The sequence below is a fragment of the Typopeltis vanoorti genome, chromosome 5, assembly GCF_054136105.1.
Source record: "Typopeltis vanoorti isolate ZY-2024b chromosome 5, IOZ_Tvanoo_1.0, whole genome shotgun sequence".
NCBI classification, from domain to species: Eukaryota; Metazoa; Arthropoda; class Arachnida; order Uropygi; family Thelyphonidae; genus Typopeltis; species Typopeltis vanoorti.
Genome location: NC_143553.1, coordinates 140,260,506 through 140,837,221, shown reverse-complemented (window position 1 = coordinate 140,837,221; position 576,716 = coordinate 140,260,506). Strand labels below are relative to the sequence as shown.

General features: G+C 35.9%; 2 protein-coding genes, 1 long non-coding RNA gene and 1 pseudogene across 3 annotated transcripts; 2 read left to right on the top strand and 2 right to left on the bottom strand.

The window, feature by feature from the left end:
- Positions 1-18,779: 18,779 nt before the first annotated feature.
- Positions 18,780-104,464, bottom strand: LOC150106878 (uncharacterized). Its single transcript, XM_090392787.1, has 4 exons — positions 104,173-104,464; positions 76,516-77,065; positions 45,212-45,354; positions 18,780-19,687 (listed from the first exon to the last, which is right to left on the bottom strand). The coding sequence occupies exons 2-4, from the start codon at positions 77,004-77,006 to the stop codon at positions 19,623-19,625; spliced, it is 699 nt and encodes a 232-aa protein (XP_090248913.1). The 5' UTR covers positions 77,007-77,065; positions 104,173-104,464; the 3' UTR covers positions 18,780-19,622.
- Positions 104,465-148,175: 43,711 nt separating this feature from the next.
- On the top strand, positions 148,176-476,890 carry LOC150106877 (E3 ubiquitin-protein ligase RNF19B-like). The gene is made up of 12 exons (XM_090392786.1): positions 148,176-148,488; positions 214,039-214,341; positions 240,713-240,984; positions 244,313-244,474; positions 262,387-262,589; positions 281,896-282,040; positions 304,155-304,317; positions 319,926-320,040; positions 339,782-339,937; positions 385,997-386,231; positions 391,201-391,362; positions 474,792-476,890. The coding sequence occupies exons 2-12, from the start codon at positions 214,042-214,044 to the stop codon at positions 475,927-475,929; spliced, it is 3,051 nt and encodes a 1,016-aa protein (XP_090248912.1). The 5' UTR covers positions 148,176-148,488; positions 214,039-214,041; the 3' UTR covers positions 475,930-476,890.
- A 32,228-nt stretch (positions 476,891-509,118) lies between these two features.
- On the bottom strand, positions 509,119-509,857 carry LOC150106876 (cyclin-dependent kinases regulatory subunit 1 pseudogene; annotated as a pseudogene).
- A 12,163-nt stretch (positions 509,858-522,020) lies between these two features.
- On the top strand, positions 522,021-566,566 carry LOC150106875 (uncharacterized). Its single transcript, XR_016548333.1, has 4 exons — positions 522,021-522,560; positions 533,062-533,304; positions 558,962-559,059; positions 565,433-566,566. It is a non-coding gene; the product is annotated as an uncharacterized LOC150106875 (long non-coding RNA).
- Positions 566,567-576,716: the final 10,150 nt, after the last annotated feature.

Sequence of the window (576,716 nt, the reverse complement as noted above, 5' to 3'; positions counted from 1 at the left end):
CTTGAGAAGTATACTTCTTGTAAAGAATCTTCTACAACCACAGAATGCTTGGATATACTTTTTCTGAACCATACTCACACAGTGTGAACATATCTGTTTTGCTGGATGAGGCTATATCCAATAGTCTGCATTGTCACCATTTATTAAATACATTTTCTGAAACAATCCCCAGGTAGGAATTAGTGATCAAGGTGCATTTTAGTGAGGATGAGAGTCCCCCCCAATAATATCCATGAGAATAATCCTATACCAGAATACTTTCACTGTTGGCTTAATTCTGTCCAGATGTGCAGTTTAGTTGGAGGTGGGTCATAATGTTTTGGCTCATAAGTGTATTTTCTTTACATCAGTTTGTTTAATTCTATAAGGAATTCATGAGTTTTTGTGGGAATTAAGAAATATGCTATGGTGACCTGAAATTCTGGAATAATAAAAGCCATTTTTTTTAAGTAATTGGATAAGTAAATATATTCAGAATCATATATATATATATATATATATATATATATACTGCTCAAAAGAATTAGTGTATATTTTGATTTTCTTGTAAATATAAAGTTATAAAAATAATTTATAAATGTAACACATTTATTTTAAAATATTCTTAATATAATATAACAGTGTAGAACATGCAACTGTGTACAAAATCATGTTAAGACTTTTCAGAACGTGTCTTAGCCATATTAGCAGAGGGAGGGTATAAAAGCATGGCTTGTTGTGCTCACTTCCACAGTGCATAATTATCACTTCAGTTATAAACTTGTGTCACCTCCCACCCATTATTTTGTTAAAAATGGCAGAGCAACATGATATCCCAGAATCCATGGCCTGGAGAGCCATTGGTCGATTAGAAGCTAGACAAACGCAGCAAGTTGTTGCTCAAGCTTGTTGTGTATCTCAAAGGGTAATTTCGTGACTTCGGAATCTCTTTCTGGAGATGGGAAATGTCTACCGAAGACAAGGTCAAGGTCGCCCATTAACAACAACTCCAAGAAACGATCAATATTTGTCATTACTTGCCAGAAGAACACATGCCAATCCAATCGAACATTCCTAGGATACTTTAGGTAAGTGTGTTTCTGCTTGACTGGTACCACCACGATCACTTCAAGAGCTCGAAATTGCTCTCATAGAAGAGTGGAAAAATATCCCACAAGAACTGTTTGATTATCCGGTCCATGCAATCAAGATGTACCACTGTTTTGGCTCTTAATGGAGACCATGCGTCCTATTAAAAATAAAGTACCCAATAGTTATAATTATTTGCAGAAATTTATAATTATCCAATGGAAACTAAAATATTCCCCTAATTGTTTTGAGCAGTATATATATATATATATATATATATATATATATATATATGAAAGAATGATCATTAACTCGGTTAATATACATATTTTTTAAAAAGAATTGAATGACTAGAACCAAGATTTAAGTAAAAAGGTTTTAATATAAAAACACGACTAGTTTCGGCTTGTAACAGCCTTCATCAGGTGACATTATAAAAGAAAGAAAAAGAAAAAACACTAAAACACTGAAGCTTAAATAAACTATGAACATCATAGAGAGTCTCTATACATAATTGACATTAAATCGTTGTGGTTGTATTTAAAGCTGTTCTTTCGTTTATTGTATTGTTGGGAAAGTATAAATATATATATATATATAGAGAGAGAGGGAGAGAGATTGAAATATGAAGAATTATGATATCAAGACAGTCTGAATGAATATGCTGGTTTCTATAAATTAAAGAACAAAGAAAAATCACAATATTCTGAGGAAAAAGGAAATAAAACATAAAAGTCAGGTACCTTATGTAAAAAGTGATACTGAGTCTGATTGTTGTATACAAATGAGTGGTGCTGTCAGCAGTATATGCAAATGAGCCACAGCATAAAGGCAGGCATTTTGGAGTGGTTTTCCATTTTGTGTGTGGAGTGAGAACAAGACATATGATGGTTTGGGGAGGCATCTTGTTGGATGGACACACCAACCTATCATGGGTCTGCTAGGAGCACATAATGCTGCAACTTATAGAGACGAGATGGATCCCTATGTTTGTCCATATGTGGATGCAGTAAGAGAGATATTTATCCTACAAGATGATAAGCGAAGCCTGTGGACCAATATCTTCAAAAAGCGACTATATACATATGGACTGGCCAGCCAGGTATCCTAACCTTAATCTATTGAGCATGTCTGGGATGTTTTGCTGCTCTCAGTCTCCCTATCCAAAACCTTGACAGATGTAGGAGAGCTATACAGGAGCAATAATTGTTATTACCAACTGAAGTCCTGGACAGTATTATAAACAGTATGAAACATCGCTGTGAAGGGTGACCACATTCTTTAATGAGGCACTTTGAAATCTCATTTTGACCTCTTGTCTTTGACCATTATTTTTATGTACCCATTTGTTACTGAATTAAACTACTTATTTAGATTTGTGGGTGTTTCTTTCACATCTCATATCATACTGCTTTTCACTGATTTGCATAAAAATTCATCATACAGTTTTTGAGTTATCATTATTTTTCTCTGCACATGATTTTTACTGCACATAATGTGGTTTAACTGTACTAGCTACACTAATACACACAATGTATTTGCTGAATACATAGACTTGAACCTATGAACCTAGATGTTCAGGCATTAAATGTTTTTTTTTTATTTATGTTTTGCATGTATATTGATTCAAACTTTCTCAGTAGTTAGACATGAATTTTTGTTTACATAGCTGATTAATGATGAAGAAAAATAGAAACTATTTATTACTACTGATTTAAGTAGTACTACTGGTATCATCCTTCTACATGAGAATTATATCAGGTGAAAATATATAGAAATGAAAAGATCCAGAGTTGCAGATAAAATCTTTTGTATCATGGGTGGGCTAAGGATTTTTTTGCTGATTTTATATATATATATATATATATATATATATTTTATTATTTTTTATTTATTTATTTATTTTTACATAGTCCAGAAACCCTGCTCTAGAGACCAAACATGGAACTTTTTCGAGCTACTTAATGCTTCCAGTAAGTGGGGAAGTGGTCTCACACTGGGCAATGAAATACACCTCCCACTTAAAGACAATCACAAACATTCACTTACGGCAGGATTCGAACCCGCAACCTGTTAGTTGGAGAGCATGTATGCTAATCACTCGGCCAACCAGGCCGGCAAGTGTATATACACACATGTATATATGTAATAACTGTCATTATAACAAAAAAAAAAAAAAGGAATACAGTTAACATGCACAGCACAGTTCAGACTGTTCTGTGCATGTTAACTAAAGTTTACATTCAGGCAACTATGATTGAGTATATCTGCTGATTCAGGTAGCTTCATTCAGTCTTACAATAGCTATTAATGTAAGATCTGAGTAATTTTGCATCTTGTAGCTTGGTCATTTGAATCTGCAGAAAATAGCATATCTGGCTAGAACTTTGGCACTGGATAGCTCTCAGTGATAAGTGGCATGTTCTTTTATATGCTGATTGCTGTTTTTTTGTTTGTCTTAATTGAAGTTGAAAGTTTATTTTTCACTTGGTTAGAGTATAATAAATTTAGTTTAATCCTTTATTCAAGTGTGAAGCAAACAAAGTTTGCGCCTGAAGTATCTTCAGGACTGGGGTAAGGGGGTACAACACCAGGACAACTCGTTGCAAAGGTGGAGCAAGCTACCAACACTCCTGTCTCAGTATCTCCTATAATGCAAAACACATCTCCTTGCGGATATGTCTAATGTTATGCATTAAGGGAAGGGCCACTACCCAGACTAGTTTCGACCTTTATTGAGGTCTCTTCAGTGGGAGCCAGGCCCAAGTTGAGATACCAGGCAGAAGCATTAGCAGGTCAAGTGGCCCTTCCCTTAATGCATAACATTAGACATATCTGCAAGGAGATGTGTTTTGCATTATAGGAGATACTGAGACAGGAGTGTTGGTAGCTTGCTCCACCTTTGCAACGAGTTGACCTGGTGTTGTACCACCTTACCCCAGTCCTAAAGATACTTCAGGTGCAAACTTTGTTTGCTCACACTTGGATAAAGGATTAAACTAAATTTATTATATGTCTTAATTGAAATCACACAAACGTGATAAACACCAGGATACTTCAGATGCTTTTTTGCCCAAGAGATTGCAGCAAGCATTGTAGCTTACTTTAGAGGTGGAAATGTTTTTTTTTTTTTTTTTTTTATTGTTGAAATTCTTAACAATTTTTGCTATTAGCTGTAATGAAACATTCATGGGATATATATATATATATCCATCCTTATATATCTCAGTATTTTCAGTTTTGCAACGTGCTTTTGAATAGAATAGAAGTCAGGGGGTTCCTTTATCATAGCCATTCTTGTGGAATGTGGCAACTGGAGTTCTTTGGTTAATTTTTGTGATTAATAAGACAGTTGCCTTAAGCTCTATTCTTGTCTGTATATGGATTGATTTTTTATACTGTAATTTTTAAACTGTCTAAAGATCAAGATAATTTAACATGCAGAAAGGGTAAGTGAACCCCTGGTTTCTTATTTGACTGTAAACTTCATATTGGTTGTTCTGATACCTTTAAAAAATCATGAAGGATATTGTGACCTTCGAAAATACGATCAGTTGCCTTTCCAGAATCTTGGTTGTAGAAGGTAAGTTAAATGGAGGGTGTAATAATAATAATAATAATAATAAAAATAAAAAAAAATCAGCTAACGCCTTTTATTCCCTTATAGGGAGTAGGCGAGGCCTTTATACAGATAGGGTATAAAGGCCTCGCCTACTCCCTATAAGGGAATAAAAGGCGTTAGCTGATTTTTTTTTTGTAATAATAATAATAATAATAATAATGCTATTGTTTATGAAGTAATCTGAATCTGCGCAGTGCTTGAAGAGCAATGTGATTTTTAGGACAGCAGAAATTGTAATTTTTAGAACTTCTGCAATTTTTTTTACTTATTGTTTTATCTTTTTAATGTTTTAATAGCATTCTAGACTTTGGTTGACGATGATTCTTCAGTTGTGAGTTTTCAACATTTCCTTCTGAACATTGTGCCTAAGTATAAGTTTTCCATCAGGTGGTGATCTCTTGCCATAGTCTAAAATTACTGTTTGAATCTCATAGCAATATGTTTTTGTTGGATAATTAAACTTCAGTCATTAGTCAGTATTATAACTGCAGTGTAGCTCTACAACTTTTATGCTTTCATATATTTAAATATTTCAGCTCAAATATAATGTACTTCAGTGAATCTTCCACATTTCGAATTCTTGACAATTTTGTCTATATAATGCTAAAATGTATTCAATAACTGCACTTCTGATTTTATTTAGTAATATTTTAAAGTAATTACTTCAGGCATGCAGAAATACCCCAAGTTTTTATGCTACTTATTTCCTTATACAGTACTCTTTCCTCCATTTCTAAGCTTTTCATTAGCCTTAGATCATTTTGCTACTTTGTAACATTTAACTTCTATATTCTTTCCAAGGTCTCATGATTTTTATTTAGTTACTTTTACATGTAACTCAGCTTCCTTATATTATTTCCATCTTCTCTAAGGGTACATGCTGACTTACTTTACACGAACTTTCAATATGATTTCTTTTCCAGAACTCACTCTAACTTCTTAAGTCCACTACTAAGTTCTCTCATTTCTGTCTTCTCACCTAGCATCATGCTGGTCTGGTCCACCATGGGCCTGGATGTGTGAGAACATTAAAAAAGGTGGTAGATAACCTTCAACAGCATTCATCATCAATTTCCTGATATGTACTCCCAAGGGATGTTCAGGTTACTATGACAGCACTACATAAGTTTACATTATTATTGATCTCCTATCAACAATTTTCCTCCAAATCAGTATTACTTGTTAGCACTCTAATACTGTCATATCTAATATCCCATTTCTCTAAGAAATTTCTGACTGAATCAATTCACATAGACCTTGGTCTTCCCTCTGGGTCTCTTTCTTGCCATCTTAGCATTAAACACCTGTTTTGTTAACCTTTCCTCACCCATTCTATTTAAATGGCCATACCACTTTAGATTAGCTCTGCTGACACATCCTGCAATGCTAATAATGTCATGTTCCTTTCTAATATCTTCATTTTTAATATGATTCTGCCATTGAATCACTCCCATAATTTTTCTCAGAATCCCCATATCTGTGGTCAAGTGCCTTATTTCTAACCCAACTCTCACATCCATAACTTAAAACAGGTTTGAACACTGTTTTGTATACTGCTAGTTTAGTGTTTTGGCTAATTTCTCTTATTCCATATAAATGATTCAGCTGGCTCCCCACCATACCAGCTTTGCTTATTCTGTTGTCTATTTCCAGATTTAACTTGCCATCTTCACTAAAATTTGTGCCTGAATAACCGAAATACATGTATTTTACTCATTCTATAGGATAGGGGTGTTCAACCCGTCGATCGCAGAGCGATTTTTGATCTATCTCTTGTGTATTCCTTCTTACAAATTTAATTAAAACTGAAAACATAATATTTTATTTATCATTATTTTGTATTATTTTTAATTCGCTTTAAGTGTATTTATTTATTTTTCGTTAAAATTGTCAGATCAGTAATTTTCTTAATAAGTCCGGGTAAATGAATTAATTTGGATCAGCGGAAGTCAAACAGCAAGCCGAGTGAATACGATTATAAGTGTAAACACTCGAATTGTAGCTTAAATATTAAATATTCCAAAGCACATTACATCGATTTTTTACTTAGGTTAAGTCCCATGTGAATATTGTAAAAAAATAAACATTGTTTGTGTCGGTATAGTTTGTATTAGATGTTTTGACTCTTTTGAAGCTCACTGTATATACTGCTTTAATAAGCATATGTTAGAGTGTTGAAAATAAAGGCAATGTTTTTGTCGCTGAAGCTGTACATGGCGGCATTAGAAAGATTGTTATTGAAACTTGTATGTATGAGAAAGGCTTGCAGGCTCTAAGTGTAAACATCTCCAAAGTCAGTCAGAAAGAGTTCAAACAACTTTCCGATGACCGGCAACTTACAATCAAAAGAAAGCGGAGAAGAACAAAAGACGTGCTGAACTTGAAACTTAAGATGAAAGACTCATGCCGATTCTTTGGGGGTTGCCAAACTTCATGCGAGGTCTCAGAGGAGGCCTAATAAAAAGGGACCGAAACAAGCAGAAGGGGTCCCGGTTCCAGAATTGCTGTCAGAGAGGAGGCCGCCCGGTCCAGATTCGCCGTCAGAGAGACTGCCGGATCCACGTTGCTTGAGAGAGGAGTTTTCCGCTTCCAGAAAGGAACTCAGTTCGAGACGTCATTAGAGAGACTACTAGGCCGCAGACAAGGTTTCAAATTGCAGAAAGGAAGAGTTCCAATTGCTAGAGAAAAGTTTCCAGGCCAGGTTAATGTCAGACATTCACCAGCATGTTGCGTTTTCATTACAATTGATGAATCAAACGACTTCACTGATGTTGCTCAGTTAATGGTATTTATTCGCATGGTATTTCAAGATTATTCAAGAGTAAAGAAGAACTTTTGAAAATTATACTATTATTGGGAAGGACTAGGGGACAAGACACTTTCAGCATTTGATGAATTTGTGAAACAACACAAACTTTCGCTTTTTAAACTTGTGTCTATTACTACTGATGGTGCTCCTGCAATGATAGGTAGTAAATCAGGCTTCATTTCATTATGTACGTTAAAATATCCAGATTTTTTAACGTACCACTGTATTATTCACCAACAAGTACTGTGTAGCTGTAGCAAAAGATTAAACACAAAAGATGTTTTGGATATTACATTTAAAATTGTAAATTCTGTTCGAGAAAAAGCCCTGCAATGGGGTTATTTAAATTACAGGCAGATGATGATAGGGAACTTCTGTTATACAATAATGTTTGCTGGCTCAGCACAAGTCAATTTTTAGAAAAATTTCTTGTATTAATTAACGATATAGAAAATTTTCTTGATGAAAAAGGAGATATTTATTCACAATTGAGTGATAAAAGATGGTTGTTACACTTATCATTTTTAGTAGATTTCTGTCCGAAATTAAGCAATTTAAATTTAGAGTTACAAGGTAGAGATAAAAATTTAATTGACATGTTAAATTCAATGAAAACTTTCCAACAATACTTACTTTTATTAAAGAAAAATATAAATGATCGCGAATTGAGACATCTCCCATATTTATTAAAATTTTTTGAACAAAATCAAGAAATGCTTCGCTATGATTTAAAAGAATTTATTCGTGAAATAGAATTAGTTACGGAAGAAATAAATTCAAGATTTAAAGATTTTAATAAAACTGAAATGATTGTATCTTTTATCAGTAACCCATTTCAAGAAAACTTGAACATCACAAAAATTTCAAATAAAATTAGTGGGCTGTTTGATATAAACCAAGCTGAAGTAGAACTTGAGATAATAAACATTCAGAATAGTTGACATTTAAAATTAATAAATAATGAAGTCATTTGGAAGTATGCACATGAAAAATTCCCAATATTAACTGATATTGCGCGAAAAATTCTGTCGTGTTTCGGATTGACATAATTGTCAGAATCCGCTTTTCCAAATATGACCGTCATAAAAATCAATTAAGAAACCAAATTACAAATGATCATTTGGATGATTGTCTGCGATTGGCCACTTCTTCATATCAACTTGACTATGGAAATATTGCGAGGTCCAAACAATGCCAAATTTCACATTAACTTTTTTTTTTTTAATCAACCAGCATTTCCTGTAACTTGTGAGTTTGTAATCAATCTGTTGTTTTTTCTAACTTTGGTTTTCCAAAATAGCGAAATAAATATTTTATTCCAATATAATTCCAATATATATATATATATATATATTTTTTTTTTTATTGTATTAAAATAATTAAAAGTGATAAATAAATTTTTAAATGTACAAATAAAGTTTTTAGTTGTGTATTTTTTTTAGTTGTTTATTTGTGCGTAATCAGATATCAGATTGGGGGAACGTAATCTATATAATAGAGTAGATCGCTGAATAACTTTTTATAGAAAAGTAGCTCGCGTAGTAAAAAAAGGTCGAACACCACTGCTATAGGATCTCCATTCAGAATGCAGCTGACATAAATACATATAGGATCTCCATTCAGAATGCAGCTGACATAAATACATATGTATAAGATCCAATCTACATGACACTGCACTATACAAAGGTAAAATGAATCTAGATGCTTGTTAATCTTTAACCTAGCCTGACCTCTTTTGGGAAAAAAAAAATTAAAAAAAAAAAAAATTAAAAATGGAACTACATTAAACATTTCTAAAGTCCTTTTGTATTGAGATTTTCTTCTGGGCTTGTTCTGGTTGTTAGAAGGGTTGCAGATGGGTCCTCCACATTCTTGGAATGATTAATCCATCATTTTTGTCCAGGTTTGGATAATGTTTTAGCATTTCACAAGCTTCTTTGAATTTTCTCTCAAACCAGGTTTTGATGCGCTGTAGAGACTTGGTGCCTTTCCATTTGATTCTGTGGTATGTTTGGAGTGCATGATCTGAAAGGCCTGTTTTACCATAGTGGAGGTATTTAATGTGTCATTTGTGTTCATCTTTTCTGATTAGGACAGTGCATCCTGTTTCCCATATGTAAAGTAGGTTGCAGGTACATTGGATTTTGTAAACCCCTGGATGGGCCAGGTATGGAAGAGCTAAGTAAATTTCTTAATTTTGTCAGGGTTTGAAGGTAGTCAATGTTATATTTAAGTAGTGTTCTGCCTATTTTTTCTAAAATGCTTCTAATATATAGTTAATAATAATATATAGTATGGCTATGGCATTCTTGTAATCTTTTTTTGTTTTTAGCAGTATTTTTATGGAGGATCTTGTGAACCGTTTTTCTATTGTAGCCATTTTTTCCAAATTGATTAATTTTGAATTCTTGGTTCATTAGAACAAATTGTTAGGGCTCTGTGTTTGAGGGTGCTGATGACTCCTAGTTTTTGTGTTGGATTTTGGTATGAATTTTTACGTATGTGAATTTGTCTGTGAGAATAGGCTTGCGGTAGACTAAAGGAGAGACAGCCTGGAGGAAGACGTGTGACGAGTGTCTCTAGAAAAGGAAGAGAGTTGTTGTTTTCAATTTTGATGGGGAATTGGGTATATTTGTGTTGTTTGTTCAGGTAGCTTAGGAAAGTATTTAATGTTTTGTGGCCATAGGGCCAAATGGCAAAAATATCATCAATATATCTGAGCCAGACTTTGGGCATTAGGCTGGCCGAATCTAGAGCTCATTGCTGAAAGTCTTTCATGTAAAAGTTAGCTATTGGGAGGGAAGTGGTGAGCCCATGGCCATACCTTCTTTTTTTAAGTAAAAATGATTTTGCCATGCAAAATACCTGGAGTGGAGTATGTGAGCAAAGAGAGCCGTCATGGCGGGGTGGAAATATGTTCTGTAAGAGAATAATAGTATCATTGATAGGGACATTAGTGAAAAGGGCAGTTATGTCAAAGCTGACTAATAAATCATTGTTGTTGAATGTGATATTTCTAATCTTGGATTATTGTGTATTTTTTATGTAGGAGGGGGAATGACCTAGCAACTCCTTGAGTGTGGCCACTAATTTCTTGGCTAAGTTATAATTAGGGCTGTCGATCCCTTCAACTATTGGTCATAGTGGTGTGTTTGTTTTGTGTGTATTTTTGGCAGGCCATAAATTCTGGGAGAGCAGGCATAATGCAGTATTCGTCTTTTCGTTGTTTCTTCTGGCTACATGGTCACCAACTTAATTAATTCTATTGTTTTCTTTTTGATGCTTTTTGTAGGGTTGTAGTTTACCATTTAGTGTGTGTTGTGGTTGATACCAAATGGTTCACTTTTTCTAGGTATGTTGTCCAATTGAGGACAAGGGTAGCATTACCTTTATCTGCTTTTGTAATTACGATATCTGTTATTTTTTAAGGATTTAACGGCCAATTTTTCTGCTTTGGTTAGGTTGCAACTTAGTTGTTTAATATGTATGATGTTTCCCTTCTTATTTTGTCTGCTAAATTGGAGGGGAGGGATCTTAGACTTCTTTCGATATGATAAAAAAGCTGACCATTTGCTTGTGTCTGAGTGTGTTTCGTTCATCAGCAAATGCTCTGTATTCTGTCTTTAAAAAGGACTATTAGTTACATTGCACTGAGGAAAGTTCTGGAAAAACAAGATAGAGTTAAAAAATAAAAAAGCAGGACAAATGCTATACATGCTGACAAATTGAATACCATAACAAGGGATTAAACATCAGTGGTAAAGATCTGGATGTCTGGAGTGATTACTTTTTATTGAAAACTAATTACTGCAGACATCCAGATCTTTACCATTTACATTTACCAATAATTACTTTTTATTGAAAACTGTCTGCGCAGTTAGCGTAGTGGCTATGCGCTTCAGAACCATATGCCTGGGGAAGGAGTGTCCTAGGTTTGATTCTCGCCGGTGACGTGAGGAGCTTTAGGATCTTCCTCGGCCATAGCCAAGTTAGCCACTCTTGGGCATGGACAGCAGGGTTTTTTCCACCAGTTTATCTGGGGTTTTTCATCCTGCAACCAGGCAAACCAGCCCTGTGAATACACACGGATCTACAGTCATAAATACTTAACCCCCCATGAGGAGGCTCAACTCGCCCCAGAAGGGACAGGGGAGAAAACTCCATATGAATAAATAAATTGAAAACTGAAGTAGCATGGATAAGAAGTTCCATGTTTGGATCTCTGCGAGCAGTTTCCACATACTATGTAAACTTGGACTTTTCTAAAGCCTTTGATAGACTGCCACACAAGATAGTAACTAAATTGAAAGATATGGGATTGAATAAGAAACTAATGAGATGGATAGGTAACTGGTTGTCATACAGGTATCAGCAGGCTGTGTATGGGAGAGTGGCATCCCAAGAGTATCACAGGTATCTGTCTCAGGGCTTAACTTATATGTTAATGATATTGGGATAGGCTTAAGTGGAGATATGCAGTTGCTTACCAGATTTGGGAAGAACTATTAGCAGCAGGGCAGATGTGGCCTTGCAGGAGGATCTCAATGGCCTATGTGAGTGGGCAAATGAGCAGAGCTATCAGTTAATGTTACAAAGTGCAAGGTCTTGATATCTGGTAGGCAAGACAGGGATGCAGAGTGTAAAATTAATGGAGAAATCTTGAAGGAGATGAGAGATCTAGGAGTGATAGTGAACAGAAGTTCAAGGATCACGTTAAAATGGTAAAAACACAATGGATTATGGCAATGAGGAGGACGTTGACATGCAGAAGCAGGGAGGTTATGATTCCCTTGTATAAGACTGTACATGGACTATTGTGCATAGATTTGTTGCCTAGTTTTCAAGGAGAAGGATCTCTATGTTAGTTTCAGAGATATGAGGACAGATTAAGGAAATTAATTTTCAAAGCCTTGTGAATGGAAAGAGAAGGATATGATTGATATATATAAGTTGGTGGGGATGGGTTGCTAGATTAATGTGGAGGAAATTTTTCACAAGAGTAGAGGGGAAACAAGGGTGTAACAAAAAGCCATCCCTGGATGCTTTATAAGGAGAGTGTGAACAGATTCTTAGCATGGAGAGTGGCAGGTGAGTTCTGAAACTGTGAATGGATTTAAGGCACAGTTCAGCGATCTTTTTGCACGAGAGTATGGACCTCCCCATGATGAGTCTTTTGACTCCACGGAGGTCTGCTAATAATAACAATAATCTCTAACCTTTTTTTTAATCTCAAAAACTATAAGGTGCTAAGGGAAAAGCATTATTCTGCTTTTTTATTTTTTATTCTTTATTCAAAACTTTATTCTGCGTTACTTTTAATCATCGTTATTTATAATATAATATACGTGGATCACATCATTAAGGGAAGTCATAACATACCGGCTATTTAAACTGGATATGTTAAGCTCAGTTTGCAGATGTGTTATCCTATTAAAAAATCTTCAAGTCTTCAGCCCAATTAAATAGTTGCTGTAATAAATCTGGTATGATTTGTCAATAAAAATATCTTGAAAACAAGTAGGAAATATCTTGAAATCTTGAAAACAAGTAGGAAATATCTTGAAATCTTGAAAACAAGTAGGAAAGCAGAAAACATCAACTGCATTTCAATTCAATATGCATTTCAATAAAAAATGTGTAACCTATAAGGTTACACATTTTAGCTAATCAGTCACAGTTATAGCAAAGGTAGCAAATAATAAGAATAGTATGGGGGGAATCAGTTGAATGAGAGAGAAATTAGCCAAAAGACTCATCTTGTAGTCCACAAGCTAGGGTTCAAACCACTTTTAACTTATGGTTCAGAGAGTTGGGTTAGAAATAAAACAGCTGATCAAAAGACTAGAAACTATAGTTCTGGGCTTGCTAACTGCCCAAACCATGATACCAGGGGAATGTTTTTTAAACCCACAAATTTTAACGAAAAAAAAAAGACCCCAAAATGTTGTATGCTTTTTATTTATTTAAATTATAACACACACACACAGTGATAATAGAAATATAATAAAAGAAATTACATGATCATAATTAGAAAAAAAAATCGAACAAAATAAAAATTCTTAAAAAAACATTCACACATATACAGTTGCAGTGAATATCTCAGCTATTTTTACATTTGTAGTTTTCTATATGTGCACTGCTTCTATTATAGCAAGAGGTGAATATTACTAGGAGAGGGTAACTTTTCATTAGAAAATGTGACAGCAGCATTATCTGGTTCAAGGTGGTAAGTTGTCAACATTTCTTCTGTCTCCAGCCACTTGTGACAAATTTTTTTTGCTTGGGTTACCTTGGCTTACTTGTTATCAATAATGGAGAGCCAGGATTTGGACCATGAGCAATTTTGAGTAGAATGGGGTAAATGGCTAAATTCTATCAAGATTAAGTGTTTAAATTAGGTGAGCATAAATAGTAATCTGAAAAGAAGAGCAGAAATTACAGAGGTCATTGAATTTGATTCAGCTATAGTGCCAAAGAACTCAAAGCTGAGAACAGATGAAGGAAGGACATCTAAAACAGGATAATGGTCTGTTACCCACAATTTTGTTCTAGTTTCCTTTCCTATAAAACTAGAACAGCACTGTGGGTAACAGACCATTATCTTGTTCTAGATGTTCTTTAGAGGAGAATATGGGCTCTCCTCTAAATTCCTTTAGAGAAGAGTCCATATTTGTAGTACACCTGGAGGGAGAATGATTAAGAAAGGATAAGAGTGATGGTTATTTAGTATTCTGGTGAGCACTGGGTGGTACTATTCTGTTTATTAGGCCTCAAGTAGCTCGAAAAAGTTCCATGTTTGTTCTCTTGTGTACCTGGATTATCTAACTTTTAGGTTTGTAGAGCCTTTAATGGGTGAATTTCGTATTAAAGGGAAAAAATAGATAATTTTGCAATAAAAGATGCTATGAATGAACATTAAACAAATGTGCTATGTTTTGAACAGCATTTCTGTTCTAAGGGTTACTTTCTCTAAACCTCCAATAATACAATTTCTTTTTTGTGATAATTATAACATACTTGTAGGAGCATTACATTACATTATGTAATGCTCCTACAAATTATAGAATTACATTATGTAATGCTATAATTAAAGATTTTTTTTTTTTTTTTAAATCTAGTTGCTCGTTCTTAGAAAGCAATTTATTTGCATAACATGTACTGTCTTGATATAAATTTCAACATCATATGTTATCAGAATAATCCTATTCTGATTTTCTCTTGTGTGTTAAGCTCAATGATCTGTCACCAGTGGCTCCCCACAAAGAAAAATAAAAAATAAAAAAATTTTTCCAAAAATTTTTCTTAATTAAAATTCATTTTTTTAATTTATGTTGTGTCGTGTCTTCTATTTCTATACTACTTATGAATTAGTGATCATTGCAGATGCTCAGTCATAGGTTGTATGCAATGCGTAGTGTGTATTCTCAAATCGTCTACTCAACTCGGTCCCCCCCCCACCAAGATTAAATCCTGAGTGCGCTACTGTCTGTTACAGCTAAGTAACATGGTTTGTTTATAATCTCAATACTATGATCGGACTGTTAATCCTATCTACATGGTGTATTATGATGATATCAATTATATATCTATCCAACACTTGTGTTAAAAAGGTTTTAAATCCATTCCACATACACCATCCAACAGAGACCTATAATGCTTCAATTCAACCCAGAGATGTCTGTGCAGTTAGCCTACTGCTTTTGTGCTTTGCAACCATATGCCTAGGGAAGGAGTGTCCTAGGTTCGATTCCCATCAACGACTTGAGGAGCTCAAGGATCTTCCTCAGCCATAGCCAAGTTCTTGTAATCCGTGTGTGTCCGAGGACACACATGGATTGCAGTCAGGAATACTGACCCAGCCATAGGTCTGATTTGTCAGCCTATGCTGGTTCCAGATAAAATTTGGGGGGACTAGATGGTACTGTGAACTCCCGTAAAAAAGGAGGAACGCTGTATCATCGCACGGAATTTAGTTTATTTAACCCAGAGATAATGACTGTGATGTGCTATGCCTGCAAGAAATTCAGAGGGGAATTGATAAATATGGTAGTGTAATATTTACTAAAGAAAATTTAATTCCATCATCCACTGATTCAATAACAAAAACATTGAGATTATTACAATCAAATTTAATAATATCTCAATCACCTCAATTTATAAACTGCCAGAAGAAGCTTTCTTCTTTCCCAACATCCTCCTCAATAATAATGCTTCCATGACTAATGTAGTATTAGGTGACTTTAACAGCCATAGCGCTAACTGGGGTTATACAAATTCCAGTGAAGATGGAGAACTTGTTGAAAAATGGGCCGAAAACTTCTCCTTAAATCTGATACATAATCCAAAACTCCCTGCATCTTTCGAAAGTGTCAGATGGAAGTGGGGCTATAATCTTGACTTCATATTTGTTAACTCAAAAATATTCAACACTTGTGTTAAAAAGGTTTTAAATCCAATTCTACACACCTGACACAGACCTATAATGCTTGAATTCAACCCAGTCATTATGCCTAACATAGTCCCTTACAGACGACAATTCAACTTCAAAAAAAAAGCTAATTGGCAGGGCTTCATGGAAGACCTTGACTACTCCATTGGGTCAGTCCCTCCAATCCCGCAAGAGTATCCCCAATTCATAAAAATACTGAGCAAAATCTCCACCAAACACATCCCTTGAGGATGTTGTACAAACTACATTCTAGGCCTCTCTAATAATATGCAAGCCCAGTATGCTACTTATAACTTTACAACACCAACCCTTTCTCAGAAGAGACCATCCATGTAGGAGAAAAATTATGCTCCAAGATGGCAGAGGAAAGGTGTTCTTTGTGAAAAAAAAATGAAATAGAAGCCCTTGACATGACTCACAGCAGTAGGTAGGCATGGAACTTTATCAACAGAATTAGAAAGGATTTCACTAAGTCAACAGATCATTCATAGGTAACAGATAATCAAATTGCTCACCAGTTGCTGCTGAATGGAAAATTCCCTAAAAAAGCACCCAAAAAAATAAGATATTAAGAATCCCAAGTGAACAAAATTTTATTAACTCAGATTTCACGATTACTAAACTCAATGCTGCAATAAACCTATTGAAAACTAGAAAATTAACAGGCCTCGATAATATCTGTAATGAACAAATTAAACATTTTGGTTCCAGGGCTAAACTTATACAGCACTTGCCTCAGAGCCCTAAGGAGACCAACCATCTAGAGTGGTGGCCTTTCTGAAACCAGGGAAAATCCAACTGAAGCAAAAAAATTACAGACCTATATCTCTACTCATTAATCTCTTTTTAAACTCTATGAACAATTAATTTTGAATAGGCTTCAAACTCCTAATTGGACCCATCTTATTATGAGCAGGCTGGTTTTAGACTAGGCAAATTCTGTACATCACAAATTCTCAATCTCACTCAACATATAGAAAATGATTATGAGCAAAAACTAGCCACAGGAGCAGTCTTTGTAGATCTAACTGCAGCATATGATGCCATAAACCATCTCACACTCAGAAATAAAATATATGGAATAACTAGAGACTATTGTGTTGTTCTCCTGATTCAATCACTCTTGGAAAATAAATGCTTTTTGTGGACCTGGGGAGGGATAGGAAGAATTGTTGGCACCTCATAACCAGAGAAGTGTGTTATCACCATTACTTTTCAACATCTTTGTCAATGATCTTCCCATATTTCCAGCAGTAGAGATTTTATCTATGCTGATGACCTTGCCATAGCCACTCAGTCAAATAATTTCAAGTTCATTGAAACTACCCTATCATTTGCCTTAAATAGTCTAACCACATATTATAGCAATAATCAATTTAAACCAAACTCCTTGAAAACTCAGACTGTCCTTTTCCATCTTAATAATAAGGATGCCATCAAGAAGCTACAGATTTCTTGGGAAGAATCCTATATAAAAACCATTCCTGGAAACCAGTCTACCTTGGTGTGACTCTTGATCGCACTCTTTCATATAAAACACACATATAAAAAAAACAAAGGCAAAAGTTAATGCAAGAAACAATATACTAAGAAAGCTTGCTTCTTTCAAATGGGATACAGACCTTGGTACACTGAGATCTTCTGACTTGGCCCTTTGCTAATCACCTGATGAATATGCCTGCCTTGTATGGGCCAGATCCTGCCAAGCTGAAAAACTGGACTCAGCATTGAATGAGAGTTGAATCAGGCATGCTGTTAATAACAGGATGCTTGAAACCAACACTATTAAGAGACCTGTATACTTTGGCTGGTATTGCCACCCTTCAACCTGAAGATATGCATCCTCAGCTGATGAAAGAAGCAGACAAATGATGAGCGCCACCCACTATTTGGCCAGACTTCAGTGCCTCAAAGACTAAGATCTTGACATAGCTTTCTAGCAACCAACTGTTGAACCATCCAAAACCCTCCAGAGACAAAGCTTCAACAATTACCCTGAGAATAATACTCGTATTCCAATAACCGAACATCTTCCACTTGGAATAGAATGTCTGGAAAAGCCTCAACAGACTACGAATGATAGGACATTGCAAACAAAATCTCAACAAATGGGGCTTCCTCATTGGACCTGATAATGTGAATGTGGGACAACCCAGTCAACGAAACACCTTCTTTCTTGCCCTCTTCTTCAGTCACCTTGCACCAAAGAGGACCTTACATCTTGCACAGAAAGAGCAGTTGACTGCACACAATACTGGAAGAACATTTGACTATGTTTATTGTATATAACTTGTATATAGTTTTCATTCCCTTTATAATTTATCTATTAAATTTAAGCTGTTCTCATTTGTGATATATCTTAATAGTTGTAAATAATGTTGTACCAATCATTTATTACTGTACCACTTGTATTTGGATACAAAATAAATAAATAAATAAATAAATAATCAATTATATGTTTCTTTGAGTCAATTTGCTACTTGTTTCAATGGGATGAAAAACCCTGCCACCTTCATATGAGACTGACTAACTCAATTCCACAAAAAAGCTCTGATAAAGGTTCTTTGTATCCTAGACAGGATTTGGCCCCAGTTTTTTTCCAACCAAAGAGCATCATCAAAACTGGCTGATTTATGGAGGCTTATCAGGATAATTTAGAAAAGAAAATTGTCAGTAATCTGGTGTCCCTTCCAATATTTTCCATGTTTATTCTTCCATTTAGCAAAGGAAATCTACTTCCATTGTTGGCAAAAACTATACTGGAAACTGATCAGGCTTCAATAAAAAAAAATTATGTATATTTATCTAATGTGCAACAATATTACTGCTAGTTTAACAAATAATTTTTATTCCTTTTCAATACAATTATTGAAAAACTTTAAAATTGGAGTAAAATTTAAAACTTACATTTCATAGAATACATTTAAAAGTTTTTCTCTGAAAGTAAGGAATGAAAAGAGAGAGAGAGAGATTATCACCTTGATTTTTATCTTCAGACTAAACAAAATTATGATGTTAAGCCTTGTAATACAAAAGTCTACTTTTAACACAGTAATCAGTTTAATATCATGATGTCTAGAACATGTAGGTACAATTATAAAAATCATTAGAAAATGTTAATAATGAACAAATGCAAGACAATATTTAAATTTAAATTACTTTTCCTTCATTTAATAACAGAACTAATAATGCTTTCTTAAAGTAATATTAACAAAAATAACAACTATAGTGGAACTTAATTATGTGATACATTGCAATATAACTATACATGTTCTTTGTATATTTCAGTAAAAAATACCAATTAAACAAGACATGTTACTTCAAGGCTGTGGAATTATTATTTCAATTTTTTTTAATAATCAAAAAGGAAAACAGGAAGGGAAGAGAAGAGAATGAAAAAATTTATTACACAAAACAGTTATATGAATAAATATCTGAAACTACAATTGAAATGATCATTTTAGTCTTTGATTAAACTAACAAATTGTGAACATTTTAATAATAAAAAAAATACAACCATTCAGAGGATATTTACAGATAACTAATGTCATCTGTTAGCTGTTCTTTTTTTACATGCATTTTTATCTCCTTAAAATTCAGTTTTATGAGACCACAAGAATCATGACTAGAACGCCTTGGTCCACTATATTCCAATTGCAAGCTTTTGTTAAGAGTCACTTTAAGGAACAATGATTATGGCATGGTACCTGATATATTCCAACTTTAGTTTGTTCAGATTCTGTAAGAATAATCATGATAATTATACTCAAAATAATCATATTTATATTAAAAAACAATCTTCACAAAGTAGAGTTAAAGTCTGTGTGTGTGTGTGAGAGAGAGAGGAGTCAGTCATCCCACAATGTTATTATTATTATTACCCAAGACCCCATGGAGTTAAAGACTCATCTGGGAGGTCCTTTTATCATACACACACACACAGCTCATCATACCGTGCTTTAAACACGCTCAATACTCTGTAGACACCACACTCTCAGGCAAGGCATTCCAATCATTCACAACTCTGCATGAAAAAAAACCTGCTTCTCACTCGATACTCACAGCCTCTTTATACAGTTTCCAGGGATGACCTCTAGTTCTCCCCTGATCCCACTATTTTCTGTAGAACCTCTCCATCACTGATCCTATATTAAAAAAAAAAAAAAAGGATAGTGAGGGAGCTTGCTTCACCTTTGCCTTGGTTTTATACTACCAGGTGGTCACTTACGCTTGGATTCGCCGACAGTTCTTCGCCATGAAACTCTTAGATTGTAGTTTTCGATCTTAGAGTTTCGCATACTGGCTGTAAAATAATAAGGGATTTTTATCCCCTTAATTTAATTTAATCCCTTACTAACTTGTAGGTCTCTATCATATCTGCTCTCTTCCTTCTGTCCATGACATTCCAGAGGTTAGAAACTACCTTAGTCAGTCGCCTCTGGACCCTTTCCAACATCTCTTCATCCTTCTGAAAACCAGATGACCAAATCTGGGCACAATAGGCCATGTGTGGCATAATCAAAGCCTTATACAATGGAACACGAATCTCTCTACTTCTACAAGTCAGTGTCCTCTGCATCATTCCCAGAAGCCTTTGTGTTGTCTCCACAATTTTGGCTATGTGTCCCCTAAATTTCAGATCCTTATCCACTATCACCCCCAGATCTCTTATTTCCTCCACCTCCAACAATATATCCTCACCAAGCATAAATTCTGCATCCCATTTTTGTTTTCCAAATTTTAAAACCTTATATTTTGCAACATTGAACTGACCACCCCATTCCTGTGCCTAATCACTCAATTTATTCAAGTCTTCTTGTAAGGCCACAGCATGTTATATATATATATATATTATTAAAAAGTTTTAATGACCTGATACCAAGTAATAATAATAATACTTTTTAATAATATTTCCCATCGAGTAAAATGAATTATAATAATATATATATATATCTACTCTATATCTATAAAAAGATAAGACGAAATTTGAAATTTTTATGTCACATTATTTGATATCTACTCTATATAAAATAAAAACGTGTTAGAAGATTTATTTAGTTTATTTATGATTATGCAGGATTATAAATATCTACTTTATACATTCATGAAATTATTTTTTCTTTCTTTCTTTATCTTTCTTCCATTAAAGTTTGTTACGTCTCTGCATACGTGTCTCTTTTTCTTTTATTATTATTATTCTTTATTATACTCTATGCTTTACTTATCTCTCATGCATATCAGTTATTTTATTGCCGACAAATTTATATTTTTTTAGAATGACTGCGCCAGCCGGCAACTAAATTCTGATACTCAAATAAATAACATTAATTTATTAGGGATCACGTGATGTGCAGTCATGGTTCCCCCCTTTTCTTTCTTACATGAATTGCTTCCCCCTTCACTCACACAGGTCCAAAAGTTTAATAAGTGGTAATTCAGTCTCAGAACAACAGACTCATGAACTTTGATATAAAGGAATACATTTATTAAAACATTAGCATAGATACACTTTAAGTAATAATTTCAATGCTAAGTTACCTTCTTTGAATTAAATTGAGAGTCTGAAACCTCCCCCCCCCCTTTAGATTAAGATATCCAAGATTACAATCTCTATGCTTAGGTAATACAAATCCTATATCTCTGTCATATTATTAAACTCAGACTCGACATCCTTACAGGGTTACTCAATGCTCACTTTCTAAGCACAATTAGACATAAACTTTATACATGGCATATCAAACTCATTCTAACTTATATTTTGACATGGAAAACAAATTCTAATTCGGCAAAATCTCTATCCCCCAAAATTTAAGTGAAAATCAGGCTAATATCTAACACTACAGCAAATAGCTTCTTCCTGACAAACAGTTCAAAGGTTAGGTTCCCTTCTCGGCACAAGCTTGGAATGGCATAAGCTTACTTAACACAGACAATTAGTCCAAATAGTCATTAAGGCACTATGGATAAGTTAATGTGTGGAGCTCCTCAAATCCTTGGTTCCTATTCCTTTTTACGTTTACAATTCTATAATATGTATGAAAAGGTTGTACATTACCATCTTGTCTTTTTTCAAGGGGTTTCCGTGACCTCCTCCCCACGCTTTCACTTCCGATATGGCAAGACTTCCATATTTCCTGGCCACATGTTTCTATGGCCTCTGCGACTTACTTATACCTTCTTCGAAGGTTGCCCTTTGCTGACTTTACACTGCCGTGGTTCACCAATGGCTCTTTACTGAAATTCTGACTTCATTCGACTCGGTACAACAGCAACCGGGAGATTGTTGCTGGGCACCGGCGACAAGCTTCCTCAGCTATCCAGGACTTGGACAGGAACAGAAAATAAGAGAGCGTTTGAGTCTCGCACGGTGCCTTATATTTGCCTTCTGAGCGCCCTCTCTCGTTGACTACATCATATTCTTTGCCACGGCCAATTGGTCACCCTAACTGTGAACTATTCTAACATGGTTCTAAAACATAGATCTCTTAAGCACATTAAATAACAACAATTTTGGTCCTGTAACACAGTTTTCCTTTGCTTATTTTACAGAAATAATATTAGTTTTAAACACAGATTTCCTTAGCTTACTCAGTATTAATAATCTCAGTCAAGTTGATATACCTTTGAGTGAATTTATATATAATACTCCCTTAGCCCTGTCCTTGGAAGTATAAGCATGTCCTTATCTTTAGGTTTTCATTGTCTCTGTGTTGGGTGGAAACAAAATGGCTTATGAATAGTGAGTCAGCCCTTTTTCTGACACAACAAGTTCCTTTAATTAGAGGTTTCCAGGAATTTAAGATAAGCCGAAATTTGAAATGTTTTTATGTCATGGATGTGACATAAAATTCGAAACGGATGTGACGTCAGGTTGGTAGGTCATGACTTTTGGAAGGCGACGAAATGCATGATGCTTCCTCCACCTTTGCTACGAGTTGCCCTTCTGTTGCACTACCATTGGGTAGGTAGCTCTCTCTTAAAGGTAGTGCAACACAGGGACAACTGCATATAATCAGTGATGACCTATCAGCCTGAAAATTGAGGGGTTAGGTGCCGTAGGTGCCTGGGGGGTCATAGCCTCCCCTAGTATATATAGAAAAAGCTGGATACTCATTTAAAAAAGGTGGACTTGCTGAATAGTGTGGAAAGCTTTTCTACTTGGTTACAATGTATATTATACTTGACAAGAAATTATATTCTTATCTAAATCCCATATCCAAGTGTAAGTGTGAAGTAGCTTATTTTACCTCAGTAAAGCTGAAACTAAGAGACTAGTTCGAACTTTAGTGAGGTCTCATCAGTGGAAGCCCAAAATAAAGTTCAAAATTAGTCTAAGTAGCAACTTTTACCATAATTCAAAAACATTATGGAGACTAAGGCAAATGATGTGAATTTAACAGCCTTTATATACAAATAGGCTAGGCTAGGTTGTAAGATACTTGACATTTATACTTACACATGGATATAGGATTAAGACATCAAAGTATAACATATATTACTGAACATGTCTTGATGTCAGATTGGATCAAATGTTCTGTTAATGCCAACAGCAAGTTTCTCCAAACCTTTCCATGTCATGTGTCCACAAGTGCACAATGCAAACTGGAAGATCTGATATGGATTCTAGAGTAACGTTCTAGAAATCAATATTAGTGATTCACTGACTAACTAGTATGCCACCAGGAAGAAGTTTGTTGATTAGTTTCTCCATTATTTTAAATAGATCTGGGGGTGAGAGCAATGGGCTAATAGTTTGATATGATCTTGCTTTCTTTTTGGAATGGGTTGAATGCTGACCTTCTTTAAGCATATTCCAAAAAGAGAGATTGTGAACCAGCTGAATTTAAAACCTTACATTTTGCCCGAATTTAAACTAGCTGAATTTAAAATATTACATTAAACTTGACATTTAAAATGTAGAAACAATATACAATGGATATTATGAAATAATGTTTCTCATAACAAAAAACAGAAAATAAAAAATAATTTACAGTATATCCATCAGAATTATTACTAAAAACCAAATTATAAAGTACGAGAACTAAAGACAATGATATGATTTTAGTGGATTTATTTACAAATATCAAGATGATACTTGTTTTCTTGCCAGACACTTTGTAACATGTCTAGTGTGATAATAACTTCCCACAGTGCTTATTGCTGATATGCAGTTCAGCTATTTCCTTCACCAGTATCAAGGTTGTATAAGTAATCTCACAAAAAATAATCTAGAATGATAAAATCTGGTAAGCCAGGAAATCATATGATGTGACTTGCTCTCTCTCAATTTATATATCTGGAAAATGCTCATGCAGGGAGGCTTTCACTGGATTGAAAGCTTGAAGGTGTGTATATCCCTTGTGATAATTTTACAAGTTTAGACATGCTATCCTTCTTGCTGTAGCTGCTGCTGCTGCTATTTTTTTTCCTTTTTAAATATACATACTGTGCGACACAGATGCGAGACCCCTCGACACTTCTGTGCATGGCAGAAGAAGGTGAATCCATTCTGATAATAGGGTAATCAATGCATTTAGTGGAATGAGTGTTTATTATTATGCATTGGAAAATTAGCTTTACTTTTATGAAAATTCTAGTTTTTACCAAAATTTCATTACCAACACGTGAAATCATGTGCTTTATACATAAATTTTCCAACTGTTGTACAAAAATAGTTACAACAGTTGGAAAATTTACGTATAAAAGCATGTGATTTCGCATGTTGTTAACGAATTTGTACATCGCCTTATTCCTTTTTCTCCCTCAACATGAATTGACTCTCCTTGGCACACTGCCTGCCAAGGGTCTCGCATCTGTGGTTCTGTGGTTGGACACTAATATATATCAATTCCATGTGAGGGGGTTGCAAAACAAGCAGTACATTAGTGCTGCATGTGTAGCACGTAGTCAAGAAGAAAGAAGAAGGAACCTGCTGATATGTTTTTTGAACTGGAAGTTGTTGTCATTAAGGAAGGACCATGTGAGGAGAAGAATGAGAAGCTGGTTTTATGTCTGGTAAACAGTGAATGGATGTCAACCAGCAGCTGTTTATGTGTTCACGGGCTTGAGGGAAAGTGGAGGAATGATGTCAGTGAGTTTAGCGGAACAAGAAAATAATTGTGACTTGGTATAATATGTGCCAATGTCAATTTTGACAAAATTTACTTATAAAGCACTGGAATGAGTTTTGAAACTTCTATATTTCAGTGGCAAGAAATGCCAATGTCAAAATATGTTTCTGTAAAATATTAATACTGGCACATAATGATGTCGTTGTTTCTTAATAATGTTCCTTACCAATTTATGCTTGGCATCCTTTAATATAGTCTGCCTAAAAAAATATTTATAGAAAATGTGTTTACATAAAACACTTATATGGCCATATGTTCCAGTAGTAAATGGATAAAATATATTCAGTGTTGTTTGTGACTTTTAAGTGATAGGTTCGTTGTTGGTGGTGCTATTCCAATAAGCTAGATTATTGAATTTCGATTTTCGGACATACCCTATTCACAGAGTCAAGTGTTTCAAGCATTTATCACTTCTCAAATTATCATATTTTCATGTATATTTTAATCAATAACATTAAATTTTAATCAGTATAAGTTTCAAGTTTATCATCTGAAATGTGCTTGTATTATATGCATTTACAAATCAGTCATATGTACATGCTCATAGATGAAAAATGTTTGATGACAAGGATATTACAACCATATGATACTTTTGGTTTACACATATATGCAATACAAGATATATTAATTGTTACCTAAATATACACATACATAGGTATGTACATATTCATGCATGTATTCACAAGCGAACACATACTCAACCCCCCCCCCCCCCCCTAACAAAAATGATCCTATATGGTTCTACAGCAAATCCAAAATTCCCTCAAAACTAAATGACATTTTGGATTCAGCTGAAGATAAAGATTCTGGTGAAGAAAATGGTCCAGGAATGATAAATAATTTGCCTGGAAGAATACACTCGCTGCTTTAGATGATTCTTCAGTTGAAAATGTGGAATCTAAATCCTCATCACCTCCCCCTCCACAAAAAAAGGGAGAAATATCTACCAAAATGCAATTAGGAAATGAGAAACATTGAGCCTAATATTGCATTGAACAGCTTAAGTGGTTCAATGGTTTTCAAAAACTAAAATCTGTCACCATCACAATATTTTGAATTAGTTTTTGGTGATGATATAATAAGTGCGATTGCCACAGAAATAAACAGATATGGTGAATGCTCTAGAAATCCACTTGCCAGAGGTGAGTGATCAGAGACAAGTGACAAGTGAAATTTAAACCTCATTCAAATTTATGCTCTCCTCCCCCATATTTCAATACATCTTAAAACCCTGTCAAGTTATTGATCAAAGGGTGGCTTCCAACAAATTTACTGAAGAAGTTTTATTTCCAGAAAGTCAGAAATAAAACTTCCCAGATTGGAAATCCTGAACGTTACAGCATTTCTTTTTAAAGAATTACAGAAACATTTGAAATTTTAGGTACTGGTTTTCTTTAAAAGTCATAAAGTAAAGTAATCAACTTCACTTTCTTCCATCCTTTAAGGTTCAGAACTTTATTTTCCTTTCTATATGAATATGAAAAATTACAAATAACAAAAAGTTATTAAAAACCCAACCTGTTGTATCTTCTTCCACCAACAGTTGTTCTGTTGCAATTGTCGTCTCGTGTCATAAAGTAACAGAAGATAACAAATAATATATATATATAATATGTAGAAAGTAGGGTCAGCTAGACTTGCAACACTTGCAGGTGCAAACTTGACTTGTTTGTCTGTTTGCTCTTGGGAAATGGAGTAAAACCAGGTTTAAAAATAGTTTGGTATTTTTAACATATATATAATATATATATATATATATAATATACTCCAGCAGATGATCTTAATATGAAGATCGAAACGTTGGGAAATTAATTTATAACACGGTTGTAAAGTCCATAATTTCTAAAATGAATGCCCACCTTTAAGCCTCCTGCAAAATTAAAAAGCTTACTCAACTCATCCAAAGGCCCACTCCCTCCGCTGGCCCATCCTGGAGTATAATGTATTCATTACACCTGTAATATACCATATATAGGGAAAACAGGACACACAATTCCTATCAGACAAAAAGGAACATAAACGACACATTAAATATAATAACTATGGTGAAGTTGGCCTTTCTGATCATGCCCTGAACACTACATAAAATTGACTGGAAAAGCATCAGTTGTTTACATCACACCAAAACATGGTATGAACGCAAATTTAAGGAAGCCTGTGAGATTCTTATCAACCACGCCAATCTGAACAAGAATGATGGTCTAAAAATTCCAAGCATATGGAAGGCACATATTCTACCCACAGAACCTTTCTCTCTAAGAGTTAACTTTAAACAGGACTGTAGGTAATCCAGAATCCTAAATCTAAAATAAGAATTGTAATGTTAAAAATAGGACATTATTGTTACTGAATGAAGACTATCTATAAGAAAGAATGTTTTTCTCAAATTATCTTAAATAGAATTTAGCTTTGATGCAGTTTCTAAATAATTAATTAATCTGTAAATTTTTTTTTCACTAGAGGTCATGTCAGTAGAATAACCGGTGATCAAATTATTGTTTCTTTAGCTTACTGTGTGTGATGTAACTCAGCTTGTCCTTGTATATTTGTATATACTTCAGATGATGATCTTAATATGAAGATCGAAACATCGGGAAATTAAAATAGTTATTTATAACACGCTTATAAAGTCCATAATTTCTAAAATGAATGCTGATTACCGTGCAACACTAAAAGAAAGGTAATATAATATACAATTTCATAAATATCTGCTATCAAGTTCCAAAAATCCCCTCATTTCTTTTACATCAGTATTATGTGTTCTTTTCGCTCCATGCATGCTTCACTACGCATTACACTTCTAGATTTTGTTTCAGTCATGAAGCGAAAAAAATGAGAAACCATTACTTGTTACAGTTTCGACATTTCCTTTGAAAATAGTAAATTTCTCAAAGTTAAAGTGTGTGAGAAAACACATAAGTTTTTCACTTCATGAATACATCATCATCAAATTCCTGCCATGTACCCTCAAGGGGGGGTGTACAGGATATGATAGTACTACATGAAAAATTTATATCATTACTAACTTCCTATCTACAATTTTCCTCCAAATCAGTCTGTTACTTGTCAAGCCTCCAACATTACCAGATCTTATATTTCAATCTTCTAAGGCACTTTTTACTGTATCAATCCAACTATATCTCAGTCTTCCTCTAGGTCATTTTCCTGCCAACCTGACAGAGAACACTTGTTTTGCTAATCTTTCCTAGCCCATTCTGTTTAAGTGACTATACCACCTGAGATTAGCTCTGCTAACACATTCCTGGATGCTGACAAGGTCAAGTTCTTTCCTAATATCCTCATTTTTAATAAGATATTGCCATTGATGCCATCTGTTCATGCCTCTAATCTTTCTCAGGACTCTCATATCTGCTGTCTCTAGTCTTTGGTCAAGTGTTTTACTTCTGACCCAGTTCTCAGACCCATAAGTTAAAACTGGTTTGAACACTGTCTTGTATATACAGCTAATTCAGTGTTCCAACTAATTTCTCTCTCATTCCATGCTTAATTGAATTGATTCAATTGACTTCCTACCATGCCAGCTTGTTGTTTTTTCCATATTTAATTTACCATCTTCACTAAAAATCGTGCCTAAGTAGTTTTGTGGAACAAGGAAAAATGTTTTACTTGTTCCACAAGTTCTCCATTCACAATGCAGTTGACATTTTCAATGATTCTGCCTGTTTTCATTGTCTTTGTCTTGTTATTGCTGATCTTCATACCATATCTATTACAACAGTTATCCAATTTAGTCAGGGAATCTTGCAGACTTGTAGCAGATTTATTTAGACGTATGACATCATCCACATAAAGCAAAGAGCTGACATTAACATCTCCAATTTTGATATCAGGTTTAATACCACTTTCCTTCATAATGTGATCCATATAGATAATAAATAACAGAGGGGATAATGTACATCTTTGTCTCACACCAGATTTAACATTAAACCACCTTCCTGTACTTACTTAAATTCTAACTGCTGACTTACAACTCAAATAAAGCCAAAGTATTGCTTGATATAATGCCCCATTGACACCATATAACTGTAGTATTTTGAATAGCTTCTCACTTGGCACCTTGTCATATGCCTTTTCCAGATCGACAAAACTTAAATACAGATCTTTGTTATATTCCCATGATTTCTCGACTATTTGTCGTAAAGTGAAGATCTGATCCTGATAGCCTCTATTTGGCTTGAATCCAGTTTGTTCTTCACCAAGCTTTTCTTCCACAATTCTTCTCAAGTATACGTGCATAAATCTTACAAGGAACACTCAGGGAAATACCTCTGTAATTCTCACATTCGGTTTTATTTCCCTTTTTATATATGGGTACTATGAGAGCTCCACTCCAATCATCAGGAATTCGTCCCTCTGTCCAGGCCTGAACTATGCAGTGCAGCCACTGTAAGACTTTTACACCTCCATACTTGAACATTTCTTGTTGAATATCATTTACTCCAGCTGCCTTTCTACATATCAGGCTTTTGATAGCTTTTTCTAGTTCAAGCATGGATATATATATTCCTGATTGCATGCCTGATCAGTGTTTTTGTACCACTGTGCTGTCACTGATTTTTTTCATTTAGCAATTTTTTGAAGTAATTGCTCCATACATCAAGGCTATCCATTTCTCCAGTTTTCATGTCACCTTTATCATCTCTAATTCCTTTTACAACACTCTTTCCTCCATTTCTGAGCTTCTTCAACAACCTCCAGAATATCTTTCCACCTTCTTGATATTTATTTTCTATGTTCTTACCAAGGTCTTCCCATGACTTTTGTTTAGCTAGTTTTACACAGTGTTTAACTTTCTTAGATTTGTCTCTGTATTCTCTAAAAGCACTAGCTCACATATTTGCCAGGAACTTTTGATATGATTTCTTCTTTTCCTTCACCGCTTCTTTAACTTCATGTGTCCACCATGGAGTTCTGATTTTTCTATTCTTGCAGCCAACCTCACCCAAGGCCGTCGCCAGATTAGATAGCTCCCTGAGGAAAACATTTAAATATCACTCCTGATGGATTATAAGACAAAAATTTAAGAAAATCTCCAATTGCTATTTTGTTTTTATTACAACAGAAACATTACTGCAAAACAATTACATAATAATATTAATTTGCTCTATGGGGATATCGTACAATAAAACAATTTATAAGCTCTTCTAAATTTAAATTAATGTCCGCCTCTATCGATATAGTTGTTAGACCAACCAATCTTTCTTGGGTCATTGCTGTTTGCAAATAATTTTTAATCAGTTTAAGTTTGGAAAAATTTCTTTCCACACTTGCTATGCTAACAGGAATTGTTAGTGTAGCGACGCTGTCTACCGCAATATGGATGAACGGGTGCCCTTATTTAGATGCACCTTAAGGCAGGCTGCCTCTATGCTATACCTCTGTAGACGGTACTGACCTCACCACATGCCTCTTTGGCTGAATCAAAAATTCTTCAAGGCTTGCCACTGAATCTCCAAGGTTTGGTTCCTGTTCTCAAACTCTTTTATTTTTTCTTCAATAATCTTTGTTTATTTTACTCCATAGTTCACATCTCAGAGCTGCTCAACTTTCATTCCCTTTAAAACTTTCTTCTTTTCAAAATTTATCCTACTCAAGACTAAATAGTGATCACTTCCAATTTCAAATCCTCTGTGCACTCTGGTGTCCTGCACCAGGGAGAAAACATCTCCATCAACAATAACATAGTCAATAAGACTTTTCTTATTCCTTGCCTCTTCTCTCCATGTGAATTTGTGCACATTTTTATGTTGGAACATGGTGTTAGTAATAACTAGTCCGTGTCCTGAGCAGAAATCCAACAGGTATTTGCTATTATTATTAGGTTTGCTCTTTTCTCCAAATTTTCCCAAAATATTTTTGTATGTCTGACAATCATTTCCTACTCTGCTATTTAGATCCCCAACAAGGACCAACTTTTCCTTTTTCATTGTGTCAGTTGCTTTCTCTAAAGCCTCAAAAAATTCTTCCACTTCTACCTTAGTAGAACCTTCTGTGATACTGCCTGCCATTCAAGAAGATTAGCCTCGTATTTAGTGTTGAATACTATGCCTACTCCTTCTTTTCCTTGATTGTCATTGCCTGAATATAACATTTTATATTTATTGCTCAGAAAGATCTCACCAGTTTTTGTCTTTTTTTTTGTTTCAGTCATCCCTATTATGTCGATCTGGTACTTATCTAATTCCTCAGCTAGCTCTATTTCTTTGCCATTCAGGCTTCTTATGTTGATAGTACCGATCTTTAACTCTGGTGATGTTGAGATGGGGGTGTGTTTTCAGATTTGTTTCAGTAGCTGACTTTTCGCTGTTTGCCCTGGTTCCCTGGCGAAAACAACAGGGGCCTTGTTAAACCAGGCGACGCCCCAGCCAGCATGAAATTCTGTCATGTTGTATCATCATTTTGTATTTTGGTTTAACCAATAAGAATACAATTTGGTCGGCTAAATCCCGAATTGCCAGCCCATCCTCGTTTGTTCAGTATCCAGGTAGATACCTAACAGGGTGTACCACGAGAAGGTGAGGATTGGACATTAGGTCAGAAGCCCTGGCCGGTTCTCCACATTCCTTTAAAGGCTATGTGTAGGTTTCCTCTCAGTTATACAGCTCTGAACCTTAAGCACCCCTTCATGAATACATTTAAATTAAATTAGTTATCATTTCCAATAAAGAAATTTTTAAACAAATCAATGCATTCATTTAGTTTAGAATTAACCTTAACTGTATATGTATATACGCTGGTGTACAAAAGTTAAGGACAAATTAAATTTTTACCTGTATATAAAAAAATTTTCATGACTATAGCCAAATGTGGACATAAATTTATTGCCAACATACCAATAAATTATGTTACACAAAGAATGTATTATAAATTTCATAAAAATTAAATTGCCATACATTTTTGGCAAAAGTTACAAATTTCTTAAGGATGTAGTTAAGGAATTAATGTACAGTGCTTAATGCCCGAACTGTGATGCAGCTCTCACAATGTCATATCATGCTCAGCACCAAGTGATTCAGGAGTTTTTGAGGCAAACTGGCCAACTCCTCTTTCAGAGCAAAGATAAGGCTTGTTTGTTTTCTGGAGAGGAATTTCAAGCAGCAATGCATCTCAAATGTGTTCTATTGGGTTGAGATCTGGGGAACACGTTGGCCACTTGATTCGATTAATATCCTCAGTCTCCAGAAGTATCTCCACTGCTTGTGTACGATGTCATGTGGCATTGTCATCCGTAAAAACAAATTCTTTGTCTATGGAGCACCACGGAACAATTTAACATGATGTTGAAGAACTTCATTGCAATATCATTCACTAGCCATAGTCCCTTTTTCCAGCACTTGTAACTCGGTGTGTCAGCATAATGCCTCCCCACACTATGATCCAGCACTGTCATATGTATCCCTTTCAAGAGCATCCTCTCAATGGTAAGCAGTATACCACTTTCATACCAGATCTAGTCTCTTGTCTAGAATCAGAGGAAAGACTAAAACGACTCTCATCTGTCAAGAGTACATTAGCCTATTGGTGTCTTGTCCAATTTTTATGGATAGAATACCACTGAAAACATGCTCTATGATCAGCTGTGGATAAAGGATGCAAGACTATGGGCCTTCAGGAGTATAGGCATACTTGTCAAAGACTTATTGCCACAGTTTGTCGAGATACCTGCACACCTGAGCTTGAATGGAGCCAACTTTCAAGATGTGGCAATACGTGTGCAACAAGTAGGCTTATACGCAAACCACTCGGCCATCTACCGCTAACCACCACCACCACTGGTGGTGGCGGTTAGCGGTAGATGGCGTTGGTGTATTGAGTGGCGGAGACAGAGTTGTAGAGCAGGTGCCTTCTCGATGAGTCTTTGGACTCCCTGGAGGTATATAATAATAATACTCCTGAAGGTCTGCACCCTAAGCAATTCTGCACCCTTCTTCAAGTTTTCCAATAATTCTTGCCCACATGAAATCATCTAAATGATCTGTTTGAGACATTACAAGGCATCCAAGTTTGCAACTTTATTCCTTCACGAAGAGAGCTTCCTTCAAACACAATTCGCTTAGCCTTTTGCCTTTTATCCTGTTGAGTGCTACCATGAGATCCATTTGGGCACTATTTGAAAATTTGAATGTGTACCCACTTTCTACTCAAAATCATCAGTTATACAAACTGCCACAAGCTGATTCAACTGAATATGCAGCTGTAATTTTCAGAAATAGTGTTCATCCGTAGGTTTTGGACACCAAATTATTTAAAAAAAAAAAAAATTGCATTAATAAAATAAACTGGTCATAACAAACACAAAAATTAAAACTGGCAGAATGTAATTAAATAATGTAATACATCTATACATCTTATTTTTCCAACATCTTAAATAGGTTATCATGCAATCATAATATAATATTGTATTAAGCTTATTTTCACAGCCAACAACATGAATTAGATTAATATAATTAAATACCTGAAACTTTTACATAAAAAAATGCTTTTTAATGCTGTTATTTAAAAAAATACAATTACGTTGCAAAGACTGGATGCATTCTCCCAAGACATTGGGAGAATGCATCCAGTATGCTTGATGGTGAATAATAGCCACTCAACAGCATTATTCCTAAGAAGCACTTAATTCAATTCCTTTGTTAGTTATCTGCAAGTTTTGATATTTTTGCAAACCATACCAAACCAAATAAAAAAAAATATATACTCGCCCAAGGCATCAGTCTATTTTATATAAATATTAGATTAAAACTTTTAGATTGATATATTTTTATAAAATAAATTGATACCTTGGGTGGTAATTTTTTTTTTATTGCTAGTAGATTTAAGCTGTATTTCTGGAGTCCTGGGTATGGTTTGCAAAAATATCAAAACTTGCAGGTAACTAATGAAGAAATTAAGAATAAGGATGTCTTTGATATGAATGCATCTGACAGTCTTCATTCTCTTGTTGATGATGAATGATATCCACTCAACAGCATTTCAGTGCACACCTTTTGAAGAATTTTATAGTTTTGACAAGTCAGTGTGCAAATATTTGGAAAACATGGAAGTAAACAGTTCATTTGTGGAAAATCAATTCATTTTGGTTACAGCAAAATTAATATCCTTGGTCCTTAATATATTTAGAAGATCTGGTAAGGCACTACACTTGTATTTGGTGTGGTATAAACCATATCAAGGAAAAAATCCCACAATTGGAGCAGGAAAAAAAAATTAGTTTTGGGTTAGGGGGAGATCTTGTTATTAAATTTGTTGAAATTCTATTGAAATGCAATATAAAACATTTCCATTTATGCTATTACAACTTTTTTGCAAGTATAAAGCTAATGGTAAAGTTAGAGGAGATATCACTCAAAGCTACAGGAATCATTCATGATAATAGACTCAAAAACTGACCAATGGAAAAAAGAAAGAAAAGAAAATTAAAAATGGATAGAGGTTTGTTTTACTTTAGTACGGATGCAAACAATGAAGTAAGAGTGTGTAGATAGAATGATAATAATCATTGTGAGCCTTTGTTCAAATGCAGTGGGGGTTAAACATATTATCCAGGATTCATGCCATTCATCAGTATTCATTTCAGCTACTTAGGCACGATTTTTAGTGACGATGGTAAATTAAATATGGAAATAGACAACAGAATCAACAAAGCTGGTATGGTAGGGATTCGATTGAATAAATTCTTATGGAATAAGAGAGAAATTAGTTGGAACACTAAATTAGCTGTATACAAGACAGTGTTCAAACCAGTTTTAACTCATGGATCTGAGAGCTGGGTCAGAAGTAAAACACTTGACCAAAGACTAGAGACCACAGATATGAGAGTCCTGAGCAAGATTAGAGGCGTGAACAGATGGCATCAATGGCAATATCATATTAAAAACGAGGATATTAGGAAAGAACTTGATATTGTCAGCATCCAGGAATGCATTAGCAGAGCTAATCTGAGGTGGTATGGTCACTTAAACAGAATGGGCGAGGAAAGATTAGCAAAATAAGTGTTCTGTGCCAGGTTGGCAGGAAAACAACCAAGAGGAAGACCAAGATATAGGTGGATTGATACGGTACAAAGTGCCTTAGATGATAGAAATATAAGATCTGATAATGTTAAAGTCTTGACAAGTAACAGACTGATTTGGAGGAAAATTGTAGATAGGAAGTTAGTAATGATGTAATTTTTCATGTAGTACTATCATATCCTGTAAATCGCTTGAGGGTAAATGTCAGGAATTTGATGATGATGATGACTATTAACTTACATGTAAGTAATGCTCATCACATCATTTAGAATGAAGAACTGCTAAATCACAAACACATAACTATGTAAATATAATTTTTTTTTTAGATTTTAGAAGACATTTCATGTATTAACATGAGTTAATTTACATTTTCACTTCTAAAATGTAAACCTACTGTTTAAAATGAAACTTTTCCTGCTTTTGTATTTGCAAAATCATAAATAAGGCCAGTGTAGTCTAAGGAAATTCCTCATGGTTAAATGAGATTTACCCTCAGGTCAAGGTCAACTCACGGCCAACGATGGAATAGGAAATAAACGCAAGATAGAAGGTGTTCTGTTATTGTCACGTCACACTGACAGTGCAATATTAAACGCAACATAATACATTATTTTAAATGATTATGATTTTTAAAAAATATACAGTACAATGAAGTTTTATTATGTAATTAATGACATCCTGAAGTCTTGTTTAAACAGAGAAAGAATATGTGACTTCATGATTTATTTTATATAGTTCAGCCCAATTTTGCTGCAAATGCACATGTTGCACCATTGGTAGAGTCAGCCCTGGTTACACAGAATATGCAAAGGCAAAGATGCAATGCAAAGTTTTCATAGAACTTATAACTAGATTTAAGTAAGAACAATATTGCAATACACCACAACACGGCCAATGAGGAAGACCACAGCAAAGCTTTAATGAAAGTTGATTTGACATGCATGCACATTATCACATGAAAACAACTATTAATGCAATATTATTACTACTTCCCAGCTTAATGGAAAGTATTTGACATAATCCTAAAACCAAGAAAAGCAGCACAATTCACCTCAAACTCTTGCCCAATCAGCTTGCCCTCTTGCCTAGGAAAATTAGCTGAGCAGGTAATACTAAGATTGCAGAAAGTCACTGAAGAACCAAATCTTATTTTTGATGAGAAATTTGGATTCTGGAAGAACCATTCCTCTGAACAAAAAGTTCTCAGAATTGTGGAAAACATCAGCATTTGATACAGCTGAAAGCAGCACACAGGGAAGAACCTTCCTAACCAGAGCCAAAACATTCAACAAAATATGGCACAATGGACTTCTTTTCAAACTCCTGAAGTCCAAATTCCAACTAAGACTGGACAAACTTACCAAATCATACCTCAGTGATAACAAATTCCAACTGAAGCTGCAGGGAATCAGATTGTCTGAATGCAAAATCACAGCATGTTCCCTCCAGGACTTCCCATTATTACTATTATTATTATTATTATTATTCAGGCCTCCAAGGAGTCAAAAGACTCATCGAGGGAGGTCCTTCCTAAGACATAAAGTCTGTCAAGACTCACTGAGGGGAGGTCCCCCCCTGAGAAACACAAAGTCTATCATACCACTCTTTAAACTCACTGACCGTTCTCGCTCCCACCACTCCATCAGGCAATGCATTCCACGGCTCAACCACCCTCCACACAAAGAAACCACTCCTTACCCTCTTGCTCACAGTTTCCTTTCGTAACTTCCAGGGATGGCCTCTTGTCATCACTCCTTCCCACTGATCAACCAAGCGAAAGAACTCCCCAGTGTCAACCCTGTAACCACCTCTCAACAGTTTAAAAGTCTCAATCATATCACCTCTCCTTCTTCTATCCACCAAACTCTGCAGTCCACATTCTCTCAGCTGATCCTCATAACTATCCTTGTACAGTCCTGAAACCATCTTTGTCATCCGTCTTTGTATCATTTCCACAGTTAATTTATCCCCTTCAAATCCTGGGGACCAAATCTGAGAACAATAGTCCAAGTGTGGTCTGATCAGAGACTTATACAACGGAATGATAACCCTCTTATCTCTGCAGGTCAGTGTCCTTCTCATAATAGCAGCAATCCTCTGTGTTACCTTCACCACCTTTGCAATATGTCCCCTAAACTTCAGGTTTCTATCAATCATCAACCCCCAGATCTCTTGTCTCCCCTACTTCCTCCAGTATAACTCCTCCCATAGAGTATGCAGCATCCCATCGATGTTTCCCAAACCTCAAGACCTTACATTTTGCTGCATTAAACTGACACCCCCATTCATTTGCCCATCTATCTAGCTTATTTAAATCCTCTTGCAGGGCTACCACATCTGCACTATTACTAATAATCCTTCCCAGCTTCGCATCATCTGCAAACAACTGAATATCCCCCTGCAATCCACTGGCTATGTCATTGATATAAAGGTTAAACAATATAGGTCCTAGTACTGAGCCCTGTGGGACCCCACTTGTAACCCTCTGCCTCCTGGAAACTGCTCCACCACACACAACTCTCTGATACCTATCAGACAGCCAATCCTGAATCCAGTTGACCAATCTGACATCCAGACCCATGTGCTGCAACTTAAATATCAGCTTATCATGTGGCACCCTGTCAAATGCCTTCGCCAAGTCTAAGAAAATTGCAGTATATGCCTTTCCCTCATCTAATGTTCTTGTAACTTTATTATAAAAGGCTAGCATATTGCTAAAACAAGAGCGTCCTTTCACAAATCCATGTTGATTCTCACCTCTACCTCTACCTCTACTTTTTTGCCATCTTTGGCTGAATTCCAGGCAACTTCCACTACAACAGCCCTATATGCAGAAGGTACTGCAATATGGTACATGTTTCCACCAACCTAGATTAGCAACTGCAAACACAATCTTGAAACTAGAAAAATGTTTCAAAAAATAGTGGGCTGATATCAACACAGACAACAGCACTTCAGTACTATTAGCAAGAAGATGAATAATGGCAAAATGGTAAGCAAATTACTAAGGCAAGACCTATCCTTCATAAAACCATGTTGTCCCTCATATTCCTATCCATCCAGTCCTGAATTCTGTCTTTCACCAATTTCTCCAATACCTTAACCACCCCCTCCTGAGATGCTGATTGGCCTATAATTTGCTGTCTTAGAGCCTTCTTTGTGTGATGGGACTATTTTGCATTTTTTCCACTCCATTGGCACTTTCCCACTACTGAGGCTTAAATTAAACAGCCTGATCAAAGGAGCTGATAATTCTCCTGTGCAATCTCATAATACATGGGCTGATATGACATCTAATCCCATGGCTGTGGTCATTTTGAGGTTTTTGCAATATTTTAAGCACCTCCATTTCTTCAGCCTCTATTCTCCTATCAGTCAATGTGACATTTGGCATTGCAAGGGATGTCCACCTTGATGGCACACCATTGCAAATGGTTCACTCAGTAATTTGACTATTTGGTTTGCTTCTATTACATCTCAATGAGGCTTTGGACTCCCTGGAGATGTGATATAATAATAAAATCCTCACTATTAGCATTTTTTTAAAGTCATCATTCTGAAATAGCAAAAGAACTCTTTAGGACTGGATTTTTTTGGCTTCATCAGCTAGCTTTCTCTCATAATTAGCTTTAGCCTTCCTTACCATACACAAGCCATCCTTCCTGCCCATGCCTTGTTCTGCTCACGGGCATGCTGATTACCTTTATCTTCTCTCCACAACTTTTACTGTGTCTACAATCCACAAAAAGATGCTATTAATCAATCTAATACAATGAATCAAGTTCTATTTGATTCATTCTTCTGATGTTGGGTTATACAGTCTAATGCTGCTTTCTTCAAACACCCCATGACCACCTCCCATGTACTACCAACATCTCTCCCCTCCAAATTCTCAAACGCCATGGAAAGCTGACTCATCAGCTAGTCATAATCACATGATTTGAATATCCATACGTATCCCTTCTTAACAGAAAATTCTGAAAGTTTGCCAATCACCCAGGTCAAGACTACATGATCACTTTCTCCAAGCAGAGACAGCAGTGCTAGATTGGTTAATGTTAAGTTCTCTGATGGAATGATTAGCTCCAGCACTCTTGAACCTTGTCCATTACATGCTGTCTCAGGTAATTATCTCTCAGCAGCTGTATAAATTCTTCCTTCCCTGCATGCAATCATTCCTCCTTCCAATCTGTGTCTCCATAGTTGAAATAGCCCTTAATAATTACTCGACCTGTATTCATCATGTTAATTTGCAAATGCATGTCATTTACATTTTCCCCTTATAATCCCTGGATTATATGGGAAAATGTAAACAGCAGATAGCTTCAAATGAACTGCTATCTGAATCCCAGTCCCCCCCCCCCAAAAAAAAGATGTAATTCTATTCTTTTTGGCATTATTCCTCTGCTGCTATTAGCAACCTCCCCATAACCTGTTCCTTCTGTCCTCTCTGAAGACATGATATCACTTGCATTCTATTCCTATGATCATATCATCCTCAGTCAACCAAATCTCAGTAATGCCTATAACTTTTGGCCAAGTTATGCTAACCAATTCCAGAAACTCCTTGTCCTTATTTCAAGTACTTCTGGCACTAGTATACATAAACTTTGTGAATTGTGAATGATAGTGCATGAAATATGAATGAGAGTTTGAAGAAAGTGATTGAAATTAATAATGTGGATGATGAGATGCCAGCACAGAAAGAAATTGCATGCTTACACAGACTCCTTCACAGGATAAAACATGAGCTCGAGCAACTAGAAAAACTTGGTGTGTGGTACAGAAGGATGAAGAATGAAAGAAAGAGTGAATGGGAAAAGAATGAAAGTGTGAGAAACTGGGAAAAAAAGAGATAGTATTGTATGGAGATTCGATGATAAGAGGTATACTTAATGAGAAAGTGATGAAAGCATGTTTTCTAGGTATGAAGAAAAAGGATGTTAGTGAAGCTTTAAGTTTGAGCAAATGAGTAAATTGTTTTGGCAGGCACAAATAATTTCAGAGGTGAGAGATATGTAATGAGAGAAGATATGAAAGAGTTGTTAGAAACAAAAATGAAGAGTAAGAAAGTAAAGATTGTGAGTCTGCTGTCTCGGTATCATAGGACAGAATTGAAAAGAAGGACCATGATTGTCATTGAGAGGATTATGCAGGAGGAATGGTATGCAGTTTATAGATGTGTGGAGTGAATTTTATGAATGCAAGGACCTCTATATGCCTGATGGACTGCACTTATAAATGGTTTTGGAGTTAGATGCTTGGAGAACGTGTTGTTCATTGAGAAGTTGGAAGTCAAAAACCAGAGAAACTAGAGATATTAGGGAGGAAGCAATCAAGCATGTGTCTAGCCACACCTGGGACAAATGAGTGTGAGTGCAGGAATGACCCCTGAGATAGATAAGTGTGAAAGCAGGAATAATTGCAAAGAGCTGAGTGCAGTTTCCCAGGTTTTGAATCTGAATGGGCAGGTAATGACATTATGTAAGGGTAACTGTGGGCCCAAGGCAATGTTGAAATGAATGTACATGAATGCCTGAAGTATCAGAAATAAAGGAGAGGAGTTTTTAGCATTGATGAGCTCAACTTGGCCAAAAATTATTGGCATTAGTCATGAAACTGTAATATATACTTCTTGAATAGGATCCTCTGCCCAAGCCCTGAACACAGCTCTGAATATTGACTGATTCAGACAGATAAGTAAAAGGTGAAGTTGTCTGCAAGGACATAAAAATCAAAACTCCATGGTGGACTAAAAAGTTAAAGAGACAGTCATGGAAAATAAGAAAGCATATCAAAAGTTCCTAGAAAGTAAAAGTAGCTAAACAAAAGTCCTGAGAAGACTTGTAACAATATAAAAATATCAGGAAGGTGCCAAGATGATAAAAGGTGACATGAAACGAAGATAAAGATATTCTAGGATGTTTGGAATAATTATTTTGAAATCCTGTTAAATGAAACAAGAAGTGACAGAATAGTGGTGGAAAATATTCAAGAGGAACAATTAGAAGTATATATATCAATACATGAGATAGAAAACATCATCAGAAACCTGAAATATAGGAAGGGCTGGAGTAGGTGATATTACACAAGATATGCTCAGATATGGAGGTATAAAAATTTTATAGTTGTTGCACTGCAGAGAGCTGAATTCCAGATGATTGAAGTAGAGCTCTCATAGCACCTATCTATATAAAAAAAGAGAAATAAAATTGAATATGAGAACTGCAGAGGAATTTCAATGTGCCAGGCAAGATTTATGCAAGCATACTTGAGAAAAGGCTGAGAAACTGTGGAAAGGAAATTTGGCAAAGAACAAATTTGAAAACAAATACAGCAATACCTTGCATAAGTATGGTTTTGAACCATGCAGGTTTCATTATAGCATGGTTTATAATTTTTAACAATTTGAAAAAATATTTGAGTAGTACTGTACTGCATTAACATTCCAACTACTAAAACAATACTGTAGGGATTTAGCATATCATAGTAACAGCTGCATCGATGCACTCTTTAGTATTATTTCAACTTTGATGCAGCAAAGGTAGTTGTTCTACAAAATTTTCCGTGTGCATTAATTAATATTTCTGGTGAGCTTGCAGTAAACAAATAATGCATGATAATCCCCCCCCCCCACTACCAATTGCTTTTAAAATTTATACACACACTATCCAAAATGGCTTTCAGTTTCACTTCTACTATTTGACTGACTTCTGATACAGGCCAGAAAAAAGCTGAGAATTTTTTTCTGACTTGAATCTAACAAATTAAGAAACTAGTTCCATTTATCAACTGGTGTATTTTGTATCTCAGTTCAGAAGTGGAAGATGACTTAAGAATAGCTGGTTTACCCAACTTAAAAATAAGTGAAGAAAAGAGTCAAAAATCACTTCATATCAGAAACTTCTTTCAAGGAAGGATAACAAATATTCATTATTACAGACAGTCCCCGATTTACATAAGAGTTATGTTCTGCAAACTTTAAGTAACTCAGAGTCAGATTTAATACCCTTACCTATTAATCATACCCTATTCTCCATATGTGTCTTAACAGTATCTGTACGCAGCAGTGCCTCAACACGTTTTAAAGGTTATTTCTGTTAGTTTCATTCATGTGATGAACACATACATTACATTTCAGTATATAATTGTTAATGCAAAGTAATATAATAAAGTATAAGTAGTATGAGAAAAAAAAAGTTGAATTGGATGGTTCAACCTTCCATACTGAAATTATTCTTTCTTCTCTTCAGACTTTTAAGCCCATGAGGCATCAGGATCCATCCTCCAATTGTTTTCTACCTTCATAATGATGTTAAAAATGTCTTTACTGCCATTATCCAGAAATTTTTATCATTATTATTATTATTATTATGGAAGCATTATGTTCAAGAATGTTATTGTACACAGAGCAAGGGGAACTTATGGTTAGCACCCTGCTGAAACAAAAAAATTTACTTCAAAAACTTCAAAATATATGGTAGGACACATTATGTACCCAGTACAGAATTTTTTTAAAAAAATATAATTATTAAATAAGTAGTAGATAATTATTTTTTCTTTATAATTTTTCTCTAGATCAATTTTGATGCATGTACATATGGGTTCGCTGTTTCCAACTTCTATTCCTCTGTCCAGTCATGGCTGTACTCTAATCCAGCATACACAAACACTAAAAATTATGAAACTATATGAATACAAATACACAGCATGGCTGTGTTCAATAGTAAGGAAGGTGCATGTATACATGCACTGTATAGGCTATCTACTTTGCAGATGTTGTTTATTATTTTAACGGTATAATAGAACACAGAAACTAAGTAAATAATTAATTTATTAATTATTTACTTAGTAATCTGCAAGGTACAATGTACCTTGCAGATGACTGCTGTTAGGTGATTCTTTCTTTTAGTGCTTTCAGTGCTTTAATTTTATGCTTTCAGGATAATTTGTATGTGTCTGAATTTATGTAAGTTGAGGGACTACCTGTATTTATATTAAAATAATATAAAAGAATATATAATATATAAACTGTATATTTTAATAAAAGTGCATATACACTCTTTGGAAATGATCTTAAATATGATGATTTTTCAAAATTTTTGAAGTTTTCAAGCACAAACATTGTTTGCACATAATAATGGATTAACATAAATAGAGGATAATACAAATCCATCTTTATTTCATATCCGAATGTATAGAAACTAACATGTTTTGAAAGATAAGCCAGAAAGCCTATGAGAATACAACCCTCAGCTTAAGAGTTGTCTTGGACTTGCCATATTTAAAAGACACAAGCTCTGCCCAGGAGCCTGTATAGTACCTTTTATTAGTACTTTTATCCTTTCTTTTAGTGTTACAGGGTGATCAGCATTCATTTTAGAAATTATGGACTTTACAACCGTGTTATAATAACTCTTTTAATATCTCGACGTTTCGATCTTCATATTAAGATCACCATCTAGAGCATATACAAATATACAGGACAAGCTAAGTTACATTACATACAGTAAGCTAGAGAAACAATGAATTGATCACAAGTTATTTTACTGGCATGACCTCTAGTGAAAAAAAAAATAAAATAAAATAATTATTTATAAACTACATCAAGCTAAATTCTATTTCTGATAACATGAATAAACATTCTTTCTTACAGATAGTTTTCTTTCAATAACAATGATATCCTGCTTTCAGCATTACAATTGTTATTTTTGATTTAGGATCCTGGATTTTCTACAATCTTGTTTATAGTTGCTCTTAGAGAGGAAGGTTCGAATATATGCCTTCCATATATTTGGGATTTTTAGACCATCATTATTGTTTAGATTGGGGTGGTTGGTAATAATCTCACAGGCATCCTTAAATTTGCATTCATACCATGTTTTGGTGTGATGTAGACAACTAGTGCTTTTCCAGTCAATTCTATGTAAGGTGTTCAGGGCATGATCCGAAAGGCCAGCTCACCATAATTATTATATTTGATGTATCGTTTATGTTCTTTTTGTCTGACAGGAATTGTGCATCCTATTTCTTCTATATATGGTATGTTACAAGTGCAATAAATACGGTATACTCCAGGGTGGGTCAGCAGATGGAGTGGGTCTTTGGATGAGTTGAGTAAGCTTTTTAATTCTGCAGGAGGTTTAAAGGTGGCTTTGAGGTTGTATTTTTGTATTATGTTTATTTTATCTGATGTCCCTTTAATGTAAGGAATGGTTATAGTTTTATTGTAGTCTGGTTTCTCTTTGTTTTTTATTGAGGTCTTGTAGAGAATTTTGTTAATAGTGTTTTGGTTGTACCCATTTTTTTGAAAAGTATTGCTGATAACTTTAAATTTGTCTTTCAGTGCCTGTTCACTTGAGCAGATCTTCAGAGCCTTGTTTTTTAGAGCATTAACGACACTTAGTTTTTGTGTTGGGTGGTGGTAGGAGTTTATGTGTATATATTGGCCAGTATGTGTCAGTTTCCGGTAAACAGTGAAGGAAAGATTTCCAGAAGGAAGACGTGTGACAAGTGTATCTAGAAACGGAAGTGTGTTCTGTTTTTCAATCTCAACTTGTGATCAATTCATTGTTTCTCTAGCTTACTGTATGTAACGTGACTTAGCTTGTCCTGTATATTTGTATATGCTCCAGATGATGATCTTAATATGAAGATCGAAACGTCGGGATATTGAAAGAATTATTTATAACACGGTTGTAAAGTCCCTAATTTCTAAAATGAATAGTACTTTTAGGTTTCACTGGCCTGACAGCTTTTTGAAACTGTTGGTTCTCACCAGTGACCCAGAGTTCATGTCTTTTCAGCAGCGTAAGTCCAAGGCAATTCTGATGCTGATGGTTGCATTCTCATTAGCTCTTTAGGTCTATCTTTTGAAACTTTCTATGTTTCTATACTATGTTTCTATACTATATCTATGTGGCTATAATATCCCATATTTCTATTAATTTACTTCACCAAAATGAAGCCTTTAAGGCTCTCTTTTTTCAGTAATCATAATAGATTCTAAACGAATAACAAATATTAACTTTCCCAGAAACAAGCAACTCAAAAAAAGAGCCTATTTAATAATGAATGATTTATATAAACACCTCATACCTGAAATTTGGCTGTGTAGTGGCACTGTTATATGTTGCCATTCATCACTTCCATCACAGCAATCACAAATTCCATCATTTACTCTGGATGATTTAACAAAGATTGGATTAGATATTCGTGAGGGTTGAAAAGTACAATAGAAACTGCAAAGGAAAAAAAAATATAGGCATCAAAATTTAGAGATATTCAAATGACAGTGAATCCAGATTATTGTCTTACTGAAGAGAATATATAAACTTACTTGGATGGATGGGGGAAAGGAGGAGGGAGAGTGGAGGAAGGCAAGTGTTTTTCTAACATAAATATGTTTCTATATGTTGGAGAAAAGACCACAGGCAGGATGAATGCTATAATCACTGGATTTAACATTTTAGTCAAATAGCTTATTCAATTATAAGAAAAATAATATTTATTAAGAGCAATGCCAGATTTTAAGAACTAGTGTTAAATTCATTATATTTATCTGCATATTTTTCCCAGTTACGTACTTTTGCAAAGTTATGAGAAGCAAATTAAAGGAAAACTAATGTATCCCAAGAGTCACCATTTTCTCCACAGACCACCTAAATGTGATTATTTTTCTTATTAAACAGTCTTCCACCAGGAAAGCTGTTTAATAATAATAGAAGAGATCACAAGCTGCTTACTACATTGATGGAACTGGACTACATGGAATTGATGAGGCTAAGGATTTGGAAGTGATTGTGGACAGGGAATTGAAGTTCAGAGAATATATCACAAAGGTGGGCAGAAAAAACTTATCATGTTACTTGGATGTTAAAGAACACTAACAGGCAGTAATATGGAGGTTATTATTCCTCTTTATAAGGCTGCATTTGAATTCTTTGAGAATGAAAAGATGGTGGAGAGGAGACAGAGACAAAAACTCTAAGTTACCAAGGCTAGTTGATAGGCAGGAAAGAGTGGGTATGATAGACATGTAAGTCATTAAAGCGGTTGTAAAAATCTCACATAATCATGATTTGCTTATTATGTTTGTTTTTTACAGCATTATACAGGGTGGCCATAAAATAACTTTCCCTCTTTGGAGGCATCTGTAGTTAAAACCAATAAACGTAATGTGACCAGATTTTATATTGAGACTTTTGAAGGCATGGGGAGATGATTTCCGCAAAAAAAAAATTAGTATCAAAAGTCGCCGATAGGGGAAATTTTGGCGCTGGCAGAGCAGAAAACAAGCAGATAATTACATTAAAGGCAGATAAAATGGAATAATAACATTTCGACGGTGTAAGCGACAACCGCGTCACTCATTCCAGATATGTGGCCCGTTACAATAATAATAATAATAATTAAACTAAAACAACAACTTGCGAGAGAGACAGAAATTAATGTAGCGATTGAACTCACAGGAAATAATGTTTTATTCATCAGAATCAGGGTTCCCTGGACCACACATGATTTTCAATGTGCTGACCTTTCTTGTGTACAACAAATTGCATCCGGTGTGCAACATGCTCTACAGCTGAGTGTAAGGGGCCGGACTGGATGTTCATAACAGCCCGTTTTATGTTCTCTTTCAAGACATGCAAGTTGGGCAGGCCACCAACATACACAACAGATTTCAAATACCCCCACAGCCAAAAGTCACATGAAGTGATGTTCGTGGATTAAGGCGGCCATGCCATCGGAAAGAACTGACTGATAACTCTTAACACGTGTTGACTTAACAAGTAAAGCATCCTGAGGCAAGGTAGGACGCATATTGAGCACAATTCTTCAATCATTCGAATAATCATTCCTGAACGTTCCCAATCCCTTTTTAAATGGAATTGGTGGCGCTGCTGTCACGTATGCATAATAAAATTTGCATAATCTTTTTTACCTGCATTTACTGTAAATATTTGACTGCTTTCGGGCTCCACCAGCGCCAAAATTTCACCTATCGGCGACTTTTGGTACTAAATCTTTTTTTCGCAGAAATCATCTCCCCATGCCTTCAAAAGTCTCAATATAAAATTTGGTCTCACTCCATTTATTAGTTTTAGCAACAGATGCCTCCAAAGAGGGAAAGTTATTTTATGGCCACCCTGTATATACTAGGTGTAAATTTCATAAGATTTAAGTTTCATCATATAGATAAGCTAAAAATATGTACATGTATTTGTTCACATTTATTAATGCAATCGTATGCTTAGTATTATTGGAACCATCATGTGACTAAGTAGTGGTGTAAAACAATTACTTAAATGTATTTTAAGCAGTCTACTTGCTTACTGTAATGTAATCCTTATGGAATTATACAGCCATAATGGTATGTGCGTGTTTATATATATTCACAGAAGTTTTCCGATATCATACCATACTGTACCATGCAATTGCTGTACCAATGGTAGCCATTTTGTCACTTGAGTTTTGCTTTGAATCTCGGTGATGGGCACATGCATTAGTTGGGAGTTTTTGAAATAGCTGTTGCTAGGTAACAGAAACACTAGCAGGTGAGGAGAGCTGGAAAAGAGAAAAAAAAAAAAATCTGAGTTAAATTTGTGATTTTGGAAAAGTACTTATATGTATCTTTATCTACTCTCCAGTGAGGAACTGTGGAGTTAATATTGAAGGACAGTATAATGTATAAAGCCTTTGTATATTAGTGAGAATGTTACATGCTTAATGAGAAGCAAGCGTTGTTCCATGAAGCAAGCTGGTATTTGCAGTAAAGTTCTTCTTTTTCTTGTTAGTGCTTTTGGAACTAATCAAATAAATGTATCCTTACAGTCAGAGTAATTATTCTTCATGCCTACTTCAGCAAAATGAGGGAAGGATGTGCTTACTTAAAGAAACTTACTTACTTACTTACTAGAAAAAGATATAGGCAAGTATAATAATCAAGTAAGATCTTGAACTTCTTTTATTAAGACTAAGGAATTTGAGAGGTAAGACAAAATTAATGCATAAGTAGAAAGAAATGGAAAAAAAAAAAAATAAATAAATAAAGGAAGATAAAGAAGACAGTGATGGAATAAATGTTGCATAAGATTTTCATATAATCAAGTGAAATTATAAAACTTTTTAGCTGAATGCTATGTTCATTCTTTGCCGACGTGGTTGGCCGAGAGGTTAGTGTATCGCTCTCCAGCCAAAAGGCTGCAGGTTCGAATCCCGCCGTGGGCATGGATGTTTATGATTGTTTGTGAAGATATACTAGTAGTGGTCGGCAGTAGATGGCATTGGTGTAGATGATGAAGGGAGTTCGGGTTGGTAGAGTAGTGGAAACTGAGAGTTGTACAGTAGGTGGTGTCCTCCCTCGATGAGTCTTCAGACTCCCTGGAGGTGTTACATAATAATAATAATAATAATAATAATAATAATAATAATAATAATAATAATAATAGTGTTTCTCATTATTATTACAGTAAACCCTTGATTTTATGGACTTTGAATTTAACAAACAAAATTTCTGGTCCGTATGTCACATGTGAAACATTGTTTATTTGTTTATTTAAATATAATTAAAGCTTATTTTTGGAAAAATGTTTGTTTATTTATTTTGATATAGATCGCAGACTTGTTTTTTAGAGTCTCAAAACCACAGTGAGATTATAAGCAATAATACATATAGAAAACTTTTCTGTGAAATTAAACTTTTCATAGATACAGTACTTAATTACATAAAATTTTCTACATAAGCAAAAACATAAATTAGCTAATTTGTCAATTTTTTAACATACGCATTCGGAAAATCTACTTTATTATATAACAGACTTTCGGATTTAACGGACATCACCCTCGCCCGAATTAGTCCGTTATATCGAAGTTTTACTGTACTTCATGACACCTCCAAGGAATCCAAAGACTCATCGAGGAAGGGCACCTACTCCACAACTCTTGATGTTATTCCTCAAAGAAATATATTTAACTGCAAAAGTCATTGAGAGAATTTTCTTTTAGTTCATATTTTGCAAATTCTAGAATGGCCATATAATTATCCTCTGTATTTAATAAGAATTTAAGAGTTAGGTATATGGTATATTGTCCGTGCGGTTAGCCTAGTGGCTTTGCAACCATATGCCTGGGGAAGGAGTGTCCTAAGTTCGATTCCCGTCACTGACGTGAGGAGCTAAAGGATCTTCCTCAGCCATAGCCAAGTTAGCCAGTCTCGGGCGTGGACAGCAGGGCTTTTCATCCTGCAAGCAGGCAAACCGGCCCCGTGAACACACAGGGATATAGGCAGGAATACTTAGAGGCATAGGGGTGACCATCCTATCCTCATACTTTGGTTACGAAATCCAAGCATGCTTGGAAAGTTGTGGGCCTTAAAGGCCTGTTAAAGCCATTGGGATAGGATAGGATATATGGTATATTAAGAAATTAATTTTATACTAACTGATATTCTACGAAAAATATGAATATCAAATCTCCTTTGAAGGATAAAGAGAATTACTAAACATACAGAATTATATTTGTTATACATATTTGCAGTATTTTTTTTTAACTGAAGCTTCATTCTTTGGAATATACAAAACGCTGATTTTGAAGTCAATGCGCTGTCATGAGTATGAATCTCAACTGCTTTGCCGAGTGATTAGCATACCCGCTCTCCACACAAAATGTTGCGGTTTCAAATCCCGCCGTGAACATTAATATTTGTGATTGCACTAATAGGATCGAAGATAAGAATCTCTGGAAGCCATGGGATGAAGACAATTAAATGGTTTCACTTAAATGAAGAGAGTGTGAGGAATCGTTTTAGGGAGAGGGTGTTAGAGAGGATTTCGGATGGACTGGAAAGTGTACAAGATTGGTGGAAACATTATTCAAAAGTAATCCTGAGCTGTGCAATCGAGGTACTTGGTGAGACATCTGGAAAGATTAGAGAGCAGAAGGAGGGTTGGTGGTGGAATAATAATGTACAAGTGGCAGTGACAGCTAAGAGGAAGGCAAAGCAGAAGTGGGATGAGTCAAGAGTGGAAGAGGACAGAGAGGTGTACAGAGAGAGAAAGCAAGAAGCCAAGAGAGTTGTGGCACAGGTGAAGGCCATGGCATATCAAGATCTGTATGATCAATAAGAAACAAAGGAAGGACAGAGAAAAATTTATCACCTAGCAAAATGTAGAAATAAAGCAGCAAAGGACATCTTACATGTGAGGCAGATCAAAGACACCACTGAAGGAAGAGATTATGGAGGGATGTGGACATAAGAAACAGATGGAGAATATACTTTGAGGGACTTTTGAATGAGGAAAATGCAAGGACTCACAGAGAAGATGGGCAACCTTCTGAGGGGATGGTGCAGAACATCAGTAGAGTGGAAGTGATGGAGGCCATGAAGAGGAATGGAAAATCGGTGGGCCCCGACAGGATTCCAGTGGAGGCATGGAAAGCACTGGGGAAGAGGGAATTGACGTGCTGTGGGACCTGTTCATGAAAGTTTGTCAACAAGAAAATATACCCGAGGAATGGAGGGAGAGTACTCTTGTCCCCATCTACAAGGGTAAAGGGGATGCACAAGACCGTAAAAATTACATAGGAATAAAGTTGATGTCCCACACAATGAAAATCCTAGAAAGGGTTCTTGATGGAAGATTGCAAAGGAACAATTTGGCTTCATGCCTGAACAACAGATGCCATCTTTGGGTTATGGCAGATGATGGAAAAGTTTCGAGAGAAACAATTGGGAGCTACATCTGGCATTTACTGATCTGGAGAAAGCATATGATAGAGTGCCAAGGCAAGAAGTCTGGAGGTGTCTGAGGGAGAAGGTTCCGGAGAAATATGTCAGGTTGGTGCAGGAGATGTACAGAAATGTGAAGACAAGTGTTCGGATCTGTCTGGGACAGACAGAAAGTTTTCAAGTAACAGTTGGCTTTCATCAAGGGTCAGCATTAAGTCCATTTCTGTTTAACATTGTGATGGAGGTGGTGATGGAGGAGGTGAGAGAAGATGTGCCTTGGACAATGTTGTATGCAGATGACATCTTGCTGTGTGCAGATTCAAGAGAAGAAGCGGGAACTAAACTGGAAAGATGGAGAAAAGTACTGGAAGAGAGAGGTATGAGACTGAGCAGAAGTAAGACAGAGTATATGTGTTGCACAGTGAGCTGCAGCCTCCTCCATCTTCTTCCTCAACAGTGGAAGAAGATGGAGGAGCTGAGAAGGAAGTGGGATGCAGAATACAAGCGGGTTGGAGGAACTGGAGGGAGATGGCTGGAGTGTTATGCGATAAGAGGGTGCCGATCAATCTGAGGCAAAATCTATAGGACAGTAGTGAGGCCAGCTATGATGTATGCTATAGAAACTTTTTTCCCAGAGGAAAAAATAACATCAGCAGGATGGAAGTAGTAGAGATGAGAATGCTTAGGTGGAAGTGCGGTGTGACCAGAAAGGATCGTCTGAGAAATGACTATGTAAGGGGAACAGTGAAAGTTACGAACTTAGGAGCGAAGATACAGGAGGCAAGGTTGAGATGGTTTGGTCATGTGATGAAGAGGGAGGACGAATATGTGGGAAGGAGGGTCATGCAGATGGATTTGCAAGGAAGGAGGAAGTGTGGGTGGCCAAAGAAGAGATGGAGGGAGCTGGCAGAAGAGGACTTGAGGATGAAGAACTTGGATGTGGTGACAGCCCAAGATAGGAGGATGTGGAGGAGACTCATCATCAACAGTGACCCCACTTAAGTGGGAGAAGCTGCAGAAGAAGAAGATTGCACTAGAAATACCAGTGCTCGTGGAGGGCAACAGATGATGTTCGTGCAGTTGGTAGAGACAGAGAGTTATAGAGTAGGTGCTCCCCTTGATGAATATTTAGACTTTCAGGAGATGTCACGTAACAGTTTATAATTTTTAAGCGCCTCCGTATCATAATTGGAAGAACGATGGTACATTGCGCCCTTTGATTGGAATAGGCCTAAGTTCAATTCTCGTTGCGATGGGAGGAATCTTTATCTGGACGATTTCAATCGAAGGTGAGTTAGCAGATCTCATACGGAGGTAGCAGGGTTTTCCCCCCCGGAAACTCAGGTTTTTTTCATCCCGCATACAGACAAATTGGCTTTAGAACACATGTAATTTACAGACAAAAAATACTATTTGTGTTGGTGATGGAGGTGGGCGGTAGATGACGTTGATGGAGACAATTCATAGTAGAGGTTGGGTGTAGTGGTTGAGACAGTTGTAGGTATCCTCTCGCGATGAGTTTTCGGACTCCTTGGAAGTATCAGGAATAATAATAATTCTAACCAACCAGGACTGTTTTCTTTTTTTTTTTTCTTGGAGTTTGAGAGGTATGATAGTTAGTGTGAATGATAGGTAGCATGGGTATCCCACAAGTCTGCTGCCATGGAGATACAGGAGGGAATAATGATAATTAATTCTTTCTCACACTAAAGAAATGGGAAAAAAGTTGCTGCTGAGATAATGTTCAAATAAATGGATTATTTAGTGGGGGGGGAGACTCTTGAAGTACAGATATTACTTTGTCTCCTGAAATATTAGTAAATAAACTTAATATGTTCAAATTTGTAATTAACTTTCTAGATTCTAATTCCAAGTCTCAGGCTTTCCCAATAACATCTTTCACCAATTTTTGACGTATAAGTTTGCTGTTCAAATGTTGATGTGTGTGTGAGAGAGACAGAGAGAGAGAGGGGGTGGGGGTGGCTAGTAACTTGTAAGAAATAACACTGTTATTTCTTACAAAGATGAACTGACCATAAAAAAATCTCGAGAGAGAGAGAGAGAGAGAGAGAGATAACAAGAAAGGGCAGAAATTACACCCAAAAGCCTCAGTGAGAACTAGAGGGCTTGGCCACCATTCGAACAGCAGGTAAGCTTATTGTATTTGGCTCTTACAAACTGCTTTAGATTTCATGATAATTTTTTATGCTTGTTTTTTAAACTTACTGTTTTATGCTAGTGTATTGATTTTAAACAAAAAACATATTGATACAGCATACAGAGCGTAAGATTATAAATTTTTTAAAAAACACAGAGTTTGAGATTAACATACAAGAAATGCAAAGTGCATACTAATACTGATAAAAAAAAAGTGTTATCAAGATTTAATATTTACATTTATTGCTAAAAAAAAAAAGCCTTAGTTGCTTTGGAAAAAAGCTTAATTTTGTTTAGTTACAGGTAAGACTGAAGTATCGAGCTTTCCTTCGATACAAAATTAATAACAGAAAGCTCACATACAAAGATTATTTAATAGTATAATTTTCACCTGTGTGTCAGAGGCATCCATTCTAACTAAAATTAAACAATAACTGCCAATTTCAAAAAGCACCACCTAAGTAGCTGGTATAAGATAACTAAAAAGGTCAATAAATTTCCTAACAAAAAAAAAAAAAAAAAAAGTATACAATAAAAAGTTAGAAAAGATTAGCTGATTTATAAAGTACTATCTCCAATAAAGAGGATAGACGTAAGCCGTCGGATCTGTTTAAGTTACGAGAATGAAGTCAAGTTCACATGTTTCTTTATAAAGGCGTGTTTCATGAGGAACCGACTTTTGTGAAGGACTTTTTTTTTTTTTAACGAAATTTATTGACCTTTTTAGTGATCTTACACCAGCTACTTAGGTGGCGCTTTTTGGAATTGTCAGTTATTGTTTAATTTGAGCTTAGAATGTACTGAAGATGCCTGTGACACAGGCGAAAATTATACTATTAAATAATCTTTGTACGCGGGTTTTCCATTATTAATTTTATATCGATATGTCTACTCACGGTATACCTCTTTTAGAACTTTCCTTCATTTAGGGATGATGTAAATCTAACTGCTAGTAATGCAACAAACAGAATTTTCAGGTTTGGTGTCAGTATGCATGTCACTTCATACAAATTCATTTGACTTCTTAATGAAGAAAATACCTTGTTTGGTTCAACTGACTTTGATTTTGCAATTGAAATACCCCCCCGCCTCAGTCTGTCTATTTGTCTGCATGTTTTTAAATCCACTTCTAATTCTTCAAGTTCATAATATTCATTTTCTTTGTATTCAAACTCTTCTACTGAAATAAACTTTTCTTTGAAAATTTCTTCCATTATTGATTTTGCAGATCTCATAATTTCATGTTTATTTGCTATAACAAAAATTCATCACTACCCTTGTTTAAGCATATTGATGGGACTGTACTCCAAGAACTTGATTAAGGCACCGATTTGGGGGTGTTGTGGACAGGGAATTGAAATTCAGAGGGCATATTGCATAAGTGGCTAAAACAGCTCATAGAATTACCTGGTTATTGAAGATCACCCTGACATGCAGAGATAAGAATGTGATTATTCCTCTTTTTTATAAGGTCTCATCTAGATTATTGTACACAGATTTTGTCACCTTGGTTTCTTGGAAATGTGAATTAAGAAACCTATTACTAAGATAGTGGAAGGACTGCATGATGTTCCATATGAGGAGAGATTGAAGATTTGCAAGTTAGAGAATTACAGAATCTGGTTAATCAGCAGATAAAAGGGGAGAAGTTGCTTAGGGTAATTTATAGGATTGATGTTGATGAAATATTTCAGCACATGAATAATGTGAGGAAAACTAGAGGTAATTCATGGAAATTGAGTAAGAATTGATTAGCAAGGGAGTGAAGACTAGATTTTTTCCTTATAGAGTAGTGAATGAGTGGAATAGATTGCCAGAGTCAGTTGGTTGTTAAATAATGTTTTTGAAATGGACCTCTCACTATGAATCTGCAGACTCCATGGAGATACCTGTATATAATAATAATCTCTACGTTTTAAAAAAAGTTGCTGTTTAATTTTTTCAAAGCTTAAAATAGCATTTTTTTTTTCCAAATTACGAAACAAGAATCAAAAATCCCTTCATTTGTTAGTAGATTTGCTTCATGATTACAAAGGCTTTTCCTCCAGGGAACTTGAGCTTTTTGTGCTGTAACCTGGCAAACTGGCCAGGAGAGCACACAAGTTGATAGGCAAAAAATATATTACAACCATTAGATTTATATTGGTTTCATATCATAAGATTGTGCTGTATGGGTCATTGTATCATATGCTAACTAAAGAATAAGTCTCTTTTGTAGAACAAGTATGAATTCTTATTAGACCAAGATTTAATGGGCCTTCCCTTGTAATATATGTGAAGGTTCATTTATCTTCAGTTCTGTTACATGTCCAATGATCTATAAAATGCTAATTTTTTTTTCATTTTTACATTTTAAAGCTAAAATTTTTTCATTGTAGAATTACTGTACTTTTTATAACAATTATATATTAATGCCACAGTAGATGATGAATTTTTTTGGTAGATGCAGATCTCTTTTACAGAAAATTTCCAAAATAAAATTACTCTTTATGATAGTGTTAATAGAAATTAATCTACTGCTTCAAGTTTAGCAACTGATTCATCTACTTCTAGCACATGCTATTTGATAAATTGAAATATTGGGCATTGTTTTTTTTGTGCATTGTGGACAGCATTTGCAGTCCACAAGTTTTCTTTCTTTTCATGCCATGAATATGTTCTAGATGACGAAGTCCACTTCTTGATGATGCTTTACATTAGTCTTTTGGAAAACATTTGACAATGAGCTGCCTGATGATTTTGTCATCATTTTTAAAATACTAACAACATTCCTCATACATTTTATTTATTGTTAAGGGTAACTACAATAAAGTAAGTGAAATTAATGTTTATCCAAAAATAATTATCAATAATGCAATAACAGAGAGCATGTGTAGCTCAGTGGAAGTGGTGTTTGCACTCCTCAGTGCTAGACTGCCTGAAGAAACAGCATCTTGAGTTTGATTCTAGTTGCTGACTAGAGGAACTTTTTCCAAGTCTCAAACGACGGTAACTCATCACGTCGTTTGCCAATTGGACACTCCCAAGCTGTGGGTGTGTCTGTGTTTAATAGTTTTGCATGTCATCCACGTAATTTAGTCATTGCTTACACTTCGTAGTATGTGGTATTCACTATCCACTTAATTTTGAATAATTGTTTGAGTAAGAGAGGCTGTAAACGTTGTGCGCTACTGGTTTTATTAGTGTGGGGGATTTTTTTTGCCAAAACTTAATTACGAAATCGTTATTATTAGACTTAGCAACCTGCAAAAATGGCGGCGTCATTGTCATTCCATGACTTTCATTTAGATTTCAGTCGTTTCGTTAAGTGTGAGGTCTGTTATATGTATTCTTTCGATTACATATATGATTTGTGGATATTTAGTGAGGATGGAAGGAGGGTGTGTGCGAAGTGTGACCTGAACGAGGAATTGATGAATGCAAATATAAATTGATGACAGAAAGTGTTAGTAGCGAAATTGTCACCGGGAAAATGAGTGCACGTTTGAAAGAGAGGTGAAATAATGTTAAAAAATCAGTAAAAAAGAAAATGAGCGATTTGAAAACCGTAATGGATGTTAAAAGGGATGAAAGTGAGATGAGAGTGGCGGAAGGAAACGAAATTGAGAGAACAAATGAAACTAGAAATGCGTGATGCAGAAATCGAAAGAATGGATGATAGCGAAAGTTGGATGCATCTTGGACTGAAAGTACAGAAACAAAGAAGGATGAATGAAAGTGAAAATGAGAAGAGGGGGTCAAGAGTTAGAAAGTTAGAAAGATTGAATGATAGAGAGAATGTGTCGCGAGATTTGGAAGTTGAAATGGATTGGATGAGGCAAGAAATGAAATGGATGCAGAATGAAATTAAGAAAATTCGGGTAAAAACTATTAAAATAAATAATGATGGCATGAAAGAGTTAATGAAAGATGAGCGAGTGGCGTTGTATGGTGACTCCATTATTAAAGGTGTGCTGGAGAATAAAATGCACAAGGTATGTTTTCCAGGTGCTAAAATGAGTAGAGTGATTGAGGCATTGGATATGAGGCAAGAGCGAGCAAAAGAATTAATATTATTAATAGGTACGAATGATTTGAGAGAGGACAAAGAGTGTGTCAGAATGGATATCAGGAGGCTGCTTAGAAGGATAAAAGAGAATAGCATGACAGGAAGGGTAATTAGCATGTTGCCTAGGTATGACTGTGGTGAAATGAGGCGGAGAGCAAGGATTATGAATGATATGCTGGCTGAAATGTTTGAGGAAATGGGAGTAAAGTTCGTTAATGTGTGGAATGAGTTTGAGGGACGAAGTGAGCAGTATGGGAGTGATGGACTGCATTTGAGTGGTTATGGTGTGAGTCGCTTGGAGAGACTGCTGCTGGAAGGTAGAGAAGTGAATACAGAGAATGAATAAGATCGAGTGGGAAGTGATATGGAAGAGCGGGAGAGTAAGACAGGAGAGATTGAAGAGGTGGTTATGAATGGGGAAGTGAGTGATATGAGTATAGAAAATGAGAGAATGGGTGTGCAAGAGGAGCAGGAAAACGGGGAGGCTCAGGGTACACAGTATAAGAAAGGTGAATGCTCCAAGAGGAGGTGAGCATGTGTAGGCAGAAAAGGAATGGGATGACCAGGGATCAAGAAGAAACAGTTGGAATTGAGAAGGATTTTAAAATGAAGAAGCAGAAAGGGAAATGGCCCCAGTTGAGCATGGAGAGATCACATCAAGTGAGTGGTATCAGTAGAATTAGCTGTAGATCCAGAAATGAGCTGTTGTGTTTGTATACAAATGCTAGAAGTATAAGAAACAAGGCAGATGAAATGGTTGCACTAATTGCGTCTGTTCACCCAAAAATTGTCGGAATAAGTGAGACATGGTTGGAAGAGGATGACATCCTGACAGGAATAGAGATGGAGGGGTACAATGTGTTTCGTGAGGACAGAAGGGGTAAAAAGGGAGGGGGCAGTGCTATTGATGATAGAGAAAGAGTTATGTCCATATAAAGTAGAGATGCAAGAGGGAAATAGTGCCAGTGGTTTTGAGGCAGTATGGTGTGAGATAGAGGTGAATGGAATCAAATACTTGGTGGGATGTTGTTATAGACCAGGTAATGTGGATGGTGGTGATAATGAAATGTACAATCAAATTAGCCAAGTAAATAAGAAAAGGGTGATCATTATGGGTGATTTTAATTATGGCAATATAGACTGGAATGATGAGGTAGCAACTGGAAGTAAAGAAAATGACTTTCTTGAGTTTTTGAGGGATAACTACCTCAGACATGTAGCTTGGTTCCTTATACACTTGTATTCTTCTGATGATGACCTCGATACAGGGGTCGAAACTTCAAGTTTTATTTTATTAGTATTTAATAAAATAATCTGTTCAACACGTGTGTTTTTGTGTCCCTAAATTTACAAATATGCCGATCACCGTGTAACCTTAAAAGAAAGAAAGAAAAAAAAAAACCCTCAGATAGTATGTAACAGAGGGCACACGAGGATTGAGGGTCCTGGATTTGGTCATCTCATCAGCGGATGTAATTATAAATGAGGTGTCAAATGATCCACCAATTGGTAAGAGTGACCATGAGGTGATTACCTGGGTGGTTGCCAGCAATGCAAGGACCTCTGTGAGAAAAGGGTATATGTGGAACTACAAGGGGGGGGTGATCATGAAGGGCTCAGGAGACAGCTTGTGGGTGTAACGTGGAATGAGGAGTTACCTGGAAAAGAGATCAACGCAGCTTGGGGAATTTTCAAAAACTGTTTAGTAGATGCAATGTCTAAATGTATTCCAAGGGTGAGAAGGTTAAATAAGGTGGGTGTGAGATGGATGAATAAAGAGATTAAGCATGCAATACAGAGAAAAAGGGCATTGTGGAGGCAGCATAAGAGAAGTGGAAATAACCAATTCCATGAGGTCTATAAAGACCAAGCAAGGAGGGTGACTTGGTTGGTTGGTGAGGGCAGCTAAAGGGAGGTATGAACAGCAGTTGGCTAATGAAGCCAAAAAGAATCCTAAGAAATTCTTTCGATATGTAGCCAGCAAAAGAAAGAATAATTATGGAAGGATGACACTGATTGGAGAAAATGGTATAAAGACAGCTGATGCAGAATGTGTGGTGGAGATACTTAATGAACAGTTCATAAAGATCTTTCAATCTTGTGAATGTGAGTTCATGGAGGGATTGAGAGCAGTTGATGATGGGGAGGAGAGACTGACTGTAGGTGAGCAAGAGGTGTATGGGGAGTTGAGTAAACTACATGTTAATAAGGCTGTGGGACTTGATAATATATCAACACGTATTCTGAAAGAATGTGCCAGGTAGTTGACACCTGCCTTGACATATTTTTTTAATACGAGTCTTGCACTTGGTCAAGTTCCTAAGGAGTGGAAGGAGGGCAAGATTGTGCCACTTCATAAAGGAGGTGATTGAAGTCAAGCATCAAACTATAGGCCTATCTGTGTGTAAGGTTGTGGTTAAGTTGTTGGAAAAGCTTGTGAGAACTAGGATCCAGAGTTGGGTTGATAACAATGGTATTATCTTTGATGGACAGCATGGATTTGCTAAAGTGAGATCATGTTTTAGTAATCTACTTACTTATTACAATAAAGTGACTGCTTCCTTGGACAGAGGAAAAGGATACACAGTATTATACTTGGATTTCGCAAAGGCTTTTGATAGAGTACCTCATGATAGGTTGACAGTCAAACTAGAGCAGATGGGGTTGGATATTAGATTCGTGCATCGGATTGGAGACTGGCTATCTGATAGGTATCAACAAGTTGTGTATGGGGGAGTGATATCCAGGAAAAGGAAAGTCACTAGTGGAGTGCCTCAGGGGTCTGTTTTAGGTCCATTACTGTTTAACTTGTATATTAATGATATTGGCGAAGATTTGAATGGAGATATTCAGTTGTTTGCAGATGATGCAAAGTTGGGACGAACCATGAAGTGTAGTGAAGATGTTGTGGCCTTACAGGAAGACTTAAATAGATTGAGTGATTGGGCACGGAAATGGGGATGTGAATTCAATGTTGCAAAGTGTAAGGTTTTAAAATTTGGAAAACAAAGATGGGATGCAGAATTTATGCTTGGTGAGAATATATTGTTGGAGGTAGAGGAAATAGGAGATCTGGGAGTGATAGTGGATAAGGATCTAAAATTTAGGGAAGACATCGCCAAAATTATGAAGACAACACAAAGGCTTCTGGGAATGATGTGGAGGACACTGACGTGTAGAAGTAAGGAGATTCTTGTTCCGTTGTATAAGGCTTTGATTAGGCCACACATGGACTATTGTGTCCAGATTTGGTCACCGGGGTTTCAGAAGGATGATGAAAAGGGTCCAAAGGAGACTGACTAAGGTAGTTTCTGACCTCTGGAATGTCGAGTATGAGGAAAGATTGAGAAGATGTAATTTGCAGAGTCTAGTGGACAGGAGAAAGAGGGGAGATATGATAGAGATCTACAAGTTGGTAAGGGGTTGTTATAGGATCAATGCTGGAGAAGTTTTACAGAGAATAGTGGGAGATCAAGGGAGAACCAGAGGTCATTCCTGGAAACTGTATAAAGAGGGTGTGAGTAGGGCAGTGAGAGGCAGGTTTTTTTTGTGCAGAGTTGTGAATGATTGGAATGCCTTGTCTGAGAATGTGGTGTCTGCAAAGAGTTTGAATGTGTTTAAAACACAGTATCATGAGCTGTGTGTGTGTGATAAAAGGACCTCCCAGATGAGTCTTTGAGTCCATGAGGTCTTGAGGTGGTAATAATAATAATAATAATAATAAATCTAATCTAAGAGTTTCATGCCGAATATAGAAAACTATATAAAGATCAGCGGGTCCAAGCATAAACCAACATCTGGTAGTGCAATGCTAGGTCGACTCGTAGTAAAGGTGGAGTAAGCCCCGATCACTGTTCTTAGTATTATCCCATAATGTAAAACACAGCTCCTAGGAGATGTATTGCTGTTCTACATTATGAGAGAAGGTCACTATCCAGGCCGGTTTCGACTTTTTTTGAGGTCTCATCAGTGAGTAGGTAGACCTAGATGTAATACTAAGGTTTCAATGGTCAAAACGTATATCTTTACTGTACGAGTTGCCAAAAAAGGTGCACAAATACAATTACTGAAATAAGAGCCAACAGGCTTCACTTCGGCTAAGTAAAATTATTCAAAATTAAGTGGATATTGAATACCACATTATTTCTGTAATTTCTTAGATTTCCTATCTTTGAGTTTCTTATTCGGCTAAAAAATAATGTGATATTCAATATCCACTTAATTTTAAATAATTTTACATTTCCGAAGTGAAGCCTGTTGGCTCTTATTTCAGTAATTGTATTTGTGCACCTTTTTTTTTTGGCAACTCGTAGTAAAGATATAAGGACCATTGAAATCTTAGTATTACATGAAAAGCGCTTTGCTTCACCCTTAGAGTCAGAAATGTTAATTGTTGTTAATCCTTAGTATTACATCTAGGTCGACCTACTCACTGATGAGACCTCAAAAAAGGTTGAAACCAGTCTGGGTAGTGACCTTCTCTCATAATGTAGAACAGTAATACATCTCCTAGGAGCTGTGTTTTACATTATGGGATAATACTAAGAACAGTGATCGGGGCTTACTTCACCTTTACTATGAGTCGCCCTAGCATTGCACTACCAGGTGTTGGCTCATGCTTGGACTCGCTGATCTTTATAAAGTTTTCTATATTCAGCATGAAACTCTTAGATTAGATTTCCTATCTTTGAGTTTCTTATTCGGCTAAAAAATAATGTGGTATTCAATATCCACTTAATTTTGAGCAATATAATAGTACTGTGAGAGAAATTAAGGCATTTTTGAAACTCACAATGAAGACAGAACAATGTTCAGCAGATAGAACTGAAGGGAATACAGGAAGATCGTTTGATGTACAATCAGGTGTAAGACAAGGCACATCTCCACTCCTATTCATCATCTATATGGATCATATTATGGAAGAAAGTGACACACCTGATATTAGAATCAGAGACATCAAACATGGATTTTACTTTATACAGATATTATATTCCTAAACAAATCCAGTGCAAGTCCCTAGGATTCTTTGAGTCAACTGAATAAGAACTGTAACAAAGTTGGCATGAAAATCAGCAATAAAAAAAGACCAAAACTATGAAAATAGGCAGGAATATAGAAAACCTCCATTGCATTCTCAATAAAGAACCTATAGAATATGTAAAACATTTCAGCTATTTAGACACAGTTTTTAGTGAAGATAGAAAATTAAATTATGATGGGGAGGGCCAGATGAGTAAATTTCTATGAAATAAGAAAGAAATGAATCAAAACACTAAACTACGAAGTATACAAGACAGTGGTCAGACCAGTTTTAATTTATGTATCTTAGAATTAGAAAATAAAATAAAGAAGCCAAGAAATTATATTCTTGGTTCAATCCTTTCTCTAAGTGAAGAAAGAAATAAAGCACTTGAATAAAGAATAAACCCCACAGATGTGAGAAAAATCAACGGAGTGAAGAGATGGCAACAGTGGCAGAATTATATTTGAAACGATAGGAAGGAACTTGACATTGCTAGCATTCAAGAGTGTAAGCAAAGGTAATCTAAGGCGGTATGGTTAAACCAAATGGGTGAGTAAAGGCTATCAAAACAGGTGTTTGCCAGGATGACCAAGATTTGGGTGGATTGATTTGGTCTTAAGTGCCCTAGATGACCAAAATATTAGATATGACAATATTGGAGTTCTGACAAGTAATACACTAATTTTGAGGAAAATTGTTGATAGGAGATTAGTAATAACATATGCTTAATCATGTAGTACTATCACAGTATCCTAGAAATTAAAGATGCCAAGAAATTGTATTCTTGGTTTCATCCCTTACCCAAGTGTAAGCAAACAAAGTTTGCACGTGAAGTAATTTCATGACTTGGATACTTGTATATAGAGGTTAATGACTTCACATCAATTGCCTTGGTATCCCATAATGCAAAGCACATATTCTTACAAAGATGTATAATGTTATGCATTATGGGAAGGGCCACTACCCAGACCAGTTTCGAACCTTTATTGAAGTCTCATTAGTGGGAGTCAAAATCGGAAGTGATACCAAGGTTGAAGTAATGCAGAAGTCATACATGAGTAGCCAAAAGGTGTCACACTTTATTACTAAAATACTCTGGATTAGAGATAGATGTTGAAAGCTTTTTCACTTGGTTATACTATAAATTGAAGATGCCAAGAAACTATATTCTTGGTAGTGGCCCTTCCCATAATGCATAGCATTATACACGTCCGTAAGGATATGTGCTTTTGCATTATGGGATACGAAGGCAATTGATGTGAAGTATACAAGTCTATATACAAGTAGCCCAATCGTGAAGTTCCTTCATGCACAAATTTTGTTTGCTTACACTTGGGTAAGGGATGAAACCAAGAATACAATTTTGGAAGTTTATTTTGCACTTGGTTAGATTATAATAAATTTAGTTTAATCCTTTATCCAAGTGTAAGCAAACAAAGTTTGCACCTGAAAATATCTTCAGGACTGAGGTAAGGTCGTGCAACACCAGGCCACTCCGAGCAACGGTGGACCAAGCTCTCATCACTCCTTGTTCCAGTATCTCCCATAATCCAAAGCACATCTCCTTGCAGACGAGTATACTGCTATGCATTAAGGGAAGGGCCAATACCCAGACCGGTTTCGACCTTTATTGAGGTCTCGTCAGTGAGAGGCAGATCCAAATGGGTTTGCCTCCCACTGGAGATCCATCTTTGCTTGGAGTTGCCTGGTGTTGCACCACCTTACCTCAGTCCTGAAGATATTTTCAGGTGCAAACTTTGTTTGCTCACACTTGGATAAAGGATTAAACTAAATTTATTATAGTCTAACCAAGTGCAAAATAAACTTCTAATATCTTTCTCTAAATCCAGAGTAATTCAATAATAAGGTGGTATACCTGTTGGCAACTCGTATAGGTACATATGACCTCTCCTATTGTTTCTGCCTTAGTATCTCCATGTTTAGGTCTGCCTCCCACTGACGAGACCTCAATAAAAGTCGAAACCGATCTGGGTAGTGGCCCATCCCTTAATGCATAGCAGTATACATGTCTGCAAGGAGATGTGCTTTGCATTATGGGAGATACTGGAACAAGGAGTGATGAGAGCGTGGTCCACCTTTGCTCGGAGTGGCCTGGTGTTGCACGACCTTACCTCAGTCCTGAAGATATTTTAAAGGATTAAACTAAATTTACAAGAATACAATTTCTTGGCATCTTTAATTTATAGTATAACCAAGTGAAAAGACTGGTGAAGATATTACAGCGATGCTAGACAGCATAATGGGAGAGGGAACTGGTGATGGTAACAAGTAATTACAACCAAGAGTAGAAGTTCAGCTGCAATACATATTACAGAAGTAGGCAGAATAAATAGTTTAAAGGATGACTTGGATGTTAAGAAACATTTTGGTAAGTAAGGATAAGGAAGATATTGTCCCTCTTTATAAAATTAAAAAAAATGAAATAACTATATTCAGATTTGATTATTTGGGTTTCTTGGGGATGAAGAAATGATGAAAAAAATCAAGAAGTGACCAGACTGGTGATGATCATGAACAGAGCCGTATTCATGGGTGTGCGAACTGTGTGGTGGCACAGGGCCCCATGCCACCATACAGTTTTTATGTATTTTCTTGGTAAAATAAACACCTAATTTTTCATGAAAATACATTAAAATTATACTGATAATGGCACGTCGTTCTTTCGCCGGCACTGCACCACGTTACTGCTTGCCCAGTATCTCGTGGCTGGAGCCAGACCGCCCATCTGGCTCTATTGTTCGATGAAATAACATTAGGATAAACAGTAACTGGTATAGGGAATTAATTTTAAGATTTTAGAGGTAGAGCGGTAGTATTTGAAACTACTCTAAGATATATAACAATATTGTACAACATAGTGTTAAATAGGGAAAAGTGCATTTTAAAACAGGTGTTTTTAATAATTTTAAGGAGATTTTTGATTTTAGTTTATGATTTTATGAACAAGTAAGTATATACACTTACTGTCATGGCAATTTTTGTATGTAACATTACTTGCAAAACATCTTAAAAAATATATTTTGTAAACTGGTTTTAAGTTATCTGATATCAGAATTTTTCTTCAATAGTAGTTTTCAATCTATATTAGATTTATTTATTTTCTAATATTATCTATTTTAGATATATTTTATTTATCAGGTAAGTAATTTTGTTTTAATTTATTAACTTATTTTATAATTAAATCTATCGTATTTAATTCTAAAATATGACTAGTCATGAGAGAGATTATTATGGAAGAAAATACCCAAGTGGGCATGAAAAAAGAAAGTGAAAACAAGAAAAAGTGGCTGAGGAACGTCAAAAAAATTCACTGTTTAAATTTATGAAGTTGAACTCATATATTTGTTCAGATATATCAGTTGATAACGGGAGTTCTGAAATAACTACAAACAGTTCTTCGGCTTCAACATTAATTAATAATGAGAGCTCTGAAATACTCAAAGGAAGCGGAGAATTTTACATATATTTAAAGCAGATATTGAAATTCGTGAACACTTTTTTTGACGTTTTTAACAACTAATGACACTACTGGTAAAGGTATATATGAAAATATAAAATCACTTTTGAATAAATTAAATCTTAAATTGTCAGATTGTAGAGGGCAAGGGTATGATAACGGAGTGAATATGAAAGGAGTATATAAGGGAGTCCCTGCTTACATTTTAAATGAAAACGAAAAGGCATTTTATACTCCTTGCACCTGTCATTATTTAAATTTGATTTTAGGGGATGTCGCTAAATCATCAATTATAGCTATAAATTTTTTTAATGTTATACAAAAAATATATACATTATTTGCTGCCTCAACTTCACGCTGGGACATATTAAAGAAATTTGTTAAACAATTAACTCCAAAACCGTTATGTGATGAAATATGGGAATGTAGAAAAGAATCAGTTAGAGCTGTACGTTTTCAAATTCCAGAATTTTTAAATGCACTAAAAGAATTATCTAAAACTGCATCAGATAATACTATCAAAGTAGAAGTGGCTTCAATATATGAACAAATTGATTCATTTGAGTTTATACTAAACCTTGTAATTTGGTATGAGCTTTTGTCAAAAGTTAATTTAGTAAGTAAAGTATTACAAAATGCAAAAATTCCCATAGACATAGCAACTAAGCATAATAAATAGTGCAGTACTTTGAAGAGCAGAGAATATCAGGATTTGATAGCTGTTTTGAGATTGAACTGTAAAATCTATTAGAAATAGAAATTAAATTTAAAGAAAGTCCAGTACATCGAAGAAAAGTATTTTTTGATTATGAAACGCCTGATGAATCACACATAGGTGATAAGAAAGATAATTTTAGGATAAATTTCTTTTTTGTAATTTTAGATACTGCTGTACAATCTGTCAAAAAAATATTTGAATTGTATGAAATTCATGAAAAATCGTTTGGATTTCTTTATGATATGAAATTAATAAGAAAAATGAGAGAAAATGAATTAAAATTTTGCTGCAACAGCTGTATCAAAAATTAAATACCGATATTGATGAATCTGAATTTTACAATGAATTAATTATTTTTAGAAATATTGTTCCAGAAGATGCACCCATTAATATTTTAAAATTCATAATTGCAAATAATTTGCCAGATATTTATCCAAATATTACTACGACATTTAAAATATTATTGACCAGTCCAGTTACGGTCGCATCAGCAGAAAGGTCATTTTCAAAATTAAAATTAATAAAAACCTATTTGCGATCTTCTATGTCTCAAGAACGTTTGTCGTCATTGGCAATAATATCTACAGAGCATGAAATTGCAAAAAAATTTGAATTTTGATAGCGTTATAAATGATTTTATTGATAAGCACATTAGGTTAAATAAAATTTAATATATTAAGATTTCTTTTAAATCTTATACGTTGTTATGCATGTATTTCATTCTTTATAGTAAAAATGGATATTTTTTTATATTTTTATATTATTAAATAAATCATTGTTCTGGCATATTTATAAGATAATGTGTACTTACATTATAAAATAATATATCATGTACATACAAACACATTTATTTTTTAACAAATTTTTTCCCTTTACTTAAATTGATGCTAAAGAGCATACTTGTTTATTTATGTGCATAAATATTTTTCATATTTGATTTAATTAATTAATTAACAAGATATCCTTCCATTTAAAATTTCCATAAATGTTACTAACTTTCAGGGGCCCTGCTTTTCCATTCGCACAGGGCCCTGCAAAATGTAGAAACAGGCCTGATCATGAAGGTTAGTTGAAATGTTCATGGGTTACTAAGTTAAGTTGATAAGTGGGGGAAAAAAATGGGGGGGGGGCATTGATAGAAACATAAGTTACTAAAGAGGTCTGATAGTAAATGTTAAAGAAATGTTTCAATACTTGGCAAGATGAGATAGAACATGGATCATCCATGAGAGTTGTGTAAAAATATGGTTAGCAAGGTCTTGAGGACTCACTTGAATGAATGAATAGAGGTTTTGTGAGTGCTTTGTCAGTGAATGAGTTTAAGGAGATCTCTTTGCTGACCTCTTTGATTATTTAATAATTCAACGATTCAATGTGTTTACATCCAACAACGCACTCAGGCAATGAAACAATTTTCATGCACTCTAATCAACCAAACCATTAGATTATCTTCCTAAATTTTAATGTTCATAAATCTAACTTTCCTTCTCTAATTTTTCAGATTAGAAGCAGAAACAGAAGCTAGATCATTTACTGCCAGATCCTACACTATAGATATTTGCTCTGCTTTCGGCAACTCTGACCATAACGTTATCTGCTTTTCCTTTTCTATTGATCGATCTATCAAAAGCAACGCAGCTTCGTGCCACTATAGTGGTTTCTATTGGGATGAGGTCCTGGATTTCTATACTTTTTCTTCTTGGTCTGATTACTGTTTCTGCTCTCCCATCCTGAACACTTGCTCTCATTAAATATTATTATTAACATCTGACCTCCATGGAGTCAGAGACATCATGGAAAGTACACACTATTGTACAATGTTCATCCAAATGTGCTTTAAACTGATTCAATGTGTCTACACCCACAACATACTCAGGCAATGCATTCCTCACTCTCCATACAAAGAGCCTACTATTCACTCCTCTGCTCACACCCTCCTTATATGGTTTCCAGCAATGGCTTTGTTCTACCCCCCCTTCTATGAAAAACTTCTTCCATGTCGACCCAATAACAACCCCTGACTAGCTTATATGTCTCAATCAAAATCCCCTCTTCCTCATATTCGTGAAGCTCTGCAACTTACATTCTCTCAATCTGTCCTCATACTCCACATTCCATAGAGCACTGACCACCTTCATGAATCTTCTCTGGATCCCTTCCAACATATCCTTGTCACCATGAAAACCCCGGTGACCAAATCTGTGCACAATAATTCATATGAAGCCTAATCAAGGCGTTATACAATGGCATCAAAACCTCTCTATTTCTGCATGTCAGGGTTCTCCGCATCATTGCCATTATCTGAAGTGATATCTTCACAACTTGTGCAATGTGGCTCATGAATTTCAGCATCCTTGTCCACCATCACTCCTAGATCTCTCATCTCTTCTACTTCCTTTTAAGTTTCCCAACCAAGTGTATACTGTGCATCCCATCACTGTTTACCAAATCTCAAAACTTACACTTTGCAACACTGAACTGACAGTTCCACTTACCTGCCCATTCATGCAATCTATTCTTGTCCTCTTGGAAGGCCATAACATCCACTCGACTCTGCATCACTCTCTCCAGTTTTGCATCATCTGCAAACAGCTGCATATCACTAGTTAAACCCATCCCAATATCATTAACATACAAATTGAACAACAATGGCCCTAAACTGAACCCTGCGACACACCACTAGTGACCTTTTTCTTTTGGGATACTGCACCCACATACTTTCTGATACCTATCTGACAGCCAGTCACTGATCCAATTCAGAAGTCTGTTATCCAATCCCATCTGTTTCACTAACAGATGCTTGTCATGTGGCAGTCTATCAAAAGTCTTTGCAAAATCTAAGTACACTATTGTATATGTATCTTTTCTGTCCAAGAGACCAGCTAACTCACCTTTAGTTGAAAGAGACCAGATAAAGGTTCCTCACATCACTGACGAGAATCGAATCCAGGTTTTTCCGACCAAGGGGCTTTGTCTATACTAACTGATCTATGGAGGCTCTGGAGAGATTAGTGAGAAGTAGGATACAGAAATGGGTTGATAACAGCAGTATTCTCTGTGGTTATCACCATGGGTTTGTTAAGGGGGAGATCATGTTTCACACAGATGTAGAGGGTTTTTTTATACAAAAACTCTGGGTTTTTCGTCCCTCAGTAGAGGCAAACTGAGTCGTGAACACACACAGATCTACAGATAAAATACATACTTAATCCCTCATTAGGAGGTCTCAACCAGTCCTAAGGGAAAGTTGAAGAATGGGGGAACCCCACATGAATAAATAAATAAACTAATCTCTCCAGTACCTTCACCACAACTCCAAATATACAGACTGACCTATAATTTGAAGCTACAGTCTTATCACCACATTTATGCATTGGAACAATTTTACACTCCTTCCACTTCCTTGGAACCTGTGCTGCTGTAAGACTTTTATTAACCAGGCAAGCCAATTCCCTGGAACATTCTCTTAAGATGCGTGGAGATATGTCATCAAATCTATCACCTTATTGACATCAAGTTTATTTATTTCCTCAAATACCTGCTCAGTCACAATTAAGCCATTCCTTCATATGTCCTCTACACTTAACTTACTCATGATTCCACCCTGATCAGGATGAAACACCCTTATAAATTGATCACTGAATACCCCAACAATGTCTTCTGCAGCAGTTATCATTCTACCACTTTTAGCTATTAACCTCATCTTACCAAGATCATTCCTACTTCTACTTGCTCCATATCTAAAAAACTCTCTAGGGTTTTTCTTTGCCTGATTTGCTCATTTCTGCTCATACTCTACTTTTGTTTTCATTACTTGCTGAGTCACCCTCCTGGCTTGTTCTTTATACTCTTCATGTGACTGATTATTACCATTATTCATCTTGTACTTCCTCCAAAATACTTTATTTTTCCAGATTTCATTCTTAAGCTTCACATTCATCCATTTTACATCTAACTTATTCAGCCTTTTGGCCTTCGGAATGCATCCCCACATTGATGCTGTTATGTATATCTTTGTCAGTTCCCATGCGGTATTTATTTGCTTACCATTCAACTTCTCATTTCATTCTATATCTCCAAGCTGTGTCCTAAGTTTCTCATAATCACCAGCCTTATAATTCCACATATATCCTTTCCTCACAGAAGTCCACATATGGCTAGCCACAACCCAGGTGATCACTTCATCATCACTCTCACCAAATGGAGGAAAATCTGAAACCCCCACTCACAATTACATTCTCTGATGATATGATCAGATCTACTCTCGTTGAATAAGTTATCTAGTGAAGTCAAGAACTTGAGAGATAACTATCTAGATAACTAATTCATTTTCCTTATTCCCAAATGCTATCTCTTTATTCCAATCTATACCGTCATAATTAAAATTGCCCTTCCTTTGTTCACTAATCCAAGTTGTTTATACATTTCTTCATCACCAACCTCTACATTCCCAGGCCTATAGCAACATCCAACTAAACATGTCTTCCTCTGAATCTCCACGTTACACCACACTGCCTCATACCTATTGCTACTATTTCCCTCTTTCATGTCTACCTTATGCAGACTTAATTCCCCTGCTATCACAAGCAGCACCCCCCCTTGCCCTTTCTATCCGTGCATAAAATACTGTATCCTTCCATTTCTATTCCCATTACAATATTATTTTCATTCAACTATGTTTCACTTATTGAGAGTTTATTTTTCACTTGGTTAGACTATAATAAGTTTAGTTTAATCCATTATCCAAGTGTGAGCAAACAAAGTTTGCGCCTGAAAGTATCTTCAGGACTGGGGTAAGGTAGTGCAACACCAGGCAACTCGTTGCAAAGGTGGAGAAAGCTCTCATTACTCTTATCTCAGTATTCCCAAAATGCAAAGCACATCTCCTTGCAGATATGTGTAATGCTATGCATTAAGGCAAGGGCCACTACCCATACCGGTCTTGACCTTTATTGAGGTCTCATCAGTGAGAGCCAGGCCCAGTAGTGGAGATACAAAGGCAGAAGCAATGAGAGGTCATCCAAACCTATAGGAGTTGCCAAAGGGTGTGCAACCTTATTATTAAATTACTCCGGATTCAGAGAAAGATGTTGAGAGTTGGGTTTGGATGACCTCTCATTGCTTCTGCCTTTGTATCTCCACTACTGGGCCTGGCTCCCACTGACGAGACCTCAATAAAGGTCGAAACCGGTATGGGTAGTGGCCCTTGGAAACCTATAGGAGTTGCCAAAGGGTGTGCAACCTTATTATTAAATTACTCCGGATTCAGAGAAAGATGTTGAGAGTTGGGTTTGGATGACCTCTCATTGCTTCTGCCTTTGTATCTCCACTACTGGGCCTGGCTCCCACTGACGAGACCTCAATAAAGGTCGAAACCGGTATGGGTAGTGGCCCTTGCCTTAATGCATAGCATTACACATATCCGCAAGGAGATGTGCTTTGCATTATGGGAGATACTGAGATAGGAGTAATGAGAGCTTTCTCCACCTTTGCAACGAGTTGCCTGGTGTTGCACTACCTTAGCCCAGTCCTGAAGATACTTCAGGTGCAAACTTTGTTTGCTCACACTTGGATAATCGATTAAACTAAACTTATTATATGTTTCATTTATTCCAATGATTTTGGGGCAAATAAACTCAATCAGTGAAACCATTTCATCCCCCTTATTTCTGATACTTTTGGCATTTGTAAACAAGCACAGCAATTTTCATTTTTAGATCTATAGCCAGCCCTATCCAAGCCATGTGTTGGTTGTGATTTCCCCACCACACCTGCCCAATCACCTTTATCATCACTTCCTACATATATTTTCTCAGTTTCAACAACTGCACCCACATTGCAATATACTCCATCTTCACACACACACATTCACTGCCACTTTCAACTTCCACTCTCCCTGTCCACTCAAGCTCTCCCCCCCTTTCCCTATTCCTCTTGCATTCCCGTTTTCTCTTCATCTCTCACACTGCTGCTATTTCCGCTGCCAAGCACTTCTGTCTCTTCAGTACCACTCTTCTGATTTTTCCCTTACTCCTTCTTCTGATCAAGCATCACACACACACTGTACTTCCATTCAGCAACACTCACTCCAAAGCCATTTAAATGAACCCATCAAGTCTGTATAATGTCATTCTTCCCTTAAACAGATGCCATTCATCCACAAACTGCACTCCCTTCTCCTCAGCTCCACTAGCATACTATTCATGATTTTCACTCTCGTTGCAAGATCTCATTGTCATATCTCGGCAACACACCGACCACCTTTACTACTACACTGTTATCTTTTATTCTTCTCAATAGTCTCCTGATATTCGTCCTCACATCTTTCTTATGTCCACTTAGATAATCCCTACAATCACAACTAACTCTCTTGCTCTTTTCTTCCTCATATCCAATGCCTTAATTATCCTACTCATTCTCCCACGTGGATAGCAGACTTTATGGAATCTCTCAGTAACTAGTCCTCTAATTATGGAGCCTCCATGTACTGCTATCCTGGAATCACTCGCCACCTCTTTTACTCTTTTTTCTTTCATTCTGTTCTCTTGCACACTTTCATTAGTTTCCACTAGACATCTAACATCACTCCACATATTCCTCATTTCATTTTTAATAACTTTTTCATTAAATCTTGCATTCCAACAATTTTACTCTCCATTTAAAATAAAAATTTGTTTTATAATTCTTGAATTTGTATTGTTTATACAATGGCTGCATAATTGTTTATATAAATGAATTAAAACAAAATATACTTTTCTTTTCTTTTTATCTTTATCAGATAGTGACACCGTGTTCTAGCAAGCTGTGACCATGTTCAGTTCATGTGAATTATATTATAATGATTTCATTTATGATTTTATATGAAGTGTGTAATTAAATTATGTACTTCTTTTATATTTTTAATAAAATATACAAAATTTGTAAAATTAATTTTTATCGAAAAGTGTCACTATTAAAATGTTTTTATTAATTTGTAATTTTTTTATCAGAAAGTGTCACTTCTCTGACTGACTGATGACTATCCCGCCTTGCCTACTGAATCAGTGGCGCTTTACTTAATTCAATTAACTCTGCTCTAACTTATGTTTAGTCCCTCTGAAACTATGCATAAAAGCACTATTCCTTTCATTATGACTGCCAATTTCCTAATTTTTCATCACTTCTTTTATGTCATCTTTCTTCAGACTGATGCTCATCATTTATACTTTGTTTGCATTCACTCACACCTGCATTCCTCTCTTTGTTCTCCAATATTTATTCATAAACCGAATGGCCAACACCTGACATCTTAAACAAATACTAAAATATAAGCCAATTGGAAAGAGAGGCAGGATAGACCTCAAAAAAGGATATTGGATGGATAACAAGACCGGAACAGACCAATATGTTCTATACCCGTAATTAGTATTATGATAACATAAAAGAAAGAATAGTATTATGATGATGATTATGTATTTTATTATGAACTATGGAGACATAATTATGAGTCTCCATAGTTCATAGTTTCCAAGAATCGTTATCAGGGTTTTTCAACTCAGTTGAAAAACCCTGATTAAGCAGTCTCATATGGAGATGGTGGAAAACTCAAGTTGTTCATCCCATACCAGGCAAACCAGCCAGAATAACATACACAAAGATATATTTAGACAGGAGACTAACCATCTTATCTTAAAATACTGGTGTGAAAACCATCAGGGCAGATCATGAGCCTGAAAGGCCCTACCATAGATTATTATTTACTTATAGCCACTTGTTACTTTCATTTCAAGTATATAATAGATTTAGTTTAATCCTTTATCCCAGTGAGAGCAAACAAAGTTTGCGCCTGAAATTATCTTCAGGACTAAATATAGTGTTGTACTATCTTATCCAGTAAGTAGTGCAACACCAAGGCAACTCGTGGCAAAGGTGGAGCAAGCTACCAGGCACTTCTAACCCAGTATCTCCCATAATGCAAAACACATTTCCTATGTGGATATGTGTTTTGCATTATGGGAGATACTGGGTTAGAAGTGCCTGGTAGCTTGCTCCACCTTTGCCACGAGTTGCCTTGGTGTTGCACTACTTACTGGATAAGATAGTACAACACTATATTTAGTCCTGAAGATAATTTCAGGCGCAAACTTTGTTTGCTCTCACTGGGATAAAGGATTAAACTAAATCTATTATAGTCTAACCTAGTGATAAATAAATTTTCAACATTTCAAGTATATGTTTACACATCTAAATTGTTAATAATTATTATGGTACTCGACACATAAACTTGCTCTATGTTCTGTTCACAAAAGATGGCAATATCAAAAAAGCTCTGTTCTGGTCAGTCATCTGGATAGCATAATGTATTTAACAACTTCACTATGACTCTGCTTCACAATATTTATGCCCTTTCAGTATTCTGGAATTAATCTAGCCTGCTTGTCATGAAAAAATATATAATTAATTTATTGAATTTAACTAATATTTTACTGATTTGGACTGAAACCATAAGGATATAATATATTCTTATTATGGTTTCAGTATTTTAATTATATATATATATATGTGTGTGTGTCTCTTGCAATATGTCAGAATGACTGGCCAAGCGAATAGCATATCTGTTTTCCAACCAATAGAATGCAAGATTGAACCCCACTGGATTCAAGCTTGCATACTTGTGAGTCTTATGTGGTAGATAAATTTCATTGTGCTGCTTACTCTGAAGTAACTTGAAATTGTAACTTGATTGATTAAATAACAGCTTATTTATAGTCTGTTTACAATAACCATTCTTCTGAAAGGACCCAAGAAGAAGAAACTATTTCTTTGGTGATCTCTTCTTCTTCGCTGAGAAGGGAGCAAGTATGTTTACCTAATGTAGAAATTATCCATCCCAAAAGCTTGGCATCATTTCTACATTAGGTAAACATGCTCATTCCTTGCTCGGCAAAGAAGAGATCACCAAAGAAATAAAGTTTCTTCTTATAACCTTTCAGAAGAACGGTTATCGTAAAGAGACTACTAAAAAGCTGCTATTTAATCCACCTGTTCATCATATTGAAAATAATACTGGTGTAAAAGGTTTTATATCTCCCCAAATATCACCCCCATTTCACTAAAGGTAGCTAAAATTCTCAAAAAATATAAAATCTGCACTTTTTTTTTTTCACTTCCTCTAACCAAATTCTTTTCCTTAATTGGTACAGCTAAACCTAAGCATGATAGCTTAAAGTATTCAGGAGTTTACTGTCTTTGGTGTAACTGCAACATGTCCTATTTTGGTCAGATGGAGAAATCCAGTGAGTCGGGTATGTATAAGCATGTGAGAGCATCATGTATGGCAGAACTACTGTCACCATTGTATCTTATCACATTCTTAATTCTGCTAAGTCTGATGATGAAGATTCTATCACACATCCAGTGATTTTAAACAAATCAGAAAACATTTTTAGATGCTATGATGAGCTTGAGAGAACTATTGAATTGACAGAAAGTGTCTTTAATCTGGTCCAACTTAATAGTAACCTAAGCTATAGCCTTTCTGATTGTTACTCCTCAGCTATTCAACTTTGGCGTATGAGAGATCATGCCCGCATGAACACGCTCAACAATAATATGGCATCCAGAACACCTTCAAATGTAAACAATGAATTTGTAATTTAATTTATAGTTGTTGTTCTCTTGTAAAGTATATATTTTTTTATTTCTCTTTTTATGTTATGCATGCATTGAAGTCTTCTAAGAAGATGCAACTAGTTGTGCATTCATATAATAAATAGTTTTATTGTCATTTATTGGGTTGTAATCATTTCAATTTTTTCTATTACATATAAATGTGTATGTTTAAAAAACTTTCAGTGATATGTAAAACAATTTCTAGACTGAAAATAGCATTTGACAGGAAAAAGTTTGGCTGCTCCTGTTTTAGATCACTACACTTATAAAGAGAGAGTAGTCATTTCCTTGACTGTTGATGGTTGAACATTAAATAATTTTGAAGTATTAGTTTGGTTTATTTTAAATTAAAGCTGTTACTTCAACACAGTAGTAGTCTCCATCATTTATCATAATTACACTTCATTATTTGTCATAATGAAGTGTAAGTAGTCAATCCACACTATGCATCCTATAATGCACTGTAATGCTATTTATGAACATTTAAATCCAGCTATTTTTCCTATAGTGATAATTTTTAATTAAGCTCACTTAATTATTCCTATAAATAATGGCAATAAGAAAATTTACTTGGTGATTGCAAGGATACCAACATACCTTCCATCCGAACATGCTGAAGTGCTTGGTTCATCAGAAAAATCTTCACAGTCACAAAAATTGTCGTTCACTTCAGAAAATGGTATTTCTTTTCCAGTTTTAATGCAACGAAATGTCCCCGATGCTGTTGGCCTGTACAGTTCTTGATTTACAGATAGTACACCAAGTAGTTTATGGGAGTCATTATATTTCAACTTCTGCTCTGATTGCTTTGTATCTAAACTCCTCTGCATTTTGAAGCTATCTTCTTGCATCATTTTATTCTTCCCAAAATCACCATCTTCAGCTTCATATTTCAACTGCATAATCCCATCTGCTTTTTCATATTCTTTAAAATTAGTCTGCAGTTTAGATCTGGGGCGTTTCTTAGACAGTTCTTTTCCAAGCTGGCCAACTGATAACAGCTGATAGAGGAGAAATATAATTCCAGCTGATATTACAATAGTGAGAATCCGTCTGCGTCGAAACAGCCGCCTTGGGATTAAAGACATTTTGAAAACTTTGTACCTTGAAGTAAATCATGTGGTCTTGTTTTGCACAGACTTGCTCACTATAAATTGAAAAAGAATATATAGTGAGTTTAATATCTAGAAAATGTTATATTTGTTACTAATTTCAATTATTTTTAAATATTTAAAATCTTAAATATTTAAGATTTTAAATATTAAACTCTTGATATTATCATTATTGTTATTCAGGACATCTAAGGAGTCATGAGTGCCTCAGTGGAAAGTCCCTTTTAGACTATATAAAAAATCTCTTGCCATTCCTTAAACTCATTAAATGCCTGTACTCTCATCACCTTTTCAGGGGCAATGCATTCTATGCTTCTACTGCTCTCGCCATGGAATTTCATAACAGTGCTTCGTAGTACAAACAGCACCAAGAGAAAAAATATATAATTAATTTATTGAATTTAACTATTTTGCTGATATTCTACCCAGCATCTTCACATGCACAAATTACAACTACGACAAACCACACAGCACTCAAGTAGACAGATGTAGAAAACAATTCAAGTTGTAATAACTGAAAAAGAACTATTGTCCTAACAAGGTTAGTGACTAGATAACCATAAGTTAATTTAAAAGGGTCAGGCTATATTTGGTATCAGAATGACTACCTCTCAGATCTTTCTCAACTTAATGCAGTCATACTTGTTGAGGTTGGAAGAGTGCTTCAAAGCCAATGCTCATTCTAAAAATAGTCTCTCAGACCTATAGCAACTGCATAGCAAAGAGGTTTTCTTACATATTTCATTCTATGAGGCAGAATATCCAGGGCATGGTTTGCTAGTCCTGACTTGCCATATAGATGACTGTGAATGTACTGTGAATAAACCAAGGAACTTGATTCATGCCAGCAAGAAGATGAAGTTCATCCTTAGGCTAGCTGAATGAATGGTTTCAAAGTGGCATGCTAACTACCTTCAGCTAGCTAAGCCTAAGTATATATCTCCATGCAAAATGTACAAGATGTTTAAGAGGATGAAGTTGAATCTGTCCTTACAAGAACAGATTAAGATAGCTAGCTGAATGAGTGGTTTCAAAGTGGAATGCTAGCTACCTTCAACTAACTAAGCCTAATGTACATCATCATGCAAAAAATCTCTCTAGCTTCAATTTGGAATGTAGCAAAATGTAAGGTCTTGCTGTTTGGGACACATCGATGGGACGCTGCATAATATATGGGAGGTGTTAAACTGGAGGAAGTAGAAGAGACAAGAGATCTGGGTTTGATGATTGATAGAAACCTGAAATTTAGGGGACATATTGCAAAGGTAATGAAGGTAATGCAGAGGATTGCTGCAATAATGAGGACACTGACTTGCAGAGATAAAATGGTTATCATTCCATTGTATAAGACTCTGATCAGACTACACTTAGACAATTGTTCTCAGATCTGGTCTCCAGGATTTGAAGGGTATAAATTAACTGTGGAAAGGGTACAAAGGCAGATAACAAAGATAGTTTCAGGACTGTACAATGATAGTTATGAGGATCAGCTGAGGGAATGTGGACTGCAGAGTTTGGTGGATAGAAGGAGAGGTGATATGATTGAGACTTTTAAACTGTTGAGAGGTGGTTACAGGGTTGACACTGGGGAGTTCTTTTGCTTAGTTGAACAGTGGGAAGGAGTGATGACAAGAATCCCTGGAATACGAAAGGAAACTGTGAGAAAGAGGGTGAGGAGTGGTTTCTTTGCATGGAGGGTGGTTGAACCATGGAATGCAATGCATTGCCTGATGGAGTGGTGAGAGCAAGAACGGTCAATGCATTTAAGGAGTGTGTTTCCTAGGAGGGACCTCCCTCGATGAGTCTTAATAGACTTGTGTTTCTTAGAAAGGACCTACACAATGAGTCGTTTGACTCCATGGAGGCCTGAATAATAATAATAATTATCTTCCATATGCCTAAAAGACAAAAAATAATTTTCACAAGTTTACTCATGTATCTTGTATTATTTACTAATTTTAAGAATTGAAACAAAAACACCCGTTTGGTCATTTCCATTCATTTAGTTTGTGTTTTGGACATGGCTTAAGATGGGATTTAAAATCTTGCTGTTGAAGTGGCATTATGTGTGACAGATGCATAGGTAAGTATGATGTTCAGCTGTAAGCAGAGTCGGTGGTTAGTTATTTCCCTGTCATTTGAAATGAAATGAAAAGAGAAAGACTACATTCAACACTCTGTTCTTATGTTGTTGTTGTTTTTACATTCATCTCAAATGAAGGAATGTAAGAAGATATAAGAGCAAAACTGTTAATATATCCCCAATATGTGGACTTTATACGGACTTTTTCAATCGAAAGTGAGTTAGCCGATCTCATACGGAGGTAGCAGGGTTTTTTCTCCCGGAAACTCGGGTTTTTCATCCCGCACACAGACAAAAAATACTAGTTGTGGTAGTGGGCAGTAAATGGCGCTGATAGAGATAATTGGTAGTAGAGGTTCGGTATAGTGATGGAGACAGTTGTTTAGTAGGTGATCTCCCACGATCAGTCTTCGGACTCCTTGGAGGTATCAATAATAATAATAATAATGTAGCTGATTATAATAACAAAAAATTATAATAATAGGTATTGCAGGAAAACATTTTTCCATCTTTTGGAGGCAGATGTATGGAAAAATTCTATGTAGAAAATCAGGCCAATCAAAGAAGCCCACAGATTTCAAAATGAAACTAATAGAGCCCCCCCACCCAACACACACACATTGAAAAATACAAATCATTTATGATCAAATAAATATTTATGATCTTCTTGGAACCAGTCAAACTCCTTTTTTAGGAGTATTACCTGTCCTTTTCCAGATGATATTCTTCCCACAGAAGAGAAAAATCGGCCTAACAAGAATGTGTACTGTATGTGCAATAAAAAAAGTATGCAAAAGAAAAAGAAGTTTTTCTTAACCTGTCACGAAGGAAATATCACTTCTAAAATAGAAAATAAATTGGATTTTATTTTTGTACTTCTGAGATGAGCAAATTTTTTATAGCAAAATGATTCATTTATAAATTATATAAATAAATAAATAATAAAAAAACTTACAGGAATCTACTGACAAGAAGGGAGGGAGAGTGCCGGAAATTACTAACAAGAAGAGAGCAGGGGAATTATGTGCACATAAGGTAAACACGAAAGAGGGAAATAGTGGCAATGGTTTTGAGGCAGTGTAGTATCAGATGAAGGTTGATAGGAAGAGATATTTAGTTGGATGTTGCTATAGGCCAGGGAATGTGGAGGGAGGTGATGAAGAAATGTATAAACATCTTGGGTTAGTGAACAACGGAAGAGTGATTATTATGGGTGATTTTAATTATGGCAGTATAGATTGGAATGAAAAGATAGCCTTTGGGAATAAGGAAAATAAATTTCTCCCATTCTTGAGAGACAACTATCTAAGGCAATATGTAAAGGAGTGCAAGCAAGGATCTAGAGTTTTAGATCTGATCATTTCATCAGAGGATGTAATTGTGAGTGGGGTTTCTCACTTCCCTACAGTGGGTGAGAGTTATCAAGCAGTAATCACCAGGGTAGAAGCTAGCCATACAAAAACTTCTGTGAGGAATGGATAGATGTGGAAGTATAAGGCTGGTGATTATGACAAGCTTAGGAGAGAGCTTGGAGATATAGCATGAAATGAAGAGTTGAGCAGAAAGTAAATAAATGCTGCTTGCAAACTTGAAGAAATACATAACAACATCGATGTGTAAAAGTATTCTGAAAGTGAGAAGGCTGAATAAGGTAGGTATCAAATGGATGATTGAGGGAATTAAGCATGAAATCTGAAAGAAGGCAGCACAAGATGAATAATGGTAATAATCAGTTGCATGAAGAGTATAAAGCGCAAGCCAGGAGAGTGACTCAACTGTAAGGGTCAAAAACAGTGCAATATGAGCAGAAATTAGCAAATCAGGCCAGGAAAAACTCTCAGGAGTTTTTTTCGATATGTAGCAAGTAGAAAGAAGAATAATTGTGGTAAGATGATGTGAACGGAAGAAAGTGGGAGATTGGTAACACTGCTGCAGTCCACATAGTTGAGGTATTCAGTAAGCAGTTCAGCAGGGTGTTTCATCCTCAGTGTGAAATCAGAAGCTCAAGTGTAGGGAATGTAATGAGAGAAGAATTGATGATGAGCAAGCAAGCAAGCAAGAGATATATGAGGAGTTATGTAAGCTATATGTCAATAAGGCAATAGAACTTGATAACATATCATCCTGTGTCTTGAAGGAATGTTCCAAGCAAGGAGTTAGCATTAGTCTTGGCCAACCTGTTTACAACAGTCTTGCAATAGCACAATTCCCAAAGGAGTGGAAGAAAGGTAAAATTGTTCCACTTCACAAAGGTGCTGATAAGACTAAAGGCTATAAATTATAGGCCAATCTGTATATTTGGAGTTGTAGTTAAGGTACTGGAGAGGTTGATGAGAGATATGATACGAGGGTTGTTTGAAAAGTTTGGTAAAAAAATAAGTTAAACACATTTTTTTTGGAAAAAATCACCTTTATTTCTGAACATAGTTGCCATCGAGGTCTACGCATTTGGTCCAACAAGTTTCCAATTTTTTCATCCCATCTAAAAAGTAGGATTTGTCAAATTCTGCAAAACAGTCATTGACAGCCTTGATGACATCCTCGTTTGAAGAAAATGTTTTCCCACCGAGCCAAGTCTGGAGAATACGGTGGTTGTGGAACCAATTCGAACCTAAATTCATGCAATTTTGGCATTGCGACGGCCGATGTGTAGGACGGTGCATTGTCTTGAAGAAAGAGCACTTTTTTGTGCGCCAATCTTCGTCGTTTTTTCTTTAGTTCTTCTTTTAAAAGGTCCAACAATTAATAGACTCCTGTCTTACCCTTTTCCAAATAGTCTATCATGATAATTCCTTGAGAATCCCAAACAACAGTGGCCATCACCTTCCCAGCTAACAAAATGGTCTTCGCTTTTTTCGGGGCTCTTTCACCAGGCATTGTCCACTGTTTTGACTGCTGCTTGGACTCAGGTGTGTAGTAGAGGATCCAAGTTTCGTCTACAGTCACGAATTGACACAAAAAAAATCCCGTGAATTGCAATTAAACATCACCAAAACACTGTGTTGAAATGTCTTTTCACATGCGATTTTGATCGACAGTCAACAATCGCAGCACCCATTGTGCACACAGCTTTTCGTGAGCAATTTTTCGTGGATATTATACACCCGTTAAGTTGAGATGCCTACAATCTCAGCAATTTCACTTGGGGGGTCTTCCATAACGATACCATGGATTTTGTCAATTGTTTCCTTCGTAGTGATCTCAGTAGGGTGTCTTCAGTGTGCTTCATCTTTGATGAACTTACGACCACGTTTAAACTCATTTATCCAAAAACAAATAGTCTTTAATGCTGGTGCAGACTCCCCATGAACTGCATCTAACTTGGCTTCATCTGTGCGGCCGTCCACTTCTTCAAATAAAAGTGTTTTACCACTGCATGAAACTCCTTTTTCTCCATTTTAATGAAAAATACAAATACAGTCATTTTAAATGTTTGCCAAACGAGAACTACACGTCACACGTGGCTAAAATATTGCCAGGGGTCATGAAAAAGATGATACATACCGACACTGGTTGAATGAACGAATTGTGTCACCGTCTATTGGAAATTTACCAAACTTTTCAAACAACCCTCATACAAAAGTAGCTTGATAACAGTGGCATTCTTTATGCTTGTCAACATGAGTGTGTTAAAGGGAGGTCATGTTTTATCAACTTGCTTATGTACTATAACAAGGTGATGAATGTATTGGACAATGGAGATGCATGTATATTAATATACTTAGATTCTGAAAGGCTTTTAATAAGATTGCCACATTATAAGTTGGTCACTGAAGTGAAGTGGATGGAATTGAATGATAGATTAGTAAGTTGGACTGGCTTTCAGATAGGTATCAGCAAGTTGTGCATGGGAGTGCAGTCTCGAAAGAGGAAAGTTGCTAGTGGTGTGCCATGGAGATATGTTTTGGGACCACTGTTATTTAATTTGTATATTAATGACACTGGGATGAGTTTAACTGGTATACAACTGTTTGCAGATGATGAAGCAAAAGTGGAAAGAGTGATGAGGAATCAAGCAAATGTTGTGGCCTTACAGAAAGACTCGAATAGATTGTATGAGTGAGCAACAGTATGGAACTGTTAATTCAATGTTGCAAAGTGTCTGCTCCACTAAAAAAATCCACTAACACCTTTTTTTACCCTATGGGGGAGTAGGCAAGGCCATTTTAGCCCTATCTAACTTTTTGAGACTGAGGAGACAGTTCAATCTCTGCTGGTAGCTAATCAGAGATAGTAAGCCCAACACTATCACTAATTATAAATGTCATCTACTTAGGAGATACCTGACAAGTGCTGCCATCTTGTGGTCCCTAGTCGCAACACTATATTTATTGTCTGAAATAGTGTAGGTTCTACAGTCCATTTTCTTGAATTTACGAGACGAAAAACCTGAGTTTCTGGCAAAAATGGGATGCAAAGTACATGCTTGGTGGGGAAGTTTTGGAGGAGGTTGAGATGAGAGACCTTGGAGTGGTGGACAAGGATCTTTAGTTCAGAGGTCACATTTTTGTGAATTGTGAAGTCATCACATTAGATTAGGGCAATGATGTGGAGGATCTTAATGTGCAGAAATAAACAGGTTCTCATTCCATTCTATAAGGTCTTGTATGGATTACTGTGCACAGATTTGGTCTCCTGGTGATGAGAATATATTGGTAAGAGTCCAGAGAAGACTAAGGTGGTAACTGGTTTTTGGAATGCAGGATATGAAGGCAGATTGAGGGAGTGCAGTTTGTAAAGTCTTGTGAATAGGAGAAAGAGAGGAGATATAATTGAGACATTTAAGTTAGTAATGGGTTGTTACTGGGTTGATATGGAAGAAATATTTTGTAGAATGGGGGAAGAGGGTAGAACAAGGGGACATCCCATTGGAATAAGGAGCAGGTTCTTTGCATAATGGTTGGCAAGTGGAATGCATTGTCTGACATGGTGAATGCAGATACATTGAATGAGTTTAAAGCACAATGTCTGACAGGCTTTGTGTGTAACTCCTGTGATGAGTCTTTGACTCCATGGAGACCTGATGTTAATAACACTACTACTACTAATAATAATAATTTGTTTTTCTAAATGAGCTTCATTAAGGTATAATAAAAAAGAAATAAAAATTAGTTTCTTGGCAACTTTTCCTCAGAAAATTAGTTAAGAGGTTAAATGTGTCAATCATATCACACCATTGTTTTTTTTTATCGACAAGGTCCTTCAGTCTAACAGCCTTGAACAACATTCCACAGTCCTGATATCATTTTTACTACCTGCCTTTGTATTCTAAAGTTTCCTCATTGCTTCAAATGCTGATTGCAGATATGAGCACAGTGACACACGTGTGATACTATGATCCGAGTCTTATTACCCTATTTTGGCAGCAATCTGTGGATTATCTTGAATGTGTTCTGTAAACTTTAAATTTCTATCCAGCATCATGCAAAACTGCCTGTCTTCTTCACTTCTTCCAATATGGTTCAGCCAATGGAGCATGCAGCCCCCTCCCCAATATACATTGTGGCTTCTAAAGTTCAATCCTCAATTAGCTGGGCAGATTGGATTAGTGGTTGTCTACCATCTAATGGTTGTAAAATCCATTAGATGGTAGACAAGTTTTGCTTCCCAGTGTACTGGATGTCGATGGTTGTTCTTTAGAGAAGAGCTCTGTATGATCTGATCCTTAGCACATCCAAGGTACTATTGTACTACATTTACTCTGACTTCTTAGAATAAATTTCCTTTTATACAACTCTAGAGAGTGCCATGATAGGACATTAGTTCCATTTTTCTGTTACAATTTGAATTGTTTCTGCAACTAACTAGTTGAGCATTCTGTGTTTTATAACAAATTGTTTGTGTGCTCTGAAGATGCTGGTTGGAAATCCAATGAAATTTTAGCAGCTTAGTAAATTTATTCATTTATACTGTGAAGTGCTACTATGTATACTTTGCTAGTAAACAGGATGGTCAGAAATAATTTGTTACTGACAATTCGAGCTCTGCTGAAAGCATGCCGACTGATATCATTAAAGTGCCCTTCTTTACCAGGTTCTCAATTACTACCTGAAGTTTTCCCTTATCCAATTTATTTATTTCGTATCCAAACACAAGTGGTACAGTAGTAAGTAAGTAGTACAACATTATTTACAACAAATTAGGATACATTACAAATGAGAACAGCTTAAATTTGGTAGGTGAATTATACAGGAAATAATAAGGAAAATATGAAGAAAAAAGAAACTATACATAAGTTATATACAATAAATACGGTCAGATGTTCCTCCAGTATCTTGTGCAATCAACTGCTCTTTCTGTGCAAGATACAAGGTCCTCTTTTGTGCAAGGTGATTGAAGAAGGGGACAAGAAAGAAAAGGTGTTCCCATGGACTGGGTTGTCCACACTCACAATTATCTGGTCCAGCGAGGTAGCCCCATTTGATGAGGTTTTGTTTTGCAGCATCCTGTTGTTCGAAGTCTGTTGAGGCTTTTCCAAGTATTCCAGTCCAAGTGGGCACCACTTGGAAGATGTTTCGGCTGTAGGAATACCAGTATTATTATCAGAGTATAGTGCAAGCCATTGTTGAAGTCTTGTCTTTGGAGGGTTTTTTTAGGTGGTTCAGTAGTTGCTAGGAAGCTATGTCAGCATCTTAGTCTTTGGGGCACTGTGGTCTGGCCAAATAGTGGGTGGTGTTCATCATTTATTTGTCTGCTTCTTTCTTCAGCTGAGAATGCAGATCTTTAAATTGAAGGGGATGCAGTACCAGCCAAAGTATACAGGTCTCTTAGTGGTGTTGGTTTCAGGCATCCTATAATCAAGCGACAGCTTTACAATTATCCAATGCTTCAAAGTAACAGTACAAACTAAGAAAACTAAACCTCTTGGTTGGTTCAACATCAACCAGGAATGTGTTCACGAACTCAACTGCTGAAAATATGGTTCTTCAATTAATTTAGTACTCTCTTAACCTTTTAAGAGTCTAATATTCAACTCAAAAGTTTTCTTCTTTTATCTATTATGTTATATGCTTTCTTAGCATTTAAAGTTTTCTTCTTTTATCTATTATGTTATATGCTTTCCCAGCATATAACATAATAGATAAAAGAAGAAAATTTTTGAGTTGAATATTAGACTCTTAAAAGGTTAAGAGAGTACTAAATTAATTGAAGAACCATATTTTCAGCAGTTGAGTTCTTGAACACATTCCTGGTTGATGTTGAACCAACCAAGAGTTTTAGTTTTCTTAGTTTGTACTGTTACTTTGAAACATTGGATAAGTTTTCTTCTTTTATCTATTATGTAATATGCTTTCCCAACCAGGAGGCACCCCTGTCTTATGGTTAGTAAGCTAAATTCTGACAGTTTACTGCTTACAATATTATAAGCTTATGTATCTGTATATACTGGGAGTGTATATATAGCTACTTATGATGATGGTCTTAACACAGAAGCTGAAACGTAATGATACATATCTGTTAATGATTTTTTATTCTATAGATGCTCCATAAGTCTTTTACAAAAAAAGACTTATGGATTAAATAGAGCCAAAAGGAGTAGGAGACAGGTGTGTGGATGGTAGTTCATTTGAGACAATCTAGTGTGAAATAGAAGCCAATGGGAAAAAATATACAGTTAGTTGCAGCTATAGGCCAGGAGGAGGTGCAAGGAATCATGTGGAAGACATGTATCAGCAAATTAGCACAAGTGCAAGTCGAGTAATTATTATGGAAACTTCGACTTCAGAGAAACAGATTGCAAGAAGGAAAGATGACATGGCAGGAAGGAAATGGAATTTATATGTACACTAAGAGATAATTACTTGAATCAGCATGTGACTGAGGGGACTCAGGATATGACAGTGTTGGAGCTGGTGGTCACAGAACAAAAGACCTGTCCATAAAGAGGGTAGCCATATTACTTTTGATTGGGGAAACTGATAACGTGGTCTTGACTTGGGATATTGTGAAACCAGGTATTTTTCACTTAAGAATGGAGTATATACAGAACTACAAGGTCATTATGACAAACTTAGGAGGCAGCTTGAAGCCATGGTATAAGAATCTGAAAGGGACAGATGTTAGTAGTGCATGGGAAATAGTAAAACAGTAACTGAAAAAAGCAATATCAGACTGATATTGCTTTTTTCAGGTGATAGATGAGTAGTATCATTAAGCAGGAGCTTAAAATAAAATATGGTGGAAGGTTTCAGAAAGTTCATGAGTCTACACAAAGCTCAGACAAGAAAGGTGAATAGCATGGTAAGAAAGGCAAAATCAAATTATGAGAAAAAATTACCTGAGCAGGGCAAAAGAAATTCCAAAGAGTTTTTTTTCACTATGTGGGAAGTAAAAGGAAGAGTGACTACAAAAGGATCACTTTAATGAGTGCTCCTTATTATTATTGTAGCACCTCCATGGAGTCCTAAGACTCATTGCGGGAGATCCAACTATCAACATAGTGTCTATCGTACCTATCCTTAAAACTATTAACAGACAAAGCACTTACAATGGACTCAGCCAACCCATTCCATTCATTCATCACTCTCCATCATCACAAGCAAAAAATCTAGTCTTCATGCCCTCGCTGACTACTCTTATCAAACTTCCAGGGTTGACCTATTGTTCTGCTCCCTCTAGTCAAGTGCTGAGACACTTCCCATGCATCAATCCTATAAAATCCTTTAAGTAACTTAAATGTTTCTATCATAACCCCCCCCCCCCATTTTCTGCCTATCAACCAACTTTGGCAAATCTTGGTCACTTGCCTCTGGATCCTCTCTGCCACTTCCACATTCTGAAGAAATTCAGTTGACCAGACCTGAGTATAGTAATCTAGATGCAGATGTATCAAGGCTTTATCAAGAGGAGCAATAACTCCCTTATCTCTGCTTGTTAGTGTGTACTCCATTCCCACCTTAACTTTCAGGTAACCCCATAAGAAGAAATCCGGAGGTGACAAATCTGGCAACAGTGGTGGCCAAAGTCCTTTAGAAATCAGTCTCTCACCAAAAAAACTCTTGCAAAAATTGCATTGTTTCATTTGATGTATGACCCTGCTGAAAACAGCAATCACGTTCTTCAATCTCAAGGAGAGCCACGATGATGATGCCTTGATACAGTGCACTGTTCAATGTCTCAAAACAAATGGGTGAGACAATGTGACAGCATGATACTGCACACCAGACTCCAATTTTCAGAGAATGCAAGGACGTTTCATGAAAAACACAAAGATTTTTCCATGACCAAATTGTTATTTTTGGCTATTAACGTATCCGCTTAGGTGGAACCAAGCTTCAACACTGCCAGCTTACAAACTCCATTTTCTTCAATAAATGATCACACCACCTACAATACACAATATATTTTTCCTTATTCGGTGGTTTCAATTTCTGACACTATGTTTGATGGTTCTCCAAGTACTGCCAATATGACAAACCTGTCTGTGCAGAGAGTTTTCTAAGACTCTTTGAAGGTGAATGTTGTAACATGCCATGTACTGCAGTCACTTTAGCCTCAGTCAAAATGGAATGTCTTCCATGCCACTGTTTGTCTGCAACTGATCCAGTTTCCCAAAAGCATTTCACTGATCTCGTAATTGTTGAATTTTGAGGAACACCAGAGGTTGGGATACTTTTGACAACACTTCTCCACAATATTTGCATAAGAATGACAGGCAAAATAACATTCCAAAATAACAATTTATTGCTCCTGGGAAACTACTATCATAAACAAAACTATGCAATGGATACCCAATACCCAACACGTGGCAGATAGATTACACAAAAGTGGGCAATAGTCCTAAGGCATCATCTTTAGGTGAAATGAATAATTAGAATTGAAACATTCAATGCAGCTCAGCTTCAACTTTGATCACTCTGTATATCCATCACCATTTGTTGCAGTTTGCATAACAGAGTTCCATGTGGTATTCTGTCAAATGCCTTTGCAAAATCCAGTGGTATTATAATGTAGCCATTCCCTTTATCCAACTCAGTTGTCACCCTATATTAAAAGGTTAATAGATTACTAAGGCATTACCTTACCTTCGCAAAGCCATGCTGTCCCTCATAGAGTATCATATGAGGTGTGGCTATTAAATAACGAGACAACCTGCATCGTGACTCATGCACTCATAGCAGTGGGATGTGCTTGTGCCGTGAATGACCTTGAAGGTTCTAGAAGCAGTTGAGATAAGCATTGTTCACTGTTGCTCATAGTTAGTCTGTAGGCAGTTATAAAAGAAACACATATGAAGTCGCTTTGCCAGAATAATGTCTAACATTAAACTCGAGCAGCACATTAATCTCAAATTCCTTGTGAAATTGAAGAAATTGCTGACCAAGTGTTTGAAACTGTGCCATTCAAACATGTGTGAATGTTTGAATGGCACAAATGCTTTGCTGAAGGTCGAGAAAATGTTGAAGATGACGAACGACTGGGGCGCCTTGTAATGGCAGGAACCGAACAAAACGTTGCAAAAATTAATGAAATTGTCTGCAACAATCGCCAATTAAGCATTCAGATGATAGCAGAAATGGTGCATTTTTTTGATAAGGAGTATGACAAATTTTGCATGAGCAATTGAACATGAACAAAGTCTGCACCACAATGATTCCCAAAAACTTGTTTCAGGAGCAGAAAGACATCTGGGAACAAATTTACACTGACATCATGGAGCGGCTGACAGTGGAGCTAGTCTTGCAGGAGAAGATCATCACATGTGATGAGACATGGATTTTCCAGTACGATCCAAAAACAAAGAGACAATTGATGTACTTGAAAACTTCCACGTCACCAAGAATGAAAAAAGCAAGAATGAGCAAGTCAAAACTGAAAGCAACGCTGAACGTTTTTTTTTTTTTTTTTTTAAATATATCAATGGCATGGTAATGGTTGAATGGGTACCAGATGGTCAGACAGTTAACCAACATTATTACCTTGAGGTTCTGGCCAAGCTGAGAGAACAAGTGAGGAAGAAAAGACCCGATCTGAGGAAGAACAACGCTTAGCTTCTTCATCAGGACAACACTCCAGCTCACAGAGCACTGTCTGTAAAGCAGTATCTGGCTGATAAGATCCCAGTGTTGGACCATCCACTACTTGCCAGACAGCTCCATGCGACTTTGAACTTTTTCCAAAGTTAAAATTGAAGGGCACCCATTTTCAGTCAGTGGATGAGATAAAGGAGAAAACGGCAGCACTACTGAAACAAATAACTCCTGATGATTTGCAGCACTGCTTCCAACAATGAAAATTCATATGCAATGGTGTATAGAGGAGGGGGGAATATGTCAAAGGGAATAACAATTAAGTTGTACAATTGCAATAATAAACCACATTTTTGCAACCAGTCTCATTATTTAATAGTCACACCTCACATTCTTATTCATCCATTTCTGAATTCTCTTTTAAACCAACCTTTCTAGTATTTTTACCATCACTACTGAGATACTAATTAGTCTATAATTTGCTACCACAGACTTTGATCCTCTTTCATGCAAAGCAATTATTTTACTCTCCTTTCACTCTCTCTTGGGACTTTTGCCAGAGCTGAGACTTAATTAAACAGCCTAATCAAAGGTATTGCCTGTTTCCCTGCACAGTTTCATTAAACACAAGCCAATATCCCATCCAATCCCAGCTATATTTATTTAGATTCAGATTCCGCAATATACTACTGTACGCCCATAGATGAGAGATCCTTCGACACTTCTGCAATGTCAGAAGAAGGAGCATCCATTCCGATAATAGGGTAATCAATCCGTCTTGTGGGATGAGTTGTTTATTATTACACGTTGGAAAATTAACTTTTCTTTTATGAACATTATAGTTTTTAAAGTGGTAACTATTTTGCTTGTATAACAGTTGGAAAATTTTACGTATAAAGCACGTGATTTTGCGAGTTGGTGACAATTCGTACATCCTTTATTTCTTTTTCCCCTTCAGCATGAATTGACTCTTATTAGCAGGTTGCCAGACTAGGGTCTCGGATCTGTGGTCGGACAGTAAGTACCTCCAATTCTTCAACCTCTATTCTCACACCAGTCCCTGTCATAACAATATCTTCACTTGGATGATATATCCTTGCAAAATGATCACTCAGTAGCTTAATATCTGTTACCTCTCTTTCATTTGCACTTACTAAAGTTATCCTTCCATAGTCATTCTCCCTCCTCCTTGCCACATAACGAAAAATCTCTTTGGGATTTCCTTTTGCCTGTTGGCAAATCTCTTCTCATAATCTGATTTTGCCTTCCTTACGATACAGGTCACCTTTCTTGCTTGATCCCTGTACTGTTCATGAGTTAGCCAGTCATCTTTCTCTTTATATATCCTGCACAACATTTTCTTTGTTTGCAGGTCATGCTCAATGATACTGCCCATCCACCTAATTCCTACCCTATGTGATATACTATGTGATGTTGCTTCCTCCAGATACCCCTTGACTATCCCACATGCACTATGAACATCTTTTCCTTGCAGATCTTTATGCTATGGTACTGCTTCAAGTGCCTCATAAGTGTATCATAATCAACTGCCTTGTAGTTCCACATGTATTCCTTCCAACTGGAAGAATTTCCACGTTTTGCTACCTCCCAAGTGAAGATCACATGATCACACGTATTTTCAATGGTACTGATGAATATATGGCAGAAAAATGCAGCAAACAATTTACACAGTGCTGCTCTGAAAAATCTTGTGACTGAAATTATATATATATCATTTCACACCCCTAGCACTACAGACTTACACTCCTTCCATGGGTTGAAAAATACTTAATGGCTCACCTTTAAATATTTCCTTACATACAACAAATGAAACCAATACATACTGATCTTTTGCAGACGCAAAAAAAAAAGAACAACCCAACAAAAAGCCCAAAATTCACAAATAAAGCCCACAAACTATTCAGAGACGATACATTTCATCAACATATGAAGTCTCTTTAGTTATTTTTGAAAATTATGGAGACAACTACCGTGTTTGAATAAAAACTTTAGTTTAATATAACTAAAATCTACAATTCGACGTTTCGACCTTTATGTCAAGGTCATCTTCTGGAGCATACAAATATACAATCAAACTGGTTCGTTAAAGACACTGACCAACCGCTACCACAATTGTTGGCCTGACCTCTGGTGAAAAAAAAAAAATAAATAAAATAAAATAAAAAAATAAAAATTATACATCAACGGTAGGGTCCTATTATTTGTGTTGTCTACTATATACATATATTAACATTATTCCAGCCAGTTGGAGTGGAATGGTTTCTAATACTAGCGGATTGGCTAGAGTCCTGACTTATGTTGAATCTTTCATATTAGGTTGGCTGAATGTGTGCCATCCAGATCCTTGGAATTTTCATACCATCTTTGTTATTGATATTTGGGTGGTTTATCAGGATTTCGCAGGATTTCTTAAATTTTCTCAAGAAAATTTGTGGAATTCGCAGGATTCCTTAAATTTTCTTGAGAAAATTTAAGGAATCCTGCAAAATCCTGATAAACAACCCAAATATCAATAACAAAGATGGTATGAAAATTCCAAGGATCTGGATGGCACACATTCAGCCAACCTAATATGAAAGATTCAACATAAGTCAGGACTCTAGCCAATCCGCTAGTATTAGAAACCATTCCACTCCAACTGGCTGGAATAATGTTAATATATGTATATAGTAGACAACACAAATAACAGGACTCTAGCGTTGATGTATAATTTTTATTTTTTATTTTTTCACCAGAGGTCAGGCCAACAATTGTGGTAGCGGTTGGTCAGTGTCTTTAACGAACCAGTTTGATTGTAGTATAGCTTGTTTCTTGTGTATATTTGTACGCTCCAGAAGATGACCTTGACATAAAGGTCGAAACGACGTCGAATTGTAGATTTTAGTTATATTAAACTAAAGTTTTTATTCAAACACGGTAGTTGTCTCCATAATTTAAAAAAATGCATTCGGATCACCGTGCAAGCCTAAAAGAAAGGTCTCTTTAGTTATTCTTTTTCTCTACCTCCAACAACGCTTAAATCTTCCCTCATGAACAGTACTTTTCTCTTTTATGGTCATCAATCACCAACCACCACCATCACCAGAATAAAAGTGCTCTTTTTAGTTCCTTGACTGGCTGATTGTATACAGGGAATTTTGCCGCTCCGTGCAAATGCACGTCTTGCACTGTCAGTAGAGCCGGCCCTGATTGTATAGCTCTAACACATTTGTAAAAAAAGCTGAGCCACTGTTTCTCCTGTTGTTCTTTCAATACCAAAAATTTAGGAGAATAGGAAGCTGTTCCTCACATTCCAGGAGAGTATCTGCCTAAAGTATCTGTAACAAGTTGAGTTCAACAACTATACATGTTCCAGAATAGATGGAATGTTGTGTTCTATGCCTTCATTTTCCGGATTTTATCCCATACAATTTTTTCACTGGTTGTATGACTGATAGACGTAAATTGGATACAAGATTGTTTCTAACTCTGACATCTCATATAATATGCTTTGGTCTGAGCATGTTTAAAAGCTACATAATTTGATGTAGTAGAGTATCGATGAAATATATCCCTTTAGATAGCCAAGCAGCTAAGACTTGAAGAAATTTTATCGCATGTTAAGGAGCTTACAAAACCATTTCGCTAGCTGTTTAACGAAAGTCTTTACAAAAAGAGTGATAAAAACCAATTTGTGTTTCTCCCTTAGGAGAAATGATGTTATGATTTCAAAGAAATTAGTAAGGACTCATACTAAACTGACAGTCAACATGGTTTAATTATGGGGCATTCTTGTTTCAGTCATCTGTTGCCTTTTAAAATAAAGTAACAAGAGTGGTTGATGTGGAAAATGCATACACTGTACTTTTATGAATTTTGAAAATAATGTGACAGCTGCCACACAACAAGTGGGTATTTAAGTTGCAAAATATGGGTTTAGGTATCAGGTTAGTGGATTGGACTGGCTGTCTAACTGTACAGAGAGAGGGGGGGGGGGGAATACAATCAACGAAGGAGTTCTCGTTATTATCCAACCTTTATGTTAATGCTAATGTCATGGATGTCAGGGAGGTATTTAGTTGTTTGCAGATGATGTGAAGCTAGTGAGAATTATTAGATATCATATCAATGACATGGTTATTCATGAAAATTTGAATAAGCTGAAAAAAGGTGGCGAAATAAATAAACACCAGTTTAACATAAGTTTTTATGTGAATTCACCCCCCCCACACAAGGTTGTAAAAGGTCCATAATAATAATAATAATGTTTCATTACTATCAAGTCTACTTTCAAACACCTGACGGTTCATCCACTTCTTTATTCTTTCCAACTGCCATATATAGAAGTGCTGTTTCTTTCTACCTTTGTAATGAAAACATAATGGAAGAGCTGGCAAAGTCGTTTCATTATATTTTTTGCTATGGTCACTTTTCCATTACCTCCAACTACCACAATAATTTGTCTATAATGTTCACTTCAAAAGATGCACACCCTATATTAAGCGCATCCGTAGCGCAATTGGAAGAATGACGGTACATTGCGCCCTTTGATTGGAATAGGCCTAAGTTCGATTCTCGTCGTGACGGGAGGAATCTATATCTGGACAATTTCAATTGAAGGTGAGTTAGCCGATCTCATACGAAGGTAGCAGGGTTTTTTCTCCTGGAAAGTCGGGTTTTTCATCCCGTATACAGACAAATCGGCCCTTCAGAACACGCAATTTACAGACAAAAAATACTAGTTGTGGTGGCGGTGTAGGTGGCCAGTAGATGGTGTTGATGGAGATGATTCATAGTAGAGGTCCGGTGTAGTGGTTGAAACAGCTGTAGGTGTCCTCCCAAGATGAGTCTTCGGACTCCTTGGAGGTATCAGAAATAATAATAATATATAATAATATGTGTGCGTGGCCAATGGGATGATGTAAATGTTTCCACCTTTATATCAGCTGTTAAGTCAGATTCCAGGCAAAAATGTGCATGCACTTGTTCCAAAAAAAAAACTGTTTAACGAAAGTCTTTACAAAAAGAAACTCTTTTTGTAAAGACTTTCGTTAAACAGCTAGCGAAATGGTTTTGTAAGCTCCTTAACATGCGATAAAATTTCTTCAAGTCTTAGCTGCTTGGCTATCTAAAGTATACTGAGCATTCTAAATACAATTTCTTCATTCACTTCTAATTTTTCAATCGTTCCCATCCTTTTATGGATAAAACCACCAGAAGTAAACTGTTATCTTCCCCTGCTTAAAATAGAGGAAGAATTCTAACTCAGGGCAATTTTGCACACACTGATGACATGTTCGTGGGAAACATGGGGCCCCATATTTCCCACGAAGTATCTGATCTTATGGAAAAGTATGGACGACAAGGGCTTTCTCATGTCCCCACCTCTCTTGTAGTCTTGACCTGACCTGTGCCTGCAGACCTCTCTGAGTGTTCTCTTTTCTAATCTGTTCTCTAAGTGGAAAGAACCATTCTGTGAGAAATGCTCTGCTACAACTGACAAGGTTTCTGTTAAAGTGAACTGACACCGAATATTAACAAGCTCTGATGACACTAGTACAAGACTTGCCCATATGGGCAACAGTGATAAGGCAGAATGAAAATTATATTGAGGGACCTAGAAATGTATTTTGTTAAATAAATGTTTCATTTTAACAATTAGGGGTACAAGGTGTAGAACTTTTGATTTAAGCATAGCCAGAGAATGCTATAATAATTTCTCTGGCTTGCTTTGGCCACAACATCACTATGATACTATAGTTCAATCTTTCATGTCTGAGGTTGACATACACATATACACAAATTCTGTTAGTCTTTTTTTGTTATAATCATATGCAGCTGTATTCCTCATTTTACGTATATAAAGAATGAGTTTTGATCATTCACTTTAATTTCATTTCCACCACCACATCTCTGTACTATTTCCAAAAATTATATATCCTTAACACACTGAAAAAAACTGGCATTAATATTATTAACATCTGACATCCATGGAATAAGACTCACTGTGGGATGTACACACATACACTTGGTGTGTGTGTGTGTGTACATCGTCCACACAAAAAGCTCATCAAATCATGCAATAAATTAATTCAATGTGTCTACATTCACAATACACTCAGACAATGCATTCCACTCACCAACCACTCTCCATGCAAAGAACCTACTTCTCACTCCTCTGCTCACACCCAATCCTTATACAATTTCGAAGGATGGCCTCTTGTTCTAACTCCCTCTCCAATTATAATAAATTTAATTTAATCCTTTATCCAAGTGTGAGCAAACAAAGTTTGCACCTGAAAGTATCTTCAGGACTGGGGTAAGGTGGTACAACACCAGGGCACTCCTTGCAAAGGTGGAGCAAGTTACCAACACTCCTATCTCAGTATCTCCCATAATGCAAAACACATCTCCTTGCAGATATGTCTAATGTTATGCATTAAGGGAAGGGCAACAACCCAGACTAGTTTCGACCTTTATTGAGGTCTCTTCAGTGGGAGCCAGGCCCAAGTGGAGATACCGGGCAGAAGCATTAGCAGGTCATCTCTACCTATAGGAGCTGCCAAACGGTGTGCCACCCTTTTTTAATAAATTACTCTGCATTTAGAGAAAGATGTTGAAAGTTTATTTTTCACTTGGTTAGAGTATAATAAATTTAGTTTAATCCTTTATCCAAGTGTGAGCAAACAAAGTTTGCGGCTGAAAGTATCTTCAGGACTGGGGTAAGGTGGTACAACACCAGGGCACTCCTTGCAAAGGTGGAGCAAGCTACCAACACTCTTATCTCAGTATCTCCCATAATGCATACGATGTTATGCATTAAGTGAAGGGCCACAACCTAGACACTAGTTTCGACCTTTATTGAGGTCTCTTCAGTGGGAGCCAGGCCCAAGTGGAGATACCAGGCAGAAGCATTAGCAGGTCATCTCTACCTATATGCAAAACCAAGGGAAGGGCCACAACCCAGACTATATGCATAACACCCTATATGCATATACAGACTATATGTATATGTAGACTATATGCATAACATCTCTTAATGCATAACATTAGACATATCCGCAAGGAGATGTGTTTTGCATTATGGGAGATACTGAGATAGGAGTGTTGGTATCTTGCTCCACCTTTGCAAGGAGTGCCCTGGTGTTGTACCACCTTACTCCAGTCCTAAAGATACTTTCAGGCGCAAACTTTGTTTGCTCACACTTGGATAAAGGATTAAACTAAATTTATTATACTCTAACCAAGTGAAAAATAAACTTTCCCTCTCCAATTCTTTGAGAATCTTCTCCAGGTCAACCTAATAACAACCCCTGACTAACTTGTCTCAATCATATCTCCCCCCCCCCTGCCTCCTGGTATTCATGAGGCTTTGCAATTTACATTCTTTCAATCTGCCTTCATACTCCACATTTCAAAGACTATTGATTACCTTAGTGAATCTTCTTTTGACCCTTTCTAACATATCCTTGTCACCATAAAAATCAGGTGACCAAGTTTGTGCACAATAATGCATATGAGACCTGATCAAAGCCTTATACAATGACATCATAACCTCTTTATTTCTGCGCATCAGGAACCTCTGTATCATTACCATTAACTGATGATGTGACGTCTTCACAACTTGTGAAACGTGGCCTTTGATCTTCAGGTCCTTGTCCTACACCACCACCACCACTCCCAGATCTCTCATCTTCTCTACCTGGTTTAAAGTTTCCCCACCAAGTGTATACATTGCATCTCATCATTGCTTACCAAATTTCAAAACCTTACACTGACAGTTCTGCTTACCTGCTCATTCATGCAATCTATTCAAGTCATCCTTTAAAGCCATAACATTCGCTTGTATCTGTTCTGCCCAATTTTGAATCATATTTTAGGTTGGAAGAAGAATTTTATCGCCCAGTGTGAGACCACCGCCCCACTTATTGGAGGCCTGAAGTGGTCTGAAAAAGTTCCATGTTTGGTCTCTAGAGCAGGGTTTCCAGACTATGAAAAAATAAATAAAAAAATTACAAAAAAATAATCCTTAGCCCACCCATGGTACAAATGTACAATAATTTATTATTATTATTGCCCATGGAGTCAAATACTCATCTTGGTTCACCTCATCTAGGAGGCTCTTTTATCATACACACAGCTCATCATACCATACTTTAAGCACTCAAATTCTTTGCCGACACCACACTCTCAGGCAAGGCATTCCAATCATTCACAACTCTGCATGCAAAAAACCTGCTTCTCACTCCCCTATTCATACCCTCTTTATACAGTTTCCAGGGATGACTTCTGGCTCTCTCCTGATCTCCCACTGTTTTCTGTAGAACTTTTCCAACATTGATCCTATAACAACCCCTTACTAACTTGTAGGTCTCTATCACATCTCTCCTCTCCTTCCTGTCCACCAGACTCTGCAAGTTGCATCTCCTCAATCTTTCCTCATACTCGACATTCCAGAGGTTAGAAACTACCTTAGTCAGTCGCCTCTGGATTCTTTCCAACATCTCTTCGTCCTTCTGAAAACCAGGTGACCAAATCTGGGCACAACAATCCATGTGTGGCCTAATCAAAGCCTTTTACAATGGAACAAGAATCTCTCTACTTCTAAAAGTCAGTGTCCTCTGCATCATTCCCAGAAGCCTTTGTGTTGTCTTCATAATTTTGGCTATGTGTCGTCTAAATTTCAGATCCTTATCCACTATCACCCCCAGATCTCTTATTTCCTCCACCTCCGACAATATATCCTCACGAAGCATAAAGTCTGCATCCCATCTTTGTTTCCCAAATTTTAAAACCTTACATTTTGCAACATTGAACTCGCATCCCCATTCCTGTATATTAATGATATTCAAGTCTTTTTGTAAGGCCACATCTTCTCTACTCTTCATAATTTGTCTCAACTTTGTATCATCTGCAAACAACTGAATATCTCCATTCAAATCTTTGCCAATATCATTAATATACATGTTAAACAGTAATGGCTCTAAGACAGACCCCTGAGGCATACCACTAGCGACCTTCCTTTTCTGGGATATTGCTCCTCCATACACAACTTGCTGATACCTATCAGACAGCCAGTCTCCGATCCAATGCACATCTAATATCCAACCCCATCCGATCGAGAGCACCCACTCTACAACCTTCATCATCTACACAAACTCCATCTATTGCCAACCACCACCACTAGTATTTTCACAGACTATCGCAAACATCCATGTCCAAGTTTAATAATAACCTTTCATGGGTGGTAACCACATAAAAAAAAAAAAAAAAAAAAAAAAAAAAAAAAAAAAAAAAAAAAACTGCATGTCATCAGTTAAATCCATCCCAATATCATTAATATGCAAATTGAACAACAATGGCCCAATACAGACTCCTGCAGCAACACCACTAGTGACTCTTCTCCTTCAGGGCACTGCACTCCCATTTACAACTTTCGGATACCTAGCTGATAGCCAGTCACTGATTCAACTCACTAGTCTGTTATCCAATCCTATTTCTTTCACTTTATTTAAGAGCTTGTCATGTGGCAGTCTATCAAAGGTTTTTGCAAAATCTAAGTATATCACTATAAATGCATCTTCCTTGTCCAAGACATCTATTACCTTGTTATAATACATAAGTAAGTTGGTAAAACATGATCTCTCTTTATCGAACCCATGATAACAACCACAGAGATTACTGTGGTTGTTATCATGGGTTTCTGTATCCATTTCTGTATTCTAAGTTCTCACCAATCTCTCTAGTACCTTCACCATAACTTGAGATATACAGATTGCCTATAATTTGTAGCCACAGCCTTATCACCACCTTTATGCAGTGAAACAATTTTACCTTCTTTCCACAATCTTGGAATCTATGCTGAGAATAAGAAATAAAACTTTTAATAAACAAGTACGGCAATGCTACTGCCAATTCCCTGGGGCATTCCCTTAAGATATGTGGTGATATGTCATCAAATCCAATTGTCTTATTGACATCAAGGTTATTTATTTCCTCATATATCTTCTGCTCACTCATAATTAAGCCATCCTCTCCTATGTTCTCTCTACTCGAGTTTCTCATGATTTCACCCTGATAAGGATGAAATACCCTTATAAACTGATCACTGAGTACCTCAACAATGTCTTCTGCAGAAGCTAGCATTGTACCATTTTCATCCATTAACATCATCTTACCATAATGATTCTTCCTTCTACTTGCCACATATCTAGAAAACTCTGTAGGATTTTTTCTTGGCCTGATTTGCTAATTTCTGCTCAAACTCTACTTTTGTTATCCTTACTAGCTGAGTCATCTGCTGGCTTGTTCTTTATACTCTTCATACTTTCTTCAAAGAAAGTATTCCTTCCAAAGTACTTTCTTTTTCCAGATTTCATGCTTAATCCATTTCAGACCTGCCTTATTCAGCCTTTTGACCTCAGGAATACATTTGCACATTGCTATTATGTATTTCTTCATCAGGTCCCAAGCAGCATTTATTTCCTAGTCGCTCAGCTCCTCATTCCATGCTATAGCTCCAAGCTGTCTCTAAGCTTCATGATCATCAGCCTTGTACTTACATATCAATCCGCTCCTCACAGAAGTTTGCATGACACAACCCAGCCACAACCCAGGTGGTCACTTCATGATCACTCTCAACAACTCGAGAGAAGTAAAAAACTCTACTCACAGTTACATCCTCTGATGAAATGATCAGATCTAAAACTCTCAATCCTCGCATGCCCTCCTTTACATGCTGTCTGAGATAGTTGTCTCTCATGAACTCAAGAAATTCATTTTCCTTATTCCCAAATGTTATTTCTTCATTCCAATGTATACTGTTCAGTAGAACGTACGGCATAAACACATAAGGATGACAAGGACATATGAGTTCATAGATGACGTAAAGGAGTAACATGGAAAGTGTTTACAAGACTTATAGTAGCATATAAGGAAATAGAAGAAAATAGCGAAAACTGCATCTAATGGACATTGATGATGATATAACTGGCAAGAGGCCTGCATCCAGTACCTTTCCTCAGTGACTAATATGCAATGAGGAAAGCTATCAAAAAGCAATTCTGTATATATGGATGGTGGATGAGAGATAGGAGAGTGAAACAGATTACTGGAATGAAAGAAGCAAAATTTCCACTCACAATAAGTAAGATGGAGGAATAATGATAATAAAAATATGTCACGATTGTAGATAGTTTAGAGGTCATATGGCAAAGGTAGCCAAAACAACACATCAGATTATAGTATGTGCACACTTTGTAGAGCTCTGCTTGGCTTTCTGCCAAGAATAGTCGATTCATGCTGAAGGGAAGACAGAAATGAAGGATGTACAAATTGGTCGCCAACATGCGAAATCACGTGCTTTCTTGTCTGTCGCTGTACTAGTTTAAAAACTACACTATTTGTAAAAGAAAAGCTAAATTTTCTAACCTGTAATAATAAACAAACTTATCCCAGAAGATGGATTGATTACCCTATTATCGGAATGGATTCTTCTTTTTGTGACATGCACTTTTTGTGACAAGTGTCGAAGGGTCTCGAATCTGTGGGCGTACTATACATGGTTGTAAGGCTTTAATAAGGTCATATCTGGACCACTGTGTAGATCTGAACATCCTGATTCTGTGGGGATGAAAAAGTGGTGGAAGAGGATCCAGAGGCTGATGAAAATAATAAATTTAGTTTAATCCTTTATCCAAGTGTGAGCAAACAAAGTTTGCGCCTGAAAGTATCTTCAGGACTGGGGTAAGGTGGTACAATACCAGGGCAACTCGTTGCAAAGGTGGAGCAAGCTACCAACAACTCCTGTCTCAGTATCTCCTATAATGTAAAACACATCTCCTTGCAGATATGTCTAATGTTATGCATTAAGGGAAGGGCCACTACCCAGACTAGTTTCGACCTTTATTGAGGTCTCTTCAGTGGGAGCCAGGCCCAAGTTGAGATACCAGGCAGAAGCATTAGCAAGTCATCTCTACCTATAGGAATTGCCAAATGGTGTGCAAATGAAATTTTTTTTTTTTCATCAAAAAAAAAAAAGGATCCAGAGGCAAGTGACAAAGATTGTGGCAGTTGTATGGAATGCTCTCTATGAGAATACATTGACAGTCTGTGGACTTAAAAATTAGCTGATAGGCATAAAAAAGAGGAGCCATGATAGAAGCATATAAGTTATTAAAGGAATTTCATAGGATTGACAATGAAGCTTTTTTAGTACATAGCAGGAAGGGAGAGAATGATGAGTCATCCATGGAAATTGTGTAAGATAAGATAAGATAATAAGAAAATAAGCTAGCAAGATAAGATATTTTGCTTAGAGGGTAGTGAGTGGGCAGAATGGATTGCCAGAGGTAGTTATGCTTCATCAGTAAATGAAGCATTGTCCATTAGGAGAGGTATGATGGGTATTGTGTGAATAACAGATCTCCTGCAATGAGTCTTCTGGCTCCATGAAGTCAGAAGTATAATAATAAAAAAAATAAGAAACTTTTCTCTTGATAACTCTACTTTTTGCAACAAAATATATTTACATTGAATTAATATTTATTGTTATTATTATTTTCTGTCCTACATGGAGACAGACTGAGACTGGTTTGGAATTACAGAAAAAGCAATCAAGAATATCAGGTTAATGTACTGTTCATTAAATGTGCATACACAGTACGTTGGTCTGCTTTTCAAGAAGAAAATTTCAAATATCTGGAAAGAAAAATCCTGTTATAATGGGTAACAGAAATATTTTCATCACAAAAAAGTCCACACTCATTTGCTTTTATAATACGTTCTTTCTAGTTAATACTGTGTCAATATGTTAATATTTGTTGGAGGTGGAGGAAATAAGAGATCTTAGGGTGATAGTAGATAAGGATCTAAAATTTCAAGGACATGCTCCCAAAATTGTGACAACAACACAACAAATTCTGGAACAAACAACATGGACTACTGTGCACAGATTTGGTCACCTGGTTTTCAAAAGAATGAAGAGATGTTGGAAAAAGTCCAAAGACAACTAACTAAGATATTTTCTGATCTGAACTGTAGAATATGAGGAAAGGTTGAAAAGATGCAATTTACAGTATAGTGGACAGGAGGAAGAGGGATGATATGATAGAGACAAGTTGATAAGGGAATGTTATGGTAATTAAGCCTCACAGTCAGAACAAGATTTAAGGTTGCTGTGGCCCTAAACTATAACCTTTAAGAGCACCCTCCACTCAATAAATTTTAAGTTTAATAGTTTTTTGGAGGTATTAAGCTGTAGCTTCTCTAGCTTAAGCTGCTCAGCATGCAATATTTTGTGTAGCTATTTAATTTTGAACGGATATCAAAGATCCAGCTAGTACTGATTTAAATACACATATCTGGGGGAGGCGTCACACCACACTTTTCAAGCAAAGATTTCTAATATGTGTTATTTAATAAGTACCTTGGTTATGGGACACATATATATAAAATCTTGTATAAGAAATAATAATAATAATAATAATACAAAATATCTCCTCGTTGCGCAGATTCTGACAAACATTTCATGCAATCATTTGGGTTATTTTCCAAGAAAAATAGTTCGCCTTGCCTTACATGCTGTTCAGTTTTTATTCAACATGATGTGAATGTCTCGTAAGGTGTATGTTCAGTTAGTAAAACCAATTAAACACGCCGGTTGTTGATGGCAACTGTTATTTTCAGAATGCATTTAATGATGCCGATTTTACTTGATCTATATTGGAGACCATTTTAATTATGTCTCAGATATACATTGCAGATTTAGATTTTACGTACGTTTAAGTACTTATGGTTGGGCAAGTGCTGATGTCTGAATTCCACGTGTTTTCAGGGTATGACAATGTCAACAACCTAAATGGAGATCAAAAGTATAATTCTATATAGAAACTGATCAAAAATTCTGCCATGAGTATATTTGAAGATAATAAACCAACTTTAATTTGCTTTAAAATGAAAAATACACTGCAAGAGAAAAACGATTGAAGTAAACAAATACAAATTGCAACGTCATTATTAACATTGCAACATATAAATCTAGAACGTGACGTTAAGAAATAGCTGCATGAAATATATACATGTACATTACCTTAAAAATAACTTTATGAAATAGGAAAACAGTTTATTGCACATCAAATCACATGAATTACACAATATTCCAATAAACACTCCATGTCTGATTCACACACTTTTCGCCTCTTTCACATAGATAAAAAAACAAAAACAAATTCCTTCTTGAAATAAGCCTCATCGAAAATAAAGAAAACCACTAAATCCTAAACTGTTTAAAAATTGATGTAATTCTTTTAAACAAATTTTAATTGCGGAATAAATAGTCTGCTATAACACATGAAAAGAGGAAAACCATGACATTTGCAGTAGCTTCCCAATAGTTCTCTATGAAAATATCCAAGTAATTAATTTTTTTTAAAAAAAATCAATATTACAGACAACTGGGAAACGCATACAGGCTTCGAAATCTTTTTTTTTTTTATTATTATTATTATTTGTTTTGGTATTTATTATTGTTTTCTTATTTCATTATTATTTTTCCAGTTCAAGAAAATGGGAAACTTCACAAAATTATGCTATATGCTTTCTCCTTTTTGCCAGGACAAGCGCTTTCAAGTTCTGAGCACTTTTAAGAGAATAAAAATCTTGAACCACTTTACAGTTTCTACGAATGAGTTGTTTGGTTACTTTTGATTTACTGACAAAGCAACTAAGACTATGAAGGCCAGTGTATTATGTCTGGAAACTGCGTGTTCCCCCGAGCCTTTTGCCTGTTTTTTTCCGGATGAAAAACCTCCACCTTCGTATGAGACAGAATAGCTCCATTTCAGTTGAAAAACTCTTATAAAGAATCTTCGCGTATTAGACGGTATTCGAACCCAGGTCTTCAACCAAAGGATATCGACTGAAATATGGAGTGTTCTCAGGGTAAAAAAAAAGTGTGATATAATCTATACCAGTAAAATACATCCAAGTCATATTCATTGGCACAACATTTTTACATTAGTAGGGTTCACTCTAATTCTAACTTCTTTATTTCATGGTACTTTTGTGCTTGACCATACATAAGAATTGTCTTCTATTCACCATTTTAACCAGATAGACATCACAAAGAAATTTTAACCATCCATTTTAATAATTCCACTTATGATTCTGAAGTTGTCAGTTGCAGTAGCAGTTCTGAGTAAAGCGCCATGGTTTATTTACTTAGTGTGAAATTAATTACTTACATACTTATTTATTAGGTATTTATATACGAAGACGTGAAATGTGGTCAATATAAAAATAATAATAAGGTGCTTTCTAATTTAACAACTTTCTTTCTTTAGGACAATCAAGCAGTTCTGAAGATATGGAGATTCTGCTTGAAAATTTGTTTACTTTGACGGTCTGATTGTCTCTGCTATCCGACCAACAGGTTGTAAAGTAGAGATGTACATGCACTCTCTCAGTCAGGTCAGCTTAACAAATAATTTCGGCAAGCAGTATTTTTATAAGTTTGAATTCAATGGCATGGAGATTTGTGAATGTCTTTAGGAAGGGTGCTGGTGCGAAACCACCAAGCCTATTCCTGTGGCATGATGAAGTGCCTTGAAAATTTTCCATTTTTGGTCTATTATAGAGTAGAGTTCCAGATTATTTAATCATCAGCCATCTGAAAAGCGTTATCCATGACATGGCAAATGATATTATTATTATTATTATTATTATTAAAATTGTCTAAATTGTGTGTTATCATGGCTGATTTGCCTAAACCATGCTATCCCCTTAACAGATCGGCTAACTTACTTCAGTTGAAAATACCCATATAAAAATTGCTCTCATCACAAGGAGAATCGAACTCAGTCCTTTTTCAATTGAAGGAAGATGTAGCTTAGTTCTTCCAATTGCGCTACAGCAGCTTAGATCTCTCTAGTTCCTATAGTTCCAAATAGTTCCTATGCAAAGAAGCTATCATCATCATCATCAAATTCCTGCAATGTACCCTCAAGGGGTGTACAGGATATGATAGTACCGCATGAAAAACTTACATCACCACTAACCTCTTCTCTACAATATTCCTCCAGATCAACCTGTTACCTGTCAAGACTCCTACATTATCAGATCTTATATTTCTAAATATATGAAGAGCCAAAGGCTTGAAACCGGTTTGGGTAGTGACCTTCTCTCATAATGTAGAACAGTAATACAGCTCCTAGGAGCTAAGTTCACATTATGGGTAAATATCAAGAATAGTGATTGGAGCTTGCTCCGCCTTTGCTATGAGTTGCCTCAGCTTGCACTACCTTAAGGGTCAGTTGCTGCTATCCAGGTATTTGCTTACGCTTGGAATAGCCGAACTTTATATAATTTCTATATTCGGCATGAAACTCTTTTGAGTTTCTTATTCGGCTAAGAAACAATATGGGATGTAATATCCCTTAACTTAAACAACTTATATTTCTATCTTCTAAGACACTTTTTACTGTATCAATCCAGCTATTTCTTCGTCTTCCTCTGGGTCTTTTTCCTGCCAACCTGGCAGGAAAAAGACCCAGAGGAAGGTTTTGCTAATCTTTCTACTCCCATTCTGTTTAAGTGACCATACCACATGAGATTAGCTCTGCTAACAGATTCCTGGATGCTAACAATGTCAAGTTCTTTCCTAATATCCTCGTTTTTAATATCATATTGCCATTGATGCCATTTGTTCACTCCCCTAATCTTTCTCAGGACTATCATATCTGCGGTCTCTATTCTTTCATCAAGTGTTTTATTTCTAATCCAGCTCTCAGATCCATAAATTAAAATTGGCTTGAAAAATGTACTATATATAGTATAATTTAGTGTTTTGACTAAATCGTGCATAAGTAGCTGAAATGTTTTACTTGTTCTATAGGTTCTCCATACACAATGCAGTTAATATTTTCAATGCCTCTGACTATATTCATTGTCTTTGCTGCTGACTTTCATATCAAATCTATTAAAATAGTTATTCAATTTAGTCAGGGAATCTTACACACTTGTACCGTATTTATTTAGAAGTATAACATCATCCGCATAAAGTAAAGAGCTGAGATTAACATCTCCGATTTTGATATCAGGTTTATCACTTTCCTTCATAATGTGATCCATATAGATAATAATAGGAAACAGACTAAGTATTGCTTGATATAATGTCACATTGACAAAATATAATTGTAGCGTTTTGAATAGGTTTTCTCTTGGCACCTTGTCATATGCCTTTTCCAGATCTACAAAACTTAAATACAGATCTCTGTTATATTCCTATAATTTCTCAACTAATTGTTCTAAAGTCAAAATCTGATCCTGACAGCCTCTAGTGGCCTGAATCCAGCTTGTTCTTCACCAAGCTTCACTTTCTTCTCAACCGTTTTTCAAGTATTCTTGTATAAATTTTACCAGGAAACTCAGTAGGGAAATATCTCTGTAATACTCACATTCAGTTTTATTTCTCCTTTTTATATATGGGTACTATTAAAGCTCTACTCCAATCATCAGGAATTCGTTCCTCTATCCAGGCCTTCTGAACTATGCAGTGCAGCCACTGTAAGACTTTTATACCACCATGCTTCAGCATTTCTGGTCGAATATCATCTACTCCTGCTGCCTTTTCACATTTCAAGATTTTGATGGCTTTATCTAGATCAAGTATGGATACGTATTCCTCATTGCATGCCTGATCAGTGTTTTTGTATCACTGTGCTGTCAGTGATTATTTCATTTAGCAATTTTTTGAAGTAATTGCTCCATACATCAAGGCTATCAGTTTCTCCAGTTTTCATGTCCCCTTTATCATCTCTAATTCCTTCTACAGCACTTTTTCCTCTAATTCTGAGCTTTTTCAACAGCCTCCAGAAAAGTTTTCCACCTTCTTGATTTCTTATTTTCTATGTGCTTACCAAAGTCTTCCCATGACTTTTGTTTAACTAGTTTTACACAGTAATAATAAATTTAGTTTAATCTTTTATCCAAGTGTGAACAAACAAAGTTTGCACCTGAAAATATCTTCAGGACTGAATATGGTGTTGTTCTACCTTACCAGGGTAGGTACTATAACACCAGGCAACTCGTAGCAAAGGTTGAGTTCAGTTTTACACAGTGTTTAGCTTTCTTACATTTGTTCCTGTATTCTCTAAGAGCACAAGCTGACTTATTCGCCATGAACTTTTGATATGCTTTCTTTCTTCTTTTCCTTCGTTTCCTGTTTAACTTCTTGTGTCCATCATGGAGTTCTGATTTTTCTATCCTTGAAGACAACATCACCACATGGGCATCAGTAGAAAATGTTCCAAGGGAGGGACAAAGCTTGGAGAATAATTATATCAGTAAATTTTTATTTAATTATTTATTTTTTTTTGTTTCTTTACATACACTTAACTTTTAAAAATGTATTTCTATTTTTAAATTTCTTTTACTATAAATTATTTAGATTTCGCTCAGTAACTCACTTGACACAGAAGGCAAACTAACTGGTCGCTGTTCACAACAGTAATGGACATTTTATTTCACATATCAGAAAAAGATGAGCCAAAAACAGCAACACGTGTTTTATTGCTGCAATAGATGAAACACTTGTACCCCTCCAAGAGCCGAAACTGGCCAAGTTGCAATAAAATTTTAAGAGAGAGAAATCGTCCCCTGGTCGAGGGTGTAAGGTTACAGATATCCATCGGTTTCAAGATTATAATTTATGAAATTTTTTAAAACGGATCACTTCCCCCTGGGGGGGAAGTCACCCGTTTCCCCCCCACTCTGTGGTCTCCCATGCCTCACCACATGCCTCTCTGGCTGTATCAGTCAATGTTTTCTTCAGGCTATTTCTTAAAATAGCTTCTTCATGCGAAGCAGCTATTTAGCGAATAAATAAATGAAATTGATATCATATATTAATTAATCAGAAGATCACCTGACGCCTTTTATTTCCCTATAGGGGAGGTCGTTTTAGCCCTATCTATAGGGAAATAAAAGGCGTTAAAAGACTGAGGCTTTAGAAGACTGGTGGGGGGTATTCAATCTCCATTAGTAGCTAATCAGAGATAGCTGCCCAAAACTATCATTAATTATACATGGCATTTAGTGACGAGAGGCTGCTAACTAGTGACGCTATCTCGTGTTCCCTGTTCCTAATACTGTGTTTACTGTTTGAAAATAGTGTGAGTTCTAGGCTCGATTTTCTTCAGTTTACTTGACAAAAATCCCGTTTGCCCGTACCAGTCATCGACTAACTCTGGAAACAGTTAAAAAAAAGTGGCTTAGTAAAAGTTCCTTTAGTGAGCAACTAGAATTGAACTTAAAACCCCTTTCTTTGGTCAATACTAACGCTGTAGAGGCACGTGCCGTGTACATGGATATTACTTTTCCGTTGCGTAAGGAAATTATTGTATGCATCTGTTATACATTTTAAGAGTCAAAAGGTAGGAATAAACATTGAACAAACTAAAAATTTAAAACACTAAAAACATTAAAACATTAAGAATTTTAAAACATTAAATAAACTAAAGCCATGACAGAACACCCGTCGTAAGGTTGAACGACTAATTTGTCACCAAACCGAAATTCTTTGATTAAATCGAAAAGGCATGGAAATGAATTTCTGCACTTATATTAATGAATCTAGATACTTTCCTTGAATTTTATCAAGTGTAACAACGCAAATCAGATGAAAGTTGAAATTTGTCCGTTACATCTGTAGCCTCGTCTTCTGTTAAAGATTCAAACTGTGCTTATTTGACGGCTTTGATTTTATTTAGTAAAACAACGGAGACTGGATCAGTTAAACAGTTGGAATTTCATTAGGTGTACTAAGAAACACAGTAGACATTCCAATTGGTTCCGTAAATTTTCATCATAGTGGTATCTATAATGAAGCAGACAAACAAAATTTCTTTACTATTGGACTTCGAGTTTTCTTTATGACTTCCAAGAGACAGCCTTTGATCTACCAAGAAACACACTCATCTATTAAATATCTAACTATATACCTGTTTGATTTAATATTTTAATTTGTCTTATTACCATTTATTTGAAGGAAAAGTTGGGATTATTCTATTCTAGTATTGCAGAACTTTTGCGATGCAATATTTTACAATTAGCATAAGTCACAGACAGTTCGTATAATTATAATTTTTAGCACGTGAAAATTATTAACATGACAAACCTTTATTGTCCAAATGGTTTTCTCTTTTGAAAATATAAGGCAAGGCAAATAGTACAAGGGAAATGACTTATCACAGCCGTAGAGCCATGTAGCATTTGTTTACCAGATATCATTAAAATGAGGTTCTTTACTTCTTGCTTCACTTATCATGTCAGTTAAACTCGGCATGGATCTACCTACTTGTATGATCTCTTACTTCGCAGAAAAATTTTGTCTAGAAATTAATTCCTTAATAAATTTTCTTATACACTCATACTCTTCTGGAATTATAATTTCGTTTTCCTTTACAATTACCAGTAGCGGACAAGCTCTCGACAAAGAAACACTTAGACGGAGCAACTCCGCTAGAAGTCTCTTCTTTGGGAATAACACGCCAACTAGTATTCGGCTTGAACTGCAGCATGCTATTATGCCAATTATATTTTGCGTGCGTAAGCACACTCTCAAACCTTTCGCCAGTGGCGCACTCAGGATTTAATCTTGGGGGGAGCCCGAGCACTCACGATTTAATCTGGGGGAGGGGAAGTTGAGTAGACGATTTACGAATACACACTACGCATTGCATACGACCTATCACTGAGCATCTGCAGTGATCGCCAATACATGATAAGTAGTATAGAAATAGAAGACACAACATAAATAAAAAAAAATGAATTTTAATTAGGAAAAATTTTTGGAAAATTTTCTGGTATTTATTTCCTTTTTCTTTTGGGAGGGGCCAGGGCCCCCTTGGCCCCCTCCCTGGGTGCGCCACTGCCTTTCGCTACATGTAAACTTCTGACAAACGACTGACGTACATAATATTATGTACAAGTTGCATTTCGGTTCACTTGCTGGTAGATTGTTCGTCCTTGTTCGACTGGAACATGAATCTGCACCAAAACAATCAGAACCGAGGCTCACAACATGGGTTTCCATGATAGGACTGTAATATGCAAGCCCCACATTACCAAAGCAACATGCAGAGAACGTGTACAGTGGCACACCTTCTACTGAGGAGATGGACCGGTGCGTATGTGGCGGCTGCCCAATGAAGGTCTCTTACTAGAGTGCATAACCCCGCTAAAAAATTCGGAGGTACTGGTGTGATTGTATGGCCCTGTTTTTCCTGGTTTGGTCTCGGACCTCTGTTTGTAGTGCCACGAACATTGAACTCTGAGAGGTATCCGAACGTTCTGGACAATGCAGTGCCCCTACTTCCTACTTTTTGGGGTTTCTACGGAACTGACCATTGTCTCATTCAGCAATGAGACAATGTACCCTGTTAAATGCAGCTGCTATAACTGCGTCGTTTGTGAACATGAAAGTCACTACAATTTACTGGCCTCCTCAGAGCCCTGATCTGAATCCTATTGAACGCCTGTGGGATGAACTGAAGCGTCGGGTTAGGACAAGGGGCATTTGCCCTACAACCGTCCAAGACCTCGTGACATGCCAACAGGAAAAATGGTTTAAAATTCCCATGTCGCTATCGTGTGCTTGTAGAAAGTATGTCCCATTGGATTGCTGTAATCATCAGAGCGAAAGGCCCTACATCCTGTTAAGGTAGATGTCATGGTTGTTTGTTCCTCATACGATGTTCCTCATAGTACTGATTATATAAATAATTAATCGTCACGTTTTCTCATTTTCCAAATTGAGTATGGGAAGTTCTTTGATCCCTAATTAACGTTTGGAAATTAGAAGGAATCTGGTCACTACTATCCCCCCATTACGGAGCTCAATGCTATCGATTATTTATAAGTTATCATGACGAGTGTACAGCAGACAAATGCCACCATCTCTTAGTCGTAAACTTTAAAACTCATACCAGTTTCCGAAATTGTAAGTCTGTAGTGAGATGCATAGAAGTAAAAACTAGTATTTCCTTGAGAAAACTCCCATTTGACTGCTCCAAAGCTGAACCGACTCGGATATAGGCAGAAATCTAACCAGGAATTATCCGATTTGGTGAAGAGATTTGAATTTAAGATGTTATTTTCTGTTGATCATGGTACAATTATGATACAGTAGATCATTGTATGGTACATAATGATAGAGCTACCCAGCATTAATTATTTTGATAATAATATAGCGCTAGTCAAAAATATATTTTTTTGGACAGCACCATAACTCACGAACAGCTGCTGTCCAATCCATTCACAGATATATTTCTGAAAAACGTCAATCCATATCACCTCCTCCTCCTGTTTCTTTTCACCCATATCTTGGTTCTGTAGAAGGATTTACAGTGCGAAGTAGTACTCCTCTAGACTACAATCTCGAATGCAGTTTCAAAACAATCTCTCTCTTTCTCTCTCTCTCCCTCTCCTCCCCCTCTCTCTCTATTAAACACATGTCCACAAAAATAGTAGAAATAAAAACTAAAGTTTCTTAAACTGAGTTCTGCAGAAACCAGTGAGCAAAACTGGTAGGGATTTCTCAAAGCATACACATGCATATAATTTGTATTAGATGTAGTTTCTGAGTAGTTAGTTGATTTGGTATTACAGCAGAAGTCATTTGGACTATCAGGCCTGTGTACTGAGTTTAAATGAGTTCTGCTTAGGGTAGATTTTTCTGTTTTGCTGTATGAAAAACCGAAGTTTTGTTCCTCCTCTTTTGTATGAGCCCGCCTAACTCGCCTTCTGCTAAAAATCTCTGATTGTAAAGATCACAGATTCGGTTCAGGTCTTTCCCACCAAAGGCTTCGTCTATACCGAATGAGCTACTGAGGCTCTGTTCAGTACATTTGTCGGAAAATTAGCTCACGATTATCTATCTTGGTCCTCCTTTGAATGATGAACGAGGAAAGATATATGTCACATATATCAATCCAGTTAGATCTAGCCACTTCACTTCCATTATCCGAAAATTGTCATATATATGCAAATAGTCATATAATGATATCTCCGATGTTATGTCACCCTCTCATATATGAGCAGCTCTCTGTGCTGTGCACAATATGATCATCGTACGAGGCGGCTCAGCACCTATCATCAAATGTTAATTAAGGCTAAAGGAGTTTCTCCCATTCTCTTTGGAGAACAAAAGGCGTCAATTTTATATTTTTATGCTTCTGCTACTATGTTAGCTGTTTTTGTTTTATAATATAATATAATATAATATAATATAATATAATATAATATAATATAAAATTCTTCTTCAACATCTTAATGGATCATTTACTAGTTTTCTGTGCCTGTCTCTATCATGAGGTACCTCTTGTGCAAAGTGGTTATGCAGCTGTCTTGTCTTTTGTTAGCGCTTTCGTTTTTTCGTTTTAATTGTAAGTATTTGTCTGATTTACTGGTCACGAGTTCTTTAGTCATCACCAAACCATCCAATTCTGTTACTTATTCTAAACGACACAATGTCATTTCTTCGAAATAGGTTCGTAGTTCCTCATTGACTTCGTTCGTACAATCCAACAGTTTGATCATAAAAAAAAATAAATAAATAAAATAAAATTAGACCAAAATGAGCTCCTCTTGTTGTTGACCGTTTCACAACTGTAGATTAATATTACTCGTATATAGTTTATATGGAGGTTTTCTTTGGATTTTTATGATAATATTCTGGACTTCGTGAGTTGTAAATTTGCAAATTATTGACTGCCTTGATTAAATCAGACGTAATTTTATTAACATCCTGACGATAGTCTCTAAGGATAACAATGTCATCAGCATAAGCCACTAGGATGTTGCTCGAATTTCCATTATGCTTTTCTCATTTACGTCTCTAATAGCTTAATAGTGTTGGTGAGAGAATATCTCTCTGGCAGGGTTTCATTCAAAACTTGATGAATATTCCTCTAGGAAACATATCTTGCAGAGGATGTAACGACTACAAAGTCATATTATATTTATATACTTCTATGGTATATTAAACAGTACCATTATATTCTACAGTGCGTTTTGATGTAAACTGTCATTTGCTTGATCATATACTAAATACAAATACTAAACTTTTTATCAAATACCCAAATCACCATAATGATTTACTAACAATTGCCGGAATGTGAACAATTGATCTCTTCCCGATTTTTCCTTGCATAAACCACACAGATACTCTTGATGTTTGAATCATAAACACGAATTGTTATCCAGACCAGTGTGGACAATATTTAATAAGCAAGTGTCTAAGAGAGATACCTCTATATTTACTGGTTACCATAGGGTCTTCTTTTTTTAAAAAAATAGCACAGTATGGCTGCATTTTAATGAGGAGTGCAGTTGTTTGTGACATTAGGGTGTTCGTCAGATTTTTAGACGTTCTGTTGGAATTTTATTATCACCGGCAGCATTATTATTTTAGAACTTTAATGACATTCTCATCTTCGTTAGGAGATGGCTCCTGAATTCCTCATTTGTGGTTTCTTCAAGATTTGCTTCAAAGCACTGTACCTCTGGTGTAAGGTTTTCATCAAGTGGTGGTGACTTGATTAGTAGTATAAAAATATTGCATTGAATTCCTCAACAATTGTTTTTTCATGGGTAAGTAAATCTTCTTTGTTGTTAGTCAGTTTTCTGGTTTTTGATTGATATAACCTTTTAAATATCCAACTACAACTGACGAACCTCTTTGAGTTATTTGTATACATTTCAATTTCTTCACTTAACTTTTTTTCTGAAAGCCTTTTTTTTTTTTACTTCTTTACGTACATTATCGAACCATCGAATTGAACTTTCGATATCTATCAGTTAATATGTCTGTTTCGGTTAACATTTCTTCGTTTGACAGAATGGTTTAGCCTGAAATATGCTATTACCTTGTAATCATCAGAATCTACATCTGCTCCTCTGTATATATATGAATATTTTTTATGTTTATGCTATTGTTTATCAACACTTGAACTACTTTGTTGCTTATATATGGAGAGAGCTAAGTTTGTTTATGGAGGATGTAAAATTAACAACTCGTTATATTATATTATACTCATTATATTATAAAATTAATAGCTCATTAATTGTTATTACTAATGTCATGCAAACTATTTGGGCTAATTGTTAGTCTATATCTTCTTTATTTTCCTATTTTAGTGTTAAAGTTACCCATAAAGTCACGCTGTTCTTCATAAAATTTATCTTTGATATCCGTTATCCTTATCTCTTGTTATTTCGTAAACACTGATAATTGTAACACAAAACAGATTACCAGAAACATAGATATACGATAGTCAATCATCTACTGGTATGAAAGTTTTTACACATGGCAAAGCAATATCGTCCCCAATAAAAACAGTACAATTTTCATGTCTGTCATATACATACCGGCCCTTGAATTAGAAAATTTTATTTACTTCGCAGAAATCAGTGGTTTCCATATAGGCATGCAACTGTCAATACTGATCCTCTTCAATTCATTAAGTATAGTTTGTTGAGATAAGGGTGTGACCCACATTAATTAAGTACTTCGTTCAACTGTGCACATAGGAATTTCCGTTTCTCCATACATGCCTTCACAAATTTCGGAAATCTCGTTCCTGGCATCTGTCTTAGGAACACAATTATTTCAGACAAGATAAAAGTGTTATTTTTCCACTGATTAAACACCTAAGATATTTCACCTTTCAAGAAACCAGTCAGCACTGCTGTTTTCAAAATCGTGGCTCCAGCCAGATGGGCACACACCATAAGTCCTATGTGGAACTCTGAAAGATCATTTCTTTTTCCCATTGTGATCAACATTGTTGACGATTACTGACCAGCAGCATTCTAAAATAGTTACCAAGACCACGTGGTTAGGTAGGTGATCAAGTATTTTCAATATATGCTGCTAAAGTGACGTTTACGTATATGTGCATAAAGGTTTGTGTATATGTTCCACTGTAGAATATTGTTCTCTTATTTATCTTTAGGTTTCCAAGATCTAGCCATTTGGTTTTTTTCATGTACAGCTAAGATCTAAATATTGTAATTTTCTATCGAGTAGAAATATCCCAATCACTTTTACGATTATAATTGTGAAAGTTTTGAATCGATCACGGGGGGGGGAGTGCCCCGTTTGCCTCGGCGGACGCACATGACCGTATGATTGCATACGGTCATGTCCGTCAAAACGTTTATCGATGTATGAAAGTTTTGAGAGTGCACAGTATACCAGCGCTCGTCTTAATTGGTCCAATGCAATTAATTTCAGGAACTTTGAATACTTCTGCGTAGAGCGGAGGAATAATCTGTTTGTTTTAGGATTTATTAGAAAACAACAATTAAGGAGAATGCTATAGTTGGTTGGTATATATATATACCAACCAACCAACCATACACACACACACACACACACACACACACACACACACACACACACACACACACACACACACACACACACACACACACACACACACACACACACACACACACACACACACACACACACACACACACACACACAGAGTGGTGGCATCTTTAGCATATATTATATCCAAGGTAAAAAACTTTCTACATCTATTTCACTGTGCCCTTCGATTGGAACAGGCTTAAGTTCAATTCTCGTCGCGACGGGAGGAATCTGGACGATTTCAATCGAAGGTGAGTTAGCCAATCTCATACGGGTGTAGGAGGGTTTTTTCTCCCGGAAACTCGGGTTTTTCATCCCGCATACAGACAAATCGGCCCTTCAGAACATACGCAATTCACAGACAAAAAATACTAGTTGTGGTGGAGGTGGGCGGTAGATGGCGTTGATAGAGATGATTCGTAGTAGAGGTTCGGTGTAGTGGTTGAGACAGTTGTAGGTGTCCTCCCGCGATGAGTCTTCGGACTCCTTGGAGGTACAGGAATAATAATAATAATAATAATCTCTCATCCTGAGATTTTTATTTATTAAGTCAAAGCACCTTATGGTAACTTGTTTTGGTAAAATACTTATAAGCTCTGTATTACTTTACCTTGGTATTCCTAAGCCTTGCTTCCACTGATGAGACCTCAATCAAGTTCGAAACCGGTCTGGGTAGTGGCCCCTTGCCTTTAATGCATAGCATCATACATCTCCTGAAGGAGATGAGCTTTGCATTTAGGGTAAATATTAAAAATAGTGATCAGAGCTTATTTCACCTTTACCACGAGTTGCCTAGACTTGTACTACTTTATGGGTCACCTACACTTACAATACATGCAGGTGCAAACTTGACTTATTTGTCTGTTTGCTTACTTGGGAAATGGAATAAAACCAGGTTTAAAATAGCTTGGCATCTTTAACATATATATATATATACACACACTCTCCTTTGCTATACAGCCAAGGGAATGCAGGTTCAAATCCCGTAATGATTTGGCTCTGTGGGCTAAAGTGGAAATAATACCATATTTTTGTGGGGGATAATGATGGGAGGAAGCATGAAGGTATCTGTCAGTATGAGTAGGCTTTCTAAAAATTGAGATTTTAATGCTCTCAGCACATCTGGTAAGTTTGAGGTCTAAAAAGGGAAGGCAGTCATCTGGGCACTTTCATGGCACTTGTTTAGGTGGTCCAAAAATAAATAGAGGTTATTGAAACCCCAGATGAGGAAAATATCATATCATCTTTCACCCTCGAACTGGAATCAGATGACTGCCTTCCCTTTTTAGACCTCAAACTTACCAGATGTGCTGAGAGCATTAAAATCTCAATTTTTAGAAAGCCTACTCATACTGACAGATACCTTCATGCTTCCTCCCATCATTATCCCCCACAAAAATGTGGTATTATTTCCACTTTAGCCCACCGAGCCAAATCATTACTTACAGAAGAAACAGAAATTGAAAATGAACTCCGTTTTCTTAAAAAAAACGTTTATTAACAATAGTTTCTCTCCAAAGAAAATTGACAAATTTCTTTCCCCCAGGCACTCAACTACTTCTGAAGATCCCTCTTCCCCAAGAGCCTTCATCTCCTTGCCTTACATCAGCTCTCTTTCACCAAAACTGGCAAAGATTCTCAAGAAATTCAACTTCAAAACGTGCTTCGCTACGCTTTCAAAACTTCGTTCATTACTTAGCAAACATAAACAGAAACATCTTCCTACTCAGTTTCCAGGAGTATACAAGATTTATGTGATTGCGGAAAGCCATACTATGGACAGAATGCTAAATCCATCTTTCTACGTTTGGATGAACACCGTAGAGATATCTCCTATAACAGGACTAGAGCTAGCGCTCTCTCTAGCCACGTTTTCTTTTCAGCTAACTCAGACGAAGGCCGCCAGCACATTGTAAACTGGACTCAAACTGCTAACATCCATGTGTGCTACGATGAACTCGAAAGAAAGATTGTTGAATCTAGGGAAATTTCTCTAGATTCCTTTCATATCAACAACAGCCTGAGTTACAATCTCTCTGACGCACACGTTGCTTCTGTTCAGTACTGGCGCACTCGCGACAGCGCGTAGTATTCGTTTGTTTGGAACTCATACTTGCATTTTTTTCAAACACGCTGCTGTTTTTTATACTTGTTCTGTTAGTACAATTTTAAGTCTCTGTAATTTTTTATATACTTCTTTGAATGTGATACCTGAGGATGTTCATGTAACAAAACTAGTAAACTAGTAGTATCTTTTTTAAATATATCTTGTCATCTTTTCTCTCGGTAATAGTCATTAAACCTTTTTTATAATATTCCAACCGAGTAAAAATGAATTTTGAAAAAAAAAAAAAAAAAAAATATATATATATACAGGGTGTTCGGGATAAATTTGACAGTTTCGTAAGGAAAAAGAAAATCTTCTTTGTATCTATTAAATTTAATGAATTGACAAAAAAACATTACAGGCAGAGTTAATTACAATACTATCAACAAGATTTACTCAAAATAACCACCATTAGCATCGATCACAGCTTCAATTCTGCTTCGGAACCTCGAACAAGCTGATGCTACAGTCTCCCTGGGAAGGGCCGCAAAAACTGTTTTAATTTTATCCATTAACTGGGCTTTTGTATTACTGGAAGTGCGATTGGTGTCTTTTTCAACTGCGCCCCATACAAAATAATCCATGGGGTTAAGGTTTGGGGAGTTTGGAGGCCAAACATTTGGACTGGTGAAGTCGTAGAAATTTTCAGACAACCATTTTTGACTTTTCCCAGAGGTGTGGCAAGGGGCCGAATCCTGCTGCCATACATACGGCCTACCATTGGCTACCCTTGTTATCCAGGGCTTGACTACAGTTAGCAACTCCACGAACAAAGCCCGAATTCCAATGCCAGGGTTCTTCAACACCTGTTCCTGCAGATTTGCGAGGAATTCTGCTGTACGAACGCAATCAGATCGTCTGCTAGGGATCTTTCTTCTTGCTACATCCTCGTAGTCACCATTGCAAGTCTCTAGTTCATGCCTGATTGTTTTTACTGTATTCAGGGAGCATTGGGCAGCAGTCGTAATATCCTTATTTTGATGGCGGGCACGAATCATCATGATACAAGTTATTCTCTTCCATGATTCAGGTGGGTTCCAGCTATCCATCCTTTCTGACATCTTGTATATGAATGAAGAAGGGTCCAAACTTTTAAATGAAGAGAAGTGTGTGTTAATACATGTAACTTACGGAAAAATATAATTAATTATAAATATGTCAAATTTATCCCGAACACCCTGTATATATATATATATATATATATATATATATATATATATATATATATATATATATATATATATATATGCGTACTTTTCGGCGATATATTTAGTCGAGAACAGCTTTCATCAAACTTTTGATATTTTGAACAGCTTTTGATAATTTCCTGCATACAGGAATTATGTTAATTCGTACAAGCCTTCTCAGATGACTGCGATCACGTTTCTGACATTTTCTGATATACTGTCTTAGCACTACAGTAACTCTGGTGCTAAGACAGTATAGACAAGCAATATAGGGTATTTTTTCACTGATTAAACATCCAGAATAACTCACCTTTTTAGAATCCAGTGAGCTCTGCTGATTTCAGAATCGTGGCTCCAGCTAGAGGGTCAACTAAAACAAGCCCTTTATCGAACTTCGAAAGATCCTTTGTTTTTCCCATTATAATCAATATTATGAACGATTATTGACCAGTAGTATTCTTAAACAGTTTCCTAGAACAAATGATGATCATATGACCAAGTATTTTGCATATACTCTCTCTTTTGCTCTACAGCCAAGGGGATGCGGTTCAAATCCTGCCGTGGGCATGGATGCTTGTGATTGTCTGTGAAAATACTAGCGGTGTGGTAGTCAGCGGTAGATGGCATTGGTGTAGATGATGAAAGTAGTTGGTGGACTGGTGGAGACGAAGAGCTGTGGAGTAGGTGCCCTCCATTAATGAGTCTTTGGACTCCCTGGAGGTGTCAGCAGATACAATAATAATAATAATAATTATTATTATATAATAATAATAATAATAATAATAATAATAATAATATGCTGCGTAAGTGAAGTTACGAACATATGCATGGAGGTTTCTTATTCAGTCATCAGTATGTGAATAAACAAAGGCATGTTTGGGTAATATATATATATATACATGTAGAAAGTTTTAAGTTGGGTATATATTAATTCAAGATACCAAGTGATTTTATATGAACTTGGTTTTTAATCCTGTTTCCCAAGAAAGCAAACAAGAAAGTCAAGTTTGCACCTGCAAGTATTGCAAGTCTAAGGTAACTGAACCCTTAGGTAGTGCCAGTCGAGGCAACTCGTGGTAAAGGTGGGTAAAGCTCCGATCACTATTCTTAGTATTCTTCTCATGCCAAGATGTATGATGCTAAACATTAAGGGCAATGGTCACTGCCCCACCGGTTTCGACCTTTGTTGAGGTCTCGCAAATGGGAGCCAATACTGAAATGATAAGAGTGAACGTTGAACTTAATTGGTTGATGGACTGAGTCCTTGACTCTTTATCCTTTCATCTCGATTTTAGATTGTGGGTGATGAGATTATTGTGTGTAATTTATCTGCTCATTGTGTGCGTTGTGGCTGTATCAGCTTTCTCTTGCAATGGAACATTTCGGATTTTTACGTTTGAAACGATCTGAGGGCTTGTGGTCCGCTGCCTGTCGAACTAGCTGATTTGGGTGATTATCCGTGAACAATTTCTCCACAATGCTTATCATGTAGGTCTTAATATCTGGAAGATTGGCTTCTTGATGTAACTGGATGTTTCTGATGAATCATGGGGCATTAAGTGCCATTCTTAGGCATGTATTCTGTATTATCTGAAGTCTGTTGATGTTGCTTTTAGTCGTGTGACCCCAGGTTGGAGAGGCGTAAGTTAGTTGAGGTCTGATTACCGATTTGAAAAGGAGGATTTTGTTACTTATGCTTAAGAAGCTGTTCCTATTCAAAAGTGGATATAGCTGTGCTATAGTCTGACTTGCCTTAATGGCGACACTATCCATATATGACTTGAAGTTTAGACGTCTATCAAAATGAACTCCCACGTATATGGTAGAATTGCGCCAAGGATGATTTTACCAAACATTTGTATGCTTGTATTCGGTTCTGCTTTACGTCTGGTGAAAAGTACTGCAGAGCTTTTGTTTGGATTAATTGCGATACGCCACTTGGTGTACCAATCCTCCAATTCATTGACTGCTCTCTGCAGCTTGATTGTGGCCAAGCGTGGACGGAGGGATCTGGCTATAATGATTGTGTCATCGGCATATAGAGCGGTGATAGCTGGAGACAGTTTGGGGAGATCTGCCATGTATATGGAGAAGAGTAGGGAAGATCGCAGAGAGCCTTGAGGGACTCCGGCCGTGATTCTCATCTCTGTGGATCTGATACCGTCGAGTCTTATTTTAAATTTTCTGTTATTTAGATATGATTTGATAAGTAGAACTAGTGGTAATGGAATACCAACTTCGTGTAGTTTAAAAATTAGTCCGTGATGCCACACTCTATCAAATGCCTGAGTGATGTCCAGGAAATCTGCGCCAGAGTGTTGGTGCCATTCATACCCTTGGGTTATATGTTCGATAACTCTGTAAATTTGTAGCGTTGTGGAGTGATATTTCCTAAAGCCGAATTGTTCATCTTGAATGACATGGTTGATATCCGTTGCCTCTTGAACCCGTGTGAGAATAGCACGTTCGGCTATCTTACCTATGCACGAAAGAAGGCTGATTGGTCTGTAATTTTCAGGAAACTGTGTATTTTTTCGGGGTTTGGGAATTAGGAAAACGTCGGCAATTTTCCATCGCTCTGGGAAATAATTTAGCTGGAGGATGGCATTAATGATGGCTACTAGATGCATAACCCCTTTGCGGTGAAGTAACTTGAGTACCTTGTTTGTAATTCCATCTGGAGCCAGACCCTTTTTGTTATTTAGTTTTCTTAAAATCTCATATACTTCTGTTGGTGACACAGATTTGTTATTGGCTTCGATTGAGGCATTTTGAATTATTTTACGCACTTGGGTGTGAATTTTATTTATGAAATTTAAATCTGTATTGATATAATTGGGGCTGCATTGTTTTTCTAAACTGTCAGCAAATGCTTCAGCTTTTTCCTCGTCGTTGTAGACAACATTAGATTCACCTTGGATTGGAGGAAATGTAAAACGCTTTGAACGGAGTCATTTCATCATTTTCCATATTGGTTGATCTTCTGTGTTTAATTGGTAAAGTTTGTTATTCCAAAGTTGGTTACGGTGGTCCTTTAGGGCATATCGAACCTGGTTTGTTGCTCTATTCACTGCTTGTTTATCCGCTGGGTCCATTGTTCTCTTATATTGTCTTCTTAATCTGTTTTTCTCTTGGATAAGACGTTTTATATCCTCTGGGAGTTTATTTGATGTGTACATTTGGTAATATTTGTTACCTGTGTTATAGCTGTCAGCAGTTATTTTTCAAGAGTCTTCACTGCTTTTTTCTACATCTTCAGCAGATGTTGTATGCAGTATTGGACCAAAATTTTCCTGGAAGGCTGAGGGAAATTGTTTCCGATTTATAAATGTGGTGGTGTTTTCTGTTAAATCTTGTATGGTGCCTAGATGTAATATGATGGGGGTTATGATCAGAACCTAAGTCGTTGATTACTTGTACCTGATAGCTGTGCGCTATGTTTTTTAATATAGCTATATCTAGTACATCAAGACGTCCGATAGCTCCGTAATGTGTGGGTTCACTAGGTGCTATTACTGTTATATTTGTGAAGTGGTGTAGGAGTTGATTATTCTTCCGTTAATATTTGAGTTTCTGCTGTTTAAGACTGAATGTTTGGCATTAAAATCTTCGGCTGTAATCACTTCTCTGCCTGTATTAAGTATCACATTTAAGTCAGATTCAATATTTATCCAATATTTGGGGGGTTGTAGGCTGCATATATCGTAATGCTGCTTGTGTTTTCCATCTACTTCTGTTCCTGTAGTTTCCATGTGTTCTGTTTGGGGTTCGGCTATTGAATTATGTTTTATGTTTCTTCTCACAAAGATGGCAGTGCCTCCACCTCTAGCAAAGCATCTGTCTGTACAGTAAGTGCTATAACTGTTGATTCTGATTTTGTCACTTGGACGAAGATGTGTTTCATTTGTGAGGAAGATCTCCGCTTGGGTTCCTGCTGCAAACTCCAGCAATTTGATAGATAAACCATTTGCGTTCCATGAAACAATTTGTGACGGTTTCGGTTTTCTTTTAGACTTATCTATTAAGAATTTCCATAAAGAGTGATTGTGTATGCCTTAAGATGATATCCTTGGCTTCTTGAGTTGGGTTGGTTTGTTGGAGTTCAGCAAGCATTTCAACTAAGTGGCTTATTATGTTCAGTAGGATAGGTTTGTTGGTTTGCTGTGACTGATTTGGTTTTGGGTCTTTTTGGAAGGGTGATCTTGTAACTTCAGCATACGATCTTCCATCCGTTGTGGAGACTATGGTTTGATGGGAGGACGCTTGTTCTTGAAGAGGTTTACTGGTTTTGAGTTGTATCGTTTTGTTTTGGGGAAATGCTATACAACCACTATAGTTTGCAGGGTGTGGTCCTCCGCACTTTGCACACTTTGCTGGAAGTGTGCGAGGTTTATGGCATTCATTTGATGCGTAATTTCCACCACATTTCAGGCAACGAAATTCAGCCTTGCAACATCGTTGTGCATGTCCAATCTTCTGGCATCTGTTACACTGGGTTCTGGATGATTTATGTTTCGATGCCGCAACTTTTATGACTATATCGCAAATGGTTTGGAGATTGTATATATATATATATGTTTTTGGTCTTTGCTTATTTCCACCAGAATTAGGGAATAGGTTGTTTTATCAGCTCTCCGCATTCGGCTGACTTTATTGGGCTAAATCCCTTAAATTGGAGGTCTGTAGTGAGGTCTTCTATTTGTAATGTTTCAGTTATTCCTCTTGATTCTACTTTTAAACTTTTCTCACTGTTGAGTGCAAAAGTGTGGTATGGCAAATTGTTGTTGTCTAGAAGTTTGGTTATTTTTCTGTAGTCTGATGATGTTTTAGGTTGTATGCGAATCCCTTCTGTGTTTGTGGCTTTAAAGAAGGTGATATCTGAGGATTTCAGTGTGGATGCAACGGACGTCCAGTGCTCCTTGGCCCTTAGGACGACTGGGGGTACCCTTTCTTTAATTACATTACCTGGTTCTATCTCCGCTGTTTTGGGTGTATCTGCAGTAGAGGAGATTTTCCTTTTCTTTTTGACCGTTTGGAATTCTGTGTTGGTTTCCAAAAACTGCGGAGTATTATGCAGAGATGCAGCATCCTCTATATTCGTGGAGTGACTTAATTCTGGTTCAGTCAACATGCTTGCATCATTTAAATCATCCATCCTATCTTCTATGACTGCTGTAGGGGGGGGGGGGTATCAAACAGCTTTACTTTCCCTCGCCAGTTGTTGCTCAATAGTTTTCTTAATCTTAGGAATTCTCTGTAAACTTCTTCGAATATGCTTTCATTGAGAAGTTTTGACATGTCTGATATGAGGAAACAACTCTATTAGAATAAAGTTTGAGAACTGGGTCCTAGAGCCCAATGTAAATATCCCGTAGATCAAATCAATATACCAGCATCGGTAGCAAATATTTCACCTTAAAATGGCGAGTTCTAAATTACAGATTTTTTAACACTAACACGCGAACTAAGAGTGATTGACAATTGACATTTATTCTTTAACACGTTCATTGCCAATCACGCGATATCGCGCGATGCGAGTTCTCACCGAACGGCCGATCACGCGTTATCGCGTTGACGTCGCTAACTAAATAAAAAATTAAAAAAATTTGCCCACCACACGAAATTCCAATTTTCAGCTTGGCAATAAAAGTGTTAAGGGTGAAGCAAAATGCTTTTCATATTCCCCGCTATCTGTTGTGGTTACAGTGAGGGTAAAATTTACGAGCAGTTTGCTCGCCATGAATTGGCATGGAGATTATGCATCGTTATAGGAGGCTATTATAGTTTTTGGTCTTCTATATTTGAATACGTCCGTTGGCTCGTATGCTGCAGCTTGTTGAACCAAATCGTTGGGATGTGTGGAGTCTTTAGAAAAAACTTGGAAGCTAAAGATTGCAGATAAGAGAGAATATAGGAAATATTTGTGTCTCTGTGGAGTTGGCTGTTTCTAACATACCATGGGGCGTTCAGAATCATTCTCAAGCACTTGTTCTGCACTCGCTGCATTTTGATAATATTAGTATTAGAGGTGTGGCCCCAGGCCGGAGAGGCATAGGTGATTATAGGACGAATCATCATCTGGTATAGTTGCAATTTGATTCTGTTGCTGAGTTTGCTATTTCTATTAATTAGTGGGTAGATCTGAGCTATAGCTTTAGATGCTTTTGCGCATGCAGACTTGATATGTTGGTTGAAAGATAGCTTTTTATCGAGAATCACACCCAGGTAAATTGTTTCTTTCTGCCAGGGAATTTTAGTATTGAACAGTAACACATCTCCTGCAGGAGATATTGGCCTTTTTGAGAAAAGAACCGCTGAGCTTTTCAGGGGGGGGGGGATTGACTTCCAATCTCCACTTGGAGAACCAACCCTCCAGCTTTAGAACTTTCTGGTAACGAAGTTGGGTCTGAGAGATCTGGATAGTATTGCCGTATCGTCCGCATACAGAGCTAAAATGGAAGTCATCGGATTGTGTAGGATGTCTGGTATGTATACAGAAAACAGCAATGGAGCCAGTAGAGATCCCTGCAGCACTCCAACAAAGATATGGCGCTGGGAGGATGTAGAACCGTTAATCTTAACTTTTATTGATCTATTCTGGAGATATGAACGGATTAGATGAACCATTTTTAGTGAGATACCGGCTGAGATAAGTTTGTGCAGGAGTCCAAAATGCCAGAATTTGTCAAATGCTTTGGATAGGTCTAGGAATACAGCTCCTGTGCACTGGCGCCAGTTGTAGCTGGTGGTGATATATTCCACAATTCTGTGGATTTGCTGGGTAGTACTATGGTGTTGTCGAAAACCAAACTGTTCTTTAGGGAGGATGTTTAGGTCGTTTACTGAGGTTTGGAGTCATGAGAGGATGACCTTCTTGGCAACCTTACCCAGATTGGAGATGAGACTGATTGGACGATAATTCTGCGGTAAATGTGGGTCTTTGCCTGGCTTATGTATAGGAATCACATCAGCCATTTTCCGGGTGGAAGGAAAATAGTGAAGTCTTAAGATTGCATTTATTATACTGGTCAGGTGCACTATAGCTTTTGGAGGCAGCAGCTTGATCACCCTGTTTGAGATGCTGTCTGGTCCAGGAGCTTTATTGTTCTTAAGTTTTTTAATAATATCATATAATTCAACAGGTGATGCGGGTGCAATATGGTCAGCACTGGTATCAGGGAGGTTTAGTGCATGCCTAACCTGTCTGTGGATTTTGTACAGATGATTGAAATCAACGTTGTTATAAGGTTTGCACTGATCCTCACGATTTTTAAGTATGGCTTCTGCCTTATCTGCATCTGTGTGGACTAAGCCCTGGTTTGAGATTATAGGCCGCAGATAGAGTGATCAATAGGCGAGGTAGAGGCTAACTATTTATCCCAAACTTGGTTTCTATGTGTTTTAAGTGCATCTCTTACTACTCCATTCAGTCTGTTAAGCACTGTCTTATCCTGAGGTGCGCGAGTGTTATGAAATCTCTTCCTAGCTCTGCTCTTCTCTCTGATCAGGTCCATAATGTCCTCAGGCAAACGATCAGGCTTGGGAACAGGTTTCTGGAAGGTTGCAACCATTATAGCGGACTTAATCTGTTGGGTGAGGCTAGTCACTGCAGATTCCACATCTTCTGGTGTGCATATGTGAGGGACGGGTCCTCTTTGATCCCTAAGTGCTTTAGACAATCTCTCCCACGATATGCCTGAATGAGAGGGAGGAGACAGGCATTCTTGTTCTCCCAATTGCAGTAGAATTGGGTTGTGATCCGACGACAGCTCGTTTAGTGATATAAGGCTGTACTGTAGTTTAATGTCTTGCAGGATGGCTATATCCAGGATGTCAGCAGTGGCAGATGTACTGAGGTGAGTTGGTTCGGTAGGTCCATCCACAACAGCGTGGTTTGATCCTGTGTAGCTAGAAAGGATGCGACCATTTTTGTTAGTAGATTTACTGTTCCAAGCAGGATGCTTTGCATTGAGGTCTCCAGCAATGATGACCGTTCCTTTTACTCCAAGGATGGCATCCAGATCTGAGGTCAATAATGTCTTTAATGGAGGGTTGTATGAAGAAAAAATTTCAGGTTTCCAATTGAGTTTGTGAAGACATTGACTCCTGTGATTTCGAGGTTGGTGGTAGTAGGGTTGGTTATTGAATGATGATTGATATAGTGTTTGATAAGGGTGGCTGTACCTCCACCTCTATACCCAAGCCTGTCGTTTCTGTAAATCTGATACCCTCTGATTTTCAGGGTGTCAGCAGGCCTCAGGTGAGTTTCATTAATTAGCAGTATATCTGGGTTGTATCTATTATTAAATTCCTGGATTTCTAACAGTTTATTTTTTATACCGTTGGCATTCCAATCGATAATCCTAAGAGAGTTTGGGGCGATTTTTTTTCTATGCGTCAGAGAGTGCTGATAATATGGATTGTGTTTGCTGTAGGAATCTTTTTGTGACACTTAAGGATGGATTTGAGTTGCTGAAATCGTGTAGCATGTTTGCAAGAGAAGAGGTGATAACAGCTGATAGATTTGAGTGTGGATTATTCCGGTTCTGGGTTTGTACTATCTGTTTCGAGCGGTCCACATCAGCATATGTTTTCGCTTGATGTTGAAGATTCGTTTTCTTAAGGGGCTCAGTTAATGATGGGTGAGCACCTGTTGTCAGGTTCTCACTCTTGGAGAACTGAGTAGCCTGAGCTTCAGGAACTCTCGCACTAGATGACGAGGTAGATTGATGATTTGGATCATTCCAGCTGTTTTTGGGGTGATGTATACACCCTCTATAATTAGCAGAGTGAGGACCTCCACAATTAGCGCACTTAACCGGGGTGGATTTTGGCTTGTAGCAGGTGTTTGTGAGGTGATTCTTGCCACATTTTAGGCATGTGAACTGAGCTTTGCATAGTTTCTGGGCATGGCCAAATTTTTGGCATCGGTGGCACTGCCCAGAAGATGATTTCTTTCTCAATGGTGTTGGAGTGATTTTGAGTCCACAGATTGATTTTAAATTATAGATGTCTTTGTAAATGTTATGAATTTCTCCTAAGACTAAAGGCATAGGTGTCTTATTTGATCTAAACATTCTAGTGACCTTTATGGGGGGGGGTAGTTCCTGTAGGTTAAGGTCAGTAACTTTTTCATCTGTGTCAATATCCTCGGAGACTCCTCGTAGGACTACTTTCAGATTTTTTTCGGAGGCAAGTGAAAAAGTGTGATATTGAGTTCCTCCTGTGTCCAGTTCCTTTGTAAAATTTCTATAGTCAGCCACCGTGGTGGGCTGAATTCGTATTCCTTCGTCTGCATTTTTAGCAGATGTGTAACTTATTTGAATTAGCCATGATGGTTCTGAGTGTTATCCATCTCTGCTTTTCCCTTAGGATAATCGGTGGCACCTTTTCATTGGGGAAAACAGAGGGATCTGAAATGGGAACATCCTCGTCCATACCAAAAACATTTGTTGACTCAGCAGCGAGAATTTTTCTCTTCTTACGTTCGTGGATTTATTCTTGATCAGAAGGATTAGAGGTAGAGACAACTAGATTGAGTTTTTCCTCCATTTGAGGGGAGTCTTCATTTTCCTGAATGTCGACTTCAGGTGAAGAATACAAGTTTAAATAGCCGGGCCAATCCCGTTCAAACTTTTTGAGAAGTTTTTAATAAAAGTGAATGCTAGCCTTTTATCGAGTGACTCGATAATGATGTCGGGGTCAATCATGCTAGTAGGCCATGTCAGCTTGAACTTCTTTTGGAGTTTATCAATAAGTACAAGAGCTGGCTCTTTATCGAGCAAATCAGTGAATACGTCTAGGTCAGGTACGCTCATATCGATTTAACTGCGTATGTGCGTTAATAAAATATTCCGCAGGTCTAAAGACCTGCCAGCAGATATTTTTGTTAAATATCCCGCAGCCGCAAAGGACTGCCAGCAATATCAAGCATAGGCTAAAGAAAGCGATAGCTATTAAATTGCATCTAAACAAAGTCTTACCTTGATATTTCACGAAATGCCACGATCAATGAAAAAGCAAAACAACGCAGTAAATATTTCCGAACAAGTGATCTTTTACCACTCAACTTACTCTAACAACTATCAAAATCACTGGTCATATAAATGAACATTTGGCAACCGCCATCACGCACCAGCGCCATCTTCTCACTCAACTAAGAGTGAACCACCACTGACCATTGACATTACTGACAGGATGGGTGAAGTACAAGTGCTTTTCATATTCCCCTTTATCTGTAATGAGAGTTGTTTGGGAATGGGAGATTTGTGAGCAATTAAGCTCGCCCTCTGAGGGCAGTAGTGTTAGCTATGATCGGTTGAGAGAAGAATAGAATCTACAAACACAAAAGACCGTAGGCTGGCAGCCTACGGTCTTTTGTGTTTGTAGTAATCAGTCTCATTGTAATTGACAGCTTTCACGATTAGTGGGTTTGAATGTGAACTTGACTTCACGAAGAATTTTTCTGCAAGATCACGAAGAAGGGAGGAGTTGTATGGAGTGCCGGTTTCTCGGTGAATTTCTGATGAACCACGGTGCATCTAGGATCATCCTAAGGCATTTTTTTTTATTCTCTCCAATTTTGAAATGTTTGATCTTGAAGTGTGACTCCATGCTGGTAAGGCGTAGGTAATGACTGGACGTATTACCATCCGGTAAAGAAGCAATTTATTATGTAGGTTCAATTTGCTCTTGCGGTTGATCAATGGGTAGAGCTGAGCTATGACTGCGGAAGATTTGGAGCAAATGAAATTGATGTGTTTGTTGAAAAGGAGTTTCTTATCCATCAATATCCCAAGATATTTGGTTTCTGATTGCCATGGGATCTTTTGACCAGAGAGCAGGATGTCTTCTTTGTTGCAGATCTTTCTTCTTGAAAACATCATGGCTGAGCTTTTGAGGAACTAAGAGTGAAGTAATGCAGAGCTGATTATGTATTTTACCAAAACAAGTTGCCACAAGGTGTTTTAACCTTATAAATAAAATATCAGGATGAGAGATAGATGAAGAAAGTTTTAACTTGGGTATCTATTATGTATTCAAGATACCAAGTGATTTTATATGAACTTGGTTTTTAATCCTGTTTCCCAAGAAAGCAAACAAGAAAGTCAAGTTTGTGCCTGCAAGTCTAAGGTAACTGATTCGGAAGGTAGTGCCAGTCAAGGCAACTCATGGTAAAGGTGATTAAAGCTCTGATCACTATTCTTAGTATTTTTCCTGTAATGTAAAGCACATCCCCTTGCAGAGATGTATGATGCTAAACATTAAAGGCATTGGTCCCTACCTATACCGGTTTCGACCTTTGTTGAGGTCTCGTCGGTGGAAGCCAGACCTGAAATGCTAAGAGTGAGGACGCAGGATGCTTGACATATATGGCGCAGAGAGTGAAGCTTGACGCTTTTCATATTCCCTGTTGTCTGTTTCGGGAGCAGTGATGGGAGAGATTTGTGAGTTATTTTAGCTCGCCTGAGTGGGCAGAAGTGGTTATTCGTCATTGAGTGTTAGGATGGCTTTCGGTCTTTTATGTTTCCAGTGGTCATTACCGTCATAGTTTCCGGCTTGCTGTATGAGTTGGTTTGGATGCGTAGAAGTCTTCATAAAGAATTTTTCTGCTAGGGAGCGTAGTAGTGGAGAGATGTAAGGGATATTTATGCCCACGATCTGGGCGTTCCTGATGAACCACGGGGCGTTCAGTATCATTCGCAGGCACTTGTTCTGTAGTCTTTGTAGCTTGAGGATGTTTGTCTTGAAAGTATGGCTCCAGGCTGGGGAGGTGTATATAACTGTGGGACGGATCACTGTCTTGTACAGTAGAATTTTGTTTCTTGAGCTTAGTTTGCTGGGTCTGTTGATCAAGGGGTACAGCTGGGCGATAACTTTTGAAGCTTTGGTGCATGTGCTCTTGATGTGACTGTTGAAGCATAATCGCTTATCGAGAATTATTCCGAGGTATTTTGCTTCAGTTTTCCAGCGAATTTTGGAGTTCAACAGGGTGATGTCTCCTTTGGGGGATGCTCGTCTTCTTGTGAAGAGTATCGTTTTGCTTTTCTTGCGGTTTAATTGTAGTTGCCAGTCTTTAAACCATTTTTCTAGATTCAGGATGGTGTCTTGTAGTTTTTTGGTAACGAGATGTGGTTGGTGAGATCTGGCTCGAATAGCCGTGTCTTCTGCATGAAGGGCGATGGTGGATGTGAGAGGATTTTGGGGAATGTCTGCCATATAGATGTTGAACAGGATCAAGGCTAGCAGTGATCCTTGAGGAACTCCAGCGAGGATTTTCCGTTGGGTTGACTGTTTCATTGATTTTGACTTGCATCGTCCTGTTGGAGAGGTATGATTTGATCAGGTGTATCGTGTTTAGTGGAAGGTTAGCGATGATAAGTTTGTACTGGAGGCCTTGGTTCCAGATCTTATTGAAGGCCTTTGAGTTGTCTAGGAAGACGGCTCCAGTGTGTTGATTCTAATTAAATCCTGTGGTGATGTATTCGACCAGCCTATGTATCTGTTGGGTGGTGCTGTGATTTTGACGGAAGCCAAATTTTTCTTGTGGAATGATATTTAGTTGGTTGACATGACCTTGGAGTCTGATGAGAATGATTTTCTCAGCTATTTTCCCTAAATTGGATAGCAGGCTGATGGGACGGTAATTTTCAGGTAGGTGTGGGTCTTTGCTTGGTTTGTAAATTGGGATGATGTCAGCTATTTTCCATGACTGGGGGAAGTGCTGCCATTTGAGGATGGAGTTTATGATGTTTGCCAGATGTGCTATGGCTTTGCGTGGTAATGCCTTGATGACTTGATTAGCGATGCCGTCAGGACCTGGGGCTTTCTTGATCTTGAGATGGTTGATGATGCCGATTATTTCGGTAGGCATTATAGGACTTGGATTGACATCGGGACGATTTACTGTGAACCTGACTTTACGATGGATCTTGTATACATGGCTGATGTTTAGGTTCTCATATACATGACTGCATTGTTTCTCTAGGTTTCTTGCTATGGCTTCGGCTTTGTCAGCATCTGTGTATGCAAGGTGCTGTTCTGCTTGCAGAGGGGGAGGATTTGCGCTTGTTCCTGAGGTTGTTTAGGAATTTCCATGTGGAATGATCTGCTGTGGAGATGGAGGTGAGCTTGTTGTCCTATTGTTGGTTCCTGTGGTTCTGGAGAGCATCTCGGAAAGATTTGTTTAATCTGTTGAGGAATGTTTTGTCCTGGGGAGCACGAGTGTTGTGATATCTTTTTCTTTGTCTGTTTTTTTTTCATTTATTAAGTCCATGATTTCTTCCGAGAGACGATTTTGTTTGTGGGTAATCGTGGATACTGTGACTACTGTTATGGCTTTATTGATTTGATTGGTGAGGATCTTTATTGCCGTGTCTATTTCTTCCTTGGCTTTTATATGGGGAACCGGACCAATGTGTTCTGGTAGCACTTTCCTAAGTTTCTCCCAGATAATGGAGGTTTGGGAGGAGGTGACTGGTCTTTGTTCCCTAAGTGAAGTAAAATTGGGTTGTGGTCTGAAGATAATTCGTTCAATGCTTGAATGCTGTGCTGGTATTTGATGTTGTTTAGGATGGCGATGTCTAGGATGTCGGCTATGCCAGTTGGGCTGTGGTGGGTTGGTTCACTGGGTCCTGTTACGAGAGTGTTGTTTAATCCCGTGTAGCTAAAGAGGATACGGCCATTTTTATTTGTGGTTCTGCTGTTCCAGGAGGGTTGTTTGGAGTGTAAGTCCCCAGCGACGATGATGGATTCATTTATGCCTAGTATAGCATCCAAGTCAGAAAATAGCAGGGGTCTTAGATGGGGGAGTTGTAGGCGGCATAGTTTTTAAGTCTTCCAGTTGAGTTTGTGTGGACTTCGACTGCGGTGAGTTCTAGGTTCGAGGTTGGGGGGGGGGGAAGAGTATTCCATTCTGCCTAATGCAGTTCCTGATAAATATGGCTCTACCACCACCTCTGTAGTCCAGTCGGTCATTTCTATGTAATGTGTAGCCTCTCAGTTTTGGTTTGTCTGCAGGTCTTAGATGAGTTTCATTAATTAGGATGATGTCAGGGTTGTATCTGTAAGAGAATTATTGAAGCTTCAGTCTCTTGTTTTTTAGGCCATTGGCGTTCCAAGCGGCGATCTGTAGTGAGTCTGGGAGTAATTTAGTTTTATTCATTAACAAGCATTGATAATATGGTTTGAGTTTCTTTTAGAAATCTTTTTGTGAGGATTGGTGAAGGGTTTGACTTACTGAATTCTTGAAGCATGTTTGCCAATGAGGCTGTGATGAATGTTGTCATGTTTGGAAGAATTTGGTCCTGCTGGATATCTTTGGATCAGCGGGCTACTTCGGCGTATGTCCTGCTTCGACGGTGGCTTTCCAGGCTGTTGCTATTTTCCATTTGTGAGAGCTGGTATTTTGTTGTCTTGTTGGGTGTCAGGCAACTGGGGAGCCGTCAACTTTGGTGCTGTGGGCAGGGTTGAGAGATCTGTTTCCTTTTGTTGACTGTTTTATTCTTAGGTAGTGACGGCGGTCTCTGTAGTTTGCCGGGTGGGGTCCCCCGCAGTTCGCCCATTTGGCTGGTGAGGTCCTGGGTTTTGAGCAGATTGCTGTGGGGTGGTTTTGCCCACATTTGAGACATTTGTAGTCTGCTCTGCAGAGTATCTGTGCATGTCCGTACTTCTGACCCTGTAGCACTGGCCTGACAATGCTCTTTTCCTTAGTGGTTCTGTTGTGATTTTCAGACCACAGATCGTTGTTAAGTTGTATATGTTCTTTTGTGTTTTGGGTATCTCAACGAGTACTAGGGGCATTGGACTCGTGTCACCCCGTAGCATTCTGCTAACCTTGAGAGGTGGGAGGTCATGGAGGCAGAGGTCTTCAGTAATTGCATCTGTGGAGATGTTTTCTGTTACTCCCCTGAGTAAAACTTTTAGGTTTTTCTCCGACTTCAGTGAGTAAGTATGATATTTAATATTTGACTCATCCATGGTTTTTGTGAGGAGTCTGCAATCGCCTACTGTGGCAGGCTGGATTTTAACTCCGTCGTCTACGTTTTTTGCCCATGAATAGGGGCAAATTGATGGTTTTGCATAATAGGCCTAAGGGCCGTCCAACGTTCTTTTTCCCGTAGAACAATTGGAGGAACTTTTTCGTTGCGTTGTTGTGTGTGGGGGGAGGTCAGTGTTGGGGGCATCTTCTTCCATCCCCTCATTTATCTGAGTCTCCGCTGTTTTTCGCTTTTTTCGAGCGTGAGTTTCAGTATCGTCTTTTGGTGTGGGAGCAGAGATTATCAGGTTCATCTTCCCTTCTTCCCCTGGTGTTGAGTTGTCCCCGTCTGTGGAGTCATCTGTCGCTGAATATAGGTTTAAAAACCCTGGCCACTCTACCTCAAATTTATTCAACAGTTTTTTGAGGAGGTCGAGCGCCAGCTTCTTATCCAGAGGTTGGACAAATTCGTCGAGACTTAAACTGTTCATGTTTAAAAGTATTCAAATATGCTTACCTGAGAATTATTTATAATGGCAAACAGAACGGGCAAAGGCCGGAAAATTGCATCAAAAGTCAAAGTCTTACTTTGTATTCCGCTATCAAAGAAGATTCACAAAATATAAAACTCAATAATCACCACTGAAATCAAAAACAATCTTCACAACAACTACTATCATGCCGGTATTCATCTTTCGCCATCTTGAAAAACTTCTCCCTCCAAAACTCCGCTAAGAAAACTCGTTCTCAAACTCTCTCTAAAAGCGAATTGAGTATCAATGATGGTGTCTTCACATTTTGTGTATATTTTTTTTGAATTATTTTCAAAAAACATTTTGACAATATGACTCATTAAGTTGATCATTCTATAGTCATTACAAGTTTTCGCATTTGCTTTTTTAGGTAGCATGATGAAAGTCGCCTGTAACCAGTCTTGAAGGATTGTGCCTGTATCGAAGACCTTATTAAATACCTTTAATAATATAGTAATGTTGTCACCTTCTAATAACTTTACTATTTCTGCTGGTATTCTATTAGTACCTAAAGCTTTACCATTTTTTAGATGAGTTCAGCGCACATTCTAATTCTGATCGAAAAATGCAAACCTTCCATCTGCTCATGAGCATTTCCTGGATCTGCCAATTATTATTATTATTATTATTATTATTATTATTATTATTATTATTATTATTATTATTATTATACACTCTCCATGCAAAAAAGTCATGCCGCACTCTCTTACGCGACACACTTTTATACAACTTCCAACAATGACCCCTTGTTGGAAGTTTTTTCACTTGGTTATAATATAAATTATATATTTAGTTTAATCCTTTATCCAAGTGTATTCAAACAAAGTTTGCGCCTGAAGTATCTTCATGCTGGGGAAACTCGTGGTAAAGGTGGAATAAGTTCTCATAACTTACCTTAGTATCTCCCATAATACAAAGCATTATACATGTCCGCAAGGACATGTAGATGACCTACCAGTCGTCTCCAAAATTCTTGAAAAAATAACACAAACCGGACTACAGAACTATTTACAAAAGTACAACATTGTATCACAAAACCAATACGGCTTCCAGAAAACAAAAAACACCATCACCTTATTAGAAGATATTGCCGACGTCATGAACACAGCTCGATAAAAACAAGTTTGCTGTCCTTATAATTATTGACTTAACTAAAGATTTTGATACACTTGAACATGATATACTGCTGACCAAACTACATTCAGTCGGAATAAGAGGAATGCCGCATACCTGGTTAAGGAACTATCTCTCAAACAGAACACAAGTGACAAAAATAGGCACACATTGCAGCCAGGATATACAGATAAAACAGGGAGTCCACAAGGCGCTATATTATCACCTACCCTGTTCAACACATACATTAACGACATTCACAAGTTGACCATACGAAGTAAAATATATCAATTCGCAAACGACACCGCGCTACTGGCAGCCACAAAGACATCAACATCGCTCTTTCCAAAGCACAACAAGACCTAAATGAAATCACAACTTACTTGTACAAATCTCAGTGTTAATGAATCGCACTAAAACCTGCGCAGATGTTAATTATACACAATCCGAGAATCATGCTCCCCACACCACTATCGCTACACTGTTACATATACTGCTGCATTACCAACAAAAATAGCTGCCAATATCCCGAAATCACTCCTGTAACACATACAAAATACCATGGCCTTTACATAGATGGGCGCTATAAATGTACAAAACATATAGAATATCTACATGCTAAACCCCGCAATAGTGCAGTAAAACGTTTCCAGATATGATGCCATATAATCTAAAAAAACTATATCAAGATATCTGCGAATCCTACTCAGGAATGGCATAACAATCTATGCTAACACATCAAACAGCAATCTAGCAAAAATAGAAACATTACATCGGAAAATTATTTTAACAGTGATTTGGAGGCCCCACATACAACAGCCAATAACCTAACCCTATATGGAGATACACAATATCCTGAGCATAAAAAATCTGAAACGCTACTTAATGTTACTAAGAAATTACTTCAATAACACCTATCATAACAACAGAGACACGTATCGCATAACACGACCCCATAACAACAGAGACACGTATCGCATAATACGACCCCATCACAACTCTTGCCACCCCAAGATCCTTCAACAACTCATACGGTTCTACAGTGAGATCATATCTCATACTCAGGCTACTCAACAACCTACCACAAAACTTGTAACACACAGATAATTTCAGAACGTTAAAACACGAATTCACAAGTAATATCAAACTCACACCTATTTTTCACCTCACAAACCACCAGCATCAAACGCAACGCCTGCTTTTCACCCATAAAAAATACCAAACATAAATAGTGTATGCTAATCTCACTCTCTTCATGAACGCTAACCCTAGCTTCGAAGTAGACGGAATTAGCACTGCTTAATCAAATAATCCTCACTAGCCAATCACTACAATTAACTTCCAAGTCACAACACCTTAACCGATAATATATAACATTCTGTGCTAAACCGACAATATAATATGTGAATAGTCTAAATGTAAATGATGAAGATAACACTTTGTCAACTAAAAAAGGGGAAATAATAAATAAATAGATAAATATATATATATAATAAAATGTAAAATGCAGCAAGTAATCATATTAATTACGTTGTGTAAGTGAATTATATTTGCAAACGATTACTGAGATCGTTATTATTCTGTTAACTGAATTTCCACATTATGCAATTATAAAGATATTAAGAGTGAAAAGTGAGTGAATGTAAGAAATTATAGCGCTGTTGGCTAAATATTATGAAATATATGTCATTCTCTGAGAGGTAGTGATGAATGAAAGTAAAGTGATGTACCGAATTGTACACATAGCTACTACAGAATTGTAAAGTTATAAAATTGTAGTCTCATTGTTCATTGTTGCTGTCGATTTTTTTATTTTATTTTAATTATTATTGTGAAAACTGAAATGAATGCATATGGCATTATGTATTGCATGTAAATAAAAGAACGTAATCGTTAATGTGAATTGTGAATAAAAACGAAATATAAAATTAAAATGTAAATAACAAAATGCAGAAGGTCAGTGTAGCTCAGTGGAAGAAGACAACACACAATGGGAGCTTGCACATACAAAAATAACTAATATGATTACACAGATGAGACATAGACAAGTATCACTACAAAGTAAAACTAAAATTTGCAATCAATACTTACTGTCAAAGTTATGGTACCTCATAAACAACATCAACTACAACGGTAAAGAAGTAGACAGAATACACAGAGAGCAAAATTCATTTGGGATCCCGATATGAGCCCATCAGAAGATCCACAATATTCCACAACATTGAGGCTGGAGGACTCGGCTTAATAAACGTCTACCTAAAAACTCTAATTGCGAGAGCGAAAATCATGGAGAGAGCTTACACAGAGGAAAAAGCGTGGAGCGCATATATACTATACTATATGCAGAAGATAATGCCCGACAAAGTAATAGGTTCCCTTCCGCATTCGAGTGGTAAAACACCAAAAATGTTCCACGAAATCGCGGAAGGTTACAACTTTATTAATAAATACATAGGAATAAACGAATTTTTGAAGATGAGACCTAAAGATGCACACATCAAACTCTTTTGTTTTGTTTTGCTCCAACTAGAAACACTTTATCACTTAATGATGTATTGCCCACACACCTCCCAAATATGGAACACCGTTCAAACACTCATAAAACACATAAAGAATCCATAACAGAACGCACATTATTCTGGTTAAACGAAGGTACCAAACACAACTAAAGCAATCATCATCATAACAACCATGTACTCGATATAGACATACAGATGCGACAAAATTTACGGAAGGGAAACAGGACCAGACATACTCAGGAAAATAACAACATATTAAAAGACATAATCACAGATACCATAAACAGAAACAAAATAACCAAACACCAATGGCGGCAAATGGGTCTCATCTCAAAATTCGAAGAACAACTGCAGATCATAGAAATAAAAGCCACACCATAAATACAAAACTTAAAACAAACCCATACAAACCTCTTGTAGAACGCGAAGAAATAAAATAAATATACATAAGCAAAAGAAACACATATAATATACTTTCTCATTAAGCTGTATAGCACCTGTATATTAATTGCTTTACACTATAATTGGTTGTAGCTTTGTGTATAATAATGGTCAATTATGGAGGTTGTAGTTTAGTTTTATGTTTCAAAAATGGAAGAGCTTGACCACATTTTAATGATGTGTGATATGTAAAGTAATTATATGTATTTGTTTAAACATGATATATATAAATAGCACTTAAATTTCTACGATAAGTTCATAATGTATGAACCAAACCTTTACATTTTAAAAACAAGCATTACACAGGTTTATTAGAGAAGAAATTATTTAAGAAGTGCTTCCTAACACGACAAAAAAAAAAAAAAAAAATAGCACAAACCCAAGAAGGAGGACGTAATATACTACCAGCAAACAGTTAAATGTAACTACATATAGAAACAAATAGGATTTATGAAATAGTAATCAAAATGTTAATATGAGCGCTTAAGATAAAATGACAACAACAATTCAGATAGAATGATAGAATGTATGACACACTAAATTAGAAAAAAAATCAGAAGCTCAGATGAAGCATAAAGACTACTGGAAACAGGAGAAAGCACTGAGCAGATTATCATGCAAAAAAAAAAAAAAGACTGTATAAACACAGATAATATACACAATGTGAAACCATAAAGAAATGTCAAAGAAAAATGCCAATTAGAATGAGAATACTGTTGTACAGCATGTATATAATTGTAAATAGATGTAAAATAGGATGTATGAAATAGTAATTTAAATGTTAATATAAGTGCTTAAGATAGAATGATATCACTGTATAACACATTAAAAAAAATGCTCAGATGAAGTATAAGGACTTTAGGAAACACTAAGCGCTGAGCAGATTATCATGTAAAAAAGATTGTATTAACACAGATAATATACACAATGTGAAACCATAAAGAAATGTCAAAAAAATATGCCAATTAGAATGAGCATACTATGTACAGCATGTATATAATTGTAAATAGATGAACAATAGGATGTATGAAATAGTAATTTAAATATTAATATAAGTGATTAAGATAGAATGATATCAATGCATGACACATTAAAGAAAAAAAACTGCTCAGATGAAGTATAAGGACTTTCGGAAACGCAAAGCACTGAGCAAATTATCATGTAAAAAAAGTATTGTATGAACACAGATAATAGACACAATGTGAAAAATAAACCATAAAGAAATCAAAGAAAAAATGCCAATTAAAAGGAGCATACTATGTACAAAATGCATATAATTGTATATATAATTCCTATTCAGATTGTACATAGATGCTTTGTTGTTAATAAATATATGTAGTTCAGTGGAAGTGGCGCTTGCGTCGTCTGCGCTTGGCCGCTCGAAGCAAGACCTAGGTTCAAGTCTAGCCGCCCAATGGAGGAACTTTTTCTAAGCCTATCTTCGACCGGTTCCCGAGTTAGTCGATCTCTGGCACGGGCAAGCAGATCTTTCCTCCCAGAAACTCGGGTTTTTCGTCTGGTAAACTCAAGAAAATCGACCGTAGTACCCACATTATTTCAGACAGTATCATATCCTGTTAGGGTTAGGCACCAAAAGATGGCAGCACTTGTTTGCTGGTCTCTTCATCAGTAGCCACCTATATACATTGATAGACATGGGCCAACTATCTCTGATTGGCTACCGACGGAAACTGAATTATCCATTCAGTCTCCAAAAGCTGGACAGGGTATAAAGGCCTCGCCTACTCCCTATTAGGAAATAAAAAGCGTTAGTTGATTTATTTTTATGACAAAATGCGTGCGCGTGGTTAACCTAGTGGTTGTGCGCTTTGCAACCATATGCCTGGGGAAGGAGTGTCATAGGTTCGATTTCCGTCGGTGACGTGAGGAGCTGAAGAATCTTCCTCAGCCATAGCTAAGTTATTCGGTGTTGGGCGTGGACAATAAGGCTTTTCCCCAGTTTATCCTGGAGTTTTTCATCCCACAAAGCAGGCAAACCGACCTTGAGAACTTAACACTACAGGATATAGGGTACACTGGGGAGTAGGGTTAATCACCTTATCCTGTGAACTGTTTGAGGTCCGATGATTAATAAAGCCTCGACACCGCAAGGTAAAACAGTGTAAAAGGAAGATGGGATGAGATGAGATGACAAAATGCAAAAAGAGCCGTTTAACTGTTTTAATGTAAAACTTAAATTGTTTTTGTTAGGATTACTATTAATTATAACATTACTTATAATATTACATTTTCCTAATCATAATAATTTTAATAACATGTAACAAAATGTATCCTACTCTCATGTAATTTCTTTGAAAGATAATAAACTGTGTGTTAAAAAGAATACAAACATCACCTGGAGTCAAGACACATCAAGGGAGGCTACAGTAAGATGCATTCTAAGAGATATAATGTTTATCATGCCTTATCTTAAATTGGTTCAATATTTGAGCACTCACCATTTCATTTGGCAATAAATTCGTATCACCAACCACTCTCCATGCAAAAAATCATGCTGCACTCTCTTACGTGCCACACCTTTATACAACTTTTTACAACCGAGTCAACGGAAGTGTCAGTTCCTTACCGTATTCTTTCATAACACGTGAAATTCCATCTAGTCCAATAGTCTTATTCACATCAGTATGACATAAGCAATCATAGACTTCCACTTCATTGACCTTCAAAGAACTGGGTTGAAGTATTGATTCCTCAACTTTCTGTTTCCGTAGAATAATATCATTACCCTCATTATGAAAAACCTTAGCAAAATGATCACTGAACAACTCTACAATAACTTCTTCCTTGGTCACTTTTGTGCCATTTCTATCCAGCAGAGTTATCTTCTTATAATCATTCTTTTTTTTGCTAGCTGCATAACAGAAAAATTCTCTGGGATTTTTCTTAACCTGTTTTGCGAGTCTCCTCTTATACTCTAATGTCGCTTTTCTTGTTATACTTATCACACTTCCTGCCTGCGCCTTATATATTTTATACAACTGTTCACATCTTCAAAGTTTATATTTTCTCCACAATCTTCTCTTCTTTTGCAGTTCCTGCTGAATTTTCCTATTCATCCATTTAACACATATTTTGTTAATCTTTTTTGATTTAAGAAGGCTGTCTGTTATTGGCTTCATCAAATACTTCTTAACTATGACCAACGCCACATTAATCCTTCAGTTTCTTTTTCCCATAGAAATCCTTCAAGTTGTTTGCTGAGTTTTCCATAATCTCCTGCCCTATAGTTCCACATGTGCCCTTTTACTCTGGATGCCTCTGCATGGTTTTGTACCTCCCAGGTCAGGACTGTATGATGACTGTCACCAACAGGTGGCAATGTTGATATGCTGTTAACAATTACGTTATACAACGTCATAACTAAATCCAGTACATTTTGCTCACGGGTTCCTTTTATCACCAACTGTATACTGATCCCTTAAGAATTCAAGGAAATGTTTTCCTTTCTCCCATAAGCTTTTTCTTCTTCCCAATTTATATTTTGAAAATTGAAATCCATCATTAATAACTTTTTTACTAGATAAATTAATTTACCTATACATTTCTTTCTCATCTTGTTCATTATTCCCAGGTCTGTAACACACCCCAATAAACATCTCTCTCTCTCTCTCTCTCTCTCTCTCTCTAGTAGCACTTTCACACCAGACACTTTCAAAATTACTCTCATTTTTATCCCTTACTTCCACAGACATACATGGACACAACTGATTTGCTATAATCAGTAATACATTCCTTCCTTTTTTATAATTTCTGTTTTCTCTAAAAATACAATATCCATCAACTTCAAAACCAGTCAAGTTATCATTTCCAGTGAACCACGTTTCCGATATTCCTATTATCTAAGGCTGGACTATAATATCCAATGCGACAAACTCTTCTGACTTATCCCTTATTCTTCTAGCATTGGTATATAAACAGAGGAGGGTCTTAAGCTTTACCCTTGACTCTTCATTTTTTTTCCTGCCTCCTCGTCATTGTTATTTCTGACAACCATCCTCGTTCCTTCCCATTCTAATAACTCCCGGTTCTCTGATCTAATACCCACATATAACAGTAAGTGAAGATGTGATATGATAGAAACATTTAAATTATAAAAGATTTTTATAAGACTGATGCAGTGGACATATTTCAGCAGTGGAATAGTGGTGGAAGAAAAAGAGGTCATCTCTTGATGACCTCTTTTTCTTCACTGTTAACAAGGGTAAGGACTAGAATTTTCACTTGGGGGAGAGGTAAATGAATGAAATGCGTTGCCGTACTCTTTTTATCAGTGCTTCATCTGCGAATGAGCCTCCGGCTCAGTCGATATAGATGAAGCCCTTTAGTCGAAAGACCTGGGTTCGATTCATGTCCATGACGTGCAATTCACATTTCTACAGACATAAGACACTCCTCTAATAAGGAGCAACCAACCTATTCCATAGGGATTTCGGTTTCGAATGCCCACACAGTAATGTGTGGATCTACCAGTGAGCGTAAATCAGGATCAGGATATGTAATTAAGTTCAAGAAGAGGCATGACATATACCGTATTGATTGCTCGGTCACCCACAATGGGTCATCCACAATGAGATGCCCATATAATAGAAATAACTGTAAGATACGTAATTACATCATTCACGTTTTGTGCAGATTACAGACTTACCAGAATACAATTGTTGCAAAATACAACAATAAAACTGATATTCTGGGTACAAAGAGAAGAGCCCACACTCATACAGGCAACAAGTACAGAACACAAAATATTTAAGAAAAAACACTTAGGACACTACAAAGTCATGCTAAAACATTTTCAGTCCAACCTACAGAGTAACCAGAACAACATATCAGATAACATGGACACACTCAACAAGAAACATAACTTATAAGTATAATAATCACCTAAACAGATAAATCTACACCTGGCTCGCGATGGGTACTGAAAAAAAAGCCCACAAAACCACCACTATCTATTATCTTCCTCAGATAAGCTAAGCAGAAACTTCGAGGAAGACAGCAGAAAGGCCACGTGACAAACAAACAAGTCTATCATAAAGGAACATACTCAGCAATTTGGAAACTGAATGTGTGATAAAAAATGTAATGAAAATGTTTTAATTGTGTACATGTAGATACGCTTGTATACTAACAAATTCTGATATTGATATAGAATTATTATTACTAAATTACATGTTGTGAAATATCTGTATGAAATATATAATATATAAAACCACTATTGAAATATAAATACATATAATAATATGCAGAAATAATTATAAATATGTATATAAAATTATTATTATTATTATTGAATTGTATAGTGAATTATGTGCTGTATTCTGTATTACTGTACTGTAACAGTGTATGCATAGTGCCCTCTCTAGGAGTTCTGGTACCCGATACAATCTTAAGTTTAGCGTCCCTTACTTTTTTCAAAAAATTTAGTTAAACTTTAAAGGTTAAAAAATTAAAACACATATTTTTATGTAAAATCAAGATAGCGTATTCAGTTGTTTGCAAAACTGGGAAGAACGATAGTCTGATAAAGGTGACGTAGATATCGTGCGGGATGACCTAAATAAATTGGCATTGTTGGCAAAGGAAATCAATAATCATTATCCTTTGCCCACAGTGTCAATTTATCACATTAATGGTGGAAAAAGAGTTGAAGTTCAGAGGGCATATTGCAAAAGTTGATAAAAAAGCTAAGCGAAGTACTTGGATGTTGAAAAACGATAACAAGTAAAGACAGAGAAGTTATTATCCCTCTTATAAGACTCTGATTCGGCCACATGTTGACTACTACATGTAGATTTAGTCGCCTGGGTTTCTTGGGGACTGGAGGTCGACAGGATTCAGAGACGAGTGACCAAAAGGTGATGATTATTCCACAGGTCTGTAGAATAATCCCTACGAAGATAGGTTGAAAGTTTGTGGGTTACAAAGTTTAGTTGATAGGCGCTAAAGAAAGGAAATGATAGAAACTTTTAAGGCATTAAAGATGTTTTATAAAATTGATGCAAGTGAATTTTTTCAATACGTAAGAAATAGTCATATAACCAGGGCTCATGCGTGAAAGTTGTTTAAGAGTGTGCGGCCCATATTTTTTGCGTGGAGAGTGCTCAGTGAGTGATTGACTGGATTATCAGAATTGGTTGTGAGTTCCCTGATGGTGAACGGATTCAAGGAGAGGTATGATAGGATTTGTGTATGATGGTTGATTTGGGTCTCCCGGGATGAGTCTCCAGACTGCATGGAGATGCTGTAAAATAATAATAATAATAATACTCCTTCTTTACTGGAAACTACATATTTCCCTACCTCCGTGATCACCTTCCAATCGGAGGCAATGGCATCACATTGTTTATCAATAGTTTATTTGGTCTCGTGACGATATCTAGCATTCTCACACTCCGAATCCTTTTCATCACATGCTACTTCAAGTAGTTATCTATTAGAGGGTATATACATTTCGTTTGTTTCCTGCCTTGTGATTCCTTCTCCTTCCAGTCGTTATCTTCCTAATTGAATTCTGCATAATAATCTCCCCAGCCTGCGTTTTTCGTTCAAATTTGTTATGCATCTCATCCACATCCCTGTCATATAGCAACAACCAACTATATATATATATATATATATATATATATATATATATATATATATATATATATATATATATATATATATATATATATATATATATATATATATATATATATATATATATATATATATATATATATATAATTAATTTAACTGACTAGAACCCAAGAAAGTATAACAAAAACCTTTAATAAATCACGAATAGTTTCATCAGTGCTCCGACTTTTTCAGGTGAGAAAGAAAAAACATAAGACATAAAAATAACAAGGTAAAAACATGGACTTTCCAGCTTAATAAAAAGAAGTAGAATAATAACAGTCATATTTGAATAGGTGACCGCGTGCTACCGTTGGCATGAGTTGAATATGTGCGACAGGTAATTTTAGAGCGCCAGTACTGGATTACTGCGCTATGGGAATGTTTTTCAAGAAATTAAGCTCTGTTTGAAGGTCTTCTTCTGTGGAAGTGAGACATCTTGCTCGATGGGCAAGGGTGGAGATGATGCCCAGTTTCTGAGGAGGGAAGTGCAAACACTAAACCTCTCCCATTGTATCCCTGAAATTATATGATTTGCCATCGCTAATCAAGTGTCACTAATACGTATAACGTTCTGGTGGTTGTACTAAGCAATCCCATAAAACTCCTCCATTTTATTCTTGCTGCTTGTAGTTTTAGTGTACGAGTATATATTATAATCCTATTATCTCGTTAGTCTTACAACCAACTTTATGATCTTTAGTGATCACCTCATTTAAGACTGTTTGCTTGAGAGTCTTAATTTCGTTTTTTATTTTATTTAGTTTTTACTATTCTCTCACTTACTCGTTTGCACATATCCTCATGCTTCCACATGAGGATATGTGGAAGCAACCATGAGAATCGATCCTAATAGCTGCAGTTTTCTTGACTGTGTGCTTTGCACTCTCATTGAACAATGCCCTCTCTCTCTCTCTAGTTATCTAAGTCCCGATCTATTTAAACCAGACTATCAAACTAATATAAGTGTCTCCGTATGTAAATTCATTTCCTAAATCATAAGTCTCCGAACCCTGCAGTATCCCTTCAGCATAACCTAACCTGCGCATCTATCATTGCCTTTCTCATCAATATATCTCTATCCTATCGTGGAATGAGAATTATATTCTTCATCCTTTCGCTCTTCTTTTTCGCTTCTCTGAACAACTCTTTCATATCTTTTCAAATACAGTATTTTTCACATTTCGAGTCATTATTGTCTTCAAAAGTAATCAATTCTCAGGAGTCCTTTTTTGTATCCTGAGAATTTTCCTAAAAGCGCTCAGGATTAATTTTCTTACTTAGGAAAGAAGATTTAGCCATCATACTCTCATTAAGTACTCTTCTTATCATAGAATCACTGATTGATATATCGCATGAATCGTTTATTCGTACGATCACGTTTCTTACCTTGCCCCTCTGCATTTTTTTCCCTTCTCAGCTCTATTAAATTTTTTGCAATAATAACGATAGAATTAGTACGCATTTGTCTACAGTGTGTATGCAAGCAGTGTTGTCATCAAAGTTTAGAATCCATAACCTTTAATAAGAAAAAGAAGGAAATATTTGTTATCATAATAACAGAATACTAAGAGTGAAAATATTTTCGCTTAACGAGTATTTTTATTTTCTGGCCCTGTTTTATTTTCCACGTAATCCGCTAAATGAATGCTCAATGAGGCTATGAAGGATACCCAAATTGAAGCAAAATAACTCTTTCTTTATTTATTTTTTCTGGTCCTTAAAATGGAGCGGCAATTACTCTGGAAATTAAGTGAAGGCGTAGTTAGTAAGGGCTTGAGGAGTAATCTTTTTTCTTTTTTTTTCTTTCCCGAGAGTGTTGGTTTGATTGTCGGAGTCACTTTTGAATGTTCTGTCAATAAATGAGTTCAAAGCGAAGTATGACAAGTATTCTGCGAATAATGGTCCGTTTCTTGGTGAAATGTTGGCTTTTTGGGATGAGTCTATGAACTTCATGAAGGTGGCCATGTAATAATAATAATAATAATAATAAAATGCTATAAAGACCATAAAGTGAAATAAAGTTATCTACATTTTTTTTTTTTTTTTGGAACTAGTAGAATATAGTAATCGATTCGATAGGAATTCGCCCAAATGTGGCTGCACTTTTATGAGTGCGAGAGTTTTTTGAAAAGAAGCCAAACATCATCGAATGCAATTCCTGTTGTGGTTACGGGGCTGGTATTAACGTGTTGTGGTTTGAGGGATGTTTGAGAAAGAAGGCGGTGCATGCTTAGTTTTAGTCCAGGTTCATATCTGAAGCGATAATTAGGACATTATATAAAACAAACCTACAGTGCTCGTCAAGAGCATTACTCTTGATTTAAATGTTTAAGTACAGTCAGTATGCTAAATAAGCATATAAGATGATTTGTAAAATTTTTATGCATAACGGAAACTGTTTTGTTTCGCTTAAGATAATTAATCTTATTTTCGTGGATAAATTGTTAAATTGGTAAGTTTAATTTTAATTGTTTGATTCTTTATATTGTTTATTGAAATAGTAAGCATAATGTTGGAGGTTTAATGGATTTTTTACAACACTAAGAAAGGATTAAAAAGAATTTAATACTTCCTAAATTCTTTTTAATCCTTTCTTAGTGTTGTAAAAAATCCATTAAACCTCCAACATTATGTCTTCACAGCACTTAAGCCTCTATACACGAAATAGTAAGCTGTTAGTATATGACGTAACTTGCAAGGATAAGGGATTCCCGAAAAACAAAATGCTGTGCTATTTTTGTAATTTAACGATTATTCGATAAAATTGAATTTAATATGAATAAAAAAAGAAAATGAAGTGTCTGCAATCCGTTTTTTTTTCAGTAGCAGCAAGGTGCCACTGGACTGATTACTAAGATGGTCAATCTGTATTCCTAAGATTTAAAATGAGTGATTAAGGCTGGTTACTTCAGGTCATTTAGGCCTTCTGTAGTACTTATCGATATAAGCAGTAAACTGGAGAGAGATTGGGGAGCGGGAGATTATTATTACTATTACGGGTGACTCCAGGGAGTCCTTAGACTCATCAGGGAGGCCCTAAACATCATGTCCACACAACTATACGACATTCTCACAGTATCTATCATACCTTGCCTTAAACTCACTCACCGTCATAGCACCCACAACAGACTCTGGCAGCTTATTCCACTCATTTACCACTCTAAAAGTAAAGAACCCAGCTCTAACACCCCTGCTAACCACACTCTTGCCCAGCTTCCATAGGTGTCTCCTAGTTCTCCCACCACCACCAGTCGTGATCTCAAAAAATCCTCTGAATTAATCCTATCGAAACCCTTTAGCAATTTGAATGTCTCAATCTTATCTCCCCTTTTCTGCCTATCAACTAATTTCTGCAACCCACAAATCTTCAACCTGTTCTCATATGGTTCATTCCATAGACCCGCTATCATCTTAGTCACTCGCCTCTGGATCCTCTCCACCTCCTCCCCATCAAGAAGGAACCTAGGTGACCAAATCTGGGCACAGTACTCGAGATGAGGTCTTATCAAGGCTCGGTACACAGGTAATAACTTGCTTGTCTCTGCTCGTCAAGGTATTTTTCAACAACCAAGTGAGCTGATGAGCTGATTTAGCTAATTTTGCAATGTGCCCCCTAAACTTCATCTCCCTATCCACCAACACTCTCAAGTCCCTGGCCTCGTCAATCTCCTGGAGTACGGTTCCACCAATGTGGTATACTGCTGCTAATCTTTTCACCTCAAAATGCATAACCTTACATTTTGTCACATTAAATTGACATCGATTCTCCTTAGCCCAGAACTCCAATCTAAACTATATTTTCAGTCTTTGACTTCTGAACTGAATGGTACTGATATACACATATTTAGGGTGCGAAGTATAACTGTCAAGTGGCATTTACTTATAGCTTTTATTATTAAGGAATAAGTAGGAAGAAGCAGATGTTTTATTTATCGCTCTTCTGAAATAATTGTTGAATATGTACTTAACTGGAGTTTATAAGATGTTACATAGATGTAAGGAAATAACAGTATAAACACATTGATGGCATGCCAAATAGAAAGTGAGAGAAATGAAATCCACTTTATGAAGATTGAAGCTGGTGATAACTGACTGAATTATTTTCTTTAATATGGAACTAACTATACACTAGTTGAACAGATTTCTATAGAAAGTAATGTGTGCAAAAGAGATCTTGATTTCATTATTATTATTATTATTATTAAAGAATTAGTGAAATATTGGTTAATTTCCAAGTTTGGTTAGATACTAATGAAATAGAGAAAATACAAAAAAAAAAAAAAAAATGTAACATAGAACTCATCATGGAGCACTAGTACAGTTGTTAGACAGGTATATAGAGGAGTAGTGTCAGGTCTGTGAAATGTCCAATGTGGAGAGATTGAGGGAATGCAACTTACAGCCTTGTGAATAGAAGAAGAGGGGATATGATTGAGGCATAAGTTGGTGAGGACTCGTTACCAGCTTAATGTGAAGAAGATATTTCATAGAGTAGAAGGAGGCAAGGATAGAACTAGAGGTCATCCATGCAAACTGTATAAGGAGTGTGTGAATAAGGGAGTGAGAAGCAGGTTCTTTGCATGGTGAGTGAAATGCATTACCTGAAAATGTGGTGAGCGTGGAAAGTGTGAATGGGTTCAGTGCATGGCTTGATTATTTTTTGGTATGAGAGAGTGTAGACGTCCCACGATGAGTCCTTTGACTCCATGGAAGTCAGATGATAATAGCAATATTCTCAGAACATGATGCCATTCATTCTGGGATACCCTTTCAAAAATTGCCACCGGGACCAAACTTTTTTTTGGTATCTAGTTTGAACAACATTCATCAGATTTCTTTGTCAGAAAATTAAAGGAGAGATCGTTGCATGTTTGGAATGGTAGGATTTTATTATTATTACTCTTATTTTTAATGTGAAACCCACCCATTAATGACTATAGTATTTTAGCAATTGAGCTAATGGTTAGGCAAAACAAAAACCATGCTCTTGTGTTTTTTTAAACCATTTTAAGCCTTCAGTAAGCAAGGTAGTAGTCTTGCATTAAGGGGTGTGATATTTACCAAGATCATCACATCTGCATCGATTGGAGGTGGGGGGGGGGGAGTAAGAGGCCAAGAGATTTTTCTCTCTGTGGTTAAGAAGGCAAAAGAAAATATGGGTATAGAAGAGGGATTGTCAAAAATTTATGATTTTGACAAGAACCCAGAAAGCATGACTTTTTGTGCAAATGTGAAGCAAGCTCTTTGGCTTTTGTATTTTCAAAACCAGTTTCGGATGTGTTAATAATGTGCAAAGCTTGCATAAGATATCAGAATTTAAAGTAGAATGGAAATGAATGTTTCTGTACCAATAAGAACTATTTCAGAGATGTGTTCAGTGCAAATGTTTTGATCAGAAGACTGAAAACAACAAATAATCCAACAAAAGAAATGGAGCATAGAAATTGTGATCATTCCACTTAGCATTCTTATAATACTGACAACATTGGCTGTGTTAGTGTTACTCGTGAGAAGAAATTAGCGCCAGATTGTGGCCTGAATTTCCCTCGATAAAATATATCTGCAGTGTGCTCAGAGGTGTCACCAGTGATCTAGTGTGTTTGGAGAGTAGTTAAGGTTATTCTGCCAGGCATGTGAACAGTTCATGAGATAACTGAAGTCAGCAAATTCCTTAGTATCTCTTCCTGTTCGATCAGTGCATTGGAAAATAAAAGCCAGTTGGAGTTGTGAACATTAAATTATCAAATGAAGATGACTTCAATGTTTGGAAAATTGGATTGGAGAAAACCTTTTTTGATTTTTTGTTAAATGTTAAATTTGAAAAGTTTTCTTGAACTACCTCACTGGCCATGATGCATTTAGATGTCAAATCAACCTATGGATGTGAATTGTCTTGTTTAATTTAAATACCATTAAAATAACATGGATAAGAAGTATATGATGTTTAATATGTTTCATCTGCCATGGCCAGTAGTTAAATCATCTTTTAACAATTTAGTTTTAACCAAATTAAAAATTTCCCTCTTAGAAGAAGAAAGAGGGAAATTTTTAGCCAAACTCTCTGACATGGTATATCAGATTAGCAGAAATGCCCTTTTACTTTGTAATTTGGGAAAGCTGACATGAGTATTGCTTGAAGAAAGTGAAAATTGAATTCTGTTAGGAAAAAAGTAGGTGCAGCTTTGCAGATTAGAGATGGAAATGAACATTGTTTAGTTTGGAACTAAGATGAAATATATTTGTGCCGTGAATCTGGAAATCAGTGGGATGTTTGCATTTTTTTCACATATAATCAACTTCTGTTTGGCTTGACACCTCGTGGTTGTTGTTTAATTTGACTGAAATTGAGATGGGTGTGGAACATACAGTAGTTGATTCTTTTGTAAGCCATATACAGGGAGACTTAGCTTCTAGGAATTGTTACCTTGATAGGTCCCCCATTGTAATCGCTACCCAATATGCTCTCAAGGCACACCTTTTAAAAAAGTTTCTCAGGGCTATTCTATTGTTGACCTTGTAAGCCTCCTAGCATTATTATTAGGTTCAGTCTAGTATGCTAACCATCACCTAGTTTGTGAAATTTATAGTTGTACCCTTGAAAATAAACATCAGTTATTTCCAGATGTCTGATGTAAATCTCGAAACATCATTCACATTGCATGAGGGATAAAATTTTTTAATAATTACTATTATTATTATTACATGACACCTCCAGGGAGTTCTAAGATTCATCGAGGGAGGTGTCTACAATGAACTGCAACTATACAACGCCATCTACTGCCCACCATCACCACTAGTACTTTCACAGACACTCGCAAACATCCATGCCCATGGTGGGATTCGGCTTTTGGCTGGAGAGTGGATATGCTAACCACTTGGCCAACCAGGCAAGTATCATCAAGACAGATTCAGCTATCACCTCATAGTGAATGAGTGTAAGGAGAAGTATGATAGGTATTGTGTTTATAAAGGTTAGCGATGAGTCTTCTTATTCCATGGAGATATCTATATAATATTAAATTATTATCCGCTTTGTAATTTGGTAAGCTGTAGCACTATCCACTTTGCCAACCAGGCTGGTAATGAGAAATGAATGTTTTCTTATCTATAAGAATTATTTCAATGATGCATTTGGCACAAATGTTTGGATCAGAAGGCTGAAAAAAATAATTTAACCAAGGAAATTAAGGCATAGTAATCATATTATTCCACTTGGCATTTTTAGTACCAAACATGCATATGAGAGTGATTATGTGAATGTTCATTAGGTGAGAAAATCTACTGAACAATCATATCCAGGACAAACATTGAAGGTTAACATAAAAGGGTTATTAGTAAGGAAGGAGATTAGTTCTTGGAGAGTATTCTCCTCATTTGTATCCTTAGTCTTTCTTGAAAATCTCTCTTCATATTTTTGATTGCCTTTTAACAGTACTTCAGCATCACTTCTCAGATCAAGCTGGATATTTCATCTTGATTTGTGGAGGAAGAGTTTGAGTTACTCTTTGAATAATTAGAGTGCAGAAAATCAAGCTTCTGAAGTAACAATATATAAATGAACAAATCAATATGAAAGTGAACAAAAAAAAAAGTTGCTTTTCTTTCTTTACCACAATTAAATGGGAGAAAAAAAAATAGAAGAAAAAACTAAATTCAAAACTAAATGTTTACCCCAACTCTCATACTGTAGTGTGAGAGATAAGGGTAGACAGGGAGTCATACACAGTATAGGGAGAGTGAATGTGTTTGTGAATAATCATCATAGAAATGGAATGGATTGGGATGAGACAGAGGCAGTCTATGGGATAAGCGGGCAGTAATAAAGGTGATTGGGAAAGGTCAGGGACAGTGGGAAAATCAATGAATGGATGGTTTGAGTAGGACTGTTATAGAGCTAAAAGTGAGGTACCGTGTTTACTTACAAATGCCAGGACCATCAGAAATAAGGGAGATGAAATTGTTTCACTGATTACATTAATTTTCCCAAAATTGTTTGAATAAGTGAAACATGGTTGAATGAGAATGATAGGATGAGAATATGGGAATAGAAATGGAAGGGTACAAGTTTTTTGTGAGAATTGAAAGGACAAGGGAGGGCTGGGGGGATGCAACTGATGATAGCAGGGGAATTAAATTGTCCACATAAGATAGACATGAAAGCAGGATAGAGTTGCAGTGGTTTTGAGGCAGTGTCGTGTGAAATGGAGATTAATAGGAAAATATATTTTGTTCAATGTTGCTATGGGCCAAGGAATTTGGTGGGTGGTGATGAAGAAATGTATATGCAACTTGGGTTAGTGAACAAGGGAATGGCGATTATTATGGGTGATTTTAATTATGTTTAATTATGACAGCATAGATTGGAATAAAGAGAGAGCATTTGGTAATAAGGAAAATGAATTTCTTTACTTCTTGAGAGACAGCTATCTCAGTCAGTATGCAAAGGAGAGTAGAAAATCAAGAGTTTTACATTTGATAATTTCATCAGAGGATGTGATTCTGAGTGGGATTTCTCATATTCCTCCAGTGGGTGATTGATCATGAGGTGATCACCTGGGTTGTAGCTAGCCATATGACGACTCTGTGAGGAAATGATACATGTGGAAGTACAAGGTTGGTTGATTATGACATGCTTAGGAGACAGATCAGAGCTGTAGTATGTAATAAGAAGTTAAGGCACTTTGGAAGCAGCACAAGATGAATAATGGTAATTATTAATTGCATGAAGCATATAAAGAGCAGGCCAGGAGAGTGACTCATTTGGTAAGGACAGGAAAAGTGCAGTACTAGCAGAAATTAGATCAGACCAAGAAAAATCCCAGGGAGCTTTTTGTTATTTGTAAAGTAGAAGAATGATTATCACCAGATGATGAATGTTGAAAGTTTTTTCACTTAGTTATATAATTCGCCCACCGATTAGAGGTCCCTTGACACTTCTGCGCATGTCAGAAAAAGGAGAATCCATTCCGATAATAGGATAATCAATCTGTATTCTGGGATGTGTTTGTTTATTATTACAGGTCGGAAAATTTAGCTTTTCTTTTACGAACATTGTAGTTTATAAAGTAACTATTTTGCTTGTATAACAGTTGGAAAAATGTACGTAGAGTATTAACAAAATTAAAAAAGGTATAGCATAAAACAAAAATTTAACTAAGTTTATTTTTAAGAAAGTTTTCTATAAAATAAAAATAATTATAATGAAAAACAAATTTTTTCAAATGAACTTAGATATTCTAAACTTACAGTTGAGAGAACTGAGACACTTTAATGTCCTAAACCGATTAATTATTTATGACTTGTTGCGACTCTTTTAACAAACCCATGCAAAAAAAAAAGGTTGGAAAAAAATACCATTATCAAATTCTTTTAATCTTCATAGTAATCTGAATCGGTGTCCGAATCGCCATCACTTTCGCTTAAACTGATCACCAAAGGTTCGCATAATTCTTCGATAATTCCGTCTCTGTCCCGATACATATTTTCCAATGAGGTGACATGAAAGATATTTTCCCCAGTTTTGAACTGTAATACTTTCAGTCGCCTCTTCTGAAAGCTTAAAAAGTTTCGATATGTCAATATCTCCAGTTACGTTGCAATGGCGAATGAAACTTTTCACTTCTGCCCAAACATACTCAATAGCATTAATATCGCAATGATATGGTGGTAGTCTCAAAGCTAGAAATCCATGCTCTTTGAGCATCGTATCGAATTTAAATAGTTTAGTTGTGGGCGTGTCTCTTTTGACCAAATTAAGCAATTCAATTTTTCTCATATCTGGGAAATGAGAAATGTTATTTGCAGAGAGCCAATCCATAAGAACTTGCTTCTTATTAGACCAATTTGGAACTTTGTTTAATCGAATAGCATTATTATCAATTATAACAACAGCATTTTTAATAAGGTTTGGAATCAATTTTTCTTCGGCCCACTTTTTGAAAATCGTAGAATTCATTTGCCTATGGTAATTGGCTTTGTATAGTAAGTTTGAATTCGGTAAAAAAAAAACCAATTTCTCCACCCGCACACAAAATTATTATGCGCCGCGAGGCATTTCCGGTTTGTAGCACTCCACATTCTTCTTTAGACTGCCAACATTTTCCATAAGTTAAATTACTATCAATCCAAGTTTCATCTAGATACATAATCGGTCTTTTCTCCTCTCTGAAACGTCTTATTGCTCTCAAATACTGTGTTCTAGATAAAACAATGTCACTTCGCTCCATGATAAGTTTATTTTTATTCTGGGACTTTTTAAAACAAAATCCGATTTCATGAAGTATTTTCCTTAAAGTTTCTCTTTTCCAAGGAAAATTAATTTTTTCTTTAAGCACAGGAATCAATTTCGGAACAGTTGGCACTCTTTTCTCGACCACGTAAAATTTGTGAATAGTTCTTCTTATAACGTCTACATCAAAATCATTCAAAGCTATGGCTTCGATGGTTTTCTTTACTCTGGCGTTTTTTTTTTTCTTTTTAGGAGATTTAAATTTTGGCTCACCTTCACCTTTTGATTCCCTACGAATTCTTTTAACAGTCGACCCCAATACGCCCGCAAACTTTCACGTTTTATGACTTGAGAAAGGGGAACAAGGAGACTATTCTTTTTCACAGAATATCAGCACATTATTCAATATTCTTTTGCAAGAGCTACTGAAACTACAGTCAACAAGTTCTGTTCTCAAACAACAACAGAACTTGTTGACTGTACTGGATCCATCATACAAATTAATAATAAAAAAAGAATGCGGAAAAGCAACAACAAAAATCAAGCTAGTACTAGTACAGCGACAGACAAGAAAGCACATGATTTTTCATGTTGGCGACCTATTCGTACATCCTTCATTTCTTTCTCCCCTTCAGCATGAATCGACTATTCTTGGCAAAATGTCAAGGAGAGATCTACAAACGGTGGGCGAACTATACTAGTTATACTATAGATTAAATATGCCAAGTTATATTCTTGGTTTAACCCCTTATCCAAGTGTAAGCAAACAAAGTTTGCGCATGTAATATGATAGAATGGGAGGGGAGGAAAATAAGGGGACATCCCTGGAAACTATAGTAGGAGCATAACGAGCAGGTGTTTTTCATGGAAAGTGTGCATGCAGATTCATTAACCACCTCACCGGCCGTTATGGATCAAATAAGCATCCTCATAAGCTTCGTATCTATCATATATTTCAATGTAATATCAATGGTATTATAATTTTAATATGCACTTCGCATCCATGATAATTTTGACATCTATAGACGTTTTGACCGGTAGCGTGGTTAAGTAAGTTTAAAGCATGATTTGATGGACTTTGTGTTTAACGCTGTGTACTTCCTGCAATGAGTCTTGACTTCATGGAGGTCTGGTGTTAATAATGATAAAAATATATGAAATATATGGATAAAATTTAAAATGATTTTTTGAAGGAAAAAAATCTACAAGTGGTTATTTTTTTCTCTAAGGAATGATATTTAATAAAATAATTGACATTTATTTTATTGTTTCCTATTCATTTCATTGAGTTATGAAAATTTCATTCCAGTTTGTATAAGAGATGAGTGCCTAAAGATGTCAGTGCAAAAAAAGTTTCACTGTGAGGCCAAAAGGATGCTGAATTCCCTACACTTTAACTACTATATTCATCTCAGTTGGATAAAATACTGAAACAGAAATTGTTCAGATTAAAAATTAAATGTCATTATATAATCATTATATACTAGATCATCAAGGGAGGAATGGGAAAAATGTGTGTGAAAATTCAGCTATGGTATATAAACATGATAAAGATATGAATGCCTTTGAACATGGTTATGTGTGTGGTGAAGGAGTGGAAAAATATGCTTTGGGTTCGGACCTTTTAAGTATGTCTGGGGAGGAGAAAGAGAAAATTCTAGAACAAGAACAAATAGATTGCATATCTAATTATAAGAATAGGCTAGGTTGTAACTTATTATGTCTATACACAAATGCCAGGAGCATTAGAAACAAAGGGGTTGAGTTTGTTGCTTTATTGAATTCGATGTGGCCTAAGATTGTTGGCATTATTGAAACCTGGCTATCAGAATCAGATATGGTAAGTGGGATTGAGTAGAACAGATATACTGTTTTTAGGAATGACAGAAGAGATAGGAGAGGAGTAAGAGTGCTACTAATGATATCAGATGACTTAAGTCCAATTAGAGTAGAGATACAAGAAACAATGATACTCATCCCATGTAGTGATGAGTTTGAGTCTACCTGGTGTGAAGTGGAGGTTAACAGAATGAAATATATGGTGGGATGTTGCTACAGACCTGTTGGCTCAGTTGTAGGGGATGAAGAAATGCATCATCAATTTAGCCTTATGGGTATCAAGCGAATGATCATTATGGGTGACTTTAATTTTCCAAACATTGATTGAGTAGAAGAGAAATCTCATGATAAGAAAGAACAGGAATTTATTGAATTGTTGCAAGACAACTTTCTCAAGTAGCATGTGAGAGAAGGAACTGGAAGTCAAAGAGTGTTGGATTTGTTCATAGTGTCAGAAGGGATCTCTGTCAAGAATTTTACCACCAATTGGTGACAGTGATCATGCTGCTCTTTCTTGGGAAGTATCTACTTGTATTGAAGCTGCGATTAAAACAGGCTACATGCTGAACTACAAAGATGGAAATTATGATCGCCTTAGAAGAATACCATCTTTGGTTCCATGGTATCAGTTACTGAATGGAAAAAATGTGAGCAATGCATGGGGAATCTGAAAAAGTGCTTAAATGAGGTGGTATCTCAATGTATCCCTAGTATTCAAAGAATAAATAGGTTGGGAGTGAAATGGATGTGCAGCCTTATTAAGCAAGAGATCCACAAGAAGAAGAAGATGATGTGGAAAGGATATCGTGAGAATAAGAGTGAGAGGAGTTATGAAAATGTATAAAGCTCAGGCCAGAAAAGTAACGAGTATTGTGAGAAAAGCTAAAAACGGAGTATGAAAAGAAATTGGCCATGCAAGCTAAAGGCAATGCAAAATAATTTTATTGTTATGCCTCAAGCAAAAGAAAGAATGAATATGGAAGAATAACTTTATTGAATGCAGATGGTACATGAGCATCAGAAGCTAAGGAGATTGTTCACTTAATGAGTGTTCACTTTGCTTAGATATATCAACCAGGTGTATGTAGCATGGTGCACAGTGCTACTTTGGATGAAGAGGTAGAGGTTCATGAAAATGAGGTCGAAGAGCTCTTGCATAACCTGGATAAGAATTTGTCAATAAGGGCAGATGGAATATCAGCTGATTGCTAAAGGAATGTTCAGCTCAATTGGCTAGGCCATTCACATATTTGTATAATTTGAGTCTCAGCTCAGGAATGGAAGGAGTGTATGATAGTTCCATTGCACAAGGTTGGTGCAAAAACTGTGTCTAACTACCGACCTATTAGTATCTCTGGTGTGGTAGTGAAGATTTTAGAGAAGTTGGTAAGAACTCGCATATAGAAATGGGTAGACAAGCATTCTATACTCTGCACGGAACAGCATGGGGTTTACTAAAGGAAGGTCATGTTTTAGCAATTTGCTCAAATTTTATAAAAATGTTACGGCCGAGTTGGATAAAGGGAATGGATACACTATAATAATGTTGGATTTTTCTAAGGCATTTGATAGGATATCACACGATAGGCTGTTGCGTAAACTGGAGAATATGGGATTGGAATATAATCTATTGACTTAGATCAGGGGATGGTTGGTGTATTGTTACCTGGGTTATGCTACAAGAAACTGAAGAGGCAAGGGATCTTGGTGTACTGATAGATAAGAATTTAAAGTTCAACGGTCACATGGCTGATGTTGCACATACAACTCAGAGGATAATTGCTATGTTGAAGCAAACCTTGACATGTAAGGATAAGGAAGTAATTTTGCCTCTTTATAAGACTTTGATAAGACCATATCTGGATTACTGTGTGCTGATTTGGTCTCCCGGGTTCCAAGGGGATAAAGAAGCTGTGGAAAATGTGCAAAGAAGAGTTACAAAGATTATATCCGGATTATGGGATTTAGATTATGAGGACAGATTGAGAGTATATGGATTGCAGACTCTTTAACAGGAGAAAGAGGGGTGATATGATAGAGGTCTATAAACTTTTGAATGGATATTATAGCATTTCAAATGATGAAATTTTTAGTTATATGGAAGGAGGGAAGATAACACGGGGCATCCATGGAAGTTAAGGTTGTTCTCGGTCAAGAAAAAGGGGTAAGAGCTAGGGTTTTCTCCCAGAGAGTAGTGAGTGAGTGGAATAATTTGCCCTCATTGGGGTAGTGAGTGCATCTAGTGTGAATGAATTTAAGGGAAGGTATGATAGTGTTGGGTCGATGAGTCCTTGACTCCCTGGAGGTCTCAGATAATATTCTCTTCCTATTTTCAGTCAATAATTTTCCCAAAACGCAAAAGTTTTTTGAATATTTTAGAAACTTTGAAATTAAGTGTTCATAATATAACAGAATAATATATGTTTAAGTTCACCAACTTTGATGTGCATTGGTCTGCTTTAGGAAAACATGCAATACTGATAATGTTATCTTTATAGTAATATTAAAAAATATTATCAGCTGATGATTGATTGCATAATTTCAGTCTGATATTGCTATCTTGGTTCGAAATAATTTTGTGTAAATCATAGCACTGTTTAGTCATCATCACGCGTATCAAGGATTTAGGCCTAGCATGGCCTGTTCCGGCCTTAGAAGTCATCGTTGAATCGTTTAAGAGGACGTCCTGGTTTTCTTTTTCCTAATGGCTTGTACTTTAAGGCTTGTTTCGGTAATCTTTCTGGTTTAATTCTTTTAATTCTTTCATAATTTCTTCATTTCTTTTGTGATCAAATAGGGTATACTTTGCAGTTTTTCTCATAAACTTCATTTCTGCTGTTGTTAATCTTTGTCTTTTTGTTTTATTGTCCAGATTTCGCTCTCATACATTAAGACTGGTAGGGCTAATGTATTGTATACTTTTAGTGTGGTTTGTTTTTGAACTAGGTTTGGTTTAAATATAGAGTTAATTACACCTGTTATTTTTAAATATTTTGCAATTTTTACGTTTATATCTTTTTCATTTTCATATGTGATCGTACATCCTAGGTAGTTAAATGAATTCACCTGTTCTAAGGTCTTGTTATCTATTACTATTTTAGTTCTTGCTGGATCTTGTCCTTTAAAGGCCATAGTTTTTGATTTTTCTGTTGATATTATCATACCATAATCTTTGGATAGCTCATTTAGATCTAAAATAGCTTTCTGTAGTTTATCTTCAGAATTTGTAATTATTATTTGGTCGTCGGCAAAGAGAAGAGTGTTTAAGTTTACCGTAGGAGAAAGTTTAATTCCTTGATGTAAATTTTTATTCCATTTTATTATTATTTCATTTAAGTAGGTATTAAAAAGAGTTGCTGAGAGGGGACATCCCTGTCGGACCCCTTGGTTTATCTCTCTGGTATATGATAACTCGTGATTTAATCTTATTTGTATTTGATTATTTTCATATATACTTGTGATAGCTTTTAGGATATTATTTGGTATTTGTCTTTCTTTTAATATGTTAAATAATGTTTCTTTTAACTTTGTCAAATGCTTTTTCAAAGTCAATAAATGCAATATATGATTCTAAATTGTATTCTCTTCTTTTCTCTATTATTAATTTTAGGCAAAAGGCCGGGTCTATACATGATCGTCCTCTTCTAAATCCATTCTGTACTTCTAAAATAAAGTTTTTGGAATATTTCATTAGTTTGCTATTTAGGATTCTGCTATATATTTTGTAACAGGAATTTAGTATACTGATACCTCTATAGTTTTTAGGGTCATCTCTATTACCTTTTTTAAAGATAGGAATCACAATTGCTTTTTTGGGGGGGATACCAGTTGAATAAATTTTATTTTAAAATAATAAGAGTCTTTCTTTGAGGACTGTTTAGTTCCCCTCTAATAAATGATTCAATCTTATATTGATGGAATTATAAAATATAATTCTTACATTGTTTCAAGGTAGGTCAGTATGCATGAAATAGATAATGGAAATTATGAAGATGAAGAAATGACTATTAAAAAATTGCATAATTTTTAATTCTGGAATGTATTTATTTTGTTATGGTTCCAATTTCTTTAGCTATACTTGTTCTCAAATATTGTTTATATATGTATATGAATCCTATAAGTTAAGTGGTCTTTCAAGAATTGAAATCTAAAATTTCTCTTTGATAATAAGGAGTAGATTTTTCCATGCTAATTATTTCATCTTTCAGATATTTTAAAAAATAATTAAGAATATTATTATTATTACCCTAAGATCCCATGGAGTCAGACTCATCTAGGAGGTCCCTTTGTCATACACAGCTCATCATACTGCACCTTAAACACATTCAAATTCTCTGCAGACACACTCTCAGGCAAGCATTCCAATCATTCACAACTGTGCATGCAAAAAAACCTTCTTCTCACTCCCTTGTTCACACCTTCCTTATACAGCTTTAGAGATGACCTCTTGTTCTCTCCTGATCTGTCACCATTTTATGAAAAACCTCTTCACCATTGATCCTATAGCAACTCCTTACCAACTTGTATGTCTCTATCATATCATCTCTCTTTCTCCTGTCCACTAGACTCTGTAAATTGCATCCTCTCAACCTGGGAATGATGCAGAGGACACTGACTACAAGTCGGTGTCCTCTGCATCATTCCCAGAATTCATTGTGTTGTTCTCACAATTTGGCATTATGTCCTCTAAATTTTAGATTCTTATCCACTATCATCCTAAGATCTCTTATTTCCTCCACCTCCAACAATATATCCCTACCAAGCATAAATTCTACAACCCATCTTTGCGACATTGAATTGGCATCCCCACTCTAGTTCCCATTCATTCATTCAATCTATTCAAGTTTTCTTGTAAGGCCACAACATCTGCTCTACTCCTTATATTTCGTCAAAACTTTGCATCATCTCAAATTGAATATTCCCATCCAAATCTTCCCCAATATCATTAACATAAAGGATAAATAGGAATGGGCCTAAAACAGACCCCTGAGTGACTTTCCTCTTCTGGGATATTACTCCCCCCCCACCATACACAACTTACTGATGCCTATCAGCCAATCTCTGATTCAGTGCATTAATCTACTATCCAACTCCATAAGATGAATAAGATAATTTCTTGATGGATATTTTTGCATGTACATTAAATAGGCTATCAAATTGCTGCTGGTAACATTAACTTGAAACATGAAGAAATAATCAAATATAATTTACATAAGGGATTGTTTTCGATATTTATTTTTGAATATGATATAATGAAAAGAGGTAAGTAAAAAAAAAAAATAACAAATATGATTTAGTAAGGCAGTTGTAGGGTTTGCTGGAATGTATCATATGTTCATTATGAACTTGCTCAACATGAATGGAATTTTCCAGAATAAAGCTAGGAAGAATGTGTGTGTGTGCGCGTGTGCATAGGTATGCTTCTGTCCCATGATCTTCTATGTAAGGAAGATCATGGGACAGAGCTTTCTCTACTTGATGTGGTAGGTATGATAGATTCATTGAGGGTGAAATTTGCACAGTAATTCACATTAGCATTAATGATATTTGCAGAAATGAAACTGGGTATCAACTCTGATATAATTGATCAAGTTATTAAGGACTTGGTTGAAAGCTTGTGTGTTATATGAGCAATTAGCATTGGCAATATATTGCTAATGCTGGCTTATAGCAGAGATAAAAAATAAGCTTATCAGTTATGTGAGACTGGAGAAACTGCTTAAGACTAGAAATGGTATTGCTGTCTGAATTGAATGGAATATATTATTAATATTACTTTTTTTTTTTTTTTTTTTTTGAGACGTTTGCACACTGATGAATACCTGGACTCAGAACTTAATAGGAGGATCCAATCAGGATGGATAAACTGGAAAAAGGTTTCAGGTATCTTGTATGATACAAAAGTGTTTAGTGAGTTAAAAGAAAAGATGTACAAAATGTTAGTAAGACCTGCACTGATGTATAGCAGTGGGACCTGGCAGATGACCAAGAGATGGGAGAAGAGAATGGACGTAGCTGAAATGAGGATGCTGAGACTTGCAAGCAGTGTAACAAGATTGGACAAGGTCAAAAACTCTCTGATCAAGGGAACAATGAAGGTAACCCAAGTATCTGGGAAGATTAGGGAATCATGGCTGAGGTAGTTTGGTCATGTTATATGGCAAGACAAAAGATATATGAGAAAAGAGAGTATTAGAGATGAAACCATTAGGCAAAAGAAGTAAGGGGAGACCTAAGCAGTGATGGCTGGACAGCTTGAGAGGGGACCTCCAAGACCTCAGACTAGAGGAGAAAATGGCTTTGGACAGAACTGAGGAGGTTGAGCCACAGCAGCGACCCTACCTTGAGTGGGAATGAAGCTGAAGAAGGATGAATTGATATATTAAGTCCAGCCAATGTGAAGCAGACATGGCATTTCCAACAAGACAAGCCTGAATGGCTATTAGAACCATGAATGGTATTTTATGGAGTCATAGGTCTCGAGGAAAAGATGCTGTATCATGTAATTATAGAGAGTATAATGACCTATGGATATGAGTGTTGGACATTCAGTAACAGCTAGAAGAGAAAAGTAGAAGTTGTGGAAATGGATTAATTACTTCATACAAAGTATGAGAGCTACCTGTATGGATTGTCTGGGAAATACATATATTCAAAGAGAGATGAAAGTCGAACAGCTGTTACAGAGAGGATAGAGGCACATGCTTTGAAGTGGCATGGACACATCCAGAAATAAAAGAAGAATGATTGCCTTTGAGAATTATGAACTGGTCACCTCCTGGAAGAAAAAACAAAGAAGAACAAGCTACGTGGAAAGGGACCATTGTGAGAGCGATGGGGGAAAAAGGTTTAAGGGATAAGAACTGGAGGAATTGTACTGAATGGATTCTTAGAATGAGCAGCTTCTGACAAGTGGAGAAGTTTGAAAGATGTTTTCTCGAGCATCTCCACAGAGTCAGACTCATCATGGGAGCCCTGTACTAACCATTATTCACATAATACCCACCATACTTCTCCTTCAACTCATTCAATAACAAATCACTCACAACCTCTTATGGCATTCCATTCTACCATTTACCACTCTCCAAGCAAAAAATCTAGTCTTCACACCCTTTCTCACTTCTTGCCATGTATTCAGTCCTGTAAAACTCCTTTAATAATTTATTTGTATCATATCCTCTCTTTTTTTTCTATCAGCTAATCCCTGTAACCCACATATCTTTAATCTATCCTCATAGGGAACATTCCATAGTCCTATTATAATCTGTTATTTATCTCTAGGTCATTTTCTCATGCCCAAGGAACCCAGATAATCAGATCTGTGTGCCGTAATCTAGATGGGGCCTTATTAAAGCCCTATAAACATAAATAATAACTTTCTTATCCCTGTTTGTCAATGTGGTCTTCAGCATCCAAATAACCTGATGTGTTGTTTTAACTATGTTTACAACATGCCTGCTAAACTTCAACTCTCTGTCCACAACTACCCTTAAATCCCTGCCTTATCAGTTCATTGAAGTGCAATAAACTGATAAGGATTCCATCAATGTAGTAAGTAAGTAGCTTGTGAGCTCTCCTCTTGCTAAAGTTCATTACTTTACACTTTGCCACATTAAACTTGTGGCTATTATTCTTTGTTACATACTGTCACCTGTTAAACATCTGCAGTATCTCTGTATCATCTTTGTTGACTATTACTCTTCCCATTTTTTCATCATCAGTAAATATTCTCTCTTAAATCATTTCCTATTTCATTCATGTACAAATTAAACCAAATTAAATAGAAGTGATCTAAGTACACTACCCATCTTCTTTTAGATCCATTCCTTCCCTCCATATAGTGTTCTTTGATATCGTCCATCAACCACCCTCTTATCCATATTACTAGCTTCATATCCTTGCAGAGTGTGGACAAGAGACCTACAAATTATTAAAGGATTGTTATAGGATCAATGCTGGAGAGGTTCTACAGAAAATAGTGGGAGATCAGGGGAGAACCAGAGGTCATACCTGGAAACTGTATAAGGAGGGTGTGAGTAGGGGAGTGAGAAGCAGATTTTTTCCATGCAGAGTTGTGAATGATTGGAATGCCTTGCCTGAGAGTGTGGTGTCTGCAGAGAATTTGAGTGTGTTTAAAGCACAGTATAATGAGCTGTGTGTTTGATAAAATGACCTCCTAGATGAGTCTTTGACTCCATGGGGTCTTGGGTAATAATAGTAATATCCAAAACCCATTTACTTCAATTTGAATATGAATTACAAATTTCAAAGAAGTAATAAGAAGAGGGTTTAATTTTATCTGTTTTTAAAGCAGATAAAGGAAAAGCTGTAATGGATAAAGCTAACCATGAAAAGAAGATGAACTGCCTTTCACAGGATACTTCTGCCTATCAAGAAATTGATTACAACCCTACCAAAACACAGATTAAATAAGCTCCTGATGAAGTTGTAGGTGGGGATGAATATACTTTGAATAAGTTACACACTCTTTGGAAGGACCCTTCATTTATATGGTTTTCCATAATCCACGAAAAAAGTTGTCCTGTGTTACCATTGTGAATTGTATCGACTCTCCAAAATATAGAACTGCAAAGTTTCTTTCACATCTATTAACTGCCCTTACTGGACATTTATTTATTTAGTGTATGGAATAATAAAGACACATGACATCAGAATGTATAAATACATATATGTGCAGACAATAAAAATGATACAAGTAATGCACATATACAAATATCAGGTAAAAAAAAAAAAAAAAAAAAAAAGTCTAAAATTTTAAGTCAAGTTCAGATAGCCAATCAAGAGCTGAAGGATCTGCCTCAAAAAAGTCTCTTAAGGTCACCAGGGTAGGCTCTTATGCTGCAGTCCTCCACAGTGTGCTGGATGGTTTGGTTTATGGTCCTGCAGTCGCTTTGGCGTGTAGGTGATCTTCCCCACTTGTGTAAGCTGTCTGCGCAGATACCATGTCCTGTGCGTATCCTATTTAGACTTTTTCATAGATGATGTGGAAGCGCAATCCCTTTCAGATTTTGGTTGGGAAGGATATACAGTACTTGTTTAAGTCTGATGGCAATTTTTCTTTCCAAGTTTCTAGTTTCGAGTTAACATTGAAATTGCTATTTACTAGTTCTTCAGCCAGCATTCGTGGAGGCCATCGGGATTTAAGGCGATTCATATTTATATATGGGAGGTCTTCATGTATCGGCAACAGGGGATTGCTGTTTATTTTTTTTTGTATTTTACGAGAGCATTTTGTCTGTGCAAGTTTGGTGGTGCAATATTGCTCAAAGTTGGAAGCCAGTAGAGGGGAGTGGATTTGACACAACTTGTTATTGTCCTCATCGCTGCATTTATTTGCATGTCGATTTTCTTGATATGGACTGTTTAGCCATACTGGTGAACAATATTCTGCCGCAGAGTAGACCAAGGCCAATGTGGAGTATCGCAGTGTGATAGCAGAAGAACCCCATATAGAACCATACAGTTTTTGTATGATGTTATGGGTTCTGATCTTTAAAGAGATTCTCCAGATGTTTTTTGAAAGATAGTGTCTTATCCAGGGTAACACCCAGATATTTAGGGAAATCTTGGTGCTGCAACATTGTGTTGTTAAAGCTGACCTGAAGTTTCCTATTTGCCAATTTGGTGTTTAGGTGAAAAGAGCTAACCTCGGTCTTATTGAGGTTTGGTGTTAGTCTCCATTTATGAAAGTATTCCCCAATGGTTCTAAGGTCATTTGTGAGAATATCTTCAGTTACTTCAATGCTCTTGTGTTGGATGGTGAGGGATATGTCATCAGCATATGCAAGTTTTTTTGACCTAGTTGTCGGTAGTCAGATGTATATAAGTTGAACAAGATTGGTGCTAATACTGAGCCCTGTGGGAGCCCATTGTTCAGCTTTCTCAGTTTGCTCATTTTGTTTCCCAGTACCACATGGAAGAACCTGTCAGAAAGCATGTTACCAATAAGTCGATGGAGAATACGTTGATGGAGAGATACTCAAGAGTAGAGTCCAAAAGACAGCCTGTGACTAGTGGTGTGCTGCAGGGTTCTGTTCTTGGACCACTGCTGTTTAATTTGTTCATTAATGTTCGCTGATGATGATGAGGAACAGTTCATTTATTCGCTGATGATGATGCTAAGATGGATGTCAATTTAATGTGGCAAAATGTAAGGTTATGCATTTTGGGGTGAAAAGATTAGCAGCAGTATATCACATTGGTGGAACTGTACCCCAGGAGATTGATGAGACCAGGGACATGGGAATGTTGGTGGATAGGGAGTTGAAGTTTAGGGGGCACATTGCAAAAGTGACTAAATCAGCTCATCAAATCACTTGGATGCTGAAGAATACTTTGACAAGCAGAGATAAGCAAGTTATTGTTTCTCTGTATCGAGCCTTGATAAGACCCCATCTTGATTACTGTGCCCAGATCTGGTCACCTAGATTTCTTCTTGATGGGGAGGAGATTGAGAGGAGCCAGATGCGAGTGACCAAGATGATAGCAGGTCTATGGAATGAACCTTATGAAAACAGGTTGAAGATTTGTGGGTTGCAGAAATTGGTTGATAGGCGGAAAAGGGGAGATATGATTGAGACATTCAAATTGCTGAAGGTTTGTATAGGATTAATTCAGAGGATATTTTTGAGACAGGACTGGTGGTGGGAGGACTAGGGGACATCCATGGAAGCTGGGCAAGAGTGTGGTTAGTAAGGGTGTTAGAGCTGGGTTTTTTAGTTTTAAGTGGTGAATGAGTGGAATAAGCTGCCTGAGGCTGTTGTGGGTGCTATGATAGTGAATGAGTTCAAGGCAAAGTATGATAGATAATGTGTGAATGTCAAATTGTTGGGATGGACATGTTTACGGTTTCCCTCGATGAGTCTAAGGACTCCTTGGAGTTGCCCGTAATAATAAGTCTTATGATGGATTGGCATGGTATGATTTGTATCAGCTTGTATCGCATCCCCTCTTTCCATGCCGTGTCGTATACAGCAGTAAGGTCAACAAACACAACAGAGGTTTTTGAACATCTCTGGAAGCCTCCTTTGATATGGGTAGTAAGGCTTAGTACTTGGTGTGTACAACTATGTTGAGTCCTAAGGCCTGCTTGCTCAACAGGGATAACTTCAGATATTTTTGGCCCAATTCTTTTAAGGAGGAGTCTCTCGAGGAGCGTATCACAGCAACTAAGGAGCACAATTGGGCGATAGCTCTCTGTCCTCTGAGGCTTGTTGGCTTTAATATGGCTATATTTTGGTTCTCTTAAAGGCTGTATGGTTTCTCGTCCTTAAAATTCCCGTCCTTACTGGACAATCCGGATCATTCATCAAGAATTCCACACATTTTCTTGAAAAAATCAAGGATATTAAAATATAAGTCAGATATTTTAGTCAGTTTTGGCGTAGTTTCTGTATTTACCAATATTCGTTTGTTTGACACTTTTAGTTTTCTACAGGATGGCCTATAAATCATGGAACACTCTGTAGAAAAGGACCCGTCTTTGTGAAGCCAAAAATGGAAGGCATTTACATAATGTGGTTTTTCATATTGAATAAAAACAAATCTGGTGATATTAAAAAACTTATGCAGTTGCTTCACAAAAATGAGCCCTTTCTATGGCTTGTTTCATGATTTATGGATTACCCAGTATATGATGATTTCCCTCCTGATGTTGTGTGAATGTTTTTGAAATTATCATCATCAATTTTCTGATATGTACCTCAAGGGGTGTTCAGGCTATTGGATAAATAGCCAAGAATGGTAAACTACCAAATGCTGGTAGTTTACCATTCTTCAACATCATAACTATCAGTATTCATTGAAAACCTACCTTTATTGGCATATACACATCAAAAGTTTGCTCATCATATCGCCTAGAAAATCGGTGTTTTCCAGCTCATTAATTAATAGAGCATGCAATGTTTACTCTTATTCCTCTGGCTTATAGCAAGAACCTCTCACTATCAAAACTTGAATGGAATTAAATGGTAACAGCTCTCATCAAATCCAACAGATACTTGACTTGTATATTCTGACACCTAAGGATTCTTTGCTGGAATGCAGGTTTCAATCCTTTATATTTCTGGCATCTCTGAATATTTTGATAGAATTTTGAAGAAATTTCATTAATCCCATATACTTTCCTATCAACAAAATTTTGCATCTGTTACCATCCACAAAAGACAAACTATTGCCTCTATCTTTAGCTGGTGCTAACCAAATCTCTTGTGAATATAATTTGGCATACTTTGAGTAGAAAAGCCATTCTGTGGGGAAAAATAAAATAATTATTATTATTATTATTATTATTATTCCTGATACCTCCAAGGAGTCCGAAGACTCATCGCGGGAGGACATCTTCAACTGTCTCTACACCTTACCTCTACTACGAATCAACGCCATCTACCGCCCACCTCCAACACCACCACAACTAGTAATTTTTGTCTGTAAATTGCGTGTGTTCTGAAGGGCCGATTTGTATGTATGCGGGATGAAAAACCCGAGTTTCCGGGAGAAAAAACCCTGCTACCTCCGTATGAGATCGGCTAACTCACCATCAACATAACTCATAATCAACATCAATACTACATTGAATTCTTGAAACTCAAAAGTTTGGTCTGGCAGAGCATAGTCATGATACTAAATACGATATCATGCAGGATGAAGCTTTTCTTCTCCATAGAAGCAATTTTAAATATGAATGCCCTTTCAAAGAAAGTTGTGAAATTCTTTTACACTTGCCTAACCAAAATCGGAATGATTGTTTTTTTCTCTTTCACTCCGAAAAAGCTTTTTTTTTCTTGAGGGGGCAGGGTAGGGAATTCTCATTTGATGTAAATATCAAAAGTTTTTTTTTTTTTATATATATATACAGTAAAACCCCGTTTTTACATTCCCACAATTTACGTTTTCCATTGGTCTCGTCTTAAGACCTATTCTTACAATATATTCTTTTCCCACTATTAATAACTTGATGTGGACGTTATTTTCCATGATTTGCGTTTTTTCTCGAGTGACAATACTGATTTTCGAATCCATTTCTGCAGAAATCTGTGCATTTCTGTTCTCAGATAGCATTGCTTTCGGCTGTAGTTTCGTTTCTGCTATCACAGTGACTTGCACGCTTCCACTAGTGATGAGCAATACCGTGATTTTTCAATCACAGTACAAATTGATATTGCAGGATTTCTGCTATGTAATTTAGCGTGTGAAAGTTGCTTTCAAGTTGTGGTGGTGGATTATCCATGTTAGTAACATGGAGAAAAAAGACAGAAAATGTATTTCTGTAGAAGAAAAGATGGCAATTCTGCAACGTGTAGATTGGCATGCCGGAACACGTGAGCATTAAGCAAAAGATCTTGGATTCTCCATGTCCTCTTTGAACACGATAGTTAAAAACAGGTCAAGCATTGAACCCAATGCGAAGCAATCTGGTGCTATGTCAAAAAAAACGAAAAGCAAAAACAATCAACAATTAAAGATTTTTTAAATAGATAAATGTAAGTAATTGTAAATTCATTTATTCTAAGTTATTAAATTTTGTAATCTAGTATGTAGACTCACATACTAGCAGTAAGTCATCTTTTAGCCTTTTTTTTAAATGTATTTTTACATTTCCTGCTTTTTACACTTTTTTCCATCAGTTCCCTGAAAAGTGTAAAAAAGGGGTTTTACTGTGTGTGTGTGTGTGTGTGTGTGTGTGTGTGTGTGTGTGTGTGTATTATTTCTCCAGCACATTGCAAATGTTTTTAATTGGTAAACTGATTGTTATATTTGTATTCTTGTTCTTTGACTTGCTAGTTGTTTCTACACACACACACATTGTACTGTTAGTTTCAGTACAAAATATCTTTTCATTTCATTAAAGTTTATTACTGTGGTTATGTTATTTAATTGTATAATGTATTCAAATTTTCTGCATCGAATTAGTTAAAAAAAAAAAATTATCTTCCTGAAACATCTGCATTGATCTGAAGGAAGAGGGGACTGTGTGGAGGAGATGTCAGCACACTTGCAGGGAGCTACCAACATATTTTTTGCAGAAAGACCCATGCTATAGATCCATAAAGTGGAATTTGAGCAGTTCATCAGCAAATTCCTTATTATCATTATTATTATGTGACATCTCCAGGGAGTCCAAAGACTCATTGAGGGACGACAACTTTTACAACTCTCTGGCTCCACCACTCAATCCACCAACTACAACGAACTGCAACTGCACCAATGCCATCCTACCGCCCACCACCACCACTAGTATTTTCACAGACAATCACAAACATTTATACCCAAGGCGGGATTCAAACCCGCAGCCTTTTGGCTGGAGAGCAGATATGCTAACCACTTAGCCAACCAGGCCATGTAGCCTCAGGGATGTGTAAGATATTATGTAGTACTAGATCATTGGTTGCCAAAGTGGTCGATATCGACCCCCCCCCCAGGGTCGATATAACATTGTTAGGGGTCGAATCGGGCTCAGGGGTCGATAGAAAAATATAAGACATCATTGTACGGGTAATATTTAATTCGGTTAACTTGGATTACCTCCATCCTGAATGACAACGCAATTAAGAGTGAATCGTGGGAACAGTGACATGAATAGGACCGTAAGATGAGCAAAGTCATGAAAATAGTTATGGAGGCCAATCAAGTAGGCCAAAATGACTTATTTACCAATAAACGGATGTCCGTGGTTCCCGCCCAACCGCCTTCGTGGGAGCGAGATTGCAACATGTGCCCAGTTGCTTATTTACTTATACTTACACGTATTCGATCCCAGTCTCATTTTTGTGCATCGACATACAAGTGAGCATTAATGTTCTAAAATTAATCAACATACATATTATAATTCAATCGTTATTCATTCACGAACTCAACTTCTCTATGTTGAAAAGTTGAGCAGGGCTGGTAGTTTTGTATATCCTATAGAAATACGTGAGTAGATATATTATTTAGACATTACTTTTGCTTACTGACTTCAATTTTAATTATTTTGTTACAACCCCAGTAACCACAATGGCAGCTTAAGATTCTAAAAAGAAATGCAGACAATATTCGTTAGAATATTTGAAACTCGGGTTTATTGCTTCATTAAGAAACGAAACGAGGCCTATGTGTCTTCTTTGTGAAAAAACTTTTAGTAACGATGCAATGAAATCAGCAAAAATGAAAGATCATCTTCAAAGACTCCATCCCGATAAGAAAGATAAAGAACTTGACTTTTTTAAAGAACTGAAAGAGAAATACACACATCGACCAACTATAAAATCATTAATGAAAGCACCTGCCGAAGCTGAGAATGAACAAGGATTAACAGCCTCCTACAATATTTCTTTTAATATAACAAAAAAAAAAGGAAAACCACATACAATTGCAGAGGACATGTTATACCCGCAATCAAAGAAGTAATTGAAACCATAATGAAAAAAGATTCTGGCCCTGTTTTAAAATGCTTACCACTGAGTGCGAATACCGTGAAAAGACGTATTAGTGAAATGGCTGAAGATGTAGAAAAACTGTAGTATCAGAACTCAAAAACAGTAAGTTCTCCATCCAACTTGATGAATCTACTTGATAGTTCTTCTATTCTTATGGCTTATGTAAGATATAGTAAAACCAAACATCAAATTATGGACAAATTTTTATTTGCAAAATATCTTTAAAGTGATGGAACGGGGTTGACAATTTTTCGGCGATTGGAGGAATATTTAAATAAGTATGATATTCCATTTATTAATATAACAGCAGTAGCCACAGATGGTAACCTGCAATGGTGGGCCGTTATCGAGGTTTCGCTGCCTTTCTGAAAGAAAAAGTTCAAAGTGTACGTACTATTCGCTGTGTGTTGCACCGAAACCATTTGGTGGCAAAAACTCTTAGTGAAGAACTGCATGATACTCTAAGAGTGTGTATTAAATCTATTAATCAAATTAGAGCTCATCCTCTTAAATCACGATTTTTTGCCAAACTTTGTAAAAAAAAAAATGAAGTATCAAACCAATTACTTTTGCATAATGAAGTAAGATGGTTGTCTAGAGGTGCAAGTCTACAAAGATTTGTTGAATTGTTCGACTCAAACCCTAGAGTTTCTTACAGATGTTAATTTGTTTTTGAGTGATGAACTGAAGAGAAATAAGAATCATATTTTCTACTTGACGGACTTATTTTCAAAATTTAATGATGTATAGACCCATCTACAAGATAAAGATGTCACGATTATTCAAGCCCAGACGATTCTTTTAGGCTTCCAAGCTAAATTAGCCTTATTTAAATCATCATTGTTGCGAAAAGATTTTCAGTACTTTTCAAATCTATGGCAATGAAATAAAAGATGAAGACTTAGAAATATACACAAAACATCTTCAAAATTTGAGCAATGATTTTAAATTGTGCTTTGCAGATTTTGAAAACATTCACATTCCAGATTGGATTATAACGCCATTTTCTGCAGATATTGAAAATATCAAATGTAACTTACAATATGAACTTATTGAATTGTCCATTGATCGTGAAGCTAAGATGCTTTTCAAAAATAGGACTTTAAGTTACTTTTGGACGAATATAAATGTTGTAGAAAAATATCCAAAACTTTCTGAAGTGGTACTCCCCTTTTTCGCTTGCATTTCCAAGCTCGTATATGGTTGACGCTGTTTCACCCATGTTAATTCCATTTTAACAAAACAAAAATAAAATAAAACAAAGAAATAAGCTAGATATAGAATTCCGTGGCGATTTAAGGCTGAAACGTACTAATTTTGAACCCAACATTGCTAATCTTGTCAAGAGTCACGAAGCACACCCTTCACATTGACAACGTTAGTAACTTGTATACTAAGTTAATAAAAGTCTTATTTTCATATACATACATACATACATATATATATAAGAAAGATTGTATTATTGTTATTTTGTTATCTAAATTAAATTTTATATTTTATATATTAATTATCCCTGCTATCAAATATGTAATGTTAAGAAGGATGTCAAAAACAAAAACGTATTCCTTTGACGTTAAGCCAATATAATAATATATACTATATTATACATACAATAACCACTTTAACTGTAAAATAAACAATCTAAAAACTCACATAAATAAACGTTTTTTTTGCTTGTCCTATTATAATTACGTAATAGTAAAATAGAGGGGGGTTGATAAAAAGTCAAGAAACTCTTGAAGGGGTCGACGGTTAAAGAAGTTTGGTGACACCTGTACTACATGAAAATGATCATTACTAACCTTTTGTCAGTAATTTTCCTTCGTATTAACCTTACAGTAGTGCAATATTTCCAGATCTTATATTCAATCTTTGTATCAATCCACCATTTAATTGGTGTTCTCCTGAGTGTTTTTCTTGTCATCCTGGCAAAAAACTTATTTTCCTAACCTTTCTTCTCCCATTCTGTTTAAGTGATCACACTACCTGAATTTGCTCTGTTAACACATTCCTGAATGCTAACAATGGCAAGTTCTTTCCTAGTATCATTATTTTTAATATGATACTACCATTGATGCCATCTGTTCACTCCCCTGATCTTTCTCAGAACTTTCAAATCTGATGTCAGCAGTCTGATCAACTGTTTCATTTCTAACCCAGCTCTCAGATCCATAAGTTAAAATTGGTTTGAACACTGTCTTGTATACAGCTATTTTAGTGTTTTGACTATTTCTTTTTTATTCTATATAAATTTATTCATTTGACTCCCTATAATATCTATTTTGCCAATTCTGTTTATTTCCATATTGAAATTGCCATCTTCACTAAAAATTGTGCCTAAAATAGCTCGAATGTTTTACTTGTTCAATAGATGTCCCATTCAGGATGCAAGTGATGTTTTCAGTTTCCTGCCAATTTTCAGAGGCCGTCTTTTTATTAATTTTCATATGAAATTTGTAATAGCAGTTGTTTAATTCAGGAATCCCACACACTTGTACTGGCTTTTTGAATCATTGCAGAGAGCTGAGATTATATATTTCCAGTTTTGATGTGAGGTTTAATGCCACTTTCCTTCATCATGATCCATATAGATGATGAATAACAGTGGAGATAGTGTGCACCTTTTTCTTTCACCTGATTTAACATCAGACATCCTTGTGTCTCTTTCAAATCTGGCTACTAACTTATAATGCCAGCTATATGATGTAAACATTCTGTTTACATCATATAGTTGTAGCATTTCGAACATGGGTTTTCTCTTGGTTATACCTTGTTTTGCCTTTTCCAGATGTATACAAAACTTAAATTTAGATCTTTCTATATTCCTATGGTTTCTTAAAGTGAAAATCTAATGCTAACAGTCACTATTTGGCTTAAATAAAATGTTCTTCGTCAAATTTTCCTTCCACAGTTTTTTTTTTTTCCCCTTTAGGCTTTCTTACGTATGCTTGCATAAATCTTACATGGAATACTCAGAACGGAAATTCCTTTGTAATTATCTGTAATTTCCTATTTTAAAGATGGATACTATGAGAACTCTATTGCAATTATCCAGAATTCAATTTTCTGACCAGGCTATCTGAATTATGTAGTGCAGCCACTGTAAAACGTTTACACCTTTATATTTGAGCATTTCTAATTGAATATCATACACTCCAGCTGCGTTTCCACATTTCATTTTGACAGTGAAGTTATAAATAATTTAATTTTTAAATTATTTATAACTTCAATTTATATTAATTGAAGTATAACTATCATCTGTATTTGATATTCAAAAATTAAGTATTTCCATTAAATGTTACAGGGGGAAAAAGTGTGATTATAAGTTTTCTCAGTTTTGTTGTATTTAATTTACTCCTTTATTTTATTTATTTTTTAATTTGCTTTCATAGAAACCCGTTTATATGTTTACATCCTCCATCACAACTAATATACTTTTTATTGCAGTGCACTGACTCATTCTTGGCAGTGTCCTTTACCTGGAACTGTTGGCATTCTCACTTTACTGTAATGGGCATGGTTCTGTTAGCCTTGTGCTTATTTTACTGCTGCAAGCTGTGCTTTAAGAATAGCAGAGCATGCTGTTCTATAAGGAAAAACTGTCTGCTCTCATTTCAGTGAAGTGCAGTCTAATTATTCAAGTTTCTATTATATAGAAGTAGATGACTTTTGTTGTCATTATTTTTGAAAATTTTGACCTTTTAATCATGACTTTATATTTTGTTGGCATACATATGATTAGAAGTACTGCCTTTCAGAACAAAACTGGTAGTTTAAATATTAAGTTTTTGCTTAATTTAATTTGTCTGACAAACTTTATACTTACATTAGATTTATTGATATCATATCAGCTTATTTCAAAAATGTGAATAAAATACAAACAAAAAAAAAGTACAGCAAATAAGCATTGATTTGTTAGCATGAATATATATATATATATATATATATATATATATATATATTTTTTTTTTTTTTTTTTTTTTTTCCTGAAAAACTTGAATGAGAAAAAAATGTATGTCCCCTCCCAGTTGATAACTGTTTATCTCTTTGCAGCTGTTGCTATTGTTAATGCTTATCTCTTTGGGAAAAGTAGCACAGTTATTTGAAAACTGTGTGATAATAGTTGCTCTTATGCCATTGATTGCCACTGATCAGACAGCACTTACCTTTATTATATCATGATTATATAGTGAGGATCACAGCAAATTAGTCCTGAAAAGTAGAAACAGTAATAATTTATACATGGGACAAAAAATTGTTTTCAGTTTTTTTTTTTTTTTTTTTTTTTTTTTTTTTTTTTTTTTAATATCTACATCTTATTTACCATCCTGGTATAAAGGTTTGTATGTGAACTATTGTCACAGTTAGTTTCCTTGTATCATTATTATCCTAAGACCCCTATTGAGTCACAGACTCATCTAGGAGGTCCCTTGTCATACATACAGCTCATCATACCGTGTCTTTAAAAGTCATTGAAATTCTCTGCGGACACCATGCTCTCAGCAATGTATTCCAATTATTCACAACTCTGCATGCAAAAAAACTGCTTTTCACCCCCCCCCCATACATCTTCCAGGAATGACCTTTTGTTTCCCCACCCCAAGCTCTCACCGTTTTATGAAAGACTTCACCATTAATCCTATAACAACCTTAACCAACTTGTATGGCTCTAGCATATCACCTCTCTTCCTCCTATTCTTATACCTTGTTATCACCTTGTTTTCTGAGAATTTCTGTGTTGTGGTTTTGGATATCAAGGCTAGCCCAACACTTCTTTATAGGTCTCAGACTATTCTTGATGCAGTCAAATTGCTTTGTTGAAATTGTCATTTGTGAGTAGAAAGTGAGGGATAGAAAATAGGAAGAAAGTTGTATACGATTTATATATACAAATATTTAAGTATTTAACTGATAATAAATACTAATATACTCATACTTATCATATAAGTTATATCAAAACAATAAGATGTTTATTATAAGATTCCCAAGTGCAAACAAAGTTTATGTAAAAATTTCGTATATTTCATTTCTGTGGCTGGTCACACAGTGATGAGCAAGCAGCTTTAGTTTTTGTTATGGTTTGTAATTAGTGTTATCTTTTTTGAGTAATTGTTTAGTATATTACAAGCAGGGGAGACGATACTTAAGAATTGTTAGTAAATGGATAGGAAGAAAAGAGCATTGAGAGATCAATAGAGAAGTGAGAAAGAGAATAGATATGCAAAATGGATGGGGAGAAGGGATGTACAGAAATTATTTGAGTTTTGGGAAAACAGAATAGATTGTTATAAAGGTGAGTGATCAAGATGTGAAGAACTCTCATTTCAAGGCATACTCAGAGTTTTTTTGAGTGTGTATGGATGATAAAGAGAAAGTTGCCCAATTGAGCTAAGCAGACTAGATGTAAGTATACAAAAAAAAAACGGAGGTAACTTGTTATGTCTATAAATGAATGCCAGGAGCACCAGAAACAAAGGAATAGAGTTCATTACTTTACTCTAGTGAATATAGTTCATTACTCTAGTGAATATGTTTTGGTCTAAATTATTGGCATTAGTCAACCCTGTCTGTCAGTCAGGAGTAGTAAAGTGTATGGTATTTTTAGGAAAAGACGGAAGAGATAGAAACGATGAATACTTCTAATGATATCAGATGATATTTTGGTAGAAATTCATGAAAGCATTAATGTCTCATGTAGCAATGAGTTTGAGGCTATTTGTGCCTCATTAATGCCTCATTTTTTTTATACCTAAATTCAATTAGTGCACCTATATACATCTTAAAAAGTTACAGATTTTAAAAATTTTCTATCTATACAATTTTTATGACTATCTATCTTAAAAAATCATCACCAGGATGAAATACTTTAGTTACTGATTTAAAACATTTTCCAAAGTTATTTTTTTAATGGCATGCTACACTATTTCTATGTACACTATGTTCCAAAATTTATGTCTGCTAATTACATAGCATTTTGATGATCATATCTCGTTCCTCCTTTGCAATTGTTTTCCTTACTTTTTTTTTTATTTTTAAGCATTTTCACGATCTTTCATCATGAGTAAAAGAATTAGTGAGCAAAAAAGTGGTGGAAGTGTGAAAATGATTCGAAAAGTAATCCATTGGAAGAAAAACTTGCAATAATAAAGAAAAATGAACAAGGTGAGTCCAGAGCAAATATTGGACAAGATCACAAAAATGGATGAATCAATTATAAGAGCAATTTTAAGCAAATCTGCTGAATACAAAGAGAAAGGTAAGGCTGCTTCAAGTTCATCATACATGCACTCGAAATCAAAGTATTATAATGATTGAATTAGAGAGACTTCTTTCTTCATGGATCAAAGATTGTAACCAAAAACGGATCCCACTAAGTACTGACCTTATTAAATCAAAAGCATTAAATCTCTTTGCAACCTTGAAAGAAAGGGTTCTCAATGATGGAAAATAATTCCATGCTAGTGCTGGGTGGTTTGAGCATTTCAAAAAGAAAAATAGCCTACATAATGTTCTAATCACAAGCGAAGCTGCAAGTGCAGATAAGGAGGTGGCCACAAATTATTCAGAGATTTTAAAGAAAGTTTTGGAAGAAGGGGTCTATTGTGACCAACCAATATGTCGATGAAACTGGCCTTTTTTGTAAGCAAATGTCTTCCAAGACTTTTCTGGCCAAATTAGAGAAATCTCAGCCTTGGTATAAAGTCACAAAGTCAAATGAAATTACTGCTAGCGATATGCGAGCTGTTTGGAAGCACATTCTTCCACATTGTGCACATGAATTTAGAGGCTTTTCAAGTGAGTCTAAGTTAATTAAATCTCATTCTGAGAAAATGAGTGATTCCAACCTGCTGAATTTAAATGCACAACAGGAAGATCCTGAAGAATATGAAGAAAATTTAATCACTCATTTTTCCCCCTTCAGTGTTACACGGTGATCAGCATTCGTTTTACACAAATTATGGACTCTCAACCGTGTTATAAACAATTATTTTAATTTCCCGACGTTTTTTTACCTTCATATCAAGGTCATCATCTGGAGAACACAATCACACATACATATATTTATATATATCCAATCTATATATATAAAAAGATAAGCTGAAATCTGAAACGTTTTTATGTCGCATTTTTTGTTACGTGATAAGCCTATATCCGAAGGCTTAAAGATAAGCCGAAATTTGTCATGTTTTTATGTCATGTCTTCATTGTTTTGAAATGTCCAACAATGTGTTTGCCTTCATGAGACAACAACTTTATCGTTTCAGGATTACAGCAATCAAACTCATTGGCGACCATTAGAACAGTACATGTTAGTATTCATTACTGAAATTAGCATAACGCATGTCGTGACTGATTATATTGTAAATATTTTATTTTCATTTTGTAATTTTGAATAATTAAAGTGAGGTTCATAAAGAACCGGCCTATCAGGTCAGAACTCGGGGGGGGGGGGTGCCATAGGCACTGGGGGAGCAGAGTCCCCTAGTATGTGTGTGCGTGTGTGTATATACACACACACCGACGAGCTAAATTACATTTCACACAGTATGCTGAAGAGACAATGATTTGATCAACGGTTATTCTACTGGCCTGACCTCTAGTGAAAATAAAATTACAATAAATAAATGAAATAAAATAAATTAACTATATCAAAGTTATATTCTATTTAAGACAACATCAGAGAAACATTCTTTCATATAGATAGTTTTGTTACAGTAAAAATGTCCTAACTACAGTAATGATGTCCTAATTTATCATGACAATTGTTATATTAGATTTAGAATCCTGGATTACCTGTGGTCCTATTTATAATTAACTCTTAGGGAGAAAGGTTAAACGGGTAGAATATGTGCCTTCCATATGCTTGAGATTTTTAGACCAAGCATATGGAAGGTACATATTCTACCCATTTAACCTTTCTCTTTAATCTTAAATTTATGAACGTAAATTTAAGATTAGGGTGATTGATAAGAATCTCATAGGCCTCCTTAAATTTACGTTCATGCCATGTTTTTGTGTGACGTAAACAACACGTGTTTTTCAGTCAATTCTATGTAAAGTGTTCAGGTCATGATCAGAAAGACCAGCTTGACCATAGTTATTATAATTAATGTGTCATTTATGTTCCTTTTTTCTGATAGGAATTGTGTGTCCTATTTTCCCTATATAGAACAAATTACAGGTGCAATGAATACGGTATACTGCATGGTGGGCCAGCAGAGGGTGTGGATCTTGGGATGAGTTGAATAAGTTCTTTAATTTTGCAGGAGGTTTAACAGTGGCTTTAAGGTTGTATTTTTGTAGTATTCTGTTTATTTTGTCTGATATCCCTTTAATGTATGGAATGGTTAGTTTTATTGTAGTCTTGTTTATTTTTGTTTTTAAGTGAGGTCTTGTACAGAATTTTGTTGATAGTATTTTGGCTGCAACCATTTTTTAGGAAGGTGGGAGCAAATCTTCAAAGCCCTCTTTTTTAGTGTATTAATTACCCCTAGTTTTTGTGTTGGGTAGTGGTAGGAGTTTATGTGTGTATATATTGGCCAGTATGTGTCGGTTTCTAGTAAACAGTGAAGGAAAGACTATCAGAAGGAACACGTGTGACAAGTGTAACTAGAAACGGAAGTGTGTTCTGCTTTTCAATCTCAATTGTGAATTGTATACGTTTGTGCTGTTTGTTTAGGTGGCTGAGGATAGTGTCTAATGTCTGGCAGCCATGGGGCCAGATTGGGAAAACATCGTCATCATATCTATGCCAGACTTCAGGTTTTAAAGGAGTAGAATCTAGAGCACGTTGCTCAAAACGTCCATGTAAAAGTTTTCAATAGGGGGAATAATGGCGAGCCCATGGCTGTGCCTTCTTTTTGTAGGCAGAAAGTATTTTGCCACACAAAATAGCCAGAACGTAGTACATGTGCAAAGAGCGCTGTGATATCTGGAAGGAATTTGTCCTGTAATAGAAGCATTGTGTCATTGATTGGGACATTTGTGAAGAGGGCAGAGACATCAAAACTGACTAATAAATTATTTTTTTCCAGTGTGATGTCTTTGATTTTGTTTACAAAGTGTTGTGTGTTTTTAATATAGGAGGGGGAAATGACCTACCAATTCCTTGAGTGTTGATGCTAGTTTCTTGGCTAGGTGATAATTGGGGCTGTCTATACCTTCGACTATCTGTTGGAGTGGTGTATTTTGTTTGTGAATCTGTGGTAGACCGTAAATTCTTGGGGAACGAGTGTGGTGCGGAAGTAAATTTTTAACGGTATCTTCAGGTGCCATATGGTGACTGAATTAGCTTCTCTGTTTTCTTTTATATTCAATTTGTAGGGTCAGAGTTAACAAGTTGATAGGTGCTGTTGTCCGAGACTATTAGATTCATTTTTTCCAAATTAAGTAGTTTGATTTAGAATAACTGTGGCACTGCTTTTATCAGCTCTAGTAATTACAATGGCTGGATTTAATTTTAGTGATTGTTTGTTATCATTTAGTGATAACAAAACACTGTCTACTAAAACAATAGCCAGCATTTTGTTAGGTTGCTGGCTATTGTTTTAGTAAAATTTAACTTTAAAATGTTAGAGGTTTCCAAACATACTTTATCTGCTGTGATGGTTGGGATAAATCTTAAACTTCTTTCTATATGGTAAATAAAATCGTTCTGGGTGCCACGACAAAGTTTAAACCTTTGCTGAGTACCGCGAATTCATCATTGTTCAGGGCGTGGTTAGATTGGTTGACTACGTGACTGTTCGCTGAAGGCATTTGTTGGCTCCTGTTGACCCTTGCTTAAAAAAATTTAATCACTGACAAGCCCAAAGAGATTTTACAGAAACAATTTGAAAATATTTTTCATACAATTGAAGTTTTTAAGCAGCAATGCTTAGAGGCTGAACCTGATGAAGAGAGAAGCAATTTGCAAAAGTAGTAGAAGAGGCAATAGAGCCATACCATCAATTGTATGAAAAAAAGAAACAGAATGCCTCCCAAACTATGTTAGCTCAATTCTTTGTTAAGATGTAGAATTTCTGAATGAATTATGTTCTGAATATGTTTTATTGTCTTTGAGCTTCATGGTCTTTCTTCTTTATTGTGTTTCTTCCTTTAACTAGACCCTGAGATATGTCCTAATTCTTTTATATAAAAAAAATTAAAGGCCAAAAAAAAGAAATTTGAGGAACGAATTATACTTTTTCGTTTATATTTGATTATTGCATTTTTGATTAATGCACTTGTTTTAAAGAATGCATTAGGCCCATTAATCGAGAGATTTCTGTATATGGTGAGGTGTTGCTATAGACCTGGTGGTTCAGCTGCTGGGGATGATGAAAAGCATTGCCAATTTACCTTTATGAATACTAAGAAAGTAATCACCATAGGAGACTTAAATTATCTAAACATTGACTGGGTAGGATATTATGTAAGTTATTATTTTTGGGAGACTTAGAATGAAAAGCCTCCCAAAAATAATATCCCACACAAAGAAATCATGGCTCTAAAAGAGCTACATAATAATAACCACATTACCATAACCAAATCAGACAAAGGAAACACACTGTGGTGAGGATACAACAGAATATGAAAGCAAAATGCACGCACTTCTCCAAGACCAGTGAACATGCCAAATTATAGATCGGGATCCCACCAACTCACAAAAGAATAAGGTGTGCAAATTATTGAACAAAGTCACTTGCTGCCTAAAGACACAGTCAACACCCAGGATATAATGCCAATCGGTGAGAGTGATCATAGGGTCTTAACTTGGGAGGTGGCTAAAGGTGTAGAATTTTCAATTAAGACAGGGTACATGTGGAATTATCGGGCTGGAAAGTATGACAAGCTTAGGAGTTTGATTGGTTCAGTGCCATGGCATGTACAACTGCAAGGACTAGAAATTGATAGTGCATGGGAGGTAGTTAAGAAGTGCTTGCATGAAGCAATGGCTGACTGTATACCTAGAGTCCGAATAATAAATCAAGTAGGGGTTAAATGGATGAATAACACCATTAAGCTTGAGTTGCAAAAAAAGAAACAACTATGGAGGGAATTTAAGGAGAAGGGTGACCGGCAGGCACATGAACGGTATAAAGCACAGGCCAGAAGGGTGACGAGTGTGGTAAGAAAAGCAAAAAAGGATTACGAAAGAACATTGGCCATGCAGGCTAAAGAGAATCCTAAACAGTTTTTTAGATATGTAGCAAGTAGAAGGAAAAATGTACATGGCAGATTGATTTTAAAGAATGCCGATGGTAGGGAGGTAACTGAATCAGTTGAGATAGTTGAGTTACTGAGTGAGCACTTTGCAAAAGTATATCATCTAGGTGGTGACATTGCAGAAACGAATAAACCAGTAGATTATACGGGAATTGTGGTTAATGAAGTGGAGGTGAGTAGTCTATTGCATAACCTCAATGTCAATACATCTGTGGGATTGGATGGTATACCAGCTCGTGTTGTACGAGAAGCAGCTAAAGAATTGTCAGTACCCTTGACCATTTTGTTTAATTTGAGTCTCGGGTCTGGGTTAGTCCCGAGCGGGTGGAAAGAGGGGAAAATAGTTCCACTGCATAAAGGTGGTTCCAAGACTGCTGTAGTAAATTACCGACCGATTAGCATATCAGGAATCATTGTCAAGGTCTTAGAGAAAATAGTCAAGAGGAAAATACAAGATTGGATAGAAGAAAATGGGATACTGTATCGGGGACAGCATGGTTTTGTGAAGGGTAGGTCATGCCTCAGTAACTTGCTCACGTATTATAACACAGTGACGGCTGAACTGGATAAGGGTAATGGGTTTACGGTGATTCTACTGGACCTTGCCAAGGCCTTTGACAGGATTCCACATGGAATTCTAATCAGTAAATTGCAGCATATGGGAATGGACATAGGGTTGGTGAGATGGATAGGAGGGTGGTTGACGGAGAGATATCAGAGAGTGGTTTACTCGGGAGTAGAGTCCACAAGACGGCCTGTGACTAGTGGTGTGCCACAAGGATCTGTTCTTGGACCACTGCTGTTTAATTTGTTCATAAATGATATAGGAAATGATCTGAGAGGAACAGTTCATTTGTTTGCGGATGATGCGAAGTTGGGTAGGGCAATAGTGAATGCAGATGACGTCAAAATTTTGCAGGATGATTTGGATAGATTGGAGGTCTGGGCTAAGGAGAATGGATGTCAGTTTAATGTGGCAAAATGTAAGGTTATGCATTTTGGGGTGAAAAGATTGGCGGCAGTTTACTGCATTGGCGGAACCGTGCTCCAGGAAATTGATGAGGCACGAGATTTAGGAGTGTTAGTAGATAAGGAATTGAAATTTAGAGGACACATTGCAAAAGTGACCAAAACAGCTCATCAAATCACTTGGTTGCTGAAGAATACGATGACAAGCAGAGACAAGCAGGTTATTGTTCCTCTGTATCGAGCCTTGATAAGACCCCATCTAGACTACTGTGCTCAGATTTGGTCACCTAGGTTTCTTCTTGATGGGGAGGAGGTGGAGAGGATCCAGAGGCGAGTGACCAAGATGATAGCAGGTCTGTGGAATGAACCGTATGAGAACAGGTTGAGGATTTGTGGGTTGCAAAAATTGGTTGATAGGCGGAGGAGAGGAGATATGATTGAGACATTCAAATTACTGAAAGGTTTCTATAAAATTAATTCAGAAGATATTTTTGAGAACAGGGCTGGTTGTGGGAGGACTAGGGGACATCCATGGAAACTGGGCAAAAGTGTGGTTAGTAAAGGTGTTAGAGCTGGGTTCTTTACTTTTAGAGTAGTGAATGAGTGGAATGCGCTCCCTGAGTCTGTGGTGGATGCTGTGACAGTGAATGAGTTTAAGGCGAGGTATGATAGATACTGTATGAATGTCAAATAGTTGTGATGAATATGATTTGGGGCCTCCCTCGATGAGTCCAATGACTCCCTGGAGTTGCCCGTAATAATAGTAATAATAATAATAGTAATATATGGAGCTCCAAAAATTCACAAACAAGGTACACCTTTACGCCCTATTTTAGATAGTATAAATTATTATTATTATTATTATTATTATTATTCCTGATACCTCCAAGGAGTCCGAAGACTCATCGTGGGAGGACATCTACAATTCTCTCTACACCTAACCTCTACTACGAATCATCTCCATCAACGCCATCTACCGCCCACTTCCAACACCACCACAACTAGTAATTTTTGTCTGTAAATTGCGTGTGTTCTGATGGGCCGATTTGTATGTATGCGGGATGAAAAACCCGAGTTTCCGGGAGAAAAAACCCTGCTACCTCCATATGAGATCGGCTAACTCACCTTCGATTGAAATCGACCAGATAAAGATTCCTCCCGTCGCGACGAGAATCGAACTTAGGCCTATTCCAAGTTCGATTCTCGTCGCGACGGGAGGAATCTTTATCTGGTCGATTTCAATCGAAGGTGAGTTAGCCGATCTCATATGGAGGTAGCAGGGTTTTTTCTCCCGGAAACTCGGGTTTTTCCTACATATAAACTTGCTAAACATTTAGCCAAACTACTAGCCACTTTCACAAACAATTCTCCCTCTTTTGTTAAATTCTACCCACCAAAAAAGTATTTCAGAAAACCATGCCTTAAAAAGTTCAGACTTAATGGTGAGTTTTGATATCACTCACTATTCACGAATGTACTATTAACTGAAACCTTTAATTTACTAAATTCACAATTTCCCCCTGATATTTTTCAGCTATTTAAATTCACAGTACAGGCAGGTTATTTTACATGGAAAGGGAAAATATACAAACAATTAGATGGGACAGCTATGGGACCCTCCCCCCCCCCTCCCCAGCCAATTTCTACATAGAACATCTGGAAAAGCTAGCTATCGATACAGCGACGATGTATTTGCTATTTGGCCACATGGCCCAGATACATTGAATACATTTTTAGTGCATCTAAATTTCCAGCACCCAAAAATCCACTTTGCAATGGAACTAGAACCAATGACTGTCTGTCCTTCCTGGACATATTAATCGCACGTCTTCTAGAAGGTTCCTTATCATTCTCGGTTTATAGAAAATCCACACATACAGGAAGATATTTACACAATCACACCATCACCTATCTCAACAATATGGTATTCTAAAAACACTAACCCATAGAGCTAGAGCAATTTGTTCCAATGCCATTGCTCTCATTGCTGAACTTTCTCACCTACATCACCTTCCTGACCATTGGCTATAATCTCCATAAGATAGATAAAATACTAAATGCTCCCCAGAAATCTCCCCCCCCCACTGTCTACCACAGTAGACTACAAAAAAACTGTCACCAACACCAACTACGCACCATATTTAAACCTTATGTGAAATTGTCAACTCATTCGTTTACCAAGGACAGATTCTCTCCTTTATCACATTCAGGAGTCTATGAAGTGCCCTGTTCATGTCATTGAGCCTACTATGGACAGACAGGAAGAACTGTAGACATCCGTCTCAGTGAACACAAAAAATATATTCGGCACTTTCGCTATGGCAAGTCGGGTCTAGCAGATCTTGCTTTGGATATCCCTGCACACAGGATCAATTGGAAAAAAACAACACATAAGCTTTTACAAGTCAGAGAGGTTGTTCCTGGAATCTCCAGACCTCAACAAGCATGGCTGTATAATCTACCCAAAGATTTGGGAGACAGTCATCCTAAGACCAAATTAATACCTGCTTTCTCTCTCTCTCGGTTTTAATTTAATTTTATTATTTTTTTTTGCACACAAATGCTCACAGTATACTCTATTTGATCACAAAAGAAGCAAAGAAATTATGAAAGAATTAAACTAAGAACCAGTAATAGAAAAAATTAAAAAATATAACATAAATGGATGGAACACGTTCAAAGAACGAAAATAGAAAGATTACCAAAACAAGCCTTAAAGTACAAGCCATTAGGAAAAAGAAAACTAGGACGTCCTCTTAAAAGATTCAACGATGACTTCTAAGGCCAGAACAGGCCACGCTAGGCTTAAATCATTGATATGCATGATGATGATTTTTTTTTTTTTTTCAACTTAGATGACGCCTAATTAGGACTTTAGTCTTTGTGTTACATGCTACAATTGCTCATACTAGTCCCACTGTTACACTGGATTGTGGTTGTCTCGCTAGTGTAAAAAAACTTTGTGTGCTCTGAAGATGCTGGATAGAATACCAGCAAAATATTAGCCATTAAATCAATAAATGGCTATTTTTTATATCAATCTGTGTTCGCATCTACCGTTAAAATCAAATCAACATGTGCGATGAACACATAAACCTTTCCACATGGTTAAACAGATCATCTGATAGATTTCAGTTATCTCCTTTATGAGAAATATTATTGCATCAATCTTATGTAAATTCCTGGTTATTATATTAATTTATTTTTATTTTCAATTCTTATTTTTTGAAGTAGGAATTTATCGACCATCTGCTCTCTTATGTATGCTGTAATGGCACTTTTCAAATTAATTTTTATTGCATTTTATTTTGTGTTCCATTATCACTGGAAACACAAAATAAAATGTAGTGGAGATGCCTTTGATATTTAGGCAAAAATTTTACATCTAATAAATTTACTTTCATTTAAGTTTGAGTTTCCATTTTAATTTTTTTTTTTACAAACAAGTGATTATGCCATACTGTTCTGGGAAGCAGCTGCCTATATGGATGTTCCAATTAGGATTGGTTAAATGCTGACCTATAACTCTTTGAATTATGACACTCAGTAGAATACTATCTTTGGTCCCATGGTATCAGGTATTGAATGGGAAGGATATCAGCAATACATGGGAGGCTTTAAAAACATGCTTAAATGAGGCAGCATCTGAATGTGTCCCTAGAGTTTGAGGAATAAATAGGGTGGGAGTGAAATTGATGTACAAACTTATTAAGCAAGAGATTCATAAGAAGATGATGTGGAAAGAATATTGTGAGAATAAGAGTTAGAGGAGTTATGAAATATATAAAGCTCATACCAGAGAAGTTAGGAGTGTTGTATGGAGAACTAAATTGAAGTATGAAAAGAAATTGCCCTTGCAGGCTAAAGGCAACCCAAAAGAATTTTATTGCTATGCTTCAAGTAAAACACAAAATGAGTGTGTAACAATAACTTTAGTGAATGCAGACAGTGCCCTCATGTCAGAGGCAGATGAGATTTGTTCAAATTATAAATGCTCACTTCTCTAAGATCTATCAACCAGGTGTATGTAACATGGTGCACAATACTTCTGTCTCTTCATCCACTACATGGGAAGAGATAGAGGTGATAAGAATGAGGTGTGAGAGCTGTTGCATAACCTGGATATCATATCCCATCTGGCAAGAGGGTCAGATGGGATATCAGTACATGTGCTTAAAGCAATGGTCTGCTGTTGGCTCAGCCCTTGACATGTTTCTATAACTTGATTCTAGTAGCAAGGCTTATACGTTGGTCAAATATAACTGGTAATTAGTTTACGGAATTAACAACGCATAAAAAGTATATTAATTAAAGGTAACTTTAATGAATAATTTCTATATTTCGGCAACATCACATTGCCATCTTCGGGAACATAAAGATATAGTAAGTGCACGCAGGCACTGACAAAAGCAAATGAAGAAGAAAGCATTAGGACTTTAGGAACAATAGTAGTTTCTTGCTTTCTTCCTCATTTGCTTTTGTTATGGATTGACAGATAAGATATACTTTGCAAAGAACATCATGGGTTTACTAAAGGGAAGTCAAGTTTTAGCAATTTGTTTATATTTTGTAATATATGGTTGAATTGGATAAAGGGAATTGGTACATACACTATGATACTGTTAGACCTGGCTAAAGTATTCGATAGGATACTACATGAAAGTGTTGCATAAACTGGAGAATATGGGATTGAAATATAAACTATTGGATGTGGATGGCTGATGGATAGACATCAGAAAATGGTTCTTGGTGGTTGTGAATCTATCAAATTTCAGGTGACCATTCATGTTCCCCAGAGATCATTTTTGGACGATTTGATGTTCAGTACGTGCATTAATAATGTTGGGAAGGACCTTACAGGAGACAGTTGTTTTGTAAAAATTCAATGTAGCTTAAAAATATCAAAGCGCTTTATATCAATTTTTTACAGAGGTCAAATCCCATGAGAATGTTGTAAAAATAACTTGTTTGTCTCTGTATATTTTGTACTAGATATTTTTGTAAATAACCTTTGGAAGTTAACTGTATATACTCCTTTTATAAGAATATTTTAGAGTGTTAAAAACAAAGGTAATGTTTTGCCGCCGGAGCTGTATGTAATAGATCTACATGGCGGCATAAGAAAAGTTGTTTATGAAATTTTGTGTGTATGTGAAAGGCTTACAAGCTCTGCACGTAAACACCTCCGAATCAGTCAGTAAGGTTCAAACAACTTTCCAATGGCTGGCAACTTGCAATCAAAAGAAAGCGGGCCGAACTTGAAAGAAGATGAAAGAGTCATGCCGAGTTCTTTGGCAGTTACAAACTTCGTGCAAGGTCTTGGAGAAGGCATAATAAAAATGGACAGAGCCAAGCAAGGGAGCTTCCCGGTTCGAAATGTCGCTAGAGAGAGAGACTACTTCCAGGCCAGAGAGAGAGGGCTTCCAGATGTTGCCGAAGAAGGTAAGGCTTCCAGACGCTAGAGAGAGGGATCACGGTTGAGAGTTGGCGGCAGTTTCAGTTTCTTAGAGGTGGGAGTTCAAGCTTCTTGAAACTGCAGTCGTCCAGGCATTTTCGGTAAGCCCAAGCAGAGGAGAAAAGGCGAGGCAAATTATCTGAAGCACCTTCGCTCGGAAGTTTTTATTCTTTTTTCCGTGGGAGAGCGACATTTTTGTGGAGCTGTACAAGTCCCCAGCCCATTATGTTCCCAATGAGACACTGCTGATGCCAGATTTCCTGAGGAAGCTTGAGATCTGAATTGAAAGAATTGCCATAGAACTTTTAGCGAAAGACTTTCGACTGAATGTGTGATACAGAGCCTTTGTAAGTTATATACCTTTGTACAATTCCTCTTATAATGTGTTTTAGTCGGACACTTAAGATTTAGATGAACAGTAACAAGAAGTGTCATTAAGAGAATCTATTGACATATTTGAAGTTGATATAAAGCTTGTAAAAGTAACTTAACAGAGAGGTAGCTAACCTCTTTGTAAGTAAACTAGGAGTTTAATAAGTGAAAATTGTAAGCAGAGAGTAAATAAGTTTTTGAGTTAAAGAGATTAATTAATGTTGAAGTAAAAAGGTTCTAATTTGTGCTAAAGAATTTTTATAGATGGATAGAGAAAGCATTCTCCCTATTGTTTAATTCATGTATATTTCATCGTAATGTAAATAAAATGTGTTTTTATTTTTTATTTTTTTTTTGTTAAAGGAGTGCTGCCTGATTGTTTATTTTTACAACTGCACTGTTCCTAAATAAATCGGACTTGTGAGCAGGAAACTAAGTGAGATAGCCAAAGTGTAAAGTTAAGTAAAAGAATAGACCATGACTGTTTGTACAAAGTTTTATTGAAGGAATTTGTGTTAGAGAGAGAAATCTGCCGGCCATATTATTGAGTTTTATGCTAATTAAATGATATTAGTGGTGCAGTCTAAATTAAATAAATTTTCTAGTATCTTAGGCATAAGACTCGTAGTGCGAAAGGTAGATAAACATAGTACATAATAACATAAGCAAGAAAGATTCAGAGAGAGAAAGCGCTCACAGCTAATTAGAATACAGTATAAAGATAAAGATTTTAAGAATAACGGTATATAAGGTATAGAGAAAAAAATAAAGATAAATTAATAATAAGAAGAAACAGCAATAATTTACAATGGTGCAGCAGACAGCTTTGATTACAGTTTGCTAATGATGCAAAATGGGTAGGGCAATCACAGCTACTACTGACATACAGCAGTGAGAATGATTTTGAATAACTTGAAAAGTAGGCATATGATAATAGCTATCAAGTGTCACTTTAGCATGATGGAATTTTTAATGCACATTATATCAATGGGATTATGTTATAAGAAATTGATGAGGCTAGGGATCTTGGAGTTATAGTGGATAGGAAACTGTAGTTCCAAGGTTACATTACAATTTCCAATACAACTCAGAGGATAATTGTGATGTTGAAACAAACATTGACATGTATAAATATGGGAGTGATTTCGACTCTTTATAAGCCTTGATACGACTGCACCTGGATTACCATGTACAGATTTGGTCTCCTGTGTTCAGAGATGATAAGGATACTGTCAAAGGGTGCAAAGAAGGGTAACAAAGATGATATAATGATTATAGAATGTTAAATTACGAGGACAGATTGAAAGAATGTGGACCTCTGACACTGGTAGGCAAGAAAAAAAGATGAGTGATATGATACAGGTCTATAAACTTCTGAAATAGTTATAGATTATCAACTGAATTTTTTTGTTATATGGAAGGTGTGGAGAGGACAAGGGGGAATGATGGAAATTAAGTCTGTGTGCAGTTAAAGAGGTGAAAGCTAGATTTTTCCCTCACAGAACAGTCAGTGGAACAAATTGAAGTAGTGAGTGCATCCAGTGTGAATGAGTTTAAATGAAAGTATGACATCAGGTGTGGGTAATCTGTGGTGTTCTTAGATGAGTCCTTGATTCCCTGAGATCTGATTATGATAATGATATATAACACTGGGTACAGATTGAAAAATGAGATACATTTGTTTATGAATGTCAAAAATATCAGAAATAAGGCATGGAAGAAGAATTAATTACACAGATTTTCAGTATATTAGCAAAGTAAGTCAAGAGCCTCTTGTAATATAATAAAGACTCTTTTACCAGTTTGAAACACTGGTTAATAAGGAGTTGAAGTTCAGAAGACAATAACATCTAGAAATAATTTAATACAAATTTGACTTCTGATTGCATCCCATAACAGTAACTAGAAAATTTTAAAGAAGTTTGCCTTTTGAATTTTAAAATGAAACATGTAGGGGAAGATTGGAAAGATTGTTTTGGGTATATATTAGTGAGACCTGCCTGTCAGAATCAGAAGGATGGAGGGGGGGGTGCTGCTAATGATATCGAATGACTTATATAATAGAATTACTGTATTTGCCGGTATATAGGATGCACCCCCTTTTTTGTACACATTTTTTAGGAAAAAAACTTTATCACCGAATATTCTAATGAATTTACAGTATTTCAAATATAAAGTAATAAGTAGGTCTACTTTCAACAAATACCTAATCTAACCAGGAAAGAGTACCCACCTTTTAATCTTCTTTGTCAAAATCCAGAAATTCATCTCCAGAGCTAAATGAAGAGACACTTGAAACCTCTTCTAAATCAATCTGAGTCCTCATACAATAAATTGTCCTCTGTACCATCTAGTGCATTACTAATGAAGCACTTCTTAAATGATTTAACCACTGTCTCAGTTTTCACAGCATTCCATTAAACTTTGATCCACTCACAAACTTGTGAAATGCTAGGCCTCTTCCTGATGGCGTAACCTCAAAATCTGAAGACTGCATCCAGTTGTTCCACTTCTCCTTCATAAATTCCTTAAATGGTTTATTAATACAGACATCTAAAGGTTGAAGCTAACTTGTTAAACCTCCTGGAAATACAGCTAACTGAATTTTCAATTCCTTGAGTTTATTTTTAACATCTTCTGTTCTGTGAGAACGAAACTGATCCCATACTAGCAGGGCAGGCTTCTTCAACAGTATCCCAGGCCGCCAGTTTTTTTTTCCATAACTTCATTCCTCCTCCTCCTCCTCCTACCCAGCCTTTTGAGTGAACATGTACAAACACTCCTTTAAGCAGTTTTTCTTTGGGTAGAGTCTTCCTTTTAAAAATCAATAGTGGCGGCAATTTTGTCCCATTAGTACAGCAGGATAAAACAACCATGTGAGTTTTTTCGTGCCCCAAAGTTTTAGTAGTAACACCTTTTGTGCCTTTGGAATCTACAGTTTTGTTTGAGGGCACATTAAAATTATATTTGCTCAAGTTCAAAATTTTCTCGTTTCTTTGCATTAATGACGAATCGATGAAATTCAATAATTTTTTATTCATATTCAGCTAGCATCTTTTGTGATATTTTTGTTTTAGTCCGCATACATATCTGGTTTCTCTTCCTGAATCTTGAACACCATGATGTTGATCCAGTAAAGTTGGCGATCCCTCTGTTAGTGACTATCACTTTCGCTTGATGAATAATTTTTGTAGACACCAAAAGTCTCGCTTTTCTGTGGTCTAAAATCCAAGTATTCAGTTCTGCCTTAAGTTCTGGCCATTTCGCAGTTGCACTTCATAGGTTATGTTTACTGTGAGTTGCTTTTTTTAGATCCTCTTCCTGATTCCGCCAAGTTCTTATCATTTTCTCAGTTGGGGTGGCCCGAAATGCCTCTCTGCAGCCCTGTTTACATGTTCTTTAGCATACGCAATCACACGTAGCTCATATGCAATATTGAAGCAATGCCGAAGCACCTTCAAATGTTTTTCAGTCATAATTTGCCAAGAAATTTAGAGAAAATTTAACAGCAGAAATTTATCACCGTTCACAACAACTGCATCCACTGAACTCTACGTAACTGGGATGTTCTCACACACCGCAAGGAAGAAATCACGTAATTTGGAACAGAGAAAATTTCCAGAAATGAAAGTAATAAAAAACTGAGTATCGGCATATACAACGCACCCTGTTTTTTCAGACCTATTTTCAAAGAAAAAAGTGCGTCTTATACGCCTGCAAATACGGTATATTATATTTATAATAGAATGACAACTGAGTTGGACAAAGGAAATGGCTACACAGTGGTACTTCTGGATTTTGCTAAGGCTTTTGACAGGATACCCATGGAATACTGTTGTGCAAATTGGAGCAGATGGGGATGGATACTAAACTGGTGATATGCATAGGAGAATGGCTCAGGGAGAGATACCAAAAGGTGGTGTATGGAGGAGTAGAGTCCAGGATGAGGCAGGTGACCAGTGGTGTGCCTCAGGGCTCTGTGCTTGGGCCATTGTTGTTTAATTTGTACATAAATGATATAGGAAATGGCTTAAAGGGAGATATTCAGTTGTTTGCTGATGATGCAAAGTTGGGTAGCGCAATAAAAAATCAAGCTGATGTTGAGAGTTTGCACGATGATTTAAATAAGCTGACAAAATGGGCAAAAGGTAATGGATGTCAGTTCAATGTGGAAAAGTGTAAAGTTATACATTTTGGGATTAAAATATTACCAGCTGTGTACTACATTGATGAAACAGTACTCCAAGAAATTGATGAGGCTAGGGACTTAGGAGTGTTGATGGATAGGGAGATGAAGTTCAGGGGCACATTGCTAAGTTGTCCAAGATTGCACATAGGATTACTTGGTTATTGAGGAACACACTGACATCCAGAGATAAAGAAGTTATTATTCCCCTTTATGAAGTGTTGATACTTCCACATTTGGATTACTGTGCTCAGGTCTGGTCATCTGGATTCCTTGGAGATGAGGAGGTTGTGGAGAGGGTTCAGAGGAGAGTGATTAAGTTGGTGAGTGATGTAAAAAATACTCCCTACATTGACAAATTGAGAGCTTGTGGATTGCAGAGGTTGGTCGATAGGCGGAGAAGAGGGGATATGATAGAAACACTTAAATTACTAATAGTTTTTTTATAAGATTGATGCAGGGGAAATGTTTCAGCTATGTGATAGTGATGGAAGAACAAGAGGCCATCCCTGCAAATTAAGGAAAAGTGTGGTTAAGAAGGGTGTGAGAACGGGGTTTTTTGCCTGGAGGGTGGTGAATGAGTGGAATGCATTGTTGGATAGGGACTAAGTTGTGAGTTATTAGTCTGTAAATGAATTCAAGAAGAGATATGATAGATATTGTTTTGCTAGTTTGGGTTTCTCGCGATGAGTCCACTGACACCTTGGAGATATCCGTAATAATAATTAATATTATTATTATTTGACACCTCCAGGGAGTCCAAAGACTCATTGAGGGAGGGCACCGGCTCTATACACTCTGTCTCAACCACTCAATCCACCAACTGACTGCAACTACACCAACGCCATCTACTGCCAATCACCACCACCACTAGTATTTCCACAGTTTATTTTTCACTTGGTTAGACTATAATAAATTTAGTTTAATCCTTTATCCAAGTGTGAGCAAACAAAGTTTGTGCCTGAAAGTATCTTCAGGACCTGGGGTAAGGTGGTACAACACTGGGAAACTCTTTGCATAGGTGGAGCAAGCTAACATCACTCCTAATCTCAGTATTTTCCATAATGCAAAACACATCTCCTTGTGGATATGTATAATGTTATGCATTAAGGGAAGGGCCACTACCCAGACTAGTTTCAACCTTTATTGAGGTCTCTTCAGTGGGAGCCAGACCCAAGTGGAGATACCAGGCAGAAGCATTAGCACGGTCATCTTTACCTGTAGGAGTTGCCAAACAGTGTGCAACCTTTTTATTAAATTACTCTGGATTTAGAGAAAGATGTTGAAAGTTTATTTTTCACTTGGTTAGACTATGATAAATTTAGTTTAATCCTTTATCCAAGTGTGTGCAAACAAAGTCTGCACCTAAAAGTATCTTCAGGACTGGGGTAAGGTGGTACAACACCGGGCAACTCATTGCAAAGGTGGAGCAAGCTAACATCACTCCTATCTCAGTATATTCCATAATGCAAAACATATCTCCTTGCTGATATGTATAATATTATGCATTAAGGGAAGGGCCACTACCCAGACTAGTTTCGACCTTTATTGAGGTCTCTTCAGTGGGAGACAGGCCCAAGTGGAGATACAAGGCAGAAGCATTAGCAAGGTCATCTCCACTTGGGCCTGGAATGGAGATGACCTTGCTATGAAGAGACCTCAATAAAGGTCGAAACTAGTCTGGCTAGTGGCCCTTCCCTTAATGCATAATATTATACATATCCGCAAGGAGATGTGTTTTGCATTATGGGAGATTCTGAGATAGGAGTGATGTTAACTTGCTCCACCTTTGCAACAAGTTGCCCGGTGTTGTACTGTACAAATATTTATGTAGCTCTAAAAGTCCAAATGTTTTCACATAAAGTTTACGAAGGTCGAGCCCAGTAAGACCTGTGACTTGTAAATAGATATATGTTATATGTAAATAATCTCAATGGGAATTTGTATATTGCTCTATGCCAAATAAGGGAATATATTCTAGAAGGTGTAGTATTAAGGCAATACCTTGCCATTAGTAAACAATATAATTTTAGAGCTTTGTAAAGACGTCAAACTTTGTGCATGTTCTACATGGGAAGTTCAAGGTCAGTGCTAGGTGGACCGACAAAAGCTTCAAACGAATGTCCGCTGCCAGAACGAATAGGATTTATGGAGTGTAGGAGAAAAACAAAGGAAGGGTCAGTCAAAGAAAAGGATTGAGGGATTTCGCCGAAATGTTCGGGGTTCACATATCTCCTCACAAGGATTCGGAAGTGACCAAATAAAAGGCGTGGGCGAAAAGATCGCATCATCGGTTCAAGAAATTTTCGTCAGTGATCCAGAGGTCATGATCGAGAAGTCGCCGACGGTTGTCCAGCAGATGTAGGCCATTGAGTACACGACTTCAGGAGAAATCATGCCTGTGATATGAAAGAAAGATGACGAGGAGCTGATCTGCCAGGCAAAACTGATAGTTGATGAGAATTGACGAGTCTTCGCCGGGAGCTGTTGTCAGAGGGAAGAAATTGCTCCTTTAATCCAACACGCATGCAAGCATTCCATAAGCTGATAATCTTCGCCCAAAGTGCAGCAGGACAGAGTATCCTAGAAACATCAGTAGACCTATTGCCGGCATAAAGAGGGATTGAAAAAGCTGACACGGAATGGAAGTCCAGTTCGAAGCCAAGTACACAGAGGGTAGCAGCTATAAAGTGAGTTGACCCGTTTGTTAAATTTCCTTGAGCTTTTAAGAGAACACTTATTAATGGACTATAAGTAGAGGCTGATCTAAATAGGCATATCTAACAGTTAAAGATTATAAAGTAATTAAGTGTCAGGAATTTGTAGTTTGAATTAAGTCATAGTATAACTGTTTGCTGAATTGGTGAAATTTGCCTATAGAATATTCCCAGTATAGAAAGGAAAGAGCAATCGTGTGTAAAAAGTATTGTTTATGTGTTCGATGAGTAAGAGTTAACATTTAAGTAATAAGTACCATTGCTCAGTATAAATGATTTATGTGATATTAAGAAAATTAGTTAAATATGTGATATGATTTGTGTGAGAAAATGTAGAAACTTAACTAGTCTATTTATGCATATTTGAATTGTGATGTTTCTTTTTATTATTGAAAATGCAGTGTAAAATTTTGTTGTTTAAATATTAATAGTGTTGCCTGATATTTTAGTTCTTTGATGCACTGTTCTAAAAAAAACAACTGAGCTTGAGTGCGGGGAAGATAGATAATTAATACGAGAATTAGATAAAGGGATAGCCATGACTGTATATAAGAGTAAGGAATGATATCTGCCGAAAGTAGTAATATTTAATGCCATAAAAGGATTTCCTGAGGCACAGTCACTAATTCAAATAAATATCTAGAGATCCTTGGTATAATACAAATAGGAATACTGGAGGTAAAAATAAGGAACAGGAGGATATTAGTTTAAAGTTAATAGAGGTGTATAAGGGAACAGAGACAAGATTAAAGATTTGGGAATTGACGATAAGATAAAAGAGAGAGAGAAAAGAAATAGATTAGAGAGTAATAAGAGATATAAAGAAATAAAATAAAGGATATCAAAATAGATTAAAAACACCTCACATTTACAGTACCACCTTTCCCCAGTCCTGAAGATACTTTTAGGCGCAGACTTTGTTTGCTCACACTTGGATAAAGGATTAAACTGAATTTATTATAGTCTAACCAAGTGAAAAATAAATTTTCAACATCTTTCTCTAAATCCAGAGTAATTTAATAAAAGGGTGGAACACTGTTTGGCAGCTCCTATAGGTAGAGATGACCTTGCTAATGCTTCTGCCTGGTATCTCCACTTGGGCCTGGCTCCTACTGAAGAGACCTCAATAAAGGTCGAAAGTAGTAATCTGGGTAGTGACCCTTCCCTTAATACATAACATTATACATATCTGCAAGGAGATGTGTTTTGCATTATGGGAGATACTGAGATAGGAGTGATGTTAGCTTGGTCCACCTTTGCAACGAGTTGCCCGGTGTTGTTACCACCTTACCCCAGTCCTGAAGATACTTTCAGGTGCAGACTTTGTTTGCTCACACTTGGATAAAGGATTAAACTAAATTTATTATAGCATTTCCACAGACAAGCACAAACATCCATGCCCACGGCGGGATTCGAATCTGCAGCCTTTTGGCTGGAGAGCGGATACGCTAACCACTCGAACAATCAAGCTGGCAAACTTGACTTGAATCCAGTTAGAGGTGAGACCTATGATTGTAGTAATACTACTAACAATATTTCATGTGGCAGTGAGTTTGAAGCCATCTGGTGTGAGGTGGAATCTAACAAGACTAATTACATAGTGGGGTGTTGTTACAGACCTGGTAGATCGGTTGCTAGTGGTGAAGAAATGCACCACCAAATAGAAAAGATGAGCGCGAAAAGAGTAATCATAATGGGAGACTTTAATTATCCAAATATTGATTGGGTAGCAGTAGAATCTCACGAGAATACTGAAAATGCATTTATTGAGCTGTTGAGGGACAACTTACTCGAGCAACATGTGACAGAAGGAACTCGAGGGCAAAGAGCATTGGATTTGATTATAGTGTCAGAGGGTGTTTCACTTAAAGATGTAATTATTCTGCCTCCGGTTGACGACAGTGATCATGCAGTACTCACTTGGAAAGTGACTAAGTTTATGAATGTTCCATCAGAAAATGTTACATGTTGAACTACAAAGCAGGAAATTATGACCAACTGAGGAATATACTGAGTTCAGTGGAATGGGATCGGTTGCTGAATGGAAAGAATATAGAGAGTGCATGGGAAGCATTTAAACAACACTTGAATGATGCAATATCAGAATGTGTCCCCCAGCATTTGAGGAATAAATAGAGAATTAGTCAAATAGATGTGTAATCTTATTAAGCAAGAGATTCATAAGAAAAGGACGATGTGGAAGGAAAACTGTGTGCATGAGGATGACGTCCATTATGAATATTATAAGTAGCAGGCTAGAATAGTCACAACTGTTGTATGGAAAGCAAAGTCTGAGTATGAAAAGAAACTGGCTCTGCGTGCTAAAGACAACCCACAAGAATTTTATCGATATGCTGCAAGTAAAAGAAAGAATGAATATGAAAGAATAACTCTTCTAAATACAGATGGCGTTGAGGGTTATAGATGCAGAAGAGGTTGTTCAGCTAATGAGTGCCCATTTTGTTTAAAACTATCGACCTGGTGCACGCAATATTGAGCTCACTGTTACCTCTTCACTAAATGAAGAAATGCAGTATGAAGACAGATTGAAGAATTGATAGACTGCAGACAGGAGAAAGAGGTGAGATATGATTGAAACTTGCAAACTTCTGAAAGGGCATACAGAATTTCAACTGATAAAAATTTTAAATTTATGGAGGGTGGGGACAAGACGAGAAGGCATCCTTGGAAGCTGAGAATGGAGGCTGCTAAGAAGGAGATGAGGACTAGATTTTTCTCTCATAGGGTGGTGCATGATTGGAATGGATTGCTATTGGATGTTGTGAGTGCAAGCAGTGTGAATGAATTCAAGAATAAGTATGATAGCTGGGGGTGTGTAGTATGTGGCCTCCTTTGATGAGTCCCTGACTTCCTGGAGGTCTCTCTTAATAATAATAATAATATAATAATAATCTTTCTTTTACAAAACTGCCTTTATCTTGTGCTTGTTTGTTCATTCATTCACACACACATTTTTATGTAACTCCCATCCACAAAAGTTTTTTCTATAGTACAATTGAACTATGGGTGGGCTAAGGATTTTTTTTTTTTTTAAATTATAAGTGCATAAGCAAAGAACAAAAAAAAAAAACTTTCACAGGAAACCATAAACATTATAAAAAAGAGAAGAGATATTAAACAAATTTAAAACTATTGCAAAAATATCATACTCAGAATTATGCAAAACTATAAGGAGAAGAGTAAGATATGAAATCAGAACTTATAACACTAGGAAAATCAAACAAATAATAGAAAATAACAAAAATATGAAAATTCTGAGAAGAAGCCTGATGATTGGAAACACTTATTTACAATTAAAAAAGAAAAAAGGAAATAGTACAGTAACAAGAAATCCAAAAGGAATTATCAAAAGACAAAGAATTTTACAAAGATCTTTATAAAGATGAATCAGATAAAACCATACAGAATAATAGAAGTAACTCTACTACTGATGATAATTTTGAACTACCAATAACCTATAAAGAAATACATGAAGCTATATACCAAGAAAAGCTCCAGGAGAAGACGAAATCCAAATTGACGTTAATAAAGATTGCTGGTGAACAATTAAACATCTAGCAAACCTTAACTTATGTATTAATAAAGGGAAAACACCTACAATCTGGAATAATGCAATATTAACATTAATTTATAAAAAAGGAGATAAAGAAGAAGCCAAAAATTACAGACCAATTAGCTTATTTTTAGTTCTATATGAAATAGTTACAAAACAATAACTAACAGAATAACACCTATTCTGGATTTAAAACAACCAGTAGAGTAGGCTGGATTCTGAAAAGGATATAGTACAATCAACCATATACATGCATTAAGGCAAATCATGGAAATAACAGAAGAATATCCAAAACCTCTCTGTTTAGCATTTATAGATTATGAAAAATGGCTTTGACGGTATCAAAACTTCTGCAATAATAGAAACTCTAGAAAATCAATCCTGTTTAATTAAGAGTCTTATAACAGCACAACTTCCAAGGAAGTGGAAAGGGTGCAATAAGGTTGGTGGCTACAAATTATGGGCCAATCTGTAAATCTGGGGGTACTAGAGAGATTGATGAGAAGTAGGATACAGAAATGGGTTGATAACAGCAGTATTCTCTGTGGTTATCAGCATGAGTTTGTTAAATAGAGATTATGTTTTACTAACTTATGTACTATAAGAAGGTGACAAATACTTTGGACGGGAAAGATGATACTTAGCTGTCAGATAGGTATCAGAAAGTTGTATATGGTGGTGCAGTATCCCGAAAGAGGAAGTGACCTTCCTCTTTCGGGACAGTGGTGTGTCACAAGGGTCAGTTTTTTGGGATCGTTGTTGTTCAATTTGTGTATTAATGATATTGAGATGGGTTTAACTAGTGATATGTGGATGAGCAAGATTGGGAAGAGCAGTGCAGAGTCGAGCAGATGTTGTGGCCTTACAGGAGGACTTGAATAGATTGCATGAATAGGCGGGTAAGTGGAACAGTTAGTTCAATGTTGCAAAGTGTAGGGTTTTGAAATTTGGTAAGCAGCGATGAAATGCAAAGTATATACTTGGTGGGGAAACTTTAAAAGGAGGTAGAGGGGATGAGAGATCTGGGAGTGGTTGTAGACCTATGTTGCTCCTTGTGAAGAGTACAGCATTTTTGTTTACCCATTTCTGTATGCAAGTTCTTATCAGCTTCTCTAAAATCTTCACTACGAGACCAGAGATACTGATAGGTCAATAGTTAAACACATCAGTTTTTGCACTCATACAATAGAACTATCATACATTCCTGTGGTATCATTCCTGAGCTGAGACTCAAGTTATACAAACATGTGAAAGGCCTTGCCAGACGGGCCAATATTCCATCTCTGTCCTTAATAGACAAATTCTTATCCAAGTTATGCAACAGCTCTTCAACCTCATTTTCATGAGCCTCTAACTCTTCATCCAATGTAGCAGTAGCACTGTGCACCATGTTACATACACCTGGTTGATATATCTTAGCGAAGTGAGCACTCATTAACTGACCCCCTTCTGATGCTATGAGCAAAAGCAAATCCAACACTCTTTGACCTTGGGTTCCTTCTTTCAATGCTGCTTGAGAAAGTTGTCTCGCATTCAATAAATTCCTCTTCTTTCTTATCATGAGATTTTTCTTCTACCCAATCAATGTTTGGAAAATTCAAGTCACCAATAATGGTATTTATTTATTTATTATTATTATTTTTAATTAAACTCATTATCTAAAAAAAATATAGTCTCAATACCTGAACTTTCTAAAGAACTGCTAAACTACCAAAACTTATGAATTCGGCTATTTCCTTTATCCAGCTCCTTTGTCACTGTATTATAAAAAATAAGCAAATTACTAAGACTTCACAAATCTGTGTTGTCCCTTATAGAGTATAATATTTCTATCCACCCAGTCCTGAATTGTGTTTTACCAATTTCTCCACTATCTTAACCACCACTCCTGAGATGCTGATTGGCCTATAATTTGTTACTTCTGTCTTGGAGCCTTCTTTATGCAATGAGACTATTTTGTACTCTTTCTACTCCATTTGTACCTTCCCAACACTTAAATTAAAAGGCTTAAATTATAAACAGCTTTGTCAGAGGAGCTGATAATTATCTTGCATATTCTCGTAATATGCAGGCTGATATGCCATCTAATCCCATGGGTGTGTTTATGTTGAGGTTCTGCAATATTTTAAGCACCTGTATTTCTTCAGCTTTTATTCTTTTATCAGTCAATGTCACATCTGACATTTCAATGTCACCACGTGTGGTATACCCCTGCAAAATGCTCACTCACTAATTCAACTATTTGGTTTGGGTCTGTTATCTCCCCACCATTAGCACTTTTTTAAAGTCATCCTTCCATAGTCACACCTCCTTTTACTTGCCACATAGCAAAAGATCCCTAGGATTTCTTCTGGCCTCATCAGGTAGTTTTCTCTCATAATTGTCATCACCCTTCTTGCTGGTGCCTTGTACTGCTCATGGGCATGCTGATCACCTTTTTCTTTATAATCACTCCACAACCTTTTCTTTGTGTCTTATTTGTGTCTCGTTTAATGAAACTTATTATCCATCTAACTTCTACTTGATTAATCCTTCTGACTCTGGTTACACATTCTGATACTGCTTTCTTCAAACACGCCTTGACCATCTCCCATGCACCAGCAACATATCTCCCCTCCAAATTCTTTTGCCATGGCACTGTTGAAAGCTGACTCCTCAGCTTATCACAATCACTTTCCTTATAATTTCACATGTATCCCTTCTTAACAGAAAATTCTGCATGTCTCGCAATCTCTCAGGTCAAGACTACATGATCACTTTCTCCAAGCAGAAGCAGCATAGCTAGATTGGTTAGCGTTAAGTTCTCTGCTATGATCAGATCCAGCACTCCCAAACCTCAGGACCCCTCCCATTACATGCTGCCTCAGATGATTATCTTTCAGCAGCTGTATAAATTCCATTTCCTTCCCTGCCTATGACTATTCCTCCTCCTCCTAATCTATGTCCTCATAGTTGAAATCACCATAATAATTACTTAACCTGTTCTCATGCTAATTTGTGAATGCAAATTAGCATGAATAGTACAGTAGTACATATATAGTTGTATCAAAGCCTTATAAGGAGATTATCTCTATATCCCTGTGTTTTTTAACATAACATTCAAGTTATTCTTTAAGCTATTTTTGTCCACTTCTGAAATATTCTCACCTCAATTTTTCACTTCAAACCAAATGTGTCAAAATGCAATGATGCAACTATTATTCCTGCCTACACCTGGCCTGTTTAAATCATCCTGCAGAATCTCTGTAATCTTTAATTATTATTATTATTTTTTTGCAGTAAAAAAAAAAACCTTTCTATATTATTATTATTAACAGTCATAGTTCGTCTGAGCAAGTCCACAAGGGACAATCTCATAAAAGCTAGCAGACTGAAAAAAACAGTTCTCAAGGACTTAAATGCATCCCAAGACAACACACCAATCTTTCTGAGTTTTTAACACCATTCAATCAGAATCTGTTGTACCAAGCAAGAAAAGCAAAAACAGAAAAAAATTATCAATTTTTGTGGAACACAGACGGCAAGATATTCTTGAGAAAGTCGCAAACTTTAAAGTCTATACAAGGAAAAAGCTCGGAAGAACATGGATAGGCTGCCAGAGTGAAACAAAAGACTCCAAATTAGTTCAAAAAGAAGACCTCAACACAATAAAAATGAATGTGAACCATCAGATAGATGTAATTACACCAGAATACATCAGCAATTGTACTTTTGACTCACTTGAGGCATGGAAACAACACACAGTACAAGCGAGAGGACTCTCAATCTTGCATATTAACATCAGAAGCATCCGAAAACATTGGTTATTGTTACAGGCTTATCTGAGGAATTATACCAGTGTTATTGATGAAAAAGAAATTTAATCAGCAATTACAGACCCATAGCAACATTACCAATTATCAATCAAATTATGGAGTGGATCATACTAAAGAAACTCGCAGCATATACAGAGAACTTTCATGTTATCCCCAAAACACAGTATGGTTTTCAGAAAAATAATGGAACAACATCTCTCTTCGAAGACTTTACAGACGTAATTAATACCACCTTAGACAAAAACAAAATTGTCGTGGTAGTCTTTATTGATTTAACTAAAGCATTTGATACACTCACACATCAAACCTTGTTAGAAATGCTGAGGCATGTTCAAATAGATGGGCCTCTGCACAGATGGTTTACAAACTACCTTTAAAAATTAAAAGCATATCACACGTATTGGGTCAAACCGAAGTAGAGAGCTATCAGTAACCTATGGAGTGCCACAGGGAGCTGTACTCTCACCAACTCTATTCAACATTTACACGCATGATATTAATCAGTTACCTCTCAAAGGTAAGATCTTCCAATACACAGACGATACAGCTATAATATCCATCCATAATAACGCACGCATAGCCCAAACAAATATGCAACATGACATAAATCTGCTTATAGACTGTCTCACCAAAAACTCCATACACCTAAACTCAGATAAGACAAAATTAATGATATTCAGAAATCCACTGACTCGACCAGTTGATAAACATGAAAAACACACAGAACAATAAAACCACTACAATCACTCAGGTTGAAACAATACGATACAATGGAATTTACTTCAATGCAGATATGAACTGGAATAGCCACATAAACCATCTACACAAGAAACTCCGAACAATAACTGGCAAACTCTACAGGTTAAAAGACAGTTCCCTCACGTCTAAAAACACTAACATACAAAGCACTGTGCCAAAATATACTAAGATATGCTATAATAACATATGCTTTCCATGCACCCTACAAACTAAATAGATTAATGTCATTACAGTACAAAATGATAAAACTGATCTTTTGGGAACAAAGAGACAATAACAACTTTATATACACTGCAATGTCGGAACACAAAATACTGACAGCAAAACACTTATGTCAGTATGCAGCTTTGCTAAAATATCATTTCGATGCCAACTACAGGACAGTTAGAAATACGTACTGTATAACAAGACCTCAGACCACTAATTATATCACATATAAATACAATAGTCACTTCGGAAAGGCCACATGAAACTTCTACATCCCAGACATGATAAACAAATTACCTTTTGAATGCCGAAACCTTACAAACTACAATAGCCTGAAAAGAGCTCTAAGGACATACTATGAACAAGAAACACGCACCCAAAATGCCATACAAACTTAATGAAACACAATTTATTCGTTCAAGCTTTCAGTTCAGCGATGCATCAAGACACTCCAAGTTATCGTATGTGTGTGTTCATGGCATGCACAAATTTCTCAATCAATGGCTGCAGTGGAAATCAAACCTATTAAACATAGGTTTGATTTCGTAACTTCCTTACACCACAGACAAACCAATAAATAATAACTAACTGGTGTCACCCTCAAATAAGCTTTGAGGATGAAAGTTGAGAAATTACATCTCATGCAAGATCATAAAATAAAAAAAATCCAAACCCATATATCACATTTCAGTGCTGTAGTTAAATATACTACAGCACTGAAATTTAAGCACAGCGCTTAAATATGCTAAAAAAAAAAATCAAAATTATAAATATAACTCATTGTTAAATCAATAAATGCTGTATTTTTATTACTATTATTATTAATACAGTATACAGAGGGGAAAAAAAAATCTACGAATTTCATTGTTACAAAAAAAAAAAATTAAATCTCTTGTAAATAGCTAATCTTATGTTATAAATATGTAATCACAATATTAAACATAATTTTAATTAAAAAAATTGTGTATATGTAAATAGCTGTATAATAATGAGCTATGATATTGAAAAAAAATTTATATATGTACATTTATATTTAAAAAAAAGAAAATCGCTACATTTTGTACTGAACAGAAAATGTAACAGTATGCTTTATTGTATATATGTAAATACCCTGTATGATGATAAATAAAATGTTATTACAGTTAAAAGAAAAAAAAAGAGCCCTACAGGGAGTCAGGAACTCATTAGGGGAGGCCTCCTCTGACATGCACTAGCTATCATACTTATTCTTGAATTCATTCACACTGCTTGCACTCACAACATCCAATGGCAATGCATTCCAATCATACACCACCCTATGAGAGAAAAATCTAGTCCTCACCCCCTTCTTAGTGCCTTTCATTCTCAGCTTCCAAGGATGCCCTCCCTAAATTGAAATCCTCTATGACCCTTTCAGAAGTTTGTGAGTCTCAATCATATCACCCATCTTTCTTCTCTTTGCTAGTGTCTGCACTCCACAAATTCTCAATCTGTCTTCATAATCAGTATTCCACAATCCTGATACTCTCCTTTTCACTCTCTCCAATATATCAGAATCACAATGGAAACCAGGAGATCAGACCTTCGCACAATAGTCCAAGTGAGGTCTTATCAAGGCCTTGTAAAGGGACAAAACCTTATCTTTACATGTGAATGTTTTTCAGCATTGCAATTATCTTTTGAGTTGTATTTGCAATCTTTGCCACATGACCCCTGAACTTCAACTTCCTATCTATTAACACCCCAAGATCTCTAGCCTCATCAGTTTCTTCTAGCCTAATCCTACTAAAATAATATGACATTGGATATCTAATCATGCCAAAGTGAATGACTTTAAATTACTGACACCCATTTTCCCATGTCCTCAATTCCAGCCTATTCAAATCATTCTGCAAGTACTGCATATCAGCATCATTCCTGATTACCCTACCTATCTTTGCATCATCAGCAAATAACTGTGTGTCACTTGTCAAATCCTTTCAAATATCATTAATGTATAGATTGAATAACAGTGGACCAAGCACTGATCCTTGTGGTACATCACTAGTTACCTTAAATCTTGCTGACACACATCCCCCGTGTACCACTTTTTGATATCTGTCAGTCAGCCATCCTCTTATCCATGCTAATATCCAAACTCATATTCTCAAATTTATGCAACAGTCTACTATGCTGTATTCTGTCAAAAGCCTTATAAAAATCCAAAAGTATGGTGTATCCATACCCGTTGTCTAGTTCAGTGGTAACATGGTTATAGAATGAGAGCAAGTTGCTAAAACATGACCTTCCCTTAGTAAACCCATGTTGCTCATTGTAAAGGAGAGATTAACTGTCAACCAATTTCTGAATGCAAGCCCTAACTAATTTTTACAAAATCTTCGCCACCACTCCAGAGATACTAATTGGTCGATACTGGATATATCGGTCTTTGCACCACCCTTGTGCAATGGAATGACCATACATTCCTGCAGAATCTTACCTGTTCTGAGACTCATATTAAACAGCCTAGCCAAAGGAATAGCCAGTTCAACTGAACACTCTTTTAGCACTTGTGCAGATATCCCATTAGTCCCTATTGCTGAATTCTTATTCAGTTTGTGCAGCAGCTCTAATACCTCTTGCTCATACATCTGAGTTTCTTCATCTAGTGAAGAGGTAACAGTGAACTCACCAGGTTGATAGCTTTTAACAAAATGGGCATTCATTAATTGAACGACCTCTTCTGCATCTATAACCCTTACGCCATCTTCATTTAGAGGAGTTATTCTTTCATATTCATTCTTTCTTGTACTTGCAGCATATTGATAGAATGCTTGTGGATTGTCTTTAGCATGCAGAGCCAGTTTCTTTCATACTAACTTTGCTTTCTGTATAACAGTTGTTACTATTCTACCCTGCTGCTTATAACATTCATAACGGTCATCATCCTTATGCACACATTTTTCCTTCCATGTCATCCTTTTCTTATGAATCTCTTGCTTAATAAGATTACACATCCATTTGACTCCTACTCTATTTATTCTTCAAACTCTCGGGACACATTCTGATATTGCATCATTCAAGTGTTGTTTAAATGCTTCCCACTCTCGATATGCTTTCCATCCAGCAACCGATTGCATTCCACTGAACTCAGTATACTCCTCAGTTGGTCATAATTTCCTGCTTTGTAGTTCAGCATGTAACCTTTTCTGAATGGAACAATCATAAACTTAGTCACTTCCCAAGTGAGTGCTGCATGATCACTCATCAACCAGAGGCCGAATAATTACATCTTTAAGTGAAACACCCTCTGACACTATAATCAAATCTAATGCTCTTTGCCCTCGAGTATCACGTGTTGCTTGAGGCAGTTGTCCCTCAACAGCTCAATAAATGCATTTTCAGTATTCTCATGAGATTCTACTGCTACCCAATCAATATTTGGATAATTAAAGTCTCCCATTATGATTACTCTTTTCGTGCTCATCTTTTCTGTTTGGTGGTGCATTTCTTCACCACTAGCAACCGATCCACCAGGTCTGTAACAACACCCCACTATGTAATTGATCTTGTCAGATTCCACCTCACACCAGATGGCTTCAAACTCACTACCACGTGAAATGCTGTTATTAGGAGTACTACAAGCATAGTTGTCCACTCTAACTGGATTCAAGTCATCTGATGTCATTAGTATGTTTGAGGCTTTATGGATGTGTACAGCACTCAGAAAGGATTAAAACAGAATTTAATAGGTGCATTGTCCCGATGAAAGATGATTTTTGTCTTCTGCAAACCGGTTCTTTTCTCGTGAATTTTTTTGTCTAGTCTGGTTAAAAAATTGGAATAATATTCCCCTGTTATTGTTTTACCCTTTTCAAGGTAATTAATTGTAGTTAATTAATTCAAGGTAATTGTTTGGATTCTGGTTGGTAGTGGTGAATCCAAGCCTTATCCATAGTAATAAATCGATGCACAAAATTAGTTTTATTCTTTTTAAAATATTCCAAGCACTGTTCAGAGATTTTCATGCAAGTGCATTTTTGATCTGTGTGAGCAAGCGCTTAACCCATCTTGTGCAAAGCTTTTTCATATGCAATTCTTCATGCAAAATATATCCTACACATTCTTTGGGAATGCCTATAGTCTCAGCAATTTGACTCGCTGGTCATCCAATACCATATCACGCACTTGATCGATGATTTCTGGTGTTGTTACCCGTTTTGGACATCCTTCACATGGATCATCTTCAAGGCTAGTACAGCTACGTTTAAACTCGCAGCCCATTTCTTAATTGTCGAAAACGAAGGAGAAGAGTGCCCATTAACCTTTATGAACTTTGAATGAGTTTCTTTTGGCGTTAAACCTTCTTTTACAAAGAATTTTATAGCCACATGATACTCAGTTTATTTGATAATCAATTTAATTTTGCTTCAGACAGCTGTATAAAACAAAACTACTTGATAGAATGACTTGCAGTTTCACATATGATAGGTGCTTATGATAGATGTACCAACTTAGGAAAAAAAAAAATCTTGCCGATAGTGTTGCCATCTATGGTCAAGGCCGAGAACTTTTCAGACCACCCTCATATATGGTTTGAAAAGGAAGAACAGCTATTGAAGAATAACTTTTAGTGCTGATGATAGACAACTAACAGAAGCAGACAAAATAGATGAGTTACTTGGTGATTACTTTGTAAGGATGTAATATCTGGGTAGAGATATTGTAGGGACAGATGTGACATTTCCTGATGCAAGAATAGAAATAGATGAATTGGACATCCTTAGGATATTGTAAAACTTCAATGTTAATATTGACATGGGATACCAGTCCATATATTATAAAAATGTGCAAGAGAATTGGCAACCCTTCTGGCTAAATTGTTTATAATCCCAACTCTTATACAGCACTAGGAGAAAGTGGAAAGAGAGTTCCATTGCATAAAGCGGACTCCAAAACAAAAATAGCTAGTTATAGAATTGGTACATCAGAGTGGTGGTTAGGTTATTGGAGAACTTGGTTAATCCTTTCCCAGTGCTGTTCATACTCCATTAAACATGATCTAACATGATGCTTCCTATTTCCAAATTTAATTTGCCATCTTCAATAAAAACTGAGCTGAAATTATTATAATAGACCTCCAGAGAGTCAGGGACTCATCGAAAGAGGCCACAAATCACTCACACCACCTGTTATTCCTTCTCTTGAATTCACTCGCACTATCTGCACTCAACACCTTGTTGGTTGTGATTTCCACGCCACACCTGCCCTTGCCTAACCACCTTTATCTTCACTTACCCTATATATCTGCTCAGTCTCAACTTCCCCACTCACATCCTGATCTATTCCATTCCTATGCTGATCATCCCCATACATATATACATTCACTACTACTTACAACATACCCTCCCTGTCTACCCAAGCACCCCCCCCCCCCATTTTCCCCTTCCTCTTGCATTCCTGTTCTCTCTTCATCTCTCACACTAGTACAACTATTTCCGTTGCTAAGCACTTCAGTTTCTTCCTTACCACTCTCCTGATCTTTCATTTCACCTCTTCTGATCTCTTGTTTGCATCACATGCTGCACATCTAGCAACAGGTTCTTCATTTCACTTATCTCAAAACCATTCAAATACAGTCTGTCACATCTGTATAATTCCATTCTTCCCTCCAATACATATCCACAAACTGCACTCCTTCCTTCTTGCACAGCTCTGCTAGCATATATCATTCATAATTCTAGCTCTCTGTCTAAACTCATCGTCATACATTGCAACAACCTTTCCCTATACTGTTATATTCTACTCTCCTCAATAACTTCTTGATGTCCACCCTTACATTCTCCTAATGTCCACTTAAATCATTTATTCCTACATTAGGAACTTTCAGTGTCTCTGCTCTTCTAGGAATTGCCTCTTTAACTTCTTGAATATAACCATGAAATTCTGATTTATTTTATTTATTTATTTATTTTTATATCCTTGTAAATAATTTCTCCAAATGCCTTCCTATCTGATCAGTCGGCATTCCTTCAGATTTTGCTATTGAGTCTTTACAAGTTGCTTCTTGATTTTGCTTTCATTTTTTTCTTCAGTAATAATTGTAAATTTGTTTAGCCACCTCTTAATGCTCCTCATCTCTGATTCTTTTTAAAACTTTCATACATTTTCCTTTTCAGTATAATATTCGATTTTATTTTGATGAGAACTGAGTGGTGATTATCCCTGTCCCCCTAATCCTCTGTGTTTATATGTATTTGTATGTATATCAGTTCTGAGCAAAATGGAATATACATACTGAAAAGAAAAAAAAAATCATATGAAAGTTTTAAATGCAACAGTGAAAGTCTCTCTCTCACACACACACAGGTGCTAACAATCAACAGACATCAACAATGACTTCTTATTTCTTATGTTCTCTTCATGATGCCTGAAACATTGGGCAAAAATTTTATGCCATTAAGTATGAGTTTTCATGTAAGTTATATTAATTTAACTATATGTCAACTTATATTCCTGTTCTGAAACATTCTCTCCCCAATTATTCTCATTAATATAAAAAATTAACAGCAGGACCTCTGTGGTATATCATTGCTCACCTTTTCCTTAATTTGTCTACATCTATTGCTCTTTGATTTCTATCCATCAACCACCTTATTCATATTGCTGTTTTCATGGCCATCCCCATTTGCTCCAATTTGTTTAATACGATTTGCAGTATAGTATCAAATGCCCTTGGCAAAGTCTAGCAATATCCATTTACCTTAACCAACTCTTTCCTCAGATTTATAGTCTTCTTTAGTAAGTGAGATATGAGATTCATATTTTTAACATATATGAAATCTAAATTAAATTATTCTTGTTTAATCCTTTATCCAAATGTAAGCAAAGTTTGTGCGCGATCTGTATTTTTGATTTTTTTTTTTTTCATATATTCATCAAATTTATGTGTATTGCAGTAACAAAGATTAATATTGTTAAACTATTAGAAGTAAAGTGCATCACAGTATGAAACTTAGTGAAGTTTCATACCATGAAGAACCCCTGCCCCTCCAGCACATGTTTTTATTGCTGAAAATTTATAGCGTGAATATAAATGCATAAGGAACAAATCATTGATATTTAACAATTATGAAATATTGGAAGTCATGTGCATCCCAGGTAGCATGCATTAAGCCTCCCAAAATATAATTTCGTAGAAAAACTGGCATTCTGCTTTTATCATATGTGTATTTTAAAATTTTTGAATGAACTGTTTTTTTTCTTCTTCTTTTGCAGTTAATGAATATGAAGAGAACTTGGCTTGCTGAAACTGAAGAGAGGTTCTCTCGCCCACCTCTAACCTCGGCTCAATCACTTCATGCAAGAATTATGGCAATGGCTGGCCCTTCTACTGGAGGACTAACTGCAATTCCTGGTACATCTCGTAAACATAGTTTTAGCCGTTTTTCTTTGCGCCGCCTGTTTGGAACTAATCCTATAACAAGACATAGTATTCGTCAACAAAGACCAATGCCTGCAGAGGTTGACTCTCGTTCTGAAAGTAGCTTTATTAGTCACAATATTGTCCCGGAAAGCAAAGTAAGATTTAGCATTCCAATATTGCTCATCATATTTATTATGTATTCTCCCTTAAATGCTTTATAAAAATAGTAATCAGCAGTGAATTAATGATTAAACACTAGAAAGAAATTGAAAAAAAAAAAAGTTATTTTTTCCGAGATTTCATATAATTTCATACCATATCCTCTTAAATATAACTTTTAATTTTTCTGGAAATGACAATGTATACTAGAATATTGATTATAAAAAATACTTTAATATCTTCCTGTAATTCTGCAATATTACATTGCCATCATCAGGGATAACAAAAAAACCAATTATATATGCATTCAGGTACTAACGCTGAGCAAATGAGGCTGAATAAAGGCAACAGAAGTTGGGCCTAGATTCCTAAACGGTGCACCGCAGTGGGCTAAATTGGGTTGTCTTGGCTGTTGGGCTAATGATCTTAAAATGTATGCTTCCCAAATTTAGGGCAGTTTCCTGCACCTAAATTTGTTGAGATTCGTAAAATTTTTCAGCGCTGAGGCAGATTCGATGAATAGTTTTTCCTACTTATATTTGCTATGATGTAATAGAGTGGCCTCCTTCTAGTGTATCCTATGGTGGGTGTCCAAAGCATGGTCAGCAAGTCCTGAGTGGCTGTATTGGTGGAACCGGATGTAGTCCTTGTGTTCGGATATCCTGATAATGGCTGTCCTGCCTGTTTGGCCATAGTAGGATAGTTTGCAACTGCAAGCAACCTGGTATACTCTTGGTAGGTCCAGGGGATTTGGCTGGTCTTTGGTGGAGCAGATAAGAGATGCCAATTTCTTATGTTGTCTATAACTGGTTGTAAGATGATATTTCCTTCGGATTTTTTTAATTTTTTGGACGTCCCCACGATTATGGTATGGTAATAGATTTTGAATAATCTCTGCTTTTTTTTGGGGGGGGGGGCTGTGGTTTCATAGTTTTAATATTTTTTGGGGGTTGTAGCCATTGGCTAAGAAAGTGTTAAGGATATGGCCAAGTTCAGTAGCTAGGGCACTGTTATCCAAACTGATTAATTTTGCCATTTTATATATAAACTCAGCCCACTTTAAAGCCAGTATAGAAAACCTTGCACTCCAACACATTGACATAATGGTCAATTTTGATATCTCCTCCTTATTCACCAATGTCCCACTTGAAGACACCTTAGACTTCATCCAAGCCATATTTCCTCTTGATATCTCAGCCCTATTTCAGTTCACCATGAACTTGGGCTATTTCATTTGGCAAGGAAAATTTTACAGACAGATAGAGGGGACAGCTATGGATTCTCCACTCTCTCTCTCCACTCCTGGCCAACTTCTTTCTGGAGACCTTTGAAGGGAAAAGCCTTAAACTCTGCCCCACATAAACCCACTGCCTAGCTATGCTACCTCGATGATGTGTTCTCCATTTGGTCCCATGGCCTGGATACCCTCCACAATTTCTTAACACACCTAAACAATCAACACTCTGGGATCCAGTTTACATTGGTAAAGGAAAACAACAACAATCTCCCATTCCTAGATACTCTGATTGCACACCAGTCCACCCTCTTCCACCAGTATGGGATTATAAAAACCCTATATAACTGCAAAATTAATCAGTTTGGATAACAGTGCCATAACTACTGAACTTGATCATATCCTTAACACTTTCTTAGCCAATGGCATCCCCCAAAATATTAAAACCATGTACCTCCTCCCCTTCAAAGCAGAGATTACTTAAAATCTATTTCCATTCTCCTGGGTACGTCCAAAAAATTAACAAAAATCCTAAGGAAATATGACCTTACAACCAGTAACAGACCACATAAGAAATTGGCATCTCTTATCCACTCACCAAAGACCAGGGATATCTCCTGGACCTTCCAGGAGTATACCAGGTCCATTGCAGTTGTGAATTGCCCTACTATGGCCAAACAGGCAAGATATCCAAACACAAGGACTACATCTGATTCCACCAGTAGCTGCTCAGGACTTGCTGACCATGCTTTGGACATCCACTACAGGATATGCTGGAAGAAGGCCAATCTATTACAGCATAGCAAATACAAAGTATGAAATAGGAGGTATGTAATATTGGGAGGAAATAGCTCCACAAGGATATTGGCTGATTGTTTCACAAAGAAACATTTGTGAACAACAAAACATCTAAGTTGGCTAATATATTAGCTATTATATATATGCTAATAGTATGAAAGACTATTCATTGAATCTGCCTCAGCTCTGAAAAACTTTACAAATCTCAACAAATCTGGATGCTTTAGACTGCCCCAAATTTGGGAAGCATGCATTTTAAGATCGTCAGCCCAACAATCAAGACAACCCAATTTAGCCCAATAGGGGGCACTGTTTAGGACTCTTGGTCTGACTTCTGTTGCCTTTATTCAGCCTCATTTGCTCAGTGTTAGTGCCTGCATGCATATATTGTTTTTTTGTGATCCCAGATGATGGCAATGTAACATTGCCGAAATATAGAAAGGTAATAATTAAAATTTTTTTATAATTACTATTTTAGTATATGTTGTCATTTCCTGAAAAATTAAAAGCTGCATGTAACCAGTGTGTAAGCTTATCTACAAAAATGCTCTTAAATAATTTCAAACAAGTTTGTTCTGTACTGCTTGCCAGCCATTGGCCTATCTGTTAACATATCTGCTCTCCAACCAACAGGTTGCTGCTTGAAATCCTGCCATGGGCATGGATATTTGTGATTGTCTTTTGGTGGGAGACAAATTTTACTGTCTGATGTTAGACAGCCAGACATTTTTTTTTTGAGTCCTGAACTGACTTGAAAAAGTTTCATGTCTCTAGTAAAAATAAATTAATACAAAAAAATTTTTTTTTTTAAATGGTAAAAAAACCCTTCACCCTATTGTAATGATGTATACGATAGGTTTACAAGATTTCATCGATGGGAGACACCAACATAAGGTTTATTATATCAAAAAAAAATTCCTATTTCTGATTGCAACAATCCACTAGAATTTGGTCTTGTTCTTGGTCTTTTCCTTGCCATCTTTTCATCAAACACCTGTTTTACTATCTGTTCCTCTAAGTGACCAAACCACTTGGGATTAGCTGAGCTCATGGATTCCTGAATGCTAACGTCAGGTTCCTTCCTAAAAATCTTCATTTTTAATATAATTCTGCCATTGATTTAATCTCTTCACTTAATTTTTATGCCTCCATAGCTCAGTTAGTGTTAATCCCTTTGGTGGGAAAGATCCTGGTGTGAATCCTATCTATGGCATGTTGAATCTTTATCAGGGCTGTTCATCTGAAGGTGAGTTAGCCAATCTCATATGGAAGTTGCTGGTTTTTTTATTCTTCAAAACGGGCAAAACCATCAGTGGAACAAGTGCAATTTGCAGACATAACAGCCAATGCAGATAAGATTAACTTTCCTATCATAAGCAATAATCAGTTTTTCTGAGAAGCAGATGCTTGGCTGTGCTAAGATATTGAGCCTAACATGAAAGGAAGAAGATGCATCTCATTTTTATCATGCGTAAAACTGATAATCCCTTCCAATTTCAAATCCACTGTATACTCTTGTATTCTGAACAATTGTGAAGATGTTACTATAGTACACCCACCGTTTGTAGATCTCTGCTTGGCATTGTGCCAAGAATAGTCGATTCATGCTGAATGGGAGAAAGAAATGAAGGATGTACGAATTGGTCGCCAACGTGAAATCACATGCTTTCTTGTCTGTCGCTGTACTAGTAGTAGCTTGATTTTTGGTGTCGCTTTTTTGTATTATTTTTTTAGTATTAATTTGTATGATGGATCCAGTACAGTCAACAAGTTCTGTTGTTAAACGTTTCAGTAGCTATTGCAAAAGAATATTGAATAATGTGCTGACATTCTGCGAAAAAGAATCGTTAAAAGTTATTCTCCTTGTTCCCCTTTCTCAAGTCATAAAACGTGCAAGTGCAATTATGGGTGTATCAGGGTCAACAGTTAAAAGAATTCGTAGGGAATCAAAAGGTGAAGGTAAGCCAAAATTTAAATCTCCTAAAAAAAAAAAAAAAACGCCAGAGTAAAGAAAACCATCGAAACCGTAGCTTTGAATGATTTTGATGTAGACGTCATAAGAAGAACTATTCATGAATTTTACGTGGTCGAGAAAAGAGTGCCAAATGTTCCGAAATTGATTCCTGTGCTTAAAGAAAAAATTAATTTTCCTTGGAAAAGAGAAATTTAAGGAAAATACTTCATGAAATCGGATTTTGTTTTAAAAAGTCCTAGAATAAAAGGAAACTTATCATGGAGCGAAGTGACATTGTTTTATCTAGAACACAGTATTTAAGAGCAATACGACGTTTCAGGAAGGACAAAAAACCGATTGTGTATCTAGATGAAACTTGGATTGATAGTAATTTAACTTATGGAAATTTTTGCAGTCTAAAGAAGAATGTGGAGTGCTACAAACCGGAAATGCCTCGTGGCGCATAATAATTTAATGTGCTGGTGGAGAAATGGGTTTTTTACCGAATTCAAACTTACTATACAAAGCCAATTCAACTACTGGAGATTACCATGGGCAAATGAATTCTACGATCTTCAAAAAGTGGGCAGAAGAAAAACTGATTCCAAACCTTCCTAAAAATGCTGTTGTTATAATTGATAATAATGCTTCATATCACTCTATTCCATTAAACAAAGTTTCAAATTGGTCTAATAAGAAGCACGTTCTTATGGCTCTATGCAAATAACATTTCTCATTCCCCAGATATGTGAAAAATTGAATTCCATAATTTGGTCAAAAGAAACTCACCCACAACTAAACTATTTAAATTTGACATGATGCTCAAAGGATTTCTAGCTTTGAAGCTACCACCATATCATTATGATATTAATGCTATTGAGTATGTTTGGGCAGAAGTGAAAAGTTTTATTCACCATCACAACATAACTGGGGATATTGACATGTCGAAACTTTTTAAGCTTTCCGAACAGGCAATTGAAAGTATTACAGTTCAAAACTGGGGAAAATATTGCTCTCATGTCACCTCATTGGAAAATATATATTGGGACAGAGACGAAATTATCGAAGAATTATGCGAACCTTTATATTGGGCTGATGTTCTTATGATGCAAGCCTCCCAAATTTGGGGCAGTCTCATGCACCCAAATTTGTTGAGGTTTGGAAAGTTTTTTAGAGCTGAGGCTGATTCTATGAACAATCTTTCATATTTAAACTTGCTGCGGTGTATTAATGTGGCTTTCTTCCAACATATTCTGTGGTGGGTATCCAGAGCATGGTTTGCAAGCCCATAGTGGCTGTACTGGTGAAACCGGACGTAGTCTTTGTGTTCCGAAATCCTGACATTTGCTGTTCTGCCTGTTTGGCCAAAGTAGGACAATTTACAGCTGCAAGGGACCTGGTATACTCCAGGTAGGTCTAGGGGAAGTGGTTGCTCTTTGGTGGAGTGGATAAGGGATGCCAATTTTTTATATGGTTTGTAACAAGAAGTTAGGTCATATTTTTTTAAGATTTTGGTTATTTTTTCAGAGGTTCCCCAGATGTAGGGAATGGTTGATTGATTTAGTGTAATCTTTGTTATGAAGGGGAGAGGGGGCTTGCGGTTTACTGGTTTTAATATATATATATATATATATATATATATATATATATATCACCTCAAGGGCTCACTTTAGTGAGTACGGGCATGGCAAATCCGAGGTACCTGATGCTGGACCATGCCTTACTTCATGTAATATATATCTGCTATATTATTCTGTAGACTGGTCCCTCCTCTTCTTTCTTTGCTTCTTTCTCCTCTCCTTGCTCCTTCCCCCTGATGCTATTAGAGTATTCGAGGGCTAGGGGTGAGTCTTTCCTATCTTGCTAAGTCATTTTGTCTTATGCAGCCACCGAAGGAGGCAAGCTAGCCTCAATAGGTGCTGGTCCCAAGCCCGGATAAATGCAAGGGTTGATGTCAGGAAGGGCATCCGGTCGGAAAACTTCAGTGCCAACTCAAACTATGATTATGAGTCGAAGAGAAAATGATATAAGGGCTAGGGCATACCCCTTAAGCAACGCGCAGCCACATCGCCCTACAGCTGTGAGAAGTGGACGAGGGCTACCACATCAAGGGCGGGTGCGGTTATAGAAGCGAGCCCAGCAGGTGGAGAGGATGTTGCGAGTGGGAACACTGAATGTTGGAAGCATGACTGGAAGGGGGAAGAGAGGTGGCAGACATGATGAGGAAGAGGAAGTTGGACATTTTATGTGTGCAGGAGACAAGGTGGAAAGGGGGAAAGGCAAAGGAACTGGGAGATGGATATAAATTGTTCTACTCTGGAGCGAATAACGAGGGAAGAAATGGTGTAGGAATTGTGGTGTGTGGCAGAATGAAGGGTGAAGTACTGGACGTGGGTAGAAGGAACGACAGGATCATGTGAATGAAATTGGGTTTTGGAGAAGAGCGGGTGGTCGTATTATGTGTATATGCTCCGCAAGTTGGTTGTACAGCAGAGGAAAAAGATGAGTTCTGGAACGTGTTAGATGAAGAAATGAGGGAATTGGAAGAAAATGAGATGGTGATTGTCGGAGGAGACTTGAACGGGCACATAGGAAGACAGAATAGAGACTGTGAAAGGGTGCATGGTGTCCACGGAGTGGGAATGATGAACCAGGAAGGAGAGAAGGTTGTGGACTTTGCAGTAGCGTTTGATCTGGCAATTGTGAATTCGTTTTTCTTCAAGAGGGAAGAACATTTGATAACATTTAGAAGTGGTAACAATAGCTCACAAATTGACTACATTTTGACTAGAAGAAAACATCTTAAGGTTGTGACAAATTGTAAAGTAATTCCAACAGATCAAGTAGCACAACAACACCGACTGCTGTGCGCATACTTTAAAATAAGATCGAAGATAAGAACTTCTGGTTGCCATGGGATGAAGACAATTAAGTGGTTTCGCTTAAAAGAGGAGAGCGTGAGGAATCGTTTTAGGGAGAGAGTGTTAGAGAGGATTTCGGATGGACTGGAAAGTGTACAAGATTGGTGGAAACATAATTCAAAAGTAATCCTGAGCTGTGCAATCGAGGTGCTTGGTGAGACATCTGGAAAGATTAGAGAGCAGAAGGAGGGTTGGTGGTGGAATAATGATGTACAAGTGGCAGTGACAGCTAAGAGGAAGGCAAAGCAGAAGTGGGATGAGTCAAGAGTGGAAGAGAACAGAGAGGTGTACAAAGAGAGAAAGCAAGAAGCCAAGAGAGTTGTGGCACAGGCGAAGGCCATGGCATATCAAGATCTGTATGATCAATTAGAAACAAAGGAAGGACAGAGAAAAATTTACCAACTAGCGAAATGTAGAAATAAAGCAGCTAAGGACATCTTACATGTGAGGCAGATCAAAGATGCTGAAGGAAGAGTATTATGGAGGGATGTGGACATAAGAAACAGATGGAAAATATACTTTGAGGGACTTTTGAATGAGGAAAATGCAAGGACTCACAGAGGAGATGGGCAGCCTTCTGAGGGGATGGTGCAGAACATCAGTAGAATGGAAGTGATGGAGGCCATGAAGAGGATGAGGAATGGAAAAGCGGTGGGCCCCGACAGAATTCCAGTGGAGGCATGGAAGGCACTGGGGGAAGAGGGAATTGACCTGCTGTGGGACCTGTTCATGAAAGTTTGCCAACAGGAAAATATACCCGAGGAATTGAGAGGAATAAAGTTGATGTCCCACACAATGAAGATCCTAGAAAGGGTTCTTGATGGTAGATTGAGGGAGGAGGTGGAGATTGCAAAGGAACAATTTGGCTTCATGCCTGGTAGATCAACAACGGATGCTATCTTTGGGTTACGACAGATGATGGAAAAATATCGAGAGAAACAAAGGGAGCTACATCTGGTATTTATTGATCTGGAGAAAGCATACGATAGAGTGCCAAGGCAAGAAGTCTGGAGGTGTCTGAGGGAGAAGGTTCCGGAGAAATATGTCAGGTTGGTGCGGGAGATGTACAGAAATGTGAAGACAAGTGTTCGGACCTGTCTGGGACAGACAGAAAGTTTTCAAGTAACAGTTGGCTTTCATCAAGGGTCAGCATTAAGTCCATTTCTGTTTAATATTGTGATGGAGGTGGTAACAGAGGAGGTGAGAGAAGATGCACCTTGGACAATGTTGTATGCAGATGACATCTTGCTGTGTGTAGATTCAAGAGAAGAAGCGGAAACTAAACTGGAAAGATGGAGAAAAGTACTGGAAGAGAGAGGTATGAGACTGAGAAGAAGTAAGACAGAGTATATGTGTTGCGCAGTGGGCGGTGGCCAGGAGACAGATCTGGAGCTGGAAGGAAATGTCATCAGGAAGGTGAGAGACTTTAGATACTTAGGTTCAACAGCGGAAGAAGATGGAGGAGCTGAGAAGGAAGTGGGATGCAGGATACAAGCAGGTTGGAGGAACTGGAGGGAGATGGCTGGAGTGTTATGCGATAAGAGGGTGCCGATCAATCTGAAAGGCAAAATTTATAGGACAGTAGTGAGGCCAGCTATGACATATGCTATAGAAACTGTGGCCCTGAGGAAAAATAACATCAGCAGGATGGAAGTAGCAGAGATGAGAATGCTTAGGTGGATGTGCGGTGTGACCAGAAAGGATCATCTGAGAAATGACTATGTCAGGGGAACAGTGAAAGTTACGAACTTAGGAGAGAAAATACAGGAGGCAAGGTTGAGATGGTTTGGTCATGTGATGAGGAGGGAGGACGAATATGTGGGAAGAAGGGTCATGCAGATGGATGTGCAAGGAAGGCGGAAGCGTGGGCGGCCAAAGAAGAGATGGAGGGAGCTGGTAGAAGAGGACTTGAAGATGAAGAACTTGGATGTGGTGACAGCCCAAGATAGGAAGGTGTGGAGGAGACTCATAACAAACAGTGACCCCACTTAAGTGGGAGAAGCTGTAGAAGAAGAATATATATATATATATTTTTTTTGGGTTGTAGCCATTGACTAAGAAAGTATTAAGGATGTGGTTTAGTTCAGTATATGATGAAGTATTTATTAAAGTTTCTTTTAATTAATATTCCAGTATACGTTGTAAATTCCTTAAATAAGTTAATAGTCATATAGGAGCTATAGGACAAATTGTTGAGAATTCATAGCAGTATCATGAGTATCTATATTTCAGTTTTGTAGATCTTGAAAAGGCATATAATAGGATGACAAGCGAAAAGCTGTACAAAACACTGCAATTATATGGTGTATGTGAACATTATACAGAATAATGCATAGGCTGTATTTGAGTTGTAAGTCAGCAGGTATTATTATTATTATTTGTGACACCTCCAAGGAGTCCGAAGATTCATCGCAGGAGGACACCTACTGTACAACTGTTTCCACCCTACACCGAACCTCTACCAATCATCTCCATCAACGCCATCTACCGCCCACCACCGCCACCACAACTGGTATTTTTTTTGTCTGTAATTGCATGTAGGACTGAAGTACAGAAGATTGTTTGATATAAAATCATATGCAATACAAGGTTGCATACTTTCTCTCACTGGCATTAAAACTGTTATCAAAATTGGAGATATTCATTTCACTCTTTACTTTATGTTGATGATGTGTTCCAAAATACAATCACTGTTCAGATTTTAATAAATTTAGTTTAATCCTTTATCCAAGTGTGAGCAAACAAAGTTTGTGCCTGAAAGTATCTTCAGGACTGGGGTAAGGTGTTACAACTCCTTACCCCAGTCCTGAAGATTTGGCTAGCAAATCAGTAAAAAGACAAATTATGAAAATATGCAGGAATAATGAAAACATCAGTTCTTAATGGAAAACTTATAGAATAAATGAAATATATCTATTTAGATACATTATTTATTGAAGATGGAAAATTAAATAAGATAATAGAATAATTCATTCTGGTATAGTAGTATGGCTTTTTGAACAGATTTCTATGGAATAAAAGGGAAATTACCCAAAAGACTAAAGTAGTAGTAAATAATAAGATGGTGTTGAAATTTATTTTAACATGGATAATGTCAGTTAGGTGAAAAATAGCAGTCGATTAAAGACCAGATGAATACATAGCTTCACTGGCAGAATAATACAAAAATTAAAGTATTAAGGAAGGAACTTCGTGTTAACATTCAAGAATGCATGAACAGAGTTCATATAAGGTGAGATTTTTGATGCTTGTGAAACGATTCCATGAGAAGTTGCAATGTAGGCAAATCGAGATGCATTAGTTAGTAACAGGCTAATTTGGAGGAAAATTGCAGGAAGTTAGTGATAAAATAATGATGTAATACTGTCATAATAACTTGTATGTAGGTTAGAGATGAATATCATGATTCATTGTGAAACTACCGCAATGCTTATTTGATGCCTGATTTGGCTTGAAAAAAAAGTTCCGTGTTTAGTCTCTAGAGCAGGGTTTCTCGATTATCAAAGGGGGTCGAAAAAAATTAAACAAAAAATACCCTTAGTTCACTCATGCTAATGTACTTGGTAGGTATAAACTCTCATGGATGGGAGTCATATAAAAAAAAAAGTACTCTTGATTACATTTCTCTTGAATATTTGACACCATTGTTCATTTTTTTTTTTTTTGCTGCTAACCTCCTTTGTCTCTGATTTGTCTTATAGTGCTCTTTTCTCTATTTCTTTACATCTTGATAGTTTCTGAAATGCCTTCATGATATTGTCTTCTGTTTCCTTACTAAAATCTTCCTGTGATTTTATTTACTTTTACACCTCTCTCTCTCTCATTACACGTGTTATGACTTGAGAAATTTTCAGTATGCTTTATTATTTTCTAAATCTTGGAAACAATTTTATTACATGTCTCTCCAGCTAAATCAGTCAGTGTTCATTTTTTTACACTGAATCTCCAGGGTTTGGTTCTTGTTTTCAAACTTTCATTTTTCTGCAATAATAATCCCACTGGTGCTTGCAAGTTTTTGCCGGCCTGGTTGGCCAAGTGGTTAGCATATCTGCTCTCCAGCCAAAAGGCTGCAGGTTTGAATTCCACCATGGGCATGGGATTCTTTGTCTGAAAATACTAGTGGTGGTGGTGGTCGGCAGTAGATGGCATTGGTGCAACTGATGAAGGTAGTTGCAGTGGTGGAGATGGAGAGTTGTAGAGTAGGTACCCTCTCTCGATGAGTCTTTGGACTCCCTGGAGGTTTTATGTAATAATAATAATTATAAATTTGCATCTAGAGCTTGCCTCTTGAAGCAGCTCATGTTTGAATTTTTTTTTAAATTTCTTAAATTTTTTTTTTTTTTGCTATATTTGTATATCCTGAACCATTGTGAAGAGATCACTAGCAATAATAATATAGTGAACAAGACTTTTATTCTGTTATCTCCATGTGAATTTGTACATATAGTAATAACTCATCTATGTCATGAATAGAAATCTCGCAGGTAGTTACTATTATTATTGCTTTTTATATTTTCCTAAAATATTTCTGTATATGTCTGATATTCATTTTCCCACTCTTTTCTTCAGATCAACTACAAGAACTAGGTTTTACTTTATCTTTGTAAGATGGCTCTTCTTTGTTCACGTCTTGATAGAACCTTTTGTGGGATTATAGGCGCAAATAAATCTAATTATTCCATTTCACCATTTGAAATTTGCCCGTTGAAATTATCTGTTATTCGTGAAGTTTATCTTTGTGTTTGGCATTTAATACTATAGTTGCTTCTTCCTTTTCCTGATTGGTGTTGCTTGAGTATAACATCTCTTAGTTTTATTATATATGAATGAAAGGGAAATTATCTTCTAAAATCACCACAGAATCTAACCTGTTTCACCTCTCCCTTCTTGGCAATACAAAATATGTCAACATGGCACTTCTGTAATTCTTTTGGCAGTTCCAATTCTGTTTCTTCACTATTACTTACATTGATTATGTGTCTTCATTTCTGTTCGATATTGAGTTTGTTCCAGTAGCTGACCTCACTGTTCGTTTTGATTACATCACAAAAAACAGGTGATAAAAAAGCATCACCTGCTTTTTTAAGCTGGTGATGCCCTACCTGTTTTGACATTTAATTATGTTATACCACAATGAAATATGTTGACATTATTGGTGCTACTGAGAAGGCTAAAAAGTGCGATTTATTATGGAACTAGGGATCAAGGGAATAGTATTCAGTGCTAAACATAAAGATAAACTTCTTGAATAGAAAATCGGTTTCAAGTAGAGTGATGTGAACAAATTTCAGTATTGACAAGCACTCCTTTGTGCTATGATTATACAGAAGGTTCTACTAGTAAGGAAATTGTAGAGGAGTAATTTTGAATCATTAGAAAGAACATTTAACATAAAGGAAATCTCTGGAGTTCTAAACAGCAGTGGGAAATGAATTCCACATATCAAGAAATGTTTTGGAAGAATTTAGAGAAAAGGGCAGAAAAGAACAAATCTGAAAATATTGATTGATAGCCATGGAAAGTCTGCAATAAGAAAACTATGGTAAATACAGGAAGAAAGTAGTCATATATATAAAAAGTTCATGTCTAATAAATCAGCATATTGTTTTAGAGCACATAGAGAAAAATGTAATGCAGTTATAAAATGTAGCTTTTTTTGAATGTGAATATTCCATCCTTGAAAGGTTGTAAATCTATAGTACATTAGTAATGTAGGTAAGATAAGAGTTAAATAATGCAAAAATCCTTGGGAAATCAAATGTGGACCCTTTTCAAGCCACTTTAAGACAGCAGGTTGATGGCCTCGCACCAGGTGATGCAATTCTGCAAAAAAAAAAAAATTTCACAAATATTCATTCCTATGTTGGATTTGAACTTAATATATTGGTTAGAGCATAGAAGCACTATCCATTTGACTAACCATACCAGCAAATTGGAATAAAAGCCATGGAAAAATTTTGTACATACAGAAGATAAATATCATTATGATGGTAAACAGTTCTGGAAGCTTTTGGAAAATCTTAGAAAGAGGAGGGGGGGGGAAGAGTGCTACAAAACATCTGCAATCATAAAGGTGATAACAGAACTAGATAAAAATATCCTGGATGGCTGGGGTAGGTGCTTTGAAACATTGAAGTAGATAGCAAGTGATAGGACAGTAGTAGAAAATATCCATGGAGAATGCAGTCATGAATTTAATTTTAGAAACAGAAAAGTCTTCATAAATATGAAATGTGGAAAGGCTTGATATCCAGAAATGTTATAAAAGTTTTGTTATTTGTATACCACATAATTCAGAAGACTTTATCAGAAGGTCATATCCCATATTGACGAGGAACTCTTATCATACCATATTTAAAGAGATAGAGGAAATAAAGATTATTTAATCATTTCCTTGACTTGTTAGTGGCCTAGACAGGATTCAAATCCAAGTAATTTCCACCACAGAATATTGTTACCATCTAAGCTGTGAAGACTTGGTATGAAACAATAGTGAAAGAGATCATTCTTCTAAGAAAGATCTGACTTTTATTTCTGCTTACCTTTGATAATATCCAGATCTCTAATGACGATCAGATTTCTTTTCTTAGCTGACTTGCATTCTTGCTTTCCTGGCAAAAATAAACATTATATTCATATGATGTGTTTGTTACTCAGCTTAGTAAGAAAGCAAAGCTAGCTTAATCCTCCTCCAAAATATTTGCTTTTGTTTCTGTTTCAGGAACTACTTCCTTGTACCATTCCTAATACTATACGAGGGTGGTCTGAAAAGTTCTCAGCCTCGACCATTGATGGCAACACTATTGGCAAGATTTGTTTTTCTAAGTTGGTACATCTGTCATAAGCATCCACGTGAAATTGCAAGTCATTCTATCAAGTAGTTTGTTTTATACAGCTGTCTGAAACAAAAGTGTTGTCTGTATCCCTTGAAATGGATAAAATTGAGTATCGTGCAGTTATAAAATTCTTTGTAAAAGAAGGTTTAACGGCAAAAGAAATTCATTCAAAGTTCATGAAAGTTAATGGGCACTCTTCTCCTTCGTTTTCGACAATTAAGAAATGGGCTGCCGAGTTTATATGGCTGTACTAGCCTTGAAGATGATCTACGTGAAGGACGTCCGAAAAATCCTAGAAATCATTGATCAAGTGCACAATGTGGTATTGGATGACCAGCGAGCCAAGGTGTGTGAAATTGCAGAGACTATAGGCATTTCAAAAGAACATGTAGGATATATTTTGCATGAAGATTGCATATGAAAAAGCTTTACGCAAGTTGGGTGCCGCACTTGCTCACAGCAGATCAAAAATGCACTCTCGTGAAGATCTCTGAAGTGCTTGGAGTGTTTTAACAAGAATAAAACTGATTTTGTGCATCGATTTATTACTATGGATGAGACTTGAATTCACCATTACCAACCAGAATCCAACAGTAGTCAAAACAGTGGACAGAAGCCAGTTGTTCAACGCCAAAGAAGACAGTCGGTTCCATCAGCAGGAAAGGTCATGGCATAGGTGTTTTGGGATGCTAAACACATTTTGTTTATTTTTATTTTGAAAAGGGTAAAACAATAACCAGAGAATATTATTCTGATCTTTTAACCAGACTAGATGAAAAAATTTGTGAGAAAAGACCCGATTTGCAGAAGAAAAAAATCATCTTACATCAGGACAATGCACCTGCCCACAAAGGTGCTTTGGCAATGGGAAAATTAAGGGATCTGCGCTATGAATTGTTGGAACATCTACCCTATTCCCCATATTTGGCTCCGTCTGACTTCTATCTCTTCCCAAAACTAAAACTCTTCCTTGCTGGTCAGGGTTGTCTTCGAATCAAGAGATGATTGCAGCTGTAGAGGGGTATTTTGCAGATCTTACTGAGAACTACTACAGGGACGGGTTAACGGTGCAGGAGCATCTCTAGAATAAATGTATTAGTCTTAAAGGAGATTATGTTGAAAAATAATTTTGAAATTATAAATTTATTTTTTCATTGTTAGGCCGAGAACTTTTCAGACCACCCTCGTATAAATTCCACTTTGCCCAGCCTTAGAATATTCTTTCTGCATTTTGGACATTGCATCAAAATACTCCATAAAAATGCTTGATGCTATCCAGAAGAGGTTCATGTTAAATTCATGTACACTAATGCTAGGAGTATTAGGAACAAGAAGGAAGAGTTTTTGGCCATGGTTGGTACTTCCAGACCACAGGTTATTGGTATTAGTGAAACATGGCTGACTGTAGATGATATAGCTAGTGGGAGTGAATGTGATGGTTATAGTGTGTTCAGGAATGACAAGGAGAATAAAATGGGGGGAGGAGTATTGCTGATGAGCTGCAGCCAAGGAGAATAGAAGTTGAATTGCAGGATAGAGAAAAGAGCACATTTGAGGCCATTTGGTGTGAGATTGTGGCTAGCAGAACTAAATATACAATTGGGTGCTGCTATAGACCAGGTGATGGAAAAGATGGTGGTGACAGTATGCACAAGCAAATAGAAGAAATGAGTGGAAGGAGGGTGATTATTATGGGAAATTTCAACTATGGTCGCATTGATTGGAATGAGGAGAGGACACACGGGAGGAAGGAATTGGATTTTATGCAGTTATTAAGGGATAACTATCTGCGATAGCATGTAATGGAAAATACTAGGGTTCAGAGAGTGCTTGACCTAGTAATTACATCTGAGGATTTGGCTGTAACAAATATGACCACGTTGCCACCAATCGGTGAGAGTGATCATAGGGTCTTGACTTGGGAGGTGGCTAAAGGTGTAGAATTTTCATTAAGACAGGGTACATGGTGGAAAAGATGGTGGTGACAGTATGCACAAGCAAATAGAAGAAATGAGTGGAAGGAGGGTGATTATTATGGGAGATTTCAACTATGGTCGCATTGATTGGAGTGAGGAGAGGACACATGGGAGGAATGAATTGGATTTTATGCGGTTATTAAGGGATAACTATCTGCGACAGCATGTAATGGAAAATACTAGGGGGTCAGAGAGTGCTTGACCTAGTAATTACATCTGAGAATTTGGCTGTAACAAATATGACCACATTCTCACCAATCGGTGAGAGTGATCATAGGGTCTTGACTTGGGAGGGGGCTAAAGGTGTAGAATTTTCAATTAAGACAGGGTACATGTGGAATTATCGGGCTGGAAAGTATGACAAGCTTAGGAGTTTGATTGGTTCAGTGCCATGGCATGTACAACTGCAAGGACTAGAAGTCGATAGTGCGTGGGAGGTAGTTAAGAAGTGTTTGCATGAAGCAATGGCTGACTGTATACCTAGAGTCTGAATAATAAATCAAGTAGGAGTTAAATGGATGAATAACACCATTAAGCTTGAGCTGCAAAAAAAGAAACAACTATGGAGGGAATTTAAGGAGAAAGGTGACCGGCAGGCACATGAACGGTATAAAGCGCATGCCAGAAGGGTAACGAGTGTGGTAAGAAAAGTAAACAAGGATTACGAAAGAACATTGGCCATGCAGGCTAAAGATAATCCTAAACAGTTTTTTAGATATGTAGCAAGTAAAGGGAAAAATGTACATCGCAGAATGATTTTGAAGAATGCCGATGGTAGGGAGGTAACTGAATCAGTTGATATAGTTGAGTTACTGAGTGAGCACTGTGCAAGAATATATCATCCAGGTGGTGACATTGCAGAAACAAATGTACCAGTAGATTATACGGGAATTGTGGTGAATGAAGTGGAGGTGAGTAGTCTATTGCATAACCTCAATGTCAATACATCTGTGGGATTGGATGGTATACCAGCTCGTGTTGTACGAGAAGCAGCTAAAGAATTGTCAGTACCCTTGACCATTTTGTTTAATTTGAGTCTGGGTTAGTCCCGAGGGGGTGGAAAGAGGGGAAAATAGTTCCACTGCATAAAGGTGGTTCCAAGACTGCTGTTGTAAATTACCGACCGATTAGCATATCAGGAATCATTGTCAAGGTCTTAGAGAAATTAGTCAAGAAAAGAATACAGGATTGGATAGATGAAAATGGGATATTGTATGGGGGATAACTTGGTTTTGTGAAGGGTAGATCATGCCTCAGTAACTTGCTCACGCTTTGTAACACAGTGATGGCTGAACTGGATAGGGGTAATGGGTTTACAGTAATACTACTGGACCTTGCCAAGGCTTTTGATAGGATACCACATAGAACCTTAATCAGTAAACTGGAGCAGATGGGGATAGATATAGAGTTGGTGAGATGGATAGGAGGGTGGTTGAAGGAGAGATACCAGAGAGTGGTTTATTCAGGAGTGGAGTCTAAAAGACGGCTTGTGACTAGTCGAGTGCCACAGGGCTCTGTTCTTGGACCACTGCTTTTCAATTTGTTCATCAATGATATAGGAAAGGATTTGAGAGGAAGTGTTCACTTGTTTGCTGATGATGCAAAGTTGGGTAGAGCAATTATGAGTGCACAGGATGTCAAAATTTTACAGGATGATTTGGATAGTTTGGAGGACTGGGTTAGGAAAAATGGATGTCAATTTAATGTGCCAAAGTGTAAGGTTATGCACTTTGGGGTGAAAAGAATAGCAGCAGTATATCGCATCGGTGGAACTGTACTCCAGGAGATTGATTAGGCCAGGGATTTGGGAGTGTTGGTGGATAGGGAATTGAAGTTTAGGGGGCACATTGCAAAAGTGACTAAAACAGCTCACCAAATCACTTGACTTCTGAAAAATACTTTAACATGCAGAGACAAACAAGTTGTTGTTCCTCTTTATCGAGCTTTGATAAGACCCCATCTGCACTACTGTGCCCAGTTATGGGCACCAGGGTTTCTTCGTGATGGGGAGGAAGTGGAGAGGATCCAGAGACGAGTGACCAAGATGATAGCAGGTCTGTGGAATGAACCTTATGAGAATAGGTTGAAGATTTGTGGGTTGCAAAAATTGGTCGATAGGCAGAAAAGGGGTGATATGATTGAGACATTCAAATTACTGAAGGGTTTCTATAAGATTGATCCAGAAGATATTTTTGAAAATATGACTGGTGGTGGGAGGACTAGGGGCCATGAATGGAAGCTGGGCAAGAGCGTGGTTGACAAGGGTGTTAGAGCTAGGTTTTTTTATTTGGAGAGTAGTGAATGAGTGGAATAAGCTTCCAGAGTCTGTTTTGGGTGCTATGACCGTGAATGAGTTCAAGGCAAGGTATGATAGATACTGTGTGAATTTCGAATAGTTGTTCTTGACATGATGTTACGGCTTCCCTCGATGAGTCTGTCGACTCCTTGGAGTTGCCCGGAACAATAATAATAATAGGCAAATTATGTCCTCTGTATTGGAGATAGAGGTAGGACAAAATACTCGAAAATATACTAGTAAACAGTTTTTATTTATTTGTGTCCCCCCCCCCCCCCCAATTCCTCGACTGCCCCTTAGGACTGATTGAGCCCTCCTAGTGAGGGATTAAGTATGTATTTTATGACTGAAGATCCGTGTGTATGTGTGTTCACAGGCCAGTTTGCCTGTTCTGAGGGATGAAAAACCCGAGTTTCTGGGTGAAAAAACCCCCTGCCTCCATATGAGACTGGCTAACTCACCTTTAGTTGAAAGAGACCAGATAAAAGTTCCTCAAGTCATGGACGGGAATCGAACCCGGGTCTTTCCGACCAAAGAGCTTCGTCTATACCGCTGAGCTACAAAAGCTCACCTAGTAAACAGTAAAATTTAGGGAAAATGGATATATCCATTGAAAGATTACGATGGCCAATAGATATACAAAATAACAGAATATCTCTCCTAGTCAAAAGATAAAATTAAACTTATGAAATTAATCAAAGTGCTTTCTAATTGTTCAAAACAAAAAAATAATTATTTGTCCACTGATCATTGAAATAAAACAGCTTTCATCTTCAATTTTTTGCTTTTTTTATTCAAATTTAATGAAGTTATCTTCTTAAAGGGTGCTTTATTTTTTAATTATAAATTTTTAAATCAATCTGAAAAGAAAAAAAATCTTTTGACTAATAATTATGTAATAAAATATAATTTATAATGTAAAAAGTGATTAACATACTGTTCATTGAATCCACCCAGAAGAAAGCTGAAAATTGAGTTTCCGTGGAATTACACACAGAATTGATGAGCTAAATCGAGAACTAAAAAATAGAAACATTGATATAACAGCAATAACTGAGATAAAAAAGAAGGGATCTCAAATTCTGGAAGATTATTTCATGATCTTCTCCAGAGTTCAAGAAGACAAATGGGCTTCATCTGGGGTTGCAGTTTGGATTAATAAAAAATGGAAAAACAAAATTTCGGATTATACTTGGGTATCAGAAACAATAATCAAAGTTGGAATGAAAATTATGAATCAAACATTCAATATTTTTGGAATTCGTGCACCAGTAGATGGAAAAGAGGAAGAGACAGAAGAATTTTACGTTAAACTTGTTGGTTCATTTTTATTTCCTTGAAATAAAAATGAACCAACAATCTTGATGGGAGATTTCAACGATAGAGTGAGAAATAACTCAATAACAGGATGCATTGGATCAGATGGAGAATCAGTAATCAATAACAATGGAATTTTATTCAGTAATAGATTACAGAACTAAATCAGTAATAAATCACATTATTATTAACAACAAACTAAATAATAATATCAAGGATACAAGGGTTTTCAGAGGAAGCAAAATTGATAGTGATCACATATTAGTTGAAAGCAGATTTGAATTCATAAAAAGAACCACATACTTCAAAAGAAAAAAGATAATGTACCAACATCTAATAAACAGTTTAAAATTTACCTCCTAGAACAGGAGAGTATCAGAAACTTATATAAAAGCAGAATAAGAGATAAAATAAAACCAACTACAAACAATATTGAAACTGACTGGAAAGATATAAAGAAACCATACTAAGAGCAGCAGAAGAAAGTTTAGGATATAAATCAAGGAAAAACAAAAAATGACTCAGAACTTGGAATGATGACTTAAAAGAATTAATTGAAAGATAAAAACAGGCTTTTAAAATCTATCTGCAAAGTAAAAACACTGCTGACTATATAGAATATAAGAAACTATGGGCTGAAGTCGGAAAACTTTCCAGAAGTATACACAGAGAAGATTGGAGTAAATATGTTAAATCATTAGAGCAGGATATCACTGGACCACAAAGAATAGGTTTTAAAATTTTCAGGCAACTACTAACAGCAGAAAATGACAAATTAAGAAATAATCTAATTTCCAAAGTGGATTGGATAGAACCCTATAAAACATTGTGGAATGAAAAACAAGAAATACAAAACAATGACAAAACTCACAAAATTGAAGATATCAATACACAGGAAAGTACAGAAGAAATAGCAATGAAAGATTTAGAAAAAGAATTTAAAAAACTCAAGAAATAGAAAAAGGCCAGGCCTGGATGGAATATGCATTGAGCCCTTGAAATATGCAGACAATAGTTTAAAAGAAAACCTACTTACTGTTCAATACTATCTGGAAATATCAAAAGATCCCAAAAGAATGGGAAACTGGAGCAGTAATAATATTCACAAAAAAAGGTCCCAAGACAAATGTGGAAATCACAGAGGCATTACTCTCTTAATAACAGTATCTAAACTATATGCAAACATTTTAAAGACCAGAATAATTAAATATACAGAAAATTATTTAGAAGAAGGACAGTGTGGTTTTAGAAGAGGGAGAGGATGCACAGATGCTGCTTTCATAATGCAACAGATCATAGAAAAAAGAAAAGAATTTAACCTACAAGATGATTAAATACCTCCTCAATTAATTAATGCAATAAAAAGTCTATACAGAGAAACAAAAATTTGCAGATAGAATATTATCAGACTCTATAACTATAAATAAAGGAGTAAGACAAGGTTGTGGCTTATCCCCAATCCTACTCAACATTTATATAAACACAATCCTATAAGAATGGAAAACAACTGTCAAAGATGGAGTTAAACTAACCATATAATATACAGCTATATACAATACTTTATTCAGATGATCAAGTACTAATTTCAAATTCAGAAGATAAACTCCAAATTGCAACTAACCATCTAAATGAAATAGCAAAAAAAATTTTAAATGAAATCTCTGAAACCAAAACAAAAGCTATGGCAGTGTGTCGAAACGCCATTCAAAAAGTCACAAGTAAGCTTAACAATAAAATAATAGAACAAGTTACAGAATTCAGATACTTGGGAAATATAATCTCGCAATACAATACTGATTCACAATTGGAAGCGAGACTACAAATTTACAATAGAATGAATAGCATAATTAAAAGAAATTTTGGAAAACAAATGATTAAAGAAACTCAATTAAGATTACATAATATGACCTCTAAACCATCTTTCAAATTTGGAATTGAAACTTGGATTCTGAAACAAAGGCTGGAAGCACCACAGATGAAGTTCTAAGACTTCTCCTAGGACTCACTAGGTTAAATAAAAAGAAAAACACAGAAATAAGAGAACGATTAGATACAAAAAACATCATAGAAGAATATCAGCAAAATTGGCTACACCACATAGAAAAGATGAATAACAATAGGATTCCCAAATTAGCATATAAATATAAACCTGCATATAAATTTTTTTAGCATATAAATATAGGGGTACTTAAGGGTCAAAGCTGTATAACTGAGGGGAGACCTCCACATAGCCTTTAAAGGAATGCGGAGAACCGACCAGGGCTTCTGACCTAATGTCCAATCCTCACCTTCTCGTGGTGCACCCTGTTGGGTATCTACTTTGATACTGAACGAACGAGGATGGGCTGGCAATTTGGGATTTAGCCGACCAAATTGTATTCTTATTGGTTAAACCAAAATAAAAAATGATGGTACAACATGACAAAATTTCATGCCGGCTGGGGCGTCGCCCGGTTAAACAAGGCCCCCGTTGTTTTCGCCAGGGAACCAGGGCGAACAGCGAAAAGTCAGCTACTGGAACAAATCTGAAAACAAACCCCAACTCAACATCACCAGAGTTAAAGATCGGTACTATCAACATAAGAAGGCCTGAATGGCAAAGAAATGGAGCTAGCTGAGGAATTAGATAAGTACCAGATCGACATAATAGGGGTGACTGAAACAAAAAAGACAAAAACTGGTGAGATCTTTCTGAGCAATAAATATAAAATGTTATATTCAGGCAATGACAATCAAGGAAAAGAAGGAGTAGCCATAGTATTCAACACAAAATACAAAATACGAGGCTAATCTTCTTGAATGGCAGTCAGTCTCAAGTAGAGTAATGTGGGGAAATATGAGAATGGGGAACTGGACAATGAGACTTATTTGTGCCTATGGTCCCACAGAAGGTTCTACTAAGGTAGAAGTGGAGGAATTTTTTGAGGCTTTAGAAAAAGCAACTGACACAATGAAAAATGAAAAGTTTGTCCTTGTTGGGGATCTAAATAGCAGAGTAGAAAATGATTGTGAGACATACAAAAATATTTTGGGAAAATTTGGAGAAAAGAGCAAAGCTAATAATAATGGCAAATATCTGTTGGATATCTGCTCAGGACATGGACTGGTTATTACTAACACCATGTTCCAACATAAAAATGTGCACAAATTCACATGGAGAGAAGAGGCAAGGAATAAGAAAAGTCTCATTGACTATGTTATTGTTGATAGTGAAGTTTTCTCCCTGGTGCAGGACACCAGTGTGTACAGAGGAGTTGAAATTGGAAGTGATCACTATTTAGTCTTGAGCAGGATAAAATTGAATTTCATATTGAAAAGAATAACATAATAAGAAAGTTTTAAAGCGAATAAAAGTTGAGCAGCTCTCAGATGTGAACTGTAGACTAAAATACAGAAAGATTATTGAAAAGAAAATGAAAGAGTTTGAGAACAGGAATCAAACCTTGGAGATTCAGTGGCAAACTCTGAAGAAAACATTGATTGATTCTGCCAGAGAGGCATGTGGTGAGATTGTGTGCAAGGATAAAAAAATCAGAGAACTCCCTGGTGGACACAGGAAGTTAAAGAGGCAGTGAAGGAAAAGAAGAAAGCATATCAAAAGTTCCTTCAAATAAGTCAGCTTTTACTCTTACAGAATACAGAGACAAATGTAAGAAAGCTAAACAGTGTGTAAAACTAGCTAAACAAAAGTCATGGGAGGACTTTGGCAAGAATATAGAAAATAAATATCAAGAAGGTAGCAAAATATTCTGGAGGTTGTTGAAGAAGCTTAGGAATGGAGGAAAGAGTGCTGTAAAAGGAGTTAGAGATGATAAAGGTGACATGAAAACGGTAGAAAAAGATATCCTTGAAGTATGGAGTAATTACTTTGAAAAACTGCTAAATGAAACAAGCAATGATGACAGCACAGTGATAAAAAAAAAAACACTGACCAGACATGCAGTCAGGAATACATATCCATACTTGAAGTAGAAAAAGCCATCAAAGGCTTGAAATGTGGAAAGGCAGCAGGAGTAGATGATATTCGACCAGAAATGCTGAAGTATGGTGGTATAAAAGTCTTACAGTGGCTGCACTGCATAGTTCAGAAAGCCTGGACTGAGGGACGAATTCCCGATGATTGGAGTAGAGCTCTCATAGTACCCATATATAAAAAGGGAAATAAAACTGAATGTGAGAATTACAGAGGTATTTCCCTACTGAGTGTTCCTGGCAAGATCTATGCAAGTATACTTGAGAAACGGTTGAGAAGAATTGTGGAAGAAAAGCTTGGTGAAGAACAAGCTGGATTCAGGCCAAATAGAGGCTGTCAGGATCAGATCTTCACTTTACGACAAATAGTTGAGAAAGCATGGGAATATAACAAAGATCTGTATTTAAGTTTTGTCGATTTGGAAAAGGCATATGACAAGGTGCCAAGAGAGAAGCTATTCAATACGCTGCAGTTATATGGTGTCAATGGGGCATTATATCAAGCAATACTTAGTCTTTATTTGAGTTGTAAGTCAGCAGTTAGAATTGAAGGAAGTACAGGAAGATGGTTTAATGTTAAATCTGGTGTGAGACAAGGATGTACATTATCCCCTCTGTTATTCATTATCTATATGGATCACATTATGAAGGAATGTGGTATTAAACCTGATATCAAAATTGGAGATGTTAATGTCAGCTCTTTGCTTTATGCGGATGATGTTATACTTCTAAATAAATCCGCTATAAGTCTGCAAGATTCTCTGACTAAATTCAATTGCTGTTGTAACAGATATGGTATGAAGGTCAGCAATAAAAAGATAAAGACAATGAAAATAGGCAGAATCATTGAAAATGTCAACTGTGTTGTGAATGGAGAACCTGTGGAACAAGTAACACATTTCATGAAGATGGTAAATTAAATATAGAAATAGACAACAGAATCAGCAAAGCTGGTATGGTGGGAAGTCAACTGAATAAATTCATATGTAATAAGAGAGAAATTAGTTGGAACACTAAATTAGCTGTATACAAGACAGTGTTCAAACCAGTTTTAACTTATGGATCTGAGAGTTGGGACAGAAGTAAAACACTTGACCAAAGACTAGAGACCGCAGATATGAGAGTCCTGAGAAAGATTAGAGGCGTGAACAGATGGCATCAATGGCAATATCATATTAAAAATGAGGATATTAGGAAAGAACTTGACATTGTCAGCATCCAGGAATGCGTTAGCAGAGCTAATCTCAGATGGTATGGTCACTTAAATAGAATGGGAGAGGAAAGATTAGCAAAACAAGTGTTCTCTGCCAGGTTGGCAGGAAAACGACCCAGCGGAAGACCAAGATATAGGTGGATTGATACGGTACAAAGTGCCTTAGACGATAGAAATATAAGATCTGATAATGTTGGAGTCTTGACAAGTAACAGACTGATTTGGAGGAAAATTGTAGATAGGAAGTTAGTAATGATGTAATTTTTTCATGTAGTACTGTCATATCCTGTACACCCCTTGAGTGTGGGTACATGGCAGGAATTTGATGATGATGATATAAACCTGCAGGAAGAGGAGACCTCGGATGTCCAAGATTAAGGTGGAAAGATCAACTTCATCTGCCGAGCAGGAACAAGACAAAAAACTTACCTGAATTGCTCAGACTAACCTTCTAGGTTTCCTTTGGCTGATTTTAATTGGTTTAAGGTGAGTTGTAATTGGGAATAATATGGAATATACTGCAATTGGATCCTTTGTAAGGCTATATGCTGAATTTTATTCATCTCCTTTATACATGATGACCTCAGCAGTGGTCCCACCCCTCTCATATATCACCACGCATTCCCTCCAGGCAACACACTCGTGGCGGAATAGTAGCATAAACATTATTTGCTGTTTGAGATGAAGCAGTCTTATCTTATTGATAGTCTCTCAAATCATAACCAAAGTTTGGTTTAATGTATTTAGTAGTGGAATAACTGCTTTAAAGCTGTAGAGAAGAAGAAATGTTAGATTGTATCTTTGCACAATGTTTGATTGCAATTATGCAAATATCACTAGTATTGAATGTTGGAAAAAATGCGGAAAAGTAAACTGGGACTTTGATTTAGAATATAAAATGTAATTTTTCGCTATTTCAGTTTTACAGTATGCAAATTATGATGTTATACAGGCTCATAAAACATCTGTGGGATAGATGTCAGTCGATATGAAATAATTGCAAGGTAGATATTAGTTCTGAAGCACAAATTTTGAGCACAATAGTGGATACCATCAAGTCAGACTTTTTTGATATCTAAGGTATTCAATATTCTTCTGATTGATGCCTTTGGAGGTCGAAATCAAGAGAAGGTAAAATGCTGATGCACTGTTTTGGTTTAGCAGGAAATGATTCAAGTCATCTTTGCAGAAGTCAGAATGAAGCAAAAGGTCTGCTTTATCTTTAGGTGATGAAGTGTGTGTGAAAGAGAGAGAAAGAGTAAGTAGAAGCATAGAACAGAAATTCTATCCAATGGCCTTGTCAGACCAGAAAGCATCACTGGAGTTGATATACTGAATTTTTTTTGTTTGCACTGCCTGGCACATTTGTTAGAAAATGAAGACAGGAATTTTGGACAAAATGGGAGAGAAGAGCTCTTTCACTATGATCGTTTCATTGAACCGTCAGAGGAAAAGTTCTGACCATGCAAAAGAAGAGTAGAAAGTACAGGCGTTATCCCACATTACACTATTCTAATGCCAAGAACAGAGTAATTAAGGAAATGTTGGACAAAAAAGAAAGGAAACTTGCACAAAGTCATAGTCTGAGTTATGAAGAGAGGAAAATAGCTGAAATCTATAGCATATATTTTTAGGAGAGAACTAATTAAGCAAATATCAAGAGTATTGCAACAATAAAGAGGTTATTTGGTATTCTGGTATAAATGGGTGATTTGTGTTAGCTTACTGCTTTTTGTTGTAAACCTGTCTAGCAGTAATGAGTAATTATAAGTGCTTCTTTATTTTAAAGATTTGGAATTATATTATCCTATTCTTATATCTAATGCCTTTACACTTTATATTTTGTGTAGCATACCACATCAGTCAGAGAGGCCTTTCGTCTAACTGCCATTGGACATTCCTCATCAGATTCAGAATCCAATAGCCTTTCCATGGGACATAGTGATTCACGGCATGATTCTAGTGTGTCAGGACATCATGGAATGACTAGTGGTGTACTTGAGTGTCCCCTTTGTTTATTAGAATTGCCCCAAAGTTGTTTCCCTGAGCTAAGTTCATGCCACCACCATGCATGTTATGAGTGTCTGCAGCAGTATTTAAGAATTGAGATTTCTGAAAGCAGGTATGAAAAATGTTTTTTATGAAATATTATTGCTTCATTTTTATTTCTAATCATTATCCTTATAAGTAGAGAATTTTTATTTGGAGTCCCAAAATCATGTCCAGTTTTCAATAACTATTACTTGGTGTAGAGTTGATGTTAACAGAAGAAATAATTATTTCCAAAATTTTAATAATATCCAAAAATTGCATTTAGAGACTATGCAAAGAAAATGTATTGCTCTTACTAATGAATTCTAATACATAATACAGAATTTTTTACAAATACTAGAGTGCCCACCTAATGAATTATTCTTTATACTGATTTTGTTCATATAACAAAATTTGCATAACAAAATCAGTACAAATTGAAAAGAATCACACTTCACTTTTTTAAAATATCAAACTCATGCACAAAATATTGCTAAACCCTCTATTGTGTGTGTGTGTGGACAAGAAGTTATAGAAAAAGGAATCTGAATCGATGTTTCCATATCCAGTATAAACCACCAGTCTACATATTGAATTCATACATCTTCAGGATTATATTATAAATTAAAACAAAAGCTTGTGTTATACAAGCAAGTTCTGATAAACACCTAGAACAAAAAGGATATTAAAGCAACAGATATAACCACAAGAAACAACATATCTCAAAGCCCTTTAACCCTCAATGTTATTTCATCAAATTGCAATAATTTTTTCTTTTAGGATATATAAAAAAAGTATATGTCAGACATGTCAGTTCCTTCATGGTGATTATCGCTGTTTTTCAGCACATCCTCGTACATGTTATTTACTAGTTTATTTTTGACTATTTATGTACTGCTGTAACCTTTGCTATGGCACAGTATGACCTTTGCTGTTCTTGCACCCATAAACCAAACAAACAAAAAAAAAAACCATTGCCTGTAAGTTATTTTTGCTTCTATCTGAGATCTTATATTCTTTTTATAGTCTAAATCACGCATCATGTTGCTTCCTAGGTACGTGACACTCCTAACCTCTTACACCTCATGTCCACTGACATGAGGTGTAAGAGGTTAGGAGTGTCTTCCTCTTCCCAAATATCATTATTTTAGATTTTTCAGTGTTCATTATCAACCTCCATCTCTTTTCTTCTTTACTTCACTGTTATCTTCAAGTCTTAAGTTATTGATATTTTTGTATCTTGAATTGAAATTCTCCTTATAACATCCATTGTTCTTTCCAAAAGCATAATAAATATATTGGACTCCCTTTTTTTCATGTCTGTTGTATGGAACCACCTTTCGCAATTTCTCATGACAGTCTGTGCATTATCATTGATATTCTGCAGTAGATATATCAAGTTCTTGCCCACCCACATAAGACTAGAGTTCAACTGATGTGACTTTTTATCTATGTTGCTGTTGAATGATTTCTGCAAGGCACCAAATCAGGCATGAATATTTATATTTTTACATGGAGCTTTCCACACTTAACATTAATATTTGGTGCATAGTATATTCATATCTCTTCTAAATCTTGCTTTCTCATTCTCTATATTTTCTTCCATTAGCTTCCTTATTCTTTCTGTTAATATAAGTACTATTCCATGATTTGTTAGGGCAACTCTGTTATTTTTGCAGTCCATTTTGCTTCTTTTTTTTTGTGAATGAGTATTAGAATTGACCTTGGTTTGATTTTGGTGCTTTCCCTTTATACCACACAATTTTACAATCAGTGTAGTTCATCTGTCATTATTTCTCAACCATGCTTCATCATTTTCCCAGGAACATGATTTAATTAAATTGGGTGTAAGAGAGGATTGCATGCTTTATTTATTTAGCACTTGGCTAGAGGACATGAACAAGGGGTCATCCTTGGAAGTTGAATAAAGGTGTGGTTAGTAGGGGGTGTAAGGACTAGATTTTTTGCTTGGAGAGTTGTGAATGAATGGAATGGGTTGCCAGAGTCAGTTGTGAGTGCTTTGTCTGTTAGTGGATTCAAGGAAAGGTATGATAGATTTTGTGGATAGATGGGTTTCCTGTGATGAGTCTTCGGACTCCATGCAGGTACCCGTATAATAATAATAATTTATAATAATTGATAATACTAGAATTTAAAAATATATAAGCAGATAAATATAATACCAGAATTTATAATATATGTGGACTTCATCACTAAGGAAAGCAGCATTAAATCTGATATTCAAATAGGAGATGTTACGCTTAGTTCTTTATTCTGTGTAGATGATATCTCCTTAGATAAATCAATAAATCTGCTGTTAGTCCATCAAATCTTTATCCAAAATTAAATAATTGCTATGACAAATTTAGTATGAAAATCATTAGTAGAACAATTGAAAATAAGCTGGAACTCAAAAACATCTGCTGCAGGAACAAGTTTTTAGTGAAGATGGAATTGTAAATATGGAAATAGAGCATTGAATAAGCAAGACTGGTAGACTGGAAGCTATTTGAATACTAGAAAGAGAAAGCAGCTGAAAAACCAATTTAGTGGTGTAAAAAAACAATGTCTGAAACTTTTTACCATACAGATTAGACAGCTGGTTTATAAACAGTTGATCAGAGGCTGGAGACCATATATTGAAATCAGCTATATATCAGAAAATAATTTGATATTTAAGAATGTATGTGTAGAGCTGATTAAAATATTATAGTCACTTAAAAACAGAATAGGAGATGAAACTTTAACAAAAGGTGTCTAAAAAAACAATGGCAGGAAAGGACTGAAACAGAAGACTAAGATATAGGTGAGTTCGAAGTGCGAAGAAGTTATAAAATATAAATAAATATAATATAAAATATGAGCACTGATCAAATCGAAGCAGAGACCTGACAAATAATAGACAAATTAAAAAGTAAAGATAGCCATTACTGTTTCATGGTCAAATAGCCATATGATGTTTCTTTTTTAATTGTTTTTGATTCTAAGTAAAAATTTTTAGGCTTTTTTATTTTCTAATATGCTACTTGAGATGAAAATTGTACAATTACAGGATCACATAAAAGTTATGTATAATTACCACATATAGTTAAATAATAAAATGTTCAACTGATGCAATCAGATTATCAATTTTTTCTTCTGTATCTTCCAGACTGTCATTTTGTATTTGTCCATATTCATTTTAAGTGTCATAGGTTACGGTACAGTTAAGGCTATTGTTTGTGTGCTTTACAAAAGTGTCTTTTCCTTAAGAAACAATAGATTTGTTTGCTTTTCCAGTTATTTTATCATAGAAATAATAGAATAAAAATAAATAAAAAAACATTAACATACAGAATAGAGATGAGCAGCAAAATCTTGTATATTTCATATTGATATATTTGATTTCATGAGATTGTACGTATGTTTTTCGTTTTTAGGATAAATATCTCTTGTCCAGAATGTACTGAACCAATTCATCCAAATGATATCCGTATGATTCTAAATGATGAAGTTATGCTGATGAAATATGAGTCTTTTATGCTTAGAAGAGTTTTAGTAACTGAACCTGATGCCCGTTGGTGTCCTGCTCCAGATTGTGGGTAAGGAGTATATATTTTTTTTCCCTTCATTGAATGTATCTGCTTTTCTTTTGTTTCATTTTGAAATAATAGGTTATTTTGTTTCTTCATATTTAACTGGAAACAAATATTAATCTATTTTACACAAGAAATACTGCTAATATTTTAGTTTATTTAATAAAAAAAAAAAACTGAGTACAATCATATTTTCACTTTGTAATGATGCTTAACATACAAATCAAAGCTTATTGAAGCATCATTACAAAATGAAAATAGAAGTGTACTCATGTGAACAGATTAAAAGGGAAAAAAAAAGATTTATGTCATTGAGTTAGCTTACAGGATCTCCTTTTTTTTTTTTTTTTTAAATGAGATCTCAGTTAAGGTTGAATCTGGCCTGGGAACACTATAATGTGAAACTGTAAAATCTCGTATAGAAAAAATTTAGAAGTAAATTTTTTGTATGTCGATTTTACATAGGAGTTTAAATTTTACATAAAATACTTGTAATTAAATTAATGTAGTAACTCGCTTTTACTGTATTAAATCTGGTAATAAATTGTTAGAATAATTTTATAAGAACCACTATATGTCTTTACTAGAATTGTAAAGACAAAAAAATAAGCTCAGACAGGATTAGACAAATAGACCAGTGAAAATAGCGAAGGTCACCCGATTATGAGTTCCCCCCCAAAAATTCAATGATAGCGTGGGTGGCAGAGAAAACCCTCCAGTAAATTCACTAAATTTGAAGAAGGGCCAAGGTCGAGAGAGTAAGATAAAAGGCAGAAATTGAGGGGCCAAAGGGCTCTCACTTTGAAGTTGTTTCTAGTGCCAAGCCTTTCCGAGGATGGGGAGAGAGTTACATTCCTACAAGCATGGAGTTCCGACGAAAGCGGGAAGTTAGATAGTAGCGAAGACAGTCCTTTCGAGATGTCCTACCATATGATTCTTCGATGATCTATGTGTGTGCGCTGTAGTATTGCTTACATAACCTAGAACCCGATTGAAATTTTTTTTTGGATTTCGATACTTTTAGGATCTAGGACTATATGTAATGAGCTGGCACAATAGTAAGAAAGATGTTTTATGTTAATTCCTAGATTGTGAAGATTAAGCGATGAACGTTGGTTCTATTGTTGATTAGCAAAGAAAGTATTAGAGAAGTTGGAAAGTCTTACTTCTGTTTGAATGTGAATAAGTATTATATAGAGTTTTAAAGAATTTGCTAATGTTGTAATGCAAAGAAATTGAATGTGGATTTAAATTGAATATGGTTAAAAAAAAGCTTCAACTTTTAACTGTTTGTAGCTTGAGTAAAGATAGTGTGTTTAAGTCTATCCACATGTCTGAAAATTTATGTGAAATTTTACTGTCTTTGTCTTAAAGTTTAAGCGAAAATGCTTGAATGATTGTATGGAGAATTAGACGTGATTTGTATTGTCTCCATTGTTATCTACGAGGGCTGTTCAATAAGTAATAAGACTAATTTTACTGTCGCAAAACCACTCATCGCAATATTAATTTCTGTGGAATAAAGAAATGTTGCTGTCTGTATTAACAAAAGGGGTTGATAGATGGCATATACGGGCTGATGTGCCAGAGTGTCATGTGACTAAACACAAGCTTGTTTCAGCACGCCTACAAGCTGCGACCAGTCATCGAAATGGAAGCGTCCTTGGAACAGCATTATGCGATTAAATTTTGTGTGCATTTGCAAAAATCGGCATCGGACACTTTTAACATGATACGCAAAGCTTTCCATGATTTCCGTTAGCCAAGGCACTCTGGAAAGAGTTTTGCAGGTGCTCTAACTCTCGCTGCGCACTGTGTATCACTGCATGCAACCTGTTGATCTCACTCCCTACAAATAATTCCTAATTTTTTTCATCATTTAAACCATTTTCTCTCTCTGTATAGTTGCTTTCACTCTCTCTTTGATCACTGCTCTCATTGCCATCTTGTACAACATCGCAAATCCCTATCAAGCCACTATTTTCACTCATTCTGGCTTTCTTCAACCATAACTATCTCATACTTCAATTCCTCACTTTGCTTACACCTTCTGCACATTCTCCCACCACTATCACTTTCCATCCAAACTCCAGCCTCCTTCGGGAATGCATACATCACACACACATCGCATTGGACAAACTCCCTCACATTACAGTTTTTGAAGAAAGGTGTCGTATTTTTGGACGCCATTATCTAACGTCGCATTGGCGCCATGCTATTCTGTGCTGTTCTATGAAACATATCGTTAAAACACTAAGTTTAAATAAAACGTAATTCACACCAAAATCACACAGACACAACAAGCTACCAAAAATAACCAATACTACGTTAAAATTTAAACCAATATTCCAATTTTCACTCAAAATTATACTTAGCTTTCGGGAGCTCTCTGAAAACGCTACACACCATGTAGCCCTCTAGCGATTTTATTTTCTTCATCAAATTTAATTCCAAAGTCTACATTTTCTACTATTTTGCATGTTCCATCTTCGTTGTACCTTTGATAAAGACTATCTCTGTGTGTGCGCAGTTCTTTGGCAAGATCGTAAGGATCAGGATAGGTTTGTTGGAACAAAACATTAAGCCTTTCGAATAATTCATCGTATCTTGTAACATCTCTTTTATCAACCATGCCTTATACCAGTGATTCTCAACCTTTTTTTTGTCACGGTACACTTAATAATTTTAAAATTTGGCGGCACACTAACAATAAGATAAATTTAAAAGAATTTTACTTGGTTAATTAATTCATGTACCTATAATATATTTTGTAAAAATAGCATACAATAATAATTTGCAATAAAATATAAAATGAAATTGCATTACAAAGTAAACAAAATGTTTATTTAATGATAAATTACATTTAATGCAAAATTTGAGCATGTTTTTTTTTGATAACTTCATTTATATTTGGGCATATAAATGATAATGTACTCTCATTTCGTGATCCAGATTTAAAAGTTTGGATCTTTTTTTCATTTTTATATCGGTCAAAGCCGAAAATCCGAATTCGCACAAATAAGATGTGGAAAATTGTAATAACACACTTAAAGCTTTTTGTGATATTGTTGGATAATCACATCTAAGATTAATCCAGAACGAATTAATTGATTCTTCTGAATGTTTTGAAATTAAATCTCGGTTATTACACACAGAAATCAGTTCTTCTTTCAAAGTTAGTTCATACACCGATATGTCGTTTATCACAAATGGATTCCGAATCCAATCAAATTTTTTTATTTCTAAATTTGGAAAGTAATGAACAATTTTTTGCTCCAGTATTGTCAAATGATCAATAACTATTTTATGAATTATTTTATAACAATCTTTTGGAACTGACTCAAACTTTTCTAAACTACCTTCTTGTGCTTTATTCTTCCATAAAGTAATGTTTTTTTGAAATCCCAACAATTTATCAGTTGAGTTCAAAATATTTTCTTTCGGTCCTTGCAAACTCATATTTATGTTATTAAAAATAACAAAAATATCAGATAAGTAAGCCAGCTTAGCACACCATATTTTTGTCATCCAACAAACCAACAAAATCATTATTATCTTGTTCAAAAAATATCTTTATCTCGTATTTTAATTCAAGCATGCGAGACAAAACTTTCCCTCTGGATAACCACCTGACTTCTGTGTGTAGTAACAATGATTCGTATTTAGACTCCATCATCATCAAATTCCTGCCATGTACCCTCAAGGGGTGTACAGGATATGACAGTACTACATGAAAAAATTACATCATTACTAACTTCCTATCTACAATTTTCCTCCAAATCAGTCTGTTACTTGTCAAGACTCCAACATTATCAGATCTTATATTTTTATCGTCTAACGCTTTGTACCGTATCAATCCATCTATATCTTGGTCTTCCTCTGGGTCGTTTTCCTGCCAACCTGGCAGAGAACACTTGTTTTGCTAATCTTTCCTCTCCCATTCTATTTAAGTGACTATACCACCTGAGATTAGCGCTGCTAACGCATTCCTGGATGCTGACAATGTCAAATTCTTTCCTAATATCCTCATTTTTAATATGATATTGCCATTGATGCCATCTGTTCACGCCTCTAATCTTTCTCAGGACTCTCATATCTCGGTCTGTAGTCTTTGGTCAAGTGTTTTACTTCTAACCCAGCTCTCAGATCCATAAGTTAAAACTGGTTTGAACACTGTCTTGTATACAGCTAATTTAGTGTTCCGACTAATTTCTCTCTTATTATATGAATTTATTCAATTGACTTCCCACCATACCAGCTTTGCTGATTCTGTTGTCTATTTCTATATTTAATTTACCATCTTCAGTAAAAATCGTGCCTAAGTAACTGAAATGTTTTACTTGTTCCACAGGTTCTCCATTCACAACACAGTTGACATTTTCAATGATTCTGCCTATTTTCATTGTCTTTTTATTGCTGACCTTCATACCATATCTATTACAACAGCTATTCAATTTAGTCAGAGAATCTTGCAGACTTGTAGCAGATTTATTTAGAAGTATAACATCATCCGCATAAAGCAAAGAGCTGACATTAACAACTCCAATTTTGATATCAGGTTTAATACCACTTTCCTTCATAATGTGATCCATATAGATAATGAATAACAGAGGGGATAATGTACATCCTTGTCTCACACCAGATTTAACATTAAACCATCTTCCTGTACTTCCTTCAGTTCTAACTGCTGACTTACAACTCAAATAAAGACCAAGTATTGCTTGATATAATGCGCCATTGACACCATATAACTGCAGCGTATTGAATAGCTTCTCTCTTGGCACCTTGTCATATGCCTTTTCCAAATCGACAAAACTTAAATACAGATCTTTGTTATATTCCCATGCTTTCTCAACTATTTGTCGTAAAGTGAAGATCTGATCCTGACAGCCTCTATTTGGCCTGAATCCAGCTTGTTCTTCACCAAGCTTTTCTTCCACAATTCTTCTCAACCGTTTCTCAAGTATACTTGCATAGATCTTGCCAGGAACACTCAGTAGGGAAATACCTCTGTAATTCTCACATTCAGTTTTATTTCCCTTTTTATATATGGGTACTATGAGAGCTCTACTCCAATCATCGGGAATTCGTCCCTCAGTCCAGGCTTTCTGAACTATGCAGTGCAGCCACTGTAAGACTTTTATACCACCATACTTCAGCATTTCTGGTCGAATATCATCTACTCCTGCTGCCTTTCCACATTTCAAGCCTTTGATGGCTTTTTCTACTTCAAGTATGGATATGTATTCCTGACTGCATGTCTGGTCAGTGTTTTTTTTTTATCACTGTGCTGTCATCACTGCTTGTTTCATTTAGCAGTTTTTCAAAGTAATTACTCCATACTTCAAGGATATCTTTTTCTACTGTTTTCATGTCACCTTTATCATCTCCATTCCTAAGCTTCTTCAACAACCTCCAGAATATTTTGCTACCTTCTTGATATTTATTTTCTATATTCTTGCCAAAGTCCTCCCATGACTTTTGTTTAGCTAGTTTTACACACTGTTTAGCTTTCTTACATATGTCTCTGTATTCTGTAAGAGTAAAAGCTGACTTATTTGCCAGGAACTTTTGATATGCTTTCTTCTTTTCCTTCACTGCCTCTTTAACTTCCTGTGTCCACCAGGGAGTTCTGATTTTTTTTATCCTTGCACACAACCTCACCACATGCCTCTCTGGCAGAATCAATCAATGTTTTCTTCAGAGTTTGCCACTGAATCTCCAAGGTTTGATTCCTGTTCTCAAATTCTTTCATTTTCTTTTCAATAATCTTTCTGTATTTTAGTCTACAGTTCACATCTGAGAGTAGCTCAACTTTTATTCGCTTTAAAACTTTCTTACATGTTATTCTTTTCAATATGAAATTCAATTTTATCCTGCTCAAGACTAAATAGTGATCGTTTCCAATTTCAACTCCTCTGTACAATCTGGTGTCCTGCACCAGGGAGAAAACATCACTATCAACAATAACATAGTCAATGAGACTTTTCTTATTCCTAGCCTCTTCTCTCCATGTGAATTTGTGCACATTTTTATGTTGGAACATGGTGTTAGTAATAACCAGTCCATGTCCTGAGCAGAAATTCAACAGATATTTGCCATTATTATTAGCTTTGCTCTTTTCTCCAAATTTTCCCAAAATATTTTTATGTCTCACAATCATTTCCTACTCTGCTATTTAGATCCCCAACAAGGGCCAACTTTTCCTTTTTCATTGTGTCAGTTGCTTTTTCTAAAGCATCAAAAATTCCTCCACTTCTACCTTAGTAGAACCTTCTGTGGGACCATAGGCACAAATAAGTCTCATTGTCCAGTTCCCCATTCTCATATTTCCCCACATTACTCTACTTGAGACTGACTGCCATTCAAGAAGATTAGCCTCATATTTTCTGTTGAATACTATGGCTACTCCTTCTTTTCCTTGATTGTCATTGCCTGAATATAACATTTTGTATTTATTGCTCAGAAAGATCTCACCAATTTTGGTCTTTTTTGTTTCAGTCACCCCTATTATGTCGATCTGGTACTTATCTAATTCCTCAGCTAGCTCCATTTCTTTGCCATTCAGGCTTCTTACGTTGATAGTACCGATCTTTAACTCTGGTGATGTTGAGTTGGGGCTTGTTTTCAGATTTGTTCCAGTAGCTGACTTTTCGCTGTTCGCGCTAGTTCCCTGGCGAAAACAACGGGGGCCTTGTTTAACCGGGCGACGCCCCAGCCGGCATGAAATTTTGTCATGTTGTACCATCATTTTTTATTTTGGTTTAACCGATAAGAATACAATTTGTTCAGCTAAATCCCAAATTGCCAGCCCATCCTCGTTCGTTCAGTATCAAAGTAGATACCCAACAGGGTGCACCACGAGAAGGTGAGGATTGGACATTAGGTCAGAAGCCCTGGTCGGTTCTCCGCATTCCTTTAAAGGCTATGTTGAGGTCTCCTCTCAGTTATACAGCTTTGACCCTTAAGCACCCCATTTTATTTTATTTCTTTTATGCTTAAATTTAATCTGTATCTTAGCTGGGAGTTGTACATTGTTTTACTTTATTTCAGTAAGTTAAGAGTTATTTTTCTTCTTAATATATAATCAATACAGTTTTTCATAGAACAAGTCCATATATGATCAATACAGTTTTTCATAGGAGAAGTCCATATATCTTTGTGTACTTGTCTGTGAATAAACATATCATTTGCAATTAAAAAAAAATAGTCAAATGGTTTTGTTACCTTAATTTTCGGTTATGAATTTCTTGTGGTTTCTGTAGTCTTTAGTTATAACTGTTCCTATGTCCTTTTCTGTTAGGTTTAAATAAATATATCACCAGAGTGATTGTTTCTGTAATAATCACATTTTCAAGGCACTAACAAGAAAGCCGAAGATCAAAGATGGAACTAATCTCTAGTCTAGAGTCCTGGTTATTGAACGAGCAGTTGTTGTTAGGTCAGATGTCATGTAGCATGTACAATAAATTAAAGATGCCAACAAATTATATTCTTTATTTAATCCTTTATCCAAGTGTAAGCAAACAAAGTTTGTGCTGAAGTAATTTCAGGACTGGGTAGCTTGTCCAAACTTTGCTTACATTTGGATAAAGGATTAAACCAAGAATATAATTTCTTGGCATCTTTAATTTATAGTTTAACCAAGTGGAAAAATTTGCAATATCTATCTCTAATCCAAAGTATTTTAATAATAAGGTGTGACATCTTTTGGCTACTTGTATATGGAAATATGACCTCTGCATTGCCTCAGCCTTAGTAGTAATTCTGAGTCTGACTCCCACTGATGAGACCTCAATAAAGGTTGAAACCAATCTGGGTAGTGATCCTTCCCATAATGCATAGCATTATACATGTCCATAAGGATATGTGCTTTGCATTATTATTATGTGGCACCTCCAGGGAGTCTAAAGACTCATCGAGGGAGAGTGTGCCGACAGCATAGAACGATTGAACCCTTTCCAACTACTAACCGTGCTGAAACTTGCTTAACTTTTTGCTGAGCCATTAGTAGCAGAGGCTCTACCAATCGCCCAACCTTTGCTGGCAAATATGGGATACCAAGGCAAGCGACTTGAAGTCATCAGATTCTATATACAAGCTGCTCAGTCCTGAAATTGCTTCAAGTGCAAACAAAGTTTGCTTACACTTGGATAAAGGATTAAACCAAGAATATAATTTCATGGCATCTTTAATTTATAGTATAACCAAGTGGAAAAACTTCCAGTAGCATGTACAATACACATCATATTGCTAATTACTGTTCTGCCTTGAAAATCCAACTCAAATAACAATGCATGAATTTACTAGTGAGAACAAAATATAAAATAAAACCCAGTTTCTACCTGCCTGATTTTTGAGGAGCTGAGGCAGAAAGGTCTTTCCATTAATCTGATTGTATTTATAATTTTTAAGTGCTTGCTTGTTGAAGGCTTTTATTTGTAATGGTGGTAATGCCCAAAAATTCCCCAAACGTTTGTATAACAACTCAGCCAAAAGAAATGTTGATTATAATCTTGTAGTAGCCATGCCAATACTACAAAGGAACTTCAGAAAAAACTTGACAGCTACAGCAATGTATCTTTGTGTAACTTTCAGTATTTTCAGAAAAACATCTAGAAGGTTTCCATTAGTCCTTCTCTCCTACATCAGTGAAACAGGAAGAGCACTGTCCTAATCAGGCACAAGAATGCAAAAGACATATCTCATCATTTTATTGTTACCAGCCACAGGATTAATTGGCAAGGAACCTAGATTTACACCATACCAAATTTGTTACTGTTGTAGCAAAGGAAAGTCTGAGGCTCACTGATTTGGTATGGATGCCTGCATGTTGGTTATTCATTCTGATGTTTTGCAGAATAAATTAGACATCTAAAGCTAATAATTAACTAAATTTATTTAGCTAATGAAATTACTCAGCCAATATTTAGCCTTGGTCTGGCATCTCCACAGGCACAAAAAGATATGAGCACTTGCATGTAGACACCTTAGTGGGTAGGCAAACACAGATTGTGAAGGCAAGCTCCTAGAGTCCTAACTGGTATCTTCTATGGCTACTGTGATTTTCACTTGCTGACAGTCACAAAATAGCCTCTCAGATTTTTTTGCAGTGAGATGCATTCAAATTTGTTTAAGTTTGGGGAATGTTGTAGTCTCTGGCAGATTCCAGAAATAATCTCTCTAATTTGAATCAGTTTCTGTATAAGAGGGAGGTTTCTTCCATTGGATCTGGTGATCCATTCCATGGCATAGTCTGCCACCCTAGAATGACTGTAGCATAAATGGATGTATTTTCTGTGTTCTTCCAGATGAATGTTGGCAGTTCTTCCCATTTGTCTGCAGTATTGAAGCTTGCAGGGGCAAGAGATACTGTAGATACCAGAATGGTCCCTGGTGGTGGAGAGAATCTTTAAATGAGAGGATAAGGGCAGCTGGTTTTTGGTAAGACCTGAAAGATATATGTTATTCTTTTTCAGAATATGCAGAATTTTTTTTTTTTTTCTTTTTCTTTTTTTTTTTTTTTAGGTATCCTAGATATAAGGAATGGCAATGGATTTTTTGTGTTCGGGATTTTGAGGAGGAGTTGGTTGGGTGATTAGGCAGAGAGCTCTGTTGATTTTGTTACTGTTTACTAAAAATGTATCCTGAACATGATTGATTTTCTTGAGGAGGCTGTTATTGTCTCAGCAGATGGTTCTAGCTCTGTTTCCTAAGGATTTAATAAGACCATACTACTGGGAGGACTGGATGTACCGTCCAGTGCGGGTAGATTATCTGTATTCTGAAATTGATAAGGATCTGTTGGGTAACCTGGTAACTAGTGTCAAGGAAGGGCAGACAGTTATTGTTTTCCTTTTCAGTAGTGAAACAGATCCTTGAGTGTTGACTCTTAAGGTGTGCTAAAAACATTTCTAATGTATCCCTGTCATGTGGCCAAATGGAGAACACATCAACACAAAGAGAAGTCGAGGTTTAGAGTCGTGTTTTCAAAATGTTCCATTAAAGATATTATCAGATGAGGAGCAGGAAACCCATAGTTGCGCTTTCAATCTGCTTATAGGTTTTCCTTGCTAGGTAAAATACCAAAGTGCATGGTGAAAGTGAATGAAGTTGATATCTCTTAGGGATAGAGTCTGAATGAGTTCTGAGGATTCTTTTAGGGCTACAATTGTAAACAGGGAGGCTATATATCCAAGATGGGATTTGAACTCAGATCTTTTCAATCAAAGTGCATTGTCAAAATTGAGTGATCTATGGAGGCTGTGTTTAAAATTTAGGTAATCATAATGCTCATCTGCCTTCATTTCAGAAACACTACATAAATATATTAAAATTACATAATCAATCCTTCCAGTTTCATTAGCCAAAATGTAAAATGTTAAATCGTTTATCTTGCTTAGGCACAATATTTCTCCAATTGTGTTGATGGTATATATTGTTTGCAGAAACAGATTTTGAAGAATTTTAATTCTGCAAACCATTATTCTAAAACTTTTTATTAGTCAACTTTGTTGTGCTGACATTGGCACTGTTAAAGAATATTATTAGAACATGATTAAATACATCATTATTGGTATGATGTGTAAATATACATACACCCATGCATGTATATTTACCTCCCTAGGGATTTTCCCCCCTGTACATCCAGTCTGTGTTGATATATATATATCCCACACTCCATGCTTATAAATTTGGGTCAGCTAATCTCTGAATCGACTAATATACAAAGGCATATGGTAATTTATTTGTACAAGGTCTAGTGCTAAAGTTTTGAGACTAATATCACAAGAGCATTGCACATGCCATGTGACCATGCAACAGTAGCCTGTGTTCGTCAGTTGAGTTAATGCATGTTTTGTGAGTGACTATTTTTGGGTGTTATGTAACTGATGCATTGGAAGAGCAGAGAGTAGCAATAAAGTTCTGTGTAAAGGAAGGTAAAAGTGCTGTAGAAACATTTGAAATGATTCAAAATGCATATGGTAGTGAAGCATTGAGTCATGCTAATGTGTACAGATGGTATAGTCACTTCCATGAGGGAAGGTAAGCTGTGAAATATGATGTTAGAAGTGGCTACCCTTTGACAGCACATACAGATGAAAATGTTGAGTTCATCTCCTATTAGATGAGGACCATTGTGTATCTCTCAAACAATTACAGAAATGTTCAATAAAGACTGAACACTAAATAATGATGGAAGATTTAGGAAAAGAAAGGTGTGCGCAAGATTTGTTCCTTACTCGCTTACGACAGAAGAGTCGTTCACATCAAGTGGCTTTGTATTGATACCTTTTGAGAATGGCAGAAGAAGATGAATTGTTTTTGGAATAGATCTGGACGATTTCAATTGAAGGTGAGTTAGCCGATCTCATACAGAGGTAGCAGGGTTTTTTTCTCCTGGAAACTCGGGAGAAAAAAACCCATCTTTCATCCCACATACAGACAAATCAGCCCTTCAGAACACACGCAATTTACAGACAAAAATACTAGTTGTGGAGGTGGGCAGTAGATGGCGTTGATGGAGATGATTCCTAGTAGAGGTTCGGTGTAGTGGTTGAGACAGTTGTAGGTGTCCTCCCGTGATGAGTCTCCGGACTCCTTGGAGGTGTCGCGAATAATAATAATAATAATAATAATTATGAAATGTGGTGTTTCACTTAAGCTCCTGCAATGAAACAACAGTGGGCGAGAAAAAATTCACAAAAACTCAAGAAGCTGCATTTTCAAAAATCTTGAAATATTTCAGAGATTATTTGAAAAATTTCAAATAATCTTTTTTGACATAGAAAGCTATCACAAGTTCGTCCCTAATGATCAGAAGGTTAATGAGGGATTTTATAAAGAGTTTGCACCTATCACGAGAAGAATGAATTGAGTGAGACTGATGTACCAATTCAATGATTGGTTCATGCTTTGTGACAATGCACCTTCACAAATGCTGCAGTTGTGAAGCAAATTTTGGCAAGTGAGAAGGAAAGTCACCACCCATCATCTCCCACCCTGTTCATCAGACCTTGTTCTGGCTGTTTATTTTCTTTTCCTAAAATTAAAATTTTTGTTAAAAGGTCATTTCCAAACACTGATGAGATTCAGAGTGCAGTTACAAGGGAGCTGAATAGCATTCTGAGAATGGCATTTCTGGATGACATTTGCGAATTGTCTGAATGCACAAACAAATGCATCAGTCAACAAGGAATCTACTTTGAAGATGAACCTAAAATTAGCATGGTATGTTGTATATTGTCTCAAAACTTTTTGAGCCGATAAGAATATGGTATCATATTCTTATCTGTAATATAAATTACATACTTTTTTCTCCCCTTAATATACTATATTGCAAAAATATTGCAAAAAAAAGTTATAGCATTCATTTTGGAAAGATTGCATAGCCTGCTCTAGACCATTCTTGTGAAGAAAATTTCTATAAAATGTTTGTGGAAAATCACCTTGTAAGTGCAGTTTCAGAAGTAACATTCAACCTTTATATAGTAATCCCATTCACAAAATAATGCTCTACCTATTTGTATGCTAGCTGTTTGGCTGTGTGGTTAGGTTAGTATCTCTGCTTTCCTACCAAGCTGCAGGTTCATATATTACCATTTTGTGGATGCCTGTGTTTACCATCTCAAGTCATTAGGTGGTAGACCATTCCATTTTCATTTCCCTGTGATACCACTGCTCTGCTTATTAGAAACTGAAATTGTTTTAAAAAAAAGTTCTATGTTTGGTTTCCACAGTAGGGTTCCTGTATTATTTATCTGATTCTTAGTACACCCACAATACTAAATGTGTTGTAGATTTTACACCCTTTAATGGGGTATTGACATTAAAAAAATGTAGATTTATATATATATATATATTTATTTTATTTTTTTTTATTTATTTATTTTTTTTTTTTCTATATATATATATATATATATATATGTAGAAAGATTTTTACCTTGGGTATAATATATGTTAAAGATACCAAGCTATTTTAAACCTGGTTTTACTCCATTTCCCAAGTAAGCAAACAGACAAGGAAGTCAAGTTTGCATCTGCATGTAGTGTGAGTCTAACTGACCCACAAGGTAGTGCAAGTCTAGGCAACTCGTGGTGAAGGTGGAATAAGCTCTGATCACTATTCTTAATATTTACCCTTAATGCAAAGCCCATCTCTTTGAGGAGATGTATGATGCTATGCATTAAAGGCAAGGCCACTACCCAGACCGGTTTCGACCTTTATTGAGGTCTCATCAGTGGGAGTCAGGCTTAGAAATACCAAGGTTAAGTGATACAGAGCTTATAAGTATTTTAGCAAAACAAGTTACCAAAAGGTGCTTTGGCATTATTAAATAAAAATCTCAGGATGAGAGATAGCTGTAGAAAGTTTTTTACCTTGGGTATAATATATGTTAAAGATACCAAGCTATTTTAAACCTGGTTTTATGCCATTTCCCAAGTAAGCAAATAGACAAATAAGTCAAATTTGCACCTGCATGTAGTGGGAGTGGGAGTCTAACCTTGTGTGTCAGTTAGACTCACACTACATGCAGACTTGCACTACCTTGTGGGTCAGTTAGACTCACACTACATGCAGGCGCAAACCTGACTTATTTGTCTGTTTGCTTACTTGAGAAATGGAGTAAAACCAGGTTTAAAATAGCTTGGTATCTTTAACATATATTATACCCAAGGTAAAAAAACTTTCTACATCTATCTCTCATCCTGAGATTTTTATTTAATAAGGTCAAAGCACCTTTTGGTAACTTGTTTTGCTAAAATACTTATAAGCTCTGTATTACTTAACCTTGGTATTTCTAAGCCTGACTCTCACTGATGAGACCTCAATAAAGGTCGAAACCAGTCTGGGTAGTGGCCCCTTGCCTTTAATGCATAGCATCATACATCTCCTCAAAGAGATGGGCTTTGTATTAAGGCTAAATATTAAGAATAGTGATCAGAGCTTATTCCACCTTTACCACGAGTTGCCTAGACTTGCAGTACCTTGTGGGTCGGTTAGACTTACAATACATGCAGATGCAAACTTGACTTCTTTGTCTGTTTGCTTACTTGGGAAAATGGAGTAAAACCAGGTTTAAAATAGCTTGGTATCTTTAACATACACATATATATATGAAAGAAACTTGTTGACATTAGATTTAAACTTCACTCTCCCAAACATTAAATTTAGATTAAGAGTGACTGACCTGCAGAGGGAGATAGATGAGCTGAAAGAGGAGGTGGAATGTCTTGTGAATGAGAGCAGAAGTATGAAAGATAAGATTAGGAGAATGGAAGAGATAAATGCAAGCCGAATCAGAGTGTGTTTGTGTGGGGGGGGAAATTTGGGAGTGTTAGAAGAGGAGAGAAAGGAAACAGAAGAGAGGAAATGAGTGAGAGGTATGTGGGTGGTAGAAGAGGAGAGAATGGAAACAGAAGAGAGGGAATGAGAGAGAGGTATGGGAATGCTAGCAGACGAGAGGATGGAAACAGTAGGAGAGATGAAATGAGAGAGGGATATGGAAGTGCTAGAAGTGGAGAAAATGGAAACAGTAAGAGAGAGGGAATGAGAGAGATGTACGTTAGTGCTAGAAGAGGGGAGAATGGAAACAGTAGGAGAGAGAGGTATGGAAATGCTAGAAGAGAGAATAGCAGAAGAGAGGGAATGAGAGAGACCTATTGGAATGAAAGAAGAGGAGAGAATGGAAACAACAGGAGAGAGAGAATGGTAAGAGGTATAATGTATGGCGACTCAATGATCCGTGGTGTTCGAGATAGGATGCGTGAGGAGTGTTTGCCAGGAGGAACAATAGAAAGGGTGGCTACAGCAATTAAAAGAGGTGAAAGGGTGGATGAGATGATTTTGATGGTAGGAACAAATGATTTGAGTAGTAATGTAAGTCGGGCAGCGAGAAATATGAGATTTTTGCTTGAGGCTGTACGGAAGAAGACAGAGAGAGGAAAAATAGTGCGCGTGTTGCCTAGGTATGATGATGAACTGAGCAGAAGAGCGGTGATATTGAATGGCATAATAGCGAGAATGTGTGACAAGAGAGGACTGGTATATGTGGATGCTTGGAGTGCGTTTGAGGAAAGAGAGGAATTGAGAGACCGCTTCCATTTGAATTGAGGAATTGAGAGACCGCTTCCCCATTCCCCTATTGCTACAGACCCAGGAGCACAGAGGATGGGGACCAGGAGGTGTTTAGACAGCTAAGTTTGGCAAGTGCAAGAAGAATGATTGTTATGGGGGATTTTAACCATAGTAGTATAAATTGGAGAGAGGAAGATGCATGTAGCAATAGGGGAATGGAATTTCTAGAATTCTTGAGGGACAAATGTCTTAGGCAACATGTAACAGAGGGAACAAGAAGTTCAAGAGTTTTGAATTTGGTTATAGCATCAGAAGAGTTGATAATAACTGAGATGACATCTCTCCCACCAGTTGGAGAGAGTGACCATGACTTGGAAAATGAATAGACATGCATGAGTATCAAAGAGATGGGAACTTATGTGGAATTATAAAGCAGGTGATTATAATAGTCTTAGACGTCAACTTCGGGAAGTTTCATGGAGGGAGGAATTGGAAGGCCGGGATATCATTAGTGCGTGGGAAATTGTGAAAGAATATTTGTTAGCAGCAATGGTAAATTGTATACCATGAGTGAAGAAGAGGACACAATTTGGAGTAAAGTGGATGACAAACAATATTAAACAGGAATTGCATGCGAAAAAGAGGCTATGGAAGAGATATAAGGAGACAGGTGAAGAGAAGATGCATGAAGAATATAAGACACAGGCCAGAAGAGTGACTAGTGTGGTACGGAAAGCGAAACTGGAATATGAGAGGAGGTTGGCCCTAAGATCCAAAGAAAATCCTAGGGAATTTTTTAGCTATGTGGCCAGTAGGAGGAGAAATGACTGTGGAAGAATGATATTGTGGGATAAAAATGGGAATAGAGTGACTGACGCAGAGGACATAGTGGAATTGTTCAATGAACACTTTATTGGAGTATTTCATCCTAGAGGAGTCAGTTTTAATGCTAGAGGGATAGGGCTGGTTCGAGGTTTAGAGGTACAGGAGGAGAGTGTGTGTTTCAGATACTGAGTACTCTGGATGTCAGTAAAGCTTTGGGACTGGATGGTATTTCACCACGAGTTTTGAGAGAATGTGCCAGTGAACTGACAGTGCCTTTAACCTGCCTTTTCAATGAAAGTCTGGCTTCGGCAAAGGTGCCCAGGGAATGGAAGGAAGGTAAGATAGTGCCATTGCATAAGGGTGGTAACAGACTGGAAGTGTCTAATTATAGGCCAGTCTGTGTGTCATCAGTAGTTGTTAAGATCTTGGAGAAAGTAGTGAGGGACCGTATACAACATTGGGCAGATGAGGGTAATGTTATCTGTGAGAGTCAACATGGATTTGTGAAGGGGCGCTCTTGTTTTAGCAATATGCTAGCCTTGTATAATAAAGTTACAAGAACATTAGATGAGGGAAAGGCACATACTGCAATTTTCTTAGACTTAGCAAAGGTATTTGACAGGGTGCCACATGATAAGCTGACATTTAAGTTGCAGCACATGGGTCTGGATGTCAGATTGGTCAACTGGATTCAGGATTGGCTGTCTGATAGGTATCAGAGAGTTGTGTATGGTGGAGCAGTTTCAAGGAGGCAGAGGGTTACAAGTGGGGTCCCACAGGGCTCAGTGCTAGAACCTATATTGTTTAACCTTTATATCAATGACATTGCCAGTGGATTGCAAGGGGATATTCAGTTGTTTGCGGATGATGCGAAGCTAGGAAGGATTATTAGTAATAGTGCAGATGTGGTAGCCCTGCAAGAGGATTTGAATAAGCTAGATAGATGGGCAAATGAATGGGGGTGTCAGTTTAATGCAGCAAAATGTAAGGTCTTGAGGTTTGGGAAACATCGATGGGATGCAGCATACTCTGTGGGAGGAGTTATGCTGGAGGAAGTAGAGGAGACAAGAGATCTGGGGTTGATGGTTGATAGAAACCTGAAGTTTAGGGGACATATTGCAAAGGTGGTGAAGGTAACACCGAGGATTGCTGCAATTATGAGGTCACTGACCTGCAGAGATAAGAGGGTTTTCGTTCCGTTGTATAAGTCTCTGATCAGACCACACTTGGACTATTGTTCTCAGATTTGGTCTCCAGAATTTGAAGGGGATAAATTAACTGTGGAAAGGATACAAAGATGGTTTCAGGACTGTACAAGGATAGTTACGAGCATTGGCTGAGGGAATGTGGACTACAGAGGTTGGTGGATAGAAGAAGGAGAGGTGATATGATTGAGACTTTTAAACTGTTGAGAGGTGGGTACAGGGTTGACACTGGGGAGTTCTTTCGCTTGGTTGAAGAGCGGGAAGGAGTGATGACAAGAAGCCATCCCTGGAAGTTACGAAAGGAAACTGTGAGCAAGAGGGTGAGGAGTGGTTTCTTTGCGTGGAGGGTGGTTAAACCGTGGAATGCATTGCCTGATGGAGTGGTGAGAGCGAGAATGGTCAGTGAGTTTAAGGAGTGGTATGATAGACTTTGTGTTTCTTAGGGGCGATTTCCCCTCGATGAGTCTTGACAGACTTTATGTTCTTAGGAAGGACCTCCCACGATGAGTCTTTCGACTCCATGGAGGCCTGAATAATAATATAATAATAATAATAAACAGCAATAAGTTTCAGCCTTCTATTACTTAAAATAAAATTAATAGAGGATTAATAAGTTAAAAATAACAAATGAATTAATTGTTTAACACTTTGTTTAATACAAACTTAATCATTAATAATTATGCTTCTACTAGCTTTCATAAATGCAATTCTTTGATGAAAAATTTGAACTCTAATTGCTATCAATATTCATTTTAGATTTTAGCACATCAGGGAATATATATATATATATATTTTTTTTTTAATTTTAGGTATGTAGTTATTGCCAGTGGATGTGCCAGCTGCCCAAAATTAAAATGTGAGCGTCCAGGTTGCGGCACTTATTTCTGTTATCACTGTAAACAGGAATGGCACCCCAATCAAACCTGTGATACTGCCCGTGCCCAGCGAGCCAATCATTCTCCAAATTTGCGGTCTGCTTCAGTTTCCTTCAGTCACGATTCCATTGTACAGCGTAAGTTCCTATTCAGAAATATCTTAAAATACTTAACAAAAAATTTACATACTGTATACTGACTGGGATAAAAAAGTATTTCCATGAAAGTTTATTCAAAAATTTATTCATAGGAATGTTAGTTTAACCAGCAGATTAGTCATAAATTTGATTGTTGTGGTATTTTGATCACCTGTCATGGAGAAATAGCTGTTTAAAAAGAGGGATTAAATTTTTGAAATTCAGAAATTTTTTAAAATTCTAACTTACATGACCCTGAAGAATTTGAAGTAGCTTAAATATCAAAGATAACTGGAAGGAGACCTCCATATAGCCTTTTAAGGAATGTGTAGAACTGACCTGATCTTCAAACCCTAGTGTCCAATCCTCATCTTCTCATAGTGCTTCTTGTTAGTAGGTTTCTACCTGGATGCTGAACAAACGAGGATGGGCTAGCAGTTTGGGATTTAGGTAACAAAATTGTATTCTTATTGGTTTAAACCAAAATAAAAATAATAAAATGTTGGTAAAACATGATACAATTTCATGCTATCTGAGTGATTGAACGAGGGCCTTGCTGTTTTTGTCAGGGAACAGCGAATCAGTTACTTACAGAAAATCAGTTACTGACACAAACTCCAACTCATTATCAGAAGAATTCAAGATTGACACCGTCATCATAAGAAGCACTGGTAGAAAACAAGTGGAACAGACAAAAGACTTGAAGTACCAGGTCAGTGTAATAGGTGTTGCTGAAACAAGGAAAACAAAAATAGGTGCGATTCTTCTAAATAAATACAAGATTCAGGCATTAATGATTAGAGGAAAGGAAGGAGTAGCTGAAGTATTTCACACTAAACACAAACATTTTCTTGAATGGAAGGGAATTTCTAGTATAATGATGTGAGCAAACATCAAAATGGGGAATTGGATAACAAAACTTATTTGTGCCTATGGTCCCAGAGATCCTTGTTCTAAGGAAGAATCAAAGGAATTTTTCAAGGCATTAGAGAATGCAGCTGACACAAAGAAGAAAAAAAACTTCATTCCCATTTACTCCAACTTACATATAGCTTTTCCATGTGTTATTCTGATTCATCAAGGGAGGAATGTGGTGAGGTTGTTTGCAAGGTTAGAAAAGTGAGAACTCCGTTTTGGTCTTAGGAAGTTAGAGGCAGTCAAAGAAAGGAAGAATGCTATTGAAAGCTGCTGGCAAGTAGGTCAACATGTGTTCTCTGAGTGAAAACAGAGAAAAATGTAAGAAAGCAACACAATGTGTAAAAATAAATGAAAGTCATGTGAAAGCTTTGATTAAACATGAAAGATAAATATCAGGAAAGTGATAAAATGCACTGGAGGCTATACAAAAAAAAGCTAGAAATGGAGAAAAATACTGTGAAAGGAAAGGCAACATGAAAATTGAAGATGTGCTATATATTTGAAGTACAGCAATCCCTCGATTAGTGTGTCATATTTTTTCGATACCCAAATTCAATTGGTGCGCCTATATACATCTTAAAAATAAATGTTACAGATTTTAAAAATTTTCGATCTATAAATTTTTTTATGGCTAACTATTTTAAAAAATTGCTCACCAGGATGAAATAATTTAGTTACCAATTTGAAACATTTTACAAATTTAATTTTTAATGGCATACTACACTATTTCCATGTACACTGTATTCCAAATTTACTGCCAAAATTTATGTCGTCTGCTTTACATAGCATTTTGCTGATCATATCTCTTTTGCAATTATTTTTCATACCTTTTTATTTTAAATTATTTTCCTAACCTTTAATCATGAGTAAAAGAATTAATGAGCAAAAAAACAGAAGCGTGAAAATGATTCAAAAAGTAATCTGATTGGAAGAAAAACTTGAAATAATAAAGAAAAATAGCAAGGCGAGTCCAGAGCAAAGACAGGACAAGAACACAAAATGGGTAAATCAACTGCTGAATACAAAGAGAAAGGTAAGGCTGCTCGAAGTTCATCATGCATGCACTGAAAATCAAAATATTATAATGATTGATTAGAGAGACTTCTTTTTACATGGATCGAAGATTGTAACCAAAAACGAATCCTGCTAAACACTGGCCTTATTAAATCAAAAGCATTGTCTCTTTGTAACCTTGAAAGAAAGGGCTATCAATGATGGAAAAGAAGAAGAATTCCATGTAGTGCTGGGTGATTTGAGTGTTTCAAAAAGAAAAATAACCTACATAATGTTCTAATCACAGGCGAAGCTGCAAGTGCAGATAAGGAGATATCCAGAGATTTTGAAGAAAATTGTGTAAGAAGGGGACTGTTGTGATCAACAAATATTTAATGTCGATGAAACCAGCCTTTTTTTTTGGAAGCAAATTCTTTCCAAGACTTTTGTAGCCAAATCAGAGAAATCTCAGCCTGGTTATAAAGTCGCAAAAGCGAATGAAATTACTGCCAGCAATATGCGAGCCATTTGGAAGCACATTCTTCCACATTGTGCAAATGATTTTAGAGGCTTTTGAAATGAATCTAAGTTAATTAAATCTCATTTCGAGAAGTTGAGTGATTCCGACTGCTAAATTTAGACGCGCAGCAGAAAGATCCTGAAGAATATGAAGAAAATTTAATCATTGACAAGCCCAAAGAGGTTTCACAGAAATAATTTGAAAATAGTTTTTGTACAATCGAAGTTTTTAAGCAGCAATGCTTAGAGACTGACCCCGGTGAAGAGAGAACCAGTAAAATTTGCAGAAGAGGCAATAGGGCCATACCATCAGTTGTATGAAAAAAAGAAACAGAATGCCTGTCAAACTACGTTAGCTCAATTCTTTGTTCAGAAGCAGAATAATAAATTTTTATTCTGAATATGTTTTGTCTTTCAGCTTCATGGTTTTCTTTTAAGAGACATACCTTAATTCTTTTATAAAAAAAATTAAGGGTCAAAAAAGAAATCTGAGGAACGAATTATACATTTTCCCATAGGTTATTATTTTCGATTAATGTGCCTGTTTTAAAGAATGCATTAGGCACATTAATCGAGGGATTGCTGTATATTGTATATACTTTGAAAGGTTGTTAAATGAAACAAGAAGTGACAGGACAGTGATGAAATTCAAGATATTGTCCATCATGAATGATTACATGAGATAAGTGAAAAATTAGCTGGATTAAGATAATATCTAACCAGAAACTCTGGAATATGGAGGTATACAAGTTTTACAGTGGCTATACTGTATAATTCAAAAGGCCACATGGTCACATTCCATATGATTGGAAAATAGTTCTCATAATATCCAACTATAAAATGGAAATTAAACAGAATGTGAGAATTACAAAGGAATTTACTTAACGAATGTTCCTGGTAGGATTTATGCAAGCATATTTCAGAAAAAGCTAAGAAAAATTGTGGAAGAGAAATTTTGAGAAGAACAAGCTAGGTTTAGGGCTAATAAAAGCTATTAGGATCAAATTTTAAGACAGATAGTTGAGAAATCATGGGAATATAACAAGAATCTATATTTAAGGTTTGTAGATCTGAAAAAGGCATATGACAAGGCACCAAGAGAAAAGCTGTTCAAAACATTACAATTGTATGGTGCAAATGGGACATTATATCAAGCAATATATAGTCTATATTTGAGTTTGTAAGTCAGCAGTTGGAATTGAAGGAGGTATGGAAGATGGATTGATATAAAATCAGGTGTGAAACAAGGGTGCACACTATCTCTATTGTTATTCATCATCCATATGAATCGCATTATGAAGGAAAGTGGATATTAAACTTAATTTTAAAATTACAGATGTTAATCTCAGCTGTACTTTATGCAGATGATGTTATGCTCCTAAATAAATCCAATATAAATCTTCATGATTCTCTAACTAAATTCAGTAACAGCTGTAATCAATTTAGTATGAAAATCAGCTGTAAAAAAGACAGACTATGAAAATAGGTAGGAACATTGAAAACATCAGCTGCATCCTGAATGGAGAATCTAAAGATAGCAAATTAAATATGGAAATAGACAACAGAATTAGCAAAGCTTGTGTGATAGAAAATTAATTGCATGAGTTAATATGGAGTAAGAAATTAGTCAAAAAGCACTAAATTAGCTGTATAGAAGACAGTGTTCATGCCAATTTTAACTTATGGATAAGAGCTGGGTAGAAATAAAACACTTGATCAAAGACTGGGGACCACAAATATGAGAGTGAGCAAGGATATTAGCAAGGAACTCATCATTGTTAGCATTCAGGAGTGTATGAGCAGAACTAATCTGAAGTATGGCTAGCCTGCTGGCTGAGTGGTTAGCGCATCTGCTCTCTAACGAAAAGGCTGCAGGTTTGAATCCAGCCGTAGGCATGGATGTTTGTGATTGTCTATGGAAATACTAGTGGTGGTAGTCGGCGGTAGATGGCATTGGTATAATTGCGGTCAGTTGGTGGATTGAGCGGCGGAGGCAGAGTTATGGAGCAGGTGTCTAATAATAATAATATAGTCACCTTAAACAGAATGCAAGAGGACAAGTTAGTAAAACAGATGTTTGATGTTGGCAGGAAAATGATCCATCGGAAACTAAGATCTGAGTGGATTGATATAGTAAGAATTACCTTAGAAGATGGAAATATAAGATCTGCCAATATTGAAGTCCTGACAGATAACAGATTAATTTGGAGGAAAATTGTTGATAAGGTGTGAGGAATGATGTAAACGTTTCATTATTTTACTATCATAATATTGTTACGTCATTGTTTTCTTAAATATTTTACCTCTATTGTTCTCCTTGTGCCTACTGAGATCTCGCTTCTAAACTGACTTTCTGGGGCCGTTTCTCTCTTCGAGCTCTGATAAAATTTGTTTATGCTGCGCCAGTCAGAACTCTAGAATAGAAATTCTTATCCGAAGAAACTTTCCCAGAATTCAAATAATAGATTAAGTAGTTCGGTAGATTCAGTTCTCAGTATATAGTCATGGCCTTGACAATCTTAAATTCCCCTTTTTTCCTCTTAACATAGGTTCGATATTTTCGTGAGTGGTAAAATTCAATCTCTTACTCAGACAAACTCAGGTATACATGGAAAAACACATTTATTATTTATCTAAGAACATTACAGTTTAAACAACACATATAATCAAACAAATCAAGGTTAATACTAAAATACAAGTAAAGCAGGGTAATAATAATCAAACAGGCAGGCTATTCAAACACACTCATGAGAATCTTATGTTCATCTATATCACAAACATGGATGTTGGTATTAGACTAGATTACTGCTTCTAACTACACATTAAACTTGGTCTAGACAACTTATGAACGTAGACTACCAGTCCAATTCGATTTTTACATAACACAGGAAACTGTTCAAAAATCTCTCTTCCCTTCTAAACTCTGGCCCTTTACACCTTCGTCACCAATAGATAACACATAAAAAGGAAGATTTGCACATTACCATCTTGTTAGATGTTTTCTCGATCCTTCCGTCTGTTCTTTGTTATAGATTGTCCCTCTGTACGATGGATTGCCACCACGTGGCAGTCACGTGCTCGTCCCAAATTAGCCACTTGTTTCTTCTGGGCTTACAAACTTTTTGCGTTGCCATTTCATATCTGTTGGGTTACAAAATTAAATTGGGCTGGAGAGCAACATGTTTATATATATAAATAAAAATAAAAAACTGTGATTATACATATAAATTTCAACCAATTGGTATGGAATAGTTTCCAATAAAAGCTGAAAATTGCTTAAAGTCCTAAAGTATGCTAGATACTAAGTAGGTTGAATATGTGCCATCCAAATTCTTGGAATTTTTATGCCATCATTATTGTTGAGATTAGGGTGGTTAATCAGAATTTCACAGACTTCTTTAAATTTTCTTTCATACCAGGTTTTTTGTATGATGTAAAGAGCAGGTACTTTTCAATCAGTTTGGTGTAGGGTGTTGAGAGCATGATCTGAGAGGCCTGCTGCACCAAAATTATTATATTTAATGCGTCTTTTGTGTTCTTTTTACGTATAGGGATTGTACGTCCAGTTTTACCAATATAAGGTAGCTTACAGGTGCAGTAGATGCAATCAACTCCAGTATGTGCCAATGGTGGAGAGGATCCTTAAAGGAGTTGAATATGTTTTTTAATTTTATAGGTGGTTTAAAAGTGGCATCGAGATTATAATGGTGTAGGATTCTATTGATTTTTTCTGATAACCCTTTAATGTGTGGGATGGCTATGGTTTTACTATAATATTCTTTTTTGATGAAGTTTTATGAAGAACTTTATTAATAGTATTTTTTTGTTATAGCCATTATTTATAAATGTATTGCTAATAATCTTTAGTTCTTGTTTAAGAGCTTATTGATTAGACCAAATTGTTATAGCTCTGTTTTTAAGGTGTTAATGACTCCAAATTTTTGTGATGGGTGGTGATATGAGTTAGCATGTATATATTGGCCAGTATGTGTCGGTTTGCAGTATACCATGAATGATAGACTGCCCGAGGGAACACTTGTGACCAGTGTATCTATGAAACGGGAGTGAATTCTGATTTTCAATTTTGATAGTAAATTGTATGCATTCATGTTGTTTGTTCAGGTGGCTGAGGAATGTTTTTAAAGTTTGTCGACCGTGTGGCCAGATAACGAAAACATCATCAACGTATCTAAGCCACACTGTAGGTTTTTTAGAGTAAAGAAATCAAGAGCACTTTGCTCAAAAGCTTCCATATGAAAGTGTTAGCAATTGGGGGGGGGGGGGGGGAATAGTGGTGAGCCCATGGCCGTACCTTCTTTTTGTACGTAAAATTTATTTTGCCACACAAAGTAACGGGAATAGTATGTGGACAAGGAGGGCCGTAATGTCGGACTGAAATTTGTTCTGTAGGAGAAGAAATGTGTCACTGATTGGGACATTTGTGAAAAGGGCAGAAACGTCAAAACTGAGTAATAAATAAATCATCTTTGCCAAGTGTTATGCTTTTAATTTTGTTTATAAAGTGTTGTGTGTTCTTTATATAGGAGGAGAAATGACCTACCAACTCCTTGAGTGTTGATGCTAATTTCTTGGCTAGGTGATAATTAGGGCTGTCTATTCCTTCAACTATCGGCCAAAGTGGAATGTTTTGTTTGTGTATTTTAGGAACACCATATATTCTGGGAGAATGGGCATAATGGGGTATAAGTTTTTTTAACAGTGTCTGACTGCCAAGAAGTAACAAACTTGAGTAATTTCTCAGTTTTTTCCTTTATTCTGTTAGCTGAATAAAAAGAAAACCTTATATACCAATCTTACAAAAACAGAACTAGCAGCAATCAAGTCATTAAAAGCTAATCAAGATATAATTATAATAAAATCGGACAAAGGTAATGCCACCGTCATCCTTGACAGATCAACTTGCATCCATCAGATGAATCAACTAGTCTCCGATAACAGCACCTATCGGCTTGTAGACTATAATCCAACTAACAGAACAAAGAAAAAAACTGAGAAATTACTTAAATCCATCACTTCTTGGCTGTCAGACACTGTTAAAAAACTTATACCCCATTATGCCTGTTCTCCCAGAATATATGGTGTTCCTAACGTACACTAACAAAATGTTCCGCTTCTGCCGATGGTTGAAGGAATAGACAACCCTAATTATCACATAGCCAAGAAATTGGTAGGTCATTCCCCCTCCTGTTTAAAGAACACACAACACTTTATAAACAAAATTATAAACAACACATAATACTTGGCAAAGATGATTTATTAGTCAGTTTTGACATTTCTGCCCTTTCACAAATGTCCCAATCAATGACACAATTCTTCTCCAACAGAACAAATTTCTGCCTGATATTATGGCCCTCTTTGTCCACGTACTACGTTCTGGTTACTTCGTGTGGCAAAATAAATTTTACCTACTGACAGAATAAAGAAAATACTGAGAAATTACTTAAAAAAACACCACTACCCCCCCCCCCCCCCCCCCAATTGCTAACTTTTATATGGACACTTTTTTTACTCTAAAACCTACAGTGTGGCTTAGATACGTTGACAATGTCTTCTTCATTATCTGGCCACATGGTCGACAAACTTTAGACACATTCCTCAGCCACCTGAACAAGGAGCATGAACCCATACAATTTACTATCGAAATTGAAAATCAGAATTCACTCTCATTCCTGGATACACTGGTCACACGTCTTCCCTCAGGCATCTATCCTTCAACCGACACATACTCGCCAATATATACATGCTAACTCATATCACTACCCATCGCATTATTTATTTATGAATTAATAAATCTGTAGATTTATTGATTAATAAATTCGTTACTGATTAGGAAAAAAATAATTTTTTAAAAATTCTTTTGTATAGGCAGCACCCCCACTTAAAACTTCATGGACCACCACTGAAACTGAAACAGAAACCAAACCCAAAACTTGACAAATTTGGTGTTTGTTCAGATTAATTTGTTTGCTACTATATTAGCAGGAAGAATGAAGCATGTGCTGTCATAGGCAAAGTATGAATATGGTTCGAGATCAGCCACAGTATGTCTTTTATTTATATGAGAAACAGGGTAGGTGATATAAAAAAGCATTCCTAAGGAATGCCTGCATCATTAGAAAGAAATCTGAAGAGAGAACACATCCACCATTATATACAGCAAATGACCCCAAAAGAAAATCAATGACTTAATTAAAAAAGATTTGAAGGTAGCCTATAAGATGGCAATTTATTGAGCAGCCCTTTGTGTCAGATCCTATCAAATGCTTTGGAAATACCAAACCAAGTGCAGTAGCACATATCCAGAAGTGGTTGATGTAGGCAAGATCTACTGTCGATCTTGAGTGACAAAATTCATACTGGTGGTTACTAATTAGCTGGTAGTTCTCCAGGTGATGAAATTGACTGTTGAAGATCTTCAACAGTCCCATAGCATGGATGTATAATAAAATGTAAAGGATGGGTGTTTAGTTCAGTAGCATGGGGGGGGGGATATCATCAGGAAAAACTTTTCTGGTATCTAGGTTGTTCAAGTCTTCTGATATCTTTCTGGTAGAAGGTTACAAGTAGCATGCAGTGCATTGGTACTGCAATAGTTGAGACAATTTGCTTTGGTTGTCTATGTAGAAATTGGATTTTTTTAAGTTGGAAAAGAAGAGTGATACCAAGAGGTCAGTTTTTCTTTAGGTGTTTTGTCATTTGGATTAGAATGACAAAACTCTATCTATGCTCCTACCTCTCTAACCCAAATGACAGTAATGTCATTTGGGTTAGAGAGGTAGGAGCATAGATGGACAGAAATTGTGTCCAGTGGCCTGTATATGAAACCAGAAGGCAGTTGCCATATGCACATGAATCAGTTTTCAACATTAAGCTCTCAAAGGGAATTGGATTTGTTGATATTTTGCAATTATTGCAAGCTCTGCTTCCAACAAGCAGGTTGGAGAGCATGTATGTTAACCACTCAACCAACCAGACTGGTAACTCAAGTTACTTGCATGATATTTTTTAAATTGCTTTCATTCCCTTTTTCAAAAACTATTGTTTTGGATAATGGACAGGAATTCTGAATGGAGTGGAAGATGAAGGCCATCATTCCAACATAGATGATTTCTCTAACATGATTACAGCGATTATCATAATATGTAGAGCAGAAATAGTTTGTCTGTGGAAATGAGGGGTAGAAATCCCATAAGTCTTCCCTTTTGATATAGTTGTAATGTTAAAGGACACTGAGTTGAGAATGGAAGGGTATTCCATTGAAAAATGAAACTTGTATGAGATTCTGGTCTGAGCTATTAAGTCACCCAACATATCGCTGTGTTGTGTGACTGAGAGATATACATAGTGTTGGGTAAGTGAGAGAGGATTCTTGTATTCTGGTTAGTATATGAACAGTTTGTTTCAGGTCATTCCTCACAACGAATACTTAATTTCCCTCTCAGCTTATCATTAATTGGACAAGTAATCAAGCTTCAAGGATAAGTCAGAGAGATCAGAGTGATTTGATACATAATGGGTCAAAGATGTTAAGCCAAAGAAGATAAAAAAAAAGGAGATTTTAGATTCAGCACCCTCTGGAAACGAGGGGTTGAAATATCAGTCAAGGAATATCAGTCTACATAAAAGTACATTCTATTCTTGTGGTAGAAAGAATCATGCAAAATGTAATTTGGAAAGTTGAGATGGACTTGTAGTTGTAATTTGGGATTCAGTCAAAAGCAGGAGATAGGTTGGAATGTCTATGTTGCACATTATTTAAGTTGATATTTACATAGATGGAGGGGAAGGGAGCAAGGGGACATTACAGTGAGAGGAGTCAACTCTTACACATGTTGCTCAAAGTATCCAATTGGTGTTGACATTGTCACTCATGCATGCCACTATACTGCCTCCCTCCAAGCATGATTTTATGTAGATGACGGCAAGATTATGTACAAGCTGATCAGGAAGCCTCTTAATGTGTTTCCATCAAGTTTATCTCTACAGCTGAACCATTTTACTGCTGTATCATCAAAAAGATGGCACTCAGAAAAACATGGCAACAGTGGTGTAGGAATCTTAGTCAGTAAAAAATTTTTTATTGCATAATAAAATCTCTGCAATAGAGAAAGTTTCAAACAGAATATTATCCATAACACTGGACTCAAGCCCCAAGGCCACTATTACCTCAGTATATGCACCCACATACACAGAAGTTGCCGAAGAAGACAACAAATCAAAATTTTACGAAGAACTTTCCACTTATCTTTCAAACCTTCCAATGCATAACTGCCACATAATAGGTTGAGATTTTAATGCACAAATTGGAGCAGACTTAGCAGAATCCACCAGAAATATAGGACAATATACATATCACCACACAACAAATCACAATGGGCATCTGCTTTCAGAACTTTGCAATGACCACAACTATACCATTCTTCATACAAAATTTCCTCACTGTGCAAATAGAAAATGGACAAGAGAGCACCCAAATGGATCAAAATCTCAGCTCGATCACATACTTATAAATGGTACATGGGTTAGATCAATACAGAACTGTAGAGCTTACAACACCCTCTTTCTTAACTTGGATCACAGAATCATTAATGCTCACACCAAGCTTTGGATAACAATTACCAACTTAAAGAAAACAGCAACAAGATATATAAAATGGATGATCCCTCAACCTACCCAAAACAAATATGAAGAAGCCATTTTCAAACAACTAAAAAAAACCTAGTGCTTATGAGTAATAACACTGAAAATAATAACTTCAATAATTTACTCAAAGAAGCTGCAACAAAAGCACCGGATTCATATATCCCAAAACCAGCAGAAAAGTGGGTGTCACAGAATTCCATAAAACTGATTAATCACTGAAATATCCTCAAGCAAAGAATGAGACAACTTAACAGATAAAGCAAAACTTCGAGATAATAAATAATCAAGTATAGAGTCCCTTAAAAAGAGACAAAGAATCCCACATACAAAACATATGTCAAACTTTGGAGGATTATCATAGAAACCATAAAACCAAAGAAGCTTTTCAGATTGTGAAACATCTTAGTAACAAGGAAAGGAAACTCAAAAAATTAAGAATTAAACATAAAGATAGTAAAACTATAGAAGACAAAGATAAAGAATTATCTTTGTCTTCTGAAAGAGTAATTTAATAAAAAGGTGGCACACCTTTTGGCAGCTCCTATAGGAGGAGATGACCTTGCTAATGCTTCTGCCTTGGTATCTCCACTTGGGCCTGGCTCCCACTGAAGAGACCTCAATAAAGGTCGAAACTAGTCTGGGTAGTGGCCCTTCCCTTAATGCATAACATTATACATATCCGCAAGGAGATGTTTTGCATTATGGGAGATACTGAGATAGGAGTGTTGGTAGCTTGCTCTACCTTTGCAAGGAGTTGCCCAGTGTTGTACCACTTTACCCCAGTCCTGAAGATACTTTCAGGTGCAAACTTTGTTTGCACACACTTGGATAAAGGATTAAACTAAATTTATTATAAAGAATTATCAGAATGTAAAAACTACTTTAAAAGTTTACTTAACATTAAAAACATTTCACAAACTCCAGTGTCCATAATCAAAATAAGTGAAGAAATGCCTATAAACTTCAACAGCTTCACTCTTGACAAACTCAAAACAGCACTCCATACTCCATGGTGGCGACCAACTACAGAATATTTTTTTCAATATATGCAGTAATGCTCTCATGACAGGGGAAATACCGATACCAAAAGGAAACCTAAATAAACCAGAAAACTATCATAGAATAACTCTACTACCTATAGCAATGAAATTTCACAATGAAATGATTCTTAATCGTATAGAACCTTATATTTCCCCACTATTAAGGGAAAACCAATCAGGATTCCTAAAGAACAGAAGCACATTAGAACACATTCTCAGTCTAAGAAGATTATTGGAAGGTTCTAAAGACAAGAATATTCATCTTATCCTCAGTTTCAAAGACTTCAAAGGCATTTGATTCCATTAGCAGAATTAACATGTTTAGCATTCTTTATCATTATGGTAATTCCCAACAAAATCATTGAAGCATTTGCAGCACCATATCAGGATTTTCACTCCCATGTTCTTGTCATCGGGGAATTGACAGAAAAATTGCCCATAACAACGGTTTTACCAGGAGACACTTGGCTCCCTTCCTCTTTATAATAACCCTAAACTACATTTTCAAGATGGTTGAGGATGAATTTGTTACACTGTTAACCAACGATAAACAACTCTGTCTCAGTGACCTCAGTTATGCAGACAATATAGTATTAATAGATTCATCTTTATCTAAGGTGCAACAACACTTTGATAAACTATGCCAAGCTGTAAAAATATTTAGATTGACAGTTAACTCAAATAAAATGAAAATACTCACAATTATAGTACAAGATTCCATCATTACAGAACACAACCAACCCTTAGAAAAAGTAGAAGACTTCCAATACTTAGGCTTTAGATATAAATAATACTGTAAATGACATAATATTAAGAAAATATAAAGCTCTCAATATGGAAATCATCCCTCATTACCATGGAAACAAAAATTAGGCTTTCCAAAGCAACTTCTCAGGCTATCTTCTTATATGGTGGAGAAACATGGAATGTTTCCATCCAAAAAAGCAATTAAAACCATTAATAGCTTTAATACAACCTGCTTAAGACTGTTACTTGGTTACTCTTCGAAGAATCATATTCGTAATTCCACTATTTTAGAAGAGGCAAACTGAAAACCCTTGATTGAAACCCAATGCAGACATCAACTTGATTGACTTGGACATCAACTGAGACATCCTCCTTCTCCATACTTTGACATCTTAGTTTTATATGCCCTCTTAAATGGCCAAGATGGAGAGGAAGACCAACTAAACAATTCTAGCAGTATATTAACCACCTTATCAGCACAGATACTCTCTCCATGAGAAATATCTCAACTGGCTCAACAGAGAAGCCTGGAAAGCTACATATAATAATTAACTTTTTCTTATTCCTATTTATTTAGTTTATTTCCCTATTTACAAATTGTAAATAAACCATGATGACCTTCAAAAATGAGAAATAAAAACATATTCTCCAGATTATGTTTGCAGGGTTATCGCTCACACTGCATGTTTGAAATGTTTCTAATCTGAAATGGAGTGCAACTCTGGTTCCTCTAACCAGTGAGCAAATGTGTCATCATTTTGACTTGCTACAGATGTGCCACACGCTCATGAGAATGTCACGCCATTTGCTCTTCAGTTAGGAAACTCCATGTTCAAATTATGTAAGGGCTTTGGAAGTGAGTTGGGCCAATCTTATCCTAGAAAGCTTTTCCTTTCACATAATAGGCATACTGGGCAGAGAATATGCAGAATTAACAAACATAATACACTGGTTAAACAATAAATTACACAATAACCACAGTAATTAACTTTAATAAAATGAAAGTACAGGTATTTTGTACTGAAAATAACAGTACATTAAAGTATCATCAGCGCATAGAAACAAGCACATCAAAGAAATGGGAATACAAGGTATGTACAGCTGTCAGTGGTTTACCAATTAAAAACTGTTGTCACGTGCTACAAATTAATATTAATAAATAATATTATTAAAAACTATTTTTGATGTTTACATAAAATAAGAATCTCCCAGACTTTTGGGAGGGGGAGAGAGATAAGTGTTCAGATTCAGATTTGGCCGATGTAAAAGGGCTTTGCAACTTTCTTTAAAAAGGCTTTCATATTTAAACCTACTTCTATGGAGAAAACGAGTTTCATCCCACTGGATACTGTGTTTAGTGCCAGACCAGACTTTTGAAATTTCATGTATTAGATATAATATTGATGTTCGTTAATTCTTTTTTCCATAGGATGGCCCAAAGTATGTTAGATTACATTCACAAGGTATCTGGTAAAAACCAGCTAATGATAGAGATATAAGGGATTGGAACCCTGTGGTCTGTTGAAGAATCCTGACATGTTGGAACATAGGAGTCAGTTATCTGCTAGATTTGATTAGGGTTGTAACCATTAAATTCCATTAACGTTTTGTTAGTGAGAAGTTTGTAAGCTTGAGGGAGAGGAGTACACATTATGTGCTCTATTAATTAAATACTTATGTGCACAGTCTCTGGTAATTTATCACCCGGTGTTTATCGAAAACCTACCTTTACTGGCAGATTCATCAAGAGTCTGCTCATCACACCTCTCAAAAAATTGGTGTTATCAAGTCTTTAATTAGTAGAGTGCATAATGTGTTCTCCTCTCCCTCAAGCTAACAACAAGAACTTCTCACTATCCAAATGTTAATGGAATTTAATTGTTACAACCCTAATCAAATCCAGCAGGTAATTGATTGCTATGTTCCAACACCTTAGGATTCTTACAGACTGCAGGGTTCCATTCCCTTATAATTCTGGCATCTCTGAACTGATTCGTAGAATTTTGAAGAAGTATCATCTCATTCCCACATATTTTCCTATCAACAAAAAGTCAGTTTGGCTCACATATGAGGGTGTGCTGAAAACTTCTTGTAATTCTTGAATTTCTTCAAAACCTCTGACATGTCTTCTTATATATTCTAAAAGAAAAAACAAATTATTACAATTTGATTAAACATGGGGTAAAAGAGTTTTAAGATATGCTCTTTCTCTGTCTTTGGATGATGTTCTTGTGGTTATATCAGTTGCTTTAATATCATTTTTGTTCTAGGTGTTTATCAGAACGTCTCCCCCCCCCATAAGTACTTTACTGGGAATTGGTGTCAGCATTCAAGATGGTGTTAAGTGACTTCCATAAGGAATTTTTTTCAGTATTTATATAAAATGACCAGGATATTAGATTCAATTGCACATTCTTTATGTAGTATACAGCTTTATTATTCTGTAGTGAGTTAGTCAGTCTCATATGGAGGAGGCAGGGGTTTCCCTCCCAGAAACTCAGGTTTTTCAACATGCAAAAAGAAAAACTTGCAGAAGAACACATGCATTTACAAACAGACTTGATATACTGACCTCATACCCTTTTTTATATTTTTATACTACATTAGTTGCTTCAGCAATAACTCTAAAATCCCAAAACAGCCCTTATTAGTCTATCATGTATAATTGAGTGACACTTCATCTGAAGTGTTTGCCCTAGTTCATTCCTTTCCCAAAATTTTACTTTAAAAAATGAATGAGAAAATTCGCTAAATATTCATTATTCATCTTTGAGATGCTTTTCTTTTGAAATACAGTAAACTCTTGATTTAACGGACTCTGATTCAACAGACTTTGGATTTCTCATCTCATCTTCCTTTTACCCTTGTTGGATCGTACTTCCTTGTTTTTGATCTGCCATCTTGTTTCAACTCTGTTCTTAAACAAGTAATAAGTTGCTGGTTGATTACTAATTTAAATATAGAGAAATTTATATTTTTAGACTGCTCTACTCTATATTTAGATTAGTCTAATGAAATGTAGTGAAACCAAACATCAACTAATTTTATATGAATAATATTTCTTACGTAGACTGAGTTTCTCTTAATTTGAAGCTCCAGCTAGGTCCGATAATTTCATGAACGGTGCAGTAAAAGAGATTCAGGCAAACACAATTTTGAAATCATCAAAACAAAACACTTAATTCTGGGTTATATATTATACATAAGCATACTTTGGATACAAAACAATGCTAAATTAACTCTGTTCTACTACTCATAACATTCACATAACTTTTGGTATTAAACATTGAGCCTTTAAATCTAATTTTTCCCTAATAAACAAAGATAGTTCCAAGGTTCAATATCACTGAAATTCACAGCAAACATTTTAACAATTGTATTCTTTAATTATCCCTTAGTCAGAAAACACATAGTTCAGTCAAGAGGTAGTTATTACTTTAAGGGGAGGGGAACACTATCAATCTTCTAACTTCAGCTAATTTCCATAAAACACCACAGTTAATGTTAGGATTTAACAGGAGGTATTAATTCTTATAACTTCACTCTAAAATGCTATATAGTACGACTATTCTTACCGGAATAAATTCTTGCACATATTATTCACTGAGGCACACTTAAAACTTTAGTTAACTATCACACTTGGAGCAACATATTTCAAAAGTAATCTTCTTTAAAATAACTTAATCATTAATCTCTGCGCATCACAAATGTAGACACACCTCACTAGAAAATTCACTTGTTCCTCATTTATTACTTTGCAATAAAATCAGCTTTTCACTAATCTTCCTTAAAAGCTCTGAAATTCGTCATAACTTTAGAATTCCTTATCAATATTCCTAGTTGCCAATTTACATCCCGATCCTTCATAATCTAATTACAGCACTTAATTCCTATTACTACAGCCTCTTACTTTACTCTGTGCTGCTAAATAGCTATCTCCTCATCTCTTCTTAATCTAATTACAACACTTAATTCCCATTACTACAGCCTCTTACTTTACTCCGTGCTGCCATGAGTGCTCCCTGCTTCCTGCCTCTCCGCACTGTCGTGAGTGCTTCTGGTCTACTCCTCCCCTGTATACTCTTGCTTTTCGCTTATATACCTTCACTTTCTTTCCTGCCAAAACTTGTTCTCACAGTCTAGCTCATATCAATTCCATCTCCCTTTGCATACCATAGCTCACGCACCACCACGCTCGCTCTGTCTAGTTTTAATTCCGTCTCCATGACAACAATCAAAATGAAACATAAGTATAAGCATTACATAACATTTTACCTTTACATGCAGTAATGAAAATTAATAAAAAAAAATATTATAGTTACTTAAATTTACCTTCACCTTCATTCACAATAACAAAAAAAATATATATATATATTACAGTTCACATAAGGCTCATAAAGTTACATACATACAATTTCTTATAATATTATTGAAGGAATAAAGTAATAAAATAAATGACATTTACTACAGAGTCCTTTCATTATTATGACATTTTAAAATTATATAATTAATTAATAACTGACAAAATACACAGCAATTATATGAGTAATACAGTTTAAGCAAGAGACAAACAATAAACAATATTTACAAGTCTTGCTTATGTTATGGAAGATCATGTTGGATTCTGAAAGAAATACCAATAACTTTAATTTCTCTTTATTCAGAATCCAACACCCTCTTTTACCTTGCGGTGTCGAGGGTTTATTAATCATTGGGCCTCAAACTGTTCACAGGATAAGGTGGTGTATCCTACATCCTGTAGTGTTGAGTTCTCAAGGCCGGTTTGCCTGCTTTGCGGGATGAAAAACCCTATTGTCCACGCCCAAGACCGGCTAACTTGGCTATGGCTGAGGGAGATCCTTCAGCTCCTCACGTCACCGACGGGAATCGAGCCTAGGACACTCCTTCCCCAGGCATATGGTTGCAAAGCACACAGCCACTAGGCTAACCACACGGCCTTTGGATTTAACAGACATAATTTAACAAATAAATACAGATAATGAAATAATTAATAATTGTCATCTATTCCAGCTCAAGGAATGCCTGGTTTACAAGTAACATTTTTTTCGACTGGTTTTTCAATCACTTCATACATGAAGTACAAAACTACCAAGAAGAGGGCCTGAAAATCTCTCCTGAAGATATAAAAGTTGTTTTACTTCTTGATAATGCATCAGCCCATCCTAATGCTGAGAAGTTGATTAATAGGAAGAAGAATAAAATGTATCTTCCTTCCTCCAAACACCACTTCTATAATACAGCCTATAGTCCAGGGAGTAATTGTTACCTGCAAGAGGTTGTATAAGAAGAAGTTTCTTGAAGAGGTTATGGTTGTCTTGGAGAACGAAAACGATCCCAAAGAACATACAATAGGAGCCACGAAACTTCAAAATTTGCAATCATACAACATCAAGTCTGCCATTTTGAATTTTGCTGCCTCTTTTAAGGAGATAAAGACTACAACATTGGCTAATGGACCAAGTTACTGAACAGGAGTGAGCCAGAATATTTCAGAGGTTTTGAAACCTCTGATTTCCATGAAACTTTGATGTGAGCTGGTGATAATGTCAGTGAGAATGACATTGAACAATGGCTAGACATCAACGAGGTCGCCCTCGTTGATGTCTAGTAAATTCTCAGCTAGGAAGAAATATTTGAAAATGTTCTGTGGAGCAATCAGGATATTGACAACGAGGAAGAAGAAGCGGTCTGGTGCATCTTCAGATCCAGAGGTGATTGCTTATTATGAACATTTTCGGCAGTTTTGATCATTAATTATTAAGAAACAGTATAAAAGTGGAAAGCAACTGAAACTTGATCCTTTTTTCAAGCCCAATCCTCAGTAAAATGGTATTTACATAAAAATGTTCTCATTAAAACATATTACTACTGTACCACTGAAAGTGCTTTATTTTCAATACTATTCCTAAAATTTGTGATTTAACAGACTTTCAATTTTATGGACAACCCTTAGCCCCCCCCCCCCAACAGTCCGTTAAATCGAGAGTTTACTGTATTTCAAAATTTACACCTGAATGTGTTGATTATGAGTGTATAGCATGTCCTGTTTGCCACCAACAGCCTGTAGTTCTTCTTGTTCGACAGTGACAGTGTTTGTAAAAGTCTTTAGGTGATTTTTATACTGCCAGGTGTGAGATCACTATTCTTGCATAATGATAGCATTAAATAAGAAGAGGACAATCTTTACAGCAGGGTTTCTGGTTTATTATTACACTTCCCAGTTTATGCATGGTTTCCATGCATAGCACTAATGTTGTCTAAGCTCCTAATCTTTGTATGTAAGATCATTACTTCTACTTAACACACTATCTAGCTAGTCTGTTTGTATTGTTACAGTGGCAGTTTTAGAAATAACTGAGTTTATTTTTAACATAGTTTATGCTGTTATGCATTTTTACTTCTAGGGGATGACATGAAATCCTGTCCATGCTGTAAAGTTCTTATCATTAAGATGGATGATGGTTCTTGCAATCATATGTCATGTAGTGTCTGTGGTACAGAATTTTGTTGGTTGTGTATGAAAGAAATATCTGACTTGCATTACCTCAGGTTTGTGGAAATACCTTCTGTGACATGTTATATACTTAGTTTAACATGTTTAGAACAATATAATTTATTAAAACTTAAATGTGTTTGTACAGTGTTATATGGACATCGTCATGGAGAGAAGAAAAGAGCCATTAACTGCATTGGGCCCTTGAGGGTCAAAGCTGTATAACTGAGAGGAGACCTCCACCTAGCCTTTAAAGGAATGCAGAGAACCGACCAGCATTTCTGACCTAATGTCCAATCCTCACCTTCTCATGGTGCATCCTGTTAAGTTTCTACCTGGATAGTGAACGAACGACGATGGGCTGGAATTTGGGATTGCTGACCAAATTGTATTCTTATTGGCTTAAACCATAATATAAAATGATGTACAACATGATAGAATTTCGTGCCGGCTTTGGCATCATCAGTTAAACAAGGCCTCTGCTGTTTTTGCCAGGGAACCAAGGTGAACAGCGAAAAGTCAGCTACTGGAATAAATCCTAAAACACACCCCAGCTCAACATCACCAGAGTTCAAGATCGGTACTATCAACATATGAACCCTGAATGGCAAAGATATGGAGATAGCTCTGAGGAATTGGATAAGTACCAGATTGACATAATAGATGTGGCTGAAACAAAAAAAAAAAAGGCAAACACTGGTGAGATCTTTCTTAGCAATAAATACAAAATGTTATATACAGGCAATGACAATCAAGGAAAAGAAGGAGTAGCCATAGTATTCAACACTAAATACGAGGCTAATCATCTTGAAATGGCAGGCAGTCTCAAGTAGAGTGATGTGGGCAAATATGAGAATGGGGAACTGGACAATGAGACTTATTTGTGCCTATGGTCCCACAGAAGGCTCTACTAAGGTAGAAGTGGAGGAATATTTTGAGGCTTTAGAGAAAGCAACTGACACAATGAAAAAGGAAAAGTTGGTCCTCGTTGGGGATCTAAATAGCAGAGTAGGAAATGATTGTCAAACATACAAAAATATATTGGGAAAATTTGGAGAAAAGAGCAAAGCTAATAACAATGGCAAATACCTGCTGGATTTCTGCTCAGGACATGAACTAGTTATTACTAACACAATGTTCCAACATAAAAATGTGCACAAATTCACATGGAGAGAAAAGACAAGGAATAGGAAAAGTCTCATTGACTATGTTATTGTTGATAGTGATGTTTTCTCACTGGTGCAGGACACCAGAGTGTACAGAGGATTTGAAATTGGAAGTGATCACCATTTGGTCTTGAGCAGGATAAAATTGACTCTCATATTGAAAAGAAAAACATGTAAGAAAGTTTTAAAGTGAATAAAAGTTGAGTAGCTCTCAGATGTGAACTGTGGAACTAAAATACACAAACATGATTGAAGAAAAAATGAAAGAGTTTGAGAACAGCAACCAAACCTTGGAGACTCAGTGGCAAGCCCTGAAGAAAACACTTATTGATTCAGCCAGAGAGGCATGTGGTGAGGTTGTCTGCAAGGATAGAAAAATCAAAACTCCATGGTGGACACAGGAAGTTAAAGAGACAGTGAAAGAAAAGAAGAAAGCATATCTAAAGTTGCTGGCAAGTAAGTCAGCTTGTGCTCTTAGAGAATCCAGAGACAAATGCAAGAATGCTAAACACTGTGTAAAACTAGCTAAACAAAAGTCATGGGAAGACTTGGGTAATAACATAGAAAATAAATATCAGGAAGGTGGCAAGATATTCTGGGGGCTGTTGAGAAAGCTCAGAAATGGAGGAAGGAGTGCCTATAAAAGGAAGGTGACATGAAAACTGGAGAAAAAGATATCTTTGAAGTATGGAGTAATTACTTTAGAAAATTGATAAATGAAAAATCAGTGACAACACAGTGGTAAAAACTACTCAGTAGGCATGCAATCAGGAATACATATCCATACTTGAAGTAGGAAAAGCCACCAAAAGCCTGAAATGTGGAAAAGCAGCTGGAGTAGATGATATTCGACCAGAAATGCTGAAGTATGGAGGTATATAAGTCTTACATTCAGGGCTGGCGCTACAATTTAGGCAAACTAGGCACCTGCCTAGGGTGCAAGCCATGAAGAGGGTGCAAAACTTCAAGCTATGCTTTATTCATACTTGACTAAAATATCAAAATTAAATAGTGATATATGATTTAGGTATCGATTCTTTTTCCTTATCCCTCACACATCACACTATTTAACTCTTGGTTCTTTTTTTTTCCTTACCTAAATGATTTGAACTTACCTCTATTTAAAATTCAGATAACATAAATATTTAAAAACATTAACATTTTAAAATATTAAATTTCGGTATTTTATAACTTTTTTTTTTTTTGTAAATGAATTATAACAGAGAAATTTCAAATTAATTAAAAAAGAAAATAAAAAAAAGCCCTATTAATTTAACCTGAAAGATAATTTTATTTTGTTTAATGTCAATTAGAAACATTTTAGTTTATGAAATAAGGGGTGCACTTGTAAACTTTGCCTAGGGCGCAAAATAACCTGGCACAGACATTGTTTACATTGGTTGCTGCATAGTTCAGAGATGGCGAATTCCAGGAAGGAAGCTCTCATAGTACCCATATATAAAAAAGGAAATAAAACTGAATGTGAGAATTACAGAAGTATTTCTCTATTGAGTGTTCCTGGTAAGATTTATGCAATTATACTTAGAAACTGTTGAGAAGGATTGTGGAAGAGAAACTTCATGAAGAACAAGCTGGATTCAGGCAAAATAGAAGTTGTCAAGATCAGATTTTCACTTTACAACAAATTGTTGAGAAATCATGGGAATATAACAAAGATCTGTATTATTTAAGTTTTGTAGATCTGGAAACGTCATATGACAAGGTGCCAAGAGAGAGGAGCTATTCAAAATGCTACAGTTGTATGGTGTCAGTAGGGCATTATATCAAACAATACTTGGGCTTTATTTGAGTTGTAAGTCAGCAGTTAGAATTGAAGGAAGCACAAGATGGTTTAATGTTAAATCTGGTGTCAGACAAGGATGTACATTATCCCCTCTGTTCATTATCTATATGGATCACATCAAGGAAAGTGGTATTAAACCTCGTATCAAAATTGGAGATGTTAATGACAGCTGTTTGCTTTATGCAGATGATGGTATTCTTCTAAATAAATCTGCTACAAGTCTACAAGATTCCCTGACTAAATTGAATAACTGTTGTAATAGATATGGTATGAAGGTCAGCAATAAGAAGACAAAGACAATGAAAATAGGCAGAAGCATTGCAAATATTAACTGCATTGTGAATGGAGAACCTATAGAACAAGTAAAACATTTCAGCTACTTAGGCACGATTTTTACTGAAGATGGTAAATTAAATATAGAAATAGGCAACAGAATCAGCAAAGCTGGTATGGTAGGAAGTCAATTGAAGAAATTCATATGGAATAAGAGAGAAATTAGCCAAAACACTAAATTAGCTCTATACACGACAGTATTCAAGCCAATTTTAACTTATGGATCTGACAGCTGGGGTCAGAATTAAAACACTTGACCAAAGACTAGAGATCGCAGATATGAGAGTCCTGAGAAAGATTAGGGGTGTGAACAGATGGCATCAATAGCAATATTATATTAAAAACAAGGATATTAGGAAAGAACTTGACATTGTTAGCATCCAGGAATGTGTTAGCAGAGCTAATCTCAGATGGTATGGTTACTTAAACAAAATGGGAGAGGAAAGATTAGCAAAAGAAGTGTACTTAGCCAGGTTGGCAGGAAAAAGACCCAGAGGAAGACCAAGGTATAGGTGGATTGATATGGTAATAAGTGTCCTGAAAAAAAAAAGATAATACAGACATATATTATTATAATATTTATTGTATTTATATTCAATATAAAACATGCACAGCGAATATTGCAAAAATCAAATGAAAATATTACATTTTTAGCATTTACATACACATTTCACATGGCACACTCAGTCTTAAAACATTTTAAATTTATTTTCATTATTTCAATGCCTCTCTCAACAAAACTGACTGTCCCCAAGGAGGCTGCAGCCCACAGTTTTGGAAGCATTGCTCTACACCCTTTGAGGATAAATGTCAGGAATTTGATGATGATGATACTAGCTCATGTCTTAGTCACAGCTTTTACAAGAGAATGCATTTTTCTAGTTTACAAGAGAATGCATTTTTAGAGTAAGGAACGCATTTTGAATAGCTTCTGTAACTAAAAATTAAATAACCTACTTCTCAGAACTTTCTGATTGGCATACAATCCAAGGTTAATATTTTGCTATGACCAAGACAAAGACTGGTGGGTACATGCTATGTGAATCGTGATTCATGTTTGAATGTAGTTAACTGATCTTCTGGTTTCTCTGATGCTGTTAATGTGGCACTGGACGAATATATATTGGAGTTTTAATAAATGCCATTTTTTTTACATATCTGTTAACCACATAAGTATAAAATAGTATACATGTTCATTTGACCCATCCATCTGATTACTAATATTTTGTGATAGTTTTGTTAATTTGTGTGTATGTATTCTTATGCTGAATGTATTATACTCTACTAAAGCTAATACAATAGCAAGCTAAAAATTAAAGATGCCAAGAAATTATATTCTTGGTTTAATCCTTTATCCAAGTGTAAGCAAAGTTTGTGCGTGAAGTCACTTCACGACTGGGCTACTTGTATATAGATGCTAATGGCTTCACATCAATTGCCTTAGTATTCCATAAAGCAATGCTCATATTCTTACGGACATGTATAATGCTATGCATTATGGGAAGGGTCACTACCCAGACTGGTTTTGACCTTTATTGAGATCGCATCAGTGGGAGCCTGACCCAGAAGTGATACCAAGGTTGAAATAATGCAGAAGTCATATTTCCACATACAAGTAGTCAAAAAGTGTCACACCTTATTACTAAAATACTCTGGATTAGAGACTGATGTTGAATTTTCTGTCACTTATACTATAAATTAAAGATGCCAAGAAATTATATTCTTGGTTTAAATTCAAACTTTGTTTCCTCACACTTGGATAAAGGATTAAACCAAGAATATAATTTTGTGGCATCTTTAATTTATAGTATAACCAGGTGAAAAAACTTTCAACATCTGTCTGTAATCCAGAGTACAGGGTATTCACATTGGACTTCCCTAGTTTCAACATGTTACTACTACTTAAGTGTATGGATCATGCTGTCTAAATTGTACAAATGAGAAGGAATACTCACCGGTTTTATGTAAAAAAATTCTGGATGAAACTTGTTGCGTCTCTGGAATGTTTGAACAATCCAAACCTTACATATTTCTGCATTTTGATTTTTTACCATTCTTTGCAACTAGGGAGGTCCATTGTGGACACCCTGTATTTTAGTAATAAGATGTGATGACCTTTTGACTATTTGTATATGGAAATATGACTTTTGCATTACTTTAATCTTAGTATCACTTCTAGGTCTGGCTTTAACTGATGAGACCTCAATAAAGGTCGAAATTGGTCTTGGTAGTAGCCCTTCCCATAATGCATAGCATTATACATATCTATAAGATATGTGTGTGTTGCATTTATATAAGGCAATTGAAGTGGTCATTAGCCTCTATATACAACTATACCAGTCGTGAAGTGACTTTATGTAGAAACTTTGTTTGCTTACACTTGGATAGAGGATTAAACCAAGAATATAATTTATTGGCATCTTTAATTTATAGTATAACCAAATGAAAAAACTTTCAACATAACAAGCTAAAAATTTTCTTATATGAAAGAGAATGTCATTTGGTGTGCCATGGGTCTCTGTACTTGGTTGCTACTCAATTTGTACATTAATCATGTTGAAAATGAATTGAGAATCATATCCAGATTGCCAATGATGTTAAACTGGGGAGAGAATGATAGTTAATAAAGATTATATCGAGGTTTTGCAGAATGATTTGAATAGACTAATAGTGTAGGTGGAGAGAAAGGAAATGAAAAGAAAGGATAATGGTTGTCGTTTTAACATGGCCAAGTATGAAGTTATGAGCTTCATGCTGAAGAGATTGCAAGCAGTGTAGTATTATATTGATTGGATTGCAGGAAATTGATGAGGTTAGGTATTTTGGGAAGGATAGTGGTGGCAGATAGGAAGATGATGTTCAAAGGCCATATCACAGAAGTGGATAATATAGGATCACTTGGATTTTAAGAAAAACAGTGTAAAAACATGAATATGGAGGTTATTCCTCTTTATAAGGTTTTGCTATGTTCACATTTGGATGTTCTCCTGATTTGATTGCTCAAGTTTTTTGAAGATGTGAAAGTGATAGAGAGGATTCAGAAGTGAGTGACCAAGAACATTGACTGGTCTATGAGGAAAGACTTGATGGTCCATGGGTTACAGAATTTAGTTGATAAGCAGAAAAGAAGGGGATATAATAGAAACATATGTTACCAAAAGTGTTTTATAGACTAGGTGCTAAAGAAATTTTTCAGTGACTGAATAAGGGAAAAGAAGTCAGCTTTGTTCTCATTTTTTAAAGGAACTACTTGTTTGGAAACTTGGAGACAAACTGACTGTATGAACACATACAGTTAGCAGCCTATAAAGTAAGTTAACTGTTTAACATGCCATTTAACATCTTGGTTGTATACAGAGTTGGTAGTTTTTTCTCCCAGAAAAAAGCCTTCTTACCTCTGTACTTACAAAACCTAAATATAAGACTATTAACTGAGTACAGTCTCTGAATAGCCAACCAGAGAACATATTCAGTTAATCCTCTTATATTTAGTCTGGTAGTTTTAGTTATCCAAGCCATAATTTCAGTTTGTCCTATTCTACCATTTGACCTAATGCTTCGATGAAAGATGGCATGATGATAATTCTATTATGTACTTGCATTTACATTCATCCAATGTTATATCAGATGCTTAAAAATAGTGTATGAACAACATTTGTCATATAGAAATTGATGTATACACATCTACAATGATTTTTGTACTATAACCATCTAGTTTGGCAGATAAAAGCAAATGTAGTAGAAATTAAAAAATCAAACACCTTTTCATTTCTCAAAGGGAATAGGCAGCAGAAAGCTATTTTTTTTCTTGTTTTTTGAAAATCACTTGGTAGATGGTCTCCACATCTTATAGCCAATATGGAGTTCATTCCTATATTCAGCGTCTTATCACAGTCTCAGATAAGAGGCGGGGCTTAATATTTATTTGCTTGTGCGTGCATGCATGCGCACGTCCGTGTGTGTGTGTGTGTGTGTTTTCTGTGATTGACATTGCTGAGTTATAGAATTAAAAATCCAGTAAAAATATTATCTTTGCGGGAAAACTGCTTATCTACACCAAAGATCAGCTGACTGCAGATTCTACCATATTATAAAAACTGTTTAATTGATTTCTTTTTTAAAGTAGTTTTAAGGTCTTGAATCTAATGTGGATCCAAAAAAAAAATTACTGTAGAATTTTTTTTTTGGGGGGGGGGATAAAGAAAGTTCTTATCGGTGACTAGATCTGAACCTATAGTGGTCTTTTGGAGACTTAGCATTATGGAAACTGTGAGTATACACTAATCTTGTAGTTTGGGATTTTTAAACTGGTATGTTTTAAAATGGTTGACCTTGTTAGCCTCATTACTTGTATTAAGAATAGAAGGCTTAATATAAGAACTTGAAAACAGAAATTTGGCTTGATCAAAATGAAGTTTCAAAGTTAAAATCAGAACTTCCAGTTATATAAATTCAGGCATTTGAGATATCCTTGAAAGGATGAATTGCAAATTAGCAAAACGTATTATGGGGGGGAGGGAAGATGCATAGCAGAATTCTAAAGATTGAAACAAATACGAACAGCCCAACATACAAAGATTAGATATCCATCCATCAATGAATGATTCCAGAAGCATCCAACCATAGACAAGTAATACTACATCATTAATTTGCTTAGCCATACTTTCAATAATGGTGACTCCTGAAAGTTTCAGGTATGTGATAACACCAAGGTCTGTTAATAAAATAAATATCATATTTAAAGAAGTCTAAAATCCTTCACAACTTGCAATAAAATATGATTAGAAGCTTACTAATGTTTTAAATGCTAATCAACTAGCAACTTCATCAAAGCAGAATTAACAGCAATAAAAGCAAACAAAGATTAATTATTCAAGTAGATAAAGATGGTGCTATTTGTTTAATATGAATATTTCTGTGGTTTAGCAAATCTTCATTAAAATTCTGGTATCAAGACCACATGTTCCTAAAAAATAAAACAAGTTTATTAAAATAAACAGTATAACCTAACACATTTTGTAAGTCTTTAAATTTTCTTATAAAACAGTTATGATCAATATATTGCATTTCTGTTTTTTTTTTGTTTATTTGTTTGTTTTGCCAAACTACTTGGTAGCCTGTATTTGTTGTGTGTGAAGGCTAATCCTGATTTGTGCTTTTTTTTTTTCCTCATATTCTTTTACATGTTCAAATATGCATATCTCTCTCTCTCCAGACCATCCCATCTGACCTACATAACAAATACCACAGGAGCAATGAATTCAGTTTTTTTTTATGGGAGGATGTGGAGGTTTTGGTGGGTATAAGAACCTCGAAATCTTATTTAGCAAAAAGTCACTTGAACATTGTAATCACAAAGGAACATGTGCAACTTTGCTTATAACCTTCTTGATGTTAGGTTGCAAAGTTCCATTTTTCAAATCCTGTTTATGTGAAGGAGCTATCGGAGGTGTATCGAGAATTTCGAGGTATAAGCACCTCGAAATCTTATTTAGCAAAAAGTCACTTGAACATTGTAATCACAAAGGAACATGTGCAACTTTGCTTATAACCTTCTTGATGTTAGGTTGCATAGTTCCATTTTTTAAATCCTGTTTATGTGAAGGAGCTATCGGAGGTGTATTCGAGAATTTTGTTAAATTGTCTTCAGTTTGTATCCATTGAGGGAAAGAGTATGCTTCATATAACAGTTCTTCATTCCTTTTTTTAACTGTACTGGAAATGTTGTAAGTTCTACCCCATAATGTTTTTATTATGCATGTCTTTTGTAATGAATGATGGTGCGTAGCAGCACGTAAGAATCTTCCAGTTGTGGTTGGTTTTTGGGATGCTGAAAAGATCAATCTGTTTCCTTCCTCAGATACTCCAAGAAGGATGTCAAGGAATAGTAATTTTTTGTGATCTTCCAGTTCAAGAGTGAATTTTAAGTTTGGGTGTAAGCTGTTCATATAATCTTTAAATTGAGATAAGTTGTTCTTGTTCCTGACTAAACAATGAAAATGTCGCCAATCAAGATAATGCAACCAATTTTATATATATATATATATATATATATATATATCTATTTTTTTTTTTTTATGATAATTGCTGTCCTGGTTTGCTGAGTGGTTAACATATCTGCACTCCAGCCAAAAGGCTGTGGGTTCGAATTCCTTGGGCATGAATGTTTGTGATTGTCTATGAAAATACTAGTGGTGGTGGTGGACAGTAGATGGTGTTGGTGTAGATGATGCGGTTTGCTGTAATTGGTGAAGACTGAGAGTCGTAGAGTTGGTGCCCTCCCTCAATGAGTCTTTCGACTCCTTAGAGGTGTCACCTAATAATAATAATAATTTTCAATACCATTGTTTTAAAATTTTCCATAAAGAGATGTGTTTGGGTTGGTGACAGGGAGGGAACTCATAGCAATTCCTTCTGTTTGTTCCCAATATTTATCCTGAATATTTAGTCCCAAGAATTTATAGAGTACCAAAAATCCATAAACAAGTTATTCCATTACATCCTATGATAGATGGGAGAGTTCCCCCCCCCCCCCCCCCCCAACGTCTAAGTTAGAAATGCATCTGTCAAGCTTGGAAGCTCTCTGCATGGGAAGGATAGAATCATATATACTTACATTTTATTTAAAAGGTAAACAATTTAATATAGAGCCTTCAGACATTCTAGCTCATTTAGATATTGTTAGTCTTTTTTCACCAATGGCTCCTGAAAGTCGATTTTCAGAATCTTTTTCCACCATATTCAATTAGGGTATTCAAACAATCCATAGAAAACACTTTCTTTTATACTCTTGTACCTCTGATGATGTAAGTCTAGCAGCTTAAGAAATTTGTCGGGCTATATTGTTAATAATGGGAGCTTATTTACATATAGAATGACTTAACTATCATTGATGATTCATAATGTTTTATGATATAAACAACACCAAGAGATAGAAAATATATATTTATTAAACTCACTAATATTTCACTTGTTTTCTAAACAGCATCATCATAGTACAATTCTAAGTGTTGATAGGCACAAAGCAGTAAACTACACAATTGAGAAAAACAATTTAAATTGTAATTAACAGAACTAATGTCCTTATATGATGCCCTCTTAACAGAACTAATGTCCTTATATGATGCCCTCTATGAGTCGGATAACCACAAAGTGAATTTAGAGAAGTCAGGCTATCAGGTCTTAAATAGATAGTCTCCCAGATCTTTGGTAAATTAATGCAACCATACTTGTTAAGGTTAGAAGAGTGCTTCATAGCTGATGCTGATTCTAAAAGTAGTCTCTCAGACCTATAATGACTTCACATAGCTTCCAGAACATGGTCTACCAATCCTGACTTGCCATACAGATGATCACAGATGTAATTTTCATGTTCTTCAAAGCAGATGTTAACTGATCTAGCAGTCTGTCCAAAGTAGACCCAAATTGCAGGCAGCACATGGAATTTTATACAGCAGGATGTTCAAGATGACAGTTGAATATCCTGATGTATAAAATCTTTCGAACATATTGAAGGTAGCTAGCTGAATGAAAGGTTTGAAAGTGGCATGAAGATCATATTTGCAGACAACTCTGGCTATATTTTCTGATGTACCCTGAACATATGGTATGGGAAATGGTTTTGCTTAATCTTATGTGTTGGAAGTCTTGGGGATGCATGCAATGTTCACAAAATGCCAAAATTCACAAGCCTGTTATCCCCATTCATCCTATAGTAGACAGCATACAATTTTTGATATGGTTTGATATGGTAAAAAGTGCCTTAGATGATAAAAATATAAGATCTGATAATGTTGAAGTCTTGACAGGTAACAGATTGATTTAGAGGAAAATTGTAGATAGAAAGTTAGTAATGGTGTAAGTTTTCATGCAGTACCATCATATCCTCTACACCCCCCTTGATCAGGAATTTGATGATGCTCTGCATACTCCTTCACGCTGGATCAGATGGAGGAAACAGTCTTTATTACATACTTGTTATAGATCTGAGAGACTATTTTTAGAATCAGCATCAGCTATGAAGCACTCTCCTAACCTCATATATGGTTGCATTAATTTACCAAAGATCTGGGGAACTATCATTTTAAGACCTGATAGCCTGACTTCTCTAAATTAAATTTGTGGTTATCCAACCCATAGAGGGTGTTGTATAAGGACATTAATTCTGTTATCAATTACAATTTAAATTGTTTCCCTCTATCACAATTAGAATTGTGCTCTAATGATGATGCTGGTTAGAAAACTAGTGAGATATTAGTGAGTTTAATAAATACATTTTTTTTTTTTTTTCCCTCTTTTGGTGTTGTTTATACCAGTGCTTCCCAAACTTATGGATGTAAAGGCCCCTTTGGAAAAATGAAAATATTTCACGGCCCCATCGGAAAAAAAATCGTAATACAGACATATATTATTATATTTATTGTATTTATATTCAATACAAAACATACACAGCGAATATTGCAAAAATCAAATGCAAATATTACATTTTTATCGTCACATTGATGGCACTGTACTCCAAGAAATGGATGAAGCTAAAGATTTAGGAGTGGTGGTAGACGGAGTTAAAGTTTAAAGGACATGCTGCTAAGGCAGCCCATAAGATTACTTGGCTAGTGAAGAACACATTAACAAGTAGAAATAAGGAAGTGGTAATTCCTCTTTATAAGGCCCTGGTATGCCCACATCTGGATTACTGTGCTCAAGTCCAGTCCCCTGGGAGTTTCTTGGGGATGTGGAAGTGGTGTAGAGTATTCAGAGATGAGTGAATAAGATGGCGAGTGGCCTGTGGAATGTTCCCGATGAGGATAGATTGAGGGTGTGTGGACTGCAGAAGTTGGTTGATAGGAGAAAAAGAGAGGATGTGATAGAAACATTTAAGTTGTTTAAAGAGTAGGATAGGATAGATGCAGGGAAAATGTTTCAGCATTTGGCTAGAGAGACCAGAACAAGAGGCCATCCCTGGAAGTTGAATAAAGGTGTGGTCAGTAGGGGTGTGAGGACTAGATTTTTGCTTGGAGAGAGAGAGAGAGTGGTGAATGAGTGAAATGGGTTGCCAGAGTCAGTTGAGTGCTTTTTCTGTTAATGGGTTCAAGGAGAGTTGATAGATTGTGTGGATAGATTGGGTCTTCCTGCGATGAGTCTTCGGACTCCATGGAGGTGCCCGTATAATAATAGCTTTAACTAGAAACCAAAAAGCTGGCTGCCATTTGGACAGGGTGTAAGTTTCCTGCTTTTAGTTCTTTTTGAAATCAGTTTTAATTGTGTTGATAGTTTACTTGCAGTTATTCTGGGCTTGGATATAAATATTATAGAAAAATAGAGTTTTAGATGGAAGCTGGATATAGTATGCTTTGGCTCTTCCCTTGTACAGTCTTGTCACACCTTTGGGAGAACCAAGGGTTAGATAAGAGATGAGAAGATTAGAGTGGAATGGGAAATGTTTCCATACTGATAAGAATTATTTCAGTGATAGATTTGATATATAGGTTTTGGTTGGATGGCCAAAAACAATCCAACCAATGAAATGAAGCATAGAAGTTGTGAAGATCATCCTGCTTGGCTTTCTTATGATGCCATGCAGTGTTGTGGATGTGTTGCTCCATTAGTGTAAGAGTTCAGCACTCGATTGTGATCTGAACTACCTAGAGGATAGACAACATTTACAGTGTACTTTAGATGAATCAGTAAAAAAGGATGGTTGAGGGTTGTCTGGTATTCTGGTAGGCATGTGAGCAGTTAATATCATTGGTGATAGCAGATGTCTGAGCCTCTTTACCTGCTTGATCTGTGTAGTTGGCATAGGAGAACCAGATGACTGCACTATTAGGAAAGTTGGACCATTGAAAATTTAAGGAAAGGATATCAGAAAGTTCAGAATAGTTAGTTGCATTAGAACAGTGGTAGACAGCAAATCAGCAAATGAATTTGATAGCGGGGGTAGAGAGAACTTCAGTCAGAATGCAAGTTTTCTGCTTTTAGTTTTTTGAAGTCAGTTTTCTTGTAGCTATTCCATGCTTTAGTATAAGCAATATAGGAAGATGGAGTTTTGGATGCCAGTGAAAGCCAGTCTAATATTGCTTTATAAAAAGTTTATAAATTTTATTTATTTTTATTAGAAACTCCCCTACTGTAAGAAACTGTTACTATTTTGAGTGGTTTGATTCTGATGGTTCTCTTTTATCAGGTGGGGGGATTAATTATTTTTATTTTTTAGGATTATATCCTTTACCCATCGGAAAAAAAATCGTAATACAGACATATATTATTATATTTATTGTATTTATATTTAATACAAAACATACACAGCGAATATTGCAAAAATCAAATGCAAATATTACATTTGGAGAATATAATTCTCCATGCATGAGCCTGCAAGGTCCTAGCAGATAAATGCTATATATGGACAGGGATCAAGAGTAAAGTAATTTTTTGATATTCCTGACTAACCTTTGAATAACTGGAGATTGTAGCTTTTGTGGAATACTTCATATGGGGAGGGCTGTTCCACAAAATAAAGTAATTGGAAAGGTGACTGGGAGTAGCAGGTTCAATGAGTCAGCAGTTCAACTGTAAAAGAAAAATGAACAGTTGCTGCTGATATTTTAGGTTTGACAGAAATCACAGACACAAATGGATGCTAGTTCTGCTGAACCATAACCATAGAAATATCCATTGAAGAGACAAAATGTGGAAACTGATCATATATGAGACAGAGGGTGAAGATAGTATAAGAGAGAGGTCATCAAGCAATGGAATTGCTATCTTCTGGATTGCATCAAGAACTTTTAGAGAATCTTAGGTGCAGGATGGTGTTGAGATTGATGTTTAAGGTACTAATTGTAGGTGAGCATGATGTTTGAGCACTACAAGGTTTATTATATGAGTAGAATGAGTGTCGTTAGCAAAACTCTAAATAGGGTTTGAGGTCAGTTATGTATATAAGAAGCACTAGCATTAAAAAGATAATTTTTGTAACACGATCACACATGAATCTGGAGAATGGAAACAGTAGTCTGACAGTGGGAAGGCAGTTTAGATCTTTCCACTTGTCATTCTTGTAGTGTCAAAGTACACAAAGGTACTGTACGTCATCACTATCTCTCTTTAAATGCTAGAGGATGTGCCTCACCCTGCAAAACGGGCTCGTCCTGCAGCATATCCTTGCCCACCGGCTAGAAATAGTTATGCTGCAGGAAACTAACCTCCATTCTACCAGCAAAGCTTCAGATCAGCACTGGAAGAACTGGTCATATACCATGCACCAGAGTCTTGCCATACAACTTCATGGATCAAGAGTCAGTATTGGAATTCACAAAAAAAAAAGTACCTTAAAATTAGGGATCATCGATACCTTTCTTGGGAGTGCATTATATGCACTCATTAGAACTCAGACAAGAATGAAACATATAATTAATATATAGATACCACAAAACGAACAGCTTGCATTGCAGGTACTAGAGTTCATCCAAAACCACCTCAGCAAAGTCAGTGAGGACCCTCATACTGGCATAGGATTTCAACTGCACTCTGGATGCTGCAACGGACAGACATCAATGCCAGGTACAACTCACACTAGCTTAGCTTCTCCAGGATGTAATCGATTACTACCAGCTGATTGATATATTCAGACACCTGCACCTACATGAAAAAAGTGTTCTCCTGGTGGTCCTACCAGAGCCCTATACCAGGCACAGCTTCATAGATTCCATGCACACAATACCCTTCATAAGGAGTATTGCATATCTTCCATCTCATGCTTCAGACCATGATTCCATCCTTCTGAGCATCTGCATCCCTGGACACACTGGAGGAGCATATTGGATATTTAATAACAGCCTGTTATACAACACAGAAAAACCTCCAAAAAGTATATCGCAAGAGATACCTATTTCCCAACTAATTTCTGACTGGTGGTCACTCTTTAAGGCTAAAGTCAGGGTATTTACTCAAAGTATAGTCACCAGAGGAATTTGAATAAACATTCAGTCTTAAATAATCTGCAATAACAACAACAGTAATTATCATCCAGAATCTGAGGAATACCAATCCCTAGAAGCCATACACTCAAATCTAGAGCACTGTAAAAGGAGCACTAATAAGAGCATGATGTAATCATATTAACTTTGCAGATGCACCCACAAAGTATTTCTTTTCACTGGAAAAATGCCAACAAGAATTGTATCTGCTAATAACAACAGATAGTGAAAGCATCATAGATCATGACCAACATCCCAAAACCCAACATCCATGGATGCCACTGATATAATTCTTTCTGATGTGAAAAGACTCTCTGGCAATGCGTCATAAGATGGACCTCTCCATCACGCTACACGATTTGACAACTGTTTGCACCTCTTTACCAAAAGATAAATCTCCTGGCATAGACTGGCTCACCACTGAATATTACCAGTCCTTCTGGGAACAACTTGGACCTATCCTCTACAGAATATATGTCAAAGCCAATAGCAGTAGCTTCCCACCAATATGACAGCATCTGTTAAGTTTATCCCAAAGAAAGGAGACGCTACAAAATTAGGAAACTGGCAACCCATCTCTGTCATAAACACCAACTGTAAAATAATATCAAAAGCCATTGCCAACAAACTTAAACCTGCGCTGAACAAAATAATAGACAGGCACCAGAGTCATCCCTAGACGGTCTATCCACGAAAACCTACACCTCAAAAGGGATCTGATAAGCATGGCTAACGACAACAGCGAAATGAAACAATGGGTCTTGTAACACTAGACCAAGAAAAAGCTTTCAACCGCATTGAACATCACTATCTATTCAACTGCTTGAAAGCCTGTGGCTTAGGCATCATTCAGTCCATTAAGATGTTAGATCCTAAAACACACTTTTGCATGGAAATAAATAACAGGCTCACCATATCTGTACCTACAGTAGTGGTATTAAACAAGGCTGTCAGCTTTCAGGTCCTCTTTACACAATTGCCATAGAGCCCTTTTTGCATAGAGTAAGCATGCTGCTTAGGGCATCCCATGCTAAGCTTTCATACCAACCCATAACCCTGACAGCATATGCTGATGATGTTACAGTTATAGCCTTCAAAGAAGAGGATTTCTATATAACATACAAACAGCATACCAGGTAGCCTCAAGAGCTAAACTAAATAACTAAAAACTAATAACTCGCTTTTTTCCTAATACCCTACAACAGGAAATGGCACATAAACTCACCACTTGAATATATTTTCCATTCTGCCTCTACAGGTCTAGTTTTATCTACAACCTTAAGAATGACAAAAACGCACTTGTGAGTGAGCCTAACAAATTTCTACAAAGATGCTTTTCGAAGGTGGAAGAAGTTAAACCTCCAGCACATAGTGAAGACAGCATCCCTTCCTGAAATTCTCATGGAACACATCTTCCATAACACGATGGTAAGGAACTCCATCACTCAGAGAGAGAGAGAAAGAGAGATATTTTCTTTCCTCTGTGCAGCTGGCCAGGTGTGAAGGCCTTGGGTGATATTCTTTCTCCAATTCTTATCTGGCATTTTCCAAAATCACTCACTAACTTGGAATACAGGAATCAGGCTAAGCAGATATGTACTGTGAAAACTGCTTTTCGAGCTACTATGCCTACTATGTTCAGTCCTCCTGACGCATAAGATCCGGTGCCTCTTTTTGATATAAAAAAAAAAAAACCAACCATGCATGGAAGGGACTTACACCCTGCAATATAGACAAAATTAGAACAGTCCAAACAAAGCACTTCATGGAAAATCCTACATCATCACACCGGATTTCACTGGGACTTACTATATTGCACAAGAGCCACCAAACCTGACGCAGATATTCAGTGGAGAATGTAGCAGAGCTGTTCTACCCACTCCAACTGTATTACCAAAATCAGTCAGCCTGGATGTTTCAGATAACTGTCTGTTCTGCTACCGAGCAGGAACAGTCTGGCATATCTACTTAGAATGCCCCGTCAACACCTAATTAATCCGCCCATCTCAGGAAATGGCATCCTTAACCTGCGGTTGTCTTCATGCAGAAGAAGAATATCTCAATCTTGTCCATGCAGAGTCAAAAAATCATTCGATCTGCAACTACCTCTTCATCACTGCTAAAGTAGTAATATACAGTTTCTATCTTTGACACACAAGACCAGACAGCACAACAGTCTCACACAGATTGAGGTGGCTAACCATCTTCTTGCAGCCTTCACACTATTTCACTGGGACCTACCATATGGCACAAGAGCTACCAAACCTGACAGTACAACACCTTAGACCCTTTCCCAAGACTGGAATCCATAGAACCAACTCCTGACTGAGCAGGGCGACTGCATCACAGTCCACTTTCCAACATAAAAGTGACATCATTGCTCTCCCTCCCAAAGAAAGGGAGAAGAAATAGATTTTCGTGCTTAACAGTGTGAATGATGATCATCTGTTACGTTCATGTAAATATGTAATATGTCTTATTTTTGTGTAAGGTTATCATTTCTAAATAACTGTTATTGGTATGAAAAGTGTAATGTCGTCTTAGTCTTAACTGTTATTCTTATGTAATTTATCTCAACAATCAATGAGCATGTAACCTGGTTTTGGTTCTGCCTGACTGCAGAGAACCAAAACCAGTTAATCCTGTATACATAAGATTGTTACTTTTAATTTAAAAAAAGAAAGAAAAATATATGTGTGAGCATATATATATATAATGATTATCTGCCATTCTCATAGCAACTTATTTTCTTGTAAGTTGTAGTAGTATCATGTTATAATAACTGTTATTTGTATGAAAAGTGTAATATCATCTTATAACAACTGTAATTCTTATTAGGTAATTTGTAATATTACTTTAACTCAGCAATCAGTGAGCATGTAAACACTGCCTGCCTGCCTGTCTACAGAGAACCAAAGCCGGTTAATCCTTGTACATAAGATTGTTACTTTTAAATAAAAAAAAATAATAATAGTAATAATATACAGCACACACACACAGTGTGTGTGTGTGTGTGTGTGTGTGTGTGTATGTGTGTGTTGTATTGTATTTTTTATTTAATTAGATGAGTATAAACTTAAATTTTCTCTTTTTGGCAGTGTAAATATCCTGAGAATAGCACATATTAATTGTACATTTTCTTTTATATACTTGGTTTACATGTAGCAATGTTCATTACTAGCCTTTCACAAAGCAAGAAAAGCATTTAAAGTGTTTAGCTGTTATGTTACAAAAGTAATTAGAATAATAGGTGTGAGAGAAATTAAAGAATCTTTGCAACTTGATATGTGAAGTTTTTCATGGGAGGAGGAGGAATGTTTATCAGATATTAAGCAGTCCATTAGAACAGGGACATTACAGAAAGCATTACAATTGGAATGCAAAATTTTAGATTTTATTATTATTTATTTTATTTATATATATGCCAGCCTGGTTGGCTGAGTGGTTAGCATATCCGCTCTCCAGCCAAGAGGCTGCAGATTCGAATTCTGCTAGATATTTGTGATGGTCTTCCACCTTCATACATTCATTCATCCAAGTATAGATACTCTCCCAATATGGACTAGGTCACAATGGGAGTAGTAGACCCAAACCTCCTTCAATGGGAGAGGCCTTCACCCTGTAGTGGGTAGAAAAATAGGCTGTTCATCATCATGTATATATATATATATATATATATATATATAGATATAGGATAAAGCTTGCATGCCTAGATTTCAATATAGAAATTTAATACTACTTGCAGCCAATAGAATAACTGTTACAGCCAAAGAGAGATTCACGTGTATATGTCTATGCATGTATATATAAAATTTGAAGTATGAATGGCTGAGGGGAAAGGCGTTTCACTAGAGATCAAATTTCTATGAAATTGTGATCTCAATTACCAAGAGGAGTTCCCAACAGTATACCACTCCACTTCACTCGCCCAACACTGCTAGGTGAGTGCAGAGGGTTATCAGGAATTCGTTAGGAGCTAAACAATTTACCTTAGGTCATTGCTAAGGTAATGCAAGTAGCTTGCAAGTAATTTAAATATGTTACATGTTATTTGTAAGCAAGTCATTTACAAATAAGTAACTTACTTTCTCTTCTAGCTTGATCATTTTAATTGGAAAAAGGGAGCCAGTTTAGAGTTAAGGACATTATGCCATGGAAGATGACTTCACTGTTAGGATAAAGGTCAGAATGATTTTCAGAACTGCATGAACAATAGAGACATCAGGAAGGTCAAAAAAGCATATTCAAGATTAGGCAATCTCTGGCAAGGAAATATGGATTGCACAAAAGCACAAGTTAAATTTTCAAATTACACAATTACATTTTAAAAGCACAGTTTAAAATGTAATTTTTTGAGTATGTCATTATTGAGCAAAAAGCTCTAGCTCTGTGGTCTTGATCAGTTGCTTAGTTTGTGTAGGATGGTTGAGTTAATACTCAGATATTTGTTGGTATGTGTTGGTTTTCTGTAGATAAACATGAAAGAGAGTTGATCATTTTAATTGGAAAAAGGGAGTCTGTTTAGAGTTAAGGACATTAACATCACCATGGAAGATGACTTCAGTGTTAGGATAAAGGTCAGAATGATTTTCAGAACTGCATGAACAATAGAGACATCAGGAAGGTCAAAAAAGCAGATTCAAGATTAGACAATCTCTGGCAAGGAAATAATGGATTGCACATAAACACAAGTTAAATTTTCAAATTACACAATTACATCTTAAACGCACAGTTTAATATGTAATTTTTTGAGTATGTCATTATTGAGCAAAAAGCTCTAGCTCAGTGGTCTTGAACAGTTGCTTGGTTTGTGCAGGATGGTTGAGTTAATACTCAGATATTTATTGGTATGTGTTGGTTTTCTGTAGATAAACATGAAAGAGAGTGCCATCTGGGAGTTTAACATATCTAGAAATGATGGATGTTTGGTTGTTTCCAATATTCTTTATTATGTTTTATTCAAGAATTTAAGCTAAGTGTACTATAAATGTATTTAATTTCAGCTATTATACATTAACTAAAATTTTAGTTTTTTGTTGTCACTCCTTAAAATACTAATATGATTGCTCTCTTTCAAGAAGTTTATTTTCATACTTCATATCAATACTAAGATATTTAGTATTTAATTAAATATTAAGTGTTCCTTTCTGTCTCTGAGTGAAGAATTCAGAAATGACATGTTAAATTTCTGAAATAAATCTTGAAGAAACTTACCCATTTTAGGCTTTGTTTTGATAACACCATTTTTATTAACTTGAGTTTCTGTAATTCTTCTATGAGCTCTGCATCTTTCATCATTTGTCATTTCTCTTGAGGTTATTTAATAGTTGGTTTTTCATCATCCACGAATATTGATGAACAGGAATTGAAGCAGCAAAGATCTTAATTAAAATGCAAAGGAATATCAGTTTTAAAAACAGATCACTTTCAAAGAGAAGATCTGAATGCTCCTCACTTTCAGAGAACTATGAAAATTTAGACATCTGTTGATGATAACACTGTGGCTTCCTATGTACACATATAAAAGCTATTCAAATCTACGGTTTCCACCATACCATGAACTTAAGCATCTTTGTCTGCCATTAGCATAAACAATTAGTTTGTTCTTGAAAAATCAGTTAGGGTGGTACGAAAGTAATGTCTCCTATTCTTTGTTTCTTTTGATTTGAGTATTGCAGAAAGCTGTATACATTGCTGAGTGTATAGGTAGTAGTCTCCACTTCCACTGGAGCAAGCAGCATTCCAGTCAGTCATGAGTGCAGCACATCAGTAATACAAAAATGCAGCTATTATAGATGTACTTACAAAACAGAGTGGCAATAGAATTCCTTGCTGCAGAAGATGCAAATTTAATGGTAATTTGTACTTGTCTAAAAATGTATATGGAGATGATACTTTGACATGAGCACAGGTAGATGCTGGATCAAACACTGAGTCAGTCATAAAACATGGCAATGCCTAACCTCATGCTAATTTGCACACCAGGGATACAATTGCAACATTTGGCTGGACTGATCTCCCCCATCCAGTCCATAGCCTAGATCCGACACCTTCTGGCTACCACCTGTTTGGTTCTCTGAGAGATGCATTCTGAAGATGTTTGTTGATGGTGAGGAACTGAAACATGCTGTTCATGAAGAGCTGTATCATCAAAGTAAAGACACAAAGTAAAGGGCTAGCATATAGCATCATGTTCAAGGAATGCAAAAGTATGTAGAAATGACGGAAATAAAAAAAGACAATGTCTGTGAAAGATAGAGGATTAATCCATCTAAAAGTCATTGAAATAATATTTCTGAAAGGGGAAAAAAAATGCTTCACACTGTCTTTTATACCATTTTTGTTGAGAGCTTTCCATATTAATTTTTTTTACTATTTGTTTTACTCACAGTGTAGTTTGAAATTAATGAATGTAACTCTAGATTTACCATTATATCAGTATTATTCCTTCCTTTGCATGAGAGAGAGAGAAATTCAGAGCATGACTTCCATGTTCAGTAGAGATCACGTGTACAGAGGAAGGTTTTTTTTTAATTTATTTCGCATTTAGAAAAACTTTGAATATATAAACACAAGTGATATGTAAATATACCACTTCTATTTGTAAGGTACTGGTATTTAACTATGGTATATTTACAAACTTACTACTTGTATGTAAATATACTAGTAGTAATCTGACTGCTGTTCTTAAAAAAAAAAACTGATGGTATGAAGCATCATGTATTATAAATATTCATACCAGTATATTAATTAAACTCATAAAATGCATTGATCTCTCATGTAATAAATAATTTAACATGGTTTTTAAAGATGAGAGGTTGATGTGGTTTGAAACATTAATATACCATATATTTATAGTAAATTCAGATTTTAATCAAAAATGTATGTGTAGTCCTTCAGGCTGTACTTTTTGGGGAAAGAAACCTTGGAGTCGGAAGAAAAAGATATTGTGGCAGTTAGGCATGCTTGTTGGAGCTCCTGTAGGAATTGCCTTAATTGCTGGTATTGCTGTTCCTGCCATTATTATTGGCATTCCAGTGTGGGTTGGAAGAAAGGTATAGCACTCTTCATAAATTTTGTTTGTAAATATGTATTTTTTTAGCTTTTGTTGTATAATTTTTTAAGTAGTTATATTAAACTCTTGCCTAATGCTGTCTGTAAGTGGTATTATTATGCTGGTTCCTCCAGGGAGTGAAGCAACTTATTGAGGGAGAGCAGGCCTCTTAAATACATATACATCTTTCTTAAAAAATTAGAACCTAGATTTTATATGCTCTCTATTCACATGCTTACTCAATTTCAGAGATAACTCCCCCCCCCCCAACTTACCATGAACTGTAAAATCTCACTTTTTATGTTAAGCACGGACACAAGAATTTGGTTGATTAACCTATAGTATTTTAGTACCATGATGGGTGGTGAGTTGGGAAAGGAGAAACTTATTTACGTTTGATTTGAAGGCCTGTATATTGTATTCCTTGGGAAACGTGGGGGACTGTTCCACATTACAGCAGTATCAGGGATGGAAGAGGAGGAAAAGAAACTTGGTCTGTTAGATTGGAGTTTAACTGCTAAGGGACGTTGGGCGATAGCTGCACCACGTGCTTTAGTGGATTTAGTAGAGTTGAGGAATTATCAATGCTAGTTAAACTTGATACAGATTTTACTTATGTAATTGTTATTAATTATCATGGCTTACATTCCGATCAAGTTATTAATGCTAGTTCATATGAATGTTTACCATGGAAATATTTATAGATGATGTACGTGGGCTGTTCAATAAGTAATAAGACTAATTTTACTGTGGCGAAACCACTCATCACAATATTAATTTCTGTGGAATAAAGAAATGTTACTGTCTGTATTAACAAAAGAGGCTGATAGATGGCATACACGGGCTGATGTGCCAGAGTGTCACGTGACTAAACGCAAGCTTGTTTCGGCGCACCTACGAGCGCGACCAGTCTTCGAAATGGAAGCGGCCTTGGAATAGCGTTATGCGATTAAATTTTGTGTGCGTTTGCAAAAATCGGCATTGGACACTTTTAACATGATACGCGAAGCTTTCCACGATGAAGCAATGTCGAGAGCTAGTGTTTTTCGCTGGCATAAAACTTTTAAGGAAGGAAGGCAAAACACGGAAGATCTTGAACGTGAGGGAAGACCTTCAATGTCCATCACAGAGACAATGATCAACACAGCAGCGATTATCATCAAGCACGTCAAAAGGAAGCGTCCATTGCTGAAGAATGGCTTCTTATTGCACCACGATAATGCAAGGCCACATATTGCTGGTTGCGTAGTGGATGTTTTGCAGAAGAACAGCACAGATATCCTACCACACCCCCATACAGTCCTGATCTTGCACCGTGCGATTTCTGGCTGTTTCCTCAGCTCAAGAAACCACTAAGAAGCTGCCATTTCGAAAGCAACAAAGCATGTGTAAATGCTGCGGAGGCGGTTTTGAAAAAACTCTCAAAAAACGGACTTTCACATGTGTTTAAGAAGTGGATGCAACGTTGGGACAAATGCATCGAGTCTCACGGTAGTTACTTCGAAAAAGACCATGTAAATGATGACGATTAAAGGTAATCTGTTTTCTGTATAAATATAGTCTTATTACTTATTGAACAGCCTATGTATGTTCCAGAAACCAGACATCCGTATGAGAATGGGTGGAGTGAGTTGGTAGTAAAGAGATAGCAATTGATCACTCTGATTGCTCTTTTCTGTATTGAGTCAATATTTTGACGGAACTCTTAGGAACCACTACGAATGTGAGAGCAATATTTGTAAAATCTCACTTTTTATGTTAAGCTATCCACCCAACTATCAAATAGTTGGGTGGATTTGTAATAACAACTGTTCAAGGCTGAAGCAGTGCCTTGAGCAAAAGAGAAATCCTAGTTTTTTTGGAAGCTGAGGAGGCAGTGTTTGTGCTAGGAGAGGCTCGTTGTCAGAGTAATTCCAAAGAGAGAAATCTCATCTTGGTTAGAGATTTAAATATTGTCAAAGTTGATACAGGAAGAAAATGGTTTTCTTTTTTTGGGAAATAAGGCAGAACTGTTTTTTTTTAGCATTAAAATTGATGAGATTATCTGAATCCCATTGGAGGATGGTTTGAAGATCAGAATTGAGGACAGAGGAGGTTGATGCTCTGTAAGTTGAGGTGGTTGAGTTTTTCAAATGAAAGGGAGGAGTGCAGCATGCTGTCATTGGTGAAATTGTGTATTAGGTTGACAGTCAACTAGAGTATATACACAGAAGGAAGAGGGTTTGGTGAGAGAACACCTTCATGGAACCCAAGCATTAGTTGCTTAGTGAGAGGATAAGGAATCATTTACGAGGGACGTCCAGAAAGTAAGTTCTGTTTTTAAATATTTTCACTGCAGTGCTGCAATCGCAATGGTGCGCATGCATGCTGAGTTCGTTGATTCCTTAGCAAGACCATTTTCAGACATTCTCGCAGCGCATATGCTTCTTGATGTGTGTTTATAATGTCTAAGAAAATCGAATCGCCTGCTGCATGTGAAATTTGGTCAGTTATCCATTTCTTGAATGCGAGAAACGTTGTTTTGATTCATGATAACGCCTGCCCACACACGGCCGCTGTAACACAACTACTTCTCGCCACCTTCAGCTGGGAACAATTCCATCATCCCCCATATAGTCCTGACCTCATGCCAAGCGACTTTCACCTGTCCAAACATCTGAAGTCTTTCCTTGTGGCTGGCGGTTTCAAGGTGACAAGGTCAAAGAAGCAGCTAATACGTGGTTTGCATCACAGGTGGCAACCTTCTATGACAAAGGTATACAACTCTTGGTGCCCCGTTATGATAAGTGCCTGAACAATGGCAGAAATTATGTAGAAAAGTAGTGAAAGATGTCTACTTTAAATTCCAATAAAGTTTTTTTTTGTAAGTATATTTTTGTTTCTCTGACAGCCCATTGGAACTCTACTTTCTGGACGTCCCTCATACCATCACACATGGTGTATGTCCAGTCAGAAAGTTAGCAATCCAATTGCAGAAATTGTGGGACAGACTAAATGATGGAAAATTGCTCTAGCACAAATAGGCCTTTGTGTCAAACCTGGTGAAAAGCTTTGAGGATATATCGAGTGCAACTACTTGAGATTCACCTAACTTTTCCATGGTATTTGTCCATAGATGAGTAACATATACGAGGGTTGTTTGAAAAGTTTGGTAAAATAATAATAAGTTAAACACATGTTTTTGGAAAAAATCACCTTTATTTTCTCAACATAGTCTCCATCGAGGTCTACACATTTGGTCTAGCGAATTTCCAATTTTTTCATACCATCTAAAAAGTAGGATTTGTCAAATTGTGCAAAATAGTCATTGACAGCCTTGATGACATCCTTGCTCGAAGAAAATTTTTAAGTTTGGGAACAAGAAGTCACACGGGGCCAAGTCTGGAGAATACAGCGGATGTGGAACCATTTTGAACTGCAATTCATGCAATTTTGCCATTGCGACAGCCAATGTGTGGAATGGTGCATTGTCTTGATGATAGAGCACTTTAGTTGTAGGCATAGATTTCTGTGGTTTAGCAATTCATAAGAAAGATTCCGGTAATTGGACCACATGTTTATTAAGATAAATATCAATAAAAATAAAAAACCCGACAAGTTTCATAAGTCGTTTGACTTGCATCTTCAGGTGGTCAAAGATAACTAAAAGTTTAAACACAAGAAATGAGAAATTACTCAAAATAGTTAATTCGATGCAGTTGTGGTCATCTAACTGTTCATTAAATTAAATATCCAAGTGCAGATTCAGTGCAATACTAAGTTCGAACAATGCTGAATGCTGTCACGTTCTGTTGTTCATGTTCACATTGTCTGAGGTCTGACTTGGGTATATTTTTTATCAATGCAGACCAAACTTGGTGTAGAATTAGGCCCTATTTTTTGTTGCATTGTGTTGGAATTCTAAGCATGTTTGCAGCTTCTTTAAATTTTCTTATGCAACAATTTTTTTCAATGAATGTGAACAACAGCACATGACAACATTCAGCATTGTTTAAACTTAGTATTGCACTGAATCTGCATTCGGATATTTAATTTAATGAACAGTTAGACAGTCACAACTGCATCGAATGAACTATTTTGGGTAATTTCTCTTTTCTTGTGTTTAAACTTTTAGTTACCTTTGACCCCTGAAGATGTAAGTCAAACGACTTGCGACACTTGTCGTATTTTTTATTTTTATTGATATTTATCTTAATTAACATGTGGTCCAATTACCAGAATCTTTCTTATGATAGAGCACTTTTTTGGTGCACCAATCTTGGCTGTTTTTTCTTCAGTTCTTCTTTTAAACAGTTGAACAATGACGCATTTGGATTTTGTCGATGACGCATAATAGACTCCTGTTATTGGCTTACCCTTTTCCAAATAGTCTATCATGATAATTCCTTGGGAATCCCAAAAAACAGTGGCCATCACCTTCCCAGCTGACAAAACGGTCTTCACTTTTTTCACTGCTCTTTCACTGGGCATTGTCCACTGCTTAGACTCGGGTGTGTAGTGGTGGATCCAAGTTTCGTCTACAGTCATGAGTCGACAGTTTATCGACAGTCAACAATCATGGCACCCATCGCATACACGACTTTTTCATGTGCAATTTTTCTTGCAGGATATACACACGTTAAGTTGAGATGCCTACAATCTCAGCAATTTCATGCACTTTCACTTGGCAGTCTTCCATAACGATACCATGGATTTTGTCAATCATTTCCTTTGTAGTGACCTCAGTCAGGCGTCTAGAGCACGCTTCATCTTCGATGGACTTACGACAATGTTTAAACTCATTTATCCAAAAATACATAGTCTTTAATGCTGGTGCAGATTCCCCATGAACTGCATCTAACTTGACTTTTATCTACGTGGCTGTCCACTTCTTCAAATAAAAGTGTTTTGTCACTGCACAAAACTCGTTTTTCTCTATTTTTATCAAAAATGTGAACACGGTCATTTTAAATGTTTGCCAAATGAGAACTACGTGTCGCACGTAGCTAAAATTTTGCCAGCGGTCATGAAAAAGATGACACGTGCTGACACTCGTATGAACGAACAAATTGTGTCACCATCTATTGGAAATTTACCAAATTTTTCAAACAACCCTCGTATGAGATCTGTTAATCAGTAGTGCAGAATCTTGGATCTATACTATAAGATTCACTCGACATGTTTCTGTCATGTCTCCTCTCTTCCATCTTTTACTCAAACCTTGAAGGCCATATATCTTTAGTCTGACCTCATAAAATCACTTCCATAGGATAGATATATTATTACCTTCATATCTTTTCAGTTGTGTCCTCATTTCCTTTGAACCCAAGAGACCAAATCATAGTTGAGATTTGGTTTCAAGCCTTGTACATTGGAAGAATAATTTCCTTATTTCTAAAATGTAGTGTCATCTTATTTTCATTGTTGCAGTTATCTGATCTGATGTTAAAACACCTTAGCAAATGGCTTCCTCAAACTTTAACTCTATTTTACCATCATCCTTTAGGTCTATAATACTCTGCCTGCAATGTCCTCAGTGCAAAATGCATAACCTTGCATCTTATGATATTCATTTTCATTAGGTGCAAGGAACCGATTTGTTCAGATCCTGTCCATATCACAAGCCTATTTTGCATACCCATCACTCTGAGTTTGTATAACATCCTTCCATTATGTGGAATCCTGTCAGATGCCTTGACAAAATTCAAAAAGTATTTATGGTATATATATATATATATATATATATATTCATTCTCCTTATCTAACTCTGCAATCACTGTTATAAAACATGAACAAATTGTTAAAGTAAGACTTAACATTTAACAGAATCACGATCTCCTCTATAGGGCATTGATGTGCTATCTGTCTATCTGTTTTGGATCCAAATCTCTATTAACTTTCTCTGCTATTTAATGAAATAGCAGAGAAAGCAATATTGATTAATCTGTAATCTAAACCTCAGCAATATTGATTAATTTGTAATCTAAACAAGTCGTGGATAGAAATATCAGAATTCCATGAAATTCAAGAAGTTAAAAAAGGCAGTCAATTAAAGGAGGCATATCAAAAGTTCCTGATAACTAAGTCAGTCTGTGCTTTTTTTGAGAATACAGAGTAAAATTAAGAAAGCAAAGCACTGTAAACTAGCTAAAGTTCTGGGAAGACTTTGGTAAGAACAGAAAATAAATATCAGGAAAGTGACAAAATATTCTGGAGGCTATTGAAAAAGATTAGAAATGAAAGAAAGAGTACTGTAAAAGGAATTAGATATGATAAAAGTGACACGAAAAATGAAAACAGAAGATAAAGATATTCTAGATGTCTGTAATAATTACTTTGAAAAATTGCAAAATAAAATGAACAGTGACAGCATAGTGGGGCAAAACACTCAACAGGAATGAAATTAGGAATACATATCCATTGAAGTAGAAAAGATATTAAAAACCTGAAATGTGGATAGGCAGCTGAAATAAATGTCATTCAACCCAAAAATGCTCAAATATGATGGTATAAAAGTTTTATAAGACACTCTAAATCAGTGGTCACCAAAGTGGTCGATATCGACCATTTTGGCGATATCAACCCTCAGGGGTCGATATAACATTGTTAGGGGTCGATTCGGGCTCAGGGGTTGATAGAAAAATATAAGACATCGTTGTACGGGTAATATTTAATTCAGTTAACTTGAATTATCTCCATCCTGAATGACAACGCAATTAAGAGTGAATCATGGGAGCAGCAACATTAATAGGTCTCCTGTAAGATGGAGCAAGGTTATGAAAATAGTTACGGAGGCCAATCATGTAGGCCAAAATGTATTTACCAACAAGCGTCTTTTTTGCTTATCCTATTGTAATTATAATAGTAAAATAAAGGGGATCGATAAAAAGTCAAGAAACTCTTGAAGGGGTCGATGGTCAAAGAAGTTTGGCGACCCCTGCTCTAAATTCAAAAGTCATGTTTTCCCTACTGAGTGTTCCCAGTAAGATTTATGCAAGTGTACTTGAGAAACAGCTAAAAAATAATCTGGAAAGAAACTTGGAGAAGAACCAACTGGATTCAGGCTTAAATGGAGGTTGTAAGGATGAAATTTTTACTTGAAGACAAATAGTTGAGAAATCATGGGAATATAACGAGGACCTATATTTAAGTTTTGCAGATCTGAAAAAGGCATATGACAAGGTGCCAAGATGAAACCTCTTCAAAATACCAGTTATATATTGTAAACGGGACATTTATTAGAATTGAAGAAGGTAAATGAAGATGGTTTGATGTTAAATCAGTTGTGCAACAAAGGTACACGTTAACACTACTGTTTTTCATTATCTATATTGATCCAGTTATGAAGAAAAGTAGTATTAAGCCTCATATCAAAATTTGTGATGTTAATCGTAACTGTTTACTTTATGCAGCTGATGTAATACTTCTAAATAAATCCAGTACAAGTCTGCATTATTCCCCAACTATCGTATTTACTCGAATATAACTCGCCCTTGTATATAACTTGCACCTCTGATTTTACTTTACGAGAAAAGAAATTAAAAAGTTTCGCATATAGCTCACACACAAAAAAAAGTTTAAACACATTCACATCAGGGTGATAGTAACTTGCTCCCCGTGGTAAACAACATGCCCTTCCCAACACTCACTATACTGGAGATGCAAGAAAAAATGAGTAGTTTTATTGTATCACTGAATAAGGTACAGAAACATTTGCAGTCTGTGTAATATATTTCTCAACAAATAGTGCAATTAGAGACAACTGGAATAAAAACAGCACTAACTAATGAATCATATATCCCCTCCCACAGAAACTATGCTGTATAAACTCAAAGATAACCATATGCTGCATCGTCAAACACAGTATTTAACTAAAAACTATTGTCCAATTTTTCAGCTACATGAAATATGTGTTTGTTTGATTGCATTTGAAATGTTCGATGTCATTAAGACAGATCACAAAGGCTAACTTCAAATAAAATTCTCCCACAAATTGAAACATGCCATATAATGTGTGTGTGAGTCTGTCCGCCAGCTTGATGCAGAAGTGGCACGCAAACAAGCAGTAATAAAATTAAACTGAAGGGTGAAACTTTGTGTGAATTGAGCCTGTCCACACAACACAACGCGGAAGTGGTACACAAACGATATTGAGGAGTTCCGTCAGAACAACAAACTGGCAAAACACCACCCTGTCTTGAAAATCTTAAAAGTAAGAAATATATAGTGGAAGTTGTTATGACTCAGATATTATGGAATTCGGTTGAAGAGAATTGGCATTTCAACTCAACAATTGTCAACTTGCTTTTGTCATTGGGTCATCAATCTTTTGTTAATACACATCAATCATATGCACGTCTTCATAGCTGCTCTGTCTCTACTGGCCTACCATTGCTATATGTTTTATGCTCTGCTTCACTTCTCATTAGTCATTCGTGAAGGATTGTTCATTATGTATCTCAAGTCTTGTAAATTACTAGTAATTTTTGCTTGAAAAAATAGGAAAGAAGATGATGCTATTTGGGTAGATGATTTTGATGATGCACACAAGGAAACCGCTCTTGAGCCTGGAAGTAGTGATAGCAAATAGGAGATTCTTAATAAGTCATATCCATTTTCAGTTTTTTCTTGATAACTTTAATTTGCAAAAATTCCTGCATTTATCTCGCACCATGATTTTTTAGCTTTAATTTTGGGAAAAAAGTGAGAGTTATATTTACGTATTTGAGTAAATACGTAAATTGAATAACTGCTGTGATAAATTTGGTATGAAAATCAGCAATAAAACGATAAAGAAAATGAAAAATTATTGTAATGAAAAAAGGGAATTATTGAAAATAAAAAGAAAGAAAAAGTTATTACTAACACCATGTTCATATTGAGAGAAGATGCAAGAAATAACAAAAGTCTCATTAACTATGTTATAGTTGATAGCGATTTTTCCCACTTGTACTAAGGGGTTGCTTAAGGGTCAGAAGCTGTATAACTGGGAGATGTCCATCTAATCTTTAAGGAATGCAGAGAACCAACTGGGCTTCTGACCTAATGTCCAATCCTCGCCTTCTTGTGGTGCATTCTGTTAGGTATCTACCTGGATAATGAGCAAATGAAGATGGGCTGCCAATTTGGGATTTAGCCAACCAAATTGTATTCTTATTGGCTTAAACCACGATGTAAAAATGATGGTATAACATCACAGAAATTCATGCTGGCTAGGGTGTCGCCCAGTCAAACAAGGCTCTCCCTCATTGTTTTTGTCGGGGAACTGAGGCGAACAGCTAAAAGTCAACTGCTGGAACAAATCCTAGAACACAACTGAACATGAACAGAGTTCAAGATTAATACTATCAGTGTAAGAAGCATCAAAGAAAAGAAATCGAACTAGCAGAAGAAATGGATAAGTACCAGATCGTTATTATAGGTTTGACAGAAACAAAGAAGACAAAAATAGGTGAGATCATTCTAAGTGACAAATACAAAATGTTATATTCTGACAATAACATCAGGAGTAGCCATAATATTCAATATGGATAATCTTCTTGAATGGCAGGCAATATCAAGTACAGCTATGTGGGTAAATATCAGTATGAGGAACTGGACAATGAGACTTATTTGTGCTTATGGTTCCACAGAAGGTTCTACTAAGGAAAAAAAAAATGGAGGAATTTTTTAAAACATTAGAGAAGGTAGCTGGAACAACAAAAAAGCAAAAGTTGGTCCTTGTTGGTTGGAGATCTAAACAGCAGAGTAGGATATGATTACCAGACATATAGAAATGTTTTTGGAAAATTTGGAGAACAGTGCAAAGCTAATAATAATGGTAAATGGTGGATTTCAGTTCAGGACGTGCATTAGTTGTTACTTACTATTTTTATTTTATTATTTTTATTTTCATTATTCTAACTCTCCATTTTAATTATTCTAAGACCAACTTCATCGGCAGAGCAGGAACAGGACATAAAAAGCCTATACCTGAATTGCTCAGACAATGATTTTAATTATTATTATTATTATTACTTTAATTAGATTAGAATTATTTTATTTTAATTTAATCTATTTCCTGATATCTGTTAATGTAGATGGAGTTATTCTCATGTGGTCAATAGTGCATATATCACACACTTTCAATTTAATTTTTCTCTCTTTTTTATGGTTTTCTTCCTGTATTGAAAATGGCTATGAAACAACATGGCTATGAGTCTCTTGACTCCATGGAGACATCTGTATAATAATAATAAAAAATTTTGTGTAAGTAACTTGAATCGCTTATACGTAGGAAAGGCTTATATGCTGGTTAAACATGATAACTAAATATTTAAGGAATTGACAGTGTACACTAGAAATATAAATTAAATCAACTTTAATATATACTTTCCAATATTTCGGCAACATCACGTTGCCATCTTCATGGGAACTTAAAGATAAAGACACGTGTACGCATAACAGCAAATGAGAAACAAAGCGAGGAAGCTACCGTTTTTCCTAAAGTCCTGATGGTGCCCCCTGGCAGGCTATATTAGGTGTTCTTGGCCTTTGGGCTGAAGTTCTTCTGATATATGTTTCCCAAATTTGGGGCAGTCTCATGCATTCAAATTTGTTGAGGTTTGGCATGTTCCTAAGGGCTGAGGCTGATTCCATGAATAGTCTTTCGTATTTGAACTTACTGTGGCTTTCTTCCACCTTATTCTGTGGCGAGTATTCAGAGCATGATCTGCAAGCCCAGAGTGGCTGTACTGGTGAAATCGGATGTAGTCCTTGTGTTCTGAGATTCTGATATTTGCTGTCCTGCCTGTTTGGCCAAAGTAGGACAATTTACAGCTGCAAGGGACTTGGTATACACCAGGTAGGTCTAGGGGAAGTGGTTGGTCTTTAGTTGAGCGGATAAGGGATGCCAATTTTCTATATGGTCTGTAACAAGGGGTCAAGTCATGTTTATTTTTTTAGGATTTTGTTGATTTTTTCCAAGGTCCCTCGGATGTAGGGAATGGTGATGGATTTAGAATAATCTTTTTTGTGAAGGGGGAGGTGCGTAGTGGATAACTGGTTTTAGTATTTTTTTGGGGGGGGGGTAGCCATTGGCTGAGAAAGTGTTAAGGATGTGATTTAGTTCAGTAGTTAGGGCTTGGTAATTTGAACAGATTAGTTTTGCCCCGTTGAATAGTGTCTTAATAACTCCATATTGTTGTGAGGGGGAGGGGGATTGTTGGTGAATGTATCTGCCTGTATAGGTGGGTTTTCTATAAACTGAGAAAACCAAGGTTCCATCAGGTTGGTGGGTGACACTAGTCACCCACCAACCTGATGGAACCTTGGTTTTCTTGGGGAGGCTATTGTTTTTCTCTTTTTCCAGGGTGAACTTGATTCTAGGGTGTTGGTTGTTTAAGTGTGTTTTAAGAAGGAGAGGAGTGTATCCGGGCCATGTGGCCAAATAGCGAACACATCATTATTTTCTCATTTGCTTCATTTCTTCGAAGCAAACTTTGAACACACACTTCGTTTCTCATTTGCTGTTATGTAGTACTTGCGTGCACTTGTCTTTATCTTAGGTTCCCATGAAGATGGCAATGTGACGTTGCCGAAATATCGGAAAGTATATATTAAAGTTGATTTAATTTATATTTCTAGTGTATGCTGTCAATTCCTTAAGTATTTAGTTAACTTGAATCATTATAATTTTTTCTGATTAAGTGGGTCACTTACTAAGGCATGCTGCAATAACCCACTCTTGGATTAGGTATATCACATATATTTTCATCTTCTTTCTGATCATGGTGGTTCATCATGTCTTCCAAAATACTAGGTTTCACATTGTAAGAGAATGTTAACTCCTGGAAAGGATTTAAAAAAATTTTTTTTGATGTGAATTCTATTTACAAAAAAAGGCTGTAAAACATAATATTACTGTTACTACTACTAATAATAATAAATAATAGTTAAAAAGCAGTAAACTGAACCTATCGATATAATTAGTACTAATTAAAATTTTGAAATCTTATTCTTGAATAGTTATATTAATAAAATCAAAATATAAAATTTTTCTCAATATAGAGTTTCGCTATAGCAAGCATTATTATAGCGAACTCATTCTTTAACAAACTAGCAGAAAAGCCACAGCATCATACATAATGTTATTCTAAAGAAAATTCATCATATTAATCAGCCATATAGTTAAAATATATCAAAACATATAAGCTTCATATCCTTGTTATTGTATCCAAATGTTATATTAACCTCAATGGACAGTCTTCATCTTTGTAATGACTGATGTGTGTGTAAACATTTCGTTCAGTGGTTAAACTATTATTTGGTCTCTACAAATTCACTCTAGTAAAAGTTACTTTATTCCTTAGTTATTTCCTTCCATTAATCAATTATCCCCTCCCTCCCACCCTTGATGCCAGTCTAGATTTGTTCTTGCAGTAGACATAATAAAAGAAAATAAAAGTTAATTAGGAATGAAAATATAGTGCAAAACCATTCAAATAATTGTCTTCTGATTCATTCATAATCTGGAAAATTTGCAGAATCGTTTCTCACGATAGTTTGTGACTGTGCCCTAAACCAGTGGGATGTTAATGACAGTCTCACTCATGAAAAGTTGTAAGCCTGTAGCTCATTTATTGGTGGATAGTCTAAGGATTATGACTACTTCATATTGCTAATAAGTAGAGTGGTAGTCTCACACTGAGCAGCGAAAATCATCTACTGAAAGGCATTCAGAACTATCCATGTCACAGTGAAATTTGGATGCCCACAGACTGTAAGCGTACAAAACAGATTCTATCCAATCAGCCCCAATTAGACATCAGGTGAAGGTGCATTGAAATCAAAAATATTGTTATTTGAAACTTTATCGTTCATAGAAATTTCATAGGTTTGTTACTTTATGACATATTGTTTATCAAAGGAAATTAACAATTCCTTTAATAATAAAGGAAATATACTAAAGAAATAAATTATATATATATATATATATTGAAAAGCTTTAATGACTGTTACTGAGAGATAAAGAGATGACAAGATATATTTAAAAAGATACTACTAGTTTACTAGTTTCGTTGAATAGATCAACATCCTCAGGTATCACAATCAAAGAAATATATAAAAAATTACAGAGACTTAAAATTGTAATAACAGAACAAGTATAAAAAGACAGTAGCGTGTTTGAAAAACAAATGCGAGTATTAGTTAAAAAAAAAACGTATGCTACGTGCTATCGCGAGTGCGCCAGTACTGAACAGAAGCAACGTGTGCATCAGAGAGATTGTAACTCAAGCTGTTGTTGATATGAGAGGAATCTAGAGAAATTTCCCTGGATTCGACAATCTTTCTTTCGAGTTCATCGTAGCACACATGGATGTTAGAAGTTTGAGTCCAGTTTACAATGTGTTGGCGGCCTTCGTGTGAGTTAGCTGAAAAGAGAACGTGGCTCGAGAGAGCGCTAGCTCTAGTTCTGTTGTAGGAGATATCTCTACGGTGTTCATCCAAACGTAGAAGGATGGATTTGGCAGTCTGCCCATAGTATGGCTTTCCACAATCACACAAAATCTTGTACACTCCTGGAAACTGAGTAGGAAGATGTTTTTGTTTATGTTTGCTAAGTAATGAATGAAGTTTTGGAAGCATAGTGAAGCAAGTTTTGAAGTTAAATTTTTTGAGAATCTTGGCCAGTTTTGGTGAGAGAGAGCTGATGTAACGCAAGGAGATAAAATCTTGGAACTTTTAAATAGTGATACTTACTCAGAAATTGCTAGTGACCCTATGATGGAACTACACAATAGAACTAATAATTTATTAAAAACCACCTTAGAGTTACAAAGAAACATTCGGCTTTCTCTTAGGTCACTTCATCCCTTGATACCTCGACTGTATGGTCTCCCCAAGATTCACAAAACTAACTGTCCACTCAGACCTATAGTTGAGGGCATACACTCTCCTACTTATAATCTCTCCAAATATCTCGCGAGTTTTCTAAGAAATCTTTCTGGAATTTCCTCTTCGCATATTAAAAACTGCAGATTTTGTTTCTAAAATCAAGGACATCAAACTTAAAAAAACAGATTTAATGGCCAGTTTTGATATTGTTTCTCTCTTTACAAATGTGCCTGCTCAAGAAGTCCTCAATCTTCTCGAGAACAAATTATCAAAAAAAACTCTTTGCTCTTCTCTTCCATTGCATAAAGTCAGGATACTTCAAATATGATAATAAGATCTACTTACAAAACTCAGGTCTGGCTATGGGCAGCCCACTCTCTCCGATTCTCGCGGATGTATTTCTCAACGATTTTGAAGAAAAAGCTATTAACTCCTTTCACTTTAAACCAAATGTCTGGTACCGCTATATTGATGATATTTTCCTCATCTGGGAAGACGGTGTCAATAACCTCTATTTATTTTTAGACCACCTAAACAAGTGCCATGAAAAAATCTCTTTCACCTTCGAACTGGAATCAGATGACTGCCTTCCCTTTTTAGACCTCAAACTTACCAGATGTGCTGAGAGCATTAAATTCTCAATTTTTAGAAAGCGTACTCATACTAATAGATACCTTCATGCTTCCTCCCATCACTATCCTCCACAAAAATGTGGTATTATTTCTGCCTTAGCTCACCGAGCCAAATCATTACTTACAGAAGAAACAGAAATTGAAAATGAACTCCTTTTTCTTAAAAAAACTTTCATTAACAATGGTTTCTCTCCAAAGAAAATTGACAAATTTCTTTCCCCCAGGCACTCACCTACTTCTGAAGATTCCTCTTCCCCAAGAGCCATCATCTCCTTGCCTTACATCAGCTCTCTCTCACCAAAACTGGCCAAGATCCTCAAGAAATTTAACTTCAAAACTTGCTTAATTACTACTCTTCCAAAACTTCGTTCATTACTTAGCAAACATAAACAAAAACATCTTCCTACTCAGTTTCCAGGAGTGTACAAGATTTTGTGTGATTGTGGAAAGCCATACTATGGGCAGACTGCCAAATCCATCCTTCTACGTTTGGATGAACACCGTAGAGATATCTCCTACAACAGAACTAGAGCTAGCGCTCTCTCGAGCCACGTTCTCTTTTCAGCTAACTCACACGAAGGCCGCCAACACATTGTAAACTGGACTCAAACTTCTAACATCCATGTGTGCTACGATGAACTCGAAAGAAAGATTGTCGAATCCAGGGAAATTTCTCTAGATTCCTCTCATATCAACAACAGCTTGAGTTACAATCTCTCTGATGCACACGTTGCTTCTGTTCAGTACTGGCGCACTCGCGATAGCACGTAGCATACGTTTTTTTTTTAACTAATACTCGCATTTGTTTTTCAAACACGCTACTGTCTTTTTATACTTGTTCTGTTATTACAATTTTAAGTCTCTGTAATTTTTTATATATTTCTTTGATTGTGATACCTGAGGATGTTGATCTATTCAACGAAACTAGTAAACTAGTAGTATAGTATCTTTTTAAATATATCTTGTCATCTCTTTATCTCTCGGTAACAGTCATTAAAGCTTTTCGATAATATTCCGAGTAAAATGAATTCGCATATATATATATATATATATAATGTGTGTGTATTAATAAACTAAAATCATTTGAACATATTGTAGATATTTGATGTATTTTTTCACCTAGTTATATGATAGATATAATCACCGGGCAAGCAACCGACATAGGCGGAATTTAGCTGTCACAGGTGGAGTTTTAGCTTCTGTGTTGGTCTCTCCAGTTTTAGCAGGAATAGCTGTTGGTAAGAATTATCTTTTTGTCATGTTTGCTAAATTTTAACTGGCATTGCTTGGCAACATTTTAAGATTTATTTAATAATTACATGAACAGCATTTTACTTTTTGATTTCTAGGAGGGATAAGTCTGAAGTACAATTTTATTTATCAAACTGAATTCTCATATAATGAAAAAGTTAGTGGAAAACTATAAATGCCTACTTTTGGATGTTGTGTTCAGTACATCATTAAAAGTAACTTAAATTGACAGCTGTGCATCTTAACGATTCTGAGTATTGTCATTGTAATCCATTTGAAAATATTTTTGAATGCAGTTTTAAACTTATATATGGAACATTGTGATTTGATAAAAGAAAATATGATAATTTCTGAGTTAAACTTCTCATCCGATCTTCCTTTTTCCCTCTTTTACCTTGCGGTGTCGAGGGTTAATTAATCATCGGACCTCAAACCGTTCACAGGATAAGGTGATCAGCCTTATGTCCCGGTGTATCCTATGTTCGTAGTGTTGAGTTCTCAAGGCCAGTTTGCCTGCTTTGCAGGATGAAAAACCTCAGAATAAACTGGGGGGGGGGGGGGGAATCGACTGACGGGAATCAAACCTAGGACACTCCTTCGCCAAGCATATGGATGCAAAGCGCACAGCCACTTTTATTAAAAGAATTAATAAAACAGCTTTATTTGTTTGAGATACACATGACTATGGCCACCCACCAGTCATGCATATACACATATGCATACATACATACATACATACATACATATATATATGAGCATCGGTTATATTTACTTGGTGAGTAGATATGTTCATGTTTCATTGACCGACCGAAACTGAGAAAACAGACAAGTCAATTCAATGAGCCACACAACAAGCCTCACCAAAAATGACCTCCCCAGGCACGGGAACACTCGAAGCAAATGAAAAAAAACCACAAAAACACTGCACCACTACAACAACAGACCTGAAACGAAGTCAAGCCCGAACTGCCGCTACAGTCCGCGCCACAGCACCTGAGCCCATGCACACGCCAGCATTCAACGGCAGAACCTTGCGAGTCAGGCAGACCACAACTGAGGCCGCTACCAATGTGAGAAGAGTCCAAGACAACCTCCCTGGACTCAACTATGTGATGTTCCACCCCATTTCGACAAACACAGACACCCAATACTGCACTCCAATCCAATTTCCAACCCAAATGTACAACAGGTATGTGAAGAAAATATCTAAGAAGATAAATATTCATAGGATCTTATTCATTTTATCTTTAAGAAAGTTTAACTCATTAGGGATTAACTCGGTGAGTAGATATGTTCATGTTTCCTTGACCAACCGAAAGTGAGAAAACATCATCATCATCAAATTCCTGCCATGTACCCTCAAGGGGTGTACAGGATATGATAGTACTACATGAAAAAAATTACATCATTATTAATTTCCTATCTACAATTTTCCTCCAAATCAGTCTGTTACTTGTCAACACTCCAATATTATCAGATCTTATATTTCTATCGTCTAAGGCACTTTGTACTGTATCAATCCACCTATATCTTGGTCTTCCTCTGGGTCGTTTTCCTGCCAACCTGGCAGAGAACACTTGTTTTGCTAATCTTTCCTCGCCCATTCTGTTTAAGTGACCATACCTCCTGAGATTAGCTCTGCTAACGCATTCCTGGATGCTGACAATGTCAAGTTCTTTCCTAATATCCTCGTTTTTAATATGATACTGCCATTGATGCCATCTGTTCACACCTATAATCTTTCTCAGGACTCTCATATCTGCAGTCTCTAGTCTTTGGTCAAGTGTTTTACTTCTGACCCAGCTCTCAGATCCATAAGTTAAAACTGGTTTGAACACTGTCTTGTATACAGCTAATTTAGTGTTCCGACTAATTTCTCTCTTATTCCATATGAATTTATTCAATTGACTTCCCACCATACCAGCTTTGCTGATTCTGTTGTCTATTTCTATATTTAATTTACCATCTTCAGTAAAAATCGTGCCTAAATACCTGAAATGTTTTACTTGATCCGCAGGTTCTCCATTCACAACACAGTTGACATTTTCAATGATTCTGCCTATTTTCATTGTCTTTTTATTGCTGACCTTCATACCATATCTATTACAACAGCTATTCAATTTAGTCAGAGAATCTTGCAGACTTGTAGCGGATTTATTTAGAAGTATAACATCATCCGCATAAAGCAAAGAGCTGACATTAACATCTCCAATTTTGATATCATGTTTAATACCACTTTCCTTCATAATGTGATCCATATAGATAATGAATAACAGAGGGGATAATGTACATCCTTGTCTCACACCAGATTTAACATTAAACCATCTTCCTGTACTTCCTTCAATTCGAACTGCTGACTTACAACTCAAATAAAGACTAAGTATTGCTTGATATAATGTCCCATTGACACGATATAACTGCAGCGTATTGAATAGCTTCTCTCTTGGCACCTTGTCATATGCCTTTTCCAGATCGACAAAACTTAAATACAGATCTTTGTTATATTCCCATGCTTTCTCGACTATTTGTCGTAAAGTGAAGATCTGATCCTGACAGCCTCTATTTGGCCTGAATCCAGCTTGTTCTTCACCAAGCTTTTCTTCCACAATTCTTCTCAACCGTTTCTCAAGTATACTTGCATAGATCTTGCCAGGAACACTAAGTAGGGAAATACCTCTGTAATTCTCACATGCAGTTTTATTTCCCTTTTTATATATGGGTACTATGAGAGCTCTACTCCAATCATCGGGAATTCGTCCCTCTGTCCAGGCTTTCTGAACTATGCAGTGCAGCCACTGTAAGACTCTTATACCACCATACTTCAGCATTTCTGGTCGAATATCATCTACTCCTGCTGCCTTTCCACATTTCAAGCCTTTGATGGCTTTTTCTACTTCAAGTATGGATATGTATTCCTGACTGCATGCCTGGTCAGTGTTTTTTACCACTGTGCTGTTATCACTGCTTGTTTCATTTAGCAGTTTTTCAAAGTAATTACTCCATACTTCAAGGATATCTTTTTCTCCCGTTTTCATGTCACCTTTATCATCTCTAATTCCTTTTATAGCACTCTTTCCTCCATTCTTAAGCTTCTTCAACAACCTCCAGAATATTTTGCCACCTTCTTGATATTTATTTTCTATATTTTTGCCAAAGTCCTCCCATGACTTTTGTTTAGCTAGTTTTACAGAGTGTTTAGCATTCTTGCATTTGTCTCTGGATTCTCTAAGAGCACATGCTGACTTATTTGACAGGAACTTTTTGTATGCTTTCTTCTTTTCCTTCACTGCCTCTTTAACCTCCTGTGTCCACCAAGGAGTTCTGATTTTTTTATCCTTACAAACAACCTCACCACATGCCTCTCTGGCAGAATCAATCAATGTTTTCTTCAGAGTTTGCCACTGAATCTCCAAGGTTTGATTCCTGTTCTCAAACTCTTTCATTTTTTCTTCAATAATCTTTGTGTATTTTAGTCTACAGCTCACATCTGAGAGCTGCTCAACTTTTATTCGCTTTAAAACTTTCTTACATGTTATTCTTTTGAATATGAAATTCAATTTTATCCTGCTCAAGACTAAATAGTGATCACTTCCAATTTCAAATCCTCTGTACACTCTGGTGTCCTGCACCAGGGAGAAAACATCACTATCAACAATAACATAGTCAATGAGACTTTTCTTATTCCTAGCCTCTTCTCTCCATGTGAATTTGTGCACATTTTTATGTTGGAACATGGTGTTAGTAATAACCAGTCCATGTCCTGAGCAGAAATCCAACAGATATTTGCCATTATTATTAGGTTTGCTCTTTTCTCCAAATTTTCCCAAAATATTTTTGTATGTCTCACAATCATTTCCTACTCTGCTATTTAGATCCCCAACAAGGACAAACTTTTCATTTTTCATTGTGTCAGTTGCTTTTTCTAAAGCCTCAAAAAATTCCTCCACTTCTACCTTAGTAGAACCTTCTGTGGGACCATAGGCACAAATAAGTCTCATTGTCCAGTTCCCCAGTTTCATATTTCCCCACATTACTCTACTTGAGACTGACTGCCATTCAAGAAGATTAGCCTCGTATTTTGTGTTGAATATTATGGCTACTCCTTCTTTTCCTTGATTGTCATTGCCTGAATATAACATTTTGTATTTATTGCTCAGAAAGATCTCACCAGTTTTGGTCTTTTTTGTTTCAGTCACCCCTATTATGTCGATCTGGTACTTATCTAATTCCTCAGCTAGCTCCATTTCTTTGCCATTCAGGCTTCTTACGTTGATTGTACCGATCTTTAACTCTGGTGATGTTGAGTTGGGGTTGGAGAAAACAGACAAGTCAATTCAATGAGACAAACCCGTTTTTTACCTCATATCTCTAACGCCCTCTTTCACCCCAAAACTTTCTGCCTGACACTTTATTTTTTTGTGCCCGGCTCCTATTTTATTCCTATCTTCCTGGAATACTCTGTACGCGTGCCGTGTCTTCCCGGAAAAACACTGTGAGCCTGCTGCTCGCACGTAAGCAAATTGCCGTCGACTACACAATTTATCCGAAGTTGTCGTTAATGGACTTTGATCCTTCGTTATTATGCTCTAACATATATCTTATAGAGAAACTTCTTACATTATAATCTTTTTACAAGTAAATGACATTTTTCACCTTTAATTAATATTACAAAATTTGTATTAGTATAATTCTTTAAAAAAATTGGTATCTTCACTTATTTACAAGCATTCCCCCCCCCTTTTTTTTTTTTTCTTGTTAAATTCTGAATGAGATATTTCTTAGAAAAAATATTTTCGTCCAAAATTGAACAGAATGTCCTTGTGACATTCTATTATAAATGAGTGGCAGTAAACATGTTAAATCCTGCAACTCCCCTCCCCTCATACACCACTTTTATGTCGTTAGCCATCCTCTAATCCAAGCTAATATATAAATTGAATGAAGACAAAGAGTTCTCTAGACATCATTTGTTTTTTCTAATTTTGTCATTAATACGATCCAGTTGAAATAGCAGTTGTTAATATTAATTCATCATCAAATTCCTGATCTGTATACCCCAAGGGCAGCACAGGATACTATGATTATGCCATATGAGTAAGTTTCTATTATTACTAATTTCCTATTAACAATTTTATCAGTCTGTTGTTTGTCAGGACTGTTATCTGATGGTATATATTAGTCTTCTAACATACTTTAACTGCATCAATCTACCTACTCAGTGATCTTCCTCTGGGTCTTTTACATGTCATCCTGCCACCCAGCACCTTTTTTTTTGCTAACCTTTCTTATCTAACTTAACTATTGACACTACAAAATCTGTTTAAGTGAGCATTGCTTACACATTTTTGAATGTGTGTGAGCAATGCTATGATAAAATGACAGCCTGAAAACAAAAACCAAACCTTGGCGTCACAGCGAGAAACTCTGAAGAAAACAAATCATTGATTCAGCGAGAGAGGCATATGGTGAAGTTGTCTTGAAGGATAGAAAAAAACTCTGTGGACATAAGAAGTTAAAGAAGCATTCCTGGATATGAAGAAAACATACCAAACATTACCAGCAAATAAGTCACAGATGCACTTAAAAAAAAAAAATTTAAGAGAACTATGTGTAAAAGTAGCTTAACAGAAGTTGTGGGAAGACTGGTAAAAATATAGAAGATAAAAGGATATCCTAGATGGCCGGAGTTAAAGGCTGAAATTAAGCAGTGACAGAACAATAGTAGAAAATTTTCAAGAGGAATGCAACAGGAGTACATTTCAATACTGGAGGTAAAAAAAAAATGAAGAAACTAGAGTAGATATTTGATTAGATGCTTAAATATGGAGATATAAGTTTTGCAGTAGGTACACTGTATAATTCACAGAGCTTGTTCAGAATTCTAGTCAAATTCCAGATGATTAGAGTAGAACTGTCATAGTCCCCATCTATTAAAAAAATGGAAATAAAGCCAAATGTGACACTTAGAAGAATTTCTCTGGTAAGTGTGTTCCATGTAAGATTTATGCAAGCATACTTGAAAAGAGACTAAGAAAAATTGTGGAAGAGAAGCTTGGAGAAGAACAAGCTGTGTTCAGGCCAAATAGAGGTTGTTAAGATTAGATTTTCACTTTATGACAAATAGTTGAGAAATCATGAGAATATGACAAGGATCTGTACTTAAGTTTTGTAGATCTGGAAAAAGATATATGATAAAGGTGCCCAGAGAAAAGCTTTTCAAAACACTACAATTATATGGAGATAAATGGAACGTTATACAGAGCAACACATAGTCAATACTTAAGTTGTAAGTCAGCAGTTAGAATTGAAGGAAATACAAGAAGCTGGTTTGAAGTAAAATCAGACATAAGACAAGGGTGTACACTATCTCCACTCTTATTTATCATCTGTATGGTGGATTGCATTATGAAAAGAAATGGCATTAAACCTGATATTAGAATAAGAGATATATCAAACTTAGTTCTTTGCTTTATGCAATGATGTAAATTGTGGTGCTCCTAAACATATCTAGTGAAAGTCTTCAGGATTCACTAACTAAACTGAATAACATCTGTAACAAATTTGGCATGAAAATCAGCAATAAAAAAACCAAAACTATGAAAATTGGCAGGAACACAAACTTCAGCTGCATCATTCTCATATAGAACAAGTAATATTTCAACTATTTTGTCACAGTTTTTCGTGAAGATGGTTAAAATATGGAAATAGACAACAGAATAAGCAAAGTTGGTGTGGTGGTGGAGATCCATTTGAATAAATTTATCTGGAATAAGAGAAATTATCCAAAACACCAAACTAATATTATCCAAATTAGTTTTAATTTATGGATCTCACAGTTGGGTTAGAAATAAAGCACTTGATCAAAGAACAGACCACAGATATGAGAGTTCTGAGAAAAATTAGTGGCCTGAACAGGTGACATCATTGGCAGAATCATATTAAAAATGAAGACATTAGGAAGGAACTCGACATTGTTTGCATTCAAGAATATGTGAACAGGGCTAATCTAAAGTGGTACGATCACTTAATCAGAAAGGGAGAAGAAAGGTTAGCAAAACAGATGTTTGATGCCAAGGTTTCATTCTTAGAAGAATGAAACATTAGATACAGCAATATTGAAATGCTGACAAATAGACTAATTTGGAAAAAAAAATTGTTGATAGGCGATTTATAATGTAAAGCTACTCATGTAGTGCTGCTATAGTAGCATAAACACCCATCAGGAAACTGATGATTATCTTTCTACTTAATATTCTTTGCAGTACCATTACAATACTTCCATTTCATTAATTAAAGCTGCAAAATATCCCGCACATTAATATCCTGAAACAATATTGATAAAATAAAATTATGAAAAAACTATAAATACAGAATAAAAAAGAAAGAACAAGACATGGGTGATAAATGTATATATCACCCAATACTGAAAGCACAATAATAAAATGAAATCTTTCTAAGTAATAGTTAGTTTTAATTTAACAGTTAATTGTTTTGAATTTGAACATGCCTTATTTTATGCATTTGTTTTTCGGGCAGCCACTGAATTGGACCAAAATGTTTTAATCCTGATGTATCCCAGTTAACCAGGACCTGCTGTATTAGATTTGTAAGAATTATAGAATGCTTTAATGGAAACAAGCAAATGAAGACCAGGATTGCTCAACTGCATTAAGAGAATAAAATGCAACCCAACCAAGGATTGAATACCACATTATTCCACTGCTCCTGTTTCACAAACTCTGAGGAGTTGAAATGATTATCAATCCTTTAACTTCAACAGAAGGTAAGATAGGAGGCCATAGGGAAAGATGAAGAAATAGAAGACAAAACCAGGTTGGGGGGAAAGGCATAAGACTGAATGGGAAATTTTGTTAATTATACAGAAACAAAGAATGTGTTTAATCATCAAGAATCCATGAACCTTATAGCTTGTTTCTACTTTATGCATATCTAAGAGTATCTAAGAAGCATTCATCCCTTCTGGAACTGGGGAGCCCTTTGTAGATTCGGAGTTATCTGTTTTTTTTTTCATAACTTCATACTACCCCAGGTTTCTCAGTTCTTGTTCCACCAAGAAAATTGGCACATCTTGCAAAACATTCTCAGTACATGTTGCATTGGAAGACAAACATTGCTGTCACAAAGAGATCTGGAACTAAAATATAAAACATTTGGTTACTTTTATATTAAAAATAAATAAATCATTAAAACAATTATCTGTTTAAATTCTATAATCAATGTGGCAACAGTATTTACAACTAAATCTGCACAATGGAAATTTCACATGAAGTAGTTTAAATTTTTTATATTTGTTTAAATGAAAGCACAAGTACTTCACGTTTCATTTGGCTGAGATGATTCTTAAGATTAATTTGCAAAATAAAAAGGCTACAAAAGACAGTGGCAATTGATGGAATCCTTACAAGCTATGTCAGTGTAACAGTTCACTTATAGTAAATGCAGATGTAGTAAATTCTAGGAGAGAGCCTTGTCCAGTCTATCGATCACTGATATTTTGAAAAGCTTTGTAAATTTTGTTATTTCCTTTTTGTCTTTTTTTAAAATCAAATGAAAAACTACTTGAGTGTGTATGTGTGTTTTATTTATATATATATATAATGTTAGAAGACTGATTTACTCGGTTGAGGTACATGTTTTTTTAGGATTAAATGACTGGGAAACCGAGATAAGAAATTAAACAAGTTTTAATGGCATGACTAGTTTCGTCTTTAAAGGACTTCTTCAGGTGCAAAAAAAATAAAAGAAACAACCAATAAGAACCATAAAGAAAATAACTCTGAACAGTACAAAAAAGGTTAGCATATGCATTTCAATGCTAATACATTCAATGAAGTCAGAGAGAGAATTTTTTTGTGTATTTAAAAACATTCTCTCTCTCTGACTTCATTGCTGGGCATACACATGCGCTCACAATCTTGCGTACACCAATATTGTATAGCAGCGCAGTGACAGTCAGACAGGTTATAACTTAGGTTGCTATTGAGATGGTTATACATAAAGTGGTAACTATTTTGCTTGTATAACAGCTGGACAATTTTACATATAAAGCACATGAGTTCGCATGTTGGTGACCAATTTGTATATCCTTTATTTCCTTCTCCCCTTCAGCATGAATTGACTGTTCTTGGCAGTCTGCCAGCCCCAGTTCTATGAACTGTGGCCGTACAATACTGAAATCTAATTTGTATGTGCATCCTGTGAATGAAACGAACAGAAATAACCTTTAAAACATGTTACTGTACTACTACATACATACCTTGTAAACACATAAGCAATAGGGTGTGTGAGGGTTTAAATCCAACGTACATAAAATTAAAGTTTGCGGAACATAACCCTTATTGGGGACTGCCTGTAATGATATGGTTTAAAGAAGCACTTGTTTGTTCCTTCAGACATGAAAAGTTGGGCGGAACAATCAGGATGACCAACACACAGTCTTATGCATTAATCTGTATTGTACTCTGATAATAGTTTTTTGTGGTAACTGATTTTAACTTCATATATTTTCTGACATTTGATGTAAAGTATTTTATATTTGTGTCACTAAACTAAATATATTGCAGTTGCATTTTATACAAGGGATGCATCCCTAAAGACCTTACATAATTCAAAATTAGTTTTCTTAGGAATAAATGTCAAGTTCTGGGGAGGGGGCACAGATGTATTCTTGGAGCACATAGATTCACAACCATTGGATTGCATTTTTGCACTTTTATTTTTTATACATTATTTGTACTTTGTAATCAAAAATACTTTGTCTTAATAGAGACAACTTGGTTTTTGGACACGTACATCAGCATTGATCATACAGCCCTATCACAGCATTTTTCAATTTCTTCCTGCCATTATCAGTGTCCAGTTACATGATGATTTTTGCAAACTTAAAAGTGTACCTGCTTTAATACTACTCCTTTTATTTTCTCAGTATTGTCTCTAACATTCTGCAGAGTGCTCTCTCCTGAATTAATACCACAGTATATCAGGTATTTTCTTACATCTAACTTCTCTTAATTATTGATATTCTGGCATGTTTTTCATCAGAGCACTAATTTTCTGGTGGTATCACTTAATGCAATAGTTTTTAATCCCTTCGGGGGGAAGACACAAAAGCAATGGTCATTATTAATCTTGAATAAAACTCCTACATGTATTCTATTCAATCAACTTATTTCAATATAGCATAACATTAAAAGCACTTGCAACATTTGTCATTAATATTCTAAGTGAGAAATTTTAAAGTTCTAACTTTTAAAATATCTCTTTGCTATTTTACTTTTAGTTTGTTTTGAAGTATAATTGTGTACTAGCAAAAACCTGTAAGAGCATCTTAGTTTTAGATGTTAGAAAAGTGTAGGGGGTGGGCATGAGAATTTTTTACAAAAAGGGAGGCATCCCTTTAAAAATTTTAGAATACTGACCTAATGAATGCTTTGTTTACATTGTTATAGGATAAAATATTTTAAATTATAATACAGTAATGTTAAAATAACAGCACAATAGTCATCAGAATTTCCAGTGCACATAAATAACTGGGGTATCTGTGACACAAAGAATGGTTAGCATTTCTGTTTACCAGCTAAAGTGGCACCACTACCAGTGATAGGGCATAAATACATATAGTCCAAGTAAGAATCATGCATGCATATCAAAACTATTGCGTGATTCTTATCGAATTTTTTTGCTTTCTTGGGATTTACTTTCCAGGTTGGGAATAAAGTGATACTAGTAGTATTTTTTTTACACCCTTTGTCCAAAAAGAAACTGAACTTTTGATAGAAAATAAAACACAGGCCAATTATAATTATTCAAATCATTTATTTCAATCAAACTTTGACTCAGCATTTGACATGGTCAATTAATTCATTAAATGAGTTTTTTATATCGGTTTTTGGGATACTGTTGAGGGTCATGGTTACTGCCGCTGAAACGTTTTCATTGGTGTCGTATCGCTTTCCTTTCATCAGCAAATGAAGTCAGGGGAAGAGAGAAGTCACACGGTGCTAAATCAGGTGAATACGGTGAGTGATCCAGCACACAAACTTGGTTTTTGCTCAAAAACTGTCTCGCAGTGTTCGAATGATGAGATGTTGCATTATCGTGCAAAAGTGACCAGCTGCCTGCATCACAATATTCATGCCATATTCGATGAAATCTCGCTATCATTCGCTTCAAAACTTTGAGATAAAACTCAGCATTGACCGTTTGGCCAGGCGGAACGAATTCTTTGTGGATCGTAGAAACAAATTAGCATTGTCTTTACTTTTGACTTCTCCAAGCGACTTTTTTTTCAGATTCCCCTCTTCTGGTAGTTTCCACTCAGCACTCTGGTGCTTTGTTTCGGGCTCATACTCAAAACACCACGTTTTGTTACCAATAACGATCATTTCAAAGAGGTTTGAGTACTTACGAGCGGTTTTAATGAAGTCCTCGCAGTGTTCAATTCGATACATTTTTTGGTCGTCGGTCAACTTGTGGAGAATAAATCGTGAATTCAATTTATGAAAACTCAAACTCTCGGTCAAAATGTTGTGCACAGTTGATTTTGGAATTCCCAATTCATCTTCAATCAATCTCACGGACGATTTTGGGTTTTTGTTGATGAAATCACGCATTTTTTGGATGTTAACTTTGCTCAGTCCAGTTTTTGGACTACCCTGCCTTTCGTTGTCCTCAAGTGTCTCACGACCACTTTGAAATCACTTAAACCACTCGTAAACTTGAGTATGGGATAAGCATTCATCACCGTATGCTTTTTGAAGCATTTGATGTGTTTTGGTAAAACTTTTACCAAGTTTGACACAAAAGTCAGTTGCAGCTATCTGTTTGAAACTCATTTTCTGACCGTTTGTCAAAGCACACTCACTCTTGGCACTATAACTCAGCTTCTAATGAAACAAATGTCATAAACAGTTGACAACACTAATGAAGGTTGCCGCTTTTGACAACAAAAAGATGCAACAGGTGGCGCCACTGGTTTCTTCTATTTTTTGAAAAGTTCGGTTTCTTTTTGGACAGAGGGTGTATGTTGCACTCTTCAAATTTTAATTTAAATTTGCATAAAATGTGACTGCACTATATTGTATAGTTACCAACTGCTCTTATTAAAGAATAACTAAGATCACATTCAACCACTGTTCTCCAGTTCCAGGTTATATTTAAAAAAAAAATTTTTTTTTCTCTTCTTTTCAGAGACTGTTTGCATTGTTTAACTTATTCTGACCAAAAAAAGTCAACTTATCTGAGAATTTCAGTGCATTCAGAGTAAGGATTGTAAGGAGGTGAAATGCTGCGTACACTTTACAGATAACCTCATTCAACCAGTACGAACTAAACTTGGATTAATTTTCTTATTGCTTAAGTCTTCCAAGAATTTCAGACCAAAATAGGGAGGAGGTATAACATTGTGTAAAACTTATGGAGACAAAAACACGTGCTAGAGCAATTACTTCAGTTATTTTCCTAATTATAAGTAGACATTTCAGCCTCTATAGCAAGGTCATCATGAACATCAGGAAAACATCTGACTGCTTTGTTACTTTCTCTCTTTTAAGATTACATAGTGGTCAGCATTCATAGTGAAGAATTTATGGAGACAAAAACACGTGTTGGAGTAATTACTTATAATTAAGAAAATAACATTTGGCGTTTCAACCTCTATTTTTTTCCCACTAGAGGTCAGGCTAGGGTAAACGATTAACAAAGCATTTAGATTTATCTTACTTTTGTGTAGTGTCAGATAGTTTGTGGCCTGTGCATATGTAGGTTCTCCTGATGGCCTCTATACAGAGGTCGAAACATTGAGTGTTATTTTCTTAATTATCAGTAAAGTGATTACTCCAACATGTGTTTTTTGTCTCTATAAATTCTTCACTATGAATAACTGCTTTGTTAATTGTTTATGTAACCTGACCTGGTGAAACAAAAAAATAAAAATAAATAAAATAAAATATTAAATACTCTTCTATACATAAGTATAATAACATACAGATTATAAAAAAAAAAAAAAAAAAAAAAATATTACAGAACTACTACATCAAATGCATCTTTACAGTCTTGTTGTCTTAAGGTTTTCTTTTGTTTTGGTTCTGGATTCTATATGGGTTGCAGATGGCCTTCCATATTCATGGAATTACTAATCCATCATTCTTGTTGAGATTGGGATAATCAGCATCTTACAAGCTTCTGTGAATTTTCTTTCAAACCAAGTTTTGGTGCTGTGTAAGGACTTGGTGCCTTTCAAGTTAATTCTGTGGCATGTTTGGAGTGCATGGTCTGACAGGCCTATTATTATTATGTGACACCTCCAAGGAGTTCAAAGACTCATCGAGGTAAGGGCACCCTCTACAGCTTACCTCTCCACTAACTACAGCAAACAAAACCACATCATCACACTAACGCCATCTACTGCCCACCACCACCAGTATCTTCACAATAACAAACATCCATGCCCATGGCAGGATTTGAACTCGCATTCTTTTGGCTAAAAATTAAAAATACCAATAAATTACATACTTGGTTTAATCCTTTATCCAAGTGTAAGCAAACAAAGTTTGCACCTGAAGTATTTTCAGGACTGTGGGCAACTCGTATATTGAAGCTAATGACTTCATATCACTTGCCTTAGTATCCTATAATCCGAAGCACATATCCTTACAGACATGTATAACGCTATGCATTATTGGAGAGGGTCACTACCCAGACTGGTTTCAACCTTTATTGAGGTCTCATCAGTGGGACCCAGAGGTGATACTAAGGTTGAAGTAATGCAGAAGTCATATTTCCATATATGAGTAGCCAAAAGTAGTCACACTTTATGATTAATACTCTGGATTAGAGATAGTTGTTGCAAGTTTTCCCACTTGGTTGTACTATAAATTAAAGATACCAAGAAATTATATACAGGTAACCCTTGTATAACATGGATGTTAGGTTCCACAAAAATGCCGCATTATATAAATCGCGTTATGCGAGACTCAGATCACATAGAAAAAGTAGAGTTAGGTTCCGAAATCTTTTTTTTTTTTTTTAAGATATAAATAATGACATATCCAACAAAAATATATTTTTATTTAATTCAGGTAATTCATGTAAGTTAAGAAAACATATAAACTATGAAACAAATACATAGTATAAAATTATAAAAAATTATAAATTGTGTGTACACTTCATTGCACATAATGCATAAATGTTTTAGGCAAAATAAAATAAAGTGTATATTTTAATCATCATCATCACTGTCTTCAAACTAACATTTCGTAAATGTTCTTTATTTATGAGTGGCCGGATGTCGTCTTCACTTGAAATCTCTTGAACATCATTAGTATAATTCTCATTGCATACTTCGGCTGGTTTAGTTATCAAGAGGTCAGTAATAAAGACCTTGCTGAAATTGCCACTATGCTGCAATATTTTTTATTAAGTTCATAAAGCAGAGCTAAACAAATACCCAATTGTCTCGTGAATTTTCCAGAGCGCTCCATTGAGAGATCATATCCATAAAATAACTTTCTTGCCAAATCCAATCCTTTGGATTCATCACAATCAAAATCTTCAGCAGAACTTTCCCCGCCATTTGGTTCAACGTCATCTATTAATTGTACCAGTTCCTCCTCATTTAAATCTATTTCCCATCAATTAATTCACTATTGAAAAGATTGGAGCACTTATGAAAAAGTTCGCAAAGGTTGAGTCTCGAGTGCTGATCGAAATCAAATGTATCTCTCTATTAACAAACGCGTATATCTCAAAAGCGCTCTAAGTTAGGCCATTACTATAAAAATGATTTTTTTTACATAAAAAAGCATTACATATTGTATGTAACTCACCAGAAAATAAAGTGCTCAGCTTGAGATTAACATAGTCATGATTTTAATGTGCTTTCCTAGCAGAAAACAATTTTCAACAATAAACACTTTATACGGTAAACAATTGATGTACATGGATGCTAAAGGGTATTTCTCCTAATATAAATTCACTACTTATAACTACATGTGCAATACGGGTAGACACAAATTTAACAAAAATAAAATTTGATTTTTAAGTCGCACGTTGAAAAATATATGAAAAAATAAAGGGTTACTACAGTTTGTAGACTGTCTTATATCGAAACTGTTGTATATAAGTACCGCGTTCAACAAGGGTTACTACACTTTGTAGACTGTCTTATATCGAAACTGCATTGTATAAGTACCGCATTCAACAAGGGTTACTACAATTTGTAGACCGTGATATATTGAAACCGCGTTGTATAAGTACCATGTTATACAAGGGTTACCTGTACTTGGTTTAATCCTTTATCCAAGTGTAGGCAGACAAAGTTTGCTTACACTTGGACTAACCAAGTGGAAAAACTTCCAACAACTATCTCTAATCCAAAGTATTTTAATAATAAAATGTGACAGCTTTTGGCTACTCGTATATGAAAATATGACTTCTGCATTACTTTAACCTTAGTATCACCTCTTGGTCTGGCTTCCACTGATGAGACTTCAATAGCGGTTGAAACCTGGGTAGTGATCCCTCCCATAATGCATAGCATTATATAAGGCAAGTGATGTGAAGTCATTAGCTTCCATATATGAGTTGCCCCAGTCCTGAAAATACTTCAGACGCAAACTTTGTTTGCTTACACTTGGATAAAGGATTAAACCAAGTATATAATTTTTTGGTATCTTTAATTTATTGTATAACCAAGTGGAAAAACTTTCAACAGCCTTTTGGTTGGACAGCAGATATGCTAACCAGGCTACCGTTTTACCATAGTGGAAGAATTTAATGTGACATTGGTGTTTGCTTTTCTTGTTGGAATTGTATGTCCTGTTTCTTCTAAGTAGGGTAAGTTGCAGGTGCCATGGATTTGAACTCTTGTGTTTTATGAGCTGAGTAAATTTTTAATTTTGCTGGAGGCTTGCAAGTTGCCTTAATATTGTATTTCCGTAGTGTTGTATTTTTTTCCAATATTCCCATAAGGTATGGCATGGCTATAGTATTTTTGTAATCTTTTTTACCTTCCACAGAATTATTGTTGAGGATCTCTTGTGAGCTGTTTTTTTTTTTTCTCCCATAATTATAAGTAAAGTAATTCTCTAACACGTGTGTTTTTATCTCTATAAATTCTACACAGTGAATGCTGACTGCTGTGTAAGCATTCATTCTAACTTGAAAGAAAGGAGATATAGTATTGCTGCCAGCAGTACTGTATCATATTGATAAAACAGCACATCGAGGAGGAAAGGACTCTAGATGTGATAAGAGATCGAAGAATTCAAGTTAAAATCAAGATTTGACAGGCGACATACAGCTATTTGCTGATATGCAGTACTTGCAGAATGATTTGAATAGGCTGAAGTGGACATGGGAAAATGGATGTCAGTTCAATATCAGTAAATGCAAAGTCATGCACTTTAGCATGATTAGATATCCAATGTTGTATTATCGGTGAGATTATGCTAGAAGAAACTGATGAGGCTAGGGATCTTGGAGTGTTAATAGATAGCAAGCCGAAGTTCAGAGGCCATGTAGCAAAGGTTGCAAATGCAACTCAAAAGATGATTGAAAGGGGTGCTTAAGGGTCAAAGCTATATAACTGAGAGGAGACCTCCACATAGCCTTTAAAGGAATGCGGAGAACCGACCAGGGCTTCTGACCTAATGTCCAATCCTCACCTTCTCGTGGTGCACCCTGTTGGGTATCTACTTGGATACTGAACGAACGAAGATGGGCTGGCAATTTGGGATTTAGCCGACCAAATTGTATTCGTATTCATTTCATGCCGGATGGGGCGTCGCCCGGTTAAATAAGGCCCCCGTTGTTTTTGCCAGGGAACCAGGGCAAACAGCGAAAAGTCAGCTACTGGAACAAATCTGAAAACAAACCCCAACTCAACATCACCAGAGTTAAAGATCGGTACTATCAACGTAAGAAGCCTGAATGGCAAAGAAATGGAGCTAGCTGAGGAATTAGATAAGTACCAGATCGACATAATAGGGGTGACTGAAAAAAAAAAAAAAGACCAAAACTGGTGAGATCTTTCTGAGCAATAAATACAAAATGTTATATTCTGGCAATGACAATCAAGGAAAAGAAGGAGTAGCCATAGTATTCAACACAAAATACGAGGCTAATCTTCTTGAATGGCAGTCAGTCTCAAGTAGAGTAATGTGGGCAAATATGAAACTGGGGAACTGGACAATGAGACTTATTTATGCCTATGGTCTCACAGAAGGTTCTACTAAGGTAGAAGTGGAGGAATTTTTTGAGGCTTTAGAAAAAGCAACTGACACAATGAAAAAGGAAAAGTTTGTCCTTGTTGGGGATCTAAATAGCAGAGTAGGAAATGATTGTGAGACATACAAAAATATTTTGGGAAAATTTGGAGAAAAGAGCAAAGCTAATAATAATGGCAAATATCTGTTGGATATCTGCTCAGGACATGGACTGGTTATTACTAACACCATGTTCCAACATAAAAATGTGCACAAATTCACATGGAGAGAAGAGGCTAGGAATAAGAAAAGTCTCATTGACTATGTTATTGTTGATAGTGATGTTTTCTCCCTGGTGCAGGACAGCAGAGTGTACAGAGGATTTGAAATTGGAAGTGATCACTATTTAGTCTTGAGCAGGATAAAATTGAATTTCATATTGAAAAGAATAACATGTAAGAAAGTTTTAAAGCGAATAAAAGTTGAGCAGCTCTCAGATGTGAACTGTAGGCTAAAATACACAAAGATTATTGAAGAAAAAATGAAAGAGTTTGAGAACAGGAATCAAACCTTGGAGATTCAGTGGCAAACTCTGAAGAAAACATTGATTGATTCTGCCAGAGAGGCATGTGGTGAGGTTGTGTGCAAGGATAAAAAAATCAGAACTCCCTGGTGGACACAGGAAGTTAAAGGGGCAGTGAAGGAAAAGAAGAAAGCATATCAAAAGTTCCTGTCAAATAAGTCAGCTTATGCTCTTAGAGAATATGGAGACAAATGCAAGAATGCTAAACACTGTGTAAAACTAGCTAAACAAAAGTCATGGGAGGACTTTGGCAAGAATATAGAAAATAAATATCAAGAAGGTGGCAAAATATTCTGGAGGTTGTTGAAGAAGCTTAGGAATGGAGGAAAGAGTGCTGTAAAAGGAGTTAGAGATGATAAAGGTGACATGAAAACGGGAGAAAAAGATATCCTTGAGGTATGGAGTAATTACTTTGAAAAACTGCTTAATGAAACAAGCAGTGATGACAGCACAGTGGTAAAAAATGCTGACCAGGCATGCAGTCAGGAATAACATATCCATACTTGAAGTAGAAAAAACCATCGAAGGCTTGAAATGTGGAAAGGCAGCAGGAGTAGATGATATTCGACCAGAAATGCTGAAGTATGATGGTATAAGAGTTACAGTGGCTGCACTGCATAGTTCAGAAAGCCTGGACAGAGGGACGAATTCCCGATGATTGGAGTAGAGCTCTCATAGTACCCATATATAAAAAGGGAAATAAAACTGAATGTGAGAATTACAGAGGTATTTCCCTACTGAGTGTTCCTGGCAAGATCTATGCAAGTATACTTGAGAAACGTTTGAGAAGAATTGTGGAAGAAAAGTTTGGTGAAGAACAAGTTGGATTCAGGCCAAATAGAGGCTGTCAGGATCAGATCTTCACTTTACGACAAATTTTGCTCTAAAGCCATCACTCTATCCCTTATATTTATACAGCCTGGAAGATTGATGCTGAGGAAGTGGGAGAGAAGATATGAGTACATAAGTTGAAAGGATTTTATATGACTTAAACATATTAAATATATTTTTTATCTTATCTTAGCAGCCAAAATATGCTCTAGAAGTTCCAAATATTAATTGCCTTGCTTTAGTTAAATTTCTCCATTTATATAAAGTCAAATCAGACAAATAAATACCTTCTCAAAAATTCCCACTTCCATCTAGTACCCCAGTATTAATCGTAAGGATCCTATATGCACACAGTGCTAATCATAGTTTTCATCATTATGAAGTTTAGTTTCTAGTTACAACTGTAAAGCTAATGGATATGCCCCGAACCTTTTAGATATTCTAATGTCCTCCCCTCCTCCAAACTTAGATTTTAATACAGTTTTTCTGTCTATACTTAGCTCTCTAAATTGGCTTTTTATTCATTCTGCAAAAGATGTGTTTTGCAGAATGAATTTTGTAGGAAAGTGTTGTATCTACAAGATACAACACTTTCCTAAAAAAATATCTTATCAAAATAATTAAGCATACCATAGACTGACTAACACTGCAGTATTAAAAAAAAATAAAGTGGGCCAATTATTCAGATACGTCTATTCAGAGCATGTCTAATCTTAATAAATGATACTTCTCTACCTGGTACCAAAATTTTGGAACCTATTTTTGTTTATATATATATATATATATATATATATATATATGAACAAAAACAAAGGTCCCCATAACAGAACTCCATTGAAACATGACTTTTGTTATGAACATGCTTGTGTTTGCCATTGTTTTTATTATTTATTCAATTTCTCTGCTGTAAGGATGACAACACTCCTTTTCGAATTATAGGAAAACACCGATAATGAATTTTATCTTATTTATTCCGGTTGTACTATTTTTATTAGCACACTTGGTTGACGATTATTCAATATTTTAATGCTTAAATTGAAAATAAAATGGTTTGATAAACTTTTCTCTCTCTCTTTCTTTCCTGTTTAGGTATTGGTGTTCCCATTTTACTGGCTTATGTTTATGGAGTGGTCCCAATATCTTTATGTCGGTCTGGTGGATGTGGAGTTACTACATCACCCTCGGGTGTGCGGTTTGAATTTGATGAAGAAAACGATATTGGTATGGCAGGTAACCTTGCAGCAGGTTAGTTTCTCTTCAGTTTATAGCATTTGCACTGCTTGTGTATTCCACATTGCAAGACAATTTAATTCATTTTCAATTTAGATATTACTTTGTATTTAATCATAAACATGACAGTGTGCTAATAATTTTATTTTTTATGATTATTTAATTTAGTAATTTTTAGGAGGAATGCAATCAGGAGTGCATATCAATACTTGGGGTAGAAAAAGTCACAATTAGACTTGTGGAAAGGCAGCTGGAGTAGATGATATTTGACAGAAATGCTCAAATATGTAGGCATAGCATAAAAGTTTTACAATTGCACTGCATAATTCAGGGAGGTTTAGCCAGAGTATTGAATGAGCAGAGCAAAACTCATATACCCATTTCTAAAAATGGGTAATAAAACAGTGTATCACAACTGGAATTTACCTACTGAGTGTTTCAGGTAAGATTTATATAAGCTTGAAAACTAAGAAAAATTGTAAAAGAGAAACTTGGAGAAAAACAAGGTGTGTTCAGACCAAATAGGTGTTATCAGGATAAGGTTTTTACTTTAAAATAATTATCATCATATTTTGATATCTACCCTCAAGGAGTACAGTTTTTGAGGAAAATTGTTGACAGTAATTTCCTGTCGACAATTTTCATCCAAATTAGTCTTATATGCTGGGGTACAGTATTGTCAGATCGTATATTTCAGTCTTCTAACTGCATCAATCTGCAGAGATATTCTTGTGGGTGTTTTTTCCTATCATTTTAGCATCAAGCATCCGCATTGCTAATCTTTCCTCTTTCATTCTGTTTAAGCAAGCATGCCATCTGATATCAGCATTTCTCATACATTTCTGATTGCTATCAATGTCAAGTTCCTATTTTCATTTTTAATATGATTATGCCATCTTTCACTTTTAATTTTTCTCAGAATTCTTATAACTACTATTTGGTCTTTCATCAAGTGTTGACTTCTAACCCAAGCTCTCATATCCATTAATTAAAACTGGTTTGAACACTATCTTGTGTGCAGCTAGTTATAGTGTTTCAGTTAATTTATCTCTTATTCCATATCGATTTATTCAGTTGACTGCTCACAATACCAGTTTTGTTTCTTCTGTTTTTCTGTTTCCATATTTAATTTGCCATCGTCACTAAAAAAAATTATACCTAATAGTTGGAATTTTTACTTGTTATGTACTTCATTCAGAATGCAGCTGATATTTTCAATGTTCATGTGTATTTTCACAGCTTGGTCATTTTATGGCTGATTATCATGCTAAATTTGTTACAGTAGTTCTTCATTACAAATAGTTATGAAATCAGGGAAATATTACAAGGATCTGCATTGTTTTGTAGATCCAGAAAAGAAAGCTCTGAAATTCAGCTATATAAATCCAACCTGAATAGAAATAATTTTTTTTAATATACTGTTATTCTGGCTTCATTCTCATTGGACTCTCCTTTGTGATAAACTATATTTGTCATTGTTGTAATTTTAATTATATCTTTTATTGTTCCATCCTTCGGTTTTTATGACATTGGATTTTCATATTTAGAAAATGGGCAAGAGGGAACTTCAATTCCAAAGGAGAGCTATACAGGAAATTAAACAAAGAGGTATTAACACGTTCATTGCCAAGCTGAAAATTGGAATCTCGTGTGGTGGCCAATTTTTTTTTACTTGATAGCGACGTCCACGTGATAACGCATGATCGGCCGTTAGGTTAGAACTCGCATCACGCGATATCGGCAATGAACGTTTTCACAGGTTTTGAAGAGAATTTATACAATTATGAACAGTGACCATGGAAATATCTATAGAAAATGCTATGAGTAGCAACTGTATGTTTGTAGTGAAAGAGTTGATAAAAGATGGATCATTAATCAATCTAGTTGCTGCTTCTTTTTGTATTGAATCATGGATATTTGGACTGAATAATGTTTTCACACTATCTCAGATGCATGAGAACAGTATTCACTAGCGAGACAGATTTATGATTTGTATAGAATCAATCTCTTTCTGTAGAAGAGAGAGAACTCAGTTTTTTGAATGCCAAGGTAGCGATACTTGTAATGTGTTTATTCCAAGAAAGATTGCACATTAGAGTTATCTCATGAAACAAAAGTGCCTGTCTAGAGTTCTGGATGTTGCCATGAGTAAGACTGCAAGAAAAAGTCTATTATTGCAAGGAATAAGACCAGGAATTTTGCAATTACTCAAGTTGACAATCCAGTCAAAACTCTGTTGAAGAATGGTTTGCAGATCATTATAGTTGTATAAAAAGATGTTTTAGAGTTGTTAGTGATTTCTGTAATGCAAGATTTGTTTAATGAGAAAGGAATGTAATGCACCATTAATAAAAACTGTGAATTTGGTTTCACATTCATCTAAAGATTATTGATATACAGGAAAAGGTTAAGAAAAAAAGACATAGGTGCAATGTTTGAGGATAAACATCAGTTCACTATTATGCATAACAACTAGATGAGAGAGAGAGGAATGTGGCATTTCAGTTGCAGAAGATAAACACCATAGATAGGAATTTTTTTAAAATAGGTCTTTGTGCTGCAGTGTAATTTTTTAACATGTTCACAATAGGATGTGTCTCATGCTGCAAATGCAAAATAAAGCCCAAGACACATCCCGGCATGAACAAATTAAATTCATGCTGGGATGTGTCATTTGAAAATGACACATCCCACAATTGAAAACAACTTCTTGAATTTCTTTAAACATTTTTGTTGCATTTGTCTAAAGATAGGTGGTATAAGCAAGAAGGAGCTCCTGTCAATCGATAGTAGCAATATTTATATTTCCCATTGTTTATTAGTTGAGAAGTTACCTAGTAGTATTTTAAAGCTAACAGTTCAAAATTCTTCATTATTTAAAAAAATATATATAAATAAAAAAATCGGCGAGAGCAATGGGATGGTAAATTTTACATCCAATTTTGGTTAGAAAATGGTCTAATTTCCAAGCTTCAAGGTAAATACTAGTGGAAACAGGATAGCACAATACAGAATTTAACTTGGGAGCACCAACCTTAAGAATAACTAGACAAATGCCATCAGCAGGGAACAGTTTTTTTGCCAAAAAATCAGACAAGAAATTGAGTTTTGTCAGTTTAGGACAATACTAAGACATTTATGATAAATTGCAAGACTGCTTTAAATGGGTAAACCATCTGAGAGTAAAAAAAAAAAAAAAGTGCTAGCAAGATTGGACAAAAGTTATAACCAACAAGTTGGATAGGAGACTAACAAGTATGATAGTAATTAGAATGTGATGCCAATTTCCTGCTTTTCTGGCATTTCTAAATCGATTTTTTTGGGTCTATTAATAATTTGCTTGCAACTATTTCAAGCTTTAGCCTAGACACAAAATAAAAATGACGATTTCAATAAAAGTGAACTGTGATTAAATATTGTTGGCAAAACTTGGGGAATTAAGTTCTTAGATAAAGGACAAGTATTTAAAATGGAATGGGAACATTAGAGATCATTCCACTTGACATTTTTATAATGCTAGATAACACATGGATGAGAATGGTGCAGTGGAAATCAGTAATAAGCTATTGAATATTTGAAGATGAAATGTGTAGGAAAATCTGACATTCTAGTAGGTACGTGACTGATTTTTATGAGAGATGGGGACTACAGATGCTTCAGCATCTCTGCTTGGATCAGTTCATTTCAAAAAGAAAAAACTAGTTAGAATTAGAAATGTTTAACTCTCCTTGGAAAATTACTTTTCTGTTTGGAAAATTCAAATGGATTTGGTATAACTCTTTGCAGCTCTCTAAACAAAGGTTAAATAACTGCTATAAAAATTTGGTTTGGAAATCAGCATAATAAAAAAAGTATGAAAATAGGTAGGGGGACGTATCAAATGTATTCCAAGTGAACATATAAACCATTTACCAGTTTTAACTGCAGTGATTTCTCAGTTATCACCTTCAAATAACCTCAAATGGGTTAGTTTGTCAACTGACTTCTGGTACAGCACCACTTCCAATTATCCAATCCTTTAGTTACATGACCAATAAATGCTTTTGGATAATTGAGAGATGATTACTGTATTTAAATGTGATCTTTGAGTGAAGATACAAATTAAATATGGAAATAGTTAATAGAACAAGCAGGGAATGGTAGGATGTTAGGTGAATAAATTTATAGGAAGCAAGAGAGAAATTTGCCAGTACACCAAGCTAGCAGTATACAAAACTGTGTTAAAAACCTATTTTAACATATGGATCTGAAAAGTGGATTAGAAATAAAACATTTGATCAAACACAAAACCTGTAGTGCAAGTGTTTTGAATAAAATTAGACTAAAAATTAGAGATTATCATATTTAAAATGGAGATGCAGTAGAGAATTGCTATAGTGAATCCCCAGGAACAAGACACAGTTCGATAATGCAAGGTTCACTATAGTGAATTAAGAGTAAAAAGAGGATAAGACAAAGTAGCCATTAACATAATGGCGCAGTCGATTGGATTAGTTTTGACATCAGTATCAGTGTGTTGTATAAAAGTCTTTATATTATCTAAATAAGAAACGGATATGGAAGGTAATTGTGATACTTTTGTAGATACAAATGTAATTGAGGAGTGAGTTCTTTAGAACAGCAAATCCAAAGCTTGTAATTTAAACGTTTTCAGGAGAAGACCATGAAAATATAGTCATATTTTAAATTTGCAGAAAACTTGGAGATAGGAAAATTGTCTGAATTTCACTTACTAATTATTCTTAGGAACAAATTAGTAGGTAGGGCAGAAATGTTCTTAAATACCTCACCCATATTAAGGAATACTATTGAATTCTAAGATAAGAGACACAAGTCCTAATTTATGGAAATTACATAAATGTGTTCAATGAAGTAAAGAAACAGTTTCAGAATATTACAACAGATTATTAAGCATAGCTATGGTGACCATAATTTTTTAGAGAAAATAAAGAACAAATCAGAAATTGTTTCATAATAAAAAAAAAAGCAGGTTGTGTTATTTGTTTCACTAAAACTAAAAAGCTTTATAACATTTATTATAAAATATAAGGATATACATAGAATTATAAACTATTATATTATTACTTAAAAAAATTAATTTTGATACTTTTCACAAGAATGAACTTTTTTTAATAAATCAGATTTGTGTTTTAAAAATTCATAAAACTGTATACAATTCATGTCAAAGTTGCATTTGATGTAAATGCATGTTTTCAATGTTTCGAATTTTAATTGGTTTTTTTCACTGGTCTACACGTTGTTCACTGATGTAAATACTCGTTCAGTGGGGCATCAGATCCAGAATACATAAGCAAAGTTCGATGATTTTTAAAATGTTTTTAAAAGTTAAGTGTTTATCTGTGCAATATTTAAAACTTTTAACCCATCTACATTGGCAGTACTCATCATTTTGTCATCATTCTTCGATCTTTTCACTGGTGACATAACTTTTAATATATGAAACTTCATCAAATAGTTCACCGTCATTTACATTTAAGTTCCAGTGTCTGGAAATTAACAAAAAGCTTTCCTCGATCTTTGCCCACAGAGGGATTTCTCGTAGTAGAACTTATTCAAATACTTCTATTTCCACGAAAGAGCTGTCCCAGTTATTTAAATAATCAATGCAAGTTTGGTAAAATTTATGAATTGCATCTATAAATATGTTGGCATCAATGTTTTGGGTTTTTTCTAATTCTAAAATTATTTTTTTTTATTATTATTTATAGGTAAAAACCCTTGATTTTTTCATTAGCTTCAATTCTTTTAAATACATGGAAGTTTCACACATGGAGATTTCTTGCGATTCAATTTTCAAAATATGTTGTTGAAATGTTGAAGCTTGGCAGTGAATAACAAATAACAATGCCTCAGCTAACACATCATTAAAAAGTTTTTCAGAATCGTGGGGCATTTTTCTAGTTCCAAAAATATGATTTTAGCGGCTTAAATAGTTTTAATATTCTCTCTAAAGTGGGTAGAAGAGTTAGCCATCTCGTTTTGTGGTACCCTAATAGTTTTTTTATATTAAACATCTACATCATCACAAAATTCTTTCAATTTTCCCACTCTGATTGTGTAGATGTAAAAATGTGAATTATTTTTTTACTAATATCACTTCAATATCTACCGGAAGACAATCAACACCAGTGGTTATGCAGTTATTGATATGTGGGCAGCACAATTAACACCAATCAGTTTATTGCCACATAAATTTTGCATTTTAAAGAAAACATAATTTTCTCCTTTTCTTTGGGAACCACCAAAGTTGCAGTTGGTGTTGTCAGCACACAAAGCAAGTAATTTATCAGTGATTTCATATCTGTTTAGTGATTGTTTGATGATGCAAGCTGTTAAAATATCAGAATTTTCTCCAGGTAGATCCTTTAAATCTAAAACTTTTAAAGAATCTTTGACCCTTGATTGGGTAAAAAATACCTGACCAGAATCAGGTATAAGTTAGAACAGTCCAAATAAATAGTAATACAATTTGTTTTACATAAATCAGTTTTAACTGAAGCAACAGAATGTTGACTGAAAACATGACAAATGATTGCTTCTGGCACAAGAATACTTTTCATCAAAACATGTCTAGATTAATTTTGAAGTGCATTCGTTTGACCAAAGTGAGTGATTATGATGTACAGAATGAAAACACCAAGATGCGTCTTTTAGTGTTAACTTTTTTTTTGCTTTGTCATCAAAAATTTTGCTAACAAGGAAAGAGTTTAACGATTTACTCGATGAAGCCCTGACTTCAGCTTCTTTGTGTTTTGATGTCTGTAAATGCTGTTTAATTGCTGATCTGCCACTATTTACGATATTAAAATTTGCTGAACATTTATTACATTTGATGTCACTATCAGTTATTCCTCTTTTAATGAAAGGAAATTCTTCCTTCAGTGTTGAAAATACATTTTCTTTTGGGTGCCATGACAATGGTTCTATAATATAAAAATATGTAGTAATGAAAACAACATTAAGCTTTACCTGCTTGAACATACAGTACGCTTCTACCTACACACACACACAGTCAAGTGCAATATGTACACATGCACATCAACGACACTGTCATATATGCCATGCTGGTGAAATGACAGTTTCATGTTTCTATGGGCCATGTGCTGCGTGCCAATATTCAATTTACTATTTCAATTCACAAAATAAGGACAGAGCAGTGAAATAAAGGACGTATGGTCACTGCTCTGTCCTTTATTTTGTGAATTGAAATAGTAAATTGAATATTGGCACGCAGCACGTGGCCCATAGAAACGTGAAACTGTCATTTCACCGGCACTTGCTAGTGCCGCGGTATATATGGCAGCGTCGTTGATGTGCATGCCACATCATCTTGGTGTTATCATTCTGTACATCATAATCACTGATATTGGTCAAACAACTGCACTTCAAAATTAATCAAGACATAGCACATAAATTTAGTGTCTCAGAAGATGAAAGTCTCACCAAATGGTCTATTTCATCAATTCAGGGTAGGTCTAAAGGATGAACTAAAAGAGGTATCCTACAAGAAAAAAATTAAGACTGGAAGAATGTTACAAATTAGTTAAAAAAAAAGAGAAGAAAGGCTTGGAGACATCGATCTCCAACTGCAGACACGTGCACTCTTTAGAGCAAAGAAGTATCACTGCAAGTAATATAGTTTGCAGTAGCGAGGAAGAAAATCAAAAACTTAAGTTTTTGATTTTCTTCAAAAAGGGAAGAGAATAGTAAGAAACACATTGAAGATTTTAGCAAGATATAGATGTTAACTCAGATATTAGTTCTAAAACTAAATCAATAGATACTTTAAAGCTAGAAACCCTAAAAGAGACTTTATTAAGGAAAAAGAAAAGACTAAAGAGCCTTAAACGGTTAAATAAAGATCTGCTCAGAAGTTCTGTGGCTACAGAGACAAAGAAGAGAATGGCTCTCATTCCTCTTCTGAAGCCTTTCTAAATGAACAACAGAAAGGCTTCAGAAGAGGAATGAGAGCCATTAATGCTATTCTGGAACTAAAAATATTACTGGAAAGATCACTTGAAAGGAACAGGAACTTATACGTATGCTTCATAGACTTTCAGAAAGCCTTCCATCAAGTAAACCACAATAAACTGTTTAATTCTAGAAAAATTTGACTTAGAAAATCATGTACATAAACTTATAAAAATGATTTACTCCAAGTAGCTGTTTAACTTGGAGACTTCTGAAGTGAAAATAAAAAGAGGAGTTAGACAGGACTGCATCCTTTTGCCAAATCTATTTAATGTTTACGGTGAGACAGTGATGAAAAAGATTGAAAAACAAATAGGAATCAGTATCAATGGTATAAAAAACAATCTTAGATATGCTGATGATACCATTCTAATTGCAAAAAACAGAAATAAATTAATCAAATTACTGCACCTACTAATTGAACAAGGTAAAGATTTTGGCCTACATTTAAATGCAGAAAAAGACCAAATTTATGAGAATCTCAAAAGAAAATAGGTCTAAGCCAGAAATATTTATAAACAATATAAAAATTGAGAATACAACAGAATACAAATATTTAGGTACCTACTTTACTGCAGCTGGAAAACAAGATAAAGAAATAAAAATAAGAACTGCCATAGCTAAAGATGCCTTTTGGAAAAATAAAGATCTGCTCAGAAGTTCTGTGGCTACAGAGACAAAGAAGAGAATGATAAGAACATTAGTTTGGCCAGTTTTCACATATGGAAGTGAGACCTGGGTATTCAAGAAGAGAGTAAGACAACAGATAGCAGCCTTTGAAATGTGGTGCTACAGAAGAGCCCTGAAAATCTCATGGACAGAGCATGTGACAAATGCAGAGGTACCACAGAGAATGAAAACAGGAATCTTTATTGCAGGAAATGATCCAGAGAAAGATGAGACTTTCAGGACATGTATTGAGGGGATCAGCAGGACAGAGGATACGAACAACTTTAGTAGGTAAGGCTATGGGAATAGTATCAAGAGGTACAAAAAGAAGGACATGGTTTTGATGATATAAGATCATGGATAGGATCATGTGACTATGCTGAAACAAAAAGAAGAGCTGCCAACAGAAGTGGACTGGAGAACATGGTGCTGCACCCTCACATTGAGGAAGCTACATGAAGGAGGAAGAAATAGAGAGAGAGCAAGGACCTATATTGGAAGGTCAAGAAAAACTATTAAAATGTTGACAGAGCTTAGAGTAAGTAACAGCTCTCATAATATGTCAAATCATCTGGTGATACTGAGACTAAAGGTAAGGAAGAAATATAAGAAAGGATTCCACCTAGACTTACAACTGTAACAAAATAGGACATTTAACTAGATATTGTTATAGGAAGAAAATGTTTGATTGTTAAGAAAAGAATTCTAGGGGAATAAGATATACACCTATGAATGAAAAAATTAGAATAATCAAAGAAAATGTGTTGAATGATTTGCAGTTCTAATTTATTGCATAAAATAGAATTACCAAATATAAATTGCATAATCTAAATCTGCACACTTTGTAGATTATATAACCATGTAAACACATAAAAATGTAATATAAATTATAAGAAAACTGTTATTCACAAAATTAGAATAATTTTTAATGCAAAAATAAATGCACAAAAATTACAGTCAAAGGGAAACAACATGATAATTAGTGCTTTGTTGCATCCCCCTTAGCTTTTATGACCGTTTGTAAATGGTTGGGCATATTATTTACTAGCGGTTCACTTTTTTTTTTTTTAATCAAAACATGCCCATATGGTATGCAGGCTAGAAACAAGTTTATTTTTGTCTCTTGGAGCAGCTTCTTGAAGATGTTTCCTCATAATTCCCCACAAATTCTCAATGGGGTTTAAATCTGATGAGTTTGCCAGCCAAGGAATTACATTGATTTGCCTTTTTTTGAGCCATCTAGTAGTGATCTTGGAAGTGTGACAAGAAGCTGAATCTTGCTGAAAAAGGAAATCACCATCACATAAATCTTCCGATGCCGGTAACATAAAGTACTCAAGAATTTCTTGGTACACTTTGGAATTGTCTCTTTTGTACACATGACTTGTGTTTCCCATGGTCATCATGGGAAATGCAGAACCATACTTTCATCACTGAAAAGTACCTTTTTCCATTCTCTTGACCGACAACAACAGTCTTTGCTTATGCCATCGCATTCTAGCTGCCTTTTGCTTAGAAGTCATAAGTGGCTTCGTCTTAGGCAGACGTTATTTAAAACCCAATTTATGAAGTTGTTTCAACATTGTAGATTTAGACACATTCACACATAGGTCTTCCCATCTCCTGTGTAAATACCATATACTTCAGAAGTGTTTTTTCTTCATGACATTCTTCAATCTCCTCTCATCTCTTGATGTAGTTATTACCTTTTGACCTCTATTGCAGTGATTATTTTGAAAACTCCTGTTATTAGAATTCTCTCTCAGTACTCTACTCGCGCTTGCTTGAGAATATTTCAATTCCTTAGCTATAAACTATTGAGTTTGGCCTTCTTTGTGCGAAGACACCATACAAAACTTCTTAGCTTCGATATGTCACTCGTTCAACCCATGTTTAGCAAATGATTAACTGAAATCCATGCATACACGAGCCTTTCCCGCAGCTACTGAAATATATATTTCTATGCTCTCAAAACCAATCGGAAAAATTTGGAATATTCTAATATTTTGAACCCACAATAAAAATTATTCTAATTTTGTGAATGTTTTCAAATAACAGTTTTCTTATAATTTATATTATATTTTTGTGTTTACCTGGTAATATAATCTACAAAAGTATGTAGTTTTAGATGATGCAAATTCATATTTGATAATAATTATTTTCTGTGTAATAAATTAGAATTGCAAATCATTCAACACATTTTCTTTTATTATTCTAAGATTTTGATTTGGAGGTGTAATATGAATATTGTACTAGTGGATAATAACTTGTCAGATTAACAGGTTTAGCTGTAACTCATGTATCAACTTGATAGTGCTGCAATTGCACATACTGGTAATGAAAAACCCTTAACAATCATAGGAGGTCTGATTGAAGATGTGCCTTGTGAGATTCTATTAGATACAGGTGCACTTATCTCAATCATTTTATAACAAGGTTAAGGATTTAATTCGTGAAGATGTTATTAGATTGAATGACCCAATCAGGCTGACAAATATCTCTGAGACTGATATTTCAACTTCAAAGAAAGTATATGTATCACTTAGCATTCATGCTTTCCCTTAAACATTTCTCAGGAGCTAATTGTTCTTCCTGAGACCTCAAATCCAAATGTTCAGGTAATCCTTGACTTCTTAAAATGATACCAGTTTACCTGTAACTTCTTGAATGGCACAATTTCTCTTTGTGAGAGTATAACCTTAATATGCTCTGAAGTTGAACAAAGAGAAGTGTTTGAAATTGAAACAAGAATGAGAAGGAAGACTTAATGAGAATGAAAGAAGACCTGGTAGATAATGCAACAAAATTGACAATTTCAATAGAAGAAAAGAAAGTTGAACAGATTCAAGATAACAAATTTGATAAAGAGAATGAGACAAATAATGAAACACATGATCGACAAAACCAGGAAAAGTCCATTGTGAATGTAGCTCAGACTAATTTAAAACCTATAAGACAAGGATATTTGTTAATAGGATTAGGAAACACAAGAGTCTTAGTTCTGATAATCCTGTGACTTATGAGATTAAGAATAATCTTAAGAAGGGTAGTGAATCAAATACCAAAAATAGTGAAAGTCATACTCCTGAAGACAGTAAAAAAAAAAGGATTGAAAATTGAGCCATTGTAAAATCTCGCATGATTAACGTTGCATGATGTTCATTTTATAAGTTTTTGTCTAAAGAAAAATATGTATAAAGAATTATCTAAAAAAAAATTACTGAAATTCCTTTGTATATAATTATTTTATTACGACACTGTTAATCAAATGTTTATTGCATGAAGTGTGACGTCATCACGTCCCATTGTTAATGCATTTCCAAATATTTCGAGAGACATGCATGCATACATACTATGTGAAGTCCAAGCCTATATAAGCTCTCGTGTCGGGAAGAAAAGCATCTTAGGCTTTTAATTCCTTTTCTGTGTTCCACCATCATGTGAAGTCTATTATTAATTGCCAGAGTGTCTTGCATATGGAAGTCAGTACAAGTCACTACAGAGAGCTCAATGGCGAAAGCATTTGTCGAACAGCTGAGGCTGCCATGTTACTGAATAATAAAATTCAAAGGATAAAGAATATCAACAACAAATAAAAAATGCCGGAAAGAAGGAACTGGCATACAGCCAGAAGAAAAGGAACACTACTGTGTAGACAAAGGAATTGAATAAGGACTGTACTAAATGAACATAGTGTATGGAATTCAATTCGTAAGTACTTAGTAGGATATGTAAATACTTCTATTCAATTCGTATTATGTGCTTTGTTCTGTGTTTAATTGTGCTAGTGTAAATATTCATGATATAGTTGAATAAGTAGTTATTTTAAGAGTAAATGAACCACTGAATATGGTAAATGTAAGTTATTGTTTATTAAGTATATGCTTGGCAAGTTAAATGTTTGGTGATCAAGAATGATTAGTAAATTGTCCTAAGCTGTATTTAGGTTATAAGAGGAGAACTGAGCCTAAAATAGAATCACTTGTAATTATATATGACTTTTCATTGCATCCATGTTCTTACGTGGATTGAACAATGTAAACAGATTTCTTGTGTTAATTAAATTAGTTTGTGAAGAACAAATTGAGACTGATTTTTCAATGCACTAATCCCACAACTTCGAACCTGCATGTATCTGATATGCTATGAGTTTAAGTCACGACTGATATAAGGTAAAGGTCAGAGTTAACAGGGAATACTATCTGCTTTGTCTTCGTTTAAGATTCTTACAAACTCGCACTCAGTAAGTAGTTTAACTGGTGCAGTCATAAATCAAATAAATTTGTTAAATTACAGAGTATGAGACGGAGAGACATTAAAAACATCAACAGTATCCTGAATGGAGAACCTATAAGACAAGTAAAATATTTCAGCTATTTTAGGCACAATTTTTAGTGAAGATGGCAAATTAAATATGGAAATAGATTCCAGATTTGATAAAGCCAATATGTTAGGAAGTCAGCTGAATAAATTTATATGGAATAGGAAAAAAATTAGTCGACACTAAATCAGCTGTAAACCTGTATATGAGGCAGTGTTCAACCAATTTTAACTTGGTGAAAGTTTTTCCACTTAGTTGTACTATAAATTAAAGATGCCAAGAAATTATATTCTTGGTTTAATCCTTCATCCAAGTGTAAGCAAACAAAGCTTGCACTTGAAGCAACTTCATAACTGGGCAACTTGTATATAGAGGCTAATGACTTCGCATCACTTGCCTCAGTATCCCATAATGCAACAAAGCACATATCCTTATGGACATGTATAATGCTATGCATCATGAGAAGAGTCACTACTCAGACCGGTTTTGACCTTTATTGAGGTCTTATCAGTTGGAGACCTTATCAGACCCAGAGTGATACCAAGGTTGAGATAATGCAGAAGTCATATTTTCATTTACCTTTGTGAAGTCATCAGCCTCTATATATGAATTGCCCAGTCGTGAAGTTACTTCACACACAAATTTTGTCTGCTTACTCCTGGATAAAGGATTAAACCAATAATATAATTTCTTGGCATCTCCAATTTACAATTTCAACTTTTGGGTCTGAGAGCTGATTAGGAAATAAAACACTTGATCAGACTGGAGACCATATATATATATATATGAGAGTTCTTGAGAAAGATTAGGAGAGTAAACAGATGACATCATTGGCAGTATCATATTAAAAATGAAGATATTAGGAGAGAACTTGACATTGTTAGTACAGCTAATATTAGGTGGTATGGCCACCTAAACAGAATGAGAGAGGAAAGCCTAGCAAAACCATTTCTTTGCCAGACTGACAGAAAAATACCCAAAGGAAGACACAATCTAGGTCAATTCTTAGAACAGTGCTTCCCAATCTGTGGGCGATGGTCCCTTGGGGACCGCAAGTTTTGTTGAGGGGGCTGTGAAATAATGAAAACAAATTTAAAATATTTTAAGACTAGTAGTTCTTTTTTTAATCTTAAAAGAAACTTATTTAGTTTCTATTATTTCTTTTTTTGTTATTTTTTATATTTTAATGGAAAAAATTTTTGGTGTGATTTTTTCCATTAAAATTTTGCTTCCTGCGTATTTTGGTGCTTAATGAATATTAGTAAATATATGCTTATTCATATAAGTTTCGTTTCAAAGGTATTGATAAGAAGCACAAAAAAGCTTACAAATGCAAAATCTTGAATATAAATATAATAAATATTATAATAATATATGTCTGTATTACGATTTTTTTTCGATGGGGAGGGATGAAATATTTTAATTTTTCCAAAGGAGGCCTTTACATCCATAAATTGGGTCTTAAAAAGCATCTGATAATGTTGGAGTCTTGGCATTATCAATCGGAAGTTAGTAATGATCTAACTGTTTCATGTAATACTATCATGATGTCCTGTACATCCCATGAGTGTACATATCAGGAATTTGATGATGAAGTGTGGAAGGGAAGCCACAAAATGTATGAAAAGCAAATAGTGTTCAGATCCTGGTATAAGTGATGTAATTTAAAATGTTATCTGTCTGTGATTTTGCTGGATCATTGGAGATAGGTTATCAAGTGCTCCTTCACATAGAGGTACAAAATACATTTCATTAATTGAAATTTTGAAAGATATAATTTTCATAGAGCTGGACACTGTTAATAAACTTCACACGTTCGATGGCTTTCCTTGTTGGATTTTTGGATATTCAGAAATCTGCATAACTAGGAATCCTTGCTGCTCTATAATTATAAATGACATTAACTCTCCACTTACAGAGTATTAAAATTCATCTAAAAAACATTATATACAAAGACACGACCTTCGTTTTTTTAATTATTTTTATTTTTTTTTTTTTTTGCTGGCTCATTTGGCCAAATGGATACCTGCTCTCCAACCAACACTCAGCAGGTTTGAATTTCATCATTCTGTGTGAGACCACCACCTCTTTGCTCACTGGAGGTGTGAAGTAGTTTGAAAAAGTTGTTTGGTCTCTAGAGCAAAGTTTTGGACTATCTACTTTAAGAGTTAGACAATCCAGAATAGCAATGTGAATGTATTATAGGCTAACATCTTTTCATGTGTGGGATTCATGTAATAAATAAATAAATAAAAATTCATAAAAAGATCAAGAGGCTTATATTTGATGATAACGAAATCAGCTTCAGCATAAGTGTTGTTTACTGGCATCCCTTTAAAAGATACATAAGTATTACTGTGTCAAAAATGTTCTCCAGATGTCATTCATTTTCTTCGGTTTCATAATTTGTGCAGGATATTTGACTTGTAATGCGAAATTCTCCTAACAAGTAGAGGTAACTTCTGTAGGCTTTTTCTTGCCAAATAACCACATCCTCATTGCATTAACATATGTGGATATGTATTTACCAGCTTGTAGATTTCCAAGTCTAAACTGTAGATATTCCTGGACAAAATTAGTAACATACATAAATATTTTAAATAGATTTCACTGTCAGTAGTTTATCCTTAACTAGTTAAAAAAAAAAAAAAAATAAAGTTATCTATGTATTTCTCTCTACAAAAGACATGACATCCATAAATCTAAACTGGAATGTAAAAATTCCATTCTTGTACAACATTAATTATTATGGACAGACTGGCAGATTATCAAAAAGGTGATTGAAAATCACTACCATATCAAGGAAAAATCTAGATTAGCAGACCGTGCTACAGATGAATTGAAGTAGACCAGTCAGTATCTTTACTTCTTAAAGGCATTGCTGTTTTTTTCACTGTTCATCAAAAAATAGGAATCTATCTCTAAAGAAGCATGTGATGCTCTTCAAAATCAATCAGACTTAAGCAAAACTGATTGCATGTTTCCTGGATGTGGGAAATCATCATCAGAGATAAGCATATTTTCATTAAGATACATCTTTCATTGGTTTGTTTTATGACAGACAATTTAGTTTGCACGGTGGATATTTCATTTGGGAGAAAATTTCATCTCCCCTTCAGCAAAAGTCATTCTTAGTAAAATTGATTCCATATCAGAAATGATAAGCATAATGTCACTGAATATTTATTATTGTGTATATAAAAAGTAACTTTTTCTAAGTGATCATTTTGTCATATATCACAATTTACAGGAGTTTTTGAATACAACTTCCTATTATAAATGTATACTCTATTCCTTTATTTCATGTGTTTTGACAAAAGAGAGTCTCTTGTTTTATATTACAACTTGCTCTGAAAATACTTATTATTAACATTAAGCAAAATACGTGCAATTTTAAATATATTTAGTTTTGTTGTTGTGTTTCTTGTGGTATTATTTTTCAAAAAAAAGGCGAGTAATAAATTCACATGGACAGAATACCCACACATCCACATCTTACTACATTATTTTTTTGATAGCAATGTTTACAGATTATCTCCATGATAAAACAGTATTCAGACAATTTGAAGCTGATTTTATCCTGCTCAAATAGGAAGTGAAATAGACTACTACCTATTTGAGCCAGATGAAAATGAATAACACACTGAAAAGACAAATTTGTGTTCAAGTTTTAAAAAGTTTTATTAGACACATGTATTCACAAGAATATAATAATTTTATTACTGCAAATATTCAACCAAAAACTAACTGGTTATCATCAGTGTATCAACATAATCAGGTGAAGCTAGGAAAAGTTTAAAAAGAATCATGATTATTTTTTTTTGTCCTGCTCAAATAGGAAGTGAAATAGACTACTTCCTATTTGAGCCAGATGAAAATGAATAACACACTGAAAATATACTAAAATAAAAATTATAAAAAACTAATTAATACTTTCCTATATTTCAGAAATGCTACATTGCCATTATCAGGGATATTCAACCAAAAATTCAACCTCATTTGCCCAGGCACTAGCACTGGGCAAATGAGGCTGAAGAAAGGCAACCAGAGTCAGACCTAGAGTCCTAAATGCTGCCCATAGTGGGCTAAAGTAGGTAGTCTTGGCCATTGGGCTGAAGATCTGAGGATTATTGCTCCCCAAATTTGGGGCAGTTATATGCATCCAAACTTGTTAGAGTATGGAAAATTTCTCAGGGATGAGGTAGATTCAAGGAACAGCCTTTCATATTTGACTATTAAATTACTATTAAACCAAGGTGAACTGGGTATCTGGAACTGATTGGAAAAAGAGGAAAACAACAGTCTCCCTTTCCTAGACACTCTAATCACTCGCCAGCCTGACGGATCCTTGGTTTTTTCTGTTTACAGAAAACCCACCCATACAGGCAGATACATTCACCAGCAATCCCCCCCCCCCTCACGACAATATGGGGGTTATAAAAACATTATATAACAGGGCAAAATTAATCTGTTCAGATGACAATGCCCTAACCACTGAGCTAAACCACATCCTTAACACTTTCTTAGCCAATGGCTACAACCCCCCAAAAAATATTAAAACTAGTTACCCCCCAATAACAAAAATTATACTAAATCCATCACCATTCCCTATATCTAGGGCACCTCTGAAAAGTTAACTAAAATCTTAAAAAAATATGACCTGACTTCTCGTTACAAACCATATAAAAAATTGGCATCCCTTATCCACTCCACCAAAGACCTACTTTTCCCCTAGACCTACTTGGGATATACCGGGTCCATTGCAGCTGTAAACTGTCCTACTTTGGCCAAACAGGCAGGATAGCAAATGTCAGGATTTCGGAACACAAAGATTACATCCGGTTTCACCAGCAGCCACTCTGGGCTTGCAGACCATGCTCTGGATACCCGCCACAGAATACGTTGGAAGAAAGCTACGTTAGTACACCGCGGCAAATTTAAATATGAAAGATTGTTCACGGAATCAGCCTCAGCTCTAAAAAACTTTCCAAACTTCAACAAATTTGGGTGCATGAGACTGCTCCAAATTTGGGAAGCTTGCATCTTGAGAACTTCAGCCCAACAGCCAAGACAACCCAATATAGCCCACTAGGGGGAGGGGGCACCTTTAGGACTCTAGGAACAACAGTAGTTTTCTCTCTTCTGCCTCATTTGCATGTGTCATAGTTGTATGTTTCCATTAAGATGGCAATGTGACATTGCCGAAATATAGGAGGTATTTATTAAAGTTTCTTTTAATTAATATTCCAGTATAAGTTGTAAATTCCTTAAATTTAATAGTCATGTGTTACCAACATATAAGCCTATCTACAAGAAGCCTTTCATATTTATATTTGCTGTATTGTAATAGAGTGGCCTTGGTAGAGCAGATAAGAGATGCCGAATTTTCTGTGTGGTCTGTAAGTGGTTGTAAGGTTGTATTTCCATAGGATTTTTGTTAGTTTTTTGGATGAGCACCGGATATATGGAATGGTGATAGGTCTTGAGTAATCTATGCTATGAGGGGGAGGAGAGGTGGGGTTGTGGTTAGAGGGTTTAATATTTTTTGGATTCTTCTGGGATTGTAGCCATTGACTAAGAAGGTGTTGAGAATATGGTCAAGTTCAGTAGTTAGAGCACTGCTGTCAGAACTGATAGCAGTGCCCTAACTGTAAACAGCAATTTTCTGTAAACAGAAAATTCCTAGACATTCTGATTACGGGAAAATCTGTAATCAGAGTGTTTAGGAATGCACAACTGTTGTTGTTTTCCTTTTCTATGGTAAACCGGATCCTGGGGTGTTGATTGTTTAGATGTATTAAGAAACTATGGAGCATATCCAGCCATATGGTCAAATGGAGAACACATCATGTATTGTGTAGACAGATAGTAGGTTTATGTGTGGTAGAGTTTAAGGCTTTTTCTTTAAAATTTTCCATGAAGAAGTTGTCTAGGGGTGGAGAAAATGGAAAACCCATGGCTATCCCCTCTGTTTATAGAATTTTCTTGCCAAAGGAAATAATCTGAGTTCACAGTGAACTGAAACAGGGCTGAGATTTATTTTGGGAAGAAATATGACTTGGATGACGTCTGTGGTATTTTTGAGTGGGACATTAGTGAATAAAGAGGAGATATCAAAACTAGCCTATTATGTCTGTGTCAGAGTGTGAGGTTTTCTATATTGGCTTTAAAGTGGGCTGTTTTTTTATGTGTGTGTGTGTGTGTGCGCGCGTGCCAGTATATTGTGTAAACAATATATGGCTAAATGTCTGGCTAATTTGTATATGGGTGAATCAATGCCATCCACAATGTGATGTAATGGCACATTTTGTTTATACACACACACACACACTCTCTCAGGTCTCTTTTTATGCGGATTTGAAGTTATGCGGTGCATAACTTCAAGATACCAGCCCTTTCGATACTTCTGCGCATGTCAACAGAAGAAGAATCCATTCCGATAATAGGGTAATCCAGCATTTCCCGAACTTTTTCTACGACGGAACACTCCACAAATCCTGAAATTTTCATGGATCACCTTTGTTATTTTGTAATGTATGAATTAATAATTGTTAATTTAGCTGATTTTTATTATTAATTAATAATTAATTAAACATAAACATCATTAAATTAATTTGTGCTGATTTTCATTGACATGTCCCATTCTGATCACCAAAAATTTATAATATAAGTACTTACGAGTGAATGCAGACTTTTCTCCTGTGTGCTAATAGTTTTCGCCTCCTTTTGTACATCTTGGAGATCACTTTGTAGGCTGGAGGTGGATAAATCATATCTGTTGCATCACAAACACCTTCAATAAAAGATTTCTTAACACCAAAATTAAACAAAGTCCCTTGTCTCTTATTCATATTAAAATTTAAATCTGTAGGCCTATTACTTTTAAAAAAATGTTACATTAAGAACACTTTTCAATTTATATTGGATAAACTAGAAAAGGAATCATTAACAGTAACTGACGTTTGGAAAAAAATTTCTATTTTGGACTACTTAAATCATGTTGCATCTGCTATCGCTGAAATAAGACCTGATCTTTAAATGCCTGCTGGAAAGCAGCTTGGCCTGGATGTTTTGCAACCATGCAAACATCTACATTATCAGCTGAAATCATTACTTTGGCACATGAAATTGGTGGAGAAGGTTTTGATACATTTAGCCAGAACGATGTAGATGAATTGCTTGTGGATAATGCTTTAAGTGACGATGATATTATTGGATATCGATTAACTTTAGATATCGTCGAAGATCCAGAAAACGATAGTGAAGCGGAAGAAAAACCTGTCCCCCTCACTGCAAATGTAATTCGAGAAGGTCTTGAACTGTGCAATAAATTGGGAAATCATTTTCTTGTTAATGACACAAATTCTGAACGAGCCTTTAAATTCCAACGTGAGCTGAAGAACTGTATATCTAGATATCGCAAGCTGTATAAAAAATTAATAAAATCATCATTGCAAAGTTTAATCACTGATTACATTGTCAGAATTAAAAAATCAGCACAGAAAGAGGGTAAAGCTAATTCTGTTTTTGAAGAACCATTGCCTTTACCATATAGATCTGATGCGCTGACTAGCTCTTCTGGTGATGAAAGTGATTTTTCACCAGTTCGCAAACACTGGCGAATATTGTCTAATAGCGACAATAATTCTGATGACAAAATGTAAAAAAAAAAAAAAAAAAAAAAAAAGTTTACTTTTCAATAAAATTAAATGAATAAAGCTCTTTAAAACAAACTTAGGCATTCTTATTTTCCTGAATTTTCATAAACTTTTTTTATGCAATTTTAGGTTTATTTTAATTTGTTGCTTTGGTTTTATGCAGTTTTAGAAAATTATGGAACGTATCCCTAATTTTTCAACTTACGTTGAAAAATTAGGGATATGTTCGTTTTTGTGTGATTTTTTATATGCGATTTTCTATGGAACGTATCTACCGCATAAAAAGAGACCCCGACTGTATATTGTTTTTGTGGATGGGGGGGGGGGGTCTAGAGTTGTAAGGTTTTAATTTGTTTATGATTTCCAAGGACCAAGAGATAACCTTTTTAAGGATCCTATGGAGTGTTCTGATCTGTGTACTGGTGGGATCATAGTCTATAAGGAGGTTGGTAGAACAATCTAGAAGTAGGCAAGCTTACTTGTGTAATCTGATTGGTTTAAAAAGAATCAAAGTGAATGCTCAGGTGTGAATTGTAGACTCAAATATACAAAAAAAAAACATTATCTAATGATCAGCCCATCCAGAGTATCGGTACTCTGGTTGGACTGAGGGTTAGATAATTTGGAAAGTTTGCTCTAGAGACCAAACACAGAATTTTTTTTCAAACTACTTCAGCATCCAATCATCAAGATAGTGATCTTTCACCAGAATGCAATGAAATTCAACTTCCACCAACATTTATTCCTGCTGTGGGATTCTGACCTATGATTGGTTGGAGAACAGAAGCGATATTCATTTGGCCAATAAAGCTGATCAGTATGAAGTTGCATGATAAATAACAAACTGCTTAGTGAACACAGAAGTTAAGAAAAAAAAAAAAAAAGAGCTGACCATGAAAAGAAGTAATCATATATAAATTTTGTCTAGTAAGTCATGAGAAAAGTAAGTCTTTGCTCTTAGAGAAAAATTGAAGAAAGCGAAATTATATCTAAAAATAGCTAAACAAAGTGATGGTTTGATTGGGGGATGATAAAATGTTTTGATGCCTGCTAAGAAAGTTTAGAAATGGAGTAAAGTGTAGTACAAAAGTAAAACAGAAATTATATCATCATGAAATTCCTAATATGTAACCTTATGGATAATTATGATAGTACAAAATGAAAAAGTTACACAGTTACTAACTTGTAATCAACAATTTCCCCCAAATTAATCTTATCTGTCAAGACTCTAACATTATTAGATCTTATATTTCTGTCTTTTAAGGCATTTTTTACTGTATAAATCCATCTACATTTTGGCACACACAAATGATTTTACATCAAACCATCTTCCTGTACCTCCTTCAGTTTTAACTGCTGACTTACAACTTAAATAAAGACTATGTATTGCTTGATCCAATTCTGCTTAAGTGACCATATCACCTGAGATTAGCTCTACTAACACCTTCCTGAATGCTAACAATGGCAAGTTCTTTCCTAATGTTCTCATTTTAAACGTGATACTGAAATTGATGCCATCTGTTCACTCTACTAATCTTTCTCAGAACTCTTATATCAGATGTCTCCAATCTTTGATCAGGTGTTTTATTTCTAATCCAGCTCTCAGATCCATAAGTTAAAATTGTTTTATGCTGAAATATTTTACTTGTTTAGTCTTAAGACGTACCTGTGGCATATTAAATTAATAATAGAACATGTATAGACCACAGTAATAACTTGAATTAAATAAAGGTACAAATATTTGCAAATTAAACAATTAAATAAGTTGCTTGATGAAGTTATCAGTTGGGATCAAAACTTCGTGGATAAACTGCGCACTCATTTTGGAAAAACTCCTCGCTTATATGGCCTCCCAAAAATCCATAAAGAAGGTTATCCAGTAAGACCTATCGTGAATTGTATTGACTCACCCACTTATCGAATTGCTAAAATTTTTGTCACATTCATTAACTGCCCTTACGGGACATTCTAGATCTTACATCAAAAATTCAACACATTTTCTTGAAAAAAATCAAGGATGTTCAAATCAAAGAGTCTGACTTATTAGTCAGTTTTGATATTGTTTCCCCTTTTTTACCAGTATTCCATTAGCTGACACAGTCAACTTACTATATGGATATTGCAAAGATATCAAAGCATATCAAAAGTTCCTGGCAAATAAGTCAGCTTGTGCTCTTAGAGAATACAGAGACAAATGTAAGAAAACTAAACACTGTGTAAAACTAGCCAAAAAAAGTCATGGGAGGACTTTGGCAAGAACATAGAAAGTAAATATCAAGAACGTGCCAAAATATTCTGGAGGTTGTCGAAGAAGCTTAGAAATGGAGGAAAGAGTGCTGTAAAAGGAGTTAGAGATGATAAAGGTGACATGAAAACGGCAGAAAAATGCATCCTTGAAGTATGGAATACTTCGGAAAATTGCTAATTGAAACAAGCAGCGATAGCACAGTGGTAAAAAACACTCAACAGGCATATAGTCAGGAATACATATCCATACTTGAAGTAGAAAAAAAGCCATAAAAGGCTTGAAATGTGGAAAGGCAGCAGGAGCAGATGATATTCAACCAGAAATGCTGAAGTATGGTGGTATAAAAGTCTTGCAGTTATATATATGATGTTTATATATATGGACAGTGGGACTAATTCCTGATGATTGGAATAGAGTTCTCATGGTACCCATATATAAAAAGAGAAATAAAACTGAATGTGAGAATTAGAGGTATTTCCCTACTGAGTGTTCCTGGTAAGATTTATGCAAGTATACTTGAGAAACGATTGAGAAAATTGTGGAAAAGAAGCTTGGTGAAGAACAAGCTGGATTCAGGCAAATAGATGCTGTCAGGATCAGATCTTCGCTTTACGACAAATAGTCGAGAAATCAAGGGAATATAACAAAGATCTATATTTAAGTTTTGTCGATCTGGAAAAGGCATATGACAAGGTGCCAAGAGAGAAGTTATTCAATATGCTACAGTTATATGGTATCAATGGGGCATTATATCAAGCAATACTTAGTCTTTACTTGAGTTGTAAGTCAGCAGTTAGAATTGAAGGAAGTACAGGAAGGTGGTTTTAATGTTAAATCTGGTGTGAGACAAGGATGCGCATTATCCGCTCTGTTATTAATTATCCTATATGGATCACATTATGAGAGAAAGTGGTATTAAACATGATATCAAAATTGGAGATGTTAACGTCAGTTCTTTGCTTTATGCAGACGATATTATACTGCTAAATAAATCTGCTACAAGTCTTCAAGATTCCATGACTAAATTGAATAACTGTTGTAATAGATATGGTATGAAGGTCAGCAATAAAAAGACAAAGACAATGAAAATAGGCAGAATCATTGAAAATATCGACAGTCGTGAACGGAGAACCTGTGAAACAAGTGAAACATTTCAGCTACTTAGGCACGATTTTTACTGAAGATGGTAAATTAAATATAGAAATAGGCAACAGAATCAACAAAGCTGGTATGGTAGGAAGTCAATTGAAGAAATTCATATGGAATAAGAGAGAAATTAGCCAAAACACTAAATTAGCTCTATACACGACAGTATTCAAGCCAATTTTAACTTATGGATCTGACAGCTGGGGTCAGAATTAAAACACTTGACCAAAGACTAGAGATCGCAGATATGAGAGTCCTGAGAAAGATTAGGGGTGTGAACAGATGGCATCAATAGCAATATTATATTAAAAACAAGGATATTAGGAAAAAACTTGACATTGTTAGCATCCAGGAATGTTTTAGCAGAGCTAATCTCAGATGGTATGGTTACTTAAACAAAATGGGAGAGGAAAGATTAGCAAAACAAGTGTTCTCTGCCAGGTTGGTAGGAAAAAGACCTAGAGGAAGACCAAGGTATAGGTGGATTGATATGGTAATAAGTGCCTTTGAAGATAGAAATATAAGATCTGGCAATGTTGGAGTCTTGACAGGTAAAATATTGATTTGGAGGGAAATTGTAGATAGGAAGTTAGTAATGATGTAAATTTTTCATGTAGTACTATCATATCCTCTACACCAGTGCTTCCCAATCTTATGGATGTCAAGGCCCCTTTGGAAAAATGAAAATATTTCACGGTCCCATTGCAAAAAAAAAGATAATACAGACATATTATAATATTTATTGTATTTATATTCAATATAAAACATGCACAGCGAATTTTGCAAAAATCAAATGAAATATTACATTTTTAGCATTTACATACGCATTTCACATGGCACACTCAGTCTTAAAACATTTTAAATTTGTTTTCATTATTTCAATGCCTCTCTCAACAAAACTGACTGCCCCCAATGAGGCTACGGCCCACAGTTTTGGAAGCACTGCTCTACACCCTTTGAGGATACGTCAGGAATTTGATGATGATGATACTAGCTCATGTCTTAGTCACAGCTTTTACAAGAGAATGCATTTTTCTAGTTTACAAGAGAATGCATTTTTAGAGTAAGGAACACATTTTGAATAGCTTCTGTAACTAAAAATTAAATAACCTACTTCTCAGAACTTTCGGATTGGCATACAATCCAAGGTTAATATTTTGCTATGACCAAGACAAAGACTGGTGGGTACATGCTATGTGAATCGTGATTCATGTTTGAATGTAGTTAACTGATCTTCTGGTTTCTCTGATGCTGTTAATGTAGCACTGGACAAATATATATATATTGGAGTTTTAATAAATGCTATTTTTTTTACATATCTGCTAACCATCTAAGTATAGAATAGTATGCATGTTCATTTGAACCATCCATCTGATTACTAATATTTTGTGATAGTTTTGTTAATTTGTGTGTATGTATTCTTATGCTGAATGTATTATACTCTACTAAAGCTAATACAATAGCAAGCTAAAAATTAAAGATGCCAAGAAATTATATTCTTGGTTTAATCCTTTATCCAAGTGTAAGCAAAGTTTGTGCGTGAAGTCACTTCACGACTGGGCTACTTGTATATAGATGCTAATGGCTTCACATCAATTGCCTTAGTATTCCATAAAGCAATGCTCATATTCTTACGGACATGTATAATGCTATGCATTATGGGAAGGGTCACTACCCAGACTGGTTTTGACCTTTATTGAGATCACATCAGTGGGAGCCTGACCCAGAAGTGATACCAAGGTTGAAATAATGCAGAAGTCATATTTCCACATACAAGTAGTCAAAAAGTGTCACACCTTATTACTAAAATACTCTGGATTAGAGACTGATGTTGAATTTTCTGTCACTTATACTATAAATTAAAGATGCCAAGAAATTATATTCTTGGTTTAAATTCAAACTTTGTTTCCTCACATTTGGATAAAGGATTAAACCAAGAATATAATTTTGTGGCATCTTTAATTTATAGTATAACCAGGTGAAAAAACTTTCAACATCTGTCTGTAATCCAGAGTACAGGGTATTCACATTGGACTTCCCTAGTTTCAACATGTTACTACTACTTAAGTGTATGGATCATGCTGTCTAAATTGTACAAATGAGAAGGAACACTCACCGGTTTTTTGTAAAAAAATTCTGGATGAAACTTGTTGCGTCTCTGGAATGTTTGAACAATCCAAACCTTACATATTTCTGCATTTTGATTTTTTACCATTCTTTGCAACTAGGGAGGTCCATTGTGGACACCCTGTATTTTAGTAATAAGATGTGATGACCTTTTGACTATTTGTATATGGAAATATGACTTCTGCATTACTTTAATCTTAGTATCACTTCTAGGTCTGGCTTTAACTGATGAGACCTCAATAAAGGTTGAAATTGGTCTGGATAGTAGCCCTTCCCATAATGCATAGCATTATACATATCCATAAATACGAGGATATTAGGAAAGAACTTGACATCGTTAGCATCCAGGAATGTGTTAGCAGAGCTAATCTCAGGTGGTATGGTCACTTAAACAGAATGGGCGAAATTAGCAAAACAAATGTAATCTGCCAGGTTGGCAGGAAAACGACCCAGAGGAAGACCAAGATATAGGTGGATTGATACGGTACAAAGTGCCTTAGGCAATAGAAATATAAGAACTGATATTATTAAATCACTTAAGGAATTGAACAACGTAGATAATCCCTTACATTTTAGGCATCTCAGAACCTATAGGCAGAATTTTGAAGAAGTATCTTATTTCCACATATTTTCCTATCAACAAAATTTCTCACTTGTTTCCATCTACAAAAGACAAACTGTCTCCTCTATCATTAGCTGGTGTTTACCAGATACCATGTGAATGCAGTGTATCTTATTTTGGACAAACAGGCCGTTCTGTGGAAAAAAGAATGATGGAACATCAGTATTATATCGAATACATGAAACCTCATAAATCTGGTATAGCACAACATAGCATTGACACTAATCATAATATTCAGTGGGATAAAGCTTGTCTTCCACAGATGCAGGTATAAATATGAACGTCTTTTTAAAGAAAGTTGCGAAGCCCTCTTACATTGGCCGATTTTAAATCGAAATGACTGTCTCTCTTTCTCCCAAAAGTTTGGGAGACTTATTTTATGCAACCATCAATGAAATTATTATTTTTAAAGAATTATGTAATAATATTTTAGTAATTAATCTTCTGGCATGCAGCAGCAATTTATTTGGTGTTCCACCAACTGTTCTGTACTTTGTATTCCATTGCTTTTAACTGTTTGTTCTACACTGAGGATGTACTGTTACTTTCAGTATGAAATATTTGTACTTTTATTTAATTAAAGTTATTACTGTGGTTTATACGTGTTTATTATTAACTTGTTGTTTAAGTTAACCATTCAGGATACAGTCGATGTTTTCAGTGTTTCTGCTAATTTCATTGTCTTAGTTTTTTTATTGCTAATTTTCATACCAAACTTATTACAATAGTTATTCAATTTAGTTAGGGAATCTTGCAGACTTGTACTAGATTTATTCAGAAGATAACCTCTGCATAAAGTAAAAAGCTAAGATTAACATCGCCAATTTTGATATCAGATTTAATACCACTTCCCTTCATAATGTGATTCATATAGATAATAAAAGTGAAAATAATGTGTTTCCTTGTCACTCGCATGATTTTACTTCAAACCATCTTCTTGTAGCTCCTTCAGTTCGAACTGCTGACTTACAGCTTAAATAGAGACTAATCTTTAAAGGTACCTTTGCCATAACTATAAATAACACAATAACCACAGTAATTAACTTTAATGAAATGAAAGTACAGATATTTTGCACTGAAAATAACAGTACATCATCGGTGTGTAGAAACAAGCAAATCAAAGAAGTTGGAATACAAAGCACATACAGCATTCGGTGGTTTACCTCATCACACCCCTCAAAATATTGGTGTTATCAAGTCTCTAATTAATAGAACACATAAGGTGTGCTCCTCTTCCTCAAGATTAGACTTATTATCCTTCACGGGGAAGAATTCACTAAACAAACAGGCAAGTTAGGAAAATTATCAGTTTTACAAGGTAAGCTTTGGGCTCAGATTGCCATTCTCGAAAAATGTCGTGATATGAAAGTTATTCCAGATTTAGAGAAATGCAAGTTTTTCCTTGATACCGAACCAACTTTGAGCAACTAAAAAAGATTTAGCATCTAATGTTTAGTCTATTTTAGATCTTGAAAGAAGGATTTCAGCTACCCTGGATGACGAATTACTGGATATCATTCTTTGCTGTTTCTAAACAATCTTTAGCCCTTTCTTATGAAAGACATTCCTGCAAACTGATGCATAAATATGAATCTTTATACCATAGGCCAAAAATTACTTGTGATCACACTCCTACTAATAAATGGATCATGAATATTTCTGGAAGCCCATTATCTGATGCTGAAACTAGTGTATTAGGTAAAGGCCATGACTTTGCTGTGGTACCTAAATGCAACCCGTATCTTGATTTTTTGCATAACATTGAATGCAATCTGTCAGGACTTTCCAGCAAAGATGCTAGTAAACTATGCTTTGAAGTTGCTTCTTCACTTTTTAAAGGCAAATTACTACTTCCACATAATTTATCTATGCTGAAATCCATGCACTATTTTCATTCAGAAAAAATAGCAATATGTCTATTTCGAAACCAAATAAAGGAAAAGCGATAGTGGTAATGGATAAGTTCACCATTTAGATCAGTAGCATTTAGTTCACCATGGGAAAAGAAAAGGTTGGTAGTTTACTATTCTTGGACATTCGTCTTGCACCCACAACCTCCGGTAATTTATCAACCAGCGTTTATCGAAAACTTACCTTTACTGGCAGATACATTCATCAAAAGTTTACTCCTCTCCCTCAAGCTTACAGCAAGAACTTCTCACTATCAAAACGTTAATGGAATTTAATGGTTACAACCCTAATCAAATCCAGCAGATAATTGATTCCTATATTCCAACACCTCAGGATTCTTCAACAGACTGCAGGATTCCAATCCCTTACATTTCTGGCATCTCGGTACCGATTGGTAGAATTTTGAAGTATCATCTCATTCTTATATATTTTCCCGATCAAAAAAATTTCTCATCTGTTGCCATCTAAAAGACAAACTGTCACCTCTATCATTAGCTGGCGTTTACCAGATACAGTGTGAATGTAATCTAACATACTTGGGACAAACAGGCCATTCTGTGAAAAAAGAGAATTAATGAACATCAACATTATATCAAATGCATGAAATCTCAAAAGTCTAGTCTGGCACAACATAATATTGACAATAAACACAATATCCAGTGGTCTTCTCCATAGATGCTGGTTTAAATATGAATGCCTTTTCAAAGAAAGTTGCCTTTTTACATCGGCCAAATCTGAATCAGAACAATTGTCTCTCTATCCCAATAGTTTGGGAGAGTCTTATCTTATGTAACCATCAAAAATAGTTTTTAATAATATTAATTTCTAGCATGTGGCAACAGTTTTTAATTGGTAAACCACTGAATGCTGTATATACTTTGTATTCCTGTTCCTTTGATTTGCTTGTTTCTACACACTGATGTACTATTATTTTCAGTACGAAATATCTGTACTTTCATTTCATTAAAATTAATTACTGTGGTTATCGTGTAATTTATTATTTAAATAGCGACTTATGTATTGCTTGATACAGTGTCCCATTTACACCATATAACTAACATTTTAAAGAGCTTTCCTTTTGCCATCTTGTCATTTGCATTTTCTAGATCAACAAAAATTAAATCAAATCCTTGTTATATTCCAAAATTTCTCAGCTCTTTCTCTTAAAGTGAAAATCTGATCCTGACAACCCTGTTTGGCCTGAATCCAGCTTTTTCTTCACCAAGGTTCTCTTCCACAATTTTTCTTAGCTGTTTCTTGAGCATACCTGCATAAATCTTAACAGGAACACTCAGTATGGAAATACCTCTGTAATTCTCACATCCAGTTGTATTTCCCTTCTTATAGATGGGTATTATGAGAACCCTGCCCCAATCATCTGGAATTTAACCTTCTGACTACTGAATTCTACAATGCAGTCAGTGTAAAACTTTTATACCTCTATGTGGAGGACTTTAATTATGCGAACATTGAGTGGGCAGCTATGAAATTGCATGAGAAGAATAAAACTGAATTTATTTTGCTGTTGTGAGACAACTTCCTCAAGCACATGTGAAAGAAGGAAATCAAGATTAAAGCGTATTAGATCTGATTGTAGTGTCACAGGGGGTTCGTAAGAAATTCATAACAGTGGCCCAGGCTATATAAATTGAGTCTCAGAACAGGGAAGATTCACAGAAGTTGAAAGAATGTATGGTAATCCCATTGCACAAGGGTGCTACAAAGACTGATGTATCCAAATATCGACCAAGGAATATCATATTCATAAAGATTGTCAGTTATGATAATTATAAGTAGTGATTGTTCAATTAATGAGCAGCCATTTTGCTAAAAGCCATCAACCTGGTATACACAACATTGATGAGGAAAGTTGTGGATGAAGAGGAAGTATTAAAGCATTAATGAGAATTCTGCAGTAGGACCTGATGGAGGATATCAGCACAGATGCTAAAAAACAGTTCAGCTGTGAATGAACTGGCTATTCCATTGACCAGTTCATTCACAATGGTCCAGGCTATATAATTTGAGTCTCAGAACAGGGAAGATTCCACAGAAGTTGAAAGAAGGATGGTACAAAGACCGATGTATCCAACTATTGACCAAGGAATATTATGTTCATAAGGATTATGCCAGTTACGATAATTATAAGCAGCAGGCCAGAAGAGTTGCAAGTGTTGTATGGAAAGCTAAGTCTGAGTATGAAAAGAAACTGTCCCCTCAAGTTAAAGACAATCAAAAAGAATTCTATCATTATTCTGCAAATAAAAGAAAGAAAGAACTCTACTGAATGCAGGTGACTGATGCAAAAGTGATTGTTCAATTAATGAGCAGCCATTTTGCTGAAAGCCATTAACCTGGTATACACAACATTAATGGGGAAAGTCATGGATGAGGAGGAAGTATTAAAGCTGTTGCACAAACTTAATAAGAATTCTGCATGGGGATATCAGCACAGATGCTAAAAAACAGTTAATCTGTGAACTGGCTATTCCATTGACCAAGCTATATAATTTGAGTCTCGGAACAGGGAAGATTCCACAGAAGTTGAAAGAATGTATGGTAATCCCATTGCATAAGGGATTCAAGAGTGGTGTATCCAACTATTGACCAATCAGTATCCCAGGAGGGGGTGGTGAAAATTTTGGAAAAGTTGGTTCCGGCTCGTATTCAGAAATGGGTTGACAGAGAATCTCTACTTTGCAATGAACAGCATGGATTTACTAAGTTAAGGTCATGTTTTAGCAACTTGTTCACATTCTATAATAATGTCCAGTGAGACAAGGGGAATGGATACATCATGATACTTTTGGATTTTGCTGAGGCGTTTCATAGAATACAGCATGGCATACTGTTGCATAAATTGGAGAATATGGGAATGGATTATAAACTATTGGCATGGATAAAAAGGATGGCTGACTGACAGATGAAAAAAGTCATATATACAGGGAATGTAAATCTGCAAGATTCAGGGTAACAGCCAGTAGTGTGCCTCAAAGATCAGTCCTTGGTCCATTTTTATTCAATCTGTATATTAATGACGGGAAGGATTTGACATGCAACATAAAGCTATTGCTAATGATGCAAAGATAGGTAGGGTAATCAGAAATGCCGCTGATGTGCAGTACTTGCAGAATGATTTGATTAAGCTGGAATTGTGGATATTGGAAAATGGATGTCAATAAATGTAAAGTCATGCACGTTGGTGTGATTAGATATCCAATGTCGTATTATATTGGTGTGATTATGCTTGAAGAAACTGATGAGGCTAGGGATCTTGGAGTGTTAGTAGATAGGCAGTTGAAGTTCAGGGGCCATGTATCAAAGGTTGCAAATACAACTCAAAAGATGATTGCAATGCTGAAACGAACTTTTAATGTAAAGATAAAGAAGTCACTTTGCCTTTTTACAATGCCTTGATAAGATCTCACGTGGACTATTGCACACAAGTCTGATCTCCTGGTTTCCATGGTGATTGATATAGTGGAGAATATGCAAATGAGTGTCAAAAATGATATCAGGTTTGTCGAATACTATCATGAAGATAGATTGAGAATCTGTAGGCTACAGACACTAGCATTCAGGAGAAAAAGTAGTGATATTATTGAGACTTACAAACTTCTGAAAGGGTTATACAGAATTTCAATAGATGGAATTTTTCCTTTTATAGAGGGTGGGGTTAGGACTAGATTTTTCTCTCATAGAGTAATTCATGATTGGAATGGGTTGCTGTTGGATGTTGTGTGTGCAAGTAGCATGAATGAATTCAAAAATAGGTATGGCATCTGGTGTGAATAGTATGGCCTCCCTCAATGAGTTCCTGACTCCCTTGAACTCTCTCTCTTAATAATAATAATAATATCTGAGCATTTCTGATCGAAGTTCATCTACTCCAGCTGCCTTCCCACATTTCAGGTTTCTGATGATTTTTTTTTTCTACTTCAAGTATGGATATGTATTCCTGATTACATTCCTGTTGTGAATTTTCTACCATCATGCTGATACTGCTTGTTTCATTCATCAGTCTTTCAAAGGAATTACTCCAGACATCCAGAATATTTTTATCTTCAGTTTTCATGTCACCTTCATCATCTCTGATTCCTTTTACAGTAATTTTTCCTCCATTTCTAAGTTTTTTTCAATTGCTTCCAGAATATTTTGCCATCTTCCTGATACTTATTTTGTATGTTCTTACCAAAGTCTTCCCATGACTTTTGTTTAGCTAGTTTTACACAGTGCTTCACTTTCTTACATTTTTCTCTGTATTCTCTAAGAGCACAAGCTGACTTATTTGCCAGGAACTTTCCATATGCTTTCTTCTTTGCCTTGACTGCCACTTTAACTTCCGGTATCCACCATGGAGTTCTGATTTTTCTGTCCTTACAACCTCACTATATGCCTCGCTGACTGAATCAATCAATGTTTTCTTCATAGTTTGCCAAAGTTTGGTTCTTGTTTTTAAACTTTCATTTTTTTTTCTTCAATGATATTTGTGTATTTGAGTCTACAGTCCACCTGTGAAAGCTGCTCAACTTTGATTTACTTTAAAACTTTCTTACACACTCTTCTTTTCGATGTGAAATTCAATTTTATCCTCCTCATAACTAAATAGTGATCACTTCCTATTTCAAATCTTCTGTGTATATTCTTGTGTCCTGAACTATTGCAAAAACATCACTGTCAACTAACATAGTCAGTGATACTTTTTTTACTTCTTGCATCATGAAAAAGAAATCCAGCAGGCATTTACCATTATTATTAGTTTTGCACTTTTCTCCAAATTTTCCCCAAACGTTTCTGTATGTCTGGTAATCATTTCCTACGCTGCTGTTTAGATCTCCAACAATGACCAACTTTTCCTTTTTCATTGTGCCAACTTCCTTCTCTAATGCCTCAAAAAAATTCCTCCATTTCTTCCTTGGTAGAACGAACCTTTTGTGGGACCATCAGCACAAATAATTCTCATTTTCGAGTTCCTCATTCTGATATTTGCCCACATACTATACTTTAAATTGCATGCCATTCAAGATTATCATCATCATATTTAGTGTTGAATACTATGGCTACTCCCTCTTTTCCCTGATTGTTATTGCCAGAATATAACATTTTGTATTTGTTGCTTATAAACATTATATCCAGAAAAACATAAATGTTTTTCTGGATATAATGAATAATTACAATTGAGTCATTGCAGACATATCTTGTATGTCTATAGATACAATCTTTTTTTATATTAAATATTTGCTATAATAAATTTTCTTTATAGCAAAGAAGAATAGAGCAGGCAATATGATATTCACTTTGTCTTATAACTTAGAGAAACAGAAAATAGAGACTCAGACCAGAATTGTTGTTACTTGTTGTGCAGAAGAAACTCTGTGCAGTTCATTTTACAAGCAACAGAAAGAAATCTTAAGGGTATAACCAACACCAAGAGGAAAAATAAGTTTATTAAACTCAATATTTTGCTAGTTTTCTACCCAGCATCATCAGAGCACAATGATAACTGTGACAGACACACAGCACTAAAGTCAGTAATTGTAGAAACAGTTTAAATTGTAACTAACATCTAATGTTCTTACATGGCTCTTTCTATGGTTTAGATAACTACAAAGTTAATTCAGAGAAGTCTGGCTATTAGGTCTTAAAATGATACTGTTCCAGATCTTTGGTAATGGCTGCTCATTATCCTTCTACACCCTCTTGAACATCTGGGAGTGTAAAAAGTTTCTTGTGCCTGCAGTTTATCCTACTTGAGACAGGCTGGTAGATTGGCTAACATCCAGCTTGAACAACATCAAAATTACATATGAGATCATCTGTATGGCATGTTGGGATTGGCAGACCATGCTCTGGATACTTCTTCACATAAGATCAGATGGAAAAAAAACATCTATATTACATAAAATTTGTTACAGGTCTGAGAGGTTATTCTTAGAATCAGCATTGGCTGTGAAGCACTCTCCCAACCTTAACAAGTATGGTTGCATTAATTTATCAAAGATCTAGGAGACTAATCATTTTAAGACCTAATAGCCAGACTTTTCTAAATTAACTTTCTAGTTATTTGACCCATAAGGAAATCCATGTAAGGACATTAGGTGTCATTTAAATTGTTTCTACAATTACTTAGTTTATTGCTGTGTGCCTGTCACAGTTATCATTGTGCTCTGAATGTGCTGGGTAGAAAATCAAGAAAATATTTGTGAGTTTAATAAATATGTATTTCCTCTTGCTGCTGGTTTTACCTTTAAGCATTGTTATGAATAATGAACAACACCTGAGCCTTTCTTTATGTAACAGAAAGAAAGTAAGATCAAATTGATTCATAACGTATGTAAATGAGGTAAAGAAGTGTAATGAGACAAGGCTAAAAATGCTACAAGGACCCATCACCACAGAATACCGAGAGCTATAGAAATATAGCTAGCGAAATACTACATTGAGAGAAAAGGCTGGCAAAGAAAAAATTAATAGAAGAAACTGAAAATAATGCAAATGGCTCAAAGGTTTTTTTGAGTGAAGTATGGTACTTTAATTTAAATGGATTCTAAATTACAAACTCAAACTGACTGATGACCAAGGAGAGTTACTTAGTCAAGAGAAAAAGATATGTTGAAGAATTCAAACAGTATTTTCAGAGACTATTAAATAAATCACCATTGCCACTTGATGAAAATGTTATACTCGAGGCAAAATGTTTATTATTACGTGACACCTTTCAACACCTCCAGGGAGTCCAAAGACTCATTGAGGGAGAGCACCTACTCTATAGCTCTCAGTCTCCACCAACTACAACGAACCACACCTGCACCATCTACTGTCAACCAGCACCACTAGTATTTGCACAGACAATCGCAAACATTCCTGCCCACAGCAGGATTTAAAACCCTCAGCCTTTTGGCTGGAGAGCAGATACGCTAACCAGCTCGGCCAACCTGGCTGGCTTACCAAGAATGCTATTTTTAAAAAAAAAAAAAAAAAAAAAAAAAAGAGAGAGATGGGGGGGGGGGGATTTGACTTAAATACAGCCACATTATGCTTTTTTATTTTTATTTATTTTATTTTCTTTGACTGAGACTCCATGATTACCATTACCTCTAGATGTCTCTCCCTCTTGGATACTTACAAGATATTATGTGTACTGATATGAAAAACAATTGATGAACTAAGAATTCAATAAACAACTGCATATAGCAGGTATATGACAGTGTACATGCACTGTAGAATGCATTGAGAGACATTTTAGAACATCTCATAAGTATATAAATATGATACAACTATGCACTTGCCACAGTGCAAGCCACATTTTCTACAGGAATGTTCAAAATTTGAAATAAAATCTTGATTTTATCAAGGAGATGTCTCACAAATCTTGTTCAACTAGCACTGGAAAAAGTCATTAGAAACCTAAATGAACAACAAAAAGAGTTGAATGGCAAGAACATCCTGATAATGCATGCTGATGTATGCTGAAATTATTACCCTTAAATACTATCATCAGGATATTAAATTACATCTAATTACGGCAAGTAAGGGTGATCATAAACCAAGGAAAGACTAAATGTGTGTGCATTTTGAGGACTGATCCAACTTTGTCTTAATTATCTGCTTGCTCAAAGAGATAATTTTAAATATCTTGGAATCAACAGCTGTAATAATACACATCAAGAGATAAAGGAGAGAATTGGAAATGCTGATCCATACAATTATCAGCATTTCCTTTGAATTCTTAAGACTCCTAAAGACCAGAATGTTATCAAGAAAATTGAAAGAAAAACTAAGTTATTTACAGGCAGTAAGCCTGTGGTTATAAGATGTGATCAACAGCAGAAGGAGATAAAAGAAATTTATGTTTGAAAGAAAAAAAATTTTGAACTGCCCTTCAATTCAAAATACTATATGAATGAAGACCGTGTTTCAAAGACCCAACATTCTATCATTTATAAGAGGAAATAGAATTAAATGGTTTAGCAATATTTGGAAGGTGGATGACCAATTTGATTGAATAGCTACTTTCCAATAAAATTGACAAGAAAAGATAAAAGATCTTCATTTAATAACATTACTACAGTGATGTTATTAAATGAAGTAACAGGTGATAGAATAGTGGTAGAAAATATCCAGAAGGACCACAGTCAGTGATATGTATATATAGATACTTAAGTAGTAAAAGCCATCAGAAATCAAAAATAAATGTGAGTGGAAGGAGGGCAAGATTGTGCAACTTCATAATTTAATGCCTGATAGAACTCAGGCATTAAATTACAGGCCTGTGTGTGTCAGGTGTTGTGGTTAAGTTGTTGAAGAAGCTGGTGAGAACTAGGATCCAGAAGTAGGTTGACAACAATGGTATCTTTGATGGATAGCATGGATTTGCTAAACGGAGGTCATGTTTTAGTAATCTCCTTACTTATTACAATAAAGGTGACAGCTTCCTTGGACAGAGGAGAGGAATACGTGGTAGTACACTTAGATTTCGCAAAGGCTTTTGATAGATTACAGCATGATAAGTTGATAGTCAAATCAGAGTGGATGGGGTTGGATATTAGATTAGTGCATTGGATTGGAGACTGGCTGTCTGATAGATATCAGCAAGTTGTGTATGGGGAAGCAATATCCAGGAAGAGGAAAGTCACTAGTGAGTGCCTCAGGAGTCTGTTTTAGGGCCATTGCTGTTTAACCTGTATGTTAATGATATTGGCGAAGATTTAAATGGGGATATTCAGTTGTTTGCAGATGATGCACAGCTGGAATGAATTATGAAAAGTAGAAAAGATGTTGTGGCCTTTCAAGAAGACTTGAATAAATTGAGTGAATAAGAGTGTTGTCTGCAGAGAAATTTTGTGTGCTTAAGGCACAGTATGATAAGCTGTGTGTATGACAAAAGGACTTCCTAGACAAGTCCTTCACTCCATGGGGTCTTGGGATAATAATAAATGTGGAAAGGCCACTGTGGTAATGATATTTACTAGTGGCTTAAATATGGAGATATAAAAGTTTTATAATAAAATATTTAAAAAGAATTAAAGTTGAGAAGCTTTGACAGGTGAACTGTAGACCTAATTATACAAATATTATTCAAGAAAAAATGAAAGTGTTCAAAGAAGAAACAAACCTAGGAGTCTGAACAAAACATTGATGGCTATTTTATGAAGTTGTGTTCAAGAATAGAAAACTTGGAACTCCATGGTGATCACCATGGTTGAAGTTAGAGGCAGTCTGGATATTGAATTAAACTTGACATGAAATTATATTCTTGTTTAATCCCTTATCTAAGTGTAAACAAACAAACTTTACACATGGAGTATCTTCAAAACTTGGCTACTTGTATTTAGAAGCTGATGACTCCACATCATTTGCCTTAGTATCCCACAGTGCAAAGCACAGTTCCTTTCAGAAGTATACATTTACTGAGGTTTCAGTTAATCAGTTCCCACTGATTAACTGAAACCTCAGTAAATGTCAAAACCCGGCTGGATATTGACCCTTCCTGTAATGCATAGCGATATACATTTCTGAAAGGAAGTGTGCTTTGCATTATGAGATACTAAAGAAGCTGATGTGAGGTCATCAGCTGTTGTATGCAAATAGCCAAGTTGTGAAGATACTTCAAGTGCAGACTTTGTTTGCTTACACTTGGATAAAGGATTAAACTTGAACAAGAGTACAATTTCTTAATTTAATTTCTAATCAAGCAAAAAAACTTTTTACGATTAAAAGTTCCTAAAACTAAGAAAATACTTTACAAAAATGTAAGAAGAGCTAAGCTGTGTGTAAAAGTAGCTAAATAAAATACATGGGAAGACTTTGGTAAGAATACAGAAGATAAATATCAGGAAGGTAGCAAAATGTTCTGGAGGCTATTGAAAAAGCTGAGAAATGGAAGAAAAAGCACTGTAAAATGAATCGTGATAAAAGTGACATCAAAATTGAAGATAAAGATATTATGGATATCTGGAGTAATTACTTTGGAATATTACTGAATGAAACAAGGATGTGACAGAACAGTGGTAAAAAATAGTCAAGAGGAATGCAGTGAGTATATATCACTGTTTGAGGTAGAAAAAAGTTGTCAAAAACATGAAATACAGAAAGGCAGCTGAAGTAGATATTTGACTAAAAGTGCTCAAATATGTAGGTATAAAAGTTTTAGTGACTACTCTGCATAATTCAGAAGACTTGATTATACAGTCAAATTTTGAATGATTGGAGTAGAGATCTTATAGTTCTCATTTGTTAAAATAAACAAAAGCTTATGTAAGAAGTAGAGGAATTTCTCTAAGTGTTCCATGTAAAATTTATACAAGCACATTTCACTACAGGTTAAGAAAAACTGTGAAGAGAAACTTAGAGAAGAACAAGCTAGGTTCAGATGAAATAGTGGGTGGTCACAATCAGATTTTCACTTTGTAACAAATGGTTGAAAAATCATGGGAATATGACTTAAATTTTGTAGATCTGGAAAAAGCATACAACAAGGTGCTAAGAGCAAAACTGTTCAGGGTGCTTTAGTTATATGGGGTAAATGGAACATTATACAGAGCAACAGTACATAGTCTGCGCAGTTAGCCGAGTGGCTATGTGCTTCGCAACCATATGCCTGGGAAAGGAGTGTCCTGGGTTTGATTCCTGTCGCTGATGTTGAGGAGCTTAGTATCTTTCTCAGACATAGCCAAGTTAGCTGGTCTTGGGTGTGAACTGCAGGGTTTTTCTCCCCAGTTTATCTGAGGTTTTTCATCCTACAAGCAGGCAAACCGGCCTTGAGAACTCAACGCTTTTACAGATGTGGGATACACTGGGAGGCATAGGACTAACCAACTTATCCTTGTGTACGGTTGTGGTTAAATGAATAGAAAACCCTCGACACCACAAAGTAAAAGAGGGGAAAGGGAAGAAGAAGAAATACATAGTCTTATATTTATTTTGGCAGTTAGGATTGAATGAAGTATCCTGGACAGTGGTTTGATGTAAAAAAAGGTGTGAGGAAAGGATATACTCTATATCCACTCTTATATCATCTATATGGATTACATTATGAAAGAAAGTGTTATTAAACCTCATATTAGAATCAGAGATAGCAAAAGACTAGTTTGATATATGTCAATGATGTATTCAGAACAAATCCACTGCAAACCTACAAGATTCGTTAACTAAATTGAATAACAGCTGTAAAAAATTTGACATGAAAATTAGCAATAAAAAGACAAAAATTGTGAAAATAGCCAGAACAAATTTTGAATTTGTTCTGACTTCAGTGAAGAACTTATAAAACAAGTAAAATATTTCAGCTACTTAGGTATACTTTTTTTTTAATGAAGATGCAAATTGAATAGGAAAATAGACAACAGAATTAGCAAAACTAGTATGGTAGGAAATCAACTGAATACATTTATATGGAATAAGAAAGAAATTATTCAAAAAATATAGTAGTGCTTAGACTATTTTTAACTTACGGATATCAGAATTGGATTAGAAATAATAATTAAAGACTGGAGATAGAGATACCAATATGAGAGTTCTGAAAAAAAATTATGGGAGTGAACATATGGCATCAATGGCAGTATCATATTACAAACGAGGATATTAGACTCCAATACTGTCAGATCTAGATGATCTGGCAGTATTGGAGTCTTGACAAGTGATAGACTTATTTGAAGGAAAGTTATGGACAAGACTTCAGTAATAATGTAAACTTAATTGTGTAATAAGTCATAATACCCTGTACACCCCTTGAGTGTACATATCAGGAAATTGGAGATAGTTTTACTTTAGGTATATTGCATAGGTAGTTCAAAAGACTTGGTCATATGGTCAAATCCTAGATGATTGGAGTAGAGTCTGATCATACCTATTTTTATAAAAGGAAATTAAAACAGAATTCAAAAACTAGTGAATTTCCTTACTCAGATCACAAAAATCTTTACCTTCCCTTCCAGAAAATATTTATGCAAGCAGACTGGAGAAAAGACTAATGAAAAATTGCTAAAAAGAGAACTCCTGGAGAACATGTTGGATTTAAACCAAATAAGTTGTAAACATGAGATTTTTAACATATAAAAATTAATCGAGTGGTCATGGGAATATAGTAAGATTCTCTATTTAAGCTTTATTAATCTTGAAATTAAAGAAATTTTTTTTAATTTTTAAGAAAGCATATTATATTCCCAGAGAACACCGAACACTGCTGGCTTTTTTTTCAGTTTTCTGACTCGCACATGAAAGGTCACAATACTTACAGCATATCAATGCCATGTGTAAACAAGATGATAAGAAAAGAGGAATCTTTTTTTGAACAACTGAAAGTTTGTGTTCTTTGTAGAAGGTAAAGTGGAGAAGGCTATTTCAAAGAACAGAAGCAGATGGAATGAAAAAAGAAGCAGGAGAGTTGGTTTGGTGAGTTTCAAGCTGGATTATACTGTAAAAGGGTGTTGGTTAGCAGCAGTCGTTGATCTTATGATTTTGGAGGAATAATAGTAGCCAATTCAGAGTGCTGTCGATGAAAGTATCTGTAGAATAGGCATAAGGCAGAGCCTGAACATCTATAGGAGAGAGATTGAAGTGATCTCTCTCTCTCTCTTTGTGTGTGTATGAGAGAGAGAGATCATTAATTAACCAGATTGCCCTCTTCTGGAATCAATCTTAGAGAGGATTTTGGTGCATCACCTCAAATATGTGAGCAGTATTCATTGGTTAGGTGGATTTGTTTAGAGTTATCAGCTGTATAGGTATGAAGTGTCTTGTGCAGAAAAGTACAGTTTTTTATGCCAGGAAAGGCTGTGGACTGAGGAAATAACATCTCTTCTCTCCACTCTACAGAATGTTGTTTTAATTCCTAATGTGAGATTAATCTGTATATCTTCAAGTGGTAAGTGAATTTCATTGATCAGTGTGAGACCATCATTCTTTTATTGGAGGCATGGAGCACTTGAAAAGTCCCTTTTTTTTTTTATTTTAGAGTAGGAATCCTTGCTAGTCAATTCATCACTACTCACACTCACAGTGGTCATCACTATTGTGAGCGGTAGTCCACTCACAGTAGTGATGCACTATAGGTTTTTAACCTTGTGTGGTTTGGATTTACATTAAAAAAAAATGTATATATGCCATCAATCACAAAAGAAATTATGAAAGAATGAAACCAGGAATCAGTAATAGAAAAAATAAATATAAACATAAATGGACAGAACACGTTGAAAGAACGAAAACAGAAAGATTACCAAAACAAGTATTAAATTACAAACTATTAATATTCATGACACCTCTAAGGAATCCGAAGACTCATCGCGGGAGGACCTCTACTATACAACTGTCTCCACCCCTACTACCAATCAAAGCCATCTACCACCCACCACCACAACTAGTATTTTTTGTCTGTCAATTGCGCGTGTTCTGAACAGCCGATTTGTCTGTATGTGGGATGAAAAACCCGAGTGTCCGGGAGAAAAAAATCTGCTATTAGTAAAAAGAAAACCAGGAGATCCTCTAAAAGAGATTCAACGGGCCATTGTAGGCCTAAATTCATGGAAAGTATAATGATGATGATATATGCTATAGAAATTGTTCAAGATTTGGACTTCATGCCTCCAAATAAAAAGTTTTGTTTGGTCCTTTGGAGCAGATAAAAAATGAATAAAAAGTATAGAAAATTGATAAAACAAGGAGAAAAAAACCTTAGCCCACACTACTATAGATTTACAACTTTTTGTGGGTGGGAATCATGTATAAAAAGTATTTAAACATGAGTGGTCTCCGTAAGTTGTTATAATGAATGCTTGACTACCCATAACAATAAAAGATCCCTTAAATTTGTATTCAGCAGGTTCATACTTTATGTTGATGCTGTGAACTGTTTTTTGCATTACAATTGAAATGCAAAAGATCTACAAATAGATCATCTAGAATTTACTTCTGCATGGAAATACAGAAATAATATTGTAATGCGAGATAAGCTTTCATGGCATATGTGTGTACATTTAGCATAGGTTATCTTGATAACCCACTTAAGACCTGTTTGGTATTCTGCTTAAAGACATGATCCCTGAAAGCCTGTATATTTGTCCTTATTGGTATGTTTTAATTTGATTTACTATCCTGCCAGTAGCATTTCAAATGCATTGACACTACTTAAGAAACTTGGAAGTGCAGTTTTCACGTTCATAAACTTAATACAATTGGGTGTCATTGGAAGTAAACAATTTAATGTATTGTGTAGATTTAAAATCGAAATTGCATATATGAGTTTGAATTTGAATACAAATCCATTCTTCAGATTTGAATTCTAATTCTTTGATCAGCCAATTTATATCTACCACACACACACAAAGGGAATTTTGCATACCATAAAACACCAGCTAGATAGATTCATATACTTTAGCCAGTGAATTCCATTCTTATAACCTTGACCTGTTCTGCATTGTTGCCTTGACAGGTTCATATGGCATTCTTAATATTAAATCTACTTTGCTGAATTAGGTGTTTTCCATTGGAACATGTTTATTAATCTCCTCTACAGTACTAGCGTTTTGATATTAGAAATAGTCCTTCTGGCCAGATGCAGAAAAATCTCTGCACACATGCCCTTGTTTTACTGTTATCTTTTCCATCAAGTTTATGCAGCACATTTTGCAGCATTTTATCTTCATCTCCCAAATAGCATTTATAGGAAATTTTTTTTAAAAAAGTAATTTGATTACAAAGTATTATATTTATTTGACAAGAAATTATGTTTGTTTTAATTCTTACCCAACTATAAGCAAACAAAGTTTGTGCATGAAGTATCTTCAAGACTAATCTACTTGTTAAAACTAGCCAGATAAGGCTCTGGCTATGTCAGAAATACCAAACTGTCAGAATTAAAAGCAAGTTTCACTCAGCCAAAGCCCAGCATATTTACAAACAGGCGAGTTTAGCACTATTTCCATGAACAGATTAGCGCTACTCATATGGAGCTCTCAAAACTAAATGCAACTATCAGTGCTCTGCATGATGAACTGTGGAATATCCTAGATAGCATCTCCGATGCGGTGACTGATAAAGAATTCATTAAAGTTAAAAACCGGCACCAGAACATTTGAAATCCTTCAACATCTTAGTGCTATGAAATGGCTGCAATTACAACAAGATCACCTCATTTGGAATTTATCATCGGTAGCCCTAACAGATGAAGCTGTTTGTGCATTAAGTCGAAGACATAACTTTGCCGTTACTCTCAGGCATGTTCCAAAAGCTAAAATAATGGCTTCCGTTGAACGTGGAATATATGTCCTGCTTCCAGCAACAGCCAGTAACATTTGTTTGGATGTGACCAACATCTTAATCCATTCCAAGCCACTCCAAAATAATTTCCCACAAAAGGAAATCAGTACTTTAAATGAGCTGTACAGTAATAACCATATTGTTATAACTAAAGCATATAAAGGTAATGCAACTATGGGGATGAATTTAGCTGAATATGAAGGCAAAAGATCAGCTACATACCAAATCATAGATTGTGATCCTACTAACTTTCAAAAAAATAAAATTTGCAAATTATTGAAAAAAAAAGTCACTTCCTGGCTAAAAGAAGCAGTTAACAAACTCAAGCCTTTCATATTAAAATACCAAGAATAGATGGAATGCCAAAAATTCACAAACAAAATACATCCCTATGCCCTATTGCGGATAGTATACACAGTCCCAAATACAAACTTGCTAAACATTTTGCTGAATTACTAGTTACCCTCACAAATAATTCTCCCTCCTTTGTTAAAAATTCTGTTCACCTAAAAAGTATTTTAGAAAACCATATCTTAAAAAGTTCAGATATAATGATTAGTTTTGATATTATTTCACTATTTACAAATGAACTGTTAATTGAATGATTTCCCCCTTTAGCCAATTTCTGTATAGTGAATACAGCCACTCTCAAAACCAGTGTTTTGGCTAAACTATGTTGATGTGTTTGCTATTTGGCCACATGGTCCAGACACATTAGATACATTTTTAGTGTATTTAAATAGCCAACACCCTAAAATCCACTTCACAAAACAGCTGAAGACTGTCTGCCCTTCCTGAATCTTTTTCTGTTTATAAAAAAAACCCACACAGGGAGTTATTTGCACAAACAGTCACACCATCATCTGGCTCGACAATATGGTGTCCTAAAAACACTAATTCACAGAGCTAGAGCTATCTCTTCCAATGACAATGCTCTTCCTGCTCAACTCATTCACTTGCATCACATCTTTTTAGCCAATGGCTATAATCCCCATAGGATAGAAAAAAACAAAAACAAAATCTGAATGCTACCCAGAAATTGCCTCCATTATCATACCAAGCAAGATTACAGCTAAACTGTTACCACCCCATGCATTCAAGGCACTTCTGAAAAGATATCTAGAGTGCTTAATAAATATCAGCTATGCACCATATTTAAACCTTATGCTGAATTGGCAACTCTCATCCATTCACCTAAGGACAAAATCTCTTCTTTATCACATCCAGGAATTTATGAAGTGCCCTATTCTTGTGACCTGGCTTACTATGGACAGACAGGAAGAACTGTTGATTTAGTGAACATAAAAAATACATCCAGCACTCTCATTATGGCAAGTCAGGTCTAGCACACCATGCCTTGGATACCCCCTTCACATAGGATCAAATGGAAGAAAACAAAAATGCTACACATAAGTCAGAGAGATTGTTTTTGGGATCAACAGCAGTTTAAAACATACTCCAAACCTCAACAAGTATGGCTGTATAAATTTACCAAGAATCTGGTAGACAGTCATTTTAAAATTTAATTAACTTGTTTTCTCTCTTTTTCCAACATAGATGGCACCTAATTAGGACTTTCCTTGTATTCTCTGTTAAATTTAAGCTAATCCCACTGTTATACCAAATTGTTGTTTCATATTCTTTGACAACAAACTGTGTTTGTGCTCTGAAGGTGCTGGATATAATACCAGCGAAATATCAGCAAATAAGTTAATAAATATTAATTATTTTCTTATCCTTCTGTGTTGTCTGTTGATATTAGTTATACCATTAAGTTTTATTATGAATTTCATCACTTCTCACCTTATTGGAAGTTTTATTCCACATTTGGAGTCTAGAACAAGGTTTCTAGATTATGTAAGAAAATTACAAAAAGACCATTACAAATAATAATAATAAAAACTTAGCCCACCCATTGTACTAATGTACTGTATGTTTATAACCCTTCATGGGCAGGAGTCATAAAAAGTTTCCAGTATGTTGACCTTTTATGATCTAAGTAAGATTGGATTATTATACTATAGTATATAATAATTTGTGCAATAAATTAATCATTATTTTATGGATCAATATAAAGCAATGTGTTTAATATAAAACATTTATGGTGTATGTTCTTGGTATTTAGATGGGGTAAGTGTAAATACCGATGCTAGTAATCGAGGTGTGGATCCAAGTATTGGAGAAGTATCTTGTGGTATGTCAACTAGTTTAAGCATGGGCAGTGGAAGTCATCTTGAGCGAGTTGGACTAATTAGAGATAGGGATAGTGACAGAGAGAGTGCTAGCAATACAGCCATAGCTGGCCACAGTTTGACAGGAAGTATCACTAGTGCTTCACTAGCAGGGAATGTCCCTCACAAGTAAGTGTAATTTTTAGATACAGGAGATTTTTTTAATACTATTTCAGTTTTTTTTCCCCTCTCCATTTCTTTGACAATATAATATCAATGACTAAACTATGCATAATATAAATATATCTCCTCTTCTATGTATGAATACTCTTCTTAGAGAAAAAAAAAAAAAAAAAGAAAGTTTGGAAGCAAGAACCAAACCAGACTCAGTGGCAAACACTGAAAAAAACATTGATTGTGATTCAGCCAGGAGGCATGTGGTAAAGTTCTTTGTAAGAATAGGAAAAGCTGAAGTTTGCAGTTTACTCAAGAAGTTAAAGCTATCTATTACTGGGAAAAAAAAAGCACATCAAAATATATAGGAAGTCAGTCAGTCAGTCATTGGATGTCCTCAAAGAAATATCTGAGAAAGCGAAATGTTGGGCAAAATTAGCTAAACAAAAGTCATGGAAGATGTAAGAATGTAGAAGATAACAGAGTACTATGTTTAAAAAAAAAAAAAAATCATCAATGATAAATGTGATGCGAAACTAAGATATTCTGGATGTGTGGAGTAATTACTTTTAAAGACTGTTCATTGAAACAAGGAGGAATGAATGCCATCAGGAAGTGCATATCAGTACTTGAGGTAGAAAAACTGTCAAAAGCCTGAAATGTGGAAAGATAGCTGAAGTAGTGAATATTCAATCAGAAATGCTCAAATACAATTCACAAGGTCAAATTTCAGATGATTGGAGTAAAGTTTTTATAGTTCTCACCTGTAGAAATGGAAATAAAATTGAATGTGTGAGAATTCTAGAGGAATTTCTCTGCTGAGTGTTCCAAGCTTACCTGGACTGCAAGTATACTTAAGAAAAGCTAAGAAAGGTTGTGGAAGAGAAACTCGAGGAAGAACATACTGAGTTCGGCCAAATAGGGGATGTGAAGATCATATTTTGACTTTAAAATAACTGCATTGAAACCAAACTATGTAGACGAGAGTTGACAAATTTATATATGCAGACGTACTCATAGATTTAATATAGTAATAAACAAAATTTCTATATGTTTCATGTTTCCCAGGTAATATCTTCATCAAAAGATAAACATACTAGAGAATATACAAAAAAATCTGAACAATTCTGACAGCAGTTGTTTTGATACATTAATACTAAAGGAGATAAGTCACATCATTTTACATGTAAAGTGCAAAACATTCATTGTTGTACAAGAGGCTTTAAGATTTTTATTAGCATAAAGATCTGACAAATGCATAAGTGTATGAGAGACTTGATGTCATGAAGGATGATTGATTTATTTCATTTTTTATGGTGCAAAGACATCAAGGGTCATACTGTGCCAAGACACAGGTCACAGCAGTGAACATGGTAATTAGTAGGACAATCACAAACATCCTTACCCTCGGCAGGATTTGAACCTTCAGCCTCTTGGCTGGAGAGCGGTTATGCTAACCACCAGGCTGGCCATGAAGGATGAAGCCTATTTCTTGTTTCAAAGGTATCCTCTGATCATATCACCTCCCAGGGCTCCTTAAATGTCCTTGATAAATGATTGCTAGATAAGGCATGAAGCCAGGGGGATCAATCCATTAAGTGATATTTTGAATCCTTCCTTCCTTTTGTATCCAGTTTTGCTCCAGTGTTCTTTTTTGTAGATTACGAAACTTTGTGTCTAAGCTTTGCCAGGTACAAGGAATGTTGTTTACCCCAGGATTTTTTTTAAAAGCACTCTACTCAACAATTTAATATTGTTTCCATATTTGGGGTGGTGCATTAAAATCCTCTCTAAGATTGCTAGATTCTATCCAGAAGAGGGCAATCCAGTTAGTTAATGATCCCTCTCTCACAGATGTTCAGTTTCTGCCTTGATCTACAGATACTTTCATGGACAGTGCTCTGCTGAATTGGCCACTATTTTACCTCCACTTTCCTCCAAAATCATTAGAACAAGAGTCGCTGCTAACAACACCCTTTTACAGTCCATCTTTAAACTCACCAAACCAACTTTACTGCCTCCTCTTTCATTCAATCAACTTCTGTTCTTTAGAACAGCCTCTCCCACTCTGTTTTTCCCAAAGAATACAACCCCCAAATGTTCAAATGAAATGTGAACAGATTCTGTCTTTCTTCTTATCCTCTAGTCCATACATGGCACTAATCTGCTATAGGCCTTTTGTGGGGGGGGGTCAGGAAAAAAAAGTGTGAGCAGGGTTACCACAATGTGGTATAGTCACTTCATCACAATGGGAGAAGAAAGGTTATCAAACAGGTTTTGCTGCCAAGTTTGCAGGAAAAAATACCCAGGGGGGTGGAATGATTATCAGAAATGCCTTAGAAGACCAATATTGTTGTCTAACATTTTTCAATTCTAAGTGATAGACAAATTTGGAGGAAAAAGAAAATAATTGATAGTGATAATGTAAACTTAATTGTGTTGTACTGTCACAGTAGTCCCTCCCTCATTGTAATTAAATAAAATAAAGTACTCTCCATGACTATCAAACCAAAAAGCTGCCTTGATGCTTGGAAAACAAAGAATCTTGATGCCTTTCTGTAGAAGATTCCAGACTAGAGGAAGAAATTCATATCATAGATAGGAATGGTAAGGTCTGTTTGAGATATTAAATGGACTCAAGTCTCCTCTGAGGGAACTTTTATGGACTTTCAACTGAAGATTATTGTTATTATTAAGAGAGACCTTGAGGGAGTCAGGAATTTATCGAGGGAGGCCACATACTACATGCACCAGCTATCATACTTGAATTCGTTCACACTGCCTGCACACACGTCGAATGGCAATCCATTCCAGTCACGCACCACCCTTAAGAGAAAAATCTGGCTCTCACTCCCCTTCTTAGTGGCATTCATTCTCAGCTTCCGAGGATGCCCTCTTGTCCTTTCCCTACCCTCCATAAAATGAAAAATTCCATCAACTGAAATCCTAAATGATCCTTTCAGAAGTTTGTAAGTCTCAATCATATCACCCCCTCTTTCTCCTCTGCTAGTGTCTGCAGTCTACAAATTCTCAATCTGTTTTCATAATCAGTATTATACAATCCTGATATCATTTTTAACACTCTCCTTAGCACTCTCTTCATTCTGTCAGAATCACAGTGGAAACCAAGAGACCAAACCTGTGCACAGTAGTCCAAGTGAGGTCTTATCAAGGCCTTGTAAAGAGGCAAAATGACATCCTTATCTTTACATGTAGAAGTTCGTTTCAACATCGCAATTATTTTTTGAGTTGTATTTGCAATCTTTGCTATATGGCCCCTGAACTTCAACTTCCTATCTACTAACAAGATCCCTAGGCTCATCAATTTCTTCTAGCATTATCCCACCAATATAATACATTGGATATCTTATCATGTTGAAGTGAATGACTTTACATTTACTGACATTGAACTGGTATCCATTTTCTCATGCCCACAATTCCAGCCTATTCAAATTATTCTGCAAGTACTACATATCGGCAGCATTCCTGATTACCCTATCCATCTTTGCACTATCAGCAAATAGCTGTATGTTGCTTGTCAAATCATTCCCAATATCATTATTATATAGATTGAATAACAGTGGACTGAGCATTGATCCTTGTAGTACACCACTGGTTACCTTTAAATCTTGCAGACTCATCCCCCATATACCTCTATGATATCTGTCAATCAGCCATCCTCTTATCCATGCCAATATTTTATAATCCAAACCCTATTCTCCTATTTATGCAACAGCTTTCCATGCTGTATTCTGTCAAATGTCTTAGCAAAATCCAAAAGTATCACGATGTATCCATTCTCCTTGTCTAGTTCAGTGATAACATTATTATAGAATGTGAACAAGTTGCTAAAACATGACCTTCCCTTAGTAAACCCATGCTGTTCATTGCAAAGTAGAACTTCACTGTCAACCCATTTCTGAAAGCGAGCCTTAACCAATTTTTTCAAAATCTTCACCACTACTCTTAAGATACTGATTGGGCAATAGTTGGATGCATCAATCTTTGCACCACCCATGGTGCAAATTATATATTTTATGGAGGTGGCAGGAATTTTCCTTCTGGAAACTTGGATTCTTCAGCAATACTAGCCAGAAAACACATGCTGAACAACCATAATTATTAGGGTGTATAAAGTGCTGTCATAAAATGGCTGACCACTTAGAATTTAATTTGGATGATTTCCTATTCTAATTGCTCAGGCATCCTAGGGAATTTTTTTGTTGAGGTTTGGAAAGACTTAAAAAATGCAATATGACTGCTCATCTGTGAACAGATCATCTTCTGTAGAAGAAGAAGAAAAATTAATAATGCAGTTAACTCTCATTAAAGTTAACTATTATTATTATTTACATCTCCATGGAGTCCAAAGACTCATTACAGAAGACCCAAACAACCAACTATGGGAGCCAAAGCAATCATTTATATTTCAAGATTTATTATAGTGAATTTTCTTAGCATAGCATTGACTTTTTTTTTTAGTGAGGATGACTATAGTTCATATGAAATAAATGTTAAGTGTGAAAAGGCACCCAGGTTCATTTCCTCTAAAACAACTTTTCATTAAAAAAAAAAAAAAAAATTAAAAACAAAAATTACTGCTGTCAATATAAGTGCATTTTGTGTGACTATAGAAAATTTCTTCAGTGTGTAGATGTGGTATAGAACTCAACAACTGAAATCAAGAACTTCAGAAAATTATTGCTACAAGTCATATTTAAAATTGCCCCCTGCTTCTATTTTCAAAACTTTTACAGGCATTTGGTATTAAATTTTTATCACTAATACTTAATGTTTTTATTTGATATTGGTTTTTATACAGATTGATTTTTTGCTGATAATTTGCATTGAGAGAGAGATTGGTCTGAGAAATCTTTTGTTATTTAAGATCACACTCAGGCAGCAGATCAGCTCATGCTCCATTCTATGAATAACATTATGAGAAACAAATTAACTTTGAAATATTTATTCTTTAATATTTCAGAGTTGAAATTCAAGCTGATGTGGCCTCAACTAAAAGATTCAGTCTTAGCAGCCACAGTGAAACAGCTTCAGCAACTGTTAGCTTAAGCGAGCGTTCAGCAAATATGTCTCTTACAGATGATGCTAGCACAAGAGCTCTTGCTGGTTCCCTTCTAGGATACAGGTAAATGTTTGCATTTTGTATTACATTAAAAAGTTCCATTTCAGTTCAGGCTAGCTGCATTTTTAATATTCATATATGTTTTTATCATTGCATTACAAGTCTGTTTGTGGAGTTGCACAAAAAGTTATCCTTTTTCCTTCTTTTGGTTGTTATTATTTTATTTTATTTTTTTCATATAAATAGTGAGTGCATTTAGTGTGAATGTATTTAAAAGAAGGTACGATAGCCAGTTTTGGTGATGAATAGCCTGCCTCGATGAGCCCTTCATTCCTTAGAGGTCTCAGATAATAATAAAAAATAAATTTATTATGAGCTATTGAAGAAAATTATGATCAGATTCTTGTTGAATAAAATAGGGTTGTCAAATGCTATGACGTGTGTGTGTGTGTGTGTTCATACACTTTCATAATTTTTAGTGTGTTTGTGTGCATTGGGGTAAAGTATAATCATGACTGGAAAAGGTGAACCCATGCATAAACACATCAGAATTGATCTAGAGAAAATGAAAATTATAAAGAAAAAATTATCTGGTACTTATCTGATAATTATCATTTAAATTCTGCATCAGGTACATAATTTGTCTTATCACATATTTAGAAGTTTTTGAAGTTGATTTTTGTATTGCAGCAGATACTGCAAACATCTTTACCATAAGTTCTTCTTGCTACATGCAACTCCTGAATGGCATGCTTTCATAACATAATGATTCCGTGACGTAACACTTTTTTTCATGATGTAAATTTCTGGATAATGCCAGTCAAGACATCTTGAATATCATCTCAAGATGAACAACACAGTTGGACAATGGATCCTAATATGTCTTGGTCTTAAAAGTCCAAAGAGAAATAGATTAGGCTACAATTATCAAGAGTTTTATGAGGAGAAGAAAGAAGCCCCTGTTCAGTCATTCCTTGATAATTTCACAAGGAAGGTTGAATACCAAAGTTTTTTTTGTGTTTTGTTTCTGTCTTCTCATTCTATTTATGCTTTATTATATTACTTTGCATTAATAATTATATTGTGAAATCTAATTTGTGTATGCATCCTTATGCATCCTGTGAATGAAATTAGCAGAAATAGCCTTTTAAAAATGTTAATGTAATACCACATGCACACCCTGTAAACACATAAGCAATAGGAGTGTGATTAATGGATAGCGAGTTAAATCTGACTTAGGTAAAATTCAAGTTATGTAAAGTTTGCTAGCTAAATATAACTCATATAAGTTGGGGACTGTCTGTGTAAAAAAAAAATTTTTTTTAAAAATTAGCTCACCCATCGTACTAATGTTTACAGGTTTCTGAGAATTTAGGCTTAGGTGCTAGTTTACATTCATAATACAATTTATTGGAATAACTACAGCACAAAAAGAAATAACTAAACAAGAAGTTTAATCGTTTCAATATTTCATCTCTGTCAAAGAGACATCTTCAGGAATGCAATGTTAAAATTGTAATAACACACAAAAACTCGCAAGAAACAGTAAGTGGAAAATATGATATTAGAATACATGAAAACTCAAGTCTTATGAGGGGCACCCTCTATGGGTGCTGTTGGCTAATCTTAGATGTTGGACAGGAGTCCTAAGAATTAAAATTTCCAAAACTTGGGAAGTTTAATACAATCATACTTAAATTGTTCATATTTGGTCTAAATATATTACAACTAATAACTTTATTTTAATGAGACCATAAGTTTTTTAATAAAGATCATACAATAGCCAACTAGTTTCACTAGCTTTCTCAAGGCTGTAACTGTGCTAATACAAATGCAAAAAATTAAATGAATACAGAAACGTTAGTAACTGTCAAGCAGCTCCATTTGAAATTTCATGTGGTGTAGCGTGCATGCGTTCGGATGCTTCAGTCAGTATCAAATACATGACTACACATCACATACTTATTGAGATTAGGCTGTTTTTTTTTTTAAATCTGCTACGATTCCAAAAAGGAGTCTGAAGTTTGCATTTACTATGATGGAACATGATAGTTTTCTTCCATCTGATCTATGGAAAGTATCCAAGGCATGGTCTGCTAGATTTTGTGTTCATTTAGGTGGATATTAGCAGATCTTCCAGCCTGACCATAATATGATAAGTTGCAAAAACAAGGAACCTTCTAAATACATAGAATAGAGATGGGAGAAAGTGGATCCTTAGAAGAAGGGAGACCAGCCTCCAGTGAGGTTTGAAAGCAGTGCAGAGATTATATATTTTTTAAACTTATGGCTATTTTTTTCTTTTAATTCAAGAAAAATTGCCAAACCTTCCTGTTCAATGGTTACAATGCAAAAAATCTGCAAATTATCAGTTCCTTTCACCTCCCCACATCCTCTCAACATAAAGACTACAGTAATACTATTACTATACCCTGTATCTGGGGAACTTCAAGACTCGCAAGAGAACTAATCTCGGTTTTCTTCTGAGTAATTTTTCTGCCATTTTTGCTTTAAACACTGTTTTATAATTTATCATCTTCCATTCTTGTTTAAGTGATGATGCTTACACATTCTTGAATATAGAAAAGAGTGTGGTCTGTGATTAGTGCCATTTGTACATTCCCCTAATTTTTCTCAGAACAAATTTCTGTTTAGTTTTATTTTTTTAACACCTCTCTCAGATCACTATGCTAAAATTGATTTGAACACCTATGTTGTTAGTTTCCCCTCCCCAGTCATTTTCCTCTTGTTCCTTATAAATTCATTTATCTGACTGCTCATCATATGGGCTTTACATATTCTTATCTGTTTTTGTAATAGTTTGCTGGATTCATTAAAAAAAAATTGTGCTGAATAGAAATAAATTATCTGTCCTAGGTTCGTACTAAGAACAATTCATATTTTTTGCTTCCCCATCGGTTTTCAGTTATTTTTATTGCTGAGTTTCCCATAAACTTTATTATAGTGGTTGTTTAAGTTAGAAACTCTTAAAAGATTGTAGATTAATTATTTAAGAAGGATAACATTATTCTTATAGAGTAATTAACCTAGTATCCCCTATTTCAATATCTGATTTACTACCACTTGGAGGAATAATATGGTCCATATAGATTTTAAATAACATCGGAGATAATACTAATGTGCATTGTCTTCAATTGTAATAAGTATTTTTTTTTGCTGTGAAGGAAAGTACATTATACTAGACAAAAAATCATTCTTGTGCTCATACTTATTTTATCCAAGCATGAGCAAACAAAGTTTCCACATGGAATATCTTCATGTTTGCACCACTTGACTCTGCATAAAGCGTCTTAGTATTCCATAATGCAGAGCACACTTCCTTTTCAAGAATTTATAATGACATGCATTATGAAATGGGTTACTACCCCATATTGATTGCAACCTTTATTGAAGCTTCATTAGTGGAAGCTGGACTTGTAGAAATGACTGATAGTACCTCAACAAAGGATAAAACTAGTCTGCTGTGTAATATTCAGCAGACAAAGAATTTCAAAAAATACAATGATGGCACATCAAGAAATAACACAGTAGTAAACTTATCTTTCACCCTGAAGGAGGGGGGGGGTAAAGAGTCAAAGCTGTATAACTGAGAGGAGATCTCCACATAGCCTTTAAGGAATGCGGAGAACTAACTGGTGCTTCTAATGTCCATTCCTCACCTTCTCTTGTTGCATCCTGTTAGGTATCTACCTGAATACTGAATGAATGAGGATGGGCTTGCAATTTGGGATTTAGCTACCCAAATTGTATTCTTATTGGCTTAAACCACAATGTAAAACGATGGTATAACATGACAGAATTTCATGTTGGCTAGGGTGTGTTGGTTAAACAAGGTCTCCCCTGCTGTTTTTGTCAGTTACTGGAACAAATCCCAGAACACATCCTAACTCAACATCTACACAGTTCAAGATTGGTAATAGCAACTTAATAAGCATCAATGGAAAAGAAATGGAACTAGCAGAAGAATTGTAAGTACCAGTTCAATATAATAGGCATGACTGAAACAAAGAAGACAAAAACGGATAAGATTTTTCTAAGCAACAAATAAAAATGTTATATTCTGGCAATAACAATCAGGGAAAAGAGGAAGTACCCATAGTATTCAATACTATATATGATTATAATCTTCTCGAATGGCAAGCATTATCAAGTAGAATGATGCAGGCAAATATCAGAATGGAGAACTGCACAATGAAACTTATTTGTGCTAGTGGTCTACTAAGAAGGTTCTACAAGAAAGAAATGGAGGAATTTTTGAGGCATTAGAGAAGGCAGGTGCTCAAATGAAAAAGGAAAAGTTAGTCTTGTTGGAGATCTAAACAGCAGAGTAGGAAATGATTACAAGACATATAGAAATGTTATGTTATTGTTGATAGTAATGCTTTCCCACTGGTTTAGGACACAGGAATTATATATTATATAGAGGATTTGAAATAGGAAGTGATCACTATTCAGTTTTGACCTGGTTAAAATTGAATATCATATTGAAAAGAAGAATGTGTAAAAAAAAGTTTTAAAATGAATTAAGGTTAAACAGCTTTCAGAAGTGTATTGTAGACTCAAATACACAAACATCATTGAAGAAAAAAAATGAAAGTAAAAACAAGAATCAAACCTTGGAGATTCAATGACAAACTCTGAAAAAAACATTGATTTGGTCAGAGAGGCATATGGTGATATGTAAGGACAGAAAAATCGGAACTCCATGGTGGACTCGGGAAGTGAAAGAGGTATTCAAGGAAAAGAATAAAGCATATACAGAGAAAAATGCAAGAAAGCGAAGCACTGTGTAAAACTAGCTAAACAAAAGTCATGGGAAGACTTTGGTAAGAACATAGAAAATAAGTATCAGGAAGGTAGCAAAATATTCTGGAGGCTATTGAAAAAACTTAGAAATGGATGAAAGATTACTGTAAAAGAAATCAGGTGATAAAGGTGACAAAAACTGAAGATAAAAATATTCTAGATGTCTGAATTACTTTGAAAGACTGCTGAATGAAACAAGCAATGGCAGCACAGTGGTAGAAAATTCCCAACAGGAATGCAATCAGGAATACATATTCATACTTGAAGTAGAAAATGTCATCAAGAGCCTGAAATGTGAAAAGGGCTGGAGTAGATGAAATTCAACCAGAAATGCTCAAATATAGAGATATAAAAGAAAATTTTACAGTGGCTGCATTGTTTAATTTAGAAGGCCTGGTCAGAGGGTCAAGTTCAGACGATTGGAGTATCCATCTATAAAAAAAAAAAGGGGGGAGGGGTTAAAACAATGTGAGAATTAGTGGTATTTTCCTACTGAGTGTTCCTGGTAAGATTTATGCAAGAAACGGCTAAGAAAATGTGTGGAAGGAAAGCTTGGCGACAGTGCCATAATGAGGGCATAGCAAAAGAGGCGTCTGCCCTGGGCGCAACTAGGTTTGGGATGCAAAACATAAAAAATATAAATAAATAAATAGATATAAAAGTCTGCTATTTTATATTGTATTTTTAAATTTCGGCAATACGCCATTTTAGACACATAAATTCTGCAACTCATTTTGATAGGATTAATAGTAAGTTTTTAACATATCGCATTTAGTAAAATTTAACTTGTTACATTTAAATTTTTGTCATTTTTGGGTTGGGGGGGTGCAAGTTAGGCACTTTTGTTGGGTTAGGGGGTGCAAGTTAGACACTTGTGACAGGTGCTTCATACCCTCGTTACTGTACTGCTTGGCAAAGAACAAGCTGAATTCAGGCCAAATAGAAGTTGTCAATCAGATTTTCAATTGAAGATAAATAATTGAGAAATCTTGGGAATATAACAAGGATTTGTATTTAAGTTTTGTTGATCTGGAAAAAGCATATGACAAGGTGTAAAGAGGAAACTCTTCAATGTTACAGTATGTGTAAATGGTATACAATGAGAAGTAGCAGTGTATTTGAATGGTGTTACAAAAAGTGTTTTTTTTTTTTTCTTTTCTTCTAAATTTTATTTTGTAGATTTGTATATTAGTCCATCTCATGACATGGAGAACATTAATCTACTTTTAAGCCAACAGAGAAAGGTAATCGAAATGAATCTATGGAAAAGGTAAAATGGAAAAGAAAATATAAAATGGAATGGCATATAAAGAAATAAAATTAGATCAAATATTAAATGAAAGAAATTTTCAAATAGCAGTAATCACTGAAACAAAAAAGAAATTAAAAGGAACCATCAGAACTGAAGGTTTTAATGTAATATATAGTGGAGTTGACAAAGAGAATTATGCATCCAAAGCACAAACAGGTGTTGTGATTTGGATGCATAATTCCCTTTCAAAACAGTTAAAATATTATAAATTATGGAATGAATGAATAATAGAAGCTAGAATAAAAATAGAGATTATTTAACAATAATTGGTTTATATGCCCCAGAAAAAAGAAGAGGATAATATTGAATTTTATAATCAATTACAAAATATATATAATAAAATAAATAAAAATGATTATGTAATATTAGCAGGAGACTTAAATGCAACAATTGGAAACATGAAAATTAATATAGGAATATATGGAGAACATACTCTAAACAGGAATGGTAAAAAATTGATCGACTTTTTTAGTTTATAATAACCTTAAAATAAAGAATTCTTTCTATAAAGGTAAAGACATACATAAATATACCTGGGCAGCAAGAGTATGGAAATCAATATTAGATTACTTTACCTTAAATAAAAAGACATCAAAGTGTTCTCATGATGATAGAGTTCACAGAGGATATGAAATAAGTAGTGACTGCTTTTTCGTTAAAATAAAATTAAGAATACCACATAAATAGCTAGAAATAACAAGAACAGAAAGAAAATTAAAAATATTTTTTATAAAACTAGATTATGAAGTGACACAAATATACAATGGCTATATGACAAAGAATTAACCAATATTTAGATAAAATGAAATGAAGAAATTGAATATTAAATATGAACTTAATATTAAAATGATACTAAATACAGCAGCACATGAAAACTTAGGAAAGACCAAAAAATTCAATAAAAAGAAACTGAAGATATAGGATGATACAATCAAAGAAATAATCAAAATGAAAAAAGAAGCATATAAATGTTTAAGCAGCAAAAGATTAGAAGATGAAATAGAATATAAAAAAATAAGAGCCATAGCTAAACGAGAAGTCAGAAAAAGACAGAGAATCATGGAACAAATTTGTTTCTAATTTAGAACATGATTTGTACAAAGTAAGACCCCACGTATATAAGATTTTGAAACATTTAAGTACAGATATAATGAGTACAGCTCGAGTGATTATTATGGGGGACTTCAACTGTGGAGATATAGAATGGAAGGAAGAAAGATCACATGGCAGGAAGGAACAGGATTTATACACCTGCTGAGGGATAATTACTTAAGGCAGCATGTGATGAAGGGCACTAGGGGGTAGGAGAGTATTGGACCTGGTCATTTGATCAGAAGAGCTATCCATAACCAAGGTGACAACATTGCCTTCAATTGGTAAAAGTGACCATGTGGTCTTGATTTGGGAGATTGTAAAACATGAGGAATATTCTATGAAGAAGGGATATTTGTGGAACTACAAGGCAGGTGATTATGGCATGCTTAGGAAAAAGCTTAAATCTGTACCATGGCATAAAACACTGCAGGGTAAGGATGTTAGTAGTGCATGGGATATAGTTAAGGATCATCTAGAGCAGGAGTGTTCAACCCTTCGATCGAGGAGCGATTTTTGGTCGATCTCTAGTGTATTCCTCCTTACTTACAAATTTAATTAAAACTGAAAACATAATATTTTATTTATCATTATTTTGTATTATTTTTAATTTGCTTTAAGTGTATTGCTATTGTTTATTTATTTTTCATTAAAATTGTCAAATCAGTAATTTTCTTATAAGTCTGGGTAAATGAATTAATTTGGATCAGTGGAAATCAAACAGAGAGCCGAGTGAATACGATTATAAGCAAAGTGTAAAAACTCGATTGTAGCTTAAATATTAAATATTCCAAAGCACATTACATCGATTTTTTACTTAGGTTAAGTCCCGTGTGAATATTGTAAAAAAATAAACTTTCTTTGTCTCTGTATAGTTTGTATTAGATGTTTTTGTAAATAACTCTTTTGAAGATAATTGTATATACTGCTTTAATAAGAATATGTTAGAGTTTAAAACAAAGGCAATGTTTTTGTCGCCGAAGCTGTACATGGTGGCATTAGAAAGATTGTTATTGAAACTTGTATGTATGAGAAAGGCTTGCAGGCTCTAAGTGTAAACATCTCTAATGGCCAGCAACTTACAATCAAAATAAAGCAGAGGAGAACCAAAGGCGTGCCGAACTTGAAACTTAAGATGAAAGACTAATACCAATTCTTTGGGGGTTGCCAAACTTCATGCGAAGTCTCAGAAGAGGCCTAATCAAAAGGGACTGAAGCAAGCAGAAGGAGTCCTGGTTCCAGAATTGCTGCAGAGAGGAGGCCGTCAGAGAGACTGCCCGGATCCACGTTGCTTGAGAGAAGAGTTTCTCGCTTCCAGAAAGGAGCTTCTCAGTTCGAGATGTCGCTAGAGAGAGAGACTACTTCTAGGCCACAGGCAAGGTTTCAAATTGCCGAAAGGAAGAGTTCCAATTGCCAGAGAAAAGTTTCCAGGCCAGATTAATGTCAGGCATTCATCAGTGTGTTGCATTTTCATTACAATTTGATGAATCAAACGACTTCACTGATATTGCTCAGTTAATGGTATTTATTTGCATGGTATTCATTATTCAAGTAAAGAAGAACTTTTGAAAATTATACCATTATTGGGAAGGACTAGGGGAGAAGACATTTTTTTGGCATTTCATGAATTTGTGAAACAACACAAACTTCCACTTTTTAAACTTGTCTTTACTACTGATGGTGCTCCTGCAATGATAGGTAGTAAATCAGGCTTCATTTCATTATGTAAAAATGATGACAAATATCCAGATTTTTTAACGTACCACTGTATTATTCACCAACAAGTACTGTGCAGTAAAAGATTAAACACAAAAGATGTTTTGGATATTACATTTAAAATTGTAAATTTTGTTTGAGGAAAAGCCCTGCAATGGCGGTTATTTAAATTACAGGCAGATGATGATAGGGAACTTCTGTTGTACAATAATGTTTGCTGGCTCAGCAGAATAGTCAATTTTTATCGATTTCTTGTATTAATTAATGATATAAAAAATTTTCTTGATGAAAAAGGAGATATTTATCCACAATTGAGTGATAAATGATGGTTGTTACACTTATCATTTTTAGTAGCTTTCCGTACGAAATTAAGCAATTTAAATTTAGAGTTACAAGGTAGAGATAAAAATTTAATTGACATGTTAAGTTCAATAAAAACTTTCCAACAATACTTACTTTTATTAAAGAAAAATATAAATGATCGCGAATTTAGACATCTCCCATATTTATTAAAATTTTTTAAACAAAATCAAGAAATGCTTTGCTATGAATTAAAGAATTTATTCGTGAAATAGAATTAGTTGAGGAAGAAATAAATTCAAGATTTAAAGATTTTAATAAAACTGAAATGATTATATCTTTTATCAATAATCCATTTCAAGAAAACTTGAACATCACAGAAATTTCAAATAAAATTAGGGCTGTTTGATATAAACCAAGCTGAAGTAGAACTTGAGATAATAAACATTTAGAATAGTTTACATTTGAAATTAATAAACAATGAAGTCATTTGGAAGTATGCACATGAAAAATTCCCAATATTAACTGATATTGCGCGAAAAATTGTGTCATGTTTCGGATCAATATACTTGTCAGAATCCACTTTTTCAAATATGACCATCATAAAAAATCAATTAAGAAACCAAATTACAAATGATCATTTGGATGCTTGTCTGCGATTGCCACCTCTTCGTATCAACTTGACCATGAAAATATTGCGAGGTCTAAACAATGCCAAATTTCACATTAACTTTTTTTTTTTTTTTAATCAACCAGCATTTCCTGTAACTTGTGAGTTTGTAATCAATCTGTTGTTTTTTTCTAACTTTGGTTTTCCAAAATAGAGAAATATTTTATTCCAATATTTTTTTTTTTTTTTTTTTGCTGTATTAAAATAATTAAAAGTGATAAATACATTTTTAAATACACAAATAAAGTTTTTAGTTGTATATTTTTTTTAGTTGTTTATTTGTGCATAATCAGCTATCAGGTTGTAGGAACGTGATATAAGAGAGTAGATCGCCGAATAACTTTTTATAGAAAAGTAGCTTGCGTAGTAAAAAAGGTTGAACACCACTGATCTAGAGGAAGCAGTATTAAATTGTATGCCTAGGGTAAGGAGGGTTAATCGGGTAGGAGTTAGATGGATGAACAATATCATTATGCACGAGCTGCAGAATAAGAAAATGCTGTGGAGGGTAGGTATATAAAGACCAGCATGGCAAGGAAGGCAAAATCAGATTATGAGAAGAATTTAGCCAAACAAAGGAAATCCTTAAAAGTTCTTTCGTTATGTGGCAAATAAGAGGAAGAATAACTATGGAACATTAACCTTAATGAGTGATGATGGTCACGACGAGACAGAAGCAGATAAAATAGTTGATTTACTGAGTGATCACTTTGCAAGCACATATCTTCCTAGTGAGGTTACTGCTTTAACATATGTGACAGACACTAATGTGGGAACAGAGGTAATGAACTGGAGGTTCTTAGGATATTGCAGAATCTCATTGTAAATACAGCTGTGGGATTAGATGGGATATCTGCTAGGGTTTTGCGAGCATGTGTAAGGGAACTGGCAATGCCTTTGACTAAGTTGTTTAATTTAAGTCTCAGCTCTGGTAGAGTTCCAAGGGAGTGGAAAGAGGGCAAAATTAATCGTTTGCATAAAAGAGGTTCTAAGACTACAGTAGCAAATTATTGACCAATCAGTATCTCAGGCATGGTAAAAGTACTTGAAAAATTGGTATAAAAGAGAATTCAAGAATGGGTAGATAAAAATATGATACTGTATATGAGGGTCAACATGGCTTTGTGAAGGGTTGGTCATGCCTTAGTAATTTACTAACTTTTTATAATAGAGTAACAGCTGAGTTGGATAAAGGAAATGGCTACATGATGATTTTGTAAAAGCATTTGACAGTATGCCAATTAGAACAAATGGGGATGGATATGACACTGGTTAAGTGGATAAGAGGGTGACTGCTGGACAGATGTCAAAAAGTGATATATGGAGGGGCAGAATCGAGGCAAAAATAGGTTACTAGTGGTGTGACATAAGGTTCAGTGCTGGGACCATTGCTGTTTAATTTGTACATAAATGATATAGGAAATAGCCTGAAAGGAAATATTCACTTGTTTGCTGATGATTCGAAATTAGGTAGAGTAATAATTAATCAAGGCAATGTGGAGAACTTGCAGGAAGATTTAAATAGGCTGTCAATATGGGCAAAAGTTGATGGTATCAATTTAATGTCGAGAAATGTAAATTTATGCATTTTGGGATAAATAGATTACAAGCTGTGTATCACATTGATGGCACTGTACTCCAGGAAATAGATGAAGCTAGAGATTTAGGTGTGGTGGTAGATAGAGTTAAAGTTTAGAGAACACATTGCTAAGGTTGCTAAATTAGCCCATAAGATTACTTGGCTAGTGAAAGAACACATTAACATGTAGAAATAAGGAAGTTATAATTCCTCTTTATAAGGCCTTGATATGCCCACATCTGGATTACTGTGCTCAAGTCTGGTCCCCTGGGTTTCTTGGGGATGAGGAAGTGGTGGAGGATATTCAGAGGCAAATGACCAAGATGGTGAGTGGCCTGTAAAATGCTCCCTATGAGGATAGATTGAAGGTGTGTGTGGATTGCAGAAGTTGGTTGATAGGAGAAAAAGAGGAGATTTGATAGAAACATTTGAGTTGCTTAAAGGACTTTATAGGATAGATGTAGGGGAAAATGTTTCAATGTTTGGCTAGAGGAACCAGAATAAAGAGTCATCCCTGGAAATTGAATAAAAGTGTTGTCAGTAGGAGTGTGAGGACTAGATTTTTTTCTTGGAGAGTGATGAATGAGTGGAATGGGTTGCCAGAATCAGTTGTGAGTGCTTTGTCTGTGAATGTTTTCAAGGAGAGGTTAGGTTAGATTGCGTGGATAGACTGGATCTCCCACAATGAGTCTTCAGACTCCATGGAGGTGCTTGTATAATAACGTATTAAAGAAAGCATAAAACATAAATTTAGAATAATTTCTAAATTTCTATACAGAATTGTTGACAGATAAATACTTTAAAAAAGATAACTGGCAAACATTTAATGAAAAGGAAATAACTAGCAAAGAATTAGAAATCAGCGTGAAAGAAATGAGGAATATAAAATCACCTGGAGAAGATAAGTTTGGTTCAGAATTATATAAATATGCAGGAATAAGGTTCAAAGAAAGACTTATTATTTTTAAACAAAATCTATTCAACAAGTAACCCACTGGTAGAATGAAAAAAAAAAGCAATAATGATCCCTATCTTTAAAAATTTAGTAGATATGACCCTAAAAATTATAGAGGTATAAATATTGTAAATTCCTGTTACAAAATACATAGCAGAATTTAAAATAATAAAACTAATAAAATGTTCTGAAAGCTTTATTTCAGAAGTACAAAATGGATTTAGATAAGGACAATCATGTACAGACCCAGCATTTTGCATAAAATTAATAACAGAGAAAAGAAGAGAATATAATTTAGAAACACGTGTTACATTCATCGACTTCGAAAAAGCATTTGATAAAGTTAAAAGAAATATTTTATTTAACATATTAAAAGAAAGACTAATACCAAATATTCTAAAAGCTATCATAAGTATATATGAAAATAATCAAATACAAATAAGATTAAATTATGAACTATCATGTATAAGAAAGATTAACCAAGGAGTCTAACAGGGATGTCCCCTTTCAGCAATTCTTTTTAATATTTATCTAAATGAAATAATAATAAAATGGAATAAAAACTTCCATCAATGTATTAAACTTTCTCCTACTATGAACTTAAACACTCTCCTTTTTGCTGATGATCAAATAATAATTACAAATTCTGAAGATAACTTACAGAAAGATATTTTAAATTTAAATGAAATAGCCAAAGATTATGGAATGATAATGTCAACAGAAAAATCAAAAACAATGGCCTTTAAAGGACAAGATCCAATAAGAACTAAAATAGTAATAGATAACAAGATTCTAGAACAGGTGAATTTATTTAACTATCTGGGATGTATGATTTCATATGAAAAAGATATAAACAAAAAATTGCAAAATATTTAAAAATAACAGGTGGAATTAACTCTATACTTAAACCAAACCTAGTTCAAAAACAAACCAGACTAAAAGTATACAATACATTAGCCCTCCCAGTCCTATTATGGAAGTGAAATGTGGACAATAAAACAAAAAGACAAACAAAGATGAATAAAGCTGAAATGAAGTTTATGAGAAAGCTGCAAAATATACTCTATTCGATCACAAAAAAATGAAGAAATTATGAAAGAATTAAACCAGGAATCAGTAATAGAAGAAAATTAAAAAATATAAACATAAATGGATGGAACATGTTGAAAGAATGAAAACAGAAAGATTACCAAAACAAGTCTTAAATTACAAACCATTAGGGAAAAAGGTAACCAGGATGTCCTCTAAAGAGATTCAACGATGACGCAACAGGTTAGAATATTTAGGGCTTAGAGTAGCCTGTTGCGGCCACCTCTATGGCCGCAACAGGCTACTCTAAGCCCTATATCCTTGAAAAGCATGATGATGTGTATTAGTGCTTTTGTGTGATAGCCAAACTGGATATAATTATTACTGTGGTATTATGGTTTTAAAAGTGTTTGCTTCAGTTTTATATCTTGATTAATGTGGAAGTGCTTGATAACCTTACAAAAATGGTGACAGTGGCAGCAAAAAAAGCGTGCAACAGCATGGAAAGTCTCAACTCAGAGTTCAAGTTTTCCCTAAACTTTTAACAGTGGACAAGATGTGAGAATTGCAATGAAAGGCTAGGATATTGAAAGTTTTTTCACCGTGTTATACTATAAATTCAAGATGCCAAGAAGTTATATTCTTGGTTTCATCCTTTATCCAAGTGTAAGCAAACAAAGTTTGCATGTGAAGTCACTTCACGTCTAGGTACTTGTATATAGAGGCTAATGACTTCACATGTTTTTGAACTAGGTTAGGTTTAAATATAGAGGCTAATGACATCAATTGCCTTGGTATTCCATAGGATATGTGCATTGCATTTTGGGATACTAAGGCAATTGATGTGAAATCATTAGCCTCTATATGTACAAGCATCCCAGTTGTGAAGTGACTTCACGTACAAACTTTGTTTGTTTACACTTGAATAAAAGCTGAAACCAAGAATATAACTTCTTGGCATCTTGAATTTATAGTATAACCAAGTGAAAGAACGTTCAATGCAATTTTCACATCTTGTCCATTGTACCTTAAGACTAGTTGAGCCCTGTACCTTAAGACTGATTGCCTGTTCTGAGGGACAAAAAACCTGAGTTTTTGGGTTTCTCTAATTTGAAAGGCTGGGATGTTTCAAAAATTAGAATGATGTTACTGGGAATAATCAGGAAATGCATGGGAGTGCTTGTGATGGTAATAATAGAAGTGATGTGACAGAGCTTGGGCAAGAGTGAATGAGTCAAGTTAAATGTATGGAGGAGGAAATTGAACGTTTAAAGAAGAGCATAACTGGTGTAAATGACAAAGAAGTTAATATGAAAAATCAAATATCTAAGGATGATAGGATTGCTTTATATGGTGACTCAATCATTAAAGGTGTGGTAAATGATAAAGTGTACGACATGCTTTGCAGGTGGTACAATAAAACGAATATCAAATGCTTTTCATAAAAGGAAGGAACGGGTGTCAGAATTAGTGGTGGTGGGCACAAATAACTTGAATAGTGGGACAAAGAATGTGGAAAGGGATTTGAAGAATAATAGTGGCATTAGGAAAGTGGTTAGTTTGTTGCTCAGATATGACAGTAGTGAACTGAGGAGAACAATAATACTGAATGACAAAATGACTGAATTGTGTCAAGTGCATAGTATTCAATTTGTGAATATATAGAATGAATTCTAAGGGAAGTTAGAATGGTTCAAAGCTGATGGGATGCGTTTGAATGGGTTTGGTGTTGGTCATTTGGAGCAGTTGTTTAATAAGAGTGCACAGGGTCCATATGAAATTAGTACTACTAAGAGTCAGAGAGAGAGAGAGAAGCAGGTTGTGGAAGGACAGGAAGAGGATGGATACAATTGTGAGGAAGTTATTATAGCAGAGGAAAGTGATGCAGTGCAAAATGGTGAGGATCATAAGAATATAAATGAAAATCAAAGTTGGGATCAGGGAAATTGGGATGGTCAGAACAAAGGGAAGTGCACTATAGCAGAGAGAAAGTAAAGAGTGATTATTGATGGGATGACCTCAAAGAGTGGAGAATTATTATTCTTGTATATATGGAGTATCAGAAATAAAGGAGTTGAGTTTGTAGCATTGATTGAGTCAGTATGCCCAAAGAGAATTGGCATTAGTGAAACTTGGTTGACTGAGGATGATATACATTCAGGACTTGAAATGGTAGGATATAGAATTTTCCAAAAGGATGGGAAAATCAAGAGGGGGGGGGGGTATTGTTAATTGTAGCAGAGGAATTGTGTCCTGCAAGATTCGAAGTGGATAATAGTAGTACATGTGAAGATTTTGAAGCTGTTTGGTGTGAAGTTGAAATCAATAGAATAGTACATCTAATAGAGCCATAGAGCCTCCATAGCTGAGTCGATATAGATGAAGCCCTTTGGTCAGAAAGAACTGGGTTCGATTTCTGTCCATGACATGAGGAACCTTTATACTGGTCTCTTTCGATGAAAGGTGAGTTAGCCAGTCTCATATGGAGGTAGGGAGTTTTCTCATCAGGAAACTCGGGTTTTTTGTCCCCCAGAACAAGCAAACCAGTCCCGTGAAGTCATGAATATCGCCTTTAGGGGATGCAGCAGAGGAGTGATGAACCAGCTGCATTAAGGGATCGAAGGAAGGATTATAAAGGATAGGATAATAGTACATCTAATAAGATGCTGTTAATGTAGAGAGTATTGATCATGAAATGTTTGGACAAATTAGTTGGGTAAATAAATGGGAGATTTTAATTATAGCAATGTGGATTGGAAAGAAGAGATACTGTATAGTAACAAATAGAGTGAATTTGTTGAGCTTCTGCAGGATAACTACCTAAAGCAGCATGTGCTGGAAGCAACACAAGCTTTATCAAGTTAGATTTGATTTAATCTCATGAATTGAGGTATCAACACTGTCACTTGGCGAAAGCGATTAGGTATTAGTTTGTAAGGTAGTCAAACAGGAAAATGTTATCAATTCTATATGTGGAACTATAAGGTGGTGATTATCAGAAGCTCCATAGTCATCTTGCATCAATACATTGAGTTGATGAATTGTATAGAAAAGATGACAGTGCATGGGAAATGATAAAGCAGTATCTAACAGAAGCAATGCATGACTACATACCAAGTGAATAAATAGAGTAGGTATCAGATAGATGAATGAAGAAGGTCTCTGAATCTGTAGTATTCATATTGATACACTACACATTGGGCAGTTTAACCTTTGCACTCCCATTTCCTCAACTGTCCCTGAAGTATGATGATGCATTATGTTAATACTCAACTCGATCGTTTCCAAAGAAATGCCAGCATAAGTAGCTTTGAACTGTTTAGGATCATCATCAAATTTCTGATGTGTACCCTCAGGGGATGTACAGGATATTATGATATGAAAAAGTTACATACTATTGACAGTTTTCCTCCAGATTAATCGGTTATATCCACATAGAACTTGGTCTTTCTCTGATACTTTTACTACCATCTTGGCAAAAAAAAATAAAATAAAATAAAAATAATGCTAACCTTTCCCATTTCCATTTCAGTGACTGTTGATACATTCCCAGATGCTAGCAATGTTCAAGTTCTTTCCTAACATCCTTATTTTTAATATGATATTGCCATTGATGTCACCTGTTCATTTTATTAGTCTTCGTCAGAACTCGTATCTGTGGTCTCTAGTCTTTGATCAAGTTCTCATATTCATATGTTAAAATTGATTTGAACGATGTCGTGTATGCTTGTTTAGTGATTTGACTAAGTTCCCTCTTATTGTATATAAATTTATTCATTTGCCATCTTCACTAAAATCATGCTTAAATAACTGAAATGTTTCACTTGGTCAAAAGGCTCTCCATTCAGAATGCAGTCAAAGTTTTCAACATTTCTAGTTGTTTTCATTGTCTTTGTCTTTTTATTGCTGATTTTCTTACAAAATTTAGACAGAGAATCCTGCAGACTTTCACTTGATTATCATCTCCATTTTATCAAAATTGGAAATGTTAATCATTTGGAGATGCTATCAAGCAGGCTTAATGATAATTTCGTAAATAATGTGATCCATATAAATGATAAAGATCAGTGGTGATAATGTGCACTTTTGTCTCTCACCTGATTTAACATTAAACTGTCTTAAAAAGTTTCGTGTGAAAATTGACCAGAGAGCTTGCGGGAATACACTCGCCGCCATACTACGAGTTGCCCTAGCCAAACCTAATAGGAAGCACTAACACTCAAAGCACCTGTATATTCACCTCCTGTTGGTCCATTTTGATAAGGTTTCACTGGTCTGACAGCTGTTTCAAACTTACTGGTTTTCATCAGAGACCAGGCAGAAACCTAAGAGAGCAAAAACTCTCAGTACTAAGTAACTCGAAACGTCGGATAGGTGTATTTTCTGTAAGCAAACTCTCAGTTGGTGTGCAAAGTATTTACTAAAAAGAGCCAAAAAGCTCTTTTGGTCTCTGGTGAAAACCAATGAGATTTGAAATAGCTGTCAGACCAGTGAAACCTTATCAAAATGGACCAATAGGAGGTGAATATACGGGCACTTTGAGTGTTTGTGCTTCCTATTAGGTTTGGCTAGGGCAACTCATAGTATGGTGGAGAGTGTATTCCTGCAAGCTCTCTGGTTTCACATGAAACTTTTATAGTTTCTGTATTCGGCTTTGAAATGATGTTGGAATTAATATCCACTTAATTTATATAACTCCTATATATTTTACCCAACATTACATGGACATCATCAGAGAGACAGACTGGTAAATACATTCAAAACTTGAATCACAGGAATTATTATTACAGCTAACTCCAATGAATCCTTAGACTCATCGAGAGAGGCCCTAAACATCATGTGAAGAACAACTATTCAGCATTCACACAGTATCTATCATACTTTGCTTTGAACTCATTTACAGTCATGGCACCCACAACAAATTGGCTACTAATTCCACTCTCATTCACTACTCTCCAAGTAAAAAACGTACTTCTAACACCTTTGCTAACTACACTCTTGCTCAGTTTCCATGGATGGCTCCTAGTCCTCCCACCACCAGACCTGTTCTGAAAATTTTCTCTGAATTAATCTTGTAAAAACCCTTTAGTAATTTGAATGCCTCAATCATATCACCCCTTTTCTGCCTATCAACCAATTCTGTAACCCACAGATCTTCGACCTGTTCTCGGAGGGTTCATTCCATAACCAGCGATCATCTTGGTCACTTGCCTCTGGATCCTCTCTACCTCCTCCCCATCTTCTTGATGGGGAGGAGGTAGAGAGGATCTAGTAGAGGAGGCACCCAGATCTGGGCACAGTAGTCAACATGGGGTCTTATCAAGGCTCGATAAAGAGGAACAATAACTTGCTTGTCTCTGCTCATCAAAGTATTCTTCAGTAACCAAGTGATCTGATGCGCTGATTTAACCACTTTTACTATGTGTCCCTAAACTTCAACTCCATATCTACTAATGCTCCCAAATCTCTGGCTTCGTGCTTTGTCAATCTCCTGGAGTACAGTTCCACCAATGTGGTATACTGCTGCTAATCTTTTCACCCCAAAATGCATAACCTTACACTTTGCTATGTTAAATTGACATCCATTCTTCTTAGCCCAGTCTTCCAATCTATCCAAATCATCCTGCAATATTTTGACATCATCTATATTCACTATTGCTCTAGCCAATTTTGCACCATCAGCAAATAAATGAACAGTTCCTATCCATCTCACCACAGAACCCTGCAGCACACCACTAGTCACACCACTACTCCTAAATAAACTACTCTCTGATATCTCTCCATCAACCACCCTCCTATCCATCTCTACATCCATCCTCATGTGCTGCAGTTTACTGATTAGAATTCCTTGTGGTATCCTGTCAAAGGCCTTAGCAAAGTCCAGCAGTATCATCTAAATTCATTACCCTCATCCAGTTCAGCCGTCACTGTATTATAAAACACGAGCAATTTACTGAGGCATGATGTACTCTTCACAAAACCATGCTGTCCCTCATATAGTATCCCATTTTCATCTATCCATTCCTGTATTTTGCTCTTGACTACCTTCTCCAAAAACCTCGATGACGACTCCTGATATGCTGATCAGTCGGTAATTTGTAACAGCAGCTTTGAGCCTCCTTTATGTAATGGAGCTATGTTCCCCTCTTTCCATCCCCTCGAGACTAACACAGAGCTGAGACTTAAAACAATATGGTCAAGGGCACTGACAATTCCTTTGCCACCTCACGTAAGACTCAAGCTGGTATACCATCCAATCCCACAGATGTGTTCACATTAAGGTTCTGTAATATACTATTCACCTTCATTTCATTCACCTCAATTCCTGTATAAGCCATTGGTTCCCTCATTCCAGCAATATTACTGCCTGGATGATATACACTTGCAAAGTGTTTGCTTAGTAATTCTACTATTTCAACTGATTCAGTTACCTCCCTACCATCGGCATTCCTTAAAATCATTCTGCCATATACATTTTTCTTTTACTTGCAGCGTATCAAAAGAACTGTTTGCGATTCTCTTTAGCTTGCATTGCTAATTTCCTTTTATAATCTTCTTTTGCTTTTCTTACCACACTAGTTACCCTTCTTAACTGGTAATTAGTTTACGGAATTAGCAACGCATATAAAGTATATTAATTAAAGGTAACTTTAATAAATAACTTCTATATTTCGGCAACGTCACGTTGCCATCTTCAGGAACATAAAGATATGGTATGTGCATGCAGGCACTAACAAAAGCAAATGAGGAAGAAAGCAAGAAACTAATATTGTTCCTACAGTCCTAATGGTGCCCTCTGGTGGGCTAATTTGGTTGACTTGGCAGTTGGGCTGAAGTTCTCAAAATGTAAGTCTCCCAAATTTGGGGTAGTTTCATGCACCCAAATTTGTTGAGGTTAGGAACGTTTTTTAGAGCTGCTGAAGATTCCTTGAATAATCTTTCGTATTTAAACTTGCTGCGGTGCATTATTTTTGTTTTCTTCCAACGAATTCTATGGTGGGTATCTAAGGCATGGTCTGCCAGCCCAGAGTGGCTGTACTGGTGAAACCGGATGTAGTCTTTGTGTTCTGAAATCCTGATATTTGTTGTTCTGCCTGTTTGGCCAATTTGCAGCTGCAAGGGACCTGGTATACACCAGGTAGGTCTAGGGGAAGTGGTTGGTCTTTGGTAGAGCGGATAAGGGATGCCAACTTTTTATATGGTCTGTAACAAGAAGTAAGGTCATATTTTCTGAGGATATTGGTTATTTTCTCAGAGGTGCCCTGGATGTAGGGGATGGTGATAGATTTGGTGTAATCTTTATTGTGGAGGGGGGGGGTTACTGGTTTGAGTATTTTGGGGATTTTTGGGGGGTTATAGCCATTGGCTAAGAAAGTGTTGTGGATGTGGTTTAGTTCAGTAGTTAGGGCCTTGTCATCTGAGCAGATTGATTTTGCTCTGTTATATAGTGTTTTTATAACCCCATATTGTTGTGAGGGGGGGTGGGATTGCTGGTGAATGTATCTGCCAGTATGGGTGGGTTTTCTGTAAATAGAGAAAACCAAAGATCCATCAAGCTGGCGGCCGATTAAAGTGTCTAGGAAGGGGAGGGTGTTGTTTTCCTCAGCCCTATTTCAGTTCACAATGAACTCAGGCTATTTCGTTTGGCAAAGAAAGTTCTACAAACAGATAGAGGGGACAGCCATGGGTTCACCACTTTCCCCACCCTTGTCCAATTTCTTTATGGAGACCTTTGAAGAGAAAGCCATAAACTCTGCCGCACAAAAACCCACTATTTGGCTTCGTTATGTGGATGATGTGTTTGCTATTTGGCCACATGGCTCAGACTCACTCCACTCCTTCCTAACACACTTAAACAACCAACACCCCAGAGTCCAGTTCACCTTAGAAAAAGAGGAAAACAACACCCTCATGAAACTACCCCAAATTTGGGAGACTTACATTTTGAGAACTTCAGCCCAACTGCCAAGTCAACCAAATTAGCCCACCAGAGGACACCATTAGGACTGTAGGAACAATATTAGTTTCTTGCTTTCTTCCTCATTTGCTTTTGTTAGTGCCTGCGTGCACATACCATATCTTTATGTTCCTGAAGATGGCAATGTGATGTTGCCGAAATATAGAAGTTATTTATTAAAGTTACCATTAATTAATATACTTCATATGCGTTGTTATTTCCGTAAACTAATTACCAGTTATGTATGCCCAACGTATAAGCCTTGCTACTAGAATAGTTACCCTTCTGGCCTGTGCTTTGTACTGTTCGTGTGCCTGCAGGTTACCTTTCTCCTTAAATTCCCTCCATAATTGTTTCTTTCTTTTTTTGCAGTTCAAGCTTAATGGTGTTATTCATCCATTTAACTCCCACTTAATTTGCTCTCCAGACTCTAGGTATGCAGTCAGCCATTACCTCCTTCAAACACTCCTTTACCACTTCCAATGCACTATCAACGTTCAGCACTTGCAGTTTTACATGCCATGGCACTGATCCAAGCAATCTCCTAATCTTGTCATACATTACTATCCCAGTAATTCCACATGTACCCTGTCTTAATTGAAAATTCCAAGACCTTATGATCACTCTCGCTAATTGGTGGCAATGTGGTCATATTCATTACAGTCAAATTCTCAGATGTAATTACTAGCTCAAGCACTCTCGAACCCCTAGTATATTCCATTACATGCTGTCTCAGGTAGTTATCCCTTAGTAACTGCATAAAATCCATTTCCTTTCTCCCATGTGTCCTCTCCTCCTTCCAATCATGTTACCATAGTTAAAATCCTCCCCATAATAATTAGCTGTCCTCCATTCATTGAGTCTATTTGTCTATGCATACTATCTCCATCATCTATTCCATCACATGGTCTATAGCAGCACCCAACTGTATAGCTATCATCAATAACGCTCCTCCCCTCCCCCATTCTTTTCTCTCTGTCTTTCCTAAACACACTATACCCTTCACATTCTATTCCACTAACTATATCATCTTCTCTTAGCCATGTCTCACTAATGCCAATAACCTGTGGCCAGGAAGAGCCAGCCAAGGCCAAATATTCCTCCTCCTTATTCCTAATATTCCTGGCATTAGTATACATAAAGTGCAAAAGCCCCCCCCCCCAGTCCCACCCCTATCTTGACACTTTATACTAACTATCCCATTCTGGTTTGTTGTCCTTCATACTAACTCAGGCATATTATACACATTCTTACACTCAGCTGCCTCACTGATGTCTGCATATCCACTTGACTTCCCCCCACCCCCAAAACTCAAGTTTCCTTGATTCTGCACATCCACTTTCACTTTATTCAGTAATACTTTTTCCAGTCTCTGCACACCAAATTCATTCAGATGCAAAGCATCCTCCTTGTATAAGTTCTTTTGCCCATCAAACTCATTCCACACATCCACAAACTCTACACCACTCCTCCTGCATAACTTGCACATAGTCATTCGACAGACTCTTAACTCTCACTCTTTTTTTTTTTTTTTTCTGCCTCTATTCTTTCAAGTCCTCTCTTATAGCAAATTTTTCGCCTTTTAAATCATTCGTTCCGGCCACTACTATCATTTCTTTCATCCTGTGCTTTTGTGCTCTAATAGCCTCACTTACATCATTAATTTTTGCACCCGGAAAGCTAGATTTTGTCAAACTCTCATCTATTACACCTTTTACTACTGAATTACGATACAACACTCGCTCCTTAATTTTTCTTTCGGTCCCAATCATGTTCTCATTTTTCTTATCACTCACTTGCATGATAAGAAAAATCACGCAAGTGCTTTCTGTTTTTTGATTAGACATTTTTGTAATCGCTGCAGCTGCTGCTTTGCCCTATGCATCACTGTGCAACCGATCTATCTTCCTCATTGCTGCTAACTCTTCATTTTTTTTTTTAATCAGTCAAACCATTCTCTCGCTCTGTACTTCTACTCTCATTTTCAACCTTACTCTCAATGCTATCTGGTTCTACATCACAATTTTCTATCGCATTCTGACTTTCATTCACTAAGTCAATCTCGCGACCCGAGATACATTTCAGATCCTCGCTTTCATGACACTTTCCCACAACTATCGCTCTCAAACCAAACTCCAGCCGCTCTCGGCAAAGCATACATCCCGCAAACCTTACACTGGATGAACTCCCTTTGGTTAAATTCCTTAAAGTCCATCATATTCAACCAGAAATGCTCAAATATGGATGTATATTAGCTGCCTTTCCATATTTCAGGTTTTTGATGGCATTTTCTACCTCAGTAGTGATACGTATTCCTGACTGCATTCTTCTTGAACAAAGATGGCGATTTGGACGCCATTGTCTTTCTTCAGATTGGTGGCATGTGCTATGCTACGTATCTACCATATCTTTAATAAATTTAGTTTAATCCTTTATCCAAGTGTAAGCAAACAAAGTTTGTGCCTGAAGTATCTTGGACTGAGGCAACTCATGGTAAAGGTGGACTAAGCTCTCATCACTTGTCTTAGTATCTCCTTACTAGGACAAGTGATGAGCGCTTAGTCCACCTTTGCCACGAGTTGCCTCAGTCCTGAAGATATTTCAGGCGCAAATTTTGTTTTCTTACACTTGGATAAAGGATTAAACTTAAATTTATTATAGTCTAACCAAGTGGGAAAAAACTTCTACAGTATCTTATAAAAATACTAAATTAACACTATTTAAAACAAACTTTTTATGATTTTACACTAATTAACTCTGCAATATATTCTAATTTTAGCACAATTTTTAAACTAATAACACTATTTTTTTTTTAAATTAAATAACTCATCTTTCGGAGCTCTTCAAAGCAGTCCTGCCATCAAAGGAGAAAAAAATGAGTCAAAGCATGTGCATACTAGTTTGTGTTTCAGTCAGAGCTGAAGTATGTGATCACACTATTAGAGTTTAAAGTAACACTTCCAAAATTTGTGTTGATAAAAAAATAATTTAAAATACTTTAAAAAACATGAACAATTAATAGTGATTACTCCCCAAAGCTTAGATTGGCATGCATATATGCATGTACTACATACTATAGAATATAATGTCCCACTTAAACTGCATGCTGTAACTAGCATTTCAAACAGCTTTTCTATTAGCACTTGTCACATGTCTTTTCCAGATCTACAAAACTTGCATACAGATCCTTGTTATATTCTAATGATTTCTCAGCTATTTGTCTTAAAGTGAAAATCTGATCCCGACAATATCTGTTTGGCCTGAGCACAGCTTGTTCTTCTCCAAGCTTCTCTTCCACAATTTTTCTGAAGTATGCTTACATGCATCTTACTGACTAGTCAACCAAAACAACTAATCAACTACTCAAACACTCAGTAGGGAAGTTTCTCTGTAATTCTCACATTCAGTTTTATATTTTTTATAGATGGGTACTAAGAGATTCCTATTTCAATCAGCTGAAGTCCATCATATTCAACCAGAAATGCTCAAATATGGATGTATATTAGCTGCCTTTCCATATTTCAGGTTTTTGATGGCATTTTCTACCTCAGTAGTGATACGTATTCCTGACTGCATTCTTCTTGAATGTTTTCTGTTCACTGTACTATCATTGCTTGTTTCATTTAGCAATCTTTCAAAGTAACTACACAATAGTCACATTTATCATCTCTCATTCCTTTTACAGTACTCTTACCTCCATTTCAATAAATTTCAAAGTTTTTTCAATAACCTCCAGAATATTTTGCCACCTTCCTTATGCTTATTTTCTGTGTTCTTACCAAAGTCTTCCCATGACTTTTGTTTGGTTTTACAGTGCTTTGTTTTCTTATATTTCTCTCTGTATTCTCTAAGAGCACAAGCTGACTTACTTGCCAGGAACTTTCTTCTTTTCCTTGACTGCTTCTTTAACTTCCTGAGATAAAGATAACTCCCTTCATTCTCCTATTACTCTTCACCTCTTTATAACCAGTTTCCCCTCCAGATACACCATAGGAATCAACTCTCCTCTCAGTAACTCAGATCACAGTCCTATGCAAGTCTTCCCTCACAGAATGCCCTTCCACTCCCACCCTCATATTCTTGGCACTTCAGTGGTACCAAGTGAGATTACCTACAGAATTATACTCTTTCTTTCCATGTCATACTATTGTTTTCTGTTCCTCTGACCTACACATCTGTTTCAAATAAGTCGCAGAAATTATCCTCACCAGTATGAAGTCCTGGTTCAACAGAAAGTGTACCAAAGTGGTTGGAAAAAAAAAAAAAATCAGCTTGCTTACAGTTTCATACTTAGTATATGAAAACATGCAATAAATGCAAAAACAGTCATCACCTAATTTAAATCTGACTTTGTAGAGGGCCAACAGCAGAAAACTTACCTCCTGCCCAAATGGAAGCTGTGCCTTCTAGTCCATTTCTGACGCCACGTCTTCTACTCACCCACACTTCCATCCAAGTGGTGTGCTGGAGCCAGCTCACATGTGCAGGTTGTTTAATTGACAATGGCTATAAAATGCAGAACAGCATGCACTTCAATCCACAGATGCTAGCAGCATTTGGGCAGTAGGGTTGTACAGGGTGTTCGGGATAAATTTGACAGTTTCGTAAGGAAAAAGAAAATCTTCTTTGTATCTATTAAATTTAATGAATTGACAAAAAAACATTACAGGCAGAGTTAATTACAATACTATCAACAAGATTTACTCAAAATAACCACCATTAGCATCGATCACAGCTTCAATTCTGCTTCGGAACCTCGAACAAGCTGATGCTACAGTCTCCCTGGGAAGGGCCGCAAAAACTGTTTTAATTTTATCCATTAACTGGGCTTTTGTATTACTGGAAGTGCGATTGGTGTCTTTTTCAACTGCGCCCCATGCAAAATAATCCATGGGGTTAAGGTCTGGGGAGTTTGGAGGCCAAACATTTGGACTGGTGAAGTCGTAGAAATTTTCAGACAACCATTTTTGACTTTTCCCAGAGGTGTGGCAAGGGGCCGAATCCTGCTGCCATACATACGGCCTACCATTGGCTACCCTTGTTATCCAGGGCTTGACTACAGTTAGCAACTCCACGAACAAAGCCCGAATTCCAATGCCAGGGTTCTTCAACACCTGTTCCTGCAGATTTGCGAGGAATTCTGCTGTACGAACGCAATCAGATCGTCTGCTAGGGATCTTTCTTCTTGCTACATCCTTGTAGTCACCATTGCAAGTCTCTAGTTCATGCCTGATTGTTTTTACTGTATTCAGGGAGCATTGGGCAGCAGTCGTAATATCCTTATTTTGATGGCGGGCACGAATCATCATGATACAAGTTATTCTCTTCCATGATTCAGGTGGGTTCCAGCTATCCATCCTTTCTGACATCTTGTATATGAATGAAGAAGGGTCCAAACTTTTAAATGAAGAGAAGTGTGTGTTAATACATGTAACTTACGGAAAAATATAATTAATTATAAATATGTCAAATTTATCCCGAACACCCTGTATATGGTGACATGGAAAATCCATCCAGGATGTGCACCCTTTGCACTCCTTCCCCTTGCCTCTTCCCTCCATAGCAGAGTGTGTAGTGATTATCTCTGTTAGCAATTTTACATGAATATTATTTTTCAGCAAACATCTGCCTATGATGCATCTTAAGGTAATGGCATTTCCATGCTCAACATCTGTCAAAGATTTCACTTTTCTAGAATTGCTGTAAAACTAATAGGGTCTTCTTCTTAGGCTCATTACCCAAGAAGAAGTGGCCTAGGCAAAACTAAGTGTATGCTTGCTGATCATGGAATTCATTTATGCTGGGGGGGGGATTGTAATTTTTACAGAAAGAGAACCTGCTGCCACATAGTTTCCAAAAAGGCCAAGAGTAGGAAAGGAGAAAGAAGCATGATTGATGTTGTTCACACTGTAAATGTAAGTGGCTGTAACACTATGGCTATTGCCTGAATAATTTTCCACTAAGAACATTGAGGATAACCAGCAGATTCTGGGCAAACTGGTTGTTAAAAATTTCCCAGCACACCACTTCTTCCACCTCTCTCTCTCTCTCTCATTCAGATGGCACTACTGTTACTGCACCCAAAGAAAAAGCTGACCCCTGGCATCATTCCTTTTCTTCAACTCCTGCATAGATGACAAAGGGAAATCACTTGCTACCATACTATAGAATCTGAGCATTGTATGCCTCCTGTTGTTTTTCAGCAGAATAACATCAGAAGAATACTAAAAAGCTTGGACAGTCAAGTTTTCTGGCCATGATGGCATATCTCCATTCGTACTCACTGTGTTCCAGAGCTAACATCTATCCTGTATTGTATTTGCAATCTTCTATACTTAGCTGGCACTTATTCCAACATGTGAAAGCAATCATATCCAGCCTATTCCAAAAAAAGAGAGAGGTCTACCATCGGACTACTAACCAGTAACCACTAACCTTAGTCCTCTTCTTAATAATGGAGAAAGTCATTGATAGGTAACTTCTCCACTACTGAGGCCCTTCAGTTAATCACTGACCACTTGTATGGATTCCATCATTTGTCCACTATTTGGTGTCGCTGTTGGCATGTCGGAAGTTTTTGATTGCACTGAGGCCTGCTAAGCAAATCATCATTCTTTGGTCTACCTACTATCCTCATTAATTGGATAGCCAGGTTTCTCTCTGGTCATTCACTACATATCATGATGATGGATGGTCCTCTCTTTGGGCTTCACTTCCTATGCAGAAATGCATCAGGGTTCTGTACTATCACCTATCTGTTTCTCCTATACATAAATGACCTACTCTCACTCTTCACTAATCCTATTCACAGCTTTGCTGATGGTACTCTTTCATTCATCCTACTCATTTGACAAACTATGCAGTGCTAAGACATCCCGAGCTTCAAGATCATCTTCAACCAGTGCCTTAAACATTGATCTCCATACGATCCTCCATGGGGCAAGGGAAAATCTGGTCATGTTTAGCACCAGCAAAAAAACTCAGTCTTGCATTTTCTCTTGCAAATGGGATTTCATCTCACTTATCTCCTCAGTAATACACAAATCATCAGACAGGATCAGATCTTTGTTTGAACTAACACATTTAGCTCCAGCCTCTCCCAGCATAAACACATGGCATTAGTTACTTCCTCAGCATCTAAAAAATTCATTCTCTTCTGCTCAGGATGCTAATTTTCCCACTCAGCTACCAACTCTTTACAAATCCTAAATCCATCCATCCATCCTTAGAATACCACTCATGTTGGAGGTGCTGCATCTAAAACCTCTCCAAAATTCTTGATCCTGTCCAGAGGAAGCCAGTTTGGCTCACAGATGATCTTGCTTGTTGACCCACTTAATCCTTGTATCATAGATGTGATGTTTTCAGGTGACAATCATTCCTCCACTTTCTGTTGCACCTATTAAAACAAACACAACAGTTTCCCAGTATCCCTTTTCACATCATTGCAGCTGCAAACACACCAAAATTGCTTATCCTCTTTTATTCTATCTACCTTTGTTTTTTGGAACAGTCTTCCTCATGAAGCATTCCCAAACGGCTACAACCTACAGTTTTTTTAAGAAAAATGCCACTGCTTTCTCAGGCCTCACCTGCCCTCCCACTCACAGCACTGATGTGTATAGGTTCATAAACATCTTATGTATGATATCATAAAAAAAAAGTATCTTGTATGGAATCTTTAAGGAAGTTATTGAATATGGACTGCTGCAACTCCTCTATTTTAGTGTAACAAGAGGAGACTAATGAGCTGTTCTTATTTTTGTGTTTGTGTGTATAGATCCTTTAATATCTTATTTCCCAAAGAAGAAAGTTATAGGACTTTTAAGAAGTCCTGTAACTTTTTTGGAGATTGGTGAGTACTAGTTTCCATCATTAGCCATCATGAGTAGCTGAACTCACTGACATTAATGATTTTTGAAGAAAGCAGGATGAGTGTAGGAAATGACTGCTGCCATCTTGCGATTCTAAAGCTTGATTGATATATTATTGTCTGAAAAATCGGGTTTTTTTTGTTGTTGTTGTTGCAGGTTTAAACATCCACTTAATCCATATAATAATAAAAAAACTTACTTGCCTGAATTTAGAGATTGATTGATTCAAGAACTGGCTGAAAAATCACATGTTCCTCTAGTCCAGGGGTTGGCAACCTTTTTCGATTGAAGAGCCATTTTTAAAATTATATCTGTTTAAAAAAAAATTTAGGGAGCCGCACGCAGTGATGAGCAACCAATGGTCCGTGGGTTGCATGCGGCCCTCTCAAGTTTTTTTGTGTGGTCCACGGTGTTCATTTTATATGGCAGAATTAGTATATTTTAATTAAAATTCTATTTTATGAATGTTGATTTTTACATGTGGATTTATTTGTGCACGTTAAAAAATTAAAATATAGCTAAATAATGGAAAATAAATGAATACTTTATTATCAAAGAAAATATTCTTTATGCGGATCGAACCGAGTATTTGATTTACTATTTAATTGCTCGCTCATCACTGCTTTAAATTTAAGAAACTACATTGAAAAATATTATAATTAAATTATTTATTGTTTTTTTTATTTTTATGCAGTAACACGTTATCATACTTGTAAAACACAGGGGTGGCATGTCACACAAAATTATATGATATTTTTAAATATTAAATAATAAAACAAAGATTTGCTCCTCCTTACAAAACTATGTGTATAAAATCCAATAACATACCTATTTCTTTAATTATTTTTTTTAATTTAAAATATCTTCTTAGTGCGACTTTTGCTGTTGAACTTCTTGGGATAGTTTCTCAATATGCGGCGAATACGCCGTAATTTTCATTTTCAAACATGACGAAAGGCTCGCATTGTTTAGTAGGTTTCTCAACTTACTTTAAATAAAATTCATATTAGAAAATATCTGCTCACAGAAATATGTCGATCCGAAAATCAATGGAAGTCCAAATGCGTATGTTTGGAATTGCCGAATGTAGGTGTCCGGTAAACAATTCCACGTGTCAAATACAATCTGATCTTGCTTTTTAAGATCTTTTATTTCAGACCATTTTTTTTGTATTGCAAAGGTAGATTTTTGTCTTTCCAACTCCTCCAGGTCAGCTTTAAGATTTCTAAATTTTGAATTCCACAAATCCTGGGTTTTCAGGTCCTCTAACTGAAGTTGAAATGCAGCCTCATCAATTCCAGCAGAAGGTGAAAATTTTAATTCGGCAGGATTAATTTCAAGGTCACAATAAAAATTACATAGTTGCCTTGTTCTTTCTAAATTCCTCAAATCTCCCATTAAATATAGATCGCATATTTACCACAATTTCTTTAAAAAAGGTTAAATTCATGGAATTATTATCAGCTTGTTATTGTTGATATTTCTTCAACGTAGGAAAATATAATAATGTGCTTTTCTCTAAGTCTGTCGCAAACAAATATAATTTTTGTTCAAACGAAATCACTTCTTCTAAAAGCAGAACTGCTGTATTTCCCTTTCCCTGTAGTTTCTTATTTAGTGCATTTAAATGGGAAGTCATATCCACCATAAAGTAGAATTTTTGTAAAATGCAAATAGAATGTAAAGGATTATCGCGTATGATTTCAAAGAGTTCAAACATGAAAGTATTAATTTTTTCAGCATCGCATGTACTATTTTCGATTGTAAAATATCCTTGACTTAATGTAAAATGTCCTTAATTTATTGCAAATGCTAAATTTAGGGTTTTTAGTTTCTAATTTAATAAATAACATTAATTTTGCATTATTCAAAAATAGATTGTTTAATAACGAAAAGAGCCGCAGGTTGCCGACCCCTGCTCTAGTCATTGACTACAATCATACTTTTTTCTTTTTTTTTTCTGGCAGTCTAGCATTACAAAACCAGAAAGCTTCCTTAAATGACGACGCAGATATCCCTTTAATTTTAAAATTTTATAACGTATATAAGTGCATACAGTATTTTAAAAACAAAAATCTTAATCTACTGACATGAATTAAACTTACAAGGAATTATATTCTTGTTTAATCCATTATCCAAGTGTAAACAAACAAAGTTTGCACAAGAAGTATATCTACATAACTAGGCTACTTGTATATATAGAGGCTAATGACTTCATATTAATTGCCTTAGTATCCCATAATGCAAAGCATGCATCCTTTTGGGTGTATATAATTGCTTGCATAGTATTATATACAGTTGCCCAGCTATGAGCATATACTTCACATGCAAACTGTTTGCTTACACTTGGATAATGTATTAAACAAGAATTTATTTCTTGGCAAGTTTTAGCTTAAAACCATGTGGAAAAAAATTTCTTTCCAGTATATGAATTGCAGAAATCAAATATCAATTTCATTTCTGCTGATAGTTATATAAAAGCTGCACAAGATAATTGCAGTATGAAGTGAAAAGAGAAATCCTGTACCACTTCTTGCTTTTTTTTATTGGAAGTGCTAAAGTAGCTGTAAGACTACTAGTTGTTACTTTGTAATACTTATATGTACTGGTAAATATTAAAATGAATGCCTAAAACTGTAGACTAAAATTATAACCTTTCTGCCATAGTCATTTCATTATGTTCAGATTTTGTTCGTTTTGATGATCTTTTTTTGCAGCTACTATAAATATTAGTATTGCCAAAAAAAAAAAAAAAAAAAAAAAGGAGCATATAGAATGTTTTGTGAATTGGCTTGTTGTAGCTGTTAGAAAACTAAGCTGAGATCAGGGAGATTAATTTCATTTCCTGATGTGAGACTAAATCAGTCCACTTATTGGAGGCCTGAAGTAGCTTGATGAAGTTCCAAGTTTGGTCACTAGAGCAGGGTTTCCAGACCATGTAAAAATTAAGTAAAAAAATTACCAAAAAATATATAAAATCAGTAAAAAGGGAGAAAAGCATTCTTAGTACACCCAAAATACAAATATGCTATAGGTTTACAAATGAAACTTTTTTGGGCAAGAGCCACATAAAAGGAATAAGAATTTAAAGTGGAATGAGAAATGTTGTATGCATGTAAGAATTATTTCACTAATGCATTCAGAGTATAATTATCACATATTGAAAATATCTTGTTAAATAGATATTTTGATGACATTGCTCGTAGAAACCAATAAATACGCATAATTTTTTTAAGAAGCATTTTCAAATTATAAGAGTAAGGACATTGTACTAAGCCGAGTACATATTCAATATTCTTACATTGTTGACTTTGTAATTTATTAAAAATTATTGGGTGATATTATTATAATACAGTATCTCTATGGAGTCTGGAGACTTATCATGGGAGACCAACACTAACTTTTATACACACAAAACCTATCTATACATCTCCTTAAATTCACTCGCTGTCAGAACACTCGCAGCTGATACTGGCAATCCAGTCCACTCATTCATCACTCTCCATGCAAAAAATGTGGCCTGTACATCCTTACTAACCACACTCTTACACAACTTCCACTGATGACCCCTGGCTCTCTCACTATTTGTCATACATTGAAAAATTTCCTTTGTGTCAATTTTATAAAACCCTTTTAATATCTTTAATAAGTTTCTGCCATGTCATCTCTTTTCTGCCTATCAACTAAACTTAGTAACCTTGCACACCTACATTGTTTCCTTATAAGGAGGCTTAATGGATTTTTTACAACACTCAGAAAGGATTAAAACAGAATTTGATATTTCCTATATTTCGTCCTAGTCACTAGGACATCTACAGGGATTACAAAAACAACTAATGTAACATTAACACAAATATCATACAATACTAAGCCCAACCACGTGGGTGACACTAAAGTCTTATCTAGGTGGAGCGCCCTCTAAGGGCGGTTGTAGGCAGCCTGGAATGTAAGGTTGGGACCTCTGGTGATGAGTGTTTCCCAAATCTTCGGAAGCTTAATGCAACCATATTTATTAAGATTTGGTTGATTTCTGAGAGCTGCTGCTTCTAAGAATAGTCTCTCGTTCTTGAATTTGCTGTGGTGGAGCATGGTGGTTTTCTTCCGTGATACCCTGTGGGTGGTGTCCAAGACATGGTAAGCCAAGCCTGAATGACCATAGTTGTGTTTACAGATGTAAGACTTGTGTTCTGCTAGGCGGATGGATGCTGATCGGCCTGTCTGTCCAAATTACGCCAGCTAACAGGAACAGGGTACTTTGTAAACTCCAGGTAGAGAGAGAGAGAGGAGGGAGCTGATCTTTCGTAGAACAGATAAGGGTAGCAAGTTTGCGGTGGGGGCTTATATGCTGTTTGTACTTTTTTAGAATCTTGGCTATTTTTTCGGATGTGCCACGGATGTAGGGTAGGGTGATGGCATTTTTAAAATCTTGTTGACAACAAGGATGGGGAATGGGGGAGGAACTGATTATTTTTTTCATGCTGTGATTGCTGTAGCCATTGGAGAGGAAAGTGCTGTGTATGTGGTTCCACTGGAACAAAGATTGTGGGCTCTCTTGGTAAGAGTTTTAATAATGCCATATTGTTGAGAGAGGTGGTGGTGGGAGAGTTTGTAAATGTATCTGTCTGTGGGTTTTCTGTATACAGTGAAGGCCAGTGTATCATTAGGCAAGCATGTAACTAAGGTGTCTAGGAAAGGTAAACAATTGTTCTTTTCCTTTTCCATAGTAAACTGGATTCTTGGGTTTGAGTGGGGCTGAGTCTATGGCTCTTTTTCGAAATCTTCCATATAGAAACTGGCAAGAGGGGTTGAGGGGGGGGGATCCCATGGCAGTTCCCTCTATCTGCTTGTAGATTTTGTTCTTCCAAGAAAAATACCCAGAGTTAATGGCAAAGGAAAAGAAATCAAAGATGTCAGATGGAAAAACGTCTTCACAGAGAGATAAGGTGTCAGTTAAGGGAATATTGGTGAACAGAGGAGATATCAGAGCTTACCGATATGGCTGCGTTATTCAAGGTTAAATTTACTATGAGGGCTTTAAAGTGGGTCAAGTTTTTTATATAGGAAGTGGACCTTCCAGTGAGGGGGGGGGGTCAGAGAGTTGGCCAGATGTTTAGACAGTCTGTAGCAAGGTGCATTGGTGGCATCTACTATAGGTCTGAGTGGGGAATTGGATTTGTGGATTTTTGGTAAACCACATATTCAGGGAGGGGGGGGGGGTGGAAAGGTCTAAGTTTTTCCTTGATGTCAGGGGGCCAGGAAGATACTTTTTTAAGTAAGATTTTTAATTTCTTAACTTGTGTTTTTGTGGGGTCGGGTTCTAGCGGGATGTAGGTAGCACGATCACGGAAGATAATATTCATTTTACGATTGTATTCACTGGTATTAAGAATGACTATGGCATTACCCTTATCCGCTCTGGTGATGACGATACTTTTTTCTTTCCTAAGAAGAAAGTATCGCATAAGATAAATTACTTTTTGGAGGCGAAGAATGAGCGAGGATGTTGGCTACGTCAAGTCTGATGTTGTTGGCTATCTCCGACGGTAGGCGACCGATCCCACGTTCGATGTTAACCATTATATCAAGCACCAGCACTTCCTTCTGAGCGGTGGCAAAATTACGTCTGAGGCAAAGGCGCTGACGGCATCGTCGTTGAGCCGTTTGGAAGAGAGGTTTACTACTGTCTGGAGCGGTTGAATTTGTGGTTGTGGTTTGTCTTTAACCAGGTTGTTATATTTCTTGATGTGTTTATTTTTTATTTTTTGAATTCTTTCTGTGCGGGAGTTTCCGAAATGCCAGAGAGAATCGACCAAAGTTCAGGGTTAAGAACGTTGGAGAACTGAATGTAAGGAGCCAATGGCAGCGTTCGTCACTGAAAGGGTGGCACGAGTAGAGGCGATTTGCTCGTGTAGTAATGCCAGGCTTGCACGGTTATATATGCAAAGTGCTTTTTTGGAATGGAAATTGGCCTTTAGTTTAACGCAGTTCGGTATCACTCTTGTATCTCGACATCTTTTTAAAAAGGCCAGCCTAGATAGTCAATTCTCTCTGGCATTTCGGAAACTTCCCTCACTACTGAGCTTAACCACATACACAGCACTTTCCTCTCCAATGGCTACAGCAATCACAGCATGAAAAAAATAATCAGTTCCTCCCCCATTCCCCATCCTTGTTGTCAACAAGATTTTAAAAATGCCATCACCATACCCTACATCCGTGGCACATCCGAAAAAATAGCCAAGATTCTAAAAAAGTACAAACAGCATATAAGCCCCCACCGCAAACTTGCTACCCTTATCTGTTCTACGAAAGATCAGCTCCCTCCTCTCTCTCTCTCTCTACCTGGAGTTTACAAAGTACCCTGTTCCTGTAAGCTGGCGTACTTTGGACAGACAGGCAGATCAGCATCCATCCGCCTGGCAGAACACAAGTCTTACATCTGTAAACACAACTACGGTCACTCAGGCTTGGCTTACCATGTCTTGGACACCACCCACAGGGTATCATGGAAGAAAACCACCATGCTCCACCACAGCAAATTCAAGAAAGAGAGACTATTCTTAGAAGCAGCAGCTCTCAGAAATCAACCAAATCTTAATAAATAAGGTTGCTTTAAGCTTCCGAAGATTTGGGAAACACTCATCACCAGAGGTCCCAACCTTACATTCCAGGCCACCTACAACCGACCTTAGAGGGTGCTCCACCTAGATAGGACTTTAGTGTCACCCACGTGGTTGGGCTTAGTATTGTATGATATTTGTGTTAATGTTACATTAGTTGTTTTTGTAATCCCTGTAGATGTCCTAGTGACTAGGACGAAATATAGGAAGTATTAAATTCTGTTTTAATCCTTTCTGAGTGTTGTAAAAAATCCATTAAGCCTCTAACATGATGTCCTCACAGCACTTTAAGCCTCTACACACGAATTTCCTTATAAGGAGCATTCTGCAGACCTCTCATCAGTTTAATTACTTGTCCTTGAACTTTTCTACCACCTGGTCTTCAACAAACCCAGGTGACCAAATCTGTGCAAAGTAATCAAGATGTGTCAAATCATAGCTTTATTGCCCACACATAACACTAATGTGCTGTAGGTCATGTGGCCTTTCGTGTGTGGATCACATTAAAAAAAAAAAAAATCCATCTCCATTTGCTCCAATTTATGCATTAGAAGTCTATATGGAATCTTGTCAAATGCTTTTGCCATTTCCCTTCTGCAACTCCACTGTCACTTTATTATAAAAAGTAAGCAAATTACTAAGGCAAGACCTACCTTTCAGAAAACTACATTGTTCTTTGTAGAGTATCATATTCCTATCCGCCCAGTCCTGAATTTTGTCTTTCACTAATTTCTCCATTTCTTCAATACCTTAATCATTCCAGAGATGCTGATTGGCCTATAATTTGCTACTTCTGTTTTGGAGCTTTCTTTATGCAATGGGACTATTTTGCCCTCTTTCTGCTCCATTGGCATCTTCCCAGTACTAAGGCTTAAATTAAACAGCTTGGTTATAGGAACTGATAATTCTCTTGCACAGTCTCATGATACATGGGCCAATACGCCATCTAATCCCGTGGCACCTCCATTTCTTCACCCTCTGTTCTCGTATCAGTCAGCGTCACATCTGGCATTGCAATGCCAGATGTGAACACCTAAATAGAACACCCCTGCAAAATGCTCACTCCTCGGCAATTCAATTGTTAGGTTTGGTTACCTCCTCACATCAACACTTTTTAAATCATGCCTTCATAGTCATCCTACTTTTTCTTTTCATATAGATAAAGAACTGTTGAGGGTTTCTTTTGGTCTCCTTAGTTAGCTTTCTCTCATAATTAGTTTTAGCCTTACCTTATACTGCTCATGGGCATGCTGATCACCTTTTTCTTTATAATCTCTCTTTCTCCCTTCACAACTTTTTCTTTGTGTGCAACTCCTGCTTAATGAAGCTATTCATCCAGCTTAAATCTTACATAATTTATCCTTTTGACTCTAGGTTTACATTCAGATACTGCTTTCTTCAAACACTCTCTTTACCACCTCCCATGACCCAACAACATCCCCCCCCCCCTCCAGATTCTTATGCCATTGCTCTGCTGAAAGCCATCTCCTCAGCTTATGATGATCATCTGCTTTGTAATTCCACATATATCCCTGCTTAACAGAAAATTCTGCATGTCTGGCAAGCTTTCAGGTCAAGGCTACATGATCACTTTCTACAAGCAGAGGATGCATAGCTAGATTGGTTAGTGTTAAATTCTCTGATGTAGTGATCAGATCCAGCACTCTTGAACTTTGTGTCCTCTCCATTACATGGTGCCTCAGGTAATTATCTCTCAGCAGCTGTATAAATTGCATTTCCTTCTCTTTCACTGGGAATGTGTGTAGTCACATTCTCAGTCTGTCCCATAGTTGAAATCCCCTGTAATAATTACTTGACCTGTACTTATGATAATTTGCAAGTGCATGTCATCTACATTCTCCCATATACCCCATGGATTAGGAGCAACCAGCAATTACATATTTAGCCCTGTTGGCCTCATCTCACACCAGATAGCTTCAAATTAACTGCCCTCTGAATCCCTGTTTCTTCCTGTGATGTACTCCTGCTCTTTTTGGCTTAAATTCCTGTTAAAATCCCTCTCACATCCTGTTTCTTCTCCTCTCTGAACACACTATATCCTTTGCATTCTATTCCTGTGACCATATCCTCAGTCAACCACATCTCACTAATGCCAGTAAATTTTGGGCCAAATTGTGCTAACCAATGCCAAAAATTCCTTGACATTTCGAATACTTCTGGCATTAGTATACATAAACTGCAATACCCCCCCCCTTCATCCCACCACTTCCTTTACACCTTGGGTTACTTAGCCCACCAAAGTTAACCTGTGGTGTTATATTTTGTGTTGTGACCATTCTCCCACTTACCTCTGGGTTGCATGGACCCATAGTCACCTGCATCCCCCCCCCCCCCACCAACATTCTAGTTTCTTTGACTTTGCACTTCTGAACTTGCATTGAATGACACTTTCTCAAGACTCCTGGCACCATAGATGCAAGTTATTTACCTTATATAAATATCTGCTTTCCATCAAACTCGCTCCACAAGTTCACAAACCACACCATTCCTTCTGCACAATCTATGCACTGACTCATCCGTGATCACCGCACTCTTAGCACACTCTGAATATATGCCCCTGCTTATGAGGTATCTTGGAGCAGTGCGAACTGCCCACGGAATAGCAATATCACCAATATTATATTTTTCATTTATTCCTGTTAAAGACTCCTTTATATGTTTCCTGGCTTTGCGTGATTCCTAAAATTAAACACAATATACTAATGCTTCATGAAGAGGACACTCTTCAACACAAACATTGCATCACATTTGAATTAATAGCCAAGGTGTGTGTGGTCACAAAAACGGACACTTTTGAGCCCTTTGAACATACGTACAGATGTTGCAGCAGATCAAATTCTTAGCATTCCAGTAATTTTAAACCACCCAGAAGGTGAGGCTGGTGTATGCTGAGTAGCACTCAGAAAGTAATGGCTATGATTGGTTATTGTGTCAACCAATCCAATGAAACATTGTCACTAGTTGCTTTTTTTTTTTTTTTTGAGTTTCATCTGTTTTGCATGCGTGAAGTGTGAGCTGATGTGTTTAGGACACCTATATGGACAAGTTTTTAATATATAATTTTCTATAAATAATTTATAACTCTTTTGCCTGTATTTGCAATGGGAAACAGTGTTGATGATCTACTGAATGTCCCGTTTTCTGCCAGAGCTTTTGTGGATTGTATGATTATAGTCGAAGAAAGTTGGAACTTGTGTACAAATAGTAAGTAAAATGAGTTATTTCAGCCTTTGTTTGGTTCAATCCAGAAAAATAATTCCCAAATGATTACTCTTTCCGATTTCTGTGCATATTATATGGCTGTATTTAAAAATTGTATGAAAATTCAAATTATTCATGTCTCACTCTGGTGTTTGCCAATGATAATCTAATCTCGCCACAAAGCGTAAACCCTTTATGCTTCTCACATAAATGGCGCATATGAAGCATAGCTGTTGTTCTTGGTAGCTGTTCCACTTGGTTATACTATAAATTAAAGATACCAAGTAATTATATACTTGGTTTAATCCTTTATCCAAATGTAAGCAAACAAAGTTTGTGTCTGAAGTATTATCAGGACTGGGGCAACTCGTATGTAGAAGCTAATGACTTCATATCACTTGCCTTAGTATCCCATAATGCAATTATACATGTCTGTAAGGATATGTGCTTTGCATTATGGGATACTAAGGCAAGTGAAGTCGTTAGCTTCTATATACGATTTGTTCCAGTCTTGAAAATACTTCAGACACAAACTTTGTTTACTTACACTTGGATAAAGAATTAAACCAAGTATATAATTTTTGATATCTTTAATTTATAGCTCTTGTTCATTTGACCTTTACATTTTCCATATTTAAAATTATATTAATTCATAAAGTCCAATAAGTCAGCTTGTGCTCTTAGAGAATACAGAGACAAATGCAAGAATGCTAAACACTGTGTAAAACTAGCTAAACAAAAGTCGTGGGAGGATTTTGGCAAGAATATAGAAAATAAATATCAAAAAGGTGACAAAATATTCTGGAGGTTGTTGAAGAAGCTTAGAAATGGAGGAAAGAGTGCTGTAAAAGGAGTTAGAGATGATAAAGGTGACATGAAAACGGGAGAAAAAGATATCCTTGAAGTATGGAGTAATTACTTTGAAAAACTGCTAAATGAAACAAGCAGTGATGACAGCACAGTGGTAAAAAACACTGACCAGGCATGCAGTCAGGAATACATATCCATACTTGAAGTAGAAAAAGCCATCAAAGGCTTGAAATGTGGAAAGGCAGCAGGAGTAGGTGATATTCGACCAGAAATGCTGAAGTATGGTGGTATAAGTCTTAAAGTGGCTGCACTGCAGAGACATTAAATTACAGAGGTATTTCCCTGCTGAGTGTTCCTGGCAAGATCTATGCAAGTATACTTGAGAAACGGTTGAGAAGAATTGTGGAAGAAAAGCTGGGTGAAGAACAAGCTGGATTCAGGCCAAATAGAGGCTGTCAGGATCAGATCTTCACTTTACGACAAATAGTGGAGAAATCATGGGAATATAACAAAGATCTGTATTTAAGTTTTGTCGATTTGGAAAAGGTATATGACAAGGTACGTACCTAGAGAGAAGCTATTCAATACGTTACAGTTATATGGTGTCAATGGGGCATTATATCAAGCAATAATTAGTCTTTATTTGAGTTGTAAGTCAGCAGTTAGAACTGAAGGAAGTACAGGAAAATGGTTTAATGTTAAATCTGGTGTGAGACAAGGATGTACATTATCCCCTATGTTATTCATTATCTATATGGATTACATTTATGAAGGAAAGTGGTATTAAACATGCTATCAAAATTGGAGATGTTAATGTCAGCTCTTTGCTTTATGCGGATGATGTTATACTTCTAAATAAATCTGCTACAAGTCTGCAAGATTCTCTGACTAAATTGAATAGCTGTTGTAATAGATATGGTATGAAGGTTAGCAATAAAAAGACAAAGACAATGAAAATAGGCAGAATCATTGAAAATGTCAACTGTGTTGTGAATGGAGAACCTGTGGAACAAGTAAAACATTTCAGCTACTTAGGCACGATTTTTAGTGAAGATGGTAAATTAAATAGGGAAACAGACAACAGAATCAGCAAAGCTGGTATGGTAGGAAGTCAATTGAATAAATTCATATGGAATAAGAGAGAAATTAGTTGGAACACTAAATTAGCTGTAACAGTTTTAACTTATCGATCTGAGAGTTGGGTCAGGAGTAAAACACTTGACCAAAGACTAGAGACCACAGATATGAGAGTCCTGAAAAAGATTATAGGCGGGAACAGATGGCATCAATGGCAATATCATATTAAAAATGAGGCTATTAGGAAAGAACTTGACATTGTCAACATCCAGGAATGCATTAGCAGAGCTAATCTCAGGTGGTATGGTCACTTAAACAGAATGGGCGAAGAAAGATTAGCAAAACAAGTGTTCTCTGCCAGGTTGGCAGCAAAACGACCTAGAGGAAGACCAAGATATAGGTGGATTGATACGGTACAAAGTTCCTTAGATGATAGAAATATAAGATCTGATAATGTTGGAGTCTTGACAAGTAACAGACTGATTGGAGGAAAATTGTAGATAGGAAGTTAGTAATGATGTAATTTTTTTCATGTAGTACTATCATATCCTGTACATCCCTTGAGGATACATGGCAGGAATTTGATGATGATTCATAAAGTATTCAAAGTTATCTTACAATTAATTGCATTGGACCAATTAAAATGAGCACTGATGGACTATGCACTCTTAAAACTTTCATACATGAATAAAAATGCAGTCATGCACGTGAAATTCGTAGGCAACACACCCAACCTAAATGGGCATGCGACACCACTGTTGATAAGTCTGTCATAATTATTAACTTTATAGTTCAACCTAAACCCTTTCTTGACAGAAATTTCCACATGTTTAGCAACTTGCCAGAACAAGACTGCTTGGTCACTCTTCCAAATTGAAGGCAAAATGTCTACCATGGTTATGGATATATCTTCTGATGCTTGTTTCCAGATTAGGCACTCTCCAACCCCTGGTCCTCTATAACATGTTTCAGGTAATTATCTCATAGCAACTATATAAATTCCACTTTCATTTTTCCATGCCAAATTTGCTCCCTCCAATCTATGTGTCAATTGTTGAAGTTCCCATAATAATTGCTCTGCTTGCACTCGTGCTAATCTGCTCGTGCATGGCATCTTACTGTGGATCCCCGTTCCCCTGGTCTGTAGCAGCAACCAACAATATATTTTGTCCCATTGTCCTCTATACCATACCAGACAGCCTCAAATGAACAATCTCCTCCAGACCTAAACTCCTCTTTACCTTCTAATTTTTGTTGGTTGTAGTTCTTCAGCTATCATCAGCAATACACCTACTCTTGTCCTATTCTGTCTATCCTCCCTGAACATACAATACTTTATCCCTGTAGTTATATTATTTTATGTCAACTAGGCTTCACTAATGCATATCATTTTTGGCCAAGTCAAGCTGTTCAATGCCAAAAATTCTTTCCTTTATATCTGATACTTCTGACATTTGTGGACATGTATCCCATTGGACCTGCGGTTACCTCTTGTGTAATGTCGTTACCAACTCATTTGAATCTGAAAAACCTGTGAAAGTGCATTCAGCATTGCATAATCATTTCTGTACGCACTCATTTATATTAGGGGTAACTAGATACATGCTTCATTGCATCTCTCTCTCTAATATCTTAGTTTCCATGTTTTTTTCACTTCCAAATCACTAATAAGCAACACTTTCTCCAAACATCTAACTCCAAAACCATTCAAATGTAGACCATCAAGCATTTACAAGTCTTTATGTTCATCAACACATCCATCAATTGTACCATTCCTCCTGTGCTATTCAGTCTTCAAATTGATATAAGCAAAAATGAAGACTAAGAAAATAAAGATTGGAAGTTTCTGCCTCAATATAACAGGACAGAATTGAGGCAGAAGACTCTCAATCTTTACTTTTTTAATCTTCATTTTTGCTTCTTTCGGCAACCCTTTCATATCCTCTCCTATTGCATATTTTTTTCCTTTCAAATCATTTGTTCCTTCCAAAACAACTCTTTCACCTCTCCCTTCTGCAAACTAATAGCTTCACTAACATCCTTGATCTTCATACCTGGGAAACATGCTTTCATCATTTTTTAATTAAGTACACCTAAACCTCTTTTTACGCGATAGATATATTCCTAAAAAATTACGCGTAAATAGAATTTGCATAAAAAGAACTACTGCCTCCATAGAAAAAGTGAAGATTGGTTCCAAACCTGAAATATAAGCAAAATAATGAAAAAAACAAACATTAAATTCGTTAGGATCATAAGATTTTTATTTACATTTCATGGAGAACACACATACATATAATGAATTTTAATAACTTAAAAAAAAAAACATTTATTTCAGTTGTTTGTTAAGGATTCTATAAAAAAATTGTTATTCACTATCAGTTTCTGACAATAAACGTGAAAGCTTTCTTTCGTTTTCGTGAGACTGTAATATTACTAGAACTACTAGATATGGTATTATCGTCATCAACTTCCGCCTCAACTTGTGGAATTGTTGTCATGTCTTGAACAAAAGTACCACTGGTTGTTTCAGTAGTTTTAGGCATGAACTCAGTTATTAATCGCTGTGTTGATGCTTTAGATAAGTCACGATATAATCCTCTGTATGAAGACATTAACAACTTAAGCTCACATGAAAACTTCCCAGCACGTTCTTCATTTGGATCATGTCGGGCAAAATAATTGCCTAAATTACTAGCCAGTTTAAGACCTTCTTTAATTATATCAGCAGTAAAAGTAGGATTATCTTGATCATTAACTTCTTTGCTTTCAAGAGTCTCAGAAACAATTTCCACTATTTCGTCTTCGCTAAGAGGTTTATCAATTAACAATTCTTCGATATCTGCCGACATAAGATCATCGAATCCTTCTCCGCCAATTTCACATGCCAAACTTATTATATTGGGGAATTCTGCAGTATGATTGAAGGAAACAGGAGCATTCTCTTTAACACTTGCGGGCCCAATAGCTTTCCAGCATGCATTCATAGTTTCTCGTCTCAATTCAGATAACGACAATCGAACCTGATCAATACAATCCATAATTGAAAATTTTTTCCACACATCCATAACTGACAGTGTTTCATCATCATTTAGCTTGTTCAAAACGTACTGAAATGTTCGTCTGACATAATATGTTTTAAAAGTCGCAGTTATACCTGATCTTGAGGTTGTAGCAATGATGTGGTATTGGGCGACAGAAAAAAAAAATTGTACATTTGGGTGTTCTATGGCAGGATGACCGGGTGCATTATCAAGAATCAAAAGCACTTTAAATTCGAGGCCCTTGTCATTCAAATAGCATCTAACTTCTGGCATAGAATGTTTGTGGAACCACTCAGTGAAAATATCAATGGTCACCCAAGCTTTTTTGTTGGCCATCCAGTGAACTGGCAATTTTTGAAAATTTAAGCCTTTCATTGGCTGTGGTCTTAATGATCGATTTATGAGCAGTGGTTTTAACATCCGATCTCCTAACGCGTTCGAACAAAATAGGAGTGTTATGCGATTTTTTGCTGCTTTGAACCCACCAACAGTTTTTTGCATTTTTGATACGTAAGTTCTGTTTGGTAATTTTTTCCAGAAAAAGCCGGTTTCATCCATATTCCAAACTTGTTCACGGGTGTAACCTCCATCTTCAATCATTTTAGCAAGTTTTTGTGGAAATACTTTAGCAGCTGTTTCACCTTTAATTTTTATATTATGAAGAGCATGTCTTTTAATAAACAAAGCCAGCCAACCATTGCTTGCATGAAATTCATATTTTTTCCTTGATTGAGATCAAGTATCTGGCTGCAGTTTTTTAATCTGTTCATAAAATCTCAATGCTTGATTGCATGATGGAATTTCCTTCAACTGGCGTTCTTTTTTGTACATTATCTTCTATCCACATCACTAAAGCTTTTTCAGCCTTTTCTAGAACATCTCTTGTGTATGATGATAATTTTGCACTTGATTTTGTACCAGAACATACTGCTTTCCTAATAGCCTCTTCATTTTTCTTTATAGATCTGACAGTTGATTCACGGACTCCAAAATGCTTACCCACAGCCGTCGCACCTTCCCCAGTTTGAAGACGATCTAAAATTTGAATTTTTATATCCAAGGAAACAGCTTTCCATTTTTTTTTCATTATCAGCAACATCATGCGATAGCTGGATTAAAATCCTCGGTTGATGAAATGAAAGTTTGAAAATTACATATAGCTTACCGTTTATTATTTCTTGGCAAAATTATTAATTTTATAACGCGATTTTTATTTTGATTTCACTTAAAAAATGCAAATGCAAAAAATGTGGCAACTGTATTGTCTACTCAAACACCAAATTCAAACTGCTAAGAACTGCTTTTTTATGCGCAATCAGTTATGTACTGTGATTCATTCGGGGAATTCCCAATAAATGAAATTCGTAAGAATTTAGAATTTTCTTGAATTACGGATTTTTTCTTAACTTAGATTTTAGGTTGGTCATGTAAAAGTGAATAAAAATCGCGTAAAAAAAAAATATTTTTGATATCCCAATTTGCGTAAAAAAAAAAGTTCACATAAAAAGAGGTTGAGGTGTATGCCTCTTATCATCAAATTGCCCCACAATGCCTTCTGTTATTTCCAATTTTTCGCACTTTCATTCTTCCCCCTATTCACTTTTTCTTTCATTCTCTCACCTGCTATAAAACACGAGAATTGTTTCTCCAGTTGCTCTGGCTCCCATTTTGTCCTGTGAAGATGACATGTAAGACATCTTTCACTCCTTACTGTCACCTTATCATATACATTACTTTCAACCACTTCTTTTATGTTCTCATTCATATTTTCTTCACTATCATTCACTCCTTCCACATTCTCCACACTTGCTATCTTTCCTTACATCATTAAACATTAGTCATTTTATTCATTTCATTTTCCTTCTTTTCACAGGACTCACATTTTTTTCCTCTTGCACATGAAACATTTACAACTCTCTCTCTCTCTACTCTCACTTTCTTACAATGAACTAGTCACTCTTGGCAATGAATACATACGCTGCATTGTAAAAATCACCCATATATATACTCATATATTATTAGCTTTTTTGCTGACAGTGTAATTAGTTTTTGAAATACAGTTTTTATTTAGTGATAGTTAGTTTTATTATAATCTAAATTTGATTCTAGAAACCAATTTCATTTAAAATAGTATGCTACATTTAAAATATTTAATTGATTTATTAATGTTTTAATTTGAAAATTTCAATTTGCATTGCACTCGCTCAAATTTTAAATGTAGTTTTTCAGTTGTCAGTAATTATGCTAAATAAACACATTACTGTTAGGATTAAATATTGAAAACTGAGTCATGTATACTATACCTCCTGAATTTTTAAATGTTCAGAGAGTATAGTATATGTTCAAACATTAGAATGTGTACCTGTTATGTATATGCTATTTATTCAGAAAACATAAAGTATGCTGTGCAACAGATGCGAGATCCCCTCAACACTTCTGCGCATGGCAGAAGAAGCTGAATCCATTCCAATAATAGGATAATCAATGTGTTTTGTAGGATGAGTGTTTATTATCATATGTCAGAAAATTAGCTTTTCTTTTATGAAAATTCTAGTTTCTAAAGTAATTGTTTTGCTTGTACAGCAGTTGGAAAATGTTATGTATAAAGCACGTGATTTCGTGTGTTAGTAACAAATTTGTACATCACCTTATTCCTTTCTTCCCTTCAATGTGAATTGACTCTTCTTGGCACATTGCCATCCGAGGGTCTCACATCTGTGGTCAGACAGTACTTTTGAATATATTTCACTACAGTGTTGCATTCATCTTTGCTATAGTGTATGGTCTGGTTTTATTACTCTTAGCAGATAACATCTCATAGCCCATTTTGTCTAAAGGACTTTTTTTTTCTTTTTGTCTTCCCCCCCCCCCATTATATTGAATGTTGCATAAGATCTGTGGCATGATAAAGTCATATCAACTTTAAACACTACTAATTAATTAACAATTCATACATTTCTCAGTGACTCATTAGTTTTCTGACTGAGCATCTTCCAAGATTTCAGACATGCTACAGTCTTCCTTTTCACTTATTCGTGACACCATTGAATGTTGAAAGGAGGAAGCATGAAACTTTTTTTGGGGGGAGGGGGGACCTAACATTCAGGCCTGCAGATCCTTATAAAAACATTACATTATTCCATAATGCTAGACTGCTAGAAAAAAGGCTGTTACAAATTCAACTTGATTCTGGTTCCTGAGTTGGTCAATCTTTAGTACAGGTATGAAGGGTTGTTTCTCCAGGATTTTAATCATGCAACCCAAAAAAAAATCAACTGTAGAACTCGCACTATTTTGGACAACTACACTAGTGTTAGGCTTTGGGGTCAAGGGATAGTAGTACTTGTTCCATTATATTCTTGCCTTAGAGTCTTAAATCATCTCTGAATCACTAAGGATAGAGACTAGCTGTTAACTGATATCCAAATAGTTAGTTAGGCAAAAATACTTCCTTCCACTCCTTTTGGGGAACAAAACAGTAGTAGTAGTGGACTGGGGACCTGAGCTTTTCCAAAATTTAAAACAGGTTCTTTGAGATAGTTCTATAGTCAGATTTTACTCTTCTTTTTGATATGAAAACAGTGCACGTGAGGTTTTTGATATTAGCTGATATCTAACTGTACTTTTTTTGCCTAATTTTATGATAGCTAATAGCTTTGTGTTTGGAAACTAGTTCATATAAGTTTGCAAACAAATTTTGATATCTAAATCACAAATAGCAGTCATACAGAGATTTTAATTTTGAAATTCTAAAGTATGAAACTTACAAAATAATTTATGTGACCATCAGAATGTCTGTAATGAATGTCTAACAGAAATTGTGATAAGCATCTCTTGTTCCTCATGCTATATGGAATTAGAAACAAGTGGGCTGAATGTCCTAACTTTCACAATGTTCATCGGTTTTTTTTTTTTTTCTTTTTTCAGATAATGCATACCACTAAGACACTTTACATAAAAGAAAACACAAGTTTCTTACAACCTTTCACAAGTTCTTGAACATCCATGCTTGAAGACCAAGAACATTAAATGCCATTTATTCATCAGATGTGACCAGTCCCCATTCACTTTAGTTTAATAAAGTGGTCCAATATAAATCATTCTTCAAATAAAGTTTGACAGAAGCAAAATAAAGTATTACTTTCTTATTTTCTTTTTAAGTTCAGTCTTTTGTTTTACCAACATTATTACTTAGCTTCACCAATATTGTCAGTTATCCAGGAACATTTTTCTCTTAATGATATCAGACCAGAGCCACTTGGCACATAAATCAGTTTGAAATTGAAAAAACAGTGATCTTTTATTGGACAGCTTTTTTTAAAACTGTTTATCAGCAATTTCAATAGGTCTTAACTGTAGAAATGTTTAACAATTTCATAATTGTGGAAATAGGAGAGAGAGAAAAGTATAAAACATAGTCATATTTCCACTATATCCTGAAGTATTATTTTATAGTCAGTCATTTAATGACTGACTATAATTTTTGAAGTTTATATGCTGAATCTGAAATAATCATACAGGGCAAAAGTGTGTGTATATAGATTTTTTTTTTTTTTTTAAATTTATTTAAAGACTAGTATAACAACACAGTCTGAAGTGCAACAAGACATGTCCTTTGGTTAGAAAAGACTTGAGTTTAAATCTTATCGTAATGTGTGTGTGTGTGGGGGGGGGGGGGTTGAAAATATCTTCAACAGTTTTTCACTCAGGTTCTTTACTCTTCAAAGGATGCAACTAGTCTGAGAACATACTTGGCAGAAGTTAATAAAACAGTGGGTGACATATAGCTTCTTATGAACCTTGAGACTTCATGAAAAGAACAAATAATAGTCATATTTTAGTCTTATAAAAGCATTATTCAAACTTGTTTTGGATAAGTTTTAAAATTATTTAAAAAAATTTAGCATAGATTTATTATTGCAAATTTTTATCATCATCAAATTCCTGCCATGAACCCTCAAGGGGTGTAAACCTGGTTGTCATACCTTATAATTTTATTAGTTTTTGAAAGAAAAAATGTTTTTTTTTTTTTTTCGAAACATTATATATGAAAAAAAACTTTCCATAGTTTTTTGTGTTATATTCACGTGGAAGATTTTTATTTTTCCACAGTGATATAAAATAAGTCTGAAATTGAAAAGCTGTCAGACTGCATTGCTGAGTGGATCCCATTGGGGGGACGAGTATGTGTGTTAAGGCTTCAGATGAAAAACCATGATTTGGATGTGGTGCAAGCCTATGCACCTAATCTGGAGTCAGAATACTCTGCCTTCCTAGAGGAAGTGGCTGCTGCTTTTGACAGGGTGGCAGACATGGAATCAGTCTTGCTAATGGGTGACTTCAATGCACATGTTGGAACAGATGACCAGACATGGAGGGGTGTGGTTGGGAGGAACGGCACCCCTGACCTTAACATGAATGGGTTGAAATTATTGGACTTCTGCTGTACTAACAGCTTGTCCATAATGAATACCTTCTTCCAGCACCGAGGTCCATAAGTATACCTGGTACAGGGATACGCTACAACAAAGGTCTCTGATTGACTTCTTTATAGTCTCAGCAGACCTATTTTCCTCAGTGTTGGACGTTTGTGTGAGAAGAGGGGCAGAACTGTCAACTGACCACCACCTTGTTGTGTGCACTCTATGGCTTCAGAAACCAGATGCTACCATCAACGCTGGTAGGCCTTAGCTGCTATACCGTGTGAAATGGGAGGCATTGGAAAATGAGGCTGTGAGGAAGAATTTTGCAGATGACATTTCCTCCAGGTTCAAAGAGATTCCCAAGCATACTGCAGATGTTGAGGAGGAGTGGAAGCTGTTCAGAACAGCTGTCACTGCCACTGCACTCTCATGCTGTGGCAGAAAGCAGCTCAGCTTGGCAACGGGCAGTGAGAAAAGGACACTTTGGAACCAAGCAGTCCAAAAAACTGTCTGGACAAAAAAGGAGTCCTACCTAACATGGCTTAGGGTCAGGTCACCTGAGATGCATTTGCGGTATGCTGAGGAGGCACGAAAAGCTGCTGCTGAGGCAGTAAAGACAGCAAAGCAGAAGGCTTGGGAATCTCTTGGAGAAAGATTAGACTCATCCTATGCAAATGCAAATAAAGTATTCTGGCAGACCATCCACCACCTTCGAGGGAGGAAATCATGCACAGCAAGGGCAAATTAAGGCCTCTGATGGTGCACTTTTAACAAGCGAGAAGGATATCCTCCACAGATGGAGGGAATACTTTGGGAGCCTTCTTAACCCGGGTGGCCCAGCAGTTGTGGACATCCAAGAGGTGCAGATTGGGACAATGACTAGTCTCACAGCAGAAGAGGTCCATTTAGCAATAAAATCGGGCAAGGCTGCTGGCGATGATGACATTCGACCAGAAATGCTAAAAGCCTTAAATCGAGACGGTGTTCTCTGGCTGACTCGGGTGTGTCAGGCTGCTTGGATATCTGGGCGAGCACCAAAGCAATGGCAGACAGGCATAATAATACCAGTCTTCAAGAAAGGAGACCAGAAGGATTGCAGTAATTATCGTGGCATCTCTCTGCTCAGCCTGCCTGGGAAAGTGGATGCTAGGTGCTTGGAAAGATGGTGCAGAAGCATAGTTGAGTCAAAGTTCCAGGAAGAACAATGTGGTTTTCATCCTGGTAGAAGCACAACTGACCAAATCTTCACTTTAAGGCAAGTCTTTGAGAAATCTTGGGAATATGCCAAGAATGTCTACACACGTTTTGTGGACTTGGAGAAGGCATATGACTGGTTCCTCGGGATAAGCTTTGGCAAGTAATACAGGAGTATGGAGTGGATGGCCAACTATTAGCTGCTATCAAGTCCCTGTACGAATGCCCAGAGTTTTGTGTCAGGGTAAATAGCACAAAGTCTGAACCTTTCATCTCTGTTGGCCTCCAACAAGGGTGTGTTCTGTCTCCTCTCCTTTTCATAATATTTATGGACTAGATTGATAGGCACAGCCGCCGAGGCAGTGAGTATGTCAGAATTGGAAGATGTAGCATTGGACGTCTGCTTTTTGCAGATGACCTAGTTCTGCTTAGCTCTTCCACAGATTGACCTCCAGTGGACCCTGGATAGGTCTGTAGCTGTTTGTGCAGACGCCGAAATGAAGATCAATGTGTCCAAAACTGAAACATTTGTGGTCTCAAGATAACCATCCCAGTGCGCTCTACATGTAAGTGGAGTCCCAATGAGCGAGGTGGAGAAGTTTAAATACCTTGGGTCCATATTCACGAATGATGGAAAATGGGACGTAGAGCTAGATACTCGAATTGGCTTAGCAAGCTCAATATTGTGGGAGCTTGGCCGTTCAGTAGTATTGAAGCAGGAGTTAAGCCAGAAGGCAACGCTGGCTGTCTTCAATACAGTCTATGTCCCCTTCCTCACCTATGGTCATGAGAGTTGGATAATGACCGAAAGAATGCAGACACGAATCCAAGCTGCTGAAATGAGGTTCCTTCGAGGGATTGCGGGGCAGACAACACTCGACAGAGTCAGAAGCTCTGCAATTCGGGAAACCCTCAATACTCAACTATTGCTTCTTCGTGTTGAGAGATCACAGTTACGTTGGTACGGGCACCTGGTCAGAATGCCACAAGAGAGGCTCCGTCAGCAGGCCCTCTTTGCCAAGCCAGAGGGTGGGAGGCCACGTGGAAGGCCAAGGACTCGCTGGATAGATTATATCCAAAACCTTGGGTGGACACGTTTTGGGAATCTCACCAGAACACCTGAGCTTGGTGGCAGAGGATCGTGACCATTGGAAGTTCCTCTTGCAGCTGTTGCCCCCACAATCCAATTAGGAAAGGGTGGCCTTGAAGATGTATGTATGTATGTATTGAAAAGTTTTTTTTTTGTGTGTGTGTAAATTCTGCCTTAAAGCAAGTTTTAAGATTTTAAGAATAAATTACATTCTTATAGACATTTTGTAGAAGTTGATTTATACGACTAAAAACTCTTCTTTGTGGTAAAATTAATTCGGTATATTCATTTTAGTAAAATTATGGAGACTACAACTGTAGGGATAATTATTTTAACTTCCCGATGTTTCAACCTTCATATTAAGGTCACCGTCTGAAGTATACACATATATATATACAAAGACAAGCTACATTACATTTCAGTGATTAATCGCTGGCCTGACCTCTAAAAAAATACATCAAAGCTATATTCTATTTATAACATCATCAGAAAAAATATTCATATAGATAGTTTTAATACAACAAAGTAGTCGCTAATCCATAATTTAACAAGATTGTTATATTAGAGTTATGATCCTGAATTGCTAACAGTCCTAATTATAATTAACTCTTAGACCAAAAAAGTTAAGAGTAGAATATGTGCCATCCATGTTCTTGGGATTTTTAGACCACCATTATTGTTAAGATTAGGGTGGTTGATAAGACTTTCACAGGCCTCCTTAAATTTGCACTCATATCATGTTTTGATGTGATGTAAACAATAGGTGCCTTTACCATCAATTCTATGTAGAGTATTCAGGGCACAATAGAAAAGCCAGATTTACCATAGTTATTAAATTTCATATGCCATTTATGTTCCTTTTTTCTCATAGGATTGTACATTCTGTTTCATTTATATAGGGCAAATTACAGGTGCAATGAATACAGTATACTTCTATACTGTATATAAATATTGGGGGGGGGGGGATATTCAAAGTGTGCAGTGCACATCCATGGAATAGCAATATCATCAATATTATATTTTTGCATTTATTCCCATTAAAGACTCCTCTAATTATTTCATGGCTTCACATGATTCCTAAAATTAAACACATATACAAATGCTTCATGAAGAGGGCGCTTTCCACTTTCATTCATAATCTGCGATAGCATGTAATGGAAAATACCAGGGGTCAGAGAGTGCTTGACCTAGTAATTGCATCTGAGAATTTGGCTGTAACGAATATGACCACGTTGCCACCAATCGGTGAGAGTGATCATAGGGTCTTGACTTGGGAGGTTGCTAAAGGTGTGGAATTCACAATTAAGACAGGGTACATGTGGAATTATTGGGCTGGTAAGTATGACAAGCTTAGGAGTTTGATTGGTTCAGTGCCATAGCATGTACAACTGCAAGGGCTAGAAGTTGGTAGTACATGGAGGCGTTTAAGAAGTGTTTGCATGAAGCAATGGCTGACTGTATATAGAGTCCAAATAATAAATCAAGTAGGGGTTAAATGGATGAATAACAACATTAAGCTTGAGCTGCAAAAAAAGAAACAACTATGGAGGGAATTTAAGGAGAAAGGTGACCTGCAGGCACATGAACGGTATAAAGCGCAGGCTAGAAGGGTAACGAGTGTGGTAAGAAAAGCAAAAAAGGATTATGAAAGAACATTCGCCATGCAGGCTAAAGAAAATCCCAAACAGTTTTTTCGATATGTTGCAAGTAAAAGAAAAAATGTATATGGCAGAATGATTTTAAAGAATGTTGATGGTAGGGAGGTAACCGAATCAGTTGATATAGTTGAATTGCCGAGCGAGCACTTTGCACGAATATATCTTCCAGGTGCTGACATTGCTGAAATGAATGAACCAATAGATTATACGGGAACTGTGGTGAATGAAGTGTAGGTGAGTAGTCTATTGCAAAACCTCCATGTCAATACGTCTGTGGAATTGGATGGTATACCAGCTCGTGTCGTACGTGAAGTGGCTAAAGAATTGTCAGTACCCTTGACCATTTTGTTTAATTTGAGTCTCAGTCTGGGTTAGTTAGTCCCTAGGGGGTGGAAAGTGGGAAAAATAGGTCCACTGCATAAAGGAGGTTCCAAGACTGCTGTTGTAAATTTCCGACCGATTAGCATATCAGAAATCGTTGTCAAGGTCTTGGAGAAATTAGTCAAGAGAAGAATACAGGATTGGATAGATGAAAATGGGATACTGTATGGGGGACAACATGGGTTTTGTGAAGGGTAGATCATCCCTCGGTAACTTGCTCACATTTTATAACACAGTGACGGCTGAACTGGATAAGGGTAATGGGTTCACAGTGATTCTACTGGACCTTGCCAAGGCCTTTGACAGGATACCACATGGAACTCTAATCAGTAAACTGGAACAGATGGGGTGGATATGGGGTTGGTGAGATGGATAGCAGGGTGGTTGATGGAGAGATACCAGAGAGTGGTTTATTCAGGAGTTGAGTCCAAAAGATGGCTTGTGACTAATGGTGTGCCGCAGTGTTCTGTTCTTGGACCACTACTTTTCAATTTGTTCATTAACGATATAGGAAAGGATCTGAGAGGAAGTGTTAACTTGTTTGCTGATGATGCAAAGTTGGGTAGAGCAATTGTGAGTGCACAGGATTTCAAAATTTCGGAAGATGATTTGGATAGTTTGGAGAAACTGGGCTAAGGAAAATGGATGTCAATTTAATGTGGCAAAGTGTAAGGTTATGCATTTTGGGGTGAAAAGATTAGTAGCAGTATATCACATTGGTGGAACCGTACTCCTGGAGATTGATGAGGCCAGGGATTTGGGAGTGTTGATGGATAGGGAGTTGAAGTTTAAATGGCACATCGCAAAAGTGGCTAAATCAGCCCATCAAATCACTTGGCTTCTGAAAAATACTTTAACAAGCAGAGACAAACAAGTTGTTGTTCCTGTGTATCGAGCCTTGATAAGACCCCATCTGGACTATTGTGCCCAGTTATGGGCACCAGGGTTTCTTCGTGATGGGGAGGAAGTGGAGAGGATCCAGAGACGAGTGACCAAGATGATAGCAGGTCTGTGGAATGAACCTTATGAGAATAGGTTGAAGATTTGTGGGATGCAAAAATTGGTCGATAGGCAGAAAAGGGGTGATATGATTGAGACATTCAAATTACTGAGGGGTTTTCTATAAGATTAATCCGGAAGATATTTTTGAGAATAGGACTGGTGGTGGGAGGACTAGGGGCCATACATGGAAGCTGGGCAAGAATGTGGTTAGCAGGGGTATTAGAGCTAGGTTTTTTACTTGGAGAGTGGTGAATGAGTGGAATAAGTTGCCAGAGTCTGTTGTGGGTGCTATGACCGTGAATGAGTTCAAGGCGAGGTATAATAGATACTGTGTAAATGTCGAATAGTTGTTCTTGACAATGTTAGGGCCTCCCTCAATGAATCTTTCGACTCATTGGAGTTGCCCAAAATAATAATAATAATAATAATAAATAATGTGATTTGTATAGATGATGAGTAACAGGGGATAGTGTGTGATATTGCCTTACACCTTTTTACATTTAACGATCTTCTTGTACATCTTCAGGTCTGTTTACCAACTTGTGAGTATTAACTGGGTGCCTTTTTCCAGATTAACAGAAATTAAATACAGATCTTCATTACATTATTATTATTACATATCAGTACCTCTATGGAGTCTGTAAGCTCATTACAGGAAGTCCATTTCTAAAGCATTGTCAATACCTGTCATATTTTGCCTTAAAATCATTCACTGACAGCGCACACAACTGTTTCTGGCAATCTATTCCACTCATTCACCACTCTCCAAGCAAATCTGGTCCTCACTTCCTTGCTAACCACACTTTTACTCAATTTTCATGGATGCCTCTACTTATTCTCACATTACCTGTACTGAAATTTTTACTCCATATCAATCCTATAAATCCTCCTAAGCAATTTATGACTACCTATCAACCAGCCTCTAACCCACAAATCATCAATCTTTCCTTGTATGGGGAATTGCAAACAAAGACTTGCCACCATCTTAGTCACCTGCCTCTGAATCTGCTCCACCTCATCCACATCTCCAAGAAACCCAGGTGACTAGATCTGTGCACAGTAATTGAAATGAGGTCTTGCAATTAGACTTTATAAAGAGGAATAATAACCTGCTTATCTCTGCATGTTAAGGTGTTCTTCAATAACCAGGTAATCTTTATGAGCTGTTTTAGCCACTTTTGCAATATTCCTGCTGAACTTCAACTTCCTATCCACCAACATCCCCAAATCCCTGGCTTCACCAACTTCCTAGGTGGCCAACAGCAGGGCCGCATGCGGCCCTTAATGTGAGTTTGTGCAGCCTGCGGTAGGATAAAAACTATATTAAATTATATGTATTATCAATTTAGTTTCGACCTCAGATTTTCTGATTGATATACTAGTTATATTCATTATTTCTGCTGATAGAAACAATTTATATTCTCAACACGGAATCAAAATTGTTTTAAAAAGATTACTCAAGTTATAAAATCCACTGCTTCTCTGTGCGAGTTGTGGGAGTGGGATTTCTATGCGCTCCAGAGTAACGCATCATTGAAAGTCACTAGCTCTGCTCTGGTTACAGTGATGAGTTTCACAGTTAACAGTGTTATTGTTGCAGTTTGTGTTCCCTGTTAGTTACGTCAGCCTTTGTGTACTGTAAGAAATGTAAGATCTGTGAAGAAAACAGGTCATTTCAGGAGAAATGGGGAAATGAATTTCTGTTTATAAACAATAACGACAACAAACCACAGTGCCTTGTGTGTTTGCAAGTATTGTCTGTGCACAAGGAATATAACCTCAAACGCCACTACATACAGCACCATGTTGCTAAATACCAAGAATACGTTGAACAAGTATGTACTAAAATTGTACTTAATTTGAAGAGAAAGGTTAGTGCTCAGAAATCTATTTTTGCTAAACCAACATCAATACAAAAAAAGTTCGCTCTTGGCATTGTTTGTTGTAAGCGCAGAGATAGCAAAAGCAAAAAAAATCATTATCTGATGGTGAATTTGTAAAACACTGTTCCGTGAAAATGGTACGTGCATTTGGGGAAGATAAAATTGCCAGTGAGTTTGAAAGCGTCCCACTATCAAAACAAACTAACAAAAAGAGTCGAGGAAATAGGTTCTCACATATTAAATAAATTAAAAAGTGTTATTACAGATTCAGTTTACTTCTCATTGGCTCTGGATGAATCAGCTGACATAACAGATACAGCTCAACGTCTAATTTTCATTCAAACTGTTTCCAAATACTTTGTTATTAATGAAGAGCTACTAGCATTAGAGTCATTGCATAACACAGCCAAAGGTCAAGACATTTATGATGCAGTTATAAAGGTTGTAAGTGGTACTGGTGACATCAACAATCTCACAGCTATTGTGACAGATGGTGCCAAATCAATGCGTGGTAATCAAACAGGCTAGGTTGGTTTACTAAGGACGGCTGGAATCAATTGCCATGTATTGCATTGCATTATACATCAGGAGGCTCTGTGTGGTAAAATTCTGGAGATAGAGGATGTCATGAAAACTGTAATGAAGTGTGTTAATCTAATTAAGGGGGGGGGGGTGATCAGCCTTGACACACTGCAAGTTTCTTTCTTTTCTAACAGAAATGGAGGCAGAATATGATGATTTAGTGTTGTACACAGAAGTACGTTGACTAAGCAGATGGTTTTGAAATGTTTTTTTTGCTTTGAGAAAGGAAATAAAACAGTTTTTAGAGGAACATGAGAAGACAAACAGGACTAAACACAAAACTATGTGATCCTCATTTTAACGGCTTACTCACATTTTTAACAGACATTACACACCACATGAATGAACTCGTGGTAATCAAACAGGCTAGGTTGGTTTACTAAGGAAGGCTGGAATCAATTGCCCTGTATTGCATTGCATTATACATCAGGAGGCTCTGTGTGGTAAAATTCTGGAGATAGAGGATGTCATGAAAACTGTAATGAAGTGTGTTAATCTAATTAGGGGGGGGGGAATCAGCCTTGACACACTGCAAGTTTCTTTCTTTTCTAACAGAAATGGAGGCAGAATATGATGATTTAGTGTTGTACACAGAAGTACGTTGGCTAAGCAGATGGTTTTGAAATGTTTTTTTTTGCTTTGAGAAAGGAAATAAAACAGTTCTTAGAGGAACATGAGAAGACAAACAGGACTAAACACAAAACTATGTGATCCTCATTTTAACGGCTTACTCACATTTTTAACAGACATCACACACCACATGAATGAACTCAACGTGAAGTTACACAAACAATCTCAGATTTAGTTGGACATCTAGATGGGTTCATAAGTCGACTGAAGGTTTTTAAATTCACCCTAGTCAGAGGAAACTTGGTACATTTCCCTTCCTGCAGGGAGTTGATGGAGGAGAGTCATGACATTGCCTTCAAGTTTTCTGTGCCAATATTAGACCAACTTTTGGAGCAATTCAGTAAGCGATTTTCTGACTTCAGTGACATGCGGCCACAACTGACATTATTTTACAACCCAATGAAATGCGAAATTTCAGAGCAGCATGACACTATTCAATTGGAGTTGTTGTGACCTTCAAAGTGACCCCTTTTTTCAGTCAAGGGTGGATATAGGCATTGACTTTTGGAAACTGGTACCAAGGGGAAAATATCCTGCATTGAGTGATTTCAGCTTGAGAATTGCATCTATGTTTGGAAGCACATACATATGTGAATGCACTTTTTCAACTATGAGGGTAGTTAAATCATCACAAAGAGCCGACTGACTGATGATCACTTTCACGATTTGTTACGAATATCGTCATCATTGTTGAAAATCGACTATGATGAACTTGTTGCCGCACATGACCTTCCACAGTGTTCTCATTAAGTTGTGTTACATGTAAAAAAAAACCAGAAATATGTAATTAAATTTAATTTAATAACTTATATTTAAATCAAGTATTTTGCATTGTTCTCCCAGTAGTAAAATGATTTAACAAATATAGTAATTCGACACATATAACTATTGCCTTGAAAAAATGCAGATTTTGTTTTTATTTAAGTTCTGTCTAAAAGTGTATGGCCCATGATGCCCCCACTCATCATATATTGGCCCTCATAAAGAATGAAGTTGGCCACACCTGTCATACAGTAAAGTTTCATCAGTATGATACATATTAGTAATCTTTTCACTTCAAAATGTATAACTTTATATATCCACCATTTCTCAACTTAAAATGATCTGGCAACCACTATTTGCCCTGAACCCAGCTTGTTCTTCTCTAAGTTTCTCTTCCATAATTTGTTAGTCTCTTCTCAAATGAAAATGATGTCAGCCTGTTGCACTCCATTGCTGAGTAAAGATCTCTCCAAATTGCTCCACTCTTCTATCTCATGGATTGTCCTCATCCACATGCTTCCTCCTTTCTTGTGATCTCATAGGATCTCTTGCTCTCACTGAGAATCCCTATTGTAATAAGGTCTATCATCTTTGAACTTGGTTCAAAGATGGAGATGGCAAGCCCATTTTCACTTCAGTTATTTGGCTTTTTGAATAAAAGAGAGGAGCATTTTTGGCATTGATCAGCTCAACTTGGCCAAGAGTTATTGGCATCAATGAGACCTGGTTGTCAGAGAATGATGTAGTTACAGGGATAGAATATAATTGATACTATATTTTCAGAGAAGATAGAAAAAATAGGGTAGGAGGAGGGGTATTATTAATGATTGCTGGACAACTTAAACCAACAAAAATAAAAGTTAAGGAAGATTGTAGATCTGATGAAAATGATTCATTTGAGCCTGTTTGGTGTGAAGTAGAGGCCAATAGGACAAAATTGGATAATTGTCAGTTGCTGTTATAGACCTGGAGGCCCAGAAGAAGATGTAGTTGATATTCATCAGCAGATTAGCACAATGAGTGCAGGCCAAGCAATTATCATGGGAGATTTCAACTATGGTGATATAGATGAAGGAGGAAAGGGCACATTGCAAAATGGAATCTACTTTTAGTTATAGATTTATCTATAACTAAAAGTAGAAACTCTACCTCTCATGGGGAAAGTGACCATGCACTGTTGTCTTGGAAGGTTGCTCAGCATTTGGAAATTTCATTCAAGAAAGGGTTTATGTGGAACTACAAAGCTGGCATTTATGACAAAGTTGGCAAGCAACTTGGAGCAGTGCCATGGTATAAGAAACTACATGGAATGAATGTCATTAGTGCATGGAAGCAGTCAAGGATTGTATGACTAAGGCAGTATCAGGAGGATAAACCGAATAGAGATTATGTGAATGACTAGCAATACAAAGCAGGAGCTGCAAAAAAAGAAAGCATCGTGGAAGGAATATAAACAAAAAGGTGATCAGTATGTCCATGAGCACTATAAAGCACTTTCTTTCAGGTTTTGAAAGAAAATTGGCTAAGCAGGCCAAAGTAAATCCAAAGGTTTTTTTTTTGCTATGTAGCAAGTTAGAGAAAGAATGATTATGGAAAATAACTTTACTCAGTGCTGATGAAAAGTGAGAGAAACAGAAGAAATAGTTCAGTTCCTAAGTGATCACTTTGCAAGGGTATATCACCCAGGTAGTAACTTTGCAGTTACTGAGGTGACAGAGACTGATGTGAGCATTGAGGTAGATGAACTGGAGGTACTCAGTATATTCAAGAATGATAAACATGTTAACCCAAGAATATTTTAATGTTTGCCAAATATTTCAGTCTGAAACTAACAGACTATCCTCAGTGGCCTGATAGGAAATGGCTCAACTCCCCATGAATTACAGAAAGAACTTTCAACTATCAAACATCACATGAAATTAAATGGCTTCTCCGAAAAAACTACACAACATCTGTTTGATTCCTACAATCTAATCCAGAACAACAAAGAATCAATACGTCTAGTTCCAATTCCATATATTTCCGGGATTTCAGAACCAATTTCAAGAATTCTGAAGAAATATGATTTAAATATCTCTATTAACAAAATATCCACCTATTCCCCTCTTCTAAATATAAACATTCAACTATGTCTCTGCCTGGTGTATATCAAGTTCCTTGTAATACACTACAATCTGTCATACTTTGGACAAACAGGACACTATAGAAAAAAGAATATAAGAACATCAATCATACATTCTTCACAACAAATCCGATGTCTGGATTGGCACATCACAGGATAGAGACAAGCCATAACATTCTCTGGTCCAGGACTCGCCTTCTACACAGATGTCGCCATAAATTCGAACGCTTATTCAAAGAAAGTGCTGAGGCCTTACTTCAATGCCCTAACTTGAATCGAAATGACTGTATATCCTTGTCAAAAATATGGGAAAGTTTAATCTGGATAACACACTCGAGTTTTTTTTTTTTTTTTTTTTTTTTGTATTTTATTTTTTATTTGAGACCTTTAATTCCTACATTAATGTTATCTTTAATTGAATTTATAAATTTAGATTGTTATATGAAATTGTGAATTAATACCTATAATTTATTCATCACTCTTATGAAATTTACCTCTCTTTAATGCTTAGTAATGTAACATCACACGGCTCTTTCTACTTTTGAATGATCAATTATTTGTATTCCACCTTGTAAAAACTGTTCCTATCAAGCCACTGAGGATAGTCTGTTAGTTTCAGACTGAAATATTTGGCAAACATTAAAATATTCTTGTGTTAACATGTTGATAATTCTTAATTTAATGCCACAAGTGTCTCTCAAGAAATGTGAATACAGCAGTAGGCCTGGGCAATATGTCAGCTTGTGTGCTACGAGAATGTATAGTTTGCCCACCATTTGTAGGTCCCTGCTTCGCGTCTTTCCAAGAATAGTCGATTCATGCTGAAGGGGAGAAAGAAATGAAGGACGTCCGAATTGGTCGCCAACACGCGAAATCACGTGCTTTATAGGTAAAATCCAACTGTTATACAGGCAACATAGTTAACTACAATAATCATAAAAGAGAAGTTAATTTTCCGACCGGTAATAATAAACAACTCATCCCACAATACGGACTGATTACCCTATTATCGGAATGGATTCTCTTTTTCTGAGATGCGCAGAAATGTCGAAGGATCTCTAATCGGTGGGCGAACTATACAAGTGAACTGGCAGTGCCTCTGACGAAGTTGTTTAATCTAAGCCTCAGCTCTGACAAGATTCCAAGGAAATGAAAAGAGCGTAAGATAGTCCCATTACACTAAGGTGGCTCCAAGACAAAAGTATCAAATTACAGACCAATTAGTATCTCTGGAGAGGTGGTTAAATTACTGGAAAAGTTGGTTAAAAGTAAAATCCAGGAATGGGTGGTAGGAATGTGATACTCTATAAGGGAAGTGGCGCTTTATAAAAGGTAGGTCATGCCTCAGTAATTTATTCACACTTTATAATAAGATGACTGCTGAACTGGATAAAGGAATTGGCTACACCGTGTTACTGCTGGACTTGGCAAAGGCATTTGACAGAATACTGAATAGAAAATGGTTCAGTAGAATCAAGGCAAATGAGGTTGACCAGGGCTCTGTACCAGGACCACTACTCTTTAATTTGGACATTAATAATATAGCAGAAGATTTGAAGGGGGATATTCAGTTGTTTGCCAGTGATGCAAAACTAGTTGATAGTTTTGCATCACTGGTTGAGGGCAATAGTTGATAAAGGTGATGTTAGATATCTTACAGGATGATTTAAATAAATTGGCAGGATGGGAAAGGACAGTCATTGTCAATTCAGTGTTGTAAAATATGAGGTAATGCATTTTGGGTTGAAAAGATTACATACTTCATATCATATTGATTATACTAGTTTACAGGAAATTGATGAGGCTAGGGATCTGGGGGATTATATGGATAGAGATTTGTAATTCAGAAGACATTGCAAGAGTTGACAAAATAGCTCAGAGGATTACTTGGATGCTGAAGAACACACTGACAAGTAAAGATAGAGAGGTTATTAGCCCTCTTTATAAGGCGCATGTTGACTACTGTGCACAGATTTGGTTACCTGTGTTTATTGGGGATCAGGAGGTAGTGGAGGGGATTTTAGAGATGAATGACCAAGCTGCTGACAGGTCTTTGAAATTTTCCTATGAGGATAGATTGAGGGGAATATATAGAAAAAGTTATTAAAGGATTCTATAAGATTGACAAAAGAAATATTTCAATACATGGGGAGGAGGGGGTCACACTTGGAAGTTGTCTAAGAGTGTGGTTAGTAAGAGTATGTGGACTAGGTTCCTTACTTGGAGAGTGGCGAATGAGTAGATTGAATTGCCAGAGGTAGTTGTGAGTATCCCAACAGTGAATAGGTTTAAGAAAATGTATGATAGGTATTATTAATGGCTAGAGTGGATTCCCTGTGATGAACTTTGTGATTCCATGGGGTATCCATATGAATAATATCAGTTTTTGTGACCTGCCTAATATCTGAATTTATTTTTTTACAATTTGTGCTTTTTTTTTTTTGTTTCTCAAAATACTTCTCTCTGTTGCTCATTGGCATACTCTTAGTGTTTGTCAAGGATTAAAACTGAGCACCATATATCATTGTGGAGACAGTATAATAGAATCCAATGGCTTCTGCTTAAAGAGATAGGCAAAGCGCCCTTCATTCACTGGCTTAATCTCTAGTAATTACTCCATGCATTGGCTTTGGAAGGTGTTGAAGTTTGCTTGTTGAAGGAAGTTTTTTGTCCTAGATTCTATAGTCTAGCATTATATTCATTATTGATTCTATCTAGAAAGATAGGAATTTTTGAGTGATTAGTCATGATTTTTGTATGTGTAAAATTTAAGTTGCACCAGTTTGCTTGTGTTGTTCAGCTCATTTATCATTGCCATCATTTCCGTGGGGCCTTCTGAGAAGATGGCAATATCATCAGCAAATGAAAGATTATTAGTATTGTTTCTAAGATACTGATACCTTTGTTGGTCCACAAGGTCTAGCAAGATTATCAATTTAAATGTGTAGCTTTAAAAAAATCATCCACAAAAAAAGAGAGAGAGAAAGAAAGAAAGAAAACCATTAAATTAACAGCCCTTGCCTTAACCTCTCAAAAACAATGGAGAAGATCCTCAATAGCCATCTTTATTACCTGCTGGAGGATCACCACATATGGATTCTGTCCACTCAACCTTGTCCCCTTTGGGACACAAGTCATGGAGGAAACTCCTGATTACTCTTGATATTTCCCACAGGACGATTACGTCTGATATAAAGGCTTCCTTACCAAGCTACTATCTTGTGTAAGTCTACCTTCAGTCCTTACCAGTTTCTTCTCTAGTTTCCTTGCTTGTCATAGATGGTGTTTTTTTTTTAATCTCCCTCTTCTGGATCAATGCCAAATCCTATCCATAGTTTTGCCCATCAACAAACATAGTAGTGCTCAAATGATTCAAGCTTCATTGATCTTCAATTACCAAATATTGATTCTCCTTACGCTTCTTCAGCAAGTGAGAATTCTTTAGTGAGAATAATCTAAATTTTAGTGCTACCAAAATATATCTTATTTCTTGTAAGAAAGATCTCATTCCCTCTCCCTACTTTTGATAATATTCAAGTTTTCAATGAAGATCAGAATTCTCTTCTTAAGCTAATTTACACCTAATCTTTACACAAATCACATCCTTAACTTCCAAAAGTAATAATAATAATGAAATTGATATCCTTTCTATTCAACACACAATTCATCATCCTCCTCTAACATCTTGTATTCCCAACTGGAGTAGGTGGAACTCCATTCTTTGAAGACAAGTGGACAGTGTTGCCATCCTTCAAGTTTATTTCTAGCAGGGGCTCGATGCATCTTTTCAGAAAGAGTACAGACAACTGCTGCCATCTTGTAGCCCTAATTCCTAATGCTTGTATTATTGTCTATAATAGTGAAGTCTGTGATTGATGTTGAAGATGTGATGTTAAAAACCTCAGTTTCAGCAAGGAAAAAACCTCTTTGTGCCAAAAAGCTCTTCTAGTCAGTGATTAGAATTGAGCCTGTAAGTCTCTTCTCAGATGGCCTAACACCATTTCCACAGGCAGGGCACAACTTGCCTGTACAATTCCAAACATGACATAAACCAAATATGCAAATCATAAGATAATGTTCTCATGTTTGTGTGGTGCATCAACTTAAAGATGCTTGTTGTTATCAGAAAAGGGCACTCAGCTTAATGGATGACTCATATCTTACAGACATCGTCCAATTTTTTCATAGTCACTGTTTCTACATTATGTCTTTACTCTGATGTTTTCATTAAAAACTGCTCCATTAAACTGGCTGCCAATCATTCCTTTACTTTTCCTCTAAGCATGTTAAAACATTTCTTCTGCTCATTTGACCATAACACCTGCTCTGAACAAGTAACAGAAATTATCCTCACTAGCATAAAGGAGTTCATCTCCCTCCCCCCATCCCAAAATCCTGCATCCTTTCCAAGCCCTGGTTCAACAGAAAATGCATCAAAGCAGGTGGCTTACATCAAGAACCCCCAGTTTCATACTCAGCCTATACAGAAGCATATAGCAGATACAAAACATTCATCAGCAAATCTAAATCTAATTTCATAAAAGCTAACAGCAGAAAACTTGCTTCCTGTTCAAATGGAAGCCACGCCTTCTAGTCCCTTGCTAATGCCATTGGATGCAGTTTCTGCTCACCTGCACTTCCTCCTCTCTCTCTCATTCTGATCGCACCAATATAATTTCACCCAAAGATAAAGCTGACTTCCTAGCATCACTCTTTTCCTTGAACTCATGCATAGATGATTAAGGGAAATCACTTCCTGCCATACCAGAATCCGAACATCATATGCTGCATCCTGTAGTCTTTCAACAAATCAGACAATTAATAAATAACTTTTTAGACGCTAAAAAGTCTTTAGGTCCTGATAGCATCTCTCCATTTCTCAAACATTGTGCTCTAGAGCTAATGTCTATTCTGTATTATTAATCTGTTATACATCTCTGGTACTTATGCCAATGCATGGAAGCAACACATATCCAGCTAATTCAAAAAAAAAAAGGAGTAAAGTCTACCTTCAAACCAATCACAATCATCTCATTCCTCTTCAAAATAATGGGGAGAGTCATCAATAGCCAACTTCCCCACTGCTTAGAGGCCCATCGGCTAATCAGCAACCACAAGTATGGATTTTGCTATTCAAGATCCAGAGCTAACTGCTAACTCCTTAACTTACATCATCACCATAGGGCACATGTCATGGAAAGCTTTAGAGAAACTTGTGCTGTTTCCCCTTGACATTTCTAGAGCTTTGTACTGTGTCTGGCATTAAGTCCTGCTAAACAAATTGCCATCCTTCAGTCTACCTGGCATCCTCGGTAGTTGGATAGCCAGTTTCCTCTCTGGTTGTTCACTGCATGTTATGGTGGGTGGCACCCTCTCTTTGAGCTTCTCCACCAATGTAGGAGTGTCTCATGGCTCTGTCCTATCACCTACTCTTTCTCCCATACATAGATGACCTAATCTTAATCATCACTAACCCTATCAACAGCTATGCTGATGATAGTACTCTCTATTCATCATATCATTTGACAAACCACCCAAATGTCAAGATCATTTATAACCAGTGTGTTAAACATTGATCTGTGCTATTCTTCAATGGGACAAGGACAGTCTGGTCATGTTCAGTGTCACAAAAACACAGTCTTGCCTCTTCTCTCACAAAAGAAATCTCAACTCGCATTCCATTCCTGTATTTCTCAGTAATGCATAAATCACGAGACAAGATCAGATCTCACTGCTTGGACTTATACTTACCTCCAGTCTCTCCTGGTATAAACACATGACATCACTATCTTCTTCAGCATCCGAAAAACTTGGTATTCTCTTTAATTCAAGATGCTACTTTCCATCCAATGTTTAACTTTATGCAAATCCACTCCTCAGAATACTGTTGTATGTTTGGGATACAACTAAAAATTCTTGACATTGTCCAGAGGATAGCAATTTTGCTCATAGATGATCCCTCTCTTACAGATTCACTTCACCCTCTATCTTGTAGGTGCATTGTTTCAGTAGCGTGTCTATTCTACAGGTACTTCAGTGGTTTAGTTAACATCAAAACATCAGCAGCTGCCGAACACCTTTGCTATGCAACTGCAAACACACTGAATATGTGTCTCCTCTTCCTCTTTTATTCCATCTAGCTCAAGCCTCTGGAACAGCTGTCCTTAAGAAGTATTCCCAGACAACTACAACATGCAACTTTTTAAAAGTTATTTTTCTTATTACTTCGTGTATTGCTCTAACCATTTGTAATGGCTCAATATGGCTTTGCTGTTTACTAATAAATCCTAAACCAACCTCTGGAACAACCTCTAACCTCTTGAGGTCACTATGAATAGAATTTTTGATTTTTCTATCTTTGCAAACTACATCACATACCTTCCTGGCAAAATCAGTCAGTAAGATTTGTCACTGAATTTAAGATTGGTTCTTGTTCATTTTTTCTCCAATAATATTTGTACATTCAAATTTACATTTTGCCTTGGGAAAATATAACTCTTATACATTTTTTTTTTCTACTTAAAAGTAAATGGTGATCACTTCTATTTCCAATTTTTTCTTTACATGTTGAATCTTTGCACATCTTTATGTTGGAACAGGATGTTTATAATGATTAGCCCATTTCTTGAACAGAAATCCAGAGGCATGTACTATTATTATTAGTTTTCCCTTATCTCTAAATTTTCCCAAAACATGTTTGTATTAATTTCTTAGTCTCAGTGTAAATCTCCAAAAGAGCCAACTTTTTCTTTGTCAGCTGTGCTGTGCAGTGACTTACTCATCTACTTCTTCCTTAGTAGAACTTTGTGTCTCTAGACACAAATTTCATTATCCAATTTCCTATTTTGAAATTTGTTCACATCACCCTCCTTGAAATTGCTTGCCATTGAAGATTATCTTCATGTTTAGTGTTGACTGTAGCTACTCCTTTCTTTTCCTAATCACAATTGCCCAAAATGTGTTTTGGTCTTCTTAGTTTTAGTAGCACACATTATGTAGCATGATACTTCTTAAATTCTTCTTGCACAAGAATTTAAGAGGTAGCATGCATTTTACATTGATGGTTCCTGTCTCCATTTCTGATGCTGATGAGTTTGTTCTAAAAGCTTTTTTTTTTGTTCACTCTGGTTTCCTGAAGAAAACAGCTGGGGCTCCTTGTTTAACCAGCTAGCATTACATTTCATCACATTTCACTATCATGTTTGTTGTGCTTTAAGACGGTACAGAATACAGTTGGATGGGTATAAGTCCCAAATTTGCCTACCCATCCTCGTTTATTTGGTATCCAGGAAACTTAATAACAGGACACTATGAGAAGGTAAGGATTGGACATTGGGTCAGAAGTCCTGATTGATACTTCTCATGTTTTACAGGCAATTATAGGCCTTCTCCCAATTTATCTGGCTTTGATCCTTCAGTGATTCCTTAAATGACAGTATGAGTATTTTCATTAGTTAATATTTTATTACTTGTTGGCCTCAGCGGTTTTTCTAACTGATGTCTGGTTGTTTCTTCACAGTGCAAAAAGCAAATTTCAGATAAACTGTTAATAGTACAAATATGAATACGAGGCATGAGTAATGCAGAGTGTATCACCTGTTCTCTCAGACTTTTTAGATGATTGTTGGAAAAATATCGAAATTGTGTGTGTGGAAATTGATTAAAGATTTCCAGATGGCATTCAAGACCAATCTCTGGTTCTTTATTGCGAGAGAGAGTGAGTGAGTGATGAGTGGATTCCATAATATGTGATAGAAAGCATTTTTCTAAACAGGGCATATGCTGCAAGACCAGATTTTTCTTTCCTTTTATGACAACATCACTAGAATGGTCCTACTTCTAAACTTCTGCTAGGCATCTATGTATGATAACATATTGTTTTGGGAAAGAAAAATATATCTTTTCTGCACATGCATCTGCTACAAATCACAACATAGAGATGTCCTATTTAGAAAAAACTTCGTATTGTTATTATTATGATTATGATTCAGGCCTCCATGGAGTCAAAAGACTCATCGCGGGTGGCTGATCCTAGAAACACAGTCTATCATACCATTTTTTGAACTCATTGACCGTTTGTGTTCTCACCACTATCAGACAGTGCATTCCACGGTTCAACCACCCTCCATGCAAAGAACCCACTCCTCACAAAACTTCATATTGGGTAGTCTACTCACATGGCTCCTCAGTGGAAACTAGAGAAAATATGCTGCAAGTTCTTTTGTCCACAAATGCCTATTGGGATTTGACTTAGATCTTTGGAAGCATCATTGACTCCTCTCAGATCAATAAATTAACATTAGCAATCCTAAAAAATTACTTCATTTACAATCAATCACAGTAACAATATGTGAATTGAAGAATAAAATAGCTATAATTAAAAAAATAAATAAAAGACACAGAAGGCTGAAGTGCGACAGTTATTCATGCTGACATTTTTAAATGGCATTAACCTAAATCAACCCCAGGCATAAATATAATTTAGTGAAATGCTGATATTTCTTAAATTTAAAACACCAGCATCCACAAAAAAAAAAAAAAATACAGGGTACTACAATTAAGTAATTGTGGAAACAATTCAAAACTATAATTAGTAAAAGAACAAACACCCTTCCACAGAACCCTGTAGAACTTGGGTATAAGAATATCTGTGGTAATTTGATTAAAAATGGTCATTTTAAGACCATCTTCCAAATTGTAGATACATTAATGCAGAATATGTTTTATTCAGATGCCGACTCGCAAAAATGGTCTTCTTTGAGTGACTTTTATATAGTATTCTAGTTTTTTTCATTTAATTCTTTGTGAAGGGGATGCAGTGTCATCTACTAAGCCCAATCCTGCCATAGTGATGGTAGCGTATATATTTTTCCTGTGTTCTTTAAATCAATGATAACAGATCTTTTCTATCTAGTAAGCCAAGTTGCAGTTACAAAGTAGTTTCTATACTTCGGGATACCCCACAGATTACAGTACTTAGGAGAATGGATAAAGGTTGCTAGTTTAATGGGTGGTTTAAAGTGGTATGAAGATGGTAAATGATCTTGCATGAACAGCATCAACAATGAAACATTGTCCCACACTTTGGGTAAAATAATTTTCAATTTTTTTCACAATTGCTTCATTGTGGTGATGGTGTTATGCACCACTCCTTTGTATGGTTCGCATATTCTATAACTATATTACCTTTTATATCTTTATCTAATCTTGTTAGTTGCATATACCCTACTCACTCATACAAGTTTCCCTTTTTTTTTTAAAGAAGCTAAATTTAGGCCATTCTTAAGTTTAGTCACGTGTAACTTAATTTATGATTAGGGCTTTATCCAAGTAAGGGATGCAGCTCTTAAACATATCCTCTGAGACAGTTCACCAGATAAATATTGACAAATTTATATTTTTAACTGTGCCAGCCAATACTGAGGATAGACGAGGCTCTTATCCAAGGTGGCTCTCTCAGAGTGATACACAGTAATAAACTTCCAACAATAAATAAACTAATTCCTATTCTCTTTATCTTAGCATGCAGCCATGGCTCTAAATATAAAATTATGCTCGTGGGTCCCTCCCGCTAGGTTCGATGGTAATTTTATGAGTGGCTATTTGAATTCATATAACAAGCTGGACACAAGCAAATGCTATGAAACATTTATTAAATCAAGAAATTATACATGAGAAAACATAAATGCATGGTTAACTATATTGTGTTGCTAGCAAGACCTCAATTTCAATACTTGAACAAATTACTTGGACCACTTCTATGCATAAATTAACAAACTTCTAGCCTATGTAGCCTATCCTTTACCACTCACGTGGTCACTTGTTATATTTCTCAACATATCACAATCCTCTCTTATACAAATCCCTTCTAGGGAAATATTTCTCTAACAGGGACAGGTCAATGCTAAATTAGGGATGGTTCCTAAATTTACAATAAGTCCATTACACAAAATATCCTAAAGATTTCACACATAAATCTTCAACTGGAAAACAGAATATTACAATCTACATTACTGTTCCTAGAATGACTTTCAGTTCTTTCTTCAGCCTTTCTAGCAATTTCCTCAGACCAGGATAGCATAGCTATCCTGGTCTGAGGAAATTGCTAACCCTAACTCGCGTGCTACGGCAGACGACTCATAACTTCCACGGCCAGCCTAGAATCTTCTCCGCTGGTGGAGACCGAGAGCCAATGTCCACGAGGTCAGGAAACAGGAACCAAAAAAGCCTTGAGTGGGGGGGGGGGGATTTGCGTTTATATTGCCCGCTTCAATCTCGGAGAGTTGCGCACATTGCCACGTTGTTTATCGCGCTTCGCACACCTCCACATGTGCGCGCCGTGTTTTCTTAGAAAGCGTTCCAGCTTCCTTTTCGTATAACTTCACTTTCCCTCCGGCCATATTCTGGACGGCTAAATTGTGACCCTTGGACCCTAGCTTATACACTTTGCTTTCTTATAATACATGAACAAATTGCTTTAAATAAATTAATACCCTAAAATAGATTCTCTTTTAGACTTCCTGCAAAACAGGTTAAGTCTCACATATTTTCCGTATTAAATATTTCTTCACTTCTATCTTAGTGTTATTTATACATATATACACAACGTTCATATATTACCCAGAGGCAAACATATGTGCTTATTTTCCTGTTTGTCAACTCATGTTGAGCTGTGAAGGAATTGGAATTTCTAAGATGCATAATCTACCACAATTCAACAATGGGTTATTTTTCACTTCAACAGTATCGGTTTAAAATCCAGTGAAATATTTGTTCTTATTTGTGTGATGATGGTCAGTTAGTACTATTTAAAAAAAAACTTGCACTCACTTTATGTTAAAAAAAAAAAAAAAAAAAAGACTTCGAAAGGACAGTAATTTGTTCTTTAGATTCAAGCCAGGTACTTTAAATTAGTCTTGAATTTAAAGTGCCTTTATAAGAGTTATGTAACCAAAGGTAAATCAGCTAGTCTCATACAGAGATGGCAGGATTTATACTTCTAAGAACTTTTGTCCTGCATTCCTGGCATAAACAAAATGGTGAGAACACATCATAATTAACAGCCATGGCCTCATAGTGATTTGCCTTTGCCAATGTTTCACACAGTCCCAATACAAACTATAGGCCATGAATTTGAATCTCAATATAGCATGGATGATTTTCATTGCCAAGCATGAGACCACCACTCTGCTTATTGGTATTGTTTTAGTTTCCATTGCATGTGAAGATTCAGTGCAGGAGGCCAAACTCTCTACATACTTCACAAGACATATCTTACTTCACCTTGAAGGCATTGGAGCATTCATTGTCCACTTTGGCATTTCACTCATTTATCACTCTGCATATAAAAAGAATATTTTTCACTTCCTTATTCACATGACGAGTGCAAATAAGTTGTTTCTTAACTATTATTAGTATCTGTGTGCCAGAGAAAAGAGAAGAAAATAATGCCTTTTATTCAGATTTACAAGAAATAAAAAATAAAACTTAATTTACTATCTTTTAATAATGAAAAGTTTCAATGCCAGATTAGGGAATCTTCCACTTTTTAAAAAGATCAGAACAAACGGTAAAGCCATATGCTAGTAATGGATATGGACTTAAAAAGACTTCTCTGTGTATAATGATTTAAAAATTACATGTTTTTCAAACATAAAGATTGCCATAAATTCATTTGGGCAACAAGTATGATCACTGCATAATTAATAGGAAAATAGCTAACATATTAGATAGCAGCATATTCAGAGGAGAAGAAATAGAATCTGATCATTATCCATTACAAAGAAAACTAAGACTGTCCCCAAGATGATTTAAAATCAAAGCAAAGAAAAATTCTCAAGAATGTTCTTAGAATTCAACTTTTGGATTACAAAAGTACTTATCTGTTTACAAAGAGTAAATAGAAAACTAGAATGAATAATGGAAACAAGCAGATGGAAAACTAACACAAATTTGTTGGCTGAGTGGACAGCATGCCCGCTCTCCATCCAATAATTTTTGGGTTTGAACCCCACCATGGGCATGGATGTTTATTAAAGCCTGTTCTGGATGAGCTTTTATAGCTCTTTGAGTTTATAAAGCTTCTCTCTAAAAAAATTAAATAAAGTGATATAGATGAAATAATTTAAAAGGCGTGGACAGCAGGGTTTTTCTTCCCAGTTTATCTGGTGTTTTTCCTCCCGCAAGCAGGCAAACCGGCTCCGTGAACACATGCGCTACAGCCATAGAAAATATCGGGAGGTATAGGGCTAGTCACCTTATCCTTGGGATAGGTACGACTTAGAAGGGCTTAGGATAGCTCTGTAACAGGCCAGTAGACCTAACACGTAGAAGAGAGAAGAAGAAATTTAAAAATCATATTAAGCATAGCAACAGAATGTCTAATTATGAATAGTAACAGAGTAAATGGAAAAGGAGAATAAAAAAACCAGGATGAGAATCCTGAAGCAATAATCAACGACAAAGAAGCATATAAATGGATAAATACAAAATCACTAGAGCAAAAATTATTTATAAAAAGACCAGCACCAAGAAAAGTATGTAGAAAAAAGAATAGCAAAATGTGAAGCACAAATGGAAAAAGATCTTAAATGAAGAGACCAAATACATACAAAATATTAAAAGGAAACATTAATCTTGAAATAATCAAAGGGAAATCTTGGCTTAACTTCTAAAATCTATGGCAAGATTGTGAGAAACTAAAACAGATGATGAATATGCTGCTAACTATACTAAGGGAGAAGTACCATAAGAAATACATCAGAGTAAATCAGGAAAATTCTCTGAAGAAGATAGAATAAATATAGAACTTATTAAAATATGCTGGCTTTCTTTTTCATTAAGGGATTGTCACTACGTTATTTAACAGTGTCAGGGTAAAATGAAGAAATATGTCAAAAAAAAAAAAAAGTCGGAATAAAGCTATTATCTAGTAGCAAGGCTTATACGTTGGTCATACATAACTGGTAATTAGCTTATGGAATTAACAATGCATATAAAGGATATTAATTAAAGGCAACTTTAATGAATAACTTCAATATTTCGGCAACGTCATGTTGCCATCTTCAAAAAACGTTCCAAACCTCAAGAAATTTGGGTGCATGAAACTACCCTAAATTTGGGAGACTTACATTATGAGAACTTCAGCCCAACAGCCAACACAACCAAATTAGCCCGCCAAAGGGCACCATTAGGACTTTAGGAACAATATTAGTTTCTTGCCTTCTTCCTCATTTGCTTTTGTTAGTGCCTGCGTGCACATACCATATTTTTATGTTCCTGAAGATGGCAACGTGACGTTGCCGAAATATCGAAGTTATTCATTAAAGTTGCCTTTAATTAATATCCTTTATGCGTTGTTAATTCCATAAGCTAATTACCAGTTAAAGCTATTATCATTCCCATATTTAAAATGTGATGCATAACTCTGAAACCCACAGGGAGTAAGTCTCCTAATTACTAGTTATAAGATATACACATGAATATAGTAATCTACCATTTATCCAGCCATGTCAGTAAGGCAATTTGCTGTTCTGATAATTGAAGTACAATTACATGGTCGGAAGTTGGATGACATGCAAGGTCAGTTAATTAAAGTGTTATTATTTTGAAGGGTAGATAAATGCTAATTACTATATTAACTTCAAAATAAACTCAAATCATATTAGAAGATAAACTTTGTAAAGAAAAAATGAATTCTGAAAAGGATGATCATGTAATTGATCCAGCTTTTACATGTAAAAATCCTTATATATAAAAGCATATGAATTCAACATATACACACAGCAACCATTCACAGATTACCCAACAACCTTTGACAGTCATAAGGAACAAGCTATAGTAACACATTTCAAATAAGGTGCTCTCAGCAACAACCAACATATACCAAAACAATTAAATAGCTGTAACAACCAATAATAAAAAAATTTAGGCTACAGAATAAAAACCAATAAGCAGATTGTCAAGTATGTCCATTGTCACTACTCTTATTTAATATCTATATATCCTATAGACGTAAGCTTTTCAACATCGCCAGTTTCTTTCAATTGTTTATACAACAGCTTGTTGAATGACATTACAATTTGGTGGTCGTATATAATAGTTCCTGCAAATTTCAGTAGATCAGCAGTGGATTTCTCTCAGTAATAGTATAACTATCATGCAGAAAAGATTTTATATTTTTTTGGAACTCATTAGGTACCTGCAAGTAGCACTATAATTCATTTATGTTGACATTTTGAAACAAAAAGTCTGTAAAGAATACCACTGATATTGGGCAACTGAGTGTTCATTCTCTTAATACATCAAAACTGAGTTGTACTATAGTGCAATATAGGAAAGTCCAGCTTGTGAACTTGGAATATCTTGGTATTCATTTCAACAAAACTGAACCTGTTGAACTGTCAAACTGAATGTGATAAAGAAGACTTTAGTTTTTAATGTGGGCATAGCAGAAAATGCAGTGTTACATGCCACATGATTTCAAGATGAAGCTTATTTTCATTTGGATGGGACAAGTATAGTTTTGTACCAGACCATCTCCATTAGTTTGCAGAGAAAGAAATGACTGTGTAGTAAGCCATATCAGATATGGCTTAATCAGACCTATCTTCAGCAAAACTGTAAACTCCAGTATCTGACTGATTACTTAAGTACCTCATGGCATATCAGCTACCTTTGTTTATCCATTAATTTATGTAGAAATTCCAAATGTATTGGAATTTCTGCACATCACTTTCAACCCTTATTCTCACATAACCTCTCATGTGGCATTGATCATCACATTTGCAAGCATTTTTGGCCATAGTCTGTGTTCATTTTAGGTAAGATAGGGATCAATGATAAATTTGAAAAACGCAGTCATTAGGCAATGACTGCATGATATACAATATATTAGCAAGTCATATATGATAGTGGGGATAGGATTATTCTAGAAATAGTAGATAACAAATGGCATACAACAAGGTTGCTTGTTTAGATTATACCAAAGCAAATGTACAGTCTATGATGTTTGTTGCATGTTATGCAGAATAAAAATTTCAAAATTCTGGGAGGAAATATCCAAATGAGTAGATCTGTGGACAGAAATTCATATGGATAAAATGCTCATCAGCATTTTATACAAAATGGATATCACCTCCTTAGTCTTACTTTTCAGTGTCTCCACATTATGGTAGCAGTGTTCTGAGTAACTTTCACTTCAGTTTTCACAATGGAGATCAACCCCAGATCTCCATCTTCCAGCATTATTCCACCTTCACTAGCTAAATTGCAACATTGACATTTCAACAACTTTGCACTTGCAACATTGTCATATTCATTCAACTTGGCTACATTGTCAACATATTTAATGTCATACTTATCTGGCATCTATCCAACAGCTTGGAAGTATGGCAGTCTCTTCCCCCAAAAAAAGGGAGATATTCAGCTTGTAACAAGATCAGTGTTCTCTTCTTGGGTTAACTCTCCTCACATCTAACCTCACCTCACACAAACACATCAGGTCAAAAGCCTTCACCCTTAAAAAAAATTTTTGTTTATTCTAAACAGTACTTCTCTCCTCAATTCTTGACTTTTATAAAACTCAAATCTGCCTAACCTTAGAATTTTGTTCCCACATTTAGGACATTGCATCTAAGACCTCTTTCAGAATGCTTGAATTTCAGAGGTGAGCAGTTTTCATAATTGATGATCCCTCCCTAACTGACTTCCTCCAGTCACTTTGTTATGGATGTTCTGTTGCTGCTCTGTTCTCTAATTATGTGTGAATATGAATAGCTGCTGGTTAATCCATATGCAGTTTAGCTCCAATGTATCAAACTAACTTCTCATCCTCCACCTTCATTCCTTACACATCTGCTCTCTGTGGACCAGTCCTCCCATGGTGTTTTTCTCCCAGTGATTACAACCCTCAGTGTCTTCAAGAAACACACCAACAAATTCTTTTCTTTCTAGCCACTCCCCCCCCCCCCCCCCCACACACACCACTGTTGTGTCATTGTCTTGGGATTTTTTGTTTGTGTGTGGTTGATATATATAAAATACATATTCGAATCCTATAGTAACATCACTTTTCCCCGCCACTCTTATTTATTAAAATTGGACTTAATTACTGTTTACAATTTTATTTTGTGCTTAACAGATGTAACAGCTCTGAGACAAATATTTCTTTGTCTTGGGTTTTGATATGGTTTATAAAAATATCAAAAATGATGGACATGCATTTTAGCAAATTTTATTCTGGACGTTGTTGCTTGTTCAATAAGAGCTGTGCTGGTTTAAGCTTTTACAAGATTAAAAGCAATGTAGTGTGAATGACTTATTTGTGAAACACTTTCAATTTATTTTAAGGTGGTCATTTTGTGTCCAAAAACACTCAGATGCATAGAAGTGGTAGTAAAGTTATGTAGTTTGTGTAGTCCATCAGGTTACTCCATCTACACACCAAAAATATTAAATTATTTTGCAAAATTGTGTGTGCTGAAATGAATTTCATTACCTGGTGTGAGACCATCACCCATATTGGAGGCCTGAATGGGCTCGAAAAAGTTCCTTGTTTGCTCTATAGTATTCCAATTATCTGACCCTTACTCACGTTACTAATGTACAGTAAGTTGACAGTTTTTTTGTAGGTTGGATTCATATGAAAAAAAAAAAAGTTTCAATCAAAATTACTTTGCAAGATGCCCTTGTAGCATCATCATTGTGGGTGTTGAGATGAGTGAGTCAAATATGCTTCAGGTATACACATTCATAACAATTATAATTCCTCAAAGATTTTTGTATGTCCTTTTTCTTTTTTATTTCACATTGTGCATTTATAAATTGTACCTAGTTTGTAGAACAACAACTTTTGGGGATATTACAAATGAGGCTCTTCAGCATACTGCACAGGATTCATGAATGAGAAGATAGCTGAAAAAGGAATAAAATAACTTGTATTTGATTTAAAAACTTTAGAAAGTCCTTAATTAGCTGAGCCATTAGTAACAGCAGTTTTTGGAAATGGACTTAATAGATATCTCCTTTATGTAAGAAAGGATTGAAGTGCAAGCATTAGAAACATCAGTCTTCTGGTAAAGATGTTTTGCCCTTTTTTTGGAAGAGATTGGATATTAGCAAATTCCTTAACTTTAGTATTAAATACCAGTGGAATAAGTGGAGATAAGTCATCACAAAATGACTCACCTGTGGAGTACGAACCTTTAAAACTATGAGAAATGATTGAAACCAGGAGACATTGTGATATCCTGACTGGAAAGATTCTTCTGATCCTTTCTAGAGAAAAATCAGAAGAGGCATTGAATATTAGTGTGTTCAGAACAGTAGGATATTTATTGAGATCATTACAAGAATTAGAATGAAAAGCAATAGTCTGTTTTCTTACTTCTGTCTCTCTATCCCCTCCTTCTTGTAGATAATGATGTAGTGGAACTATTTGAATGCAAAGAGGGTGAAAGTAGAATAGGAAACAAAAGCTGCAACCAGCAGCTTTGACAGAAAGCATGACTTTCATGTAAGCATGATGGAAGTTTCTTGCATTTTTTTTAGCGAATCAGTTTTTGATGTGTTGATAAGTTTTTGGCATGATAGTTCATATCCAAGAGAGATAAACCAAGGAGTCTGACAGGGATGTCCCCTTTCAGCAACTCTTTTTAATATTTATCTAAATGAAATAATATTAAAATGGAATAAAAATTTCCATCAAGGTATTAAACTTTCTCCTACTGTAAACTTAAACTCTCCTTTTTGCTGATGATCAAATAATAATTACAAATTCTGAAGATAACTTACAGAAAGATATTTTAAATTTAAATGAAATAGCCAAAGATTATGGAATGATAATATCAACAGAAAAATCAAAAACAATGGCCTTTAAAGGACAAGATCCAATAAGAACTAAAATAGTAATAGATAACAAGATTCTAGAACAGGTGAATTTATTTAACTATCTGGGATGTATGATTTCATATGAAAAAGATATAAACAAAAAATTGCAAAATATATAAAAATAACAGGTGGAATTAACTCTATATTTAAACTTAACCTACTTCAAAAACAAACCAGACTAAAAGTATACAATACATTAGCCCTCCCAGTCCTATTATGGAAGTGAAATGCGGACAATAAAACAAAAAGATTAATATGTAATAAAAATTACATATGAAAATGAAAGAGATATAAACCTAAAAATTGCAAAATATTTAAAAATGACAGGTGTAATTAACTCTATATTTAAACCTAATCTAGTTGAAAAACAAACCAGACTAAAAGTATACAATACATTAGCCCTACCAGTCTTATTATATGGAAGTGAATTCTGGACAATAAAACAAAAAGATTAATAATAGCTAAAATGAGGTTTATGAGAAAAACTGCAAAAGAAATTTTGAAAGAATTAAACCAAGAATCAGTAATAGAAAACATTAAAAAATATAAACATAAATGGATGGAACACATTAAAAGAATGAAAACAGAAAGATTACCAAAACAACCCTTAAATTACAAACCACTAGAAAAAAGAAAACCAGGACGTCCTCTAAAGAGGTCCAATGATGACGTGTAAGGCCAGAACAGGCCAGCCATTTTAGGCCTAAATCCTTGATAAGCATGATAAGTTGTTGTTGGCAATCATAAGCAGAAAGATGGTGATTTCAATGCAAGTCAGTTGTATTATTATTCAGGCCTCCATGGAGTCAAAAGACTCATCGTGGAAGGTCCTTCGTAAGAACATAAAGTCTGTCAAGATTCATCGAGGGGAGGTCCTCCTTAAGAAACACAGTATCATACCACTCCTTAAACTCACTGACCGTTCTCACTCTCACCATTCCATCAGGCAATGCATTCCACGGTTCAACCACCCTCCACGCAAAGAAACCACTCCTCACCCTCTTGCTCATAGTTTCCTTTTGTAACTTCCAGGGACGCCCCTGGCATACATCTTGGAGAATACGAAATAAATGTTTCCATATTATATTATGAGAATTTTTTCATTGATGCTTTTCAAGTACAAATATTTGGATCAGAAGATTCAGGAATTAATAATTTAGTCAAGAAAGTTAAGACTGTACATCACAAGAATCATCCAGGAATTATTACAGCCCTGAAGTGGTCTTATTCTAGCAATAAAAAATCTACCACAGGATTAACGAACACCAATGCCACAGCAGGATTTGAACTCATTACCTTTTGAGCATAGGTTGGAAAACATTTTTATGTTTAATGCAATGCATAATGTTTTTGTGATTTATTAGAAAATAAAATGTCAGAAAAATATTCTGAAATGCATTAAATTCAAATAAATACAAAAAAAAAAAAAAAAAAAAGTACAGTATCTTGGGTTATAAAAAGAGCAGTTCCTTTAAGGTTTTTTATTTATTATTATTTATAGAAATGTTCTTTTTCACTGGGTTGCAAATGAAACTTGCCAAGAAATTCTTGTTATATCCTTTATTCAAGTGTAGGCAAAGAAAGTTTGCATGTGAAGTATCTTTCATGACTTGACTTCTTGTATATAGAGACTAGTGACTTCACACTAATTGCTTTAGTATCCCATAATGCAAAACTTACTTTTGGGTGTGTATAATGCTATGCATTGTAGGAAGGGTCACTACCGAGACTGGTTTCAACCTTTATTGAGGTCTTATCAGTGGGAGCCAGACCCAGAAGAGAGAGAGAGAGATAAATAAGTAACCTAGTCATGAAAGATACTTCATGTGTAAACTTTGTTTACCTATACTTGGATAAAGGATAAAACAAGACTATCTCTTGGAAAGCCCCCCCCCCCCACACACACACTTGGTTTTTGCAACCAAGTGTGTGTGTGGGGGGGGGGGACTGTCTACATCTATCTCTAATCTAGAGAATTGTAATAATTTAGGTGATATACTTTTTGCTACCTGTATATGGGAAATATATGATTTCTGCCTTGGTATCTTTTCTGGGTCTCATCCCACTGATAGCATTTTAATAATGTTTATCTTTAGACTTGAGTAAATCTGCTTTTAGGAGTGACCCAAAAGGATCACTCCTAAAAGCAGATTTATCAAGTGTGTGTGTGAGGGGGGGGGGGACTGTCTACATCTATCTCTAATCTAGAGAATTGTAATAATTTAGGTGATATACTTTTTGCTACCTGTATATGGGAAATATATGATTTCTGCCTTGGTATCTTTTCTGGGTCTCATCCCACTGATAGCATTTTAATAATGTTTATCTTTAGACTTGAGTAAATCTGCTTTTAGGAGTGATCCTTTTGGGTCACTCAGTGAAATTTAGAGTGATCTTGTAGATTACTCAGTTTTAGAGAGAGAGTACTTCTCCCTCTCCCCACACCTTAACAGTACCTTAATAAAGGTCAAATTCTTATTATTCATTATTATTTTATTTTTCATCAGATAACTGATGAAAATGCATTGCATTTCTAGTGGTTGATTATCACAATATAAATTTGAAAACTACTCATGCAAAAAAGGTGGTTTCAATTTCTTTAAATAGCTTGATGGGAAATCTGATACATTATTTTAATCCAGTTATTTTGGGATACATTTTTAATTGTAGAATGTTTCTATCAGAATGCAGTATTTCCAGATAAATGTAATACCTGCAGGTATGAGATCTCATAAAAAGATAAGGATCAGTATTTATCTCTTTGTTTCTGTGCATATTTTGGAGTTTTAGATGTTACTGCATATATTTAATATGTAGCCTCTTGGGTTTTGTGGTGAATTATGCCTATCATAAAATTGGTCCTAGAAGTGCACAAAGTTTCAGTACTGTATATAAACTTGACCAACCTAACCCAGTTTCACGATGGAAACCAATTTCTAGCCATCTACTACTAACTGCTCATTAATTATGTCCATAATGTTTTGCATAACACAAACTTTGCATAAATATCACTTTATGCTCTTCCAATTAATCTTTCATGTGATTGTGTTTTTATCAATTTTTGCACTGGTTCTTTTGCGTGTATGCATTGATGACTCGAAATGTGGTAAACTACCTATGATGAGATTTGTATACCAAAAATTATAAGATATCTTCATCTTTAATTTCTCCTGTAAGATATTCTAGTGAAAAAATTGGTCTTATGAAAAGGCCAGATATATATACTTTGTGTGAAGATTATTTGATATTCTTAACATACTGATATACAAGTGCAGTGATCTGTCTTATGCCTGCAGATGACTAAAAGAAAAATTTGTCAAACAAAACTAAATGCATACTATCCGTTTTTCTTTCCATTCTAACTTCATATATGTTAAATTTATGTAATAACGTATAAAATTATTTCTTCCAATTTTATGGCCATTTTCTTTAGTAATTTGGAAATGAGATTTCCTTCAGGTCTATCAGGAAACTGTGTTCCCCTCATTGTGTCTCTGCAAAATAATGATTTACTCATCTATTTTCTAGGAATACATTATATGCATAATTAGTGGGCACCATATATGAAGCATTGACTTATACCAATTGCTCAGAAAAAGGGTATTATCCAATATGGTATTTCTCTAAGATATACCATATAGTTATGTGTTGAATTTTTTCTTGACAATTATTCATAAGACTATTACACTTTTTTATAAAATCTTTATCAAGTAGCTTTATTTTTATCCTCCTACATGTTTCGCCAATCTGTTTCTATTGGCATCCTCAGGGAATACAAATCAGTAAGCACAAAATGAAGGTTACAGACTAGGTTATAACCGATGGTTCTAAATCATACAAAAATTGGTATTGTGCGTGTCTCGTTAACGTGATTTATTCGTGATGACTCATGACGTAATTGTTATGAAAGTTCATTTCTTTGATGTTTAATGATCTGACAAAAGTTTTCCAAATTTCTGGTAAAATTAGACCTTGATTCTTGTTTAGGTTTTCAGTTTTACGGGCGACTGTAGCTGCTTCTTTAAAGGTTCTTGAATGGTAGTTATCTTCTATGTATGGCATAAGGCTCTTATCCCACTCAATGTGATGGTTAGTAGAGGCAAATGGGATAAGAGCCATTCTACAAATACTCTGGAGTATATAATATTCCTTGCTCATGTGGTATTAGTTACGTAGGTCAGACATCTAGAAGCTTCGAAACGAGAAAGAAAGAACACATAGGATATGTCAGAAATAACAGACAAGACATTTCAGGCCTTTCATGCCACTTTGCCTCTACTAACCATCACATTGAGTGGGATAAGAGCCTTATGCCATACATAGAAGATAACTACCATTCAAGAACCTTTAAAGAAGCAGCTACAGTCGCCGGTAAAACTGAAAACCTAAACAAGAATCAAGGTCTAATTTTACCAGAAATTTGGAAAACTTTTGTCAGATCATTAAACATCAAAGAAATGAACTTTCATAACAATTACGTCATGAGTCATCACGAATAAATCACGTTAACGAGACACGCACATTGTCACGCACAATACCAATTTTTGTATGATTTAGAACCATCGGTTATAACCTAGTCTGTAACCTTCATTTTGTGCTTACTGATTTGTATTCCCTGAGGATGCCAATAGAAACAGATTGGCGAAACATGTAGGAGGATAAAAATAAAGCTACTTGATAAAGATTTTATAAAAAAGTGTAATACCATATAGTTGTTCATAGCATTTGATAAATTACTTGTTTTATCTATTTCAGGCAATATTAGTAATTATTTGATAATTTATATTTTCAGAGATGCTACCTCAACTGCTATCACACCAGTAGAAGTTCATGTAGATGCTCACACCACTGTGGAGGAAAGCTTTGCAGCTGCTCTACAACCTCGAATGAATTCTGATACAGCACACAGTGAAGGCTCAGGAGTTCAAATAGAGGATTCATCTGACAAAGGAGATGAATTTGCACCATGTTGCTGCGGTGAAGAAGGAACCCATCCAATGCGGGCTAGTCGTGTGAAATGGCGCAGAACATCAAGCAGATGGCAATCTGGCAATACTGTTGTTCCCAACAGCATACCAGAAAGCCAAAGTGATATAAATACTGCTGGATGTATAAGTGATAATGACTTAACTCCTCTAGAAATGCCCCATTTTAAAGACCTAAGTGCTTATTGTGTAACATTTATAGATGAAAACCTTAGTATGAGTGACTATAATGAAGAAACTAGTGCAGTTAGATTTAGAGATGACATTAGAACTATAAGTGATACTCCTAATTTTGAGCATTGTTCATTTCCAAGTAGGAATAATATTTTATCAACATCAAATTATGGCATGGAAAATCAACAAAGTCATTTAAATGATGATTATATTCAAGAAAGAGCCACTGTACATGAGTCTAGATCTTTGGATCAGCTGACTGCTTACTGTGATTTTTGCCATAAAGCCCATAGGCCGTGTTGTCCCATTGCTTATACACAGACTGTGCTTGGTTCTGTAACTATACCCACAAGTCCTGAAGATTCAGGAAGTCCTCTTCCTCATCCAAGCCATAAACTAAATACTGTTGCCTTAGTAAATGAAACTAATTTTTTGACCAATAACCATTTGAATAGTACTGAGAATGCAAGTGCCAAAAGTAATAATGAAAGTGGACCAGTATTACACCATCATCTTTCGTTTGAACCTATTGTGATCGTACATGCAGAACCAAAATACATTGGTCCTAGAAGCGCACGAAGTTGCAGTACTGTATATGAACATGACCAACCTGACCCAGTTTCACGATGGAAACCAATTTCTACCCTTCCTCATGTTGAAGAACCTGAATTTGAAACTACGTCACGCTTAAGACCTCGCAGTGCACCTTATTTTTTATATTTGGAAAATGAAGAAATTAGCATAGATCCTGCTCCACTTTATGAACTTTAGCATATTGTTGACCAGTACTTCAGCTCAAAAAACATTTTTATAACTTTTAATAAATATATAAACTTATGCTATTAAAATTATATTCATTAATATGCAAAAAACACTCAATTTTTTACAATCTAACTTGACTCTTAAAAAATGTTAATAGCATAGCTTGTTTGCCATACATAATCTGCCATCCTTATATATGTATATACAGCCTTCTACTGTTTCTGTTAGGGATTAGGGACTCTAATTTTCCTTATTCCAAACACACCAATTACCATTTTAACATGTATTCTTGAATTCCTCCTTTATATTAGAGACATGTTCCAAAAAAAGAAAAGACTTGAAAATATTAACAGTTCTGATAAAGGATTTTTGCTTATTACATTCAGAAAGATGGGACTATTATTTGTTCATATATGCATTGACATTTATTATTATTATTACTTTTGATGTGAATGGGGTTAATTACTTGAATATATACTGTAATTATTTTTATTTTCTTAAAGATTACTTAATCATCAGTTAGCCATTTCTTTTTGTTAATAAGTTATTGTAGACCAAATATTTGTTAAGAACTGTTATTTTTAACAGCTAAGGAGATTATTCAAGTTATCCTGTTTTGTGATTTCACAAAAGCCTGATACATTTTAAAATGTATGTACTAAATGAGAAATTTACACTTTAAGCAAAATGCAAGTATCTAAATTAAGGTATTTAAACAAATTTTTATTGAAGATTTTGGTATAATTAAAAATGTCTGTATATATATATATATTTATTTGGTTTGTCACTCACAGCATATGTACATATGAGTTTGAAAATCTGATATGCGGGTAAAAATTTACTTAACTGTATATACTGTTTTTTGCTTTTTTTATGTGTAGTTGTAATAAAAAGCACCCCTTATAAGATTTCCATGAAGGAAAATGAAAACCATATTTTTGAAACAGATTGCTTGTAATAAAAGTTTTTATGTAATAATTCAGTGGACTGTGATTATATCAAGCAAGATTATTACACAATGTGGTGAGTGCAGGGACAGTGAATGCATTTAAGTCGAGGTATGATGAGCTGTGCATGTGACAATGGGATCCCCCATGATGAGTGTCTCGACTGAATGGAGGTCTCTTTATAATTTATTACAGTGACAAGTTCAGTTTTGCATTAAAGTACTATAAGAATACACAAAATGTATGCAAAGAATTAAAAAAAAACTGATATTTTCAATGAGAAACAGAAATGAAAAAATATGCCTGTTTATTCAAACTTCAGAGCATTCGATCACCAAATAATTATTATTATGGGTAACTCCAAGGAGTCCTTCAACTCGTCGAGGGAGGCATGTCAAGAACAATTATTCAGCATTCACACAGTATCTATCATACCTCGCCTTGAACTCATTCACAGTCATAGCACCCACAACAGACTCTGGCAGCTTATTCCATTCATTCACCACTCTCCAAGTAAAAAACCAAGCTCTAACACCCTTGCTAACCACACTCTTGCTCGGTTTCCATGGATGGCCCCCCCTAGTCCTCCCACCACCAGTCCTCTTCTCAAAAATATCCTCTGAATTAATCTTATAGAAACCCTTCAGTAATTTGAATGTGTCAATCATATCACCCCTTTTCCACCTATCAACCATTTTCTGCAACCCACAAATCTTCAACCTGTTCGCATAAGGTTCATTCCATAGACCTGCTATCATCTTGGTCACTTGCTTCTGGATCCTCTCCACCAAGAAGAAACCCTGGTGCCCAGATCTAGACACAGTAGTCAAGATAGGGTCTTATCAAGGCTCGATACAGAGAAGCAATAACTTGCTTGTCTCTGCTCAAAGTATTCTTCAGTAACCCAAGTGATTTGATGAGCTGATTTAGCCACTTTTGCAATGTGCCCCCTAAACTTCAACTCCCTATCCACCAACACTCCCAGATCCCTGGCCTTGTCAATCCCCTGGAGTACAGTTCCACCAATGTGGTATACTGCTGCTAATCTTTTCACCCCAAAATGCATAACCTTACATTTTGTCACATTAAATTGACATCCATTCTCTTTAGCCTAGACTGCCAATCTATCCAAATCATCCTGCAAAAGTTTGACATCATGTGCATTCACTATTGCTCTACCCAACTTTGCATCATTAGCAAACAAATGAACAGTTCCTCTCAGATCCTTTCCTATATCGTTAATGAACAAATTAAATAGTACTGGTCCAAGAACAGAATCCCGTGGCACACCACTAGTCACAAGCCGTCTTTTGGACTCTACACCTGAATAAATTACTCTCTGATATCTCTCCTATCTATGTCACCACCCCTATATGCTGCAGTTTATTGATTAGAATTCCATTTGATATCCTGTCAAAGGCCTTAGCAAGGTCCAGCAGAATCACTGTAAACCCATTACCCTTATCCAGTTCAGCCGTCACTGTGTTATAAAACGTGAGCAAGTTACTGAGGCATGATCTACCCTTCACAAAACCATGCTGTCCCCCATACAATATCCCATTTTCATCTATCCATTCCTGTATTTTCCTCGTGACTACTTTCTCCAAGACCTTGACGACTCCTGATATGCTGATCAGTCAGTAATTTGCAACAGCAGTCTTGGAACCTCTTTTATGTAGTGGAACTATTTTCCCCTCTTGCCACCCTCTCAGAACTAACCCAGACCCGAGACTCAAACGAAATGGTCAAGGGCACTGACAATTCTTTAGCCGCTTCATGTACAACACGAGCTAGTATACCATCCAATCACACAGATGTATTCACATTATGGTTTTGTAATAGACTATTCACCTCCACTTCATTCACCATAATTCCCATATAAGCTGTTGGTTCCTTCATTGCTGCAATATCACCACCTGGATGATATACTCTTGCAAAGTGCTCGCTCAGTAATTCCATGATATCAACTGATTCAGTTACCTTCCTACCATCGACATTCTTTAAAATCATTCTGCCATATAAATTTTTTCTTTTACTTGCAACGTATCGAAAAAACTGTTTGGGATTCTCTTTATCATAATCCGTTTTTGATTTTCTTACCACACTCGTTACCTTTCTGGCCTGCGCTTTATACCGTTCATATGCCTGTAAGTCAGCTTTTTCCTTAAATTCCTTCCACAGTTTATTTTTTTGCAGCTGAAGCTTAATGGTGTTATTCATCCATTTAACCCCTATTTGATTTACTATTCGGACTCTAGGTATACAGTCAGCCATTACCTCCTGCAAACACTCCTTAACCACCTCCCATGCACTATCAACATCCAGCCCTTGCAGTTTTACATGCCATGGCACTGAACCAAGCAATGATCCTAAGCTTGTCATACTTACTAGTCTGGTAATTCCACATGTACCCTGTCTTAATTGAAAATTCCACAATTAAGTTCCATAATTCTTAATTGAAAATTCCACAATTAAGTTCCATAATTCTTAATTGAAAATTCCACAATTAAATTCCATAATTACTTGACCTAGTAATTGCATCTGAGAATTTGACTGTCAAATTCTCAGATGCAATTACTAGGTCAAGCACTCTTGAACCTCTAGTGTTTTCCATTACATGCTGCCACAGACAGTTATCCCTTAATAACTGCATAAAATCTAATTCCTTCCATGTGTCCTCTCCTTCTTCCAATCAATGTTACCATAGTTGAAATCCCCCATAATGATTACCCTCCTTCCACTCATTGCATCTATTTGTGATCAAATGCTCTGAAGATAAAATCTACTTATCTAAGAAACAAAATCATGCTACATATAGCATGATTTTGTATGGATACATGCTGATTTTTCAGCACATCCATACAAAAATCATTTACATTAACAGAAGTACTTTCGATTTTTTGACAAAATAATTGTAGGAAGTAGATGCACAACAATGTAAAAATAAAGTGAATATTGAAGAGAGGACACTTAATGACCTTCAGTTCCACCAACCAAAATCAGCCTTATGTTGCTTTTCTTGCATGGACATTCTTTTGTGCATTGTCTAACACCACTGACAGAAACCAAAGAATGGGGTAGTGGATTATTATTGAGTTGATCAATAACCGTTTTGTATAAAGGTGGGGAGAAGTCTCACTGAAGCACACAAAAATGTTAAACAGCTTGTGGGTATGAGGCTTTGTCTTCAGCACAATGATACTACACTGCAGTGTTCTTATTAGTAAAAAAAGGTTTATTTTTAAAATCATTTATCAAAATCATGCTGATGTTCTGGAATAAACTCCTTATTGAATATCCCTTCATGATTAATGAATGCAGTCAGCATCGTTTTTATGCCATTTCTGAAAATTAACCATTTTGATCTCTTGAGCAGTTACTAAAGACCAGCAATTTCTAGAGAATATTGAAACGTTTGTTGGTGAGGGTCTTTGGGAAGACTTGAAATTTGCTACAGATTTTTACAATGTAACACATTAATACCATGGGTGGACTGAAGGTTAAATAAACTGGAAACCCTGCTTTATATAAATCAAGATTTCTAGAATATGATGATTTCATGCCAAGCCATAAAAATCATCACTCACTTTAATAACACATGCCACAAAGAAATTCAAACTCAAATGCTGGAGAAAGGAGACACTATCTGCTCAGGAAATTCATAAACATATACTTCGCATTTTTTTACTTCATTGTAAAAATAAAAATTATCATAGAACTTGATACTTATCTGTAAAAAGGGAAATAAAATGTGAGAATTATAGAGATATCTCTTTGCAGACTCCTGTGTGCCAGCTAATAGCATGTGTGAAAAGAGATTAATGAAAAAAACCTTGAACAACCTGGATTGTGACCAAATACGTCAGAATCACTTTTCCTTCACAGTAAATCATGGCAATGTAACAAGGATCTGAATTTAAGTTTTATAGATCTAGAAAAGGCATATAAGATACCAAGAAAAAAAAAAAAAAAACTCTTCAAAAACACTCCAATTCTATGCATATGTGAGATATATACACAGAGCAATATACAGAAATATCAAAATTAAAGTATGCCTTGTGAAGTGCCATCCAGTGATCTAAAATGTGAAACTTTGCAGTATGGTGATATAATGCAGAAGTGATATCTGGGGGGGGGGCATAGTTCAAAAATTTACCACTCAGGGGCATTGTAAACATCATGCATGGAATTTGCATATCAAGCACTCAGCTTGTTAATACCGTCCACAGTGACTGTGCTAACCTTGCCCCTAAGCTGTGCTACCTAAACAATTGCAATGCTGTTGCTGCATTCTGCGAATTTCATTGCCTGACCAAATGTCAACGAGGTCCACTATCTCCACATGCACTGTGACAAATTATTAGTAATTTTGAAGAAACGAGATTGTTAGGAGTTAGACCTGGCAGAGTTTGCAAACCAATCAATTTATATAACAAGTGAATGAAGTTGCTACTGCCATTGTGGAGCAGGCCATGAATAACAGCTTTGATTCTTGCACATCTACATTTGGTATATCATACAGCACCTCTTGGTGGTGAATTTTGGATTTTTTTCCCCTCGGATATTGCTTCTGCATGATGCACAATGTATTTCACAGCATTTGAATCACTGGGTGATGTATTAAACAGGGACACTTTAATTTTGATCACCCTGTATATCCCATGCTTAACTTGCAATCCAACAGAATTGGAGTATAGTAGAGGATTTGATGTAAAATTCAAGTGCTGCACAAAGGTACATGTGATCCCTATTGTTATTTATCATCTATGTGGATTATATATTATGAAGGAAAGTGATATTAAACCATATATCAAACTCAGATTTGGAGAAAAAAAAAGTCAATCTCCTTGGGCAAGGTGCATCGTGTCATGTAACAAGTCACATGTTTGTAGCCAGTATAATCTTCATCTTATACATATGTATTTTTCCTGATGATGATGACCTCAATATAGAGGTCGAATGTTACTTTCCTAATGTTAAGTAAAGTAATTATTCTAATACGTGTTGTGTCCAGGGTTGCCACCTGTCCTAAATTAGGCGGGACATCCCGATTTTTAAGAAAATTTTCAGCGTCCCGAATTACACCTAAGCGGGACAACTTATATATTTAAAATACAAATATTATTAAATCACTAATACCGGTACCAATGTATTCAATCTTTTAATTTTTTATAAGGTTAGCATTACATATTCTTTTGGCTTTTTCATTTTATACATTTAGAGGAGAGGAAGACTTTCATATTCGATAAGTGTGTCCCTCTTTGGATTTACCAAAAGGTGGCAACCCTAGTTGTGTCTCCATAAATACTTCACTATAAATTGAATAACAGCTGTAACAAATTTGGCATGAATGTCAGCTATAAAAAGACCAAAACTATGAAAATAGCTGGGAAGATAGAAAACTTCAGCTGCATTCTGAATGGAGAGCCTATAGAACAAGTAAAATATTTCAGCTATTTGGGCACATTTTTAGTGAACTTGGCAAGTTAAATCCGGAACGTCAACAGAATAAGCAAAGCTGGTATGGATGGGATATAGTTATTATTATTATTATATCGGGCAACTCCAAGGAGTCAACAGACTCATCGAGGGAGGCCCTAACATCATGTCAAGAGCAACTATTCGACATTCATACAGTATCTATCATACTTTGCCTTGAACTCATTCAGTCATAGCACCCACAACAGACTCTGGCAACTTATTCCGCTCATTCACCACTCTCCAAGTAAAAAATCTAGTTCTAACACCCCTGCTAACCACACACTTCAGCAACTTCCATTTATGGCCCCTAGTCCTCCCACCACCAATCCTATTTTCAAAAATATCTTCTGGATTAATCCTATAGAAACCCTTCAGTATTTTGAATGTCTCAATCGTATCACCCCTTTTCTGCCTATCAACCAATTTTTGTAACCCACAAATCTTCAACCTGTTCTCATAAGGTTCATTCCACAGACCTGCAATCATCTTGGTCACTCGTCTCTGGATCCTCTCCACCTCCTCCCCATCAAAAAGAAACCCTGGCGCCCATATCTGGGCACAGTAGTCTAGATTGGGTCTTATCAAGGCTCGATATAAAGGAACAATAACTTGTTTGTCTCTGCTTGTTAAAGTATTTTTCAGCAACCAAGTGATTTGATGAGCTGTTTTGGCCACTTTTGCAATGTGCCCCCTAAACTTCAACTCCCTGTCCACTGACATTCCCAAATCCCTGGCCTCATCAATCTCCTGGAGTATGGTTCCACCAATGTGATATACTGCTGCTAATCTTTTCACTCCAAAATGCATAACCTTACACTTTGCCACATTAAATTGACATCCATTTTCCCTAGTCCAGTCCTCCAAACTATCCAAATCATCCTGTAAAATTTTGACATCCCCCAGCTTTGCATCATCAGCAAACAAGTGAACACTTCCTCTCAGATCCTTTCCTATATTGTTAATGAACAAATTAAAAAGTAGTGGTCCAAAAACAGAACCCTGTGGCACACCACTAGTCACAAGCCGTCTTTTGGACTCCACTCCTGAATAAACCACTCTCTGGTATCTCTCCATCAACCACCCTCCTATCCATCTCACCAACCCTATATCCATCCCCATCTGCTCCAGTTTACTGATTAGAGTAACATGTGGTATCCTGTCAAAGGCCTTGGCAAGGTCCAGTGGAATCACTGTAAACCCATTACCCTTATCCAGTTCAGCCATCATGTTATAAAACGTGAGCAAGTTACTGAGGCATGATCTACCCTTCACAAAACGATGTTGTCCACCATACAGTATCCCATTTTCATCTATCCAGTCCTGTATTCTTTTCTTGACAACTAATTTCTCCAAGACCTTGACAACGATTCCTGATATGCTAATCGGTCGGTAATTTACAACATCAGTCTTGGAACCTCCTTCATGTAGTGGAACTATTTTCCCCTCTTTCCATCTGCTCGGTGGAAAGAGGGGAAAATAAATTTATATGGAATAAGAGAATAATTAGCCAAAACACTAACCTAGCAGTATACAAGACAGTGTTCAAACCAGTTTTTTTAAGTTATGAAACAGAGAATTGCCTTAGTGAGAATAAGTTCTGTGACTTGCTTAGAGCAAGTGTTTGGATCAGAAAGGTTGTTGAAGCAGTAGTCTTATCATGGAAAGGAAGAGTACAAGTTTTTCTGAGGTCATCCTTTTTCATGGTATGACTTTTATAAGGACATGGAGTTGGGAGTGGCTGGAGGGAGGACATCAGTGCAAAGAAACGAACAAGATTCTGTTCTGAGCTATCAAGAGGAGATTTCTGCATGCTTGTATGCTCAGCATACTTGGATGGAGAAATGGTTAAGAAAAGAAAAAGCAGGTTAGGAAAGTGGAAAAAGTCATCATGTATTCATCATCATCATCAAATTCCTGCCATGTACCCTCAAGGGGTGTACAGGATATGATAGTACTACATGAAAAATTTACATCATTACTAACTTCCTATCTACAATTTTACTCCAAATCAGTCTGTTACTTCTCAACACTCCAACATTATCAGATCTTATATTTCTATCGTCTAAGGCACTTTGTACCGTATCAATCCACCTATATCTTGGTCTTCCTCTGGGTCGTTTTCCTGCCAACCTGGCAAAGAACACTTGTTTTGCTAATCTTTCCTCTCCCATTCTATTTAAGTGACCATACCACCTGAGATTAGCTCTGCTAATGCATTCCTGGATGCTGACAATGCCAAGTTCTTTCCTAATATCCTCATTTTTAATATGATATTGCCATTGAGGCCATCTGTTCACGCCTCTAATCTTTCTCAGGACTCTCATATCTCAGTCTGTAGTCTTTGGTCAAGTGTTTTACTTCTAACCCAGCTCTCAGATCCATAAGTTAAAACTGGTTTGAACACTGTCTTGTATACAGCTAATTTAGTGTTCCAACTAATTTCTCTCTTATTCCATATGAATTTATTCAATTGACTTCCCACCATACCAGCTTTGCTGATTCTGTTGTCTATTTCTATATTCAATTTACCATCTTCACTAAAAATCGTGCCTAAGTAGCTGAAATGTTTTACTTGTTCCACAGGTTCTCCATTCACAACACAGCTGACATTTTCAATGATTCTGCCTATTTTCATTGTCTTTGTCTTTTTATTGCTGACCTTCATACCATATCTATTACAACAGTTATTCAATTTAGTCAGAGAATCTTGCAGACTTGTAGCAGATTTATATAGAAGTATAACATCATCTGCATAAAGCAGAGAGCTGACATTAACATCTCCAATTTTGATATCATGTTTAATACCACTTTCCTTCATAATGTGATCCATATAGATAATGAATAACAGAGGGGATAATGTACATCCTTGTTTCACACCAGATTTAACACTAAACCATCTTCCTGTACTTCCTTCAATTCTAACTGCTGACTTACAACTCAAATAAAGACTAATTATTGCTTGATATAATGCCCCACTGACACCATATAACTGTAACGTATTGAATAGCTTCTCTCTAGGTACGTACCTTGTCATATGCCTTTTCCAAATCGACAAAACTTAAATACAGATCTTTGTTATATTCCCATGATTTCTCCACTATTTATCGTAAAGTGAAGATCTGATCCTGACAGCCTCTATTTGGCCTGAATCCAGCTTGTTCTTCACCCAGCTTTTCTTCCACAATTCTTCTCAACCGTTTCTCAAGTATACTTGCATAGATCTTGCCAGGAACACTCAGTAGGGAAATACCTCTGTAATTCTCACATTCAGCTTTATTTCCCTTTTTATATATGGGCACTATGAGAGCTCTACTCCAATCATCGGGAATTCGTCCCTCTGTCCAGGCTTTCTGAACCATGCAGTGCAGCGACTGTAAGACTTTTATAGCACCATACTTCAGCATTTATGGTCGAATATCATCTACTCCTGCTGCCTTTCCACATTTCAAGCCTTTGACGGCTTTTTCTACCTCAAGTATGGATATGTATTCCTGACTGCATGCCTGGTCAGTGTTTTTTACCACTGTGCTGTCATCATTGCTTCTTTCATTTAGCAGTTTTTCAAAGTAATTACTCCATACTTCAAGGATATCTTTTTCCCCTGTTCTCATGTCACCTTTATCATCTCTAACTCCTTTTACAGTACTCTTTCCTCCATTCCAAAGCTTCTTCAACAACCTCCAGAATATTTTGCCACCTCCTTAATATTTATTTTCTATATTCTTGCCAAAGTCCTCACATGACTTTTGTTTAGCTAGTTTTACACAGTGTTTCGCTTTCTTACATTTGTCTCTGTATTCTCTAACAGCAAAAGCTGACTTATTTGACAGGAACTTTTGATATGATTTCTTCTTTTCCTTCACTGCCTCTTTAACTTCCTGTGTCCACCAGGGAGTTCTGATTTTTTTATCCTTGCACACAACCTCACCACATGCCTCTCTGGCAGAATCAATCAATGTTTTCTTCAGAGTTTGCCACTGAATCTCCAAGGTTTGATTCCTGTTCTCAAACTCTTTCATTTTTTTTTTCAATAATCTTTCTATATTTTAGTCTACAGTTCACATCTGAGAGCTGCTTAACTTTTATTCGCTTTAAAACTTTCTTACATGTTATTCTTTTCAATATGAAATTCAATTTTATCCTGCTCAAGACTAAATAGTGATCACTTCCAATTTCAAATCCTCTGTACACTCTGGTGTCCTGCACCAGGGAGAAAACATCACTATCAACAATAACATAGTCAATGAGACTTTTATTCCTAGCCTCTTCTCTCCATGTGAATTTGTGCACATTTTTATGTTGGAACATGGTGTTAGTAATAACCAGTCCATGTCCTGAGCAGAAATCCAACAGATATTTGCCATTATTATTAGCTTTGCTCTTCTCTCCAAATTTTCCCAAAATATTTTTGTATGTCTCACAATCATTTCCTACTCTGCTATTTAGATCCCCAACAAGGACAAACTTTTCCTTTTTCATTGTGTCAGTTGCTTTTTCTAAAGCCTCAAAAAATTCCTCCACTTCTACCTTAGTAGAACCTTCTGTGGGACCATAGGCTCAAATAAGTCTCAGTGTCCAGTTTCCCATTCTCATATTTGCCCACATTACTCTACTTGAGACTGACTGCCATTCAAGAAGATTAGCCTCGTATTTTGTGTTGAATACTATGGCTACTCCTTCTTTTCCTTGATTGTCATTGCCTGAATATAACATTTTGTATTTATTGCTCAGAAAGATCTCACCAGTTTTGGTCTTTTTTGTTTCAGTCACCCCTATTATGTCAATCTGGTACTTATCTAATTCCTCAGCTAGCTCCATTTCTTTGCCATTCAGGCTTCTTACGTTGATAGTACCGATCGTTAACTCTGGTGATGTTGAGTTTTCAGATCTGGTGGGGTTTGTTTTCAGATTTGTTCCAGTGGCTGACTTTTCACTGTTCGCCCTGGTTCCCTGGCGAAAACAACGGGGGCCTTGTTTAACCGGGCGACGCCCCAGCCGGCATGAAATTTTGTCATGTTGTACCATCATTTTTTATTTTGGTTTAACCAATAAGAATACAATTTGGTCGGCTAAATCCCAAATTGCCAGCCCATCCTCGTTCGTTCAGTATCAAAGTAGATACCCAACAGGGTGCACCACGAGAAGGTGAGGATTGGTCATTAGGTCAGAAGCCCTGGTCGGTTCTCCGCATTCCTTTAAAGGCTATGTGGAGGTCTCCTCTCAGTTATACAGCTTTGACCCTTAAGCACCCCATGTATTCAGTCATCATGTATTTGGGTTGATAAATGTACTTCTGTTAGGTCATTGCTCATAGCAAATATTTCTGCCTCTAGCTTTAGTCAGTTGAATTGGAAAAGGAAGCCAGTTTGAGTTATGGACATTACAATAACCTAGGAAGATGTAAGATTTTTTCACTTGGTTAGACTATAATAAATGTAGTTTAATCCTTTATCCAAGTGTAAGCAAACAAAGTTTGCGCCTTAAGTATCTTCATGACTGAGGCAACTCGTGGTAAAGGTGGACTAAGCTCTCTTCACTTGTCTTAGTATCTCCCATAATGCAAAGCACATCTCCTTGCAGACATGTATAATGTTGTGCATTAAGGGAAGAGCCATTACCCAGACCAGTTTCGAACTTTATTGAGGTCTCGTCAGTGGGAGCCAGACCCAGAGGTGGTGATACTAAGGTGGAAGTAATGGAGAAGTCATATTTACCTATACGAGTTGCCAAAAGGTGTCTCACCTTATTATTAAACTACTCTGGATTAGAGAAAGATGTTGGAAGTTCTATTATAATCCAAGTGGAAAAAACTTCCATTATGGGTTCCATTTATATTTAAAGAGCTTTTCTCTTAGTGCTTTAATGGATGCCTTTTCTAGATTAAATGCAGATCCTTCCTATAATTTCTCAACTATTAAAAATCTGTTCCTGACAATCTCTATTTTACTTGAGCCTAGCTTCAACTTCCCCAGTTTTCTATTCCACAATATTGAGTAGCCTCTAGTCAAGCATGCTTACATTAATTTCACCTGGAATGTTCATTTTGTAATTCTCACTTGTTTTATTTCCTTTTTTTTTTTAATAAATGGGTATTATGAAAACTTTATTCCAATCATCTGCGGTTAACCATCTATTCAAGCTTTCAGAATTATGCAGTGAGACAACTTTACTATACTTCCACATTTGTATATTGCTACTCAAATATTATCTATTCAAATCTTTCCTTCTGCATTTCCGATTTCTGACAGCTCCATATGCAATAGTGAAATGTACTCATGACTGCATTCTTCCCCAGATATTTCTACTACTGTTCTCAACTACTTATATCTTTTAATAATCAAAGTAATTACTCTAGAAATTCAGAATATCCTTTTCTATTGAGTTTATATGTCATGTTTCTCAACTTTGATTCCTTTCACAGTAAGTTTTTTTAATTGTCTCTAGAACATTTTACTGCTTTCATGATATTTTCTTTTATATTTTTCTCCAAGTCTTCTTGTAGATTTGGTTATCTACTTTTGCACATAACTTAGCTTTTTTTTACTTTTTTTTTTTTTCATTCTCTAGTAAGGCACATGTACATTTGACAGAATCTTTCAATAGGATTTTTATTCCAGTATTCTTTCTTGAACCCACCATGAAGAGTTATGAGTTTTCTTTCCTTGGAGGAAAGTTCACAACTTCCCTGATCAAATCTTTTTTTTTTTTCCAGATTTTCCCACTCATTCTCTAAGGTTTTGTTCTTGTTTTCAAACTCCATTTTATTTGTATGTTGGAGCCGACAGTCCAACTAAGCGAACTTGGTTATTTTTAGAACTTTTGTACATGTTTTTCTTTTTAAATGTGATACTCATTTTTATCCCATTTAAAGAGTGATCTTATTCTGTTTCAAATCCTCTGTATACTATTATATCCAATCATGAAGTCATCACGGTCACTGATAGAACTTTCATTATTGCTTTTGGGTTCTCATGCAAATTTTGCAAATCTTTATGGAGGAACCTGTTAGTAAGGACTAATACATTTGATCAGAAATCCAGTTAGTACTTACCATTGTTATTAGTTTTGCTCTTTATTCCAAAATTTCTCAAAAACACTTCTGTATGACTGAGGTTTATTTCTTACTCTGCTTCTTCCCTATTAGTACCGTCTATGAGATAATAAGCACACAAATAAGTATCGTTGACCAATTTCACATTTTGAAATTGCTTTATTTTCATTTGATTTGACTAGAGTGATGTCAATTGACATTTCATTTCAATTGACATCACTCTAGTTGAAACTGCTTGCCACTGCAGTTTATATCAACTATGAACTGTGTTCTTCATTTTGATAACAGCAATTACATTGGCATGGCATTTCTGCAATTCCTCTGCTAATTCCACTTCTTTTCATTGAATTTTTTCATTGATGGTACCTATCTTCACTTCTGTTGTGTTTGAGGTGGTTGTTGTTGCTGCTGATTTTTCAATTTCCTCTCACAAAAAGAGATAGGTGCTTTTTTTTTTTTTTAATGGTATAATACCCAGTCAGTATGATAGTTGATTATGTTTGTGCCATCATATCATCATACAGTTTAAGCCAATGGAGAATGGAGAATACAGTTTAGTCAGCTGAAACCCAAATTGCTAGTCCCTGGTAAATCTCTCAATAAATTATATATGTCACAATCATATCTCCCTCTTGCCCATTAAACTCTGCAGATTATGTGTTCTGAATCTTGGTTACCTGCCTATGTCCTCTTCGATGATTCCTTATCTCCTTCAGAATTCAGGTGACCAGATATTATTATCGTTATTATTTTTGGTAACCTCCATGGAGTCAACACTCATTGTGTGAGGCCCACTCAACTAGCAGCATGTTCTTAATGTTCACTTTATCTTAATCTGTGCATTTTCATTATATTTAACTCTACTTTGCGCTCTGACTTTCTTACCTTTGCTTACATTCTTCAGTTTAATGAATTTATTTGTTTTATGACTGCTCCAGTTAAACTACTTCTTGAGTGAAAGTTTTGTAAGAATTATAAATGAAGATAAAGCAGATATTATTCCCCGTTAACTTCTGACCTTTACTTTATATCAGTCGTGGCTTAACTTATCTCTTATTATAATATAAATACTTTGTCCCTCATCAGTCAGATGCATGCAGGTTCGTAGATTTCGAATTAGTGCATTGAAAAACCAGTCTCAATGCATTGTTCACAAAGTAATTTAATCAAATCAAGAAAACTATTTACACTACCTATAAGCATGGATACAATGAAATTTCAAGTCTTAGACAATTACAAGTGATTCTAATTTAGGCTTAGTTCTATAATTTTATCTTCAAATCTAAACATAACTTTTTGTATTGAGCATTGCTAAGTGTATGCTCAACAATAATTTACATTTATTACACACAGCAGTATGCTGACTCTTAAATTAGTTACTTACTCAACTCACATAAAAAATAATTATGCTAACACAATTGACTGTGGAACAAGACATAATGTGATTTGTCCAGAAGTATTTTCATATCTTTCTATGTACTTACAATGAGTTAAACTTCATATACTTCTTTCATTCCGTACAGATCTTAACTCATTCCTTTGTCTTGACAATCTTTCTTTCTTCAGACCGTATGCTGTCCTTTACTTTCCTGCTGTTTTCTTTGTCTTCTGTCATCGATAATCCTTTAATCTCTGGATTCCTTTCTGTAGCAACGTGGCGATGGCCTCGGTCGTTCGACGAATGCCCTTTCAATGAGCTCTCCGTGGCAACTTGTTCTGACCTCCTCATGTGAGATAGACAGTTGACCTCACGTGGCAGTGGACCCAGGGAAGAGACAGCTAAAACCCCAAGATGCCTCTCTTTCTGATGACCAACAGTAGGCTTTCATGGCAGCCTACTGTTGGTCATCTCAGCTTTCTCTTACCCAGGGAAGAGAAGGCTGAAAACCCTAAGACACTCTCCTTCGATACATGAGAGCTTATATCGGTCCTGGACTCCGTGTAGTAAGCATGTGCATCCCCAAGATTTCCATACATATAGAAATGCGCTAACACCAGATCACGATGAAGTCACGCTTCGTGCGATACACATTTTGTTTAACACAGTTTCAAAAAAAAAATTATTACATACAAAGGATAATTTTGTAATTTTACAAGCAATGACAATTCGTTATATACGTTTTTTTAAACAAAATTTTGTAAAACACATATGATACATCATTAATCATGAGATTTTAAAATGTCTATATAATGAGCTTTGAAGTTATTTACACTACCTGCATTCACAATGCATTCCACTCACTAACAACTCTACATAAAAAATCTACTCCTTACACCCTTTTTTCACATCTTTATACAACTTCCAGGGATGGCCTCTTGTTCTTTCCATCTTAACATCCACTCTTTTTATAATTCCTTCTGTATTAATTATGATAGAATTCCTTAACTAACTTGAAGGTCTCTATCATTTTTCCTCCTATCCACATTCCCCTCAAACACTCTTCATAAAACACCTTGCACTTATTAACATTAAAATTGCAAGCCCATATGTGCACAGTAATCAAAGTGTAGTCTGGAGGGTGCATTTAATGTCTTTTCACTATTGCACCTATCCTCAGGATAGTATTTTACCACTTTTAATATCATCATCTGAACATCATTTCCAATCCCTAACCCAAATTCCTTACCTCTTTTGATTTAGTCCCAACAGGAGAATAGCTTTCAACCTGTGGATCACAAGGTTTTAAATGGAATACCAGTAGCTAAGTGTGAGATACACTTAGCTACTGGTATCTTTCAATATCTATCTCTGGTCCAGAGTAATTTAAAAAGAAGGTGAATACATTATTCACTACTTGTATATGGGAAATATATGACTATATATATGAATATATGCAATGTATATATCTCTGCACTTTGGGGTGCAGAGATATAACGCTATATATACTGTATTGGTTGAGCTATACTTCAGGAAGTGGATGAGATTCAGGATCTTGAGGCAATGGTGGACAGCTAACTAAAGTTCCAAGGGCACATTGCAAGTGCTACGAAGACTGCACATTGTATTGCTGCTATGATGAAAAGTGCATTAACATGTAGGGACAAGGAGGTGGTGGTGGTGCCTCTATACATACCAGCCACTGAATTAGAAACCTTTATGCAGATATACATAAACATCATGCGGTGTATAAGCAAAAGATTTCAGTAAACAACCAGATCAAGTACACAGTCACTTTTTTGCACATTTCCAAAAAAGTTTATGATGATGTCATCCACTCTCCCCATAAGTTGATAGGTGGAAAAGAGGGGATAAAATAGAAACATATCAATTGCTAAGGACATTTTATAGGATAAATGCAGAAATTTTTCTATACATGAAAGGAGGGAGGAGAGCAGGTGTAAACCCTGGAAGTTGTTTAAGTTTGTAGTTAGCAAAGATGTGAGGATTTAAAATTTAGATGTTTTGCTTGGAGAGTAGTGAATGATTGCAATGGGTTACCAAAGGTGGGTGGGTATTTTGTTTTTTTTTTGTGGGATGAAAAACTCGGGTTTTTCATCCTGCATACAGACAAATCGATCTTGAGAACACACGCAATTTACAGACAAAAAATACTAGTGGTGGTGGGCAGTAAATGGCATGATGGTAATGGCAGTTCGCTGTAGTTGGTGGATTAAATGGTGGAGACAGAAAGTTGTAGAGTAGGTGCCCTCCTTTGATGAGTCTTTGGACTCCTTGGAGGCATCACATAATAAATAATAATAATAATTTTAGAGTATCTACACTGAATAATTTAGGTCAAATTCAAGATGACTAGAGCACAGTTTTCATCATGCTGTTAAAAAAAGGAAATGTGAAAATTATAAATAAATTTCCCAATTGAGTGTTTCAAGAAAGATACATACTGTAAATATTTGTACAGTTTTTACTTTATGATAAACAGTCCAGAAATTCTGGAATATAATAAAGATCCATAAAGTTCTTGATTTCAAAAAAGCATGGGCATAAGGTATACTAAGGGGGGGGGGGACTATTCAATACACTAAATTTATATGGCATAAATGTAACCTCATATATAGACAAAAAGCTAAGCTTACATTAGTAGTCAGAGTTGAAACATGATGATTTGATGTTAATATCACAAAGTATGAGCAAAACAGCATACAGGATCACTTGGATATTAAAAAACATGCTGACAAGTAGAGTTATTATATCACTTTATAAGGCTTTAATGCAGCCACATCTGAGTGCTCAGATTTGGTTGACTAGGTTTCTTAGAGAAGAGTAAGTGGTCCAGTGAATTCAGGTCTGTGGAATGTAGAGGATACATTGAAGGTGTGGGTTATAAAATTGGTTGATACCTAAAAATATTTTATAGAATACAAAAGGATAAATTCTTCAATATATCAGAAAGGAAAGAAAGTTGAGTAAAAGTGTGATTAACAGGGACATGAGGACATTTTTTTTTTTTTTGCTTGAAGAGTGGAATCAATTACCAGAGGGGAGTTGGGTGCAATGTCAGTTAATTTAATGACAGGGATGATAGGTGCTGTGTGAATAATGTTAGCATGAGCCTCCCACGAGTTTAGTGACTCCATGGAGATGTCCTATCCAAATCCACTAATGCCTTTTAGTCCTTATAGGGAATAGGTGAGGCCATTTAGCCCTAACTTTTAGATACTGGGGGGGGGGGGGACATTTCAATCTCCACCAATAGCCAAACGGTGATAGCTGGATAGCTGGCCCAAGGCTATCACTAATTATAAATGACATCTGGTGAAATGAGACGTACTACATCCACCACTTTGTGGTCCTACAACAAAATAAATTATTGTCAGAAATAGTGTGGGATCTATAGTTGAGTTTCTTAAGTTTATGAGATGAAAATTCAAAGTTTCTGGGGGGGGGGAACATGCCTGCCCATGCCAGAGATCAACTAACTCAGGAACCGACTTAGAAAAAAAGGGTTAGAAGAAGTTCTTCTAGTCAGTGACTAGAATCGAACTTAGAACTGTCTTTCATCAGTTTTATATGTCTTATATCAGTCTAGTGCTATGAATGCAAACGCCATTTCCACAGGGCTACACAGGCCTAGATGTCCTGTTAATAATCATAATTATACAATCCTACCTTATAAATGACTTAACATTAATGGTATTAACCACCCAAATGACCATACGAATAAAATATATCAAAAATATAAGACTTTGTATCCAACTTATTTCAGTAGTATCCATGCCATCAAGGCCAGTTTGATGGTTAATCTGCCTTACAATTATTCGTAAGACAGATTTGTAACACCACCTCCAACATTCTTTATAACTTATATGTAATAGTATTATTAAAATAAGTAGTATGAAAAATCATGTCCAAACAGGGAATTTTAAGTTCTTTACTCCATGCAGATGATGCCATCCCCCAAAACACATCATCATTAAATTCCTGACAAGTACCCTCAGTGGGTGTACTGGATATTGTGAAAGTACTACATGAAAAAGTTACATCATTACTAACTTCTGATAAACAATTTTTCTCCAAATTAATCTGTTGTCTGTCAAGATTCCAATATTATCAGATCTTATATTTCTATCTTTTAAGGTACTTTTTACTGTATCAATTCATCTACATCTTGGTATTCCTCTAGGTCTTTTTCTTGCCACCCAGGCAAAGAACATTGGTTTTGCTAACTTTCCACTTCCATTCTGGTTTTGTGGCCATATCACTTAAGATTAGCTCTGTTAATCTCAGGTGATATGGCCTGAAAAATCATAGATAGTTACCTTAAAGACAGATTCATGCAAGTAAAAATAAATGAAACCGTATCAGCCAGATGCAGGATCCTGGCAGGTGTGCCGCAGGGTTCTCTTCTGGCTCCCCTGCTGTTTTCTATCTACATAGCTGATATTCCACAAAATCCAAGTTCAACAATCACAGCATTATATGCGAATGATACCGCTTTATTAGCAAGATCTCTCAGTTCCAAACTAGCTATCAAAAGACTCCAAAACAGTATTCACACATTGGAGACATGGCTGATGGACTTGAGGATCCAAACAAACCAACTGAAGAGTTCAGCCATCCTGTCAACCAAAAAGAAGATTCAGATCAAGGAAGACATACACCTGTTAGGTGTCAAGATCCCATGGCAGAATGAAGTCAAATACCTCGGTGTCATACTTGACAAAAAACTCCAATTCACCAATCATATAAAACACATAAGCTCAAAGACATCCAAAGCAATCGCCCAGCTCTACTCCATGATCAACAAAAAAAGTAAACTGGATATCCGGAACAAACTACTCATATACAAGATGGTAATATGCCCAGTCATCACTTATGCATCTCCTACATGGAGCCACACCTCGAATACAATATTCAAAAACTGCAGAGGATACAGAACAAATGCCTGAGAATGATTCTGGATGCCCCATGGTTTATCAGAAACTCCCAGATTCAACGAGAAGTCAACACTCCCTATATCGCATCCCTCCTCCATGATCTAGCAGCAAAGTTCTTCACCAAGACAAACAATCATCCAAATCCACTGATCAAGCAAGCTTCAGACTACAACGAAATAGAATTCTACAAATACAAAAGACACCCAAGTCAATTCTATGCTCAGCTGAACACAGCTAATCTCACTACCCTTCTTGGGCGAGCTTAATGCTCAATAACTCTACACTCAAAGAATTCTCCCCCCCCCCCCCTCAGACAAAGGGGAATATGAAAAGCATTTATGCTTCACCCATCAAGTCAGCAACGTTATGCCTTGGTATCTCTTCTGAGTCTGGTTCCCACTGATGGCATTTAATAATGTTCATCTTTAGGTTTGTTGATCTCTTGGTGATTACAGAGGCTCTGCTTGGTGGCAGATTTTGGCCTGTCAATGAGTGGAGCCATTGCTGCGTTTCCCATCCTGGAGTGATTCAGGTCAGGAGTAATGAGTTTAGTAGTGATCCTTTAGGGTCACAGAGATTTGCAGTGATTTTGTAGACCATTCAGTTTTTTGGAGAGGTATCTCTGCACTAAAACATACCTCAATAAAGGTTGAAACCAGTCTGGGTAGTGATCTTTCCCATAATGCATATCGTTCAAAAGGAGGTGTGTTTTGCATTATAGGATACTAAGGCAACTGACATAAATATCATTAGCCTCTATATACAAGTAGCACAGTCATGAAGATAACTCTATATGCAAACTTTGTTTGCTTACACTTGGATAAAAGATTAAATGAAGAATACAATTTATTAGCGGCTTTAATTTATACCATAAAATGTAGTGTTTTGAAGTTTTTCTCTAGGTACCTTGTCACATGCTTTTAATTTAATTTATAGCATAATCAAGTGAAAAACTTTCAACATTAATTAGCCCACAATACAAATGTACTATAGGTTTGCAAATAACCTTTTGTGTTTGGGAACCACATAAAAGTGTGTCAGGGTGAACAGGGGTACACAGCATGACATCACAAAGGTGGATGCTCCGAGAGGAGGTGAGAGCATGTGTAGACAGGAAAGAAATGAGATGACCTGGGATCAAGAGGAAACAGTTGGAATTGAAAAGGGTTTTAAAATGAATAAGCAGAAAGGGAAATGGCCCCAGTCAAGCATGGAGAGATCACATCGAGTGAGTGGTATCAGTGGAACTAGCTGTAGATCCAGAAATGAGCTGTTGTGTTTGTATGCAAATGCCAGAAGTATAAGAAACAAGGCAGATGAAATGGCTGCATTAATTGCATCTGTTCACCCAAAGATTGTCGGAATAAGTGAGACATGGTTAGATGAGGACGACATCCTGACAGGAATAGAGATGGAAGGGTATGATGTGTTTCGTGAAGATAGAAGGGGTAAAAAGGGAGGGGGAGTGCTATTGATGATAGAGAAAGAGTTATGTCCATACAAAGTAGAGATGCAAGAGGGAAATAGTGCCAGTGGTTTTGAGGCAGTATGGTTTGAGATAGAGGTGAATGGAATCAAATACTTGGTGGGATGGTGGTGATAATGAAATGTATAATAAAATTAGCCAAGCAAATAAGAAAAGGGTGATCATTATGGGTGATTTTAATTATGGCAATATAGACTGGAATGATGAGATAGCAACTGGCAGTAAAGAAAATGAGTTTCTTGAGTTTTTGAGGGATAACTACCTCAGACAGTACGTAACAGAGGGCACACGAGGATTGAGGGTCCTGGATTTGGTCATCTCATCAGAGGATGTAATTATAAATGAGATGTCAAATCATCCACCAATTGGTGAGAGTGACAATGAGGTGATTACCTGGGTGGTTGCCAGCAGTGTGAGGACCTCTGTGAGAAAAGGGTATATGTGGAACTACAAGGGGGGGGGGTGATTATGAAGAGCTCAGGACACAGCTTGCGGGTGTAGCATGGAATGAGGAGTTAGCTGGAAAAGAGATCAATGCAGTTTGGGGGATTTTCAAAAACTATCTAGTAGATGCAATGTCTAAGTGCATTCCAAGGGTGAGAAAGTTAAATAAGGTAGATGTGAGATGGATGAATAAAGATGAACAGCAGAAAAAAGATATAAGCATAAAAATTGCAAAATATTTAAAAATAACAGGAGTAATTAACTCTATATTTAAACCAAACCTAGTTCAAAAACAAACCAGGCTAAAAGTATACAATACATTAACCCTACCGGTCTTAATGTATGGAAGCGAAATCTGGACAATAAAACAAAAAGACAAACAAAGATTAACAACAGCAGAAATGAAGTTTATGAGAAAAACTGCAAAGTATACCCTATTTGATCACAAAAGAAACGAAGATATTATGAAAGAATTAAACCAAGAACCAGTAATTGAAAAATTTAAAAAATATAAACATAGATGGATGGAACATGTTCAAAGAATGAAAACAGAAAGATTACCAAAACAAGCCATTAGGAAAAAGAAAACCAGGACGTCCTCTTAAACGATTCAACGATGACTTCTAAGGCCGGAACAGGCCATACTAGGCCTAAATCCTTGATACGTATGATGATGATGATGAATAAAGATATTAAGCATGCGATACAGAGAAAAAGGGCATTGTGGAGGCAGCATAAGAGAAGTGGAAGTAACCAATTCCATGAGGTCTACAAAGACCAGGCAAGGAGGGTGACTTGGTTGGTGAGGGTAGCTAAAGAGAGGTATGAACAGCAGTTAGCTAATGAAGTCAAAAAGAATCCTAAGGAGTTCTTTCGATATGTAGCCAGCAAAAGAAAGAATGATTATGGAAGGATGACATTGATAGGAGAAAATGGTATAAAGACAGCTGTTGCAGAATGTGTGGTGGAGATACTTAATGAGCAATTCATAAAGGTCTTTCAATCTTGTGAATGTCACTTCATGGAGAGATTGAGAGCAGTAGATGATGGGGAGGAGAGACTGACTGTAAGTGAGCAAGAGGCATATGGGGAGTTGAGTAAACTAGATGTTAATAAGGCTGTGGGACTTGATAATATATCACCACGTATTCTGAAGGAATGTGCCAGGGTTATGGTTGACAGAGGAGAATATCAGCATGATTAAATAGAATTAAAGGCGTTCAATACACCTGTCTTGACATATTTTTTTAATACGAGTCTTGCACTCGGTCAAGTCCCTAAGGAGTGGAAGGAGGGCAAGATTGTGCCACTTCATAAAGGAGGTGATCGAACTCAAGCATCAAACTATAGGCCTATATGTGTGTCAGGTGTTGTGGTTAAGTTGTTGGAGAAGCTTGTGAGAACTAGGATCCAGAGTTGGGTTGACAACAGTGGTATTATCTTTGATGGACAGCATGGATTTGCTAAAGGGAGGTCACGTTTTAGTAATCTACTTACTTATTACAATAAAGTGACTGCTTCCTTGGACAGAGGAGGATACACAGTAATATACTTATTTTAATATACTTATTTCACAAAGGCTTTTGATAGAGTACCTCATGATAAATTGATAGTCAAACTAGAGCAGATGGGGTTGGATATTAGATTAGTGCATTGGATTGGAGACTGGCTATCTGATAGGTATCAACAAGTTGTGTATGGGGGAGCGATATCCAGGAAAAGGAAAGTCACTAATGGAGTGCCTCGGGGATCTGTTTTGGGGCCATTACTGTCTAACTTGTATATTAACGATATAGATGAAGATTTGAATGGAGATATTTAGTTGTTTGCAGATAATGCAAAGTTGGGATGAACTATGAAGAGTAGTGAAGATGTTGTGGCCTTACAAGAAGACTTGAATAAATTGAGTGATGGGCATGGAAATGGAGATGTGGGTTCAATGTTGCAAAATGTAAGGTTTCAAAATTTGGAAAACAAAGATGGAATGCAGAATTTATGCTTGGTGAGAGAGATCTGGGGATGATAGTGGATAAGGATCTGAAATTTAGGTGACACATAGCCAAAATTGTGAAGACAACACAAAGGCTTCTGGGAATGATGCAGAAGACACTGACGTGTAGAAGTAGGGAGATTCTTGTTCCGTTGTATAAGGCTTTGATTAGACCACACATGGACTATTGTGCCCAGATTTGGTCACCGGGTTTTCAGAAGGAGGAAAAGATGTTGGAAAGGGTCCAAAGGCGATTGACTAAGGTAGTTTCTGACCTCTGGAATGTCGAGTATGAGGAAAGATTGAGAAGATGTAATTTGCAGAGTCTGGTGGGCAGGAGGAAGAGGGGAGATATAATATTATTATTATCACATCTCCAGGGAGTCCAAAGACTCGTTGAGGGAGAACATCTATTCTACAACTCTTTGTCTCACTACTCCACCAACCTTCATCTAACACTGACACCATCTATCACCACTAGTACTTTCACAAACAATCACAAACATCCATGCCCAAGGTGGGACCTATAATAGAGACCTTGTAGGTATCTATTATAGGTCCAAGGTTCATAATAGAGACCTACAAGTTGGTAAGGGGTTGTTATAGGATCAATGCTGGAGAAGTTCTACAGAAAATAGTGGGAGATCGGGGGAGAACCAGAGGTCATTCCTGGAAACTGTACAAAGAGGGTGTGAGTAGGAGAGTGAGGGGTAGGTATTTTTTGTGCAGAGTTGTAAATGATTGGAATGCCTTGCCTGAGAGTGTGGTGTCTGCAAGGAGCTTGAATGTGTTCAAGGCAATGAGCTGTGTGTGTGTGATAAAAGGACCTCCCAGATGAGTCTTTGACTCCATGAGGTCTTGGGATAATAATAATAATAATAATTTCTAACTCAACTCTCAGATCCATAAGTTAAAATTACTTTTAACACTGTCTTGTATACACTAAACTAGCTATATACAATACCATATAAATTTTTTCATTGGACTTCATGCCATACCAGCTTTGTTAATTCTGTTGTCTATTTCCATATTTAATTGCCATCTTCACTAAAAATTGTGCCTAAATAAATGTTTCTGCCTATTTTCGTTGTCTTTCTCTTTTTTTATTTCTGATTTTCATACCAAATTTATTAAAAGTATAACATCATGTGCATAAAGTAAAAAGCTGAGATTAACATCTCCAATTTTATTATCAGTATTTAATGTCACTTTTCTTCATAAAGCGATAAAGACGGTGAATAACAGTGGAGATAACCCTTGTACCTCCTTCAGTTTTAACTGCTGACTTACAACTCAAATATAGACTAAGTAAACCTGTGTTTTCAACAGCTTTTCTCTGGGCACCTTGTCACATGCCTTTTCCAGATCCACAAAACTTAAATATAGATCATTGGTATATTCCCATGATTTCTCCATTACTGCTCTTAAAGGAAAATTTGATCCTCATAACCTCTATTTGGTCTGAATCCAGCTTGTTTTTCTCTGAGCTTCCCTTTCATAATTTTTCTTAGCCATTTCTCAGGTACACTTGCATAAATCTTACAGGAACACTAAATAGGAAAATTCCTCTGTAATTCTCACATTCAGTTTTATTTCCCTTTTTATAAATGGAATTTTAGAATTTGGCCTTCTAAATTGTGCAGCATAGCCACTGTAAAACTTTTATACCTCCATATTTGAGGTATAAATATCATCTACTCCAGCTGCCCTTCCACATTTCAGGTTTTTGGTGGTGTTTTCTACATTCCTGTTGAGTGTTTCCTACATCATGCTGTCTTTTCTCCAGACACCTACGAATATTATTATTATTACAGTGCCCCATGAATTCACTAAACTCATTACGCGGAAACCCACTCAACAACACGTCTATCATACTGAACTTTTAAATCATTAAAACTCCCTGCATTCACAATGCACTCTGGCAATACAGCATTCCACTCACCAATAACTCTTCATATAAAAAATCTACTTCTCAGGTTCTTCATCATAACATCTTTATACAACTTTCAGGGATGGTCTGTAGTTCTTTCCAACTTAACACCCACCCTTTTTATAATTCCTTCTGTATTAATCTGATAAAATCCCTTAACCAACTTGAAGGTCTCTATCACATCTCCTCTTTTCCTGCTACCCACCAAACTCTGTAATCCACATTTCCTCAACCATTCTGCATAATCAACACCCCAGAGTCCCCATCATTTTAGTCATTCGTCTTTGAATCTTCTCTAGTGTTTCCAACATCTAAATGAAAACTTGGTGACCAAATTTGAGCACAAAGAGTCCATTTGTGGTTTGACCAATGCTTTATATAGAAGCACCATCCACCTCCTCCTTATACCTACATTTACATGTAGGTAGAGATTTTTCTGAGTCTGGCCAGATGGCAAACACATCATCATCATCTACATATCGAACCCAAAAGGAAGGTTGGGGTTGATTGAAAAGCACAGGGATTCTTCAATGTGCAGTCTTAGCGACACTTGCAATGTGTCCTCAGAACTTTATTCCACCATTAACCATTAACCCAAGATTCCAAATCTCATCCACTGCCTGAAGTTCATGAATCTCATCCAGCTATGAATACAGCATGTAGCCTTATATCTCTGTACTACAAAGTGTAGCACCTTACAATTATTATTAAAACTACACTCAACTCATTTGTCCAAGCTAAAAGTCTATTGAAATCTTCCTGTACAGAATTCTAATGAAATATCATTAACAAATAAATTAAATAGTAGGAATCCAAGAATATACCCCTGAGACACACTGCTGGTCACCTTCCTTTTCTGTGACACTACTTCATTATACACAACTTGCTAGCGTCAATAAGAAAGCCAGGCTCCAATCAATCTTATCTAATCCCATCTTCTGCAGCTTATACACCAATTTGTCATGTGGTAATATATCAAATGCCTTTGCAGAATCCAAGATAATCACTATATGAATTTCCCTTATCCAATGCATTTTTCACCTTATCATAAAATAAGCAAATTGCTAAAACAAGACCTGCCCTTCACAAACCTATGCTAACTATCATAGAGAACTCTATGTCCATCAACCCAATCCTGTATTCTATTCCTAACCAGTTTCTACAATGCTTTGACAACTGCAGATATTTTTTTATTTTCAGTTTTCATGTCACCTTTATCATTTCTTATTCCTTTTATAGTACTCTTTCCTCCATTTCTAAGCTTTTTCAATAGCCTCCAGAATGTTTTGCCACATTCCTGACATTTATTTTTTATGTTCTTATGAACATCTTCCCATGAATTCTGTTTATCTAGGGGTTCTGATTTTTCTATCCTTGCAGAGAACCTTACCACATGCCTCTCTGGCTGAATCAATCAATCAATGTGGCAAACCCTGCAGAATCATGGTTTGCCACTGAATCCTCCCAAGGGTTGGTTCTTGTTTTCAAACTCTTCCATTTTTTCTTAAATAATGTTTATGTATTTGAATTTACAGTTCACTCTGAAAGCTATTCAACTTTTATTCATTTTACACTTTATTACATGCTCTTCTTTTCAATATCACTTCCAATCTGAAATCCTGCAATGAAAACGTCACTATCAACAATAACATAATTTGACGAATTTTGAATGGAACTTGTGCCATTATCACAATTATTCTACACATATACTTCACAAGAATATAGTAATTTTATTACTGCAAATATTTCAACCAGAAACTAGCTGGTCATCATAAGTGCATTAGCACAATCACAAGGTGAAGCTACAACAAGAACGTTAATTCTATTTACAGAGCTGAGCCAGTGCCGGTGGTTACAATAAATAGGATTACAATTAAGGTCTAAATTTAAAATTAAGTGATTTGAAAAAAAATTAAATTTAATTACATAATGAAATGACATAGGGGATCATTATTGTGTGGCATTTATAAAGATGCCTCTCTCCCAAATCTTGGCAATAGAAAGACAATCATTCCAATTTAAATTTGGGCAGAATAGAAGTGCTTCATTACTCTCTTTAAATAACCGCTCAAATAAACCTGCTCTGATCTAAAAGACAAGTACTGAACCATGGGATATCATGGTCAATATCCACTCCATGCTGAGCAAGGCCAGATTTTTCAAGTTTATTGTTGTTAATATAAGATTGGTGTTCTTAAAATGTTTTTCAATAGAATGTCCTGTTTGTCCAAAGTACGAGCAAAGGCACTCACACTGAATTTGGTATAAACACCAGGGAGAAAAAGAGGGGACTGTTTATCTTTTGTGGATGGTAACCAAGAGATTTTGTTGATTGGGGGGGGGGGAGTATGAACTAAATTATATCTTTTCAGGATCTCAGAAACGTCTCAGAGATGCCTGCAATATATGGGATAGGAACTTGCCGTACAGGTTCAGGGTTTTTGGTAATGGGCTCATATGAGTCCAAGATGCATTTAAACTTTCTTGAGGGGAAACCATTCTGTAGTAAGAGGCACTAGATTGGACTCTTATAAGCATTTAGAGTAGATAACATGTGCTTATCTACTCTAATCTACTCTAAGCTTCAAATCTTTGCTTGTTGAGCAAAGATTTGAAGATGCCTATTTTTTGAGATGGACGATGTTCTGCATGCAGTGGCCTGCGAAGGCAGGTTTATGGTGATTAGAAGTAGCAAGTATTTCAGAAGAGGTATGGAGGATGTCCAGGAAAGCAAAATGTCTATCCTTTTCTTTTTCCATAGTAAAGTTGATGCGTGGGTGTACGCTGTTGATTCTGGTTAAAAAGCTAAGTAGCGATTTTTCTGAGTCTGGCCAGGTGGCAAACCCATCATCTACATATCAAACCCAAAAGGAAGGTTGGGGTTGTATTGAAGAGTACAGGGATTCTCTTCAAGATGCTCTAAGTAGAAATTAGCAAGTGCAGGTGATAAAGGCTTCCCATGGTGGTTCCTTCAATCTGTTTGTAGAACTAGTTCCTGCAGATTAAATAACCGAGTGCATGGCAAAATCGAACAGTTCAACTATGTCTGGAAAAAACTCATCTGATAACAGTTGGAGTGTTGGCCAGAGGTACACTAGTAAATAAGGACTTGATATCAAGGCTAATCATGAGGCCTGCAGGTTGAAGGGTTAAGGTTTTTATTTTTGTCAAAAATATGTATGCCTCTGGCTGACACTCTCCAACTTTATCATGCATTCAGGCTATTTCATCTGCAGGAACCAGTTCTACAAACAGATTGAAGTAACCACCATGGTGGTTTTGGACTTTTCTTTGAACTCATCAATTAGCTTTCTCTCATAATTAGCTTTAGCATTCCTTATTATATAAGTCACCATTCTTGCCAGTGTCTTGTACTGCTCATAGGCTTGGTCTTGCTGATCAGATATTTTTTTTTTTTCTTTTTCTGCAACTCCAGTTTAATGATGCTGCTCATTCCTCAATTCCTACCTGATTTATCCTCCTGAGTATACACAGGAGGATTAAGTACAAGGCATCCCTTTGAATAAAAGTAACAAACATGTTTATAGTTTTGACCACTAGAGTGTGTTTCAACAACTGAATAAGTGTTGAAAGTTTTTTCACTTAGTTATGCTATAAATTAAAGAAGGGGTTGTTATAGGATCAATGCTGGAGAAGTTTTAAGGATGAAACCAAGAAATTATATTCTTGGTTTCATCCTTTATCCAAGTGTAAGCAAACAAAGTTTCAACATATTTTTCAATATCTCTAATCCAGAGTATTTTAGTGATAAGGTGTGACACCTTTTGACTACTTGTATATGGGAAATATATGACTTCTGCATTACTTCAACCTTGGTATCTCTTCTTGGTCTGGCTCCCACTGATAAGACCTCAATAAAGATCGATACAGTATGGGTACTGGCCCTTCTCATAATGCATTGCATTATACATGTATGTAAGGATATGTTGCTTGGATTATGGGATAGTAAGGCAACTGATGTGAAGTAATTAGCCTCTATATACAGGTAGCCCAGTCATCAAATTGCTTCATGCACAAACTTTGTTTGCTTGAATAAAGGATGAAACCAAGAATATAAGTTCTTGGCATCTTTAATTTATGAATAATTGTTGTAATAAATTTGGTGTGAAAATCAGCAATAAAAAGACAAAGACAATGAAAATAGGTAGAAATACTGAAAAGATCAACTGTATCCTGAATAGTGAACCTATAGAACAAGTAAAACATTTCATCTATTTAGGCACAATTTTTAGTGAAAAATAGCAAATGAAATATGGAAATAGACAACAGAAAGCTGGTATAATAGGAAGTCAATTGAATAAATTTATATTTAGTCAAAACACTAAATTAGCTGTATTCAGTGTTCAAACCAATTTTATCTTATGGATCTGAGAGCTAGGTTAGAAATAAAATGCTTGATCAAAGATTGGAGATCAGTGTTTGTTCAGTTGGATTGATACATTAAAATGTGCCTTAGACAATAGAAATATAAGATCTGATAATGTTGGACTGTTGACAGATAACAGATTAATTTGGAGGAAAACTCTTGATCAGAAGTTAGTAATGGTGTAACTTTTTCATGTAATTAATACTATCATAATATCCACAACCCTAGAAATACATATTAGGAATTTGATGATGATGATACTATTTCACTTATGTATATATTATATATATATTGCTCTTTGTAAGTTGTTTTCCACATCTCACATTGTCTCTTACAAACAGAAACATTTTATTTTCTAATTACATGTAATTCTATGCCTTAATTATATTATACTGTTTCCCTTTGGATTGTTATTTCACGTATAATAAATTTCGTTTAATCCTTTATCCAAGTGTAAGCAAACAAAGTTTGTGTCTAAAGTATCTTCAGGACTGAGGCAACTTGTGATAAAGGTGGCTCAAGCTCTCATCACTCCTTGTTTTAGTATCTCCCATAATGCAAAGCACATCTCCTTGCAGACATGTATAATGCTATGCCTTAAGGGAAGGGCCACTACCCAGACCGGTTTCGACCTTTATTGAGGTCTCGTCAGTAATTTAATAATAAGGTGGTACACCTTTTGGCAACTTGTATAGATAAATATGACCTCTCCACTGCTTCTGCTTTATTATCACCACTTCTGGGTCTGGCTCCTACTGACGAGACCTCAATAAAGGTCTAAAACGGTCTGAGTAGTGACCCTTCTCTTAATGCATAGCATTATACATGTCTGCAAGGAGATGCGCTTTGCATTATGAAAGAAACTAAGACAAGTGAAGAGAGCTTAGTCCACCTTTACCATGAGTTGCCTCAGTCCTGAAGATACTTCAGGCACAAACTTTGTTTACTTACACTTGGATAGAGGATTAAGCTAAATTTATTATAGTCTAACCAAGTGGAAAAAAAACTCCCAACGTATTTCACGTATATATATATTAAATAATGTTATTAAATGTTACAAAATCCTTATGGACTTGCCCAAGAGTGTTATCAAGTTTTGAATGGTTTCAGTCATTCTCACAACAGACATCTTAAAAAATCTCTGATAGCTATTAAGCAATTTTTTTAAAATATTCTTCAAGATGTATATTCTGGCAATAAACAGAGTGTTATCAATTATCATGAACATTACTATTATTATTATTATTATCACATGACACCTCCAAGTGGTCCAAAGATTCAACAAAGGAGAGCACACTACTCTATAGCACTCTGTCTCTACTACTTAATCAACTACACCGAATGCCACTACCATCTACTGTTCACTACCACTAGTATTTTTTGTCTGTAAATTGCAAGTATTCTCATGACTAATTTGTCTGTATGCAGGATGAAAAACCCTGCCACCTCTGTATGAGATTGGCTAACTCACCTTCAATTCAAAAAACCCATATAAAGATTCCTCTCAATATGACAAGAATTAAACTTGGGCCTTTTTTAATCGAAGGACACAATATACCATCATTCTTTTGACTGCACTATGGAGGTACTTAAAATTTATCACAAAAGCAAAGAAAAATTTCGATTTCTGTGGTATTCAAAACAATACCTCCTTAAAAGCTTGTGCTGGGCTTAACTAGGCTACTATAGATTTTTCTCTTTTAACAAGTTTAGGAATTTTTAGTTTTCAAGGAAAAACATAAAAATCAAGATAGATTATATTAGATAGGAAATTATATTCTTGGAAGTTTATTTTGCATTTGGTTAGCCAAGGGATGTACCACCTTACCTCAGTCCTGAAGATATTTTCAGGTGCAAACTTTGTTTGCTTACACTTGGATAAAGGATTAAACTAAATGTATTATAATCTAACCAAGTGCAAAATAAACTTCCAACATCTTTCTCTAAATCCAGAGTAATTTAATAATAAGGTGGTGCACCGGTTGGCAACTCGTATAGGTAAATATGACCTCTCCACTGCTTCTGCCTTAGTATCATCACTCTGGGTCTGCCTACCACTGACGAGACCTCAATAAAGGTCGAAAGCGGTGTGGGTCTAACTCTGATGATTTGAGCAGCTCTGCTTGGAGGTAGATTTTTGCCTGTCTCTGAGTGGGGCCACTGCTGCGATTATGGCTCTGCTTGGTGGTGGGGTGAGCCTACCACTGGGTGGAGCCAATGCTGAGAAGTTCTTCTCGGTGATGGGGTAAGCCTGTCACTGAGTTGCACGATTTTTCAGGATTGTCTTATTTTTAGAGCCCGCGTCGAAACTGGTCTGGGTAGTGGCCCTTCCTTTAATGCATAGCAGTATACATGTGTGCAAGGAGATGTGCTTTGCATTATGGGAGATACTGAGAGCTTGGTCCACCTTTGCCACGAGTTGCACCACCTTACTTCCGTCCTGAAGATATTTTCAGGTGCAAACTTTGTTTGCTTACACTTGGATAAAGGATCAAACTAAATTTATTATTGAAATTATATTCTTGTTTTAATCCTTTATCCAAGTGTGAGGTAAGCAAAGTTTGCACATGATGTATCTTCACAATGTAGTGCACAATTCACAAAAATAAATAAATGAAAGAAATTCCCAATTTATTTCAGCATCTGCACCAGTCTAGCTCCCAGTGATGTGACTTCAATAAATGTCAAAACCAGTCAGGTTGTGATCCTTCCTATAATAATGCACAGCAGTATACATGTCTGAAACATAGCATAGTAGCAAAGGTAGCTCACTTACCATACTAGTAAAACTGTTATTACCACTATATTTCCTTACATAGACTTATATAAACTTATATTTCCACTATTTATCATTCTGTAGTGATGTTCAGGGTTGAAATTTTATCTTTTAAATCAACAACAATAATGACATATCAAGTCTGCTGGTACTGGGGATAATTTTTTTTTTTCCCCTGTTTAGGATGATTTCTTTCTGCAATATGGCATTAAAATATGGAATTTCTCATTTTCTAATAAATAAATCAAACTGAAATATGCTCGTATTTAACTTTATATCTAGAAACCTTAAAATGAATGCTGAGACTTATGATGTGGAAACAACTGAAATGCTGATATAAAAAAAATAAATAATAAGTCAATTATTTCAGCAAGATTTATAATTTATTAAAACATGAATAAACAATTACTACCTAAATGCAATTCATAAATAAGCTTATTGTAATAAGAGTATGGAATGACATTCATGAATTCTTAAACATCACTTTATATACAGAACTGGTATTGTACATTATACAAAACAGATTGCCAATTTCAATTTTCCTCCACCCTTGCCACTTTGTAAAAACCATTGTAACAGAATTATACATTTACTTCCATATATATTCTACGAGGAAATTATATTTCCTCTTAAAAATGTTTACATACTGTAAGGGATTTGATAATACGAACACAAATCCATCCTTATCGTCTAGCGTTGGGTTTCGGCAAGGGCCTTCTAAAAAGCAAAATATGCGGTTCAGGAGTATGAACCATATAATGTTCCCATCCAGGTGATTGCTGAACTCCCAAGTTTCTCCACTCTGTTTCAGTCATTAAATGCGTTTTTGGGACAAGTGATGCAATTTCTGGTGGTAAAATGACATGTCTATACTCATATTTATCGTCAAAATATTTCTCTGAATACTGGATTTGTGTCTCCGGCATTCCACTTTTATTATAAACAATCTAACTACTACTTACTAGTCAATCAAAAAATTTGCAATTTGAATGCGTTTCTGTGAGCTTAATTATACATTTTCATAATCACATAATTAACAACACAAATTATACAAAAATGAAAAACACAACATTGTAATTTATTAAATTCAAGCACCAATAATCCACAGCTTTCAAAATATAGCGGGCTACCAACACCATAACAACGTCCACCAGAGGACAGTGCGACTGTACGAAGAAATCATTAATTTAATAGAAAAATAGACACCATTCTAGTTACACGCAACTGCTTATTGTTATCATCAATGTTTTCATCACTATCATAATGACTCTTAAGGACGGAATAAAAAATGAATAAACACTGCTAAAAAATGTTTATATATCATACAGTACAATTAATAGATTCAGACATTTTTAATTTTTATATAGAAAAAGGCGATGAGCGTTCCAATCAGCAATATAAGGTACAGCAAAGAGAGTAACCTGTATGGTTACGAAAGCCAAGGCTAATTATGAGAGGAAGCCAGCTGATGAATCCAAAAGAAACCCTAAAGAGTTTTTCGCTATGTGGCTAGTAAAAGGAAGAATATCCATGGAAAGATTACTTTAAAAAGTGTTGATGGTAAGGAAATTACTGAAGCTAATCAAATAGTTGAGTTGCTTAGTGATCATTTCGCAAAAGTGTACAATCTTCGTAGTGATAGTGTAGTGTCAGATGTGCCATTGACTGATAAGAGTATAGAGATAGATGAAATTGAGGTGCTTAATATATTAAAGAACCTTAATGCTAACACTGCCATTGGGTTAGATGGCAAATCGCCCATGTGTTACGAGAATGTGCAAGAGAATTAGCAACTCCTCTAACCAGGATGTTTAATTTAAGCCTCCGTTCTGGTAAAGTGCCAATAGAGTGGAAAGAGGGGAAAATAGTTCCATTGCACAAGGGAGGCTCTAAGACTGAGGTTGGAAATTATAGACCAATCAATATATCTGGAGTAGTGGTTAAGATTTTGGAGAAATTAGTTAAAATTAGAATTCAGGACTGGGTGGACAGCAATATGATACTTTATAAGGGGCAACATGGTTTTGTGAAGGGTAGGTCTTGCCTAAGTAATTTGCTTACGTTCTATAATAAAGTAACAGTGGAGTTGGATAAAGCAAATCCTTACTCAGTGATACTGCTTGACTTTGCAAATGCTTTTGACAGGATTCCACATGGAACTCTGTTACATAAATTAGAGCAAATGGGTTTGGATCCGAAGATGTTGATTTGGATTAAAGGATGGCTGGCGGACAGATATCAAAGAGTGGTTTATGGAGGAGCTGAGTCCAGGAAAAGGCAAGTGACTAGTGGTGTACCTCAGGGCTCAGTTCTTGGTCCTCTATTGTTTAATTTGTACATCAATGATATTGGAAATACCTTGAATGGAAATATCCACTTGTTTGCTGATGATGCAAAATTGGGAAGAGCGATAATCAATTCAAATGATGTGGATATTTTACAGGATGACTTAAATAGGCTGACGCTATGGACTGAGGTAAATAGCTGTCAGTTCAACGTGGCTAAGTGTAAGGTGATGCACTTCGGGAGGATGACATCGCATGCTGTTTACTATATTAACGGAACTGAACTGAGGAAGTTGATGAGACAAGAGACTTAGGAGTTATTGTGAACAGAGAACTTAAGTTTAAAGGGCATATTGCTAAGATTGCCAAAACATCACATCAAATTACATGGTTGTTGAGGAACACACTAACAAGCAGGGATAGGGAAGTTATTGTTCCACTCTATAAGGCATTAATAAGGCCGCATTTAGACTATTGTGCACAGATCTGGTCACCAGGATTTCTTGGTGATGCGGAAGTGGTAGAGAGGATTCAGAGGCGGGTTACAAAGATTGTTGCAGGTCTGTGGGATGTTCCCTATGAGGGTAGATTGATGATCTGTGGGCTCCAAAAACTAGCTGATAGACGTAGGAGATGAGATATGATAGAAGTATTTAAATTGTTAAAGGGATTTTACAGGATTGATACTGATGATATTCTTAAGACCAATGCAGGATGTGAGAGAACGAGGGGCCATCCCTGGAGATTGTGCAAGAGTGTGGTTAACAAGGGTGTTAGGTCTAGATTTTTTACTTGGAGGATTGTGAATGGGTGGAATGCTTTGCCAGAACTGGTTGTGAATGCTTCAGCTGTGAATGAATTTAAGGAGAGGTATGACAGGTATTGTGAAAATAATGGTTAGTGTGTCAATGTCGGGTCTCCCGCGATGAGTCTTTTGACTCCATGGAGACACCGTTAAAATAATAATAATAATAATAATAATAATAATAATGATGATGATGATGATGCAAAAAATGCTAAGCATACCCTCACGCCAATTTTGAACCTGAGGCAAAAGCTAACTATTCATCACAGTCCACTGAAAAATGATAGTGCCTCAGCTTTCTAACAAAGGTTGTGGATAGAATCCTACTGTGTAATTGATATTTGTGAATGTCTTTAGGTGATATGATATATTATATACATGGGCTGGTCAGACATCAGTGTCCTTATTAATGAAGGCCTGAAAAGGCTTGAAGAAGTAATCTGATTTCTAGATCAGACTTCCTTCATTATCTAATTCAACAATGCTGGTCGCTTGCAAACAAGTATGTCTTTCATCCAAAAAGGAGGAATAATAATCGAGGTGCATTTCCCACTTTATTTTTCACTTTTTTTTATTCTGTTTTCAGCCTCTGTGGTAGGAAATTGTAAAATCCTATAGCCAATATCTTTCGCCGATTTTGACTGTTCTAAACCCTCAATTTCTTTACATTCGTCTGCAGGTTATCCTTAAAGTTTCTCTTTTGCTTTTATCTTCTTCTTGGCAGGCCCACCTTCCTTCAGTTCCGAGAAGTTGGTCGATTGGTAGAGCCTCTGCTACTAATGGCTCAGTTAAGTAAGTTTGAGTGCGGTTAGTAGTTGGAAGGGGACAATCGTTCGATGCTGTTGGCACACTCTCCCTCGATGAGTCTTTGGACTCCCTGGAGGTGTCAAATAATAATAATAATAATAATAATAATAATAACAAGAATCTGTTTTGGAAGAGAGTATCTGGATTATAGGCGAGTAGTCAATCCAGCAAAGTTGGTGGCAAATAATGGAGTGAATTTGATGGACGAAAGGACTTATATATGGCTGACAGATTACGTTTAAATGGTTTTGGAGTTAGATGTTTGAAAAAAGCGTTGTTTAGTAGAAGTTTGGAAGTGCAAAACCAGAAAAAACACAAATAATAGGGGGAGTACAATCGAACATGTCTCTGGCCACCCCTGTGAAAAATGAAAACGTGTAGAAATTACTGTGGAATGCAGAATGCAATTTCACAGATTTCCAATTAGAATGGGTTGGTAATGACATTACCAACTGTGGGTACAAGGGGATATTGAAATGCATGTGCAAGAATGTAACAAGTATCAGGAATAAGGGAGATGAGATTTGGGCACTGGTCAGCTCTATTTGGCCAAAAAATTATAGGCATCGGTCAGACTTGGTCGACGATCAATCCATTATGCACTCATTAAAGTGGAATAAATCAGAAATCATATATAAATCTATAATGAATTTGAAAGAATAATCTTGGAATGTACAGAAATTGCTGCACTAAACCCTGTTTGCAGTAATGTCGAACTCAACTACAATTTTTTGATTGTTACTCCTCTGCGATTCGGCTTTAGCGGTGGCGAAATCCATCGTCGTGCACGATAACAACAACTCAGCCGAGAATTCATTCAAATGTGAGCAATCCGTTGATAATTTAAAACTAGATTAGATGTATTCAAGTAATGTTTTTATACACATCTGATTTTTTCACTTCCATATAATACACCCAATGAAATATTTTTTATTTATTTTTTTATTATCCCATGGTATTATTACACCAGATCATAGAGGTCAAGTTCATGTATTTTATACAGCACCTTTTCTGGGTTCTTATAGAGTTCACAATTGGAAATATTCATACAGTTTAGCAAATGCATTAGTGATGCTTCCTCGATGTTACAGATTTTTCAGGTGGGGAAGACAATGAAATAATAAATTTAGTTAATCATTTATCCAAGTATAAGCAAACAAAGTTTGCGCCTAAAGTATCTTAAGGAGTGAGGCAACTCGTGGTAAAGATGGACCAAGTTATTCATCCCTCCTTGTCTTAGTATCTCCCATAATGCAAAGCACATCTCCTTGCGGACATGTATAATGCTATGCATTAAGAGAAGGGCCACTACCAAGACCGGTTTCGACCTTTATTGACTTCTCCTCAGTGAGAGCCTGATTCACTTCTCAAGGCAGAAGCAATGGAGAAGTCATATTTACCTATACATGTTGCCAAAAGGTGTCTCACTTATTATTCAATTATTCTGGATTTAGGGAAAGATGTTGGAAGTTTATTTTCCACTCGGTCAGACTCGAATAAATTTAGTTTAATCCTTTATATCACGCCAAAATGCATACGTTTTCACATACTAATGTTAAATTGATAACCATTATCATTTGTCCACATTTCCATGTTAATCAAATCAGTCTCTAAGTACTGAATATCAGTTTCATCTCGGAACTGATAGCTCCATTTCAATTCAATCCTCTTTAGATTCTTCCCAGTATCTTTGATATATATATTAATCAACAATGGTCGAAAATCTGATCTGTGTGGTCCACCATTGGTCACGTCAAATCTGATAGATTCGCACCCACTGTATATTTTTTGATATCCCCACTCAATCATCCCCTTATCTTATCCAATACATTTTATTCCAAACCCATAGTCTCCAGTTTATACAATATCCTTTTATGTGGTATTCTAGCAAATGCTTTAGCAAAATCCAAAAGTATCATAGTGTATCCATTCCCTTTACAGATCTCTGCCATAAAATTGCTATAAAATAAGAATAAATTGCTAAAATGTGACCTCCCTCTAGTAAACCTATGCTGTTTTTGAAAAGTATAGCTTGTCCGTCAACCCATTTCTGTAGTCACGTTCTTACTAAGTTTTCTAAAATGTTCACCAGCACTCCAGAGATACTGGTGGCTCAGTAGTTTAACACAAGTTTTTGCACCACCCTTACTGTCGCACATTCTTGCCATTCCTGTAGTATCTTTATCTCAACAAATCAGAGTGGGACAGTTAATATAAGGCATCAAGGTAGGGTTGGGGCTCAGGGGAGGGGTCTTAAATTCATGTACACTAATGCTAGGAGTATTAAGAACAAGAAGGAAGAGTTTTTGGCCATGGTTGGCACTTCCAGACCACAGGTTATTGGTATTAGTGAATTATGGCTGACTGTACATGATATAGCTAGTGGGAATGAATGTGATGGGTATAGTGTGTTCAGGAATGACAGGGAGAATAAAATGGGGGGAGGAGTATTGTTGATGATAGCTGATGAGCTGCAGCCAAGGAGAATAGAAGTTGAATTGCAGGATAGAGAAAAGAGCACATTTGAGGCCATTTGGTGTGAGATTGTGGCTATCAGAACAAAATATACAATTGGGTGCTGATATAGACTAGGTGATGGAAAAGATGGCGGTGACAATATGCACAAGCAAATAGAAGAAATGGGTGGAAGAGGGTAATTATTATGGGAGATTTCAACTATGGTAGCATTGATTGGAGGGAGGAGAGGACACATGGGAGGAAGCCATTGGATTTTATGCAGTTATTAAGGGATAACTATCTGCGACAGCATGTAATGGAAAATACTAGGGGTCAGAGAGTGCTTGACCTAGTAATTACATCTGAGGATTTGGCTGTAACAAATATGACCACATTGCCACCAATCGGTGAGAGTGATCACAGGGTCTTGACTTTGGAGGTGGCTAAAGGTGTGGAATTTTCAATCAAGATAGGGTACATGTGGAATTATCGGGCTGGAAAGTATGACAAGCTTAGGAGTTTGATTGGTTCAGTGCCATGGCATGTGCAACAGCAAGGACTAGAAGTTGATAGTGCATGGGAGGCAGTTAAGAAGTGTTTGCATGAAGCAATGGCTGACTGTATACCTAGAGTCCGAAAAATTAATCAAGTAGTGGTTAAATGGATGAATAACACCAATAAGCTTGAGCTGCAAAAAAAAAAAAAAGAAACATCTATGGAGGGAATATAAGGAGAAAGGTGACCGGCAGGCACATGAACGGTATAAAGCACAGGCCAGAAGGGTAATGAGAGTGGTAAGAAAAGCAAAAAAAGGATTACGAAAGAACATTGGCCATGCAGGCTAAAGAGAATCCTAAACAGTTTTTTAGATATGTAGCAAGTAAAAAGAAAATTGTACATGGCAGAATGATTTTAAAGAATGCCGATGGTAGGGAGGTAACTGAATCAGTTGATATGGTTGAGTTACTGAGTGAGCACTTTGCAAGAATATATGATCCAGGTGGTGACATTGCAGAAACGAATGAACCAATAGATTATACGGGAACTGTGGTGAATGAAGTGGAGCTGAGCAGTCTATTGCATAACGTCAATGTCAATGCATCTGTGGGATTGGATGGTATACCAGCTCGTGTCGTAAGAGAAGCAGCTAAAGAATTGTCAGTACCCTTGACCATTTTGTTTAAATTGAGTCTCGGGTCTGGGTTAGTCCCAAGGGGGTGGAAAGAGGGGAAAATAGTTCCACTACATAAAGGTGGTTCCAAGACTGCTGTTGTAAATTACCGACCGATTAGCATATCAGGAATCATTGTCAAGGTCTTAGAGAAAGTAGTCAAGAAAAGAATACAGGATTGGATAGATGAAAATGGGATATTGTATGGGGGACAACATGGTTTTGTGAAGGGTAGATCATGCCTCAGTAACTTGCTCACGTTTTATGACACAGTGACGGCTGAACTGGATAGGGGTAATGGGTTTACAGTGATTCTACTGGACCTTGCCAACGCCTTGGACAGAATACCACGTGGAGCCCTAATCAGTAAACTGGAGCAGATGGAAATAGATATAAGGTTGGTGAGATGGATAGGAGGGTGGTTGAAGGGGAGATACCAGAGAGTGGTTTATTCAGGAGTTGAGTCTAAAAGATGGCTTGTGACTAGTGGTGTGCCGCAGGGCTCTGTTCTTGGACCATTGCTTTTCAATTTGTTCATCAATGATATAGGAAAAGATTTGAGAGGGAGTGTTCAATTGTGTGCTGATGATGCAAAGTTGGGTAGAGCAATTGTGAGTGCACAGGATGTCAAAATTTTACAGGATGATTTGGATAGTTTGGAGGACTGGGCTAGGAAAAATGGATGTCAATTTAATGTGCCAAAGTGTAAGGTTATGCACTTTGGTGTGAAAAGAATAGCAGCAGTATATCGCATTGGTGGAACCGTACTACAGGAGATTGATGAGGCCAGGGATTTGGGAGTGTTGGTGGATAGGGAATTGAAGTTTAGGGGGGCACATTGCAAAAGTGACTAAATCAGCTCAACAAATCACTTGACTTCTGAAAAATACTTTAACATGCAGAGACAAACAAGTTGTTGTTCCTGTGTATCGAGCCTTAATAAGACCCCATCTGGACTATTGTGCCCAGTTATAGGCACCAGGGTTTCTTCGTGATGGGGAGGAAGTGGAGAGGATCCAGAGACGAGTGACCAAGATGATAGCAGGTCTGTGGAATGAACCTTATGAGAATAAGTTGAAGATTTGTGGGTTGCAGAAATTGGTCGATAGGCGAAGGAGGGGTGATATGATTGAGACATTCAAATTACTAAAGGGTTTCTATAAGATTGATCCAGAAGATATTTTTGAAAATATGACTGGTGGTGGGAGGACTAGGGGCCATGCATGGAAGCTGGGCAAGAGCGTGGTTGACAAGGGTGTTAGAGCTAGGTTCTTTACTTGGAGAGTGGTGAATGAGTGGAATAAGCTTTCAGAGTCTGTTGTGGGTGCTACGACCGTGAATGAGTTCAAGGCAAGGTTTGATAGATACTGTGTCAATGTCGAATATTTGTTCTTGACATGGTGTTAGTGCCTCTCTCGATGAGCCTGTCAACTCCTTGGAGTTGCTCAGACCAATAATAATAATAATAATAATAATAATAATAATAATAATAATAATAATAATAATAATAATAATAATAATAATAATAATAATAATAATCTTTTCTGAACTGAGACTCAGGTCATACAAGCATGTCAGGTATCTAGTCAGTTCGGCTGAACAATCTTTACCATAAGTGCTGATATTCTGTCTTTCCCTATTGTCGAATTATAATCCATGTTATGTAACAGCTATTCAACCTCCTTCTTCACCTTTATCTCTCCATCCAATGCAGTAGCATATCGCATCGGATGAAGAGGGATACATATTAAATGAATAAGAGAATTGGATGAAGAGCGATACATATTAGAAGAAGATACATATTAGAAGAATAAGAGAATTTGATGAAGAGATATATCTTAGATGAAACGATTATGTGATGTATATATCTTAGCAAAATGCACACTCAGTATTTGAAATTTTTCATCAGCTTCTAGCACACAAGAGTACCATCTGCATTGAGTAAAGTTACTGTTTCTTATCATTCTTCTTTTTACTGGCAGCATAAAGATAAAATTCCTTTTTATTGCCTTTAGCTACCACAGCCATTTTCGTGCTCTCCTTTAGCTTTGGCACAGTCTTTGTGTTTGTTATGGCCTGCACTTTATATATAACTCCTCTCAGTCTTATTCTCAAGATTTCCCTTGTGCATAATCTTTTTATTATGGATTTCTTGCTTAATAGGGTTGCAAATCCATTTCACTCCCATTCTGTTTGTTCTTCCATATCTGATACAATGGGACCAAAGATATTATTCTCCTCGGTGACCTGTTCTTGAGCTCCCAATTCCTTTTCAATTCATTTTATATAAGTATAGCATTTTGGCAATCTGCAATTGTTTATTCGATTTAGCTGTTCTAGCATTTTTTAAATTTACTTATATTTATAGGTCAGACGAAGTGAGTGTATGTCAACAGCACTAAGCTGCTCGAAGAATGGCAACCTAAGTTCAATTCCAGTCACCGAATAGAGAAACTTTTTCTAAGCTGTTTTTCAATCCGTTCTGTAGTTAGTCGATCTCTGGTATGGGCAAGTGTGTTTTTTGTCTCGTAAACTCAAGAAATTCCACATTATATTAGACAATAAATGTGGTGTTAGGATTATGTACCACGAGATGGCAACACTTGTCAGCTGCCTCTTTTAACTGGATGTCTTGTATAATAGTGATAGTCTTGGGCCAGCTATCTCTGATAAGCTACTAGTGGAGACTGAACTACCCTCCACATTTGTCTCCAAAAGTTACCTAGGACTAAAAATGGCCTTGCCCAAACACTATAGAGAATAAGAGGCATTAGCAGATTTTTTTATTTATTTTAAACATCATATAATGTAATATTTATAAATTAATTATTATAATTTTTTGAATTTTTATAATTTATATTAGAAGAGCCTGTGTAACTCCATAGGAGTAGCATTTGCACTCTACGACTCTTGACCGCACGAAGAAAGACTTGTGGTTCAAATCTAGTCGCTGACTAGAGGAACATTTTCTAAGCCTTTTCTTGACCAGTTCCCGAGTTAGTCGATCTCTGGCACGGGCCAGAGGGTTTTTCTCTTTCGATATTCGGGTTTTTCATTCTGTAAACTCAATAATATCGTCCGTCGAACCTCCACTATTTTCAGACATGAAAAATATTGTGTTAGGGTTAAGGAGCACGAGATGGCAGCACTTGCTAGCCGCCTTCTTCACTGCGTACCGATTAATTAGTAATAGCCTTAGACTAGCTATCTCTGATTGGCTATCAGTGGAGATTGAACTGCCCACTCAGTCTCCAAAAGTTAGATATGGCTAAAATGGCTTCACCTACTCTCTATACGGGAACAAAAAAAGACGTTAGCTGATTTCATTTATATTAAAATTAATGATATGCTAATGCCTTTTATTCCCTTATAGGAAGTAGGCAGGCCTTTAAACCGTATCGAGCTTTTGGAGACTGAGTGAGCAGTTCAACCCCCACCCATGACTATCATTAATTATAAGCGGCAACTAACGAAGAAACCGGCAAACAAGTGCTGATATCTATTAGTACCTGATCCTAATAGGATATGTTACTGTCTGAAATAATGTGAGTTTTATCTACGGTCGATTTTCTTGAGTTTACGGAACGAAAAACCCGAGTTTCCAGGAGAAAAAAAGCAGCTCGCCGGTTATAATTATTATAATATATATAATTATATTTAAAAAAAATCAGCTAACGCCTATGTTGTTCCCGTATAGGGAGTAGGTGGGGCATTTACCCTATCTAACTATATTATAATTATATTAATTAATAATTATTATATTAATAAATATTATATATATATTAATTATATTAATTATATTAATTATATCATAATAATATAATTATATATATTGTTTTTTTTCCTTCATTTTCCCTTGAAGGATTATGCATTTACCTGTTCTGGCTTCACTGGTCTTTTCATCTTGCAACTGGTTTTCCTCTCTCTTCCTTTGGTGTATATCTTTGGTGTATATGCCTCCGTAGCGCAATTGGAAGAACGACGGTACATTGCGCCCTTCGATTGGAATAGGCCTAAGTTCGATTCTCGTCGCGACGGGAGGAATCTTTATCTGGTCGATTTCAATCGATGGTGAGTTAGCCGATCTCATACGGAGGTAGCAGGGTTTTTTCTCCCGGAAACTCGGGTTTTTCATCCCGCATACATACAAATCGGCCCTTCAGAACACACGCAATTTACAGACAAAAATTACTAGTTGTGGTGGTGTTGGAGGTGGGCGGTAGATGGCGTTGATTCGTAGTAGAGGTAAGGTGTAGGGACAGTTGAAGATGTCCTCCCGCGATGAGTCTTCGGACTCCTTGGAGGTATCAGGAATAATAATAATAATAATAATAATCTATTTACCTATTTTGGTAACCAATATCTTAATATTGTTATGTAATAATATACAGTGGCCGCTCGTGACTTCAAATCGTGGGGGTGCTGCAACGTTCGAAATATATATACACACTGTAAGTATAGTGTATACGTGTTTGAATAAAATATCAAAATTATGGTAAAAATTTTAAAAAAAATTAAACATGAAAAATATTGTTTATTATCGATTAAATTATACAGTTTAGTAAAATTCAAAATTAGTTAAAAAATACTATAACAAATGTTATGTCTTTAATAATGTAATAAGCACTACAACACCCTACTACTGGTGCAAACTGCATATAAACAACAGTGGAACTGTGCGATAGTCAGTGCCGCATTACGCTAATAGCTCGCATCTCATTATGATGTGCATATGCTTGCGTAAGTAACAATATGACAGTGCGGAAAACACAGTGCCGCTAGCGTCCTTCGCCCTCCTAATTGCTACAAGATGGATTATTATTATTTTTTTACAAAATAAGAGAATTGTATAGGATTGTTGATGATCAAATTAAAGATTACAAGCAAATATAAATAAATTAATTAATATATTTATATATTGAGAAAAATTGGGGGTGCTTCAGTTCCTCAGTGCCTATGCATGAGCCGCCCTTGATAATATATTATATTATAAAATATTATTTATTTTTTAGCATATAAGAATATATATATATATATATATATAAAATCAGCTAACGCCTTTTTATTCCCGTATAGGGAATAGGTGAGGCCGTTTCAGCCCTATCTAACTTTTGGAGACTGTGTGGGCAGTTCAATCTACACTGGCACCCAATCAGAGATAGCTTGCCCGAGGCTATCACTAATTAAGCGGTATGCAGTGAAGAGAGACGGCTCAACAAGTGCCGCTATCTCGTGGTCCCTAACCCTAACACAATATATTTAATGCCTGAAATAATGTGGGTTCTATCGATTTTCTTGTGTTTACGCGAGTAAAAACCCGAGTTTCTGGGAGAAAATGCTCGCTTGCCGGTGCCAGAAATCGACTAACTCGGGAACTGGTAGTAAAAAGGCTTAGAAAAATTTCTTCTAGTCGCCGACTAGATTCGAAACAAAGTCTTCCTTCGTGCGGTCAAGCGCTGTGGTGTGCGAACGCCACATCCACTGAGCTACATATATTTTATTCATACCAAAGCATCTACGAGTCACATCCACTGAGCTACACAGGCTTCAGAGAATGTTCAATCGTGAAGAAATATAAAATGTTACCTGATATATCGGTAATCTGTGAAGTAAAATATGTAAGCAATACAAGCCGCTAGGTGGCTAAGTGTGTTTGGGTTGTTACTGTGTGATCTAACTGGCATATGTATTAATGATTGAGAGTATTAGAAATATTGAATTTAGCAGGCACCAACATGTTAGCGGGATCTTGCTATGGTGGCTTAGGGTTTCTAAAAATATTAAAGGTTAATCATATACCTTCGAGAAAACGCTAAGCGCTGTACTAACGAACTTTGAGCGATAGATTACCACACACCAAAGCAATACAGTGATTGCCGTAAGGGTGGAAAACATTGATATAGGTGGATGAAATAAGTTGAATTAACTGTATTTTAATACGAAATCATTGTAATCTATATCACATCAGTGGTGTGAGATTTATTCTGTTGTGCGTGCATGGGCATAGCAGAATAAATGAAAACGTGTGTTGTGCAATTTAGAAATGATTTCAAAAAATCCTGTGTTATTTATTTATTTATTTTACATAATCCAGAAACTCTACTCCAGAGACTAAATATGGAATGTTTTCACGCCACTTTAGTCAACCACAAAGCAGAATGGTTGTCTCACACCACGTAATGAAAGTCATCTACCACTCGCATTCGCAAACACCCATACCCATGGTGGGATTCGTATCTGCATACTCTTGATTGGAGACCGGATACATTAACCATTCCACCCAGCAGGTCAGTAAATGTTGTTGAACCCATCCAAATATATATAAAGGTTTGATTGAGGAAGATAATGATTTTTTAATATCGTTAACTAGGTTAGTTAAACTGTTTTTTTTTAATTATTATTTATATTTGGAAAATAATACAGTATACTTATAAATGTTTGCATTCCTCCACTGAATTTTGCATAAGGCATTTGTTATAAGAATTCGATTAATTGAGTTCCCTTATTACTACATGCTGTTCCCTCTATCATTATTATTACTATATTATCATAGTTGAAATCTTCCATAATGATTATCCATTTTACATTGCCAAGTTAAATTGTCAATATATTTCCTTGTCATCACCCACTATTATAGCAGTAATACCAAGTATAAGGTTTGAGCTATTTTGGAATCCTCATAGGTAGGTGCATATACTTTTAAGGTAGTGGTTGTTCTATTGTATGAGGAGGGGCCAAAAAGTTCTGATAAACACTTAGAAAATGATATTAAAAGCAACTGATATAACCACAAGAAAGAACATATCTTAAAACTATTTAACCCTCATGTTTCATCAAATTGTAATAAGTTGTTCTTTTTTTTTAGAATATATAAGAAGAAGACATGCATGCATGTCAGTTCCTTCATAGTGATTCCTTCAACTTTTCAGCACACCCTTCTATAAAACTGATCATTTCTACTTGAACTACTGTGCTCTGATCTCATCACCACAATTTAGAGAGGGTTGAATAAACATCATAGATGGTGGAATGTTAGCTATGAGGATAGATTAAGGATGTATCATCTGCAGAGTTTAATATATAGAAGACAGAGAATTACACATATTGAGATGTTAAAGCTGTTGAGAATTTTTACTGGATGAACAAGGGAGAGATCTTTGAAATGGTTGAAAAAGTGGAAATAACAAGGACTATGGGCTTTTCTCTTTAAGTTTCAAGGGAATGGTAAGAAAGAGAGTGAGAAATAACTTTTTAACATGGAGAGTGGTGGGTGATTGGATTGCACTCCGAGAATGTTTTGTTAATGCTAGGCGTGTGAATAATTTTAAGGTTTTCGTTATGATAGATGATGATAGTGGAATTATCGGGCTGGTAAGTATGACAAGCTTAGGAGTTTGATTTGTTCAGTGCCATGGCATGTAAAACTGCAAGGGCTGGATGTTGATAGTGCATGGGAGGTGGTTAAGAAGTTTTTGTAGGAGGCAATGACTGACTGTATACCTAGAGTCCGAATAATAAATCAAGTAGGGATTAAATGGATGAATAACACCATTAAGCTTGAGCTGAAAAAAAAAAGAAACAACTGTGGAGAGAATTTAAGAATAAAGGTGACCTGCAGGCACATGAATGGTATAAAGCCCAGGCCAGAAGGGTAACAAATGTGGTAAGAAAAGCAAAAGTGGATTATGAAAGAACATTAGCCATGCAGGCTAAAGAGAATCCCAAACAGTTTTTTCGAAATGTTGCAAGTAAAAGAAAAAATGTATATGGCAGATTGATTTTAAAGAATGCTGATGGTAGGGAGGTAACCGAATCAGTTGATATAGTAGAATTACTGAGTGAGCACTTTGCAAGAGTATATCATCCAGGTGGTGACATTGAAAAAATGAAGGAACCATTAGTTTATACAAGAATTGTGATGAATGAAGTGGAGGTGAATAGTCTATTACAAAACCTCAATGTCAATTCATCTGCAGGATTGGATGGTATACCAGCTCGTGTCGTATGAGAAGCGACTCAAGAATTGTCAGTGCCTTTTGACCATTTTGTTTAATTTGAGTCTCAGGTCTGGGTTAGTCCCAAGGGAGTGGAAAGAAGGGAAAATAGTTCCACTGCATAAAAGAGGTTCCAAGACTGCTGGTGAAAATTACCAGCTATCAGCATATCAGTAATTGTTGTCAAGGTCTTGGAGAAAATAGTCAAGAGGAAAATACAAGATTGGATAGGTGAAAATGGGATACTCTATGGGGGCAGCATGTTTTTGTGAAGGGTAGATCATGCCTCAGTAACTTGCTCATGTTCTATAACACAGTGACGGCTGAACTGGATAAGGGTAACAGATTTACAGTGATTCCACTGGACCTTGCTAAAGCCTTTGATAGGATACCACGTGGAATTCTAATCAGTAAACTGCAGCATATGAGAATTGATATAGGGTTGGTGAGATGGATAGGAGGGTGGTTGATGGAGAGATATCAGAGAGTGGTTTATTCAGGAGTAGAGTCCAAAAGACGGCCTGTGACTAGCGGTGTGCCACAGGGTTCTCTTCTTGGACCGCTACTGTTTAATTTGTTCATTAACGATATAGGAAAGGATCTGAGGGGAACTGTGCATCTGTTTGCAGATGATGCAAAGTTAGGTAGAGCAATAGTGAATGCTCAGGATGACAAAATTTTGCAGGATGATTTGGATAGTTTCGAGGACTGGGCTAAGGAGAATGGATGTCAATTTAATGTGGAAAAATGTAAGGTTTTGCATTTTGGAGTGTAAAGATTAGCAGTAGTATATCACATTGGTGAAACTGTACTCCAGGAGATTGAAGAGGCCAGGGATTTGGGAGTGTTGGTGGATAGGGAGTCGAAGTTTAGGGGACACATTGCAAAAGTGTCAAAATCAGCTCATCAAATCACTTGGTTGCTGAAAAACACTTTAACGTGCAGAGACAAACAGGTTATTGTTCCTCTGTATCGAGCCTTGATAAGATCCCATCTAGACTACTGTGCCCAGATATGGGCTCCAGGGTTTCTTCTCAATGGGGAGGAGGTGGAGAGGATTCAGAGACGAGTAACCAAGATAATAGCAGGACTATGGAATGAACCTTATGAGAACAGGTTGAAGATTTGTGGGCTGCAGAAATTGATTGATGGCGGAAAAGGGGTGATATGATTGATACATTCAAATTACTGAAGGGTTTCTAGAAGATTAATTCAGATGAAATTTTTGACTATAGGACTTTTAGTGGGAGGACTTCGTAGGCCATCCATGGAAGCTCGGTAAGATTGTGGTTAGCAAGGGTGTTAGAGCTAGGTTTTTTACTTGGAGAGTGGTAAAGTGGAATAAGCCAGAGTCTGTTGTGGGTGCAATGACTGTGCTCAAGGTGAAGTATGATAGATACTGTGTGAATGTTGAATGGTTCTTGACATGATGTTGGGCCTCCCTTGATGAGTCTAAGGACTCCTTGGAGTTGCCTGTAATAATAATAATAATTTACAGACAAAAAATACTAGTTGTGGTGGTGTTGGAGGTGGGCGGTAGATGGCGTTGATGGAGATGATTCGTAGTAGAGGTTCGGTGTAGAGACAGTTGTAGGTGTCCTCCCGCGATGAGTCTTCGGACTCCTTGGAGGTATCAGGAATAATAATAATAATAATAATAGATGTTATTGGCTGATTCGATTCTCCAGATTGAGTCTGTGGATTCTCTGTTGCTGTACAGCTAAATATACCAAATAATTATACTGGAATTATATGTAATGAAATCATGTAATCCTAAACCAGTCTTATCTCCAAATGGATTCATTGACTAATATTCTTAACTTTTAATACAGAAAAGGATAATTTTTAGTTTGGAAAATTTTAAAGTAAAGAAAAATTTAAACCTAAAGAAATATACTATTTAATGTAAAAAAAAAGACACGGAAGCCTGTACACTTCCTAATATTTTTTTATTTATAATTTAGCATTGTTTTCTTTCATTAAATAGGAAGACATGAAACATACCAATAAAGTAATGAAAACAAATTTATTAACAGGTGGCTGTGTAGAAATGCTGTTTGCTTCCATAGTGCCAGATGAAAGAATGTTGTAAGTTCTGTTTGCTGACTAGAAGTACATTTTCTAGAGCTTTTTTTCAGCCAAACCCCAAATTAGTCATTGATACAGGTAGATTTTGCAGAGGAACTCAGGTTGTTAACCCCACAACTCATGAAAAGCGATCATAGAACTCATGTTATTCCAAACAGTAATATATACTGTTAAGGTTAAGAACCACAAGATGGTGGTAGTTGTTGCCATACTCTTCTCCCTTAGTGCCTGTGAAAATCATTAATAGCCTTAGGAAATGCTATTGGTAGTGGTTGAAGACAGAGTTTGGCCTGTCAATTATTTAGTCAAAAGTAATTTAGTACTGCCTTTGGAGAATAAAAGATCATAGCAGATGATTTTTATATATTTTATTTTTGCAAATTTATTACAGTGATAGTCATCTAATCTTTTTTTTTTACATGCTTTGCCAAAGTGTTTCATCCGTTCAGGATACTTTCATTTTGTTACTACTACAATCAATGTATATAATGAGGTGTATGTTAATAATAAGATAAAATTACTATCAATAATTAATCTCAGTTGATCTACAGTATTTGCAAGGAAAGAAACATGTAAGAAACAAAACATAATCTTATATTCTGAATTATAAATACATCTTAAGTATTATGAGAAGTTGACAGTTAAAGAAACATAAAAACATTGCTTTGAAAGAGATTTTTATCAGACATATAGAAGCCAACATAATTAATGGTATTTAATTTATTGGATTAATATTTAATCATAATACTGAAAACAAATTGCTTATGAGTGAAAGAGACAGATTGCATGAAAAGTAAGCCAGTAAGGAAGTAAAGAGACTTGAAATGAGCTTCCCTTCCAAGTTTGCTTTCACTTCTTTGTATTTCTGAATACTGTAACTAAGAATTATAATTCTCAGTTACAGTATTACAGAATTATAATTCTCAGTTACAGCATTCAGAAAAATAAAATACCAACATTAGGATATCTATCAGAGCACCAAAACTGCATCCATTTCCACCATTACCGCTGCTCAGGTTTAGCAGACCATGCCTTGGACACCTCTACAAGATCCACTGGAAACAAAACCACCTTACTCCACCAAAAACAAAGTTGATATTAAAAAATAAACTGCTTATAAGAAGCAGTTTATTTTTTAATAATATTTTTTCCACAGACAAAACAGGTTGCAAAACATTGCATATGGCGTGAAGAAGAAATAAGGAACTCATCATTAGGTTTCTTGAACATTGGTGGGAGGGATAGTCTTTGCAGGTAAAGAAGATGGTTCTAAAGAACTGAGGTAGATGGAATGAAAATGGAGGATGAGATTTTAGTTTGAAAGGTTTTTAAACTGGGCAGCAAGTGGATATTGACTAGCAATTCTGGTTTTCAAGTTTATACATTGGTTATTAATCATGTTGTTTAAGGAAATTAACAGTGTAGATGATATAATAATAATTATTTCCAATATTTTACCAAAGTTAAACTGGTATCTTCAGGGAAATAATACACTAGTATCAATACATGCACACAGCCACTACATCAGTAAGTGAGAATGAACAGAAGAAATACAGGGGGAGACCTATAGTACTAAATTATGTCACCTGTTATGTTTGATTGATTGTTACTGAGTATTCGGCTAATTGCTGAGTATGAGAGTTTCTCAGATGAGAGGCAATTTAATGCAACAATGTTTGTTGACGTTAGGATAGTTAGTGAGGGCAGAAGCAAATTCAAAGGAAAGCCTCTCATAATAAAACTTTGCTTTGGTGGAGGAAGGTGGCTTTGTTTCCAGTGGATCCTGTGGAGGTGTCCAAGGCATGGTCTGCTAAACCTGAGCAGCAGTAGTAGTGGAAATGGATGCAGTTTTGGTGCTCTGATATCCTAATGTTGGACATCCTGCTGCAGGTTGCAGTTGGTCTTTAGGTGAGCACATAATACTAATTTCCTGTATAGTTTGAGGGCAGTAGCAAAATTGTATATCTTTGAAATCTAGGCCACTTTTTCAGAGGTGCCATGGATATATGGGCCAGTGATGGGTTTATTATAGTCTGTGTTTGGTGAGGGAAGGGTGCTTGTTTTATTTTTATTTCATGGGGGATTGCAGCTATTTGCTAAAAAGTTTAAGATATGATTTCAGTAGTGAGTTGCATTTGCCCATATGTTTGCAAGCTTAAGAGAAACTGGAGAAGTAATGGTGTCAGTTCAGCAGAAAAGCTCCAATGAAAATGCCTATTAAAGAGACATAAAGCAGAATCAGAAATCTGTGAGAAAGTGATTGCAGTGAGTAAATTACCTGGATTTCTTTCTGAATAGTAACAAGCACTTTTGGAAGGTTTTTGGTTTGCCACTCAATATGTAAGAACAGTATTCTAAAGTTCGGCATATTTGGAATGAGTGGAAGAATTGTACAGGTCAGTAGTATCCTGAGCAGATGAAGATACTGGAAGCATGGAAGGCTATAAATGTGATCTGCTTGAACCATGAAGTACTAGAGGTGTAAGTCAATCCAAGAAGGGAAAGATCTTATCTTGCCTGGAGATCTGGGTATATTAAGCTTAAGGAGGTATGATTTTTCTTGTATGAAATAAGTCTAGATTGTTTTGGTAGCATTGAAGTTGACATGGTTGTCCTCACTCCACCAAAAGATGATTTAGTGTTTAAGGCATTGTTTATGGAGAAATTTATCTTCGGATGTTTGTGCAGTACAAGGTTTGCCCAGTGAAAAAGAGGAATGGAAAGCACTGTTATCAGCAAAATTAGGATTTGAGGTTAGTGAGAGAAGATTATTTATGTATGAGAGAAAGAACTTTGGTATACAGAGCCTGAAGGTTACTTAGACATTAGTGAAGAAATATGAAGATTGGAAGCTATCCACTTTGGTATGTATGCTATGAATGGCTAGAATGAAATTAACAATCCAGTACCAGACAGTAAAAGGAAGACAATAAAATAGTAATTTGTTAAGTAGAATTTTATACCAGATATGATCAAATACCCTGGGAATGTCAAAAGTGATCACCACATGAGTTTCTCCAACCTTTTTCCATGACTTGTATCCAAAAGATTATTATTATTACGGTCGACTCCAGGGAGTCCTTAGACTCATCGAGGGAGGCCCTAAACATCATGTCCACACAAATATATGACATTCTCACAGTATCTATCATACCTTGCCTTGAACTCACTCACCGTCATAGCACCCACAACAGACTTTGGCAGCTTATTCCACTCATTTACCACTCTAAAAGTAAAGAACCCAGCTCTAACACCCTTGCTAACCACACTCTTTCCCAGCTTCCATAGGTGTCCCCTAGTTCTCCCACCACCAGTCCTGATCTCAAAAATATCCTCTGAATTAATCCTATAGAAACCCTTTAGCAATTTGTATGTCTCAATCATATCTCCCCTTTTCCTCCTATCAACTAATTTCTGCAACCCACAAATCTTCAACCTGTTCTCAAGCTTCATTCCATAGACCTGCTATCATCTTGGTCACTTGCCTCTGGATCCTCTCCACCTCTTCCCCATCATGGGTGATGTAGTTAAGCATATGCACAAAATAGTGAATGAGATGAGATGAGGATGGTCAAAAATGCCAGTAAAGATTCAATGTTAAGTTTCTATAAAAACTTAAAACTTGTTTCTCTTAAAGTTTTAATAAATGAATGTCAAATCATACTGTTTTGCTATCCTGTGTTCTGGGATTTCCAGAAGAGATGGGAGAAATATTGATGAAGTAATGTTTAATTTACATTACTTGGCTTTTTGTCAACAGTTTGCCCCCATATTATTCTATTGTTTTTAAGTAATTTGATCAGTCCTTACTCTTCTGTGTGTTTTGGGACAGTGTTAACTAAATAATAATATCTTGGGCTTTGTATTAATTTTTTTTTCTTCTTAGCTTTCATGTTTCCCAAAACTCAGGTTTTCATCCCATAAACTCAAGAAAATCAACTGTAGAAACCACACTATTTCACATAACATATTGTGTTAGGGTTAGGAACCATGAGATGGTGGCAGTTGTCCTTCATCTCTTCACCAAATGTCGCTGCCAGCTATCTCTGATTGGCTACTGGTGGAGATTGAACCATCCACTCTTCCCATAATGTAAAACACTAAGGACAGTGATCAGAGCTTAACCCACCTTTACTACGAGTTGCCCCTGTCATGAAAGGTTTGCTTGCGCTTGGATCTGCCGAAACTTTTATAGTTTCTATCTATATTCGGCATGAAACTCTTGCTTTTTCTCTGAAACGCTTGTAGTTTCTCTATTCGGCTTTGAAATAATGTTGGATTCAATATCCACTTAATTTGAATCCTTTGAAATATCTTCATTTTTAATATGATTTTGCCACCGATGCAATCTGTTCAATCCCCTAATTTTTCTCAGAACTCTCATATCTCTGGTCTCTAATCATTAATCAAGTGCTTTATTTTTGACCCAACTTTCATATCCATAACTTAAAACTGGTTTGAACACTATCTTGTATACTTCTAGTTTAGTGTTTTGGCTGATTTCTGTCTTATTCCATATAAATTCAATTGGCTGTCCAACATACCAGCTTTGCTTATTCTGTTGTCTATTTCCAAATTTAATTTTGCCATCTTTACTAAAAACTGTGCCTAAATAGCTGAAATAGTTTACTTGTTCTGTACTATTGTTATTATTATTACATCACACCTCCAGGGAATCCAAAGACTCATCGGGGGAGGGCATCTGCTCTACAACTCTTCGTCTCACTACTCCACCAACCTTCATCATCTAACACCAACGCCATCTACTGCTGACTACCACCACTAGTACTTTCACAGACAATCACAACATCCATGCCCACGGCGGGATTTGAACCCGCAGCCTTTTGGCTGTAAAGCAGATATGCTGGCCAACCAGGCCAGCAACATTCCCCTTTGAAATGGAACTGAAGTTTTCAATGTCCTTCCTGTTTTCATACTTTATGTCTTTTTATTGCTGATTTTCATGCCAAATTTGTTACAGCGACTATTCAGTTTAGTTAGAGAATCCTAGAGACTTAATAGGAAAGAAAAATGGAGATATCAAAAGAAAAGTTTGATATCTCCATTTCTAATATCAGGTTTAATGCCACTTTGTTTCATAATGCAATTCATATAGATGATGAATAAGAGTAGTGATGTATGCATCCTTGTATTACACCTGATTTCTCATCAAACCATCTTCCTGTATTTCCTTCAGTTCTAACTACTGACTTATAATTTAAATATAGGCTGTGTATTACACTGTATAATGTTCCATTTAACCAGATAATTGTAGTATTTTGAAAAGCTTTTCTCTGGGCACCTTTTTATTTACCCTTTCCAGATCTACAAAATTTAAGTGCAGATCCTTGTCGTATTCCCATGATCTCTCAACTATTTGTCATAAAGTGAAAATTTGATCTTGACAACCTCTGTTTGGCCTGAACCCAACTTGTTCTTCTCCAAGTTTCTCTTCCACAAATTTTCTCAGCCTCTTTTCAAATATCCTTGCATAAATAATACTTGGAACTCTTAGTAGAGAAATTCCTTTGTAATTCTCGCATTTAATTCTCGCATTTTTCCTTTTTTTTTAATCAACGAGTATTATGAGAGCTGTATTCCAGTCATCTGAAATTTGACCTTCTGACTAGGCCCTTTGAATTACGCAATGTATCCACTGCAAAACTTTTATACCTCTATACTTAAGCATTTCTGGTCAAATATCATCTACTCCAGCTGCCTTTCTGCATTTCAAGTTTTTGATGGCTTTTTCTACCTCCTCAAGTATTGATATGTACTCACTCCTCTTTGCATTCATCTTGAAAATGTTCTGGTTATGGTTGTTTCACTGCTTGTTTCATTTAACAGTCTTAGCTTAACTCAAAGTAATTACTCCAGACATCTAGGATATCCTTTTCTTCAGTTCCATGTCACCTTTTTTATCTCTGATTCCTTTTCCAGTGATGGCTCATGGCTTGAAATCGTGGGGGTGCTGCAACTTTTGAAATATACATACACACTGTAAGTACAATGTATACGTGTTTGGATAAAATATCAAAATTATGGTTAAAAATTTTAAAAAAAATTTAACATGAAAAAATATTGTTTATTATTGATAAAATTATACAGTTTAGTATAATTCAAAATTACTTAAAAATAAAATCCATTATCATAACCCCAATAATGTTCTAAAATAAAAACTATAACAAATGTTATGTCTTTAATTGTAATGTCGAAATATTTAAAGAGATGGAGTAAACACGATAAGCACTCACTACGAACACTCTACTACTGGCGTAAACTGCATATAAACAACAGTGGAACTGTGCGACAGACAGTGCCGCATTACGCTAATAGCTCGCATCTCACTATAATGTGCATATGCCTGCATGTGTAGCAATATGACACTGTGGTAAACACAGTGCTACTAGTGTCCTTCACCCTCCTAAGTGCTACATGATGGATTTTTATTATTTTTTATACAAAATAAGAGAATCGTATAGGATTGTTGATGATAAAATTAAATATTACAAGCAAATATAAATAAATTAATAAATATATTTATATATCGAGAAAATTGGGGGTGCTGCAGTTCTGCAGTGCCTATGCACGAGCTGCCCCTGCTGTTTTCTCCATTTCTAAACATTTGCAATAGCTTCAAGAACATATTTGATATTTATATAAACATATTGATATTTGATATAAACATTCCTGCTTCTATATTTAGTCACTTATTGTGCTGAAATCTGGTCACCTGGGTTTCTTGGAGAAGAGAATGTGGTGAAGAGGATCAAGTGAGGAATGATCAAGATGGTGAGTGGTCTGTGGAATGCTTTCCTGTGAGAATAGATTGAGGATTACAGCTGGGTTGGCTAAGTCCCAAATTGCTAGTAATGGGAGACAGTGCATGAAGGTGAGGGTTGGATATTATGTCAATAAAGTCCCAGTTGGTTCTCTATATTCCTTAAAGGTAATGTAAAGGTCTCATCCCCATTATTTGGCTTTGACACTTAAGCAACTGCTGTATTAATTTTATACTTATTTTTTATTTTTATTATTTTTAAACTTAGTCCAGGAGTTCTCCTTCAAACATTGAATTTCTTTAAGCTACTTCAGGCCTCTAGTAAACAGGGAAGTGAAAGCCATCTCCCACAATGACATTCACAACATCCATGCCCATGGCAGGATGCAAACCCACAGCCATCTGCTCTTTGACCAAAAGGTCAAAGAGCAGATGTGCTAACCAGCTCATATATAATGTGTCAGCTCATATATAATTGATAGCTTTTCTTGACCTTAGTTGAGTGAAGACAACATTGCAAATAGTCTAAAAGAGTTTGCAACTGAGTCAGCTTCAATGTCTTGATGCAGTGCCTCTAAAACAGAGTTCTCAGATCATGTAACCTGTAACTTTTGATCCATCCATGGTATATTGGTTAACTTTTCACCCTTTCATGAGTGGGATTGTCATAAAAAAATAATAAAATAAATAAAAAGATGCACCATTTTATATAGATTGAACTTATATTGTAATCTATGTTATGAAAAGCAGTTTTCATTGGTGATTATATATTTCATTAGCAAGCATCTTGTGAATTTGTTTAATAACTAATTATTATTATTATTATATGGTACCTCCCCAGAGTCTCAAGACTTATTGCAAGAGGCCATTCTATACAGTAACACACAATCCCCTATCTATATTGAAAGTTTTTTGAAAGTTTATTTTTCACTTGGTTATACTATAATAAATTTAGTTTAATCATTTATCCAAGTGTGAGCAAACAAAGTTTGTGCCTGAAAATATCTTCAGGACTGGAGTAAGGTAGTACAACACTGGGAAACTCATAGCAAAGGTGACCAAGCTAACGTCACTCCTATCACTGCTTCTGCCTGGTATCTCCACTTCTGGGCCTGGCTCCCACTGAAGAGACCTCGATAAAAGTCGAAACTAGTCTGGGTAGTGGCCCTTCCCTTAATGCATAACATTATACATATCCGCAAGGAGATGTGTTTTGCATTATGGAAGATACTGAGATAGGAGTGATGTTAGCTTGGTCCACCTTTGCTACGAGTTTCCTGGTGCTGTACTACCTTACCCCAGTCCTGAAGATATTTTCAGGTGCAAACCTTGTTTGCTCACACTTGGATAAAGGGTTAAACTAAATTTATGATACCACCATCTATAATATGTAATCTGATATCCACACTACACCACCCTATACAGTATTTTTTTTTTCTGGTAAATATGTGCATTTGCATTCTCTGGCTGTTTTGCAAGAAAGAAAATTCAAGTTTCTAGAACTAAAAACCCTGCTAATTCTATATAAGACCAACTAACTCGCCATTGCTTGAAAAAGTACATATAAAGATTCCTCGCATAACATGATGAGAATCAAATCCAGGTTTTTCCCAATTAAAAGGCACATTCATCTGCCTATCAATAGGAGAAAAAAACTCCATGTACATAACAACACTGGCAGAATGGATTTAGAAAGTCATTTAGTATATGTTAGCATCACTAAAATTTGCCAAGTGATATTATTTTGGATTTAAATTAGGCTGCTGTTAATAGGAAATTATGCAGAATGATATGAAATTTTAAATTAAAATAATAATAGTATACAATTGAAGGCATGAATTTCTGTAACATCATCAACATTTAATTGCTGAATTTCTTAACTAGGCTGTGGCCTTGACACTAAAGCTTCATTGCTGCAGTAGGCATTCTGTATTAGTACCAGCAATAGTGAATTTAATGCATTTTTTAATTATGGTAATTTTGTAAGCTTGGTAATTTTAGAGTATATTGGGTTAGGATAGTGGAAATTATGTAGGACGTGCAGATTTAGGTTGTCTAACTAGATGAAAACATTTCTGTAAATTTACTGGTTAAATTGTGTCAAAGATTCATTTCAAATGGTTTGGTGTTTCACATGCTAAATATTGTTGTAATTTCTGGCATTATTACTGTTCACAAGTGAATATTAAATTATATTTCATTTCATATAGAACAATATCCACATTTAAATGATACTGTTAATTGTTTCAGATAAAATATCAGGAATTATCAAACTCAGGATGGATAACAGCACAGCACAGAAGTCAAAGTGCAACATCTGTGGAAAGAAGTTTGCTTCTATATTATATCTTATTTGCCACAGATTAAAAAAGCATCCTAAAAAAAAGACTTTCAAGTGTGTACAACGTCTTGGCAGAGTATTTTCTGCATCATCAAATATAAGCAGACATGACAGAAGTCACACTAGTAAAAAGCGTTCTACATGTGAAATCTGTGGCAAGATGCTTTCATGCCTACCATCTCTTGTCATACACCAAAGAATTCACACGCAGGAGAAGCCATATGCTTGTCTCATCTGTAAGCGGTTATTTTCTGTTCGTTCAAGTCTTAAAAGACATCAAGTAGTTCACACACAAAATAAGCCTTTTAAGTGTGACTCATGTGAAAATTCATTTTCAAGAGCAGCAGATCTACAAATACACCGGAGAACACACACAAAAGAGAAACCATTCAAGTGTGAATATTGTGTAAAATCATTTTCCCAGTCATCATCGCTTACTAGACACAAACGAATTCATACAAAAGTTAAGCCATTTTCCTGTCATACTTGTGGAAAGTCATTTAATCAGCAGTCATCACTTGCTAGGCATGGAACAATTCATGAGACTCAGATCAAATGCTTATTCTGTGGTAAAATATGTTCAAGTGCACTGACTCTTGTTCGACATCTCAAAATTCATGCAGATGAGCGCTTTGTTTGCGAAACTTGTGGCAAGAAATTTTCACATGCTTCTAGCCTTTCGAAGCATAAGAAAAGATCACACTGATTGATATATCAAAACTGCATTCCCTACATTGCAGTCATTTGGCATTGGTGACTTAATTTGGACAGTTTTTTTTTCTTTAGAAAACACCATCTGGGCTACCATCATCTGATTCTTTTAAACACAATAGGGTTGTAGTGAAACATACTTATTCTTTGAGATCAGTTAATGAGGAGCAATCTTCTAGCAAACACTTCATGCATATATAATTTTCATCTATAAGCTGCAAAAATTGAATGAGTTTTCTAACTTACTGGTCTGATTTAAGTAGCAATTTTTTCTTATTTATTTTTCTTTTTTTTTTATGGGCCTTCCAATCTGGAAGGCTGCTTAAGCTCTTAATGCACAGCGAATGGTCGGAAAGTTGGAATGTTAAAAAAACAGCTTATTGCCACTGGATTGGAGTGTCAGTGTTAGTTGTCGCTATTATTGATTGTTTTCTTACGTTTTAGTGTTTCGAGGTATGCTAGAATTCCACTCCCTTATCCTTACTCAACTCCGTTTGAAAATTGTTAGATGTACCTGCAAATATAGTAATTTATCTATCCTTGACCCCTCTGCTACTATAATCTGCTTTATCTAAATCCTATCCCTTCGGTGGCCGCTCCTTCGGTTGGTTATGAGTGCAAAGCTCAGCAGACAAAGAGTCTGTCTTAGGCTAGAGTCAAGCCTCCTTGAATGCAAAATCCAGAATTAACTCCCTTTCAGAATTAAGAAAAAATTGTTTCATAACGCTGTGCCATCTTATTTCCTATACAAGAGAAATCTCCTTGTCATGGAGTCAACACACAGACTATTTTATGATTCTAGAATCTAGCAAACAGCAATCCCAATTACAAATCCTTAACAAACTTATTCTACATGCAGTCGTAGCCAATCCTGTGTGCTTGAATTCACACAGGTTCTGATTTTAGTGAGTGGTGCATTGATTTTAGAGATCAGGCAACTTTATAAGGTAAAGAAAACATGAATGTTTATTCATTCTTTAACTCGATATACATATATCAAAAGTTCACTTAACTAAACTGAATTGCACTTGCACGTAACAATGAATAACTAGACAAAATAGAACTACAATCGATACATCACATTATGGGACAATATCAAAATTAAGTTGCCCTACTTCTGCTCTTACAACACACTTAAGCTAGCGATTATCTCATTCATCTAAGGCTAATAGACAATGGCATACCTCAACAATTCAATGTCAAACTCTACTACCACTACTATGCACTTTTAGAGTTACAGTAATTTATCGATAGGTTAAGTACTAGAGTCCCGTTGCTAATTATCGAGTCCTATCACATAATATATCAGCACTTTTCTGCACTTCAGCTTAGTTCAGAATACAATGGAACTAGAAAGATTTTACATTACCGACCATCTGGTTCGTGCTGGTATCTTCTCCCGATCAGTCCTTTGTGAGCATGTGGCTTGTTAACCTCATTCTACTGCCTGTTGTCTTTGGATATGACCCTCTAGTGACTACGTTCACGAATCGCCCTCTTGCCGATGTGGGCGAGACTGCTCTGCCTGGACAGGTCCTCGTGATTCGGCATGAAGCTTCGTTTCTCGCTGACTATCTAGCTGTACCGTAGATATGCCTGGACTGGACCACCGCCTGGTCGCTTAGCTGCTGCTGACCATCATCCTTCCCGACTGCTCATGCCACTTCTACTGGTACCCGAAAGCCAAAGGGAGATGAAGAGAAAAAAGAGCCTCAAGCCTGTGCCGCTATGCTTCTTATACCTCCACGTTTCTGCTCTCTCCCTACGTCACTGATTCCGCTCGGCACCTAAGCCCCTTGCACTCAGTACTATCTTCGCCACGTGGATGACTCGAGTGCACCTCGTGACTGCCTCGGGTTATGTCTTTAAGCCGATTATTTCAATGTGATCTTCGATCTAGCCCTTCCTGCTCCAATACAATTCTCATAAAAATCCAATTCCTTTCGGTTATGCATAGGACAGTTAACAATATAGCAAAACAGAGGAATTTACAAAACAAAGGACAAATACGTTATTTACAATTTCATTTATACCTATATACAAGTACTTCTATAGGAAAATTTATTTGTATCGTAGTTAAATCCTGAATGAAATGTTTTATGACAATTTAAACCTTTCATTCAAGATTTAAATCAGTATTACTGTATATTTAAATATATACATGACTATTAAATTATTTAAGGAATTTACAACGTATACTGGAATACTAATTAAAAGAAACTTTAATAAATACCTCCTATCAGGGCTGCCAAGAGGGGGTGACATCCGAGACTTTTGTCACGGGCCCAGCATCGAAAAGGGTCGGGCCCCGACGTGTCACATAACTGTGCTTATAATGCATGGTTTTAATTCTCATAATAATACAACAATGATAAAGGATAATGATACTGTGTTTTGTTTTAGACAGATGGCTACACTCTTTAGCTTGCCGTGAGTGTCCGGAAGACACTGATTCTCTCAGCACGGATCGCTGTAGTTATAGTGGGTGATGACGTCAATAGGTGTTCGTGCAAGGTTGTTGCAGTCGGCTGTGCTAGCGTTAGCTAGTAATTGCATTCACAGTAATGTTCCCTTCCAGAACACTTCGTTCTTGTTAGTATTTTGATAGACGAAGGTTTTGTGATTGTTTGTAAAGTGTGCAACTGTATAGTGTAGGCCGTGCGCTAAAAAATAAAAGTAAGTATTCTTATTAATTTGATTTTTTAATTATTAAAATTATATTTTTAATAATAAAAATTTGACCAACAGAAATGTATCACCATAAATCTGGAAATCAAAAATGAAAGGAGAAAAGGGATCGTGAGAAGGCAAAAGAAGATTTAAAAAACAAGCATTTACTACTGAAATATTTCAAGATGGAAGAACACCAAGATTTTGAATTTATTGTACGCTTTTTTTAAATTAATGTTTTATATGACTTTTTTTATTAAACAAAAGTGATGCACTTTTTTAAGTGAGGCCCGGACCACAGACTTGTCACAGACCCGAAAATTTCTCTCGGTGGCCCTGCCTCCTATATTTTGGCAATGTCACATTGGCAAAATATAGGAGGTATTAAAGTTTCTTTTAATTAGTATTCCAGTAGACATTGTAAATTCCTTAAATAATTTAATAGTCGTGTTACCAACGTATAAGCCTATCTACAAGAATTAAATATATACAGTTTACAAATTGGTTAAATTTTCTGTGTGAAAGGCAATTCATTTAATTGCACATGCGTGTGTGTGTGAAAGTGCATGAGTGATGCATGCATTTGTTTCCTAAGTGTGTGATTGGCTGTTTGACACTGGTGAACAAATCAGAATATTTACCCATCTCCAACTAGAAAGCTGAAATTTTTGAAGTTTCCAGAAATTTTTTTTTTTCTCTTTAAAAATTGCCTAAAATTATCTGAATGTATCTGCTTCCATTGTGTATATAGGGCTTAGGCTTAAAAATATGAATAACATTCCGCTTGAGATTATTAATGAATTTCTGGATCATCTATGAAGTATTTCATTGTACACATTTTTCAGTGATGACAATACTCTCTGTGAAATAGTTGTAAACTTTTCATAAATGAAATTATAAAATCACAATGCTATACTGTACCGTTATGTTATGTTGATTTTGTTAATTTAAAATTTTTCTTATATTTAATTTTATCAGATCTTACTAAATCTCCAATTAAATCGTCAATTATTCTACCGGCTGCGCCAATGTAAAATTACGTTAATTTGATATATACCTTTGCCTATCTACCTTACTTACTCATTTGTCTCTCTTAAGTCTCATTAATTCCTTACTCATACAAATCTTATTATATCTCTATCTGCTGACTGCTATAAACGTATTGAATGATGGTGCACCGCACTGTTAACAAAGACACTGCTTCAGGCTAGAGCCAGTCCCTTTGTTATAATTCTGGTATTAACCCCTTTTCTAATTTTGGAAAAATTTATTTGTTAATGCTACGCCATCCAAAATGATTAGACTAGAGAAGCTTCGTCGTCTGGGAGAAAACACTCAGAATGGCACAATATTCAATATTCATATAATTACTATTCCAATTTTCACCAAAACTTGTGTCTCAATTTTACTAGTCATGGCTGTCCCCAAAATTTTGATTCGCACAGGTTCTATTTTATGAGTGGTGCATTGAGAACATAGATCAGGCAAGTTATTAGGTTGACAAGAAAGGATTTATTGTTTAGAAAATACGGTACAATTACTGATAATTACTTAACTAAACTAATTCAATCATGCAGGTGTAACCTGGCCATTCTTACTCTTTCTCAACATGAATGAATATCTAATACTAAACACATTATGAATTCCTTCTAATTACTTAACATTCTTAGGTAATCATTTACCAAATCTTGGTCTCATGAACTAACTGACTATAACAGAACTATATATTCAATCACAACACTTTGCAAGTCCTCATACACAGAGCTATAACATTCTATATGTGGATCAGATGCTAAAGTCCTATTACACTTCGAAAGTCCAATAACTTATCAGTTCCTATCTTCGTTACAATCTAACATTCCTGTATATACAAAAGATTTAAAAAGTTCTTACATTACTGGGGCATTAGGATCACTCTTGCTTTCTCTTTCGAATCTTCTCTTATGGCTCGATGTTTCTTCCTCCGGTTTACTGCTTTCTGAAAGGACTGGCTAGCGACGTTCACGATTCACTTCCTTCGATGTAGGCGAAGCTGGTCTGTGGGGATCGGTCCACGTGGTTCCATGGTTCCACACATCATCTCGGTCTACACTGATTATACCACTGTGCCGAGACCGCTTAGCTGCCTATGGACATCGTCCTTCTCGACCGCACCCGAACTTCCTTCTCCGGGAACGACAGGAACAAGATGAAAAAAAAGCCTTGGTGTTGCCAAGCTCTATATATATTCACTGCTGGGATATTCTCCCTACTATGTCATTGTTTTTACCCGGCAACTAATTCTTCTGCATTCCGTGTCGTCGCTCCTCCTTGCGTGTCCATGGGAAACTCCCGCGTGCCTTTTAGTCTTTGCGTACGTGACTGCCTCCGGACATGTTTTTAATCCGCTTATCTCTTCTGTAACTTTGATCTAAACTTTGGCATACTAACATTTTTTCACCTATTTTCAACCTCTGTTGTATTCACAAAGACACTTAATATTATAATACATAAGGAAATTTTTTTTCATGGATTTTATCATTATACAATCAATTTCACCCTTACCAATATACAAGTATTTCTCTGAGAGTTTTGATACTTGTTAAATCTGAATGAAATGTAGTACAATAAATTTCTCCTTCATTCAAGATTTAACATTACTACACTAGCTCTGTGGGATCAGACAAGAATTAGGATATCCAGGTACCTTGCCATGGAAACTAAATGTTACTTCTTTCAAATCATCTACTACCTAAAAGTTTAAATGTAAATTGAATTTTAAATTTAATGTTTTTTTTTATTTTAGTGTCCCAGAATCTGCCCACCTGAGTTGAATCACAAAAATATTTCTATGCTTCCCTGGCTATCACTAAGGTATTATGCTCCAGCCTTTGTAACAGACACACTGACTTTTCATAAATGGGATTGGTGTCCATAGGCTGCACATGTAGAGTTCTTGGTATCAACATATGACTAAGTCACAGGAGAATCAATCTTTTTAAGGATTGATATTTCTGAGAGATTAGTATGTTCAGATAGTACTGCACAGATTTACATTGTGTCAGTTGGTGTAAATGACCCTGAACTGAGGACACTGGCAAACTGTTCAGAGCAGTGTTAAACTGGGATCTATTCTACAGATTGAATTGGATGTCTACAATAATATCCCAGTCAGCTCACAGGATATGTTCCTAGAACATGGAGCACTAACCGAAACAGCACCAAACAGAGTCATTATAATATATTTTATTTATCAGCATCAGCATAGTTTATTTAAATATAAATAGAGAAATACAGGATGATTATAATTAAAGTTCACATTTCCAAAGGCTGTAACTCGTAATTACTCAGTGGAATGATTTAATGTTTAGCATGATGATGATGATGATGATGTGTGCGGCAATGAAATTTTATTTTATGTGAAAACCAACATTGGTTCTAAAAGTTGCCACTAGAGTGATACATGGCAGTGCCATGTATTACTGCCATGTATGCTCAATCACAGAACATAGAGTTTTGCTTGAAATGTTGTAGATATGGCATGTAATGCTGGTCTTGAGGTCCACTAAGTTAGCTATGTGTCCACAATAGACAACGTCTTTGAGATGTTTCCACAGCCAAAAGTTGCAGGAGTTCAGATCCGGCGAGTGCATTGGCCACATTATATGAAAATGGCAGCTGATGATTCTGTCCTCAGCAAAATGTGTCTGAAGCAACTGCTTGACAGATGTGACGATGTGAGGAGGGGCACCATTCTGCATAAAAACTGTTGAATTTAAGCACTGATGCTGTTGAAGTGTTAGAATCACCTGATTGGCTAAGAAAGATGTATATCACTGGCCATTAACGGTACAGGTAACGAGACTAGCAGTACCAAGCTCCTCGAAAAAGAAAGGTCTGATAATGAATTCCACTGTAAAACCACACCAAACGGTGATCTTCAGGGAATGAAGCAGAATCTGTGTAGGTTTGCAATTGTGCATATTCACAGCACCATCCAGATGGAGGTGAGATTTGTTAGTCCAGAAAACGTTCCATGGCCAGTCATTGTCCATTTCAATCTGAGAAAGAAACTGCAGGGAAAATGTTTCTCATGCACTCCAGTCAGGATTAAGCAATTACTGAATGTGGAAAATCTTGTAAGGATAACAGCATAAAATTTGCCTTATGACTTTGTGAGCCATGCTTACGGGTTTGTCTAAAGACCGTACAATACTGCTTCCTATGACATTTGCCATCCTTTCTTTCTCTAATGCAGTGGCTACTTCCTCCACTGCCTGCCATTTGATGGACTTCTGTCCTCTGCCAGTTTTGACATCTAAGGAACCTGTCTCTTCAAATTTCTGTAAACCATTTGCAGTATAGGACCTGTTTTTAATCCCTTTAATGTTCTGAACTTTTGCAAAGCTATCAAAGCACAGCTGTTATTTTGGTAAAACAAAAGACTCATCATGAGAGGTCCTTCCTAAGAAACACAGTCTATCAAGACTCATCTTGATAGACTTTGTGTCATTTATATATGCTTCTTTCGGAGCATACATCATTGGAGACATTTGTCATTTGCATAAATGGTACTGTCACAGCGTTTCACTGCATACCAGGAGTATCACATGTAATTTATATGTATAGCAGTGCCATGTATTGCCCTAGTGGCAACTTTTAGAACTAACATTAGTTTTGGGCAAAATAAAATTCCACTGCCACACACATCATCATCATCATGTTAAATTATTCTGCTGATTAGTTATCCAGTTACAGCCTTTCAAAATGTGAACTTTAATTATAATCACCCTGTATATGCATATAAGAACAACTCATGGAGAAAAAGTATGTTAAATGAAAGTGAGCAAGTTTCTCTGTTATATGCAGACTGGTAAATGTCAGATGATTCATAAGTCTATCTGCAAAAAGAATTTTACTTATGTATTGCCAGAACTGTTTTCTTGGCTATACTCTTCCTCTTTGTCTATTAGTTGGTTTGTAGAGAGCAAGAGCAATGACCATAGGTGGGGGTGGAGTCTAAGTTGGTATCCCAACTTCCTCATGTGCCTTTTCTGAATTGTTTGTATTAGAGGTCTTTACTGGCTTTCTTAAAGAATGACAGCATTAAGAATGTGATCTTGCCATGTATATTCTAATATTGATTGAAGGCACTCCCAAAGCTAATTGAGTAGTGATGTTCCACATCTTTTCTTTACCTTTAGTGTTACACAGTGATCAGCATTCATTTTATACAAATTATGGACTCTACAACCATGTTATAAATAATTATTTTAATTTCCCGATGTTTCGACCTTTGTATTAAGGTCATCAGCTGGAGTAAACACATATACATACAGAGACAAGCTAAATTACATTTCACACAGTATGCTGAAGAGACAATGATGTGATCAATGGTTATTCTACTGGCCTGACCTCTAGTGAAAATAAAATAAAATTACAATCAATAAATGAAATAAAATAAATGAACTACATCAAAGCTATATTCTATTTAAGACAACATCAGAGAAACATTCCTTCGTATAGATAGTTTTGTTACAGTATAAATGATGTCCTAATTTAACATGACAATTGTTATATTAGATTTAGGATCCTGGATTACCTATGGTCCTATTTATAATTAACTCTTAGGGAGAAAGGTTAAGTGGGTAGAATATGTGCCTTCCATATTCTTGGGATTTTTAGACCATCATTATTGTTAAGATTAGGGTGATTGATAAGAATCTCACAGGCCTCCTTAAATTTACGTTCATACCATGTTTTGGTGTGATGTAAACAACAGGTGCTTTTCCAGTCAATTCTTTGTAAAGTGTTCAGGGTATGATCAGAAAGACCAGTTTGACTATAGTTATTAAATTTAATGTGTCGTTTATGTTCCTTTTGTTTGATAGGAATTATGCGTCTGGTTTTCCTCATATATGGTAAGTAGAAGGAGAAATGACAATGGAGAATGATGCTAGTTGATGGTACTAGTAGATTGGTAACCAATGCAGAGGATATTATTAAGAGAGACCTCCAGGAAGTCAGGGACTAATCAAGAGAGGTCGCATGGTACGTTCACCAGTCATTACTTATTCTGGAATTCATTCATACTTCTTGCACAGACAACATCCAATGGCAGTCCATTCCAATCACGCACCACCCAATGAGAGAAAAATCAAAAAATCTAGTACTCGTGCCCTTCTTAGCTGCATTCATTCTCAGCTTCCAAGGATGCCCTCTTGTCTTTTCCCCACCCTCCATAAAATGAAATCCAGTATGACCCTTTCAGAAGTTTGTAAGTCTCAATCATATCATCCCTCTTTCTCCTATTCTAGCATCTGCAGTCTACAAATTGTCAATCTGTCATCGTAATCAGTACAGTGGTACCTTGGATTGCGAGTAACTTGGTCTGCAAGTGTTTTGCAAGATGAGCAAAAATTTTTAATAAATTTTAATTTGATAAACAAGCGAGGTCTTGCAATATGAGTATTACCTATACGCTTTGTCTGCCAAGCATCACATGATCACAAGCCGCTCGGGATTGTGGGTAATTGTCTCACATGCTCAGTCTCAGTTGGCGTACCTCATTCGTATAGTCAACATTCGTGGTAGCGTTGTGACCACGTGTGTGTGCATAAAGCATTTTTTATTTTGTGTCCAAATGTAGTGACTTCTTATTAACTGTACTAAGACAATGGCCCCAATGAAGAAAAGGGTTGAAAAGGAAGGCGGTAAGAAGAAGAAGGAGATGATTAAAGTGGAAGTTAAGAAGGAAATCATCAGGAAGCACGAATAAGGTAAGCAAGCAGCCGCCATCACAAGATTTTATAAGAAGTCTACGTCAACGATTTGCATAGTATGTATTAAAGAAGAAAGAAGAACTAAGGGGGCTAGATGTAGCAAAAGGAGTCACGAGAGTATCAAAGCAACGGCCATGTATTCTGGAAGATGTAGAAAAGTTGTTTTTGGTGTGGATAAATGAGAAGTAACTAGCAGGTGATACTGTGACCGAAAACTTGATCTGTGAGAAGGCAAAGGCCTTGTACCGACCTCGTAAGTAAACTGCCAGGTACGCCTACAGAAAACGAAGAAGGCTTCAAGGCAAGCAGGTGATGGTTTGATAACTTGAAGAGGAGAAGTGGCGAGAAGAGGAGAAGATCATAGTGTTGTGAGGCACGCAGAGGCTGCGAGTTCGGATGCAAAGGCAGCTGAGGTGTTCGTTGCCGAGTTCCAGAAGCTCATGGTTTCCAAGTGTTACCTGTTGCAGCAAGTTTTTAATTGCGATGAGACAGGGCTTGTTTGGAAAAAGATACCAAAGAGGACTACATTACTGCAGAAGAGAATGCAATGCTCGGTCACAAGCCCCTGAAAGAACCTCTTGCTGTGTGCTAATGCAAGTGGTGATTTCAAAGTCAAGCCCCTGCTCGTGTATCATTCTGAGAATCCACAAGCCTTCAAGAAATGCAAGGTACAGAAGAACCAGTTAAACGTTATGTGGAGGTCCAACAGCAAGGCTTGGGTCACTCGTATCTTGTTCATTGAGTGGATTAATGAGGTCTTCGGACCTGCAGTGAAGAAATACCTTTTAGAAAAAAAATTGCCACTCAAAGTTTTGCTGGTTATGGATAATGCTCCTGCTCATCCTCCAGGCCTTGAGGATGACTTACTGGAAGAATTCGAATTCATTAAGGTCAAGTTCCTTCCTCCCAACACTACTCCATTACTCCAACCCATGGATCAGCAGGTCATTTCAAACTTTAAAAAGCTTTACACCAAGGCACTATTTCAGCGATGCTTCGAGATGACCAAAGGAACTAACCTTACCCTCCGAGAGTTTTGGAAAAATCATTTCTACATCGTAAATTGCGTCAAGATCATTGATAAAGCCTGAGGTGGGATCACCAGGAGAACACTTAATTCTGCTTTGAGAAAACTGTGGTCTGATTGCATTGAGGAGTTTGCTTATGAAATTGTGTCCTTGGGGAAGACCATGGGACTGGAGGTGAATGAGGGACAACATTCAAGAGCTGGTGGAGGAACATGGCCAGGAGTTTACCACCGACAAACTGATGAATCTACATCGTGAGCAACAGCAAGAGGTTATGGAGGAAATCTAATCTGAGGAGGAGGAGAAAAAGACGGAGACATCCCTCTCTTCAAATGAGATTAGGGAGGTGTGTAAAATGTGGGAAACAGTGCAAAATTTTGTAGAAAAGTACCACCCGAGTAAGGCTGTGGCAGTGTGAGTGATGAATCTATTTAACAACAATGCAATGTCATATTTCCGTGAAATCCTCAAAAGGAGGCAAAAGCAAGTGTCATTGGATAGGTTCCTTGTTAAAGTCGCACAAAAAGAAAAAGTCAACAGATAGCAGTGATTCCGTTAGTGACAATGAAAGTCAACCTACCCAATACAATTACTGTAATATGTAACTGTAATGTAATTAATAAATTCGATTACTTTATGTATATTACATTTAAATGATAAAATATAAAAAGGTATACACATATAAGGTATACGAAGGTATATGTATTTTGTGTTAATCATTTTTATATGAATATTTTTGAGTTTTGGAACGAATCATCTGAGTTTCCATTATTTCTTATGGGGAAATTCGCTTTGATGTAGGAGTGCTTTGGATTACAAGCACGTTTCCGGAACGAATTATGCTCGCAAACCAAGGTACCATTGTATTCCATAATCCTGATCTCATTTTTAACATTCTCCTTTGCACTCTCTGCACTGCATTAGAATTACAACAGAAACCAGGAGACCTGACCTGTGCTGAATAATCCAAGTGAGGTCCTATCAAAGCCTTGTAAAGAAGCAAAATGACATCTTTATCTTTACATGTCAAAATTCATTTCAGCATTGCAATTATCTTTTGAGTTGTATTTGCAACCTTTGATACATGGCCCTAAACTTCAACTTCCTATCTACTAACACTCCAAGATCCCTAGCCTCATCAGGTTCTTCTAGCATAATCCCACCAATATAATACGACATTGGATATCTAATCATGCCAGAGTGAATGACTTTACATTTACTGACAGTGAACTGCCATTCATTTTCCCATGCCCATAATTCCAGCCTATTCAAATCATTCTGCTAGTACTGCATATCAGCAGAATTCCTGATTACCTTACCTATCTTTGCATCATTAGCAAATAGCTGTATGTCGCTTGTCAAATCCTTCCCAATATCATTAATATACAGATTGAATAACAGTGGACCAAACACTAATCCTTGTGGTACACCACTGGTTACCTTAAATCTTGCAGACTCACATCCCCCATATACCACTTTTTGATCCTCTTATCCACACTAATATTCTATAATTCAAACCCATATTCTCCAGTTTATGCAACAGTCCTCCATGCTGTATTCTGTCAAAAGCCTTAGCAAAAAATTTGAAAAGTATTATGGTGTATCCATTCCCCTTGTCTAGCTCAATGGTAACATTATTATAGAATGTGAACAGGTTGCTAAAACATGACCTTCCCTTTGTAAACCCATGCTGCTCATTGCAAAGTGGTGATTCTCTGTCATCGCATTTCTGAATGTGAGCCCTAACCAACTTTTCCAAAATCTTCACCACTACTCCTGAGATACTGATTGGTACTGAGATTTTCACCACCCTTGTGCAATGGGATTACCATACTTTCTTTCCACTCCTGCAGAATATTTCCTGCTGTTCTGAGACTCAAATTATATAGCCTGGTCAAAGGAATAGCCAGTTCAGCTGAACACTCTTTTAGCATCTGTGCTGATATCCCATCAGTCCCTATTGCTGAATTCTTATTCAGTTTGTGCAACAGCACTAATACCTACTCCCCATATACCTAAGTTTCTTCATCCAGTGAAGAGGTAGCAGTGAGCTCAATGTTGCATATGCCAGGTTGATAGCTTTTAGGAAAATGGTTACCCATTAATTGAACAATCTTTTCTGCATCAGTCACTCACGTGCTGTGGGCATGGATGTTTGTGATTGTCTATGAAAATATTAGTGGCGTTGGTGGGCGGCGGTAGATGATGAAAGTAGTCGTGGTTCGTTGTAGTTGGTGGATTGAATGGTGGAGACAGAGAGTTGTGGAGTAGATGCCCTCCCTTGATGAGTCTTTGGACTCCCTTGAGGTGTCATGTAATAATAATGATGCCATCTGCATTCAGTAGAGTTATTCTTTCATATTCTTTCTTTCTTTTGCATATCGATAGAATTCTTTGCAATTGTCTTTAGCTTGCAGAGCCAGTTTCTTTTCATACTAAGATTTAGCTTTCCATACAACAGTTGTGAGACTCTTCTGGCCTGCATAAGGATAGTTGAATTATTCAATGATCAGTTTATCAGTATATATATCATCCTCATGAAGGCAACATCAAGAGAAGCTGGAGTGTAGACTGTATGGAAGAGGAGGGATTGATGGTAAATGAGCAGGAAGTATATGAGAAATTAAGTAAAATTGATGTTAATAAGGCAGTAGGATTTGACAGTATATTTGCACGTGTCTTGAGGGAATGCCCTACAGAATTAATGGTATTTTTGGCACAACCATTTAACATAAGTCTTGTGGCAGGGTGAGTAGTCAAAAAAGAAATGGAAGGTGGATAAAAATTATTCCACTTCACGAATGGATGATAAGATTAAGGCTACAAATGATAGACCAGTGTATCGGGGTTGTTGTTAAAGTGTTAAAGAAATTGGTGAGGACTAGGATTCATAAGTAAGGTTGATAATAGCAGTATTCTTTGATGGTCAGCATGGATTTGTTAGGGGGGGGGGGGCATTATGTTTCAGCAGTCTGCTTATGTATTACAACAAGGTGACATACTCGATAAAGGAGATGCGTATACAGGGTGCACTTGGATTTTTCAAAAGCCTTTGATAGACTGCCACATGACAAGTTGGTAGCTAAACTGAAGCAGATGGGATTAAATACCAGACTATTAAGTTGGATAGATGATTGGCTGTCGGACAGGTATATGGAGGAGTGGAAGGTCACTAGTGGAGTACCACCAGGATCTGTTTTGGGATCATTATTTGTTTGCTGATGATTCAAAGTTGAAGTCTATAAAAAGTACAGCAGTCATTTTGGCCTTGCAGGAGGATCTGAATAGACTGTGAGTGGGCAAATGATTTTTCAGTTTAATATTGCAAAGTGCAAGGTTGGAATGCAGAGTAATACAATTAATGGAGAAATTTTGAAGAAGGTGGGGGAGATGAGCGTCTGGGAGTGATAGTGAACAGACTTGGAGTTGTGGATTCAAAGTTGAAGTCTATAAAAAGTACAGCAGTCATTTTGGCCTTGCAGGAGGATCTGAATAGACTGTGAGTGGGCAAATGATTTTTCAGTTTAATGTTGCAAAGTGCAAGGTTGGAATGCAGAGTATACAATTAATGGAGAAATTTTGAAGAAGGTGGGGAAGATGAGAGTCTGGGAGCGATAGTGAACAGACTTGGAGTTTAGGGGTCACAATGCTAAAATTGTAAGAGCATCCCAATAGATTCTGTCAACGATGAGGATATCGACATGCAGAGGCAAAGAGGTTATGGTTCCAATGTATAAGGCTTTGATCTGGCCACATGGACTACTGTGCACAGATTTGGTGATCTGCTTTTCAGGGGGATATATTGGAGAAGTTTATTAAGTTAGTGGCAGGTCTAAAAATGCCAGATATAAGGAGATTGAGGGAATGCAACTTACAGAACCTTGGAAAGAAGAAAAGGGGATATGATTGTGACATATACATTGGTGAGGAATTGTTACCAGATTAGTGTGGAGAAGATATTACATAGAGTAGAACAGCAAGGGTAGAACTAGAGGCCATCCGTGGAAGTTGTATAAAGAGGGTGTGCACTGGGGAGTGAGAAGCAGATTCATTGGATGGATAGTGATTGGTCCATGAAATGCATTGCCTGAAAGTGTGGTGAGTGCAGAAACTGCGAATGGGTTAAAGGCACGGTTCGATGATCTTTTGGCATGGAGAGTATGGACTTCCCACAATCAGTCCTTTGACTCCATGGAGGTCACATAATAATAATAGCAACAACATGCTACCTAAGACAGACATCCCTCAAGAAATCCAAAAATTCAGTTCCCCTATTGCTGTATGCTGTCTCCTTTGCCCAGTTTATATTGCTATAGTTGAAGTTCCCCATAATAACCACTCACTTTGCACTTGCCAAACTAATGTCTAAACATTTCCTGCTCATCACCAGTTATATTTTCTGGTCTGTAGCAACATCCTGCAAAATATAAACATTTTATCAACATCTGTCTCATTCTCAAAACCATTAGTATGATCTCCACTGTGATTCTCCACCCCGAAAAGGCACAATTCATCTCTTAGCATTAGTAACACTTCACTGTCACATTTACCCTCTCTGTCTTGCTGAAATAGGCTATACCCTTCAATTTCTGTCCCAATTAGAACATCCTCCTCAGTTAACCAAGTTTCACTAATACCAACAGTCTTTGGAGAGGTTGAGTCAATAAATACCACAAAATCATTCCCTTTATTTCTAATGTTCCTAGCATTTGTATACAGAAAAAACAGCACATTGCTAGTATTCTTGTAGCTATTATTACTCCCTTCATACCTCACCTGGCTCTGTAATATAGTGTGCATGCTCTAATTTCTCAAGCCACTATCCATACATGAGGCTATCCCTGTTACATTTCACCTGTACAATTCTAGTCCCCATCCTGATACACTCACTTGCCCAGAAAACAACAATCTCTCCAAATTTCTGTGCCATAATGACTTCTTTAATTAGGACTTAATTAGTGGCAAATTAGGACAAATTAATGACTTCCATCATTAATTTGTATTATAAAGTAAATTTATTGTCTATTTTTATTAAATATTTTTATTTAATAAAAATTTATCATTAATATACTAAGTTATAAATTTAATTTAAGAGTTATAATTTACAAAATAAAATGATACACAGTAGTGTATAATACATTATGAAAATTATGGATACAACTACCATGTTAGAGTAAACTTTAGTTCAATATAAACCAGAATATACACTCATCTTTTTGACCTTCACATTAAGGTCATCTTCTGGAGTATAGGTATATATACAAAGAAACAACTACAATCTACATGGCATGCTAAAGTTACTGATCAACCGTTAAAACTATTTGCCTGACCTCTGGTGTTAACAAAAAAAAAAAAAAAAAAACTTCACTACATCAAAGCTAGAATCCTGTTATTATTATTATCTGTTTAATTAAAAAGTTAGATTAAACCAGAGAGTAACATGTTCATACAGAAAATATAGATAAATAAATAAACAAAAATAAAATTACTTATATAAGTTGCAACAACTGGTATGGATAGTGGCCAATAAAAGATAGAAAATTGCTTAGAGCCCTAAAGTCAGGGTTTGCTGGAAACTAAGTGGGCTGAATGTGTGTCATCCAAATTCTTGGGATTTTTAAGCCCCCATTATTATTAAGATTAGGATGGTTAATCAAAATTTCATAGGCTTCTTTAATTTTTTGTTCATACCAAGTTTTTGTACGATGCAAAGAACAAGTACTTTTCCAATCAATTTGATGTAGGGTGTTAAGAGCGTGATCTGAGAGGCCTGCTTCACCAAAATTATTATATTTAATGTGTCATTTGTATTCTTTTTTATGGATAAGGATTGTACATCCAGTTTCCCCAATATAAGGTAAGTTACAGGTGCAATAGATGCAATAAACTCCAGGGTGTACCAATGGGGGGGGGGGGGTGTTGAATATGTTTTTTAATTTTAAAGGTGGTTTAAAAGTGGCATTAAGATTATAATGATGTAGAATTCTATTAATTTTTTCTGATAACCCTTTAATGTATGGAATGGTTATGGTTTTACTGTAATCTATATTACTTTTTGATGAAGTTTTATGAAGAATTTTATTAATTGTATTTTTCCTATATCTATTATTTATAAATGTATTGCTAATAAGTTTTAATTCTTGTTTAAGAGCTTGTTCATTAGAGCAAATTCTTATAGTTCTGTTTTTGAGGGTGTTGATGACTCCAAATTTTTGCGAAGGGTGGTGATATGAATTAGCATGTATATATTGGCCGGTGTTTGTAGGCTTGCAGTAAACAGTGAAGGATAGACAGCCTGAGAGAAGACATGTGACTAGTGTATCCAGGAATGGGAGCGAGTTCTGATTTTCAATTTCAATAATAAATTGTTTGCACTCATGTTGTTTGTTCAGGTGGCTAAGGAATGTGTTTAACGTTTGGCGACCGTGTGTCCAGATAGCGAACATGTTGTCAACGTATCTAAGCCAAACTGTAGGTTTTAGAGTAAAGGAATCAAGAGCACATGGCTCAAAAGCTTTCATATCAAAATTAGCAATTGGGGGACATAGTGGTGAGCCCATGGCCATACCTTCTTTTTGTAGGTAAAATTTATTTTGCCACACAAAGTAACCGGAATGTAGTGTGTGGACAAAGAGAGCCGTAATATCGAGCAGAAATTTGTTCTGTAGAAGAAGAATTGTGCCGTTGATTGGGACATGTGAAAAGGGCAGAAATGTCAAAACTGACTAATAAATCATCTTTGCCAAGTGTTATGTTTTAATTTTGTTTATGAAGTGTTGTGTGTTCCTTATAGTAGTGCATAATAATTTTTTGACTGTTTATTTCATTCCTGTTAATTGTGCAGTATAGATCTCTTGTCAATTAATTTATATTATCTAAGAAATTTCCCAAAGAAGCATACATAAAGTTACACGAAACTAGTATAGAAGTGTATACTAATAAAGTTTTTTTCATATCAGAATTACACATAATTCTGATATGAGTAGAGTGTAATTATCTACTCTACTCTACTCTCAGAAAGTAGCTGCACTGATTAACTATCCATCCAACCTACATTGGATAAAAGAGATATTTGACTACTTCTGCTTCCATGGTTGATGAAATTATGGTTGAAGCATCATCATAATTATCGTATGCCGTGAGACCAGCATATGATAATTATCAATTGTGTATATTCTCTCCCCTGTTTGCCTTTTTTGAGGAATAAAAAACATGAGATTCCAGAAGAAAATGCCCTCCTACCTTTGTAATCAGCTGATTTACCTTTGTTTAAAAGGTCAGTAAGGGTCCTCATATTCTAAATGTGATTTGAACTCAGGTCAGTGTTTCCAGTTGAAGGAGACAAATGCTACTCTTTCTGTGTGTGACAGATGATTTTCATTGCTTGTTTCAAAACCATGGTCCTGTTTACTGGAGGCCTATAGTAGCTTAAAAGGTACCACAATCTATAGCAGGGTTACTGATTATCTGATCTGTTCACAGTGCTAATGCACTATAGGTTGACCACTTTGTTTTGTCAGATATGAGCTTTTAATTTCATAATCGAAAAGTCAGTGAATGGATCAACTAATAGCATCTGAGATTTCCCTCTAGATACATACACAGTGTTTCTGGACTGGGATCAGCAACCAGTTGATTGTGGTTGAGGTCGCTTGTAGAAATACATAATTGTAATAATAAACTAGAAAAATAATTTTTCCCCATTTAAGGGGGAAAACAAAAAATTCTGTATTGTAACATCACATCTCTGGCTGATAAGGGCATCACTGTTTTAGTTTAATGATATTTGTTGTATTGGAGCATTTGAATCTGATAAAAATATACAAGTTCATCTCGACAGTCCAAATGTTATATTGCAAATAGTTCACACTGTGTAGAAGGTCATCGGTGCCTTTTCTTTTAGAATATATATTGGTATACTTTAAAACTGGTGCCTCTAGAAAACAGTACAGCTCAAAAAAAAAATAATAATAATAATAAATAAATAGAATAAAAAATACACAATACATGGCAATAATATATAAACACAACTCACTATGAGTGGCTGCTTTTTCAGAACACCTCCCCATTTTCCTAAATGGAGGCCTCATTCCTAATATATATATATATATATATATTACTAATCTGTACTTTAATGTTATGTTAATTTTTAAAAAATCTGCAAGTATAATATAATTCACCAGTTGGGCATTATCCTGTTAATAATTCTTCTGGACATTCGTTAGAAATATGCAATTAATACTCTTCTAAAATAATTTATATAACAATACTTTCAAACATCTTCATGTAAACCAAACATTAGCTTTAGAAGTTGATTGCAATCACTATCAGTAAAACTTGAATGGTTGTAATAGTGGTATTACTGTGTCATTGTATATATATATATATATATATCCTTGAAAGAAAATAAAATTCATGTTGTAGTACTGTGTGTTAAATTAAATTGTAACAAAAAAAAAAAATAAATAAATAAATAAAATTATAACATGTTTTTGTTTTTTCCATACATATTCTGTAATATTAAAATTGTTACAATAATTATCAATATCTCAGTGTTACTTCATTCTAACAAAGAACAAAATGCTGAATCATCCAAAATAGGATTAAATTGTGGCCTTACTTGGAAAAAAACTGTAGCTGGATTTACTCCTCTTGGATATTATTATTATTCATATAGATACTTAATGGAGTCAAAAGACTCATTGCAGGAGACCCACACTATCCATTAAATTTCCATTATCACCATCCATACATCTCCTTAAACCTATTCATTGTTGGGATGCTCACAACCACCTCTGGCAATCCATTCCACTCATTCCCCACTCTCCAACTGTGGTAAATGAGTAGAATGTTTTACCACTACTCCCCCCCCCCCCCCGTATTGAAAAATTTATTTTGCATCAATGTTGTTATAGAATGCCTTTAGTAACTTATAGTTTCTATCATATCCCCTCTCCTCCACCTGTCTGCAACCCACACACACCCTCAATCTATTCTCATAGGGAACATTCCACAGACCTGCCAGCAGCCTGGTCATTCATCTCTGAATCCTCTCTATCACCTGCTGATCCCCAAGAAATGCAAGTGACCCTAAGTAATGCACTTCCAATGTAATGCACTGCCAATTTATTTAAATCATCTTGTAAGATATCTATAGTATATCATCTTTATTAACTATTGTCCTTGCTACTTTTGCATCATTAGGAAACAACTGAATATCCCCCTTCAAATCTTTCACTATATCATTAATGTACAAATTAAAGAGTAGTCGTCCCTAGTACAGAGCTCTGGGGCACTCCACTAGTCACCTTCATTTGCCTTGATTTCACTCCACCCCTTTGACGTCTATCTATCAGCCACCAGCCTCATATCCATTCCCATTTGCTCCAACTGATGTAATAGTTTTCCATGTGGTATTCTGTTAAATACCTTTGCAAAGTCCAGCAGTATCGTGGTGTAGCCATTTCCTTTATCCAATTCTGATGTCACCTTATTATAAAATGTGAATAAATTACTATTACTGAGGTAGGACCTACCTTTTACAAAGCCATGCTGCCCCTTATCATATTCCTATCCATCCATTCCTGAATTTACTTTTACGAGGGTGGTCTGAAAAGTTCTCGGTCTCAACCATAAATGGCCTTTCCATTCCCTTGGAATCTTGCCAGAGCTAAGACTTAGATTAAACAACTTCATCAGAGGCACTGCTAGTTTACTTGCATGTTCTCATAGCGTACAAGCTGACATACCATCCAGACCTACAACTGTATTCACATTGATATTTTTGAATATACTGAGTACATCCAGTTCATCTACCTCAATACTCGCATCAGTCTCTATCACCTCAGTAACTGCATAGTCACCACCTGGATGATATACCCTTGCAAAGTGATCACTTAGTAACTGAACTATTTCTTCTGCTTTTGTCACTTTCCTACCATCAGCACTGATTAAAGTTATCTTTATGGAATCATTCTTTCTCTTATCTGCTACATAGCAAGTAAAAAAAATCTTTGGGATATGTGGAAAATATTCTATGGTGCAAAAATATATGATGTTATCATGCTGAGCTATCTTGCCTGTCACTTACCTGAGAAAGAAACCTCAGTTCTATTCAGATAATCTATTCAGTGGCATATTTCTACTGCTTTTACAAAGCAAAACTGAAACATCAAAATAATAAGGGTGTCATTAAGGATCCTATGATTGAGGGAAAAAAAATGAAGTTGAAGCTGATCACTATTTTTAACTGTGTTGCAGTGCATAAAATCCATGTGGGCATTACCTTTCAAGTGACTTCATAAGCAATGGAACTGGGAAATATTGAAGTATTTTTCTCTCCTCCTCTTGGCTGATAGCTTCATACCATTCTTTTGGTATCACAAATCTCCTTCAATTTATGGAACAGCAGTAAAACGGTTCGACAAGCCAGCTCCCAAATAGTACATGGAATCAAACTTTTTGGTAATGTATCAAGAGGCCTCTTCAACCAGGTGGGGGAGGGGGGGTGGAAGGAGTCTGAGTATAGTGGTGTGTATGTGGTCAATGGACTGGAGACTGCATGCTCTCTCTCTCTTTTTCTCTCCCTCTCTCTCTCTATATATATATGGGAAGGTAGGTCTTTTACTCAAACTGCAATGTCCTATTATTTATTTAACTCATTTTCAACATAAATCAGCCATGCAGGTAATCATAAATAATTTCAAACCACTCCAGATAAAAAAATAAAAATAAAAATTTCCTCAAAAAATTACAAAAAAGAATCAAACTCAAACCTAAAAAACATAAAAACTCATTCCAAAAGAGGGGGGGGGAACATACACTTTACCAACAGTTTTATTTTTTAATTCTTAACTCCAGTATACATGATGTGTGCCATCACTGCTTACAGACATGTAAACCTGACCCATTATATTTTTAACAGAACTTCAACAGTAATCCTCAACTTTCCAAACTGCACTCCTCATCATTCCTTCTGTCATTGGGGGGGTGGGGGGGTTGCATTTGTCACATTCAGCCTCAGCGCATTCATTTTCTGTGTTGTCTGTTTCTCTACAAAGTTTGATAACCGCTTTGACCTTTTTCATTGTTTATCTTTGTAGCTTGATTATCTAATCCAAATATCATTACTGCAAGATTATCTTTCTTGGGGACTTCAGTGTTCAAACTCACTTTCCTTCTCTAATTCCACTGATCAAACTGGAAAAGATGTATAGATATTTTGCCAGTAATATTCTCTCTCACATATTGTCCACCTACCACCAGAATGCCTTATAACCTAACCTCTTCATTTTGACTTAAATAGTTCTCCTGATAAATAGATGGAAGCTCAAACTACAATCTCATCCAAGACCCTTTACTTTCCTCCAGAATGGCCTTCACCTAGCCACTCTCAGTCTTGTGTCCTTTAGCCATGCACTAGTACCATATGGAATGATCTGTGTGATTTCTATTTCTCCTTTTGTTGAATTGATTACATTTTTGCTCTTGGATCTGTACAACTGCTTCCACTAAAAACTTCCACTTCATTCCACTAAGAAAGATTTCTTAGTGGAATGAAGGCCATCATCTTCCATTCTATCCAAAAATCCAGACAGCTATCCAAATCTTGTTTTTATTTTTATTTTTCCAATGGATGAGCCAAGCAGTACAAGAAAATAATTTAACATATTACAAGTGGGTTGAAAATAAAACTCCAGCATCTCACTCAGACTACATGGCAGCACATAAACAACTGCAAAATGACCATTGACAAATCCAAACTTCAAAAGAGCTATCAGTACAAAAAACTTCCCCTATACTGAAATGACAGTTAATTCTTTTAGTCCCTTACTAAGGCCATCCAGTCCAACACCTTCCCATTTTGTTTCTATCACTCTCTTTCACATATAAATGGTACCATTGTAACATTACCTAAAGATAAGAATGACCTCCTGGCATCATTCTTCTCCTTCAACTCTTGTGTTGATGAAGAAGGTAAAATATCCCCACTTTACCAAGAATTGATCACTGCATGTCTCTAATCATCAGAAAAGACATCAGAAGAACCCCATGCTTAAAACTTGAATTAATGCCCATCATGTGTTTCCTTTACAATTCATTATACTCATCTGGCACTACCAGATAAGTATGATGGATTGAATATACACTTATTTCCATATAGCATGGAAATAAGTGTATATTCAATCCATCCCAAAGAAAGCCAGCATCAAACATCATCCCATTGCACTTGCATCAGTACTATGGAAAATAATGGAAAGTTATCTTCAGTCACAATTGCAAACAACTAATGAATTTTCATCTGATTCTGGCAGGATTTGTACAAGGTTCAGGCACAGTGATATCCTCTGGTTCAGAATTAGGCTCAGCATCCATGGTACAAGGAAATATTTACAAGAATCCATCAACAAAGGTGAGTTAGCCTCATAAGATGTAAAGTTTTTTCTGGAAATTTCATATTTTTCATCAGATATGACATACATATTGGCCAACAATAACATGCACTTGTCTCAATGTAAGATGATTAGATAAATCTAAACAATTTTCCCACAAAAACGATATCAAAATCAGTCAGCCTAAATTAGGCAGAGTGACTTATTTTTAGACTTGTAGGGGATTTGTTAATCAAATGGTTTAGTAATGAAATAGGGAAGGAAGGAAAATAAGCAGAATTAAAATCTTAGTTTCTTTATAATGTAATCTGAACACCACCTTTCCTAGGCACCTGATTCATGACTTAACCCACTCACTAAGTCTGTGGCAGAAAATTATAGACCAGTCAGTATCTTGGTGGTGGTGAAAGTACTGAAAGAGTTGGTCATAAAGAGAATTCAGGAATGGATGAATAAGAATATGATACTCTGTGAGGAGCAGTATGGCTATGTGAAAGTTCGGTCATGCCTTAGTAATCAACTAACTTTTTGTAATAGAGTGACAGCAGAGTTGGATAAAGGGAATGCTATGTGATGATACTGCTGGATTTTGCAGAGGTGTTTGACAGGATACCATGTTGAACTCTGTTATGCAAACTTCAGTGATTAAACTCTAAACGAATAAACTCCAGGGCCCTTAAAGTAAGGATCATGAATGTGAAACTATTGCTAGATTGTCACAACATTTTTGTAATTTTATTTATTTATTTATTCTGGTGAAGAGCCATCAGGCCTTCTCTTCCACACCACCAGCAACATTAAATACGAATACAAAATTACAAATTAATATAATACTTCTTCTTCTTCTTCTTCTTCTGGTTCCCATCTGCCATACGGCCGGGGGAGGGTAGCTATATGCTACCATTCTAGGGAGAGATGATTATGAGCAAGGTGGTTTCCCGTTGCCTTCCTTGCCGTAAGTATTTATGACTGTAATCTGTGTGTTCACAGGGCCGATTTGCCTGCTTGCAGGATGAAAAACCCCAGATAAACTGGCGGAAAAAACCCTGCTGCCGATGCCCAAGACCGGCTAACTTGGCTATGGCTGAGGAAGATCCTTAAGCTCCTCACGTCGTGGACGGGAATCGAACCTAGGACACTCCTTCCCCAGGCATAGGGTTGCGAAGCGCAAAGCCACTAGGCTAACCGCGCGGACATAATACTTCTAACATATTAAAAGATAATTCAATTTAAGATAACATTAGGTTATATGAGCGATGAAAAAACAGGTCTATTCAGCTTGTTATGTAAATGCAGAAAAGAATCACTGCAAGATAATGCACTGCAGGAAGCTCAAAACCTCCCTGTCCCTTTCATCATGCATTCGTAATCAGGCGACTGTTGATATTGACTTTATATACACATTCAAAACTGTAAACAACTGTTGAATCATGACATAATAATGTAGGCATAATTACCATAAAGGGAGAAAAGTCACAAAACAGAAAAATGTTCCGGGGCAGGCCCCGGCTGAATTTAACCACTGTCAAACTTCAACAAATGGGGATGGATATGAAACTGGTGATATGGATAAAAGAGTGACTGATGGACAGATACCAAAAAGTAGTATATGGGAGATGAAGTGGTGGAGAAGATCCAGAGGCAAGTGACCCGGATGGTGAGTGGTCTGTGGAATGCGAGTATAGATTGAAGGTTTGTGGATTGCAAAAGTTGTTTGATTTAAGTTACTTAAAGAATTTTATAGGACTGATGCAGTGGAAATGTTTCAGCACTTGGCTAAAGGGGCAGAACAAGAGGTCATTCTTGGAAGTTGGGTAAGAGTGTGGTTAGCAAAGGCATGTGCACCAGATTTTTCACTTGTAGAGTAGTGAATGAATGGAATGGGTTGCCTGAGTCGATTGTGAGTTCTTTGTCTGTTGATGGTTTCAAGGAGAGGTATGATAGATATTATGTTGATAGTTTAGATCTCCCACAATAAGTCTTAGGATTCCGTGAAAGTGCCCATGCAGTAATAATAATATAACTTAAAAAATAAATAATAATAATCTAGTACCTACAGGCCCATAAATGAATGAACTGTCCAGATAGGTTTTTGTAATCATAATTTCAGGATAAGGTAGATAAATATAATTATTAAAAATGACTAATGCTTTTTATTTCCCAAAGGGAATAGCCGTGGTAATTTAGCCCTAACTTTTGAAGTTAACATCTGGGAGAAGAGCAGTGAAGCAATTTTCTTGAATTTGCAGGGCAAAAAAACCTGAGTTTTCAGGAGGGGGGAAAAAATCCTTGCCAGAGATTGACTAACTCGAGCACCAGTTGAAGAGAGAAAGTCTCTCTCTCTCTCTCTCTCTCTATATATATATATAGAGAGAGAGAGAGATTTACTCACAGAGAGGCATGTTTTTCAAACATTAAATAACTATAAGCCGAGAGATAAAAAATAGAAACAATTTTAATTTAAATAAACTGCATATCTAGTTTCGTCTTCTTAGAAGACTTGTTCAGGCATAACATGAGGAAACTACCAACAAACATTGCGAGAAAAACTCAGTACATTAAAGCATTAACATTTAAAGCCCATCTGTGTATCTCTTCATTGTTGGGTATGCACACACATTTAAGGTCTCGTGAACACCTAAGTTGGATAGCAACACAATGATAGCCCAAGAGATTACAACTGATTTTAGTGTTGAGATGTACTGAATGGAGGTCGATTTCTTTAGATTCTACAATTCTTTCCAGTTCATCATAGCATCAAAAGATATTTTCCGGTTTGTCCCATATGACTGTAATAGGAGTGCAATTGTATAAGCTCATTAGACTATATCTGGTAATCTGGAAGGAAGATTTTAACGTTTCCCTTCCAGATGTGCAGAAGTTATTAACTAAAACTCTCCAGAAACCAAAATTCTAGAACTATTGTGTATGAGGATAGATTGAGGGAATATGTTAACAAACAGAAGACAGATGATAATATTAAGACTTTTTAACTAATACGCTCTTTACACGTGTATTGGTGAAAAGATCGTATCAGTTAGGTGTAGAGAAAATGTTCCACAAAGTTGGGCAAAGACCAAAACGTTATCCCTGGAAACTTGTTAGGGAATAGAAGTAGACAGTTTTACTGCTGAGATTCAAAGTATGTTATACTTGGCAAGAAATTGTATTCTTCTTTGACTAAAAGATTAAAACGAGAATATAATTGGCCAAATATAATATACTTGATAGGATGAGGAATAAATGTTTTGAATGGAGAGCAGCGCATGAGTGGAATACATCGCCATAGTGTGTGATGAATACGCCTTATGATGAGTATGTTCAAAGCAAGATGTGGTGGAAAATAAAGTCTCTACAAGCATCTGTCTTTAAATAAAAGTGTTTATATTTATTTGTACTTTTCTCAATTGTAAATTATACGTATATATTAAATACTGTATATATGTAATGTTATATTTATTTACACATATTATTATTATTATATTATGTTAGATACATATATAATTTTACCAGTTGTCAGTATAGTTTCAATTGGATCACACTACTCTGTGAAATATTTCGAAATATTCGAATTTACATTTTTGTTTGTTTATTAAGGTGGCGCTTGAGAAGTGAAATACAAAAACTGTTCTTACGAAATAATTGTTTGTTGTTTCTTTACTTTAGTAATTTTATCTGCATAGTTAGCTTTCAAAGCTTTTTTCTTTTCTCTGTGTGTCATGGACAATTTTGTATAAAGGATGTTATAAGTAAGGAATGTTTTTCATTCAAATTTATTCTTGTGAATTATACAGATTTTATCTGTCATGCTTTAGGTGTACGTATCTGCACATGATCTCACGGAAATTTCACGCACAATATAATACAACATAGAGACTTAATTGTGGAATAACTTGTGTAGATATTCAGATTAAGACTTCAAAAAATAAGTGGTTTCATTTTAAACATTAGTCGATAATAAAGGCATTGTAATATCATCACTGTAGTGGCCTTTGTTCAAGAGCTAAATGTTCTGTGTTTTTTTGCTGTTGCATAGAAGTTAAAAGCTACTAATTATATCAATATATACAAATTGTAAGGTTACTAAATATAAAATGTATATCAAAATTTATATAAAAATATAAATGTATACATGAAAATTTGCCACATAAAGAAACAAATAATAATAAAATAAAGCGTCTGTGCTTACACATATAATTGCACATAATTGTTACCTTAATAAAGCAATGCTGTGAAGTACGCTTTGTATTCAACGATTCAGTGAAAAATCGAAATTATTATTATTATTTTATGTTAATCCCATAAACGAGAGTGTTTAGCCTATGCTTAGTATCCCGGATGGACAGAAATTTCAGATGAAAGAAGAAATACACTGAATTTGAATACCTGCCAATTATACTGTTTAGGAAATATGAGAGGAGGCCATTAAAAAAAACTACCCTCAAATTCAGTCAATGAAAGAGTGTTAGGTAACATTGTTTAAGATTGAAGGCTGAAATGCATTAACGGAGATAGGTTCGCACTTTCGAAGATAAAAATCGCCATAATTGTTCAGAATGTACGAAAGCGTACTATGCAAATTCAGACATGTTCGGCTCTATGTTGAACTCGCACGTAATCACAGACTTCATGTCTGAATTTTAAAGAACTGCAAGAAGTAATAATTTTTTTTAATCAATTGGTAAAATGGTGATATAAGGTAAAACGTCATGTGCTTCCAGTTTTTATTTTTATTTTTATTTTATTTTTTATTATTATGCATTGTAAACAATAGTTTACTATTTTCAGAAAAAATTTAGATATTTCACGTCGTAGTTTTCATATGCTGAAATATAGCAAATGTTCCACGTCGAACTGTAAAGGGAACTTTTGAAATTTCTCGTTTCTGGCGAACGAAACTGGACTGGTCAAATTCCTTTCACTTGCCGCCTGTTGGTTTCTCTCTTCTGGTCTAGACAAGTTCTGGGTTATCGTCCGTTTTGCAGATTTGGCGCTAAAATTTCATTTCAACACTGAATTGTTAAGCGATAGTAAGCAGTTGGTCTGTCTATTATTATTTAAATTTCCCTAATTTTTGTCAGCTACTCTGCGTGAAAGAAGACTTTCATCGTTTTCCCAAAACCAAATGATCTATGTAAGTTGAACGTATTCTTTATTGGTAATTAAGCTGTTTGCTAAATGGTCTAAATTTCCATAATTAAATTTTTGCCTCATGGTTGGCCGAATGAATGGCGACGTATCAGCTCTTTGCCAGCAAGCTGAAGATCGGGTTCTCTACGTGGGTATCGTGTTTCGATATTAATGTCGAATTTAATCTCCCAGTATGAGACCACTTTCCTGCTTATTGAAGGCCTGAAAAAGTTTAATATTTGGTTTCTTTAGAGGAGGCTTCCGGATTATATAATACAGTTAATAAAAAACTAATGGTACAATGTACTGTAATGGGGGGGGGAGCATGGAGTTGCATAAAATTGATTCTGATAATGAAAAATTGCACACGCACAAAGAAGTTTTTAGGAAAATTATGTACTTTGTAATAAAATAATTATGTTTAATATAGTTTTTTTGTTGTTGTTTCCATCGCAGTTTTATTTGCATCCATCAGGTGGCACATAATTTTTTTCATTTTAATAGCTTGATAAAACTTGCCTTAATACATTCATAGAAACCGTTTTCTGGACAAAGACATCCCCTAGAGCAGTGTTTCTCAAAGAGTGGTACGCGTACCCCCGGGGGTACGCAAAAAAGTCGTTAGGGGGTACGTGGCAATTTTCGGCTATGCATAATTAAAGGAGTCATATTTTTTCAACAAACAGTGCAATTAGAGACAACCGGGATAAAACGGCACTAACTAATGAATCACATCCCCTTTCCAACAGAAACTGCTGTATAGACCAAGAAAAACTATATGTTGCCCTTCCCTAGAGTCGTCCTTCCCTCAGTCCTATGTTGAGCTTTTCTATGCCACTGCGTTCCAGTCATCTCTTTAATCTCGTTCTCCCCATATCTTTGACGCGGACTTTTTCAAACCGTTTTAAGGCCTCCAATAAGTATATTCGTGTTTCTTAATACCTGCATTTTTGTGGTACTGGCATGAGTTTTTTTTTTTTTTTTTTTTTTACCTGTTAATTATACAAATTAATTTTCCGATACTAACAAATGATTTTCATCCAGAAGCGTGTTCGCCCTCACTGCAACTTTTATCATTCTCGGGGACATATTACGTGTTCTTGTAGTGGAAACGGTCTGAGATCACAAGCAGTTCGCTACCAGTCTCTTTAAATCTATAAGCGAAAATATTTTTAATACTGATTTTTTAAGGGAATTTATTGTATTTTGGCTTCTGTTTCTTAACAAGAATTAAATAATAATGCTGGACCGATTTTTTTTCAGGTAAAATATCGAGAGATAGAGAAGCCAGGATGTATAACAACGTAAAACAGAAAGCGAAGTGCAAAACTTGCGGAAAGAGATTTACTTCAGTTTTACGTCTTCTTATTCACAAATTAAAAAAGCACCTTAAAAAAAATTCTTTCAGGTATCGTCGTCATTTCTCATGCGAAACTTGTGGGCGAATAATTCCGTCCCCTTCAGCTCTTGTCATACATAAAAGAATTCACACACAGGAGAAGCCGTACGCTTGTGTCGTGTGCAAACGGTTATTTTCTGTTCTTTCAAGTCTTCAAAGGCATCAGGTAGTACACACGAAAACGAAGCCATTTAAATGCGACTCTTGCGGAAATATATTTGCAAGAGCAGACGATCTGAAACAACACCAGCGAACGCACACAAAAGAGAAACCTTTCAAATGCGAACATTGTGAAAAGTGGTTTACCCAATCATCATCCCTCAGTAGACATAGACGAATTCATACGAAGTCTAAGCCGTTTGCCTGTGTTACTTGCGGGAAATCATTCAATCAACAATCGTCGCTTGCTAGACATGGAAAAGTTCACGAATTAACACACTCATGTGTATTTTGTGATAAAAAATATTCAACCGGAAACAATCTTGTTCGACATCTCAAAATTCATACACGCGAAAGCAATTTGTGTAAAACGTGTGGTAAGATGTTTTCGCATGCACCAAGTCTAAATAAACATATGAAAAAATGTATCCATTGAAATATAAATCTCAGGTGTTATTATTCACTGCATTGTGAGTGTAAAACGAAAATGTTATATCTGGATTTATCATAATAGAAAATACAGATATCATCTATCATTGTGTAATGGATTTTATGCTTTATCGTTACATATATATTGGTTGTTTAAGAAGTTTAACTCAAGAGATTTGAGCTTCCCCCACATTGTTTTAGATATCTGCGAATAGTGGAGTCATAACTGTATTTAAATTAAGTGAGCTGATATATTACTTTTCAGAAGATTGTATGATAGACTTTAAATATTAATCTTCAGATGTTGATTTCTGTATAAATATTCTAAGTTCAATTTATGTATGTTCACAAGCAACCACAAAGATTTTGAGTTGAAATATGAGTTTTCAGTTATTTCTTAGAATAAAAAAAGTTTGCCCTGTTAATAAACTGTTTTTTCATTACTTGTTTTGGGCTGTTTTATTTCTTTTAGCCAGGAACTACTCGATATAATAAAGTGCATAATCACGTGCCGCATTTACACACAGCTATGTGGGTAATACTAACGTCCTGTAACAATTAGAAATGGATTTTAATATTATTCTCATTATTATGTGGGAGGGCACACTACTCCGCTACAACTCACTGTCTCCCTTAACTTAATCCTTCAACTACACACCATTGCCATCTACTGCCCACCACCATCATTAGTAAAAAAAAAAAAAAAAATTTTTAAATCAGCTAATTCCTTTTATTCCCTATAGGAAATAAGCGAGGCCGTTTTGAGCCATATCTAACTTTGAGACTGAGGGGAAGTTTCAACCTCCACTGATAGCCAATAAGAGATAGCTGGCCCAAGACCATCACTAATTATACATGGCTTCCAGTGGAGAGATGCGACTGAGAAGCGCTGCCATCTCGTTTACTTTCTGAAAATAGTGCGAGTTCTACGGTCGATTTTCTAACTCGGGAACCTCTCGAAAAAAAAAAAAAAAGCTTGGTAAAAGTTCCTCTAGTCGGCGACTAGAATAGAACTTACGACGCTTTCTACAGGCGGTTTAATGTCGTGGACGTCACACGCCACTTCCACTGCGTTTATTTGTATCAACAACAGCAGCTGTGTACATTTAAAAATAAATATATATATACAGCTATTTACAATTTGTACATAGGCTGCTAATTCTATTAGGCATTTTCATTTACTCGTTACAATATACTTATGACACCTGTTTTACAATCACTTTTTAAATAAGATATAACCTGTCACATGCTCAATTTCTATTTTCCTTATTGTCCTATTGAATTGTTTGAGCCTGTTATTTTGTTGGTATATGTTACATAGTGATTTCAGTCTATAAGTTCCATTATCAGATCAGTCTATTCACGTTTATATATACATATACATCCACATACATACTGTATATATGTTAGCATTGACATTTTCCATATGTACAATTCGTTATACATATATCTGCATTCTATATCTTTGTTCACATATTTTGGATGATTATTTTATTAACTTAATTTAAATGCACATCTTATTCTTAAAATACATACATTGCTTATGTTTTTATTTACATTTATATATGCATATATTTTGGTAGTATCTCTATACCTCATGCAGATTTTTTTTTTGTAGGCAATCTTATTTTTACAAATTGAATTCCATATTGCTTTAACATTAGATTGTTTGCTTAACTTAAGAGGTAAATCTGTAATTTCTTATATACAAAAGTTTTCTGAATTGCAGAATTAGTTACAGGTCTATAAATGGATAACATATCCTATTAACATTTTGTGTTATTATCATGTTATGAACTTATGTTATCTGCATTTCTTACAATTGACATTTCTACCATCCTTGTGTCTGTATATACAATAACATATACATATTTCTGGTAATATATCTTAATCTACATATTTATTACTCGAATAGTATTGACTTATCTTAAGGAGTAATTGCTATTTACATTTTTTTCTTTTTTCCTTACACAATTAGATATACATATAAATAACATTCTTATCCCTTATATATAGGCGTACCTATATATTATTATTAATATTTTTATTATTTTTTTAAAGTTTTATTTTTTTTTTTTTTTCAATTTATTTTTATTTTATTTTTTTATTAGATTTTATATCTTGTTGTCATTATTCCTCTCACTGTGGCGAATGGGCCTACGTTAACAGCACCTTTTGTCTGGGATTATGCTTTTTGTTCAGATAGTGGTTTATCATTTTTGTTTACCACTAACTACGGGGGTTCCATTATCGGTATAAGTTTTATTTTTCCTTCTTCTCTTTCTTCAATTAGGCCGAGTTTCCTCCATTGCTGTGTTATTATGCTTTTGGTTTGTGTAGTGTTTATGATAATTTCCTTTAAATAATTGTTAATTTTTGCTAGTATGTCTGGTCTGGTGTCTCTTCCGTGTATTTTTTCACATCTGTGGGACCATATTGCATACATTGTTATTATTATGATTATTAATTCTGTTTTTTTTTTCATTTTTTGGTCTTCCAACCAAAATAATGTGTTTTCAGAGAATGGTTGTGTCTTATGTAGGAATTTCTGTATGGTGTTCCATACTGTGGACGTTTTGCTACAGAACATCATATGATATATTGTTTCTGGGTCGGGACAGAAATGACAATTCGCTGGGCCTTGTAATGGGATTTTTTTTTTTTTTTGCTACACACCACATTTTTGTGGGGAGACAGGCATGATGTACTTTATAGAAGAATGTTTTGAATTTTGGTGATATTGGCAGTCGGAAAACTTTGCTAAGCACCGGACTTAGCCTAATTTCTCCTTTTCTTATTTCCCTGTGTTGGGGAGGTGGGAATGTCACTTGACTTAATGTTTTATATAGTTTTCTTGGTTTGATTGTCAGTAAGGTTTCGGTATCTGAGTGTTTCATTATATATGTGTACCCTTCGGCTATTTCTTTGAACATTCTCGGGCTTGGTTTTTTTATATCTGGAAGTGAGCTTATAAACCTATGCGGCAAACACTTTTGTAAGAATGTTGCCGCATAGGCATGATAGGTTTTTGTGTGTGCTCGGGCTGCTGTTATTGCCCTGCCGATGAGAGTTTTCAGATGGATGTTTAGCAATGCTAAACCTCCAGCTTCAACTTCATGGATTCCACTGAGCTACACCGGCTTATATCACTAGCATTTATTGCCTATTCTCATGGCCCAATTTCCTGTGTTCCCAGAAGAATACTGGAATAATATTCAATTTGGAATAGTGAAATCTTCACACACATACACAACGGGCGTGTACTTTGAAAGCAGTTAAATGTTAACATTTAAAATACTCATTTGATATTAAGTGTATATATTATTATTATTATGTGACTCCTCCAGTGTGTGTGTGTTCCAACAGCATCGAACGATTGATCAACTACTAACCGCGCTTAAACTTGCTTAAATTTTTTTCGTGAGACACTAGTAGCATTGGCTCGACCAACTTTTGCTATCTCTTTCACATATATTTATTTATTTATTTATAAATTGAATGAGTAGAAACCGAGAAAAATTAAAAAGTTTATTAGCACGACTAGTTTCAGCTTGTATCAGCCTTCTTCAGGTTACAAATTCCTATTATATTAAATCCACCCGCTTGCAATAATGAAGAGACCAATAGAGAGAAAGGTAATATTTCTATACCATACATAAGCTCTGTCCCACCCAAATTGGCGAAGGTTCTTAGGAAATACAACATAAGAACTTTTTCTCCTCTTCCGAAAATCCGCTCCTTAGTGAGCCGTCAGAAACCTAGACATCACAACCTTAAATATTCCAGTATTTACCACATTTGGTGCAACTGTGATATACCATATTTTGGCCAAACAGAAATCGATCGAGTTACGCATTGAAGAGCATAAGAGAGACGTCAGTTACAGGAAAACGCGAGCCAGTGCTTTGTCTAGTCGTGTTCTGTTCTCAGCCGATTCTAATGAAGAAAACCTTAGCCATACAGTCCTATGGGACAAGTCTAATAACATTTTCCGTTGCTACGATAAATTAGAAAGAAAGTAAATAGAATCAAAAGAAATCATTCTTAACCTCCTACATCTGAACAACAACCTGAGTTAGAACCTATCAGACTGTCATTATGCTACGATCAAATACTGGCGTTCGCGAGATGCTATACGCATAACAATGAAGCCAACGAGAGAACAGTTTTGAATGCGCAGACTTCAACGTTAAATATTATATACACTAACATTCCGTGATGTTTACAATTATTTACTCTGTTTTACTGGTTATTTCTTTTTTTAATGTGCACTAGAAGAAGGCTGAAACTAGTGCTAATAAACTTTGTTTTCATTTTTCTCGGTTTCTAGTCAAAATCAATCTTCCTATATACAGGATGAAAACTTTTTATATCATTTTTCACATCTCTTTTATATATTTTTATTATTATTATTTTACACCTCCAGGGAGTTCAAGACTCATCGAGGGATAAATGTCATAAATAGTTGATACAACACTAATGAAGGTTGCCGCTTTCGACAACAAAAAAATACATGTGGCGCCATTAGTTTCTTATATTTTCGAAAACTTCGGTTTCTTTTTGGACAGAAGGTGTGTGTGTGTATATAAACTTTGTGAGCCTATAGCAAATCAGTGCTATGTGTGACCAAGTGTCAATTGAAAAAAACAATCAATAAATCTTACAGCTTTTATTCTCCAAGGGAGTAGGGAAGGCTGTTTTGCCCTACCATTTTTTGAAGAATGATGGCAGACCATTTTTATCTTTAGCCATCACATACTTGGCTGAAATAGTGTAATTTCCGGTCCATTTTCTTGAGATGGTGGATAAAAGTGCATTCCTCCTCCCCAGAAGGAAACCGTACTAGCCAAATGTCGACTAATTCATGTACCGGTCAAAAAACGTCTAGAAGAAATTCCTCAATTGGCAACTAGAATCGAACTTATAAATGGTGTTTCTTCTGGCAGTCTAACACCTTAAATGCAAGAGCAGTGTTCCAAGGTTTGATAATTTTGAGATTTGTACAGAGAAGCTAGACATGTGAAAAGGTAACTTCAGCAAAATATAATGCAAAGTTTTTTTCTCAGCTGAGGATGGTTTGGAAGTGAAGTGTTTGTGCCAAGAAATTATAGGAATGAGTATCAGTCCAATAGTGAGATCTGATTGTTCAGATTAGGATTATCAAAGGAAAACGGAAAATAATTGTCCTCGTTTTCTAATAAAATAGTTGGGAAGTATTAAAAGTGAAGTATCACCCATTTGAAAGATGGTAGGAAGATTGAAGATCAGATTTTGAGGCATTGATTATAGATGATCCCGAAGCTTCAAATATTGAGTACTGCATAATAATTTAAACGAGTAAGAGGAATAGAAAGTTCATTGTCAGTAAAAACTGGGTATGGTTTGAGGTCATCAAGGAAAAGTTCACGTATATGAGGAAAATGATGGATGAAGTAATAGAGCACCAAGGAATATTTACTTTAATATGAAAATCTTCTTGAAGACCACTCTCCACTCTTTCATGCATTAAATGGCCATAAAGAAAACTGGCAATCCAATTATAAAGGATACAAAGGTCGACCATAAGATAAATTATGAATTAAATGCCATTGAAAATGTGAAATACAATCGCACAGAGTTAATTGATGCATACGAAGAGATCTGCTGTAGATTTTGACTGGCAGAATCTGTATCATGCTGGTCACTGATTAGTTGGGTTTACCAGAGGTTGAAGTTGACTGTTGACCTCTGTTACCTTATACAACACCAAGGTGAGAGCAGTAGGTTGATAGTAGACGCATCTCCCTTTCAGGAGTACATATCTTTATCTCAGCAAGTGAAGTCGTTTTGTTTAGTATCCAGGTCGATTTAAAAAAAAAAAAACTTTTTTTTTTTGACAAAATCCTACAGGAGGCTCCCATCACAATATTCCAGGTAAAGATTGAAGTGATATGCCAAGGCACATCACTTCAATAAATTGTACATATAAATTGGATGAGAATAAATGCCAAATCAGCTTTATCTTTAGGTGATATGCAATACTGCCATCTAGATGATAGAAGTAGGAGCATGGATGAACAGAAATTGCACCAACGGCTTGTGTAAGGGAAGAGAAGGCATAGCCACCATTGGCACAGAAAGCAAGCTTTCTATATTTAGCCCATCCAGTTCAGACTTAGCCCTGCTAATGATTATTTTGCATAGTCTAACTATTGATGTAAGCAGTGAATGAAGTTGGAGTTTCTGTTTCAAGCCATTTAAGATATGCCGTTTTATTTTTTGGACTATCCTGCCATACCTCTTGGAACACCTTGCCTAGGATATTGAACAGGGATTTTGAATAAAGGGGAATGAAAGGCCTCTATCCAACATGAAAAACTCCTGTAACATGATCAAAAGTATCTGGAGGATGGAAGACCATAGTCTAACCATGAAAAGGAGAAAGTCACGGAGAACTTTCCGTTTGCAGTGTTATAGTGCCAAAGGATATGAAGTTGTGAGGAGCGGACATTACACTTCAAAAAGAAACTTGTTTGAGATTTTTTAGGTGATGTTATAGCAAATACCTCAACGTCTCTTGGTGACTGTTAGTAGAATAATTGAAAAAGGAAGCGATTTAGAGTTATGGACTTTAAAAGTCACCAAAGAAGATATCATTAGAAGAGTGGAAAGCTCTAAACACAATATGTTTGACATGCCTTTGGAAGGGTATCACTCACTGTGTTATGGTGAGAGAGAGGGCAAAAAAATGAAATCCTACTGTTGAGACCACATAGCATCAACCATTTTAGCACTCAATAAGCTAAGGAAGTTGATGATATTTCACTGGATGATGAAGATGATTTACCACCTAATGAACTTAAAAATTCTGCTAACGCTTTTCAATCCTTTATAGAGAGTAGGAGAGGTCAGTTTAGTCCTATTTAACTTTTGATTGAGTAAACACTTCAATCAGATAGAAGTGGTGAAGACTATCACTGATTTTAACTGGCATCCAGTAAGAGATGGCCGAGAAGTGCCGCTATCTAGTTTTTGGGAGAAAATACCCGCTTGCCCTTGCCTGAAATCGACTAACTCGAACTCAATCGAAAAAAGGCTTGAAAAAAAAAACACCTTTTTTAGGTGAATTTTTTAGGTTCTGGAGAAGCAAATTCATTGTCACTTCCATTGAACCTAATTACACATTCAAATTTCTTTTGGAATATAAAGGAAGAAAGAACCTACAATCGAATAATGCTAAAAAAATCAGCCAATGCCTTTTATTCCCTTATAGGGAATAGGCAAGGCCTTTAAGTGCTATCTAGCTTTTGGAAATTGAGTGGGCAGTTCAATCTCCACAGTAAGCTAATCAGAGATAGCTGGCCCATATCCATCACTGATTATATAGGAGGCCGATAAAGAGATAGACAAACAAGTTCTGCCATCTCTTGTACCCAATTCTAACAGGATATGTTACCGTCTGAAATAATGTGGCTTTTAAGGTAGGTTTTCTTGAGTTCACAGGAGGAAAAACTCCCTTGCCCGTGCTAGAAATCGACTAACTCGGGAGCCGGTCGGTGATAGGCTTAGAAAAATTCCTCCAGTCGGCGACTAGACGTGAACTTAAATCTCCCTTCGGGATGCCTAGTACAGAGGATGCAAGCGTCAACTTCCGCTGAGCTACATAGGCTAATAATACATAATTCCCAAATAAAAATGTTGAAAATTATACTTTTCATAACAAAAGAATGTTAAAATTAATTGAATCAAAATCAAATAATAATAATAAGCCGACACCTTATTTTACTCCTCGTACTATGGTCCTAGCTTAGTTGCTGAAGCAGGCAATAATTTCTAAAAACTTTTCAGAAACCACGTTGAGATTTTCAGTATATTGGGCGAATTATTTATAATAGACGAAAAATGAAGAATCTTTCAAGCTTGCTGTTATAATTTACACTAAAGATTAAGGTTGTACAGAAGTCAAACAGTAATAAACAGAACTAAACTGTTGAAGTAATAATTGGAATAATATGTGATTACATTGTCGTGATGCCAATAACGGTGAAATTATGTATTCATTTCACATGCATTCTAAATAAGCCTTTCAATTTATAGTGTCCGTAGTTCAGTCAGTAATGAATTACTGACTGAACTTCGTTCAAATCCTACGTAAGATGCGCAGAATCTATCTGTGGCTTTTTTAATGAGGGTGAGTTAGTCAGTGTTGGGTTTTTCTTTCGCAATGTATAACTAAAGGATATACACTAGTGGCCAAAATTGTGGAAACCTTTTGGAAAAAGTGTATTTTTGAAGTTTGATGACTCATAACACCACTTTGTTTGGTGTAATACCATAAAGTTATATATCCATCGAACGATAATTTAATCAGGAATCTAATGCAACAACGATTATTCAATTATCTGTATTCTATGAAACGTTATAGCCAAATAACCAGAAAAAAGAAGCACAACATGCTTAGGTTGATATGAAGTAGCTTTCCTTCATTTGAATGTAGCCAATGAGCATAATGTTAAGAGAGCCAATCAGGTGTCATCTTGTTTTGGCAATGAGCCAATAAGGTTACAGTAGGATTCAGCTATTAATGTCATGTATTGGAGCTGAGAGGAGGACATTTGTTCAGTGTGTTATGTGATTGATTGCTATCAAGTTGGTTGGGTTTTTTTGTGTTCTTTCATTTAGTGAGTTTGTAAAATGTAACAAAATTAAAGAAATGGCTCAAACAGTTGACTAGTCACCCAGAAAGCGATGTAAAATAGTACTATTAAGTGAATAAGGCTACAGTTATGAAGAAATTAGAAGAAAAATTGGTGGAAACTTAACCAAAGGCAGCATTTCTAAATTTTTGAAGAGGTATAAGGAGATTCAGTCACTACAAAACCAGACTGGTAAAGGCAGGAAATGGTGCACAACAGTAAGTGATGATAGAAGAATTGAGGAACTGTGCCTATGTGACAGAAGAAAATCATCTGGGTGTATACAAGATGAAATGGCACAATACAATGTGAAGTTGAGTGCAAGGACTGTTCGGCGAAAACTGCAAGAATTTTGTCTAAATGCTCGAATTCCATGAAAAAAGCCATTTTTATCTCTCAAACAAAGGTTAAAAAGATTACACTGAACCCATGTTAACTGGACAGCAGAACAATGAGACAGTGCTATTTAGAGTGATTAGCCCAAAATCTCCCTGTTTGGTAGTGAGGGCATAAAATACGAAAGGAGAAGAATCGGAGAAGATTTGCATCATGATTGCATTACACCTACCGTGAAACATTCACCTAGTGTTATGATCTGGAGATGAAAAGGTGTGGGCAGAATTTGTGTGATTAATGGAAATATAAATGCCCCAAAATACATAAATTAAATACTTGAGCCCAAACTGAAGCCTTCCATACGTGACCTTTTCCAAGATAATGAAGCATTTATATTTCAACAGGATTCAGCTCCATGTCATGTTGCTGCTGTGTACAAAAAGTGGTTTCAAGATAATCATATTCCACTGCTGGCATGGCCTGGGAACAGCCCAGACCTTAACCCAATCGAAAATCTATGGAGCCGACTAAAGAAACTTGTTAGTTAGAAGCAACCCACCAATAAAACCCAATTAATAGAAACAATAATTCTATCTTGGTTTCACATTATAACAGCTGCAAACTAAAAAAACTTGGTGCACTCCATGGGAAGGTGTTGTAAGGCTGTAATTAACGCTAAAGGTTACACAACTAAGTATTAACTTATATTGTGAGAATTTTTGTACATCTCATTTTTTCTGTGTTTCCCTTTTCTTCTTTATAACTGCTGTTCTAATAAAAAAATCCTTAATAAAAGTTATTGCATTACATTCCTGATTAAATTATCTTTCCATTGATATATAATTATATGGTATTACTCCAAAAACAAAATGGTGTTATGAGCCATCAAACCTCAGAAATACACTTTTTCCAAAATGTTTCCACAATTTTGGCCACTAGTGTAGAAATCTATGCAATTACGTAACTAAAAAGAAGTCCTAGGTGTGCAGGCTGGGACCGCATATTGGTGCCTTATAATAAATAGCAATATCTTCTTTCTCATCCGTCAGATGACGGATTGAGTCCCCTATGTGCAAATCTTTGCCATCTGGTTATATTTCTGTCATCTCTCTGGAGCTTGATAATTGTGACCTTTCCTTCATTTAGTTCCCTTAAGTTCTTTATGGTGTACCTCGTGATCGTCTTCCTCCAATGATCCCATTTATGACTATATTTGGTAATCTTTGAAGGATATTCTCTGGAAGTGTCCAAACCATCTTAATTGCTGTTTAAGAATCATAGGTATAATAGCCTCTCTGTAATTTAATTCGTATTTGACTTGCTCATTTGTTTTGTGTTCTGACCAGTGGTCTCAATTTTTTAAGCATTTCAGTTCGAATGCTTTGATTTTCTGTATTTCTTACTGATTAAGTGTCCACGTCTTGGCTCCATACGTTGCTGTAGGTATAATAATGGTTTTAGTTTGACGGTTTTTGAAACGATGTCATTTTTTCATATTTTATTTAATTTATGAATATTAGACTATGCTTTCATCCTCAGGGGCTCGCTT

Excerpts from the sequence above, each read along its gene's own strand:
- LOC150106878 (XM_090392787.1), bottom strand. The coding sequence starts at position 77,006 with ATGTCTTTAATCCCAAGGCGGCTGTTTCGACGCAGACGGATTCTCACT. Across the intron at positions 45,355-76,515 it reads TCAGCATGTTCGGATGGAAG|TTTCTATTGTACTTTTCAAC; the intron begins GTATGTTGGTAT and ends TTTCCTTTGCAG. Across the intron at positions 19,688-45,211 it reads ACTACACAGCCAAATTTCAG|AATCTGAACAAACTAAAGTT; the intron begins GTATGAGGTGTT and ends TTATTCTTACAG.
- LOC150106877 (XM_090392786.1), top strand. The coding sequence starts at position 214,042 with ATGAATATGAAGAGAACTTGGCTTGCTGAAACTGAAGAGAGGTTCTCT. Across the intron at positions 240,985-244,312 it reads ATTGAGATTTCTGAAAGCAG|GATAAATATCTCTTGTCCAG; the intron begins GTATGAAAAATG and ends TTTCGTTTTTAG. Across the intron at positions 304,318-319,925 it reads CAGTGTGGGTTGGAAGAAAG|TTATATGATAGATATAATCA; the intron begins GTATAGCACTCT and ends TTTTTCACCTAG.